This window comes from Corvus moneduloides, chromosome 21 (assembly GCF_009650955.1).
Source record: "Corvus moneduloides isolate bCorMon1 chromosome 21, bCorMon1.pri, whole genome shotgun sequence".
NCBI lineage: Eukaryota > Metazoa > Chordata > Aves > Passeriformes > Corvidae > Corvus > Corvus moneduloides.
In genome coordinates, this window is record NC_045496.1 from 8,773,167 (window position 1) to 9,265,218 (window position 492,052).

Consider the following 492,052-nt stretch of genomic DNA (forward strand, 5'->3'; position numbering starts at 1 on the left):
TCTCTGGGCACCCTGTGCCAGGGCCTGCCCACCCTCACTCAATTCTTAAGAACAATTTCTTCCTAAGATCTAATCTAAATCTCTCCTTTTCTAAAAACTGTTTCCCTAATCATAAATTCCTTCAGCACCGTGTCAGTAACAAATGTGTCTGAATTTCGCTTAGGTGTGATTAAAACAAAGCCTGAGCTGAGGTTCTGGGCTGAACGGGTGCATCCCCAGCGCCGTAACTCTGCAGTTAACGTGACCAGCGCTGTGAGGTAACAACAATCCCACACCTGGCACGCCGGGCAATGGAAAAACAGCCCCGCGGGTCAGGTAACAGCTCCGTGTGCCGGGCCAGGCTGTTCTCAGGTGTAAGCCGATCCCTGCCGAGTGTCCTCTGCCATGTGTCCTCCATCCCGAGCGTCCTCGCCATGCTGGGCTGGCGGGAAGCTGAGGAAGCTCTGAGATGGACGCGATCCATCCCGGGAGCGCTGAGGAAGGGTGGCAAGACTTTCCATCCTGCGCAGCTCCCACCTGCGCGGGCTCCGCGCTGCGCCGAGCCGCGGGCAAGGCAGGGCAGGGCAGGGCTCGGCCCGGCGATGAGCGCTGATGAGCGAGCGCGCTAATTGCGGGTCCCGCGGGGGCGGGCGCTGGGGCGGGGCGGGGGGGTCCGGTCCCGCCGCCGGGGCCGCTCTGTATAACCCGTCTCCCGGCAACAGCGGCCGCGTCACTTCCTGGGGAGCCGCCGGCGAGCGCACGGACAGGTGGAGCGGCGGGGCCGGCCGGCACCGGAGCTGCCCGGGGGGCTGCGCTCCTGCCCCGCCTGGCTCTGCTCCGGCGCGGCGCGGCGCGCTCCGGCCGCTCCATCCCCCGGTGCGGCTCTGGTGCCGCCGCGATGAGCGCGGAGCTGGACGGCGTGTCCGTGCACTCCTCCTCCTCCTCGTCGGGCTCGCTGGGCTCGGCGGCGGGGCCGGCGCCGCGGCCGCTCTCGGCGAACGTGCGGCGGCTGCACCAGGCGCTCACGGCGCTGCTGAGCGAGGCGGAGCGGGAGCGCTTCATCCTCTGCCTCAACGCCTACCACGGCCGCCGCAACGTCTGCGACCTGGTGCGCTCCCTGCGCGCCCTCCTCGACGGGCCCCGCCGCCGGCAGCTGCTGCCGCTGCTGCGCCTCGTCCTGCCGCGCTCCGACCAGCTCCTCTTCGACCAGTACACGGCCGAGGGGCCCTACCTGCCGCCGCCCGGCCGCCCCCCGCCGCCCCCTGCCCCGCCGCCGGTGGTCCCGGGCGAGCTGCGGCAGGTGACGCTGCGCCGGAGCAAAGCCCACGAGGGTCTGGGCTTCAGCATCCGCGGCGGCGCCGAGCACGGCGTGGGCATCTACGTGTCGCTGGTGGAGCCGGGCTCCCTGGCCGAGCGGGAGGGGCTGCGCGTCGGCGATCAGATCCTGGGGGTCAACGGCAAGTCCCTGGACAGGGTGACCCACGCCGAGGCGGTCAAGGTAAGGCTGCTCCGCACCGGGCTCCGGTAGGTGTTTCCTTCATCCCGCCTTATCCCGGGCTCTGCTGCGCGCCCCGTCCCGCTCTGCCTCTCCGCTGCCTGCCCGTGTTCCCCCGCTGCTGCTTCCTTCCCTCCCTGGCTCTTGTCCCCGTGCGCCCCGTCCAGCCGCATCCCTCCCCGGCTCCATCCCCGCCAGCCGGTGGGACCGGAGCCCCCCGGGGCCGCTCTCCGGGACGCGGTGCTGGGACCCCGCAGCCCTCGGCGGAGCGGAGCAGCTCCGGGTTTGCATCGCGCCGGCGACATCGTGCGGGACCAGCCGTGCGCGGAGCCCGGCCGCAAAGTTTGCGGTGGCAATAGCGGTGCCGCTGATGGCCCGGCAGGGACCGAGCTGCCGGGGTGGCTCTGGGCACGGCGGGCTCGTGCTGCGCTTTTGTCGCGCCTCTGAAACGCAGCGATGCTGCTCGTGGCTCGCTTGCAGCCTGAGGAGCTCGTGGAACCTGGAAATCTGCGTGAGCCGCGTTTTAAGGGATGTACTCCAGCCGCTCTAGTGGGCTTCTCCTCGCAAAGATGGGGAGACTGAGGCACGGAGAAGCAGAGCAGCCCCCTCCCAGGGCTGCATCGTGCCCGGGGCAGGAGCAGATCCCTGATCCCCCCTTGAATGTTCCAGGGGGAGAAGGAGAACGGTTACACAACTGGAGGGCTCCCGCTCTCCCAGCACGGCTCCACATGCCCCGGAGACCTGTTGTGGTCCGTACCAGCATGGGGGCTATCGATAAAAGCTTTAATGTGGGGGGGGAGAACTCCATAAACTGTGAGATTTTTCAGCTGAAACGCGGGGTTCTGAGGCAAATCCAGTTTTGAGTGTCCCAAACCATTCCCAGAGCTGATCTGGGGGCTGGTGGGCTCGGAGCGTTCCCGAGGCACAAACCCATCGAGCTGGAGAATCGACTTCTAGAGGAGCAATTTGTAGGCAGCGTATGGAGAGCTGGGATCTGGCGTGACAAGGCTGTTCTCCAGCTGTTTGTGCCTTAATTTTTCCGGGAGCCTGTTCCATGTGGAGCGTTCCTCCAACAGAGCATTAATCTGTCGCAGCTTTGAACACTTCTTCCCTGCCGACCTGTGCTTTAAATCAGTGCCCTGGGCCAGGGCACGACTTCCAGGCTGGAAATGAGTCCCTGGTAATCCTGAGACCAAAGGAAAGGTTTGTAGGAATTCTTTTTTTCTTGTTCCTAATGACAGGATAACAGCAGGGCAAGCTTTCAGTTGTTAGTCTGCAATTTTGTGCCTTGGAGATTGCAAACACCCCCATATTTTGGTTATGGCATTGGGATGGAGAGGAACCAGGTGTCAGGAATGCTCTGCTCCATGACTTCATCTTCAATTCATCCCACTCTGCTGGGTAATTCACATCACTTTCTGTTTGTTCTCTAATAAAATGTAATTGATGCCTTTTAGACATTATTAATTTTGAGTGAAACTAAGTGCTTCCTGCACAGAAATAATTCCTGGAGGATGTGGCTTGCCAAGAGCTATATTTTGTTAATATGAGCCTGATAGGAAAAAGCAGCTTAGAAATTGTCTCCTTGTGAACTGAACTTCTTTCAACAACAAATTCATCACTCACCCTGTGCTGGCACCTTCTTGAGCTCCTGGGTTCTTTTCACAGCTGGGAAGGGTTTTTATGACCCACGTCGTGGTGGTGGAAACATTTTGCTTGGGAAGAGTGGCAGAGTGATTTACAGTACAGCTCTAATAAATCCTTTGGAGATTCTAAAATTCAGTAAGTGTTAATTTGCCCTCAGGTGCTGCTTTTGGGAGGGGGGAGGAGAAGAGATCATGTTCAGCAATACTCGAGGGCAGCATTTGAAGGTTTAAGGTGCAAATACCTCAGCCCAATGTTTGGGGTGTCGTTCAGAGTGTCAGAGCTGCGGGGACAAGAGGTGGTGGTGGGTGGCTTGGTCCTGTGCTCTCTGCTTTCCCTTGAAACCTGGGAGATCTGGGGCTCCGGCTGGGCACACTGACCACTCTACAAAGGCCTCTGGCTGTGGTCTGGTGTCCTCAGGCAGAGCAAACCTCGCTGTGTCCTGCCCTCCTCACTGGTGGCTCTTGGTGTGCCCTGCAGTGGGTCAGTGGGCAGGGAAACATCAGCTCAGCTGGTCAGAGCATGGTGCTCATAACCCCAGGACTGGGGCTTTGACCCCTTTATGGGCTGTTCACTTTAGAGTTGGACTCGCTGATCCTTGTGATCCCTTCCAACTTGGAATATTCCGTGATACTGTGGTAAACCAGAGCTGAGTTTGGTCCTGGAATTCGTGCGTATAGTGTATTCAGGATCAAATAGAGAGAGAGAGAAAGCTGAGGAGAGAGACTCCGTTAACACAAGCCCCTGGCTGTGTAGCTGATCTCTCAGACGCTGCCTGCTGCTTCAGAGGAGGGGCTGTGCGAGCTCCCTCAGCCAGAGCGTGTCTGATCAAAGCTCGGCTCCTGTCCCTGTGCGTGCAGCGATGCTCCGGCTGCTGCTGCCCTTCCCTCCTGGCTGTCCTGCAGCACGGAGCTGTCTGGCCAGGGCAGCCCTGCTCTCCATCACAGGCACAACGTGCTGCGCTGACAGAAGTTGTCAGAGCTCCTTCTTGCAGTGCCGGGCTCGGGAAAGCTCCCGGGCACATCGTGCAGCCTGGCTGAGCGTGACAAACTTCCTGAGCCACAGACCCACTCGGTGCCTGCCGGGGTGCCCAGCTGTGGCTGTGGCAGCGAGGCAGCTGCTCAGACAGAGCAGAGAGTAAATGCAAGGTCTGGATTTGTTTGTGCAGCCTTGGATGAGCGTTCCCACAGCAGCCACTGCATTCCTTTTACGAGTCATGGGAGCTCTGTTGCCTTTCCGTGCTGGAGCAGCCCAGCTGCTTTTATCCCTCCTCTCGAGGAGCAGAGAGGCACTGGCTGTGGGGTAGCAGCAATTTCTGTTCACTCCTGGAATTTTCAGGCATCGCTCAGTGATGCACCCAAAGTGAAACGGTGGCAGCAGATGAGACCTGCCACAATGCTGGGCAGAGCAACCTGCGGGATGTCCCAGCTCAAAACTCGCTGGTGGCCTCTGACCAGCGCAGCGGTGCTTGCAGATGTTTCAGTGAAAATTAGATAAGAAGTGGCGCTCTGACTTCAACCACGAGATTACCTCAGCACTCCAAATCAATTCCCTTAATGCCCAGCTTCTTAACCTTTCTGTGAGCACGGCAGTTTGATGCCTTGTCTGCTCTGCCCTCAGCTGTTTCATCCAAATCCAAATTAAATGACTCCATTACAATTACAGCTCCATCATTGCAGCATTCAAGAGTGCACTTTAGCAAAAGATCACCAGCATTTGAATTATGGGGTGAGTGGAGAAGTTTGTGTTGTCTGCCATATTTTTAGAGCTCGCTTGGCTTTTATCAGCCTTGCTATTTAGGACATTATATTGTGTCTGTACACTATATATATATTTCTTTTACTATTTATAGCATATATACCGCTGTGTTTTAGTGTATACTGCTGTATTTTAGCAGTGGTGCTGAGAGTTTGTATTGATAAGCTGTCACATTTTATCCAAGCGGATTTAAAATCGACGTGTTCGTGGCTTTAGACCATCAAAATGTTATCCAGGGAGGTGTTTCCCCAATACTCTGGGGTTGGCATTAAATTCACACTCCTTTCTTCCCCACCCTTTACTTTTCTTGCTTTGCTGTAGGTTTTTGTGTCCTTTGAATAAAAGGACGTTTAAGGAGGGGGGGGATGAGAGAAAGTGAAAAGTGGAAAAATTCCTGATTTAGAATTTGGCTTAATGAGCTACACCAGGCTCCAAGAGCTGCACTGGTTCCACCATTGGCCCTGCTTTTCCTGCTGACAGCTGGGCAAATCTGGATCAGCTTGACCAAAACCACGAGAACTCCACTAATTAGTCTGTGCTGGGCTTGGGGAGTTTGATTCTTCGGTGTTGGTGTAAATGGGTGGTGGCTTTGCCAAAGTCACCGGGCTGGAATTGAGTTTATTCTGGAGGAACTGGGGTAGTTCAAGTGTTCCAGTGCCCTGTTTTGGGTTTTCCAGCTGTGGAGAGGCGCTGGAGGGGTTTGGGGAGAGCTTGGGATGAGGCAGAGCTGCGGGTGACAAGGCAGAGGCGTCCGGAATATGGCACTGCCGTGATGCCCTGTGTGTCCCTGGGACAGCCCTGCCTGGGGAGGGAGGGGGATCACATCCAAAGGGATCCCATCGCCTCCCTGACCTGTGGTGGAAGAGGATTGCATCGGGGGGATCACATCACACCCCACCCCAGGATGAAGGGGGATCCCATCCCCAGCCACCACCATCTCTCTGGTCCAGCAGGGCTTTTCACTCCCTCCAGCCTTTCCATCTCCTGCTTTGATGGAAGTGTCAAGTGGGCATTTAAGAATAATTAAAAGGACACTAAAATTCCTTTTATGTCCTATTACTGTGGGTTTTCATGCTGGCAAACAAGGAAATCTCTTCAGGGACCTTAATATTTCATAAGAGGCAGAAAGGGCCTCCCAGGTGTGGGATTGCTGAAAGACCTCTCAGAAACGACAGCAGAGATGTGCAGCCCTGAGCTTCAGAAACATATTTAGAGCCATTTTTCTTTCCAGACAGCTTACAGTAAAGCAAATTTCATTTCATTGTTTCTTGTGATGCCTAATTAATTGATTTTCATGACCTGACACTGATTATTTAATCACCACAGCACTGTGGGCACGGCTCAGAGGAACGAATGCAGCTTGGCTGGGTTGGGTTTTGACCCTTCCAAGTGCTCAGAGCTGCGGATGAACACCCTGAGCCACAGCTGGGATGGCTGAGGAGTGAAGGGAATCCATTGATCCCTGATTCTGTGAGGATATCAGCCGTGTTCCTTTAACTGCTGCGTGCTTATCGCCAGCTCTGTATTTTTAGAAGGCACTAAAGAAAGAGGCTTGAAACTTCTCCCCTTCCCAAGGGAGCTCAGGGAGCTGGAGCGTGGAAAAGGAGGATGTGGCTCGCATCCACCCCAACAGTTAGAGTGGTAATCTCTTCCTTCATCTCTGGATCTGCTTAGAAACAAAAATCCCAAAACTGCGCTCAAAAAAAGCGCTCCCGGCTTAAAAGGCAGGTGCTGTGCGATGCCAGGGGCTCCTGCTGGGCCCTTCTGTCCTGCAAACGGATTCCATTTCAGTTCCTGTGGTCAGCTGGGCTTGTAAGGAGAGGGTGGAAAGTGTAAAGGCACCGGGATCTCCCTCTAGGAAAAAGGGGGAGGGAAAATGGTCGCTCTTGAGCTTGGAGGTATCCGCATTTAAAATGATTTTTAAAGCTCCTTAAAGGGGGAGGGCTGATGGCAGTGGCAGAGCGTGGATGGGGCAAGGGATGCTCCTGGTTCCAGAGGCAGATCTGGAGCTGTGGTGGAGCAGCTTTGGGCACTGGAGCTGCCCACGGGGCCCAGGTGCTGCTGTCCTGGCACTGTGAGCTCCTCTGAGCTTCCACATGAATTCCTCGTGCGGCCTGGGGTGGGGTGAACCTGCACACCCAGCCAGGGGCTGTGGGAACGGGGGTTTGGCTGCTCCACCTGGGTTAGGAGTTGTATTTGCTGCTCTGCCACTGATTTCCCTCAGTGGGCAAGTTCGTTACTCATCTGTTTCCCTTCATTTCCCCAGCAAATCACAATCGGCCCTAATGAAATCAAATGACTTTATACTGATGCAAAAGATTGGAACGAGGGCCTTAATCTCTCCTCTCCTCATAATGCAAGGATGATGGGACTTGGCAGCAGGACTGGCTTGTTCATCAGGGTGAGCATTGTCAGGGCATCCTGGAGTTCTTGCAGCATCAATGGTATTTAGTGGGCTCCTTGTAAAGAAACAGTTTTGCCTCAGCTGAGAAATTGATAAGATAACCTGAATAAATGCTTATTTCCTTCTGGTGGCCATTGGAAGAAAACAAAAGTGTCAGAAGTGGTGAATTAAAATATCCTTTACCCAGTTCCCCTGTCTTCGGGGAAGAGGATGGGTATTTATGGACACTTTCCTATACGCCAGGGAGAATTATTCAGCTCTAAATGCCCTCAGTTAAAGTGACAAAGCACTTGATTTGCTTTGGGTTCTTTTGACTGGATGCTCTGTGAGTTCTCCCTCTCACGAGCACCAAGTGCTTGGTAAATCCAGGTGAAGCCGAGCCCTGGAGGAGCTCTGCTCCTGCCAGCTGCTTCTTGCTGGGCTCAGGAATTGCCTCGGAGCCCCTCGGGGTGGGAGGTGCTGGCAGGGAAGGCTGGAGGGGGCTCTGCTCTGTGCAGGCTCTGCCTAGGTGTCCCTGGTGCTTAACCCAGAGTCTTCCTCACTTCGCCCCATTGATCCTTCCGAAGTTTTTCCACCAAGGAATGAACCCTGTTTAGACAGCATGCCCTTGGTGGTGCTTCACATCGCTCCTTGCAGCAGTGCTTAGTGTGGAGCAGAAAGAGAAGAGCCCAGGAAGCAGGAGGGAGCTTTAATCTACATTTCCCTCATGCCTTCCCCCTGCACTAAAAGCACCCAAACAGCTTTGGTTTGGTTTTGTTTCCACAATTATGTGGCGTTTTCTGCTCTTTTTAGGATTGTCCTGGGCTTGCCTGAGGGCTGCACCGGGCAGGGACCGGCTCAGAGGGGCGGGAGGTTGCAGAGTGGGCATGGGGAGGTGTGCCAGCCCTTGGAGGGCCTGGGGACAAGGTGCTGGAGCTAAGGTTTCACTTGACCTTTCCCGGTGAAAGGGACGTGGGCTTCCCGGTGCCGTGGGGCTAAATGTGTGCAATCACCATAATTATACATCGATTTGCATTGATTTGCATAAGTGCCGCTACTTGAAAGCCCAACTGCTGTCCTTTGCCTTGGGAGAGGGGGAGAGGTTGGACTGGGCCTCCTGCATTTGTCTTCCTGCAGGGAGGCTGTGTCACCCCTGCATCCCCCTGTGTCACCCTGGCACCGCTGCCATCGCTCCATCTGTGCTTCCCTTGATGCCTTAAGAGACCTCCTAGAAACAGAGACTAGACAGGAGTAAGGGAATAAAAGAGGTATTTATCTGAAAGGCCTTCAAAGGTACCCCTGGGGAGCCTGAAGCTGTTCTCAAAATGGACCCCAAGATGGACCCCAGGTCATGAATTCTTCACACTTTTATAGGTTTGGTTCATTGGCATAGCAGGGTTAATTCTCCAATTAAAGCTTCAGTTTTCCCCACAGCTTGCCCCCCCCTTTAGAGGCTTTTGGTTTATAGTTTTTGGGCCTAGGGCAGTCTGGGTGTCCTTAGAGAGCAGGCCTGGAGAGGCTTTGTTATGTCTGCCCAGCACGAGAGAGCAGAAGTGAACAGGCTCCAAGAAACTCCAGAGTGACACACCAGGCAGTGCAGGATTTGAAAAATATAAAAGTTAAAACCTAAGGCATCACCCTCAGCATCCTTCCGTGTCCTGCTCTCCCCACCTCCTCTGTGTCACCTTTTCCCTTTTCCTCGTTCCAGTTCTCGTTGCCACTCAGGGATGAGTTGTTTGACCACGTCAGAGTATTCCAGGCTCCCCTTTCCTCTGCTCAGATCCAGCTCCCTGTGCTTTGTCAGGCAGCACGGGCATGGGATAGACTTAAATTCATGGAATCCCACGCTGGTTTGGGTTGAAGTTCATCCAGTGCCATGGGCAGGGACAGCTCCCACTATCCCAGGCTGCTCCAAGCTCCATCCAGCCCGGCCTTGGACACTTCCAGGGACATAGGGGCAGCCACAGCTTCTCTGGGCAGCACTTGATCCAAAACATCTTATTTACATCTGCAGACTGGGGCAGAGGACAGTCTCTGCCTGCTTCACCTGGCAAATTTGGCCTTAGCCAGGTGTGCAGTGGGAGCTGCCATGGCCTTTTATCCCTCCTGCCTGCAGCTGATGCCTGGAGCAGACGTTCTGCGGGCAGGAAGTGCCCGTGCTTGCTGTCCTGTCTCTGCAGAGGAGCCTTTTAGCTGCCGTGGCTCAATCCCTCTCCCTGTAAAAGCTCCTGTGGTCCTGCCCTGCAGCCCCCTCCCTCTCCAGCAGCCACAGGGAGCTGCTCCATTCCCACGGGCAGTAGGGTTGTTTTGTTCAGTCCATCTGATCCCACAAGCCTAAACCCACCTGAGCCCCTCGGTCCAGCAGGAGCACCCTGGGATGGAGCAGGAAACAGTGGCTGGACAAACTCCTGCGGTCGCTGCCTGCACGGTGCCGGAATGTGCTGGAAAAGCTCCCTCTGCCTCCCTCCTGTGGTATCTCAGCATTTCTTTCCCTTTGCTGCTTTATTCCAAGCCTGTGCCTCACTTTTTTTGGGACGTGGTGCCAAATTCCTGATGCTTTGCTGATGGATGACCTCTGCACTGACCTTTGGAGCTGGCCAGCAGAGCAATGCCCATTATCCCAGTGCCCATTATCCCTGAGCCAAACCAGCTCCAGCGGGGCTGTTCCTGCCGGGAGAAAACGCAGCTTGAGGCTGTGGCAAGGGGGAGGATGGGTCCTAGTTAATGCTCCTGGTATCCGGCTGGGATCTCCCCACTCCGGCCTCAAGGGGAGCCGATGGCTCCTTTCACGAGTAGGGAAGGTGAAGGGAGGGGGCTGCGTCCCTGCGAGAGGCAGGTTTGGGCAGGCTGCCCCAAGGATGCCGGTGATGAATTGCCATTGATTTCTGACATCTGTGCTCCTCCCGGGGGGATTTTTGGAGCTGCTGTTACACAGCCTCTCAGGGCCCTTGGGAAGTGGGGAATATGAGGGGGAAAATGGGGAAGATGGGAGAGGAAGGCCCTCAGTGATGTGAGACTGGCAGGGTTTCAGAAGGGTGGTGGCTGCAAGGCTGGATCCTAGGAAAGGATATGATGCACTGGGAGCTGTTTGGGTTTTATGGGGTTTTTTTTAAAGGTAATTGTGGCACATGAGATGTGTGTTGCCTTTTTTCATCACTTTAAACGGTCTCCTTCCCTCTCAGAGGGCTCGACAGATAATTAAATGGAGTGTTGTTAGGGGATCAGTGGCCTCATGGAATCAATCTGCCCCTCTCTCTGGCACTTGCTGCTTCTGATGACATTTCTGGGCACTTGGTGACTGTTTCCCTGCTAAAGGTTTTGGCACTAATTCACATCAATGATTTCTTTGAGCTGGGCTGCTGGCAGGTGAGCTTGCACGCTGTGGTGCCAGCCCTAAACCTTCCACCCCTCGGTCCTCAAACACATCAGAGATGGGGCACAGCCAAATCTTATCTGAGGCTGGAGCAAAACCCAGCAGCACTGAACAACAAATCCCTGGAATGGCTTGAGAAAGGAGATGGAGATGCAGCCTGAGCTGTCTGATTCTGCACACAGCATTAAGGAGGTGAAATTTGGTACTTCGTGGTGGCTGGGTAAGGTTCAGTGTGCCCATCAGATAACCTGATATCCCAGAAAACTCGCAGGATGAGTTCTGCTGTGGGTTTGTGGGGTTATCTCTGCAGTCGCTGTGCACAGGACAAAGTGTGGGAGGAAAAAATTCTCCCTTGTAGAATTCCCACCCAGAGCCTGTCCTTTGTCAGTGTCCCCCTGTGCTGGGCACTGCTGGGGCCACCTCAAATCCTGTGTCCAGTTCTGGTCTCCTCAATTTGGGAAGGACTTTGAGGGGCTGGAGCGTGTCCAGGGCAGGGAACAGAGCTGGGAAGGGGCTGGAACCCCAGGAGAGGCTGAGGGAGCTGGGAAAGGGGCTCAGCCTGGAGCAAAGGAGGCTCAGGGGGGACCTTGTGGCTCTGCACAAGTCCCTGACAGGAGGGGGCAGCCGGGGGGGTCGGGCTCTGCTCCCAGGGAACAGGGACAGGAGGAGAGGGAACGGCCTCAGGCTGGGCCAGGGCAGGCTCAGGGTGGGCACCAGCAGGAATTTCCCCATGGAAAGGGTGGTCAGGCCTTGGAAGGGGCTGCCTGGGGAGGTTTGGAGTCACCACCCCTGGAGGTGTCCAGGGAAGGGCTGAATGTGGCACTCTGCTCTGGGCTGGGGACAAAGTGGTGATCAGTCAGAGCTTGGACTTGATGGCCTTGGAGGTCTTTTCCAACCTCAGTGATCCCAGGATTCTGTGATAAGAACTCTGCTGAAAAGCTTCTCCTTTTGTTCCCAGGGAGCTGGGATGATCTATGTTGTCTGTGTGGGCAGGTTCTGGCCCTCTCTCTTGCTGTGGTGGCTTCATAAGCAGGGCTGGCAGCAAAATCAATGTTGGAGGGCTGGTGCCAGCCTGGTGGCATGGTGGCATCTCACTGGGAATGGGGACAGTGAAGTGCTCAATGCTTGAGCAGCAGCTGGGCACAGGGACCAGCAGGATTAAGGCTTCCAAGAGGGAGGACACAGTGGTGAAACCTTCTTTGGGCTCCTGTCCCAGAGCTTGGTCACTGCCCCGGGAAGAAGTTCTTCCTCATGTCCAGATGCAGCTTCCTGGGATCAGTTCCTGCCCGTTCCTCTTGTCCCATTGCTGGGCCCCACAGAGCAGAGCCTGGGCCCTGCTCTGAGCCCTCCCTGCAGACAGGGACACCCAGGGGTGAGGTCTGGCCTTGGTAAAACCTGAGGGGAAAAAAAGCCCGAAAGAGAGGGGAAGTGCAGCATTTCTCCCTGTGCGGGGAGATGGATGGAAACTCTGCTCTCCCGGAGCTCAGCACAGCAGCTGCTGGTGGATTCTGTCCTGGTTTGGATGCAGGTGGAAGCTTCTCCCACTGGGCTCACCTGGTGCCTCGTCACTCTGCAGCTCCTGGTGCCAAGCGCTTTGTTAAAGTCTGGTTCAGAGTGTGGCTGCACAAAGGTTTTGTAGATCTGTGCCAGATCCTGTCCCCGTGCCTGCTGTGCTTCAGTGTGGAGCACATGCCGTGCTGTTATCCCAGCGAAAGCGAGGGAAAGCTGCTTCCCTCTCATGTCCTCTCGCAGCCGTGGCAGCTGCAGTTTGAAGAGCTGGTGCCTGGTGAACAAAAAGCTTCCTGGAAGCTCTGATGTTTGAGCAGAACTGACGTTAGTGGTCACCAGGTTGGGGAGGGGTTTGCACCCCTCACAGGAAAGAGTTCCTTCCCAATATCCCTTCTAATTCCGCCATCCCTCAGCGTGAAGCCATTCCCCCTTGTCCTATTACTACATATCCTTGTGAAAAGTCCCTCTAAAAGTCCCTTAAAAATCTTTCGTGGGTGTCACTGTCCTCCCCCGCCTGTGATCACCCAAAGGGTCTCCGAAAGATGCAGGTCAGTAAGTGGCCAAGTCCAAAAGGAGCTGGTCACTGAGCCAGTGCAGGTGGCTCAGAGGCCACCAGAGCTGTGTCCTGAAGGGCTCCTAAGGACAGGAGGGTCTCTGATGGGCTCCTCTTCCAGCTGTGCCCTGGGCTGAGGGTTTTTTGGGAAGGGAACTCTGTGCTGGGCAGGACACTGCTTCTCTCACTGAGTGCTGGAGAGACCTCAGTAAATGTATAAAGGACTCCCCAGAGTGTCACCAGCAATGTCCTGGTGGGCACTGCCAGCTTCTGTTCACTCCTCCTTTTGTGTCCCCTCTTGTTTGGAGGCTGCCAGGGAGCCCTGGCCGGTCCTGCTGCCTCCAGCTGTGCAGCTGCTCCCCTCCCCTGGGGCTCTCTGCTGTCACCTTCATGCATAAAACATCTCCCTGCGCCGAGATCTATGCTCATGGTGGCCCTGTCAAAGGAGCTGCAGGGGAACATAAAAATCCCCGTGTAAATCTCTGGCCTCTCATCCCTGCTGACTTCACTGTGCCTGCAGAGAGCAGCTCTGCTCTGTGCCTGCCCTGCCAGGGGATGGCATTTGGCTGAGGTTAAGTGGCTGTGCCAGCCTTCGGCCGCCACCTCTGCCCTGTCCCCGGGGCAGGCTGTGATGCTCCACGGTGCCCAGCGTGGAACCCCTGCCTGTGCCTGGTCCCTTCTCCTGTGCCCGGTGTCTCCCCTGTGTGGTACAAAGCTCAGAGGGTTTCCTTTGCTCCTTCTCTGCCCTGCCAGGATGGATTGTCTGAGGAAGGGAGGGGATTCCTGTGCCGTGTCCAGTCTTTCCTTAAACACCTCCAGGGATGGGGACTCCAAACCTCCCCAGGCAGCCCCTTCCAATGTTTAATCATCCTTTCCATGAAGAAATTCCTGCTGCTGTCCACCCTGCCCCTCCCCTGGCCCAGCCTGAGGCCGTTCCCTCTCCTCCTGTCCCTGTTCCCTGCCAGCAGAGCCCGACCCCCCCGGCTGCCCCTCCTGTCAGGGAGTTGTGCAGAGCCACAAGGTCCCCCCTGAGCCTCCTTTGCTCCAGGCTGAGCCCCTTTCCCAGCTCCCTCAGCCTCTCCTGGTGCTCCAGTCCCTTCCCAGATCTATTCCCTGCCCTGGACATGCTCCAGCCCCTCAAAGTCCTTCCCAAATTGAGGGGCCCAAAACTGGACACAGGATTTGAGGTACAGGGGTACGATGATGTTATGCAGACTCAGAAGAGGTTTTATAGAGATGGCTCCGGTTTGGATGAACAAAGAACATTTCAGGGGGTCCTGTACCCCATCTCACAGGGATCCCTTGCCCTGGTAGCTCTGGGGTAGCTGAGAAGGGTCCCTGCCACTCCCAGTTCATTGATTTCCACGCAGTTCAGCCCATCCTGAGCCTGGCTGGGCAGCAGCTTTGGCTCAGGAAGCTGCTCTGTGCCCTTGAAGCCTGGCACGGCCACAGTGCCCATGGGAGAGTGGTCCCATGGAGCGGGCAGAGGGTTTAGAACTTGCTCCATCATCCCAGTGAGACTGGGCATGGTGAGCACCTCTGCCAGCCCAGCTGGGCTCCGTGTGCCTGCAGGGAGGGAGGAGATCGCAGCAGGGATGTGTTTGAGGGATGGGAAGCTGCAGGAACAGGGACTGGAGCTGGTGAGCAGCCCAGGGGGGTGAAGCACTCTGCAGGTATCCTGATGGGGCTGTTGGCTGGGCAGCCCCTGTGCCAGCCCTCTGGGCACACGGTGACCTTGCCAGCGCGTGACAAGTTGGCAGCCAAGTTGCTCTGTGTGATGGAGAGCCTGAAGTGAGGTTTGAGCTGGATCCTCTGTGGCTCTGGCAGGGAGGGACAGGAGCTCTGCCAGCTCAGGGCTGGGATCCAGCCAGCCCAGTATTACTGACAATTTCACCCTTTACTGAGGAGCTGCTGGTTTTAGTTCTTCCCAGCCACAAGCTTTGCTCAGCAGCTTCTCTGCTCAGTGGGGACAGGAGACCTTGCAGGAGCAGCTCATCAAAATGATGTATATATGGGGAAAAAAACCCTAAACACCTCCTTTCTGAGAGCAGAGCTGCAGTGCTGACGTTCCCGAGGCCTCTGGAGGGATCAGCGTTTACAGCTGTCCCCAGGGAGAACTCCTCTGTGTTAATTTAAGTTTCCTGTGTCAGCTGCTCACAGTGGAAGCTGGAGGGGCAGAGGAGTGATTGCAAATCACCTCCTCTGGGCCCCAAGGTCATCTCTGTGCGTGCTGGTGTAAGTGTGTGTGCGCATTTAGTAATTATTGCACTTGTTAATTGACTGCTTGTGCCGGGGAAGGCAGCTGGTAACTCCGTGGCTGAATTTCTGGGAATGCTGTCGATGTTCCCTGAAGGCATCAGGAGCTGTTCCAATGGCTGGAGTTGTGGGGACAAAGCTGGGGCTGAGCTGAGGCTTTTCCCACACTGGCTGTTGTTTGCTGCCAGCGCAGTGACTGAGAGGCTGAAATCCATGTTCAGCCTGGAGGGGGAGAAGGCTCCAGGGAGATCTTGGAGCACTTTCCAGTGCCTAAAGGGGCTCCGTGAGAGCTGGAGAGGGACTTTGGACAGGGACCAGTGCTGCTTTCCTCCAGCACTGCTCCCTGTCCTGCTCTGACTCCTCTCCAGAGCTGCAGAAGCTGCTCAGTCCCGGGTTCAGCCCATCCTGGGCACAGCTCTGCCCACCTCACCTCCCCACTTTGCTTCACTCTGTTCTTTCCCTGGCTGACGGGAAAGGTTTTCTCCATGTTTCCCCAGCAGCAGCAGCTTTGCCTTAACTCTGTTGCCACCAGGAGAGAATAGAAAAATCCCAGCTTTTCCCACCACCTCTTTATGCAGCTCCATCATTCAGCTGGTGGCTGCAGAGGAGCTGGAGATCTTTGAGCCTCGAGAAGTGCAAAGCCGTGTCCCCCTGAAGTCCAGGTGGGCATTAACCCCTTGTCCTTGGCTTGTCTTGCAGGTGCTGAAGGGCTGCAAGAAGCTGAACCTGTCGGTGCACTCGGTGGGGCGCATCCCCGGGGGTTATGTCACCAACCACATCTACACGTGGGTGGACCCGCAGGGCCGCAGCGTGTCCCCTCCCACGGGGCTGCCCCACCACCAGAACAGCTCCCTGCGCAGGGACAGCGAGAAGAGGAGCCACCTCCAGCTCCTGCAGGAGGGTGATGAGAAGAAGGTGAGCAAAGAGGGATCAGACACAGCCCTGGGGGCCTCTTCCCATGTAGATCCCAACCCTCTTTGTTCCCCCTGCGTTTGTCGTCTGTGTGATTCTCCATTGGGATGGCCTGGCTCTCCTTTAGCATCCTGGTTTGGTCCCTTGGGCTGTAGCTTTCCCCTGTGTGCCCTGAGGAGTGCAGTAGGATGGGATGGGTTGGCTTTGTTCCCCTTTGACACAGGGAGAAGCTGAGCTGGAGGGAAGGAATTGTCCAGCCTGCTCTGGCAGGGAGGGTCCTGCCAGGAACAGCCACCAAACCAGGAGTGGGTTTTAAGGCTTTTCGCAACACATGGATGTTTGGCTGGACATCGAGGGACTGACATCCATGTCCCGCCTGGAGACAGGAAAGCTCTGGGGAGACCTCAGAGCACCTTTCAGGGCCTAAAGGGGCTCCAAGGGAGCTGCAGAGGAACTTTGGGCAAGACCTGGAGTGCCAGGACAAGAGGGAATGGCTTCCCAGTGCCAGAGGGCAGGGATGGATGGGATTTTGGGAAGGAATTGTTCCCTGTGAGGGTGGGCAGGCCCTGGCACAGGGTGCCCAGAACAGCTGGGGCTGCCCCTGGATCCCTGGCAGTGCCCAAGGCCAGGCTGGACATTGGGGCTGGGAGCAGCCTGGGACAGTGGAAGGTGTCCCTGCCCATGGCAGGAGGTGGCACTGGGTGATCTTTAAGGTCTCTTCCAATCTGTGCCACTCATGGATGTGGAGGGCTGGATCCCAGAGTGCATTCCTGCCTTTCCTCCTGCATTCCATATCTTTCCTCAGGTGTTCCTGTGAGGCTTTCTTGGATCTCTTGGCAATTTTGTCTAAGTAAAAAAAAAAAATCCTCACCCCCAATTTTTCTCTTCCAAGAAAGCTCTAAAATAAACCAGATTATTTTCCTTTTCCGTTTGGGGAGAGGCAGCCTGAGGGAAAACCCCGGTGAGGGAAAAAAGGAATGTTTTCTGTAATGACACCAGGGAAGTGTGGCCAGTGCTGGGCCTGCATCCCGGGCCTCTGACAGAAGGGAACCATCAGCACCTGGAATTTCCAGCTCTGCTCTCTTGCTGTGAGCTGCCCTCCTTTAAACAGACCTCGGTGTAAGGGAAGCCAGCACAGAGTGTCCGAGCTGCAATACCTGATCTCGGGGATTTGATGTCTCCTCTCCCTCACAGCCAGGCCTGCAGGTTGTCACTGCAGACTGCTCCAGGTGCCCGTGGAGCGAAGGGACGGATGGACAGGGAGCCCCAGCCTATACAAGCAGGATGTGGATTTCCTCCTTGCCACCCATGGGATATCAAAACACTGTCCCAGGAGGGAGCACTGGCTTCCCAAAGACACAGAATTGCTCAGAGCCCCGACTGTTTCCATCCTTTTATCCTGCTGTCGCTCTGTCTGTGCCCAAAATGTCCTCAGCTCCTGGAAACGCTGTGGAAGGGTCTGGGAGCTTCCCATCTCAGCCAGAGGGAGAGAAAAATCTAATACAGGATGAGGCAGTTTGCTGATGAAATATTCATGTGGGCCACAAGGGAGAAGGGCCTATTATTTTTACTTTTAAGGAGAGGAGAAAAGCAGGCGCTGCTGGCTGGTGTCCCCCACCCCCTGCCACCCCGTGTCACCTTGACAGAGCAGCAGCAGCTCTGCAAAGCTGTGGGGAGGAGTTGTTTCTGTGCACAGCATTCCTTCAGTCCTCGCTGTGTGTGGACATGAAATGCTCAAAACCCTGCAGCTGAGTGTCCCCTGCCTCTGTCTCAGCCTCGTGTGGTCCTGGCCCTGGGAAGATGTGCCAGCCCTGGGTGTGCTCCTGCTCGTCCTGGTGACCTCCTGGCCTTAGCAGCCTTTGCCCAGGTGTGAGGAGTGGCTCTTCAGAAATCTGAGCTTGTGTCCTTCCATTCCTTGGTGCTGCTCCACGCAGTCAGGCGGCCCTTTGGCTTCAGCAGAGAATCCCAGACTGGTTTGGGTGGGAAAGGACCTTAAAGCCCATCCAGTGCCACCCCTGCCATGGGCAGGGACACCTCCCACTGTCCCAGGCTGCTCCAAGCCCCAATGTCCAGCCTGGCCTTGGGCACTGCCAGGGATCCAGGGGCAGCCCCAGCTGCTCTGGGCACCCTGTGCCAGGGCCTGCCCACCCTCTCAGGGAAGGATTCTTTCCTAATATCCCATCTAACCCTACTATCTGACAGTTTGAAGCTCTTCCTCCTTATCCTGCCACTCCATCCTTTGGAATTTGTCTCTCTCCAGGTTTCCTGGTGGCTCCTTCAGGCACTGCAAAGCCACAATGAGGTCTCCCCAAAGCTTCTCCTCTCCAGGCTGAACAATCCCAGCTCTCCCAGCAGAGCTGCTCCATCCCTCTGATCCCCCTGGTGCCTCCTCTGGACTCTCTCCAGGAGAGGATCACGCTTTGACCCCAGGACAGGGACTGGAGGCCCCTCTGTTAACCTGGGAAGAATCCATGAAAACTGCAGGAAATATTTGAAGCTCTCAGGGATGGGATGCAGAGGGAATGTTCAGCCTTCTGCTGGCCCCACTCCTTGGTGACATGCCAGCTGGGACACTGGTCACTGCTTTAAGTGCACAGGGCTTGGAATGCACTTTGCAATAGCCTCCACTCCTGATTTCCCATCTGTAAGACCAGAAAACAAGAAAATTACTGCCTGCCACAGCTCTGAAATGCTCAAGGCTGCCCAGACACCTCCGTATCCAGAGGTGCCTTGCTGTGCCAGCTGATGGGGGAAGCAATTCCCCCTGATCCAAGGCTGCTGGCAGCAAGCAGAGCCTGCCCTGGCTGGTGGTGCAGAGGGGTTATTTGCTGTGACACTCTGTGCACGCAGCCTGCAGGGCATGGATGAGCTGAGTCGCTGTGTCCTGAATTACTGAGCCCCATGGAGGGGTGAAAACGTGTCCCAGAGCAGGGGAACAACCTGCCTCCAGTTTTCTCTCTTTTCATTTGTGTGTGTAGATTTATAGGTAGCTACAGAGATGTAGTTAACTGCTGAAAGTGGGGTTATTCTGTTCACAAAAATGCAAATAAATGCAACAAATCCCTGGTTAATGCAGCCCAGTCAACCAGAATTGACAGGCACTGAGGCCTGTTTGATTTGTGGGCGGTTTTACACTCTGAAGGAAGAATTAGTTGGTTGGTTTTTTTATCCCCACTCTCTCCTATTTCCAATCGATCTGAATGTCCTGGAATGAATCTGCCAAAGCTTTCAAACAGGCAGGGTTTGGGGGAGCACAGCAGAGCAGCTCCAGCCCTGCAGCAGGAGGCTGGAGCGAGCGAATCCACTGCTGCAGCTCAGCACGGCTGCGGCACCACCGGAGTCTGAGGGATAGTTCCAGCTTTTCCAAGGTTAAATTCAAGGCTGGTGGAGGCATCTGGCGTTCTTCAGGCAATGGAAATATCCCTGTGTGGCTGCCTCTTCCTGCAGTACATCTGCATGCCTGGAAGGACGGGTTTGTCATTTGTCACCAAGTTTAATAAAATGATTATCCAGAAGTGAAGGATTTGTTATCCCAAGGTTTGAAATGGAAGCCACCACTGTGAGGTGTGTGATGGTGTAACTGCTCTGTCCAGGGATCTGTGGGAACATCCTGGTGGGATGAGGTGTGGAACAGGGTGGTTGGGCTCTGACTGAGCTCGAGTGGCTTTGGGCAGTGTGGTTCAGCTCCAAAGGAAGCTTTCCTGCCCTGTGGCTTTGTCCACATTTTCCTGTGGACACTGGGATTCCTTCACCTCCAGCTGCGGAAGAATCCACACCGAAGGGATTTGGGGATTGGGATTTGGCAGCTGGCTTGGCTTTGCCCATCCTACCCTGGGCAGAATCCAGCCTGCCCCGAGCTCGGGTCAGAGGCTGTTCTGGGTGAGCCAGGGGGTGCTGAGATCTGGGCCAGCTTTTTGGTGCAGACCTGACCTACCACGAGTGATGGCTCTGGAGACGGGATGTGAGAATACAGGGAATGCAAGGCTGAAGGAGTTGCTGGCAGGTTCAGCCTGGGGCTGTGCAAGGTGTTACAGATCCTTGTTTTCCTTGTCTGTGCTGTGTGTGGCAGGTGCCGTATTCTCCAAATTTAGCATTTTCCTGTGGTTGGAATTGGTGAATCCAGCGTCTCGTCAGAGCCCTGTGCCCGCAGATGGAGTGGTCAGGAGGTGTGAAAGGGAGGGTTTGCACTAGTGCAAAGCTCTGGGAAACGTTGCTGGAGCCAGGCCAGACCCAGCAGGTGTCAGACACACAGGTGACAGCCCCCAGCCCCATCCAGGATGTCACTGCTCGCTGGAAAGCTGGGACCTGCTTCCCTTCTGCTCCCCTTCTGCTTCAGAGAACTTGGATTTTTATCATCTCTCCGGGCTTAAAGTCCTCAGGATTTGTCACAGCAGCAGCAAGGGCCATTTGTGCTGTGAATTGTCATTGATGGACTTGGATCAACAGCTGATTTCATTAGAAGCACTTTGGGAGCCCTCAGACAGCGAAAACTCGGAGGTGCTGCTGAGCTGGGAGGAAGATGAAGTGTGCAGAGCACTCTGGCAGTGCTGGGCTGCGAGTTCTCTGAGAAGCACCATTCCATCAGCTGAATTGGTGCCTTAATGTGCTTATTGCCAGGGGAGCTGCTTATTCCTTCAAGCTCTCGGTGCAGCAGAAGAAAGAAAATGTCATAAAGAGAGTGTGAACATCTCCTCTTCTTCAGGCAGTTCTGCAGCCAAAAGTAGCTGTAATTATTATTAAAAATATATATATATATAAAATATCCACGCTAATATTGCGTGGCTTGAATGTTTGAGACACTGCTGGTGCCTACTTGACGGATAAGAGATGCAGGAGAGGGAAAGGAAGGATTTCTTTCTGTTGGTTTGTGATGACATTTTCAGTGTGGATGATCCAGCTCCCCACATCTCTCGCGGTTTGCTCGCTCTGACCTTGCTGGGGGTTGATTTTGTTTACAGCTTTAAGGATATCCACGCTGGTGGGGGGCTGGTTTGGTTCCCTCTGGGACTGGGATATGGGATGTGAGCCACTGGTGCCTTGGGGATTAAAGGCGTGGAATGATTCGGGTTGGAAAGGATCTTTAAATCCCATCTAATCCAACCCGCTGCAGTGAGCAGGGGCATCTTCAGCTACACCAGCTTGCCCTGAGCCACACCCACCCTGGCCTTGAATGTTTCCAGGAGTCATCCTTCTGCCTCGGGCATTCTGTAGCTCTGTCCCAGCAGACTTACCCCAAAATGTCCTTTGGATCACACCTCAGCTCACCCCGAGGGGCAGCAGTTCCATTTCATTGCGTTTTTAGGCACTTTGAGCAGAAAAAGCACCCAAAAGTGGTAATTGCTGGGTGAGCCATGCCTTGCCCCATGAGGAGGCAGTGCTGGGCTCAGCAGGAGCTGGACTGAGGCTTGGCATGGGCAGAGGATTTGATTTGGTCACTGTCCCTGTGCTCTGGTGTCACCTCTCAGCCCTGGGAGCTGCTCCCTGTCCCCAGTGGTGCTGTTGAACACCCTTGGAAGTGGCAGCCCGAGTCCTGGTGTGGCCTTAGGGAGCTGCCCTGGGCAGGGGGTGACACTGGGACAGCTCTGGTGGCTCTGGCATCCCCCAGCTGCTCCCAGGACTCAGTGAATGGCTGGGAGCCAGCTCTGCCTCCCCGCACTCGCTGTTTGTAGGATGTCTAGACACAAACTGTGGGGTTTCCTCAGGAAGCAGGAGGAGGATGAGCCCTGCCAGCCCCCCGAAGTGCCGTTTGTGTTGTGTGGCAGCAGTAATGGCCTGGAGATAGCTGTCAACGTGGCTGAAAGCTCCTCAGCCACACAGCCGTGTGCTGAGCCGTACTGGGGCAGGCTAATTCCTGTCTGAAAGGCCTTTTTCTAATGGCAAAATTGAATCTGTCAACAGGTAATTCCATAAACCCAGACAGAAGGAATCCTGTGCAGGAATCAGCTCGGAGCAAATGCCTCACTGATTATGGCTTTTTTTTTTTTTTTCCCCTTCATTTCCTGCTACAGGAGATGGCAGATGTTTCAGTGTTGAGACAGAAATTAAAACTGTGACCTTGAACTTCCCAGTGTTCCTGTGTGATGCACGCAGGAGTCGCCTGGGGCTGGGCACAGCCTGGGAATGGCACAGGGAAGGAGGTGGGCACTGGGCAGTGACGGTGCCATGGTGAGCCTGGGAATGCCTGGTGAGGTGTGGGGGGTGACCTTGCCTGGATGTTACTGTGCCTTTAGTACCCAAAGGGGCTCCAGGAGAGCTGGAGAGGGACTTGGGACAAGGGCAGGGAGAGACAGAACACAGGGAATGGCTTTAAGCTGAAGGATGATAGAATTAGATGGGATATTGGGAAGGAATCGTTCCCTGGGAGGGTGGGCAGGCCCTGGCACAGAGTGCCCAGAGCAGCTGGGGCTGCCCCTGGATCCCTGGCAGTGCCCAAGGCCAGGCTGGACATTGGGGCTTGGAGCAGCCTGGGACAGTGGGAGGTGTCCCTGCCCATGGCAGGGGTGGCACTGGATGGGCTTTAAGATCCCTTCCAACCCAAACCATTCTATTACTCTCCGAAGTCCTCAGTTTTCCCCACAGAACAGCTGCCCTTGTTTGCTGCCTGGTGTCAGCACAGTCTGGATTTAGGAGCTCAGAGTGATCCCAGCTCTCCCTGAGGGGTGTTACAGCTTCTCACCCTCGGTGAGCTTCAGCCAGGGAGGAGGGAAGAAGCATGAAGTGGAAATGGAACCAAAATGCCCTCTTTGGCCCGAGCCTTGGCACCGGAGGGTTCATCACACGTGTGCCAGCTTGAGTGGAAAAGCCCAAGCAGAAGGGCCTGGCCCAGGGAATGCTGTGTCGAGGGTCTGTTCCCAGAGGGGCCCTGGATCATCACTGTCCACTGGGAACCACTGGGAACCACTGGGAATATCAGCCTGGTCACCGGCCGAGCTCCCTCCTTGGGCAGCACAGCTGCGCTCGTGCCTCAGTGTCACCGCAGAGCCGTGTGTGGGGCCAGGCTGGCAGGAGTGTGGCAGTGCTGTGCCTGGGACAGTCAGCATGGCAGGGCCACCCCTGCCGTCACCACGCCTGCGCTGTGCCCATCCCTGGAGACAGAGACTCTTGGGAAGGGACTGCAAATTGTCCCCTGTGATCCCTAAGCCCTTGGCATGGAGCGGCTCAGCCTTCGCTTCATCCCGGCCATCAGCTTATCCCTCCATTCCTCCTTCCCTCCCAGCCTGACCCCCCTGAGCCTGCCAGCACTCACTCCCTTCCCCAGCCCTTCCCAAAACCTGCAGTGTGTCCATGAGCTGGATGCTCCCTGGCTGTTTCCCTGCCACTCTGTTCCCGGCAGCTCCTGCCGCAGGGCTCATTCAGGGAGCTGTAGCTATTAGCTGATTAAGAGATGCAATTAAGCCCTCAGCAACCCGACTTTCTGGGCTGCCAGCAGCGATGTATTGTGCAGGAGTGCTGAGGTTTTTCCACACAGCTCGGGTTTGCTGGTTTTCGTGGCTCCAGGCTTTCTGTAGCCGTGGCTTTCCTGCCTCTGGAAGGGCAGGTTTGCCCGGTGCAGGGGTGAACGAAGCTCACGTGGCAGCACCTCAGCTGCAGAGGGACAGGGGGTATCTCTTACTCCACCTGATGCTCTCCCCATGTGGGGGGAGCAGCTTCTCAGCTTACCAGGATAGTGTTAAAGGGAAATGGAAATGTCTGGATGCAGAGCTGCCCCTCCTGTTGCTAAGCCCAGCACATATAAATGTCATGCAGGGACTTAGAGAGAGAATGTTGTCATTCCCAGTGTATTTTGCCCTGATCTGTGATTCCAGGCACCTTGCTGCATCCCTCCTACTTGTATTTTTCTCGACATTGGGGAATTTTTGAGAGCTACAGCCACAGTGGGGTGAAAAACTTACAGCACGGAAATCCCAAATGCCATCAGACAGATCGGGAGGGAACAGCCCTTCAGAAAAGTTGAATATTTTCCTAATTTTCAAAACCACTCAGCAAAGTGTTCTGTGGTCCAGAGTAAGGTTTCTGTGTGAAGAGAAAACCAAACTGCCCTTGGATGTGACAGGCAGCTGCTCCTTGGGGTGGGTTCAATGCCCTGCTCATCTCTCCAGCCTGAAGCGTGAAGGTCTCTACAATTCCTTTACAATCCTTCAATGCTAAAATTGTTTCCAGCACTTTCTGCACTCTAAAGCAGGGAAAGGAAACCAGGGAACATCAGATTTTTTTCAGAGAAGGATGCTGGTACAGGTAGTTGATGTCTGACAGTTCTCATTCCAGCTTTGCATCCGTTTCTGTAAGTCCAAAATGTGCAGCCTTAGGTAGATTTGTGTCCTGCTGCTGATTGCTGTGTTTCTATCACCAAGACAGAAAATGGGTTTTCAATACCAGCCACTCTAAGACTGGCCTGAATTCCCTCTGTGATGCTGTGTCCTCTAGAAAGATGGATTAATTACTGACTTGAGGCTGGGAATTATTTTTCCATCCAGGTAAATGTGCAAGATTTTGGGTTGACTGCAGTGAAGGAGTTTCAGTATAAAAGCCCTTTACGAACAGCCTGTTCCTGGTTGTTTCTATCAATGTGAAACACATTTTGGCTTCTCTCATTTGTTTTTATTCCCGCTGTCTACTTTTCTCCAGAAGTGACTTAAAACTTGGGAGCAAAGCAAAAAAACAAGCCTGGAGTTATTCATTTAGAAAGTGTCATGCAGCGAGTGAACAAAGGCCATTTTAAATGGAGAGTCCTCGAGGGAGCAGAGCACAGGCTGGCTCATGCACTCAAAATTATCAGCTGAATCTCCAAATATTGTCAGGCCCTGGGAGGAGGAGAGGGTGGAGGAAGGCAGGTGGGAGCTGGGTTTGCAAATCAGCATTTGGTGGGGAGAACATCTGTGCAGGTGCTGCCTGGCAGGGTGTGGGAAATGTGAAATATCTTCTGCAGTATGTGCTGGATGTTTGTTTGATGGGAAGTTTGTCCTGGCATTGTTAATTGGAGATAATCAGGCACATGCCCCTGTGGGGAGAGCACCTGGAGTGGCCCTGCACAGCCAGCACTGCACCAGGAAGGGCAGAGGACTGGGCTGGGCTCATTCCCAGTCTGGGTGGAGAGGGATCATGGCTCTGTTTGCACAGGGCAGGGGTGCCAGAGGGGGAATTCACAGCCAGTGCTGGCTGGCATCACCCCACTGGTGCTCATGGGGTTTTGGGGGTTGCTCTCAGGTCGGTCTCTACCCCTGAGAGATACCTGTAAGAGGAGAGAGTGGAAAACTGCCGTGGATCTGCTGATTTATGGCTGAAAATCCACCGATATTTAGCTGAGCCTCTCAGCCTCCAGAGCTGGCTTTTCCTCCCGGTGTCCCTGCTGCCCCCTCAATCCCACAGGAGCTGCTGTCCAACCCAGGGCACAGCAGGGGTGCAGCTCTGTGGCTGTGTCCCACCTCTCTTTGGGGCAGCACTTGGACACCACATAAATGTCCCTTCCTCTTCCTCTGCAGGTGAATCTGGTCCTGAACGAAGGCAAATCCCTGGGCCTCATGATCCGAGGAGGAGCAGAATATTCCCTGGGCATCTACATCACGGGTGTGGACAAAGGCTCTGAGGCAGAGAGCACTGGCTTGAAGGTGAGAGCGATCCCAGAGGGGGTGGGCAGTGACACAGGAACGTGTCCAGGTGGGTTTGGGATGTCTCCAGAGAGGGAAACTCCACATCCTCCCTGGGCAGCTATTCCAGAGCTCTTCCACCCTCAGGGAAAGAATTTCTTCCTCATGTTAAAGTGGAACCTCTTGTGTTTTAGTTTGTGGTGTTGCTGCTTGTCCTCTCACTGAAAAGAGTCTGGCACCATCCTCTGACACCTCTTGGAGATATTTATATGGATTGATGGGATCTCCTCTCAGTCCTCTGTTCTCCACACTAACCAGGCCCAGCTCCCGCAGTCTCCTCATCACAAAGTCCCTCTCACCTTGCTGAGCTGGCAGGGAGGAGTTTTCCATTAAAGATCCTGGTCTGGTGCCCTCTTCCTTCATCCTGCATCCAAAGCCGCTCAGTTTGGAGCCAGTGCTGTGCTCGAGGTGCTCTCACTGCCTGCAGGGCACGATTTTAGAGGCCAGCTCTCAGCTGGGGTGTGCTGGCTCCTCCTGAAGCACTGGCATTCACAGGGATCCTGTGTTACCGAGCAGAACCAGCGGGATCACCCTCGGGATAGGGATGCCTTAAGAACCTATAAATGAAACAACACACCCTTCCCAGGTAACATCAGTGGAGGAGGTCATATAAAGGTTGGTCTTTACTGGAGGCCTCTGGGGCAAACATGGAAAATGTCCACGAAAGCCCACCCACATGGGGTGAGCACAGTTTTTATATGTTTAACAAATTAGCATAATTGACAAAAATCCCCAATTAGGAGCACAAGAGGTGATGCAATTCCCCCCCAGTTCAAAGCCCCTTCTAAATCCTCCCCCCTCAGATGGGACTGAACTTTGTTGATGGAAATGTGTCTTGAAGAGCTGGTTTTGGCCTTGGTTCCCGAGGAGAACCGAGATGGGATAGGGGCTTTGGAAGGTGTTTTGTCTTTCTGCTTAGGGAAAAAGTAGGGAAAAGCACCGGGAGAACTAGCCATGGATACACCAGGCTACAGAGCTCCAAATGTATGTGTGAAGAATACAGAGGATATATAAAAGAAAAAAGACAAAAAACATTAGGCATCAACAAAACAGGGCTGATCCTCATCCATCAGCAGGCTGGCCTCGGCTGCATCCACCTCAGTCCACACTCAGGTTCCTCAGCGATGCTCTGGGGTTTGGCTGGGCCCTTCTGAGGCTGCACTGCTCAGAGTTGGCTGCAGAGCTCTTGTGAAGGGAGATCTACACCTCACTCACCCCGTCACGTGCACACACATTACCCCGAGCTCCTCCAGCCTTCCCTGGAGATCCCAAGATGTTCCCTTCTCTGAACAGCCTGGGGTCACAGCTGATCCTGGAAGGGACATTTGGGGTTAAAATTGTGTGTGTTCACCAGTGAAATGAGTTGGAAAGGGAGCCACTGGAGGGATCTCTGTGCCACTCAGGGATGGGGCACGTTTGACTCCTCAGGCTGGATCATTTTACTTCAGTCAATGTTTCTTTTCTGGTGTGTTTTTCTCTCGAAATGACCCAATTCCCTGCAATGATATCCAATCACTGCTTCTTCCAGTGCAATCTCATGGGCTCTGAGGGTCAGTTCTTTCCTATTCCTTATGTCAGTCGACATCTGATGGATGTTAAACTCTGAAATGTTCTCCCAGTCCCCTGGGCTGGTGCTGGGCTGCTGAGGGTGAGGGGTGATCTGCTCTGATCCCCTCTCTGTCTGTGCAGGGAGGCATTTCTTGGACTCACTGATCCTAAAGGTGTTTTCCAACCTAAAATTCTGTGATTCTGTGATTTCTCCATCGATCAGCCCTGGCCTGTTTAGGGCTCAGCCTTAGCTTTGTTCAGTGGCCCCATAAAGTCCCTTAAATCTGTCAAAGCTGGCAGCACGAGCTGGGGGCAGTCTGGTGGAGAGGGCTGGGACAGACACGATCCTGTCCCTCAAATTGTTGTGGCACTGAGGTCGCCAGGGTTCCCTTCGTAGCCAAAGAGACTTTTAGGGGAAATGCAGCCACTGCTGAGCTGTCCTGAGCGCTGCAGACTCCTGTTTCCCTTTTTGTCACAGAACAAAAACGCTGCACTTGGAGGTTTGGATCAATCCAAGTTTTAATCTCTCTCAGGTTCTAAGCAGGAAAATGGACCCTGGGCCATGAGGGGGTCGCTGGGGCATGGGACAGGGACTGTAGGAGCATCCTAGAGATGGCAGAGTGCTTTTCAGGCAGCAGAAATGCTGCTGGAAGCTCCCTGCAGATCCTTGGTCTCTCCCAGAGTGCAGGATGCTCCTCTGGCCTGGCACCTCTGCCCACACCCCTGGCTGGGTGCCCAGCTGTGTCCCAGGGATGTCGGTGGCAGTGCTCTGGGGCACCAGGATTTCAAGGCAGGGACAAAAAGAGGCACAGGACAATTTGTTTCTGCTCGGTAGAGCTGGAAAAGGGAGGGACTGGCTGGAGGTGCCATGGGTGACCTTGCTGATGCCACCATTTGTCCCCTGTGCCAGGGTCAGGATCCATCTCCTAAACACCAGAAGCCTGAAGGTTTAAACACAGGATAAGAAAAAAGAAACTGCATTGTTCTCCTTGGGGGTTTTTGTTCCTGTTTGATTCCGTACTGCTCCAAATCCCCGGTTTTGCTGCGCTGGGGAAATCGCTGCTTTTCTTTCTTTTCCATCCCCCTGCCAGTGAGCTCAGCAGAGGAGATGCCACAGGGACAGTCCCAACAGCAGAACGCCCAGCTGAATCCCTCCATCCTCATCCCATGCCTGCTTGGAATGCCAGGGAATAACCACACTCAGCACCCGGAGCAGTGCCAGTCCCTGTCCCTGTCCCCCCAGCTCCTGCCACTGTTGTTTGCACACCTGAGCCTCTGCTTGTTGATTCTGGAGATCTCCCTCCTCGCTGCTCTGTTCTCCAGGCAGTGATTTGTGTGTCCAGCAGGCTCCTGCTGTGCTCAGTGTCAGCCTTGGTGTGATTTCAGGTCCTCACAGGCATTTCCCACCCTGATTTGTGTGTGCTACGGGCTGTAAATTTAGTGCTGCCTGGAGGTTTGGGGGCACAAAAGGCCTTTTATGTCCTGCTGTTAGACATGGTTGGGTGTGGATTGCTGCTCCAGGAGGTGGTGGAAGGGATGTGATGCCACAAGGAAGCAAGAACTGGTGGATAAATGTGATTTCCAGGTAATTTGTTGCTCTCTAAAATGGAAAAATTGGGGGTTTGTTCAGTGTGGGCTCAACACAGCCTCGCTGGGTTGATGGGGAGGTTCCTGCTGACTTACCAGGAGTGGATCCTTCTGTGGGGTTTGCTGCTTTCTCTGAGTTCGTTACCAGAACTGAGCTCATTCTGAGGTGATGTTTAGATGAGACACAAGAATTCCTTCCCTGGGAGGGTGGGCAGGCCCTGGCACAGGGTGCCCAGAGCAGCTGTGGCTGCCCCTGGATCCCTGGCAGTGCCCAAGACCAGGCTGGACATTGGGGCTTGGAGCAGCCTGGGACAGTGGGAGGTGTCCCTGCCCATGGCAGGGGTGGCACTGGATGAGCTTTAAGATCTCTCCCATCCCAAACCCATCTGTGATTTTGCCACACATTCCATTTTTACCTCCTGGTATCTATGGCACCAAATCAGAATTTTAGACTGTTTTAATAATAACTAAAATAAATAATCAATATTTTACACTTCCCTTAAATTTTGCTCGAAGGGCAAACAAAAGGCATCGAAAGCCAGGCAAAACCAAGGGACTTTCTCTGAGGCCCAGAAGCTTTTGCCAGCTCTGGGAACAGGGACCAAGGTCCAGGATGAGGCTCCCAGAGGAGCTCCAGCCCTGCTGTGCTGGTCCAGGTGCTGCTGTCCTGCTCCCTCAGCAGGCAGAATTCCAGCAGAAACCAGGCTGGGTCTCTGCAGTCAGTCAATAACTAAATATTCATAGTCTTGGCCTTGGCCTTCTTGATGTTTATTCATTCATGAAACTTCTGACAATGTGTTGTTCGGGCATGTTTTAAAATCTGCTGCCTCCGAGGAAGTTCTGAGAGTGAAAAGTGGGGGTTAGCAGAGAGCTGCAGAGGAGGGAGGTGAGTCAGCCTTGTTTGCTTTCAGCTTCTGTCCTTCCTGCCTCCTTCATGACATTCCCAGCGGTGCCATGCACGAGCTGAGCTCCTGATGCTGTTCCTGGCTCTGCTGGCCCTGATTTCTTCCTTGTTCATTTTTCCTGATGCTGTTTCTTGTCAGTGGGGTTTTTTTTCCTTCTTAAGCAACTTTTGTTTTCTCTCCTTGACCTTTAAATCAGAAATAGTGGATTTCAGGGAGCTTGCTTTGAGCAAACAACTCAATATGGAGTTCCCAGAATGAGGGCTGGGGTGAGAAGGGCTGCCACAATCTGTATTTATCCAGATATAAGAGGAGAGGGAAAGGGAGACTGTAAATAGGGAGAGGTGGATGATTTTACATCAGCAGTGGCTGTCACAGAACAGAGAGTAATTTAAGCTGGAGAACATCTCCAAGATCATCGTGTCCAACCATTCCACCACTGACCCATGTCCCCAGCTGCCACATCCACACGGATTTTAAATCCCCCCAGGGATGGGGACACCACCACTGCCCTGGGCAGCCTGTGCTGGACAACATTCTCCTTATTTTCCCTAAGATCCAATCTAAACCTCCCCTGGCCCAGCCTGAGGCCGTTCCCTCTCCTCCTGTCCCTGTTCCCTGCCAGCAGAGCCCAACCCCCCCGGCTGCCCCCTCCTGTCAGGGACTTGTGCAGAGCCACAAGGTCCCCCCTGAGCCTCCTTTGCTCCAGGCTGAGCCCCTTTCCCAGCTCCTTCAGCCTCTCCTGGGGCTCCAGCCCCTTCCCTGGACACAATTTGGTGCCATCTGAAAACTCCCTGGGGGTGCCCTCAGTCCCCTCATCCCAAAAGCCTTGAAAGCTGCTTTGTGTTTGAGGTCTGGACACAGGAAAAAATGAAGTAAAAGCCTTGTGGCTCCCTCAGAGTGTGGGGGATGAGCTGCACAGTGAGAAAGTCACCGAGGAGATTCGTGGTACCCAAGATATGGCATTTCTCCTGGTCCTTCCAATGTTGTCACCTTGATGGGGACAGAAAGCTGAGAGGCAACCAAAATCCTCCCCCCAGCAATGCCACAACCACTGCCACGCCCAGAGAGCCCCTTCCCTGCCTGGGCTTTCATCTCCACTCTGTGCCTGGACTGTTCCTCCTCTTTGGGCTGCCCAGTGTTTGGGGAAAGGGCCCATTTTCAGACAGCCACGGCACCCCTCATTCCCTGCCTTGCTCCCAGATCTGTCCTGGATCCTGTGTTGGACATGGATCATCTGCCCTGACCCGTTTCCCTCCTGGAAAAGCTGAGCACTGCCTTATTTTTCCACAAGCCTTAATTTGGTCAATTCCAAATTGATCCATACATTTTCCTGCCCGTATTTTTAATTTCTTGAGGGGCTTTTGGTAATTATTTGTGCTGGAGAGAGGCTCCTTCTACTTTAGTGGTATCTCCAGCATCATTTAGCCTCTCTCCTGGCCTTTTAGTGGCATTAAAGAGGACTGATGCCAGTGCCAACCCATTTGGCATCCCCTTGGCCCTGTTATTCCCAGCTCAGTTTGGTGTCATTTAACATCAACTCGCGTTTAAAATCTCTCGCCTATTTTTCTGTCTGTGTGATTGAATTTCTCCCAGAGCCAATTCTGATTATTTTTAGGAGCTCAGAACCCTTGTCTGAAGCCCATTAAGTTTCTCTTGACTGCGCCTCCTCTTCCCCACTGTCTCCAGAAGGAGCAGGAGCCAAGGCTGTCATCGAGGTGTTCTTTCCAAGCTCTCTTCCTGTCACGGTCTGTCACCTTTTGCGTGTCACGTTCAGCCCCTGCATTTCAGGCTACATTTTTCCCTAGGAAATGAGAATAATCCACATTTTCCGAGGTGTTCAAGCATTCAGCGTGTCCTGGGTATCCACCCACCACAGCTGAAAAGTAATTCCTGAAATATCCACAGCAATAGTTTTCCTGTGTTTTATTGTGACTATTTTTTTTTTTAATGTCTTATTATTACTTCTTTTATTCTGTGCCATTTTGGAGCTGTGAATCCAGCAAATCATTTCTCAGGGTCAGCTTTTGCTCTGGTAAATGGTTCTTTTGCATCTCTGCAGTTTTTTTGTTACTTCTCCACTTGTCTTTGACTTTGGGGCTGGGAAAATATAACTATTGTCTATGTTAATTAGCAAAAAATCCCGGACCCCTCCGGTCTCCCTGATGTTACAAGAGCTTGCCAAGCTCCTCCTGGTTCACTCTTAAAAGGAGAAATTAAAAAAAGATTATTAAACCTGTGTAACTGTCCTGAACCAAAAAATCATGAAAATTTAATCCCTGCTATGGAACACTATTAAAGATACGTAATTGCAATAAAACTGCCTAATCAAATTAGGATTTTTATTGTTTTGGTGCTGCAGTGAACCAGCAAAAGGCATTTCAGGGCACTGCCTGATGGATCAGAAAGACCTGGAGATGATACTCCTTGCACCTGAGCGGGTGTTTCTCTTGGCAGTTTTTAATTTCCCTCCCGTGTTATGTGAGCAGTCAGCAATTTTCTGACAGGGGATTTAAAGCTGACAGAGCTCCAAGGGAGCCGCATGGTTGGGAATGTGGCCATTTGTGTCGTTTGCCTTCCCCTGGGCTCCCTCCCTTCCCATTTCTGGGTGTTTTGGGTCACTTCCAACACAAAGCGTCGTATTTTATGATGGAGAATGAGGCAAAGCCACTCGGGGTCCCTGGGTGGAGCTGAATGTGGAGCTGAGCTCTGCTGCATCTGGACTCAACGATCCTAAAGGTCTTTTCCAACCCAAATGATTCCGTGATGCTCCGTTTTTCCCCTCAGGACCACTCTGAGCATCCTCCCAGCCTCACTGCGCCTCCTCTGCCCTTTGAGCAGAGGGAAGGGTGAACAGGAGCCCTTCTCTGGCCTCTCATTATTGCCAGCAGTATTTTGTAGAGCTCCATCCAGTCCCACCCCCATCATCTCCTCTCTAAATTTAACAGGCCTAATCTCTTTCATCTGTCCTTTCACAGGCACCTTCATCTGCCTCTGATTATTTTTGTTTCACTTCTCTGCAACTTTTCCCTCCCTGTGTCTCCTTGCTGGGAGGGCAGAGAAGAAAACCCCACTGTGTTTTGGTGGAGCTGAGCTGAGGCCTGTGGTTAAGCAAAGATAGGAAAGGGCAGTTTCAAAACTGTGCTTTATCAGAAAAAGGGTGAATTGTGATACGGGAGTGAGGAGGAGCAGCTCTGGATGCCCTGGAAGTGCAGAGGAAGAGGAGCTGGGATGAAGGGTGAAACACCAGATGAGTGCTGTGTCTCAGACAAGGCCTGGCTGTCAGGGAAGCTCCTCATTCCAGCAAAGGCCTTGCCCACAAAATGAAATCTCTTAGGAGCAGCTGGGGAGGAAACAGGAGAGGGGAGATGGAATGCAGCTGTCCCAGATGCTGCAGTTTGCAGAGTGCTGGAGGCTGTGGTGAGACCCTCCCTGCTGCATGCAGAGATCTGAGGTTTGGGGCTTCCACAGAGGGTTCCTGGCCTCCTGGAGCAGCAGGAGGGACTGGGGCTGGAGGCCTTGATGTTCTTTGGGGTTGGTCTGGTTGATGGAGGAGAACCAGAGGTTGATGGGCAGATCAGTCTGAGTTGAGATCCTCAGCAGGCTCCTCCAGGCATCACAGACTGGTCCTCACTGGCTCCCAGCTTGAGGGCTTGGTCTCCATCCAGCAGCATTTTTTTTTTCCCCTGGTCCCTCCAGTTGCTGTGTCCCTAATTTGGTGCTGGGTTAGACTGGGCAGCTCCTCCCTGCTGGGAGAGGAAGGTGTTATTCCCAAGAGGAAAGCTCCATGGACTTGCCAGGCTCCCCCCATCCTGATTCCACAGGTGGGAGACCAGATCCTGGAGGTGAACGGCCGGAGCTTCCTGAGCATCCCCCACGACGAGGCCGTGAAGCTGCTCAAGTCCTCCCGTCACCTCATCATGACGGTCAAGGACATCGGGCGCCTGCCCCACGCCCGCACCACCGTGGACGAGACCCGCTGGATCACCAGCTCCCAGCTTGGAGAGACCCTGGTCAGCTCAGCAGGGTATGTGCCCAGGGAGCTTTTTGAGGGGGGGTCTGTCAGCTCAGAGTCCCTGGGGGTGCTCGTGCTTCCCCGGGAGGGTGGGGACCCCCAGCCTGTCCATGGAGCTCCCAGTTCTGGGGTCCATTGAAGCATCTCTGGCCTGTAAGGTGGAGCAGGTCTGGACAATATTGTGCTGTCCCTTCCCCTTCTCCCAGGCCAGAAGCTTTTGGCTCTCCAGAGAGGAGAGAAGGTGCCAGGTGTGGTGCCAGGTGTGGTGCCAGGCACTCAGTGCTAACTGGTCTTCTCCCTCCTCGCAGGGCAGTGGGTGACCATGCTATGGACGTGGCAGCCAGGGTAAGACATTCCTGATGCCTTGGGAAAAAATCTCATTGCTATTGTGTTTTATTTTCTGTGGGAGGGAGGGATCTGTGCTCCTGGTTTTAGCAGGGTTTTAATGGACCTTTCTGCTCCCCACCCCATGTTGGGTTAGGGTTCTGCTGGGTTCTGCAGACAGTGACACAGTGGTGTCCCCTCTCCTGTGTCACTTCTGAGCACATCTGGTGCCCTCTGGCCTGGCAATGAGCACCTTAATGGGCAAGGGGCAATGATCACCCATGGGCAAGGACCGTGGGCACCCCCTCCACCCTACCATGATTCCTTCCTCATGGTGGCTGTCTCTGGGCCCTGGCAGCTGCTGGGATCTGTCCCAGCCCTCTGCAGCTCACCAGGCACAGGGACTCATCCCGTGCTGTGCCTGCAGCCCCGTGCCAGCATCTTCTCCCCACACCTCTTTGCAAAGCACATTGCTTTTAAATGGAAATGAAGCAGGGAGGTTTCACAGGTGGCTCTCGATGATAACAGCTTTGTACTCTTTGCTGGCAAAACATCTTCCCCAGCCTCAGCTCCTCTCTGTCTCTGGGATAGTCAGGGTCTTGTCTGGCTCTGTATCCCTGTGCCAGCTCTGCCTGGGAGGAAATAGCAAGGATCTCCCCTCAGAAATCCCTCTCAAAGGAAAAACGTCTTTCATATGCAGCCAGGCTTGTCTCTCCCTGGGGCTCCTTTGGTTGCCAGTGGCTCTTTCTTCACCGAGGTCTGCTTCAAGCTGGCAGTGGGGGTAAATGTGCCTTTTCCACAGGATGGGGAGCTGGCCTGTCTCCCGTGGCCCCAGTTTCCCCCAGCTCTGCCAGGGAGGAGCACAGCCTGGGGTTAAATCAGTGCCTGGGTGGGGGACAGTTGCTGAAAAGGGCTGGGAAGCTGTTTTGTTTTTCAACTGGTGCTGCATGAACTCAGAGAATCAGAGTATCACAGAGTATCCCGAGCTGCAAGGGACCCACCAGGATCATCCAGTCCAACCCTGGTCCTGCACAGACCCCCCAACAGCCCCACCCTGGGCATCCCTGGCAGCTCTGTCCAAACGCTCCTGGAGCTCTGGCAGCCTCGGGGCCGTGCCCATTCCCTGGGGAGCCTGGGCAGTGCCCAGCACCCTCTGGGGGAAGAACCTTTCCCTGCTCTCAGCCTGAGCCTGCCCTGGCCCAGCTCCAGCCGCTCCCTGGGTGCTGTCCCTGGCCCAGGAGCAGAGCTCAGCTCCTCTGATCATGGCTCTGCAGCTACCCAAAAAAGTGGTGACACTGAACAGCCTTGCTGATGAATTCCTGAGGATACCTCCTTCCAGTCATTCCCAAAATCCTCCTTCCAGTGTGATTCCCAGCTCCGCCACAGGCAGTGTCTGACACGCAGGCACAGAGGGCTGGTGGGCAGAGCCCAGAGCAGGGACACTCCTTGGTCCAGCCCGGCTGTCTGAGCAGAGCACTGCCCTCCTTCCCACTGCCAACCCCTTGGCCTCCCAGCCTGTCCCCTGTCCCCTGCAGCCCGTGTTCTACCGGGGGCTGGCCGGCTCGCAGGTGACCCTGAGCACCATGGTGAGCCAGACCCGCGTCATGCTGGAGGAGCAGGCCCGGCACCTGCTCAACGAGCAGGAGCGGGCCACCATGGGCTACTACCTGGACGAGTACAAGGAGGGCAACATCTCCGTGGACGCTCTGGTCATGGCACTCTTCGAGCTGCTCAACACGCACGCCAAGGTGAGGCCCACGCCAGGGCAGGGACGGCTTCTTGGGCCTGGTGGGCTGAGCAGAGTCACTGGCACAGTGTGGACATGGTCACAGTGTGGACATGGTCACAGTGTGGCCCAGTGATCTGCTCAGGGAAAGGGGGAGGTTATGGAAGCCAAATCCACATTATCATGGAACCATCACAGATTCCCAGACTGGTTTGGGTTAAAAGGGAGCTTAAAAATCATCTCTTTCCACCCCCTGCCGTGGGCAGGGACACTTTCCACTATCCCAGGTTGCTCCAAGCCCTGTCCAGCCTGGCCTTGGACACTTCCAGGGATGCAGGGGCAGCCACAGCTTCTCTGGGCACCCTGTGCCAGGGCCATTCTGGGGGATGCAACCTGGTGTTCAGTGGCAGAGGAGCTTCTGGTCACATTTAGGACCAAACCTCCTGCATTACCTGCCGGTAAATCTCACTGCCACTGCTGCCCATGGTGGGAGGGAGGTCTCCAGCTTCCCAGGAACGTGATTGTGCTCCAACCTGTCTCTGGCTGTGTGTGCCTGGCCAGTTCTCGCTGCTCTCCGAGGTGCGGGGGGTGATCTCCCCACAAGACCTCGACCGCTTTGACAACCTGGTGCTGAAGAGGGAGATCGAGTCCATGAAGGCCCGGCAGCCTGTGGGGCCCAGCACCGACTCCTACTCCATGATGTCCTACAGCGACACCGTCTCGTCGTCCAGCAGCCACTTCACTGCCACCACCGTCAGCTCAGCCCGGGTAGGTCCCTCCTGCCTGATCCCACTTCTTTCAGCACCTCCTCCTGGCAGTCCTACAGCAAACTGCTTTCCCTGGAGCGGTGTAAAGGCATTTACCCCACAGGGAACCCTGTCCGGTCGGTTTCCCCTATGGACTCCCCCAAAGGAATTTTTCCGTGCAGTCTGGGTGATTTGTTGGCGATGCCATGACATGTGCTGGGTATCTCTGTGCTCCTGACACTGAGGTGCTGCTGTCCCCTGCTTGAGGGCTGCGTGTCCCTTCATCCCAGTGAGGGATGGAGCCTGCCTTGCTTCCAGAAATCCACTGGAGCTGCACCCACACTGAAATCCCAGCAGTGCACCGCTGCCATGCCGTGCCTGCTGCTCATCACCAGCTCTTCAGTCACCTCCCTGAAGATGCTGCCTGCCTGCTCCCCATCCCAGTGGGAGCCACAGTGGCCAGGCAGCTGCATCCCATTCCCAGCCCATTCTCCAGCACTCGGCAGCAGCAGCAGCAGCAGCACTCCCACGTCTCTGCCAGGCCCCTGTCGCACGCACCATCTAATTAAGTTACTGTAATCACCTCAGACTGTGCAGGCACTCAGCCCCCAAATTAATTTCCTCACCATAAAATGCCTTTCATCATAAATGCATTAGTAACCTTGGAAATTAAACCCTTTGTGGAAAGGAGGAGGAACAATGGGCTCTGTGCTGGTTCCTCAGCAAGGAAAGCAGCCCGCGGTGCTGGGATGGGGCTGGGGAGGGTCCACCCTGAGGAGGGGGCTTTCCTGGGCCTCTGCCTGCCTGTGAGAGGCCTCAGAGCGTGTCAGAGCATCAGAGCTGTGCTTTTGTCCTGTTAAATCCACAAGTACCCATAGCAGAGCCACCTGCTCTGGTCAGGAGGGATTTCAGTGAGATCCTTTCTGGATCCGCATAAACAAAGTGAGTTTGGCTCTGCTCTCCAAGGAGCTGCTGGGAAAATTCTTCTGAGGGCTGGCACAGGTCTGCCAGGACTGTGTGCTGAGCGTGACACCCTGCTCTCAGGCTGTGCCCGTGCCCGGGGCTGGTGCCACGTGCTCCCAGGTGTGCTTCCTGCTGCTCGGCATGTGCCAGGCATGGCTGCTGGGTCTGATGTGTGAGCAATGGCCTGACCCCACCTGGCACATGAGCCCAGAGCTCGGGGAGAGACACCAGGGTGCTGCTGCGGCACAGAGAAGGGAGTGGGCACTGCTTTAAAAGTTTCCTTCAAGAGCAGTGTCCCTCAGTGCCACTGCAGGGCATCCCTGGCTGTGTGGCATCTCTTCCCATGGGTGTGAGAACACACCCTGCTCCAGGCGCGGCCCGGTGATGGGAGTGCTGGCGCTGCAGATGGTTGTGCCCACTCGTGCTGAAACAGCTGCCAAGCACCAGCTCACGGTGGATGGGTGCTTGGATAGCAGGAGAGATGCAGGGCAGGGCTCCCAAACTGCTCTCTCTGCCCTCAGCCCCTGCTGCTGTTCCCCTCCCCAGCACCCCTCTCAGGAGGGGCTCACTCCAGCCTTCCCACCCAGCCCTGGATGCCGCTGGGTGTGGATTCTGCAGGGAGGCTTTTGGGGTCGGGATTTGCTCAGCTCACTCGTTTGTTCTGCGCCTTCCCTGACGTTACATTTTCGCTTTTTTGCTTGTTTTCCTCTGCCCTCCCCCTGGCACATCCCCAGGAGCGGCTCCTGTGGCTCATAGACCTGATGGAGGTAGGGGCTGCAGGGGCTGGGTCAGTGTGTGTGTGTGGGCAGGGGAGGGCCGGGCTGGCCAGGGAGGGCTGCGGCTCCTGCCTGTGCACGGCCACCTCTTGCCACCCATCTCTGCTTTCCTCCCGTGGCTCTGCTGAGGAGAGCTCCTTCCCCCAGTCCTTGGCGCTGCAGTGCACGCAAGGCTCAGCTTGAACCAGACCCAGCTGCTACCTGAGGGCCACGGACACCTCGGGGATGGGGTTTTGGAGCCTGTCAGAGCCCAGCCTGCCCTCCCTGCCCTGCCTGCTGCTGGGCTGTGTGGCTGTGTGGGCACCCTGGCTAAATACCAGTAGAAAAATCATAGAACACAGAATGGTTTGGGTTGAAAGGACCTTTAAAGTCCATCTAATTCAACGCCGCTGCAGTGAGCAGGGACATCTTCCACTATCCCAGGTTGCTCCAGCCTGGCCTTGGATGTTCCCAGGGATGGGGTAGCCACAGCTTCTCTGGGCACCCTGTGCCAGGGCCTTACCTCCCTGTGAAAAAACATTTTCCTTCTATCTAATCTAATCTAATCTAACCTGCTCCTATTTTAGTTTAAAACTATTCCCCTTCGTGTTATCACAACAAGCCCTGTTAAAAAATCTGTCCCCATCTTTCTTAGAGCCCTCTTTCAAGTAGTGAAATGCCACACAAGGTGTCTGCAGAGCCTCCTCTTCTCCAGGCTGAGCAGCCCCAGCTCTCTCAGCTGGCTGCTCACATCCCAGCACACCTCAGGATGGGGCAGAATTTTTCCTCGTGGGCCGTGAGTGTGCAGAGATCCGTGGGCAGTTCAGTGCACTCGCAGTGCGTGCGAGAAATCCTCGCGTGGGCTGCAGCAGGGACGTGGCAGAGCCCCAGGAACCCCAGTGCCCATCAGGGCTGGGGGGAGCTGCAGGCTCCAGGGTGTGCAGCTCATTCCCTGCTCCTCGGCCCGGAGGAAATCACAGGGTCAGCAGCAGCACAGAGAGCAAAGGGTGGAGCTGAGAGCTGGGAGAGAGGAGCCGCAGCTGTGAGCTGTGGGAATTCCCTGTGGGAATGGCGCTTATCCAGCTGTAGCATTCCCAGGTGGAGTTTATCCCAGGCACCCCAAACCGTGGGACACTGATCTTTTTGGCTTTGTGACACCAGGCCAGGCCACCTGTCCCGTGGGTTGGCAGGTGAACTTCCACCAAAAATCAGCAGGGTGAGGCTGGGCAGGCCCTGCCGTGGGATAAGGGATTCCGTTAAGGAATGCTTGAAGGATTCTTGGGAATGAGACAATGCTGTGGTTGACAGTGCCAGCCACGGATGCTCAGCCACTGTCTTGAGTGTCACCAGTACCTCCTGGAAATCCTGGGACTCGAGATGAGTCCTGCAGGGCAGAGATTGGCTGCAGACTGCAATAAGCAGGTGCAGCATGTCTGACCAGAGCAGTGGGAATTCCTGGTTTTTCCTGGCATTCCCTTTGTCCCTGCCTCCAGCCCAGCCCTCAGTGTTGGGATGAAGGAATTGATATCCCTGTAGGTTTTGTTTTTCCTCTCCACCACCTCCTGGCAAAGCTGCTGCCATCCAGAGGTGTCTTCTCCTCCCAGGGCTGGTTCCAGAGGTGCTGGCTTACCCCAGCTCCCTTGGATATCCCACCTGGAGGGTTCCCACGTGCTGGGAATGATCCTCTCAGAGGATGAGGATGGAGACAGTGAAACCATTGCATGGGGGTCACTGTGCACCCTCAGAGCCCCTAAAATCTGGACCAAGGGCTTGGGGCTCCTCCATCCCTGTGGCTGCATTCTGGAGTGGGAGATGGAAGGGAAGAGAGGAGGAAAGCCAGGCTTATTTCCAGGCTGGTGCAGTTGTTCAAAATTGAAACCCCGCAGGACTCAGGCTGAGTAGCTCAGCAAAGCTCTCCTTAGCAGTAACTGGAAATTAGGGGACTGATTTGGAGCTGAGAGGTTAATTAAAGGTTGGGCTTCGTTCCCTGGGGAGGTGTCAGTTTCTCCACCCTTTAATCTGCAAGTGAAAACTGTCTGCCTGTCTGAAAGATGCTCTGCAGCTCCCTCACTCCTGCTGGGGACTCTTTGTAGGATAAGAAGGACAAACATTTCCCAGCTGCTCTGAGAAGGGGCTGGAACGGCCTCACCTGGCCCCAGTTTCTGTGGAGAACTGGAAAATAGATGGGGTAGAGGAGCAGCAGGGAGCAGTTTCCTCAATAGAGACTCATTTTTCAGGGCAGTGGCTTCCATGAATCTTTCCAGGGAAATCCAGGAAGGCACAGCCTGGAAATAGCCAATTCCTGAAAGCAAATGTGCTTAAAAGCCATCGTGTTTTATGGCCCAGAGCAATCACTGCTTAATTGCTTCTGCCCCCGAAGAACTGAGCCTGGGGAAAGGCAAATCTCCTGCTCACACCCTGCAGCAGCCAGAGCTGCCCTGAGGAGGAGCAGCAGCATCAGTGTCCCTGGCAGTGGCACTGTGGGCACAGGGACAGCTGCTGTGCCCACCCAGCATCTGCAGAGGAGCCACAGCTCAGGGCAGACTGGTCCTTGCTGCCAGGCCTGAGCTGGGGGACGTGGCCTGTGATGGGCACAGGGTTGGGGGACATGGCCCTGGGAGGTTTTAGGGGGCATTGGGCAGATTCTTCCCTTTTTAGTAGTGACACAACTGTGACAGTTTGGCTGCTCCCAGTCCTATTCCCCAGAGCAGCTGTGGCTGCCCCTGGATCCTTGGAAGTGTCCAAGGCCAAGTTGGACAGGGCTTGGAGCAGCCTGGGACAGTGGAAGGTGTCCCTGCCCATGGCAGGGTGTTGGAATTAGATGATCTTTAAAATCCTTTTCCAACCCAAATCCTTCTGTGCTTCCCGTTTAAAAGCCACCTGCCCTTATGTTGGAATAATTGAGGATGAAGCCACCCTTTGCCCGAGGAAGGAAAGTTTCCCAAGCGAAGCCTTTACCTGTCAGTCCCTGAACAAGCTGTTTCTTTGTGTTCCCATTCTCCAGGGCTCCTTCAGAAGCCACGGAGATAAAAGCACTTTGCATCAATGTTTTTGCTGTTCCTCTAATGGTCTTAATTGTCTCCCATGTCTATTTTGGGAGGCGAACATCTCACAGGCACAGCAGCAGCCTCCAGCAGCTGGGGGGGATGCAGATGCAGCGGCGTTTCAGATAATCAGCTGTTTACCCTGCAATAAGCAGCAGGCACTCACACACAAACCGTGCCCTGCCCCATCCACAGAGCCCTGCGAGCGTGACAGGAGCCGAGTTCAGCCTTTCTGAGCAGCAGCAGCCTCTCTGCAGAGCAGGAGTTGCTGCGGGAGGGGGGCCTGAGGCTGAGTTTGCCCTGGCAGGGGCACCGGGGGAGCTGGGAATGTCCCCCCGGCAGAGGATTCCCTCAGCAGGGCCAGGCACAGCTCTGCTGTGCCCCGCACTCTGCCGCCCTGACTTAGCCAGGTGCTCGTTTGCTCTCCTTGGCTGCATCCATGGCCTCTCCCTGGGCCCAGCCCTGCTGACAGATTCCCACAGCCCTTCCGGATTGCTGGAGCTGTGAGATCCTCAGAACGGTGGTGTGGCATTTCCTGGTGACGTTTTTGACTCATAAAGCAGTGGCAGCAGCTTCTCTGTGTCTCAGACCCACTGCTTTGGATGCGGGGAAGGGTTTTAAATTTCTATTTTCCTTCCTCGGGGAAAAAAATCCAGGTATTGAACCTGCAGCCCTCAGGTTCCTGCCTTGCTTCCAAATTCAGCAGGAGGAGCTGATTTGGGCCTAGAGGAGCTCACCCCAACTTACCAGGTCCACAGCATGCTTGGGAGGGCTGGGGGTCTCCAGGGAACCCCCAAGGAGGCAAAAACCTTTGGGTGAGACTGGCCCTGCATGGGGAGGGGTTTGGAGCATCCCTCTGCCCGTTCCCTGTGACGCTGGCACTGCGCTGGTGGCTCCTGCTGCTGTGCCACAGCTTTCTCTTCCTTCTCTGCCCTCTCAGAACACGTCAGAGCTGGAGGGAGCTGGGGACTGCCACCAGAGCAGCATCAACACCCTGCCAGACGTGTCCCTGGTAAGGAAAGCCCTGCACAGAGCTGGGTGAGAGCAGGAGGCAAACTGGGGGGTACTGGGATGTGCCTCAGCTTCAGCAGCTCTGCCGTGTCAACCCCCCAGGGGCGTCACTGAACCCAGCTGATCAGATGGGTTTAGGAGAGGGATTCTGGCTGGATAGGAACAGCCTTGTGCAAACCAAAGCAGAGGTTGGGTGGTTTGTCCTGTAATCGTGCTCATCTGTGAGTCATGTTCTTACGGTCAGAAGGTCAGGAAGGTGTTTCTGGAACATGGTCAGAAGGTGAGGAAGGTGTTTCTAGAACAACCAGCTCCTTTAGCCATGGTCAGTGTGAAAAGATGAAGACACTGAGCCTGGGCATGGCATCCTAAAAACTGTTCTTGCTTTGGCAGGATGATCTCTCCTCCTTCCCAGAGGAACCACCCAACTTCAAGCCTCCTCCTCCTCCATCAGCCCCCCAGACCCTGGACCCCTCCTCTGCCCAGCACCGGATCCCAGGGAAGGACAAGCCCAAGCGCCCCTCCTCCGAGTCCTCCCAGTCTGGCCTTTTCTTCGTGGCCCCCCGAAACCCCTCTCCCCCTCCCAACGCCCCCGAGAAGGACACGGTCAGCGTGACCTCCACGGCCTCCACGTCCACTGAGGATTCCGCCCCCAGCGCCATCTACGCCACCATCTCGCCGTCCCTGCACAGCTCCCGCCGGCCGGCGGACGCCCAGCTCTCCGTGGTCAGCCAGCACCCCATCGGGCCCTTCCCCAGGGTCCAGTCCCCAACCAGATTGAAGAGTCCGTCCCCGGAGGGGCTTCAGAGCCCCCCATCCCCGTCCCCTCCTCCCCCACCCCCGCACCCGGCGCCCCCTCCCCCGGACAAGGGCAGCCCCCAGGCCGTGGCCAACCAGCATTTCATCATGGTGGAGGTGCACCAGCCCAACAGCGAGCCCGACGTCAACGAAGTGAGGCCCCTACCCCAGGCCAGAGGTGGGTGTCACCTTAGCAGCCGGGAAGAACCATCCCTGGGGTGTTCCGAGAGAGAGGAACGGGACAGGAGGCAGATCTCAAGGTTTCAGGTCTCATGATGGATCTCATGATCCAAGGGATGGAGCAGCTCTGTTATGGAGACTGAGAGAGCTGGGGGTGTTCAGCCTGGAGAGGAGAAGGCTCCAGGGAGAGCTCAGAGCCCCTTGCAGGGCCTAAAGGGGCTCCAGGAGAGCTGCAGAGGGACTGGGGACAAGGCATGGAGGGACAGGACCCAGGGAATGGCTTCCCAGTGCCAGAGGGCAGGGCTGGATGGGATATTGGGAAGGAATTGTTCCCTGGGAGGGTGGGCAGGCCCTGGCACAGGGTGCCCAGAGCAGCTGGGGCTGCCCCTGGATCCCTGGCAGTGCCCAAGGCCAGGCTGGACACTGGGGCTTGGTCTAGTGGGAGGTGTCCCTGCCCATGGCAGGGAGTGGGATAAGAGGAGCCTTAAGATCCCTTCCAACCCAGGCCATTCTGTGATCTCAAGGACCAGAAGTAATCCTGGTCTTTTCCAATTAACTGTGTATTTTTGGGGGGAGGGGGGGAAGAATCTAATTGTGCCTACACTCAGCTCGGGAGTCACGTTTATCCCGGGAAAAAGAAGTGGAGGTGAGGGAGCAGCGTGCGGGTCTCCATGCGTCCCTCGGAGATGGAGAGGGAAGGGAATCCAGGGGGTCCCTCGGAGATGGAGAGGGAATAGGGGTCCCATGGGCTCTCGGAGATGGAGAGGGAAGAGGGGTCCCATGGGCTCTGGGAGATGGAGAGGGAAGAGGGGTCCCATGGGCTCTGGGAGATGGAGAGGGAAGGGAATCCAGGGGGATCCAGGGGAATCCAGGGGGATCCAGGGGGGTCCCCGGCCCCCCGCGCTGCGGGGCCGACACGAGTGGCAATGTCGCCCTCGTGTGGCACGGTGCCGTCACTGCAGGTCAGTGCGGGCGAGGGGCGGCGGTGCCGCTGTGCCGGACCCCCGGCTCTCCCTGCAGGTGCTGCTGCGCCGCTGCTCCTGGCATTTCCAGTCTCCATCTGCACTTGGCCTTCATCCTCAAAGGGCAGAAAGCTCCTACATGGCAGCGCCTCTTCGCTTGGCTTCGTGCCTGTCTCCTCGCTGACCCTGCTGTGGAGCATGGGCTGCATAAACTGGCCTCTAGCAGGATGCCTGAATTCAGCACTCTCTCCCTCCATCCCAGTTTGGGGTCTGGGTTGGATCCCAGGCGAGAGTTTGAGGCCACTTGTCCCTTGATGCTGCCTGTGCACAGCTCTGCTCTTCTGACTGGGGGCTGCAGTGAGGTTGGGGTCAATCTCTCCTCCCAGGAAACAAGGACAGGACAAGAGGGAACGGCCTCAAGCTGTGCCAGGGGAAGTTCACGTTGGATATTGGGAAAATTTCTTCACTGAGAGAGTGGTCAGGCAATGAGAGAGGCTGCCCAGTGGTGGAGATCCTGTCCCTGGAGGAATTTTAAAGCCGTGTAGATGTGGCACTTGGGGCCACGGTTTAGAAAGTGGCCTTGGCAGTGCTGGTCTTGTGGTTGGACTCAATGATCTGAGAGGGCTTTTCCCACCTAAGCAACTCCATGGTTCTGAAAGGGCCTGCTTGGGAACCTTGCCCTGCAGCCCCGGTGTGAATCCCAGGGAAGCTGCCCAGCCCTGGGAGCAGGAGCTGCCCTCGCTCCGTGGCCCAGGGGCGCTCGGCCGGCCCCGGCCCTGGCACTGCCCGCCCGCTAACGCCGCGTCTCTCCCCAGCCTCCACGCTCTCCCAGCTGTCGGACAGCGGGCAGACCCTCAGCGAGGACAGCGGGGTGGACATCGGGGAGGTCGAGACGAGCGGCAAGGACAAGAGCCGGCAGCCAGGCCCCGGGAAAAGCCGGAGCCTCAAGGAGGCCGCGAGGAGCGAGGGGGTGCCAGAAGGGGCCTCCAAGCCGGTGAGGGGGGCCTGAGGTGCTGCTCTGTGTGGGAGGGGGCACCCGGGGCTGTGCCCCACTGCCTTGGCTGCCTGTTCCACTCCCTCTGCCCACAGGCAGCAACCACGCGTTTGTGCTTTGCTGGGATATTTATCCTCTTTGCTGAGCCCAGTCAGCTCTCTGGGGGGGCTGAGTTGTGGGGAAAGGGGTCAGGAGTGGATGAGAAGGGCGCTGTAGGGCTGATTCACTCTGTCCTGGGTAAATCCCATCCCTCCCAGCTCCAGCAAGCAGCTGCCTGGGGCATGGGAGAATTCCTGGCTCTAAAGGGACATCCACGGGCCACATGAGTGAAGTCACCCATCGCCCAAAAGGGAAGGTGGCAGCAGCTCTCAGATATAAGCTGGGTGTTTCTGCAGGTGGTGAGGCTGAGGGACACAGGCAGGCAGGCAGGCAGAGAGCTGCTCTGCTCCTCCCCAAACCCTTCCAGACCTGCCCAGAGTTGGGGTTTTGGATGTCAGGAGTCAGAAAGCAGCTGCAGGCTGTGTCTGTCCCTCTGTGGTGGCAGCCAGAGTGACCCTGCCTGCTGTGGTGCCCTGGCCGAGGGAGCACGGCTGGCACGTGGTGTCCAGGCCCCCTCAGCAGTGCTGCCCTCTGTCCCCACAGCCAGGACTCCTGGAGCCCACGTCGTGTCTGATCCGGGTGTCCAAGAGCGCTCCCACCTTGGGCATCGCCATCGAGGGCGGCGCGAACACGCGGCAGCCGCTGCCCCGCATCGTCACCATCCAGGTAGGGCGGGCTGGGATGGGAGAATTCCATGCCCATCCCATCCCATCCCATTCTTCTTCTCCCTGGACCGGCTGGAGAAAGCCCTTGAGCTGTGGCCATGGGGATTTTGGAGGTTTGTCCCCCACTACAGCCCTGCACCTCCACAGGCACGGTTCTGCTGTGCTGAGGGATGGCATCCATGTCCCGTGGATGATCCCATCCCAGAACACACCTCCTGCGAGCCAGCTATTTGCTCCAGATATCTCAAAGGGGATCAGGGCAGCCCTGAAAGCTTGGCTGCTGTCTCCAGATGTCTGGAAACTGCCAGACAGAGGATTGAGGAGGGGGAATGGTGGATGGGAGCCAGAGAACTGAGCCCTCTGGAGCTGTCCCCCTGTTTGCTGTTTACTTGGGGCAAAATTCAAGTTACTTACGGCAAAAAAAAGCAAAGCCAACTCTGCCTTGGTTATTCTTGGCCACCCCAGCTGGCTTCATGCTCCAGGAGCGAGCAGGGGGGAGAAGCCAAATTCATCCCCTCTCTGCAAAAAGCAAAATATTTCACATCCATCATATCAGATATGAAATATTCCCCATTTTTCCCCTCACTCCTGCTTGATGCAGGGAGTGGTGGGAGCATGAGCTGACACACCTCTCTCTCCTGCAGCGGGGAGGCTCAGCACACAACTGCGGGAAGCTGAAGGTGGGACACGTCATTTTGGAGGTGAATGGCACGGGGCTCCGAGGAAAAGAGCACCGGGAAGCCGCCCGGATCATCGCCGAGGCCTTTAAGCTGAAGGAAAAGGACTACATCGATTTCTTGGTCACAGAATTCAACGTCGCCCTTTAGGAGCGGGGCTTTGGCGGATGGGGAGCACTGGGATGGGGATGAAGGACGGCGCCGAGGGGTGACAGCAGCGTCCCACCGCACGCAGCCCTCGCCCGCTGCGCCACCCCGCACGCGCAGACACCCCCGGCTTGTCCCCAAATGTCCCTGCGCCCGCTGCAGACTCGCTGCCTGCATAGGGCAGGCTGAGAACGGGCAGAGATCAGTGCACGTCCCTTGAAGTCCCCATCCCTGTCCTCTCTGGGGCAGGGAACATCCTCTCCCCCTCGGCCAGGCTGGGAGCGGAGTGGGAGGGCGGCAGAGTCTGGGTGTCCCCGCTGTCATTTGAGTGCCACACACAGAGCGAGGTGGGCCCGTGGCTCAGGCTGGAGGGGTTTTTGGGGGGTTGCTGCTCCCTTGGGTGCTCGTCCCCAAGGTGCCCAGGTGGGTGGCACCGGCCATGGGTGGGGATGCAGAGAGAGCAACCGGAGGCCTTGTAAATCGCTGGCAATGTCGTCGTATTTATATATACAGAGCTTGTGCTTTTAATTTTTCAATAAATCTATCAGGGTAGAAAAAAGGCTGTGCTTGGGGGGTGTTCCGGGGCTGGGATGAGGGGATGAAAAGGGGCAGGGGTGCCAGGATATTTTCCCTAATATCCTGGGAGTTGCCCAGGGCTGGCAGGGCGGGTGGGAGTGCAGTGGTGGTGGTGGTGGGCTAGGAGGGGATGCTCTGTGTCAGCCCCATCCCATCCTTGACCTATCCAGTTCTTAATCCCATCCTACCCCATGCCCCATTATCCCCATGTTGCTCCATCCCATCTCATTCTTTCCCATCGCATCTGCTCCTCATTCCTACCCCATCCCTTCCCCATTCTCATTTCAATCCCTGCCAAGGATCCCCGGAATCGGGGATCTCATCCCATCCCATCCCATCCCATCCCATCCCATCCCATCCCATGGGATTCGGGGAATGGGCAGCGCCCCGCCAGGGGGTGCCCGCGCTGCATAAATTATGCCAATGAGGCCGCCCACCGCGGCTCTGATTGGGTGCCAGCCGCGGGCTATGCAAATATAGAGTGGGCGGGGGTTATGCTAACGACCTCCCGCTCGGGGCGCCGATTGGCGGAGTGCGGCGGATATGCTAATCAAGAGAGGCCACGCCCCCTGGCGCCGCGGGCCGCGCTTTTGTCCGGCGGGGCCGGGCCGGGACCGGGATCAGGACCGGGATCGGGATCACAACCGGCACCGGGATCGGGATCGGGACCGGAGCCGCCCAGCGCCGGCCGAGGAGGCGCCCGCCGGGCTCTCCCTACAGGTGGGCAGCGCGGGGCGCTCGCGGGGCAGGGGGTGTCTCTCCAGCGGTGCCCTCGGGCCAGATGTGCCCCAGCTGTGCCCGGGGGGGCCGGGAATGGCTCGGCTGCTCCCTGCAAGCCGCCTGCTGCAGCTGGAAGGAAGGAGAGGGGCCCCGGGGCGCCGCCGGAGCACAGCTGGAGACACAGCTGGAGGCACAGCCCGCGGGCCCCGTTCCGGGGCCGCATCCAGAGCCCCCGGCTCTGCTGAGCGCGGCTCGGGCAGGGCTGGCCCGCAGCCGGGAGCTGCTCGGGGTCCCTGGGTGGAGGAGGAGAGCCCCCAGCCCTGGCGGGGTCCCTGCGGCCGAGGAGATGGGACACACCGAGAGGGATGCGGAACACGCCGGGAGGGATGCGGAACACGCCAGGAGGGATGCGGGACACGCCGGGAAGGATGCGAAACACCCCGGGAAGGATGCGGGACACGCCGCTCCTGGCCGAGGCGTGCCCTCCCCACGCCATCGCAGCCTTCGTGGCCCCGAGGAAACTTGTCATAACTTTTCTCCTGGCGGTGCCTCCTCCCCGCCGGGGCCGGAGGATTCCGGGAGAGTTTCGTCAGGGGCTGCGGAGGCGGCTCGGAGGCACGGCCGGGGCTCGGCGGAGGCTGCGGGGCCGGGTGGCTGCCGGCGGCTCCTCCGAGGAAGTCGCCGGGGCAGCAGCGTTGAGCTTCAGTTCCGTGTTTTATTTCAAGGGCAGCCGTGTTCCTGGCAGCCGGCGGGTGCCCGCGGGTGTCGTGGGTGTCCCGTGCTCAGCCGCAGCCTTTCGGTACCTTCAGGGCAGGGCTGAAATCGGTTCTTAAAGTTCAAGGGCTGCCGGAAAGCACGGCAGTTTCTGTACAGGCTGGGAGAGCTGGGGCTCTTCAGCCTGGGGATGAAAAAGCTTCAGGGAGCTCTTAGAGTACTCTCCAGTGCCTAGAGGGGCTCCAGGAGAGCTGCAGAGGGACTTGGGACAAGGGCCTGGAGTGACAGGATGCGGGGGATGGCTTCAAACTGACAAATGGCAGGATTAGATGGGATATTGGGGAGAAATTCTTCCCTGTGAGGGTGGTGAAGCCCTGGCAGAGGCTACCCAGAGAAGCTGTGGCTGGTTCACCCCAGCACAATCTCCTCGGCCACCTGCCCTGCCGTGTCCCCGCCGCCTCTCGCTGCCCTGTGCTAAGAAGGGATCTCGGTGCCACCGGCTGTGGCACGGTGACAGCGGCAGCGCTCTCCAGACAGGGATTAGGGCTGTCCTTCACGGGAATTATGGCCATCCAACCCTGGCTGTGCTGGTGTGCTGGAGTTCAGCCCTGGGGATGCACCCAGAGTGTCCCCAGCGAGGACAAGAGGGTTCCTGTGCCAGGGGGAGGTAGGAAAGAGGAGCTCCCTGCCCTGCTGTGGGGCTTTGCTTCAGTGCAAGTGATGGGAAAATGACATTTCCACGGGGTTTTGGTGCCTTTCCGTGGGGGATCTGGGGGGGACATGGCCCCTCCAGCCGCTGGAATTGAGGTGACACGTGGGCGTCGCAGTGATGGTGACAGGCATGTGCTTCCAGAGGACCAGGGAGGTTTGTCAGGCTCTTCCTCGCTGCGATGGTGCCTCTCTTGTTCTGGTAGGAAATAATGCAAACTCAGAACGCAGCGTTTCCGCTTCTCTGCCCTCTTTCATGCCTATAAAAACGGGACTCTGTGGGCTTTAAAAAAGGGTTTATACACCACGAATTCCTCCCTCCTGGAGCGCAGACGCCCCTTGCCAAGTTCCAGCCCGAGGCCGTTCTGGCCTCCTTCAAACCTCCTTAAACGAGACTCAAAATATCCATCCTTTGCCTGGGACGGGGATTAAGCTCCCTCAGCATCCCAGATGTGCAGAGGGGCTTTAACCCCTCGCAGGCAAGTGATTTTGGGGGCACAGGGAAGGGCGGTTATTTCCCGTCCCTCAGGGGTTGTGGGGATGGAGGTGCGGGGTTTAGAGCCCCCCCAGCCCCGCCTGCTGTGCCCAGGGTTGACAAGGCAGTGAAGGCAGAGTGACAGCAGCGCTGTCCCCCCCCTCCCTGTCACCGAGCGAGCCCTGGGGCGGAGGATGCTCCTGTCTCCTCCGCTGTCACCGCTGATAAACCCAGGAGCCACGATGGCTTCGTGCTGGCCTTGATTGCTGCTGCCTCCCTGCTGCACACGTGTAACGAGCTGGGCGGGCTCAGCCTCGCACCTCCGCCTTTCCCACGGGGCAGGGAGCAGGATGGGGATGGGATCGCTGCCCCCGGAAAGGATCAGGGGTTTGGAGCTGAGGGCAGGGACAGGCAGAGACCTGGCAGCACTCATCGCTGCTGGGAGCATCCCTCCCTTCACAATTTGGGACAGCCCTGGCTGAGATTTGTGGGGCAGGAGAGGGGCTGAGGGGCTGGGGCACAACAGAGGTCAGAGTTTTCTAGCTGAGGCCTTTACATTTCTTTTTAGCTCTTCTTGCAGTTGCCCTGTTGCAAAAATCCTGGCTTTCAAAGAGGAAAATTAAAATATGTGGATGTATTTATGCACACACATTTGGGGTTGTTTGTGTTTGCTTTGTGGCTGCTGAGCACAGAGCCACATCATTTTTCAAGCTTTTCTGTGCTCCCATAACAGTGAGAAAATCACTTAGAGGGGGTGAAAAAAATCCGAGATTTTTCACTCTTGCCACCCCGTGACCATCAGCAGAGGGACTTTCTGGGAAAGCCATAAATGTGGCTGGGTCTGGAAGTGGATCCTGCAGACTGTGGCTGCTGTGGGCTGTGCACGTGGGACCGCTGCTCAGAAATGGGGTGACAGCCAATGGTGTGTGGGAGAGGCATGGCCTCCTTCAAGAGATGCAAAATCTCTTTAAAGAACCACCAGAAATGGGTAGGGAATGTTTTAACCCTTTATGCCAAGATAAAGGGATAAAACAGCAGCACAGGCTGCTTTCACCCAGCACTCTCCTTCTGGGAATGCTGGGGGTGCTGTTTGGGGCTCCCCATCGCTCTGGGATCCTGCAGGGCTCAAGGTGGGATGGGAGGCACTTTGCGGGGGGAGATCTCTGGGATGTGAGTGAGGACGTCGTGCTGGAAACATCCCAGCTCAGGGAGGAGCTAAAGCCAAAATCCCTCTTTGGTTTCATTAGCTCAGAGCCCAAAGCATCCCACAGGCAGCCCCGTCCTTCCCGGTGGCAGGAGAAGCTGTGGATCATCTCCAGGTGTGGAGAATGGAGTTACCCCCTCGGTGTGTGGGGAAAAACCTCATATAAACCCCACTCCCCCAGGAGGTTTGCAAGACCCTAAGGGATGCTTTGGGCTTTGCTCCTGCCTGGAATGCCCCAAGGATGCAGGCAGGGTTGGGAGCAAGGCAGGTGCAAGGACAATGCCCTTGATGCCAGGTGCTGCTGGAAAATAACCCCAAACCTCACAAACGCCCAGGGAATTTGCAGATCTGAGGCTTGGGAGTGGGTTAGAGGACTTTTCCTGGAGCATGTGGGTGCCATGGATAGGTTTACACCTCATCACCACCATCCCTGAGGCAGCAGCACTCCAAAATCACCGCAGCACTCTCTGGCTGAGAGCAGCCACCCCAGGCCCTGTGCTGCGGTTTCATTAGCTCGTCAAGCTGTCCTCTGCGTGCCACTAATTACACAGTAACGAGCTGCCTTAATTGTCTGCCTGCAAATGTGCCAGGACGGGCCTCAGAGCCTGGGTCCTGCCACAGCACCCCTGGGATTGTGAGCAGTGTCCCAGGATGGGGCCAGCTGGACCCCAGCCTTGGAAATTTCCCCAGATTTCCAAAGGGAGGCTCCACCTGGCTGAATTTTGGCGCTTTTAGGCTTAATTTTGGGTCTCCTGGAAGATCCCCATGCTGATGTCTTTAGGACCAGCTGCTGATGGTCCCAGGGATCTCCCTCCCCTGCCTTCCCACAGCATTTTGCTCTGAACTGGATTAAAAAACAAAGGTTTTGGTGGAAAATGCTGCAGGAGGAGGGTTCAGCCCCCACTGCGCAGGGCCGGATGGGGTTAAAACTTTTGTGGCCACCTGCAAACTTGCAGGAAACATCATTTCCTCCTTCTGCAAAAGCTCGGCTGCCTCACAGGCACAGGAAGGTTTTGGGGTGCTCGGAAGGACTCCCCATGGGGTCACAGTGATGGGGGTGTCCTGGGGATGCTGGTACAGGGTGAGTGTCCCCTGCATGGGGCTGGTTGAGCCTGCTGTGGCCTTTCATGGCCAAAATTTGGGCTTATAGGGTTCAAATCTTGCAGAGGGGACATCGCTGGGAAAACCCCGCGGCCTTTCTTGCCACACCCCACATTTGGGGTTTCAGCATCCGGCGTTCCTCCGGCTGCTGCTGGAGCTCCTGGGAGGGGGTGAGGGGGGAGCTCCTGCTTTGGGGTCATCCGTGGAATGAGTGTGCCAGGTCTCTGCTGGGATCCCTCTCACTGTCAGCCCCCACAATCCAGAGGGGTCTTGGGGTGCTCCTGCCCCCTCCCCATCAGCACTGCTGGTGATCACCAGGGTGCTGTGGCTGCCCAGCTGGGGTGACATCCACAGGGTACCAGCACGGGCTGGCTGTTCCCTGCGAGGGGGACAAACCTTTTGGGGTGGCCCTGAGAGGTGGCCTTTCCCCACGAGGACCTCACGGCTGTGAGCGATGTGGCAGCTCCAGCTTCGTGGTGGCATGCAGAGCGGGGGGGCCTGATCCGAGGGCGTCCCCCCCCCCCATCATCGGGGATTGGTGTTGTCCCCGCGATTTGGGGGACACGGCAAACCCCACCAGCGTGGGGGAGACACCTCAAGCAGAGCCCACCATGTCCCGCTGAGCATCCCTCCCTCTCCCCCGGCCCCCCCAGGACGCGGCGGCGATGCTGTGACCTACATTCGCGACAAGGAAGGTCCCCAGCCCGCCGCCACCGCCGCCGGGCCATGAAGCGACACAAGTGACGGGGCCGGCGCGCCCGCGGCCATGGCCAGCCCGGCACCATGGCTGCGCTGGACACAAACAGAGCTGACGCGCTGGCACGGCGCGGAGGAGGAGGAGGAGGAGGAAGAAGACGACTTTGAAAGGCGGATGGACGAGGATGGGGTCATCGGCCTGGGGGAGGCTGCCAGGAGCCCACCGTGGGGTGAGTCCTGCCCTCCCTCCTGCCCAAAAGGGGTGGTCCCAAATGTCCCAGGAGGGGCCTGCGAGGGGGACGGGGCCACCGGCTGGGTCTGGGTGGCGACAGCCCCGCGGTGCGGGTGTTTTGCAGGTGACAGTGAGGACCTGGAGGAGGGGTCCCCGGCAGACGAGGGGCGCTGGCACCCACGGCAGGACCTGGCCCAGGAGGATGAGGAGCGGGGCAGCTCCGGGGAGGACGAGGGGCCCTGGGGGGCGGAGAGCGATGGGGAGCCCTACCCCGAGCTGTCCTCGGAGGGCCGCTGGGGCTCGGGCTCCAGCGGCAGCCGCGAGGTGCTGAGGGACGGCCGGGCTCTCTGCCAGCCGCGGGGCTGCAGCACGGACGGGGGGGACATCTCAGGGCTGTCGGACACCAGCCCTGGCCCTGCCACCCCGTCCCGCCAGCACCGGGGCTGGGGCACGGCCGGCGACACCATCGGGGGGCACAGGCAGGAGTGGACCCCGAGACGGAGCCTCCCTCTGCAGCTCTCCACCGATGACCCCAGCCCTGAGCCTGTCCCCGAGCCGCAGACAGCTGGCACAGGGCTGCCAGCCCCCAGCACCGCCGGCTTGGCACCCACCGAGGAGCCTCGAGACACCGGGAACCCCCCGGCAGCCCAAGGGCACGACAGATCCCGAGTGCCCAAGAAAGCAGCGCCCGCCGTGGTGCCGCCCAAGCCCGCCCGGCAGTCCCGGTCCCTGAGCCCCAGGAGGCGAGCGGGTGGCAAGGGGACGAGGGATCCCTCGGGAACGGGCACCGAGAGCACCCAGTACGGCCGAGGGCGCCTCAACCACCCCCTGCCCGACCTCTCCAAGGTGGAGGCGCGGGTGAAGTTCGACCAGAGCTACCGCCCACCCCGGGGCCGGGTGCTGCCCGCCCGCCCCCGCGGCCCCGGCGGCCCCATCGGCTTCAAATCTCCGGCCGAAATCGTGCGGGAGGTGCTGCTGAGCAATGGGGAGGGGGTCCCTTCGCAGCCCCCCAGCACGGCCGCGCTGCGGCAGGAGTTCGGGTCCCCCAGACAAGCCACGGCGCTGGTGCAGCAGCTCCAGGTAACGCCCGGCTCCCCCCAGTTCAGCCAGAGAGAGCGAACTGGGAGGGAATCCGGGCTGGGAGCAGCAGGGGGTGCAGGGGAAATGGAGGTGTCGCTGTCTCTGGGACACCGATGGGGGGATTGGTGCTGGTCACCGCTTCCCGGTCCTGCCTGGAGCTGGCAAGGAGGGAAGGAGCAGGGATGTGGGCAGCGCTCAGGCTGGGGACAGGATGCTCGTGTCCCCCTGGGATGCTGGTCACCCCCCCACAGCTTGTCACCCTCAGGATGCTTGTCCCCCTGGGAGAAGAGGGGAGCTCTCCCCGCACGGAGAAACGGGGGCCACATCTGCACAGATGGGTCGGGTGTTTTGGAGGGGGAGGTTTCCGCACCCCACTCAAGGCTGCCTCCCCTCTTTATCACCCACCCCTCGGGCATTCCCCCTCCCCCCCCCCCCGCTGTCACCCACTGCTGTCCCCTCCCCACAGGACGACTACCACAAGCTGCTGACCAAGTACGCCGAGGCTGAGAACACCATCGACCAGCTGCGCCTGGGCGCCAGGGTGGGTGGGGGGGTCAGGGTGCCTGGGGGGGGGGGGGGTCCTCACTCTGCTCCCCCCTCCCTGAGGTTATCTGTTGTGTCTTCCTCCCCCGGCCCCCCTCCTCTTCCTCCTCCCGGGGAGCTGCGGTTGAGCAGTCCCAGCCCAGGGAGAGGAGGTTGAGACTGGGGGGCCACCGCGCCCCCCTCGCCTGGCAGGGTCCCCTCCGTGCCAGGGCGGTGGCTGAGCCGGATTGTCCCCGGAATGGCAGGGTTACAGGCGGAAGCGCGTCCCCGTGTCCCCTCCGCCACCTCCCGCCCTGCGCGGGTGGGGAAACTGAGGCAGGGCTGTGCCAACCGCCCCCCCCACGCGTGTCGCCGCCTTCACCCCCTCCCCTGCTGTGCCCGTGGGGTGCTGCAGGGTGTCCCCGGGGCACGGTGCAGGCTGAGTTCCCGAACCCGCTCTCCCTGCCCAGGTGAGCCTGTTCTCCGACCCGCCGCAGCCCAGCCGCAGCCTCGCCGTGGGCACCGTGGCCACCGGGTGCCGGGTGATGACCCTCAACATCCCGCAGGCGCGGACAGCGGCTCTGGGCATGGCCACAGCCCCGGCCACAGCCCCAGCCCCGCCAGGTGCAGGTGTGTTGATCCGTGTCCCCTGTCCCGCCCGCCGCCCTCCTGCTCCGGTTCTAGGGGGGGAGGATGCTCCCCGCAGCCCCTTCCCCACGCTGCCGTCACCGGTGCTGCGGGGTCACTTTGTCCTCGTGTTTTCTCGCAGCTGCAGCCTCGGGACCGTCAGAGCGGGGGGGTTCACCCCAACCTCGGTCCCCTCCTCCGCCCGGGGGGGGCTGCCCCGCCTGCCCCGGGCCGTGCTGCTGCCCCGGCCCCCGGCTCACCCGGGCGCTGGCGGGGCAGAGCCGCAGGCTGCAGGCACAGGTAAGGACCGGGGGGCTACTGGGGGGGCCGGGAGGAGGACTTGGGGGGCTGCGGAGAGGGGCTGGAGGGGGCTTTAGAGGGGCTGCATGGAGGAGGGCTCTTGGGGACAGTGCTGGTGGGGTCTGTGGGGGCTGCAGGGAGGGGATTTGGGGGTGGTTCTGGAGAGCCTGAGGGGAGGGAGGTTATGGTGGTGGGCTAGGGGGAGGGCTGCGGACAGAGGGGGTTTGAGGAGGGTGCTGGGGCGAGCTGGGGAGGGGGTCTGGATTGGAGGGTTGGGGGAGATGCTGCCAGAGGGGCCTGTGGGGAGCGGGAGTGTTGTGCAGTGCTGAGAAGGAGCTGGGAAGGAAGGAAGGGCTGGGGAGGGGTCTGCGGTGGGGGATTGCTCTGGAGCAGTCTGTGGGGATGCTGCATATGGGGGGCAGCAGGGAGGGGGTCTGGGGGGAGCTGCGGAGGGGGCGGCTGCAGGGCCGGGCTCAGCCCGTGCAATCCTGGCCAGGTGGAATCCTTCGAAAGCTGGATGCGTGCAGGGACCCCCACACCCTCGGAACAGCTCCAGGTGCGTCCGCCCCTTCCCGGACCACCAGCCCAGCCCTGGCAGGAGCAGGGGGGTGGCGGTGCCCGGAGCCGAGTGGGCAGGCTCGGACCCCGCACCCTTGTGCCGCAGAGGATGAGGATGCTGAAGGACGCACAGGATGCGCTGGAGCGGGAATACCTGCGGGGCCGGCAGCAGCTCCCGGGGGCTGCGGAGGGTTTTGATCCTGACCGGTACGTGCTCGATCCCCCTGCCACCCCCCTCCCCAGAGCCCCCGGAGAGTCCCCGGGGGTCGCTGTCCCCCCTGCACTGATGGCTGGTGTCTTGCAGGGTGGTGGAAGGGGAGATTTACCGCCTGGGGCTGCGCCTGGAGGGGCTGAAAGAGCGGCTGGAGCCGGGGGGCAGGCGGCAGCCCCTCCCGCAGCCCCCCCCGCAGCCCCGCTGCCCCCCAGCCCCGTCCCCACCGCCGGTCGTCCACTCCCCCCGCCCCGAGGTGAGCTGGGGGTGCAAAGGTTCCCCACCCCACTGCAGTTGTGGGGGTTGCCTCTCTCAGCCTCTTTTGCTGTGCCCAGCAGAGCCCTGCGCTGGTGGAGAGTCCCCGGGGGACAGCGGGGGACAGCGAGGGGGTGGCAGGGGGGCTGCCCTGGCCCCTGTGGCACAAGCAGCGCCAAGTGGAGGAGGATTTCGGGGACCTGCTGGAGCAGTGAGTGCCCTGGCAGCGGGGCAGTGGGGACACAGGCACGGAACACATCCCCAAACCCACACGTGGGTCCCCCAGGTACCAGCACTTCAAGTCCTTACCAGAGTCACTGAGCCTGGAGCAGCTGAGCCTGGCGGAGAGCGGGTCCCAGGAGGAGGTGGATGCAGCCACAGCAGGGGATGGTGGCCCCAGCAAGGTCCCCTGCAGGACACGGTCACTCGAGGAGGGGGCCAACATCCAGACCCTCCCTCTGTAAGTGCTGTCGAGTCGAGTCCCCAGGCAGGGGTGAGCAGATTTACCTCAGGGTCTCCGGTTTTACCTCAGAGCAAACGGCCTCCATGGCAGAGCTGCACCAGGACATTCGCCACCTTTGGGGTTGTTCTGCCCCATCATTCCTGCTCCATCCCGTCCCCACAGGCCCCTCCCGGAGAGAAGAGCTGCGACACTTCCCCCCAGAGGACCCCCAAACCTGGGGGACACACAGGGCCACCCATCCCCTGCCACTGCTGAGGAGCCGCCAGCCTCTGCCAAGCCCCCGCTGGGTGTCCCTGGGCCACCACGGGTGCCACTGTCCCGCCGCAGCAGTGGGACGGGCAGCGCTGCCACCCAGCACGGGCCCCGCAAGGTGAGTCCCTGCGACTGCAGGTCCCCACCTGCCTGCACCCCCAGAGGGTCCCGGGGTGCTGGGCACCGATCCTGCTCTCCCCGTGCCTCTGCAGGAGCAGCGCATCGTGTCCCCAGAGACCGACAGTGGCTTCGTGGGCTCGGAGGCCAGCAGGGTGTCACCCCCCGTGCACACCCCCGAGCACCATCCCGCTGGCACAGGGTACGGCCCGCGCTCCTGCCTGCGGGAATTCGGCTCTGCCTGCGAGATTTGGGGGATTGAGGAGGAGGAGGCACTGCGGGAGAGGCAGTGAGGGTGTGGGGAGCGGGGTTCAGGGGGGGTTGGAGATGTGCAGGGTGCCCGTGGCCCGGGATGAGCCCTGGGGGCTGCCTGTCCCTTCCCCAGGACTCCGGGCTCTCTGGGACCGTCCATCCCCATCCCCACCACCCTCCTCACCCCACGGAAGAGAGAGATGACCCCGCTTCCCTCCGAGACAGCACTGATGGGCATCTACCCCCCGGGGGGCACAGGGGGGCCCCGGCTGCCCCCCAGCAGCCCCTCGCAGAGCAGCTCCCCCCCTCGCTGGGCCGAGAGCAGCGAGGCAGGTCCGGACGCCGACGGTGATGGCAGTGAGTGCACAGGGCTTGGCGAGGGACAGAGATCTGGGGAGGCCCCGGCTCTGTGGCTCTGGTTTTTGGGGTTCCCAAACCTCCTGGAGGGAGGTGTGTGCCGATCTCTGCTCTCTGACCTTGGCTCGCTGTGCTCCCCTTCCTCCCCAGCTCACACGGACTCAGAGGTGGGAGACAGGAGCTGTGCCAGTGCCGGTGACCACCCTGCAGCCATGGCCAGGAGCCCAACCAGCCCCCTGCCATCCCCCCAAACGCCATCCCCCACCCTCCTGTCCCCCGACCCGCCGTCCCTCGACCCGGCTCCCTGTGACCTCCTGGGCTCCCGTCTGGAGCGCGAGTGAGTGTCGGTGTCCCCACCTCCTCAAACCCCACTGGGTGACACAGGGACCCCCCAAAGGCACCCATTGGGCACCCATGTGGCGGCTGAGACCGGACTCCAGCCCAGCCCAGCCCCAGGCTTGGTTTTGGGGAGCGTCACAGCTGCTGGGTGCCGGTGCTGGGGATGGGGGATCTGGGAGGGAGTCGCTGATGCTCCCCCAGGGCACCCAGCACTGTTGGGGTCCCCGCTGGCTGCAGCCCCCCCTCACTGTGACATCTGTCCTGGGGCAGCCAGGCCATCCGGGCGCTGCAGGACGAGGTGTGGCGGCTGCGGCGGAGGCTGGAGGAGAGTCTGCGCCGCTCCTGCAGCTACCCCGAGGGAAAAGCCACTCCCCGTGGCACCCCGGCCAGGAGGCCACCAGTGGCCAGTGGACCATCGTCCCCCCAGGATGCAGCACCCTCGGGGTAGGTGGCAGGAGGGACCTGGGGGTGTGGGGGCAGCGTGGGGACACCCCCAGCCTCGGCCTGTCCACACCTCTGCTGTGACCAGGGAGAGGTTTGGCTGCCAGCCTGGTGACAGCATCTCTGTCCCCTCCGCAGGGACCCGAGCCCCCCGGTGCGGGGCAGGGTGGCCCCCGGGGTCACACCCACATGGAGGGAGAGGTCAGCTTCGCTGCCACGGCACAGGCCGGAGCTGGACCTCGGTAAGTGGGACCTCACCAGGGTGGGGACAGAGGGGACAGAGGACACGCGCTGCTCCCTGCACACCACTTCCCCTCCCCAAACGGAGCAGGATGTTCTGGGGCTGCAGGACTGTGGGGCCGGGTCCTGGTGGTCCCACGGGACCCCTCAGCGCTCAGCCCAGGGCGGGTCCTGCAGGTCTGGAGGATCCCAGCGGATCCCGCCCCGCTTCCCTGTCCTCCGCCGCAGCCTCGGGGTCAGAGCCCTCACCCGCCGGGCCCCGGGCACCGCCGTCCCTGCGGAGGCACCGTGGGAACCCCCCGGGGGCGGTGACATTTCGGGGACAGTGCACAGGTGGGTGCTGCTGGCGCTCGGTGGTGGGGCTGAGGGCGGCCGCCCTCGCCTCGGGGACCCTGGCCGTGCTCACGCTGGGCTTTGGCAGGGACACGGTACCAGGCGGGGACACCACGTGCCACCCCGGCACCCCGAGAGGAGCCAGGCACCTCGGGGTGTCCCCGATGTCACAGGGGCAGGATGGCATCAGGTGAGTGGCCCCCAGCCCCTTCCAGCTCTCCCTACCACCCCTAATGGCTGCTAACGACTTTAATTAATTCATTAACTGGGGAGGCTCAGGGAGGGAATAGAAAACCCACTCCTCATGGCCTGAGGCTGTCCCCACTGTCCCTCAGCCAGACCCCACCGTCCCCAGGGGGACCAATCTGAGCAGCTCTGGGGATGCTCTGGGGATGCTCTGACCTCGTGTGGGTCCCCCACCTCTGTGCCTGTGGGGGCAGAAATACCTGGGGTTTCCTGGGATTCCCTGGGGTTCCAAGGATTCCCCGGGATTCCTGGTGTCACCGGGATCGGTGTCACCTGTCCCCAGCCCTGTCCCAGGTGCCAGTGCAGAGCCCACCTTTGCAGACCCTCCTTTCCCTCCCTCCCATCCCATCAGCCCCCTCAAACCCCTCAGCTCTTCCCAAACATCCCTGGCTGGGTCCCACGGGACATTCCCAATTTCCTCTCTCCACAGCTGGATTTGGGGGGGGTGATGCCACTTGGCAGCCCCAGCACAGCACCCCGAGGAGGACGTCCTGCCCCACTTGCCGGCCACCCATGGGTGCACCGGGCAGCAGGGACAGAGCCGCATCTGGTGGGTGACAAGGGTGACACATGCCTGGCACAGCTCATCCCTGTGTGGGGGCTGGGTGGGGGGACAGGGAACAACCTCAGCCCCCTGACACTGCTTGGGGACAGAAGTGGCAGCTAGTGGTGCCACTTGGCACCTGGGGTTCAGGTGTGCTCACCCAGCAGTGGCTGCCCGGTGTGGCACAGGGGGTGATGGCACCTGGGGCTGCCACTCGATGCGCACCCCTGGGGACACCTCACCCTTCTGGGGACACCTAACCCTTCTGGGGACATCTAACCACCTCCCTCCCCTCAGCAGAGCGTGGCCCTGGTGGCACCTGTCCCCCAGGCCCCCGCGTTGGAGCCGAGAAGCCGGAGCAACGCGGCCTTTGGTACTTGGCAGCCACCCCTGCTGCCACCGCTGCCACTGTCTGCCTGGCACCCGTTCCCCTCGTGCCTTATGTGCCCTCCATGCTGTAAGGATGCCCTGGGGCTGGGAGGGGGCTTAGGGAAAGGGTCAGCATCCCCCAGGGGTGCAGGGTTGTCCGTCCCCCCCAGGGACCCGCTGGCTTGCCCATGGCAATGGGGTCACACGGCCACCAGCTCCTGTTGGGGGGGGGGGGGGGTCTGTGTTTAGGGGGTGGGGATGGAGGGGATGGGGAAGAGGGATGCAGATAAGGTGGAGTGGGGCCACAGCCACTGAGCAATGCTGAGCCCATGTCCCTTCTCCTTCCCAGCTACTGCTCCCCCACAGTTCCTACCTCAGCCCCAGCCCTGGCCGGGGTCCCCCTCGGTGTCCTCGCGGGGCCCCGGCGGGCAGAGAGTCCCCCCCGGCCCCAGGGCCACCACCGCTGCCTGAGCCTGGACCTGGAGGAGCTGGAGGAGCTGAACTGGTCACTGAGCCGGGCCGTGGAGGCTGCCCAGAGCGTGAGGCTGACCACAACCCGCATGAGCCGGGCACTGGCCGCAGAGCTGGGCCGGGCGCGGGGCCTGCGCGGCTCCTGCCTCTTCTGAGGGTCCCGCCAGCACCTCCAAAGCCTCCCTGCCACGAGGAGGAGGAGGAGGATGGGCCCCCTCAGCGTCCCTGCACCGGGTGCTCCCTGCCAAGTCTGGGGGCAGCAGGGCTGGAGGTGTCTCCAGGGTGTCCTGCCCTGGCTCCCACCCCCCTTCCCGCTCTCCCTGCAGTTCCTGCATGGCTTGTCCGTCTGTCTGGCCGTTTTTGGGACCCCCTCAAGCTACAGGAGGGGGGGGATGGCGTGGGCAGAAATCTCCTGGGACCTGCAGCATCCCTTGGGACCAATGGGGTGGCCCTGTGTCCCCCCAAGGCAGTGGCCACCCCACCCTGAGCACTTGTGGGGATGCTCTGACCTCGTGTGGGCCCTGCACAGGTCGAGCCCCCTTGGCAGCTGTGTTACCTCTGTGCCTGTGTGGGCAGCAATACCTGGGATTCCTGGGATTCCTGGGATTTCCTGGGATTCCCTGGGATTCCCTATCCCACCCCTTTCCCAACCTTTAGGCCTCCTCAGGGGGCTCAACCCCTCTGCCCTTGGACTTGAACCCAGCACAATCCTCCTTGGGGAAACTCTTTTTTTTTGGTGGTTTTTATGTGAATTTCTGTAGCTAGTGAGCAGCTCAATCACTCTTTTGAGTGTTGATTGATGGTCTGTAATGTGTGTGTGCGATATATGTGTATCTATAAACGGATATATCTGGATATAGACCTTATCTATATTTATAGATCTATATCTAGAGAGACAGATATAAATAGATCTGTGTATATACAGATCTGTATCTGATTCCACAGATATATCTTCTTATGGATACATATATATATATATCTCTCTATATAAATTCTGGTTTTCATTTCCAGCACAACCCTTAGGGCATTTGTGGGGTTTTTTCTGCTCGTGCCTGGATGTGGCCGCCCACAGCATCAAATAAAATGAAGGATTTGAGGTTTTTCCCCCTGGGATTTCCAGGGGATCTGGGCTGGAAGAGGAAAAACCACCTGCTGAGACCAAAGCAGGTGTGGGGTTTGCAGAGCCCCTGGTCCCTCCCAGGTTTCTAATGAGTTATCGCCTGTTCTTTAGGGAAAACCATGTGGTCGGGGCAGCTTTTCCTGGGATGGGTCCAGCCTAATGCCCTGCTCCATCCCCAACACCCCAGCCTGTGTTTATCCGTAGGACCTACCTGAAGTGCCAGTGTCAAATGTATTTATTTTTGCTTTTATTTGTTGTACAAATACCCACATGTGGAGGTTGGGATCAGTGCGTGACTCAGGCCTGGAGCCGTCCAAGCTCTCCCTGAGCCTGATCCTGACACGAGCACAGAGGGGCTGGGAATGGGCCTGTCTCTCCCCCTTTTTTAGGGGATTTTAAAGAAGTTTGGGGCATTTTAAAGAGGTTTGGGGGATTTAAAAGAAGTTTTATGCATCTCTGGTTGCCTCTGCTCATGTTTGTCCCCAAGCTGGAAGCTGTGACTTGCCCCAGCCCAGCCAGGGTGTGATGGGAGTGTGTGGGAAGTGTGGTTAATTATCCCAAAAGCAGTAGCCAGGACCAAATGATGGGGTTTTTTTCCTTATCCCCTATTTTTTAACGCCCTGGGGTGGCATTTTGTACGAAGAAATCGCCTATTTTTGAAGGAAATAAATGCCGTTGGATGACTCGTGTGCTGATTCTCCTTCCCCAAAGCCACTCCTCAGGGGAGGTTTGGCATCACCACACCAGGAGCCCTCCCTTGGGGTCAGATGGAATATTTTCCCATGCCTTTTCCCTGTTCTCCTGGCCCCGAGGGAGCAGCACAGCACAGCCCCAGTTGCACTAGGGATGGAGATCGCTTTTATTTAGTCACTCGAGTGCTTTAGTACAGAAGAACAGATATACAGAGATGATACATGTTTGTGCTTCAACACTTTCAAACATTTAGATTCCAGTAATTTCAAGGTAAACAAGTTCCAAGACAGACTAGATTATTTTTTTTTAAAGTTTTCCTTTTTGATAAATTATTTTTTATATAAATAACTGTAACAGAAAAAAAAAATAATAATAATAATGTCCAACATACAAGATCCTGAAGCATTTGCATTGCTAAACCAAGGAGGAACAGAAACGGGCTGGGAGACCGAGGGGGAACCAACAAATATCAGTGCAATGATACAGCCTTTGCCCTAAAAATATATATTTAACTTTATGGGCAAGGAGCAGACGGGAAGGGAAAGGAAAAAGGGGGGGGGGCTAAACCACCAACGAGGCAAGAAAGAGCAATTTTGGGGAAGGAAAAGGGGGGGTCACAGCCTTCAGGGGGAAGAGAACAAAACCATAGACCCCAAAATATTGCAGTGCATCTAATGGCAAGGGGAGAGGGGGCAATCCAGGGGCGTCAAATAAAAACCCAACTCAAATCAGAGGTTTGGGGAAATCACTATACACCAAGCTCGTAAGAACGTCACAAGACACAGTCATTAATATACACAGAGTCCAGAGGGTTTGGAGGGGGGCCTGGAGGGTTGGGGAGGCCCCAGAGGGATTTGGGGAAGGCCCAGAGGGTTTTTGGGGAGGGCCCAGAGGGGTTTTAGGGAGCCCCAGAGGGTTTTTGGGGGGGCCTCAGGGTGACGGCACGCTCAGAAACGCTTCACCACAGGACGACACGAGCGGAGCCGGGCACGGGGACCGAGCTTCCGTGGGGATGGATGGGGAGAGGTATCCATGGAGAGATAGCACAGAGATATATAGATATATATATATATATATATATAAAACAGATTTTTGTTTTATATATATATATATATATATATAGAAGGAATTCTCAGAGAGAGGGAGGCGGGGCTGCAGCAGGGCCATGCAAGCAGACAGGCCCCAGCTCCCAGTTTTGACCGGTTTGGTCCCTTTTTCACATGGGAATTGCCACGGTGTGAAGTGTCCTGGCTGCACCCTCATCCCAAATTCCCATCCAGATGCTGGTGTGCACATCTGGAAGGAGCACCCACCACCCCAAACGCCATGGGACAGAGGGTGGTGCCAGCCCGGCGCCCGCCTGAGCAGCGGCTGGAGCGGTGTGGGGCGTCCGTCCATCTGTCCTCCCATCCACACAAGACCCCAAGGAGGAGCATTCCCCAAAAAAATGTGGTTTTCTGTCATTTCCCCACCACATTCACTAGCAATGGGCAGATGGGTACTCAGCAATGAGCTCCTGGGCACTTCCCACAGCTGCAGCTACAAATATATAGATTTGGGTTTTTTTTTCCTTTTTCTCTTAAACACAATGCATCCATTTTCTTTATATATATATATATATTATTTTTCTTTTTTTTTTTTGGCTGTTATCCCCTCCCTGTGGATAAAATGAGATGGGGGAGGCGCTGGGAGGGGAGAGGAGGGGGTCAACACAAGAACAAGAGAGAAGCTGGGCCCACTGGGTGCAGGGTGGCACCCGGGGCCGGGCGCCCAGCGGGGACGTGGGGTTGGCATCGAGTGGTGACAGCGTTTCCTTTTAACTGCTGCTCTCTTCCTCTGTTTTATTGAGTTTCTTCAGCGTGTCCAGCAGTTTCTGTGGGGTGAGGATGTGCGTGGACCCTGTGGGAGCAGAGGAGAAGGGGGTGGGAGGGGATCAGTGATGGCTTTGGGACCACCCCGCTGCGCCCCGACCGCCGTCCCCGCTGTCCCGGGTCCCCCTTACCTGGCGGCGCCGGCCCCGCGCCGCTGGAAATGCTTGCGAGGAAATGCAGTCTGTGGGGACGGGGGGGAGGTTGTGGGGGCAGGGAGAACGGGAAAAGGATGGAGAAGGAGGGATGGAGGTGAGGGATGGAGCTGGCGGGGTGAGGCGGGGGCCGGGAGGTGCCGGTGCAGGGGGGTTGTGGCACTGGGGTCGCTCCAGGACCCACGGGGGATGCAGGAGGCACCGGTGGGGTGCAGGGGTGCGGGATGCAGGGAACAGCCGGCACAGAGGGACCTTCCCCAGGTCCCCCAACCTGCACGGAGCATCCTGGGGACACAGAGGTGGCTGCGAGGGGTGGGAGGAGAGGAGGAAAAGGGCTCTCGCCTCCTGCTGCCCCTCGCTCGGGGGTCCCCCAGCACGGTGCCCACAGTGGCTCAGCCCCACAGCCACCCTGGCACTGCAGGGACCAGCACACGGGGGATGCCAGGGTGGCACTCACTGGTGAAACCAGCAGCAGCTAAACCCCAGAGTAGGGTTTGGGGTCTGCAATGTCGGGAGGCTCCTGCCTATCCAAGGGGTCCAAGAGCTGAGTGGGATTCCAGCCCCAAGGCACCGCAGAGCTGGGGGGTCCCAGCAGTGCCCAGCCTGTGGGGACAGACCAGGACGAGTGCTGGGGTCTCCACTGCTGCCCCTCTCCCCCAGCCCTGCTGCAGCAGCATCCCGGGAGCTTCATCCCCCTGCCCGGCCCTGGGACGCCTCTGTGGGGCAGGCAGGACCCTGACCCCTCCGGCCCTGGCGAGGGGGAACTCATGGCATGAAGGAGCCGGCCAGGGGACATGGCTGAGGGATGATGGAGCGACGCCGGATGCTTTTCCACCTGGTCGGAGGAACCGCAAGCATTTTCTTATCGGAGAACCCGACAAACCCCAAAACAACAACCAAAGAAAGGAGGAACGGAAGAATCAAAGAAAACCCTTCGGGGAGGAAGAGTTTCTTTTTCATTAGTAAGCTGCCTTTACTTGGTTTCTTTGGCTCACTCCATTGCTGGAGCCTGATCCTCAAATGATACCCTAGTGGAGTCCCTGAAGTCGGGGTGCCTCAGGTCCATGAGAAATTTGGTGGGAGTGAGAATGTGAGTAGAACCTGCGGGAGAACAGAGCGGGGCTGACGGCTGCGCTGAGGCTCCCCCGCGCCACCACCACCACCAGCAGCTGCTTTTGGGGCGAGGAAGAGGAAGGACGGAGCTCCGGAGGCGCATGCAGGGGATGGACCCTGGAGAGAGGCGGGATGGGGTGGGTGACAGGCAGGATGGAGCTGGGATGGGTGGCCGGTGACAGGGGGGACACAGCTGGGGCAGCGAGTGGCGGAGACTGGGATGCTGCTCCCAAGGAGCAGGAGAGATGCCAGGGACAGGCTCCACCAGGCATCCAGGGCAAGAATGCAGGGCTCAGATGAGATGGTGAAGGACGCCTGCCTCTGCCCTGTGAGGCGTGTATCCAAGCTGTGCTTCCCGGAGGAATTTTAGGGGACCTAACAGCTCCTGGTAGAGTTTCCACCGTGTGCTCTGTGCCTGCCTCACAGCTCCCCTGGGAGGAGAGATGGGAGCTGACCCTGAGCATGTCCTGTCGCACGTCCTGTGCAACTCAAAACCGTGGTTCCTGTTTGCACCCCTCTTTATTTTGCACTTTTCCTCCTGTAATGACCCCAAAACCAAGGAGCAATCCGAGCTGCCAAACCTCCTCCCCTCTCACCCAGCCCCGCTCAGACAAAACCAGCCAAAGGAGACGAGAAAATGGAAGCAAAAATGAGGATGTTTTGGAGTGACGCAACCCACATGGGGAAGGGGAGGGGACACACAGGGGTGACAACAGATGTCCGGAGAAAACCTTTCCGCAGAGTTCCAGCTCCCGCAGTCGTCTGGAGCCGGGAATTTGCGGGATGGAGCGTGGGATGAGCAGCCAGCAGGAGGGGCCAGCCCCGGGGCCACCACTCACCTATTAGCACCTCCCACTTGCCGCTGGCTTGTGTCACCTCGTAGGCGCAGCGCATCTCGTTCATGCTCACCCCGCCCAGGATGAAGATGATGAGGCGGGGGCCGCTCCGGTACTCGCCGGGGGCCTTGTTCTTGTGCCAGTGGCCGTAGCGGGCACTGAGGAGAGGAAGAGGAGGGTGAAGGAGGGGCACGAGGCACCACATCTTCATTAAATCCCACAGACACTGCTGCCACAGCACGGCAAGTCCAGTGCTCCAGCCACGAGTGGCTGCTCGCTGTTACAGGCAGGGAAACTGAGGCACACGATGCCTGGAGGGAAACTGAGGCACGGGATTCCTAAAGGGAAACTGAGGCACCAGGAGTAGGAAGGGAAAATGAGGCATGGGATTCCTAAAGGGGAACAGAAGCACAGGATGCCTGGAGGAAAACTGAGGAATGGGATGCCCCAAGGGAAACTGAGGCACGGGATGCCTGAAGGGAAATGAAGGCGTGGGATTCCTAAAGGGAAACTGGAGCACAGGATACCTAAAGAAAAACAGAGATACAGGATGCCTGAAGGGAAACTGAGGCACAGGATGCCTGAAGGAAACGGAGACAAGGGATTCCTAAAGGAATACAGAGACACAGGCTGTCTGGAGGGACACTGAGGAATGGGATGCCTCAAGGGAATGGAGACATGAAGTGTCTGACGGGAAACTGAGGCACGGATGCCTCAATGCCCTCAGAGCAGCCCCCAGAGCTGCTGCTGGATCCAGCCCCTCTGGGTGGATGCTGACAGTGATCCGGGTGGGGATGGACAGGGCAGGAGGGGCACCCACCTGACGGCAGTGGTGCTGAAGGAGGCGGAGGAGCGGGTGGAGATGTACGGGTAGTGCTTGGTGTCCAGCTTGTCATCGATGGCATCCTGAGGGCAGAGAGCCATGGGGCCAGGGTCAGCGAGGAGCCAGGCACAGCCCCCAGCCTCACAGCCCCTCGGGAGGGCTGCACCCAGGATTCCCCTCCTGAGGAGCTCAGGAGCAGGAGGTTTCAGCCCTGGGATCCCCCTCCAGCACAGGGGACCCGCTGCTGCATCACCAGTGGCCGAGGGTCAGTGCCACCTGGGGGTCCTTGCTGAGGTGCTGCTGCCCTGGGCAGGCCCCTCTGTCCCGGGCATGAGGCTGAGGGGTGTTCTGGGGGTGAAGCCATCCCGGGGTGGGGGTTGTGACAAAGCTCTGTGCTTTTGGGACCTGAGGGAGCTCTGCTGGCCTGAGGGCAGAGGCAGCACTGAACTGCCCAGGGCTGTCCAAGTGCAGAGCTCCTGGGACAGCTCCTGAGGGTACAGGCACGGCTGTACAGAGCCACATCCGTCCCCTGGCTCAGCTGGGACGTGAGCAAGGCTGTGACAAGGCCACCCAGCCTTGGTGGCCGTGGGGGCACACACACAACCAGCCAGTTTGTTACTGCATTTGTACTGCAGGGGTGCTGGGCAAGCCTGGTTTGGGCCGTGAAGACTGAGGGGAGACCTCACTGGGGTCTAAAACTTCCTCATGAGGGGAAGAGAAGGGGCAGCTCTGATCTCTGCTCCCTGGGACAGGGACAGCACCCAGGGAGCGGCTGGAGCTGGGCCAGGGCAGGCTCAGGCTGAGAGCAGGGAAAGGTTCTTCCCCCAGAGGGTGCTGGGCACTGCCCAGGCTCCCCAGGGAATGGGCACGGCCCCGAGGCTGCCAGAGCTCCAGGAGCGTTTGGACAGCGCTGCCAGGGATGCCCAGGGTGGGGCTGTTGGGGGGTCTGTGCAGGGCTGGGGCTGCACTGGATGGTCCTTGGGGATCCCTTCCAGCTCAGCACATTCTGTGGTTCTCTGCATCCCACCTGGGCCAGGAGGCTCATGAGGCCAGGAAAGCCTCCCAAAATATCCCAACCGTGCTGCCATCCCGGGCAGGGAGCAGCCTGGAGGACGAGTGCCCAGAGAGAGGTGTCGGGCTTTGGGCTGGGAGCAAAGCTCCTTTCCTGGGTGGCTCTGGAATTCCCTGCTTTGTCCCCCAGCCCTGTCCTCTCGCTGGCTCACCTCCATGATGTCCTTGATCACCGGGGTCCACCGGGACAGCTGGTAGGTCTGCTCGCTGATGCGCTCCTTGCGCTCCGGCTTGCTCCGGCGGCGCAGCGTGGACTGGGCACAGAGAGAGCGCAGGGACACCCTGAGACACGGCAGGGACACCCCCGAGGCCACCCTGGGAGAGACAGGACCGCCAGGGCAGAGGGGCAGGGCAGCAGGAGGAAGACACTCACGTCTGTGATGATGGGCACCCCGAGGTGAGCCATGTTGGTGATGATCTCGCTGTCCTCTGCCGGGATCTGGGCGTGCTGGATCAGCTTGTTCAGGTTCTCCTCGGTGATTCCTGGGAATGCAACAGGGAGGGGGTGTTCTCCTCGGGAACGTGTCACCAAGGGGACACAGCCCCTCTGCTGCCACCTTAGGACACTCAGCCTGGTGCTGGTCAGGGAGGCAGGGCTGGGTTTTCCCAGTTGGATCGTCCTGGCCAAACCTGGATCTGCCCACCCCCACCCCTGCCCAGGCGTCCCCCTCACCGTTCTTCAGGAAGATGTAGAGCAGGATGATGCGAATCTTGTCATAGGTGCTGACGTTGCCATCCAGCAGGATGGGGACAATGGCCCTCATAGGGTCTTTGATCTTCTCGCCTTCAGCATCGGTGCCCATGGCCAGGTCCTGTAGGGGACATGTGCTCGTCACCCCTCCATGCTGGGAGGGTGGAGCCACAGCCCCTGCTGTTCCTGTGGGAATGTGGGGCTGGGGGAGGTGTTTGGTACCTGCTCGACTCGGCACAGCTTGTCCACAGTGCCCTGGTAGTGCTTCATGCAGTCCTCAGCCAGGTGCAGGTGGGTCGAGTACTGGGGACACAAGAGCGGTCACCTCTGCAGTGCTGGCAGCAGCTGAGGGTCCCTGTGCCACCAGCCGTGGCCAGGGGAGAGCTGCCACCCCCTGCTCCCAGGTGGGCTCGGTCACTGAACACACCATGTCCCCTCCCTGTACCTTGCTGAGCTCCTTCTGGTACTGCGGCATCTTCTTCAGCATCTGGGACAGGTCTCTCATGGTGGTCTGCGAGGGAAGGGGACGTGGTCACTCACCCTCAGCAACCTGGGGGCCACCAGCACAGAGGGGATGACCTTGCCAAGGATTTCTGTCCCCACTGAGCCCCCCGTGGGGGTTTGGTGACATCTGACGTGTCACTGCCAGGCCTCCTTCACTGAAGAGGAGAGGCAGTGGGGGTCTGCAGCTCTGCAGACTGGGGTGTAGTGGGGAGAAATCCCCTGAGGATCTTCCTCCAGGATCCCCGTGTGCCTGGCTGGGGCTCAGATGGTCCTTTCAGCCCTGGCCACTTTTACATCCTACTGCCACCAGGGTCCCCTCCCTGCCACCAACTCAGGGAATGGAGACAGAGCAGCTGCTGTGGGAGGTGCACGGACCCTGTGCTGGAGACAAACTGACCCCTGGGTGCAGAGCTCTCCCAAAGCACCCCATTTCCAGCCCCAGCTGTAGGGCTGGCACTCCCTGCCACTCCCCCACCAGGAACCTGACCACCCTTCTTCCTTGGCAAAGTGCCCCCAGGAGACCCCACCATGTGCCAACCCACAGCTGAGCCCGTCCCCAGCTCGGTGGATGCATCAGGTCACCTTGTCACCCGTGTTCATCCTCTTGCTGGAAGAGAACTCCTTCAGGGACCGAGTCACCTCCCTGGGGAGAGGAGGAGAGCAGAGCTGTGAGGGGGAGGGGACCCTCACAGCGGGGTGGGCGGCAATGGCAAGCCAGCGTCCCACCCAGCCAGCAAACCACCCCAGGGACACTCACTGGGACACCTCGGCGATGTGTTTGTGGCGCAAGGTGACCCACAGGTCATCGTCCTCATCCAGGAGAACCTCCTTGATCCGGGCCTCGCCGATGCCGCTCGTCTCATACCTGGGATGAGGGGAGGGATGCCAGGCTGGGGATGGGGCTGAGGGCGCACACAGCCCCCTCGCTGCTGCGTTTAGGGAGGTTGGGGACATGGGGGGACATGAGGGCTCTTCTTGGCTGTGCCAGCAGCGAAGCGATTTCAACCGGGATCGACCTCTTGCCTCCTTGTACCCCTTCAACTCCTAAATGTTGGTAAGGGGCCGAGGGCTGAAGGCTGGTAAAGCCCTTTTTGTCCCAACCCTGCCCATCAGCCCAGCCAGAGTGCTGGAAGCACTGGTGGCTCCCAGTGGATGACTCGTGACGGATGGAGGGCCGCTGAGCTCCCAACTCCTGCTCTAGGATTGGCCTCAGGGCTGTCCCAGGACTGGTGGGGATGGCAGCACAGCACTCACTTGTAGACATCGTTCTCGATGGGCAGCAGGTCGTAGCTCATGGCCTGGAAGGTCAGCTCGTGCAGCACCGGGGACGCGGGGTCAAAGCCACGGTCCAGGATGAGGAGCTGGGAGCGAGCCTTGTCCGGACCCTGCGGACACAGCAGAGCCATCAGCACCAGGCTGGGGCTCCCTCGGCCCCACAGGTGCTCAGGGGGCTGTTTTGGGGTCCCCACTCGGGGTCTGTGGCTGCCACAGGGCAGAGGTTGAGCGGGACTTTACAACCCACACCCTCCCCCGGGGCTGCCAGCACCGCTCACCTCACCCATGGTGGGGTCATCAGCCTTGTAGGCGTCCAGCTTGTCCTGGATGAGCTGTGCCAGCATGGCATTGTCCTTGTAATCCCTGGGGGAGGCAGGGGGACAGGTCAGCCCACAGGGCACGGGATGGGAGGAGATGTTGGCTTCCCTGTGCAACATCCTTGGCTCGTGGCAGAGGAGGGACCTGAGGAGGTTTTGTTGCACCTCTCCTCGACGAGCTCCACTTTGCCTCGGTGCCACTTAAGATTTCAGGATCCCAACCCCCCCAGCTCTCCAGAGCACAGTCTGGGCCTGTTTACACTGAGCACGGATGTCTGTCCATGCCACCACCCCGTCCACCCCCACGCCCTGACCATCACGGCATGGCCTGTGATGCCCACCCTGGCCTTACCCGCGGTACCGCACAGCCGGGTACTCCTTCAGGGTGGCACAGAGCGTGGCAATCTGCTCTGCCAGGCGCTCCAGGATCGGGTTCTTCATCTGGGCCTTGTGGGGGCTGTAAAAGCTTTGGAAGGAGTCGGCCGAATCCAGAGAATAAACCTGGGGGTGCAGCGGGAGGGAGGTCAGAGGGGGATGTCTGCAGGAGAGCAGCCCCACCCCAGCGGGATTTGGAAACCAGATTCATCCCCAGATGGATCCAGCCGAGCCTGGGACCAGGGAGCTGGAGCTCAGTGATGCTTGGGACATCCCTCAGAATTTCCAGCCCCCTGGACCCCAGCTCCAGCTCCATGGTCGGATCCCTATCCCAAGTGATCAGAGGAAGCAGAAGACCCTTGCCCTCAGCAATCACCCGCTCTCAGGCAGGGAACCAGAGACCTGGGGACAAGCAGAAACACACCAGCTGTTCCCCCAGTAAGAACCAGCAGCCATTTTGGCTGCACATGAAGATGCCAAGAGGTCGCTCCCTAGGAATGCTGAGGATTGAAGGGTTAATGGCACCAAGCAGGTCTGGCACCGTCTGCCCCCTGGTCCCTTTGTCCCCAGCAGCAGCAGATGGCTCGGGGCCAGCTCCCTGGTGTCCCTGGCTGGTGGCTGTGCTGGTGGCAGAGCTGACCAGCGCAGCTGTGGGCACGGGGCCAAGGCACAGCACCCGCTAAATCCCCCTCAGGATCAGCCTGGGCAGTAATCTCAGGAGACAGGGAGGAAGGGCTGAGCCAGCTGGGGGTGCAAGGCTGTAACACAAACCCTGAGGGGCTGCAGAGGGACCTGGAGCCCCCCCCAGCTGTCCCAGCCCCTGTCCCACCCCAGCCCAAGCTCACCTGGGACTCGGAAGGGAGGAAGGCAATGTTGATCTCCGTCAGGGTTTTGATGACCTTGGCAGCGCGGGATTTCACCAGCTCGTTGAAGAGGGCGTCAGGACAGGCTGTGAGGGGAGGAGGAGGGTGGTGCTCAGCATCTCTCCATCCCAAATTCCTCCCCACCTGCTGGCACCGTTTCAGCGACTGTCCCTGCCCTCCGGGTACTCACAGTCAGTGAAGAAGACGTGGGCAGCTCTGTACTTGGAGGTGGGGGGATCCTTGAAGTCGTTGATGAGGGAGTGGATGGACTGCAAGAGAGAGGGAGCAGCTGGGCTGGGCAGGATGGCACTGGGGGCAAGCTCTGCACCTCCACCCCACCACCCTGGCAGCCTCACTGGAGCCAGGATGCTTCCCATGGGCACAGCTGCCCGTCCCAGCACCTCACCCCGGCCAGAGGCCCTGTCCCTGTGTCCCACAGCGTGCTCACCTTCTCGGAGGGGGTGATGAGGTACACGGCCTCCAGGCTGGGCAGCGGCTCCCGGCGCTTGTTGATGTCTTCCACAACTTGGGGGGAAAAGCAGGGATGCAGGGATCATGGCAGGGAGGGTGAGGGCAGGGCACTCAGCCATGCAGGGCTGTTGGACACCCAATGGCAGCCCAAGACCAGCCCTGCCAACCCCTCCATGTCCAAAACCCCCCCAACCACTCGTCCCTGCCCACCCAGGAGTTGGGGCACCCCTGCCCACCCCATCCCAGCCCCGTGGTCCCTGCTGGAGCTGAGGGTGCGAGCACCTGGCCAGGGGCCATGGATCTGTCCATGCTCCTGTGCTGCTGCTCCTGGGTTCATCCTCACATCTCCCTGATGGAGGAGACCACCTGGAGCTGAAGCTCTGGCTGTACCCACTGTCCCCAACATCTCCCACGACCCAGCCTGAAGTTTCCTTCTCCTTCCCAAGTGTTGCAGGAGCTGTTTAATTATTGAGCTGATAAAAACCAACACCTGGTCCCCTCCTCGAACTGAAGGAGTGCCAGGAGACAAAGTGTTCTGGCTGCTCCAGCCCCAGCAGGCAAGGAGGGACCTGTGGAACTCCAGCCTGGCAGCAGGAGCTGGCCATGGGCACTGGGAGCTGGGGTGGCTCCATCCCAAGTGGGACAGGGCAGGGTGGGGGCTGTGCCAACTGCCCCGTGCCAGCCTGGAGATGCCTTTGCGGGTGCCCTGGTGCAGAGGGAGATTTGGCCCTTCCTGCAGGGCGTGTGGGAGGCAGGGAGGGGGTACTCACTGGTGATGCCCTCCGTCATGATGTCGGTCATCTTGCAGCAGGACGAGAGCATGCGCATGCTCAGCTGGTCCACCACCAGCACCTGGGGACAGGTGAGCGCCCTGTGAGCGCCCTGGGAGCTCCCTGGGAGCTGGGAACACACGTCCTGCCCTTCCCCTCCCCTTCCCCACCCTGCCCACATCTGCCCCCTTCCCTGCTTCCTCCCCTCCTCCTCCTCTCCTGGCCCCACCCCGGTTTTGGTGCTCACCTTCCATTCCCCCTTCTTCTTCACCTTCCGGATCACATCGTGCATAATCTCTGGAAGAAAGGGGATATGGGCAAGGGTGAGACTCCAGTGTCCCTCCTACAGCACCCCAGGGGCTGCACTGGGGGCACCACACCCCCACCCATGTGCAGGGTCACGCTGAGCCCCCCTCACCCCGCGCCTCACTGGGGATGAAGGAGGGGATAGGGCTGGTTTTGGGGTACCCAGGGAAGGGTAGTCACCCCCCCAGCCCTGTTTTTCTCTCATGCTTGGCACTCACAGACAGACCCCAGGCTGGTGGGGAGCATGGGCTGGTTGGGGGGTCCCTTTGGGGAGCCTGGAGGCTGCCCCCTGAGGTTCAGCCCTAATCCAAAGTGCTGGGAAAACAACAGCAGCTTAAGAGCTCCTTTTAGAAACAAGAATCCAGCGGCCTGAGCCTGTTCCTTGTAATCCCTCACAATCCCATTTCACCTCCCGTGGCTGCTGGGCTTATGCAACCAGGCAGGACAGCAGCACCCCTGGGAGCCCCCCACCCAAAATTCCCCTGCCCCTGCCCCGGGCCAACTCCCTGTGAGATGCAGGTTCAGGGACACGAGGAAGTGGCAGTGGGACAGAGACGTCACCTTTGGGGTCAGGTTGCAGGAAGGGGGGTTCAAGCCTTGCCCTCCTGCCTAAACATCTGTTCTGGGGGAGCAAGGTGCTCCCCAAACCCTGCAGGTCTGCTTTGACCCTGGTGTGTGAATCACTGTCCCTCGCAGAGCTGAGCCTCAGGAAGAGTCCATGCCATATCCTCACAGAGCATTTTCCCCTGGATTTCATCCCTGCAGGGCTTTGCTCTGAGCCCCTGGTCCCAGGGATGGGATGGAAATGCCCAATAAAAAGCCAGTTAAGGAATGTCTCTAAATCACAAACCAGAGGTGTGAGGGTGTCACCCTGGTGGCCTCAGCCCTGGGACCCTTCCCTGTGGGTGCTGGCTCCCTGGGTAAAGCCCAGCAGGGTCCAGAGCTGGCACTGGTGCCAGCAGGGATAAAACAGGAGCCTCTGAGTGTCGCTGTCTGTCTGTCCTGCTGCAAAACCTGGAGAAAACAGCCTTTCCCAAGCACCATTCCTGCCACTGCACATCCATCCAGCTCCTTTCCCAGCCTGGGGGCAGCCCCAGAAGGACACAGGGCTTGCACTCGGGGTCCTTCCTGCCCTTGGTCACATCCTTTGGCCTCTCCATGGGGCCAGGGGGTGCAGGGAAGCTCTGGGCTGGGAAAGGGGGCAGGGAGGCTACCTGAACTGGGCAGGCAAAGCTGCTGCCTGTGCCCACGCGTGCTGCCCACCTGCATCCATCAAACGCACCAGGAACTGTCCCCCGTGGGCAGCAGCTGGCAGCGAGGGCTGCCCGTGCACCCCAGGGCTCCGTTCCTGACTCGGGAAGGAGCGATGCCAGCGCCTCCCTGCTCCTCCTGCCATTACTCAGATTTGGCTCCTGCCCCGGAGCCAGGACCCAGCAACAACAGCGCTGTTTACACGGCAGCTCTGAGGCTCCATCATCCCATCCCATCCCATCCCATCAGCTCCATCCCAATAAACACAGGGGGCCACAGGGGTGCACCATGGAAGGGGCCGGGAAAAAGCAGCAGCCAGGAAGAATTCTTGCCCCTGCAATGGAAATCTGGGGAGAGGGAGAGGGGAAGGGAGAGAGGAAGGGGAAAAGGGGAAAAGGGAAGAGAAGGGAGGAGAGGAGAGGAGAGGAGAGGAGAGGAGAGGAGAGGAGAGGAGAGGAGAGGAGAGGAGAGGAGAGGAGAGGAGAGGAGAGGAGAGGAGAGGAGAGGAGAGGAGAGGAGAGGAGAGGAGAGGAGAGGAGAGGAGAGGAGAGGAGAGGAGAGGAGAGGAGAGGAGAGGAGAGGAGAGGAGAGAAAAGAGAATCCTGTGGCCCAGGGGAAGCTGCCATGGTGCAACTGGATGGTGTTCCCATCAGGAAAGGGGGCCCAAGGGCACGAGAGCCCAGAAAGGGCTCCCAAATTGCTGCCTCAGCCCCCCCCCGAGTGTGTCCTCGCTGCAGCAGCCGCTGCAGGGGATGCTGTGGCTTTGTGGGAACGCCGTGTCCCTCGTGTCCCTCCTGCATGGGGATGGGCTGGGCTGCACGGAGGATGCCTGAGGGGGGGAGCATCTGCATGGCTGCAGAAAGTGCTGCCACATCCCAGCCCAGCCCTGGAACCAAGATGGGCCTCCCAAAGTGGGAACTGGGCTCCTCAGAGGGTGATTGCTCTGAGCTTTGGGGGTTTAGGGTGTCAGTCCTCCAATCCCCAGGCACAGTCATTCCCTACATCGAAGTCGTCTCCTGCCCTGACCATGGGTCAGATCTGGTTCCAAATTTTGGCTCTTCACAGGCTGCCAGAGCCAGCTCAGAGCCCAGACAGGGCCGGGAAAGAGGCAGATCCACAGAGCATCCTCCAAAGAGCTCCAGGGTCCTGCCAAAGGGCACAAACTCGAGCAAAAGCTGGAGACTGGGGCCACATTCAGGGAGAAGCGGCCACAAACTTCCCCTGTGGGGTGTCCCTGCAGCAGCCATTAAACCCCAGCCTAGGGAAGAGTGCTCTGGACTCCCAGGGAAAATGGGAGGTCCCAAAGTCCTCAAGTCATGCCCAGTCCCCTCCCAGAAGTGGTGCTGTCCCATTCCACATCAGCAGGCCAGATGCTGCTGTCCATGTCCTCAAACATCTGGCCAGCCAGAGTTTTTGGGGTCTGACATCAGTGGGTGACGTTCACAGCCAAGTTTTTCATCTTGGAGATAAAACCAGGTTTCAGAGGAAAAAAAATCCATATGAGCCTCTCACGCAGTACCCCCAACCCTTGGCTTGTCTGGACCTACCACGTCACATCTGCTTCCTTCAGGCTGCAGAATTTTAACCACAATTTCCCCCAGGAACAGGGAACACAGACAGCTCTGGATCCTCCTCCAGCATCAGAGCCATGGACAGGGCTGTGGATGGAGAACCTCTGGAGCAATATGGCCCTAAAAGTGCCACCAGGAAGGTGACACGTTGGAGATCCAGCCCACCACCAGCAGCCAGGCTCGTTCTCAGGGTGACACATGGCATGGACATCATTTCCAAGCGGGTGACACGTTGGCCTAGTAGGACTTGAGCCCATCCATCCCTCCAAGAGATTTATCCCACGTTATTTGTACCCTGGCCTTGGCCCAGTCTCGCCCTGGTCATGGACACAGAACCAGCCCCATGTGTCCAACGGGACTTGGGGAAGGACAGAGCATCCCTGCCATGGCTGGTGCCCGTGTCAACACAGCTGTGTCCCTGAGAGATGGACCCTTTTTGGGGTTCCCCAAGACATGGACCCTTTTTGGGGTTCCCCAAGACACGGACCCTTTTTGGGATGCCCCAAGAGATGCACTCATTTTGGGATGCCCCAGGTGACAGACCCATTTTGGGGTTCCCCAAACCCATTACCCATCAGAACAGGCCTGGAAGCTGATGAGCAGCCTTGACCTCTCCAGTGGAAGTGGTAAAGCCTTGTCCTGGCCACCACCCCACGCTGGGACACCAGGATGGTGGCAATGCTGCAGCCAGGGACACTCCAGCTGTTGTGCTGACCCCAGTGCCAGCAACGACGGCCAAACCCAAATTCCTGCTGCTCAGAAACGCTTCCTTGGCTGCCACATCCCGGGACCTCGCCTGATGTGGCACAGGAAGATGGAGCTGCTTTATGGATGGGCAGGAATTGATCCCAACCATGGGTTTTTCACTCCCCTCACACACCCTGCAATCCCAAATCTCGGGGCAGCTCCGGAGAGCCGGTCACAAATCCACGGCGAGGTTTGCTGGAGTCCCACTTCTCCTAAAAAGCTGTCAGGCTGCATCTCCCAGACGGACACATTTGGCTTTGGGTTGGCCTGGCAACTGCTTTTGTGCTGGTTCATTAACTAATTGCTCAAGCCAGTGTGAATGTTACCCTGATCCAAGCACGGCTGGACGGAGTGGAGCACGTCCCCACCTCCAAACGTCCCCAGCCGGGGCTCTCCAGGTGCCACTGTGCCATCCCCAACTCCAACAGCCCAGAGGGCGGCAGGAAGGGCCCTCTATGGCCACCAACACCACCCAGCAGATGGAGAACCACCGAGAGGGGACGAAGCCCAGCTGATGTCCCTCAGCACATCCAAGAACCATCCAGGGATGATCTGAGTCTGGACACCGCTGTGCCCATAACCCAAACAAGTCCTAAACACCTCCCCTTCAGCAGCCCAAGTCCTGAACACCCATTTTTCCCACTTCCACCTGGAAGCCCTCAGCCTTCCTGGAGGACACATTCGTCCCCTAGGAATCCAGGGATTAGTCCCAGTCATCAGTAACCTGTGTTTAATTCCTCCTTTTCCTGTTTGCACTGCTCTCGTGGAGGATGCCCACATTTATCCCTGCTGGGCAAAGCCCTGGGAAAGCTGCACAGCCTGGGGAGGAGGAGGATGGAGACCTGGAGGTCTTGAACTCTGTAGAACTCAAGTAACACAGCCAGAAGTGAAGAAGGGAAATGAAACACGTGATCACACCCGTGAACCCTCCGAGTGCCCTGGAGAAACAGGAAAATTCAGGAGCTTTCCACTGTGGGATCAGGCACAGGCTGGGATTGTTGGGGTGTCCTGTGCAGGGACAGGAGCTGAACTTTGATGATCCTTGAGGGACATTCCAGCTCAGGATATTCTGTGGTAACTCCAGACAATTTCCTTGAGCCTGCACAAGGATCTGGGGGTTGAGCAGAGTTTCCCTGTGCCAGCAGAAGCAACAACCCGCAGCCCCTCAGGTCCCTGCTGAAGGCACCACCACCCTTCACCAGCACCTGTCCTCTTGCTCCATCCCAGCAGATGCTGTCCCTGGCTGTGGTGCTGGTGGTGTTTCAGTGCCAGGAGAAGCCCAGAGCTGTCCTTGAGCAGGACAGCACACACAGGCTGTCACAGCATCCCCGAGGGGAGGTGTCCCTCACACCCCCACACGTGTGGCCATGACGTTCCGAGCTGGTTCTTGTCTGCCTTGAACCAAAACGGAGCAAAACACCAACAAATTGGGGTTCTTTGGTGGGAATCCAGGTTGGGCCAGGCTCCTGTGGCTTCGGGGACACCAGGACAGGCTGGAGGGCAGCTGGCACGTGGCTGAGTGATCCCTGCTGCTCCCTGACCCAGGGTCAAACCATCTGATGGGCTCCACAAAAGCCCCTCTAGCCCAGGTGCCAGCAGGTGTGCGCACATTCCCGTGTTCCTGCGTGCACATTCCCAGGTTTCCTCACACCCTGAGCCCACAGATTAAAGCACCTTCAGCCCTGCTCTATTTTTGCACTCTCCAGAGCCAAGCTCCTTCCCCGCACCGTGAGTTGGAGGGAGCAGCATCTGCTCCTCAGCGTGCGACCAAAAGCCATGTGATGGCGACGATTCTCCTCTGAAAGGTGTTGATTTTGTGGGAAGGAGGAGGGAATCTCTCCTGGGACATTTTCTCCAAGAGGTGTGGAGGAATCAGACACAGAGCTCATTTTTCCTTTTCTTGTTAAGAGGGAAAGACTCTGAATTCTCTCCGTTGGTGGCTTTTTTTAAATCTCCTCAGACGTGCAGACCCTGCTGAGGGGATGCAGTCCTGCCAAACTGAGGTTTGTCACTCTTGGTCACCTTCCATGGTCACACAAGGGCAGGAGTTTCTCAGCCCCTGGTGCAGGCTGTGGTCTGGAGACTGAAATTGTTCTGCAGCGCCTGGGATGGTGAACGCTGAATTTTACAATGATTTTTTCAAGCTTTTCCAACTTTTGGCCAACACCGGAGGTGAGACAGAGCCTGGTGACAGAGCCACAGCCCCAGCAGAGGCTTTGCCCATTCCTGTAGCCACACACCAGGCTGGTGGCACCACGGGGGCTCCTGGAAGGTGGGAATTGCGAGGATGGGCTGCCCAGGGAGCCACTGGATTCAAGGTTTGCTCCCATTCAGGGTGCAGAGACCTCCTGCTCCTCACCCATCCCCTTCTGCAGCAGGCTGTGCCCCCGTGCAGGCAGGAGGATGCCACGTGCACCCCTCAATGGTCCCTGTGCCCTTCGCTGCCTCCTCTTCCTCTCTGCCTGGCACAGCCCTTGCCAGGCCTGGCACGGGGCAGCACACCAGCCGTGTCCCCTGGGCACTGAGGTGGGCTCAGAACATCCTCCACGAGCAGCATCTGACCCTCCAAGGCTCCCTGTGCCCTCGGCAGGAGCTGGGGGCAGCTGCAAGGTGCCCCAAACAGCGGGGGTGAGTCAGGTACCAGCAGGTACCAGCCCTGCCCCTGCCACCTCCCTGTCCCTGCAGGTGCAGCACAACCCGAGCCCCTGAGTCACCACCAGGCAGGGCTGGACCCTGGAGAGGCCCAGCTGGGGACATGAGTGACACTGGGCAGGGAGTGCTGCACGTGGGCGCTGTCAGACCTTGTCCAGGCAGGATTTGGCCGTGGGGCTCCCGGGCACGGCCCTGGCAGGAGGCACTGGGCACAGGCCAGCTCTGGGGGAGGCTGAGCAGGTGTGGGAAGATCACCTGGTAGCCTGGGGCAAAGGTGTTTTCTTGCTGTCTCTGCAAGATGCTTCCTTATCCCAGGGCTCCTCTGCTTCTCCCAGCTGCCCGGGGACAGCAGCGGGAGTGAAAGGAACCTTTGGGGAGGCTGAAGGGGCACAGGGATCTCTGGATCCAGCATGGAATCACATCCATATGCTCCAGCTCCGTGTCCTGTGCCAGCAGGCGCTGCACAGGTGTCACCCCTGCAGCAGGGCCCATGTCTCCTCGCTGCTGACAGGTCAGTGAAGTAAAACCAGCCTCCTCCTCCTCCTCCTCCTCTCCACTGCAGGCTGCTGCAGGACAGCCAACACCGGGCTGGGCAGGCGAAGCTCGGGGCAGGTGGCCCTGAGAAGATGCAAGGGGCACAGGAGGATGGGAGGGATGTCCATGTGGTGGGGGTCAGGTGAAGATTTGGGGATGGGTGTCCATGTGGTGGGGGTCAGGTGAAGATTTGGGGATGGGTGTCCATGTGGTGGGGGTGAGGTGAAGATTTGGGGATGGGTGTCCTCAGAGCTGCCACTCTCAGGTGAGATTTTCCCAACCAGCACCAGAGCAGCAGGGCCAGTTCTCCAGCGGGGCTCCCTGGGAGGGGACACAGAGGGAACACAAACCACAGCAGGAGGACCTGGTCCTCAGGCATCACCTCTGGGGACGAGCACACTCAGCTCCAACCCTGCCCAGATGACAGCACGTCCAGGAGGACGCAGCCACCGCCGCTGGATACCTCGGGAAGGTGCAGGGACACCCCTCAGCACACACCCCACAGCTCTGGGGGGTGACAATCCACCTCTGCCCTTCTCCTCCTGCAGCCCTGGCCCACCTCACCTCCTGCCCACTGCCTCCCACCTCCTCAGAGGCCTCCAAACCCCGTCTTGTTATGGCACCAGCTGGTCAGAGGAATAATCCGGGTCTGGAGGGAAGCCAGGGCAGAATGCAGCTCGGGAGGGGGGGCTGGCGGAGCGAGCCATGGCAACGCGGCAGCATGCTCTTCATCCTCCCCATCCATCCTTCCCTCCCTCCTGGAGAACGAGCTCAGAGGAGAGGTCCTGCCTCGGGGTCAGCCCCGGGCTTGACCCTCTTGCTCCTGCTTTTCCCCGAAGGAAAACCTCCAGGGAGTGCCAGCCCCAGGGCAGGCTGGCACAGCCCAGGAGATCTCCTGCCAGCCGCAGCGGTGCCCAGGGACAGGGGGTTTGGGGACCCTGCGGGCTGCTCCCAACTCTGGGGGAGGGCTGGACCCGAGGGTGCTTCCCCCGGTGCCACCCCTCGCTCCTCTGCAGCATTCTGCCTGCACAAACCCCGCTCCCCCCCTGCAGCCACCCACGCTCCCCCGCCAGCCCCGCTCCGGCGCTGCTGCCCGGCTCCACATTATCATTTTCAGTCTGGAATGATGTTTTTCAGGGAAGAACGGAGCGGTTTGTCACTAAACCCTGAAGGGGAGGATTGAGTCAGATTTCCCTGCTGCTGCCTCGAACCTCTCTCTGCGTGTCTGTGTGTGTGTCTGTGCTCTCTCTATTCCGGCGCAGAGACAATGAATGGAAATAAGGGACACGCAGTGGCGCTGGGCTCTGTCCCCTCTCCGGCGAGGGCACCGCATGTGGCACTGCCAGGGGACGGGGTGCGTGGGCACCAACCCCCCCTCCCTGCATCCCACCGGGCTGGGGGCTGCCCCTGTCCCCACTCCAAATAAACCCCAGCAAAGCCCCAGAGCCAACCCCCCCCTCCCCAGCGCCCATCCTGCAGCAGACAAACACCGGGACATTTCCCTGCCTTTTTCCCCTTCCATTTTGGGCTCTCTCCTCGCTGCAGCACCCCGGGGTGGGCGGGGGGATGGCGCAGCCCCCCCTCATGATGCCGGGAGGGCAGCAGGGCCATCAATCCACGGGAATCCCCCCCGATTTCCCCCCCTCGCCATCACCACCCACCCGATCACACCACCAGCCCCGGCCGCGCCATCTGCAGCGGGCGCGGGAGGGCGGGGGGACGGCCACGGGCACGGCTGGCACGCCAAGAACACCCCCAAAATCACCCAAAAAACACCAAGATCCGGCCGCGGCCGGCCACGGTGCCACGGAAATAAACCCTGCGAGAGGCGGGGAGGAGGAGGAGGAGGAGGAGGAGGAGGAGGAGGAGGAGGAAGGCTCATGGCTGCGGGGGGAAGTTCCCACCGGTTCCTGCCCTTTCATTTTCTTCTTTTTTTTTCCCCTTTTTTTTTTTTTTTTTTAATATATCATGCGGAGTTTTTCCGCCTTAATTTCGCCCCCGGGGAAAGCAGCGCCCCTCCTTCCTCGTCCAGCCTCGGGTGTTTTGGAGAACAAACCCTCCCCCTGCTCCCCCCCCGGGAAAATATCGCCTTGCAACAGCCGGGAAGGAGGAAGCGGAGCCGGGGACGATGGTGCCGTGCCCCCGCCCGCGGCTCCCGGGAATATTCCCGGCCGGGAATAGCGCGGGGGAGCGGGACCCCCGCGGGCAAGGGATGCCCGGGGATGAGGGGGACACACAGGGACACCCCCAACTGGGAGAGGAAAGGCGCATCCGGGGAAATAATAATAATCATAATAATAGAAATAATAATAATAATAATGAAAATACAAAGCAGCGTTTGAGCGGGATTCGCTGCAGACAAAGCGGGAGGGCCCGGCCTGGCACTGCGCTGGGGGAGGGTTTGGGGGGGTCTGCACCCCTCTGTGCCCCCCCCTCGGGGCTCAGCCTCCCGTGGGGGGAAGGCCCCTCGGCCCTTTAGGAGATTGGGGGCCACGAGGGCCGAGGGGGGATAAAACCGTGGGGGGTTCGAGCGTCTCTGGCTTCCCTGGTCCCCCCCCCCCCCCGCTTTTCCACCGTCGCCCCGTCACCAATCCCCCCCCGCCCCAGCACTGCAGAAAAACCCCCGACACCCGCAAAAATTAAACAAATAAACCCCGGAAGGTGACAGCACCTCCGACCCCCCCTAGCCCACAGCGCCAGCGTGTCCCCACGGGGGTGACCCGCGTGGCCGTGTGTCCCCCCCGCTCCCCCCCGAGGGTCCGTATTGCGCATCCGCAGCATCCCCCCCACCCCCGGCCGGGCCGCTCCGACCCCCCGCCCCCGCGGCTTCCCCGCGCTGCCCCCCACCCCCCAAACCCCGCGGGGGGAGGGGAGGGGGGGCGCGGATCTTACTCTCTCCCACCACAGCCTTGAGTCCGATGGGGGCCATGTCTCCGTGCCGGGGGGGGGCGGCGCAGCGGCTGGAGGGGGGTATGGGGGGGGCACCCCGAGGCGCACACGGCCGGGCGAGGCTGCGGGTGGCGGCGCAGGGATGCGGAGGGCGGAGGGAAGAGGGAGGAGGACGAGGGGGGGATCGGGGGGCGGGGGGGGCGCGGGGGGGGCGGTGCGGCGCGCTCAGCTGACCGGGGGCGGGGCTTGCGGCGCTACGTCATCGGACACGCCCCCGGCCACGCCCAGCGAGGGCCACGCCCCGCGCCGCAGCGCCGCGCCCGCCGCCAGCGCCCCCTGGCCGGCCGGAGCCGGTACTGCAGCGGCGACACCCGCGCGCGGCAACGCCACGGACACGGGGACGCGAACGGACACGGGGACACGAATGGACACGGGGACATAAACGGACCCCCCGCAGCCGGAATCACCCACGGACACACACCCGGCACGCCCCCGCTACCGGAATTAACACAGGCGCACCCCCAGCATCACCCCACAGCCGAAATCACCCCCGCACCCAGCATCGCACACCCCTCCGGCATCCCCCCGCAGCCGGCACCTCACCCGCACCCAGCATCACCCACACACCCCCAGCATCACCCCCGCATCCAGCATCACCCCCGCACCCGGTACCCTCCCCTCCCCGCGCCCCAGGGCTCAGCTCTGCCCCCAAAGCGCTGCCAAAGCAAAGCGCTGCCCCCCACCCCATGATGGGACTGGAGGGAATTTGCTCCCACCCCAGGGCTGCAGTGGGGAGGGGTCCCTGGGGTGAATCAGGCTTATTTCCCAGTGAAGTATCTCCACACACACGCACACAGCGGATCAGTGACCCCCCCGGCCACCCCTCCACGCTGGGCATGACAGGGCTGTAAATCTGGGGGCAAAGGATGTGTGTTCACCCCGCACCCAGGCTGGCACCCACTGAGCTTTCCCGCCGGGCTGGGTGCCAGGGCTGCCAGACGCTGTGGCTGCCTCCCAGGGCTGTGCCCAGGGGATTTGGGTGCTTCTGTGCTTCCCTTTCCAAGCCTGGGCAGCGTGTGATGGGGGGAAAATGGGAAAGGAGGTGGGGAATGGCGCGGTGCTAGCACAGAGCTGGAGCACATGGCAGCGCTCCAGAGCCAGGCTGTGCCCGCAGGTGTCTCTCCTCATATAAATACAGATATATTTTTATATATGTATATATGTATGGCCATGGAGAGGTTCACCCCATCATTGAGTGCCTGGGGACACAGGACAACGAAGGAGCACCCGGAGGGACAGCAGAGTGACAAAGACCTGTGCTCCATCCAGCTCCAGTAGCCCCAGGTCAGGCAGCTGCGAGTCCCAGCCCTTTGCTACAAAACCTGCTCTCCTCAATGCTTCCTTAAAAATAATCCGTGGCTGAGTTTGTCAGCGGCACCGGACTCGGTGCCAGGCTATAAATACCAGCAGGCTATTTAGGAACGAGGTATTTATACTGCTCCTCCATCTCCCTGTCAATCTTCCCACGGAGGCCGAGCATCACTTGGCTGAAGGAGAAGCCCCAGCGCGTGTAGGGAGCTGCAGGAGAGCTGGACCTGGCTGCTGGGGGTCCCCAAGGTGTGTCCCGCTGCCCTTGGGGACACTCAGCTCCCTGGCAGCCCGGTGGCTCTCTTGCATCCATCACACCTGGCAGAAAATAGAAATGAGGAAAGAGTGGCACTTGTTTCATTGGAAAAATCGGGAACCAAAGCTGCCCCGCTCCACAGGCTGGCTGGGGAGGGTGTCAGGCTGGGGATGGAGCCTTTGGAGGGGAAAGCTGGGAGAACAGGGAGGGGAACATCCTCCCCAGGGTGACTGGAGAGGGCTGCTTGTGGGAATGATGCGTTGGAGTGCCTTCCTGACAACACAGCCCCCATCCTGACATCCAGGAGCCTGCTGGCCTCGGGGCTGGATCCAGGGCATTTGCTGAAGAGCAAAATGCCTAGGGATGGTGGGTGCTCCGAGCAGGCACCATGGGCTGGTGGCCACAGGCCTTGGAACCTTTGGAACCCCCAGAAGCCTTTCCCTGCTCAGGGAATGTGAGTGAGGAGCCGGGGCTGGACACCCCCAGCACAGCCAGACGGGAAAGGGGAAAGGGGAAAGGGGAAAGGGGAAAGGGGAAAGGGGAAAGGGGAAAGGGGAAAGGGGAAAGGGGAAAGGGGAAAGGGGAAAGGGGAAAGGGGAAAGGGGAAAGGGGAAAGGGGAAAGGGGAAAGGGGAAAGGGGAAAGGGGAAAGGGGAAAGGGGAAAGGGGAAAGGGGAAAGGGGAAAGGGGAAAGGGGAAAGGGGAAAGGGGAAAGGGGAAAGGGGAAAGGGGAAAGGGGAAAGGGGAAAGGGGAAAGGGGAAAGGGGAAAGGAAAGGAAAGGAAAGGAAAGGAAAGGAAAGGAAAGGAAAGGAAAGGAAAGGAAAGGAAAGGAAAGGAAAGGAAAGGAAAGGAAAGGAAAGGAAAGGAAAGGAAAGGAAAGGAAAGGAAAGGAAAGGAAAGGAAAGGAAAGGAAAGGAAAGGAAAGGAAAGGAAAGGAAAGGAAAGGAAAGGAAAGGAAAGGAAAGGAAAGGAAAGGAAAGGAAAGGAAAGGAAAGGAAAGGAAAGGAAAGGAAAGGAAAGGAAAGGAAAGGAAAGGAAAGGAAAGGAAAGGAAAGGAAAGGAAAGGAAAGGAGCTTTTCCTCAGCCCCCTTTCCACACAGGGCTGGGAAGGAACATCAGAGTGGGTTGGGAGAGGTGGTGGCTGCTCCCCTCACTCCATCCTGTGCTGGTTTGGTCCAAGTCATGGAAACTGGGATGGCCAGGTCTGGCAACTGGGCCCTCCATCAGTGGCTGTTGGTGTGGGATGGAACCCTGGGAAGTAACAGGGAGCTGGGAGGCCGGAGAAGGGACTGGTCTGGGGATCAGAGCTGGCTCAGGGTGGTTTTCCTGACAGAGAAGTTTAAGGATGTCTGTGGTACCAAGGGGAAGTTGATGTAGGAGATGCTTCCCCCAGCAGCCTTGGGGCCACATCCTGATCCCTCCTTCCTGGTCCTCTCCTAAGCAGTCCAGGCCAGGAGGCCTCGCTCTGGGCTTTTTCAACCCCAAAAATTCAATTAAAAACTGTTAAGGTGCTCGAAATGTGTTTAACTGGCAGAAATGGGGGTGCCCCACAATCTTCTGAGCCCTGGGGCTGAAGGGGAAAACACTGGCAGCTCCTGCTGATCTGTGCCCATTCCCCCTGGGAACTTCCCCAGAACTTTTGGGATTTTAGGGCACTAGGGGAGGGTGTGAGAGTATCCAGTATCCGCTGGGGAATGCATTCACGGTCCGAGATGCGGGATGGGGAAGGCACTTCCACCTCGCCCTGAGCATTGCTAAGTGTTAAACACCTGGCCCCGGGGCTGGCAACGTGTCCCAGGGGAAGGTGCTTGCAGGGACAGTGGGGGCACAGTGTCACCCGTTGTTTGTGTCCCCACGAGCTGCCTGGGGCGCAGCTGCTCCGGGTTAATCATCTCCAAGAGCCCACCAAGAGGTGGTTTTGCTGGAGGCAGTGAGGGCTGAGCAGACACTGCCTGGGTGCTTTGGGTTTTCCCGCTGTTTCCAGCTGTTCAGCAGTGCTCAGACATGGATGTTTTTTCCTTTCCCTGGTGCAAATGCCAAGGCTGTGACCCGGCACCAGCCCCTGCACCTGCTCAGGGTTTGGAAGTGGGGCAGAACCCACAGGTTGGAAAACCACACTTCCCAGTATCCCACAGCAAGGAGCAGAGCCAGAGCCACATCCGTGCCATGCCGGTGCCCATGTCCATACCCTGTGGTCATCCAAGTGCCCAGGCTGTCCTGCCTGTGCCAGTGCCTGTCCCATGACCCATGTCCCGTGTCCCATGTCCCGTGTCCCATGTTCCGTGTCCCGTGTCCCATGCCATGCCGGTGCCTGTCCCCGTGGCCACACCCTGTTCTCACCCCGGTGCCCACGCCGCTGCCCGCACCCCACGCCCCGTGCCACGCCGGTGCCAGTGTCGCCAGTCTGTCGCACCCTCCGCAGGCTGCACCGAGCCGATCCCGGCTCCCTGCCAACGCCTGGCTGGCGGCCACCGGTTATCCCAGCGCCGACCGGCAGAGGGGAATGATGGTCCGCAGGAGCCTCCCTCTTCCTCCTCCTCCTCCTCCTCCTCCTCCTCCTCCTCCTCCTCCTCCTCCCGTGCCCTCCGCTCCGCGGGCTGCGCTCCCCCGGCCCCGCCGGCCCCTCCCTGCCCCAGGGCGCTGGTGGGCGATGGGTGCTCACCCACGAGGGGTGAGGGTGAGGTGACACCCCCCGCCGCCTGTGCTGCCTGTCACAGCCCCGCTGCACCGGCTTGGGGGGTTTTGCGGACCCTCAGGTGCCTCTCAGTCAGTGTCATCCCTCTGCTCACGGCTGGAGCTGGGGCTGGAGCTGATGGATCCTGCTCCGAGCTCTGTGTCCAGGTTGGAGCTGATGGATCCTGCTCAGAGCTCCGCACCCGGGCTGGAGCTGGGGTTGGAGCTGATGGATCCTGCTCCGAGCTCTGTGTCCAGGTTGGAGCTGATGGATCCTGCTCAGAGCTCCGCACCCGGGCTGGAGCTGGGGCTGGAGCTGATGGATCCTGCTCAGAGCTCTGTGTCCAGGTTGGAGCTGATGGATCCTGCTCTGAGCTCTGTGTCCAGACTGGAGCTGATGGATCCTGCTCCGAGCTCTGTGTCCAGGTTGGAGCTGATGGATCCTGCTCCGAGCTCTGTGTCCAGACTGGAGCTGACGGATCCTGCTCCGAGCTCCGCACCCGGGCTGGAGCTGGGGCTGGAGCTGATGGATTTTAGCCCTGATTCAGCAGAAGCCGGTCGAGGCAGGCCTGATTCAGCACTCTTTAATCACGTTGTTATCTGGGAGCGCAGCGCTGGAGTCAGCAGCGGGACGGAGGGTGCAGCAGCCCACGGGCACAGCATCCCTGCTCGCGGGGCTGGGCAGAGCTGCCCTCGCCTTTATCAGCAGTGGAAAGTTTTATTGCTGCAATTACGCTGCTGTTAATTGCACCGAGAGCAATTCTGGGGAAGGCGAGCGGCCCCCGGCGCGGGAGGGCACCTTCACCCCCTTCTCTGCCCCGTGCTTCTCTCTCCTGCCCAGCCTGGGCTGGCTCAGACCCCGGGTCCCTTAACAAGGACATGCCTTAGGCACCTCCAAGGCTTCAGAGGTGACCCCAGGTGGGTTTGTAAGTGACCAAACACTGTGCATGGGGACCTGAGCCCAGCTGCGAGGGACACCCCGACCTCCCCTTGGCTGCATCTCCTGCCCTCAACCACCCCCTCCCCTCCCCCGCCCCGGCTCTTCCCCCACTGCGATCGGGTTTCCCGGTGATCTGGTGAGGTGGAAATAAATCCTTGTGCCAGGGTCAGTGAGAGTGGAAGGAAAACTCCACTGATTGCTCCTTGTGTCTGTGAGAGGGAAACAAATTTTCCTGGGCTGGAAGCTTCATCCTGCAATGTTTAGTGGCTGCAGGAACCCAGCAGGATTCTGGAGGTGGTGAGCGATGGGGAACAGCCTGTTCTGGGCACTGTGCAGGTGCATCCACCACGTCTGCTGCTGAGAGGTCAGGTTTTACACTGTGGGAATGAATTCATGGAAAATCACACGGGAGCAAGGTGGGATGATCCTCCCCACAGGCCCCGAATCCAGAAGCATCAGCTGAGGGGGCAGGAGGTCAGGGAGCTGAGCAGACAGTCCCCGTCAGGCTTGGTTTGACTGCTGTGAGCATAAAAAATATCCCAAATAATCAACTTTTTTTTTTTTTTTTCTCCAATTCTTCATCACGGCCACGGATTGTGGCACCAGGATCATCCAGGAGAAATCCTGGCAGGGTGAAGGACAGGTATGGAACACTTTGCTCATCATGATGGGCTAATGCACTGAAGGCTTTGAAGGCTTTAATAATTTGGGAACTATCTCACCTCGCTGCTGCCACCTCCACCATCCCAGGAGCTGCCTGAAACCACAAGAGTGCTTATTCCCCTCGGCTGGATTCCCAGGGAAATCCTTCATTTCCGAGCTGGGATAGATAAATCAGGCATCTCCAGGCAGATAAGCATTATTTCCATCTGTTCAGCGAGATGTAATTAGCTGGCATGATCAGACTTTATCAGGCTGCAGTTCCATACAACCCCAACACTGCACAGCCTCTGATGGGAAGGACACCTGTGCTGGGTCCCTCGGAGCCCCAGCACACGGGACAGGCGTGGGACAGGATGTGACAAAGCCATTTGAGCATCATTTGTACTGCTGGAGCTGCTGGTTTGTTCTCCTGAATCCAGGAGCTTCACCTGGAGCCTTTGCAGAGGGATGTGGGGAAGGAGAGCAGCGAGTTGGGAGCTGAGCCTGCCAAGGGGGATGGATTTAAAGATCCTCGGGAAGGATGGAGCCAGGAGGGGAGGCAGAAGGGCAGTGGGGGGCTGTGCCTGCCCCCCTTGTGCAGAGCCAGGCTGGGCTCCCAGAAACTGCAGCTGGAAAGGAAGGACAAACCATTCCTATCCCCATCCCCATCCTCCTCAGGCATCCATCAGAGTGGAAGGGACAAAGGAAACTCTGACCAGGAGCACAGGGACAATTCCCTCTTCATGTAGCCATGTGGAGATAAACCAAAATGTGCTGGAGAAGGACAAACCACTCCCATCCCCATCCCCATCCCCATCCTCATCCCCATCCTCATCCTCTTGAGGCACCCATTGGGGGGGTGGGGAAGGAGAAAACCCTGAGCAGGAGCACGTTGGGGACAATCCCCTCTGCTCGTGGCCATGTGGGAATGCACCAAAATGTGCTGGAGAGGAAGAACAAACCACTCCCATTCCCATTCCTGTTCCCATTCCCATCCCAACCCTCCTGGGGCACCCATCAGGATGGCAGGGAGGAAGGAAACCTTGACCAGGAGCACGCTGGGGATGTGGCCATGTGGGAATAAACCCAAACGTGCTGGAGAGGAAGAACAAATTCCCATCCTCATCCCCCTCAGGCATCCATCAGGGCATCAGGGGTGAAGGAAACCCTGACCAGGAGCACACCAGGGACAACCCCCTCTGCCCGTGGCCATGTGGGAATGCACCAAAATGTGCTCAACTGCTGAGTTTTGAGTTCCCAAATGTCTCCAGTCACAATAAAACCCTTCAGACAACTGCTTTACTTTCCTCTCCCAAGCTTTAGCAGCTGAGCCTGTCTCTGCCACCAGCCAGCCAAAAGCCCGGTGCTGTGCCACCATGTGACGCTGTCTGACGGTGCCAGCACATCGTGCCCACCTGCAGGTGGTTTTTGGAGCCCCAAAAGCAGCCCGCGTGTCTGTGTGACAGCTATTTCTGCGTGCCACAGACATCCCCTTCCCGTCTGCAAACCAACAATATCAACGCTGTCTATTTTTTACCTCTTCATTCAGCTTTTAGTTTTTAAGAAACACCCCAGTGGGCAAAAGAGGTGGGTGATGACTCAGTGCTCCAGTGCTTGTGTGGATTAATTTTTCAAAAATAAGGCTTTTAAACCACTTGGTTTATTTAGCAGGACTGTGTGTGCACTGCCTAAATCATATCCCATACATTGCTTTTTTGGAAGGGATGAAGCTTGGTTTCTAATAATGAAGTTATTTACATGGATAGATATTCCCATTTATTTTCAATTTGAAGGGAGTGGATGCATTTTCATCGCCTCTTAAATACCATCACCCCACTAAGACAGAATTCCAAATTAACTCAGAGTCAGACTCCTCAGGGACCAGCACTGGGGAAAGTGTTTAAAAGAGGAATGATTTTCTATTGGAAATGAGATCTTGCTGCAGATAAATTTCCCACGAGAATCCCTCGATATCAGCAGCATTTTGGCCAGGCAAACAAACTGCAAACAAGCCCTCTGCTAAGGGTAAAGCCTTCCTATGGAGCATCACGGGGGTGGGAAAGGGAAATATTCCAGCTTTGGAATTATTTTCCCATTGAAATGAGTGCGAGGGCTGAGAACAGTGTTAGGATGGAAAAGGCTGATGCACCGTGGGCATTCCCGAGGGTGCTGGCACAGATGCAGGTGGCATCTGGGTGCCAGTTGATGTCCTTGATTTTGGCCACGTGGGGAGTGTTCGGCTCGGAGGGATCACCCGCATCCCTCCCTGCGCCCCTGCCCAAAAAAGCGGATTCTTGGCTCCAGGGTGGCATCCCACTGGCACTGCGAGGGGGAAGGACCCGCTGGTGTCCCCCGGGGTGGTGGCACCGCTGCAGGCCTGGTGGCACAGGCGGGGAGGGATGTGAGCATCCTGCCGCCCCCTGCCCAGCCCCGCGGCGGCCGAGGGCAGCTATTTCAGGAGGATAAACAGGATGCCTCAGCCCGGCCACCTCCGATCCTCCCTCCCACCGCTCCCGGGTAAACAAGTCCAGCCCAGGAAAAGCCTCCTGGAGCCCTTTCCACGTTTCCAAGCCAAGCAGCTGAGACGAGCTTCGCCCAGCCCAGCCCCAGCTTCCAGAGGTCTGGAAGCATCCAGGGAGCAGAGCGATCCCAAGGCGTGCATCCACCTCGGCAGCGACTCCCCGGAGCCGCCCTGAGGCTGGGAACAGCTTGAACTTTCTGGTCACGCCACCACGTCCTCCTCCTCTTCCTCCCTCGGTCACACCCCGAGCTGCTGGCGGTGCCCGGGCTCTGGGAATGACGCCGGCGAGGCCTTTCCTCCCTGCGGATCGTGCCCAGGCAGCGCCGCAGGATCCTGCGAGGCCGTTTCCGCCTGTTGCTCTCGGCAAAGGAGCCGCGGCAGCAGCAGCAAGAGGAAGGAGGAGCTTTTCCACCGCTTCCTCCAGCGCCGCAGCTCCAGCTGCTCCCTTCCCGGCTGTGTCCGAGGAGACTTTGCAGGATCGGTGGAACATTCCCGGGTTTAGTGTCGCTCTCCGAGTGTGCCCTCCTGCTCCCTGAGATGCCCCCATCCCGGGACAGCTCCTGCTCCCAAATCTGTGGCCGGGGCGGGTTTTAAATCAACTCGAGCGTTTCCCATCGCGTTCTCCCGCGGGCTGGGGAGGGCGCGGGGCCCCTCGCTGTGCCCGCTGCCCGCCGGCTCCCACGCCCGCTCTCCACCTTGGCAGCGCCCGAGCCAAGGTCAAGGCTGCCGGCCGCGGGGTGTGGGCGCAGGTGGGACGGAGCCCGGGTGTTGCAATGCCGGGGCTGGGGCAGCGCGGTGCCAGCACGGAGCCGGTTTTCCCAGCGGGACTGCGGGGGGGACACCGGGCACTGCCCAGCGCCCGGCTCCATCCTGCCCATCCCCCTCCTCCCCCTCCGGCAATTAGCGCGGCTAATTACCCGCCGGGGGGACACTCGCAGCCTCTCCCTGCTCCCGGGGGCGGCGGGAGGGACGCGGGGCGGTGCGGGAGGAGTGGCCGGGGGGGCCGTGGGGCGCCGCGCTGCCGGGCCGCCCCGAGCGCTGCCTTCCTCCTCCTCCTCCTCGTCCTTCTCCTCCTCCTCCTCCCTCTTCCCTCCTCCTCCTGCCGCTCCTCCCGCCGCCCGGCCCGGCCCGGCTCCGCTCGCCATGGGAGATGTGGTCTCCACGCACCTGGACGAGGGTCGCCGCCAGCACATCGCGGGTGAGCCCCCGACGCGCCCCCCGCTCCGCTCCTCCTCGGCGGGATCTCCCCATCCCTCCTTCAATCCCTTTGGGACCCCCCCGCTCAGTGTTCCCGGGACCCCCACGCCTGCTCTTCGCCTCTCTCTCGCTCTCTAACCTTTTTAATTTTTAGCTTCCCCGTGGTTTTGCCTGGGCGCAGCTCGGGGGGCTCCGGGGGGTACCCGAGGTGCCCGTCTGCCTCCCAAATGGAAGGTTGGATTGTGCCGGGGGTGGTTTGTGTTGGCGGCGGGGCTCGGGGACCCCTCGGGCTGCGGGGAGGGAAGAGGGGAGCTGGGCTCCGGGGGGATGCTGGAAGCCGGGTCCAGCGCGGGGACACCGCTGTCAGCACGGGGACTGCTGGGGCTGGCTGGCAGATGAGTCTCATCCCCCTTTGCATTGCTGGGAGATCATTAGGAAAAGCCCTCCTCAAAGGCTCTGGCTGCCTCCAGCCTGCCCCGGCACAGGCAGGACACAGCAGTGCCCCCGCCAGCGCCGTGGGACGGGCAAGGGTGACAATGGGGTCATTGAGAGCCCGTCTGTCCCCGGGCGGCAGCGCCTCGCCCGTGGCACAGGATGTCTGGCCAGAGCTGCCTGGGAAGCGCGGAACGCGGGGTTACGGCTCCGCACAGGCTGGGATTGTGTGAAGCAGTGGCTGGGGGGAAGGTCAGGGCTGCTAACTGGGGTCTGTGGTGACACTCCTGACCCCTGTGAGTGGGGTCACCCCTCCGTCGCGGTGCTGGGCTCCCCCAAGCCACTTTGTGATGCGGGCTCTTGGCTCCCAGGGGCTGCTGAGCGGGCAGGACGTAACCTCCGAACCCTTTCACGCCCCAGCTTTGGTTTCAGCTCCCCAGGCGGGCAAAGCCTCGTCTCCAGTGGGTGAAGCCACCCCCGCACCCAGCGGAGCCGCACCTGGGTGGGTGTCACCGCCGAGGGTGGCTTCGTGCTGGACCTTGTGCGTCTCGCAGGCAGCTCAAGGGCTGGGGAGCGCCGATGTTTTGGAGGTGACTCCGCCATATCACTCCTCTGTCTCGGCCATAAAGCCGCGGGAGTGGCTCTGAAGTCCTTTTGTCCCCGAGGGCTCTGGGGGAAGAGCTGCTGCCGGCGGAGCAGCGCTGGAGCTGCCGTGGGGCTGGCACAGGGACACGGTGTCTCGCGGTGCAGCCCCTCCGCCCTGCCAGGCCCCATCCTGGCAGGAATGCTTACGTGGTATGCGGCTCAGCAGGACGCCAGCAGGTTTCTGAGCTTTGAAGGAGAGCTTGGAACTCGCTCTGGGGTTTTCATCTCGCATTAGTTAAAGCTCAGCCCGGCTGATCCGCGAGGCTGCACCGGGTCGGGGCTGCCCGTGGCGTGTTTGGATCCAAAGCTGATCCCGAATCTCCCTGAAACTGGCTGGTTGTCAGTGCAGAGATAGCTCCCTGTGCAAGCCCCTGTGATCCTAATCCTGAAGAATAACAAGGAAAAGCCTGGCTGGGTTTCCTGTGCAGGGATCTGTCTCTGCTGGGTCAAGGACTGGGTGTTTGCAAGGCCAGGCTGGATGGTTGCACCCCGGCAGGGGCTGAGCTGTCAGCCCAGGGTGGGTTTTAACCCATGCTTGGGGGCTGCAGAGGCCTTTTCGTGGGAAAAAAAGTTTTAATGGGAAAAAGATTTCCTGAGGGAAAAAAAAGATTCCTGTGGAATAGGATTATGTAGACTGGGCTGGAAGATGCTGCAGCTCCAGAGGTTTGGGGTGAGTAGGGGGGGGACACACCTGTACTGGGACACCTCCCTGTGAGAGACAGGGGCAAACTGGGTTCCTGGAGCACCTCTGTGCTCCTGCCAGGGCTCCTGGCTGGCTGAGGATCCCCCGGAGCTGGGAGGGGCTGTAACCCAGCAGGCAAGGCACGACTTGCTGTCAGGCATGCAAAGCAACGTGGCGGGGAAAACTCCGGGTTTTCCTGCCTAGCTCGGCCTGTTCTCCACTGCCGCTGCCCCGGGAGGGATCCAGCCCTTCTCCAAGCAGCTTTTCCCACTTGTCCTCCCAAATTTGGGGAGTTTGGATTTGCTGTCCAGGCTGCCATGACCCCTGGTTGCTCGAGGAACAGGAGCTCTTTGTGCTTGGCAGTGCTTCCCAAGGTTGCAGCCTCTTAGACCAGCAGAGCTGCTGGGGAGAGCCTGGGCCAGACCTGTGCCCCTCCTGGGAATGGGTTAAAGGCAGGAGGAGGTGGGAAAAGCCCTGCCATGCCCACAGTGCCCAGGCTGTGGGGTCCCATGCCCTGTCCTGGCCCATGTGGTTGTGGCTGCGTGAGGTTCGTGCCAATGTCTCCCAGAAGTCACGAGCCACACACGTGTGACTTGGGTGGCTCAGGACCAGGGTCTTTCCTCCCTCTGGTGGGGCTGGAGGGCTCCAGGCAGGCATGGAGGCAGCTCCCTGCTGGAGATGCTGGGGCTGTCTGGAGGAGCTCTTTGCAGCTCCTGCACTCCATTCTCCAGGGTCTCTCTGACCAGTGCTTCTTCCTGCCACCCTGCTTTGGACATCTTCCTGCTTGAGTCATCCAGTTTGTTTGTCAACACCCTTCGGCTGCCCTCCTCCTCCTCTTCCTCCTAGATGTGGTTTGGGAGTTGCTTCCAACCTGCTCTGTGGGCTGGAGCAGGGACTGGCTCATCCTCCTTGTGCAAGGACGCCCAGCATGGGCACCCTCAGCTGGGCACACGAGGGTGGCAGGGATGGAGTGTCCTGGGAAACCAGGGTGTCACTGGGTGCCCTGGAGTTTTGCAGTGTCCTCTCCTGTCCGGGGCAGTGGGTGCTCTCAGCATGGGACTGGGTGAAGCTCTTCCCTCATGCTGGAGTAACTCCTTCCCTAGAGCATCCCATGGACCCCTCCTGCTGGGGGCTGAGGTGAAGTGTGGCTGGCAGGAGCTGGCTGGGGTCTGGGTGGAGCTGGTACTCCTGAGCCCAGGGGTGGCAGAGCCCGGGGATGCAGCAGGAGCTGCCGGATGTCTCCGTGACCAGAGGGATGTGGGGGTGGGCGGCAGCACAGGGAGGGTCCCTGGGAGCTCACACCTTGCTCTGGCATCTCCGGGGAGTCGCCAGCCCGTTAATTACGGAGTGAAGCAGCTGCTAATTTCGGGGTAGGACTTCCACGGGCACCAGCCCACGCAGAGGTGGCGGAGGTGACACCGAGCCTCATCCCTGGAGCCGGACCTGCAGCCTCCCTGCTCCAGCGAGCCTTGCCAGGCATCGGTGTCTGCATATCCCTGATCCCACCAAGCAGGAGGCTGGATGCCGATGGCGTGGGCTGCAGGGCCGGCTCCAGATGTGCCAGAAGGCACCAGGCTGTGGCCAGCCCCAGGGATGGAGGGCTCGGTGTCCTCCTCCTGCTGGCAGCGGGAGCAGGTTCGCTGTGGCTTTTCCCTAAGCGTGACACTCATTTCCCAGCCTTTGCCGCAGCTCAGCTCCAGCCGGCGTGGGAGGCAGAGGCTGCCGGGCTCTGGGGTTGGTCTTGAGGCTGAAACCCTCACCCTGCCCCGGGGGAGCCGCGCAGGGAGGCTCCGAGGGCTCGGCGCTGCAGCCGTGGAGTGGTTTCTCCCAACGAAACGTGTGTCTTTCATCGCCAAATAAATAACTCCCCTGGCACGTCAGGGCTCCCTGCCAGCGGCGAGGGCTGGTTCTGGCAAGCTGGGGCTTTACCTGCAGCCGTCGTGTCGGGGCACGGGGCGCGCTCCGAGCCAGCGTGTTGGGGCAGGGGACATTGTTCTGGTGGCCTTCCCACGTGGGCGGGCTATGGGAGCCCTCCCGGCCGTGCTCAGCCCCGGGGCAGAGCCTGCCTTCCCTCGGGGAGGGCTTTCCCTGCCTCCCCCAGCCAGGGTTTAGCCACAGGCTTCGGCTGCAGCGAGCTGGGGCACGCACGGAGGGGATCCCTGCTCTGCCTGCGAGAGGCAGGGCTGGGACAGGAGGAACTGAGCCAGGATGGCAGCTGAGAGCTCTCCTTGGGCCAGCCCAGGGAGAGAAAATATCCCCAGAGCAGGACACCCCCACGGCAGTGTCAGACACCCCAAAACCCACTGCAGGGACACAGCCAGGAGCTGGGATTTCCCAAGCCTTTGCCTCCCCTCCTGCCCAAATCACTGCAGAGGCTGGCTCAGAGCTCAGAGGGGCTCGGTGCCTCTTGGCACAGCCCCTGTCAGCTCCATCCCACCCTCCTGGGACTGACAGGCTCCATGTCTCCAAGCTTTCCAGCAGGAAGAAGGGCTGGAGGGATCCAGAGATGTTTATCCATGGGCACTTGATGGGGCAAGGTGTGAAGGCAGGTGAGGATGGGCTCTCCAGGACCTGCTCTGCCCCTGCAGGACCCAGCTCTGCTCCCACCACCCACTTTGTGGGGGATCTCACCTCATCCTGGGGCTGCAGCCCCCAGAGCCCACCTGGTGAGGTCCCCAAGCAGGAGCTGTGCCCCGTCCCCAGCCCCTGGCTGGCCTTGAGGCCTTGTCCCGTGCCTGGGGGTGCCTGCAGTGGCTCCATGGAGAGCCCAGTGCCGGGGCCAGGAGGGGAGGGAGGAAGGGGCAGAGCAGAGTAGCTTTTGCTGCCTCCCAGTCTCTTGGACCAGCAGGGGAGGAAGCAATAAAACTCCACCTTTTCCCCCTTTTCAAAGGGAAAGAGCAGCGACATCTGACACAGGCCCCAGCTCTGGTAGAGCACCGTGCCCTTCTCCGTGCCTTCCTGCCCTTTGCCATGCCCTCCTGCCCTTCTTTGTCCACTCCTGCCCTTGCTGGCAAGGATCTCTCTGGGGAATTCCTCTTGGGAACTCGGCCTCCTTCACTAGGGGAGTCCCCAGATGGGACATTCCCTCACAGCAGGATGGATGGGACACTGCCCTGGAGGTGACAGAGGACCTGGGGCAGGGTCTCGCCCATCTCCTGCTATGCTGGTGGTTCCTGGGACACAGGACACTTGTCCTGGCTTCCTCTCTCCCTCTGCCAGCTCTGCTCAGCCCCTTGGGAGGTTTCCCTGCATGAAGGAATGTGCCCAAAGCTGAGGTGAGCCAGCTCCCAGACCCCAAAGTAGTGACGGGACAGCATCCTGTGGGATGGGTATGGAGGAGCTGGGGGGGGGGAGCTCCAGGACAGGCTCAGGGCTGTTTTCTTCAAATCCCTCTTGGCTGGGTTGTTTTTTTGGATACACATAAAAATCTTTGTTTGGTCTCCTCCCCCGGGGCTGGATTGGGTTTCCCACTGGCACTGTCCAGCTGGGCACAGGGACAGCATGCCAGGTTTGGTGCCTCTCCCTGGGGCTGGGCACAAGGGAAGCGGCTGCCGGGACATCCCGGAGCACGGACTGCCGGCCCCCAGCTGCCCCCAGCATAGGAGATGCCCAAGTTTGCTCCATCCCCTTTGCCGTGGGGACCTCAGCTCCCTGTCCCATGGCTCCCAGGAGGATGTGGATGCCTGTGCACACCCCGGATTGCGCCATTCCCGAGGGCTGCAATGCAGCCCAGCCGGTGCTGGGGGATGAGCTGGACCTTGTCTGGGCAGGGGTGGTGCTGGTTCCCACCCTGCTGTGGTGAGAACCAGAGCGGTGGCAGCTCTTCTCCGCCCTGGCCAGGTGCTGGTGGCACCCAGGGGGACGAGGGACACGTGGGGTGATGTGGTTGCAGCCAGGATGAGGGCAGTGGGTGCTGGTCCAGCTCAGGGTTTGGGGTTGGTGTTCAGCTTGAGCCAAGTCCCCTACAGGGAAGCTCCATCCTCCCACAGCCACCTGTGTCCATGGGACATATCCTGACAGTCCTGGGAGTGCAGTCACCTCTGCTGGTGGCTTGAGCCCGGTCCCTGTGCCCACTGTCAGGTGGCTCTCTGCTTTGGGGTGGCTTTAACCCAGCTATGAGGGCACCTGTGCCCCACGGCTTTGGAGCATTGCCCCAAAGGCTGCTCCAAGGGGAAAGGGGGCTTGCAGGTTGGATGGGGGCAGGAATCTCCTCCTCCCACATCCCTCGGAGGCTGTTTGGGCAGGGAGGCTCAGGGCAGGCACCTCGGCCCAGCCCCGGGAGCCGCTGGAAGGCCCCGCTGCTGTTTGTTATTCACAGGCACATTCCTCGCACGCAGCAGCCCCGCACTGCCTTGTTCCCGGGAAGCAGCGGGACACCGGCATCCACGCCACGGGAAAACACCCGCCGGCACGTAGCCGGCCGCTGATCCCTGTCCTGCCGGGCTGGACGTGACCCCGAGCCACGGCAAGGGGCTGGAGCAGGGGGCTGAGCCCGGCTCACAGCCGGGATAGCGGAGCAGGAGCAGGGGTGTCCAAAGAAGCAGCAGAAGGTGTCCAAAGCTTGGCTGAGAGTGGTTTTTTTCAGTGTTTTTCAGCTGTTCAGAGGTTGAGGGGCTGCTGCTGAATGTGCCGCTTCATTTTTAAACCCGTGGTTGGCTCCAGAGCCTCGCAGGGCCATGGGAGCACGGCTGTGTCCTGGCAGGTTGGATTGCCGTGGGCTGGGAGGGCAGCGGCGTTGGTGGTGGGAGATGGGCTGGGTGCTCCAGGGTGGGCACGCAGCCCTGGGTGGGCACGCAGCCCTGGGTGGGCACGCAGCCCTGGGAGCACCCGCGGGGTCCCAGCCGGCCGAGGGGACAGCGCAGGGTGCTGGGGATGGGGGCAGCTCTCTCAGAGCCATGTCCCCGGCGGGTGCCCCAGCCCTGCGCTGGCACCACGGGCGCTTCTGACTCATCCGGGGGCAGAGCCCGGCACGGCACAGGCACGGCCAGAGAGGATGAACCGGTTCAGGCCCGGCCCCAGCTGGTTTCTCCGGCGAGGCTCCGCTGCCTCATCCCTTCCTGCCCGGCCTGCCCAGCCTTCCCAGCGCGGCTGAGTCACAGCGCAGCCGGCCGCTCCCGAGCTGCTGCCTGGGGGAGGCACGGCATGCTCCCTTTCCACCCCCACCGGCCTTCGGAGCTGGTTTTGGGCAATACTTTCAGTTCTGAAAATATTCCCGATGGATTTTGGATAGTGCTGGAGCCTGGCAGCGCCCCTGTCCTGCCACCTCCCTGGCGCTGAGCCCTGCCTGGCATCAGAGCAGCCTCTGCTCCTGTCTTGTTCCAGTCAAGCTCAGTGCCAGTCCTGAGAGCAGCCCGGAGCAGGAACACCCCGGGGTGGGTTTGTGTGAAGGGTGCGGGGAGGTCAGAGGGGAAACTCTCCCAGATTTTGCTCTCCCACATTTTCCTTTCCCTGCTCCAGCCTCTCCTGGTTTGTATGAGAGAGGGAAATACGGAGAGCTGCTGGGTCAGCCCCTGGGTTTTGCTGTTATTAGGAACAAAACCTCCTCCAGCCCTTCTCTGTCACAGTGCCCCGGGGTGAGGAACTGGTGCCCAACTTCCCCCAGTCCTGGCATCTCCTCTGGGTGCTCAGCCGGGCTGAGTCAGGCCCATATGAAGGAGTTTGCTGTTTCTGGGTGGAAATGAGCTCACATTCAAATTCCCGAAACCCTAAACTGCCGGCTGGGGCTTAACCCTTTGGGTGCACTCGTTGGCTCTGCAGGGTTCCTGTGCCCCATCCGTAGTGGCACTGTCCCTTGTGCTGGCTGGCACTGCACTCCTGGTGCTCAGCCTACCTGGAGCCATCTCCTGCTGTCACTGTCTTTCCCAAATTCCTGCTGGGGTGAGCCTGGGATGAGCCAGGACAGCCCAGGGCCACGGGTCCTGCTCAGAGCTCGTGGGGTGCCCTGGGCACCTCATCCATGGCATCCTGTGCCCCCCATCCATGTGTGCACCCCATCCTCGCCGTGCTGTTCCCTCGGGGGATGCCCACACACTCTGTCTGCACAATGCCAGGATTTGGGACACAGGAGGACAGCTGAGGGACAGTGGGAACATGGTCTGGCTGTGCCTGGACCAGGCAGCAGAGAGGGCTGGAGCAGCCCCACAGAGAGGGATGACCTGGGGACATCACCTGGGGACAGTCAGTGGCATCCACATCCCTGCAGTGGCTTTGTTTCCCTTGCTGGAAGAGCCATCACTGGCCCTGTCAGTGCCTCCATGGTGATTGTCCCTATCAGTGCCAGTGGTCTGGGGCTGCTGGGAGCCCCCCCGCAGCCTGCCCCCGCTCACTAATCATTTACTGGCTAAATTAGTAATTAACTCCTCACCCAGCAGCCTCAGCAAGCTGCCCACGGGTCACCTGTCCCACAGGGACTGTCCCCAGGGCAGGGACACCCAGCAGAGGGACGTGAGGACGTGTCCCCACCGTGTCTGCTCCTGCCCTGCCCTGCAAGCACAGCCCTGCCAATCCCCCCGGCGGAGCTGCCCGGGGGACACCGGACACTGCGTGGGGCCGGGGGGAGCTGGCCTGAGTCCGGCTGTCCCACAGAGCTGGGGAAGGAGCCAGGCCAGGCCACAGCCCCCCCCCAGCCCGGGGGTTCTGCTTCAATGAGCTGGTTTGGCCTTTTTGTTTTTCTTAATTTTTTCTGGACCAAGAGGAAAATTCCCTGCCTGGGGTGAGGCATCCCTGTGGCACCCACAGGGGTTTGGGCACCCTGCGCCAGCTCCTGCTGCCACTCCACTCCTGGGATAGTGGAAGGTGTCCCTGCCCGTGGCAGGGTGTGGAATGGGATGAGCTTTGAGGTCACTTCCAACCCAAACCAATCTTTTCTTCCATGATTCCACGATTCCACATCCTCCCAGGGGGCTTCTGAGGAGGGCTGGGATTCCAAAGGCACCTCACCCCCTGGACAGATGTAAAGTGGACACGTGAGGGCCGTGGCTGCCAGATGGGATGTGGGCTTGGAGGAGGATGCAGATGACTGTTCCTACTGGGATTTGCCAGCTGCTGGCCTGCAGCCCCTCCGAGGGGGGTGTGTGAGCACACGTGTGTGGGTGTGCATGTTGGAAAAGAGAAGGTCCTGTGGAGACCTCATAGCTCCTTCCAGTGTCTGAAGGGGCCACAAGGAATTTGGAGAGGGACTTTCATGAGGAATTGTAGTGACAGGACAAGGGGGAATGGCTTCAAACTGAAAGAAGGGAAATTAGGTGAGATACTGGGAATAAATTATTCCCTGTGAGGGTGGGCAGGCCCTGGCACAGGGTGCCCAGAGAAGCTGTGGCTGCCCCTGGATCCCTGGCAGTGCCCAAGGCCAGGCTGGACAGGGCTTGGAGCAGCCTGAGACAGTGGAAGGTGTGTCTGGGGTGGCACTGGATGGGCTGTAAGGTCCTCCCAACCCAACCCATTCCCTGATGCCCTGCTGATGGGTGTGCCTGTGTCTGTGGGTGCCCCACAACTCTGGTCCCCACTGCCTTTGGGAGCAGCTGAGGGACCAAGCCCTGGGGACACACCTGGGCTGAGCCCCGTCCCTGTCCCCATCAGGCTCTGTCCCACCAGGGACACGTGGCATCCCCAATACCCCCGTAGGAGGTTGAGAGAACACTGAGAGAGAATGAGGAGGAGGAGGAGGAGGAAGGACAAGGAAATTTTGGAGCAAACCTGTGCAGGACTGACCTCCCGTGGCTGAGTCTGCTGAGCGGGCTGCCCAGGCCTGGGCTATTTCCAGCAGCACTCCCATTCTCACATGATCTCAAGGACATGAGGAAAACGAGCTCTGGATACACACTGGTGCTGGAAGGGCTCTCCATGAGCCTGGGAATGCAGGATGGGGTTTCTGGAGCTCCTGCTGTGGTAGAACAACCTGCAGGCAGCAAATGCAGCAGCTGGAGGGAAGAGCAAGGTCCAGCTGTGCAGGCTGGGCTCCAGGTGATCAGGGCTCTGGGTCACACCTGCAGCTCATGGATTGGTTTTTTCCCCCACCTCTCAGAGGTGGGGCTGGCTCTGGTCTTATGGGAGGTTGGGATCAGAGTTGGCTCTGCCTTGGGGTGTGCCTGTGTTGGAGAGAGTCCAGAGGAGGCCAAGGAGCTGCTCCCAGGGTTGGACCCCCTCTGCTCTGGAGCCTGGCTGGGAGAGCTGGGGGTGCTCACCTGGAGAGGAGAAGGCTCCAGGGAGAGCTCAGAGCCCCTTGCAGGGCCTAAAGGGGCTCCAGGAGAGCTGCAGAGGGACTGGGGACAAGGCATGGAGGGACAGGACACAGGGAATGGCTTCACACTGAAACAGAGCAGGGCTGGATGGGAGATTGGGCAGGAATTGTTCCCTGGGAGGGTGGGCAGGCCCTGGCACAGGGTGCCCAGAGCAGCTGGGGCTGCCCCTGGATCCCTGGCAGTGCCCAAGGCCAGGCTGGACATTGGGGTTTGGAGCAGCCTGGGACAGTGGGAGGTGTCCCTGCCTATGGCAGGGGGTGGGATGAATTTTAAGGTCACTTCCAACCCAAACCGTTCCATGATTCCATGTGTGGGGCTGATTACGCTCCTGGAGATGTTTCCAAGGGCAGCACACAGCCAGTCCCGGCTGCTGGACCAGCTTGGACAGTTTGCCTTTGGAACCCTGAAGGCAAAATCCACCTCCTGCCCTGGCTCAGAGGGACCAAGACCCAGCCAGGGCTGCCCTGGCCGGGCTGTGACCTCAGAGCAGGCGAGGGCTGCACCTGCCTTTGGGGCACCGATGGCTCCAGGGCTGTGCCCTGGCCGTGCCCTGCCTGGGCTCGGTGACAGCTGCGGTGGCCGGTCAGGGGGCTGGGCAGGACAGGAGCCTCCTCTCCTGGCTGGTTTCACCCACAGGAGCCTCGGGCTCTGCGCTCCTCGAGCATCACCCGCGACAAGGACAAAGCTGTGCTGCCCTGCTCTGTCCCCGTGTCCTTACGGGGCCACCTGCCCTGCTGTGCCCCCAGCCCAGGCTGGGTGTGGGGGTCCCTGGGGACCTGGCAGGGAGGGCTGGAGCGTGGCTGGGAGCTGCTGTGGCCCTGTCCTTGCTCCCAGCATCCCACACCCACATCGGCTCGGGCTTTGCCGATGCCCAGAGCCCTCTCCGCGCCCTCCCCGGCTGTGCAGCCCCCTTACCCCCTCCTCCTGCAGCCACCACGCGCGGCTGAGTCACGGAGAGGCAGGAGGGGCGCAGGAGGCTGGGGACAGAGGAGCTCTGTGACCAGAGGTGCTGGCACAGGGATCCTGCTGAGCCAGGCGTTGGTGCTGCCGGTGCTCTTGGAACCCCGCGGTGGCTTCCCCTGCCAGGAGCTGGCAGCCAGCGGGACGTGCCAGGGCCTGCGCCAGCCCCGCCGCCCCGCTGGGTGTGACAGGGACCGGCTTGTGGCAGGGGGAGGGTGCTGCGGTCCCCTGGCAAACACCGCGATTGGGAAAGCGCTGTCGGTGGGTGGCTGGGGACACCCATCCCTGGGAGGTCTCCGTGGGTGCTCCTGTTTGCCAAAGCACTTTGTGGGTGTGCTGTTGGTTGTGGGGTGGGGTCCCTTCCCTCCTTTGCCATGATGGTGAGGAGTCTGAGGACAGGTGACAATCTAGGGGGGCTGTGTCCCCTGTCCCCAGACCCCTCCAGCTCTCGGCTGGATGTGCAGCCAAAGCTGCTCAGGGAAGGACGACCACTCGTGGGTGGCTTTGGTGGTGGAGCTGGAGCAGGGAATGCTCTCCATAGCCCCCCGTGCTCCGTGTGCAGCCAGGGAATGCTCTCCATAGCCCCCTGTGCTCCGTGCTGAGCCAGGGAATGCTATCCATAGCCCCCTGTGCTGAGCCAGGGAATGCTCTCCATAGCCCCCTGTGCTCTGTGTGGAGCCAGGGAATGCTCTCCGTAGGCCCCCATGCTCTGTGTGGAGCCAAGGAATGCTCTCAGCACTTTTGAGAGGCTTTGCTCAGCCTGATGAAGGAGCCGGTGGGCGGCTGAGGCAGTTCCTGAGTGTGACACATCAGCCCTGCCAGGGTGTTCCGGATGTGAGGGGTCAGGACACCCTCTGGCATCGTCAGCGTGGGCTTCCCATCCTCTGCTCAAGCAAAGCCCGGCTGTGCCACCACTAGCACCCCACATTTTGTCACCTCCTGATCCCACAGAGGGTCCATGTCCCTCTTGCTTCCCCAGGCTTGCCACCAGGGCTACCAGGCAGGGAACACCAGTGGTCCCAGACATCGCCCCAGCACCCCGGAGAGTGCTGCTGAGCTGGGGCAGATTTGGTCACCTCGCATGTTTGACTGCAAGTCTTGTTCCAACCTCTGCAAATAATTGACTTTTGCTTTCCCATTTACTTAAACCCTCCTAATTGGCCCCGCTGTTAATCAGGGAAGAATGAGTGACTAAGCCTGCCCGGGGACCTGGGGCTCCTTTTTTCCCATGGACTGAAAGGAAATGAAACCTCAAAACGTCCTTTTAAATCTCAGCTGTCTGCATGGCTGCCCAGAGCCCTGGCCAAAACCACATGGCTTGGGAGACGGGAATTGCAACAGAGGGGCTGCAGGGATGCCAGGAGGAAAGGCCAAAACCCAGGCTGAGGAATTGCTGTGCTGGGATGAGCTGGGGTGTCCCATCCTTTGCTGTGAATTTGTTAAATTCCCAGGGGTTTCCCAGCCTGATGCTGGTCTGTAGTTCGCTCCTGTGGCTCATAGTGCTGGCATCTCCTCAGGGATGGCTCCATCCCTCCTTGGGCAGCATTTTCCTCTGGAGCCGCTCATCCCATGGGGATTTGCAGCACCCTGCAGCAAAGCTGCTCCTTGTGCTGCCTTGGCTGCCAGCTCCAGGCCGGCTCCTGCTGGAGGTTTTGGCTGCCGCTGGAGGTTTTGGCTCCTGCTGGAATTTTTGGCTGCTGCCAGGCTGTGCCGTGCGGGTGTGGGGGCTGTTTTGTCTGGGTTCGTGCCCCCAGCATCGCGCTGGCTCCAGCACCGGGATGCAGAGCCAGGATCCGTCCTCCCCGCGCCCATCGCCGGCACTCTGGCGCAGCCTGAGCCGTCAGAAATTGTTGGAGGAGACTCAAATTCTTCATTTTTCACAGGCTCTGGGGCAAAGTTGACAGGGGAGTTCAAAGTCAAGGCCCCATGTGCCAAAAGCAGCTCGGGGGGAGTTGTTTCTCCAGCTTTGGGATGCTTTGGGATGGGGTTTTGGTGTGGGACCCCCATGGGGAGTCTGGAGCAGGGGTGGGGAGGGTGCTGGGTGGGTCAGGGTGCCCAAGAGAGTCCCATGGCTGCCACATTGGGGCAGGTAAAGCCCCGTCCCTGCTGCTGGGGGTGGGTTTGCAATGTGCTCCCACGCCCTGCATTGAGGGGCTGCCTGTGGGATGGAGGGCGTCTCCTTCAGTGTGGGGTGCAGGGGTTATGTGGCAGCTCAAGCTCTCCCAACACCTTGGACTCATCCCAGACTGGAGTTTGGGGTCCTGGTGGGGGTCCCTGCCTCACATGGGGGGATCCAGGCTGTCCTTTCCCCTCACCCTAACCCTAATCCCAACCCTGCTGCTTCACGAGCTGCAGGGCTGGGAGCCCCTTTGTGGGATGGCCCTTTGGGGGCACAGCGGGGTCAGGGGGGTTTGAGCGATGTTTGGGCTGGGCAATGGGGGGCTGCCCCTAATCCCAGCTGGCTGAGGTGGTCGGAGCTGGGCCAGGAGCTGCACAAGGCACAAGAAGCCTCGGCACCGCCGGAATCAGCTCAATGTCAGGAATTTCCTGCCGGGGAGAGGAATCCATGAAATTAATGTGAAAGGCCAAAAAAAAAGAGATCATCCTGACCCCGAATCGGGCCCTGGGCTGGGCAGGGAGGGCGGAAGGCAGCGGGTTCTGCCGTGGTCCCTGCACCAAAGGCTGTAGGGTGACAGGGGAGGGGTCTGGGTGGGTGCTGGGGGGTTTCAGGCCCCAAACCCAGCCCGTGCCTGACGTGGCTCTGCTGTCCCTTTGCAGAGAAGACGGGGAAGGTGCTGGGCGAGTTCTGCCGGTGCTACAAGGAGCAGTTTGGGGTAGCTCTCTTCAACAGCGTCCGCTATGAGATCGAGGGCGCCGGGGGCCCGCAGGCCCAGCTGCTCCACCGCAAGGTAAGGGCTCCGTCCCCCAGATCCACGTCCTTCCCAGAGCCCAGGCACGGCCCCTGTCCCTGTCTCACCCACCCTGCTGGGTGGAATGTGGCCCTGTGCTCCTGGTCCAGCCCGTCCCTGGGGCGTTGAATGCTGTGGGGCTCCCTGGGATGGTTTTTGTTCCCACCCCATGGAAGGAGCACGCGGAGGCAGCAGGATAAGGCTGGCTTTGGATGTCGCAGGAGCTCAGGGACCCCTCAGTGCCCAGAGAAGCCCTGAGCAGCTGTGCCAGGCTGTGTCCTCCTGCTCCTGGCTGTGAGTGATGCTCACACCTGGGCAAATTCCCAGGGAGGAGTAGGAAATCCCTGATCCCAGAGGTGGCTCCGAGTCTGACCTGCAGCAGCCACGTGTGTCCTGCCTGGCTGAAGGGATGGGATTTGTGGCCGTGGCTTCTGGCAGGGTGGATCCTGCCTTCCCCTCCCTCCCTCCCTCCTCCAAAGGCAGATGCACCTCAGGTGGGGCTGCTCACAAGCTGACATGGCTTGGGGTCCTCCCCGGGGTGGCTTTCTTGGGGTTTTCCCTGGCCAGGTTGGTGGAGCTGCTGTCCTTGAAAGCAGGAGGAGATGGGATTGCACATCTGCTTTTGTCTGGGGCTTAAAGGGGTGGCTCTGTTAAACCAATCAAGGAAGTGCCTCCCTGAGCTCAGCCTCAAGCCCTGGGCGCTCACAGTGGCTGTGTCCCTGACCCACCCATGAAGGTGACACCTTGCCCAGGCACCAGGACGTGCCCCATCCCCTCAGGGACCTGCCTGGGTGCTGGGTGTGTTAGGAAAAATAAAGGAGTGGAGGTTCCTGGAGAGGAGCCGGGCCCAGTGTCCTCAGCACCCCCGGGTTCCTCGGATGCCTTCAGCCCCCTCGGGAGGTGCCTCCATCCCCAGGTTGGTTGCTTCATCAAAAAGCTCCAGCAAGCAGCCCAGGAATGTCTGAGGGACAGCAGCAAGGTCGGGAGGTCAGGGACACTGCAAGTCTTGGAAAAACCCTGTGGAGAAGTAGGAATTCCTCCTGCTCAGTGTCCTGTCTGCTGCCCAGCCCCTCGCAGGGACCCAGCAGTGCCACTGGCATGTCACAGTGCTCCAGACACCACATCCGTGAGGGATGAGCATCTCCACCTGTGCTTTGTGCTCTCCAAACATGCCCCAAAAAATTGTGGATGGCACGAGGATGGAGGGTGTCCTCCTGCCCAGCCTCAGCTGGGATGTGGCACTCGGGATTTTTAAATGTTCTTTATTTATTCCCCTTTTCCTGTGAGCTCTGTGGTGCTCGGTGCAGTGACACCAGGGGTGACACTGGTGGCCTTCCTGGGCAGGGGGGGACAGCAGGAACGGGGTGTGAAGGATGATCCAGGCACCTGAAACACCAGCAGGATACAACAGCAATGAGAACACGGAATAAACACGCCTGCCTTTGGTCTCTCCAGCAATCCAGAGCTCCTGAAAACCCATCCCTGACACCCTCTGCTCCCTCTGTGGCAGGGATCGGGACAGCCCAGGGGCTCCCCGGCCCCTCCCTGCCCAGCCCCGCAGTTTGGCACACACCTGCCTGTCCCAAATATTTGCTGGAGCTGGGAGGAGCCCCCTCGGTGCCTCCCGGGGGTGAGGAGGGTGTGTGAGGAGGGGACAGCAGTGCTGGGGCTCTCCAGGGTCCCCAGAGCCGTGTCAGGGCTCAGCCTGGATTTTATCCCACCAGCAGCCCCGTCTGTGGGGCTCTGCCTGCCCTGAGCCACTTGAGGAGGGCTCATTCCCCTCGCATGAGTCACTGGTGGGCACTCCCCAGAGCTGGCACCTCCTTTCTGTCCCCATCCCTGCTGGTGGCCTCAGGGTTTGGGTTCTCCTTCCTCCTGCTGGTCCCCAGCCCTGCAGGGCTCGCTTTGGGCTTGGTTTTCCCCATTCCAAAGGCTTTGGGGAGCAGTGAGGAGCAGCCAAGCTGCTGTCAGACCTCCCCCAGCCCAGGGGGTGTGTGGTCGGGCCTTGGGGACAGCAGTGAGGGTCCTGTGAGCCGGGAGAAGAGTGGGAAAAGCTCCTCCAGAAGGGTTCTGCTGCCGGGGCAGGGTGGAATCCAAGCCCTGCTGGTCCCTCCTGGTGGCCACCGTGGTGGAGGGTGGGTGGCCACGGCAGCAGAGGTGGCCGCCGCACGCTCCAGCCTTCACGAGAGCTCTCAGCTCCTGTTTATGTTCCTGGGATCATAAAAATTCCTGGGATGAATTCCTGGCTGCCTCAGGCAGGCTGTGTTTGGGATGGTGTCAACGCTGCCGGCCAGACGGTGCTGGAGAGCTGGGGAGGGGCTGCACAGCCGGAGGGACACGGGGTGTCCTTGGCCTGTTCCTGCCATGGAATCCTGTCATGGAATCATGGAATGGTTTGGGCTGGAAGGGACCTTAAAGATCACCCAGTGCCACCCCTGCCATGGGCAGGGACACCTCCCACTGTCCCAGGCTGCTCCAAGCCCCAATGTCCAGCCTGGCCTTGGACACTGCCAGGGATCCAGGGGCAGCCACAGCTTCTCTGGGAATTCCATCCCAGCCCCTCCCCACCCTCCCAGGGAACAATTCCTTCCCAAAATCCACTCAGAATCTCTCCTGGTTTAAAACAGCTTTCACTGGTCCCAGTGAAGTCCAGAACATCTGAGCATCGTCTGGTGCTGGGCTCTATGGGGTGGCTTCTTGCTTTTCCCTGTCCCATCTGGAGACCCTGCTGAGCAGGGCTTGGTCTCTGCCACCTGCAGATGCCTCTGGCAGGACCTCCTGGCAGCAGTGCCACACATCCTCCCCGTGCCCCGTGCCAGGGAAATTGCAGCAGCTGGAGCAGGGAATTGCTCCTGCAGGGCTCTGCTCCAACCTTCCCCTCATCCAGGGGAGCTGGGGTGGCTCAGCTGAGCTCGGTGTGTCCCAGAGGGGAGATGCCAAGGGCAGAGGTGTCACCAGAGGTGTCACCACGTGGTGCCCCTCAAAGGCATCACCCAGATGCACCAATTCAGGCACCAAACTTCGCAAAGCTGTGGGAGATGGTGCAGTGGAGACCCTCAGCACGGCCCTAGCGCAGAAACACCCACCCAACCCACCGTGGACAGAGCTCGCTGAGCTCCCCAGGGCAGAGCTGTCCCCTGGCTGATCCCCTGTGCCTCCCACCTCCTGTCCCCTCCCTGCAGGTTCCACTGGAGGACCACGTCATCTACTCGGGCAACATCTTCCAGTACATCGAGGAGAACAAGAAGTGGAGGAACCGCTTCTGCGTGGTGCCGCACAACTACGGGCTGGTCCTGTACGAGAACAAACTGGTGAGGAGAATCCCCCTTCCAGCCATCTCCAGCGGGGTCATTCCCAAGGGGACACCCCATCTATGGCCGTTTCTCCTGCTCAGGCCTACGAGCGGGAGCTGCCGCCCCGGGTGCTGGTCAACAGTGCTGGCTACAAGATCCTCACCTCCGTGGAGCAGTACCTGGAGCTGGTCAACAACAGCCTGCCTGGTGAGGGCCCTTGTGCTGCTGGGCAGCCCTTGGGGACCTTTGGGTGGGTTTGGGGGGTGTCATCCCTGAGGGCCTTCTAGAAAAGGGAGATTTTGGGGTGTAGCATCCTTAAAGACCTTCTGGAAGGGGTAGGTTCGGGGTGTGATCCAGGAGGACCTTTGGGAAAGGGTGGTTTTGGGGTGTAACATCCCTGAGGGACATGGGGAAAGTGGGTTTGGGGAGTAGCATCCTTAAAGACCTTCTGGAAGGGGTAGGTTTGAGGTGTGATCCCTGAGGACCTCCAGAAAGGTGGGTTTGGGGTGTAGGATCCTTAAAGAACTTCTGACAGGGATAGGTTTGGGGTGCAGCATCCCTGGGACCCTTCAGAAAAGAGTGATTTGGGGGTGTAACATCCTTGGGAACCTTCTAGAAAGGGGTGATTTTGGGATGTAGCATCCTTAAAGACCTTCTGGAAGGGATAAGTTTGGAGTGTGATCCCCGAGGGCCTTTGGAAAAGGATGATTTTGGGGTGTAGTATCCCTGGGAACCTTCTAGGAAAGGTGAGTTTGGGGTGCAGCATCCTTAAAGAACTTCTGGAAGGGGTAGTTTTGGGTGTAGCATTCCTGGGGACCTTTAGAAAGGTGTTGTTTTAGGGTGCAGCATCCATAGGGATGATGGAAGGGATCATTTTAGGATGAAGAATCCCTGAGGGGAATAATCCTTCTTCAGGGAAGGGGTTTATTTGGGATGTAGCATCCCTGGGCACCTTTGGAAGGGGCAGTTTTGGGTAGTGGGGCTGTAGGGAAGGAGAACAGCCCCATCCCACAGTGGGGTGCGGGGTCTCTGCTGCTCAGGTCCTGCCACAGTCAGGAAGGGAGGAAAGGAGGAAAGGAGGGAGGGAGGGAGGGAGGAAGGAAGGAAGGAATTCGGAAGGAAGGAAGGAAGAAAGGAGGGAAGGAAGGAATTCGGAAGGAAGGAAGGAATTCGGAAGGAAGGAAGGAAGGAATTCGGAAGGAATTCGGAAGGAAGGAAGGAATTCGGAAGGAATTCGGAAGGAATTCGGAAGGAAGGAAGGAAGACAGGAAGGAAGGAATTCGGAAGGAAGGAAGGAAGACAGGAAGGAAGACAGGAAGGAAGACAGGAAGGAATTTGGAAGGAAGGAATTTGGAAGGAAGGAAGGAAGACAGGAAGGAAGACAGGAAGGAAGACAGGAAGGAAGGAAGACATGTCCATGGCTCCATGAGAACCACATGATTTTTAATTACTTTCAATTTCACTTTTCAGTTTTCATTCCAATTTCCTTTTGGGAAAAATGAGGCCCTTTTTGCTTTTTTTTTTTTTTTTTTTTCGGGGGGACAACTCCCAGCAAAGGCCCTTGGAAGGAGCTGAGGGCTCTGCACGTCCCTTCTGGACACCCCCAACCCTGCAGCTTCCCCATCCCTGCCCAGCTCCATCTCCCCCTCAAACCATCCACCCTTTTCCACAGGTGTGACCCCCAAATCTGGGCACTCCCCCATCCTGAAGTGCCCCACGGATTTCCCGCTGATCCTGTGGCACCCCTATGCCCGGCACTATTATTTCTGTGTGATGACGGGCAAGGAGCAGGAGAAGTGGCGGGCGGTGTTCCAGGACTGCGTGCGGCACTGCAACAACGGTGAGTGACATCTGAGGGTCACAGAGGGTGGTGGAGGCCCTGTGGTGACCAGGTTGGGGTTTTTGGGACAAAGGGATGGTTTGGAGTTCATGAGGAGGAGTTGGGTGGGAGCTGTTGAGCAAGTCTGGAGAAGGGAAGGATCTGGGGAGACACTTGCAGGGCCTAAAGGGGCTCCAGGAGAGCTGGAGATGGATTTTTGGACAAGGAATGGAGTGGCAGGATGAGGGGGAATGGCTTGGGATGTTGGGAATGGATGGGATGGGATGGATAGGAGATTGGGAAGGAATTGTTCCCTGGGAGGGTGGGCAGGCCCTGGCACAGGGTGCCCAGAGCAGCTGGGGCTGCCCCTGGATCCCTGGCAGTGTCCAAGGCCAGGCTGGACATTGGGGCTTGGAGCAGCCTGGGACAGTGGGAGGTGTCTCTGCCCATGGCAGGGGTGGCACTGGATGATTTTAAGGTTCCTTCCAACCTAAACCAGTCTGGGATTCCACAACTGAGCATCTCATCAGTGCCAGCATCACCTCCAGCTCCCTGGAGCATCCCTGTGCCCAGCTCCATCCTCTGCCCATGAGGATACTTGCCCAGGGCAGGAAGTATTTCCAGGAATCAGCCCAGAGCCTGGCTCCAGAGCTGCCCTGATGCCTATTTCCCACCCTGAGGTAGAAAATCCTTGTTAATTGAAGTCATCAAACCCCAACCTCCCCCGAGGGGGCTGTGGGCAGGGGGTGCAGGGCTGTGCAGCCGGGCTGGGCAGGACCTGCCTCCCACATCAGTGATCCTCTGGCAGGAAAACATGATTTTCCTGCTTGGCTGTGGCCTGGGCACTCCTGGGCTGAGCCCCAGATCCCAGCCGTGCCTGGGATGGTGAGAAATTTCCTGAGGAAGGTGGTGCCAGAGCTGAAACCTACTCAAAGTCGGGTGTTCTAGTGGGCGTTTTAGATGCTGCCCATTTTTTAAATGCTGCTTTCACTCCTGGGAGCCCTGGGTAGGCTCAGTTTCACCCCAGTTTTGCCAGGGCTGCTGTAATAGGGTGGGATCTGGAGCCTGGCTTTCACTGAAGGTTTCCATCCTCTCATTTTGGATTAAATCTTCCAAAAATTTGCTTTTTTTCCTTTTTTTTTTTTTTTTTTTTTTTTGTGCTGGGGGTGTCTGAGCTCGTTGGGCTGAATGTGTCCCCTCAGCCTGCCTGGGGCCTGGACTCCTTTGTGGAGGTCTGAGTGCTGGGACCCCTCATCCTCCTGGGATTCTCCTGAGGATCATTTCTGGATGGAGCTCAAGCACCAAGGACTCAAATGGGGGCAAAACCAGCTCTGGATAAAAGAGGAATCGATCTCCTGCTATCAAACTCCCGATTTTTAGCTCTAATTCCCCCTCCCACCTGCTGGGTGCTGCTGTGGGACCCAGGGGAGGTGGAAGCCCCTCCACCATCCCCTCTGCCAGCCATGGTTGTGCCAAAAAATCCTCTCCTCCCTATCCTTCTCCTCAGCATGTGATGGAAAAGCCTTCCTGAGGGGGCAGTGGCCAAGGAGGGCTCGGTGCCGGGGCTTCTGCATTCCTCCAGCCCGGATTTCTCTGTGACATTGTTCTTCCTGCCCCTCTCTGCTCCTGGGAGCTCCAGGATCCTGTTTCATATTCCATGAAGGCTCTTTTGTTATTGTAGAGCACTTTGAGGTTGTTGGTTTGGTTTTTTTTTTTCCCCTAAATTAGAGGCTCTGTTTCTGCCTCTGGTTGTGATTCGTGTGGGAATTTTCACCTCCCTTTCTCAGGCTGGGTTTGTGTAACAGCAGCCCTTCTGTGAGGACTGGGGATGTGCAGCTCTGTTCCTCACACACACGGGGTCCAGCCTGGTGCCCCTGGAGCCCTTGGCTGCTCCAAAACTGTCCCTTGCCCTGTCTGGTGTCACCTGGGGCTGGGCAGGGCCCACCCTGAGGGTTCTTGCCCCTTGTTGCAGGATGGTTTGGGTTAAAAGGGACCTTAAAGTTCATCCCATCCCACCCCTGCCACGGGCAGAGACACCTCCCACTGTCCCAGGCTGCTCCAAGCCCCAATGTCCAGCCTGGTCTTGGGCACTGCCAGGGATCCAGGGGCAGCCCCAGCTGCTCTGGGCACCCTGTGCCAGGGCCTGCCCACCCTCCCAGGGAACAATTCCTGCCCAATCTCCCATCCAGCCCTGCCCTCTGGCACTGGGAAGCCATTCCCTGTGTCCTGCCACTCCAGGTCCTAAACCACACATTAATGAAGGAAACTCATTAAATTTGCCCTGTGAAGTGTCACGGGGGATTCTTGCACCAGCCCTGCCTGGACAGGGCACAGGGCTGGGGACAGACTCAGGGATGGCCTCAGGCTCAGCCGGGACTGAGTGACACTGGGAGGGCTCTTTCAGGGAAAAATCCTGCCCCAGGCCCTGCAGGGACAGAAGGTGACAATCCCAGGAGCTGTGGATGGAGCAGCACCGGCCCCTGGAAGCTCAGCCCAGCTCTGGCTCCCACCAAAGACTGAGAAAGGAACAGATTTGACTTTCTCAGTGGATTTTTTCCCCCTGATTATTAAGCTGCCCCTTAAGAAAAGCTGCTTAGGCTTGGAGTTAATTGTAATCACCTTAGGAAAGTCTGTGTGCGCTGGGAGAGATCTGCTCACTGCCCGGGGCTGTGTCCCCAGCACTGCCAGCTGCTCTGGGACGTGTCAGCACTGCAGGGATCATCCCCTGGAGCCTCCCAGCAGGGTCACCCTGGCTCAGATCCCATCCTGGTCCCCTCCTCCGGGCATGGGGAGGGGAATCGGGCTGGAGGGTTCTCTCCCAGGGGTGTTTACCTGTCTGGCAGGGACCCTCTCAGCCTGGACAGGCTGGGACAAGGCAGGGACATGCATGGGACATGTGGGACAGCTCCCGGGCTGTCCTGCCTGCCCGCTGTCCTCATCTCCTCCTCCTCGCTGTGGGGTGAGGCGCTGCCCCTCCTCCCGATGGGTGCTGTGGCAGGGTGGGGGTGACATCTGAGCCCCCCTCGTGCTGCACTGACTCACCCCACGGACAGCCCGGCCCTGACTCACTCCTGGTGCCTCTTGGCCACTTTCCTCTTCCTTCCAAGCCTCGCTGCTCCCTACAGGGCCCCCACTTCCTCCAGTCCCCCCCAGCTGGCCCGTCCCGCAGTGCTGGGGGGGTCACTGGGTGCCATCCCGGTGAACCCCTGCTGCTGCTGTGCCTTTGGGGGTCACTGAGCCCCCCAGGTCCCTGTGCACCATTTGGGGGTCACTGAGCCCCCAAGTCCCTGTGCACCATCTTGGGGTCACTGAGCCCCTGCTCCTGCTGTGCCTTCGGGGGTCACTGTGGCCCTGTGTGCCCATGAACCATTTGGGGGTCACCGAGCCCCCATCCTGCCAGGGGGCTCCTGGGTGCCTCCCTGCCCTTTGTCTGGCTCTGGAGGGGATCACTGGACATAGCAGGAGCCCCCCAAGCACTGCTGCCCCCCACCCAACATCCCCCAATCCTGCTGACAGCCCTGGGGACTTGCACAGGTCCGAGGGTGTGGGGGACCACACAAAGGTGGTCTGGGGGTGCTGGGCTGCCCCTCATCCCCACTTCCAGGCTGCTCACTCGTCCCCGTATCCCCTCTGCAGGGATCTCCGAGGACTCCAAAGTGGAGGCTCCGGCCTTCACGGACGCCATCCGCATGTACCGGCAGTCCAAGGAGCAGTACGGCACCTGGGACATGCTCTGCGGGAACGAGACCCAGGTGAGCACCCGCACCCCCAGCCCGGGCTGGGATGGGGTGACGTGGGGAGGGCTGAGCAGGCTCCCCCAAAACCCTCCTGCCTCCCTGCACAGGTCCTGAGCAACCTGGTGATGGAGGAGCTGCTCCCCGAGCTCAGGAGCACCATCGGCCCCCGGCTGAAGGGCAAAGCCCCGGAGCGCCAGCGGACCTGGATCCAGGTGTGGGGCTGGGGCTGTCCGGGGGGAGGAGGGGTCCCCACCGCCTGCCACCCTCCCCCCCTGCCCGCAGACCCTGCTTGGGGGGGCCTCCCTTCCCCCGCTGGGCTCCTCCTGCTGCCCCCTTCTCGCGGCCCCTTCCAAAGAATCCGTCCTTTCTCCGCAGTGGTTTTTAAAGCTCCCTCTGTGCCCCTGCCCAGCCCTGCCCGGCCCCGCCCGCGCTGCCGCGTCCCTGGGGCCAGGGAAGCAAACAGGAGGAAGCCCAGCCCGGGAGCGAAGCCCGTCCCGGCTAAATTTAGCGAGCCATTTTTAGAGCAGCGCGGGCTAAATCCAGCCCAAACCCTTGCGAAAGACTGAGGGCTCTTCAGAACTGCCTGCTAAAACCTTAAACCCCGATAGATAATTACCGCCAGGCTCCTAATGGGCCACTTGAGCAGCCTGAAAACATACAAACGCTACTTTTCCAGTAGCTGCGGTCGCTGGGAAGCCCGGGGGAGGGAGGAGGGGGGAGGCTCTGCATCCTGCCAGTCCCAACAGCACCAAAATCGCAGCGTTTGGCAGCAAAGTGGGCGTGAAGCCTCAGCGAGCAGCTCCATCCTGCTCAGGAGGTTGGCTCTGAGATCCCGGCGAGGGTGAACAGGGCAGGGAACAGATTTCAGGGGGGGTCTGGGGCTCTCCTGCTTGGACCACCACTATCCCTATACCACCAGTATCCCCAGACCTGCAGCTTCTCCAAACCTGCAGCATCCCCAGATTTGCAGCATTTCTGGATCTGCAGCATCCCTGGACCTCCAGCACCCCCAGCCCTGCCTGGGGCAGGTTGCCTGGTGGGGGACAGCGCTCACCTCTCTGCCTCTCCAGCACCACTTTGAAGCAGCTTCTGCACTGCAGGAGCTCCATCTCACCCAGCTGGAGGGGGGGGGAACCTCTGCCAGGCTGTGGGAAAGGGTCCTGTCAGGGCATGGGGGATGGCTCAGCAGGTCCTGGTGCTGCAGCCGGTGGTTGGGGGTGCAGCTGGAGGCGTGGGAGGGTCTCTGACCTGCCCACCTTGTGCCCCCAGGTGTCAGATGCTGTCTATAGGATGGTCTACGAGCTGGCCAAGTCACAGTACGACGCTGCAGTGGCCAGGTGTGAGCAGGAGCGGCCGCAGCTGGAGAGCACCATCCGCACGGACATGGACCAGATCATCACCTCCAAGGAGCACCTGGCCAGCAAGATCCGAGGTACAGCCCTGCAGGGGTGCACCGGGATGTGGGGCTGTGCCCATGGCTCCTGGGGTGGCTGTTCCTGGGGTGCAGAACAGCTCCTGGCACCCTTGGCGGGGTGCATGTCCTCCCAGGAGGTCGGGGATAAGGTGGGCAGGCACGCCCCAAGCGTGGCAGGAATGGGTTCAGTACAGACCCAGGGGCACTGTGCAAGAATTCCCGGTGCTGTCATGAAAGGGGGAGCCTCCTGCAGGAGGGGCTTGGGAACAGGGGCAGCTCCTTCTGCCTGGGGTGGGTTTAGGGCATGATGGGAAGGGCTGGAAGGCCAGAGGAGCCTCACCATGCTTATCCCTGCTCTCTCCCAGCCTTCGTCCTGCCCAAGGCAGAGGTCTGTGTCCGTAACCACGTCCAGCCCTACATCTCCTCCATCCTGGAGGCCCTGATGACCCCCACGAGCCAGGGCTTTGCCGAGGTGCGGGAGGTGTTCTTCAAGGAGGTGACTGACATGAACATGAACGTCGTCAACGAGGGCGGCCTGGAGAAGCTGGTGGAGGTGAGACCTGGGGGAGCTCCTCGCTGGCTCGGGGGTGACAGGGCCAGTCCTGCTGCCACCCGCAGTGTGGGCAGCACTGGGGCACCCCAGGCTGAGAAGATGTCACCCGTGTGGGTTGGAATGTCCGGGCCTGAGTACAGAGAGAGGCTGAGCTTGGCTTTGTCCCCAGTACATGGAGAAGCTCTCCCACCTGGCCTTCCACCCCGTGAAGATGCAGTCGTGCTATGAGAAGATGGACCAGCTGAAACTGGAGGGTCTCCAGCAGCGATTCGATGTCTCCAGCACGTCTGTCTTCAAGCAGAGGGCCCAGATCCACATGAGACAGGTGGGATGGGGACCAGGGTCCTCCCCTGCCACCCTGGGCTGGGAACAGCAGGCTGGGGAGCCCAGGCTGCTCCAACCCAGGAGGGGAGGTCTGTGCTGTCTCCAAGGGGGGGTGATGGAGCCCCTTTGGTCTGGAGGGCTCCATCCTGGTGAGCTTGGGCATCACGGCAGCGCTGCCCCTCTGCCACCGAGCCCAGTGGCACCAGCAGGACCAGTAGCCCAGTTCTGGGGTCTGATCCAGCAAGACTGGAGTGGGATGTAGGAGGATGAGGGGGTGCAAACCAGCTGTGAGCACCCTCCTCTCCCAACAGCCTTGATCCTCGGGGTGAGGGCTGTGGATGCCACGCTGGGACGTCAGGGATTTTTCCAGAGTGAAGGCTCTTTGCCTGTTGGATATTGGGAAGGAATTGTTCCCTGGGAGGGTGGGCAGGCCCTGGCACAGGGTGCCCAAAGCAGCTGGGGCTGCCCCTGGATCCCTGGCAGTGTCCAAGGCCAAGATGGACAATGGGGCTGGGAGCAGCCTGGGACAGTGGGAGGTGTCCCTGCCCATGGCAGGGGTGGGGATGAGTTTTAAGGTCTCTTCCACCCCAAACCAGCGTGGGGGTCTGTGCTAAGGCTCATCTCGGTGTGGCAGTGCCCCAAGAGCCCCCTGCCCACCCTTGGGGTGCCCCCCATGCTGACCATGTGCCTCTGGCTGCAGCAAATGGACGATGCCGTGTACACCTTCGAGACGCTGCTGCACCAGGAGCTGGGCAAGCTGCAGGGCAAGGACGACCTGTGCAAGTCCATCCAGCGCATCCTTGAGAGGGTGCTCAAGGTGAGGCAGGGGGTCAGGACCTTTGGTGGCCTTTGGTCGCCTCGTCCCTTGGCCAGGGAAGAGGCCAGGAGTGATGTTACCTATTTCAACAAAAGTCTTCTGGGGGAATTCTTCTTTATATTGAGGTTTTCATGGATTTTGCTGGGGGCAGGCAAGTGGGAATCACCTGGAAGAGCCAGGTCCCCTCTGACCACATCTGTAAAAGCCCCCCAGGGTTCAGACTGGCCCCCAAGCCCTCCTGCAGCCAGCAGTGGCTCCTACCCGGGCTCAGAAACACTGGGAAACAGCTGGGGAGAGGGATGTGAGGCCAGGGGGGGTCTGCTCCCGCCTGTGCAGATGGGTTGGGGGGCAAATCTCAGGGGTTTGTGCCCATGGGCCGGGGGCGGCCAGCCCACAGCGCTGGGTAACCTGGCCACCCTCTCATCCTGCAGAAATTCGACTACGACAGCAGCACGGTGAGGAAGAAGTTCTTCAGGGAGGCCCTGCTGCAGATCACCATCCCCTTCCTGCTGAAAAAGCTGGCACCCACCTGCAAGGGGGTAAGAGGGGAAAGTTCGGGCTGTGGGACAGCACCACCCGCCCCCATGGAGGGGCTGGAGCATCCATCACACCCATCCCGCTGGGCTGAGCCGCCTCTCCCTCTCTGGCAGGAATTAGCCAAGTTCCAGGAGCTGATCTTCGAGGACTTTGCCAGCTTCATCCTGGTGGAGAACACCTACGAGGAGGTGGTGCTGCAGTCGGTGATGAAAGACATCATGCAAGGTAGGGTCCTGTGGCACCTGTGTGAGGAGGGAGTGATCCCATTCAGGGTGCTGGGGGCTGTGTGAGGAGGGAGTGATCCCATTCAGGGTGCTGGGGGCTGTGTGAGGAGGGGGTGACCCCATGGAGGGTGCTGGGGGCTGTGTGAGGAGAGGGTGACCCCATGGAGGGTGCTGGGGGCTGTGTGAGGAGAGGGTGACCCCATGGAGGGTGCTGGGGTGTATCCGAGGAGGGTGACCCTGTGCAGGGTGCTGCCCCAGAAGCAGCTTCCCCACTGGCAGGGCTGGGCAGTGGGTGGGATGCCGACCCCTCCACCCAGCTCCACCTCTCCCCCCACCCACGGGCAGCACTGGGCGAGGTGCCCGGCCTGGCAGTGCCCGCAGCCCCTGTGACCTGTCCCTCCCTGTCCCCAGCTGTGAAGGAGGCGGCCGTGCAGCGCAAGCACAACCTGTACAGGGACAGCATGGTGATGCACAACAGCGATCCCAACCTGCACCTGCTGGGCGAGGGCCTGGCCATCGACTGGAGCGAGGAGTACAGCGGGCAGCCCGAGGCCGAGCCGGCCGCTGACCGGCGCCGCAGGGCCAAGCAGGTGGTGTCGGTCATCCAGGACGACGAGGGGGCCCTGCCCTACGGGGTGGTGGCCGAGGCGCTGCTGCAGCCCGGCTCCCCCGAGCCACGGGAGCCGGAGGAGGCAGATCCCAGGGTGCCGCCGAGCCCCCCGGGTGCGGTGAAGGAGATCCGGGAGGCGCTGGCTCAGGAGAGCCGCGGGGATGGCGCCGAGGAGCGGCTGACGAACGGCACCGACGCCGCCGGCGGTGCCAGCGAGGAGGGGGTGCTGCTGGCAGGGGCTGCCCAAGGGGCTGTCACACACCAAGGTCCAGCCCGGGACGGGGTGCAGTGTGCCACAGCAGCACCGCCAGCACCTGGAGCGGAGATCCCAGCAGGGACTGGGACACAACGTGCCACGCCAGCGTCACCTGTCCCTGGAGCCGAGGTCCCAGCGGGAGCTGGGACACGCCGGGCTGCACCGGCACCGCCTGTGCCCGGAGCTGAGGTGTCAGCAGGGGGGCAGCGTGCCACAGCAGCGTCACCTGGCCCTGGAGCTGAGGTCCTGTCAGGGGCTGGGCAACAGCGTTCTGCACCAGCATCCCCCGTGCCCGGAGCCGATGTCCCATCCGAGGCTGAGGTGCCACAAGCCACACCAAGATCGTCCATGCCGGCATCCCCTGTGCCCGGAGCCGATGTCCCATCTGAGGCTGAGGTGCCACAAGCCACACCAAGATTGTCCGTGCCAGCATCCCCCGTGCCCGGAGCTGACCCCCCATCAGTGTCCAGTGTGCCACACGCCACAGCAGCACCACCCAGCCCCCGAGCCGATGTCCCAGCAGAGGCCACGGTGCCCCACGCCACGCCAGCACCACCCGGAGCCCAGAGCCCGTCAGCAGCGTGCGCCCAGCGCAGTGACCACGAGCCAGGCGAGCCCGGGGAGCGCAGCCCCCCACGGCCCAGGGGCACCACGGAGAGCGGTGAGGGGGTGCAGACTGAGTTCTAGCCCCAGCCCCTGCCATGGACTGGCCCCGGTGACACCGGGGCTGGGGAGGGGGACAGGACCCCCGGGGATGGAGAGCAGCACCGCGGGAGAGGGAGGGGATGGGGACACCGAGACCTTACTGCCTAACGGGGGTCCCGCTGCCGTGGGGGGCTGGCCACAGCCACAGCCCCGACTGGGTCGGACTGGGGGTGGCCCCAGCCTGGCACGGGGCATCCCCTGCACTCTGCTCTGTCCTTCTTCTGCCTTATTTTCTTTCCTACTGAGGAGATGCTTTACTGAGGAGCTTTATCTGCCCCCCACACAGTGCCCGGGGCTGCCGGGGGGCTGGCACTAGCCCTGCTGAAGGTGGGTGTGTGGGGACACTCCTGGCTGTCCCCTGGTTGTCCCCTGCCCCAATCTGGGGCGTTTCCTGGCAGCCTGCCCACCGCCATCCCCCGCCGGCCGGCTCCAGCAGTGCCGGTGGGAGCGGGGGCTGCAGGGGATGATGGACAATGGGAGGGCAAACGGGGGCACGGCAGGGCCAGCAGCGCTGGGGGCTTGAGCCACTGCAGAGGGGGCAACAGCTGGGGCGGGCTGGGCTCCTGGTGGCCAAGATGGGCTCACAGCTTCCAGGCTAAGCTCATGGCATCCAGGCTGGGCTTACATCATCCAGGCTGGGCTCACAGCACCCAGGCTGGACTCCTGGTGCCCAGGCTAGGCTCATGGCACCCAGGCTGGGCTCACGGCACCCAGAGCCCACCCCCAGCCATCCTCACCCCGAGGTCTCCTGGCAGCTGTTTTAAGTTCAGAGTTCAGTCCCCAGGGCAAGGTGGCACTCGGGCCGTGTCCCAGCTGTGCCTGGCAGGACTGGGCTAATTCCAGGCTCAGATCCCTGGGGACTGGAGACATCCCAGCCCTTGCCCTCCAGAGCTCCCCAGCTCCTTCCACGGATGGTTTCTCCAGCGTTGCAGATTTTGGCTCCTGCTGTGATGGCCGAGCAAGGAGCAGGGGTTTGCTGACCCCCCCGCCAGCCCTGCCCATGTGGGGAGGGGGACAGGGCGGCTGCAGCCCCCACACAGCGATGCCAAAAGCCCTGGAGGTGCTGGGGGTCTCAGGACTCCCGGCTGTGACACCTGGAGCAGGGCCCAGCGCTCCGACACCCACCTGTGCTTAGGTGCCACCTTGCTGCCTCAGAAGGGGGGTGCCCAGCCTAACCCACTCAGGGGGGCCCCCAAAATGCCTCGGGAGGCCCCCCTCAAAGTGCCTTTCTCTGTGACCTTCCAACCTGTCTCTTCCAGGATATTTTATTAAGAAAGTTATACAAATGTTTAAAGATATGCTTATAATAATTAATAAAATGGAAAAGCTTTATTTAAAGCCAGAGGAGAATCTCCTTATTCCCTGGGTAGGGCTGGGGATCCCCAGTCCCACTCTGACAACCCAGGGGTGCCACAGCCTGAGCCCACCCAGGGGTGACACGAACCAGGAGCAGAGCTGAGATGATTTTTATTAAAAGGGGTGTCCTGAGGAAGCAGCAAGAGGCACCTGGAGCAACATTTCGCCCCTGGCACAGCCACACTGAAGCGCTGGCAGGAGCGGGGTGGGGGTGGCAGGACCCCCCCAGTGTCCCCAAAGGCACTGTGTGAAGAGGGGCTCGGTGCAGGGCAGCTCTGGGCAGGAGGGCAGCTTGTCCCAGCTTGTCCCTTCCCCAGCAAGTCACCGGATCGTTCCCGTTCCATCCAGGACGAACCTCCTCAAAAAGCAGGGAGGGGAGGAAATGCCAGCACCCCCCATCATCACCCGGACAAAGGTCCCTGAGAGCCAGGGCACAGCCACCAGCCGAGGCTGGTGGCAGCGTGGCGAGTGCCGGCCATGGGGCTCCCCGTCCCCAGAGCGGGGCCAGCCCCGAGGGCCCCCAGCGAGTCCTTGGAGTTCTGCGTCCCACAGAGCATGGGGACAAGGACAGAGCCAGCAGAAGTGACAGCAGCTATTCCAGACAGAGGAGCGGGAGGTGGGACACGTGTGCCACCGCCCCGGGGGGCTCTAGCCCCGGCCGAGCAGGGGGTACACCATGAAATAGCCCAGCGTGGAGCCCACGATGGCCCCCAGGAAGATCCAGGCGTTGTAGGACATGACGGCCAACATCACCATGTAGCCCAGCACCACCTGCACCACGTGGAACACTGTCTGGCCCACGTGGAACCAAAACCACCTGGGCAAGGAGATGGGAAATGCCATCAACGAGAAGCTGAGGTAGCCGGAATCGCTTCCCACTGGGATCCTGGAGCGGCCAGAGTGGGGTTTGGGGAGTGGGGAGAGGGGTGGGGGCTGCAAACAGCAGCTCAGGGAGAAATCCTGCTCCGAAATCAGTGAGGCTGGCAGAAAGAGCAGCCTCAGGAATGGTCTGGGATTAAATGCAAGAGGAAAAATCCAGGGCTTGGCTCCAAAGGAAGGACCTGCCAAGGCCAGGCTTGTGGGAATTGAGTTGCTGCTTGTGCCCATCCCCAAACCAGGAGGACCCTTCTGCACCCACGGTGGGTCCTGGAGGGGAACATGAGCCTCCAGACACCACCCTGGACATCTCCCACAGGACCTGGAGGGGCTGGGCTGCCCCTGGAGCCGCCTCCCCAGGCTGTACACACCCCCGTTCCCCGGGGGCCTGCAACTCCTCCTCACAGCCCCTCTCCCCCGTGCGCTGGCCATGGGGCACAGAGCCATCCCTGAGCCCCCCAGGTGGGTGCCAGGGGGTCCCTGTGGTACCTGCCCTGCGCAGGGCCGCTGTCCCCCTCCTGTGGCTCGGTCAGGGCCTCCTGGCTGAGGCTGCGGGGCAGGGCCAGCAGCGCCCGCCGCAGCAGCACGGCCTTGCCCATCTTCACGGCCTCGTAGAGCACGGACAGCAGCAGGATCACCAGCACAGAGAGCACCATCCCTGCAGCAGAGACATCCCACGCTGCTGTGGGGCTGACAGGGGCACGGCAGGGCCCGGCACGGGGTGTTTGGGGATATCCATGGGGTGAAGTGGGGGGCTCCTGGCACTGGGGTGGGGCAGCGGCGTTGTTAAATGGCAGGAAATGGGGTATTTACCTTTTTAATTCACAGAATTAGGTTGGAAAAGCCCTTTGAGGTCATCAAGTCCAACCTGTGACCTAACCTAAGACCACCTTGTCACCCAGACCATGGCACCAAGTGCCACATCCAGTCTGTCCTTAAACACCTCCAGGGACAGAGACTCCACCGCCTCCCTGTGCAGCCCCAGCCACCCTTTCTGTGAAGGACTCCTTCCTAATGTCCAGCCTAAACTTCTCCTGGCTCAGCTTAAGGCTGTGTCCTCTTGGGACATGGATGGAGGGATGGGTGGAGGGAGGGATGGATGGACAGAGAGAGAGATGAAGGGATGAATGGATGGATGCATGGATGGATGGAGGGAGGGACAGAGAGAGATACAGAGGGATGGATGGACAGATGGATGATGGATGAAGGAATGGATGGATTCATGGATGGGTTCATGGATGGATGGATGGATGGATGATGGACAGAGGGACGGATGGATCCATGGATGGATGGATAAATGGATGTCCCAGGGGCTGGCAGCCTACCTGTGGGGTTGTGGACATTCCAGAAGTCAAACAGCAGCACCACTGTGTCCGAGAAGTAGAAGGTCATCTGGAAAAGAGGCCAGGAAAGGGCACTGCTGGAGCCCCTGGGGGTGCTGGGTGCCCACACTCAGCAGGTCCTCACACCCCACCCCAGGATGCTCATCTGGGGTTTTACTGAATGGTGCAAGTTTTTGCCCAGTTCTGAAACGGGAAGAGGAACTTGCATGGACAATCACAGTCACGCTGACTGGGTTAAACTCCTCCTGTGACCTCCAGCAGGACAATTTTCACCCCCAGCAGCAGCTCCTGTGCATGTCTGGGCTGGGAGAAAAGCCAGTTTGCCCTTGTGGCAAAGAGAGCTGAATCCAGGACTTCATCCAGCTGGACTGGAGGAGGGAAGGTCCCTGGGAACACCACCCACAGCCTGAGGTGAAGCTGGTGGGCAGAGCCTCTGCTCCCAAACCTCCTGCACCGCCAGCACACTCAAAAACTCCACCACCAAAGCACCACCAGAGCCACCAGTGCAACCACCCAACGATGGGTGCCACCCCAGGGGTGCTCCCTGGCAGAGGAGCATCAATCCCGACACTGTCCAACCTGCCAGGACCTACAAAGGCACCATCCCTGCTCCTTCACCCCGCTGGAACAGGAGGAGCAGGAATTGCTCTTGTGTAAGACCAGCTCCAAGCTCGTACCCAGCTGCCAGGTCTTGCTCAAAAACTGGAATTTCATTGGGTTTTTCATCCTCCATTCATTGAATCTCTCTCAGAGGTGTTTGTGGAGCTCGTGGCCGCCCCTCTCCCGCACGGATCCACGTCTGGATCCTCTTTCCTGCCTTTTCCAACACCGGCAGAGGTGACTGACAGGACCAGGAGCTGCCTCAGCCAGAAATACCATCCAATAAATCCCCTGGGGGTGTTCACCACAGCCCGGCTCTGATTACACCCCTGGGCCCTCCTTACCCAAAGCACATTAGCACACGTAATTGGCTCACCCTTTTAAGCCTCCTTTGGCCACTAATTAATGATAATTAGCCTTTAAACGAAGCTATTTCTCCTTTACAGGTTTCACCCACAGGTCTGTAGGTGGTGGAAGGAGCAGGTGACTGTTTTAGGGATGGGGGTTCCAGGGTGATTTAAGGGGTTTCTGAGGGGATTCACGGGGTTCCAGGGAGATTTAAGGGGTTTCTGAGGGCATTCATGGGGTCCCAGAGAAATTTAAGAGGTTCCAAGGGGATTCACGGGGTTCCAGGGAAATTTAAGGGGTTTCTGAGGGCATTCATGGGGTCCCAGAGAAATTTAAGAGGTTCCAAGGGGATTCAAGGGGTTCCAGGGGGATTTAAGTGATGGGCAGAATCAGTCATTAAGGTTGGAAAAGCCCTGTAAGATCATGAAATCCAAACATTAACCCAGCACTGCCAAGGCCTCCACTAAACCCTGTCCCCAAGTGCCACCTCTCTTAACGTTTTTTGAACAATTCCAGGGATGGTGATTCCACCACTTCCCTGAGCAGCCTGTTCCAGAGATCCAGAAGATCCCTTTGCTGCCCCAGCCTGGGGTGAAGCCACATTTTTGGGTGCCCAGTGTGGGTGTGACACCAAAACGATGCTCCTTGGACCTTGCTCCTCTCCTACAGAGAGATTTCTCCAGCGGGCAAAGGCCAAGAGGGCGAAATCCTAAAAATCCCTGCATTCTTTCCAATCCCAGGCCCAGGGATGTTGTTCAGAGGGATGGGATCCTGTCCTCCCCCACCTGCCCACGCGGCAGGGATTGAGGTGAGGCTGCGCCCAGCTCCTCCTCCGCAGGAATTCCCCCAGGGAAAAACAGCTGCTGGGAAACCTCCTGTGCTCAGCCTGCATTTAGGGGCCGGATCCGCTGCAGTTTCGGGGTTATTCTTAGCAGAACTGCACAGAGCAGTGTCAGGTTCCAGTGGGATTCACGGGGTTCCAGAGGGGGTTTAAGGGGTTCCAGGGGGGATTCACGGGGTTCCAGGGTGATTCATGGGGTTCCAGAGGGGGCTTAAGGGGTTCCAGAGGGGGCTTAAGGGGTTCCAGGGGGGATTCACAGGGTTCCAGGGATATTGAAGGGGTTCCAGGGGGGTTTAAGGGGTTTAAGGGAGATTGAAGGGATTCCAGGGGGATTTAAAGGATTCCAGGGGGAAATTCACAGGGTCCAAAAGGGGATTCACGGGGTTCCAGAGGGGGTTTAAGGGGTTCCAGGGGGGATTCACAGGGTTCCAGGGGTATTGAAAGAGTTCCAGGGGGGGTTAAGGGGTTCCAGGCAGATTTAAGGGATTCCAGGAGGGTTTAAGGGGTTCCACGGGGGGATTCACGGGGTTCCAGGGAGATTTAAGGGATTCCAGGGGGATTTAAAGGGTTCCAGGGAGAAATTCACGGGGTTCAAAAAGGGATTCAGGGGGTTCCGGCAGGAGTTTTAAGGAGTTCCAAGGGGGAATCCACGGGGTTCCGGGAGGGATTCATGCGGTTCCGGGGGGGATTGAAGGGGTTCCAGCGGGATCTCCGGCGTTCCGGGAAGGACTCCCGGTGCCGTGCCCGCCCCGGGGCTCACCCGCATGGTGGCGGCGGCAGCGGGCGCGGGGCCCGGCCCGTCCCCTCCGGCGCTGCTGTCGCGGTGTTGTCGCGGCGGTGTTGTCGCGGTGTTGTCCCGGTGTTGTCGCGGTGTTGTCGCGGTGTTGTCCCGGTGTTGTCGCGGTGTTGTCGCGGCGGTGTTGTCCCGGTGTTGTCGCGGTGTTGTCGCGGTGCTGTCGCGGCCGCGCGGGGCTCCCCGGGAGCTGTAGTGCGGCACGGGCCGGGGCGGTGCCGTGTTTGTCCCCTCCCCTCGTCCTCTGTCCGGGCTCAGCATCCCTGGGGACAGCGGGGCCCGGCCCCTCCGCGCTCCGGGGTTTCGCTTTCCTTTCCCTCCTTGCTCCATCCCGGTACCGGCGCGGATCTAAAGCGCCCGAGGGTTTTCTGCTGGTTCCCCACCCCCATCACCCCCGGCATCCGGGGTTTGCACTCTAAAAATGGTGAAGGTTTTTTGGGGGTTCTGGGTGGCTCCAGGGAGAGCTCAGAGCCCCTTGCAGGGCCTAAAGGGGCTCCAGGAGAGCTGCAGAGGGACTGGGGACAAGGCATGGAGGGACAGGACACAGGGAATGGCTTCCCACTGCCAGAGGGCAGGGCTGGATGGGAGATTGGGAAGGAATTGTTCCCTGGGAGGGTGGGCAGGCCCTGGCACAGGGTGCCCAGAACAGCTGGGGCTGCCCCTGGATCCCTGGCAGTGCCCAAGGCCAGGCTGGACATTGGGGCTTGGAGCAGCCTGGGACAGTGAGAGGTGTCCCTGCCCATGGCAGGGGTGGCACTGGATGAGCTTTAAGGTCTCTATTCCACCCAAACCATTCAGGATTTGATAATTTTATTCTCCCCATAGCCAGGCAGGACAAAGGGGAACTTTCCTTCCAGCTGTGACTGGAAGCACACAGCTGTTGGCTCTCTGCTGGGACACTCCAACCATCCCCATTACCCCTGGGAACAGGGTGTGCTGAGCTGCCCCTGCCTCCGTCTCCCCAAGTGCCACAGGTGCCAGTGTCCACAAAGGCACCCTGGGCATGCCAGCAGGTTTGTTTGTATGTCCCTGAGTGGGAAGGTGAGCTGGCATTGCTTCAACCCCTGCCTGGGCACAAAAAGCTTCCCCTGCCGCTCTCCATGACCCCAGCGCGGGGTCTGACCCGGCTGCCACCCTGCTCTGCTGGCTTTGGCATCGCTGCCCAGCCTCACCTGGGCACAGGCACTTCAGGGGGTTAGAGCCCGAGCAGCGATGAGAGAACCAGCAAAGCCAGTTGGGATCTGGGGGTTTTGGGGCTGTGCAGCAGAGAAATGGGGGTGCTGTAACCCAGCCGGGGCCCAGACTCCCCCTGGGCTCCACAGCCCAGCAGGACTGATGGAGGCAGGGGAATTCTTGCTGGGAACAACAATAAAAAGATGAGAAAGAGCAGTGCTGCAGCAAAGGGCTTCAATCCCACCCCTGCCCACCCAGAGCGGTGCTGCTGTGGCTCTACACCACAAAAATCCCTCTCGGTGAGATGGAGATAAAAGCGAGGCAGGATTTGGGGGGATGGATATTTTCACCCCTTTGCAGCACCAGGTGCCTGGCTGGGCTGGAGCAGCACCACACTCTGGGCTCTCCCAGGCTCATCAGGGCCACTCCCAAGCCCCGGCCTGGGGAATCAGTGCTCCAGTTATTTGTGCACTTGACCCCTTTCCCTCCCCTTTTCCCAAGCTGGCAGGAGTTTTGCTCCTTGCTTTTCTTTCGTTTAGCAGACAGTTCCCATCGATTATAATGACAGGAACCTCCCCCAGGCAGTCATTAAATCAGCACCTCCTCATCTGTAATATATACATATATATATATAATTTATAGAAAAAGGACTTTTGTAAACAATATTCCTCTGCTCCAGAAGGAACTGGAGTCCGGGGCATAATGCAGCTCCAAACACGGAGCTCGGACAGAACCGGCAGCTCTGGGGAACGAGTGGGAGCCCCGTGCCACCCCAGTGGAGACTTCTCCCCACGGCTCCTGGGCGGGGACAGAACCGGCTGGCTCGGTTTGGGTGGCACCAGTTTCAGCTGAAGCAAACTGGTCCGACTGTGAAACCAAACTGGTGTGAGGTGTCGCCGTTGTGGAAGACAGCCAGGTCCCGCAGGGGCAGCAGCCACAGCTCCTCCGTGCTGAACTGGAAGATGGTGTCGGTGATGGAGGACTCGTTGTCCAGCTGAAATGACCACCGGGGACAGCTGAGTGGCACCAAACCCCTCAGCTGAGGGCCTGGAGCTCCCCTGGCTGCTCCTTGATGCACCCAGTCTCCATCCCCAGCCCCTCCCGGCTTCTCCAGGGTGGTGACCTCCCCCATGTCCCCTGCCCCATCCCACGACCAGGACAGCTCCTTGGGCCCGGGGAGTGGATGTTCTCCGTCCCATCACCGTGTGCAGCCTCATCCACCCGGTCTATCCCAGCTGTGGGGGTTCAAACCCTCTCCAAAGGGCTCTCCAAAGGTCAGGAGGCTTTTCCAGGCACAAAGGCCTCGCAGGGCCAGGCTCACCAGGCAGCCCTGCAGGCTGGCTGCGTAGCTGTGATCTCGGGAGTCGGCCAGGAAGCGGATTTCCTTGTCGGGCTGGGGCCGGCCGCGCTCCGGGGCCGGTCTGCAGGAGTACGAGACCTTCTGGGCGGCGCGGTGGCTGTGCAGGCGCAGGAAGCGGAGCTGCACCGGGCTGGCCCCCGCGTATTCCAGCTGCAGGAGAGAAAGCCGGGAAGCGGGGGCTGCTTGGAGGAGGCTGTGCTCCCCCCAGGCCAAGCCCAGGCAGGGTCCAGCCACCGCTAAAGCGCTGGAGTTCCTCGCACAAGGAGGGGTCACATCCCTCTGTGCACGGCCGGGAACCTGGGTGCTGTCCCACCGCTGCGGGGTGGCACTCGGGGACCCCTGACCTCACCTGTGTGTCCCCATGGCTGTTCCAGCCGGGCACTCACCAGGAAGCCCCCGGGCAGGGTGCTGAACCACTGAAAGGTGCCCTCAGAGGTGTAGGTGCTCAGCCAAGCCTTGATGGGGACCTGAGGGGAGCGGGGACAATGTCACGCTGTCGCAGCAGGGCACAGTGGCACTGACAGGACAAGGAGGCAGCACAGGGCCTGTGTGTGTGGCCTGTCCCTGCAGCCTGGGCACGCACCGTGACAGGAGCCTCACTCCAGAGTGCCCCAACAGCTCCCTGCCACGGCAGTGGCCACCACAGCAAGGGATCGGCCACCACGGCAAGGGACTGGGCACCACGGCAAGGGATTGCTCACCATGGCAAGGGATTGGCCACCACGGCCAGGGACTGGTCACCCTGTCCCTCTCCAGCCCCACCAGCCCTTGTCCCCCCCCACCCCGAGGGGTCACTTGGGGCTGAAGCTGCCCCATGGAAGCCCCCCTGTACCTGGTTGTGGACGGGGGCTATGCAGGTCTCCCCCCCAGCTGTGAAGTTGCAGAAGGCCAACAGCGCGTCCTGGGGGCTGCCCTGGTTGGGGTCGATGTAGTACTGCCCTGGAGGGAGGAGGGGGCAGCTCCTGGCACGCAGGTTTGGCACAGGGAGAGTGCCACATGGTGCCATCCCACCCCAGCTGGTGGCCTGGCTGCCAGCCCGTTTCTCCAGGAATGCCTGTGAAGCCCATCCGACCTCATTCCCAAAATCCTTATTCCCTCTTTATTTCAAAGAGCTGCCTGTCCCTGCAGGGGCTCTGGAGCTCTGGCCAGCTCCAGGGGCACCCCCCATGCCCCTGGTACCGTCGGGCAGGCCGGGGTGAGCCAGCAGCAGCTCCTTGCAGGTGGTGGCCGGGTTGGTTTTGGTGCCGTTGGGATGCTCCACCAGGGCTCGGAGCTCCCGGCTCAGGGTGTCCAGCAGAGCCCAGACCACGGAGTAATTCAGGTGCTTGGAGGAATAAATGAGGCACTGAAAGCAAAGGGAGGGGACATCACCTGACCATAAATCCCCCCACCAGCAGCATCAGCAGGTGCTGAGGAAGGGGATGGCCCGTGCAGTGGACAAGGACAAGTGTGGGGGCAGAGGGAGCAGCTGGATCTTCTTGCTCCTGGTGCCCAGGGGAGCTCGGAAGCAGCAGGACATGGGACAGCAGCGCTGGCAGCCCCTTCCCTCCTGGTCAGGGATCACTCACCTGCAGCTCCTCCTGGGACAGAACCAGCGCGGGCCCGCTGGGACCAGGGGGGCCGGCGAGACCCTGGGGACAATGACAGTGCTGGTGGCACTGGCTGCTGCCCACGGGCCCCCCAGCAGCTCCTCCAACAGCTCCAGCAGCTGGGCATCCCCGTGGAATGACAGCATGGCACGGCAGGGCCTCACTGCCACAGTTAGGGGAGCGAGGCACCCAAATTTTGGGATGAGGGGTGTTCATGGCTCCGCTTACCGGCGCTCCCGGTGTGCCCCTGGGGCCCGGCAGGCCCGGGAAGCCTCTCAGCCCCTGCCAGAAGAGGAGGAGGAGAAGGGAAGGAAAGCGAGGTGGGAGATGCTGCTGTGCTGAGCTGCACCCCCACGGGCCCCAGGGAGGGGGAAGGAGGGAAGGGATCCCATGGCAGGGCTGGTCCCGCTCCAGCTGCTCCCCACCACTTACTTTGGGTCCAGACAAGCCCTGGAAGGAAAGGACAGGACCAGGATAAGAGGGAGGCAGGTGGGATCAAAGCCCCATCCCTGTGGGGCCAGCAGTGAACCCCAAACCTGCAGGAGGGGGAAGGACTCACCGGTGTCCCGGGAATTCCAGGGTGTCCCCGCGGGCCAGGGGGGCCAGTGTCACCCTGGAAGGACACCAGAACAGCTCAGGGCTGTGCACAGGACATCCCCCAGCCCTGCATCCTTCTCCAATCCCTTCCCCACGGGGGATTTTATATGGAAAAATAAGAAATTCACCCCAAATACTGATTTTAGTCCCTGACATCCCTCTCTCCCTGCCCTTACCTGCTTTCCCTTGGGTCCCGGCCTCCCAGGGACACCATGGGGTCCTGGCTTGCCCTGGGAAATGTGGCAGGATGTCACACAGGGTGACAAGGGACCGGGGGGGAAGGAAAAGAGCAGAACCTGTCACGCACCTTGAAGCCATCGTCCCCTTGCTGGCCCAGGTCACCTTTGCTGCCCTTCTCACCCTAGGAGAGAGTCAGGGAGAGCTTTGGTGGCAAAGGGAAGGACAGAACCCCCAGGACACCAGCGTGGGTGGGGAAATTCCCAGGTATGGCCGGCTGCAAAATTTCTGGAGCAAAAACCCCAAAAGACCCATCCTTTGGATTCCACAGAATTCCCTGTCCCCACATTGCTGGGGACAGAGGCAGCAGGAGGGATGATCAGCTCCAAGCTTGAAAGGATTTCAGACTGAAATATTGCCCAGGAAAACCTTGGAAATTGCCAGGAAACACTTGGGGAGAATGAAGAAGATTCCTGGTGGGCTGAAACCAGAAGCAGGGGAAAAATCCCAGCGTGGCCTCCCCTCTGCCTGCTCTCCCAGGAGCTGCTCACTGAGCTCACAGTAAATTTAAATTTAATAAATTAAATTTAAATTTAAATTTGATTCCCAGGGTTTCCTTTTCCTGAAGGCTCTGAGCAGCTCCCCATCGCCAGGGACTGCTTGTCACTCGTATTTATGGCCCTGGGGCTGAGGGATGGGGTGGGAATGTTGGGATGTGCTCGGCTTCTCCAGCCAAGGCTGGATCCCGCAGGAATGGCACAAGGGAGGTTCAGCTTGTGGTGCATCGATGCTGAGAGCAGGGATTTAAAGGCTCCACACTGCTGCCTGCAACTCCAGGAGGATGGAAAAGCTGGAAAAGGATGGGATTTGGGAGAAAATCTCAAGGTTCTGTCTCCCAGCACCTGGGACATGGTGAAAAATCCCCAGAGAAGGATGGTGCAGCCATGAGGGTTCAAAAGGAGGGAAATCAGGGATGGCATCCAGCAAATTAAATGTGTCCCTGCTGTGCCTGGCACGTGTCCCCTACCTTGTGTCCTTTCGCTCCAGGCTCTCCTTTGGTGCCCTTCAGCCCCAGGATGCCCTAAGAGAGAAACATGGAACTGCCTCACCCTGCTCCTGTCAGCCCCTGGCAAGGAAGGACCTCCCCACAACCAAGGATTCCGAGGATTTCAGGCAGTTTTAGACACTTCGAGGCATTTTCTCATCATTCCTTTGATTTTTCCTTTAAAGGATCCCTCAGCAAAGCCCAGTAAAAGTGCACTGGAGCTGCCTTGGCTGGCTGAGAACATCCAGCTTTTTTTTTATTGTGACGTTGCCAAAGTTGGGTTTTTTTTATTTTAAGTAGAGAAAAAAGCAATTTCTGGTAATTAAAAGAAATATTTGAGTCCTTTTTACTGGCTGCGTTTTGCTCCTCCAGCCATGGCAGCTCTCTGGGAATGTGGGCACAGCTCTGTACCAGTGTTCAGCACTGCCTGGCATCAAACACATCCCTGAAAAAGAAGGATTTGGCCTCCAGAGTCACATTTTGGGAATGATGGGATCTGCCTGACTGGGATGTTAATTTGGGAGGAGAAGACAGGAGGAGATGGATGAACCACTTAAAAACTCCCCTCACTTTAAACAGCTCCCTGCTTCGGGTCCCTGCAGAGCTGGGCCACACAGTGGGGTCAAGCAGGGAGCAGCCAACACCCCAAAACCCCAAGCTGATACTCACATAGGGTCCCTGCGGGCCCTGGGGTCCTGGAAGTCCTTTGTCACCTGGGTAGCCCTGAAATGCAAAGGGAGTGCCCAGGGTGATGCTCCAGGGCAGGGAGAGCAGCCCACGGGGGGCTGGGGCTGTGCGGGACCCCCTGGATGGGCTGGAGGGAGTCTGGGAGCACAGAACCCTCCAGTTATCTAAACCTAAACCCTAAACCAGGACTCAGGCAGGTGGGAGCACCCCCAAAGTGCCAGGGGGGCAAGGCAAGCCACCACCTACCTTGTGTCCCCGGGGACCCCGCGGGGGCTGCTGGCCCATCTTGCCTCGCTTGCCCTGGGGACCACAGGTGAAAGACTCACAGGTAATTCCAAACTAATCCAGCCACCCCTCATCCCTCCAGGGATTCCAAGCCCCCAGAAAACTGGGACCTCCCTGGAAAAGCTGCCCGGGCTCCAAGGAGCAGCCCCGCACTGCCTGCCACCCTCCGTGGGGCCAGCAGTGCCATTTACCCGTCTGCCAGCTTCTCCAGGGACCCCTTCTTCCCCTTCCTGCCCCGTGTCACCCTGGGGGGAGAAGAGATGGGGGATGTGGGTCTCCAACAGCTCAGCCACATCCCAGGAGTGGGGAACAGGAGCTGCTGCCTGCAGGAGATGGGGACAGAGCCCACCAGGCACTCGGGGACCCTGGATGGGCACCAAGAGCTGGGGAGGCCCCTGTGCCCCCCCAGGGCCACCTGAGCCAGGCTGGAGGCAGCATCTGCCAACCCCTCACCCAAAACTTGCCCAAGGGCATCCTGTGTTTGCCAGGTGGGGAAAAACAGGTCCCCCTGGGAAATTCCCACTGGATCCAAATGGGATTGACCACCTCAGGCTTGCCCACCCCGTGCCCACTGGGCAGTGCCCCTCAGGTGCCACCCCCAGGGGAGGATTTTGGGGGTACCTTATCTCCTTTGCGGCCTTTCCATCCTTTAGGACCAGCTTGTCCAGGAGACCCCTAAAATCCCAAAGGAGAAGGAAACCCCTCCATGAGAATGCTGTGCCAGGGATGCCCCTCCCACCTTCCCTCCCTGCCTTGCCCCAGTGAGCACAGGAGGATGCTCTAGGCTGGAATATTCCCTTTGGGATTTTTTCCCCCCTCTCTGGAGCAGGAGGGGCAGAGGGGGGCTGTGGGAGGGTTCAGCAGGAGATGGGGACTTTCACACCTCCAGGGGATCCCAGCATCCCACAGCCTCTTTCAGGGACAACCACCACGGCTCCATCCCACTCCTCACCATTTGTCCCGGTTTGCCCGGCTTGCCCGGCTCCCCTTTTGCACCCACCAGGCCCTAAGAAGGAAAACAAACTTCAAGCCAAATCCAAACCTCTGGGTTATTCACCCAACTCCCAGGCAGGACACAGATGTGGGAGGCTGGAAAAGCTGGAGCAGGGAATGGGGCAGAGAGGAGCCTGCTCACCTCGGTGCCGCTCAGCCCGGTGGCTCCAGCTTCGCCCGGTGGCCCAAGAGTCCCCTGAGTTCATTTGGGGACAAAACATGAGGCTGGCACCAGGGGATGGCAGGAGGGCACAGCTGGGGCTGTGGTCCCCAGGGAGAGCCATGCCAGGGATGTCCCCTGCCCGTCCCCACGGAGCAGACGGGCATTACCTGCCGGCCTGGCTGTCCCTTGGTGCCCGTCACTCCTCTGGCTCCCTCGTGCCCAGTGTACCCTCGGAGCCCAGGGGCACCCGCCACTCCCTGAGCCCCCTGCAAGCCCTGCAGGGCACAGAGAGGGGGACACTGCTCACCCCCATCCCCAGCGGGGCCCGAGCAGCCGCCCCTCGAGGGGCTTCAACCACACTGAGCTTTGCAAATGCCCCTGGAGCTGATTCCACAGCAAATCCACCCGGAATTTATTCCACAGCAAATCCACCCGGAATTTATTCCACAGCAAATGCCCCTGGAGTTGATTTCACAGCAAATGCCCCTGGAGCTGATTTCACAGCAAATGCCCCTGGATTTCACAGCCTGACCTCTCCCAGAAAATCGCCCAAGTTAAGGGCTTGGAGCAACCTGGTCTGTGGAAGGTTTCCCTGCCCATGGCAGGGGATGGAATTCAAAGAGCTTTGAGGTCCCTTCCAACCCAAACCAGTCTGGGATTCTGGGATTCCATAAGGGCACGTCTTGCCTGGGCAGGGTGGCACTGTAATGTGGGAAAACTGGGATGCACGTGGGATTTATCCTGCAGCTGAGGTCAGGGCATTGATAACCCATCTGGGGCTCTCTACCATGAGCATAATTCCCATCCTGGGGCACCTCAAGCGTTCCCAGAGCCACACGGACACCGGCGGATCTGCTCCAAGGAGGGGGAAATCCAGAGCCCTGGAGCTGCCTCAGGCAGATTCCAGCAGCCGAGCGTGACCTGTGCAACAGCCCTGGCACCTTGGCACGGCTTTTACCAGCTCTATTAAAACTCCTTTAAGGGAATTTGCTGTGGGAAATCCAAGGAAGCGGTGACTCAGTCCCAGGGCAGGAGCTGGGAGCCATGGCCAGGCTGGCAGAGCTCACTGTGCAGCCACCCCCGAGGTGAGACACGTCCCAAAATGCCACCAAACCTCTTTCCCAGGGGAATTTTTGGGGGGCAGGGCGGGTACTCACCAGTGGGCCGGGCTTGCCACCATCTCCCTTCGCTCCATCATCTCCGGCCAGCCCCTGTGGGGTCATCAGGGGTTCAGAAAAAGCCCCTCAGCACCGTGTCCTTCAGCTCTGTGGGGACCCTGAGCATCCTGTCCCACATCCCACACTCAGCTGGCCAAGGCAGCACCGGGAATCACTTGGGAGTAAACAGGATTCAGCAGCAGGAACAGGTTTTCCATGGGGCAGCCCTGGGTGCTGGAAAGGATCTGATATTTGGGGTTTTAGGCACTGGGATTTTGGGGTTTTAGGGACCTGAGAGTTTGGAGGTTTAGGTCCTGTGAGTCTGTGCTGAGATCTGAGGTGTTAAACCTCCCCCCCTCGCTCCTGAGCCCCCTGACCTGGCCAGTGAAGGGGCAATAAATCCTTTGGGTTGTATTTGGAATAGGGAAGCACTGGGGAAGCCTTTGGCAATTCCAGGCATCAGTACCTCGAATCCTGCAGCGCCAGCAGCTCCATCCACACCTCGTGGCCCTGGATCTCCCTGGGAAAGGAGGAGAAGCAGCTTTGTCCATGGAAAAACCCTTCCCTGCCTTACTGCCTTTGGATCTCAGGCAACAAGGCAAGGGGTGTCCCATGGCAGGTCCCCCTGTCCCCAGCCTGCCCAGGACACCCATGCAGCCAGTCCCACCACATTCCCACCAGGAAAGCTTGGGAAGCAGCCAGAAAAGGGGGATCCAGCCAGAGATGAAGGGTTGGAGCCATCACCCCACTGTACCTTCTCTCCCTCGGGACCATCAGGCCCAGGAGGACCTCGGAGTCCTGTCCCCCCCTGTTCAGGGGACAAACAGAGGAGCCCGGGTCACTCAGCCCTGCCCAGTGCTCCCAGTCACACCAGTGTCCCCTCCCCAGGTCTGGGACAGGGACAGAGCCCTGCCCAGTGCTCCCAGTCACTCCCATGTCCCCCCACCAGGCCAGTGACCAGTGAAAGGGGAGAGGGGACATGATGTGACTTACAAACCATCCTCTGGCTCCAGCAAGTCCTGCAGCTCCAGTGACACCGCCCTGGCCCTGGGACACAGAGGGGGACATGTTCCCAGCCTGGCAGGAGCTGCAATATGGCTGAAGGCAGCATTACCCCACAAACCCAAACCATCCTTTTGTTTGGGTGTCACGCCCGCGAAACATGAAACTCCCTAATTATGGGGATTTGACAATTCCTAGGATTTTCTGCAGCTCCCAGAGCCCAAGGTTTCCCACAGAGGGTGAGCTCCCTCCTTGGCACCCATCACCCAGCCTTTGGGGACACTGGGCACCCGTAGGGTGAGGCAGCCTGGCCCCAGCTGTACTTGCCAGCAAACCTTCCCGGCCCTTCTCTCCCTTCTGGCCTTTCCCTCCGATTTCTCCCGTGGCAGCTCCTGGACCAGGAATTCCAGGAAGGCCCCTGGGGCCAGCATTGCCCTGCTCAGGGATGGAGACAAGTGTCACCACAAAGAGGGAGAAGGAACAGCGATAAATGAGCTTCTGCAGGGAGATGAGCTGAGTCACCCTCTGGCTGGGTGCCACCGAGAGCATGGTGCTCCTCAGCCATGGGGACACCCCTGTGCTGCTCTGTCCCCACCATGGAGCAGCAGATGAGCAGGCCAGGGATGTTGCAGAGGTGCTGGAAGGAGGGACAGAGTCACAGACACCCCTCACCTTCCGTCCCTGCAGTCCTGGCTCGCCTGGGTCTCCAGTGTCACCAGTGTCACCCTGCCCGGAGGGAAATGCCCACATCAGACACAGCAGCTGCTGCCCAGCCCCATCCCAGGGTGGGTTAAAAGTTGGGCTTTGACTTCCATGGGCTTTTCCACCCTCCCCTGGCCGGGATTTTGATGCTGGGTAAGGCACGGCCTCGCCTCCTGTGCCGGGAGGTCACCCCACCTGTGACCCTGCTGCCCCAAAAGGGAGTGGGGACAAAACGCTGAGCACACCTTGCCCAGCACGGGGACCCCAAAACATCAACCCCTGGTTCCATGGGAGCATCCCAGGCTGTGTGGGGCAGAGCCATGGCGTGGGCAGTGTCCCATTCCCATTCCCTGGGGGGACAATCCCACACGTACCTCTTTCCCTTGCTTCCCAGGCCGTCCCACTGGCCCCTCTGTCCCCTCGTCCCCTGGCTCCCCAGGGCTCCCTCTGATGCCCGGAGCTCCTCGGCTTCCTGCCTCTCCCTGGGTAGGATGAAGATCACCAGGATGACTCTTGGCTGCCTTTTCCAGCTGAGCCTGGCTTTGCTTTCCATCATTTCCCATACTGGGAAAAACCCTTTTTTTTTAGGGGACCCCCCTGCCATGCCCAGCCACATCAATCCCCAGGCATGAGGATGCTGGGGGAGGGTTTCCAACACTTCTCGTGGATTCAGGTGCCTGTGTGACCCTGCAGGAGCAGGGTGAGCCCAGCACCACCCCAAACATCACCCCCAGCACCCACCTGCTCCCCCTTGGGCCCCGGCTGACCCTCTGCTCCCGGCGCTCCTGGTGCTCCCTGGGGAGGAAAGAAAAGCCCAGCCCTAGCACAGCTCGCTGACCCAGCTTGAACCTTCTGGCTTTTTTGAGGATCAGCAGCCTCCTCCCATCCTTTTCCACCTCTGGAATGGGGGATTGGGGAGGTGGAGGCTGGAGAAGCCCCATCAGGGTGGGGACACGGTTCCTGCTGTTGTACCTGCTCCCCATCCAGCCCTCGGACTCCGGCTCCCCCAGGATCTCCAATGTCACCCTGCAGAGGACACAAAATCAGGACAAGCACTGTGGTGGTTCTGTGTCTCTGCATCCCACTGGGATGGGGCCAAACTGGGAGCAGTGCTGGCCCCCACAGCCCTGGGGCTCCCAGAGGAACCAAACCCCCTCCTCTGTCCTCACCTTCTCTCCTCTCATCCCCGCAGGCCCCTCACGTCCATTTGGACCTTCCCGGCCCTGAGAACAAACACCCCACATCAAGCAGAGAGCCTTGGCCCCAACTCAGAAGCCTTTGCATCTCCCAGGTGGGGTCTGGGATGTCCTGGCACACCACACATCCCCCCGGGAAGAGAATCCATGCTCCAGTTTCGCTTTTCCTTCCCTTCCTGCAGGCGCTTCAGGGAGCTCCCCAAAGGTGCTGCAGCAGCAAAATCCTTTATCCCTGTGCTCCTGAGAGGATCAGTGGCACTCACCGGGTACCCAGCCGGGCCAGCAGCACCAGCTGCTCCAGGAGCGCCTCTTTCTCCAGCCAAGCCAGGCTTCCCGGGAATGCCATCCAGCCCTCTTGTGCCAGGAACACCCTGCAGGGCCAAAAAGCCCCTTAGGCCCCCCAAAACACAGCTCAGGGAGAGCAAAGCCAGGGGAAGCCCCGTGGCTGATGCAGCTGGGTCACCTCCGGGTCCAAAAGGTGCCACCTGCTCCAGACCCCATCCCTGCAGGTTGCTGCCCCCACACCCCACTTGTCACCACCCGCACACAGGGTGTGGGGTGTTCCCTGCCCCACAACCACCCCAGGGATGAAAATGCCCCTGAGTGGGCAGCGATCTGCACCCTGTGGGGCATCGCCCCACCCCAGCAAGGGGCAGCTCTGCACTTACAGGCAGCCCTGGCAGCCCTCGAGGACCTGGGTCACCTGTTCTGCCCTGGGAAAAGAAGGATGTTCAGCAGGGTGTCCCTGGAAAAGGGGGACCAAGGGACTGAGATCGGGGTGAGGCCTTGCTCAGATAAATCCCAATGTCTTGGGACCATCTCAGCGGTGTCTGTGCTGCATCAGGACAGAACCCAGCCAGCAGGGAGTGGGATCAGGGTCCTGCCTGCTCCCAAAAAGGGGTTTGGGATGCATCCATGCAGGAGGCAGCACAGGGGGTATACTGCAGGTCACACGTCCATGCAGAGGGATCGGAGCAGCCAGGAACACAGGGAGCATGGAAAGCCCTACCTGGGAGCCGGGAGCACCACGAGGACCAGGGGGACCTGGCAGGGCCTGGGGGACAAGAGCACCCTCAGTGACACAGCCCTGGCTGAGTGCCCCTCCCCGTTTAGCTGCAAGATTGGCAACCATTCCCCATGGCAAAGAGTTCCTGTTTTCCTCATTCCCAGCCCAGCACAGAGAACTTGCTGGGTGCTTTTCCAAGGAGCTGGAGCTGCCCAGAACAGCGGCAAACAGCTCTTACCTTTGGACCAGCTTTTCCTGGAAATCCTGGTGGACCTTGAGCTCCCCTTTCTCCCTGTTAGGAGGCAAGAAAGATTCCCTTGCCTCTGTTTTAATGCAAAAACCTCTTTAGAAAGCACAATAAAACAAACAAAAAAGCAGCTCTTAGAACAATCCAGAGGTGTTTGGGCAGAGGAAGTGCTGGAGAACCACTGGTTCACCTGCTGTGGGAGACAGATGCAGCTCTTCTCCTCCCACCGTGGCTGATGGAGACTCTGGACACCTCCAAACCCATCCACTGGGTTCAAAACTCATCCCAAGAATGCTCCCAAAGCCCAGACTCCCCAGTGCTGGAGTGGGTGTCCCATCCCTACCTTGTCTCCCCTGCGTCCCAACTTCCCACGGTCTCCGGCAGGTCCTGGGTAGCCCTGGGAAGAGCTTGGGGTTAGGAGGCAGCTGGGGCTGCCTGGCACCTCTGGATTTTAGGGAAAAGGTGGCTGAGGGAAAGGCAGGAGCCTTGGGAGGATGGGGAGTGCCCAGCTGGAGGCTGCTCCAGCCCCCTCCCAGTCCAGCCACCGCCGTGTCCCCTCCGTGGGCAGCTCCATCACTTACAAAGGTGCCCACAGGTCCTTGTGGCCCCTCCAGGCCGGGCTTCCCAGGCAGCCCCTGCCAGGCAAAACAAGGGAATTAGCAACCCCCGGGATGCAGTCAGGCTCCCTCCCTTCCTCAGTGATCCCATGGGATCTGGTGAGCCCTTGGGCTGAGTCCGTGGGATCCCCCCAGGTGTCCCCGTGGCAGCCCAGAGCCTCTGGGGGCTGTTCACCACCACCAGTCCCCCAAACACACTCAGGGCCCCCCCAAACCCCAGTTCTCACCTTTGGGCCCAGGGAACCCATGTCTCCATCAGGTCCAGGCTTTCCTGGAGAGCCCTTTGGGATTGTTTGGGGAGGAGGTATCAGCCAAGGGCTGAGAGGGGATGAGCCCCACCGAGCCCCCACTGCTGCCCCTGAGCTCACAGCCAGGGGTCACCTGGGGCCAGCAGGGTCACAGGGGACAAACTCGGCCACTGTGGCCAGTCCTGGTGGCTCTGCACAGCGGCCCCCATGGCTGGCAGGGCTGTCACCAGGGAAGGTGACAATCCTCGCTCTCAAGGCCAGCAGGAGAGGAGGATGGAGAGGCTCAGGCCTGGCTTTGAGCCCGACCCAAAGCACAGGTGAAGGGCTCAGAGTGGTGAAGGCAGCACTGGGGCTTTTCCCTGAAATCAGGGAGGAGCTGTTCCAGCTCCAGGAGGTGTTCCAGGTCTCCATCCCAGATCACTGAGCTGGATGGGACCCACCAGGATCGAGTCCCACCCCTGGCCCTGCACAGACCCCCAACAGCCCCACCCTGGGCATCCCTGGCAGCGCTGTCCAAACGCTCCTGGAGCTCTGGCAGCCTCGGGGCCGTGCCCATTCCCTGGGGAGCCTGGGCAGTGCTCCAGTGCCCTCGCCCTGACCCTGTGCCACCCTCTGCCACTGGCATCTCCTCTCAGGACCCAGGGCCAGCTCCTGCTCAGCCATGGAGGGTTTCCATGAGCTGCCATTCCCCATGGACACCATGCTGGGCTCAGGGAGGCTGCACAGTTCCTGGAGCAGGCTGATTCCCTGGGGGAATGATTCTGCTCTTCCCTACCCCAGTTACTTCCACCACTGCAGCTTTTTAATGTTTTTTATCAACCAGGTAAGGTCAGGTCCTACAGATGCCCCGATTCCAAGGAAAGTCCCACATTCCCCACCAGCAGCACCAGCCCCACTGACATCCCCCCAAGGAGAACACAGAGTTCACACAGAGGAACATTTTTTTTCCCTTACTATGGATCCAGGAATTCCAGCGTGCCCACGGCTCCCTGGCAAACCGGCAAATCCCTGGGGGAAAGGGCAGCAGAGGAGCCATGGAGGGAAGGCAGGAGAGGAGGATGGAGAGACTCAGCCCTGAGGCTTTTCCCTAAAATCCAGCTCCTGGATTCCTCATGGAATCACCACAGTTGGATACACATGACACCCACTCGTGCCCCCAGACACTCAGGTGTGTCTCTGACCCAGTTCTCATCCTCTCTTTTGAGGATTTTTTTTTTTTTTTTTTTTTTTTTTTTTTTTTTTTTTTTTTAATTTCAGAGCAAAGATAGATATACAGAATCCTGCAGAAGGGAAAACCCGCTGCCAGCCCCACTGCTGCTGGATCTGTCCAGGATAGCAGTGCCAGGGGTGTTCCAAATCCTTCCCCCCTCAGCAGGATTCCTGCTCCACCCCATCCCACAGACATGCTTTGGAGGCACATTCCCAAAGGGATAAAGCTGAGCAGATGGATGGACTCACCGATGGTCCCCTCCTGCCTGGGCTGCCCACGACCCCTGGGTGACCCTGCAGGATGAGGACAAGGATGAGGATGGGGAGGCAGAACGGCCTCTCCCAGTCCCCATCAGGGCCAGGTCCATGGATCAAGGTCTCTTCCCACACGGGGATGGGAGGCTGGGAAGTGTCCCCATGGATGGCATCAAGGTCTTGTCCCACACGGGGATGGGAGGTTGGGAAGTGTCCCCATGGATGGCATCAAGGTCTTGTCCCACATGTGATTGGGAGGCTGGGAAGTGTCCCCATGTGCTCAGCTGTCCCCATCCCCACATCGCAGCCCCTGTCCCCCCCCAAGTACAGATGCAGGATGGGAACCTGTGTACCGGGCTTTCCTTCTGCGCCCTCCGCTCCTGGCACACCCCGCGAGCCCTGCAAGGAGAGTTTTGTCTCAGGGTGGCCCCTCCAAGGGCTCCTCCAGCCCCAGAGCCTCCCTCCAGGGTGCCAAGGTGGGACATCAGCAGTGGCACTGCCTGTGGGAGCTGTGGGTTCCTCCTGCAGCTCCTCCCTGCTCCTCCCACCTTGGGACAGGAAATAACATCCGTGTGGGAGGGAAGCCATTCCCACCAGGAACACCTTGGCTGGGTCTTCCCTCCTCCTGCCCCATTCCTGGCTCCTTCACCAAGTATGGCTCCGGATAACAGAGCTTCCTTGAAAAGCTCTTTCCTGGAATTTTCTGTGCTCAGCGTTCCAGGGGAAGTTGTGGGGTTGGGCGAGTGGTTTGTCAAAATTCAACGTGCAACAGCCTGAGCTGCTCATCTCCAGCATTCCCTGTGCAAATTCCCGACCCTCTGATCCAGCCACATCCCAGGATGCTGCTCCCATGTCCCAGAGCCGACAGCTCCACACGGCAGCACAGGGATGTGGGATATCCTCTACTTACAGGCAGTCCAGGGACTCCAACCAGCCCACGCTGCCCCACACGGCCCTGGAAAACACCAGGAATCACAAAAACATCCATCTGCCAGCGGCAAAGCTGCACACTGGGAGGAAAATCTGGTGCCTGAAGGATGTGGATGTGCTCTGCCCCAGCACATCCCAAGCCAAGCAAGGGATGTTCAATCCAGGGTTGTTTCAATCCCTCACAGCCAAAAATGCTCCAAGATCCAGCCCCAAATTCCAGCCCCCCCGTTAGTTACCCGGGCTCCCCGTGGTCCTGGGGTTCCCTTGGGGCCATCAGGTCCTTGGCATCCCTAAAATCCACACAAAGGGAAACACAGACAGTGCAAATCTGCAGGTGTCCCCCAGGCCTGCAGCCCCAGGGGGACTCAGCCATAGGGGCAGGGGCAGGTCAGGGGGATGCCATGCACAGGGAGGGGGCCACAAGGCTGGAGACCCTCCCCAGGAGGGTGTCCCTGGGTGCTGGGACCCTGGCAGGGCGGCCACATCCCTGTTTTCCATGCAAGGAAGTGGCAGCCCGTGGGAAAGCAGCAGATTCTGGTGCTGACCTTGGGTCCCTCACTGCTGTTCAGCCCTGCAGGGCCGATCTGGCCTTCTTCCCCCTGCCGGGAGAGAGGGGAGGAATGATCCAGGGAAAACACAGCCTCTGATCCCGGGGGAGTCGCCAGCCTGGTGCTGGTGTAGGGAAAAACACTGGGAGCGTGAGCAGAGGTGACATTAGTAAATGTCACCAGCTTTGCGGTGGGAGTGGGGACTTCCCCCATCCCCCAGGGTTAAAAAACTGGGCAGAAAGAAAAACCTCAACAGTTTGATGTGGCCCAAAGTTGAATATTTTTGTTTCCTGATGGACAAATTAAAGGCAATTCCAAGGAATGCTGTGCCAAGGCTCCTGCCTGCTCCAGCCCCTGTGCTGCCTGGGAGGGTGGAAAAGGCAGGGAGAGGATTCCTGCCGCATCCCCAGCTCCTGGAGACGTGGGAGGAGTTGTTATTCATCCTGAAGAGCAAAAGAGCAGATCCAGGAAGGCCTGGGAGTGGGAGGGCATCCCCTGCAGACTGAAAAGGTGTGTGGGAATATAATCCTCCTTTTCCTGAGAAGCTGGGAATCACTAGAGATCAGCAGCCAGCCTGGCCTCAGTTCCCAGCTCAAACACAGATCTGGAGGTGGGTTCAGTCACCCAGACAGCTCCCTGCAGGAAAAAGCGTTCCCAAAGCACTTCAGGGCTGCCAGCACAGGCTCCAGGAGCAGGGAGCCAGGCAGGAGTCAGAGAGGGGCACAGATCAAGCAATCCCTGAGTCCTCTGCTCCCAAAACCTGACAAGGAGCTGGCTGGGAGCAGGGACTCAGCGTGATCCTGCAGAGCTGCCGGGGCTGAGGCAGCTGGGGAGGGCTGGGAATCCTCTGCCTGGAGCTGCTCTGACATCAGAGAACCCAGCAGCGAATTTTGGGATGGCGGCACAGCTGCAGCAGCCAGGGCAAAGCTCGGTGAGGGTGCTGGGGGCACCTGCAGCCCCAAGGGTGGGGGCTCTGGGCCAAGCTCCCTGTGGGCGATGCCGTTAAAGGGATCCCTTAGGAGAGATCCCATAAATCAGCACGGCCACACTGCCTGCCCCCTCAGGGCTGTCCCCACGCTGGGACACAGGCCACGTGTGTGTGTCCCCACCCCAGGACACCCCAGCCCAGCAGCGGCACTCACGTCCGGTCCCCGCGGCCCCGCCGCCCCTCGGGGGCCAGGGAAGCCCTGCAAGCCCCCCTGGCCCCGGGTCCCTGGGGGGCCTTTTGCTCCTTGTGCTCCTCGTGGGCCCTTGGAGGGATAAAACACAGAATGTCACAAAGCAGGGACAGCAATTCCCTGATCCGCGGGCAGGAATTCCCCTGGAGAACCCATCACTGGCAGGGGTGAACACCCCAAACTCTCCTCCCCCAGCATCCCTGGGGCACCAAAAATGGGGGAATACAATTTTTAAACATCCCAAGCGAGATGGAGCAGGGAAGGATGGATCAGGCGATGGGATCAACACAGGATGAGCTGCCTGGCTGTCACTGTCCCCAAAATCCAGCAGATGCTTGGGGTCCTCGGGCAGCCACCCCAACCCACCCACAGCTGGGATGAATCTGAACAACAGAGGGAGCAGCTGGAGGCTCCACAGCCTTGGGAATCCGTACCTTGCTTCCTCTGGCTCCCAAATCTCCCTTGGCTCCACCCGGACCTTGGCAGCCCTGCGAGTGAAGGTTAAACTGAGAAACCCCTGTTGCAAGCTGGGATCTGATTCTGGCACCAAATAAAGGGACTTTTGCCCTGTTCCTGTCAGGGCTTTCCTCTGCATTTTGGGCACTGGAATCATCTGCCCAGGGAGGTGGTGGATGTGTTTTTAAAAAGCCTGGATGTGGCACTCAGTGCCATGGTTTAGTTGATGAGGAGGTGTTAGGTTGGGTCATAGGTTGGACTTGATGATCTCAAAGGTCTTTTCCAACGTGGTTCTGTGATTCTGTGTGGATGGGCCTTTCCCAGCTGGGAGCTGCTGGATCTGCTCTTCATGCTGGGGAGGCTCCAGGGTTTTGGGTTCAATCCCCACCAAAGCAACCCCAGCACCTCATGCCAGTCCCAGCTGCCTGCTGGTGGTGGCATCTCTGGCACCACCAAAACAGTGACAAGTGTCCTATCCTTAAGGAACACTCCTGGGTTCCTTAACTCAGGCCAAACATTCCCACTTCCCTGGGCCTCCCCAAGGCAGCTGATCCCTCAGGACACTCTCAGGTCTAAAAGCTCCTCTGAGCCCAAGCTCAGCTCTGCCTTCCCAAATAACTCCAGCTGCCACCTATTCCAACATCAAGTCCAAAGAACATGGAGCTGCAGCTTTGGGCTGCTCTGCCACGGCTCTCCTGCATCCCAAGCAGGGATCCCACAGATGCCACCACTCACCCGCTCTCCTTGGGCACCTCTTGGACCTGGCAGGCCAAGAAAACCCTTCAGAGAGAGAGGGAATGTGAGTTACAAAAAGAAAAACACAAAGGGAAGTATTGCACATGCTCCTGGAAACACCAACCCTCCCACAGGGATGGGATGGGATGGGATGGGATGGTCAATGGGAGGCACCAGTTTGGCTCTGCTGAGATGCCACAGTGGGATTTGTTCCCCAAAAAGGGACCAGAAAATGCACAAACCCTCCCAAGGCTGCCCCTAGGATAAGGATGAGGTCCTTGTCAGACTCCAAAATGCACCCCCCACGTGCCACCCCGCATCCCTGACCCCATTCCACACCCCAGCTCTCAGCTCTGTGGGTTGGGGACATGAGAAAGGGACACCTAGGCCAGGCAGGAGGGAGGTCAGGTGGCCCCAAGCCTTTGGAAAGGGCAGCTGAGCACCCAAACCCCCTGGGAAAAGGGAAGGGATGGGCAGGGCTGGGCTATCTCTGCTCAGAAATCCTTAGGGAAAGAATAAAGATCGAGGTCCCTGAAAGCAGGAGGGTCAGAGGAGCGTTGGGGACGAGGAGTGCGGCCACAGGGACGGGGCTGGCGTTTCCAACGGCCCCGTGGGAAGCTGGGGGAAACAGGAAATTCCCTGCAGGGTTTGTGGGGTGTGAGGGGCAGGATGAGAGCACTCCACACCCAACCACCCCCTTCCCATGGACTTACTTACCCCAGGGCCCTCCTGTCCTGGCTGTCCCCTCACCCCAGGGGCACCGTCTGTACCCTGCAGGAAGAATCCTGGAATCACAGACTGTCCTGAGCTGGAGGCACCCACCAGGACCATCCAGTCCAACCTCTGGCCCTGCACAGACCCCCCAACAGCCCCACCCTGGGCATCCCTGGCAGCGCTGTCCAAACGCTCCTGGAGCTCTGGCAGCCTCGGGGCCGTGCCCATTCCCTGGGGAGCCTGGGCAGTGCCAGCACCCTCTGGGGGAAGAACCTTTCCCTGCTCTCAGCCTGAGCCTGCCCTGGCCCAGCTCCAGCCGCTCCCTGGGTGCTGTCCCTGGCCCAGAGTGAAGAGGGATCACATCAGAGCACCCAGCCCCTCCATGTCCCCTCCCCACGGTGACCAGGGACCTCCAGGTGGCATTTGGGAGCTCTGCTGGACGTGCTGCCCCCTCTCCCCTCCAAAAACAGGGATGAGGACCTCCTCAACCCCACAGTTCAGGGAAATCCCTCAAACCTGGCCTTCATCCCCACCAAGGCCCAGAAAAACGCTCTCACCGTGTCTCCTTTGGGACCAGTGGATCCCTCCAGCCCTGCTGGACCCTGGCAAAAGCAAAGGCAGGGGATGTTGGGCAGAACAGGGATGTGGCTCCCTGTCCTGCTCTGGGGGTGAGACCCCAGCCCACAGGAACCTGCCCAGCCCCCCAGGAGCTGCCTCACACCTCAGGGACCCTGTCCCCAGCAGGTCACCCTTTGTCCCCTGTGCCCTCCCCACCCACCCACTCCTGGGGGGCCACGAGGACCCCCAAGGTGGAGGATTTCGTGTCCACTTCCAAAGCACATGGGGGGCAAATCCCAGCAGCTCCTGGAAGACAACTGGGGGGGATCCACCCACGCCAGGACAGCCCCCACTCACCTGAGAGCCCCTGGGGCCAGGGGGGCCACGCCTGCCCTGCAAGCCCTGGGGTCCCTGCAGAGGGGGGGACACGGAGCTGCCATTAGGATCAAACCCCGGCAGGGCAAAGCCTCTCCCGGGAATTCCCAGCCCCCGAGGAGTTCCAGAGTTCCCAGCTGTGTGGCACACTAAGGGGTACAGGAAGGATTCCACCCCTGTCCCAGCCCCTCTGCAGCTTTTGGAGTGGGTTGGGATCATTCCCACCCCCACCCCAGCCCCTCTGCAGCTTTTGGGATGGGTTGGGATCATTCCCACCCCCACCCCAGCCCCTCTGCAGCTTTTGGAGTGGGTTGGGATCATTCCCACCCCTGTCCCAGCCCCTCTGCAGCTTTTGGGATGGGTTGGGATCATTCCCACCCCCACCCCAGCCCCTCTGCAGCTTTTGGGATGGGTTGGGATCATTCCCACCCCCACCCCAGCCCCTCTGCAGCTTTTGGGATGGGTTGGGATCATTCCCACCCCCACCCCAGCCCCTCTGCAGCTTTTGAGATGGGTTGGGATCATTCCCAGCCCCGACCCAGCCCCTCTGCAGCTTTTGGGGTGGGTTGGGATCATCCCCACCCCCACCCCAGCCCCTCTGCAGTTTTTGGGATGGGTTGGGATCATTCCCACCCCCACCCCAGCCCCTCTGCAGCTTTTGGGGTGCGTTGGGATCATTCCCACCCCCACCCCAGCCTCTTGCTGTTTTTGGGGTGCGTTGGGATCATTCCCACCCCTGTCCCAGCCCCTCTGCAGCTTTTGGGGTGTGTTGGGATCACATCCCAGCTGGAGGAGACCACTCCAGGCTGGGTGAGCCTGGGGACACCCCCCATCCCAGGACATCTCATCCCTGGGATCACCCACCTTGGGGCCGCGGGGGCCGGGCATCCCAGCAGGGCCCATTTCCCCCTGCGGAGAGAGCAGGGAAGGGGCGGGGTGAGCGCAGCGACAGGAAAATCCCAAATGCCAAAGGATGGGGACCGGGACAGACCCACCTGAGAGCCGTTGATGCCTCGGCATCCCACAGATCCCGGCTGGCCCGGCTCTCCCTGCAAGGCAAGGCCCTGCTCAGCCCTACAGCCCCCACAGGGCAGCTGGGACAGGGACCCCCGGGCATGTCCCCCATGGGCTACTGGGGATGCTGGGGGGGCTTTACTGGTGAGGTTTAACACCACTGGTCCTTTTGCAATTCCTCCCCCCGCTACCACGATGATTTTAACCAAATGTGGCGTTTTTAGCTGTAAATTAGACCAATGGCAAGGACAAGGTGCTGCTCTGGGCAGCAGCAGCTCCAGTGCCTGAAATTCCATCTGTACCAAAGCCCTGGGACTCACCATGGGACCAGCAGGGCCCGAGGGACCCACGGAGCCACCTTCTCCCTGCAGCAGGAGAGAGAAAAACGCCATTTGTTCGCTTTGATCCTCTCCTTCATCCCAAATCCCCCTTTTTCTTCACATCGTCTCCCACATTCCTTAACACCAGCTGCTTGATGCCCCCTCGCACAGCTGCTGCCCAACCCCAGCTCCCTAACTCCTTTCACGTTGGAAAATGCATCCATTCACCACCAAACCACTTCGATTTTCCTTTTAAATCCTTTCCCAACCCTTTCCTGGACAGGATGGCTCGCAGTGATGTGGGAGCACTGAGTTCTCCATGTGCTGAGAGAAGCCTGGAAAAACCAGGCGCTGCCAGCCTGGGATTCATCCTCCTCCAGGCTAAAATAAATCCCAAAGTGCTCTGGAAAAGCTCATTTCTCTTCATTTCTCTTCATTTCTCTTCAATTGGCTTCATTTTTATACATTTATCTTCATTTCTCCTCATTCCCAGCCAGAACAGGATGGAAAAGTCCCTGTGGGAACTGCTGGAGGCAAGGCCTGGATGCAAATCCCTGCTCAGACCCCTCTTCCCAGTGGGAATCCCCGGCTCCTGCACCCCTCCAGGGAGGGCAGGTGACACTAAAACCACTCACCTCTGGTCCTGCAGGGCCCTGGAAGCCCAGGACACCCTTCAGCCCCATCATTCCCTGGAAAAGAAGCCGGGAATGAGGTGTCAGCACCCTGAGGTGGCACTGCCTTTGTCCCCTCCCTCACAAGAGGGGCAGGGACAACACAGAGACCACGAGGGCTTTGCTGAAGGCAGGAGAAGGTGGGCTGGAGCTTGAGGACATGGCAGAGAGGGACAGGGGATGGAAGGAGGGGTGTGAGACACCCCCAGCTCCGCAGGGAACTCACCTGGAGCCCAGCAGGACCTGGCAGCCCATCCTCACCCTTCACCCCCTGGAAAAGCCAAGAGCAGCCTGAGTGATGGAGGAGGAGAGCAGGACCTGGGGGGCTGTGGCAGGGAAGGAGAGACCCCTGCGCACCCTGGCAGGGCTGTGAGGGGCAGGGACAGCCACCCTCACCTTCACTCCCTTCTCTCCTTTGTCCCCAGCTGGGCCAGGGTCTCCCAGGAAACCCTGAAATGGAACAACGAGGATGAAACGGGACCGTGAGGAGTTCAAACGCGGCTGTTGGGCCTCAAGGGACACAGTGAGGGTGGGACAGGAGGATGAGGACCCTCAAGGTTGTGCTAAATGGGGCAGGCCCAGAGGCAAAGGTCCCCAGCACGGTGTCACCTCCCTGCAGCTCCTGGTGCCCCGTGTCACCCACAGAGGTGGCACAGGGCTGGCACAGGCAGGAGGGGACAAAGTGTGGCCCAGACCAGGTATCTGATAACCCACGTGGGACTGCTGCTTCAGAAAGAAGAAATTAGGTCTCAACCCCCTCCCAGGACGATCAGGTCTTGGAGGAGCCTGAAAAATCTCCTGGGCAGCTCTGAAAATGTTGGCCTTAAGGGGGAAAATTGAAAAAATTAAAGGGTGACAAACCACCAGCATTCACTTTTTTATGGACATTTTCCATCCTGGCTGAGCCTGGGGAGCAGCGGCAGCACCAGGTGCTGGTGTGGTCCCAGCGAAACCAGTAAGGAAAGGTGTTGGTGTTTGGCACCAGGAGCACGTGCTGGGGCTGAGGCTGGCACTGCTGGAAAAACCAGGTGCTGCCAGCCTGGGATTCATCCTCCTCCAGGCTAAAATAAATCCCAAAGTGCTCTGGAAAAGCTCATTTCTCTTCATTTCTCTTCAATTCGCTTCATTTCTCCTCATTTCTCCTCACTCCCAGCCAGAACAGGGATGGAAAAGTCCCTGTGGGAAATGCTGGAGGCAAGGCCCCAACGTGCCTGGATGCAAATCCCTGCTCAGACCCCTCTTCCCAGTGGGAATGCCCGGCTCCTGCACCCCTCCAGGGAGGGTGGGTGAGGTTGGCACCTCATCGTGCCCCTGCTCACGCAAGCCAGAGCCAACTCACCTCTTCTCCCTTGTCCCCAGCCAGCCCTCGGTCACCCTGGAAGCCCTGGAGGCCCTGGGAAGAGGGAGGAAGGAGCAGAGCAGGCACTGAGGGGCTGCCCAGTGTCCACCCATGTCCACCCCATTCCCCAGCAGCTGCTGAGAGCCCCAAACTTTTCAGCACCATCAGCCCCTGTCCTCTAAACGCCCCTGAGAAAGCTCCCATGCCCAGGGGTGTATCCTGCAATCCCCAGGGATTGCTGCCAGGGGTCTGGAAAAGGGCAGGGACCAAGGAAGCAGATTCCTGGATTGAACACTACCCAGGCATTCCTCAATCACTCTCATTTCTTGGTCACCCTCCAAGTTTTGAGGCCTGAAGGGCTTGGAGCACCCTGGGATAGTGGAAGGTGTCCTGCCCATGGCATAGGGTGGAATGAGATGGGATTTAAGGTCCTTTCCAACCCAAGCCATTTCATGATTTGCAGTTGTTCTGCACGAGGAGATCCAGGTGCAGCAGCCCAGCCCTCGTGCTCAGACCCACCACAGTCCCAGAGCTGCAGCTCGGGTTATCCCAGCCCCTGAATGAACATTTGGGATGCCCCACAACCCTTTTATTCCTGGGAAACCTAATCCAGGAGGAGGAATATTCTAAAGGAGGCAAGAGAAGGAGAAACAGCTTCAGGAGCTCCCTGTCTCCTGCCCAGGGTTTGGAGCTCCAGCTTCCCCCTGATCCTGAGCACTCCCTGCCCACGGCTCACCTGCTCCCCTGGCAGCCCCCACGGCCCAGGTTTGCCATCCAAGCCAGGGAAACCATCGGAGCCGGGGTATCCCACGCGTCCTGGCAAGCCCTGGAGCCCGGGTTCCCCCTGGGGAGGAAAATCCAAGCACGAAAAATGAAAAACTCCACGTGAGGAAAGCAGCAAATGAAACACCGAGCTCTGCCTGCCTCTGGAGCTGGAGCTGGGGAAAAGCTTCCACACCCAGGGGCTGCAAGTGTTGGGCACTGGGATCTTTGCAGGTTCTCCACCAAAACCCTGGGATAGTTGGAACCAGGGGTGTGCAGCAGGAAGCAACAGGGAGGACAGGGAAGAAGTGATGCAGTGAGAGAAGGTCGAGGGAAAGCCTCCTGCATCGGACCCACCACAATCCCAGAGCTGCAGCTCGGGTTATCCCAGCCCCTTAATGCACGTCTGGGATGCCCCACAAGCCTTTTATTCCCGGGAAACCTAGACCTCAAGGCACTAATCCAGGAGGAGGAATATTCTAAAGGAGGCAAGAGAAGGAGAAACAGCTTTAGGAGCCTCCTGCTCCTTGGCTCCAAGCTGTTCCTGGTCCTTTCCTACGTGCAGGAGTCGGAGCAGATCCATCTCAGGATCCACCTCAGGATCCATCTCCAGCTAAAGCTTCGGGGCAGCTTTTCCTTCACCCCTGAGCTCAGTGAAATCCTGAATCCGGGCAGGTTAAAGAGGAGCGTGGAGCAAAGCTCCAGCCACGCTGGCACAGCAGGACCTTGCTCTCCTTTCCTTGTACCCAGAGGGCACCTGAACCCCGCAGGGAGCTGAGCGGGGCAGTGCCAGGGGAGAGGGGGTCCCATGAGGGCACAGCTGCTCCCACAGCAGAGCTCACCCATCCCATCCAGAGCTGGGGTGACAGAAGGACTCTGGGACAGCTCTTTTGGGACAGCTGCCCGGGAGGGCATCACCTGGAGGGGTGCAGCACCCAAAGGGGCCGTGCTGAGCTGTGACTGAGCCACCCCTGGAGCAGCAGCAGGGGAAGGACCCTCTGGGCCACCACCCCTGCCTGGAAGGGGACCCGGGCATCCATCCCACACCTTCAAACCAAGCCCACCATTCCCAAACTGTCCCCAGCCCTGTCACGACTCTCCCTCTCCCAGCCAGGGGCTAATCCAAGAGGGGCAGGGTCCCTGAGGGTCCCAGGACAGCTCTGAGGGTGCACTCAGCCTCTCCAAAGTGTCCCCACTCACCGTGTACCCCCGCTGGCCTTTCTCCCCCGGCTCTCCCGGTGCTCCACAGGGTCCCTGCGCACAAACAGGGATTGAGTCACCCGAGGTGTCCCCAGATCCTGCCCCGAGCCCTGGGGAGGCTGTGGGGACAAGCAGCAATGCCCAGAGGTGACCTTGGGAAGGGCAGAGTGGGATCATTCGCATGCCTGGCACCCCAACCCTGCCCACCATGGCGGGGTCTGTGCCAAGGGCAGGTTTGGAGTGGGGAGCAGATCCATTTTCCCACTGCTTTGGTTCCTGATGGGATGTCAGGACAGGGAGTTTTGCCTTCCTTCCCTTTGCCTCATGGCCAAGGGGGGGGGAAGCATCACCCACCAATGCCAGGGTGGTGGGCATGGAGCTGAGACCCCCCAGCACGGGCTGGCCCCACACAAATCCTTCCCCAGACCCTCCCTGCCTTGTTTTTGTGCCTCTCAGAGGGATCCACGTGGTCCCTTCTCCAAAAACAAGGCTGGAAGCTGGTGCCCCAGGGAAGGAAGCCAGCCCTGCTCAGCTGGCACAGACAGAGGGGCTGAGAGTTGGATATCAAACATCGCAGGTTTCAGTGGGAAGCACACAACAAATCCATTAGGCTGCTTTGAAACTCAATCCCAAAGTCCTTAATTACAGCACAGCCCAAGTGCTTGGGGACATCGACCCTAAAAGTGTCCCCAGGGCAGCAAGGCCACCGAGGGGACAGCAGGGCTTTTGTACTTACAGGTGCTCCTGTTCTCCCGGGATGTCCTGGGGGCCCAGGAGCTCCAGGTTTTCTCTGGATTCAAAAGAAAAACATTGGAAAAACCCATCAAGTGTTTGGAGCAGGGAAAATTCAGCTGCCAACAAGGAAAAACCCAAACCCAAAGTGACTGAAGCGGCACTCACCGGCCAGCCCGCGTGCAGGAGTTGGTAAAATGATGATTGCTGAAAGAAAAGTGAGGGAGCAGGAAAAAGCAAAAGGTGAAAAAAAATAATCCCAAATCCCTTTTGGCTGGATTTAAAGTCTTTCTCCTCGTTTTGGGAAGATGCAGCAATGAACCACTCGTTTAATTCATTTATTTATTTCATGCTCTGGGCCAGCAAGGCATGGGAGGAAGGATAATCTGAGGATAACGTGTGGGAAACAAGGAATTATTTCATCAGCAGATTAAGCAGACCTGATTCTCCTGGGATTTGGTGCAATTCAGCTCCTCCACGGATGCCCTGCAGCCCTGGGACACCAGAAATGTTTGGAATATGGAAAAGTAAGAGTGGTGAGCACAGGGACTGTCAGTTTGGCCTAAAATCAGCTCTTTTGACCCCGCAGTTTGCTCCAGGTTGGGAATCTCCTTCAGCCTCTGGAAAACCCAGAGGAGCAGATGCCCCACAGGCTTTCCCCTCGCTGCTCCCAGCAGCCAAATCTTGGATGCACTTCCAGTTTTTTCTAAGCCCAGATGACCACAGAGAGGGAAAGACCCACCCGAAAGGCCCAGGGTGGATTAATCCCACCCCAACCACAGCTAATCCCATCGTGTTTCCAAACCAGCAGAAAGGTCCCAAACCCTCCTGGTGCATCCTCCTCTCCAAGCTGGGTTTTCCCAAGTTTTTGGAGATGTCCAGGAGATACAACGCCCATCTCCAGCTACCAGCAGCACAGGAGGCAAACCCCATCTTTCCTCCTTCCCATGGTGAGCCCAGACCCGTGGTCCAGGCAGCTCCTCCAAATCCTGGCTGGCACCAGAGGCTAGGAAATCCCCCTCCTTATCCATCACCCCAATCCCAGGCAGCTGGAGGGGCAGGATTCACTCTGTGCTCCCCAATTTCAGCCTCGAGGACACTGGGAAATTCCTCCTGTCCCCTGCTCCAAGGATCTGCCCCCCAGCTGCAGTGGGGAGAGAGGGCAAAAGCCAAGGAACTCTTGAAGGGAAAGAAACACAGAGCTTTGGGCAGATGGGAATATTCCCAGCAGTGACCAGGACTCTCGGAGGCAGATGATGGATGGAATGAATCCCTGCTCCTTTCAAGCTGATCCCAAATTGATTTCCATGTCCCTCCTGTCCAGCCAGTTCTCATTTCCCCCAAAATCCGCTCCCAAAACCTTTCAGGAGGAGGTTGGAGCAGGGCCAACGCTTTTGCCTTGTCTCAGGAATCAGTGAACTCCGATTCACTCAGGACAGGATATTATTTCATCCAAGCTTTTAACAAGGGGGAAGAAAAAAATCCCACGTGAGACACGGCCTCGGATTTCGGAGCACCAGATGCCAAGGACAGGGGAGAGCAGTTAATTGGCTCTGCAATTCCAGCAGGAAACAGTCGGAGCTCTGGGAAGGGGGAGCAGCACGAGGGGAGGGGATGGAGGATGGGAGCAGCGCCGTGGGGATCTGTGCTCCCGGAAACCTCCAGCCTGGGAGCCCTTCCAGCAGCCCTGGGGGCAGCTCTGGCTGCCCAACCTGTGCCACCCTCTGTAGTCACCCCACGGTCACCCCATCCTGCCCCACGGCCATCCTCACCCTGTGCCACCCTCTGTAGTCACCCCATGGTCACCCTATCCTGCCCCACGGCCACCCTCACCCTGTGCCACCCTCTGTAGTCACTCCATGGCCACCCTCACCCTGTGCCACCCTGCGCAGTCACCCCATGGCCACCCTCACCCTGTGCCACCCTCCGCAGTCACCCCATGGCCACCCTCACCCTGTGCCACCCTCCGCAGTCACCCCATGGCCACCCTCACCCTGTGCCACCCTCTGTAGTCACTCCATGGCCACCCTCACCCTGTGCCACCCTCTGTAGTCACTCCATGGCCACCCCAAACCTGTACCACCGTCTGCGGTCACCCCATGGCCACCCTCACCCTGTGCCACCTTCCGCAGTCACCCCATGGCCACCCTCACCCTGTGCCACCCTCTGCAGTCACTCCATGGCCACCCCAAACCTGTACCACCGTCTGCGGTCACCCCATGGCCACCCTCACCCCGTGCCACCCTCTGCAGTCACCTCAAGGCCATGCCCACCTGTGCCATGCTCTCCAGTCACTCCATAACCACCCCCCAGGGCACATGCCAACCCTGCAGTAGTAGCACATCCCTAAAAGTTCCCTCCTTTTCCCTTTCTTTCCCCCCGAGGTTCCCAGGCACCATTCCCTGCTTTTACAGGCATTGGGATGGATGCAAGGGAAGGACTCTGGTGCTGCAGGTTAAGCTCTCCCATAACTGTGGGAGCTCCAGTTCTCCTTCCCAGGATTCTGGGACTTCCCCACTGCTGAATCAACTCCAGAACAAGCCAGCAGCAGTTCCTGCCCCTCCAGCCACTCCGAGACAACTTCTTGGCAAAGCCAACATCTGTCAGCACGTCGGGAACAAAAGCACAGGGCAGGGGCTCGGGCTGGAATCACAGCGGCCTTGAGTGGCTTTTCCTTAATTCCCATCGACAACAAAGGGTTTTTCATGGGAAGTGAGCGGGAGAGGCTGCTGAGCACCACAACAGCCACAGCTGCTCTGGGACAGTCACCACATCCCTTGTTTTCCCAGCCCATCCTCCTGCAGTGTCCCTGAGCCTCAGGGGTGGCTTCCCTGCCCTGCATTTCCAAAGGCTAAGCCAACAACAGACCCCAGGATACCCCAAATCCCCCAAACCATGGGGATCTGCTCATGGGAGCCCCAAAGCACGGCGCTGTGGGGCTGCAGGCACAGCCAGCCCTGTCCCCAGAGCAGCCAGAGTCCCAGCCCAGCCTTATCTCAGCAGAGATTAGCAAATCCCAGCCCAGGGCTTTGCGCTTTCCTGCTGCCGCCGGCGGCACCGCCGGGGTCATGGGGCCACAGACACAATGGCCCTGCATGGCTTTGGGGTGGCCCACGGCCCCCTGGCAGACATTGCCTTCCCCTAGAGATGGCACCAGGCCAGCCCTGCTGGGACCAGGGCCAGCACCAGGGCCCAGGGGAGCAGGGCCTGCACTCAGAGCCTAAGGGACAAGGGCCAGCACCAGGGCCCAGGGGACAAGGGCCAGCACCAGGGCCCTCAGCCAGGATGCAGCAGCTCTCCAACTTCAGCTTCCCAAGCACAGACAGGATGTGCTGCCTCCAGCATTCCAAAGTGGGGACACGAAGGAATTCCCAGCCCGTAGGTGTGAGTGTTTCTGCCTGCAGGAAAACAAAGCTTGAGGTCTCTTTCCAAACGCAGGCAGGGGGAGAATAAAGGGAATTCTGACTGCAGAGCAAAGTGCTGGAAGCATGGCCTGAGAGCAGGAATTGGTGAGAGAGGGGTCTGCCCTGGGTGGGAGGAGATCCCTACCATGGAGATATCCAGCTCCCTCTTATCCCTGTTTATTCCTGCACACACTGTGTGCCTGAAATGGATCCTGTGAGCGCTGGGAGCTGCACAACTCCTGCCCTGGAGCAGCAGGAGGATGGCAGAACACAGAGGTTCTCCAGGTGAACCAAGACTTCTACTGATGACCAGCAGGAATCTGATCTCTGCTTTGATCCAATCCAAGCCAAACCCACAAAGGTCTGGCCCAAGGACTCCCAGCAGGTCAATCCAAGCTCAGATCCAAACCAGGACCATCCTCCTCCTCCAGCACCATCCCTGCCCCGGGTGTGCTGTGCTGGCAGAGCAGAGATCCTCCCGCTGCATTCTCTCCCCAGAATTCCTGGCATTTCCCCTGGAGCAGAGGATGCAATGATGGCTCTTCACCAATGAATGAGCTGTGGAGAACTCAAATATCCCACCCAAGGTCACTGGAGCTCTTGGAGAGCTGGAGTGTGGAGCTCTCACCAGCCCAGTGCTCTGGCCCTGAAGCCACTGATGCCATCGTACCACACTGCAGGGACCAGAGGGAAACAGAGCCCCACAAAGCAGAGCGCATTCCCAGCCCCAGGAAAAGTGCTGGGGCACTTAGAAACACAACTCCTTCAGCTACTGCCCTGCCCAGATCACTCCAGGCTCCACAGGGAGTTTAAGCTTAATCACAGCAGAGGCTGCGCTGTGAGGAGTTGGGAACTCTTGATGAGCCTGGCTGGTTTGTTCAGTGAGTTTGGGAGTCATGCCATGGAGTTTTCCAGCTATGCAGTGCCTGAGGCACTCCTGCCTCCCCACAGATCCTGCTCCAATGGATCAGGTGAGAAAAGGCCTCAGCAAGAGCTGGATGGGCACAAACCCTTCGAGCCACAGGCTGGGACAAGGTGGGAAACAGGAGAGAGGCTTTGTAATCAGAGCAGGAAAAGGGCTGCTCGTGCATGGTTTGGATCTTCCTTGGGCCCTGTCCCAGGGGGGTGATGGATGGACCATGGCCAAGACGTCCTGGTCAGCCACAGGGGACAGAGCACACTCTGATCCCATTCCACCCACACAGCCACCCCCAGTGAGCTGCACCTCCCTCCTTGGCATCTCCCCTCAGCTCCCACCCAACAGTGAGGAAACTCAGCCATGGCAAACCCTTCCTCCCATCCCATCCCATCCCATCCCATTCCCACAGAGCAGAGGGATGCAGGGAGCTGCTGGGGAGGTGTGAGTGGAGCACTTGCCCCCTGTGGCTGGAACTCACCGTGAACAACTGCCAGTCCTCCCTGGAGTTCCTCCAGAGGACGATGGTGGGGACACCAGGGGTGCCAGCAGGGCCGGGGTCACCTGGGGGGCCCGTCCGCCCCATGGCTCCAGGGTATCCCTGCGGAGACAAGGGCAGCTCCTTAAAACCTGCGGGGATTTAGGACCCAGCACAGGCTGGACACCAGCTCTGACTCAGAGCCCTGTCAGGGTCTGGGCAGGGAGGGCAGCCTGGGTCTGACCAGTGCAGGGCTGGAGGACAAATGTCCCTGCAAGATGATTTCATGGATATGAAATGGGTTTGGGCTTTGGGACACACCAGTGTCCCTCCTCCAGGTGACTTGAGCTGAAGCTGCTCCACATCCCAGCTCTGCTGCCTTTGCAGAGCCACTGAGTGGCTCAGAGGAAAGAGAGCAGCTTGTCCAGGCACATCAGTCACAGAGTCCCAGGATATCCTGAGCTGGAAAGGACCCACAGGGATCATCCCATCCAATTCCAGCACAGACCCCCCAACAGCCCCACCCTGGGCATCCCTGGCAGCGCTGTCCAAACGCTCCTGGAGCTCTGGCAGCCTCGGGGCCGTGCCCATTCCCTGGGCAGCCTGGGCAGTGCCCAGCACCCTCTGGGGGAAGAACCTTTCCCTGCTCTCAGCCTGAGCCTGCCCTGGCCCAGCTCCAGCCGCTCCCTGGGTGCCGTCCCTGGCCCAGGAGCAGAGATCGGAGCTGCCCCTCGGGAGGAGCTGCAGCCCCCGGGGAGCTCTGCCCTCAGTCTGCTCCAGCTGAACAATCCCAGTGCCCTCAGCTGCTCCTCACGGGCCCCTCCAGACCCTTCCCCATCCTTGTGGCCTCCTCTGAATGCTCTCTAATAACTCAATGTCCTTTTTTATATTGTGGTGCCCAAAACTGCCCCAGAACTTGAGGTGAAATCCTAAGCCTGGGCTTAAAGTGCTCACTAAACCCAGTTCCTCCCTCTTCCAAACCCACAGACAGGGCCCCCAAGAGCTCCCACTGCCCTCTGGATGAAAAACCCCCAAACCAACCCAAACTGTCAGTGGTGTTTGCCCCAGACCCTACACCCCATACTGGACACGCCCCTGTTTTTCTGGATACTCACTTTGTCTCCTTTGGGCCCCACCAGTCCCCGTTTGCCAGGACAGCCCTGAAAGGCAAAGGAGAAGAGCTGTGACCCCAAAGGGGAGATCCCACAGTGACCGAGTGACCAGGGCCACAGCCCCAGGCAAGCAGGGACTGAAATGGTGGATTCAGAGCAAACCAGCAGCTTCAACCTCCTAGAAACACCCCAAAAACCAGTGTGGGGTGGGAAGAGCCCCCTGGTTTGGCTGCTCCTGCTTGGGCACCACAGAAACACCCCAGAGCAGGCAGGGGAGCAGGAGAACATCTCCTGACACCTGGGGAGGAAAGGCAGCGTGTTAGGGAAAAAAAAATCCCCTAAAATTGAATCATATCCCCACTCCAATAGGAGTTTGGACAGGGACACGAACATCAGCTGCCTTTAACTGCTGAGAGATGTGATCTGGGCAAAAATGCACATTTTGGCCACGGGCTGACCCCACTTCAGGGCTTACCAAGGCACCTGTGTGGGCAGAAACAGCCAGCTGGGAGATCCTGGCTTTTTGGGATGACAACAATTCCCTGGAAGGTGTTACCTGACAGCCTCTGCCTGCCTCTGCTGCAGAGCTGCAGCTCTGACAGCTTCAATCCCAGACACAGCCTTGTTCTGAGCCTGCAGAGCACCAGGTCTGACCCCACAGAGCTCCCCCATGGCTCCGTTCCCTCTCCCTGGGGGCCCCGGAGCCCCCCTGCCCTTTGCCCTTGGGAGCAGCAGCAGGACAGCAGCAGGGAAAGCTGCCAGGCTGGGGACACATTTGGGCCAAAATAATGGCTCTGGCCATGCCTGGCACGTGCCACCTCTGAGCTTCAGTCCTGCACAGAATCCTAAACTGGTTTGGGCTGGAGGGACCTTCAATCCCATCCCATCCAGCCCCTGCCATGGGCAGGGACACCTCCCACTGTCCCAGGCTGCTCCAAGCCCCAATGTCCAGCCTGGCCTTGGGCACTGCCAGGGATCCAGGGGCAGCCACAGCTGCTCTGGGCACCCTGTGCCAGGGCCTGCCCACCCTCAGAGAAAAGATGTTTTCCCAATATCCCATCCAAACCTGCTCTTTTTCCATGTGAAGCCCTTCCCTGTGTCCTGTCACTCTATGCCCTTGTAAGAAGCCCTTCTCCATCTTTCCTGTCAGCTCCCTAACCCCTAAAGCTGGGATGGAGCTCTGGTACCGGTGTTTCCACCCAGGATACTCAGGACCAAGGACACAAATCCCATCTCCAGGCTTTCTCCAGGACAGGAAAGCAGCTCCCCCCAAGGCTGGGTCCCTCCTGACAGCAGGGCTGTCAAACGTCGTGACGTTTCCTCTTCTCCTGGGATTTTTTCAGCCTCCAGCATCTGTTCCTTTTGCCTTTTTCTTCTATTTTTGCAGGCAAGAGCTGCAGCAGCAAGGAGGTGGCTTGAAGGGGGAGTTAGCAGTCCTAAATTTATCCCAAGGCTGGCTCAGGGACGATGGATTTAGTGCCAGGTCCCTCAGACACGGCCAAGGAAACGGCCCTGCAGGAGCCTCCCGAGCCCCGGGGCAGAGCCCACAACTTCCACAGGGATGGAAGGAAAAGGGAAGAGAAGGTGCCTGGGGTCACTTCTGGCAGTGGGGAAATGAAATAAAATAAAATTTTCTAGAGGAAACGTTAAGAAAATATAAATAAATTAGGGAAATCATTTTGGCAGAATGAATAAACAGAAAAATATTTAAAAACATTTTTCAGCTACTCCTCAACAAAGACTCCTCTGAAACTTTTTCTATTTCAAGTTTACCTTTTTATAATTTTCCTTTTCTTGTCAATGAAGACTTGACTCCTCTAAAGCTTCTTCTATTTCAAGTTTACCTTTTTTTTTTTCATCCTCAATGAAGACGTGACTCCTCTAAAGCTTTCTCTAGTCTAAGTTTACCTTCTTTTTTCCCCTAAATTTCCCTTTTTCATCCTCTACAACAACTGAATGACTTGAAAAACACTCAGAATGTATTACAAGATAAATCCAGTGCTCTGCTTTGAACCAGGCATCAATTTGGGGGTGAAGAAGCCAAAAGCAGCGATGCCAGTGGGGTCCATGGGTGGATGGCAGGGGTTTTGTGTGGGGTCTGGGGCTGGAGGGAATAGCTTGGTCCCCTCTGATCCCCTCATCCTGACTCTGGGCAGGACCAGGGTGAAATAAAAGTGAAAAAAAAAAATAAAAGTGAAAAAACAAAGTTTGATGGAATGATTTGAGACCATCTCTAGAGCAAGGAGGACAAGGGAATTGTCTTCTCTCCAGTTTTCAGTGAGGTTTCCTCAGTGACATCCAAAAATCTTCTCCCAGTGTCAGTGCCCAGCCCCACTGTGCCTGCATGGGGAGGGCTCCCCAACCTGGAGGTTTCCCATCCTGGAGAAGGTTCTCCACCCTGAAGATGGCTCTCCATCCTGGAGAAGCTTTCCCATCCTGAAGATGGTTCCCCATCCTGGAGAATGTTCCCTATCCTGGACAAGGTTTCCCCACCCTGGAGAAGCTTTCCCATCCTGGACAGCGTTCCTCACCCTGGAGAAGCTTTCCCATCCTGGAGAAAGTTCCCCATCCTGGAGAAGGTTCCCCACCCTGGAGAAGGTGTCCCTGTGCTGTTTCCCCCATCTCAGCAGCCTTTCCTCACCACCCACCCCTCCTACCCCTTCTCCACTCACCGGCAGCCCCGGCGGTCCCGGCAGCCCCGGCGGTCCCGGCTTCACACGGCCCTGGTGTCCATGTGCCACCCACAATCCGGCATGTCCTGCTCCGAGAGGATTCTCTGGGACACCCACCAGAGCCCCTGCCCTCAGGGGACCTTTGGGGACGTTTCCTTTGGGAGCAGCCCCCCGATGAGGCGATGGGGACACCTTGGGGAAGGGGTCCAGGCGAGGTTTGCCGGGCGGGAGCCGCCGCCGCGTACCCACGTCCCCCGCCAGCTTCTCGGTGGTGACGTTCTCCTCACGGGGGTCAGAGCCACGCTCCTTCTTGGCTGCTTGGGGGGGTTTGATGGAGGCTCCTGGGTGGGTGAAGCACTGTCAGATTCCCAGAAATCGGGATGGAGAAAAGGAGGAAAATCGTGGACTCACCGGAGCTTCTCCTGAGCGCTGGCCTGCCGGGGCCGGTGATTTTGTTGTAGGTGGAGTTCAGCAGCTCAAAGCCTTCATCCTCAATGGAAAGGCTGCCCTCTTCCTCCTCCTCCTCCTCAGCTGGTGGCACCTTGTGAGCAGAGAGGGAAGCCAGGGCGCTCCCATCAGGCTGGAGGTTGAGTGTCCCCTGGGCAACCTCCCACGGCCAAGGCAGCCCCAGGGTCAAATCTGAACTGCTGAGTCTGGAGTCCTGAAAAAGAAGAAAGGAAAAAGATGAAGTTTGAAGGGTTCACTTATTTTTTTCCTTCTTTGCTGCTCAATGGACTGCCCAGGGAGGTGGTGGAGTCACCATCTCTGGGAGTATCCAAGGAATGACTGGATGTGGCACTCAGTGCTCTGGTCTGAGTGACAAGGTGGTCACAGGTTGGACTTGATGACCTTGGAGGTCATTTCCAACCTTAATGACTCTGTAATTCCTAATTTCCCACATGCTGGAATGCTGCTGGGGGGATGAAGCAGGGCACAGCTTGTGAGCCCCAGGCAGGAGCCCTCAAATTCCAGGGCAGCTCATCCAGAATGAGCAGGACACTTCATCCACCTCCAAACCAAAACTCTCCTTCCACAAGGGACACGAGCTGCTCTGGGCACCCTGTGCCAGGGCCTGCCCACCCTCCCAGGGAACAATTCCTGCCCAATCTCCCATCCAGCCCTGCCCTCTGGCACTGAGAAGCCATTCCCTGTGTCCTGTCCCTCCATGCCTTGTCCCCAGTCCCTCTGCAGCTCTCCTGGAGCCCCTTTAGGGGCTCTTTCTGCCCAACAACCTCCAGCAGAGCCCCGGCACTGCCCAGGGATGGGGGAAAACGGCAGCACTGGGAGGAATGACCCCACTCGACTCAAAAACACCGGCTGTGGAAAAGGAGCTGAACTTCAGAGCTTCCTGCACTGCAAAATCCCACCACTTTTCCACCCAGCACCGGTGAAAGCACCTCAGGCTGGGCTGGTGGGTGGGTGTGAAGGTCCTGCACCTCTCCTGGAGCAGCTGCAGCATTTCCAGCAGCCCCACACGGCCACCAGCCCTGCCTGGAGCCCGCTCCGTGCTGCTCCTGGGCTCCGTGGGGACACGCACAGCGCGTGGCACCGCGAGCTGGTGGCACCAGCCCGGCCTGGTGGCTCCTGGTGGAGAAGCTGCTGAGAAACCAGCTGAGAGAAGTCACTAGAGGGAGATGCAGCCCCACGCTTGCCTTGCAGGGCCGGGAAGGAGACCTGGAGAGTCCTTCCCATCCTTCTTCCCACATTCCATGGGCTGAGCCCAGCACCTGGCTCCCGTTCTGCTTTGCTCCATGGATCCACTGGCTTGGGAGCAAGCACCAAGGGGGATTTGCAGGAGCAGCAAGCAGGAAAAACAACAATTTTCCTGCCAGAAGTGGTGATCCTGCAGGTGAGATCCTGCAGGTGAGAACCCAACGGTCCCAGTGGAGCCGACTGGCCAAGCCCATTTGGGATGACCACAGGAGGTGGAGGAGCTCCAAAGGCAGCAGGAGCTGCTGAAGCTTTGGCTCTGCTGCCAGCAGATTGGAGATTTCCAAGCTCTTCCCATCCCAAGTGGAGGAGAAAAAATTAATTTTGTAATTTTGTAGGTTTTTAACATTTAAATTTTGTAATTTTTCAATTTTTTATTTTTGCAATTTTTTACCTTTGTAATTTTGTATTTTTTTATTATTATTTTGCTGTTAAAATGCCGAAAAAGAGAAGCCCCTTGCTGATCGGCTGTCCCAAGCAAAGAGGCTGCAAGGGTTGCAATTAATCAATTAAAATAAATCAGTGGAGGCATTGCTCCACACAGAGAACCAGAGAGGAGGATTCAAAACTCCCCTCCCTTCACCCCATCACCCCCCACCCTCACAGTGTCCTCTCAGAGGTGGTGGCTGGTCAAAAATCACCTGAAGAGATGCTAAAATTGGGTCCCTGAGTTGACTAAACCCACCTGGGCACGACCCCTCCAGCCTCGTGGAGCTGCAAAGAGGCTTTGCCCAAAATCTGGAGCATCACCAGGGTCCTCCCTGTGCAGCCTCAGGGTGGCACCTCTGCCAGGGGCACCTCGAGAGCCCCACTCCTCATTTCCACAGCCCAGACAAGCTCCTGAGAGAGGGACAAGGGACAGCAGAGTCCCCACAGGGCAGTAGCTCTCTCGAGGGGAACACAGGGAATATTTGTTCTTTTTGCAGCAATTCCTGGAAGGGATAAAAGCCACAGCCCTTTCTTTCAGAGTTGAAATAAAGAAATGAAGAGTTGGAATCAAAAATTTTTGCTTGCAGAAATTAAACCGTGAAGCAGCGCCGTTTTGATGTTACATTTTTGGTGCTTTTGGGGGTTTTCTGAATAAAAGCAGGTCTTGAAATACGCCTTTAATGGTGGGGAAAAAAAAAAATCAATGGACTTCAGCTTCCCAACTTGATCTGTATTTCTCCCTCCAACCAATTGTTCTGGTTTTGATCCAAAGTGCTTATTTCCTTAAAACATATTTTGCAACCAGTGAACCCCGAGGATTGGAAAGTTTCAGCTTTCAGGAAGAGAACTTGGTGCCTCATTTTGTACACCTTGGAGTGGAAAATTAACAGAAGACAGCAGCACCTCTCTGCTCCACAGGGCTGGGGGATTCAGCCCAAGGGCCTCAACAGCCAAACATTTAAAAACCAGTTCCTCAAAGGACAGTTTCCTGTGGGTACCAGCTGGTAGAAGGCATCAGGGAATGGTTTGGGTCGGAAAAGACCTTACATCCCATCTCATTCCACCCCTGCCACAGGCAGGGACACCTTCCATAGACCAGGTTGCTCAGATTTCCAACCAACTCGGCCAGCAGGTGAGGAACAGTGCGGTGAGAATTCCCAAACCTTATTAACCACGAGCTGTGAGGCGCTGCAGGGGCAGGAGCTGAAGAGTTCGGGTTCTCAGTGGGTGATGCTGGTGCAGAAGAGCTCCACAGGATGTGCCAGCCTGGGAATCCCAGTGGGAAGCCACATCCAGGCCTGGCAGCTGGCACTGGGAGCCTGGAATTCCCACACAGTGCAGACGAGGAGGTTTTAAATTCACCTTCAACACTTGACATGGGAAAGGTCCACACTGGAAACTCCACGAGAAAAGGGTCTCAAGTAAAAGTTACTGAGGCATGAGGCTGAATTATATTGGCTGTGTAAACACAACTAAAGCCAAAATCAATAGAACCTATCCTTGATCCTCCAAACAGGCCAAATTTAGAGGAGAACCAGCTGAGAGGGACAAATTGGGAACAGCTCAGAAGTTGTCCAAAAGCGTGAGAGTTGAGTGAGGCATGTGAGTTTGAGCTCCCAGAAATTCCAGCTGGGAAGTGGGGAAGGAGCCCAGATTGAAAGCAGCCATTAAGGGTGATAAAACAGAAGGGAAAAAAGAAGGAATTGGCACGTGACAAGCAAGGCAGGGCCTGTGATTTGCAGAACATTTGATTAAAGAAGGAAAATAAAGGAGGAGAAGTCTCTGCCCCAGCCACATCTTGAGTCCCCCTCGTCACCTGCCACGTGGCAGTGACAGAACCACAGCAGCGATGTGGGAAGAGCTGGAGAATCCCACTTAGAAAATCCAGATGACATAACCAAAGACAACAAAACACTTCCCATTCCAGAGGTTCAGAGCAGAGGTTTCTCAATCCCAGCCCCATAATTTAACCCCAAAAGCATGAAAACCTCAGGCTCTCCCCAAGACAAGCACTGAATTTTCAGTTTGGCTCTGAGAGCTGGGGAAGCTCCAGGGGACTGACTGGGAAAAGGCTTCGTGTTGTGCCAATATGGAATTAAATTAAAAAAAAAAAGGCAAACAGGAAGCTTTGAGTAATTACAGACCTCTTCCCTCAAGCTGAGCCCAAGCAAAATAACAGAGCAACTGATATGGGGCTCATTAATAAAGAAACCACGGATATGTAATTAATGCTATGGTTTTGGAAAGAGTTGCAAACTTGGGATGTTGCCTGAGGAGCCTAAGAGTGTTTTACTGACAAAGATAACAGTGCTGCTGGACTTCTGGAGGGCTTTTGAGCTGATTCCAAATCCAAAAATTCCTAAATGACAAAGGGGTTAAAGCCCAGCTTGGAGCATCCCTGCTTACAGCAGCACAGACAACCAGCAAAACACTCGGCCCTAATTTTCAGCTGGGTCAGGCTGGGTAAAACCGAGTTCAAAACTCAGGTCTTCTCCCAGGAAACAGATATTTTGGTTAATAGAAGCCTCTTCCACCCAACAGCCGAAGGTACAACATGATTCACTCAAGATCAGAGATGGACAATTTTAAACTATTTTTTTCCAGCACATTTTTAGCATCAAGCCCCTAGAAGAGGCTGCATCATGGGGAAAAAAAATTTGAAATCAAGGTTGGACTGATTTAAAGAAGGAATAAGTGCCAGGAAATGCCGTGGGCTGCGTCCAGCAGCAGCTCAGGTCACACAGTTGTACCTGTGGAGCTGCAGCACCCACAGCAGGAGTCTGGAGGGGATAAATCCCTCCCTCTGCTCTGCCCTCATTCCTGGAAGGGGCTGCAGCCCTGAGACGTTGCTCCATCCTTCTCCAGTTGCTCCAGGCCAGAAAAGCAGGAGCCTCTTTCTCCATGAAACCAGGAACAGCTCAGCACAGTGATCCCCAGCCCACAGGGGCAGAAATGTTTGCTCACGAGTTTCCCATATGACACCTGGCTGCTGGATTTGGGAAGGGACTGCACAAAAAAATAAACAAAGTAAATTATTTCTAGTGCCAGCATCTAAAGGGGCTATGAGAAATTTGGAGAGGGGACTTTTTACAAGGGTGTGGAGTGATAGGACAAGGAAGAACAGTTTTAAACTGGAAGAGGTTTAGATGGGATATTGGGAAGGAATTCTTGGCTGGGAGGGTGGGATGGAATTCCCAGAGAAGCTGTGGCTGCCCCATCCCTGGAAATGTCCCAGGCCAGGCTGGAAAGGATTTGGAGCAACCTGGGAAGGTTTCCCACAGGAACAAGATGGTTTTTATTTGGAGATCCCTGTGACCCCTCAGCAATGCCTCATTCCCCCAGGGGGATGTTTGGGGCTCCCTGATGTCCTACCCAGGCTCAAACTTGAAGCAACCCAAAATCCCAAACATCCCTGCAAGCTCCACATCCAGGGGCCACGCTGAGCCTGGGAACCTCGGGAGGATTCCATGTGCTCCCTGCCACTCTCCTGCAGCACTGGTGCCTCACCTTTCCAAAGGAAAAGCAGGACAAGCCCCATTCCTCAGTGCCCTCAGCAGGGCCTTGCACAGGGGATGTGGCTCCCCAGGGACACGGCCGTGAAGCTGCAGCAGGACACGAGACACTGGTGGGACAACAACGGCCTGGGAAGCATCTGGAGATGCTGATCACCAACCAAGGCCTTGCTGGGACACTTCTGGCACATGACAAGCCCTAAAAGTCAGCAAGGGCATAAAAGCTGCCCCCAGGCAGGGGGTCAGGTCATAAAAGGCTGGAGAGCAGCAGTAATTCCCACCAGAGGATGCCTCACGGCCTGGCTGGGTGGAGCAGCACCTTGGTTTGGGGATTAAAAACCTCTGGGGTTCAGCTCAGTGCAGTCCTGTCATTACATTTATCCCACAGTGGGTTTCATGGACAATAAATTATCCACAGATCTTCTCCTGCTGGAAAAAAAATGGATTCAGAGCTCTTCAGGGGGCTGAGATATCAGAGCTATCAGGTACAACATCTCAAGATAAGGCCTGAGAGCGGGGAGATAGAGCTGGGCTCCAGCTGTCAGTCACATTCCCCACAGGGATATTTGGGATTATCCCAGGTTATCCAAGGAGCCAGCAGCCCCAGAGCTCCAGGGCAGCAGCGGGGTGGAAGAGGGACAGTTCCCCCATGAGGGCTTGTCTCTGTCAGTCAGGATGGGCCAGGCCCAAGCCTTTTGTGTCGGGTATTTTAAAGCCCAGCACCAGGAGTACATGCAAGGCCTGACTTACACAGGCTCCACACTGCTCTGCTTTGACAGGAAGGATGGAATTTTAGGATTGAGTGAGCCTGAAGGAGTGATTGCCAGCCCAGCTGTGCTCACTGACAAACCTGAGCAGGAAGAACAGAGGTGCCACGACCCAGCCGAGCGTTTCCATGGAGCTTTCACAGCATTTTTAAATCAAGAAGAAACTTCCAAACTTTTACTGCCCAGATAATTAAACCTGTCAAGTTTTCAAGTTCCAGGTTTGAAGTTTCTTTGGAAATCTGTGGGATTTAAGCTTTGCCTGTTTGCTGAATGCCTTTAGGATCCCAGGTTAAGCTGCCTTGGAAAAGCCATTCAGTTCAGGATCCAGCTCAGCCCTCCTGCCCATGGTTAGGGCAGGCAGCCAAAGAGAAAACAGAAAGCAGGAGAAGTGGCTCAACACCATCCACATCCCCAAGATTGCTCAGAAATGACAATTTATCCCTCAAAAAAGAAAAAAAAATCCCAAAAGGAGTAGGCTGCAATTCAGGTATCACTGCCAGTAACCAACAACCCTTCTATTGCCTTGCCCCCATTACATCATCCTGAGCCTCCATAATTATTTAGCTCTAATTAACAATTAAGGAATCCACCAATGTACTAATTTACTTCTAAATGAACAAAGGAACTAGAAGGCAGAGCTGTGGCCTGTCTCTGCAGCAGAGCTGGGCTGCTCCTCATTACTCCCAAACTGCAGCAGCTTTTTTATTCCTAATAAATCCTAACGCCAACAATTCCGAGGCGTCTCTGCTCCTTATTAAGGGCTTGAAAAATAAACTTGTCCCAAATCCAGAATATTGTTCATTTTCCCCTGCAGACCAATGAATTTCACCACTTTCCTTGTTATGGCAACGTCTTGCCAGGGGCTGGGAGAACCGGCTGGGAAACGAGCATCGGATGGGGGGAATCCCATCCCAAACAGGATCCAGCAGGATGGCAGAGCCCACCTTCCATAAGTGCCCAGGAAAGGTGATTTTTGCCACCTCAGTTCTTTACAAACCCACCCAGCAAACCTGGGGCATGTTCACCCCTGAGCTGCTGAGCCCGGAGCAGACAGGATGGACCCGGCTGCCAAAGGTCACTTGGCCAGTTCCAGTTTGGAATTCTCCAGGTGTAGCCAGGTGGGAGGAGAGAGACTCTCCCCAAAGAGTTAACAGCAACCAGGAGGCTGAGGGGAATGAAGAACTGCTCAGTCACACACACACAAAAATCCCCATTTGCATTTGCTGGTGGCTTTCCCCTCAGGATGTGCCTGCATGGACTTGAACAACAAAGCTTGGCTCAAAATCCCAAATCAAGCAGGAACACAAAGGCAGCCTCGCTCAGAGCACTGCCTCATGTCCCCAGCACATGCACAAGAGCTGGGGACACGCTCCAAGCGCCAGCTGGGGAACAGCAGCTCCAACACGGAGCTCAGCACCAGGAGCACCAGTGGGACTGGGGAGCAGCCACCCCAGATCCCAGGAAACCACACCAAGGAGGGCTCCAGAACCACAACCACCTCCTCCACGGAGAGCTCCAGCCCTTCCCACCTCCTCAGTGACAGCAGGGACATCCTGGGGGATGCCTCCCCAGGCACGCATCACACCCCACTGTGGGCAGGAGCAGTGGTCACCCTGCTTTATCCCGAATCCTGCCACCCTGCTGGCCTCACCTCCTTCCCTCCAGGCTAACCCAGCCTGGCTCAGCTCCCAGGCAGATCCACGAAGCCTGATCCATCTCATTCCCTGCTCCACCACCACCCCTCTGGCTCCACGGAGGTCACCTGAGCACTCACCGTGACCCCCACCAGGTCTGGGACACGGCAAGGGACGCTCAAACCATTAAAGAGAGAGGTTGCAGTAAAAAAAATAACAGTAACAGCCAAGAAAATAATAATAGTGGCCTTGGCTGGGTACTTTGGCTTTGCCTTATTGCTCATTAAAGCAACTCGTGTCCCCAGGAGACAGCCTGGGGGTGACAGCAGAGGGACACAAGGAAGGACAGTGCAGGAGTCGTACCTGAGCAGATGAATCCTGGACTTCATTGATTTCCTTTGGCACCTGGAGAGTTGGAGAGAGAAAAGAGGAAAAATGTCACTGCCCAAGGAGCAGCACTGACTTCAGCAGGTGCTTACTGCTGGCTCCAGGATTGAGGAACTGCCTCTGCACAGGAAACATCCAGGGAATGCACAGCGGGAGCCAACCCTTCACAGCAACACGAGGGAATGACCTCTGATCAAACCTCCCAAGAGTTTGGGTGGGTTTTGCAGTTTCTGTTGATTTGGAAGCTCCTCAGCCCTGAGGAGGGCCAGCAAGGGATGGGAACTGGGGAGATGTGGGGCAGAATCGTCCCATGGGGTCCCACCTGCAGCCAATTTACTGATGCTTAAAGTGACATTTTCTCCTTGCTGGGTGAGACCCCAGAGCCATTCAGGGAAGAGCTCCAGGCCTCCAGAGCTTGGGATAATACAGGTTTCATTTTGGGATGACCAGGGGTTCCACTGGACACTCGGACACTCCTGCTTCCCTCAGAGCAGGAGGGAACCAGTGTGACCAGCTCTGAGTTACACTCAGCCTTCTCCACACTCCCTGGCCAAGCCAGCTCCTTAATCCCTCATGAGCAGGGCTTTCCCAAAAATCCTCCTCTTCGAATAACCCACACAAAATGAAGCAGCGCATGCTGGGAGTGCAGCAGCCCCTGCAGGGCTGTCACCACTCCCAGATTCCTCCCTGGGCATGCTGGTTCCAGCATCCCAAAGGACACCTTGGCCACGAGCCAGACAGGACAGATGCCCCATCCCACGCCCAGCTCCCTCCCTTGGCACTGCCCTTCCCCAGCAGCTGTCCCAGCTCCTCACCAGAGCACAGGAACGGGTGTTACACACGGGAGGCTCGTGCCAAGCGCTGACATCCAGCACCTGCCTCTCTCCAGCTTTTTGCAGGCTCCTATGGAGCACTTCCTATGGAGATACCTGGCCTAAGATGTGAGGAATCTCCCTGGGCCAACTCCAGCTCCTGAGGAAAGCCTGGGTACTTCATGTTTTGGGGGATTTATGATGTGATCTGGGCTTTATGACACAGAAAAGTTTGTTGGAAATTTGCTGAACACTGCAACGGAAGCGAAGTCCCCCAAATTTCCATTTTCCAGCAATGCTGGCAGAACAGAGGGACAACCCCTGGAAGGAGGATGCACCAAAGGGTGCAATGCTGCTGGGAGGGGGCAAGAATTCCAGAGTGGTGTCCATGTCAAGGACAGCTTTGACCTCCTCCCAGAAACGAAGCTCCAGCTGCAGCATTACTCAAAGCTTTCCAGTGTCACACACAGGAGCACGTCCAGTCATTCCCACCCCCAGGCTTTCCCTGGATCCCAAACTCTCCCTTTAACTCACTCTCCTTGGCACCAAACCAATCTCTGACTTGAAGGGATGGAAAAGAACCACTCCACCTCCTCACATCCCACCCTGAAGTGGGGATCCCAGCACCTCCAGGCTGCATTAACACCCTGGGTTGGGCCTTTCATGGGAATCGTGTGACACCAAGGAAAAGCTTGGCCCAGCAGTCCCTAAATTTGTCAGCTGCCCCCAGCCACACCTCTGGCCAGGCTGTTGGGAGCTCCCACGGGGCCCTGTTGAGGTTGAAGGAGCCTGGGCAGGTTGAGTTGTAGCTGTGGCAGTGCTCGGCAGCGGCTGCTGGGTCTCCCATCACGAAGGTCAGCTGCTGGAGAGTGCCCTGGGAGAGACACAGAAACCAGAGTTGATCCCCTGCTTCTTCCAGAGGAGAGGGAAAGGTCTGGAAGGGCCTGCAGGGGAGGTCGTCTCCAGCTTCTCATAGCCAGGGATTTCTTTACAGGATGGTTTGGGCAATGAGCATTCCCTCAGCAGCTTCAAGAGTTGGATGCAGAGATATCACGGGCAGGGACACCTTCCACTGTCCCAGGTGCTCCAAGCCCCATCCAACCTGGCCAGAGACAGGACAAACTGTTCCAAAATGTAAGAAATGAAGGAAGCCCCGAACTCAGGGCACAGAGTGGCTGAGTTATCTCCATGTCATCATGGAATGATGTGGCCCAACACTTCCAAGGATCCAGGGGCAGCCACAGCTTCTCTGGGCACCCTGTGCCAGGGCCTCCCCACCCTCCCAGGGAACAATTCCTTCCCAATATCCCATCTATCCCTGCCCTTTGGAAGTTTGAAGCCACTGGACACACTCCCCAACCAGATCTTTCCATGCTGACTGCACAGAGACTTCTCTGCATGGTCCAAGTCATGGCCAACACCAGAGGATGAGTGGAAGTCAAACTCAGAGGTGACCTGACTGCTGCCACTTGTGCTGCCCTGACCCAAGCCCTCTGCACAATTCCAAGCCTTTGCAAAGTTTATCCCGCCCAAGCATGAACATAAATGTTGTTTCAGGAAGAGAAGGTGATGGAAATGGTTTCTTTCAGAGGGAGCTTGCAACCTCCTTCATGCAGGTAGAGCAGACCCTGCCCAGCTCTCACCTTAAAGGGGATCTCGAAGGACTCGATGAGGCCTCCGATGATGATCAGTCCCTCGGTGTTCACTCCCATCCCAAAATAGTTGGACCAGCTCACTCTGTCCACCAGCCGACAGTCCACATGCAACTCCAGCCTCTCCAGCGAGATGCTGAGAGCCACTTGGTGCCAGCGCCCGTCGCCCAGGAAGGACACTGGGAACCTGAGGGAAAGGGAAGAGGCAGAACAGGAAACTTCATCCCACACCTTATCCAGGACCAGCCTTCACCCCTCAGCAGCTCTCAGGTGTCCTGGGTTGCAGTGTATTCTCTTACCATCCTCATGAGCTGTTGAAATCAGGTGGGGCAGTGTTTCCTTGCCTCCTCCCCCCAGACTATCTTGCTGTTAATGGCCCATCATTGTCCTGCCGCCTGACTCAGAGATAACTCCCTCCAGACTATCTTCTGTTAATGAGCCTAATCAACACTTGGCCTCATGACTCATTACCCCATTGTGAGATGCTCCACCCAGAGGGAGGGACCAAGAATCCCATCGTAGATATAATCTGAGACTCTGAACACCAGAGACAACCCTTTCCACTGGATTTCCAGAGGACAGGAGCTACACAGCCACCACTGGGCCTTCTGAGGAAGAGCAGACCCCTTTACTACAGGATCACCGCTTCAGAGAACTGCGGCCACCATTCTACCAGACTGCTACCACCACCCTGCCTAACAGGGACTCACGTTGTATCTTGACTCTATCAGTTTGAACCAGTGTTTTCTTTTCGTTTTTTCCTTTTCTTTAATTTCCCCATTAAATTGTTATTCTGACTTGGTGCCTCCCACTGGCTTGTTTTCAAGCTAGTACACTCCTTATCCATCCTTAGTGCAGACAAAATGAACAATCCTAGAGTTATTACAACACCATCACTTTCTTCCATGGATTTGTGGATGTCCACAACCAGTTGAGACATCTGAGAACTGCCTGGGTTTTGTGGCTGGATTTATCCCCAAGGATCTGAACCTTTTGGTCCTTTGTTTTCCAGAGCTGCATTGTTTTGGCAGAGTGGAATTTGACAAAGAGGAGAGACAACCTGCACCTGGTCTGAGGGCCATCACCTTCCTTCAGCTGAGGTGAGCTCAGCACTGCCCAAAGCCCACCAGAGTGAGAAACCCTGACCCTTGGCCTTGGGAATGGAAAAGGAAGGATGGAAAGGCAGGAAAACAGCACCTGGGCTGGGACTTACTCGTAGTGTCTCCTCCTCGTGGTGACAAAGACCAGACCATAGGGGTTAATCCTGATCTGGAAGAGCACGTGGCTGCGATGGCTGAGGATGGTCACCAGGCTGGTGTCCTCCTTCAGGGAATACCTGAGCTTCAGCAGCACGCTCAGCTCATCTGCAAACCTGGCAGACAGAGGGGACATGTGACACTACACAGCTGCTGCTGTGTCACCATAAACCGACCCCTTGAAATGAAAAAATTCGGGTCACAGCACAGAGGAACTGAGTGAGAATGAAAAATAAAGAGAAACAAGAGCAAAGAATTGTTCCAGTTGTGAGCTTCAAAGAGAAGCAGCCAGGCCTAATTTAGCATTGCCCACACACCCTCAGCACGGGGTGATGGGGCTGTGCCAAGGTGTCCTTCCTGCACCCAACCACGAACCATCAAAGAACCCCAGAATGATTTGGGTTGGAGGAAACCTTAAAGCTCATCCCATCCTTCCACTAGGCCAGGTTGCTCCAATCCCCATCCAACCTGGCCTTGGACACTTCCAGAGACAGGACAAAGTGTTCCAAAATGTAAGAAATGAAGGAAGGCCCAAACTTAGAGCACAGAGTGGCTGAATTATCTCCATGTCATCATGGAATGGGCTCTCCAAGGAACTCCTCAAACCAACGGCCACACCTCAGGTGATTTTTGAGCCCCACCAGCCCATCCCCACCCCCTGAAGGGAGGTTACCTGTCCCCAAAGGCCTCCCTGGTGGGGATGTTGAGGGTGGCGTACTGCCCGATCTCCAGGATCCTGCACTTGCTGTGGTCGTAGCCAAAGGAAACATTGCTGAGGTCCTGGGCATGCAGAGTGATTTTGTCCAGCAGGTTCACCTCGTCTGTGTTGGGGGAGAGGAGAGAGATGCTCAGGAGGCTGAGAAACCTCCACTACAGGGCTCTGCTCTGGTCGTTTTTCAAAAGAAAAACACAAATTGGACAACAGACAAAACCTGCAGGAAGAAGAGTGTAAATTTGGGAAAATTAAAATTCAGCACACAAATTCAGCAGACTCAGCCCACAAAAACCATTCAGACAACTCTACAGCCAGGTGAGATTTCTGAACCCCAATATGAGCTTCAAGGCCACTCTCCCAAAGGCAGGAAGGGCCATTCCTTCCCCAGCAGTGGTGGGACCTTCACAACCACAGAGCTGGGATGCTCAGGGCTGTAAAGCAGAGCCTGGGACACAAACATCCCAAACCACAAGTCCTGGAGCAGCTGGGTACAGGAATCCTGCTCGTCCTGCCCCAAATTTCCTTGCTGATGTTGTAAACAAAGAATTGGACCAAGCAGTGGGAAGAAGTTGCAGTGTCCCAACCAGAGCATGGGGACACCCCTCTCTGCCCAAAGCAGGGTTCAGCCCTATTCCAAGGTCAGGAATTCCAGTGGGAATTCCCAGAAAGGAGAGGATCCACTCTCAGAATGTGCTGTGAACATTCAAGATGATTTGAACAGGGGGAGAGCCCCTGCCCTGCGCTGTTTGGCAGCACCATGAGGAGTTTTCACTCCCCTGGCGAACAGAGATTTTCCCTTTCCAAATTCATTCCTTAACTAAAGGATCTTTGAACTACAGGAACACCTGAGGAAAAATGTCTTTAAAATCTCAAGGTTTCTTGTTCCTCTCCATCAGCAAAAAGACTTTCAGACCTCTGGCTCTACCCAGACAACTAAAACCAGGTCCCTCCAGTGTGGCACCAACCCTGCCACCAGCAAGGAGTGGGGACAAGGGACAGGCTCAGATCAACACCCTTTGGGATCACTCCAGACCCCACAGTCCCTTTCCTGGGAGGGTCTGGACAATCCCACTCGATGATTTGTCAGTGGGAATTGTGCCAGCACCATCTGCATGAGCATCTGCCACGGCTTGGGAAGCATCCAGCCCCTTCATTCCCTGTAACTCCCGCTGTGGATGAGGCGTGAGATTTATTTGAGGGCAGACAAACAGCCCCGGGCACGCTGCGACCTGCCAGGAGATATCCACACCCCAGAGAGGGAAAATAGCAAATCAATGGAGCAGAAAGCTGCTTTGATCCACTTCAGACACGTGTGTCACTCCCTGATGCCATCTCCTCGGAAGACATCGCATGGGAAGAGCCCTGAGATGGGAAGGAATAGGATCCTGCAGGAGATGTGGCTGTTTGGGGGGAGTTGGGATTTCACCTGGGATTTCCCCAGCTCTCCAGGCGGGCACAGCATCCACAGGGTTCCAGGCAACCCAAAGCTCTGCAAAGTGAAGGTGCAACAGCCTCTGGCAGCAGGAACACCAAAAAACGAGGAGTGAGCCAGAGGGTGCAGGGCTGAGCCCCTGGGAGCCCTGACCAGGCAGAAACCCCAAATGCAAAATCCACTGAGTTTATCAGCGCAGCATGTGAATTAATCTGAGACCAAACACAGCTCACAGAGGGGAAAACATCCAGAATATTCATCCTCTCCCAGTCCCAAGCTTTTCTGGGAGGCGATTTCCTCCCATCAGTGGAGGAACCTTCACAATTCCATGCCCAGGGGCTGCAGCCCCTACCAGCATCAAGCTTTGCTGGAGATCACGGGCAGTGAGAGTTCAGTGGATCCCATCAGGGATGGGCCTTCCCACAGCTGCTGCAGCTGGAAAAGCCCTGGAATTAACACACAGGGAATATTCCCTGGGCAGGGAACAAACAGGGAATGGTTTTAAACTGGAAGACTGATTTAGATTAGAGATAAGGTTTTTTACAGCGAGGCTGGTTAAACACTGGCACAGATTTCCCAGAGCAGCTGTGGCTGCCCCTGGATCCCTGGAAGTGTCCAAGGCCAGCTTGGAGCAGCCTGGGATAGTGGAAGGTGTCCCTGCCTGGGGCAGGGGTGGAATGGAATGGTTTTTAAGGTCCCTTCCAACCCAAACTGTAACAGGATTCCAAGAGTAGGTTCCTGCACTGTCTGCAGCTCACGGCCCCACAGTTTTGGGGCCGAAGCTGCTGCACAATGAGGTTGTTCATGACACTGGATTTAGGGCTCACCAGCCTTAACTCCAAAGCTTTTCCTGCCGCTTCTCCCCAGGATTAACCAAGGGCCTCCTCTCCCTCCTGGCACAGCTGCATTTGTGGTTCTTACAAGAACATCACAGATTTGCTTTCCATTTCCAAGCAGGTTTATTTTCTCCCTTGGCCTTGAACTCTGGGAGCAGGCAGGCTGCTTCCCAAGGACATGGATTACCTGGGAAGCCATTCCCAGCTGCAGGGGCTGAGTCACCAGCTCGGAGAGCAGGGTCACAACCTTCCTGGGAGCACATTAACCCCAGGCAGGGGATGCTGAGGCTGCTGAGTGCAGTTGCTGCAGCAGCCAGAGGCAGGAACAGGCCAGGATGTACATCTATTACAGGAATTCTGTGTTTCCTTTCCAAAAATCCCACTTTCTCCAGAGTTTTCAGCATTCCCAGGGCTAAGTTGCTTTATCCCCACAGCCAGGCTTCCCTTCTCCTTCCAGAGCCCATCAGGGAGCAGCTCTGCTCACCAACACTCTTTCTACCCCTGCACCCTCCTACCTCCATCCTGGACCCCAAAGCAGAGCTCACAGCCCAGCTGGGCTCACCTTGGGCTCTCCCTGTCCATCCCACTGCCCACGGAGCACATCCAGCATCCCAAACCAACAGCTTTGCCCTTCAACCTCTGCCCAGATGCCTCCAGCATGGCTATTCCTGCACTGGAAAGGAGATTCCTGGAGTTCAGCTGCAGCTGCCAAATCCAAGTTGCTCCGAAAAGCAGCGCAGAAATCTTCCCACGTGTCCCAGTCCCAGGGAGACTTGTGCAGGGGCACTGGGGGAGGGAAGCTGGGGAGCAGGAGCACCCCAGGACAGGCCCAGATTCCAAAGGGGAACGCCCTAAGCAGAGCCAGCCCCTGGGGGATGCTCCACAGGCAGCCCCAGGCAAGGACAGCCAGGAATAGGGTCCAGATCCCTCCTGGAACTCGGTCAGCAGAAAAGGGAAGCACAGGCAGAAGCTGGTGTGGAAACCAGGCCACAGTGAGGGGTAAAGTCCACCCAAGGGACAGAGAGGGGACAGGGACCAAAAAGACAAGGAGATAAATTCCATCAAGGGTCAATATATGGCCCACCCAAGAGGGAAAGACCTCACCACCACAGCTCAGGCTGAGAGCACAGGGCTGAGCTTAAATGGGGCTGCTGGGATAAGCTGGGGGTCCCAGGTGAGACTGGTTGGGGTCATTAAGGTCCATGAGTGCTCTCAGGAATCAGATGGGTTTCAGTGGTGACTCTCCACCATCCCATCCCATCTCTGGGGCTGCATCCCAGAAAAAAAGTGTTCCCTGAGGGGCACCTCCAGTTGCAGACACAGAAAAGAGACCACCCATCTTCTCCTCTGGCTTGTTTCAATGTGCGAAACTTCCACTGAGCTTTATGTTCTCCCCAAATGAGGGAAAATTGTATTAAACAACCCAAAATTGGGGCCTTGGAGAGCTCCTAACAGGGTCTGTCAGGCTGAGTCACTTTCCCTGGATGTGGCACTGGTTGGAACCTGCAGTAACAGGGCTGGCCAAGCCCTGGGGACCAGCCCAGGGGACAGCTCTGGCTGGGGAATGGAGCCTATGACCTAATGGGCCTTTCCTCCCTCTGATTCCTGAGTGCCTGATGGAAATGTTCTGCCAGGACTCTGCTTAGGATCACTTCGAACTCGGTAGCAGAGAGGCTCGGGCATCACAGCTGGAATTCAATCAGGAAGGCTCCCTGCATGAAGTGATGGAAAACCAGGACTCTGTCCTGGGGCCTCACACCAGTGACACCAGCACCGAGAGGCCAACCAGCACAGCCCTCCCAGCACACCGGTGCTCCTCCACGTGCCCCTGGCATCCCACATCCTTTTGCCTCTGGAAGAACGTTGGAGGTTGTGCCTGATTTTTTTTCTGGAGCAAGGGCAGCAAAAATGGCAACTTCACACTTGTTTGGAACTGTCTGGTGGCTCCACACATGGAACACGGTCAAGGACACCTCGACACAAAGTTTTTTGTAGGCAGCTCTTCCAGCTTCTCCTTCTGCCGCAGGATTCCTCGTGCCAATGCCCACAGCAGCCACCCGTGTCACTCCCTGTGCCACATCCATTCCCCACTGTTCCCATTTCCCTCCTCATCCAACCATCCCTTTCCAAGGCCACCTCCAGAAGGCACCTGAGGTGAGCTCTAAGCTGCAGCACACGCAGCTCTCGGGGCTGGTTATGCAACAGGATTTCAACCTCCGGAGAGCAGGGATAATTTGGGTTTGACCCCGAGGCTGCAAGTCCAGAGGGGACAGAGCCAAAGCAGGAAGAAAAGGAACAAGGACATTTCCCACGGAGGACGCTGGAGCTATTATGGAAGAGTGAATGCAGCCACCCACCCACGGAGAGGACAGCGAATCCCAGGGAAGCGAAACCTTCTCGGAAGAAAGAGCTCAGCTGCACGCATTGTCTGGGCAGGAAAAACGGGAGCACAGGTTCTCCTGGAGCTCATTACCCGGATCTGCAGCTGTGCTGCCGCTCCTTTGTGCCCACCCAGCTCTGCGGGATGGGGATGGGGCTTTTGGGGACAAAGGCTGGGCAGGAGGAAGGGCTGCTGGAAGGCAGGATGACCCCGAGTAAGGATAAGCTGGCTGCAGGGAAAAATAGGGCAAGCGGCAGGAAAGGAGGAGAGCTTTGGGAGCAGGGAAGAGTTTCAGGGCTGCTAAAGCCACGGAGTGGTCACAGGAGTGTGGAAGGGGCAGCTCAGCCTTCAGCTTTATCCTTTATTCTCCTCAGGGCAAATCCCAACTCTCCAAGCCATGAGATGGCATAAAAATCTCATCCCATTAAGTGAGGGGGAGAGAATGTGTCTAAGAAATTGTCTGCTGCCCTTGTGGGGACGTGGAAAGGGTTTGGGACATGGAGCACATGGATATCCTGGAAGCTGAGCAAGGAGACCCTTGTGAAGGAGGCGCTGGGAGGGAGGGTCACAAGGGTGAGCTGCTCTGCAGGGTTTGGTGGCCTGCCTTGCTTTGGGGTTTTTTAACAGGAAACCAAAAAAGAAGCCATTTCCAACCTCCCCAAGACGTGCTGAGAGATCACAGAACCATGACATAGCTCGGGTTGGAAGGGACATTTAAGAGTCACCTCATCCAACCCCACAGACCCCACAGAGCTCCTCACCCATCTCCTTCCTGAGCAACCACCAGAGTTAACCCCACCCAGAGCTCCTGGTCCTTGGAGAGGCGCTCTGGTGTCACCCCAGCCTTGTCCAGCCCTCGCCCGCAGGCCACACTCGCACCTGGGTGCATTTTCCACCCCCTGTTCTCCACATTTCCCCTCCAGACCCTCCTCCCTCTGCTCTGTGCATTCATCTCCTGTCCCCTCCTGGAGCACCGGCAGCAAACGCTCCTGGGCTGAGCTCAAACCTTCACTCATCTCAGTTCAAACACCACAGAAATGATGTTTCATCCACACTCAGGGCTTAAAAGCTTTAAGGAGGGGTATTTTTACATGGTTTTCATTTAAATCCCCACACAACCACTCCTCGACCTGTTCAATTTGGCCTCTCAGCAATTAAATTAATTACTGAATTACAGGGAGTCAGCGTTGGAATGGGTCTACAATCTGTGGGATTCATTTAAAAACAACTAAAAACATCCCAATAAAACTTGGGTGACACTGAGTGGGGACAAGTGCCATAAACATTGGCCCTCGCTGTCGTTCGTAAATAAACTTCTCATTATTGCTCCCTTGTCAAAGTAAATGAACAGCAAATTCTCCAAACCCTCCCACTCTCTCCAGGGGTTTCCAGCTTTCCAACAGCTTCCCTCTCTGCGGTTTTGTTTTATAGGGCTGGGAGGAAAACAGAAATAAACACCAAAGCCGTGAAGGGATGATCCCAAAAAGCTGCTCTGGGTGGGATGGACACCCCAGGCTGGGAAGAGCACACAGCCAGGGTTTGGAGCCCTGATTTTCATCATCCTCTTGTTCCAATCCCTGAATCCCAGGATCATTTAGGTTGGAAAAGACTTCCAGGATCATCGAGTTCAACCTGTGCCTGAACCCCACCCTGTCCCCAGCCCAGAGCCCCGAGTGCCACCTCCAGGCCTTCCTTGGACACCTCCAGGGATGGGGACTCCAAACCTCCCCGGGCAGCCCCTTCTGATGCTTAACAATGTTTTCCATGGAGAAATTCCTCCTGATGCCCCAGCTGACCCTCCCCTGGCACAGCCTGAGGCTCTGTCCTCTCATCCTGGAGAACACTGGTGTGCAAACACCCCAAAACTCCCAGGAACTGTCTGGCTTTGAAAGACTCCAAGGTCAGGACCACCAGGAGGTGCCTCCAGCCCCCAGCCCTGGCTCCAACAGTAGGAGAGGAGAGAAAAGAGCAGGAACAGAGCGAGTTTTTCCTGCTGTTTCCTCCCTGCAGGGTGAGGATTTGCTGATCCAAAGGCAGTGTTTGCATCGTCAGGAACTGGGCCTCAAATCCCTCCTGTCCTGGGAAGCACTGGAGGATGTTCCTGCAAGAGATTCCTGGGCACGAAGAGCTTTCCTTCTCTTCTTCTTGCGCTTTCCTGATGTTCTGTGGAGGGAACAGCCTCAGGCTGTGCCAGGGGAGGGTCAGGGGGGACATCAGGAGGAATTTCTCCATGGAAAACATTGTTAAGCATCAGAAGGGGCTGCCTGGGGAGGTTTGGAGTCCCCACCCCTGGAGGTGTCCAAGGAAAGCCTGGAGGTGGCACTCAGTGCTCTGGGCTGGGGACAGGGTGGGGACCGGGCACAGCTTGGACTCGATGATCTTGGAGGTCTTTTCCAACCTCAGTGATCCCGGGATTCTAAACTGGCTGCTGTTTCATTCATGGCAGCCACAAAATCAGTGTTTTCCCTCATCCAGCAGACCTGCCTGGCAGGAGCCCTCAGCTGAGCCAGAGAGGCTCAGGGCAACCCCAGATGAGCCAGAGACATCCCAATTGCCTCTTCCCAGAGCTTCCCCCTTCCCTGCGCTCAGAACTCCGCCTGCTCCGCTCCTGCCATCCAGCCGGTCGGTCCCAGCCCCCTCTCTCAGTGTATTCATGACAAACACGTTTTATCAACTCCCTGCAGCAGCCCAGGGGACAAATTGCCCGAGGGCAGACGGGGGAGTCAGACAGCTCCATTTTCCAGGCTTGATAAGAGCCAGTGACTTCAGCCAGGCAGAAATCAGAGAATGCCCTGCAAAGGTCTGGCTCAGGTCCTCTGGCCGAGGAAACCCCGAGTTATCACATCCCGGCAGGAGAACGGGCAGAAATCCCACCTGGAATTTCCTGTGCCCTTGGCCTCGTGCCCCCAGCCCCATCACACACCCTGTACCCAGCACAGAGCTGCCAAATTCCCACTCAGAGCTGTTTGGACTCAGACAAACTCACAGGTTTCAGGGAGATAAGAGGTCAGGGGAGCGAACTGAGGCGATTTAACAACAAACCCTGCGGTGAGCAGGACCCCAGAGTTGGTGGTGGGAGATCCAGAAACCCCTCGGGGGGGCAGGATGGCAGCTGCTTTCACATTTAAACCCGGCTTTCCTGCCAGCCTGCAGAGAAAACCTGGAAAACATCGCTGGGGGGGAATCGGTGGTCCCAAAAGAGGAGGGCAAAGTGACAAAGCTGGGGGCACCCAGCACTGCTCTCCCCTGAGCTGGCACTGAGGAAAAGAGTCTGAGGCCAAAAGGCAGGGGACACGCAGGGGACACAGGGCTGGGTGTGAGGCTGCCAGGGACATGCTGCTGTGCTGTGCCAGCGGGCACAGAGCCAGTGCCCAGCCATGTCTGGGTTCCTGGGCACCGTCTGCCGCCTGCCCAGCAGTGATGGGACCCCGTGGGAGCTTGTGGGAAACGCCAGGTCCCAAGTGCTGGCAGGGAAAGGCAGCTCCTGCCTGATCCTCTGAGGAGTGCGGGGTTTATTGCAGGATGTCCCTACTCTGTCTGAACCTGTCCCAACTCAGGGACACTCGTCTGTCACCCTGCCACCCTCCAGCCAGGACAACTGTCCCTTTAAAGGGCGGCCACAGGGCAGTGCAGGGTTGATTTTAGCTCAAATGCAGCCACTTCATGCTGCAATCTCCACTTTGGGGACACTGAGGAGTAACAAGGCCCTGTGCTGAGGGACAGGGGACAGACAGACGCTGCTCCTGGGAGCCCGGGGGGGAGCTGGACCTGCCTGAGCTGAGCTTAGCACCCACAAGTGCCTTCCCCAGCTCCTGTCACTCGGGTGTGACCAATTCTCACCCAAAATCAGCACCAGGGAACTTGGTATTAAAATTCTGGGTCTGAGTCAGTGTCTGGAGGTTGCATTTGGCTCCTGGGGGAGCTGGACCTGCCTGAGCTGAGCTTTTCCACTACAAGCACCTCCCCCAGCTCCTGTCACTCGGGTGTGACCAATTCTCACCCCAAATTAGCGCCAGGGAACTTCATTAGAGGGAAGGTTTTGACAGTTTTGCACAAACACCAGAGCAAGTGACAACAGTGACTTCGCAGCGAGCGTGGCTCCAAGGAAGGAGAGAATGGAAGAACCTGGGACCTCACAGGATACAAATCTCCAAAATCCCTGCAGGAAAGCGAAGCCCCCAGCACCTCGCAGGGACCCAGTTCTGCTTCCTTTGCTCCAGGAGCTGCTGTTCCAAGGGTCAGCGCTCAGGCTCTGACCTGGTGTTAAAATTCTGCATCTGGGTCAGTGTCTGGAGGTTGCATTTGGCTGCTGGGGATCATTTTCCCTGCAGGAACAGAGCAGGAGTGAGAGGAGGAAGCAGCAGAGCCTCATCCCAGCAGAGCCTGGGGCAGAGCAGGGCAGGAGCACCAGCCCTGACCTTCCCCTCCTTCTCCCTTCAACACAACCCCCAGGAATAAAAAAATAAAAAAAATTAGAAATAAGTGTTTCCCAGCCTCACAAGCTGCCATTTCACGGCCAAAAAGCGCTCAGATTTTCACCGCAGGCAAAACATGTGCACATTTGTGATTCACCCCGCGCCGGCGGCTGCCAGCTTTCTGCACAAACGATGCAATTGTTGCGGTTTCAACCCTGACTCCACTCCCAAAAGCTCCTCCGAGCTCCTCTGACAGAGCTCCTCACCTCCCACCTCTGGTATTTATTTTTACACCCAAATTATCTTTGGGTGCCTGGGAGCCTTCAGATTCCCTGACAAGCTGCTCCAAGCCAGGAGCTGCTGCTTCCCTGGGTGTGGGAGTCAGTGAGAGCCCCAACCAAAAGATTTCTTCCCGTAAACTCCTTGCATCAGCTCAGGTCGAGCCCAGGGTGCTGGAACCAGAGCTCAGGAGGCTCCGGGTGAATAAACACAAACCAGGATTTTATTCAAGTGCAGAGAAGCTGCCAAACCCCACAAACGGTGCTGGAGGCACCACTTTGCCAAGCCCCAGGAGGGGCTGAACCCTCTGGAGCTCCCTGGGCCACATCCTGGGCTGAGGAGGCGCCACAATTGGAAGCTTGGATGAGGATGAGCATGGATGGGGCTGGAGAAGCTTCCAGCGTGGAGGAGATCCCAGGGAGAGCACGCTCAGCTCGTGGGCATGGGCCAACCTTTCTGCAACAGCCCCTTGCTGGATGCAGACATCTCCATCCCTATTCTTCCTCTCCAGGGTTCAAAATCCTCCTTCTCCCCCAGAAAAACTTCCTATCCAAAGCCCATTCCTGTTTTTCAGCTTCCAAGGCTGCATCAGAGCATCCCACCCACCTGCCAATAAGGATTTCCCAGCTCAAACGAATTTTCCTTTCTCTCCATTTCTTCACTAACCTCGAGAATTTCCCAGACTTTTTTACGCAGTAGAACCCGGAGGAAAACCTCTTTTTTTCCACTTAAAACTCCAAGTTTTGAGCCTGGATTATTCATCACAAGAAAAGCTGAGAAGGGCCCAGGTCAGAGACGCTCCCCAATCCTGCTGCCTGCACTCAGGGAATTGTGTGGATTTTGGGAGAGCCCCAGACAGAGCTGAAAGTCTTGTTTGAGCAGCAGGGATGTCTCTGCCTCGCAAAAAAACCAACCCCATAAAATCTGCTCTTCATTCCTCCCTCTGCCTTTGAGCGGGGGGGAAAACATTTCTTGGTGATTCATCACTTCCCTGAACAGCCCAGACTGAGAAAAGGATGGATTTGGGATGTGAGGAAGCTCTCAGGGTTAAAGAGAATTGCTGGAAATAAATCAGTGTCAAACAGAAAACTTTCCCAATATTTGAGTAAAAAAAAAAGAAAAAAAGAAAAATAAAAAAAAAAAAAAAAAAAAGAAAATGAGTCAGTTTGAGTCAGCCCAGAAATGAAAGGTTTCACCTCTGTGGATGAGCTGCCTCTTTCTTGTCTCCTTTAACTCAGTGCAAGTTCACTTGAATTAACTGAAACTGTTTGAAAGGGAAAAATCAGTGTTATTTTTAACCCCCTGAGATGAGAGGACATTTCCTCCCTCTCCCAGTAAAGCACTTTTTAAAACTTATTTTCACAAACCCCAGGAAACCCAAGAGTTTTAACGGGCTTGAGTTTCACTGCCACTTCCCGATGGGAATTTTTCACCTGATCAGACGCAGTTTCACCAGCCCTGCTTCAGCCTCCACCAAGCCCACTGAGCCCCAGACTCCTGAGCCCACTCTCCCTCAATCCCGTTCCTTTTTCTGAAAGCAGCCGACCTGAGGAACATCCCCAAGCAGAGAATTCCTCTGTACCCCTCTATTCCTTCTGTTCCAGTGCCTCAGAATCCTCCGGATTCTCTCACATCTGACAACCTCTACAGCCAAGATTTTGCTGCACTTCATTTTCAAGCCACCTCCAGAACAAAAAACCCCGGAGCAATGAAGAGGAGCCCTGGAATTCCCACAGGAATGGGAATGGACACACCAGGACATCACCTACAACTCACCCTGGGATCTCTCTGGGTTTAATGCATTCCACCACTGCTGGGAAATGCTGAAAAAGAAGAACAAAAGCTAAATCCATGAGTTAACCATCCTGACTGGAAAAGAAGGATTTCCTAAACCAAAACAATTCATCACCTTGTCCCCCCAAAGTGCCAGGAATTATTTTTTAAGCCATATCCTGTATCCAGTATCACAGTGGGAGAAATCCTCCTTCAGGTGGAAGGTTTCAGAGTTTCTCTTTCCAAGACATTCAAACATTCCCACCTGGCGAGGAGCAATCCTGGCCACCTGGCTTTGCATCTCAGTGCCAGGAAGGAAGAGAACCATGAAAAACTGTGGGTATGGGGGATTTTCCATGGATCCTGGGAGTGATGCCCCAAAGGGGCTGGGCTTTGTGAGCTGCTGAGCTGCCCATCCTTGGATGGGCACCCTGGCAGTGCTGGCCAAACACTCCTGGAGCTCTGGCAGCCTCGGGGCCGTGCCCATTCCCTGGGGAGCCTGGGCAGTGCCCAGCACCCTCTGGGGGAAGAACCTTTCCCTGCTCTCAGCCTGAGCCTGCCCTGGCCCAGCTCCAGCCGCTCCCTGGGTGCTGTCTCTGGTCAGGAGGGAAAAGGTGATGGATCTGGGTCAGGGCAATCTGCTGGGAGCATCGACAATGGCACATCTGTCACCTCCTGGAGGAGCTGGAGTGGAGGTGACACCTCCAGGCTCCCTCCCAGCAAAGCCCTGTCCCAGGGAGAGCGGTGTCAATGTGCAGCATCCACAGCTTGGAAAGGCAGCCCCGGCTCCCTAACCTTGGGCTCCACCATTTTTCCTGCCAGGAACATGCCAGGGAAGCCCAGATGTCCCCAGGACAGATGTGAGGTGCAGGCACGAACAGCAGAGCAGGTGACAACAGTGACTGCAGCAAGCATGGCCCCAGGGAATGAGAGGGTGGAAGAACTGGGATCCCACTGGATACAAATCCCCAAAATCCCTCTGCACATCTCACCTGGGAGCTCTTGGACATGGACAAGCCCCTGCTGCTGCACAGCTCTGATCCTCTGGGCTCTCCCAAAAATATCCCTAAAAAAGGAACCAATCCCTCTCCAAAGCTCCCTGAGAGTCTGGAGTGCTGCAGACACCACGGGCTGGCTGCTCCTGCTCCCACACCTGCATTTCCTGAGGGCAGAAAACATCATTTTCCTGTCTAACTCCAGCAAGTCTTGCAGGATTTATCCAGCCAGCAGCGAGCACAGGGCTCTTCCAAACCCACCGGGCTGAGTTTGTTTTGCAGTCATCAGATTCAATGTCCTGGAGATTGCTGCAGCAGCTCTCCCGCTGGGCTGGAGCAGCGTTCCAGCCTCTCCAGCACACTCCAGTGCTCTGGGAGCAGCAGGACCACGTGAAGGAATGGCTTTGCTTCTTTTTTTCCCTGGTTTGGATGTGAAGCAAACCAAGAAAAGCGATGTGAAAAGTGGAGTTGGCTTGAACTGCTGTGCCATTCCCATCAAACCTGCAGCAAGAGAAATACTCCAAGGGATCAGCTCGGCCCTCAAGATTGAATTGTATTAATTCAGTGTAAAATCTATAAAAAAGGTTAAATCACAAATGCGTGCAATTCCGTGCGGGCTGTTCCCTCCCTGCCCCAGCCAGAGACCAGGACACTGCTGCAGGATGTGGGACAGCCAGGCTCAAACCCCTCTTCTCCCTAAAATATTTAATTCCTGCATTTTAAGAGCCTCCCCCACCTGCCTGAGTCCAACCATCAGCACTGCCAAGGCCACCGCTAAGCCGTGTCCCCAAGTGCCACATCCACACAGCTTTTAAATCCCTCCAGGGCTGCGACTCCACCACTGCCCTGGGCAGCCTGGGCTTGAAAACCCTTCCCATGAAGGAATTTTTCCTCATATCCAAACTAAACCTGCCCTGCTGCAACCTGACACCGTTTGCTCTTGTCCTATCAAGAAAGAGCGAGGAGAAATTTCTTTTCTAGGAAAAACCACAGGAAGGAAACGGGATTTCCAGGACCAGAGAGCCCCATGTGATGATGTTTGGCAGCAAACTGTGGATCATGAGGAGGACAAACCCCAGCTGGGGTATGGAGGATCCTGAGGAGTTCCAGGTGAGGCTTTGCTCTGCCTCACTGCAGAAGGAGCTCCAAAGACAAGGAATTCAGGGCATGGCTTTAAACACGACATCAGCCACCAGTCATCTCCTGGTTCCTGCCTCCCAGCAGCTCTGGGATGTCTTTGAGATGACAACTGTTGATGTTGAGGCTTCAAAAAAATCCATCTACTCTCCTCCAGGCCTAGCCCACTTTTAGGTGTGAGCTGAGAAAAATCCACTCATTTATCCAGGCACAGAAACATTCATCTTCATGCCAAGGTAATTCCCCCTAAAAAAAAAAAAGCCCCCTAAAGTCACCGAGTCCAGCTGTTCCCACAGCACTGAGGCCACCACTGAGCCATGGCCCCGAGTGCCACATCCACATTCAGGCTTTTAAAACCCGCCAGGGATGAGGGCACCGCCCTGGGCAGCCCATTCCAATGTTTAACAACACTTTCTGTGGAGAAATTCCTGCTGCTGTCCACCCTGCCCCTCTCCTGGCCCAGCCTGAGGCCGTTCCCTCTCCTCCTGTCCCTGTTCCCTGCGAGCAGAGCCCGACCCCCCCGGCTGCCCCCTCCTGTCAGGGACTTGTGCAGAGCCACAAGGTCCCCCCTGAGCTCCTTTGCTCCAGCCTGAGCCCCTTTCCCGGCTCCCTCAGCCTCTCCTGGGGCTCCAGCCCCTTCCCAGCTCCGCTGTTCTTCCTTGAGGAGCAGCAATTCCCAAGGGTGGTCATTCCAGGCTGCCTCAAGCCCCCCTGGAGCAGGGAGAAGGGGGGTGAGGACAGTCCCACGCTGGCCCTGCCCATCAGCCGGGCTCTGGCTGCTTTATCAGCCCATTTATCTCGGCTACTTCCAGCCCTATCCTGTTTCCAATCAGCATCCCCGGCCCGCTCCGGCCTGTGGGAATTCCAGCAAAAGCCTGGAAGGAATATAAAAATGAAACAAAAACACATTCGGGGAGATTAAAGCTGGGAAAAGGCTGTGAAAAGGAGCAGCGTTCGTGTTCTCACATCTCGCTGGATGCTGAGGGCCTGGGGGAGGCCGAGCCCGGGGAAGGGGCTCCCCACAGCCAGGTTGGGGTGCAGGAATTCTTCCCGTGCTCGGGGAGCTCTGTGTGTGCCCCACTGTGCCCCCAGGGCTCCTCCCCAGGCCACAGCAGCTCTGTCGCCACTCCCCGAGCCACAGCCACAGCTGGGAGGGAGCCCGGGGCCATTAAACTGTCACAAATCGGGAGCAAATGTCAATTGGGATTGTGAGCAGCTCCTTGGAGCGCAGCGAGCAGCTCCACGCATCCCACCACCTTCAGAGAGGAGGGATGGGAGGGTGAAGAAATAAAAAATCACTGCCAGAGTGAGCAGAGCAGCAAGGGAGGTGATTGTACCCCTCTCATGAGAGCCCATCTGGTGCAGGGGTTCCCCTGTGGGGTCCCCAGCACAGGAAGGAGCTGGAGCTGCTGGAGAGAGTCCAGAGGAGGCCCTGGAGCTGCTCCAGGGCTGGAGCCTGGCTGGGAGAGCTGGGGGTGCTCACCTGGAGAGGAGAAGGCTCCAGGGAGAGCTCAGAGCCCCTTGCAGGGCCTAAAGGGGCTCCAGGAGAGCTGCAGAGGGACTGGGGACAAGGCATGGAGGGACAGGACACAGGGAATGGCTTCCCAGTGCCAGAAGGCAGGGCTGGATGGGAGATTGGGCAGGAATTGTTCCCTGGGAGGGTGGGCAGGCCCTGGCACAGGGTGCCCGGAGCAGCTGGGGCTGCCCCTGGATCCCTGGCAGTGCCCAAGGCCAGGCTGGACATTGGGGCTTGGAGCAGCCTGGGATAGAGGGAGGTGTCCCTGCCCATGGCAGGGGTGGCACTGGATGAGCTGTAAGGTCCCTTCCAATCCAAACCATTCCAGGATTCCCTGAAAAAGGCTTCCTTGGATCAACACTGCTCCAATCCCTACTAAGCTGCAGCAGAGCCGTGTTCACAACCTGCTTCTGCAAACTGTTTCTGAGGGGGGAAAATAAAGACAGCAAATTCAAACTAACAACACACGAGCAGTTTTAATTAGGATCAGGAAGTCATCCCAGGGTGAATTCCCAGCCATGCCCACTCCCTGTGCTGCTGCTCAGACTGCAGAGCTGTCCTGGGCTGCACAGACACCTTTGTGGTGAGGATCGGAAGTGCTGGGGAGGAGATTTAATGTTCTCCAACATGGACAGGATCCTCTGGACTGGAAATCCCAGCCTAGTCCAGGATAAAAACCATGGAGCCCCTCAGAGAGGGCACAGGGCCCTGGAGCTGCTGCTCAGCAGATCTGCTTTGGGTGGCACCCCCCACTTGCTGATGCGAAGATTTAATGCTCCAGCTGCTGGGCTCATTAACAGCCCTAAACCTCTCTTTAATTAAACTTCCTGAGCCTCACAACCAGAGGAAAAAAGCACAGAAAACCTGACTGCTCGTGGCTCAAGCACAAAAACTGAACACAAAAGTTCAGAGGCAATTTTTATTTATTCTTTTAAGACTTTTTTTTTTTTAAGCCAGGATACCATTCATTTCTTTTTATTTATTATTATTATTTATTATTTATTATTTATTAATATAATTCGGTTTTTAAAAAAATTTTATTTATTTATTTTATTATTTAAGCCATCCCATTTATGATCCCATCTGGAAAACCATCCAGCCCCTCTCCATGCTCAGGAGGATGCCAGTGTCCATCCACCACACCCCAGCCCTGATGAAAGTTTCCATCTCCTCATAATTCTACAGCCAGGCTGGTCTGGCCAGTGCCCGTCCCAGTCCCTGCTCGCTCCTGTCCAACCCCAAATCTTCTCCCTGGCAGCAGCACCACACTCACGTTGGCCCCACAGATGCCAGAGGGGGAATTCACACCTGCAGTGACCCATCCTAGAGAGAAACTCATCAGCTTCCTCCCCAGAGACACCTCCAGAGAGCTTCTGGGTGAGCAGCAGCCCCAGGGAGACCCTTCCCAGCTCACAGGAATTCCTGAGGTCACGATCCAACCTCTCCCTGCCCTGTCACTGTGTCACCCCCACCCTTTGGCCATGGGAAACATCTCAGGAACCTCTCAGGAACTTCTTGGTCCTCATCCCCAACACCCATGGAAAAGGAGGAACCTCTTTTCCCCTGCCGGCATTGTCAGGAGAAGATGGGAATGAGACATCTGGGTGTCCTTGTGCTGGTCTGAAGCTCAGCCCACAGAACATCCCAGCTGCTGCAGGCATCAGGAAGGGATTAACCAGAATGAGAAGGTTTCCTCTTCAAAATGTGCCCTAAAAAGCACTCCGGGAAGCCAGGAGTACACAGCAGCCAAGAGGGGATCAGGCTGGAGCCATCCCAGATCACTCCTCACCCTGTGACCCTCAAACATCCAGCAGAGCCCCCAAACCCTTCCACGGGAGGAACCTTTTCCCGAGCAATGAAAGGAGCAGGGATGCTGCAGCCACCCCTTGGAGAGGTGTCCCCATCAGCACACCGAGGCTGCAGAGGGAACACATCCCGAAAGGGAGCCTGGAGAGACCCCAGAGCCCGGGAGACTGCGCAGCCCTGGGCAGCACGTGCCTGCCAGATGCTCCCCGTTCCACAGCAGGGGAGGGGGGCTCCGGGGGTCAGGGTCGCCAGCGATGCCTGACTGGGTTCGTGGAGAAGGGGCCGTGCAGGGGGAGAGGCAGCCGGGAGGAAATACCAGCCTGGGGGAGGAAAAGCCATCCTGGGTGGATTCCCGGTCACGTTTGCACATGTCTGGCTCCGGAGAGGCAGGAAGCTGCAAGGGATGGGGCTGAAAGGAGGAGGCAGAGCAGCCCCACACGTTTGGGATGCTCCTTCCTGCATCCCTGGAATGCCTCGGAGAGCTGCAAATCCCCAGTTTGGGCTCAGCCTCCAGCTCTCAGTGTCCCCTCTGCTCTGTCCCTTCTCTGTGAGGGTGAAATGCTGCTCTGGGAGCTGCAATTCCCACAAATTTGACCAAGTCTAGAGTTCCCTCCATGCCCTGGGACCTCCTGGAGTGTGTCAGCCCTGTCTCCCCTTGCCCATTCCAGCATCAGTTGGCTCCTTGCCCTCGACAGGAGGAAGCTGCAGCCTCTGACGTAACCCCAGGCCCTTCTCCCCAAGGCTCCAGACCAAGTAAAACAAAGCCAGACTGCAAATCTCAGCAGCAAGAGCCCAGACACAAAGGAACAGCTTTGGAATTGCCACTCCTGCCCCCACAGGGAAACAAAATCCAGATCCCTGGATCAGGATGGAGCTGCCCAGAGCAGTTGCAGCATCTCCAGAAGTCTCTTCCAAGGTGAATTATGCCCTGAAAATGTCTCTAAAACACCTCCCACCCCTCTTGCCCCTGCACAAAAACACTTGCAATATCCCAACAGCCATGAAACTGGATTTTTTAGCAGCCCAGCTCTTCCAGAGAGCAGCAGGAACTACACCAGTAACACCAGTTAGTGCTGCTGGAGCACCATCACACCCTGCCCACCAAGAGCCATGACCCCTGGTACATTTAAGTCAGAAAAATATAAAATCTAAATCATTAAACCACAAGAACCACAAATAGGACATCGAAGCACTGCCTCCTACGGCTGTGCCTGGGATGAGCAGCGAGGCACAGCACCTTTCCTGCTTTAGTTGAATTTTGGGTCACTTTTTCCTCAAGCAGCACTCAAAAATGATGATGGAATGGTCACCGAATGTGGGATCTGCTCCTATCCATGCAGGAAAAAACCCCACAGTGATCTGGCCCAGAGAAGCTGTGGCTGCTCCATCCCTGCAAGTGTCCCAGGCCAGGCTGGATGGGCTTGGAGCAGCCTGGGGTAGTGGGAGGTGTCCCTGCACATGGCAGGGGGTGGAATGAGATGGGATTTGAGGTCCCTTCCAACCCAAACCATTCCGTAATTCCATGATTCTGTGACCTGGTGTCCTACAGAGAACAGGCCAAAGAAGATCTCCAGCTTAATTCCTATTTTAAGCCCAACAGTTATGGCTGAATTTGGGAAAACATCTTTCCCTTCAGGAAAAACATCTCATCTGGATTTAAAGCCTTGCCAGCAGCTGAAACTCCACCACAGCCCAGCCCTGTGGTAGGCCAGGAGCGAATGAAATGATAAATACATGGAACATGCGGGTTGTGAGAGCTGACGTGAGAGTCACAATTAAAACCAGCAGAGCTGGGGGAGAAAATGAGCAGCACTTTTACTGCAGAAGGTGGAGGGTTTGTAGGATTCCCTAAAGTCTCCTCATCTGGAGAGGAAAACCACAAGTGAGGCATTAGAGAATGAATTAATGTGGATTCAGAGCTCTGCGTGCCCCGGGCAGGAGCCTGAGCTCTGCTTTACTCAAAGCTTTTTCAGCAGCTTCAAGGTTTTGCCTGAAAAAGAGGGAACCATCACAGGCCTCTGCATGGTCTGTGATCTGCCAGGACCTGCCCAGTGGGAGCAGGATGACCTGCATGGGGAGATCATGGAGTCATGGAATATCCCAAGCTGGAGGGACCCACAAGGATCATCCAGAGCAGCCCCTGGCCCTGCACAGCCCCCCCAACAGCCCCAGCCTGGGCATCCCTGGCAGCGCTGTCCAAACGCTCCTGGAGCTCTGGCAGCCTCGGGGCCGTGCCCATTCCCTGGGCAGCCTGGGCAGTGCCAGCACCCTCTGGGGGAATTTTAAGCTCTTTAGGTCCCCCAAACTCTACAGAGTGTGAACCCTCTGGTTTGCTCTTTGTCCCTTTGCTTTGCAGCTCGCTTGAACTCCACACCCCTCGAAATGTCACCAGCCAGGCCAAGGGGGACCACATGGCACGATGGACACCATGTCCCGTCTCCTGACATGAATCCCATCTTCCATTTGCCATCCTCAAAACTGAAACATTCACAAAGCCCCAGGAATGCAAAACAAATTAAAGAAGGAAAAGAAGAAGGAGAAGGAGAAGAAGGAGGAGAAGGAGGGGAAGGAGGAGAAGGAGGGGAAGGAGGAGAAGGAGGAGAAGGAGGGGAAGGAGGAGAAGGAGGAGAAGGAGGAGAAGGAGGAGAAGGAGGAGAAGGAGGAGAAGGAGGAGAAGGAGGAGAAGGAGGAGAAGAAAGAGAAGAACAAGAAAAAGAAGAAAAAGAAGAAAAAGAAGAAAAAGAAGAAAAAGAAGAAAAGAAAAAGAAAAAGCAAAAGCACAGGAGCTGATTAAAAATCTGCTCACACAAAAGTCGCTGCCAGAAACCAGATCTGACTTCAAAACTCCTCTGCATCTCTAAGGACCTTTTAATAGCTCTCATTACAGAACATCTCCCTCAGCCCTGCCAGAACAGAGCCCACATTTCCACAGGCAAGGCCCAGCTGTTTCATTGATCCATTCCAGGACTTCAAACGAGGATTAATAACGCAGCTCTGTCAAACCAAAGGTTCCACTCCTGGGCGCTGATGCCTCCCTTGGATGGCAGCTTGTTTAACCTGCGCCTTTAATCTGGCATTTCCCACTCCCAGCGGGAGCTGCCATGGAAAATGTGCCTGAGAAACGAAGGTGCAGCAGCAGGGAAGCAGAGAAAATGATAAATAAAATATATCTCTTTCGCAGCAATTACCTGTGTCATGTGATCCTAACCTTCAGTATAAACAGATTTAATTGTTTAAAGAGGAAGAGAAATCAGGGAATGATGGAATAGTTTGGGTTGGAAGGGAACTGAAAGCCCATCCAGTGCCACCCCTGCCATGGCAGGGACACCTCCCACTGTCCCAGGCTGCTCCAAGCCCCGATGTCCAGCCTGGCCTTGGGCACTGCCAGGGATCCAGGGGCAGCCACAGCTGCTCTGGGCACCCTGTGCCAGGGCCTGCCCACCCTCCCAGGGAACAATTCCTTCCCAATCTCCCATCCAGCCCTGCCCTCTGGCACTGGGAAGCCATTCCCTGTGTCCTGTCCCTCCATCCCTTGTCCCCAGTCCCTCTGCAGCTCTCCTGGAGCCCCTTTAGGCCCTGCAAGGGGCTCTGAGCTCTCCCTGGAGCCTTCTCCTCTCCAGGTGAACACCCCCAGCTCTCTCACGCCCCAAAACTGCTCAGCTCTGAGTCCCATGGGGTGCTGAGCACATGGAGAAAATCCCAATAAATCCTCCTCACCCCTCTGCTCTCCATGCCTGGGATTTCTTCTACTCCCTCTGGATTTAGGGGCATTCGAGGGGTGAGTTACGTGCCCTGCCCATGCCCTGCCCCACGGCAGCTTCCCCAGCCGCTGGCATCTGCTCCAAGGAAATCCATCCGTTCCTGCAGGTCTCTGCTGGAGCTGCAGTGGCACAAACCTGGCACAGCCGGGGCGGCAGAGCTGCAATGCCGCAGTGCCAGACAGAGCACGCTGGCAGGATCACAGCCCCGCTCCCAAACACGTCTGGCAGGTTAAAAAAGGAAAAGGAGAGGAGCTAATGGAACCAAATCCCTGCCTGGCTCGGTTTCCCAGCTCCGATCCCAGCCCAGAGCTCCTGCAGAAGGAGGGGAGGCGTCTGTCTCGCACCATTCCCTGCTGGAGAGGTGGGAACCAGCGGCAGAGAGGCACCACAGTTACCCAGGGCCCTGCAGAGGGAGAAACCAGGGAGGCCCTCCGTGTCCCTCCATCCCTCCATGTCCCTCTGTCCTGCCATGTCCCTCCATCCCTCCATGTCCCTCCATCCCTCCATGTCCCTCTGTCCTGCCGTGTCCCTCCATCCCTCCATGTCCCTCTGTCCTGCCACGTCCCTCGGTCCCACTGTGTCCCTCTGTCCCAACACATCCCTCTGTCCAGCCGTGTCCCTCCATGTCCCCACCTCCTCTCCCCTCCCCCGCCCCCCCAGCAGCCCCGGGATCAGCGCGGTGTGACCTGAGGTGGCCTTCAGCCCTGCGGGAATGACACTGCCGGCAGCGCCGGCAATTAGCGCTGCGCTAATTACCGTCATTGTGGCACAGGAACGCCCTGTCAGGGCCGAGGTGCGCGGAACAGAAGCTGATTTTTGTCACTTTGTTGCTCTCTTGAGCTCCCGGAGTGGCAAAGGCACGGGAGGAGGGTGCGGAAATCGCGGAGAGGTTTTCTTCCCCTTAATTGCTGACCCCAGGAGAGCGAAGCTTTCCAGGCGGCTGCTCCTCGCGGCTTGAGCGAAGCCGCTGCACAATGAGGGAACAGCGGGGACACGGCATCCCTGCGCCACCAGCCCGCGATCAGGAAGCGCTTCCCTCTGCCAGTGTCCCCAGGTGCCCCCGGCAAAGCAGAACCCCGGGTCCCCCCGAGCTGCTGCATCCCACTGAGCCAGGGATGGGATGGGAAGGAAGGGGACACAGCCAGCCTTGGCAGCCTAAAAACGGGGCAAAGCACCAAAAACCCTTCTAATCCTACAATGGGGTGGTGGGTTGGGTGAGCAGCCTCTTTTTAGGAGAAAGAAATGAGCTTTTTGTGCTCAAATCTGTCCCCCAACACTCTGCCAGGGCCAAGAGAGAGGAGCAGGGAGAGCTCCTTTCCCCACCTGCCTGGAAAGAGCTGCAGCACCAACACAGCCCTTTCCAGATTCCGGGGCTTCCCGTGGAGGAGGGATCCTGGTGGGTTCCTTCCAGCTCGGCTGATTCTCTGATTCTGTGGTTCTGTGATTGATCTGTGATTGATCTGTGATTCTTCCTCACTCCCTGCAGAGCTGAGCCCTGAACCTGCACCCAACAGGGTCAGAAAGACCCAGCCCAGCACCCAAGAACCACTGACACCCCCCAGATTTCCCTCCCAGACAAGCCCCAGACACCCAAACCCCCTGAGGAGCGGCTGATCCCACAACCTGCAGTGTCCAGGGGATGGGAGTTGAGCTGTAAAACCATTCCCAGCTCCTGCCAGGGCAGCACAGCCAGAATTCCTGGCCCACACAGGCAGTGCCAGCCCCACGCTGGCCGTGAGAGCCATGTCATGGGTATATAAATACAGAAATATATATATTTAGCACACCCTGAACATGCACACAGAGCTCCAGCTGCCTCAGCCAGGGAGGGACCGACGCTACGTCACCCCCACGGCCGGGACCTCAACCAGGAGCAGATGGCGGCTCCTCCTGCAAGAAATTAGGAGCTTTTTGGGAGCCTGCCCAGAGGAAGGAGGTGTGGGCAGCCACTCCGAGCTGCTTCTCACACCAAACTCCGTGTCTGCCTCCAGAATCTTCCACCTAAAGCCTGGCTTAGTCTGGGCTCGACACCAGTGGCTGGAGGTCCTGGCAGTGTCTGGACAAGGTGTGACACTCAGCCCAGACTGTCCATTGTCCCATGGGAGGGAGGTTTGTATCCCCCAGCTCAGCCCCTGGTGAGCTGATCTGATCCCAAACCCGCAGGATGATCCATGACACTTCTCCTCTGGAAAATCTTCCCCTAAGGAACAGCACTCGAAACCCTTCCCCAGCACCCCAGAGCTTAAATGGAATGATTTGGGATGATTTGCACCGACTAAGGTGCAAAAACTAGAGGTGAAAGCAGCTCTGGAATCCATCTGTGCTCTGTGGTGGCACAGGGGACACGGGCTGTGAGTGCCAGAGCCAGCTCAGAGCAAGGCCTGGATCCGGAGGGAAAGAGGCTTTAGGAAATGAGGCTTTAGGAAAAGTGTAAGGTTTTTAACTTGGTCTGATCTGGAGGGATCTCGTGGGGACGCAGCCAAACATCACCTCTGCACTCCAACTTCCAGCAATACCAACATATCCTGAAGACAGGGATCTTGGGAACAGCTGGGAAGCTTGGGCTGGGAGTTTTCAAATAATCCAGCCTGAGAGAGACTTAAAACAGAGAGAGACCTTTCAATCCCAACAGCTCCAGCCAGGCAAAGTTAAATAGCACAGCGAAAATCCCAGCAGCTGGATCTGGAATGATGTGCACCCACCCCTCAGTGTCCCTGCACCCCAATATCCCATTCCTTAGGGCTTTTCCGTAAGTGTTGTGTCTCCTGTCACCTCAGCAAGGAGGCAGTGACAGCAGAATTTAGGGGGGACAGCAGGAAAACGTCCCCCATGTGCCACATCCCGAAGGCAGGGCCAAGTCCTGGCTCAGCACCTTCTCCTCCAGACTTTCCAAGGAAATTGGGGCCCCTTCCAGGCTGGAATTCCCAAAGGCACCTGGGTGCACCGAGGTCAGTGCAAGGGGGGGTACAACCAAATAATCCCAAGGGATCCAGGGAAGGTGTTTTTCTGAGGGAATGCAGGAACTCACCTCCTCCCTATTCCCAGATAAAAGCACTGCAGGATTTTAGGAAAAGGCTCTTTCATCCAGCAGAAACCAGCTGGAAAATGATGCTCAGCAAGCCCAAATTTTAGATAAAGGTGTCCTTCAAATGGACCTGAAGCACAAACCCAGGCAGGTTTTTCCCTCCTCCCTCTGGAGCACAAAGAGGAGCCCATGAAAAACCTCAGGGATAAAAGCTGGATTGCAAAAATGTCCTGGTGGGCTCTTTGTGGGGTTCCCAGAACTCCTGAGAGCCCTCAGGGTTTGGTTTTCCATGCTCTGCCCTCAAAGAGGAAAAAGCCTCAGGGGAAGGCTCCCAGCTGCTCTCTGGTGGGGGCACAGGCAGTGACCCCCGTGTTTATTCCACTTGAAATGCACAATTTAGGGTCTTGTCAAGGGAAAACAATTGGTAATTCCATACAATTGCCTAATTAAGGACATCATGACCCTCCCTAGAATGGAGGGTCAAATGGAAATGACACCAAGAGTCCAAATCTGGGATTTCTGGATTTTTAAGAAGTTGGATTTGGAACTTGTTGAGATTGTCAGCATCAGGCCAGGACACAGATGTGCTTTAAAATAAATAGATATATTTTTATAATTATATCTGTATAAAACTCCTGCAACTGTACACAGACAGCGCTGATACATCTCAATTTATACCTAATTTTCCATATTTTCATCAGGTTCGATATTCCATTTACCAAGTCCGTGTGCACATTCCCAAAAGATCCCAGATTTGAGGACCTTGCACAACGCTGGATCCGACATTTCGGAGTCCCAGACCTCCAGCAGGATAATTTCCTGCAATTCCTATTTTCCCCCAAACCCTCAAGCAAGAAATGCCATCTGCAGGAGCCAAGCCGTGCGCTTTCGGATGCATCCCTTAATTAAGCAGATTTTAATTGGATGACTCCAGCTTTAATTAAAGGCAAATTGTTCGTGCGCTTTCCTTTCTGGATCTCATTCCCAGACAGGATTTTCTGGGTTGACTTGGGGCAGTTTTGTGCTTTGCAGAGTGGGGTTGCAATTGTGATTTATTGCAATTGTTATTTATTGCATTTCATGAGGAAAAAGCGGCTCCCAGGAGCTCCGGAGCCACTGGGCTCCCACGGAACCAAGGAGCTTCCCACTTTCTCCTCCTTCCTAACCAGAGCATCCTCGGAATGTTGGGATGAGCTCAGCAAAGCCCTGGAGACCCCCAGGTTGTGCCCACTGGGCACTGTGGACAGGAAGGGGCAGCTGGGGCTCATCCCAAATCCAAAAATTCCTGCCAGTGCCACCCCCCATCCCAGACCCACAGCACTGCAGGGGGAATTCTTAGGAATTGTTGCAGCTCCCGGTATAAAAAGAACCAGAGGAGGCCCCAGAGCTGCTCCAAGGGCTGGAGCCAGGCTGGGAGAGCTGGGGGTGCTCACCTGGAGAGGAAAAGGCTCCAGGGAGAGCTCAGAGCCCCTGCCAGGGCCTAAAGGGGCTCCAGGAGGGCTGCAGAGGGACTGGGGACAAGGCATGGAAGGACAGGACACAGGGAATGGATCCCAGTGCCAGAGGGCAGGGCTGGATGGGAGATTGGGAAGGAATTGTTCCCTGGGAGGGTGGGCAGGCCCTGGCACAGGGTGCCCAGAGCAGCTGGGGCTGCCCCTGGATCCCTGGCAGTGCCCAAGGCCAGGCTGGACATTGGGGCTTGGAGCAGCCTGGGACAGTGGGAGGTGTCCCTGCCCGTGGCAGGAGTGGCACTGGATGGGCTTTGAGGTCCCATCCAACCCAAACCCTTCCATGTTTCTATGAAACCACAAAAAATAGACACAAGTTCAATAATTGCTCCCTTAAAAATCAGCCTCTCCACCATTCCCAGGCCAGCCTGGTGCTCCAGCTGACATTTGGATTAGAGCTCATGGGATGGATTCGATTCAGTGCTAAAGGACATGGGTGGGCTGCAGTGGGAGCTGTGGTCACGGGGGACGGGACACCAGGAACACCAACAGCTCCCTGCCCACCCCGCAGAACCAGGAACACAAATCCCCACGTCCTGACGGAGCTGGAGGGAGGAGAGAAGACAGGGATCCGTATTTCCTAATTGATCCAGCTAAGAAATGGATCCCAGTTTCCTTCCAGGCCGAAGGTGTCACAGCTGCCACGTGCTGTGCCCTCTTCTCTGCCACTGCTGGAGCAGAGGGCACACGGAACCTCCACAAGGTCTCACCAGCTCTGAACACCAAGTCCCAGCTCCAGTCATGAGCTGCTCTCCTCTGGCACTCACTCCACACTTCAATTATTCCCCACCTGCCTCGGGATCAGGGCACCCAGCCAGGCACAGCAGTGCCACAGGTCACTGCTCCAGCTCCTGAAGCCAAGCCCAGCTCCAAGGTCAGGAAGTCCAGCCAGGCTCAGCAGCCCCTCACTCCCCATCCTGCTCCTCGAGGGTGTTTCCTGGAGCTGTGCCACCACGCAGGCCTTGCCTGGAGCAGAACTGCTCCATCAGTAGGGCCTGGCTGGGGAACAGAGCCTCAGCCCCAAGGAAGTGTCTCGGTTTAGGCCAAAGCCCAGGAAAAGCCCACGTTTGGAGGATTTCGCTCCATGCACCAGCTGGATCCACAACAAAACCTGAAAACCTTCCCCAGCCTGGGCAGCAGGGACCGAAGGGCAAAGCCTCACAGCTGGGTGACGCTCAGTCAAAGGTGAGGGTGGGCAGGCCCTGGCACAGGGTGCCCAGAGCTGCCCCTGGATCCCTGGCAGTGCCCAAGGCCAGGCTGGACATTGGGGCTGGGAGCAGCCTGGGACAGTGGGAGGTGTCCCTGCCCATGGCAGGGGTGGCACTGGATGAGATTTGAGGTCCCTTCCAATCCAAACCAGTTCAGGATTCCATGATTCTATGTATGAGACACCCAAGAAGCCTCGCACAAATCCCAGCAAACCCGGCTGCTCTGTCCCGCACCTCCACCCCCGCTCCAGGCACCCCTGTGCCACAGGGACACCGCGAGAGGCTCCGTCCCTGCCCGCCCCCAGCAGTTCACGGGAGCCGCCCCTCGCCGTGGTCGACGCTTTTTCCCCCCGTAACATTTCTGGCTGCCCCGTGGCCGGGACGCCGGGGCACCTGGGGGGTTCCCCTGCCCCCCCATCGCCGGGAACCGCCGCCGCATCCCCGCAGAACCCCGGGGGTCCCGGCCGAGCCCCTCTCCCCTTTCCCCGCTCGCCGCTCCGCCGTGCCGGGCTCCCAGCGCATCCCACTGGGGACCGCCCGCATCCCTGCCCAGGATGTCCCCACCGCCCGCCAGCTCCGCTGAGCCCCCCCCGGGATCCCCCCGGGATCCGCGGCCGCCAGTCCTACCTGTGTCCAGCCCGGAGCCCGGCTCGGGGGCCGCCAGCGCCGCCGGGCACAGGGACAGGGCGCAGAGCAGCGCCAGCGCCCGCGCCCCGCCGCGCATCGTGCCCGGCCCCGGCCCCGCCGCATCCCGGCCCCGCCGCATCCCCGCCCGGCCCCGCCGCCGGGACAGGCACGGCCCCGGCCCCCGCCCCCGCCCCCGCCCCCGGCCCCCGCCCTGCCCCGCACCGCGCGGGGCCGGGGGAGCACCGGGGCGAATGTCCCAAATCGGCCCCTCCCCAAAATCAGCCGGGCTGCCAGCGCCCCCCGGGGATGAAGAGTTTGGGGGTGGGGGTTGCCTTTCCCCCCCTGCAGGGCTCCGGGGGTGACAGACGGACAGACAGACACACCCCGGACACACCCCCACGGCTGTAGCAGGGGTTGCTGACACCCCCCCCCGCCGTGCTGGCTTGCCCTCCATAGGTAAAGGAGACATTCCGCACCTCCCCATCCCAAAATACTCGCGGCAAGAGTTTCTCGGGGTGCTTCGCCCCCCCAGCTCTGCCCAGCTCCCCCCGGGGGTACCCGGCCCTGCTCCTGCAGTGGGAGGGACAGAGCAGCCTCCTGACCTGGCATTTTGGGGTGAGCGAGGGACCCCAGTTCTCCAGTGAGAGCTGGGCTGGGTACAACCCCCTCTTTCCTTGGGGTCTGGGCCAGTCCACCCCCCCTTACTAGGATTACAGGGGGTAAATCTGACCCAGGCCGGGTCCTCCCCAGCCACGCCACCACCACAGTGGGAGACTCACCCCAAAAGTGGGTTCCCCCAGTCCCCCCCCAGACCGGAGTGCTGCCCCACAGCAGACCCCTCACGCTCAGCTCTCCAGTGCCACCAGTGGCACAGCCCCCACAGCTGGAGCCACCCTGTGCCCCACGTATGTGACAAAGCCCTGGGTGCCCACAGGTGCCCTGTGGAGATTTTGGCTCAGGCCCATGGGGGAGGCAGGCTCATTCCCAATCCATGATAGCATTTTCCCTGCAGCAATCATGCGGAGACACAAAAAACTTGGGAACCTTCAGCAAGAGACAGCGAGACAAACTCCAGCTGGGCATCCCTGCCAGGGAGCAGCAGGTGCTCAGCGTGACACCCAGCTGTCATTGTGCTCACGTGAATGCCACACCGTGGCATTGGGAAAAGAGGATTCTGGAAGCTCCTCACCCGAAATCCCGATTGCTGCGTGAGGCATGAGCCAAGCTCGGTGCAAAACGTGCGGTGCCCACCCCTCTCTGCCCCTCTCCAGGCGCTTCCCCGGCCACGCCGACTTGGCTTGGCAAGGAAATGAAGGTCAGAGACAGTCCAGGAGCCTTTGCTTTGCCATGTAGGGATTTATTTGTCAAGAACACGTGACACGGGTTTGCCTTTCCTTTTGGAATCCCACTGATTCCATGGATGTGACTATCAGCACATGTCCCATCCCTTGGCATGTCCTGCAGCCCATTCCTGCTGTGGGACCCGTGGGACCCTGCCCTCTGCTCCTTGCCCATCCCACCGGGTCTGGTTTAGGTGGATCACCCTCAGAACCAGGTGTGTCAAACACCCTCCAATCCACGAGGAGGAAAACCCCCTTGTCAAATTCCCAGGATTCCTGTGCCCCAGTCCTGTCTCTCAGCTCAGCATCCTCTCTTTAAGCACCCTCTCCTTTGCTGGATCCAGCAACACAACCACATCCACGCCCCTCCTCAGCCCTCGGTGAGAAAATTCGGGTTTACACCCCCATGGGTGTGTCAGACTTTTGTGCAGGAGTAGCTGGACAAGGACCACGCCTCCTCCTCCTCTGTTTGTGCCGCGCTGGGCAGAAAAACCACTGCCAGCAGCAGAGACATAATAAAACCCGACACAGACAAAGCCAGGGCTGGGCTGTTCTGTTTCAGAGCAATGACAGAAAGTGGAGGTGAGGCTGAAATGAATAAACTCTGGTTATTGATACTGTTTGCTTTCAATTAACAGCTCTGCTCCACCAGCTTGGCCCAGCCTTCCTCCTTGGGGCTCCAGCCTGGAGTTTCCATCCCTTCTCTCACGGTTGGTTTCCTCACATCTCCCTTCTCACCCACCCCAAGACTTCACCAGCCAAAATATCTGCACAGCTTTATCAGAGCCCCCAGTGCATCAACTGCTGCCATCCCTCAGTGCCCAACCTTCCAGCACTTCTCTTACTGCTCTTCCCTTTAAATTCCCTCCTACGGAGATGCCAAATTCCCAGTCACCCCTCACTGGGATCCTACTAAAAACCTGTGGATGTTAAAAAAAACTCCTGCACACGCCAGTGACTTCAAACAAGAAGGAATAAGCAGAGTAACCTTAACCTTGTCCTCCCTTGCTGGGTGACCCTGGAAAATTTAGTCCCATCCAAGGGCCTCAATTTAGGTTTTTTTAAATCACATAAAGATGCAAAATTTGCCTCTTCTGCAAAATATTTTGGAATGTGCTGAGCGACAGCATTGAGCTGAGGTTTTGTTATCACGATCAGGCACTTTCTGAAAATGGTGTTTTCACAGCCTGGGAAATATCAGGAGATCTGCTTAGGATGGATAAAGAGGGATGAAATGCACTGGGATGAGTAATCCGTCACCTTGGAGGGGTGTGGGAGTCTGTGGGTGCTGCCTGAAACGTGGCTGGAATGAGGAATCGGCCGGATGCTCCCAGCTTTTCGTGCTCCAGGGAATAAAAAAAGCTGAATTACCTGAGCACCTTGAACTCAGCTGTGCTCAGCCTCTCACCCTGAGTTTTCTGCATCCTAAGACGAACATTGCAGGGAATGACTCTCCAGCCTTTTGAATCAGCCTTTTTTTCTTTTTTTCCCTTTTATTCTGTTTCCCTAGGAAGTAGAAAAAGCCTGAAAATGCTTCCCCCTAACGGCACGACCGAGCGTGGGGTGCTGCCCTTGGAAAAGCTGATCCAGGTTTCATCCACAGGGAATAAAGGGAATGGAAATCCTGCGGTCTCTGCTAGCAAGATGTGCCCCTGAGGGGAGAACTTGTGCAAACCCCTGGCAGCAAAAAGTTCCACCAGGAGTGGGATGAGGAACAGAAATAAAGCCATTTTTGGGATTCAGCTGAACTCAAACCCAAAGGTTCCAGCTCCAGCGTCTCGGATGTGGGACCAAGGATCCTGCCTGCTCCAGCTCCCTCAGCCCTGGAGAAGCTGATGGGTTCGTTGCTGCCTTGGACCCAAAGAATACAAATGGAATAAGGAGAAAGAAAGGGGGGAAAAGAAATACTTTAGAAGGGCAGAAAGTCACCGAAAGGCTTTTAGGATTTTAAAACACATATGGGGTTGTAAAGTGGGTTTGGAGGTCTCTGTGATCCAGGTGTGAAGGGGAGAGGTTGCTCAGCTGCTCCCCCAGGCAGATTCCAGCTCCCCAGGTGGTTGTGGTTGTGGTGGAGCGAATCCTGCGGGGTCCTCTCAGAGGTCGGGGTGGACACAGACCCACACTGATTCCCAAACCCTGCACTGTTTTTCAAACCCTTTTACACTGCTCAGAAATCTTCGTTTCATGTTTGGGATATCTCAAGAACTTTAAAAAAATCCTTCTCTTCCGTGTCATCCAGCCCCAAGAGCCCCAAACCCCGCACAGACCCCACTGCAAGCCAAGGAAAGCTCTCCTGCCCCAAACCTTGCTGATCATGCACTGTGGGACCTCAAGCAAAGCATCTCCTTCCCAGGCTCCAGCCTGACCTGGAGATCAGGGAGTTGAGGACCTTTTCCTTTCATTCCACACCAAATCCCGGGTGGGATCTTGGGTGGTCTCATCACAGAAAAGATGCAACAAGAGATAAGAAGAGTCAAGGCCTTGTGCCCTGGAAAGTGCTCTGCAGCCTCCAAGAATTTCTGGAGAGTCTTTGGTGTTGTGTGGCACCAGCAGACCCCGATGAAGGAGGAACACGGTGGATTTCTGCCCCTGGAAAGGAATGGGGGGGATTCTCGAGTTATCCAAAGAAATGAGAAGTGCTTTCCTTCTGTCCCGACAGCCCTTGGGTTTTTCTGCTCAGTGCAAGTCTTGGAAGTACCAGCTTCCAATTAATTCCACGAGTATTGTTAGGATTAATTCTGGTTTCTACAGGTGCTACAGCAGGGCCTGGACATGTGACAGACGCCTGACACCAATCCAACCCCTCACTGCTGATTTCCAGGGAAATCAGCCTGAGGGAGCCTGGAACACCTGCTGGGAGCGGCGTCAGGGTTGAATCAGGGTTAGAGCCAAAGGGAGCCACGTGCCTAGCACATAAAATAGTCTGGGTTGGATTTAGGGTTAGACCCTTTAAAGGTCCTCGAGTCCAACCCTTCTGGGATGAGCAGGGGCATCTTCAGCTTGTTTAGAGCCACATCCAACCTGACCTTGAACGTTTCCAGGGATGGGGCATCCACAGCTTCTCTGGGCAACCTGTGCCAGTGTTTTACAGGAGAAACATCCCTCTGGCAAAATCCTGGAAGGAATCAATCACTGCTGGCAGGTTTTAACCCTCAACTTTACAGTTTTGCTGCCTTTTGGACGCCAGGAACTGCCATCTCCATACTGGATCCACACCACAAACTTCCAAACAGCTCCCTACTCAAACCAAGCATCCGTGAAGCCTCTATGGAAAAACCAAACCACAACCCCACAGACGCAGCCAATTCCTCGCAAGATCCCAGTTTGGGATGGAGTTTCTCCCGGACTGTCGCTCCTGGAGGTGGGCAGGCTCTCGGAGCCGGCCCTCCGGCGTCTCCCGCTCAGCAGGCACACCGCACACACCGTCTGGGAATTGCTCAGGTTGGTTTTGGTTTTTTTTGCTAAGTTTTTATTTTAATTCAAGGACTTTGCTTCATACAAAATGGAATTGTAGAAACAACTGCAGAATTCAAAGTTTGGCTGATAAATATTACTCAGGCAGCAAACTAGGCAATCACAGAACCTTTTGTTTTTCTCAATGGTTTTTTTTTCTCCCCCCTTTTTTCTTTTTTTTGGGTAAAGTTCCGCTTTGTGTTGCATGGTTGGAACTTCGATCGTTTTTCACACGGTTTTTTTAAATATAAAGTTTTGCAACAAACCCCCCGAATTTATATCAAATATAATTAAAAATTAACAACTGATGAATACATTGTATCAAAAAAGTACGAAGATAAACATTTTCCATGCACATACTTTTTATAGATATGTATATATGTATATATATTACATGCAAACATTACTTATTCAAAGTACAGCCACTATGAGACTGGTTCTGGATGCAGAAAACTGATCGGTGCAATTCAAGTTTGGCAACTCACTATGAGGATTCTTGGAAAGATGGAGAGACAGCAGAGAGGCTGTAAAAAAACGTCGGGAAGGGGTTATGGATAATTGTGGTCAGGCTTTTCTGTCACTGTCATCGACCCCTACGAGGTGGGTGGAGGATTTGGACAACTTGAGATTCTTCTTCGTGTTCTGCCTAAGAATTGGGGTGACCCAAGGCTGTGTTAGTGCAGGGCTGGGGGGTTGGGGGATGGAAAATGGGAGAGGAAAAGGGGGGAAAAGACAGAATTATTCCGTACAGAAGGACATCTCTGTTGCTTTCCAGTGTGGGGACGGTGTTTGCATGCACGGGCAGAGAGATGGTGGTGTCCCTTCCCCTCGACTTCCTGCAGTAAAATAGGAACGTTGGAAAATTTCAAATAAAGTGTTTGTGCCTTCATTTCAGGAAAATGTAGAAAACATTTGGTCACAATCGTGCTGAAGCCTGAAACAGGAAAATCCAGCAGATAAAGCTACAGATGGATGAAGGTCTTTGAGTGGTGCTGGGGTGGGTGTGTGTCCGGACGTGTCATCTGGTTGCATAGCCCTCCGTTTGGGAATGCCAGGAATGCCAGCCGTGACCTCTGGCTACCACACTGCCTTTATTCCGAGTGCACACGAATACAGAGACAGAGATACAGACAGGAGTTATCCTTTAGCAGAATCCAGGGATGAGATCGGCCAGAGATTGCTACTGAACAGAACGAAATTAAAACAAAACACTGGAGGGAACAAAACCGGGTTGAGTTTCCTCAAGGGAAGAGCTACAGGAGATGTGAAGAACCACCCTAGAGCAGACTGCTCCTGCCTGAGGCTGAAAGACTTTGCTGAGAGCACAGGAGACCTCCTGAGCGTTTTGGTGGCATCTGATCCCCTCCAAGCACCCCAGGGACAGAACAGATCACCAGGGCCAGCGAGATTTCCACCCATCCCACGCGACCGCTGCGCCTGGAGAAGTTCCACAGGTCTGGGGCTTGGTAGATGCTCTGAAAAAATTCACCTCTCCGACCCTGTCCTCTTTCCTAGTGGCGTTTTTAGGGATGTGCTTGGCACCTCCCACCCTTCCTCCTTTCACCTTTGAACCTCTCCGTGTCCTCTGGCTGCCCTGTGCGCCGATCCAGCCCCACAAGGGCTCAGCAGAGCCCCGGGCACGAGGCTTTGCCCCCAGCCTCCCTCCCCGCCAGCACAGCGCGTTTGCCCCTTTCCCAGGCTCACAGTGCAGGAATCCACACGGGCACAAAAGAAAGAAACCAGCCAACACAAGAGTCGTTGCAAGAACGCAGAAATCTCATCCCTGAGAATCAGAGTTAAGAGGTTTGGATTATTATTATTATTATCATCATCATCATTTGTTTTTTTAACCTTCTCTTATCAGGCAATAAAAACAACTCACTCCAACTGCCCTCCACACCAATGATGCACGGCCAGAGCTCTCTCAGCCAGCCTGTGGGAGATGCTGCTTCTCCTGCAGGAGCATCCCTGCAGCTGCTGCCCTTTCCCACCTGCATTTCCTCCACTGGGCAATGAGACAAGGCCGGCTTTGTTTGCTGCAATCGCTCCCCTCCCACCCATAAAAGTATATCTATATATATATATATATTTATATATTCTAAAAAAAAAAAAAAATTAAAAATAAAAGGCCAACAAAACCCAACCCAACCCCAAAGCACGTTTGCCTTCCCCACTGGAAGCTCCCGGCCTGGAGCGCAGTGTCCGGGGCGTGCTGACCCCAGGGCCCCTCCGAGGCTCCGGCCACTCGGCCCCCGCCCTCTCTGCCCTCCCCACGCTCGCCAAAGCTCTGATGCCTCCAAGCAAGAGGTTGCATCTTCACTGTGAAAGATTTCAAAGGTTAGGCACTTAGTAGTGAACAACTGGAGCATTCGGTAGAAACGGTGGGACCTGGAATGACAATTGGACTAATTCTCTACATAAAGAGGAAATTTTTTTCTTTTTTTTTTGGTTTTTTTTTTACTGTACAATTTACAAAAATGCACACAATGAAAAGTTAAAGTTCTATCTAATAGCTTGATATAAAACCAATAACATTTCTTCTTCTCACCCCTACGCTTTTTTTCCTCTTTTTGTTTGGGTTGGGGTTTGGTTTTTTTTGTGGACTTTTTGTTTTTTTTAAGTTGTTTTTTTGCTAAATCAAGCTTATATTGTAAACAAGACAAAACAGTGAGGGCGTGTTGCAGTCAACAGGAGAGAGGGATGGATTGAAAAGTCTCAGCAGCAAGGAAATAGTCCTTACAAAGGAGCTCTCTTGTGGCTTTATCGTGTGTCAGTGTGAAGGACCCGATGTGGTGAGTGACATTAAGAGACCCCCGGGGCAGCGGTGTCACAGCAGGGTCAGCTCTCAGCTCGGGGAGGGGAGGGGTGGCACCAGCTCTGCCCTAAAGGATTGCAGTGGCTGAACATCAAGTCCCAAAGGACTGTCCTTTGTTCTGGGCTGTGTTTCTCCTCTCCCAGTTTCTTGGGTGCATCTCTTCCTTCTCGGCGCTCAACGAGACAGAACGCGGGGGGCGAGCGTTGATCGCGCGAGTCCCTCTGCGACCCCCGGCTCCCGCCCTGGCAGGGGGGGAATTATGATGGTAAATTAATTAAGAAATAGCCCAACAAAACTGCGCCAATCTTGAGAAGGACCCACAGTTCGGCTTTTCCACCGTGGAAGGCGAGGATCGCTCTTCTCCCGGCTCCTCGCGTCCGCGGCCGGGTTGGCGCCTGGTGCGTGTCTCGGGACTAGACAAGGCAGTGGGGAGGGGGCAGAGAGGGATGTGCTCCTCCCGCTGCCCTCCCCAGAAGGAGGGAGCCTTCTTCCTCCATCTGTCTAGTGCAAAAAACAAAAAAAAAATCAAAAAGGAAAAACTAAAGAACAACAGAGGAGAGAGAGGCTGCAGGGGCATCTCCGGCCCCGGGCGCTGAGCAGTTCTCGGGGCTGCCCTGCTGGAGCTGCTCCCCGTGGGTGCTCCCAGCCCTCCAGATGATAAAACTCATCCTTATTAAGCACGCACACCTCGCAGGGTTCCGCCGAGCCGCTAGCACCAGTCATCCTCATCGGCTTCGTGGTAGTAACTGCGTCCTCGGGCGCCAGGGCCCGTGTTGAGCCCCAGCGTGTAGTGGTACCCGTTGGGCACCCGGCGGATTTGGTGCGACTGCGAGGTCAGGGAGGAGACGTAGGAAGTCCTTGAGGAGCGGCCCGAGTTGGTGGCCACGGCCTCCTCGAAGGTGAGCGTGTCCTCGGGCGCGGCGCGCTGGGGGCTGTCGGCGGCGGCGTCGTGGTGGCCCAGGTAGGGGTCGGAGCCGATGCGGGCCACGGTGGGCGGGGGCGGCGGCTGCTCCCCCCGCAGCAGCGCGTTGTGCTCGGACAGCCCGCGGCTCAGGCGGCCCGGGGAGAACGTGGGGGTTTGGAAAGTGGTGAAGTGCACGGGCGAGGAGTTAGCGGTCTTGTAAGTGATGCTGGGGCGTGGGGTCAGTGGAGTCTGTGGGAGCTGCCTCCGACCCCGGCAGGGGGTACTAGCACCAGATGTCGACAGCAAGGGGCTCCCATTAACTGAACCACTGCCCTACATCAAAATTGGAACAGAGCAAATCAAAAAATAAAAAAAGGGAAACGCCGGACAAACACAAAGGCAGGCAGGTATCAAACAGAAGGAGAAGCAACAGAAGGCGGAGACGAGTCACAAGAGGAAAGAAAAGCAAAAAAAGAGAGAGTTTAGACAAGCACAGTCGGGGCGGGGGAGGCTCTCGAGAGATAATTCAACACAAGATGTGAAGAGCTGGAGAGTTCAAGTCTGGGAGCAGTAGGAACAGAGAGGGGCAGAGCATCGGTAGGACGCAAACTGGCACACGGCTCCAACAGAGGGGGGACACTGCCCAGGGGAGGCACCCACAGCATACAGGGCTCGACATGCGCCTTACCTGGCCTGGGAGCAGCTCAGAAACCTGGGTTATTGGGGTGTTTTTTACAAATTCTTATTATTTTTTTTATGATTCAGCCTCGGGGTGGGTTTCTGCACAACTTCACCCCACAGTTTTGAGTGCTGGGCTTGTGGGAAGTGTCCCTGCCCATGGCAGAGGGTTGGAACGAGATGAGCTTTAAGGTCCCCTCCAAACCAATTTAGGATTCTATGACTCTATTTCTGTGGCCAAAACTGATGATGATGATGATTATTGTAATTATTATTATGGATTCCACATGGAAGGAGGATCTTGGGGACTGGTTTTTGCAGGTTGGGAATGAAATGCCTTTAGATTAAATAGCCAATTTCTGAAAAAATAACAACCAAAAGCTTTTTGGATAGGCTTTAACAAGTTCCTTTAAGAGAAATGCATTCACCTTCTCCTCTTTAATGTTGCACATTTGATTTTGGGGTTGTAGAAGGGTTTGGCAGCTTCCTGGGTTACTGATAATGCCACGTGAGGGGGAACTAAGCTGCACTAATTTACACAAATGCCACAAGTGAGAGGAACAGGCCCATTTTCCCATTCCTGTTTACATTCTCCCAAGCCAGGACATGAGTGCATTGAAAAATCCCTCAGCCTTTCCCAACCTAACATTTTGAGACCAGACCTTTAGCTTTAAAGAGCACTTCTTCCTTCCTATCAACCCATCAGGCTGTCAACCAATGCTCGTTCTGCCCTGCCTGGCTCTCCCAGTGACCCAGCAACATCCCAACATCCAGGGGATGCTGCCCAGCTTTTCCCAAGAGCCTGAGCACCTCACAATTACAAAAGAAAGGAGAAATAAATTTTAGCATGGAGAAAAGGAGGCTCAGGGAGGACCTTTTTGGTTTCTACAACTCCCTGACAGAAGGGTGGAGCCAGGTAAGGGTTGGGCTCTGCTCCCATGTAAGAGGAGTAGGATAAGAGGAAACAGCCTACAAGGGGAGGTTGGACATGAGGAGGAATTCCATCATGGAAAGGGTGGCTGGTCATTGGAAGGGGCTGCCCAGGGAGGTTTGGAGTCCCCATCCCTGGAGGTGTCCAAGGAAGGCCTGGACGTGCTCAGTGCTCTGGGCTGGAGCTCAAGGTGGGATTGGGGACAGGTTGGACTTGGAGAATTTTTCCAACCTTGGTGTGAAGCCCCAAGCAGGACCTCAATGGCTTTACCTGCTTCTACCTGGCCTTCCTTCCCCATTCCACCTCCTTTAATTCAAGCAAAACATGGAAAAGGTGCACAAATCCCTGGCAGACCTCAGGGCTGCTTCCCCACCCTGCCTCTCCTCACCTGTCTGTGCGGGCCGTGCTCTGGGCCCCCGTTGGGGGAAGTGGGCCTGCTCTGGTCAGCAGATTTGGGCTGGGCACGGTCCCGGCTGCCGTAGCGGTCGCAGGAGTAGAAGCGCTGCTTTTCGGACGAGGAGGAGGAGTGCTGCTTCCTCTCCTGGGAGCGGCCACGCTCCTGCTTCTTGTCCTTGGAAGAAGACTCTCCAGACTGGGCTACTGAAAAGGAGAACGTTGGGTAGGGGGTCACCAACGTGTGTGGGGTGGGGAGGTCCTTCCACGCAGGCAGGACCCCAAATCCTACTTGAAAGGAGGAGGACAAGGGACAAATCCTGCTTGGCAAAGCACTCACCAGCTTGTCCATCAGCCAAGTGATGGGCGGCCCTATCCAAGGATTTCTGCTTCTTCTCTTTCCGCCGGTGGCAGCGGTGGTGGTGGTGGTGGTGGCCTGGCTCCGGAGGCATCCGCTCCAGGGAATACTCGTAGAGGTGCATGGCGTGAGGGCGCTGAGGGGTCAGCGTGGAGACCGAGCGCTTCATGGGGCTCGTGTCCGGGATGGGCTGCGGGGAACAGGGAGGGACACGGAGCAGGGTGAGGGAAGGCGCCGGGCCCCGCTCGGCTGCCTGGTTCCCAGCATGGAAGGGGTTAAACAGCGAGAGAAAGGGGCAAGGAGGGGAAGGAGAGAAACGGTTAATTGGAGATAACCGGAATGGGCAGGAGGATTGAGTGTGACATGTGGGGAGCGGTCTCTGAGTGCCAATCCACGGGGAGCAGAGGCACGGCAGCACTGCACAGCACACACAGCACAGAGCTCAGCAGGGACACGGGGCACAGCAGCAGCCAAGGGCAACTCTCCAACACCAGTGGCACCCACAGCTGCTCCAGGGCCTGCATCCCAAAGCAGCTCCGAAGGGGAAAGCAGGCAGCATTGCTGAGCACCACGTGGAGGGGGAGAAAAATCAGGAATCGGGACAAGCTACAGGCCAAGCCACGGGGAAATTCCTTCTGTCTCCCTGCAACTGAAGAGAACTCCCATCAAACATTTAAACCTCTCTGGTCCCACCATCACTCTCGGAAGCCCTCTGAGGCAAGGATACCGTGTGCATCCTGCAATCCTACCAGGACCTCCAGAAAGGAATACCTGGGTTTGCTTTTGCCATTTTAAAAACATTTGGGTCCAAACATCTGGGCACTGAGAGCAGCGACAGCATTGCTGGACCCTCCCCCTGTGCCAGTGGCAGCTCCAGACGCTTCTTCTGCGGCTCCAGGCCCTGCTCCCTTCCCTTTAGGTACAAAACCTTACGAAGGTTCTGCAGAACCCCAGACAAGCGTCCTGCAGGACAGCTCCTCTCACAGCCTCTGCCTTCCCTCTGCCCAGGGATAAAGCTCAGAAAACAAGGACAATTCCCATGTTTCCTTCTCTGCTGGCCTCTGGCTGGCTCCATGGGGGGACAACACCTCATCCACCCTCTGGATGCTTCCCTGGGTGTGCCACTGCATCCGAGCCGTGTGCCAGAGGAGAGGTCTCAGGGCACAGCGCTCCAGCCCAACAGGGAAGTTCAGGATGTTCCCCAGTCCCTCAGCCTTCCACTTGTTTGAATTCCCAATCCAGTAAGTGCCTCCAACAACAGCTCTCACAGAACATTTACTCTGCTCACTGTAACCTTTCCTCAGAGCTCTGTATTATTTTTCCTGTCGGTTCTCTTTTGTTTGCTTATCCCGAAATCCAGATCTCTGCTTCCCTGTGATATTTACCCAAGGCAAAGGCAATTGTTTCACAGCTCTGCTTGTTACTTTGAGCGGAAAAAACATTCTCCCTCCCCTTGAGGGAAGATTATCCCGGGTGTAAAGGCACAATCTGGGCAGTTACCCACATTTTGGTGCTTCCCACAGAAGGGCAGTCAAGATCCTGGTGCTGGAAGGTTTATAAGAGGCACAAAGCTAGGATGAGGGAGCCCAGCACAGCCCGTGGTGTGTCCCTGGAAGCACCAACTCCATCAGCAGGACCACGCTGTGCTGCTTTTGTGTCACCTCTTGTGGCCCTCATTTGTGTGGGCAAAAATTTATATTCAGGAGCTTCACGTCTGTCCTTGCTCAGTGCTGAGCCTGCAGCTGGGGGAGGGCACGGGGGTGTAAACTGGACGGTCTGATGGGCAAAAATATGGGAGGTGAAAGTACTTCCCATTAAAAACACATCCAGAGTTTTAAAATCCATACAGGAGCTGCCAGGAAGAAAGCAACAGAAAATTCCCAACAAACAAACAAACAAACAACAGAGAAACAAAACCCCAAACAAACAAAGAAAAAAACCCCAACAAACCAAACCAAACAAACAAAACCAAACTAAAAAATTCAAACAAAAAACCAAACCGAAACAAAAAAAAACAACACAAAAAAACCCACCAAAAAAAAATCTCAGGTAAATTGTCAAATAAACATTTCTTTTTGGGCTTTGGTCCTGCTTCCATGCTTACTCCAGGGACAGAAGTCCCACGGACACGAATCAGGGCCAAAGCCACGAATCCCTTTTCCATAAATCCTGGCAATGCTCTTGTTAAGGGAGGCACAAGCTCCCAAAAAGCCTCGGGAGGCTGCAGGCACCCCTGCAGAGAGCTCCTAATTGCTTCTTCATTACCAATCCGACTGTTTTCACTGCCTGAATTCCTGAGCAACGAGGCACGAAAATAAACAAATCAAAAAAAAAAACCCAAAAAAAAGCCAAGCACCCACCCAAGCCCTGCTCCCAGAGGCAGCAGCGAGCAACCATGGATGGAGGGAAGGGCGGAGAAGTGGGAAGAGATAGAGAGGGAGAGAGAGAGAGAAAGAGAGAGCGAGCAGCTGCAACTCCAAATGAGAGGGGAGAAAAGTCGAGGGTTAAAGGCAGGTTAATTAATTATTAAGATGAATAGGATACAATTTAGTGCGAACTACATACTGCCAGGTAACTCCCAGGTGACCGTGCTTTGCTCCTCTGCAAACAATTCGGACAAGGTGAGGGACATTATTGGAAGCAGCCCCACAGTACAGCCAGTGTCAGACATCAGATGTGCAGCGGACACGATGATGGATGACCAGGGAGGGAGGTGATGAGGGCAGGACAGCAAAGAGGGATGGGGAAAAACACAGGAGGAGGGGTTGTTTTTAAAGAAGTGCAACATAAAAAGAGAGAGGCAAACAGAAAGGGAGACGTCCAGGAACAGAAAGCGTTGCAAATAAGAGTCAGGAAGAACTCAAAGTTTGGGGAGGGGCAGAGCAGCACGTGAGAGGGAGGGTGGGGGGCATGGAGGGGGGAGACACACAGAAAGGACATCAGTTATTCACCCAAGCTACGACCGCTGAACGTTGTGTTATTAAATGAGGTTAGACCTGAGATCCCGGGCCTGATGCACAAGCAGGTGTGGCACGAGGGGCAGTGACACCCTGCAGGATACAAGCTGTGCTCCTGTCAGGGATAATGCCATTTTGGTTTTTTATCCTTTTTTTCTTTTCTATATTCTCTGTATCCTTTACACATACACTTGGAGCTTTGTAGCTTCGTATTGTAGCTGAATTTCAACATTTTCCCAGGCAGAAAGACAAAAATTCCAGGATCCCGGTGCTATCTTGGTTCTCCTTAGAAAGCAAGGCTGAAACCAGCTTTCTAAGACATGGTTTTGTAAACAGGGCCTGGATCTCATCCTAAGAGGGGAGAATCTACGAAGTACTGATGCCTTCGGTTTTAACTTTTGTATTTTTCAAATCCTGCACTGCCTGGTGTGTAACTCTGAAGCTTCATGTGGCCCGTTAGCTGCTCTTCTCTCACGCTGGTCAGACATAACAAACCCCTCCAGGTTTGCTCTTCCAGGACACCTTGATTGTCCCAGGCCCCAAAAAGTGTAAACTAAAAGCCTCTAAAGAGGAAGGGCAAACTTGGGATAATTTTATCATCATAATAATCTTATTAATTATGTTAATAATTGCATCATTAACTGAAGTTATAACTGGAGAATTAACCCTGATATGCAAATGGACCAAACTTATAAAAGTGTGATGAACCCATGACCCAGGGTCCATCTTGGGTGGAGCCTTTGGCCTGCCCAGGGTGAACCTTTGAAGGCCGTTCAAATAAATCCCTGCTTTTATTCTCTTATTCTTGTCTGGCCTCTGTTTTCAGGTAGCCACATCGAGGCATCAGGACTAGAATGGGGGGAATGACTTCAGCAGGCAGGTTCCTAATTGGGGGGTTCTTGTCAGATATGCTAATTTGCAGAATCTCTTAAGAATTGTGCACGCATCACATCGGGGCACCCTCGGCCTTTTCTACCTGACGGATTTGTGCACCTGAGGATCCTCATCTAAAGGTACCCCTTTTATCACCCTAACTGTGTCTGACTCGTATTTTTAGGACCAGAGGAAAAGGCATCAGGGACACTCCTGCAAATATCTGACTGCCATGGAGAGGAGTTTCCCAAGGAAAGGCTCTGCCAGCTGCACTGGCAAGGAAGGAAAGAGGTTATGTGTGGTCTGGGATAAAGGACAGCTTCTGGGAACGGGGAAGGGAAGGAGAAAGGCTTTGCTTTGTGGGCTGCTGCTTGTATTAAGCACGGTGAGGATAATTCAGAGAATCCCAGGGCTCACACAAAGGCTGCAGTTTTTGGAGCCAGGTGGGAAATCCTCTGGCTGGTGAGAGGCAGCCCCAGCACGATGGCACAACAATTCCTGCTGTGTGTGCACAACGCAGGGTTTCACTTTAGGGTGCAGCAGTTCCTTCACCATGGAGAGCCACAGAAACAGACCCCAAGCCCAGGCTGCTCCCTCCTGGCTGTGTGAATCAGGCCCTGGGAATGAGGCAGGACACGAGTGGTGAGATGTTGTGACACAGGAGGCAGGATGGTGGCTGGGCAGCACTGGGGACAAACAGCAACGAATGTGTGAAATGGCCAAAAATGATCTGTGACATCCTAAGCAGCGCCCACAAGTTGCTGTGAAAGTCAACTCTAGTGAGGAGATTTCTTTAAAAAAAAAAGTTAAATCAACAAGGGAAATCCTTAACACCATTTACTGGCCAAGGTCACAGTACAGGAAAAAACAGGGAACATGCTCAGTGTCCCAGTGCAGCTTCCAGGCACAGCTCCCAGCTAGACCCTGTGCCTACTGCATCCATCCAAGTGTGTCACAGCATAATTCCAGCTTTTTTTAAGGACAGAGCACAGGAACATGGCTTGGCTGGCTGCATAGACAGCACACAATGAATGGGAAATGTGCCTTCTGGGAATCCAGTCAGCAAATGGCCTTGTCCCCTAACAGTGACCCAGACACTCTTGGGTGGCCCAGCCAGAGGCATCGCCCTGGGCTGCTTTTGCTGCAAGCAGGGAGGAGCAAAACTGGGAACAGGGCTGTGACTGCAGAGGAACAGCTGCCACCCCTGCAGGGAATCCCTGGCACACCCCGCAGGGAATCCCAGCCATCCCAGCACAAGGGCTGGATTCCTGTCTCCACATCTTTTAAAACCAATATTCCCAAGCCACGACAAGCAGGGAGAAGATGCTGAGCTCTCGGCCCACTCTCAGTCTCCCACCGCCGGTGAAATCCCCGTCTCTCACCTGGGTTTCGGCAGCCAGGCGTGGCATGGAGGCCGCCCGGCCCTGGCTCTCCAGGCCTGGCTGGGGCTCTCCGTTGGCAACTGTGGGGCTGATCTCCTTCATTTCCACCACCTGACCAAAACATGGAATGGCTTCAGTAGCAAGAACAGGAGCTTTGAAGCCACCATCAGCTTCCTGAAGTTTGATTTGACTGGGAAGAGAGGCTGGTGTGGGAAAGGGAGCAACTGAAGAGCTGGGGAGTGCCCAGGTTACTCCGTCCTCAGCAAGAACATCCCACCAGCAGTGGTATGAGCTCTTCCACCAGCCACGAGCCCCAGCTGTGACTGGGAAACCCCTCAGGTCATTCTGACCTGAAACCCCTCACCTGAGCTGGGGTAACGGGATTGAGACAGTGGGAAGGGAAAGGCTGAGGTAACCTATGGCAGCAAGATGGAATTCCAGGAAAAGCACGTCCAGATCAGGCTGTGGGAGCTGCCAGGTTTGGGGTTTCTCCACAGTGCTCCAGCAATGACAGAACAATGCCCCCTCAAGGGATAGATCTTCTGCTAATGCACGCCCCCTGTCTTCACCTGTTTCTTCAAAACACTTTTTAAAACTTCTGAAATTGCACCATGGCTCTAAAATCTCCTGCATCTCACCCTGTCTTCACCTGTTTTTTCTGAGTATTTCCTAAATTTCTCAAGTTCTCCCACAGCTCTAAAATCTGCATCTCACCCTGTCTTCACCTGTTTCTTCTAAACTTTTTTTTTAATTCCTGAAGTTCTACCAGTTCTAAAATCTCCTGCATCTCACCCCATCTTCACCTGCTTTTTCTAAACATTTTCTTAAATTTCTGAAGTTCTAAAATTTCCCTCATCTCACCCTGTCTTCACATGTTTTTTCTGAGTATTTCCTAAATTTCTCAACTTCTCCCACAGCTCTAAAATCTGCACCTCCCCCTTGCCACCTTCCCCCCATTTGCTCACCCTCTCAATGGGGATCTCCTCGGAGTGGCCTCGCTCAAAAGCTGGGCTCCTGGTTTCATAAAACACGTCCTGGGTGTGCTGGGTTCCCCAAGAACTGGACTCTTTGATCCCTCCCTCCGGGGGTGGCCTGTCCGAAGGAAAAGAGGGAAAAAGATTCATTCTTTTGCAAAGAGATTTTGCTGAATTTGGCAAACCGAACTCGAGCACCCTTTGGGGTTTCATTTGTGACACTCAGTTGCAGGATGGGCACAGTGGCTGGTGAAGCTCTGAGGTCCCCTGGGTTTTTGCCCTGTAGAGCCTGAAGATCCCGTGAGAATTTTTTTTCGGTAATTAAGGAAAACAACTTCTGCCACTTAATTCCTGATGGACGTTGAAGAATTTGGGAGTTCAGGGCAATTTTGTGTGCAGGACCAGCTGGACATTGGTCAAACAACTTCACCAGCTGTCGAGGCAGCTGTTGGTTTCCCCATCAGGAATATTTGGGATGTTTAAACCTCAGCTGTGTCACTAAAAATCCATCGTGCTCATGATCCAGAGGAAAATCACCTGGAGAGCAGGAAATGGAGAATTGATTAGGGATCACTGTCACTAGGACTGTTTGGAAAGCTCTCCACAGAGGGATAATTTTCCCAAAGAGACAGATTGTGTTGTGGCAAGCACTCGCTGTTACCCAGTGCCATGAGCTCAAGGGATGAATTTATTCCCAAGGATCTTTGGCCTCCCAAAAACTCACTGCAGGGATGGTCGGTGGGGTTTGTTTGGTTGTTTTGCAATGGCCCCAAATTCCTGGGAGCAAACTCACAATGGGAAACTCTCCAGTGAGGATTCATGAAGGAAACACCGAGATGCCAACGCTAGCAGCACAGGGATAACCACAGTGGGAGCAGCCACCAGTGGGGATTGTCCCAGCCATGGTGAGAAGGGGCTGCTGGCCTCGGTGTCACCAGAGCCACAGGAGCAGCAGTGGTGGATGGGGTGGCCCCCAAGGCATGGTGGCTCTGGAGGGGGGTCAGGGATACTCACAAGGCTCCCCCGTTGTTGAGGGAGGCCGAGCTCTTCTGCCGCAGGAAGGCCTTGGCGTTGCTGAAGGCCGCGGGCTGGGTCTGCTCCAGGGTGGCCTTCAAGGGGTGGAAGAGGGACACTGGCCCGGGCTGCCAAGCACAAGGGGAGGTTGTCAGAGCTGGGATGGGCTGCAGGGATTTTCCCAGTCCATAAAAAGTCCACTTTGCCACCCTGGGGCATCAGTGCTGTGGAAAGGCCACCCCAGCCCGGGCATGGCTGGGAGAGGCTCTGAGGGACACCTGGTACAAGTCAAGTCCTGCTGCAATCCCCCTTCCCTCAATGTTCTCCCAAGTCCTGCTGCAATCCCCCTTCCCTCAATGTTCTCCCAAGTCCTGCTGCAATCCCCCTTCCCTCTGAATGCTCTCCCAGCCACCGGAGCACAGCAGGGAATTCCCACACAGATGTGGCCAGAAGGGCTGTGCAATTCCAGATCTGTTGTAGCCTTCCATGTGTGAGACAGATCTCCAGCCCGTGCTGGAGATCAGCTGGATGCTCATCCTAAAACCAACAGGTATTTGTCCTACTGGAAAGGATTGGGCTTTCGATCCCAGTTGTGTGAAAATATTTTCTAGAATTTGTAAAAACCTTCAAATCTTCTAGAGCCTAAATGACTTTGAATAATTCCTATTTTCAAGAATAACTTAAGCCTGCTATAGCTAAACTATCAGCAGCTTTCAATAATTCTTTGGTCTCCCAAGGAAATCTTTTGGTGTTCCCCAGGCCACTTTTAAACACAGGATTTAGACTTTCAAAGATCAGTTGTCATTTTTTGGAAAAGATCATTCAGGATCTGCTGGAAAAGGCAACTGCAACGACTTTTTTTTAATATTTTTTTGGGAGAAACTTTCAGGAGAGGTTTCCATTTTTGAGCTAGCATTTTCAAACCCTGCCTGGAGGAGCAGCCAGACCTTCTGGATGAATCCTGCTGGTGATTCTTGTGAAAGCTGCCCGAGAGGGAGGATGGAAAGACCCCGTTTGTACCTGGCACAGGCCCCCAGCGGGCTGGACTTGCTCTCTGCTGTTCTTATTCTGCTTGTAGAAGTCAAATATCATCAGGGCTGCGTAGACCTTCCCCACAGTCATTTCATCCGCTGCCAGAGCACGGGGAAAACACGGCAGAGACGTTCCAAGGATGAGGAGAAGATAAAAATAAGAAATAACAGCCAATGGGTGTGAGAAACAGGACGAGGGAGGAAGCAGTGTGAGAATAATGAGGCAAAACAGACACAGAAAAGTAGGGGAAAGAAAAAAAAACCAAGAAAAGGTTACAACAGATAGTTCAGCTCCTTGCCTGTCACTGCCTTGCCTTGGTTTGGAGCTCTCTGTGGCAAACCCAGGGATTGTGTAGGAAAAACCAGGCAGGAAAACTCAGTGGCATTGTCAGCATTGCTGAGAGAATTCCTAAATTCATCCCAGACCTGCAGGCGGCCCTTTGTGAACAAAGCAGCCTTACTCCTGCTCCTTTGAGTTGCAGTAAATGGGGCTATAATGGGCTACTGTACATTTAAGGAATATTTCATTTTTCCAGATGGTTTTTTTCACCCTCAAGAGCTACGGGACAGCCCTTCCCTGCCCAGCACTGCAGCACTCACCATGGAAAAAAGAACTGGAGCAGCAGATACATGGGAATCAAGAGGAGAGGGGAGGGGAAAGACTTCAGCACCCACTGATTTGCACCTCCTCAGCTCCCTCATTTTTCTTAATTACCACTGTTTTTTTCTTAATTACCAATGCCTTTATTACTCTGCACTGCTTCTCATTAATCAGGAATCCAGAGCTAATCAAGGTAACAGCAAACTTCCCATTTTCTCATCACTTTTGCCCAGGACCAAGTAACACAAAGGCCTTCAGCCCCCAAACACCTCACATATGATTCTGTAAATCCTCAGCAAGCTTTAACTTTTCTTCTCCTGCTTTTCTGGAGCTCAGGTGGCAGGAACTGCTCTCCCATCCTGCAGGGCACAGGCTGGAGGCTGCCAGAGCTGGGGAACAGCTCTGGAAGAGGCCACGCAGGGCATTGGTCTTTTCTTGGTGCTGTTTGGAGTTTGTTTTTTCCATGCACAAGAAATCCCCTGCAGCATAACAAAGTCCATGCCTATTGGTGAGCTCAGCTTCCCTAATCCTGGGTGACAGAGCCAGGGCAGCACAGAGGATTCCAAGGAGCTGAGCTGCATCCTCCAGATGACCCAGACGGGGCTTAGGACAGAGCAGACGAGGAGGGAGAAACCTAATCCAGGGTTCCTGGGATGGACTCAGGACTTGGAAGCACTTACGTTTGTGAGGAGGCACCAGCAAATCCAGAGTTTTCTGGGACAGGTTGGGCCAAACCAGCGAGATCTCCTTCCTCAGCTCAGCATCGCACTGGTGCTGCTTCACCCCGCCTGCAGCCAGGGAGGGAGAGGGAGAGGAGTGAAAATCCTGTCCTAGCACCACATCCCACCCTTTGCATCCCCTCTTCCCATTCCTTGGGAAGGGAGAGCCAGCACAGCCCTTCCCTGCCGAGGGAATCCATTCATTCCTCCGTGACAGAAGCACATGAACTCGGCAGGACCATCCTCACCTCACCCTGGGGACCTGAGCAGTGACCTGGGACTTAAATGTGAGCTCAAACTTATTCCATGGAACTGTAGGTGCCTCTTCCTTTGGGGAGTGCCCGTGGAGGCAGCAGCACCTCCCAGGTGGGATGCAAAGGACCTGGACAGGAATCTCAGAGTCACAAAATCCCAGAATCACAGACTGGTTTGGGTTGGAAAAGACCTTAAAGATCCTCTAATCCAGCCCCTCTGCCACGGGCAGGTTCACCCTCCACTGATGGATCACAAACCCTCTGCCACCACCTCTTCCCGAAATCCCTGGCAGTGACCCACGAGCACTGAGCTCTGTCCCAGCAGCTGCACCCCAAGGCAGAGCAGAGCTGCTGGGTTTGGCTCTGCTCTAAGGGCCAAAGCCGGGCCTAAACACACACGTGGGAAGTGATTAAAGCTGTGTGAGCCCCGGGCCAGCTCCCAGCTGAATTCCCGGCACAGCAGGCAATTAAGGAGTTCAAATGAATGACAGAGATTCTTTTTCTAAGAGCAGAGTAAGGGGAGGAGGCTCGGGGTACTCGGTTACACCGAGGTTTGAACTCCCACACGGGAACTCATTAGGGAGGGTTTATTAAGGGCCTGTTAGGCCCACAACGACGCAATTAAATGTAGCACATGAAACCTATTTAAAGGCAGCTCCTAACAACAAAACCAGGTCAGAGCCTCACACCCCAGAGCAGATTGAAACCACACAAAGAACCCAGGGTATCAGCTGAGCTCCCTCTCTGGCTCCCTCTCTGGTTTTCAGTCCGAGGAAGGGGTGGGGGGAGCTCATTCCTCCGTGACAGAAGCACATGAACTCGGCAGGACCATCCTCACCTCACCCTGGGGACCTGAGCAGTGACCTGGGACTTAAATGTGAGCTCAAACTTATTCCATGGAACTGTAGGTGCCTCTTCCTTTGGGGAGTGCCCGTGGAGGCAGCAGCACCTCCCAGGTGGGATGCAAAGGACCTGGACAGGAATCTCAGAGTCACAAAATCCCAGAATCACAGACTGGTTTGGGTTGGAAAAGACCTTAAAGATCCTCTAATCCAGCCCCTCTGCCACGGGCAGGTTCACCCTCCACTGATGGATCACAAACCCTCTGCCACCACCTCTTCCCGAAATCCCTGGCAGTGACCCACGAGCACTGAGCTCTGTCCCAGCAGCTGCACCCCAAGGCAGAGCAGAGCTGCTGGGTTTGGCTCTGCTCTAAGGGCCAAAGCCGGGCCTAAACACACACGTGGGAAGTGATTAAAGCTGTGTGAGCCCCGGGCCAGCTCCCAGCTGAATTCCCGGCACAGCAGGCAATTAAGGAGTTCAAATGAATGACAGAGATTCTTTTTCTAAGAGCAGAGTAAGGGGAGGAGGCTCGGGGTACTCGGTTACACCGAGGTTTGAACTCCCACACGGGAACTCATTAGGGAGGGTTTATTAAGGGCCTGTTAGGCCCACAACGACGCAATTAAATGTAGCACATGAAACCTATTTAAAGGCAGCTCCTAACAACAAAACCAGGTCAGAGCCTCACACCCCAGAGCAGATTGAAACCACACAAAGAACCCAGGGTATCAGCTGAGCTCCCTCTCTGGCTCCCTCTCTGGTTTTCAGTCCGAGGAAGGGGTGGGGGGAGCTTTTCCAGTTGAAAAAGGGCTGACAAGTAACCAGAAACTGACAATTAAACAAACTCTCAGCATCATTATTTAGGAGTTATTCCTGAAAAAAGTCACAGCAAGTCCTAAATGCATCCTTAGAAATGAGCGTCTGATCCTTGTCTTGATCCCACTCCTTTGGGGAGCCCCAGGCACCTCAAAATGTTGTTTTCTTCCAGCAATGCCTCCCCAAAGCATCGAAGGCAAAGTTTAAGCAGCACAGGAGAGAGGTTGCACTGGCCTAAAACTGCTTAGGACAGCACAACAGCCTAACCCTGCCTTGCCCTGTGCTCCTGAGAGCGTTGTTAGCTCCTGTTAACTTTTAAATCAGGTGTAGAAGTGCTTAGGCCAGGCACGCCGTGATTGTGACCCCAGCCCGGCTGATGGAATGGGGTAACGACCCGGAGAAAAGGCCGATGTGTTTTATTACCATGCAAAGTTTAATTGGGCAGGCGAGTAAATGCCTGATTAACCACTTCAATAATTACATTTTATCTCAAGGCAGAATGTGTTCATGGCATTCGGAGTCCCAGCATGGAGCCCTTGGGGAGGAAGGGCTGGAATAGTTCAGAAAAGAGGTGTGGAAAGTCTCATTTCTGATACAGAGCAACGAGGACACGCCCAGGGCTTCTCCTCCCGGAGTTCTCAACTGGGATGGGCAAAATTCCCCACATTTCGTTGCCCCCTCAAAGGCAGGGGAATGCTCAGGACCCCCCTGTCCTGTCCCCAAGCTCCCTTGTCCTCAGGTGCTGGCATGGGAAGGCAATGGAAAAATAGGATTCCCACCTGGGGCAGAATTCCCATGGTTTTGGGAGGACACCAAGCCCACAGATTTCACTGAATACTCTGAGCTGGATGGGACCCACAAGGATCGAGTCCAACTCTTGAGTGAACGGCCCATCCAGGGATCAATCCATGCCCTTGTTGTTCCTGGCACCTTGCTCTGACCAGCCGAGCTGATCTCGGGGTCAGGAGTTGGGCTTTGAGCCAAGAGTGCTCTCTGAAAACTGCAATTTTCTTTCTTCTCCGGGTTTTCTGGAGCTCAGGTGGCAGGAACTGCTCTCCCATCCTGCAGGGCACAGGCTGGAGGCTGCCAGAGCTGGGGAACAGCTCTGGAGGAGACCACGCAGGGCATTGGTCTCTTCTTGGTGCTGTTCTGGGTTTTTTCCATGTACAGGAAATCTGCAGCATAATGAAATCCATGCCTAGAGGTGAGCTCAGCTTCTCTAACCCTGTGGGACCATGCCATGGTCACAGAGCATTCCAAGGAGCTGAGCTGCCCTCGGTGTCTTCGCTGCATCCTCCAGGTGACCCAGAGACCCCCTCAGCCACCCCATCGCTCTCACCTGAGGCGAGTTTGATGTTCAGATGATTCACACACCCCCTCAGCCACCCCATTCCTCTCACCTGAGGTGAGTTTGATCTCCAGGTGACCCAGACAACCCATTCCTCTCACCTGAGGTGAGTTTGATCTCCAGGTGACCCAGACAACCCATTCCTCTCACGTGAGGTGAGTTTGATGTCCAGGTGACCCAGAGACCCCCTCAGCCACCAGTCCCTGTCACCTGAGGCGAGTTGGATCTCCCAGTGACCCCCTCAGCCACCAGTCCCTGTCACCTGAGGTGATTTTGATCTCCTGGTGACCCAGAGACCTCCTCAGCCACCAGTCCCTGTCACCTGAGGTGATTTTGATCTCCTGGTGACCCAGAGACCTCCTCAGCCACCAGCCCTGTCACCTGAGGTGATTTTGATCTCCTGGTGACCCAGAGACCTCCTCAGCCACCAGTCCCTGTCACCTGAGGTGAGTTTGATGTCCAGGTGACCCAGCTCTCTCTCTCTCTCACCTGAGGCCAGTTTGATCTCCAGGGCAGTGCGGATCAGGGCCATCAGCGTGGAGGTGAAGTGCACGGTTAAATCCTCGGGTGAGATGGGCATGTTCATCCTCACCAGGCGCTGGGGACAGACAGGGCTGTGAGAGGGGGCGCCACGAGGCCTCCCCCCACCCTCCCCTGCCCCTCTGTGAACCCCCAAAACACCCAGAATACAAACAGGAGGGAACTTTTTGTGTGCTGAGCTGGAATTCTTGGCACGTGGATGGCAGCTCCCGTCCAGGAGCGGGTCTGGGTTGGAACTTTGGTGGTTTAAGGAGTGATTTGCCAGCACTGCGCTGCAATCCCACCGAGCTCTCCCAAAAGCAGCCAGGTGGGATGCTCTCATGCCATTTCCTGACTGTCTCCAGGGGTGTCTGCAGCATCCAGACGTGTGGCTGGTACCTGTCCCAACCAAGCCACGGCAGGGAATGAAGACTTGGCCAGGTTTTCCATCCCTGGGATAACCTCCCTGCTTAGAGAAACTCCCAGCTTCAACTCCCAGCTTCCCACATGTGTGAACTGAGCTGCCTTAGAGTCCCAGGTTTGGCTTGGAAAAGACCTTAAATATCATCTCATTCCACTCCCTGCCCTGGGCAGGGACACTTTCCCCTACCCCAGGGTGCTCCAAGCCCCATCCAACCTGGCCTTGGACACTTCCAGACTCCAACTCTGGCACCTCCTGCCAGCCAAGGAGACAATTCCCCCCGAGGGGACACTTGTTGGTGTTGACATGAGCAGACAAAGGGCACAAAGTGCTGGTCCAGTGTAAAATCTGCTCAGATGGGCTCCAGAGGAGCTGAAATCTCCTTGTTTATCTTATTACACATTTTCAGCTCTCACTGCCATCCTGCAGGGACAAGAAACCACTGGAACAACGTCCCTGTCACCTGAAGTCTAGGACAAACCTTTGTGATCTCCAAGATTTCCCTCACAGCGTGCCCAGAGGTTATTCCATGTCTGCCCAGCCTCAGAGCCAGGGAAATCAAAGCCCAGCCTCTCCTCCCTTTGCAGTGTGTGACCATCAAGTGCTGGCAACACCACAGGGTTTGTTCTGTTCACTGGTGTCAAATGAAACAGGATTTAATTCCAATTCTGCCCTCAGCACACAAAAAGCTACAAAAAACACCAACGAGAGTCCACAGTTACCATTCAGAGTCCCAGAATCCCACTGGAGTGGGAGAGAGTCAAGGGGTGGAGAGAGAAAGAAGATGCATGGAAGTGAAGAACAGGCAAATGAGGAATAATTCCCAAGAGAGCTCGATCCTCACAGAAACCACCACCAAAAAGCACTTTGTGACTGCCACATCCCAGGGCTCCCCGAGTGTCTTTCCAGGCTGAATTCCCAAAGGATTTGGATGCAGAACACAGGCCACACCACAGCTGTCCAGAGCAGTGCTTTCCTCCTCAATTTTAGCCAGGGATGGAGGATTTAGGGGAACATTTTCCAAGGGGATTCTAGGAAGGCTGGCTGAGCAAAACTCCCATTGTGCACCTGGAAGAGGCTCTCCCTACCCCACCTCTTTTCCCTCCTCCCTGCATTTCCCTCTGCGCTGCCATCTTCTCCATCCCAGTATCCAAACTGGTCAAACAGGTAACTCAGACAGCTCCTGGTCAGTGCAATTCCCAGTCTGAGAACCCAGCAAGGAGCAGAGAGAGGGGTTTGAGTTGTTCCTCCATCAGGGATGGGCAGCTCCAGCAGGCAGGAGAGGGGAGGCTGTCATGGGATGTGTCCCTCTGTCCTCTTGGGGTGACAAACTGGGATTCACCTCCCTGTGGACAGCAGTTGCGGAGTTCTTCCCCTGCCAAGGTGAGCTGCAAGCTGCACCTTCCAGCTGCCCATTTCTTGGCCACAAAAAAAGCCATAAAATGAGACAGAAATGCCTCAGAACTCGTTGCAGCCAAAGCCAAAAGGCCTCAGCTAAAATCCACCCAAGACCCTCCCAAAAGCAGTGAAAATTCCTTTCTTGGAAGGCCCTGGCTTGGGAAAATGTGTTCCTTAAATGAATATCTGGCATTTCTGGAGCTGCTGAGGATGGAGCAGTTGGAAGAAAAGAATTGATTCATCTTTGATCCTCTGCCACTGCGGCTGTGGTGGTGAGGGAGGGGTTGGGTGAACCATGGCTCACCCCACGTCCCAAATCAACGTCCCAAATCACTGTGGGCACCCAGAGGAGCCAAGGAATCAGCCAGACACTGGCACAGCCAGGAGGGATTGGATCCCTGAACGTTGTCTGGGGCCTTTTCCTGATGCCACAAATGCAGCTGAAAGGCTGTAACTGCAAACAAAGAGATATAAAAAGTGATACTCATTTTTTCCTTTCAATATTATAAAATAACCTTATATATATAAGTATCTCCTTTTGCAGAGTGTGAAATTTCAAGCCTTTTCAGGCTGCTTTCTAATTTTATCTGTGTTTAATTCCTCTCCATTTCTAAAGGATCCATTTAAAAGGAATCCAATTGAAATTGGTAACATTTCTCAAACTCAAAATATTCTCCTTGACCCAAAATTTCTCCTTGAAAAATTCATCAAGAACTTCTGTTTTTCATCCTGAACCAGGCTAGAAGAGAAAATCTCCATGTTTCTCATAGACTTAGGGACAAGACCATTGATTTAAAAAGTTGAACCAGTTGTTTAGAGTGTGCTCAGTTTTTAAAAAAAATTGATTTCCCCCCCCGTTTTTGCTGTTTGTTCTGGCTAAAGTTGTGCTTTAAGGCTGTTTCAGAGCCCGTGGTTTGAAACAGGATGCAAAAAATTGAGAGGGAAAGGGAAAGGAAGGGGGAAGGGAAAGGAAAGGGGAAAGGGAAAAGGAAAGGGGAAAAGGAAAGGGGAAAAGGAAAGGGGAAAAGGGAAAAGGGAAAAGAAAGACCAACCAACCAAAAAATCCCAACAGCAACAAAAATAACTGAACCAAAACAAACAGGAAAAAATCCCCAACTCTACTTTGGATAGTTTTCCATCTTTCTGGATCCCAGAAGGAAATTTTAGGAGCCTGCTGCTCCTTCCCTGCGCTGATAAAGAACGGGCATCACTTGGGATGCGCTGGGAAGCGCCAGCCACAACCCAGGGGCGCTCAGGTGAATTCATGACAGGCAGCAGGAAAAAAAGCTGGAAATCCTTCCCAGGTGCCCTGAGCTGGCAGGGAAGGACTTCCCCGATCGTGCTCCCCTCCGGGGGCGGGTGAGGAAGCGCAGCCGGCAGCAGGTGGAGTCCCCGCTCCGCTTTCCCGGCCGCGCGTGGGGATCCCTTCCGCAGCCCCGCGTTTTAATTAGGATGATTTGGAGCTCGTTAATGCTCCTGCAGGAGAGGGCCCCGGAGGCAGGAGCCGCGCCGTTGTCTCCGGAGTCTCCTAATTAGCGCTGTGCTGATAACGAGGGGGGAGCTGATTAGAAGCGGGGTTGGGAGACAGCGCTCGGTTCGTGCGCGGCCGGGTCCCGCCGCAGCTCCCGGCGCTGTTTAATTGCCACTAAACAAACGAGGAGCCAAAGCTCTGTGGCAGGAATAAATTCCCGTTCGGCTCAGCTCAGGAACTCCTTGGACAATAGCCCAACAAGCAGGGAAAGGGTTGGAGGAATAGGGGGAAAACTCATCCCGGGATCAAAGGTGTCCTGCTGGCTCCTGGCCTGACCCAGAAAAAGTCGCTGCACCCTAAATCCTCTTCCCTGAGCAGGAAGAGGGGCACACAATGCCTGAAAAACTACTGGCACCCCGATGGATTTGAATTATTAAGAGCACCACATCAGCCTCTGGGACAGGAACTGCTCTGGGAATGATCCCCAGATGGGAATAAATTTGGGACAATGGAGCACTGCTGTGGGAAATGAGGTTGAGTTTGGTGAATAAATTATTGGCTATGAATAATTCACCCCGACCTAGTTGGAATGGTTCTACTCTGCTTTAACTCTTCTCTCCGTGGCCTTCCTCCCTCTCGCTGCATCCTTCTGGAGCAGCCCAGCTCTGGGATCATCCCAGGATGGTTTGGGTTGGAGGGACCTCAAAGCTCATCCAGTTCCACCCCCTGCCATGGGCAGGGACAATGAGCAAACCCTAAGACACCAGAGTGAAGTCAAAGAGGTTTTCTTCCCTCTTCTCATCTGACTGGATAGAAAAGACTTTAAAATTCATGGAATCACAGAATCATTTACATGGAGAAGACCTCTAAGATCATTGAGCCCAAACACTGGCCCAGCACTGCAAGGCCACCACTGACCCATGTCCCCAAGTGCCACATCCTCATCCGTAGGGTTTTAAATCCCTCCAGGGGTGGTGATTCCACCACTGCCCTGGGCAGCCTCTTCCAGGACTTGAAAACTCTTCCTGTGGAGAAATTTTCCTCATATCCACCCTGAGCCTCCCCTGGCCCAGCCTGAGGCCGTTCCCTCTCCTCCTGTCCCTGTTCCCTGCGAGCAGAGCCCGACCCCTCCGGCTGCCCCCTCCTGTCAGGGAGTTGTGCAGAGCCACAAGGTCCCCCCTGAGCCTCCTTTGCTCCAGGCTGAGCCCCTTTCCCAGCTCCCTCAGCCTCTCCTGGGGCTCCAGCCCCTTCCCCAGCTCCATTCTCTGCCCTGGACATGCTCCAGCCCCTCAATGCCTTTCTTGCTGTGAGTGGCCCAGAACTGCACACAGGAATTTGGGTTCCTTTTCCCCCTAGCCCAGTGCAGGATGGAGCTCTCCCAGTGCCCGAGCAGCGCATCCCGAGGATCCCAGGCATGCAGCCCCAGGAAGCAGCGAAGCCATGCACACGGAGCTGCACAGGCAGGTCAGGCTGACCGAGGAGAACAGTTGAGAAAGGGGAACCAGAAAACAGCAGAAAGGAAGGACAGCAGCCAAGGAGGCTGCAAAGAGGAGGAAATCCAAACAAAAAACAGTGTGGACGTACTGAGAAGGCAACGAAGACATGGGGAAAACACACAAAACCTTGGAAGAGGACAGGGAAAAATAGACATGGAAAGAAAAAGGGGAGATGTGTGGGGCAGAAGAGGTTTTGCTGGACAGAAGAGTCAGGGGTTTTAAAAATCAGAGGGAGAGGGTGAAAATAGGGCAGAGACAAAGCCCTGGCTGCTGTTGGCACTGACTGAGCTACACCTACACTCTCCAGGCTCTGGGGAGGGGTCAGTGCCTGGGGGGTGGGAGGATGTGAGTGACACCACTGGGGGACACCTGGCAGGAGCAGGGCAGGGGACACCACATCCCACCAGAGTCATGGGGGGAAGATGCCCAGCACCAATCCATGGATGTGGAGGAGGGAAGGAGCAAAAACCAGTCCTAAACCATGAGGGTTTGATTTTATCAGCAATAACTGGGGGAGAGATCAGCCCGCACTGCAGCTTTAATCCATGGGGGAAATCCTGATCTTGTCTTAAATCCTTATTTACTGTAATTCAGGGTTCTCTGATGAGGTGTAAAATGAATGTGATCGTCTCCCAACTTGCAGAAATCCGATGTTCAGCCTAGACTGGAGCTGTTTGAACCCATCTCTGAGACACAGACACAATCCAGAGGTTTCTTCGGAGATGAAGAATTAACGATGATGAAAAATTAACGATGTCTCCAAAAAATTAGGAGTCGGGGTTACAAAAAGAAGCCATTCCTATGCACTCAAGTTCTGGGGATTTATTCTGTAAGAACAGACAAATTAAAGGAGGTATCAGGAAATTCTCACAGAAAAGCCAGGCTGGGGAAGTGCCTGTGGGCACAAAGTCAGCTGTGAAAACCAGCCCAAAGCCTTACTGAAAATGCCTATTTTAACACATGATCTCTTTAACTCCGTTTTGTTTTCTTCCTTTTTGAATTCTACAAGATTTAGGGGGGGAAAAAAAAGTTTTATCCTTCTAGTCCAGCCACAGAGCAGATCTGGTTGCCCAGCTGCAAACACCTCCTTTCAGCAGGACACAGCTCCGCTAAACCAGTGGGAACTCACGGGTGGCAAATCCGTGGATTTCTGTGGATGACTGGTGTCTGAAATAGCTGAGACCTGGAATTTTGATCTAGTTGGGTTCCTCAAGCTCAGTTACAGTGGCCAGAATCAAATCAAATACAGCAAAGCCACCTAACTGGAGAGATTTAAGGTTATCTTTCATTTGCCTTTTATTTTAAATCCTGGCACGCTGAGGAAGGATGTTGTAGGAAGATTTACCTGAACTACTTCTTGCTGCTGCGTGCCTTAAATGAATCAGACCCAGGTTTGGGTCTAGCTTTAGCATCTTCAAGACAAAAATCTTGGTTTTATGTGGCCTCAGTGAAAAATCCCTCAGCACAGGAGGGGCTGTTGTGATCTGGATCCACTGAACTGAGTTTTGGGGGTGGCTGGAATGACACCAACAGCCAAAAACCCCTGTTGGGTTGATGGATTCTCAAGCACACCAGTGATAAATGGTTCTGAGCAACCTCCCCCTCTAAACCTGTGAGGTTCAGGGGGGAAAACTCCAAGGAATCACCCTGGAAATGGATGTTTCCAAGCACCCTGAGAGCTTTTGGGAGGGCAGCCTGGCCTCAGCGAGGTCTGCTCCGTTTCCATCTGAATTTCCAAAGGCAGCAGCCTTTGGGATAGAATTCACTTTGGTGGCTCAATGAAAATGTTTTGCCAAATCAATGATGAGTCGGAGTGATTTCTCCATCTCCCTGTCCTAAATGTTTTCTGTTAAAGTCATTTCTTCCACGAGGGTGTTTCAGGAGCTCTTCAGGTGTTGTCTCTGTTTAATTGCTTGCTCACTCCTACTCTAATTACTCCAGTCTAATTAAGAGGAGGGAAAAACAACATTCTCCTGCAGGGTTAGTGAGACAAAGAGCTCCAGGAAGAAAAATGGGGATCTAATGGGGGTAATTTGCTCATTAGCACCATCCCTCCCCAAATTAACCTAAATGGAAGCAGAATGAGAGAAAAAAGAGAAAGAAACACTGAGAGAGAGAGCAGAGACATACTTAGAAAGACAAACTGATGTGCCAGAGTTTCAAAGACCCCCAAAAAATTATATATATGTATTAAAAAAACCCCAAAAAACAAACAAACAACAAAAAAATCAGAATATCCAAAATCTTGCTTGGAAAGCAGAGAAAGCACCAGGAAAGTCCCGAAGAACACCACCAATGCCACAGAAACCCCACTTCAGCCACGGCACAAAAAGCCAGTGGTTGGGCAGGGGTTCCTGGGGAGGTTTTCTACCTTATAGGCAACGCGAGCTGGGCATTTCTTCCCAAGGCCTAGAGGTGGGGACATGTGTCTCAGCATCTCGTACATGTCTGTGTAACTGATGCGCCCGCTGGGATCACAGGGACGGAGGCAAAAGCACCAGGACACAGAAATCCAACCGGATTGAGGCGGGGGGAAATGGGGAAGGGGTGGGGGGAAAAGGCAACACAAGGGAGCAAATGAAAAGGAGGAGAGAGAGAAGGGAAAGCAGACAAGAGAACAGAGATCTGGTTAATCAGATTTCTCCGGGAAACATAAACCAAACTCGGGAGGTGGGGCAGGAGAAAGGTGGCTCCACTTCCATTGCTGTTTCAGCGCCCAACGTCTCCTCCTCCTGCAGGGGCGGCCCTGGGGAATGCTGGATGTCCCCTGGGGAATGACTGATGTCCCCTTAAGGAATGCTGGATGTCCCCCAGGGGAGAAGGGGTGGCAGGGCTGGGTCTGGCTGGCTCTTGGCGGGGTGGGGGATGAGAGTTCCCCCTGTCACCCCCCGAACCAGTCAGGTCACACGGCAGGGAGAGCTGGCAGGCAGAGTTATGGCACAGGGCTGGGAGAACACAGCCAGCTTTCCTTCCAGTCGGGGGGGTTTGCTGAGGGACACGCTGTGACTGCTCCCACTCCAAGCTGAGGGGGGACTTGGTAAATTCCTGAACCCAGGGCTGGTGAAAGCAGAGCCCAGCCCTGGCAGGTGGTGGGAAGGGGACCTGCTCCTCCCTCACTTTTGGTGGGGCCTGTCTTTCACCAAGCCGACCTCAACTGGGAATTGTGGAGATTTGGGGCAAGGCCCTCAGAGCAGCTGGGAGCATTGCTGAGGGCATCTCCCTTCAGCACACGGTGGTGGTGGATAAAATCCTGCCCTGAAGGACACGGGGTGCAAACCAGCAAGAAATTCCTGCTTCACTTTTCTGTGACCATTGGAACTGGGAGCAGGACAGTGACGATCTCAGTTTTTCTTACCAGAGAGTTGACTGTTTATTCTAATGTGCAAATCTGTGCTGCCTGGCATCTGAGGGGACCCAGGGATGTTATTAATTAAAGTTTAACCCCTGGAAAAGCAAGATTGTGTTATCATCTCCTCTATACCAGCAGGGAAAACCTGAGCACCCATTTAAACCCCCTTTCCCAAGCAGGAACCTTCCCACCAGCCCAATGCCCTGACATGGATCTCAATTTCTATGGAAAGCTTTGATGGAGAAGGAGGAGACAACTCAGCCAGCCCCAAAACATCTATTCCAGTAAAATCCTACCCAGCTTTCTCAGCCCTGAGCTGATTTAAAGGCTGCTGACAGACACAAATGGGAACTGGAGCCAGTGTCCTCCCCTGGCTCCCCTCCTGCTCCTGGGCTGGGCCGTGGGGTCTCCTCTGAGCTCCTAATCCTCAGTCAGGTGTGGGAAACACCTGGGCTGGAGTGGGGGAGAGAAGCAAGCTCTGGGCTGGCTGCTTCCAGCCTTCTCCTTCATCCTCTGCTCTCCAAGAAATTCCCTGCCTGGAACTGGGTCCCCACTGAAGCCCATCCTGCGTTGATTTCTTGGCCAGATCCATCCCAAATCCCCCACCTGGGCTCCCAAGCACAGTGAACTCTCCCTGTGCCATGAGCTGGAGGTTTGCCTGGGTGTCCACCACAATTTAGGGACATAATTTAACCCCCAGGTGATCCCTGGCTGTGGCACCATGAAAAGCTCATCCCTCATCTCTGCCCAGATCCAATGATTTTCCAGTTCAGAAAGGGCAAGTTGATCACTTGACTGGAGCAAAAATGCTGCAAAGCCAAACCAAACTCGCTGCTCCCTGGAAACCTTGGGATGACGTTTCTCTCTGGGATATATTGAAGTGCTGGGGTGCTGGGATGCTTTTCCCCAACAATTCCCTGCTGGTGCTGGCAGGATGGAAGCTGGAGGGTTCCCTGTCTCATAAAACTGCCTGTTCCAGCCAGCTGGGGTGTGGGGGGAGACAGGGAAGGGATGCACGGAGGAGAAAGGAGGCAGTCAGTCAATCATTCCTTCTTTTCAGGCAAGGGATTCGTCACGTTCCAGTTTCTTTTCTCTACCAGTTGCATTTGCACTTGGGGGGGGAGGGAAGAGGGGATAAAAAGAAACAGAACCAGGACTAGAGGTGCTGGAGGGATCTCTGGAATTCCAAACCTTGTAGGCCACCCTATGAGGGCACTTCTTTCCTAAGCCCAGGGGTGGAGCAATTACACGTAACAAATTGTACATATCCTTATAATGAATCCGGCAACTGGAAAGGAAACACCAGAGGTTATGACAGCAAAATCCAACAGGAATCAGTTTTTCCCAAGGCAAACGGGGAAGAATCAGCTTTTCCACAGGCAAACAGGGAGGAATCAGCTTTTCCACAGGCAAACAGGAGAAGTTGGAAGGGCAAAACACGCTGAAAAGAAAGGTTAGTCTGGAAAGGAAGGAGCCACTTCCACACACAAAGGGAACTTCTAACTGCTCACCCAACTTCATATCCTTGGATTTCCCTCTGGGAAACCTTCAGTGCCATGTGCAAGGCTTCCCAAACATCTGGTTTCCTTTCCCACTCGTGTTTGAATTCCCTGTGCCTGAGCATCGACCTCCAGGCTCTGCTGCCCAACGCCCGGAGCCTGCAGCCCACAAAGAGCCTCTTTAATGGATTGTTCCCAGGATTTTAGGACAGGTGTTTAATGGATTATTCCCAGGATTCCAATTAGTTGCTTCAAAAACCTTGGGAACATTTCCCTGCCACTGTCACCTCCTACATAACCCTGGCAGGGCCATTCCTGGGGGATGAGGAATTTGCTGAGAGAGCAGAAAGTGGCATCTCCAGAGCTGTGTTGGGCACTGGCACTGGGAAAATCCCGCTTTCCTTAGCAGTAGGAGAAATCAGACACCTCATGGAAGCTTTGTGCTCACTCTCATTAATTCCCAGCTAATTGAACAGCAGCATTGTATTTCTTAATCTTCTATGAGTAACCAACTCACAGGTGAAAAGTGCTGAACTACAAAATCGCCTCCGAAGAAAACTGGGATGGTTCAGCCTCCCTGTGTTTGTTTAGGTGCATTCTGTAAACAAGGCTGGAATATTCTGGGAGAACTCCTTCAGTGTTGCTGCTTTTTGGGATGTGGAAAATTCAGGTCTGCTCAAAGCCTTCCCCAGTCAAGTCCAAACTGAATTCAGAGGGAGATCAAGTCTTGGCTCCAGGCCTAAGCGTGGGTCTAAAAAGGTGTTGGTTTAACTGAGGCCCCAAGTTTACACTTTCCTTACAATTTCAGAAGGATTTTGGAAAACCAGGGCATGGAAAATACGGCTGAACACTTCCCTGAGCTCTCTAAGAGTCCGTGGAAGGCTGGAAAACCAACAGATGCTTTGCATTGGGAGATCACGGCACAAAATTAGGACAAACAGGGATCCTTGCCCAGGTTCAGAGAATTCCAGAACGGTTTGGGGTGGAAAAGACTTTAAAGCCATGGGCAGGGACATCTTCCACTATCCCAGGTTGCTCCAAGCCCCTCCAGCCTGGCCTTGGACACTTCCAGGGATGGAGCAGCCACAACCTCTTGTTTAAATTGGATTTTCCTCAGCATCCCATTATCCCAGCGAGCTCAGAGCTCCCTTGGGAGCTCCTGCAGCTCCTCCTGAGTGCTCTGGGGGACAACTGATGGGAATGGGATGGCCAGAGCGACATTCCCAGTGTCTCCATGGGGTGTGCACTGGGAGAGGAATAAAACGGATCAAGAACTCACTTTCTGTATGTTGAACAAATTAAAGCTTCTAGAAATCCAATTATGTTTTCTTTCCCAGTTCATCCTTAAATCCTGTGCTTTCCCTCCTTTCTTAACTCCCACCAAACCACCCTGTGCTCCCCATTTCTCTCAGTCCCTCTTTTTTTGTGAGTTCAAGGCTTTTGTCACCCCTGAATCCAGCAGTTTTCCCACGTTCACCCCTAGGGAATGTGGCACAGCTGGAATAACAGTTCCCAACTGCCTTTTTTACTTCCTTTTGAACGTTTTTCCCCAGGAAAGTTTCCAGGGAGTTGGGTTTTGTAACAAAACAGAAGGTGATACCAGAAATAGGGATAAAATACGCATTAAGTTGTGTTTAAAATATTATCTATATCATAAAGATATAGAAATTGTAGAGCATCTCCCATCGAGGGTCTCAAGCTATGGGAAGTGGATAAACACTGTAATTCCCTTTTCCTTGGGATAATCAAGGAAGAGACCTTGGGAGAAGTGATCAATGAGTGACCACATTCAGCCCAAATCATGGAATAATCAAATCATAAAATCATTTGGGTTGGAAAAGACCTGTAAGATCAGAAAGGTATTAAATCAAAATCATTAAAGGATCAGTTCTGGCCTTAAAGAGTGAAAGGATTTCAGATTTGTGGAGATTTTAGTGCCACTTCTGAAAATGTGATTCCAGCGGAACTATTCACACTCAATAATTTCCCACTGGAGAGAAAAGGGAACAGGGTCAGAGAAAAAAAAGCAGAATTAGTATCTCAATATCTGACATCTTCTGCATTAACAGCTCGGGGAGTGGAAGGTTTGGCCCCTGAGTGACTCAGGCTCTGCTCAGAGTTAATAGAGCGAGAAATCTTCCTGTAAACTCAACGCTGGTGCCTCTTCTGGGTGGAAAGTTCCTGAATAGAAACATTAAAAATCCACATTGATCCCAATTTTTTCCCTTGCAGGCGTGTTCCTCCTCCCACGGATGTAGAGCCAAGGCCGTTTTCTAAACCAGGCACTCCTGAGTTTTCAGCCTCATTGAGATTTTCCAGTGGGAAGAGGCAGGATTGGATTGGAAAAAGGGAAAAAGAAAAGCTATTTATGCCTCCTAAATCCCCACAGAGGATTTGCTGTGTCACAGAGCTCGTGGGGATGAAAATCTGCCTGGAGATGACAAGCTGGTAGTAACTGTGGAGTAAATATTCAGCCTGGTAGTAGGGGAAGCTTGGAGCAGTTAAAATCCCCCACAGTTCAGAGAAATGCAGGTTTTTTGGAACAAGTTTCCATTTAAAGTTGGCCTAAATCATTTTTAAGTGAGATTTTAAAGCAGTTTAATTGCATCCTAGCAGGGAGTTTGAGATGTTGGTTATCCAAACACTTCCTGCCTCTGTCTCTGCTGAAGGGAAACACAAAAAGAGGGGAAAGATTGGAGGAGCTGGAGGCATCACAAATCCAGAGGAGATTCATGGCACAGGAACTCAGGGGGAGGAAAAGGGGATCCAAAATGAGAAGAGCTTTAAATTAACAAAAAGGCAAATTCCCAAAGAGAAGGAATTATCAAGGGAATTACTGGGACCTGGGACAGAGCATCTAGAAATGAGAACAACCCCATCACCTGTGGTGCAGCAATACAGAAAACCAAAATACTAAACCAGTCCTGCTCTAGAATTGATCTCTGGGTAGGGCCATTAGGCCTCAGTTTGAAAAAATTCCTTAATTTTGGGTCTGTGCTGCTGCTCCCCTGCCTAAGCCCAGCGTGCAGCTTCCCCTGTGTCTTGGAAGAAATAAAAGAAATAAACAAACCCACCATAAAATAAACATCTCATTGTCCAGTGTGTGAGAACCGTCCCCTCCTTTAACCCCCTCATAAATCAGGAATATTTTATCAGAGTTCTCTAAGAATGAGACACCTCCAAACTTTGGCCCGTTTCATTTTATCCCGATTATTTTCCTAAGTTTCAACTGCAAGTCCAGAGCTAAACACCACTCAAAAGACCAAAATTCCCACATAGAGTTTGATGTCATTACAAGGAGGCTTCCAAGGGGAAAACGTTGTGTTTAATGAGGAAAGGCTGTTTCAAAAATTCCCATATTTTCAGGAAACCACCCTAACGCTGAGGAGCATCACCTCATTCCCTCTGGGAGCGGGTGGGAGAAGGCAGGCGATGGAATCAGAACCTGACTCAGATGCAGCACATCCTCTCCTGAGGTGTCTGCACAGCATTTGGGAAACCACCAAGGCGGATCTCAACCACAAAAACGCTGCACAAATGAGGGGAGAACCTCTCCCACTCCCTCCAGCGCTGCCAACAGCCAGAGATTTACGGATTTTCGTCTCCGGCCTGGGACGCAGGAACCAGAAGCTCCTTTTCGAAGTGCTAAATAGCTTTTTTACAGGGTCATTTAGCCAGGATCAGTGGAATTGAGGCCGTTAATCTGTTAATTTTGGGCTGTGCTTTGCTCTCAGGGGTTGGGGGGTGTGTGAAGGAAACGCCCTTACAGTGACACCAGGTTTGTTCCTCTCCAGCGCTCAGGGAATCGGAGCTTTTAACACTGATATAATCTCAGATCCTGGAGATGTTCCCATTAAAACAGGCTCTGAGCGTGCCCAGGTGCAGCAGTGTCCCCTCCGTCCCACCCCGGTGTCCCCTCTGTCCCACCCCGGTGTCCCAGCACGTACCAGGCTGCGGGGTCGTACTCAGCCCACACCCGGACAAACTCGTCCAGGTGGTGGGGCCCGAGGATGGAGGAGTCCCTGGTCAGGTACTCGAAATTGTCCATGATCACAGCCACGAACAGGTTCAGCATCTGCGGGGAGATGGGGTTAGGGAAGGGAGGGAGAAGGGGAAGGAGAAGGGGGAAAAGGTAGGGGGGAAAGGAGAAAGGGAGGGAGAAGGAAAAGGAAGAGAGGGAAGGAGAAAAGGAGAAGGGAGAGGAGAAAAGGAGAAGGGAGAGGAGAAAAGGAGAAGGGAGAGGAGAAAAGGAGACGGGAGAGGAGAAAAGGAGACGGGAGAGGAGAAAAGGAGACGGGAGAGGAGAAAAGGAGACGGGAGAGGGGAAAGGACAAGGGAGAGGGGAAAGGACAAGGGAAAAGAGAAGGGGGAAAGGAGAAGAGGGGAAAGAGAAGGGGAGGGAAATAAAATGGTAAGGGAAAGAAAATGGGAAGGGAAGGGAAGGGAAGGGAAGGGAAGGGAAGGGAAGGGAAGGGAAGGGAAGGGAAGGGAAGGGAAGGGAAGGGAAGACAGGAAGAATTTGGGTTTAAAGTTCAGAATGCTGAAGGAATCAGTAAATGGAGCATTAACTTTGGATCAGCTTTCAGAGCTGCAGCTTTTTAAGACATGCACAAGAAATAATCCACGGGTGGCACACAGAGGATCTCGGGGGAGGGCACTGAAGTTGGTGTGTCCATATCCAGCTCCAAACTGCCACAGGGAGCTCCTTTTCCTGGTGGAAGGGTTCTGAGGATAGCAGGGATTGGCTGCACAGAGCATCAAATGTGGGATTTTTAAAGCAAACCCATGGAGCTGAGTGAAGGCTCCGTGTGCTGCTTTTTGGAACATCACAGAGCTTTCATCTCATCTTGCACGAGCTTTAACCGGGTCCCTGTCCCTGCTTTTCTGTTCCTCTGTCCCAGCAGGGCTGGGAAGTGACCCAAGGAGCAGGGAGGTGGTTATGGATGTTCAGGAAGGCCCTGGCACCTTGTAAAGCTCAGCCCCACCACGACCACAGGTAAACACCAAGCCCAGCTGAGTGTTTTCATGTCCAAAGTTTTTCTGGCAGAAAAAAAGAGTGATTTTCACATTTGTTTGGCAAACAAATGATCCTTGTGGGTCACTTCCATCTCAGCAGATCCTGGGATTCTGTGGAATGAGTGTGATGCTCCCAGGAAATGCTGCTGACCTCGGCTGTTGTCACCCTGCCTTCCCCAATGCCCTCCTCCAAAGGGATGTTACAAGACAAACCCGATTCGTGCTTAATTCCAAATAGTAGCCCCTGCTGTGAGAAGAAAGATAAACCCTTCCCTTTAATGACTGAATGATCTCTTTGGGGGTTTTACCAGCAGGATGATAAATGGGGTTTAGCAAAGCTGGCTTGGTGGTGTCTAAATTATAATTAGGGATGAGGAGGAGGCAAAGGGCTGGGCTGGGAAGGGTTTGGGGGAACCATGCCAGCACCCCCACTTTGTGGGGATCAGGACTGACTTACCAGGAAGGAGCAGAGGAAGATGAAGGACACGAAGTAGAAATAGGCAAAATCACTGCCACACTCCTTTTTGGTGAGGCCAGAGAGGGGGTCACAGGCTCTGTTGCTCAAGCAGGACAACATGATCTCGTGCCAGGCTTCCCCCGTGGCACTCCTGCAACACAAGGGCAGAGGCTGAGTTCATCCACCCCTCCCCATGCCAGCCACCTCACAGTATTGCTGCACCCAATTAACCAAATTAATTAGGTGGGAGGTTGTGTCCAGGAGGAGAGGCTGTATTTACACTGGGAATTGGAACTACCCGTGGAAAAGGAAGGAGAAAGGACATTTCCCTCTGTTATAGGGGGGTAAAAGAAACCAGCCAGGCTCAGGTAGGCTAAAAGCTTTATTGCTTTTGTGGAGGATAAAACCAGATTGATTTAAACTGTGCAAGTCTAAGTAAACAGAGTTTAGATTGTTGCCTTTTGAACCTAGTGCTGGCCCTGAACCCAGTGGAGAGGATGGGAAATGAAACCAGGCTTCTCTGCTGGAACCTCTTATTTCCTTTAGCAGGCAGATAAATTCCAGCATGGGCTGGTGGGACTTGGGTCTCTTTTTCATCACAGTCTCCTGGGTGTTTTTCATGAATTCTCTCCTCCCCCTCTAACTTCTACCATTGAGAGAAAAGAGCCAAGAGGAAAAAATTTGGAGGCCCAGAGGGTTTGTCCCCAGAATAAAGCAGTCCCTGTGAAGTGCACGCTTGGTTTGGAAGTCAGGGATTCTCCACATGCACTTGCTCTGAATTCCTGCTTCCCTCAGTGTTAATTTGCCTTGAATTCCCACAGCCAGCACACCAACTTTGGTCCTGTTTCTTTGGGAAAACTCCGTGCCCCATCCAAACTGGAAAAACTTCCAGGCTATTGTGAATTACAGTGGATTTCCCCACTGGTGCCTGGGTGCCAAAGGTCCCATCCCTTTGGGGGGGATTGTGCAGGAACCAGTGCCCATCCCAGTCCTGCTGCCCCTGCTCCTCACCCCCCCTGCAGTGGTTCTGGGAAGGGACCACGAGGCTGAACAATTACCCAGTTTTACTAAAATTCAGAGTTCTGAGCCCAGTGATTATTCTGAGCTAGAGGGGACTGATTTCATTTCTCTGTGGCTTCACAGAAATTATGGAAACCAAATCCCAGGCAAGGATCCAGTTCCAAGCACCACAGAACCCTCAGAGCTGAGCCTTGGCAGGGCTGGCAGGGACTGGTGTTCACTGGGGGGGTCTCCACAGCTGGATGAGGAGCATCACCCCCAAACTGCCCCGAGCTGGAGCAGGGCCTGTTTTGCCAGCTCTTAAAATGAAAATCTGTTATTTAATAGATTGGTTTTTCACTTGGAAATGCTGCATTTCCAGGCAGGATGAACCCAGAGGGAAACACGTGAATTGTGAAGCACAGGAGAACGGTGTTGGTGGAGGAACTGTTGGCTTGCTTGTAATGCAAAAATGACCAATTAAAGGAATTCTCTTCAAAAGTTAAAAGAAACGAAGCTTCGGGACAGGAAACCCATCAATCAAAACCAGGGGGGTCCTGCCCTATATTCAGCTTCTGCCTGAGGTGACTGTGGGTTGTCACAGCTCTGGGTGACACTTTGTGGAGGGGCTGAATCCGATCTGCCGAGGAGGAGGAGGAAGCAGGAATGGATAATCTACACAAATCCCTGTTTTAAAGCGTGCTGGAGTCTGAGCAGCTCAGCTGGCACCTGCACCAAGATGGTTTTGCTGTTCACACCCAAACCAGAGGGTGTTTTGTCCTCTCCTTACCTGAACAGGAGCATCAGGGCTTGGAGAAAGGTCCGGAAGTTGTTGTGCCGATTAATGGAGGTTTCATCATCTAAGGCAATGTTCCCAAATACCTGCCACAGGAAACAGAGGGGATTCAGCCAAGCACAGCAAGTGGAGTTGGAAAGCAAGGCAGGGAAAGAATCTGTCCTGGTTTAAGGGCTCTCAAGAGCTGGAATAATTTCTGTGCTGAAAAGGGAGATAAAAATGTGTCCTGGAGATCAAACACAAGATTAATGCGCTTTGTGTTCACACAGGTCCTTCCCAGGCCCAGAAAACTTCATTATTTCTTCTCAGGAAGGTGCAGTGCCTGGGCTGCTCCCTCCTCTCAGCCTCCTGATGTGTCCATACCCAGGGGATGTCTCTTCCCATGGGATTCGTGGATGTCCAGCTGGAAATGTGACCCAGGCTCGTGCCCACAGCTGCTTTGTCCAGCTCACTGGGGACAATGAAAGTAGAAAAAGAGGCCTTTTTTTCATTTCTAATTTACCTGACACCAGACAAGAAGAGCTTTTGCCTCATCCCAAATCATCCCTCCTGCTGTGGAGGCAACAACCCATCAGCCCCCTGAACAAACCCATGGCCAGAATAAAAGAATTCCATATTTTACCTGCATGCCAATAATGGCATAGATGAAGAAGAGCATTGCAATGAGGAGACACACATAAGGCAAGGCCTGTGGAAAGGAAAAAGTGAGATTAATGATAGCAAATGCAAACATCCAATTCCCAGGCAGGACTGACTGAGTTTTGAGGCATTTGTCCTTCAGGTGAAGGAAGTGGGAAGAGAATATCAACACTTCTGGCAGCCTTCAGGAGACAACCCCCTGGAGCCAGGTACCCATTGATCACACAACAGTCAGGGCTTTCCAAGGGCTCTCTGTATCCTTGGAAGCAGCAAGCAAGGGAAACACAGTCCAAGGATCAGCAGTGAACACTGGAGCTTCCAGCAGGCCCTGGCACTTTGTATGCATAATTGTAGGAACATTAATTTTTAATGACCTTGCTGTAAGTTCAGTCTGAGGAAAAGAAATGTCCATCCCAGAAATGAGTTCCAAACAGGCACAGTTTGGGATCCCAGGAGGACAAAAAGATAGTGAGTTTTAGCAACAAATCAGTGAAGGCTGCAATGTAATTATGTTACCCAGGCTGAGAGTGACAGCTATTTTCCACTTGGGCTAAATGAATGGGTAATTAATGCCTCTTAATTAGTAATAGCTCAAAAACCTGAGAAGTCTTGCCCTCGGTCCAGCACCTGTGATGCCTGGGGCAGGAGTTCTGCAGTCCGAGGGGAGCCCAGTAGGAATTGCAGAATCAAGAAATATCCCGAGTTGGAAAAGACACCCAAGGATCATCCAGTGCAGCCCCTGGCCCTGCACAGACCCCCCAACAGCCCCACCCTGGGCATCCCTGGCAGCGCTGTCCAAACGCTCCTGGAGCTCTGGCAGCCTCGGGGCCGTGCCCATTCCCTGGGGAGCCTGGGCAGTGCCCAGCACCCTCTGGGGGAAGAACCTTTCCCTGCTCTCAGCCTGAGCCTGCCCTGGCCCAGCTCCAGCCGCTCCCTGGGTGCTGTCCCTGGCCCAGGAGCAGAGATCGGAGCTGCCCCTCGGGAGGAGCTGCAGCCCCCGGGGAGCTCTGCCCTCAGTCTGCTCCAGCTGAACAATCCCAGTGCCCTCAGCTGCTCCTCACGGGCCCCTCCAGACCCTTCCCCATCCCCGTGTCCCTCCTCTGGACACTCCCTCACAGCTTTAGGTCTTTTTCTTATCGAGGTGCCCAGCACTGGCGCTGAGGCTGCCCCAGCCCCGAGCAGAGCGGGACAATCCCATCCCTGGCCCGGTCGGTGCTGCTGGGCCTGAGGCACCTCTGGGGAAAACCTGGGGGAAAACTGGGAAAAAAAGGGCTGATGTGGTGTCTGCTGGACACCTTTGCATGAGGGACACGGATTGAGAGCTCAGCACTGAGGGGAGAGACAGACAAACAGCTCCTCATGAAGCACAGAACGGCCTGGCTCCACTTGAGGGCCACACTCTGGACATAGGCTTTGGGAAGGGTTGGAATTGTGCTGGAAAGGGCCGTGGCTGAGCCCCTTCTCCCAGTATCCATCCACTCTGTGCTGCCTGGGAACACTTTACACCTGCAGACCCCACAGCAGGGACAGGGAGTCTGCACCCACAGCTCACAGCCCGTAAATCCCGGAGTGCCAGAGCCCGGTATCAGAGCCACAAATCCCGATTCCACATTCTGGGTTCTCCTCCCTGCACTGCAGAACCTGAGCAAGCCCCAGGACCAGAGTTAAAGCATAAAACAATGAAAAATGGGCTGCAAACCAGCAGAGAGCTGTAAAAATAACCAGTTTTGGGACAGGGGGGCTCTTATTTAGATCTAGGAAACAGCTAATTCAGTGTGCTGAGGATTGGTGGGAGGGAAGGGCAGAGGTAAAGAAAACGAGGCAAAGCATCTGCCTCAACTTCACCACAAAACCTCAACAAAACCTCATTTTTTTTAATCCTCCACATCATCAAACCCAGGCCTGTGGCTGTAAACTGAGTTTCACCTCTGCCAGATCCCACCACACCCAAATCCTCCGGAAGGTAATTTAACTTTCCACTGGCTGCAGGTGAAGAACAGGGCACTTATCAGTCAGGCCACGACTTCTTTATGCAAATACCTGAGCGTCCAGACTTTGCCAGAGGCATTTTGGGGTAGTTTCAAGGGCAACCTGAGCGTTGAGCACTTGCTGGAGTTCGCATGAGCAAGCAGCCCTTCAGCCTCATCCTCCAAAATGCAGCGTTCCGGGGCTGGGCAGTGCTAACCTGGTCTCCGCTGTAGAAAATTAATGTTCCTGGGGCTGGGCAGTGCTAACCTGGTCTCTTTTCTGGAGAATTAATGTTCCTGGGGCTGGGCAGTGCTAACCTGGTCTCTTTTCTGGAGAATTAATGTTCCTGGGGCTGGGCAGTGCTAACCTGGTCTCTTTTCTGGAGAATTAATGTTCCTGGGGCTGGGCAGTGCTAACCTGGTCTCTTTGCTGTAGAAAATTAATGTTCCTGGGGTTGGGCAGTGCTCACCAGCTCACTTTTAGCAGAATTAATATTCCTGGAGCTGGGCAGTGCTAACCTGTTCTCTCTTCTGCAGAATTAATATTCCTTGGGATGCTAACCAGTTTAATTGAAAATTAATATTCCTGGTGCTAACCAGTTTGCTTTTCTGCAGAATTAATATTCCTGGGGATAGTTAGTGCTAACCAGTTCTCTTTTAGCAGAATTAATCTTCCTTGTGATGATAACCGATTTAATTAATAATTAATATTCCTGGTGCTAACCAGTTTGCTTTTCCGCAGAATTAATATTCCTGGGGCTGGGCAGTGCTCACCAATCCTCTTTCCTGAATAACTCCTGAATCCTGAATTCCTGTAATCTCTCTGTAGAGGTGCAGAGAGGCCGTTCCAAGGCAAGGGAAGCTCTTGGATCCTCACTGGAAGATGCTCCAGATGCGCCAAGCACGAGCCTCTCCCCAAGTCTCTTCCCTGCCTCCCACATTGCCAAGGCTCACCTTGAAGGACTGCACGAATGTCCAGAGCAGGATGCGGATGGTGTAGCCCTGGCGGAGGAGCTTGATGAGCCTGGCTGCCCTGAAGAGCCTCAGGAAGCTGAGGTTGATGAAGTTGTCCTGCGGAAAGTAAAGGTTTTGTGTCCTTCAGAAACGACCGCGATCCGAAACCACAGCCCGCAAAAAAGAAATTAAAATTACCAGCTTCACGATCTAAGCAGCAAATCGGCCACCAGAAAACCTTCCAAAAGAAACATTCGTCAGTGCAGATCACTCCACATGCAGCAAGAATGAGAAAACCCCTCTCCACAAGAGCCCTCCCCTCTGCTACTGGGTCAATGAGAGGAAAGGAAAAGGCCCTGTCACGCTGTCCAGGGAGGGCTGATTTGCTTTGAGAAAGGCAGATTTTCTCCCCCTAAACATTCAGGGAGAGGGGGATGGTGCCGGATTTTCATTTCGTAAAGGAATGAAGTTGGTTGGAAGTCTTGGTCAGCTCTGTTTCCACAGGGAATTGAACTGAAGCCAAGACACTCGCAAGGGACGGCGTGACAAAGAAAGGCATTGTCCAGTGAAGACTCAAACATCCTTGGAAGAATGAGGATGTTTTCCAGCCTGGAGGTTTTCAATGTTTACTCAGCGTGTAACTGGACAGGTTTTTCAAGGAGAAACGGCACCAGAAGCTTGTTTGGAAGATGGATCAAGGGCAGCGAGTCAATTGGGGAGGTTGAGCTTTCACCAGCAGGAAGATGCCTTAGGAACCTGCTGGTTTTCCAAATTCTCATTAAATGTGTCTTCACAGGTGGATCAAAGAACTGCTGGAGGCAGGTTCTGATTTCCATTTGTTTTCTAGGATTTTCCCCACCCCTCACCCCATTTTTTTTTTTCTTTCCTTCAGGGAAAAGAGGATTCTTGCCCCAATGAGCTAATCTAGAGAGGGTTCTTTCCAAAACAAAACATGCAAAAGCCAGATCCCTCTTGCCCTCCTGTTTTAAGGAGATGAAAAATATTCCCCCTTTCCATAATTCACTTATTTGTGGCTCTCTGATCACAGCCACTTATTTGACTGAGTGAGCTAAAGAGATAAAACATCCCACTTTAAACTACAGAGCAGTGGAGCAGCAAATATAATCGTAAGGAGCTCTGCTTGGTAAAGATGAGCAAAAATAGGATTTCCCTTGGATTATTTTACCAGAAGTCACATTGAACTGACCCATGTTTCTTGCTCATTTGGCTACAGAGCTCATGCTGAAATTGGGGGGCTTGTTGGATCTATTGATTCTTTCAATGCCAGCTCAGTTTTGGGGCCATTAGCATTGCATTCCACCAATCCCATCAAAGAGTTCCAGAACTCAGTCTCAGGCATGCACTCGGTTTCTCTCAGGTTTAAAACACAAGCAGCTCAGAGTTAGGCACAGACCGAAAATCAGACTCGATCTTTCAAATAAAGAGAAAAGAGAAAAGCACAGGAATGTTCAATGAAAGAGCAGACAACACTGAGCTCATTCAAGCCAGCAACAGAACCCAGCTCCAGCAGGCAAAGCACAAGCAAGGATTCCCCTGGGTTGGGCAGTGAAACAGGCACTGAAAATGTCCCGTTTGTCTCGGCATCAGCTCCAGGTTTGTTTTCACAGCGCTTACCTTCCCTCCTCAACAGTCCAGCTGCACTCACCTGAGCAGGGCAGGCCCCTGGGGCAGAGCTGGGTAACGGGGGCATCGCTAATGGGGTTCTTCATCCCCTGGTCCCACTGGGAGCCGGTCCCAGGGCAGGGCAGAGGTTTAACCCTGAGCCCCTCTTAATCAGGAAGATCTCCCCACCTGTGGGACCTGGGTCAGACCTTAGGCCTCAAAGTCTGATTTTAACTTCAGAGCAATGCTCGAGCCAGATCTTTCCTGTGCACAATCCTCAGGCTCCAAGGAGGAGCAGAGGCACAGGATCCATCTCTGCAGGATCTCCCTCTTCCCACGTAACTGCAGCCCAACAGCAGGAATGTTGTCCTGCTCAGGCTTTGCTAAAACCTCATCATCCCAGCTGACAGGATGTTTAACACCTGCTTTGGGCTGGGCTCCCTGCAAGCTGAGCCACCCCAGTGCTGCCCATGGGAAAGGGATATAAATGGAAAAAGGGGTTTGAAACTGTGCAGTTATGTCTGTAACCCCTATTCCCTGGGATTTAGATGGACAAACAATCCATAGATTTTTTTTTTCCCCCCCCACATTCCCTATGTGGCTCTGGCACTGCTGCTTCCTAAAGAGCAGTGAAAGCCTCAGCTCCGTGTGGAATCACTCCCAACCCAGGAAAATCCCCCATCACCGACACCCTGGGACTGTTGGAAGGAGCGTTCTCGGCACTGCCCGGAGAGAGGCGAAGTTCCCCACGCTGGTGGTGGCCGGAAGGGCTCCATGGGTGTGGCACCCTCAGCACCCCACGGAGAAATCCCATCCTCCAACACCTCAGCTCTCCAGGCAGGAATTGGGATCGCATGCAGCCAAAGGGGAAACTCCACCTTGCCGTATTTCTCGGGTAAAATAGTTTGGCATCAATTCTCCTCCCACTGTGCCACCTCTGTGCCATGACACACATCTGATATTTGGGTTATCAAAATCATCCTTTCCAGGTTTTTTTGTGCTTTCCTGTTGCACAGATGTTACAGTGCTCACAACAGGCACGGGAGCTTTAGGATTTTATCATTCATCTGAGAAATAACAAATTCTGTTTGGAAAATCATTTCCCCGTGGCCTGTTGCTGTTTTTCAAAAACAGACAGGTCTGGTACTGAAGGAACCAGGCACCAGCCAGGGCCTGGGGGTCTGGGCATGGCCGGGCACTGCCACCACTTCCCACAACAGGAGATGGGAGATGCATCCCTGAAGAAAACTGGGAAGCAGTGGGGAAACAGGGAGAATAGACACCAGGGATAAAGAGCTGCCCTTGAAGGCTGTCCCACCATGGGAGCCTCCTCCGTTACCCTTTCTTAGGTTGTTTTCATAGAATCCCAGACTGGTTTGGGTTGGAAGGGACCTTAAAGCCCATCCAGTGCCACCCCTGCCATGGGCAGGGACACCTCCCACTGTCCCAGGCTGCTCCCAGCCCCAATGTCCAGCCTGGCCTTGGGCACTGCCAGGGATCCAGGGGCAGCCCCAGCTGCTCTGGGCACCCTGTGCCAGGGCCTGCCCACCCTCCCAGGGAACAATTCCTGCCCAATATCCCATCCAGCCCTGCCCTCTGGCACTGGGAAGCCATTCCCTGTGTCCTGTCCCTCCAGCCCTTGTCCCCAGTCCCTCTGCAGCTCTCTTGGAGCCCCTTTAGGCCCTGCAAGGGGCTCTGAGCTCTCCCTGGAGCCTTCCCTTCTCCAGGTGAGCACCCCCAGCTCTCCCAGCCAGGCTCCAGAGCAGAGGGGCTCCAGCCCTGGGAATATCTCCGTGGCCTCCTCTGGACTCCAGGAGCTCCATGTCCTCCCAGAGTTTTCCATACTGAAAAGCAGGAAAGCCATGGAGAACAGGGCACACAGGATCTGTTCCCAGTGCCTTCAGCACCAGAGTGGTTCCTGTCCAGCACAGGAGCTGCTCCCTCTGCCCACAGGGATGCTGCAGGAAGAGGCATCTGACCAAGCCAAGAATGGGATCACTCGGGAAGCTTTAGGCTTCTCTTCACCTGGCATCAACAAGAACCACCTTATTCATTAATTAATTCAGGAATTACTGATGAGGAAACAGCTGTGTTCCCATTTAAATATCCATGGTATTGCCAGCACTGGAGAAGTTTTCCTGAACCTTGCACAGGGTCTTGGCTTCATCTGGAGCTTGAGGAACCCGCTGTTGATTTTAAGAGGCTGATGATTTTTGCCACCCTTGTCTGTGCCGTGAGGACTCTGCAATTGTTGGGATATCCTATCAGTCCTTCCATGCCGAGTCAGGAATGCTGGAAAAATTATTTTGTGTGTGATGCCCAGAACTTTCCTCATTCCCTCCCTGACAGAATCACAGACTTCCTGAGCTGGAAGGGATACCAAGGATCATCCAGTGCAGCTCCTGGCCCTGCACAGACCCCCCAACAGCCCCACCCTGGGCATCCCTGGCAGCGCTGTCCAAACGCTCCTGGAGCTCTGGCAGCCTCGGGGCCGTGCCCATTCCCTGGGGAGCCTGGGCAGTGCCCAGCACCCTCTGGGGGAAGAACCTTTCCCTGCTCTCAGCCTGAGCCTGCCCTGGCCCAGCTCCAGCCGCTCCCTGGGTGCTGTCCCTGGCCCAGGAGCAGAGATCGGAGCTGCCCCTCGGGAGGAGCTGCTGAGCTCTGCCCTCAGTTTGCTCCTCTCCAGGATTCCTCCCAGCTTTGCTGCTCCTGCTGTGTCCCTGCAGCAGCTCCATGGTGCTCCAAAGACCTCGCTTGGATGCCAAGTGATCCAAGGAGCCTGGACCTGTCTCTATGGAGTAACAACCGCAGTCCTAACAAAGCACAGGATGAGCTTCTCAACCTTTAACCTGCAACAGGGACAGCAGCCCAAATTTAGCAAACTGATCTTCCCCCAGTGTATTTTCACGTTCACTGCTGATGCCAGAGCCCTTTTCTGTGCTGCCTGGGCCAGGTGTGCAGCAAAGTGTCCAAATTTATCCCAACTGCTCCCACACATCTGGAATGGATCCAGCACTGTGGAGGATTCACCTCTCGGTTTGCACTGGGCAAACTTTGCATTTACACATTGTTGTTTCCTCTGCTGCATCCCAGCAGAAAATACCCTCCATGAACATCCATGGAGCTTCTGTGCAGCCTGGAAATGAAAATTCCCCCGGGTTTGTTTCTTAACAGCAACTGTGCAACAGGAAATGTGGATGCTCCCAGATCCAAGAGCTGGTGTCAGGTGGCTGAGCAAGGATTTTTGAGAAGCTTTTGGTCTCATTTGCATTATCAACCATAGCCAAGATACTTAAGAATGGAAAAATAGAAATATTTCAGATCGCATTTTCCTTTTTGGATTCTCTTTTGTTTAACTGATGATGATCAAAGATAAAGGCCAATATTTCCAAAGGCATCTTTGGAATAAATTTACATTTTGGCACTAAATTCCCAGTGGGATCTGGCTCCTGGTACTTTTCAGCTCTGCTCATAACATGATTTCTGCATTTTATTTGGAGTTTTGGGTTTGGATCCAGCGACTCTGTGTCCACTGTGGTGGCAAAATGGGTTCTTCTATGGGTTGGTGTCACAGCGAATTTTCAAATTTAAGATCCTTCTTTCCCACCATTTTTGATTTGAGGGAAGCAAGTCTGTTATCACTTCAATAATATTCTTGCCTTACAATATAGAGATTAAAACGGTTGGAAGGTGCTTCCTTCAGCAGAAATCTCCATCACCTCATCCTAAAAGAACCCAAACCCACCTTCGCAGAGCTGAATTTGGTACCACCATCTCCAAACCCCAGCGTTTCCAGGTCCAGAACATCCTTCCCTCGCCATCTCCTCCCACTTCCCACGGAAATAAAGCAGGTGGCAGTGTCCCCTTTGGCACAGGGGGTGGCACAGGGAGCAAGGGACGGGCTATTGGCAACTCATTGTCACCAATGAGCCCAGGGAGGGAGGTGCAGGACAGAAGCCACTTCAGGGCACGCTGCAGTGAGGCTTTTCCACCAGTGCAATCGGAACTCTCATCAAAGAAAAAACCAAACAGAAACGGATCAAATCAAAGAAAAACGAGAGAAAATCAAAGCAGAGAATTTAAAGAATTGTTTAAATTCAATGAAACCAACCGTGTCCTATATGTGATGTTGTCATGGATGGATATTTGCAAGATTATTTACAAATTTTTAGATTTTTTTTTTTTTTGAGCAGCAGGTGCACAACATACAGACGGAGACATGGTTTTCGCATTGTATGTTGATTGGATGGCGTGATTCAGCAGGTAGATAAGGAAAATAAGGAACAAAAACAGGAAACAAAAAGAGAAAATGAGTAATCAGGACAAGCAAAAAGGAAACTCTGAAAAATTTCACTGGAAAAAAAAAACCCGTCGGGCTATCGGGGGTGGGGAGGTGTTATTTTATGGGAACTCCCGGAGTAAAAAATGCTTCGAACCAAAAGAGATTCGGAGATCCTCGAGGTAACACAGACAGTGCAGTTGTTATTTGCATTTCAGTTTGTAATGCAAATTTGGAGACAATTCACAAACACTTCTCAGGGTGGTTTTTTTCTATTTCCAGGCATAGAAATAGATGTCAGTTTGCCACACACCCACTCGGCCTCCTGAGGCCAACTGTGTCCACAAGGACACCTTTTCCTTAATCCCACCTCTTTTCCCTCAATTACCGAGGGTAAAAAAACTGACATTCATGCTTTTGCCTGAGGAAATAAAAAAAAGAGATATTCCACTACAATCACAAAGTAAATTACATGTGACATGACCAGAAAAATTAAAACAAAGCAATTAATCCACACATTTCTTTTCCTTTTGTCTTTACTTCTCCGAGGGTTAAAGGTACCAAACAAGGCTGGTGGAAGCCAAGTCTCTCAAGGTGAGGCCACCCAGGATTATTTACCTTTGGAGAACACTTCTGGCTGGAAAATACGGAGGAAAACGGTGCTCTGGCAACTGTTTGTGAGCCTGAGCTCAGTGGCACACCTAGAAAACATCTCCACAGGGACCTGGAGGGTGGCTGGGACAGGGACAGCTGCAGACTGGCCAGCAAAGTCACCTTGTGGCTGTCACCTGGACTTCCCAGCTGAGGAAACTCCACGGGAATGGCTGCCAGGAGGGCTGGAAGGACTAAAGGGGCTGTCCCAAACTCTGCCCAGCAGATGAGGGAAAGCTGGAGCTGGGGAAGTCACAGGGAAAAAGGGCCATTCCCTGCTGGGGACACAGCTCTGGGAGGGAGGATCCGAGACCTGTTCTCGTCTCTGGTTGTTCCCTGCTCCATGAGAGCTCCTGCGCCCCAGTCGTGCCCTGAAGGAAGGTGAGGTGGGGTTGGTTCAGCTCATCCCCAGCCTTTATTTCCTGCTCTGCCCTACCTGGAATTCCAGAGGGAAAAAGAGGCTGGGCAGAGGCCACAGCTGGGCTGTGCTCTGTGAATGAGGCACGCCCTGCTCCTCACCTCCAGCCCTGCACGTTCACATCTCTGCATCAGCTCTTTCAGCCCTTTCTTTCCTACATTTTTCTAAAATGGCTTCTGTTTTGGAACTATTGGTTCAAAACTGGGTCAGACTGGATCTGTCGGTTCAGTTTTTCTACACTGGCTCTCAATACCAGAAATATTTCAATTACCCAGGGGAAACTGCAGTTTGACAGAATATTCCAAAGCTGGTTTAAAGTGTAACTCTGCCACTCTGTGTCACTTTGTAGGCAGCAAAGCAGTCTTGGCACTGCCAGGCAGATTTGGGAGCCCTTGGGACCCCCTTGGTGCCCTGTGGGTCAGCATAACCCACGTGCAACCTCGCATGGAGCCGACCACACAGGGCAGGAGCAAAGGGCTGCATCCTTCTGCTTCTTTTCCATCCTCAGGACTGGAAGAGGAGAATCATAAAATCATGGAACGGTTTGGGTTGGAGGGGACCTTAAAGCTCATCTCCTTCATGGGCAGGGACCTTCCACTGTCCTAGGTTGCTCCAAGCCCCATCCAACCTGGCTTTGAGGGCAGGAAGGTTTCAGTGGCAGTGGAGAGCTTGGTACAAGACCACATCTCCACATGCCACTGGCTGAAGTGGAATGAATTCCATGAGGGACATCCTGACAGCTGCCATTACCAACCCTGTTACCAACCCTGTTAGCAACCCTGTTATCAGCCCTGTTATCAGTGTGATCTTCAGGGCACCACTGCCAACACCCACGAACTGAGCAGGGATGCAGCTCAGAGCTGGCCCTCACTGCCCCCTTCAAGCAAACGGAGCTGCTCAGGGTGCTGTGCACGCTGCCCCTGATCCCAGTCCGTGGTTCCTGTGGGAGGCTGACAGGGATGTGTGTGGCTGAAGGAATGTGTGCTGCTGGGGAGAGATCAGACAGGAGCTGCACGAAAGAAGTGCTGGAAACCAAATCTAGAAAGAAAAGTGGCAGGGGATGACCCCTGGGCACTCTGTGTGAATGAAAAGCGGGGAGGAGATGTGGTGGCTACACAGAAATCAGAGAGTTGTTCAGGTTGGAGAAGATCTCCAAGACTGTCGAGTCCAATCATTCCCTCAGCACTGCCAAGGCCACCATTAAATGCTGTCCCCAAGTGCCACATCCACACAGCTCTTAAATCTCTGCAGGGAAGGGGACTCCACCTGTTCCAGTGCCTGACCACCCTCTCCATGAAGCAATTATTCCTAATATCCACCCTAAACTTCCTCTGGAGCAACTTGAGGCTGTTTCCTCTTGCCTTGCTGCTTGTTATGTGGGAGAAGAGATCAAGCCCCACAAAAGGGAATGTTTAGAGAGAGCTGAGCTCAAAAAGCTCTGCAGACACAGACAGAGGACCAAGAGCTCAGGGCTGGAGTGTCCTGGGGACATGTGGCTTTTATATGAGAGAGTTTTGTGGTCAGCTGCATGTTGGACACTGCCAGGGGAATCTGGTGACCTCCTTTAGAAAATCCTCTCTAAGGACTGAATGTGTCCAGCTCCTCATAAACCAAAAAACCTCTTCTTTCCCACCCGGGAGGAGAAGGGAAAGGCACATGGGTGCCCTGCTGGGGCTTTAGGGGGAATTCACACGCCTCTGCAAAGGTTTTGATGCTGAAAATGTCTCACAGCCCAACCTGATCCAATCCCTGGCTGGGCCATCCCACGGGAGCTGGAGGGAGAGGCAATGTCCCATTATCTGAGCAGGGAAGGGGCAACACTGTGGCTGCTCCCTGACTGTGAAACAGCTCCAAAAATGAGGATTTTAGCAGCATTTGGGCTTGGTGTTGAGAAGGAAAAACCTTCCTGAAGGAGAAGACACCAATCTGTGAGAGACCAGAGGCTCCCTTACCCCGTGAGAGCTGTCAGTGCTACTTCCTCCCAGAAAAAGTGGCCAGAGGAGGGGTGGAAAAGCTTCAATCTGTTTGTGGCTGACTTGCAAATGGTTTCACAGATTTTCAAACCATGGCAAAAGTTTGGGTGCCCTTGGCAAGGAAATACATCCCATGGGAGAGGGAGTGGGGACAACAATCCGCAGCACTCAGAGTGGGTGAGCTGAGTAACTTCAGCCTGGCTGCACTGAAACCAAAATCCTACAACACAGGATTCACCAGCAGATAAACGAACATCATTTGTATGGGGAGGAAAACTTTGGGGGGTTGTGCATTATTTTGTACCAAGGAGGTTAAATAAAAATGCATTTTGTTAGAAACAGTCACATGGTCTTCACCAGCACCTGTAAAGGAACGTGGGGAGCACAGTTCTCAGCACACACAGAACACATCTACAGGCAAACCCCTGGGACTGAGGAGAAAAGTTATGGTCAAGTTCAAATTCATCACACAGCTACATCATCAGCTCCAACATGCACTGGGAGAGGAGAGGAGCAATTTATTCCGTGGGTAATATCAGACTGTCAGGGATTGAGACAGGCATTTGCTGCCCTTATGGAAAAATCCTTCAGATTTAATGCCAAGTCTGTCCACTTTGTGCGATCTACAGGATCAGCAGGGAGACAGCAGCCCTTGGAGGGCTGGCCAGAAATCCTGTGGGAGAGCTGTTTGTTTATTCATTGCCCCACAGAGCTTTTGTGACAGGAACATTCCCCCAGTCCACACCCTTCACCTCATCACCCTCACCCTGCCCCGTGACCCAGACTGGGCAGGAGCCCCAAGGGGCAGACGCATGCCCTGCAGAAAACCTCCCACACGAACACAGCAGAATCCCTTTGGTCTTTTCCCTCTCTAAATCCAGCAGGATTTTTCCACGAATAGGCAGAAAAGGCCTGAGGATAGAGTAGTTGGCTGCAGGAGAGAGGGAGCTGCTTGCTGGCAGAGTCACGAGCACCGTGGTTCTCATCAGAGCTTTCCCTCTTTGGGGCACACAGCTGTGCTCAGCTCCATGGAAAAGCAGAGCTCATGGAACAGGGTCAGCCAAGGCCATCGTGACTCCCAGAGGCAGCTCCAGGGAATAAGGCTGGTAGGGAGAAGGTTCAGTGTCTTGACAGGGCACGGCTTTGTTTATAAAGGAAGGAAATTGAGCAAGCTGTACTTACCGCAATCTCTGTTACTAAAATATCAGTAATACTTCCCAACACTGTTACAAAATCAAAGACATTCCAGGCATCTCGGAAATAATTCTGCCAAATGAGAACACAAGGGGAATAGAGGGATCCAGGGGTTATTTTCTCTTTGCCAGCACAGGTCGGGGGGGTTTTTTTGTTTGCTCGTTTTTAAATGCGCGTCACGAAACGCGAGCATTTCGTCGAGAGAGGAGAAGAGGTGGAAGGGAACAAGGGAGGCACCTACCAGCACACCAAAGGCAATGATCTTCAGCACACATTCCATGGAAAACATGGATGTAAACACAATGTTCAGGCATTTCAGCATTTCCTCGTATGCTTCTGGAGCATCATAGAACTAAAGCGGGATGGAAGAAAGGCTGTTGGTGAAAATCACCGACAGAGTAAAACCTTTCCCAGCAGGTTTGCTCATTTTAGTCAGGATTCTGTGCTCACTTTAAGCGAGGCTTGGGGTTACAACACAGTTATTCCTGTCTCTCTTGCCTCCATCCTGTACTGAGGGGGCAGCTGGAATATCCTCAGAGCTGGAGACTGTTGCTGGGGGATGTTCCCGTATAAGCACAGCACGGCGCAGGAGGGACGAAGGACATTTTCAAACCCAGAGGGGAAGTGCAGAGCTGGGTTTTGTTCCAGAGAACCCTAAGCATATGGGGACCCCTTGACTGTGAAGATACTCTAAGCCAGGCAAGGGACAGGAGGGAACATCATCCACACCATGTATCCACCTGCATCTCCTCCTCCACTCTGGATCACATCCCAGGAGCCTGATGCTGTTCCAAAGTTGGGTCATTTCACAGAATCACAGAATGGCCTGGGTTGGAAGGGAGCTTAAAGCTCATCCAGTCCCTATGGGCAGGGACACTTTTCCCTATCCCAGGCTGCTCCAAGCCCTGTCCAGCCTGGCCTTGGGCACTGCCAGGGATCCAGGGGCAGCCCCAGCTGCTCTGGGCACCCTGTGCCAGGGCCTCCCCACCCTCCCAGGGAATGATTCCTTCCCAATATCCCATCTAAACCTACTCTGTTTCAGTTTGAATCTCCATGGCCTGACTGGGCTTTGAGCAGCCCCAAGACCCTGGCTGAGCTGGAGATCAGCACCTGCAGATCCCAGTTCCCATCCCATGTTCACACCCCAAAGGGGCTGAGCCCAACCAACACTCTGCAGGGAATCCCACTGGTGGGATCTCATCCCAGCTAAACCACCTCCCTCAGGGGGCCAAAGGAATCCCAGTAGGCACATGAGGAGTGGTGGCTGCTCCTGCTGAGCCCCCCTCAGCTCTCAGGGCGAGAATCTCTCCAGCCAACAGCCCAAAATTCCCAGATACAGGAAGATCCCACTCACCTTCATCATGAGGACGATGGTGTTGAGAGCGATCATGACCATAATAAAATACTCAAAGGGAGGGGACACCACGAATTTCCACATCTTGTACTGGAAGGATTGCTTGTTCTGAGGCATGTAGCGGGTCAGGGGCTTGGCACTTATGGCAAAGTCTATGCAGGCCCTCTACAAAACAAAAAGGGGATGAAGAGATGACAGGAAAAGGGCTGGAAGTCTTAATCCATCGGGATGTGGTTGGGAGAGTGAGCAGAGCATTTACACCAAGCGAGTACTGACTGTTCCCTGTAAAACGCAGCACAGGATCCCCAAATCCTGATCAATTTTCCTGGAATATTTACCCTATAACGTTCCTATGCAGTCCTACAACATTCCATTAGAGCCCAGCTCCTCATAGGTCCTGATCCCACTTTTAAAAACACTTCCAAGTCCTCCTGATGGGCGACTGAGGATTGGTAAAGATGTTCTCTGTGGTTTTCAAAAAGTACTGTGGAACTCAGGTGTGTTCTCAGCACAGCAACACCCGGACAGCTCAGAATGTTTCATAAAATGAGAACTGAATTTACCAATAAATTATCCACCAAAAGCACTGGGGGAACTCTCAAAGACCCCTTTCATTGGCTGTTTCTGCTCACTTTATTATGAATATAAAACTATGAGAAAAAAGTGGTTTCTACCCACAAGAGGTTTTGATTCTGGAGCGTTTTCTCATCTTGGATTTACCTAAGAATTCCAAGTCTGAAATCACTTTCTGCCCAGTTGGAAAATAACAAAGCATCTCTAAATATTCTGCTTTATTTTGGACTTTTTGTTCATCTAGACAAACAAGGAACTAATTAAGAATAGCTTAAAAATTCATCTCTTTCCATCAAAAAATCAGGTTCCAGTTTCAAAATACATGAAAAGAGATGGTTCTTCCCACAAGAGGTCGTTGAGGCTGTGGACCCTGGATGAAGGATGCTGCAGATGCTAAAAGTCTACATGGATTGAGAAGGAAACTGGATACACCCACGGAAGGAAGATACAAAGATGCCAGAAACTACAGAAAAACCAACTCAGGAGGTCCCTGAGTGGAAAACAATGGGATTTTTGGGGGCATTAAGGAAAAACCTCACAGCTTCTTACCCTGGTCTTACACTCTTCTCAAGGCATCTCCTTTTGGCTGCTGCCAGGAGGAAAAGTCCCAGCTGGGCACAAAACCAGCCTGTGGAAAGGAGTTTTCCTCTGGGGAGCCACAGCAGTTATAGCTCAGTTTGGTTTCTGAGGTCTGGCCTCAAGGTTTGTCTCCTTCCACACCTCCACACTCAAGCAGACATCAAACCATGGAATGGTTTGGGCTGGAAGGGACCTCAAAGCCCATCCAGTGCCACCCCTCCCATGGCAGGGACACCTTCCACTGTCCCAGGCTGCCCCAAGCCCCAGTGTCCAGCCTGGCCTTGGGCACTGCCAGGGATGGAGCAGCTTCTCTGGGCACCCTGTGCCAGGGCAGATCCATCTCCCCTTTGGTGCAGTGCAGGGGGACGGGTGACAGTGGTTCCTAACAGGAACCATTCGGGGGCTCTCCCTGGTGGTGTTTTTATGCAGAAGCTGAAACAGCCACTCATTTCTTTGGTCTCTACACCACACACCCTCCAATAACCACTGCTCTCCAGTCCCCCCAGCACAGGGGGGACGAGGAGTGGCCTTCCACCAGTATCCAGGTGCTCTGAGCCCCTGGAACACCAACTCTGGAGTCAGAAGAGGTGGGTACCTCGTTTTTCTCGAGGCTGCACTCTGACATCACTTTATCTCCTTGCTCCTGGAAGGTGATGATGATTAACGCCACAAAGATGTTGACAAAGAAAAAAGGGAAGACAACAAAATACACCACGTAAAAGATGGACATTTCCATTCGGTAGCCAGGGCTGGGCCCCTGTTCCTCGTAGGTGGCATCCACTGAGTGCTTCAGCACACTGCAAGCAAATGCAAAGAGAGAGGAAAGGTCAACACAACCCCTGGGAAGCACCAAGGACCCCCTGAGAGTCAATCCCCAGCCTCCACTCACGTGCAGGGTTTTCCACATATGCTCAGGAAAAACTTGCTCCCATCCACGTGGCTGGGGAGAAGTTTTCCTTGAGGATATTTTTAGGGAAACCCTTTGTTCTCACCATTGTGCAGAATGGTGGGAGATTTGCTGTGTCCAGATCCACTGATCCCCCCTGGCCAAGGGGAGAGGATCCAGCTGGATCTGGTTTCTCTTCTCTGGTCAACAGGGATGGAGTAAAAGTGGGAAAAGAGAGGTATTGATGACATCCAACAGGGGAACACAGTGAGGGACTGGAAAAGGGAGGCTGATGCTGTTTGAGCCTTTATTTTATGAAAGAGTTGACCGTGGAGGAGGAGGAACCCTGGCCACACACGGCACTCCACACGTGCCAAAATAAAGTCACGTCCTGAACAGGAAATGTCATTTGGGGACCGTCACGACCAGCAGACTTCCAGCAGAGCTCACAATACTTTTTCCCCCCTCGTTTTCTTACATTTCCAATATCAGTTTTACCCCTGAGAAAGGTGTGCAAGCCCAAAAGCCTGAAGCAAGAACGGAAAACTTCCTGAGCATCCCTGTGCCAGGAAAATACAGAGCTCTGCCTGCTGGCTCACCCAATAATCACACAGCACTGAGCTGATAAAAGACTTTTCTCATTTCCCAGGTCACCTGCTGTCCCTCAGAGCTTTGGGGACCTGCTTTACCTGCACCATCAGCCCCTGCCAGCCCCATTACTCACGTTGGCCACCCTTCCCCTGTGGACACGGTGAAGAGCGTGAGCAGAGCCCAGAGCACGTTGTCGTAGTGGAACTCGTATTTTTTCCATTCCCTGGGCTGTGCCTCCACCTCATTTTTTTCATAATCCAGGTACTGACCCCTAGGAACAAGAGATTGAGAGCCAGTGAGAGAATGAAAGCAGATCAGGCATTTCTTAGGACTCAGGAGTTTTGGAAAGCCCCAGCAGCACAGTCTGGACTCTGCTGTGGATTACAGACAAGGAGACCCCCTCAAAGCCTATGATAGAAGTAAAGGCCAATTTTTGAGTCACTCTTAGCCACGGGAACTGGACCTGAGGACTAAAAATGAAAGGAATTTTAAGCAAGGCATTCATTCATTCATTAGGCAAAGCCAGCCATCAACACCTGGGCGGCCCCTAAATTGTCTGACCCCACAGAAAACCTCTGCTTGACAGGGAAACATCTCTGGCTCCTACTCCAGGGTTGGGTCTAAGTCCTAAATGTGTCCTGCTTTTAGGGGCCTGGCACGAGGAGAACCCTCTCCAACCTACCCTTTTCTGTCCTTTCACATTCCTCCCCGTAATTTATCTGCATTCTTCCAAGGAAGAACTGCAGTGACAACCCCTGGGATCCCACCGGGACGTGCCCTGCACGTGCCAGGCAGCAGGAGAGGGACGGGCAGAGCAGGACAGTGCTGAGGAGGTGCTTTGGGTGCCAAGAAAAAGCTGATGAGATGCACATTGTGGAGTACCACACCTTGGCAGCCTGCTGGGAAGGACAAAGCATGACAGGGCTTTTAAAAGATTCAGATCCTGTCCCTCTCCTCACTAATTAGTAGCTCTTTAACATCCCACGCTTCTGATTATTTATTCAGTGTGTTTTTCTAATTCATTGGAGCTCTAAGAATCAAGGTGGAAAGAGGAGTCACACTATCAAAAACCCTTCTCTTAGGAATCACACTCAGCTTTCCTGGGAAAGAAGCTGCCTCCCCTGTATCCTGAAGATCAGAGCCAGGAGTGACACAGCTGTTAAAGAAAAACAAGGCAAATTCACCTCCGGGCTGGCTGTGCTGAATTATTGCTCTTATTTACAGGAGACTCTTCCCACTCAGCACATCCCTGATTTTGGGCCAGCCTGGGCAGCTGCAGGAAGCTGCTCCCTGCCACATTCCCTACTCCCAGCTGTACCTGCAGTCCTTCTCCAGCTCCTTGGACTCGTCCGTGCAGTAGAAGAAGCGGCCCTTGAAGAGCTGCACGGCGATGACGGCGAAGATGAACATGAAGAGCATGTACACGATGAGGATGTTGAGGACGTTCTTCAGGGAGTTCACCACACAGTCAAAGACAGCCTGGGCGTGGAGGGGAGCACGGTCAAGGGGTGGGGAGAAAGGAAAAGTTCATCCAAAATCTTGGCATCCACTGTTTAACCACACTCGGGGAGTCACGGAGGATTTGGGTTGGAAAAGACCTTAAAGCTCATCTTATTCCCACCTTCCACTGTCCCAGGCTGCTCCAAGCCTCAATGTCCAGCCTGGCCTTGGGCACTGCCAGGGATCCAGGGGCAGCCCCAGCTGCTCTGGGCACCCTGTGCCAGGGCCTGCCCACCCTCCCAGGGAACAATTCCTTCCCAAAATCCCAGCTAAATCTCCCTCATTTGGGACTCATTCCCCATCCCACAACCCATGGGTGCTTCGATGGATTTTCACTTCCCAAAGCTGTGAGGAACAACTCCAGCTTCCCTCATCTCCTGCTTTATCCACAACTTTGGCTGTGCCACTGAATTTTCTGATGCTGCTCATAACGTTTACAAAGACAATCACAGCTTGTCAAGACAATATTAGTCCTGAGCAAACATTTCATTATAAAATGAAAATTGTTTTGATTTTACTTCCAGTGGATGCATAAAAACTGTTGGAATAATAAGGAAAAAAAATACCAGGAAACAAAACAACCAAATGCTTTGAATAAATATTTTTCTGAAGAGCTGTCTGTCAGAATGAGGTGTGACTAATGTGCTCTCCTGAACTCCCTGCAAAGAACTTCTCAAACTCATTACTACGTGGGAATGAAGCCCTGATTCATCACAAGTAATTTGCAGTTTAATTTTAGTCAGAAGTTTGTCATAATACCAGAAATTGAGCAGTCCCTGCCCAAGCACAGGGTTTGTACAATCCTGCTGCTGTTCCTCTGAATGGAAGTGAATCACCCACAGAATTACACTCCTGATGCAAGCCAGGAATCCTGATGGAAATCTGTCCAATCAGCCCAGGAACCCTGATGGAAATCCCTGTGATCAGCCCAGGAATCCTGATGGAAATTTCTCTGATCAGCCCAGGAATCCTGATGGAAATCTTGTTAACTATCCCAGGAATCCTGATAGGAATCTCTCTGATCAGCCCAGGGATCCTGATGGAAATTTCTCTAATCAGCCCAGGAACCCTGATGGAAATCTGTCCAATCAGCCCAGGAATCCTGATGGAAATCTTTTTAATTAGCCCAGGAATCCTGATGGAAATCTCACTGATCAACCCAGAAATCCAACATGAAATTTCTACATGGTTCAACATTAACGTTCCTTTTCTTTTCAGATCAATTTCATGTGCATAAAACTAAAATTATTTAAGCATGAATGGTGGGCTCAGACAAAAGCAAATCTCCAGAGCAGCTGACCCTTAGTTTGATGTGAAAACAGGAATTGTCAAACACATTTTCACCGTTCCAAAACATCCATGGCTTTTTCCCCATCAACAGCCCACAAAAGGTATTGAGGAGTCCCTAAATCTCAGGAATTATGGAATTTTAATTCCTTCCATTCTCTCTTTGCAGGACCTGGCTGCACCTCAAATTGTTGCTGTTGGATGAGTAACCACAGGCCATTAAATTGATTTTATTTTTTAGCTCAGTGTTCTAGGGAAGAAAAGAACTGGACTATGGATTCTTTAATAGAAAGATGAATAAATTAAAGCTCCTCCCACAGCAATGACAAATCCCTTTGGACAGCCTGTGGAAAACCTTGCAATATTCATGTTAAATTCTCCAGGGAAACCCAAACCCTCCCAACCCCATTTTTTCCTGTATCACTTCAAAGACCATCCCACTTATGAACTGTAATTTAATTTATCTGCCTTTTTTTCTATTTGTAGAGGTTTAATTTTCATGGCATTTCCACAAGAATCCCTAAAGTTACCCACAATGTTGGCAAAAGCACCCGAGTGTTTGCCATTTGCTCAATATCTGCCCAGCTGTTTGTGCTCATCTGGCACAGAGATGCATCGCAACCAAAGAAAAGCAACAGAAACAACTTGGGGTCAGTGGAGTCCACCAGCTGCCACTCAGATCGGTCAGAAACCTCCAGAGAAGGAAAATTTGGGGTTCTTTTCTAACCTTTAACTTTGGCAGCCGTTTTATGGTCTTCAGAGGCCGGAGCACCCGCAGGACTCGCAGGGACTTGATGGTGTTGATGTCCTTGCCTTTGGTTCCTCTGCAAGGGAGAAAAAGGCACAAGAACAACAGAGGGAATCGTTTGCTCCTCAGGTCACTCACTGGGGTGTTTCTGGGCATCCAGGGTGGCTTTGGTGGTGCAATTGGTTGGGTTTGGGGTGGTTTTTTTGGCAGGTTTTGTGTCCATCCTCAGCAGGGCTGCAGGCAGGATGACCCAGCCTCACCTGGGGTGGATCCAGCAGCACGAGGAGAAGGCTGGGGCGGGACAGGGTCCTGGCAGGGCTCAGCCACAGGATGTCCAGGCTTTGTCACCTCCCAGCCGCTCAGCAGGACCTGGGGCCCTTCCTGCCCCGACTCCACACCGGACAAGGCTCCCAGGCAGGGCAGCAGCACCGGGACAGGAGGCTCAGCTCCTCCATCCCATTCCCGGCAGGAGAAGGGACAAAGCCACATGTGGCTCTTCCCTCCCAGCTGGATGAGGCAGGGGCTGTTTCTCCGTGCAATTCTCTGGCGGGAACATTGTGCCAAGAGGGTTTGGGAGCCTTCCTGGTGAGGGACAGAGCTCTCCTGGGGGTCAGAGCCTGTTCCCTCATCCCTGAGTGTCCCGTGGAGGACATGCCACCGATCCCATGCAGGACCATGTAATATGACAATATATTACATGCCTGGAGCAGTGCTGGGACAACTCCCCACTCAGGCATGCAGGTGCTGTCAGTCACATTTGGGGCTTAGGTTTGGTTAAAACCGAGTGCAAGGCCCGAGAACGTTCCTCTTGTTAACTTCAAGAGGGGTTTTAGGGGAAGGACAGAGTTCCTTTCCTCGTGCACTTCCAAAATAAATAAGCAAAAAGAGACAACAGATACATCTTCTTCCAACCCCATGGCAAAACAACAACATTCCCTTCGTTTTGTATGAAGTGGAAAATGGGATGGAAATCGGGAGTTTTATTCATGGCTGGAGGTTTGGGTCTGGGACTGCGCTGAGGGAACACAGGTGTGAATGAAGAACGGTGGGACAGATGCTGGTAGTTCCTATCCTGTGCTCTCCCAGGCTGCTGAACATTCCTCTTCTCCAGGAGGGAAATAATGGAAGGACGAGAGACCCAAGAGAGCCACGGAGGTTTGGGAAGAAGTGCAGAGCTTCCCCCACCCTGCCCTACACCCTGTGCTGAGGGAGGAGCACCAAGGGTGGAGGGAACCAGCCAGTTTTGTGGCTGCCTGACCCTGCTCAGCCCTGGGAAGGGTCTTGTTGGAAATCCAGCCACTTCCAAAGGATTGAGAACTCACACCTAATGCTGGACTGGAATCTACAACCCAAACCCACATTCCTGCCTCATCTCCAGTCCCTTTCCCCCATCGCCAGGCACTGCAGTTGTCTGGAAATGCAGTAAGAGGGAGACACACAGGAATTTCTGGAGGGTCGGTTGTATCCCAGGGATGTATAACTTGAGGAGAAATTCCCTTTCCACAAGGTTTAGTAGAAGTGGAGGAAAGGGGGAACAGGATGGACAGGTCCCTGACCTCTCCCTCTCCCATCCTTCAGGGCTGTTTTAGGGCCATTTTAATCCATCCCAACTGGACCCTGACCACTAACACAGCTCTCAATCCAGGCACGGGATTTACTCCCAGAGCTACAGGACTGATTTAAAGGCACAAAATGACTATTAAATATTAAAAAAGTAATATGTGACTCTCATTAGAGACCTTTGATCTGCCCTAGATGAAGCAGGCACCGCCAGCAGAGCTTTTACTGCCTTTCTTGTCTGGTTTTAGCAGAGCTGAAGGTCTGGCCTAGGCCTGGCTTTGCCTATTTGCTTTCAGCTATCATGGTCACCTCGGTGTCACCAGAGCCACCAGCTGAGCTGGGGCTCCCCCACAGCCCAGGCTGACCCTCAGCAGTGCCCTGGCTGCAGGACAGGTTGTTCAGCCTCCCCAGGAGGATGGGAATGGCAGCAGGGAAGCAAAAGGGGGAAGGAGGAGATGCCACAGGACATCCCACCTGTCCCCAGGGCTGGTGGCCACCCCATCCCCGGGGCTGCCCCCTCTGCAAGGCCAAGCAAATCCCTTCCCCTGCTCCATGTTTCCCACGTGAGGAAAGCCAGGGAAGCAGTGGGAGCTGAGGAAGGTGGGGGTGAGAGAGGAGTGAGGGTGAGACTCTTCAGGGCCACGTGGTTGGGGCAGCAGGACGGGAAAGGAGGGTGGGACACGGGGACACCGTGCCCAGAGCTCTGCTCCGTTCCCCAGCGCCCACGGCCACGTTGCTGCTTTGCAGATCAGCACTGCCAGCCCAGCAAAGCTCAGCTCTGCTCTCCTGGGCTCACTCAGAACCCCAGAATATTCCCACATGGTGCCTGCTCCTGATTCCAGGAGACCTGGACGCTGCTGCTGTGCCAATTAACAACTGCACTAATGAGGCCTCGTGTAAACGAGAACAGAGACATTTCCCTGCTCTGCTCTCCCGGGGTGGGCTCCACGCCTGAAGCAAGAATTTCTGTGGATTTAATACTTCCAGGAAGGTTACAGAGACGTGAGGCAGAGCAAATCCTTGCTCCTGCTTTTCCCTGGAATGGGATGAGCGCTCGGAGAGCTCCGAGGTGGAGGGCAGACAGCTCCAGTCACAGGAAATTCCTTCTGCCTCAGCAGAGGACACTAAGAAGGGCTGACTGATTTTTTTTTTTTCCATTCAGGCACTTAAGCAAATAAAGAGCGTGAGCCAATTAAATCTTAATGGGATTTATGCTCTGAACCATACAGAGAATCCTGAGGAACAAAAAAAGTTCCATTTCTTGTCACAGTAAGGTCCCTGCTATAGGAAAAGCTTTTCCTGGTCCTCTGACCCAGAGTGATGCAAACTGCATTTTAATTAAAAGGACCCTCTGCCTGTCAAGTAAAACCCTAAGGGTTGGGTTTGGGTATTTTTAAGAACCCTCTCTGCCAATACTGGGATTTCTTCACTGCTTTCATACAAAGCCAGATATCCCAGAAAATAAAAAGTCCAGATGGAACTGGGATGCAGTCAAAAGGTGAATCCAAGCACACATCTGACCTGGATATTCCTCACGACAGAAAGAAATTGTTGTGGAAGGACGAGATTTTAATGGACTGCTGAACAACAACTGCAACCTTCAGGAGAGCTGAATCTTGAATTAGAGCTATAGAGGAGCACAGGATAAAGGCAGACAGCAAACAAAAAAAGGAAAAAAAAAAGAGAATACCACCAGAAGAAAAAATAGCATTAGCTCAGTTTTGGGTGCATTAGGCCAGCGCTGTTTTGTTGTTTTCTGTGTCAGTTTGCTGCCTGTTTATTTCAAACATTAGGAATATTTTAAAAGAGCTTTGCAGAGCCTTTTCTCCCTTTAATAAATAAAAGGGCCTTTAAAAATTTAGTGGTTCTTTCAAATGGAAGCTGCTTGTTGCTGTTGCTGCTGCCAGCAGCTCTGATTTCAGGTGACAGGGACCTCTCAGAGCCAGGGCGTCAAAAATCCAGGGTAAAGTGGAGCCTGTGATTGCCTGGAATCCTCCTGGAAGAATAAATGAGGTCACCTCACTCTGCCCAAGCACAAAGCCACCCTCTTCCTGCCCTAAACGCTGTACTTTCCTCGAGAGAAGAAAGAATCCAGTGCCAAATTTCCTGGACCACATCAAAGGCTTTTCTTGGCATCTTTTTCCTCGCTATGGAGGATCCCCCCGGAGCTCCTGGAATGTGGGGACAGAGGACACAGCCCTGCCTCCCATCCTGCCCCTGCACTGACAGCAGAACTGCCACATGCAGAAGGTTAAATACAAATTTTGGGACCTCCTTGTTCACAAATTCCCTGTGCAAAAAGCTCCCTGAGCTGTTTTTGTGTCAGAGACATCCCCCAGTATCAGAGCCTGGATCCCTGAATGAAGCTGTCCTGAGCTGACAGCAGAACTGCCACTTGCAAAAGGTTAAATACAACTTCTGGGACCTCCTTCTTCACAAATCCCCCTGAAAAAAGCTCCCTGAGCTCTGTTCTCACGTCAGAGACCTCCCCCCAATATCAGAGCCTGGATCCCAGCTGGGTCCCCTTGCCCACACTGCACTGAATTAGTCCTGGAGCTTCCAGCTTGGCTGTTTGGAGGTGAAATCCTCTAAAAGAGACTAAAATTTCTTCTTTAAACCTGGTTGTTCAGATTTTCACAGATTGTAACTCACCCATCAGTGCCCACTGAGTCAACCCCTCAAATCTTTTTTGGTACAGATACATCTCCGTATGTTTGTTGACTCTCTGACTTGGGTTTGTTTTTACTCTGTTCCTATCTGTGCTGAAGGAAAGCCAGGATGGATGAGGATTGTTAAGGGAAGATATTCACTGGATAATGAGAATAAAGGGACGGAGGAGTGGATGTGATGGGTGGAACATGGCTGGGTTGTTTCCACAGTGGCAAAGTGTGTGGTTGGACAGGTTGGACAGGCAAAGACAGAGCAGCAAGAGACAGGAAGAACATATTACCCCATGAAACTCCTAGAGAGAGATTCCAGCAAGGAGAAGACAAAGAAAGAGCAGAGTCAATGACAAACAGAAACATCAGAGAGGTCCCCCAGCCCCTGGCCCGCTCCCACCAACTCGACAGGATAAACCAGCAGGGAAGGGTTTTCTGGACAGCAGAAATCCTGCATTCCCTGCTGGATCCACTGGGAAAAACACCTCCAAATCTCTCTTCTCTCCCACTTTGGGAGGGAGAACCTCGACTATTTGTTTTTTTTTCCACGAGCATCCTGAAATTCTGAGCATCTCAGCCACCTTTCCTCTGTTCCAAATTTTTCCAGGCCAAATCTTTGCTGCTCTTCCTCAGCTGTTCCTCCCAAGTACGGGGCTGAAAGATTTTGGTGACAATTTTCCACACGTTGTTTGTTGGCTTCGATATCCCTGAGGACTCAAACATGTCTGGGTGTTTGTGGCGTGTTTATCTCCAGAAAAAGAAAGGGATTTATCTTTGAAACGCTCTGCTAAATGGGAAACATTCCTTTCTTATTATCATCATCATCATATTATTATTATTATTATTATTGTTCCCAGCATCGCTCCGGGGGCATTGTTTTAAATTTAGTTTTTGATTTTCCTAACCACAGTCAAGCACAGAGCTGCTCCTCAAGAGCTGCAGGCAGAAAGAAAACCCAGAGCTGCTTTGAGAGCTGGGCTTTATCAATCTTGTAGCAGCGACTGGTATCATCTCAAATGCTTCAATTAACACAGGCTGCTGCAATATTCCAGATGGGAGCTCTGTAATTCCCAGGTTTTTAGGGATGGGTTAATTCAGCAAGAGGTTGGTTCCCATCACCCTCAGTGGGCAGCGAGGAGGCCGAGAACATGAATTAAATTCCACCCTGCACGTGGCAGCCGTGGGTTCAAACAAAGCAGTGACAGCCACATTAAATCCCATTTTTAGCCACTGAGGAGGGTGACAGGGCTGTGGGATTTGCTGGAAAAATCCAACTGATTGAACAACAAAGAATCTCCAAAAGCTCCTTTTCGGGATTATCAACGTTCAGTTGGCTCTGTGTGTCCATCTGGTTTAACCAAACCAGGAGCTGGGCCTAAGTCACGACCACCTACCCTGTTAGGATTCCGAACTGGAACAGAGAGAATTCATTTCCCAGGAATGACTGATTTCCCAGCTTTTGGGCTACACCAGGGAGGCTGCAGGCATTCCCTGGATTGGATGTTGCCCACTGAAATGGGGATGTGGAGCAGGGCTTACAGAGAGCAGAAAAATCACAGAAGAAATTCAAATTTTCCCAAGCTTTACAAATAAGCTTGTCTGACTTTCATCTGGGAGACGGCAACTAGGCTGGGTTTATGCAGTCCCTGGCTCTAAAACCCTGCTCAAGACTCACTCACAGTGGAAAATAAAAGCAGCTTGGGGCACGTATCACAAAGCACAGGCAGGGGATGTAGCAGTAATTTATTCAGAGGCTGATGAGGTGCTGTTAGATATTCATGGCCCAACGTGAGCAACAGAAGAAAACCTGAGCAGAAAAGCCTCAGAAAGATTAAAAATTATTCATTTTAATCCGTAACTCCAGCAAGGAGAATCTCCTTCAAAAGAAAATCGTGTTCAAAGAGAAGGTGTTTTAAAGGCAGGGCCTGAGGTTTGCTCTCCCAGCACAGGGAGCTGCTCTGAAGGGCTCCCAAAATGCCCCCTGGAAGTTTGAATTCCTGATGGAAAAGGGGAATTCTCCTGGGACCCCAGACTTTGGGTTAGGTTGGTTTTTTGTGATTATTTGACTTCTCCACCTCTCTTCAATTCAGAGGAGCTTTGTTAAGTTCCGATGTTGCTGATTTGGGTTTTTTAAGTTAAACTTTTGCTTTTGCTTAACTCGATCTGGTTTAAGTCAATCTCATTCTGAGAGATGTTCCATGGATATTTTTCATGTGCTGGGAAATAAAAGCCCACACATGTCTAGTCGAGCTTAAAAAGCAGCTCAGTTTTGGATGTTAAATTTTAGGTCAGCGGGACATTCACCAAGCCAGTTTTGCTTACGACAGAGCACTGAACTCCTCCAAAAAACTGATTTTTAATGAGGGACAAAATGTTTAAAGAGAGGAGGGCAGCAGCCCTTTGACGAAATTATGTTGGATATGATTTCCTCCAAGAACTGAATAATTTGGTGAAGGATCAGGCACAGCCCAGATTTCAACATCCCCCAAAATCACACCTAAAATATCAATCCTGTCCATTCACTTTTGGGTCAATTTAGCTTGGAGGGTTTTTATTCCTATTCAGCATTTGCACTGAAGAAAAGCAGATGGAAAATACAAATCTCACCACCTCAATGCGACAGGAACCTGGAAAATGAAAAATTCCTGAGGAATATTTTACCAGAAAGGCAACATTTTGTGCAAATTTTTTTGTGCAGAGCTGAGGGAGGAGCAGGGATTTGGCTCTGCTTCAAAACTGCTGCCAATTTAAAGCAGCCCAGCCACGCTCCGTGGCTCCCTGACAAAGGTGGATGCTTTCCTCATTAGCGAGTGAAACGCTGCTAATTCTCATTAGCAAATTAAACAATTTCCTCTCCTCTAATCATCCTGTCGACAAACAGGTGAGCTCGGCTGGGCATGGGCTGCTAAACACTCCCAGAATTGCTCAGGGCTAATTTAGCAGAAGATTAAAGTGGTCAAGTCCTGCTGCCTGTTTCCAGGTCATCTTTTGTTTCTCAGCAAAGCATTTGCAAACAATTCCCGCGCCTCAGAACGAGTGGGAAATTTCTTCCCATCCTCCACTCGGCTCCTGAAGGTTGGAAGAAGCTGTGTTGCTCTTCCTGTGGTTGTTTCCAAGAAAAAAGGCTCAAATGAGAAGCGAATTTTAATTTTTAAAGAGTTATTCCTCTGTGTTTGTTGCTCAAAATCCTCCACGATATTAAAGAAGGATGTGAGGTATTATTTAAAGTCATAAATACAGAGCAGGGGTTGAGGGAGGGAGAAATACAAGTGGAAATACAAGGTCCTGAATGAGAGTGGAGAGAAAAGGAAAGAAATAGGAAAGGTTTGTGAAGCAGAAATATCCACAACTCTGCAAATAAGGGTTTGCCAAGAGTTCATGGAGTTACCAGCTGATTTCTTTCACTGTTTTTTCATAGTGAGAGCAATTCCTACAACCAGTGCCTGGAGACACTGGACTGCCACAAAGTGTTACAGTGAGTTCCTGAAAAGAACTTGGCCAAAGAATCACAAAAATCTTGGCTTCGTGTTTGAATGAGCAGAGAATGGGCTCAGCCTCAAGCTGGGAGGATTTTCAAGAGGTTCCACGACACAAATTTAGTTGGGTTCATTCCTTTTCTTCACCCCCCGCCCACCCAGCTACGAGAGGAAAAAGGGCAGGAATTGAACATCTCACTGGGAAATGGAGCCACAAACATTACAGGTCCTGCCCCCTCTGTCACTCATTCCCTGGAATTTGGGAGGAGAAGGAAAATGAACTTACGAGAAGGCAAAAGCCACCAAGGCCCCACTGACCACAATGAAGTCCAGGATATTCCACAGGTCACGGAAGTAGGAGCCGGGGTGGAGCAGCAGCCCCAAGTCGATCATCTGCAGAGAAAACCCAGGAGAAGGAAGAGTTTTAATCAAGCATGGCCCAGATCCACCCTGCCGAGGGGCAGGAGAAGGTTCTGGATCAAAGGACCCTTCACAAAGTGCCGAGATCCTCGGCCGAGCCGCTCCTCTCAAACAGGCAGGAAAACTCTCCCAAAAATGAAGCTCAAATCAATAAAACTTAACCAAAAGCTGCCAAAATGAGGCCTCACTGCTCCCTAGGATTCCTTCCACACACATGCATTAATCCTGGTTTTATTCTGCATCTCTTTTGCATCTCGCTTGGACAGGGAAACCCAGCTCCTGCCTTATCCCAACACTGAATCCCCACTTTATGGGACTGTTCTCTGGGAAGTTACTGCCCCCCAGTCCTGGCAAAACCTGTCACCCTGCTGAGGAAAAAGAGAAATTCTCAGCTTTTTGAAACGTGACAAACCAAGAATCAGCTGTTATTAATATTCCTGCTCAGTGCCAAAGGCAAAGGGAAGAATCAGGAGTGTCTGAGCAAGGTCTGGCAGCTCCTGTGTCTTCCCAATTCTTACCCTCTTACACAGCTCCTAAAGACATCCTGATCTTCCTCCATAAAGTATGAGATGAAGGAAACCAGGAGAGCTGCTCCATCTGATTTTAAGAGCTGTTCCCAAGTTCAAGCTCTCCATCCTTCCCACCTCTGTCCTGCTCCACCCTTTCTCCAGCTTCTCACAAATAAATCTGCAAGAAGAGGTGACTCTCTCCGCTTGGAAAAGTTCTTACCTTGATCACCATCTCAAAGGTGAAGACTCCTGTGAATATATAATCCAGGTATTTCAGAGCCTAAATGGGAGAGGGAAATGTGTGTTAGGGAAGGCCATGCCCTGAAATAACCTGCACAGGAGCAAGGTTAAATATCTCATCTAGCAATGGTCTGTTTGCTGGGATGGACAAAAACCATCTGGTGCGAAAGTTTTCAGATAATTTAGGCACAAACCTGAATCATCTGAGTTAAAGCAGCATTTCCCCAGTCCTTGCCAGCCTGCACCCAAGGCTGGCTTCAGTGCACCTGCACTTCTGGCAGGTTGAACAAGGCAAAAGGGATTTAATTTCGAAATGAAATGTTTGAACATCCTTTCCTGAAGAGATTATCCAGCAGCTTTTCCCACTGCAGGATGGGCTGTCAGCTTTGCAGCTCCTCCAGCAAAGCCCCATCAGCCACACAATTTCCAAGTTCTCCAACCCAGATGTGGCTGAAGCAGCAGGAAGGGACAGGAATCGAGAGCATTTTGACAGCGGAACAAAGATAATTTGGGTGCGTTACCAAAGCTTTAATTTTGCACTGCCAGCACAGAGCGTTACCCTGCGGAGATGGGAACGGGAGAAGAAAGCCCAAATTCTGGGAATTTTGGGTGGCACTCACGTCATTCCTGGGAGACTCAGCTTGGACGGGGTCCTCTGCAGCCAGGGCGATGCTGCTGAGGGCGATGACGATCAGGATCACCATCTCAAAGTAGCGCAGGTTGACGATGTAGTGGAACAGGCGCCGGATCCTGCGGGGACAGGAGCACAGGGCTGTGAGGTGAGGGAGAACGGGCACTAATCCAGCAGGAACAGCACCTTTGGCATTCCTGCTGTAATAATGGGAAGAAAATTAAAACCAGGCTTTAAATTCCAGTTTGCAACACATCTTGGTGAAATTTAAATGAGGGAGTTCAACATCTCTGCACTGCTCTCTACGCCCTCTGCAAAGCAACATCCACTCATCTCTTTATCTCTCTATTTATCTCCCTGTTTATCTCCCTATCTGTTTATCTCTCTATTTATCTCTCTACCCATCTGTCAAAAGAGCACCAACAGCTTTCAAGCATCCACACTCAACTCTACAAATCACGTTTATGGCACTCCCCCATCCTTCTCCCTCCGAACTCCCAGGTTAGCACCCTGCGAGTTCAAAACAAGCTTTGAAATCCTTTTTAATGTCAACTAATCCCTTTAAAATGTTGAGAGTCTCAGCTGAATCCGCCTTTGTGGCTCTGAGTGTTCCTCCCACCAATCCCTCTCTGCCTGCACTTCACTCCAAGTCACACTTTACAGCACAAATACTTTACAGGACTAGATTTGATGACTTCCACCTAATCTTTTTTATTCTCAAATTGTGTCCGAGGAAAGTGGTAAACGCTCCCATTCCTAAGCAATCCAGATCTCTTCACAAATTGCAGCTAATAATTCCATCTGACCACAAGTCCCAAATCCTTAACTGCACATGGAGCTCTGCATTTGCACCGCATTTGTCAGCTGAATAAAGGACTTAGCCCGAAAATCAAATTATAGATTTAACTCGCCAGCAACTTTGTTATCTGAGAATGTATTTCAGCTCCTTTATCCCATTTTCTCTAAGCAAATATCTGAACAGTGAGAATTAAAGTCTATTTTTCACGTCTGCTTACATTTTCCTTTTTTTTGGCTCGGTAATGGATTCAGAGCAGAAAAGAGCTGCAAATACCAGGGAAGCAAATTTGATAGAAAATAACCTGGAGAAAAGTGCTTTTGTGGATCCCTTAACTCTGGTTTTCAATCTGCCAGGAGAAGATGATCATCTCCGTGCTCCGTGGAGCCACAGAAGTGAAAGGCAACATTCCCAAGAACATTTGTAGCCGTAATTCCCGCATCAAACTCAATTCATCAAAGCAATAACAAGCCCCTATTTTTAGCTCCTCACCATTCATAACCAGCAGTGAGATGTGGGAGCATTTGTGAACTGCCAGTGAGGCTTGAGAAATCACTTCACAGCCCTGCATGCTCGAAGAGGGTGATGGCATTTGGAGAAAAAAAAGGGAACTCATTTCTGCTTCCCTGAGCTGTTTTCCCCTCTGGCAGCAGCCGGGTCGTGGATCCCCAGCAGGGCTTGGAAGGGAGATGGGAAAAGCTTCCTAGGCCAGCAAGCAGAAAGAGCTCTCTGGAGGAGTTCCCACCACCAGAACACCTGGGGGGATGCAGCTGCCTCTGCATCTTGCCCAGAGGAGGAAAAACAAGCTGCTGACATTCCTGGAGTTTGGGCTTGGTCGCGTTATCCCCCCCGGCTTGCCTGTAACACATTTTTTCTCCCAGTGAATTTTGTTTTTCCAGTGGTTTTTCAGCAAAGGGGTTTTATTTTGGGAGGGTGTAAGCTGGAGAAAACTGCAAAACAACAGAAACAACCCCCAGATCCTGGGCTCTGAGGCTCAGAAGGGCCTAACTGCAGGATGAGGGCAGAGAAAAGAAGCAGCCATAGGGAATGAGGAAGTTTTGCTGCTTCTCTGCCTGCCCAGCTCGGTCTCAGCTCAGAGCCCTGGGCTCAGCACCCTCTCGTCCCCACCCAGTGGTGCTGCCTTGGCAGATCCTTCCCTGCTCATTTTTGGTGGTTACTTCACAACAAAAAGACCGAATGTTAGGGAAATACCATTTCCTTATCCAAGCAGATAGAGGCCAAGCTCCATAATCCTAATCTGGCTCCCCAGGTGATGGCCCCGAGGCTGCCAGAGCTCCAGGAGCGTTGGGACAACCTGGGATGCCCAGGGTGGGATTGTTGGGGTGTCTGTGCAAGGCCAGGGGCTGGATCAATGATCCTGCTGGGTCCCTCCCAGCTCGCTCAGGATATTCTGGGATTCTCTTCAGCCTGCCCAGTGTCCGGGGGTGCTTCCACCACGGGGGCTTTTTGGATGTCAAATATGAGAACACGGAGCCTGTTCTGTTCCATGACTGCACAAGATGTCACAGTCCCGAGCAGCAGGAGGTGCAGGAGAACTCATTTTCCTCTTAAATCCAGCTGCCAAAGAAGGGTCTGAGTTGCCTTTGGTATCTGGGCAGAGAGAAACTCTGAGATCTGCAAGTTTACCTGAGCGAGAGAGAGACCTCTGCTCCGAGGGGATCTCCAGAAGTTTCCAACGCCCTTTCTTAAAATGCTTAAAATGCCTCACAGCCCTTCACGCCACAATTATTCCAACCCCACTGCCTCCCCCCTGGTCCTGCAGCCCTCCAGAGGAACAGATTCTGAATTTCCAGGCTTTGAGTCCAAAGCTCCCCAGAAGGCAGCGCTGCCTGAAGGGGAAGAAATGCCCTAATCCCAGCAGATCCCACAGGCTGCACTCCCAGCCTTGGCAAATGAAAAATGTCCAGGTTTTCCCAGAAGTTCAAAGTTTGCAGTGATGCAGAGCCACTTTTTGGAAAGAACAGGGATTCCAGCTGAGGAACCTGCAGGAATTTGCTGGCATCCAAACAGTCCTCAGCCTGTTATTCCTGATAAAGTCTTTTCCCAACAACACCTGTGCTCCCATTTTTTGGGATCTACATCAGCAGGGTCTGCCTAAAGCATTTTCTTTTCCCTGTCCTGGTAGTTTAATCCCCCAGGAAAACCCAGCTGAACAGCAGCATCTGGCCCACAGAAATGAGCTTTTATTTCATGTCCCAGTGTGTTTCCAGAGATGAAAACCCCACTCTTTGAAGCACCTGGAACCCAGGTTGGTGCTACAGGAACTTACGGATTTGTGGGACTGAGGATAAACATGGAACTGTAAGGCAGGATCGGTTTAGGCCCATTTTTCGTCAAGTCATCGACGTCTTTCTTCTCCTCTGTTTTGCTTTCAAACTCCACGTTGTTCACTGGAAACGGGAATTTGGGGAAAACACAAAGAAGGAGAGGGTTAAAAAGCAGATCCACAGCCTTCCCGCTGCCTGGAGCGGCTGGAAATGCCAACAGTGCAGCTGGGAGAGCAAACAGCCTTTGGAAGTGCTGATTAAATGGGATGAACAATCACGGGATTATTATCACTCCCAAGTGAGGCAGTGCTACCCCTCAGCTGCTGCTGAGCCACGGAGCAGCCAGGAAATGGAAAGAAACCATGAGCTTATTTATCCCAGAGCTGTCAAACTGGGGCTGGAAAACCCATCCCAAAAAGCACAAATTCTTAGGGAGAGGGATCAGCTCGGGATCCTTGAGAGGAAAGAAAAAGGGAATCTGAGCAACCTCGTAATTCAGTGTTTTCTCCCATGGATCAGGAGCACAACTGGCTTTGGAACACACAAAAGAGCAAATTCAGGGATGAGGTTTAATACTTTGGGGGTTGAGACTGCTGAAATTCCCAGAATTAGGAAAAAAACCTGGAAAGGACTTCTTGGACTTCCTCAGAGCTGTGCCTGCATTGTGCACCTCGGTTTGGTCAGAGCTCCCCATGTGCAAAAGTGTGCAGCTCCTTCAGGTTTGAAGATCTACTCTAAAATTACTCCAAACCTCCCTCCCAAAGGTTGGAAATTCCCCAATTTTCACCCTAACTTCACTTCCAGGGATAATTTACTGAAGATCATTTCCCATCTATGAACTGGGTAACATTTTATGCTGCAAGTTCTCTTCTTAGACACACATAAAGGCTCTTCCATTAATTCCCAGGACCTAAAACCCAACAACCCCACCCTTTGGAATGTGCTCAGCGCAGGGCTTTTATTACATTTTATTTTATTTTGCAAGAAAAGGACATTTCGTTGTGTTTGAGTAACACGTTCAATAAACTCCTTATTGGATTTCCAGTCAGATCCAGAGGAAACGGCCAGGAAAAGGGAGAGGCTGATAAATTGTGATTGACAGGAACTCAGCATGGCAATATAGGAAAATTACCACTGAAGAGGGGGGGAAAAAAAGGAGAAAGGAGAAGGAAACAAAAGAAAAGATAAATCTTGTGGCTGACAACAGAGTGAAAATCAGAGACCCTGGCAGGTTTTGGCTGTGCCTCTTGGAAAGCAGAGTCCCGATGGCCTGGAGTCCAATGTGGACCTCTTGGATTTCACACTGGGATTCTCCTGAGCTCTCCAGACTTCTCCAGGCTGATCCCACCCTGCCAGGGATCAGCCCTAAGGTGGTGGGAACAGGCTGGTGGTGGCTGGGCACGAGGATCTTGGGGCCATCTGTAAATCTGTGCTGATAAACCCAAGGCAGAGAGCTCTGGAGAAGCACAGGGAGGGTGGATCTGCTCCAACTGTGATGCAGAGGATTTTAAAAAGCTCTGGAATCTCACGAAGGATCCCAAAGCTGCAGGATTACACATGGATGTTGCTTTCCCTGCTCCTTCACCGTTCTTCGTGCTCTGGGTGAGCCATTTCCAGGGACTCAGGTGTTTTCCAGAGCCACCAGGCAGCCAGGAACCCTTGCTGAGTTCCTGCAGTCTGTGTGGGAATTACAGATCCTCTGTCACCAAGTTCCCTGTCTGCCTCTCTCGAGGATGGCAGCGCCCAGCAGAGCCCCCATCGCTCCTCAGGAATTTCAATTTCCTGGCAATTTCACAGCAGGAAAAGCAGGGGACAAAGGCACTCACTTGGAATGACAGTGGTGTCCCCTGGAGGGGCCGTGATGGTGACAGGGATGTTCACAGTGGTGGTTTTGTCCAGCGGGGGCTGAATCATCCTCGTCACGTTCTTCTGGTTGTCGGCATCCTCCGGCTGCTCGGGCACCTTCTGCAGGTATGTGCTGGGCAGGGTGTGCACAGGGACACTCCCAGGGACACTCCCACTGCCACTGGCCTCCAGCTCACACTGGTTCTCCCTAGGAAAAAGCAGGATTTGCTCAATATGGCCCAGGAAGGGTTCAGGGACGCATCCCTGACGCTGCACCTCGTGCTGGGTTTGTTTTCTGCATGGAAATCCTTTGCAGGACAACCTCCAGACAGTAAAATTTGGGACTTTTTCCTCTGAGACCTCCCAAGCCAACCCCAATCACAAGATTACAGGCACTGAAAATCCCTTGGGTCTTTCTGATGATGCTCCCAAGCCAGGACCATGTGGCACCTGCACGTAGCAGTGCCACAAGCCACCCCCCAGATCAGCTGCCGGATGAATCCTGACACGCTGCTCCCTAATGCTCTCCCCAGGCCTTATTTAAACGTGGGGATTCTCTTTTCCAGCCTGGAAGCACTCTGGAACGTGGCTGTCAGCAGCTAAATAGCTCCTGCTCTCCTCTGCAGCAGCAGCAGCTCGGCTCCAGTGAGGAGGAAAGCGAGCCCGTGCACATGAGCACGCTGAACAGCAGGCAGAGTGTTTGGAAATTCAGCTGAAAGGAAGATAATTTAGACAGGAAAATTATTATCTCAGTGCCACTCACAGCTCTCCACGGTGACATGAACTCTATTCTAAAGAATCCCAGTGCAATTTCTTTTCCATCAGACTAATAAAGCTGAAAAGGCAATCTATCCTTCTTTATTAACTACTCCAAATACTTCACCAGGGCTGTTTTTCTCACTTGACTTAAATAAGAATTAAAGCAAATGGGGGCCATCGTTGCTCTTAATGGAAGAGGCCACGTGCTGGAACAACTGGTGGTGCAGCTGAAGGCTCCCCATGAAAAATGAAAATCAAAGGGCTGTAAAGCAAGGCTGGCCGAAATTTTAAAAATGTCCCTCAGGAGCTTCCTTCAGAAGCTGGGAAATTCTCTGCTCCACTTGGTGTCCTACAGGGTCGTACAGGGTGTTTACAGCAAGGAGATGTCCTGCCTTAAACCTGAGCTGGTTTAGGAACCAAGATCGTCTTTGGGAGCCTCTGTCATTGCTGACTGAGGCAAAACAGAGGGGTTGTGGGGGGAGCCACTGTGGGGACAGGGACAGCAGGGAATGCCACGGGGACGGGGAAACGGGATTTCTTGGAACACCTCTGGGGCTTTGTGACCCCTGAACCGACCCGGGGAGGGCCTGGCAGCACTCACTCACTTGGGCTGGTGATTGCGGTGCTCCTTCTCGCCAGCCTCGCCCTCCTTCTCGCCGTTGTCCTTCTCCACGGACTCGTAGGTGGACAGCGCCCTGTTCCTGAGCCGGTGCCGCCGGTGGGGCTCGTCTCCGCTGTCGCCCTTGGCTCCGGGCTCTCCATCCCTGTTCCCGGACCTGGAGCCGCCGCGGTGCCGGGAGCGCCGCTCGCCGCGGGCGCCGTTGGCGGTGCCGTTGCCCTCCTTGCCCGGCCGGTCGGACGAGTGCCGGTGGCTGCGGTGCCTGCGGTGCTCCTTCTCGGTGCCATCCTCCACCGAGCCCCGCCGGTGGTGCCTCTTCCCCCCTTCCTGCCCCCTGTTCCGGTCGCTTTTCCCTTCCTTGCTGCCCCCTTCCACCTCCTTGCTGCGGCTCCGGTGCTGCCTGTGCCGCTCCTCCTTGTTGCCCACGCCGGTTTCGCCGCCCTCATCCTTGGTCACGTCGCCCTTCTCCTGCTCTCCCAGCTTCTCCTTATCCCGATGCCGGTGGTGCTTCCGTGGCGCTTCTGCCCCGTCAGCTGAGGTGACTTTGGGGTGCTCCACCACCTCCTGGACATCCACGGGGCTCAGCTTGGTGATGTTGTTCCTGCCTTCGCTGCGGGGCTCCACGACCAGCGGCCGGTCCAGGTGGGTTTTCATGTCGGGCCGGATGTGCAGGGTGGTGGCGTAGCGCACCCGCTCCTCGGGGTCCAGCTCGTTGTACAGGGCCTCGCAGCTGGCTCGGAAGTTGTGCATCCGGATCTGGCTCGTCCTCTGCTCCCAAACCGACTTGGATTTGGAGGAATTCTGCTGCTTGCTAAGGGCGGGAGAAACGGGAGAAGTCAGCACCCGAATTCGCGCCCTTTCCCTAAATACCAACTAAAAAAAAAAAAACAAAAAAAAAACCAGAAAAACAGGGAATTTTCAGCCGAGGTAGGGAATTAGAGGGTTGAACCAAAGGTGAAACAGGGATGGAGAGAGAACACGAGCAGGGAAAGCCAGCGGGATCATCCGTGTTAGTTTGCCCACACACTATGAGATCAGCCCTCTGGAAAGGAGTTATTCTGCGTTTCGGAAATGTGGAAGCCTCGGGAATAGTCTGAAGGATTAAAACGTCAGCACGCAGAAATCACACACCCCAGCCAGAGCTTTGGAACAGCCCACAAAGCTTCCCAAAATTAGCAGCACTTTTCTCCCCACCTGGAAACATCTGGATGAGGAAATTAGCGGTGAGCAAGAGAAGTTAGATCAGCAGGAGGAGCAGGGAAAATGAAACCTGAGGATCCGAGCCTGCCACCAGCCCCTTCCCCTTCCAGCCAGCCCCAGGGGTTGTCTTCCAGCTGTGCTGCCCTCTTGGCTCATGGAACAGGTCTAGAACTGTTCTAAACCCACGGCATCCTTCCAGGTGAGCATGGACCAGCAGCCCACACATCACTGGAGAATGGAAAAGTACAGGTAAGAGAGGAAAAGTGTCCTGTGCACCAGGAAAAGGGCCCAGAGAGAGGAGAGTCACACATAGATCCATAAAATATCCTGAGCTGGAAGGGAGCCACAGGGATCGTCCAGTCCAACCCCTGACCTGCACAGACCCCCCAACAGCCCCACCCTGGGCATCCCTGGCAGCGCTGTCCAAACGCTCCTGGAGCTCTGGCAGCCTCGGGGCCGTGCCCATTCCCTGGGCAGCCTGGGCAGTGCCCAGCACCCTCTGGGGGAAGAACCTTTCCCTGCTCTCAGCCTGAGCCTGCCCTGGCCCAGCTCCAGCCGCTCCCTGGGTGCTGTCCCTGGCCCAGGAGCAGAGATCGGAGCTGCCCCTCGGGAGGAGCTGCAGCCCCCGGGGAGCTCTGCCCTCAGTCTGCTCCAGCTGAACAATCCCAGTGCCCTCAGTCCCTCTTTGTGTGGCCATTCCAGACCCTTCCCCATCCCTGTATCCCAAGATGAAGCTGAGATGGGAACACCTTTATCCCTGGAGTCACCTGTTCATCTCTGTCACCCTTTATGACGAGGACACCTTCTCTGGCATTCCCTGAGTTTCATTTTTCAGCACAGCACTTGGGTTCTCACCACCATATTCAAAGTGACCACAAACCCAACCAGGGTGTGAAGGGAAGACTTTTTCTTTTCTTCCAAAAATTTCAAGTCAAATTCTGCTTTTCACTGGCTGCCAGGGTGAAATCCTGGATTTAACCTCGTGAAGGCTCAGCACTCATTTTTTTCCTTAACAAAACTTTTCCTAGCAAAACCAGGAAAGGCATTTTCCTCCCCCCAGCCTGCTCTGACATCTCCATTCCCCACAGCGCAGCCTGAGCTTTGCAGCCAGAGTGAGCAGAGCCCACATGGGAGGCAAACACAACTTCCTTACGCATTTTCTGGGCTCCCTTGGCAGTGGAAAAAAGCACCTTTTGCGTGTTCTGGTGCTGACTGGGACTGTCTGGCTCTGTCACCGTGCACAGGCCCCGGGGAGGTGACATCCAGCCACACTCGTGTGGCACAGTGGGAGCTGTCAGAAGGGTTTTGTGTCACTGGGCTCTGGGGAATTGCTTCTTTACCGAGGCTGCTGCTGCTGCTGCCTGGTGCTGCTAAAGAGGCAAAAACTCACTGAAAACCCTCATGAGAGCAGCCAGGCAGATGTGAAGGAACCTCACTGAATCCTCAAATCAGAGCTGATCACCAAAATTAAATATCTACACCCTGTTGCCAAGTTCTGGACTCGTTTCCCAGCAGCCGAGTCCCCCATTTGCAGCCTGGCAGGGGAACAAATGACAAAAATCATGGTTTCAAATGTAAATAATACCAGAAGCTCCTGGGGACACGGCTTAGAGCCCTGCTCACCACAAATCCCACATCCAAGGGAGGACAGGCTGCTCCTGAGGGAGAGCTCCCTCCAAGCTGGCACAAGGATGAAAAGCCCCATTACAGTGGGCACTTGCCACTTTCTTTGGTTCAAAATGATGAAAAATTAAATATTCTCACTCAGCAGGAGCTTTCCCTGGTTTGAGAAGGAATGAGGAATGTGCAGAGCCTCCCCCTGCCCAGCCCTGCTGCCCTGACCAAGGATTCCCTGTGGGAAGCCACAGGAAAAGCTCTGCATAGCCCTCCAGAGCCAGCAGGGATGGAGCTGCCCAGGATGGGCATCCTGGGATATTCTGCACTTCCTCTGGGATGGCTGGGTGTCCTGCTCTGCCCTGCTCCACATTTTAGCTCTGCTAAACCCATCTGGGCTACAAATCTCTTCAAACCCAGGCTCAGGGAAAGCTTCGGGATTTTCTGGGCCTGGCTGAGCTCCCTGAATGCTGCCACCAACACCTCTATTCTTAGGGAATATTCCTCACTCCATAATGAAAGTCCTGAGGTGGGGAATGGCCTCTGCCCTGTGCTTTGGGCAGCACTGAAGTGATAATCAGCCTTTAAGATTAATTGGGGAAGTGCCTTTGTGCTGAAACCTTCAGTTCATCTACAACCCAAGAGCAGAGGGAGGAGCACAACCACCCCCTGCTCCATCCTGTGCTCCACTGCCATGGGACAGGAACCAGCAGGGCTGGGACACGAAGCCTTGGTGTCCCTGCAGTGACTCCCCAAAGTGAAACACCCAGGAAATCATCAGGCAGCTCCCAAGGACACAGCCTGCCCCTCTGCCTGTGCTGAGCCCATCCATGATGGAAAGAAAATCCCCTAAATCAGGCTGGATGTGGGGAGGAGGAAGGTGGGGATGCAGGGCTGATCCTCAGCCCGGCTCTGACACAAGCTGTGTCACCTCAGGAGGGGTTTGTCATTCATGTTTTAGTTACACCAAGAACATAAATCAGCTTTTAAACGACCTCTGAGGTGTTTGCACTGCCCATCACTCAGGGCTAAGTGAGAGGTGCTGCCAGGGAACTGCACCCCTGAGAACCTGCAGGAACCAGGCACTGCACACATCAGCTCCGCCTGTTCTGCTGTGGAAAAAAAAGACACTGACATTCCAGCCTCGAACTTCCCAGCACCTGGAAACGAGCTGCACCCTTAACGCTGACACAAGGCACGGAGGCCAGTGCCAAAAACTCCGGCACAAAGGCACCCGCTGGCTCTGGGCACCAACAACCCCAGAGCAGGAGCTGCAGCAGCAATGCCTGCACAGCCATTGCTCTTCCCACAGGGAAAACACTCCAAAAGAAAAAGACAAAAAAGACAAATCAGGATATTTACGAAGCGCGGTAAAAACCCAGCCTGGAAAACGCGGCGCTTGCGAGCTCGATTCCATCTCCAGAGCAGTGAGGAGCATCCCAAATCCTGGCATCCAAACACCAGTCAGGAGCCAGAGCCAGGGCACAGAGGCTGCTGTGGGAATGGGGTAAAGCACCCGAGCAGGATGGGCCCTGTGGGGACAGAGCTGGGAATTCCAGAGCCAGAGCAGCAGCAACGGGAGGGGAAGTGGTGTCTGCTTGTCCACCGGCATTTATCCGGCTCCAGCTCTCTCCGAGTCCCCACAGCCACTGAGCTCGGGGATTTGGGACAGCTCCTCCTCTACTGGTGCTCTCTGGCCATGAGGATAGTTTGGGAGCTGGTTCTTGGCACCCCTTAAAACAAAGCAGGGCTCCAGTCCAGCTGCCGGCCTGGGAGGAGATGCAGCAACAGGAGGGACTTCAGAGGAGACGGGAAAACATCAGCGGGGCAAAAATGAATTCCTCTGCTCCTCCCCTCGTTTGGGGCAGTGAATTCTGTACAAATCGGGGCAGGCACAGCCCAGCTACACCACGAGCAGGGCAGGACTTGTCTAAATTGATAAAAAACTGATCAAAAAGAGCCTTTGTGATAAGAAATATTTACTCCACATTAAAAAAAAAACATAAAGCCAACTCCTTATCTGAACCCTGCTCACTGCTGGCTCCTTAAAATCCCCCCGAAGCCATTAAGAAAATTGCCCTGTAAATCACTCCTGACTGCAGACATCCTACAAACACTGCTGGTAATTCATTGCTGTACTCCCCAGCCCTATTTTCTGGAATATTTGGAATTCTCTGAAGCCTCTGCTCCATTCTCAGATCCTCCAGGCTGGAAATGTTGGAGATACCACTGCTGGTACCAGCTCCACTGGTTTTCCTTGGGCTAACACACCACCAAACAACTCCTGCCTGTGGCTAGAAAGAAAACCTCGCAGTTCCCGGAGAATCAAATAAAATCCATATTAATGAACCAATGACTAATAATGGCATCAATTAAAAATGCAAGCACTGCGTGGTTTGTTGAGGAAAGGGAAGCATATTTTTAGTCAGATTCTAATCTTAGGGTGCTCCTTAATGACTCAAGATTTTGTTCCCATAACCTCTGAAATCACTGCTTCACTTCATGGAAATCCTTAAAATTTTGCTCCAGTAAATAATGAATGGAAGCTGCCTATGGAAAGACAAGAATCCCGTGTTCAAAATAACCACGTGTTACACGGTGGGTGTGAAATTCTGTGTTTCAGATCAAAAGGGATTTGTTGTTAAAATGCAACAAAACCTTTCCACTCAAATCCTATTTTCCGTTCATGAACTCAGAGCTCGTGAACTCCCCACGTTTCCATTGTCCACTTGGAAAACACAATGGAACATTTCACTTTGGGGTTGGTTGGCTGTCTTATCTCTCTGGGATTGGATAAAACCATTTTCTCTCAGCTGAACTCAGCACTGGTGTTTAAATAAATGTGCTTTGCCAGTCACCCTGGAGTTGTTGCTTGGATGCTTCAGCATCTTTTTTATCCTTCTGAGCTCCATCTCCTTCCTGAGATCCCTTGGGAGACGCTCCCAGCATTCCCAGGGAGCTGGGGCATTACAGACACCAGAACCAAGGTGAAAACACTTTTTAAAGTGTTACTGTCTCTGAGGGGAAGAATTATCTTGGTTTGAGATAATTACCCTCCAAAATTATTCTTGACTCCCTCCAAAATTATTCATGAATTTGATTTTGGTTTTAGAAATTACAATTTATAGATAATAAATCGCATTCATTTTCTATATCATTATATGAAATTTAATATATTGATTTATGAATTAATCTGTTTTTCTACATTTATACATTCGATCATTTTGATATTGCAGCTTCACAGAGACAAAACTTATTCTTTCATAGTATTTCTCCCAATATTAGCTAGAAACAGAAGTTGAACTCCAGGGTCTCTGTTCTGGTGGGGAGTTAACAACAAAACTCAATGAAAAATGCCTCAAAATGTGGCCAGATCCTCCTTCCAAAAGGGTTTTGGTGCCTGCAGCTTGGTTTCATCCTTTTATAAAAGGCAACTCTTTTTCCCCTCTTCCAAATATGCCTCTGGATATTTGGAAAAGAGGAAAAATTCTGTATTCTTTCAAGGCTTTGTTCCTAATTGGGAAAACAGTGCTTGAGAGCAGTTTGGGGTAACTTCTGCTGGGGGAAATTGGAGTTTTGGGGAGAAGGCAGCTCCCAGCACCTCCCTCTCTCCCATCCTCTCCCTCCTGTCAGGGTGGGAGGCACCCAAAGTGCAGCTGAGCCCTCTCTGCCTGTCAAAACTCCCAGCAGCCAGGAAATACATTGGAAGAAATGATCCAAAAGATGCCTTAATCTGATTTATTCCCCTGTGAGCCCTCAGACCTGGGCACAGACCTGGGCACAGACCTGGGCACAGACCTGGGCACAGACCTGGGCACACCTACTCTGGCAGTCACAACAGCTCAACCTTGGTCATGGAAGTTAAATTCATATAAAGCATCAACGTATTTTAAATCCCAACTTGTCTAAGATCCACCAGTGCACAAGGAGCCCAAAACAGCCAGGGAAATATCAGGAAGGAAAACCTGCTGGAAAACCTTCACAGTACCTTGGTCCCTGCTGTGGGGCCGGGACAAACCCCCAGGTTGGAATTGCACTTACTTGAGTCTCCAAGAGCATTAAAGAAGAAAGACAAGGTCACAGAGTTAAAGGATAACCCAAAGGATGCTCATGTGGGTGGGAGAGGAGCTGATGAGGAGTTTTTGGGGTTAGTCAGCAGCAGTGATGATGTTTTTACCAACCTGCCTCGGTGTCAAAGCACACCCTGACTCACAGCACAGCCAGCAGGATTGGATTGGTGGGAAGCACATGGAAGGAGAGGAAGTTTTCCACTGTGTTTGCTCAACTCCAGCTCCAGAGGAGTTGCCAAGTGCCTCATTCTGACAAAATCTGTCGCTTTAAGCTCCAGCTCGAGCAGGTCAGAGAGCAAAGACATAACCAGCTTTTCAAGAGTTTTCCAATTTAGTCTCACTTGGACCCCGTTCCCAGAATCCTTTTGAAGTCCTCCTCCAGTTTTCCCTCCAAGAGGGCTCTCCTGGATCTCCCACTGAACCCGGAGTGCAAACACTGGTGGAACATCAAAGCCAGCAGCCCGGCACAGAATAAACACAGAGAACAGAAATAAACACAGGTGAGAACAGGACAAACCATCAAACGAGGGGAGACAGGAAGAGAGAGGAAAACAGTTCAGGAGGAATGATGGAAAGGAATTAAGGGAGAAAAATGAAGGAAGGAGGGCGGGGGGGGGAAGTCACAGTCAATGTATGGAACACAACAGAGTTGCTCACAAATCACAAGCATCAAATGACAACGACACCTTCCAGTCCTTTCCCTGGATGTTGGTCTGGAGGCTTTCCACAATGATGGGAATGATTTTTGGGGGGAAAAATAAATAACCAAACCACAGGGAGAGCGAAGGCACCAGGAGAAGGGGAAGGTTTATCGAGCTCTAAATGAGAAATCCATTCAGTGAATATCGTAACAGAGAGCAACTCACGGTGAATTTACGCTGGAGACTGACGAGCTGCGAGATACAGTACCTCGAGTTTGCTTTACAAAACTGCACATGCAAAAAAACAAAACAAACAAAGAAAACAAAAAGTGAGAAAGGAAAAAGCAAACAAAAACCAAAAAAAAAAAAAAAAAAAAAAACCAACCAAAAAACAACCAAACCAAACGAGCAGAGAAACCATAGAAGACATCGGGAGGAGACTCGTACAGGCCATGTCCTGTCGGATGCAGACGGGGAGGAGACCAGGCAAGCTCCAGGATCGTGGAAGCCACGGACACACCACCCTCTGGAGAACGGGGACACAACCAAAGAGTCCAAAATGGAACCAAAAGGGGGCCAAAATGAAAAGGGGAACTGAAAGGCACACGATGGTCTCGGGGCTCCTCGCCTCCCTGGTACTCACACCGCCAAGGTCCTGCAGGAGGTCACCTCTGGGAGTGGAGCCACGTGGGGATTGTGCTGCAAATCATCGTCTCCACGTGGAGCAGGATGCTAATTCCTGCTCTTGGCACCAGGAGGAAGCTGGAGAGAGGACCTTGGGCTCCAAAAATCCACCTGAGCTCCAGCAGCTGGTGCAAGGCAGCTGCTCCTCAGTCCCTGCCTCAGAGCGGCTCTTCAGAGGCACCTACCTCTCTCCTCGGACAGGGAGTGGGATGTGCCTGGCTCAGACTGCCTCAAAACGGGTCACTGGGCCTCAAAACCCCAGCTCTGCTGCAGCTTCAGTGGGGCAGGGCCCAGGGTTAAAGGAGCTTCTTGCAGCTCAAAAAATTTTGTAGATTCTCCTCCATCTCCTCCACACCATTTACGGGGGGGTTCTAAACATGGAAATCACTGAATCACACAGAAAAGGCAGGGAATCCACAGAAAACCAGGATTCTAAGTATCCTAAAAGATCTTGGCTTGAGGCATTAATTTTTCCCTAGTTCTAAATGATCATTTTTATCAATCTACAGCAGTCCAAGGACCCTCCCCCAGACTGAAAATAAAATCCCTTCACTTCCTGATTTGCCTTTTCAGTTGCAGCATTTTTCCTCCTGCTTTCATGAGCATTTAGATCTGTTAACAATCAATTCTAGCAAACCAGAAAGCCCAGTTAAAATCCAGTGTTCTTTGGGTATCACAGAAGTAGAGTTTTAAATATACATTTATTAAAATTAATGGATTGTTCTAAACAGAAATGTTGGCTCAGGTAATGCATACAGGGCAAAATCCAGAGGGTCAGAAACCTGGAATGAATATTAGAGAAATTATGGAAGGCATCGTAAAAGTTTTGCTTGACGCAAATAATCTGCTGAGCAGCCAGGTGAAGGATTTTACCTAAACCTCAGGATTTCTGTATTTGTCTGGTGCCAAATGAAATAGGAGCAGGAGCAGAGTGGGGGTGGCAGGTCCTGCCTGCTGGCCAAGAAAATGATTGTTTTCAGGCTGCTCAAGCTGGGGACCTTTTTTACTCCTTGGCAGCAAAAAACCTGCAGACAACAAGGTCCTGACTGCATGAATTCCTCAGGCATAACCAAGAAATTCCTTTGGCAAAACAGGTGGGAAACTTGGGATGGAGGAGAACGCACGGGGCTGGCCCTGATTTACCTGGAAGTCAGCACCGAGCCCCCAGTACGTGTGGAGATTTTGGGTTTAATTGTTGAAAGCTGATGAACACCCCTCAGTGGGAGGCTGGGATGAACCTTTGTGTGCATCCCTGCCTCGTGTGGCGCAGAGCAGGACGGAGGCCACGCTCTGTCCTTGTCACACAAGTCCTGCAGCACTCCGGGGTCACCGCTCTGCTCCCGTGGCTGGATCCGCCTTTTTGAAACCACCAATTTCCCTGGAACCGCCGTGTGTGAAAGCACAAAGCCAACAGAGCCTCCTTCTCCAGGGCAAAATGACAGCAGGAGTTGATTTTCACCAGATGCTACTTACCAGGAATGAGGGACAGAGCCCAGAGAGTGGCTTTGGGTGTGGCCGAGTGGCCGTGACAGCGACAGTGAGGACAGGGAGGAAAACCCACGGGAGGAATCACAAAACCTCACACACTGACACACTCCAGGGGCAGGAGGAGAGGGAAGAAACCACAGCCAGCAAGAGAAAAAGAACACCTCTGCTAATCTACACCCCCCAGCACAGCACAGGTCACGGGCTGGGTGTTCAGGCAGCTTCTTGCTGGGTCCTGTTGGGTTCCCACAGCCCAACAGAGACGTGGAAATCAGCCACGGTATTCCCAAGACAGAAGGAAAACATGGAAAACCTCCGAGATGGAGAACCTGGAGAAACAGAGCAGGTCCCCCCTCCCTCCCCTGCATCCCCAGACCTGTACAAAAGGGACAGAGAAGTCAGGGTGAAGGGACTGAGGTGCTTCTCTCGTGGCTTTTCTGCCTTGCTCGCACTGACAGGCGCTGTCCCCCTGTGGGACGGCAATTACAGCACCAATGCTGTGAACAGCCCCAGGTGGGACCAGCAGAAACCAGTCCTGGAGACAGAAGGAGGTCTTTGGATGCTGGGAAGTTGTCCTGGGAAGTACAAGTAACTTTGGAAAGCAGCAGTGGGCAATTGGACAAACTGTGCTTAGGTCTGGTGCCCACGTCCAGGAGCTGTCTCTGCCACTGCCCACAACGTTCCATCCACCACCCCCGTTCTCCTGCCACCCAAAACTCACCCCTCAAACCTGGGATTAAATGATTTCCTTGGATCTGGCTACAATTGTAATCCATTACCTCACAGAATTAAAAAAAACCCCAAACCTCATAAATCACAGAGTGTAAAAAGTTCCTCAAAGCGTGCCTGACTACCTGGCAGGCTCCTACAAATTTAGGGGTGCTGAAAAATTGCTGTTTTAAGGCTTTTCCCAAGAAAAGGTGAGGAGAGGGTGCTGGGGAATGCCTGGGCTGTGGGTGCCAGGTGAGCCCCTTTTGTACGGGCCATTGGTGCAGCCCTGGCTGGGATGGGAAAGGCAGAGGAGGAACCCAAACACGGGGAATTCAGGCATCAGGTCAGGCAAAACCAGGGAAAAACCCCGTGTTTGCTGTGGGGTCTTTGTGTGACCCACGGGGATGAGCCTGAGGGCTCTTCCTTCCTCTGGAAGTGGCACCAAAAAGTGCTTTGGACATCCAGTGCCTTGGAAATGTCCCCTTGTCCCCCCTCCTCCGTTCTGGCTGCCAAGGAAGCTGCACCAATGGTTTGCCCTAAAGACCCCTCGCTCTATGGAGTCCCTCAGGTGCAGAGGCTGAGCGGGGCAAATGACACAGAGGGGCTGAACAAACCCAGAACTCACCTCCAGAAACAACAAAGCAAGGAAAACGCTAAACGGAAAACAAACAAAAAAAGTCACAAGAAAAGAAGAATGAAACAATGGGCTCCAATCAAACACATCTGTTTCCAGGCAAACATTGCAAACAGCGACAGAACCAACGCACCACCCTCGCTTTTCATCCGAAATAAATCCTTCAGGGTGGAGTTCACCAGGTGAAAAAGGAACAGACACATCTGCTCAGGTGAATCCCTTTGGTGGAGCAGAGAAATGCTGGGAACTGGATGAAGCAGGAGCTCCAAACCAGTGGCACCACCCCTGCTTTTCATCCTGAGAAGCCACTAAATAAATCCTTCAGGATAGAATTCACCAGGTGAAAGAACCAACTGAGGTCAGACACATCTGCTTGGTGGAGGAGAAAAATTCTGGGAGCTGGATGGAGCAGGAGCTCCAAACCAGTGGCACCACCCCTGCTTTTCATCCTGAGAAGCCACTAAATAAAAAAAGCCCTTTCAGGATAGAGTTCACCAGGTGAAAAAGGAAAATGCTGGGAGCTGGATGGAGCAGGAGCTCCAAACCAACGCACCACCCTCGCTTTTCATCCTGAAAAGCCACAAAATGAATCCTTTCAGGATAGAGTTCACCAGGTGAAAAAGGAATTATGGCCAGACAAATCTGCTCAGGAGAATCCCTTTGGTGGAGGAGAAAAATTCTGGGAGCTGGATGAAGCAGGAGCTCTAAACCAACCATACAAACCAGGCTCACTTTTAATCCCAAGAAGCCACTAAATAAATCCTTCAGGATGGAATTCATCAGGTGAAAAAACCAGCTGTGGTCAGACACATCTGCTCAGGTGAACCCCTTTGGTGGAGCAGAGAAATTCTGGGAGCTGGATGGAGGAGGAGCTCCAAATCAGTGCAGGATGTTGAGTGTGAGGCAGATGCAAGATCAGTGATCCCTCCCCAGCCTGGCAGTGATGAACCTGTCACTAAAAGAGATCCCCAGGGTTCATCAATCACAAACAAATTCCTGGCTCCCACAGCATCCAGTTCCAGGTGGGAAGGTGGAGGTGCCTCTTCAGGCTGGAACGTGAGGTAACAACCAGTTCTTTGTGCTTGGGAAATGATGTTTAGGGACCAACACAATAAATGGAGCTCAGAAGGGAGAGGGGGGGACAAGGGGACAATTCCAAGGCACTGGAAGTGCAAATTTTATGGAGCTTGGTTAGGAGGGGAAGCTGGGGCAGCAGAACCAGTGCAGGCACAGCTCACCCTGTACTGGCATGGGAAAAACACCAGAGGTGGAGGATCCAACACCATGGGAAGGGCTGGAAGGAAGTTTAGGGGGAGACACACTCAGGGCTCGGAGCATGACTGACAAAACTAACAGAGAATGGAATGGAATGGAATTGGAATGGAAATGGAATGGAATGGAATGGAATGGAATAAAATAAAATAAAATGGAATAAAATAAAATGGAATAAATGGAAACAGCTCCTCACCCCTGAGACAGCACAACCAACGTGACTTTTCACCAGGCCCAGCCCAGGGACAGCTTTGTCCCCTCCCAAACACTGGGAACAGGAACATTGTGATTAAGAAAATCCAAGGCATTATACTCTCTGCCACCTGGACTGATGCAGGCAGGGAAAACGCCGGTGTTTTCAGGACATTGATCTGTGCCATCGATGCCTGCTGTTGTTAGAGAAATCCATGTTCACACGCTGGGAAAACAACATTAAACTATAAAATTAAAATAATATTCCTTAGGGGAAAATACAAATATAAAGAGAGCTCCTTTGCAGGAGCTCAGTCCCAGTTTTGCCAGGCCTTGCTCACTGAGTCCTACAGGGCTTGGATTCCCAGTTCTTGGTACCCCAGTTGTACAGGGGTTTGGTTTGTGGTGATATTTCCATTTGCCAAAAATCCCATTTTTAAGAACACCCAGCACTTTTCCCTCTTGGCATGTCCAGCTGTGGCTCTGATCTGCCAGGACCCGCCATTGCCATGGCTCTGCCCTCAGAGCACCGTGGGGATGAAGAGCAGGAGAAATGAAGAGCTGGGGTGGATTTGGGTGCCCAAAGGTCCCTAACATCAGCCCTGCTGCACTGGAGAGAGATATCCAAGGGATAAATGCTGCAAACCACCCCCCTAGCCAAGATTTAGGGGTTGCCAAGCCCCTTTGGAGTTCCCTATGGATGGACATTCCATCCCTGCATGGGTTGCTCACTTGAGAGCTGGATTTGTTCCCTGTGGGTCCCTCCCAACTCAGAATATTCCGGGATTTATCTATAAAACAAACTGCTTGGACACGGATTCATTAAATCGCAGGGATCACGAGCCACCCGTCCATCCATCTCCCAAAACACCCAACTCCTCCCTTGCCTTTTCCTCTAGGGTCTCATCCCCTTTGGGCATCAACCTTTGCACCTAAATGCTGCTTTTTTTCCCCAAAGCAAAGCCCCATGAGCTTTGTGAGTGGCCCTGGCAGACATCACAGCCCAGTGGTTGGGCACCAGGGTCAGGAGATGTGGAAACCACTGACTTTCCACCGTGCTCATGGGAACTTCTGCACAAACGGGGCAGGGCAGACTCAATTTGAGGCAAAATAAGCAAAAATCCACCATTTTACCCTCATTTCCAATTGTTGTCACAGAACTCTCCATGTGCTTTTGAAAAACTGGTGAGAAATCCTGGAAAAAGGTGATTTTAAGCCATTTCAACCTCAGCTCCACGGAAGTGGGTTGGTTTTTTTTCTGCTGATTTCTAAGAAATCTTCCCCAAATGCAAAATGCTTTGATTAAAACAGAAGCAAATAAGCACCATCATCATCTTGCATTTTAGAACACCAGAACCAAGAAATTCATCAAAGAGCAAAAGCAATTATCCTCATTTGACTTCTTTTCAAGGCTGGCCAGAAAATAATTGTAAGGAAAAAAATTGGTCTTTAAAACCATCAAACAGCCAGAGCATAAATAGGAACTGATTACAGCAGTAACGACAAAATAAAATGGTGAGAAGAATAAAATATTCAAATTAATAATATTCTTTCCCTTCACATGGTACAAACTGGCTCCACTTGGCCTTTTGTCTTTGCTAAAGTGGATTAAACTCCCAGGAAAAAGAGATTTCCAGTGAAGGAACAAGCAGGGATCCGCCTCCACTTTGGGTTTTTTCCAATAAAATCAAGCAGGAAATTTCTTTTTTTTTTTTTTTTTTTTAATGCTTGGAGATCTCCCCTGTAAAAGGAGTCTGGGAAACATCAGCAGCTCCCAGTAAAATGCAGGAATTTTGGTGCTGTTGTTGAAATTCCAGAAGAGTTCAAGGAACCTTTTCAGCAAATCCTTGTGGGGTAGCACAGAACAGAATCGTGGAATGGGTTGGGTTGGAAGGACCTGAAATCCCATCCCGACCTCTGCAGGGACACCTTCCACCATCCCAGGGTGCTCCAAGTCCATCCAACATTCAGACATCTCCAGGGATGTCTCAAACAAAGGACAACTATTTCCACCTCCACCTCATCTTTGCACCTTCAGGATCCAGGAAAAGCTGGGCCCCAAAGCAAAGCTTTCCAAGGATTTTGGTATCACAGAGCCTGTGCTTGTCCTCATCCAGACATCTGAAAATTCCACATGGATGTTCCTACCTCCAAACCAGTTCCCAGGCATGATTTTATTAACCCAGCTCTTTCCAACAGCAAGGAAAGAGAATTCCAGCACATTTTTCAGCTATTTAAAAGGATGCCCTTGCACTTGAATACCCAAAATCATTAAAAAATAAGTTCATTCTGTGCCCACCCCCCTCTCCTCGTTAAAAATCCAAAGTGGGATGTTAACACTTCACCTGGTGAAATCTATCCTGGGACAGCTTAAAGAAAAAAAGATCCTCCTAAAATACAATTATTCAAAGGTGAGGCATTACCAAGAGAACCAAACTGAAAGAAATCCTTCATTAAACTCCTCATTAAGTGCTGAGCACTGCAGTATTTGGCCTGTGAGTGCCAGAGGTGGTGCAGAAGGGCTCACAGATCCCGTGGGATGCTCCAGCTGGACGGACACACAGCGACACTGGAAAACAGGGATTTTCTCCCAAGGAATCAAAGGGTGCTTACGCAGCTATGGAAATGTTGGCCGCAGACATGGGGCTCACTTCGGCCACTTCCTTGGCCTTCTGCAGGGCCAGCTTTTGGTTGGTGGCTTCTTCCATCTCCTCCTCGTCCTGGGGCACAAAAGGGAGAGAAATCAGGGAATAAATCAGGGAATAACAACAAGCAGAGCTCCCCAGGGCCTGAGGCGTGGGTGGCTGTCCCTGCTGGGCTGTGAGGACACAGGAATTTGAATTTCGGGCAGATTTTCTCGCAAGGAGCCCCAGGTTTGGTGCAAGCTGAGGTGAGAAAGGTGAGCTTTGCTCAAGAGGGTTTTTCCCCTCACAAAGCTGTCTTGACTCTCCTGGGTCTCCTCTCAGCACGCAGCACTGGGGAAGAGACTCTGATGGAGCAGGGAGGGACCTGAGCAGGAATGTGACCATTCCAGGTGGGACAATCCCCCAGTTATCCCAGGGCTGTGTGGGTGATAACCCTCCAAAGCCAATGTCCTGCTGAAAGGCAGGGACAGGCTCCTAAATCCGTCCTGACCTCCTGCCCAGGGGACTTCTCTGAAACAACAACAAAAAATGATGGATTTGAGCCTGGTCCTGCTCCCATCAGTTTCACCCCAGATATTCCCACCCGCCCCAGATCCCTGAGGACTCAGAAGACAAAAAGGAACAGTATTAAATGTAGTTTGTAGAGCAAAGTCATGTTCCTGCTTCCTGTATCTCTCTGGATCATGAGGATTTTTAACCTCTGTTGGCTCAGAAGAGCCTGAAGATTGTAACTGGGATTTCTCTCTTCCTACCCAGCATGGAAAGCACCACTAAAATTCAAACTACAGGATCTTAAACATTGAGATGAGAGCAAAAAAAACAGCCTGGTTCCCCTTCCATGGTCATCAAGGGTCAACTTCCCTGGAATTTTTTAACCAAAATTAAGTCAAATCACAGCAGGGTAAGCACAGAGCTCTGATGGCAATGCCAGCACCTCAGAAATCCAGGGAAAACCACACTGAGAGCAGTCACAGCCTCCTCTGCCCAACTTCATGGAATGCCTCAGGTCTGCCTCTGCTCTCCCAGGGTGATGCTGGAAGGAGTCAGGATTAAAATAATGGAAGCAGCTTTGGAAGAGGAAATTATAGAGATTTATCCACCCTGAATACCATCTGCATAAACAGCTCCTCGCTCTGCCCTTGCTGGCATTTGCTCCAACTGAACTCATTTGGAAACTGTTTTCCTTTTCTCCTTCAGCAGGAAAAAAAAAAAAAAAAGATGGGAAATTGATTTTAAAAAATCGTTACCGTATAAGTTTCTCCTTTTTTTTTTTTCCCCCTTTGCAAATATTTGCAAGTCTATAACCAGGCCTGAATAAAAGAGCTGCTGAGCAATTACACAAAGTCAATATTTCCAGTCGATTTCTCAAAGGTTTGGGAGCTTGTTGCAAATCAAGGGTGTTTGGTTTAATCCTGGCCTACAGCTCAGCCCTGGGCACCTGTCCTGTCACCCTGGTGGGGTGGGAAAACAGCAAAGTGCCCATGGATTGGGACAAACTCAGTTTAATTGGGAAAGAAAAAGCCACGGAGTCATTCCACATTTCCCATCCCAGCTTTTGCCATCGCCAGGACAGCAGAGCTCCCTCACGTGGAGCAGGACTGGGACAGCCCAACGTTGTCACTCTGAGTGTCTGGAATATCCCTTGGCTGTCCCAGCTGTGTGTCCCCAAATCCTCGTGCCCCCCCAGCTTTCCCCCTGGACTCTGTGGGGTCACCACTCAGCAAGAACAAAACATCCCTGAGCGCTTCCAGCACAAATCCCTGTTTGCCACGCAAATCCCCCAGCAGCTCCTGTGGAGAAAATTAACTCTTCCCATCCCACTGCAGCACAAATGTTATCCTCCAAATACGAGTTTTAAAAGGAGTAAGACCCCAATAAAAAAAAACCAAAACCTTTAAGGTTCTCCTTTCACCCCCCAGGTATATTCAAGTTATTTCTTCCTTTGAGGGCTCTCCAGCAGCCTTAAAATCAAAGGCTGCTGATTTTTCTCTCTCTGCCCCTAAAGCACCAGGTGCAGGTTTTAAAGCCTCTTTCAGATCTGGGGCTTCTGCTCCATTCTCCCAGGTGCCTCTGGAATTCTGCTGGATTTGCCATCCTGAAGGAGCAGCAGAACGCAGCCATTCCTAACTCAGAACGAGCTCAGTCCTCAGCAGGTGTTTGCTTTAGAATATTTTTAATATTTCTTCTTCCACGCAGATATTGCGGATCACTCCAGAAATTGATTAATTTTTTGCCTGATATTTAAAATTCCAGCTCACACTGGCTCAAACTCTCACCCCCGTTTCACAGGGGTCACAGATAAAGCTCTTGCCCATAAGGACAACCCTGGTTTATTTTCCCTTTCTGTTTCCTAGAGCTCTAAATTTTAATTTAAACCAATTTCATGTGGTAAAACCCATTTTTGGTGCCACCCATCATTAACATTGAATTTGCTTTAATACATTTAATACATTAATACAATTAAAGCCTTTTCCACAGGGCAGCAGCAGGAGAGGGATTTATGGATGTTCAGCTCTTGGTTTGGCCACTCCCTTCAGTCCAGGATTTCTGGGCATTCCCCAAGAATTTTATACAAATTTCTATAAAATTCACACATCTCTCGCACGTGTTTTTATCCTGCTTTTCCAGGGATCACTGGCACTGCACAGAGATGAGAAAACACTTCCCGCTTAAGGAGATTTAGGAAAATAAATCATCAATTGTGGTGGTTTTACACTCCAGATTAACGAGGATGAAAGCAGGAGCTGCTTTCTGTCACCTGAGACATTTTGGATGAGCAGCAGAGAGATTTTAGAAGGAAATTTAGGGGGCAATTGTAGATTCCACTCTGAATTAGTGAACAGGAAGAAAAACCTGACAATATATTGAAGAAAACCTAAAGGTTAGGGAACCCAATGGATTCAGCAGAGTTCTCAGGAATCACTAAAAGTTGGGTTGGCAGAGTTTGAGTCAGTGCAAGGCCAGAACAGGAGGAGCAAGAGAGGGGCCTGGGAGCAGAATTTTTTATAGATTGGAAGCAAAGGTGGTGATTCTTTGGTTGTTTTCCCCCAAAAATGAGTCACTCCTAAGCACTGGTGAGCTCTGTAACAGCCACAGGATGATCGAGCTGCACTTCAATACAGTCCCAGCTCTGGTAACTTCCCTTGCAGGTCACAAAGCCCAGAAATGGCCAAAATGCCACATAAAAAAATCCCAAATTAGCATCCAGAAGTGGGGAGAGTTGAAATGTTCCGGTCCTGAGGCTGGAAAGTTTTCTGTCTGCCCTAAACAGAGGCACTTCCAATTGCTCCTGGTTTTCCCAATTACATTCAGCACTGATCTCAATGAATTTTACAGCAGAAATGTCAGGAAATTCTCCTGGGACCAACTGAACTCCTGAGTAACTTCCTTGTATGTCCAGGCCAATTTTGGGGTTTGCAAGATTGTATTAACTCAGCAGGAAACCACTCATTCTCCAGCTACGTGTCTAATCGAATTTTACCTTTTTCCCCTTCTTTTGAATGATTTTGGGGGGGATCATAAATAAAATTAAAACAAGAAAAAAAAAAACAAACCCCAAGAGAGTTTCTGGAGAAGCTTTATGATTTAGAATGCTGCTGAACCCATCAATATTCTATTAGAATTTATAAACATCCACAAAGTCGGGTTTTTCTAACCCTCCCTGTCAGCTGCTGAAATATTCACAAGAAGGCACTTAAAGGATTAAGAAAGAAGGAGGATGAGCTTCATTATCCAAGAATGGTGCTGGGCCTCATCCCCCCTCTCAGCACAGGCAAGGGATGCCCATAAATCTGGGAGGATCTTTGCCTCCAGGCTGGAGATTTCTGCGAGCTTTAGGAAGCACAGAGACAGCTGAGCTGCTGAAAGGGAAAAATTTCCCATGAAAAACACAAACGGAAAAACTCCAAAACAACAGAGAGCCATCAAATACAGCCCTGAGCAGCATTTTAAGGGAGGAGGCATGCAGAACATGGAATTGGAATATTTATTTTACACCTGGGAGCCACCAGGATGTTTGGAGGGTCTGTGCTGGATTTTGGCTGTTGGGAAACAGCTCCAGAAAAGCTGGGAGCTGGAGCCAGTCCTGCAGGAAACAGGGAGATGGCAAAGGCCAGCTCAGCCCCAACAGGGATGTGGATTTTGTCTGGGAATTTGGCTGCTTTCATCTTCAGCAGCTAGAGGAGTGTGGGAAACCTGGAGAAATCTCTGTGTCTCTGGAGCTGCAGTGGGGATCTAAAGAACCAGAAAGGCTGGAAAAGATCAAGTCCAGCAGTGCCAGGTTCACCCCCAAACCTCAGCACTAACCCTGAGCACCAAATCTTTTTTTTTTTTTTTTAACATTTTTTTGAACAATGCCATGGAATTATTTGGGTTGGAAGGACCTTAAAGCCCCTCCAATGCCACCCCTGCCATGGGCAGGGACACCTTCCACTGTCCCAGGCTGCTCCAACTCCATCCAACACAGCCTTGGACACTTTCAGGAATCCAGAGAAGTGAATTACTGCACCTTTCCCTAAAAGGAGAAACCACCCTTGCCCGCTGCTGCCCCAGCACGTGGGCAGAGAGCTCTGCCACCGGAAGGAGTAAAGAAATTAAAGTTATAAAAACACAACCAGCACAACGGGGCCGCTGCTGCTTTTGCCCCCAGCAGGTCACTGGGACTGGTGCTGATGGCAGCAGCACAGGAATGGGTGAGAAAAGCTAAAAATATGCAAAAACCCCTCCCCTAATTCTCCTCATAAATCCATCTGAGCACGCCAAGAAATCCAAACTGTGCAATAATCCAAGTGCAGCACTTGCAGTGCTCCTGCACAACCCCGAGGCTGAGAGCTGTTCTCCCTGGAGAATGCTCCAATGTAAATATTCTCCAGAGGGGAGACTCCAACAGAAATCTGTGTGCACATCCAGCTCTCTGCATCCAGCAGAGTCACATCGGGGCCATTCCCATCCAGGAATCCATCCCCATGCCCTGCCAGGACCTGGCTTTCTGCCTCTGGATCCCCTCACACCTGGGGAGAGGCAGGAATATCCCAACCTCTCCCCAGAGTGCTCACAAACTGTTTGGCCTGGAGCTGATTGGAAAAATTTTAATTCTTGAATCCATCACTGACCTCAGCAAGGTGAAGCACACAAAACCAAAATACTCCCTGCAACCTGAAATAAAGAAACCTGAAGGGGGATAAACCTCCAGGTGCCTCTCTGCAGTGCAAACTGCTCACCAGAGGTGCAAAAACAGCACCACAACACCTGAATTTGCTTCTGTCTGAGCTTCCAATCAGCCAAAAATCCTGTTAATTGCTTCTCCTGTGCTCTTGGAAACAGCAAACGGGAGATGAGCAATGCCCACGCTGATAAACCAAAGTAAATACAAAACATTAAATACAAAATATTCACTGCAACCTGCAGGGGAATAAACCCCCAGGTGCCTCTCTGCGGGGCAAACTGGTCACCAGAGCAGGGGAAACCTCAGGGTGTCACCTGTGCCTTGGGTGCAGCAGCTGAGCTTTTTTATAGATTGGAAGCAAAGGTGGTGATTCTTTGGTTGTTTTCCCCCAAAAATGAGTCACTCCTAAGCACTGGTGAGCTCTGTAACAGCCACAGGATGATCGAGCTGCACTTCAATACAGTCCCAGCTCTGGTAACTTCCCTTGCAGGTCACAAAGCCCAGAAATGGCCAAAATGCCACATAAAAAAATCCCAAATTAGCATCCAGAAGTGGGGAGAGTTGAAATGTTCCGGTCCTGAGGCTGGAAAGTTTTCTGTCTGCCCTAAACAGCAGCAATTTCAATGCACACAGGGATCTCCCACCTACCTTGGTCAGCTCCTGGGCGTTGGCCAGGTTGTCAACAGCGATGGCCAAGAAGACATTCAGCAGAGTATCTGTGGGAGCAGCTCAGGAAAAACTCCTCACACAGCACAGGCAGCAATTATTCCCCTCCTGCTGCCCCTCTTTTCCCCCTCGGTGTTTTATGGATTGACCCCTGGAAGCTTTGCCACCATTCCCAACTCAGCCACCTCTGCAGGGGCTGGACACACATTTGTCCTTCCCTGGAGAAGGAACAGGGCCAGAGGGGTTTCACCCCACCAGAGGAGCAATGTGGGTCCACCTGGTGTCACACAGACACCACAGGCCCTGGTTTTCCATCCCTCCAGCCCAGAAATGCAGATTTCACCCTCATTTTCCCCTCTTGTTTAAAAGGACACCCGGTGGAGCTGCAGGAAATTGGTCATTTTAAGCCAGTATTTGCATATTTATATGCACAGAGCTGCATAAAGGCGTGGAGTGTGTGAAGAATGGAGCTCAGGTCACTGCTGCTGGGAGGCAACGATCCTGGCTTATCCCACTGGAGTCAGGATGACAGTGAGGCCACCCCAGACATCCCGAGCCCCAGAGCAGCACACCCAGCCCTGCTAATGAGCTCTGCTGATAAAACAGCCCCTAAGCCTGGCCTAAACTGCACAGAGCCCAGCTAAACCAGGGCAGTGCCCACACCAGCTTAGGACTCTCGCAGAGCTCTGCATTTGCTCACTGAGACATAACCCCGGCCTGGAATTATTTATTCCTATTTAACTTTCATTTTTCCACTTAATGATTTCAGCTATTGCTGATTTTATTGTTGTTATTCCAGCCCCGTGGCTGCAAAACGGCCCCAGAGCAGCCATAAATCAGCTGCCTTTGCACAGGGAAGGAGGGCAAGCAAAGCAAAACCACGGCAAAACCACTCTCCCAAGGAGAAAATGCATTTGGCTCTTGCACATCACCTGGGGACAGCAGAGCTGCTCATTCCAGAGCTCTGTTTGCTCCTCCAAATGGGAATGTGCATGGGAATGGTCCATAAACCCAGTGAAAGCACTGCAGGAGTTTTAGGAAATTAATCCAGGTATTTGCAGGAGGCTCCAGAAGAGCTGGAGAGGGACTGGGGACAAGGGATGGAGGGACAGGACACAGGGAATGGCTTCCCACTGCCAGAGGGCAGGGCTGGATGGGAGATTGGGAAGGAATTGTTCCCTGGGAGGGTGGGCAGGCCCTGGCACAGGGTGCCCAGAGCAGCTGGGGCTGCCCCTGGATCCCTGGCAGTGCCCAAGGCCAGGCTGGACATTGGGGCTTGGAGCAGCCTGGGACAGTGGGAGGTGTCCCTGCCCATGGCAGGGGGTGGGATGGGAAGGGCTTTAAGGTCCCTTCCAACCCAAACCAGTCTGGGATTTTCTGTTCCCCTGCCTTGGGCTGTGGGGTGGGAGGGTGAGGGCAGGACTGGGGTGAGCATGGTGAGAGGGAGGAGCCAGAAATCCCTCCTGGGAGAGCAGGAAATCCCTCCTGGGAGAGCAGGAACAGCCAGGCCTGAGCTCCCAGGGTGCTGTCAGCCTGCAGGGAAATTTTGGGCATCCACGGCCTCCGGGCCCTTCCCGTCGTTTCCCATTCCTTCGAGGGCTCTCTGGAGGAGCACCGGGGAGTTGCTGCCAGGCAGAGGAGCCTGGAGTGGTGCAGGGCTGATCCCCCTCTCCCGGACAGAAATCCCGGTGTCCCTGCAGCTCCACCCTGCCTCGGGTGCTCCAGAGCCTTGTCCCACTTTCACGGATCAGGAGATTTCCCAAAGGACCAAAGCTGGCCCAAACCAGCGGCTCAAAGCCCCTCTGCTTTCCCTCTCCAAACAGAATCCAGCCCAGACTTCAGCACCAGACATTCCCAGCTCGAATTCCCACTGAGGGAGTGTCTCCAGAGCCTGGATGCCCATCGGATCTGGAGCCTGCAGGAAGCAGGAGCTGGATTCATCCCTTTGGATGTTTCTGCATCCTCACTGTCTCCAAGCCCTGCAGAGCACAGGATGCACAGCCCTGGGATTTCTCCAGCCAGGAGCCAGCATTGCTCCATGTCATGGAGGTTTTTTCCATCGCAGGATGATTCCTCTGGGACAGAGAGAGGTTTGGAATGTGACTCCCATCCCCTGCTCCTTCCCCTATCCCAGCAGGACAGCAAGGAGTGGCTGGGGGAGCATCTCGATCCCAGTGAACCCAGTGGATGCAGAACAGGAGAAAATGGTGCTGGAATCATCACCCCTCCCACAAAGAGCCAGATTTTTCCATTCCAAAGACATTAATTCCCCCTTTCCTTTGAGGGTGGGGGGCTGAGGGCACCCCTGGGCTCGGTCTGTGCTGGGTGTTTGGGTTTCTTCCTCTGGGGTGCTTCCAACACGCTGGAAACACTTCCAAGCCTCCTCCTCTGAGAATAAATGTCTCAGCAATAAAACTGTCTCCCTGCCCCTGCCTCCCACACAAATGCTGGAAGTGGCTCATGCATCACAAATAACCCCTGGAAATTGAATTAATTCCTTTTTATCAGATCAGCCCGGCTTGATCCATTTCCAAGCAGACACAGTCTGGCAGATTTGGGAGTTTCTGCCCCAAAAAAGGTCCCTCAGTCCTTTCTGCAGAGCCGGGGGATTCCCAGGTTTCTCCCAAACTCCAGGCTCTGGCTCAGGCTGTGTAACCTGGATGAGCAGTGCCTGGAGCCAGGAATCAGTTCCTGCCTGGCATTGAGAGGCAGGGAAGAGCAGCATCCTCCAGGCAGTTCCTGCTTTTCCCTTCAGGCTCCTCTGCAGTTTTTCTTGGAGTTTTTTTCCTTTTTTTTTGGCCTCAACAGATGCCTCAATTTATCAATTAAGTGGTAACAGTGAACACAGGCATGGTGTAATTTCCTGGAAAATGGACCAAATCCTGTTGTTACTTTGATCATAAAACTTTCATTAAACCATTTCTGGTTCCACACAGACTCTCTGGAAATGGAAACGTAACATGAGGCACTTCCCACTTAGCAAAACAAACTTTTCCTTGCTGTGATCCCTTGAAAAAGCAGATGGATTCAAAGAACCAAAAATGGATTCCAAGAGCCAAGTGCAGTGAATCCAGCAGCATCCCACCTTCCTTCCTCAGGAAAAGGAATAATCCCAGAGCCCTGAGCAGCTCTGGGAGGAGAAGTGAGTCCCTCAGGTTTAAAAAGGGCAGGTTTTGCCAGCTGACCCCAAATCGCCCATCCCAGTTCTCCAACGAGGTTTGATCCAGCATCCCCAAACTCTTACAAGTGGCCTCACCAAACAGCAAAGCTCCCAAAGTGACAATAAACCCCCTGCCAGCAGAGGAACCCAGGCTCAGCATCCCAAAGGGCTCCGACTTTGAGATAAGAAAATAAGAGCGGAAAGTCCAATTGAAAAAATGAAGTCTCAGTATTGCAGAATCCCAAAATGATTTGGAAGGACCTTAAAGCTCATTTTGTTCCACCTCCACCATGGGCAGGGACACCTTCCACTACCCCAGGCTGCTCCCAGCCCCAATGTCCAGCCTGGCCTTGGACACTGCCAGGGATCCAGGGGCAGCCACAGCTGCTCTTTAAAGCTGGAAAACTTTAGAAGTTGGTGAAAAAACCCCCCAGGACATTCCCTAAGTTTTTTTTGGCTGTTATTAATCTTTGTCAGCCAATTCTTCCCTCTCTCTCTGTGCTCACAGAACTCCACGTGCAGCAGACTCATCCCAACCTGCAGGATCCAGGGAGAATCAAAGAATCCCACCTGGCACATCCTCCTCCCTTCCCAAATGCTTCCAAGGAGCTCAAGCTGTGCCACCAGCACGGGGCTGTGGGAAAAGGGCACGGAAAAGGCACTGGAGACATCTGGAAGAAGCCAGGAAAGCCACCCCTGGATCACCTCAGCAGCAGGAGGGAAACAAGACAGCTGCACCTGCCAGGATGAGATTTAGGGAGAAGGTGGATGAGGTTTCCACTCTCCAAATCCCAAATCCACAGCAGGGGCAGCAGGTTCCTCCTCCTGAACATCCCCTGCTTTTCCCTGTTAATGAAAACCAAAGGCCAAAGGAGAACTCCCGTTGAAATTAAAGGTGAGGAAGGGAATTAATGCCCTGTTCCTCAAAAACGCTGGATCTAAGGTGAAAAGTCCCTCCCTCAGCTGTGCTGTCGAGCCTGATTACAGCTTAATCTCATTTCCAAATGCCAAGCCCGGAGGATTTAGAGCTCTCCCTGCCTCCCTGCTCTCCACTGACCCAGTTTTCCAGAGCCTGGTGCTTCTGGAAGGGCCGTGCTGCCACCAGGAATGGGATAAATCCCATGGAGACACTCATGTGACAGGCACAGCTCCCACTGCCTGCTCTGCTCTTCCCTGTCTCTGCTCCTCATCCCGAGGAGAGCATTCCAGCAAAGCCAAAGGGCTGGAGCTGTGCCATCCACGGGCACCGATGGCATCGATGTCACGTTTTGTCACCTCCACTCCAGCTGGAGCAGCCCGTTTCTGCAGGAACTCTGTCTTCAGCCCCAGTATTTCCCCCAACTCACCTCTCCCTTTTTCCTGCATCTCCCAGCCCAAATAGGACTCCCAGGAAAAGAGGAACGCTGGGACTGTAACCAGCAAGGAGGTCGGGAAATCCTCGTGGGAGCTCCTGGGTGGAGCAGCAGCGCTTTGGGGCCTTCTCATCCCACTTTGGGGCCCTCTCATCCCACTTTGGGGCCCTCTCATCCCACTTTGGGGCCCTCTCATCCCGCTTTGGGGCCTTCTCATCCCGCTTTGGGGCCCTCTCATCCCGCTTTGGGGCCCTCTCATCCCGCTTTGGGGCCTTCTCATCCCACTTTGGGGCCCTCTCATCCCGCTCAGCGGAACAAACAAAGCAGCCCAGGCTGCCTCGTCTCTGCCACAATTCCTGGGTTTCCTTTTTTAGGGATGCTCCCTCTGGCTCCACACAGCTGCAGCCAGCAATCACAGAATCAGTCACAGAATCACAGAATCAGTCACAGAATTGGTCACAGAATCAATCGTAGAATCAGAGAATTGGTCACAGAATCAATCATAGAATCAATTACACAATCAATCACTCAATCACAGAATCAATCACAGAATCAATCAGGCTGGAAAAGCCCTTTGAGATCCAGTCCAGCCTAGACCTGTCACTCCCTTGTCACCCAGACCCACATCCAGTCTTTTCTTTAACACCCCCAGGGATGGGGACTCCAAACCTCCCTGGGCAGCCCATCCCACTGCCCAATCACTGCTTCTGGGCACAGCTTCTCCCTGATGTCCAGCCTAACCTTCCCCTGGTGCAGCTTGAGGCCGTGCCCTCACACCAGTGATGCTGTAGCTGCTTGATGGTGGCAGTGTCACAGAGCATCGGCCACCCCTGGGACAGGCACAGAGCCACCACAGCCCCTCTGCTCTCTCCCGGCTCTCCTCATCACACCCAGCTGCTCCCTCAGGGAGCTGCTTTGCTTGTTTGTGTATAAAATATAAAGTACACATAAAATATCCCCTCCCTTCCCAAATCCCACCCCGGTGTCCCTCTGTTCCTGCCTCCCTGGACCTCTGGGACACACCACTCCTTCCCCAGCAGATACCCTGGGATATCTGGGGGATGAAAGCTCCCAGATTCTTGTTACCCTCAGGAGATTTCCATCTCTCAGAATAAAAAACCAGACATTTCCTGTGCCAAGGCTTGGAACATTGAACACTCCCAGAGCCTGAAACTTAAGATCCAGAATTAAATTTGAAGAATTATGTGGAGATGAGATAATTTGGGGCATTTGGGAGAGCACAGCTGGTTAAGCTGCCCCAGACAAAGGCACCAAGAGAATGAAGCCTCATCTCCACCATCATCTACTCATCTCCACCAAACCCATCTCAATCCTCCCCTGACTAAAAACAAACTCTTTGTGAACATATTCAAGGTCCTGCTCTGACCTGTCCTTGATTCTTTCTCCCACAATCTAAATTAACTCTTAACAGAACATTTGCAAGGAAAAACATTACCATTAAAATGAAATTTCTTTAAATTGAATTAAAAATAGTTATGTTGGTGTAAGAAAAGCGACACCAAGTTGGACAACTTACCTTCAGCTCTCACCCCAAAGCGCTGTCACGGCAATAATTTGCTTTTTAAAGCATAAGGCTGTGAGAATTTAGGGAAAACTGGGCATTTCTGCGAGGCTGGGAAGGACTGTGCCAGCCAGGACATCCATGGAAGGATACAGTTACCAAACAGGGTGAGGACGATGAAGTAGATGGAGGAGAACATTCCCGAGTGGACGCCGCCCTGCGACTCGATCCCGTGGTACATCACAGCGTTCCAGTCTTCCCCCGTCAGGATCTGCATGGCAAGAGCAGGAACAAAGAGAACGGGTCACTCACAGGAAAGAGAGGGCTGGAGGAGCCAGGTAGAGCGAAGCCATCCAGGAATGTCCCCAGGAAATGGATGAACACGTGAGGACACCAGGCCCAGCATCACCAGATGGGTGAGGGAGGGATTGTCCCGCTCTGCTCAGGGCTGGGGTGGCCTCACCCCGAGTGCTGGGGGAGTTTTGGGTGTCTCAATATCAGAAAAAGATCTAAAGCTGTGAGGGAGTGCCCAGAGGAGGATGGGGAAGGGTCTGGAGGGGCCCGTGAGGAGCAGCTGAGGGCACTGGGATTGTTCAGCTGGAGCAGACTGAGGGCAGAGCTCCCCGGGGGCTGCAGCTCCTCCCGAGGGGCAGCTCCGATCTCTGCTCCTGGGCCAGGGACAGCACCCAGGGAGCGGCTGGAGCTGGGCCAGGGCAGGCTCAGGCTGAGAGCAGGGAAAGGTTCTTCCCCCAGAGGGTGCTGGGCACTGCCCAGGCTCCCCAGGGAATGGGCACGGCCCCGAGGCTGCCAGAGCTCCAGGAGCGTTTGGACAGCGCTGCCAGGGATGCCCAGGGTGGGGCTGTTGGGGCTGGACTGGCTGACCCTGCCCCTCTGGGTCACCTGCCCACTGCCCACCTTGACCAGGGGCTCTCACACAGGTGGAAGGAAACAAAATCCACGTTCTGACACTTCACTCCCAGCAAAATTTCTCTCTCCTCTCCGTTTCTAAGCCATGCAGAGATCCCAGGTTTCACCAGTGCCGTGCAGGGCACTTCCCAGAGCCCCAGGAAAACCCCAAGCTCCCAGTGCAGGGGACAAAACACATCCTGGGTGGACCAAACACAGCCTGGGTGTCCAATGACAGGACCATGACCCAGCCAGGGCTGCTGGGATAAAAACGGGCTGAAGCAGATGGCAGAAGAGATTGTTTGAGAAGCTTCTTACACAGAGCATCTCCAAAGGGCTCCAGGGTGGGCAGGGTGTATGTAACTTTCTTTATCCAGCACTCTGAGTGCTGTCACTGAACGGTGCTGCTCTGCTCAGCCTGGCTGAGGTTATGGAAGAAAAGCTTGGAAAGGAATCCCAACCCCACAGAGAAGAAACATTGACCTGGAGTTTGCAGCTCAGGGAAGGAGTGGGATGGAACGAGAGCAGAGGGTACCTAAGAGCCTCTGGAGGACCACAGTTAGTGCAGGGCTGGTGGGTTTTCCTGGGTTTAATTCCTACCTCTGACATTCCAGACAAATGTCCTAAACCCAAATGTTTTCCTTCTCCCCACGTTGCAGGGTGTTTATCTCAGCACTAACAGGAAATATTCCAGCTCAGCATTCCACGGACAGCTCCAGTCCCACAGCCAACCAACACCAACATTCCCATGGCTCATATCCGGAGCTGCTCCCAGTTCCAGCTCCGTGGCAGTACCTGGATGTGTCTCTGAGCCCTTCCTTTGATGAGCATCAAAGTCTTACGCAAAAATTAATCCCCCACGATGAGCAATATCCTGTGAGGTGAGCACAGAACCTGCCTCACATCCGGGCAGCCGCCCCTGCCGAGCTCACAGGACACGTTTGCCACGAGATTCTTTTCCTGTCTTAATCCAGAACTCATCATCACTCCCCTTCCCTCCCTTTTTATCTCCTTTTTGGGTCGTGACACCGAAATACATCAGCCAAACCTTGCTGAGATCTGGGGAAGTTTGGATCTGGGAGGAGCCCACATTGTGCAGGATAAGGCTGGAAATGCTGGGATCTGTGAGGGTCACCTGGAGCAGGAGCAGCAGCCCCGACTCTCTGCTGAAACACCTGAAATCATTGCTTTAACATTACTTTAAATAATTTTAAATTATTTTAAACAGTTTTAAATGGTTTTAAACTATTTTAAATTGTTGTTTTTAAAAAAGACAAGTATAAAAAAGCTGTGAAATTCAGCTTTTAAATCTGAGCACTGCATCTGCCAGAGCTGCAACTCCGTGGGCAGGGGCTGGAGAACACAAAGGGCACACACGGATGTGGCACAGCCTGGCCACACACTGATTTTAATTCAGCACAGAAAGATCTGTCTTATCAGTATTTTTATCCCTGGCAATAAATCTTTTGTTCTCATTTTTCTTAATACCACATACCACAGCACTGATTTTTAATTTGATTTTTAGTGACACGTGGATTGGTCAGCGAAGTCAAACACACAAGAAGGAAGGGCCTCTCCTTTCTTAAATTCCACAGGTTTTTGGGGACTTCTTTGCCCTCCCTAAGCAGGAAGAAATATCCAGGAATTTCAATTCTAACACTGCCCCCCAGGACGAGGCACGGCTTTACCTGGAAGACTGTGAGGATGGCAGCAGGGAAGGTATCGAAATTGGTGGTTGGAGTTTCATCTTGGAAATTGAACCTGGGGAGAAGGGAGAAAACAAAACCGGACTGGGGAGGGACAAGCAGCTCCAGGCAGCCTTGGAATAGCCTTTAACACCCCATAAACCAAGTCAGGGAGCACCATTTGTTCCACCTGGCTACAACACCCCAGGAGAGCTCAGCTGGGAACATCTCAGAAGGTGTTTAACAAAACCATCAGCAAAAACTCAATTTCATTCCCAGAGAAAATTCCAGTGCTTTGAAAATCCATTTCCATCCCCAATTAAAATGAACAATCAAAATCTCCAACGATTTTGCAGAACGAACCGTTACAAGAAGTTTTCATCCTCAAGTGTGTAAAAGCCCAAATTGAAATTCCCCTCTCAGTAGATAATTTCTTTTTAATATTTTAGAGATAAAATCAGGATTGACTGGGAAAATCAAAGACCAAACAAAACCATTTCATTATTTCAGTTCAGAACCGATGCTGGAGTTTAAATAACACTGTGATGGTTCTTGCTGCAAAATCCACCACAGCTGCCATTTCTAATGAGAATAATCAGATCCACCAAAACTGTGTTTTCCAGCAGGAAAATATTCCGAGTGGATAAATATTGTGGCACTCTGGTTATCAGGGAAAGAACCAGGACGAAAAGCTGCCTCCCCCAGTCCTGGTTCAGCTCTGGGTGTACTGGGGGCCATGGGATGATGGAGGAGCTTCGAACTGGGGCCATTCCTCCTTAGGGAAGAATTCAGCTCCAGGGAGAACACCAGAATGGGAATTATTTCCCTATAAACCAGCCCTGTAATCAGGGATGTGGACACTTCCAGGCAGAACAAAGATCCCTCAGACTCACTGTCCTCCAAAGAGCTGCATCCCCAGCAGAGCGAAGACCACGATGAACAGGAAGAGCAGGAAAAGCAAACTGATGATGGATTTCATGGAGTTCAGCAAGGAGACCACCAGATTCCTCAGGGAATTCCAGTACCTGCGTTGGATCAGAGCAGCCAGGGGAGAACATGAGTGGGGAAGAGCCTTTGGTGAGAAACTAACAGGAATTATTTCCAAAGGAACAAGGGGAAATGGCCTCAAGTTGCACCAGGGGAGGTTGAGGTTGGATATTTTTCATGGAAAGGGTGGTCAGGCATTGGAAAAAGCTGCCCAGGGCAGTGGGGGAGTCCCCATCCCTGCAGGGATTTAATCGAGGTGGCACTTGGGGACACGGTGCATTCAGGCACTGGGATAATGCAGGATTCCCCTTGGGAGCTGCAGGGAGCTGGCTCTGGTCACACAATCAACTCAATTCTGTCATGGCAGGTGGAAAATCCACTGGATTAGGGCAGGGGAACTTCAGCAGCAGTGCCTTGGGAGTGGCACTTGCTGTCCTGAGAAGGGGCAGAGCCCTCGGGTCGGTTTGTGAAGTTAAATCTCCCAAGGAACGAGCAATAACAAGAGGGAACGGCCTCAAATTGTGCCAGGGAGGTTTAGGTTGGGTTTTGGGAAAGATTTCTTCATTAAAAGGGTTGTCAAGCCCTGGCCAGGCTGCCCAGGGAGTGGTGGGCTCACAGTCCCTGCAGGGATTTAAAAAGCTGCAGATGTGGAGCTTGGGGACACGGGTGAGTGGTGGCCTTGGCCCCAACGGTTGGACCCGATGCTCTTGAAGGTCTTTTCCAACCTAAACGATTCCTCCCTTTATTCATTGTGCTGACTAAAATCAGTGGTCAAAAATGGCAAAAGTAAAATCGTAACTTGCAAAAACGTCCAACATTTTTACAAAGTACAGCAAGCAGCAGCAGCAAATCTCAGCAGCTCTGGGTACAAAGAACTGGTGATAACTGCTCTGAATTCACTGCAAAGCCAGGAGTGTTCTCCACATGAAATCAGCGCCAAGGTAAATCCCAGTGACATTTTTGGTGCTGGTACCCACCTGTTCTGCTGGACATTTACAGAATTTAAAGTTTCCACCCTGTTTGTCCCAGAGCACAACAAATGACACAGTGCCACACACAAACCCGGGATCTGAATATTAATTAGCAAGAAACAATTAGCAGGTAAAAATCAGCCCCACAGAGCTACAAAACTTGTTCCTGGTTACTTCAAATGTTTTGCTCAAATTTTCTTTATCTATTTCAGGTGGTTGGGGTATTTTTGGAGGGAGGGGCTGTTCCTCCTCCTGTTACTTCAAGAATTCGGGGAGTGATGGAAAGAAGGGAGGACTGAGGAGGCAATGGTGTAAAAAATAAGGTGGAAAACAGCAGCAGGAGCTGAATTTGTCATCAGTTTCCACAGCACAACTTAGAAATCCTGCAGGAACAGCTCTGGATGGATTTGGAAGGGGCACAGGAGCTCTTTGCTAATGCCAGCACACATTAACTCAAGGCAGGAGCATGGAAACAACAGAAAAGCTGTGGTAACCTGAGTGAAAATTCCACCTCAGAGTCTCCAGGCTGAAAAACTCCGGCATTCCCAGCCCAGGCAGCAGGAACACGGATCAGATTTGGTGGCTCCTCAGCCCGGGGATTAGCACCCAGCAATCCCCAGGGAATTAGGCTTTTCCAGAGCCTAAATACTTAAGGAATTGTCAGCAGATCAGTGGGGAGCTGATGGGACTGAGGAATTACATAAAACTTGGGGTTTTTTACCACAAAATACAAGTGGTAAGTGAGATTTTTGCTTTAAACAAGCTTCAAGACAAAGCAAGGAAGGACATTCTGCTGTCAGCCCACTGAGCAACCAAGGGTGGACAAAGCTGGACGTGAGGCTGGGGAGAGAAAGGGCTGCTAAAATTCCTTGTGGATGCAAATCCAGGCTCAGGAATTCCCAAAATTCCCAACTGCCCAGCCAAGGAAAGGGGAAATTCTGCATCTGCAGCTTTAATCTGCTCCTGTCCCCCAGTGCAGACTTTGGAGGATGGCACAGGCAGGGTTTTGTGCCAGCTACTCCAGGGGGGTGGAGCATTGGTTGTTTGGATTATTTGTAACTTTTTAGCAATTTAATGCTTAATTTGTGGTGGGTAAGCGTGGAAAGCACTCCTCCTGGCCCTGGGGCTGCTGACACAGATGTCCTGGGGTGCTCAAAGGTGGCTGTGAGCGCCAAGGGAGCTGCACTTACTTTGTCACTTTGAAAATCCTCAGCAGGCGCAGGGCTCTCAGGACGCTAATGCCAAAGGAGGTTCCCGGCTTCACTGCAGCCCAAATGACCTCAAAAATGCTGCCCACGATGACCTGCAAGGAGAGACCACTTTACAGAGGGCAGAACTGCTGCTGAGCTCCCTGTGAGGCTTCCAGAGAGGCTCAGGAGAGCTCAGGACTCGCAGCTCGAGCTGTTTCTTATAAAAATTTCAGGAGAATCCTAAATTAGCCAGAAGAAGTGGAAAACTTCATCCCAATTTTCTCCATCCCAGTCTGGCCATAGCCAGGAGGAGAACACCCAGTGATTTTTACACAGATAGGAACTTGTTGCTTTCTTCTCTACCTTAAAATACCTTTTTTTGAAGGACACTGTAATTTTTAATCATATTTTTTAACACCGGCTCAACTGCAAATGCCAACAGTTCATTTTCCCATCCCATGCAGAGGTGCAGGGGGGCATTGCCCCATCCTCCCCTCCCTATCAGAAGGACTAAAACTCCTCATCTCCAGCAGCTCTGCGTAAGTTCTACCAGAACCTTCTGGCACCTGAGAGTCTTTAGGAGAGCAATCAAAGCAATAATTATGATGAGATCCTGCAAAACCTCTGGCACACACATCCCATCACCTGCCTGGCCCTCAGCCTCGGGGCACTGAAAAAACTGTCCTGAATCAAGGTGGGTTTTTAAAGTTTTGGTTTGGCTCGTTGGTTTAAGGATGGCAGAGGATTCACCTCAAGCAAGGAAAAAATCTCCTCAGAAATCCTTTATTAGGAAAAGGACAAGCAGAGATGGGTTAAGCACAGCTGGGAAGGACAATTAAGCCCACACAGTTTTCTGCAGAGTTAATAGGATCAAACAGGCATTTCCCTGCCAGTTGCTGCTATAATTCACATTTACCCAACATTCCTGAGCTCCCACTGCCCGTGGGCCCCACCATGAAAACCAGTTTTGAACTGGCTGTCACCAGAGCCGAGCTGGTTTGTGGAACATTAATGGGGGGAGCAGGGCTGGGAGCTCCTTTCATGGACAGGAGCTTGGATGTCTTTGAAAATTCCAGCACTGCTTGACTGCCCTGCAACACACGCTGTGCCCTGAGCTTCCAGAAAATACAGAGGGAAAGGGAGATCCCCAACAGTTGATGATTCCCCTGTCTCCCATCTGAAGAAGGAGGAACTAAAACTTCTCTCCCACCACTGGGAATCCCTCATGAACCAGCACAAACCTTTCCTCAGCCCCTCCACATCCCACTGGTAATTAATTTTCCTCAGCAGGCCCTCCTGGGAGCCTGTTTCACACCAGACCCCGCCGGGCTGGTGCTCCCCGGGCTGATGTTGCTCTGATTTGTTGTTTCACCCTTTGCATCTCGATGGTTTGTCAGACAAAACTGGGCACAGCCCTCTGTGATGTTCCAGTGCTAAACTCATTCTGGGGGCTGGAAGGTGGGTGAGGGAGGAAAAAACACAGGCAGAAGGAGGATCCCTATGGATTCTCTGAAGGAGGAAGAATTAGCAACAGATCAACAACAGCTTTCCCTCCTGGGAAACCCTCGGCAAAGCTCGCTGCCAGTGCTGCACACCCCACAGAGCTCAGAGACCTCGTAGGTTCAGCTTCTGCTCTGTGCAAGCTCCTAAATCACCTGTCCCTGACAAGCTCCTGTTGTGGAAGGAGCACCCTGGATTGAGGGATCCAAGGAAACTGGCAGCCAGCCTGGGGGGCAGCTCAGAGCCCAGCCAGTGCAGGGTATCAACCTCACGTCAGTCACAAGGCAGCGACACCACGAATGGACAATTTGTGGACAGTCTGGGCATTGTCCCTGGGCTGTGCAGGACAACCCATGCCAACCCCCTGAGCCACCACAGCTGCCAGGACACCCTGGAGAGTCCCACACTTGGGACAGCCTCGTGCAACACCGGGCTGTCAGGCAGGGGTGGGTGATTTAACCTCTGTTTACTCTGAGCTTTGCTGCTGTCACAGCCTAAAAGAGAATGAATTGGCTCTGCTCAGAGCCTTGGATTTAGGAGGGTCACTCGCTGAAGGTGACAACACCTCCTCCTCCCCGTGGGAGCACAGGAATTTTGCTCCGTGAGGAAGAGAGTTGCTCCTTTTGGCAGATAAAAACCAGAAACAACAGAGGATGTCAGAGCAGGGCTGGGTGAGGAGCACAATGCCCTGCCCCACTCTCCTTTGCCGTGGCTGCATCTAAAGCTACATATCTGGATTGTTACAACAGCCCGAGTCCTGCTCAACCCACGCTAGAGATAAGAGAGGCCGAGTTCTCCTCTGCGAGCACAGATTAGAGCTAATAGCTTTTAATGAATAAATTAACATCCACACGCGAGGCTCTTTGTCAGGCACAGCCAAACCCAGCCCCGCTGCTCACACCAGAGCTGCAGTTTGAGCCTGGACTCCTGCACTGAAAGGATTTGAATTATTGCCCTGCTGTCACCTCATCAGGTGTTCACTCTTCTGCTCCCGGTGCTGTCTGAGAAGCGCTGCCTGTGTGATTCAGGGTGAAGGCTGCTCAGTGCGTGACAGGGGACATGAGCAGGAAGATGTGTGGGGGTTGATTTTTTTTTTGTCTTTCAATCAGCTCATTGAAATGGGAGGGAGAGAATCTCCCGGCAATCAGAGCACTCAGGGGTGCTGATGCTGCGAACACCCTGGGGCTGGAGGAAATGAAATCCCCCAGCTGTCACATCCCTTCCAAAAGGATGATAACGAGGGAAGCTTAATGCATTTCGCTGCTGCTAATTTATACAGGGACTGCTCCCCGCAGGAGACACTCCCAGCACCACTTCCCGTGGATTTCCATACTCATCCTTAAACGCCCGGCTCCTGAATAACGGGAGAGACACCTGCTTTCCACTGGGAGGTTTTTCAAGGACAGGGAGTCACAGGACAGAGGCTTCCCACTGGCAGAGAGCAGGGTTAGACGGGATATTGGGAAGGAATTCTTCCCTGTGGGGGTGGGGAGGGGTTGGAATGGAATTCCCAGAGCAGCTGTGGCTGCCCCTGGATCCCTGGAAGTGACCAAGGCCAGGTTGGAGCAAGCTGGGACAGTGGAAGGTGTCCCTGCCCATGGCAGGGGGTGGGAACGAGATGATTTTGAGGTCCCTTCCAGCCCAAACCATCCCATGATTCATCCACCCAGCTGAAGGTTACTCACCCCAAAGTCGAAGCAGTTGAATGAAGAGTGGAAGTAGTTCCTTGGCCCCAGGCCGTACATCTTCAGAGACATCTCGGTGAGGAACAGCCCCAGAAAAACAAACTCTGCGAAATCTGGAAACAGGAAAAGAGATTCAATCGATCCACGAGCCCTTGGTGGGCAGAGCTCTTCATGTGGGGAACTTTTTGTTCCTTTTTTCACAGCACCGAGGGCCTCCTGGCTGAAGAAAATCCCAGTGCAGTGGCAAACAGGAGCCAGGGCCAGTTTTTCACCATTATTTCTGTGTGTCCATGAGCTGTGTGCAGCCTCAAGAGCTGCACCTGTACTCCTGGGTGGGGGCAGGAGCATTAAATAATATTCTCATCATCTCTGTAAAGGAATTTCATAGGAAAGCCCTGGATCTGATATTTTTAAAGGTCAAATTTAATTGCAAAGATGTTTTGGGACTTCTGTACTTGCAAGAGATGGAGACTTTTGGGTGTGGGGTGTAATTTTCTGTGGCAGCCTCTGATGATAAAAATACCTTTCTACCCAACAGAAGCGCTGACTCTGAGGGCTCACATTCAGAGGTGTTGTGTCTCCTGTTACCACATTTATTTTTATTATGCCTTTATAGCCCTGTAATTATGGAAGAGCCTGTTCTGGTTCCTTTTCCTTCACATATCCCAGGCTGGGAAGCTTTTGATGGGAAAATTTATCACCTATGATGAAACAAAGGGCAGAAGGAGCAGAGCTGGAGGCTTCAATTTCCACAGCAAGTTTTGAGGACTTGAAGCTCCAGCAAACGCTGCCTTTGGCATTTTAAGTTTGGATCTGGAGGCCAACAAGCAACAGCAAGAGTGAAACGTTAAAAGAAAAAAAAAAAAAGCCAAAAAAAGGGCAAAGCCCACCTACACTACCAAGAAAAACCAAGCAGCAGAAGGCAAACATCTCTCTCTAAAGAAAAGATGAGGACAAGAATCAAACCTCGAAAGGTGGGGATTAATCACCTCGTTTAGCGCAGCACAGGAGGTTCTCGGAGGCTGCAGCAGCACAGATGCCACAAGAAAGTCTCCTGTAACTTCAGTTTTATGATTCCAGGAACCATAAAGAGGAGATGGTGCCAAGCTTTACTCAGAGGTGCACAGAGACAGACAAGGGGCAACAGATACAAGGAAAATTCCAGCTGGATAATCCTGGATTCCAGGTGCTTTGCACTCTGGGGCAGCTCCGATCTCTGCTCCTGGGCCAGGGACAGCACCCAGGGAGCGGCTGGAGCTGGGCCAGGGCAGGCTCAGGCTGAGAGCAGGGAAAGGTTCTTCCCCCAGAGGGTGCTGGGCACTGCCCAGGCTCCCCAGGGAATGGGCACGGCCCCGAGGCTGCCAGAGCTCCAGGAGCGTTTGGACAGCGCTGCCAGGGATGCCCAGGGTGGGGCTGTTGGGGGGTCTGTGCAGGGCCGGGGCTGAACTGGATGATCCTGGTGGGTCCCTTCCAGCTCAGCACATTCCATGATTCTCTGACCTCCTGCAGCTTCAGCTGAGTGTGGGGAGAGACAGAGGAGGGAATGAGGGTCCTTCCCACCTGCCTGGATTTCCATTCCCAGCTTTCCACATCCATATGGAGTGAGCAGAGCTGGCCCAGGTCCATCCTGTACTGCTGGGAGTCTTTGGAAATGGTTCGAAAAATGCAGCTTCAATTACCCAAAAAATAAAAAGGGCTTTAAAATTTTAAATTTTAAATGAAAGCCAGTCATGGAACACCATGGGCATAAAGTTCCCTGAAATCCAGGAAGCAATAATGAGATGAGAGAGGTTTTATCAACACCTTAGTGAGGAGCCTGCAAAAGGACACTTGTGCCAACATTTGCAAACGGGGAGGAAATTTCAGGCGAGTTTTAATTATCCCATGTGAGCTGCTCTCCTTGAAAACAGGAGCAAGATCATTAAAGGAGACTCTCAAAGGCAACGTGTTCCCAGCTGAGGAGTAAGATGACAAAATCTGAGATTCAAAGCCTTTTTCCTAGGAAGAGGGCAGGCTCCACCCTCTGGATCTCAGTGCTCAGGGAAGGGCATGGGCACAGGAGCAGGACAACTGCCTCTCACCTTGAGCTTGGAGCTTTTGAGGAGAAGCATCTTCACACCTGACCAAGCTGCAACTTTCCTCTCCTTTCTGACAGGAGAGATGCAAGGACTGAGTGAGGAAACCGCTGTCTCCAGCACCAAGGATCCCAGAGCAGGGAGTTACCCCTAATTATGCTGGAAATCCATCTGACCGTCCATCCGCTCTGGTGAGGCCCCACCTGCAGAGCTGCCTCCAGCCCTGGGACCAGCAGAAGGACATGGAGCTGCTGGAGAGAGTCCAGAGCAAACCATGGAGCTGCTCCCAGGGCTGGAGCCCCTCTGGAGCCAGGCTGGGAGAGCTGGGGGTGCTCACCTGGAGAGGAGAAAGCTCCAGGGAGAGCTCAGAGCCCCTTCCAGGGCCTAAAGGGGCTCCAGAAACTTTGGTTTCACACTCAGCAGCTGGTGCTTATCGGAATGACTTCCAGGGGAAGATTCCCTATCCCAAGGACTGATATCCAGCCAATGCTTTGAGACCTTGTTTAATCAGCTGATAAAAAACTTAAAATCATAGGGGGAGGTTGTGGATCCTACAGGAAGCAATGCACAGCCCCCAGCTCTGTCTCATGTCTAGCAGGGAGATTCTCATCCTCTTATCTCTGCCCCAGCCTCACCTGTCAGAGCCACACCTCAGGTGCCCCCCAGATTCTTCCACAGAACCACAAAAACCCTCAGTGATGTTTTTTAACTGCAAATTTGCACCAACAGACCTCAGGACACTTTGCCAAGACAATTACCATCATTCCAAAGGAGGAATAAAGGAGGAAGGAACCAAGGATTAATGTTCAGTCCCCGCTCCAGCAGGAGGCTGAACAAACCCCGGGTATCAGCAAGTGCAAGGTGTCACCATCAGACTGACACATCCTGCAAATCCAGGATATCATACAAGAAAAAAGCGAGAAAGCTGGCAAAACAGAATCAAGAAATATTTGATTCTATTAAAAAAACCCAACATATAAAACCCAGGAGATGTTTAAAACTCAGAGCATCTAAAAACCAACTTCCTTCTGCTGCTCTTGCAAGAGCCACCCTTGGCCTTTCCCAGCTGATGAATTCCAGCTCAGAGCCCAGAACTGGCAGCAAGAGCTGAGTCTCAGCAGGTACCAGATGCTACAAATCACAGCCCAGTGAGGCTGGCATGGAAGGAAGCAAAATCCAGACCCTGAACTCCTTGGGCAGAAGGAATTGGCTCCATGAAGAGGCTGCTGCATCCAACACACGATTCCTTCTGAGAAGGCCCTGCCTAAATAATTGAAAATGCAATTTTGTTGTTTGGACCTCCTGGTGTTCAGACATCAGCTAATTTCATTTGCCTTAATCAAAAGCATTTTGTGATGTGATTTAAGGAGGCAAAGTTTGATACAAACACTCTTATTTCATTTCCAAGTTGTGCTGTTGGCAAAGGCCATGCAAGCACCCCTTCACCCCACACCTTCGAATTAGGCTCCTAATTAGAGCTACCAGCTCCTTTTTGTCAATCACCCATGCATTAATTCCATTTCTGCCCCATCTCCCAGCCCAGTGCCATCAGAAGCAGGTGCTAAGCCTGACACTTCCCTCTCCTCACTTCCCTCTCCCATTAAACCGAGCAGGAGAACCTCAGCAGGGCAAAGCTTCCCCCTTTTCGACCAAGCAGATGTGAAATGCTCAGCAGACAGAAATAAATATGCTCCAGAAAGCCTTTTCCTTGCAAATGCTGCATATTGATATCCAGAGGGAGCTGGGTCTTCACTTCAAAGGGAACAACAGCACCAAAAAAAGGCCAAATTGCCTCAAACATGAGCATTGGGCAGGGAAGAGGCTCTCGGGCCATAATGGCTCAAATCCTGGATTTATCAGAGAGGAGACATTGTGGATTTTGGGTTCAGACCTCCATAAATTAAGGAGCCAGTAAGGATCCCTGCAGGATTAGCTGGAGAAGGGAGAAAGCTTTGGGAAGGACAGGCCCCGAGTGAAACCTCAATGATCCAGTGCTGAAACCTCCTCCCCACGGCCCCTAAAACCCACCCCACAGGTCCAGAGAGCTCTGGTCCCAACTTTATCCCACAGCTTTAGCCAGAGGAAGAGGAGAGCACCCCCAGCCCCATCCCTGGGGCCTCCAGGGGCTTCCACAGCAGGAACTGCTGCACATTTCCAAAGGCACAGCCCTGAGTGAAACCCTTCACTCTGCACCTCCGCTGGGTCCCCAGGATGGATTCGGAGGGGAGCACAGCTGAAAATTCACCTTTGCTGCTACCAGACCTCAGTGATGCCATCCTGGAGTTGGTTTCTGACAGAAATCTCTTCTTTCTCACAGTATTGGCAGTGGTGGAAATTAACATGAAGAGATGATGATAAAATCATTAAATATATGCACGAAATATATTCTTTTATAGTCAACTGCAGCTTATTTAACCAAAGTTCTGTGCTTCAGTGAGCAGTGTCCATCTACAGCATGAAAGAAATCCTATTTGGCCCTGGAGTCCTTTCCATACAGAGAAGGAGAATCTCTGATCAAATTTGAGGATAATTACAAGGGCATAAAGTATGGCCTGTTATTAATCATACCACAAGAATTCAAAGAATTCCTCATCAGTTCTTTCAATAAGGCTAAAGAAATCCCAAGCCTCTCTCCAAAGCTCTGGCAGTCCTTTTTCCAAAGCAGTTGTAGAGATATGGAGCATCAAGCAGAGGAAGCTAATCAGAACAATTCAAAACAGAAAAGTTAAAAGAAAAGACCAAGGGAAAAATAAATCAATGCAGACCCGTAGGCTTTTACCAACTGTTCTTTAAGTAAAATTAATTTGTAATGTAATTAAACTTCTCCCCAGAGGGACAGGTATAATTGAATCAGAGGTGCCTGGGCAGAGTTACAGGGTTTAGCAGATCCTCAGAGGCTTTCCCGTGCTCCTCTCCTGCTGCTGCAGTTCACAAAAAGCCTCCTTGGTTCATTCCTAAGCACCTTCCGTGGAACAACATCATTGGGATTTTTGATTTCTCTCTTGCTCTGCATCAGACCAGCCACATCCTGCTCCTCTGCAGCGACGCTCCCTCATCATGGATTAACTTTAAAGCCATTTTTAAACTCTGTCACTCTCACACTTAAAGGATTTTGCCAAGTATTTCCAGGAGCTGTTTAAAATCCTCTGGGTTTGTGCTGTCTCGTTCTGCCCCTGTCTAATGGATTTGTGCACAAATCTTGGGCAGAACGGGGCTTTCCAGGAGCATTCCTGGAGGGCTCAACCCCAGCTGGGCTCCTTCCCAGCTGTTTGTGCTGCAGAGTTATCCAGGCAGGAGTGAGGGGGCACATCCAGTCTGTCCATCAGTGCAACAGCAAAACAACCAGCAAAGTCCTTAAGGCATCAAATACTCCCTGCAGTCAGTATTCACTTCAAGATTTGTAGGAAAGATGATGCTATGAAAACTCTGCCATCCCCCAGGAAAGGGGGTAGAAAGGTTTAGGTCATCCCCAATGAACAGCCAGCTGTGAATTTAGCTCCTCATCCTGCAATTCAGGAGGGTTTGGAGGTATGGGACACTTGGAATTTAAGAGGTTGAATGCATAGGCCTCTGCAGGACAAGTCTCCAAAGTTCTTTGTTCTAAAATCACACTAAAATAGGTTTCTGCCGAGAGCTTCCACTGCATTATTCCATAGGACAGAGCAGAGACAATCATCCCCAAAATGAACCCACAGAGCCTCTGCTTCCTGTCTTGGAGAAAACCATCTTAAAAAATAAAACAAACCCCAAAACAAAAACATAAACCGCCCCAAAATCCCACAACAAACAAAAATTATCTGGTGTACATTAGAATTTCCATGATGACCATTCATGGAGAGATTTAAATGGGATATTGGGCAGGAATTGTTCCCTGGGAGGGTGGGCAGGCCCTGGCACAGGGTGCCCAGAGCAGCTGGGGCTGCCCCTGGATCCCTGGCAGTGCCCAAGGCCAGGCTGGACATTGGGGCTTGGAGCAGCCTGGGACAGTGAGAGGTGTCCCTGCCCATGGCAGGGGTGGCACTAGGTGACATTTGAGGTCCCTTCCAACCCAAACCAGTCTGGGATCTCTGGGTTTTATTCTCTTTGTCACAGTGACCAATCTTGTACCACCCTGTCTAAAAACCCGATGCGAGCACCCACAAAACCTTTCCCTATTTTTGGATAACCTGTTTTCTCCTGTGACCCACACTGGGCTGCCCCTCCCCAGTGCCAGTGTTGTTTCCAGCAGTGTTTAACATCTGAGAAAGATGTGGAGCTCCTGGATGAACAGCAATGAAGATGATGAGGGGACTGGAGCATCTCTCTTCCGAGGACAAGGCTGAGAGAGTTGGGGCTGCTCAGCCTCGAAAAGAGATGACTGAGAGGAATCTTATCAAAATATCTGCAGGGAGGGCTCTGAGCAGGGCCCAGGCTCTGCTCCCTGGGGCCCAGCAATGGCACCAGAGCAACGGGCAGGGACTGATCCCAGAAAGTTCCACCTGAACATGAGGAAGAATTTCTTCCCTGTGAGGTGAACAAGTTGCTCAGGAGGGTCTGGAGTGTCCCTCATGGGGATATTCCAGAGCCATCTGGGCACAATCCTGTGCCCTGTGCTCCGGGATGGCCCTGCTGGAGAGGGGAGGTGGCACCAGGTGACCCCTCTCAGGTCACTTCCCTGCCCCATCCTGGGATTTCTTTCAGGGAATTGCAGGGGATGATTTGTGAAACCCCTGTCCATGAGCTCTCACAGGTGATGGTGCAAAGATGGCTGCGAGGATGCTGAGACTTTAACCCCCAAGAAATCCCAATTTCTGCTGGTTTTCTGCCTCTTCCATTAAATATAAGGCAGTGGGATCCCCCACTCCCAGCTCAGTGGGATTCTACACCAAGAAATTCAAACTTGCTGCCCAAGTGCTTCTGAAACTAATCGACCTCACTGGGTGTTATGGGCACATGCAGAGCTCCTGAAAAATGGATCCATCCCTAATTCCAACCTTCCCTACTGTTTGTCTTCAGCTGGGATAGATTGGATAGATCTGATTTGCAGCCTCTATCCCAGATAAATTTCCTACCTGGAGGTGAATCTTTAATTCCAAGAGACAGAACCAGCCCTTCCAGCCCTCACTGGAACATTAAGGAGTTTCTGGCTCATGGATTTCTTTCCAATCCCTTGGAAAAGCCACTGGATAAGGTGCTCCCAAAACTGAGTTTTGGAAATCTGAAACCTTTTTTTGGAGTTGAAAGACTTCAAGTGTGGGGTTTGTTTCCTCAACATTTAGTCCCAATTCCAGAGGAAATCCTAATCCTCAAGCTTGTAATTACTCTGCCAATCTAGCTTATTATTTCCTCTGGTAAATCGAGGTAATGAATAAGCAAGAGTAACTTCTCTGTATGGTCTGTCTCTCTTTTCACTAGAAATCTTGCCCAAAAAAAAGACTTGAAAGAAGTTTCTGTCCTTATTATGCATCTCTCGTTAGAGCTCCATTACCTGGTGGCATTAAATATTTCAACCAATATTAATAAGGAGCTTTTGATGTCAGAGCAGTCAGTATTCCTGACCTTTTAGGTCTAGTGAAAAAAAAAAACCTTCAAAAGTTTGCCTTCCTAAGACCTGAGGATCTGAGGAAAGAAATATTTAAGTATCTAATTTATAGAGAAACCAAGGCAAACTAGGTAGATAAGCATCTTTAAAGATCGAAACCAACATTGTGAAGACTGTTGGAAATATTTGGGGTTTTTTTCTTCCCAGTCTTCTGTTTGCTTTTTTCAGAAGTTTTACTTGAATTTTCACCTGGTCCAGTGCTGAACAACAGATTTGTTCTTGGCCATTTTACGGGGTCAGAAGTGGCCAAAGGAATGGCTTTGTCCTCAATAACTCCCATGAAACAAAAAGTTCAGCATGTTCTTACCTGAGGAATTTCTAGGAGTTTTCCAGGAGTCACAGCCTCCAAACTTCATTGAAATAAACAAAAAAGCTCCATCCCTCACCTTCCACGTTTTTTAAAACCAAGCTTTGTGAGCAAATGAGACCTCAGGGAGACACCACTTCTTCTTTATCAAAGCAATACTCAATTTAAAAAACCAAAAATCACATTTCAAAAGCACTTCTACACTCTGAGCTCAACCAGGTGACCACGGGAACCAGCCAAAATAAAAGCTTTTGCACAAATACAGGATAACCTTCCCTCTGGGATTATTTCTGGCACAGCAGGGCACCGTGACGCCCATCCCATGTCATCACACCCCAGCAGGGAGGAGGGCATGGAACCAAAAAGGAGCTGTAAAGCTACAACCTTTCAAAGGCTCTGACAGGAATCACAGCACCTGGGGGGAATTAGTGCCTGATCCCACAAGCACTGGCAGGATTTTTATCTCCCAGGCCATTCCACCTGCTGCTATCCCAGGAATATCAGAGCTGGCAGAGCTGTGAGTGTGTCCCCAACAGGAATCACCCATGGGTGCAGATCAGCTGCAAAAGTGACACAAATTTGCAGTTCTCTGCACACAGGTTAGACAGAACTCTGCCTCTTCCCAGGCACCATTCCCCTTCTTTTGGTGCATCCTGCTCCAGGACAATTCCTCCTGCCCCGCTCCAGGACAACTCCTCCTGCCCCATTCCAGGACAACTCCTCCTGCCCTGCTCCAGGACAATTCCTCCTGCCCCATTCCAGGACAACTCCTCCTGCCCCGCTCCAGGACAACTCCTCCTGCCCTGCTCCAGGACAACTCCTCCTGCCCCATTCCAGGACAATTCCTCCTGCCCTGCTCCAGGACAATTCCTCCTGCCCCATTCCAGGACAACTCCTCCTGCCCTGCTCCAGGACAATTCCTCCTGCCCCATTCCAGGACAACTCCTCCTGCCCTGCTCCAGGACAATTCCTCCTGCCCCATTCCAGGACAACTCCTCCTGCCCTGCTCCAGGACAATTCCTCCTGCCCTGCTCCAGGACAGCTCCTCCTGCCCTGCTCCAGGACAATTCCTCCTGCCCCGCTCCAGGACAATTCCTCCTGCCCTGCTCCAGGACAATTCCTCCTGCCCCATTCCAGGACAATTCCTCCTGCCCTGCTCCAGGACAAATCCTCCTGCCTCATTCCAGGCTTTACATCTGGCTGAATCTCAACTTTGCAATAACCTTTAGGATTACAATCCTCTCTCAAACTGATTCCATGTGCTGGTGGATATTTTTCTGAATTGTGCGATTCAATAATTTGAAAAACGATCGGAAAGAGAATTGGGATTGTTCAGCCTGGAGAGGGAAAGCCTCAGAGTGACTTAATTGTGGCCTTCCAGGACCTGAAGGAGCTGACAGGAAAGGTGGGGAGAGACGATTTACAAGGGATGGAGTTCCAGGACAAGGGGAATGACTTCAAACTGCCAGAGGGCAAGGATAGATGGGATATTGGGACGGAATTGTTCCCTGTGAGGGTGGGGAGGGATTGGAATGGAATTCCCAGAGCAGCTGTGGCTGCCCCTGCATCCCTGGCAGTGTCCAAGGCTGGTTGGATGGGGTCTAGTGGAAGATGCCCCTGCACAGCGGGTGGAATAAGCTGAGCTTTAAGATCCCTTCCCACCCAAACCATTCCATGACTGGTGAGTCAGTAGAACCAAGCTCCGAGGGCAGCCCAGAGCCGGGACGTGCCCACGGTGCTGCGGGATCGGAAACGCCGGAGCTGCTGAGGGAACAGGAGCTGCCAGTACTCACAGAGAGCCGTGGTGAGCTTCTCGGGCTGGTCGTAGTGCACCATGGCCACACAGAGGGTGTTGAGGGCCACCACGCAGAGCACGACCCAGTAGAAGCTCTGAGCCTTCACCATGCGCCGGATGAAGAAGCGGAACATCTTCTCCTTCCTCCTGAAGTAGGACGAGCTCTCGTTCTTGCCACTCTTCAAACTGGCACGGGCGAAGGGAGACCCTGGGACAGAAAGAAGAGTCACCACACGCCATCCCAGCAGGGGAAAGGCTGGAGGGGGTTCCTGGGCCAGCCCTGGGCACACACAGAGCCTCTCCAAGCACCCAAAACAGCTCAGCACAAAGCTGGGAATGTTGAGAATGGGCTGAGCAAGGGCATCTCGCTTGTAATGAGGGATGAAGGCTGGGATTTTCGAACTTCATGGATCAGTGCCCAGCTCCACCGTCTGAACTGGGCTTCAAACCTTTGCAGCAATCCTGGTTGTTCCAGTTAAACTCATCCCTTTTTCCTGCTTGGCAGGGACAGAGAGGAGCAGGCACAGGGGGATTTCTGCCCATGCTGTGGGCATCCTCGTGGAGCTGGGTAGGTGCAAACAGGGAAGCTGGTCCCTATTGTCCCTGCTCCAAGGACCAATTACTATGGAACTGAATGAATTCTCCTCCTTTTACTCTCCAGCCTCAGGTATTTGCTCAGCAGAGGGCTCAATCTGCCTCCGTGCATCAGATTTTGGGTGCAGCCACTCATTTGTCTCAATTCTGCCTCTATCAGCTCCATTTCCACTCCGGGCTGAAACCCTGGCACAGAGTCAAAGGTTTCAACAATAGGAAGCTGATGGAAGAAATGACTCCTGATGCCAGCTCTCCCCCTGGGCTAGAGGCACTGCTCAGATGAAAAGCCAATCTCCAGCCCGTGCTGAGGCAGGAGAAATCAGGAATGAGGGAATAAACACAGGGACCCCTTGGGGTTCCTCTGCCACAGCCTGGGGAGGTGGTGATTGTGCCAGGCTGGCCATGCCTGTGCCAGTGGTTTGTGGTAAGATAACACATGATTGCCCTTCCCCATCCTGGGATGGAGCATCCCAGCAGGATGAGCAGGACACACCTTGTCCTGTCCTGGAGCAGGTGACTCTCCTGGGCGCTGGAGAGGGCCCAGTGACATGAACAAAGCGTTCTGGCTGCAGCAGCCAAACCTCACAGTGTGATCACCTCCATGGCAACACTTGGAAAGGGTGGGAATCTCAGCCAGCCTCATCCTGCAACATCGACCGCAGCAGCTGGAGAAAGGATGAGGCATCCAGATGTGACAGCAGCGAGTTCTCCAAGCCTCACAGCCCCACACAAGTGTGATTTTCCCCAGTGGAAAGTGAGCTCTCTGCTCCATTTCACACTTCTGGCCATCCACCAAAAGCAGAGCTGGCCTTGGCCAGGCTTTGAACAAACTCCTTGCTGAAAAACTCAGGTGTGTTCTTCTGTTGGTTTGAAAGTCCTGCCTTTGGCAGTTTGGAAAAGGAGAAATCACAGTGCTGCTCCTTTTGGACAACAAAAAGAGCCACAGGTTGGGATTTAGGCTGCTCCATAGCACAACACTCCTGAGCAGGTACAGAGCTCTTGGATGCCCAAGCCTCTCTGTACTCCCAGCCTGGCAAAGGAACAGCGCTGCCCTTTCACTGCCCTCCGCTGATCCTCCAGAAAAGCAGAGCAGTGATATTTAAACTGCTCTAACATGGAAAACATCCCCTTGTTCAGGCTTTGGTGTCTGGGAATCACGGCACAGAGGGTGTGAAGCCAGTGAGAGGCTGCACACTTCATGTGGAAAGAAAAGAATAAAAGCTAAGAACAACTGCAGAGAACACTCTGGAAAGTGTTTACCACCCCAGAGCTTCATCCTGCAATCATAAAGCTCATCAAGCTACTTGTGTTTGAATTAAAGTGCAACATTTTCAGCCAATGGCCAGAGAGAGACCTGGCAAAGTCTCCCCCACGTTGAGCTGCACCTTCACGTGGCACTCAGGGATCATTTGTTAGTTCCTCCACGCTCCTTATGCTCCCATCTGAACACGTTACAGAAAACCATCCAAAAACCCCTTTTCTCCAAACCAGCTCCTTTATGCACAATTGCCCACGTGATCTGATTGTTTATGCTCTGCATCTCAGCCTCTTCACGAGCCTGCAGAAGTGGCTGCTTGATCCATTCCTTCTTTTCTGCTTCGTTCCATGAATCAAAATCAAAACCACTTTTCCCAAGTGGGTGAAGCACTCGCAGAAGGTGGAAAGCACTGCTGTTATTTTCCCTGCCATATGCTCCCGAGACAGTTCCCAGCTCTGCCTCGGATTATTCCCGAGCCCAGATGCTCCGTCATCCGCTGCCACCTGAAATGCTGAGCTCCAAGATCTGTTGGCGTGGCATTGGCTGCCCAGAGCCTGGAGGGACTTGGATTTGAAGGCAAAGATCTCGTAATTATTGCAACCGTGAGCAAATACCCCAGAAATGACCATTCCTTGTTATCCATGCAGGGATCCGAGGAAAAACAACAACAAACCAAACCAAAAATGCACACGGGCTGCTGCATTTTTGCCCTTTTTCAGCACCAAACCTCTCGTGGAAGTGGCAGCAGTTTCAGCACAAACCCTGCAGCTCAGTGCTGGTGTCAGGAACATGCCAAGCCACGCTCATTTCCCGCAACCAGGTCTTCCTTTAAAGGGGGGAAAAAAGTCCCAGCAGCAGCTGTGATCCCTTCAAACATCAGTGCCAGCTTTCCAAAGGGCAATCGAGGCACTCATGCTTTGCAAGCAGCCACGGACACGGATTCTCAAATGTGCTGTTTGTGCTGCTCCTCCTGTGCATCCAGGATTTGCTGCTTCGTGAGAACCAGGCTGCCAAGATATTTCTTTGGAAGATAATGAGAACATCTGCTGCTTCAGCACCAAAACAGACTCCAACAAGAGGCACGGGGATAAGCAAAACCCTGACTGCAGAGCAGGCACGAGCTGCCTCTCCCACGACTCAGAGGGTTTTGGCTCCAGTAGCTCCCTGAGGTGGGTGCTGAGCACCCAGAGCCTCCCCTGCCAGCCCCAGAGCTGCCTCTGCCTCCCCTCCTGGGGCTGTCTCAGCAGGGAATCTGCTCTGGGAGCTGCAGGAGGGGCAGCACCTCCTCGGCCTGAAGAGCCCAGATTCAGCCCCAGCAATGCCCCTCAGGGCAGGACACCCTGCTCTGCACTCTATCTCCAGAGCTGCCTTTCAAACTGCTTTAAGATCTTCCTCGAAGGCAAGAACGAGAGAATTGAGGCCACTGCCCAGCACTTCCCAGTGGCCACTCCCACGGGAAAGGCTTCGACACTTCATGCTGGGCATTAGTGGACAGTGGGCCTGTGGCCACTTCCTCTCCTCCCTCCAACAGTGTTGTTTGACAGATTTGGGGTTCATAAGCATGAATGAGCACGTTCCAAGCAGAATCCCGGGATGGGCAGTGCAGCAGGGATTGTCCCAAGGCTTTGCAGGGCTCCCTAAAGGGTGCAGCATGCAAGAGCTGAGCCAGGCAGCGCAGGGACAGGGTGAAGCCACGGAGCTTTTTGCTTTGGGAAGTCGAGTGCTGCTGCAGGAGCAGTGGAAGTTCATTCTCCTTCAGGAAACTGCAGCTTCTGGAGCAAAGGAGCCGCTCCAGAGGAGGAAACAGGACACGGACAGGTTCAGGTGGAGATCGAAACCTCGGGGGATGCGAAGCCAGTACTCACCAACGGAGCAAATGTCTGTGAAATGGTCCTCACCTTCTTCTGCATGAATCAGGTCGTTTTTGCTCTTCTTTATTGCGGCTCTTTTCAACACTGCGTGCAAATTAAAGAGAAAATGCCCCGTGAGGATGCAGAGCAGATTCTCTCTCCCCCTCCCTTCACTCGCCAGGGCCAGCATTTCCTTCCCAATGCCAGCTTAAAGCTCTCCCACAAGGGTACCCGGGAGCAAACCGGACAAAACCCACAACCCTGCAGGGCCTCTGCACGCCTCGGTGCCAGGGTGCTTCATTCCTTTGACCTTCCAGCTCTTGAAGGTTTGCCAGGCACAGCTCTGCACGCAGCAGATGCAGGAGGGTGGGGGAGTCACTGCAGCCTTTCAGCACAGCACAAAGGCTGGGCAGGGTCACCGGATCTTCCCGAGCCTCACCGGGCTGGGGGATGAGTGCTGCCACCCCTGAAACCGCCAGTGCTGTTTGCAGTGGGCACCATGAGGGAGTCAGCATTTACAGAGCTCAGTTTACCACCCAGCGATGCCTCGAGGAGCAGAAAAGCTGCGTGGAAAAAGCGGCCACACATCAGTGAGCAGCCTCTCAGCAGCACCCGGTGTGCAACTCCTGCCCTCTGGGGACGGCGGAACTCTTTGAAAACACGGGTTTTTATTTTTTCCAAAAGCAGCTTTTGTGGGGAGAGAAAACATCGCTACGTTTACTCCAACAGGGAATGAGAGCTCTGCACTGTCCACCCAGAGCACGGGGCGGGGGGGGGTGAGGCAGGAGCACTGAGGACGCTGCTCCCAGGACCACCTACCTGCAGAACCTTGAGAAGTGGCAGAAAAAAAAAAATCACGTTGGTACAGTTTGGTGACAGCTTCGAGACATACAGTAACTAAGCAGCACTTTCTATCAGCAGTAAGACACCCCACGGTGTGGTGATACAGACTGGTCCGTGGGCACACACAGCAAAGCCACTCACGCTGCAGAGACTGCCCCGGGGAGGCTCCTCCACAACATCCCCTCGCCCTACGCGGATTTTCCTGCCTGGACAGAGACGTGGATGCGCTTCCTCCTCCTAAGGGTTGTGCTTGTGTCACTTCAAAGGAACACCCAGAACGTCACCCGGAGAGGATGCCCTGAACCTGTGATCTGGATCCATTATTTTGCCAATAACCCTTTGTGCTCCTTGCTGCCCCACCCAGCTCTAGGCTGAATCCTCCGTCCCAGCAATACCAGCTCTGGGGTCTCTCCGGCTGTGTCTGTCCCAGTACACTCCAGCATGTCCAGGGCCATCCCCAGCACTGGGATTGAAATTTTCCAAAACTCTCTAGCATGAATTGAGCAGCTTTTTATCTTCTCCCCCAGAAAACTCCTTGGTGTGTTTGGCAGTGAGGTTGTGCCATCTCTCCAGGCACCCTGGATGCCATGTCCCTCTGTTTTGGGAACTCAGAGAATTTACCAGCATAGACCTGGGCTGCTCCACAGCAGCTGCTCCAAGGCTGGGAACATTCTCAGGCTCCTTTAGCTCTAGGATAGGAGGAGCCTAAGTCTCTCTGGGTCTTTACTCCGTGCCTTGCACCCACCTCGAGTTTCTCACACCTCTCAGACGGCTCTTCCAGACACAAATTCCACCTGAAGCCTGACAGCCACGTGCTGGACAGGCTTCCCCAGCTCACACACACCCCCGACACACACACGAGGACTGGCCAAGCACACCTCAGCCCTGACCTGCTGCAGCCCCAGCTCTTCCAGCCCCAAATCCTCCCCAGCGCAGGTCACCGGGCTGGCCAAGGCGGACCAGCAGCCAAGCACCTGATGCTCCGAAGAGCTGCACGGCTCGGAGCCAGGTGCAAAACCACCTGGGGACTGTCACCGGTGACCTGGGCACGCGGGGCTGTGGGGGGAAGCTGCCCCTGTGTGCCACCTAAGCCCCTGGTGATTTGCAATCCACTCACTGTTGTAGCTGCTGCCGCTGCCAGTCTCTGCCGGCGCCGTGCCTTGAGGAATCGGCCCTTCCGAGGCGGCCCTCCCTGACAGTGAATGGGAGGAGAAAAAAAAACAGGAGGGGGAGGGAGGGGAGGGGAAAGGAGGAGACATGGGAGGACGAAAGATGGTCAGAAAAGGGAGAGGGAAGAGTCTTTAACTGAGCTTTGAGTGGCTGGCGCATCCTAAGAGCTGTCGGGGCTGGAGGCACAGGGGGAGCATCCCCGTGGCCTCGCTGCTCGGCTCCTCAGGCCGTCCTGCCGCGCTGGGCTCGCACGTCGGAAGGAAGGATCACCACACCCTGTTATGTCTTACTGCTTACGGCTAACAGGGGGCTCAGTCCCTGGGTCAAATCCGTTCGGAGCCCTGCCTTCTCTCGGTCAGCGCATTCTCTCTTCTCCATCCTCCTGGCAGCCTCTACCCCCTGCACACACAGCCAGCCACCCTCGGCAGGGCGTGGGGACCGACCCCGAGGGCACATCCCCGTCCCAGGGCGGTGTGGGGTGTCCCATAACTGCTCCTCAGCCACCTGCAGCCTGGAGGAGCCCCGGGAGAAGGGGCTCTGCGGCCGGATTTGTGCCGGGTGCATGCGGGAGGATCCTTCCTGCTCGGGAGGAAGGCGTGGCAGTGACAGCAGGTGAACCTCTCCCGTGGCGCTGGAGGAAAAGTGCCCAGCAAAGCCACCTACCGTCCAGAGGGGACTTCTCCTCCGCGTTCTTGTCCTCCTCGGCCAGCATGACCTCCTCTGGAAAAGGAAAACCGGCCAGGGTCAGCCTCAGGTTCCTCACGGCCCTGCTCCCACACCAGTGGTGGGGGCAGCAGGCGCCAGTCCCAGTGCCACCCACCTCACCCCAGTGCCACCCCAGTGCCACCCCCTTACAGCGTCTGCAGGGGCATTCCCGGCTCTGGGATGTGCTTCTCGTGTTTCTCCGCCCGTGTCCCTCGTGCACAGAGGGAGGATTCCAAACAAACCCCTTCCTCCTCACAGCCACCCACTCCCGGTTCTTTGCCCGACTCTCCTCCCTAAGGCTCTTCTGGACACCAAGGACCTTCCTCCAGACTGGGCAGGACCACAAGTCCCCAGAAGCCCCAGGAAGGTCCCTCATGCCCATCCACGCTGGAGACAGTTTGGGAATGATGCTCCACACCCATCGCTGCTCTTTTGTCTCCAGAAAACCAGGAGTGAGCCATGGGGAGCAGAGGGGTGGCACTGGGTGACAGCAACAGGGCCAGCAGGAGACTTGGTGTCACCACTGAGCCATCGCATCCAATCTTTGTCCAAATAAAATCCCCAGCACGTTTTCCACGAGGGAGCTCAGTGATTGCAACACCATCCTGGCGTCCCATTCCTCTGCAACTCTCCAAAATACAACCGTGCACTTTCCTAAAGTTAAAAAAAAAAATCAGGAAACACTAAAAACCAACCCCCCCAAACGGAATAATTTTCATCTGCGTGAAAGACAACCCAGTTTCCTGAGGTTTCCCAGGGCAGTGCCACCCCCCTGGCCAGTTTGCAGTGCTGTGCCAGTACTTGAGACCTCACTCAGAACCACAGATTTTCAGTTTGCTGCTGGAAAATGACGTGGGGAATCTGCTAAAGGATAACCCAAAGCAAACAAAACATTGAGCTGGCAGCTGCTAAACTCTGCACTTCCTTCTGTTCTTAAAAATGGCAAATCCACATGCCTGTAATTCCATCGAATTTGGGTTCTTACTAAAACATCTGACACCGTGTTCCCACCAAATTTTGCTTTAAAGTCCATTTAAGCCAACCTAGATGGAAAAGCAACTTCAGAAAAATAAATACAAACAAACCAGAGGCCAAACATCAAAGTGTGAGGCTGAGAGCTGTCTAGAAGGATACCAGAGGGATCAGCCTTATATAAACCCTTATAAGCCACACAAGCCTTATATAATCTCTTTATTAATCATCTGGGAGAGAGAGGCAATGATACTTTAATAAGACAGCAAATTGAGAAGGCTAAAAAGTAATACCAAGCACTGAGGAAGGCTGGAAACCCAAGCAGAGGGGAAGGAAATAGGAAAGTGCAAAGTAATGCACCAGAGATATGAAAGACAGCAAAGTTGACAGGGTTAAGAAGGTCAGATGAGCTCAAAGCTGCACTTTAAAAGGTGTAAAATCCTTCCAAAAACCCACAAGTTGTGCCTGCAATTCCCACCTACAATGCAGGTGGTTTTCAAGGCTTCCTAGGCCAGGTCAGAAGAGTGAAATGGGTGGTTTTGGACGGTTCAAGAGACTTCTCTGACCAACCAGCACCTCAGACCAAAAGGTTCTTCTGAAGTTTTGCCTGTACTGATGTTTGGAGGCTAAAATATGGGAGGAATTAAACTGCAATTCCCAGTGTGACTGCCCTAAAACACAAGGAAGGGATGGGTTAGACATGGGAACCCTCCCCACAGGCTGCTGGTATCAAAATATTCTCACCTACAAATTACACAACTCTGCAAACCTTTGCCCCAAATGAAGAGCCCTGAGTTGGTGCCCAAACAAATCTCCATCCATAAACACAGCTGGGCTAAGTTTTACTGTTCCCTTAAAATAATCCAACCCCATTTCACCTCTGAAATTCCCTCAAGCCTCGCTCTCCTCCTGCAGTGTTCCCGGGTTCTCTCCCTTGATAATTATTCCTGTCTGCCTCATGTTCCTTGGGAATCCAAAGGACCACAACTACCCCAGGAGGTTTTTAAGGCTAAAAAGAGAGCTCAGCAGGTTGTTCAGCACTGCTGGGAGGGGTTTTTAACCAGCCAGCATCCTGAAGAGAGGCTCAGGAGCTGCTTTGCCTTAATCATTGCTAACAGAGCCTGGAAGGAGATCACTGGGCACCTGAAAACCCCCCCAAAAAAGGTGCTTCTGCATTAGGAAAAATGTTCAGCAGAGAGATGGGATCAGATCAGCGATTTTGAGCCTCCAAACAAAGGCTCAGGGGCTTCACCAGGGTATCAGAGCCAGGGGTGTCTTGGCAGCAAGGTGAATTTTTGGTCGTTAGTGTGACTGGGCTGGAAATGAAGGCAAAGCAGCAGAGAAATGTGGTGCCCCTTCTCCTTCTCTCTGGTGTGGGGAGGGAGGACACTGGGGGCTCAAAAGAGCAGCAGATCACTGGAAATAACTCACACTCACCAGGCAGCAGAGGTGAGGAAAAACAAAGAATAAAGGAATTTAATTTCTGGCTTGGTAAGTAGAAAAAGTTCTTTAAAATGCAGCCTTTAGAAGTGGCTGTCACGCTCTCCCAGGGAACTCTGCTTTGTCTTTGTGGCAATTATCCTCCCCTGGCACCTCACATGGGGTTCAGTGCTGGAGGTGTCTTTTCCCATCTCTATCATGGGGCTCTGTTCTTCTAAAGAAAGCTGAAACCTGGAGTTCACAGAGCTCTGTTGTGTCAAGGGATGGCCTTGAAGTGACAGAGGGCTGAGAGAGAGAGGTGAAACCATTCCCAAAGCCTGGCACTCCAGTATTGTGTGAAAAAGGTGGGTTTGGAGAGAATTAAAATGCAAAAGACATGAAACTTGATTAGCCCTGAACGGGAAGACTTTGAGTCTCTGAGCAAAGTGTTTTCCAAACGCTGCATGTCCTTGTAAGATAAGAGAAACATCTTCAAAAGAATATTTGTGGACTCAGAAGCTCTTTACTCTGTGTGGAGAACTCGTAGTTCCCTGTTCTCCAGAAATGCAGCATTCCAGCCTTGGATTCCTGCACTTCTGAGGAGTTTAGTGGAGAAAGTGGCAAAAAAAAAAAATCACTTGCGTGGATTGCACTGCTTGGTTTGCCCACTTTTTCATTCCTCTGGAAAGCACAATTGCCTTCAAACTGAAGGAGGGGAGATTTAGATGGGATATTGGGAAGGAATTGTTCCCTGGGAGGGTGGGCAGGCCCTGGCACAGGGTGCCCAGAGCAGCTGGGGCTGCCCCTGGATCCCTGGCAGTGCCCAAGGCCAGGCTGGACAAGGCTTCCAACCCAAACCAATCAGGGACTCTGTGATAATTAAAATTACAGACATGAATGAGAAACATTAAAGACGCTTAAGAGTGGTCAGTGAACAATAACCACGACGTTAAATTAAAATCATCGTTGGCTGAGGGGAGGGAAGGCACAGATGAAGGAGGGATTTTAGTCCCTCACACTTCCCTTGGTCCTAAAAGAGCCCTTAAGGTAAAAACCTGAGCACTACAAAGGACAAGGGCTCCTCCTGTCCAGCTCCAGCAACTACTCAGAATATGTAAAAAAATTGCAGAGCAAAAACAATCTCAGGATTAAGACATCATTTTATGAAGCACTGGAATGCAGCTCTCCACTCTCCCCTGCCTTGCATCAAAAATAAATGAGGGGAAAAAACAAATGAACAAATGCTCAGGGAGGATATTAGAAATGTTGGAAAGCTGGGGAGGCTTCCAGGGGAAGAGAGGGGATTGGGCTGATTGGTTCTGGGTGCTCCAGAGCAGGAAAAAATAAGAGGAAACAAGGTGGAGGGAGATTAGAGAAAGAAAAGTAATGAAAAGAACTCCTGAGTTCTTCCTCTCACTGCAGAAAGGCGACGGATTTAAAGGGAGGGCAGGACACGGCTTGGTGGGGTTGGTTGATTTTTTAAGACCAAACTGAGCATTAACATGTGGCACTCTTTGCTCCAAGAGTCAGCGAGGTCAAGGCTGGCAGAAGGATTTAAAACCAATCAGATATTCCCAGGAATAATGACCAAATCCTCCAGAGTTCCATTAGAGCAGAATCCCAGGAGCTTCTTCTCTTTCCTTTATGCAAACAGCTCCTGCCTGGGGCTGCTGCAGGGGGTTTCTGCCCAGCTCTGTCTGGGACTGTCCTCCCTGGCTGTATCCCCCGCTCCGAATCCTGGACAAGGAATTGCAGATCATTTCAGAGCTGAAATTCCCAAAACAGAGCTGGGAAGTCCCCGTCGAAGGCACAGTCCCAATTTTCAGTGCCTCAATCCTAAAGCCTGGATCCTCTGCTTTGCCTTCACGCCGCATTTTTATTCAAAGATTTTATTAACGCTGCTAAGCTGATTTTAATTACTGTTATTATTCAGCTGTACTAGGAAGCTCTTTTGTATTCCTATTATATTCTCAACAATGCCTTTACAGAGTATTTTTACCATTCCCTGATTCAGCTCTTTTCCATGCACGTCCCTGTTCCACAAAACCTTCTGGATCGTGTGTTATCAGGCTAGAAAATGTGTCTTTTGCAGCAGTTTCACTCGAGGTTGGTGTGGCATTTATTCAGCCCTGGCTACAAAGAAGTGGAAGAGGCAGGAATTCCCACAGGGATGCGAATTGGAGCAGAGGTTGGCTGTACATTTTATAATTTCTGCGTCCTAAATTTCTCACAAGTTCAGCTGGTGATGGGCAGAGCAGGCCCCAAAGTGGCACAAACCCTGCACGGGAATTCTCAGCTCTGTTTTATTGACAGAGATCAGGATTTAGGGACCAAAAATCACCAAGAGCCTTAAAAGCAAGACAGGGCTAGAAAAGGAGAACCCCAGAGAACCCTGCTGCAGCTGCTGGGCAAACCAGGAATTAATCTGAGTTTGGGGTTGCACAGAAGCTGTAAACTAATGAGAAGACAAATTCTAAATGGGAAGGAAAGGGAATTATTTATTTTCTGATGCCTCCAGAACCACAGAATGAAGGGTGGCTGCCTGAGCTGCCGTAGAACCCTCACAGTGGATAAAAGTCTGACAACACAAGTGGCCCTCGGTTGTCACCCTGTGCAGCGCTACAAGAAACAACGGGTTTGAACCACGCCATAAACTGCTGATATTTTTGTTTTACAGTTCGGCTGTAAAGAGCAAGGATGAAGCTGATCTCTCTAAAAAGGCACCCAGGAATCTGCTTGAGAAACCACCACTTCTTTTCCTCCCCATCATTGTTCTGAAAGGCCTTTTCCCTTGGCTCAGACGTTGAAAAGCAAGCAAGGAGGAAATTACCCCGCTGCATGAAAGCACTGACTGTGGTTATGTCAATAGATAAATATCAGCTGCTCCATCAGGCAGGAAGGTTATCAGTAATCCTTGCAGTCTGATAAAAATGCTGTTTTCTGTTCAGTGAGTGTGGCTGGGTCCTGGTTAAAGCTGCTCACGCCTCGCAATGAGGAGCAACGTTCAGTTCTGGTGGTTATAAAGCAGTGTTAGCAGGGGCTGGGGGGAGCTTCACGAAAGGGATCTTTGCAGCTCGTAAAAAATGCCCTTCGGGTGGGTTTTATCACCACAGGAAGAAAGGCTGAGACACCAGCTGGGGCAGGGAGAGAATAAAGCAGAAATGACTCAGTTCCCCCTCGGTGGAGGCTTTGGGCACTCTTTTATATTGCCCTGTATTAGGGCAATTGCTTTGATCTCAGCAACAAAGTTGGCTCAGCTCCTTTAGCTTCGCTTCAACCAAACCGAGATCTTTTTGCGGTAACTTCGGTGCAAATGCTCAGAAAGAATTCCAACAAAACCAACGAGTGCTGGCTGGGCCCTCCCCAGGCTCGGCTGCACCAAGGACTAATTCTGGAGCCCATCACCAGCCCTCACTTGCCCCAAAACACATCCAACCAAGGCCAGGAGATCCCTGCCTTACCTGCTTTGAAGATCCACTCCAGGTACCCGTTGAGCTCCCGCTCGATCTGCTGCTGCCTGCGGAGCTTCAGGAACGCCCGGCGGTTCTCCACCCTCTCTCGTTCTTTGGCAAATTCACTGTGGGGAGAGAAGAGAGGGAAAACCCGTCACGGGCAGCCAGGGCAGGCACACAGCCCTCCCTCAGCATTCCAGAGGGGGGTTTGGGGAGCCTGTGGAGTCCAGGATGGGAGTAGGGGGTGGAAACCACAAGAAAGGGATTTATTGTTGTCCAGCAGATTATTCCTTTGGAGCTCAGATGCTTCTCTGCCTCTCTCATCCTGAAAAAGACATGCAAAATTCCATGTGCACGCACCACAGCCAGTCATGAAATACAAATTATCATCCTCAACGCTAAAAGCCATCCTCCAGCTCTCTCCACAGCACCATCTCCTATAGAAGCACAAGAGATCAGCACTTTTCTGAGGAGATTTGCTCTTTCCTGTCAGCCTTTCTTCAAGTTTTCCCAGGCTTTAGGTGATTGTGACAAGCAGAAGTCAAGTGAGTGAGTGAGGATGGATACTCTCGGGCGGAGTTGAAATAGCCCAGATATTCTGGCTTGAGGGTAAAAATGATCCTGCTGTTTGCTAAAATCCCATGGAAAGCAAGAATCTGGATATCATCACTAGAACAGGGCAGGCAGAAAGGAAATTTCATCCAACCATCATAAAAATCCTGTCCAAGTGCATCCCGCTGGTCTAGCTGGAACGATGCTGAGGAGAAAGTGCAGCCACCAGCCTAAGACAACCCACACTGGGGCTGGGAATTGTCCCACACCTCTGGGAATTTTCTGATTCCCCACGTGAAGGAGTTCATGTGCCATTTATGGAGCTCTGAGCCAGCCTCTGCAATCCCTGGTTTAGGCACACACAGGGCTGTCTCCCACAATAGCTTTGTGTGGATAAATGTGAGATCATGAGGCTTCAGTCCCCCAGCCCATCCTAACTCCGTTGTGTCCTTCACACCCCCAGTTTACTCTTAATTAATCAGTGAACTAATGATTTTTACTAAAATCCCACCTAATCAACCCACACGTGGCTCATCAAAAGCCAGCAAGGAGCAGGAGCTGGGAGAAGAATGGGGGAAAAAGGAGCTCCAGGTGCCAGGGGCAGCTTTGCACTCACGATCTGCAGCTGGTCCTTCAAAGGTGCCACTTCTGCTTCGTTTGGCAGGAATGTGACCCACAGAGAAGGGATTGGGGGAGGGACCCAACACTGATGGGGAGCTGAGCTGGAATCTTCATTCTGGCAGCACATCCCAGGCTCCTGACTCCTCTCTCCTGTCCCCACCTGCCAGGACAGCCCCTGACCCCTTCCTTGGAACAGAGGGAGTCAAAACACGGCTCTGAGCCGACAGCTCCTCCGTGGCACTCAGCACGTCCCCGGGGCGAGCCGGGATCCTGCAGTGTCAGCTGGGTCACCCCTCTTCCCTTTTGATGCTCTCATTCCTGTCCCTGCTGGTTGGGGCCAGGGACCTTCCCTCAGTCTGGATTTCTGCCTGGAGCAGGAGGAATGGGATCAGACAGCACGAGGTGACAACGTGAATTTCAATTTCCAGGCATGGCGTCAGCACAGATTTCCCAAAGGAGGAGACAACACCGGTGGGAAGTTTCCTGGAGGACCCCCGTGGGCAGGAAGGACAGCAGATGAGCCATGGCACTGCTCCCTCACCCCTCAGGAGCAGGAAAGGGAGAGCTCTCCTTGCAGAGCTTTTCATCTTCTGCCAGGTCCTGTCTGGCCTGAGGACAGTAAAAGTTACTTGTCCCTTTAATCACAACTTTATATTTCAGAGTCACAAAATGGAAAGAAACCACAAGGATCAGAGTCCAAAACCTCAAGTGGAAGGTTTGTACTTTAAAAGTGCAAGAAAATGAGGGAGAAACTGGTGGAAGCTGCAAACCTTCAGCAGTTTCTGCACAGCCACACATGGATCTCCCAAGGCACCAGTGAGGGACACTGTGAGGTTAAAGCCACCTGCACCCTCCTGCTCCCTGGAACTGGTGGCTTTGGCCACCACAGAACCCCAGGATGGCTTGGGTTGGATGGGACCTCAAAGCCCATCCAGTGCCACCCCTGCCATGGGCAGGGACACCTCCCACTGTCCCAGGCTGCTCCCAGCCCCAATGTCCAGCCTGCCCTTGGGCACTGCCAGGGATCCAGGGGCAGCCCCAGCTGCTCTGGGCACCCTGTGCCAGGGCCTGCCCACCCTCCCAGGGAACAATTCCTTCCCAATATCCCATCCAGCCCTGCCCTCTGGCACTGGGAAGCCATTCCCTGTGTCCTGTCCCTCCAGGCCCTTGGACAGAGTCTCTCTCCATCTTTCTAGCTCCCTTCAGGCCCTGCAAGGCCACAGTAAGGTCACCCCAAAGCTTCTCCTCTCCAGGCTGAACAATCCCAGCTCTCCCAGCCCTTCCTCCCAGCAGAGCTGCTCCATCCCTCTGATCCCCCTGGAGCCTCCTCTGGCCTCTCTCCAGCAGCTCCAGGTCCTTCCTGTGCTGGGCCCCGGGGCTGGGGCAGCGCTGCAGGTGGGGTCTCACCTGAGCACAGGGGCACAGGGGCACAATCCCCCTCCCCTGCTGCCCACACTGGGGCTCAGCCCAGGGCAGGGGGTTCTGGGCCGGGGCAGGTCCAGCTCTCCCCCACAGCACCCCCAGGTCCTTCTCCCAGGGCTGCTCCAGCTGCTCATCCCAGCCTGGATTGATCCCAGGGGCTGCCCTGACCCAGGAGAAGCTCCAGCACTCGGCCTGGTTAAACCTCACGAGGTTCCCATGGGCCACTGCTCGAGCTTGTCCAGGTCTTTGTCCAGGCATTGCTGGAGAAGTTGGGATTGTAACTTCCAGGAGAAGGAGATTCCTTGGGTCTCTGCCCCTTAAATTCCTTCTGAATGCTCCAGAGCTTCTGCACATTCAGGTTCAAGACTGGAGGGTCTTGATGTAGGATCTTCCTGGTGAAAGGAGCTCCATTTGTCCTTTCTCATTTCAGGAGATGCGAGAGAGGTTTGATGAAGCTGGGACTTGTTAAAAAGAACGTTTTCTATATGAAATGTAATAATAAACGATGTGTGTCTCTTCCACTCCATCCATCACCATTCAGGAGCTGAAATATTCCCCATTTGCTGCAACTGGAAAACTCCCAGAATTTCCCTTTGAGAGCTCTTCAACAAATTTCAGAACACATTCAAAGAAAGGGGAGAAAGCGATCTCAGAATGCCATATTTCATCTAAAAATATTTCAGCTGAAGTTTCCCTGCCAACTCCAAATGAAAACACAGAAAGCCCCATGGGAAGGGCTGGGAGCAGTAAATAAGTTTCCTCTTTTATTCAGCATAATTCCTATTTATGCCATTGACTTGCAAAAATCTCCCAAATCACCAGAAAGGAAAAAACCTGAGCAGAAATTTTCTGCTTCCTGTCCAGTTTTACTTCCAAGACTTTTTTTCAGAGCTGAAAAAAGAGATGGTTTGTTTTTGGGGGTTTTTTTCCCCCCATGCTTTGGCCAGTTCTGGAATGTGGAATGATGTTTTTTGTGAGCGTGGGGAGACAGATTTCCCAGAGCAGCTGTGGCTGCCCCTGGATCCTGGAAGTGTCCCAGGCCAGGTTGGACGGGCTTGGAGCAGCCTGGGATAGTGGGAGGTGTCCCTGCCCACGTTGTAGCCGATTCCACAGAGACAGCAGGGACAAACAGGATCCAAAGGCAGTGCATCCATCATGGAAACCACATCCAGTCAGGCTCAAGGTGTCCCATTTTTCTTCTCGAGAGCAGCCGGTGCTTAATGTCACCCGGAGGATGGATGGTTGTTGCTTATCACCTTGGTGGGTGGAAGAGTGAAATAAATCTCGGTGTGAAATACGCGCTGAAAGAGCCACTCCAGAGCAATTCCAGAGCCCCCCAAGCCACACCAGAGACCGAGGCAGCTCCTGAATAACCACCAGGGTCAGTAAACGTAATAAACTCATGAAATTCTAACTAAAATTCTTACAAGTACTTTATCCACGCTGGCCTTAAATTAAAAATACTGCCACAGCGATCAAAAAAAGTCAGCAGTCTTCATCCCCCGAGTGTGTGATTAGCTTTCTGTGTGACAGCAGAGAGCTGGGATGGAGCATCTTGATGCTCCTCCTGGTTGGGGTTTCGTGGCACACGCCCAGGGCGGCGTCAGTGCAAGACTGATCACATCCTGAAACCTCTGCGATTCAGGTTTGCTGCTCAGAAACGAGCCAGAAACGCTTCCCACTGGCGGAGGAGAGGCAGAGAGAGATGAGACAGCACCACTGTCATCGCTGCCGCTAATAGTGCTGGTGATTAGCGACTCGTAATTACAGCACAGGTAATTAGCTCCTCATTGAGAAGGATCCCACGTTCAGATCGCAGGAAATCTCAGACTTTACACAGGAGAGCAGCCCCCATCCCCGGAGCTGAAGTGTTGTTCAGAAAGCAGCAGGTCTTGGAAGGACTTCCAGCCACTCCTGGAAAGCAGCTGTGAAGAAGTTTGGGAATTTTAAGTCTTAAAATTAACATCTTAAAAAAAAATAAAAATCCAGTGAGTTTTTGGATTGGCTTCGTCTCCAGCCCGAGCATATCCAAGGAATGCGTAAAGCTGAGCCTGGCTGGCAGGTGACATCTCGGGGGGACAGCCAGTCCTGCCTGGAGAAACGCAGCCCTCGGGAGTGGAGAGGAGCCAGACCAGGAGCATCCAAGTGCGGGAGCGCTGGCGAAGGGAGCGGCCAGGACTGCAGGTGGTGGAGGGAGCTCCTCACGAGCCGAAACCATCGCATCTCCAGGTGGAGAACCCGAACTGGCCGCGACAGGAGTCGGTGTGTGGCAGCTTTGCTGCTGGAAGGTGGAGCCGTGCCCGGGAAGAGATTTGAGAGCTGTCGGCAGCCTGGGAGCATCCCAGGGAGGGACAGGCTGGAGGCAGGAGGTGGCAAACAGCGGCTCCCGGGCTGTGTGACAGAGCCACGGCAGCAGCTGCGGACAAAATCCCGGCTTGTGCTCCTCGGGGGCTGCCTGGATGAGGGGCTGAAGCGTTTAAAGTTCCTCTCGTGTTTCGCTCAGCAAGGAAGGACCCTCAAAACACGCTTGGTGCCGATTTCCCGCTGAGGTTTGAGCCAGAGCAACGCGCAGGAGGAATTTCCCCGACGATAGGAAAGATGGGTGCTGAGGGCTTTGCAAACACCTCGACGCGTGAGGGTCTTTAAGGAGAAATGGGTGCTGATGCCTTTGAAATGGGTTTTAATGCCTCCCCCAACCTCAGGTTTGTTGCAGAACCCAGACAGTTTGAACTCCTGAACTTCGGGGTCACAGGAGAAACGGGTCTGAATTTCTGCGCTTTGGGGGCACACGAAGCTGCTGCAGTTGTGGGATGAACTTCTGGTTCTGTTCAAGTGTCTACTCCCAGGACAAAGCAGAGGCTCCAGGAAATTCAAATCTAGGTCTCCTGTGTATCATTTTTATATTCCAGGCTTTGATTTCCACTGTGGCTTAAGAGAAGGGCAAATAAAGCTGGGAGGATGCTGCTGAGTTAGAAATACACCGTTAGAAGTCAGAAACTTGGCTCAGGAAAGAGAAATCTGATTATATCCAGGAGTGAACAGAAAAGCAGTGCCATTTCCAGCTGCCTGGACATGACCCACAGCTGGGAAGGTGCAAACCCAAGAGGACAAATCTTAGCTGGCGTAGCTGGCACTTTGCACCCACAAGGGCTGCAAACAGAACGACAGGAGAGCAGCAAAAACACGCCCCATAACATCAACTCTGTACCACAGCAAGGATCAGGAGAAGTTCAGGATGTGCTGACTTTGATTATTCTCATCCACAGACAAAATGCTCAGAAAATCTGCAGGCAAAACTAAAAATAATTTGATGCCTCTGCCTTACTGCTCTGGAAACATGAATAGAGACGAATGTGGTGTGATGCGAAATCGCTGGTTTCAAATAGTTCCAAAATCCAGACCAGGTCACCACTGAACACAGGCAGAGCATCCTGATTGGAAAGGCCATGTGGAACAAGAAGAAAAAAAATGGAAATGCTCCTCATTCGGGCAAGGAAAAAGCCTGAGGGAGCTGAAAGGATGCACGGGGCACAGGGAGAGCACACTGAAAACTGCTGGAATGGGAAACCAAACAATGGCTTCACCTGAAAAGCCAGAATGAATATTTTAGAATTCCTTTATGCTGGTGGCGGTTGGCACCTCTAAGATAAGTTTTCCTGCAGTTTGCTGAGAAGTCAGAGTTGATTAAAGAAGGAAAGCCCAGAGGCCTGAGCTGACTAAGCTCTGTGGCTCCTCACCCACCCCAGGCTGTCCCATCAGCTGCTTGGAATCCCAAAGATTTTTGCTTCTCTTTCACCTGGAGCTGCAGCCAGCCAGGATCCCACTGGGAAAGGTCCAGACTGAGCCCAAAGAGCTGCTTAAGCCATCCCAATATCCAGTGCTGAGGAATAAGCACTGGCTCCATCAATCCTGCACAGGGAGAGCTGCTCCTGCTTCCTCCTAAAGAGGGGAAAACTCAGCTGTCCTCCAGCAGCTGATAAGGGATGAAAGTATCTCGGAGAGATTGATCTCTGAGCACCAAGCCAGGCTTCAGAGTCACTTTAATCACTGCCACAGCAACAAGAGGCTCCAAATGCAGGCCAGGTATGGGATATATCCTGGATTTCTGGGAAGAAAAGAGGAACACCACAGAGGTGAAGCTTTCAATGCATCTTCCTCCCTCCTTTCCTTTGTCTTTACGTTCAGCTTGTGCCAATTTGACTTTGATTCCACCTAAGCTGCTTTGAAAAGCTGCAAGAGCCACAGCTGGGCAAACCTGGCTGGAAGGAGGCACCAACAAAGAAAAAGGAGTTCAAAAGCCCCATTTATCTCCTCGCCTCACCCTGCTGCAATTGTGGGATGAACTTCTGGTTCTGTTCAAGTTTCTACTCCCAGGACAAAGCAGAGGCCCCAGGAAATTCAAATTTAGGTCTCCTACGTATCATTTTTATATTCCAGGCTTTGATTTCCACTGTGGCTTAAGAGAAGGGCAAATAAAGGGAGTCCAGCTCTCCTGGACTAACCAAAACCACAGAAGGAGCAAAGGACCCACATTCAGTAGGATCAGTCACTGCTCTCTGCCCCCTTCCTGCAAGAAGCACACATTTCTCCCTCATTTCACATTTGCAATGATGGCTTTGTTAAAAAGGGTGATGAGCAAAGAAAAAGGAGAAAAAAAAATCTGCTTTTTTGTTCTCTTTCCCCTCCCTTTTAAGCACAGCCTTGGACCAGACTAAAAGCAAGGAGAAAGGCAGCAGAATCTCATCTCTTTCCATGCTGCAGCTCTTCTGCTTCAAATAATTAACACCAGGCAAAGTCAGATCCCAGCAGGAAACGGTGAACGTGGAACAAATGTGCAGGGAAATGAAGGATTGTCCCTGTAATGAGGGGAAGGAGGACAGAAGAACACTCTGCCATCGTGACAAATTAATCAGCACCGCTCTCCTCCGGCCTCTGCATGTCTTGTTTTATGATCTCAGTCTGGCAGAAGTCCTCAGGATGGGAAAACTTGTCATGAAATTCAGCAGAGCGAGTCCCTGAGCCAGCCATGCTCAGGGAGGTCAGGATGGGGCTCACAAGGAGCTGCTCCAACCCCACAAAAACCCCAGGGAGCCAGGGACAGCAGTGACACAAAGGTCCCCCAGGGAGCCTGGAGCACACCTCAGGGAGGGTGTTGGATGGCATGAAGCATCCAGGCTGCTCAGAGAAGGGTGAGAAGAAGAATTAAAGCCCTTTTTCCCTGCCCCATGTCCCCCTGCAAGGTGCCAGGGGCTGTGTCCTCTGCCAGGCTCCCAGTGTCACAAAGCTGCTGCACCCATTCCAAATGCCTCCCCGCAGTCCCTGCCCCTGGTGATCCCATAAAATACAGGTGTGGCACATCCAGGTCAGAGCAGGTCTGAGGAGAACCCAGCCCAGGCCCTGCGCAGCCTCCCCACACTCCGAGATCGTAGCCAGAGGAGTAAACCCCGGCAACAACCATCACTCTTCACTGCCTGGGCTGGAAATACCTCAGGCTCCACCATAAATATTGGAGGACACGACAAGCAGCATTTTTCACACTCGAGAGGCGCAGACTCCCAGGATCCCAATGCATCATTCCGGGAGCGTGGCCTCTCTGGCCAAAATTCCAGCTGTCTCGCCACCCTCGACGCTCCCCCCGCCCCGCCTGAAATCCTGCCAAAAGGCACTTAGCCTGGAAATACGTTCAATCATCCTCCTCCCAGCATCCCAGGATAACGTTTATCCTCTTTGCATTGTGTAATCCAAAGCATCAAAACAGTTCTCCCATGTATTGTGTGGCATCAGCCAGCTCATTACCGGGCAGGATTAATACCCAAGCTGTAGGAAACTCCGTAATCCCAGCAGCCTGTGGAAAAAAACTGGGAGCTGGGATGAGGGGAGGCTGAGGGCTGGGAGGGGAACAGCAGCAGGAGGAGGAAAACAGCATTGGAGTGGCTGCTGAGGGAGGGAACACCTGGAAGCCAAGGTGGGAATGGGGTGGGGATGGGGATTGGGATTGGGATGGGTGCCCAGTCCTTGGGGGCACAGGACAAGAGCCTGAGAGCAAGAAACCAGGATTAAATCAGAAAAAGCTCCACTGTGGGGCAGCACTTCTCAACTCCACGTGGGGATTTTTCCCTCCTCGCTGCAAACCACGGGCAGAGTTCAATAAAAAATTCATCAGGATCATCCCAGGGTGTTTTGTGGTCAGAAGTGAAGCCGTGACATCCCAAGCAGCAAATGACCCCCGTGTTTAAGGGACACGGGAGGGCAGCTGGGGTCAGCACTTCCTGACGTGGTTTGCAGTCAGAACAATCCCATGGCACCACCAGAGGCATCCAATCTTTTTTTTTTGTGGAAAAGCCGTATTCTGTTTTATTGCTACCAAAGAGTTTACAAAGGATCTAATAAAAATAACCTCCTGCTGCAGCCAGCACAGAAAGATGTTCCCAGAGAAATACATTATGGATACAAATTCCTAAACATTTTCACCGCTGCAGTTGTTCCACTCTTACCAAATGCCACTTCCGTTTCTGGGAAGCAAAGTGCCCCAGCTTTCTGGAACAGGGATAACATCACCAGAAGGGCTGGAGGGATGAGCCAGCAGAGCTTCAAAAGCAGGTGTCAAGTCTCCTAATTCCACCTAGTTTTCAATTATTTATGTTTGTCATTTATATTTTCCCTTTTTTTCTGTGTGTCTGTGACTGGGGAGTCACCCTAGCACAATTCCCAGCCTATGTTCTGAATTCCAGAATTCCACAAGCTGAAGGAAATGAGCTCCTGGATGTTACTGGTATCAAAAGGGAGAGGAATTTCTCCTCCTGCTCCTGCTCTCCTGGGCCTGTGCAGTCCTGAGCTCCCAAATCAGCTGTGGCACTGAGCAAAAGCTCCTGCAGAAGGAAATAATCTGTATTTTTCTGCTCTGTTGGGTTCAGCAGGGCTGCTGAGTTTTGTCAGTTCACGGAAGAATCAAGCAGCAGGGAAGGAAAATGGAAAGGGAGGGAATATAAAGTGAGGAGCAGAGAGGGAAAACCCCCACGAGGGACACAGAACCACTGCTCCAGAGCAGATGGGGTGCTGACTCCTGCTGGAGAGCCCCGGATATCCCATAAAAACCAACCAAACTCCCTGGATTTCAGGAGCTGTCTCCATCACAGCTCCCTTGTGCACCTCTGACCACTCCAGGAAAAGTCTCAATTCCCCTGGAAAACAGTCCAGTATTTCCTGTATTTCTGGGATACAATTTCTGTGTTTTCTGGTGAGATCCAGCCTGCCAAGGGGGAGCCGATCCCAGTTTCCCCAGTCAGAGCTCCGCCTTTGGCACTGGGGGGAGCAGGTGCAGCCCAGCATCCACGGAGAGCCCGACATCCCTGTGGCACCACCAGGAATTCCTGAGCTCCCCGAGATTGGGGTTTATATTTATATTCTGATTTTCCCAACACTTCCACATCCCCCTGGCACTTCCCTGCCTTTGCTGCTGTTACAGAATCACAGAATCCCTGAGGTTGGAAAAGACCTCTAAGATCAGCAAATCCAGCCATCAGCCGTGTCCTCAAGTGCCACATCCACAGGTTTTTTGAACACTTCCAGGGATGCTGACACCCTGGGCAGCCCATGCCAAGGCTCTCCAAGCCTTCCCATGAAAACTTCTTTCTTACATCCAACCTAAACATCTCCTGGCACAACTTGAACCCATTTCCTCTCATCCTGTCCTGTAATTCCAGAGGGATCAGCAGAGAGGGAAGGTTGTTTGCTCTTTCTTCCAAACCAGGTTTCATTTCTTGTTGCACATTTTGGGAGTCTGAGGATGCCACTGGGGTCAATTTTCCAGGATTTGTTCAAACAGGGCCTCCCCACCCTCACAGGGAAGGATTTTTTATACATTTTATGCCTTTTTCCTTCCCTGCTCAGCACCTCCAGGCCCACCAGGAGCCCTGCACCCCACACCTGTGCTATGATGTTTATTCCCTCAACCTCTCCCCAGGAATTATTCCAGGCAAGGATGTCAAACCACTGGGTGAAACAGAAATTAAGAGCTCCCCTCTGTGAGGCAGATTTTCTCCTCCTCACCGCTGACAAAGGGAAGCCTGCACAGAGCTGTGTTTTTACATTTATAGAATATTCATATTTTGCCCCAAGCAACAAGAGGCTTTCAGGAGAGTCAGGCAGAGGTCTCCAGCTCCTGCTCACCAAACCCCTTTGATTCCAGCACAAAGGAGCAGGAGCCTGCAGGATTTGGGGTTGGTTTTAAATCCCACGGATCGTTTCAGCCAGTGTGGGCTGACCCCAGTGTGGAAGGAGGGAGACGAGGCACCTGATGAAGCACATGTAGAGGGTACTCCCTTTAAATCAGCCATCAGACAAAGCCTCTGGTACACCAGATGCCCTATAAATGGCTTTGATCAGTTATTGATCAGTTCTAAATGGCTGTGATCAGTTATTGATCGTGATGATTATTCCTGAGCTGAAGGGTGCGACACAGCCTCACCCACAGCCCTCTCCCCTCCTCAAACACCACCACACTGCTGCCCACAGCCTGTGCTTTGAGGAGGCAAATAACAACAAAATAATACAAATCAGCATTGGAAACGTTCTTTGGAAAGCACTTTCCTTTCTCCAGTCACTTTAAAAAGCTGCAGCACTGAACAGCTTTTACCACACGGCAGCAGCAATTCTTTTTCCTTCCCCTGCTGCCAAGAGGCAGAAAAAAAATCCAGATTTTAATACATCTCTGTGATCTCAATCACCTGCCCGATCTCAGAAGAAACTCAGGCAGAATGAGGTGCCAAAGTCCGAGAGCTTTATAGCCCTGGAGTGTGTTAATTGCAGATCCCATCTCCCCAGATGCTGGGAATGTTCCAGCCTCATGCTTGGCACCTTGATTCCTGCAAAGGTCCAAAGCCAAAACTCAGCTGCAACAAACACCGAATCCCTGGCTGACCCCTGGGGTTTGAGCATCAAGGGACCAGCGTGTCCCCAAAATCCAGACATTGGCTCAAGCAGGTAGAGATTAAACAAACAAAAGAAGGCAACAAAAAAATCAAACCTGAAAAAACAAAGAACAACCACCAAAAAAAAAAAAGCCAAAACCTGAGATCTTTTAACTGCCTTGGGTTTGAGCTTCCCCTTTCCCCAGGGGTTGCTGCATTATCAACATTTCCATGTCCCACTCCAGCCTTTTATTGGCACCAGCAGGCTCCTGATGGTTTTTCAAGGCAGCACAGAAGTGTCGGCTGCACTGACCCAAACCAGCCTAATTCCAGGAGTTCACTTAACTCTTGGGTCTGGATTCAGAGTCATCTCAGTTCAGGGTTTTTCACCAGCCTGTCCCCATCCTAGGGCTCTACAGAAATATTCCCTGCAAGGAGAGGATGAGGTAGGACATGTGGGAAGGGGACACAGTGAGATGTGTGACCCATCTCTCCCAGTAATATCACCCCCCAGTGCTGAAATCACCACATCTTCCCTTTCCATATCCAGGTGAGGACAAAAAGTCGTTGCCTTACCCTGATAAGACGCCCAGCACCAAGTTGAGCATGAAGAAAGAGCCAATGATGATGAGAGGGATGAAGTAAAGCCAATTCCAGGTATTTCCTGCAGCGTCGTTTGTCTGGAAACAAAGGGAAAAGGGAGAGACAAACACAAGTATTATTTCACCTCAGAAAGAAAACACCACACAGAACCTGCAGGGCAGAGGAGATTCCCCTTGGAATTCCATAGGAGGGTCCACCACTGATGTTCTGGTCAGTTCTGGTGTGTTCACCAGGTGAAATTCCAGCCAAAGCACTGATTCTCCCAACATCCACACCACGGTTTATCCTTAGCTCCAGTGAGAAGATCCCTCAGATCTCTCTGGCAGTGACCTGATGAGGGGATCGAGGTGACCTGGGTGTGAGGGGATGTCCTGGAGGGCAGGAGGTTCTGCTGAGGGATCAGCCCAGGCTGGACCCATGGGGGTCACAACCAATGGGCTGAGGGTCAGCAAGGGTCCTGCCCTTGGGTCACAGCTCCAGGCTGGGCCAGAGGGGTTGGGAAAGATGGGAAAGGCCCTGGGGGTGCTGTGACAGCAGCTGGACATGATCCAGGTGTGCCCAGGTGGGCAAGAGGCCAGTGGCACCTGGGCTGTCCCAGCCAGGGTGTGTCCAGCAGGAGGGCAGTGCCCGTCCCCTGTGCTGGGACACCTCAAATCCTGTTTGACATTGAGGGGCTGGAGCGTGTCCAGGGCAGGGAACGGAGCTGCGAAGGGGCTGGAGCCCCAGGAGCGGCTGAGGGAGCTGGGAAAGGGGCTCAGGCTGGAGCAAAGGAGGCTCAGGGGGGACCTTGTGGCTCTGCACAAGTCCCTGACAGGAGGGGGCAGCCGGGGGGGTCGGGCTCTGCTCCCAGGGAACAGGGACAGGAGGAGAGGGAACGGCCTCAGGCTGGGCCAGGGCAGGCTCAGGGTGGATATTGGGGAGAATTCCTTCATGGAAAGGATTGTCCAGCCTGGCACAGCTGCCCAGGGCAGTGCTGGAGTCAGTCCCTGGAGGGATTTAAAAGCCGTGTAGCGGACATGGGTCGGTGCTGGGGGAACGGTTGGACACCACCTTAAAGGCCTTTTCCAACCACAGCTCCAGGCTGACCCTGCTGCAGGACCAAACCACATTTTTAGGTGGGCTAGGCCTGTGCAGGCTCTCCAGAGCAGCCTCCTCCCTGCCCACCTCGGCTCTCCCTCCCCCGGGCTCAGCATCAGCCCCGCATTTCCATCTGAACCGAGCCATTCCCGGAGGGAACCACAGCCTTCCCTCCAGCCGGGCTGCAACTGAGCCCAGAATCTGCTCACACATGGACAAGGAGTCCACAAGAAACCTGGGATCTGTGGAATGATGGAACTGCACATCTGCTGGCTGAGCACCTCGGGCTCCTGTCAGCCAAACCCACCCTGAGGCGGCAGCAGTGGGAGATGAAGGGGAGGGAAGGGTGGTGGAGTTCATGACAAAGTTTCTGCATTCATCAGCCTCGAGGGAGCTCTTTGGGGAAGTGCTGAGAAGGAAAACGCCACATGGCCATTGACAGAATCCCAGTGCTGAGGAAAATGCAAATTCCTCTCTTGTGAGGAAAGAATGCAGCAATCTGAGGATCTGGTGTTGGGCGTAAGGGAAAGGGAGCAGAAAGGAAAGACCTAAACACATTCTCCTTGTCCTTCTCCCTCTTCCTGCAGGGGGTAAAGAAATCCAGGAACACCGAGCTCACCTCCCTGCCCAAAGGCAGAGCCCCCAGAGAAGTGCTCAGACACCAACGGGCAAAAACTGCATTAATTCTGATATTGGTGCCTTTGACTTATTATCTGTGGTGCTTTTTGGTCACTGTGCCCAATCATATTCCCAAGAGTAGTTTTGCTTGCAGGATTCACAGAGAGAAGCACTTTAAATGTGCTTTGTTTCAGCTGTGCACACACTTGGTGCCGCCTCAAAAAGTCTGTGTGTAAGAAGTCACCCAACAAAGAGCAAACCCCACGATGTCAGAGCATTTCTCACAGGTGATAACATTTAAAAGTAAATACAAGTATTTGTATTTACAAACACAAGTGATTGCCCCCTGGGGTTTGTTAATAGGGTGCAATTCTGCACCGATCCTTCCTCCAGGAACAGGCTGCAAACATGATACAAACATCTCTCCAAATAGCAAACACCCTCAGGAGTGTCTGTGTCAGCTGATCAGTGACTCAGAGGAGAGGAATGGGCACTCACAAATCCCCCTGCTCAAGGCAGAACCAGCACGGCAGGGACAAATGGATCTGAGGAGAAACAGGCTGGGAAAATGGGAGCAGAAATGCAGGGAAAGCTCTGAGCTGCCCAGTTAGGGTTTTGAAGGTTTGAAGTATCTGACATCCCACCCCACTTCTTCATTCCCTGTTTTGTCTTCCCAGTCCTCTCTCTCTTTGCTTTCAGCTCTCTCCTTGCCCTGTTCTCCATCTCTGCAGATGGGCTCGGAGGGAACAAGGAAACTCATCCTCAGTGCTTCCTTCCCACCACAGGAGGGAAAAAAGAGCCAGTGATGATGAGAGGGATGAAGTAAAGCCAATTCCAGGTGTTGCCTGCAGCACCATTTGTCTGGAAAGAGAAAAAAGGAGGAGTGGGGAAGTGCCTGGGGCAGGTTTTTACATTTAGGGGCCGTTCTTCAGTTCTCATCTTGTCAAGCAAACATCTCTGGTTGGAGCAGGCAGATCCCATTCAGGGAGGGCTCCGTGGGTCCCTTCCAGCTGAGGATATTCCATGGTTCTGCGAGGCTGGGAATGCTGTCAGCCAGGCAAGGGGGGCCGCAGAGCCCGTGGGGAGGAGCTGGAGGAAGGAACAGATGGGAGAAGGGGAAACCACATAAACATGCAGAGGGAGCGCGGCGGGTTCACTGCTGCCAAACGATCGTTTATCGTTTATTTATCCATCTGAAGCCCAAACTTGGCGACAGATCCACAACTCCATGCCACGATCAAAGCCCTTAAAAATGAAATGTGTTGAAATACAAGCAATTACCCAGCCTTCCCTGAGCCTTTGCTGGGTTCCCTTCTGCTCAGGGCAGGGCAGGGCCTGGCTCTGTTTGCTCTGCCTTGCTCCCAGGGATCCAGGACAAACTCCACTTTGCATACGGTGACAAACACCAGGCAACAGTGGTGACAAACTGCTCCTGAAAAAGCAGAGCCTTCATGGATGTGCAACACCTTTCCCAGTGCTCCCAGGTGAGCTGGAACCCAAGCACAGAGTACAGCACCCGCTCTGCCACGGGGAGATGCTTTAATGACTCAAAAGCTGTTTGCTGCCAGGAAAACCAAACCCCTTCCCTCAGGGAAAGCCCCCAGAGTCCCACAGGCAGCTCTGTCTGCCCTGAGCCCTCCATCCACTGAGCTCCAGGCTCACTCATTAAGCAGCAGGAGCCAAGAGATCAAATCAATTTCTATGTTCCAGCTACAACATTTCACTGCTGTAACATCTGCCTGCCTGTCAGTGCCACTTGAGCCCACAGAGACATAACAGGAGGGCAAGAGAAATGAAATACTTGACAAAATGTGGCAAAATTACATCCTGAAATTCAGGAGGGGCTCACAGGTGCCTCTCACGCTGCTCCTGAGCCTTGTGGTTAAAAACAGCCACGGGGCTCTTCACAAGAACCTCCTGAGCTGTGCCCACACCTGGCCCCAGGAGTGCCCTGGGCATGGAAAGATCCACGTCCCCTAAATGTGATATCACAAGGCTCCCACAGCTGCACGGGGGGAAACTGAGGCATCCAAGGGACACTTGCAGGGCCACTGTGATCTCCACCTCAAGCATGAAGCCCACATGAACTCTCCAGCCCCGGGAGTGCTCTCCCTAAAAAGTCTCAGCTCTGCTCAGCCCCTGGCTGCTCCCACGCCCTGACCTGGCACTTGAGCAGGATGCACCCAGCATGCTAAACTCTGACCTAAATCCCCAAAAACCTCCCTCCAGCCTGTTCCAGGTGCCCCTGCTCCATCAGCCACCCTGGAGCTGCTGTCCCTGCTCACAGCTGGGTGCAAAGGACAACATTTCTGTGTTCACTCCACACACCCAGGGGCTCTCTCCTCCCTCCACATGCAGTGCTGGTGTCCCCAGGCAGTGACAGCACAGCCACCCCTCGAGGTGCAGGGATCTGAGGGGAATTCTGTCAGCTGTAGCAAACTCAGAAGCCAAAGGCTGCTGTCGCACAGGGAGATTAATGCCCTGAGCTGGAGAGCGGGGTGTTCTCCAGCACAGCACACGATGCTTCCCACCACCAGGCCTTTTGTGACTCGTCCAGCACAGAGCAAGGCCAGGATTAATCCTCACTTTGTGTCTCAGGCACGCAGAGCTGTGTTAACAAGGTGGCAGCTGTGTCTGGTTATTAATTCATTTCAAGATCTGTTTCGAAACAATCGACTTGAAAGCAGCCAACTGCTGCTGGCGCTGTGCTGCAGAGCCCGGAGATGCTTTTATATCTCCTTTCATCTCCTCTCCTGCAGCCCTGGCCACTACCCATGTTCCCAGAGCTGCTCCAAGGGGAGTTTCCTCATCCCTGGAAGTGTCCAAGGCCAGGTTGGATGGGGCTTGCAGCACCCTGGCATGGTGGAGGTGGAATGAGGTGATCTTTAAGGTCTCTTCCCACCCCAGCCAGTCTGGGATTCACACCCTGGAGCTCCTCGTTGCTGCAGGACCAGCAGCAGCTCTGCTCCAGCCCCATCCCATCGCCAGCAAATGACCAAAAAAGCCTTGCCTGCTCCAGCATCCTTCTCCCAGCCCATCCCCATCCCTTCACTGGCTCTCCAGGCTCTCTGCCTGCTTTCAGCTCCTTGCTGCCCATCCCCAGGGAGACTCAGATCACCCTCAGATCCCACTGCTGACTCCAAACTGAGTTTGGGGCTGATCAAAGGGAGCAGGAGCTGCTTTGGGAGGGGATGGAACTTCACTTCACATAAAATAACCTTTAATGTGAAAGACAAACAATTAAGGGGCTGCCATGCAAATGTTTCCAGAGCAGGGGTCAATAAAGGGATTTAATTTGACAGGTACAGCCAGGCACCACGGACCATTTGCTTTTACCGTGTTTTTAATCAAAATACAAAACACAGCACACCTCGATTTACTCATTGAAGCTAATCAGTGGCACAGCCTGACTTATTCAGGGCAATTAAAGGGTAATATTCCCTTAGTTAAGTGCTTTTGCATGGAGGAGAACTCTCGGCTGTCTTGGAGAGATGAACTCTCTTTACCCTCCATCTGATTTTTCACAGCTCTCTCCTCACTATTTCTGATAATTAGCAAAGCTATTTACGGGTGATTTATTTCTCTCTGCTCCTATTCTTACATTTAAATGAACGCAGAAATTGCTAAGAATAAAATCAAAAATGTCCCAAGCACGTACAAGAGCAGTGGAACCTGCCTTATGATGAAAACAGAAGGAGAAAAAAAGCTTTTTTTTAAAAAAAGGCTTTCATTTTTTCAACCTTCTGTAGCCTTTCTGACCCACAAACACCACCAAGCCCTGCCCTGAGAAGGTCTCTGCTGCAATCCCCAGCCTCACAGGGGGTGAAACTGGGGCACAGCCAGGTAAAAGTTGAGCTGCTCCCACGTTCCCCAGCACAGCATCGAGAGAAATCTCATTTCTCAAGTGCTGACCCCATGTGCTGCTCCACAGAGAACACACCAGGATCTGCAGAAAGCTTTTCCTTTCTCTCCCCATCCCAGTTTAAATACAATTTCGGCTCAAATCCAGCCCAGTTTCTCTGGTTTCTGACTCTCAGATGTTCCAGCCCAGTTCAGGGAGCATCTGGTGCTCAGCTCTGCAGGGCCTGGACAGCTGGGGCAGCGCTGCCCAGGACCCTCCAGAGCCAAATTCAGCTGGCACAGGAACGTCCCCACGGATGCTCTGGGGCTGTGCCACTCCCAGGAGGGAGATGGCAGAGCCTGGGGTGCTCTGTGGGAAGGATAACACTAAAATGGGATTGTTAATGAAATTAGTGGTCGGTCCAAACCGTGCTCTGAGTACAGCCAGGTGAGGCTGGGTTGGGGTTCAGAGCATCCCCCCAGTTGGGATCAGTGGGATCAGGTGGGTCAGAGCAGGTGCCACTGCATGGAAAGGGGGGAATTAAAGTAAAAGAGCCCCCAACAAGCTGCAGGGAACTGGGAGCCAAGCTCGAACACCAATTCTTAGGATTCTGCGAGGAAAACCCCTTAGCTGGAGGTTTCCATGGCTGGAAGTGGGACAGGTGAGATTTCAGGAAGCTCTAAACTTCACACAAGGTCCAGACAACAATTTCCCAGAAATCACAGAATCACAGGTTGGAAGAGACCTTCACGATCACCGAGTCCATCCCATGCCCTAACACTGCCTCAACTGACCCATGGCACTGAGTGCCACATCCAATCCTTTCCTAAACACATCCAGGGACGGTGACTCCACCACCTCCCTGGGCAGACAATTCCAGGACCTTATCACTCTTTCAGTGAAAAACTTTTCCCTAACATCCAGCCTAAATTTCCCTTGGTGCAGCTGGAGACTGTGTCCTCTCGTTCTGTCACTTGTTGCCTGAGGCTGGTCTTAAGCCACGCCAGGGGAAGTTTAGGCTGGACATTAGGAAAAAACTCTTCACTGAAAGAGGGATTGAGCACTGGAAGGGGCTGCCCAGGGAGGTGGAGGTGTCACTGTCCCTGGAGGTGACACTCAATGCCATGGTTTAGTTGAGCAGGTGCTGTTAGGTCATAGATTGAGACCATCAAGTCCAAAGGTCTTTTCCAACCTGATTTTGTGAGTCCGTGATCTGATCACCTCCTAGAGCACATCACAGCCGTGCCTTTGTGGTGGGTTTTGGACACCAGGAAAGATCCCATGGCTGAGAATGTTTCCTGGGAGCCCTTTGGGATGGGGGCAGCAGTTGTGGGAAAAGCCTTCAGAGAGCCCCCAGTGGCCTCTGCTCTCCCCTCACACCAGAGCCCTGCCAAAGCCTGAACTCCTGGGAAGAGAACCCCAAACCCCCGGCACATTTACTCAAATCTGTGTTCCTGAGAAGATCCTCTCTCTTTGGAGTCTTTGAGCTATTCCACTCCTCCTTTCCACCTTCACACACACCTAGATCACCACCCCTTTAGGATTCACATTTTCCACCTTTTATTTCCCGTGACAGAACTCAGAAAGTCCCTGGAAGAGTGAAGGGAGCTGTAATTCCCTCAAACACATCAATCCAGAGCCGGGCTTTCCTCTGAAAGCACCCAAATGCATAACATCAACCCAAATACCAGAAGACTCCAGGTAAAATCCTCAAAGCTGGCAGCATTTGAACTCTGTGCAATAGCAGTAGATGTAGGGACACGTTCTGACTGTAGCTGTTGCAGGCAATAATAACGTTAATTCAGCCAAGTTTAAATAGAAGCAAATCCTCCCCTTTGTTTCTCCCCTTCTCCAGAGCTGGGGAGGCTGGAAAAGCAAAACCACTGCTGGTTTATGCCTTGATCCAAAGGCTTATGGCACCAATATATCAATACATAAATATGCTAGCAGGGCTTCTTAATAAAAAATTCATTCTCTCCCCAGCTAGCGTGAACTCACTCAGCTGCTTTATTCATGAGCCTGCCTGGCACTGGGAAAGCTCTGCCACCGTCAGAAATAACAGGCTGGCCAAGGGACTCTACCTCTTTTTGAATGCTTTTGTTTTTATTTCATAGCCTCTCCTCCCTTTCTTTTATTTTTTACCAGCTGCTCCTGGTGGGGACAAGTGAGGCACATTTAGGGTGAGGAAGGGCAGGCCTCTGGCTGGGGTTCTCAAGAGGAAGTTTTGCCCCAGCAAACACCTTGCCCAGCCCCTCTCTGAGCCCCACGGGGCACTTATCTGGAAGATAAGGAGGATTTAAGGCCAGGTTAGATGGGGCTTGGAGCACCCAGCTCTGGTGGAAGCTGTCCCTATCCTCAGCAGGGAGGTTGGAACGAGATGATCTTTAAGATCCCTTCCAACCCAAACCATTCAGTGATTCTCTGGTGATGCATTTCACACATTTTACCACAAACCTGAAAGCCACAGAGCTCACGAGACCAAGGAACTCCAACAGCTTCACAAGACGTGACTCAAGCTCAGCTGCGACAGGGGCAGCCAGTTGATCCAGCAAAACTCCAAATATTCTGATTCCCACCAGCAGTGCCTCAGTCACCCATCTTCAGCTTTCTCTGAGCACACAGAACTTGCATTTTCGGGGAAGGGGCACAAGGAGAGCACAGGAGCTCCTGGGGCTGGGTTGCGCAGTTGGAGGGAGCACCTTGAAAAGCAGGCTCTGCTGTTGAGCTTGGAATTCTCATCGAGCACAAACCATTCAATGCCTGAGAGAATTCCTGTGTGAGTCAGGACCTGGAATAAGTTCAGTGCTCTCTGCATGTGCTTTTCTTACTCTGCAAAGGCTTCAGCTGTCTGAAGAGTCAAAGCTGGCCCCAAATATGCTCCAAAAGTCCCAAGAAGGGAGAAATATCCACAGGAATAATTGTATAAAACACAGACACACATTTAGAGACCTGCTCAGTTTGGCTGCTCAGGGACACACAAGATTTCCAGACAAGGATCATTCACGCCCACTCAGAGATTTGCTGGTCTAGTGAGTAGATGCAGAATTAACTTTTCCTGCCACTCAGCAGCCCCTGGGCCGTGCAGCCCCTCGGTCAGCAGGGCAGAGCCAGTCACACAGAGCGATTCCCAGAGCACCACAACAACCCAATACTTCATCATTTTCTGGCTTTGAGCAGAGGAAATTTTGGGGCAAGGCCCAAAATCACTGCAAATAACAACAGCCCTAAGAATAATGCCCAGGCTTCCTCATCATCCTAATGCAGATCCAGGTTCCTCCTGATTTTCCCTCTAAACATCGCCAGCAAAGATTCCCGAGAAGTTTTCAGCAGCAGGAAATTGGTTGAATGAGTGAAAGCCTTGATTCCATCACATAAAATCATAACCATGGGCTGCTGTTACACACCTGCATTCTGCAGCAGAGGACTGGGAATGAGCAGAGCATCAATTTATTTAGGTTGGGCCCACCTTCTCATTCTTATCTTCTAATGAGACACCTCCAACAGCTCAGACTTTCCTTAATTATGAGCAAAAAACATCCTTGTGGATAAATCTGCAGCTCAGGAGCTGGAGCTGAGAGCTCAGTCCCACAGAATTCAGAGCACAGCAGAGCCCCCGAGGCCCAGCAGCCCTTTGTCAATGCAATCCCTACTCAGAACAAGATTCCAAAGGTATTTTATCCCTCCCATTTCCCTGCTTCAGACAAAACAGAACAAAAAACCAGCTGGTCACAATCCTCTGGGCTCTATCTCAAGATGTTTCACAAGGTTTTGTGAAGATATTTTAAATAGAAAAGGATTCTCTGCTATAGGAAAAGAAAAAAAGGTTTTTCCTAAGCACAGGCCTTGCCAAGTTGTTCCAAATTCGAATGAAAACTGCCTGTGAAATTCCAAATTGAAGTGTGAATATGTTTACTCCAGTGTATATTCATTAAGCCTGTAAAAAAACGATGAGAGCAGCTCAAAGCTGCTCATCTCTGTATTCCAGGAGTCCTTTGTGGGAGGGAACAACCTGGGAACAGGGATGGACAGCAAAGGTGTTGCCAGAGGCCACACTGATAAAAAAACCAACCCCAGAAGGGGCAGGGACACCCAGGGGGCTTTGGGATGAGCTGCTTCCCACAGTTCCTGGGTGATTTTCCTCCCTTGCAAGGGATTTGCTGGATTTTAGAATCACAGAATATTTTGGGTTGCAAGGGACCTTAAAGCCCACCTCATCCCACCCCCTGCTATGGGCAGGGACACCTCCCACTATCCCAGGCTGCTCCAAGCCCCGTCCAGCCTGGCCTTGGACACAAGAAAAAAATAAAAGTGATGCTGTAATAAAAAAAAGGATTTAAAATTTCCTACTGGAAAGGCTCTGTCATGCCAGGAACTTTATCTGTTGGAAGAAAAACAACGGGGTGCCCGAGAGGTGGTGGCTGTCCCATCCCTGGAAGTGTCCAAGGCCAGGCTGGACAGGGCTTGGAGCACCCTGGGACAGTGGAAGGTGTCCCTGCCCACCCCCTGCACCCAGGGCATGTAATCTGTTGAGAAAAGAGCAAAAAACTTTTGCCCAGAGCCCCCACAGCCTCTTCTGCTGGAGCACGGATTTGGGGCTGCCCTCAGAACAACAAAATCGAGTGACAGCTCCGCTTGTGGTTTCCTCAGAACCGTTCTGTCCCTCCGTGTCACCGCAGCCCCAGACGCAGCAGGGATGGCAGAGGACTGGGTTCTGTGAGCACCCAGCAGCCTTTTTCATCCTGGGCAGGAAAGCGACTGCCAGGCACGCTCAGAGCTGTTTGGACCCTCGGTGCTTTCACGCTGCCGAGCTGCGAGTGCATCTCTTCAGCTGGAGATTTTTTTCCTTGGCAAGCCCCCATGATTACGCTGCTGTTTGGAGACATTTCATGGCTTTTCAGAAAGCAATTGCTGAGACTCTTGGAGTTTGTCTGATATATGTCACTCTCCTGCTGTATGTCTGAAACCTCTCCTATTAAACCTGGAGCTGGCCACCCCACAGTCATTTGGAATAAATCTTCCCTGAGACATTAAATAAACCCCAGAAGATTCAGGGAGGCACTTCAGCTCCTGTTCAGCTTCACACATTTGCTCGAGTGCTGTTCTGAGCAGGGCAATTTGCTGGAGCAGGGTTGAGACATCTCAATCCTCTCCAGCCTCGGAGGGAATGTCCACGTGGGCGCGGGGTCAGCCAGGCTGTGTTCCCAGATGGATGGAGAGCCAGGCGTGGGCACAAACGTGTGGCACTCTTGGCATTTCAATATTCCAAAGCCATTTTAGCCTCAGGCTTGCTCCACGGTTCCTGCTCTTTGGATTTCTGCAGATCTTCCAGAGGAGGAGGCACGCAAAGCCCGCATCCCTAAAACAGCCGGGAATTCAGCCCTTGGGCAAAAGGGCCCTGCAGCCCTCAGGAATCCAGGATGAGTGATGGGTATCAGCCAGGGCAGAACTGAGACTGGGGTGGGATTCTTGTGCTGTCAGCTCGCACAGGGTCCATCAGCTGTGCAGATTCCTCCTTTCACCACGTGCTTTCCTCTCACAGAACCTTGTGCTGCTTGTTCGGTGCTCCACGACGGATTTTTCCTACAAATCTGTGGATGCTCACACCAATTTATTGCCCTGCTGGGTTACACACACCTGACCAGGTCTCATTAGCAGCGAGTTTGTTACTCCAAAGCCTGGAGTGAGGCTTTTCCCCGGGCAAAAGGGAGCTGAGGAATCCACTCCATCTGCTGCTCAGGAGAGTTTGGACACAGAGCTCCAGGGAGGAGTTTAAGGCACGGAGAAGTTTGGATATTTTTACACACGTGGGTGGTAGGGGAGTGTGTTTACACAAGAATTTCTGAGATTTGAGGTGCTGAGATGTCTGGCACACACCGGTGATCAGCTAAATGAATGAAGTTTGACCTAAAACACTGATTTTTCTACGTTATAATAAACCTGGCTGATACTCAAAAAAACTACAGGTTGTAACAACATAATGGGAGGGAGGAAGCTTAAATCCAGCAGGAAACATGGATGAAATTCACATATATGGATTTCTCTATAAAATTCTCTATGGATTTCCTCTATAACCAGCTGGAAGAAGGTCCAGGTGCCAACAGAAGGGGTGTAAGGGGGTCGTGGGGGACCCACAGGCTCTCTCTGTTGGGATGGGTGTCACACATCCAGGGCTCCAAATGTGGTTTTGTGCTCAAGTCAATCGTTTGGCTGAGCTGGTTTGGGGTTTTTGTGCAAGGGTTTGGTCACCCCTCAGTGTGTCCCTGCCTTTTAGTGCCACTTCTACAGAAGCACCATCCACAGGAGAGGTTTCTCCTTTCTTCCCTCCCTTCTTCTCCCTCTCAAACCAACCCTGCACTCGGAGCTGCTGCCAGGCTCTTGGCTGCCTGCTCCAAACTCTGCCATCCCTGCCCTACTTTCCTGCAGATGATTGGTGATAGTGAGCCACAAAATCAACAAAATCAACATTAACCCCACAGCCACAGGCTGGCAATTATCATTTACGTGCACGCCGAAGGTGCCTGCTTCTTATTAGCAAATTCAAATCGCCCTAACTCGATAGGGAGTGCAATTGAGCACTAACAGCATTAGGAGATTTTTCTCTGCTTTCTGAAGCTGCAGAGAGAAAGAGAGAGCACAATTACACCGTGGCACAGCTCGGCAGCACAGCTCCCACCTCCGTCACGGGGGCACAACACCAGCGTGTGCCCCGTGCCCTGCTGGCCTTGGCCTCAGCATCTCCCCAGGCCCCCGGCACATCTCCAGGACAAATGCACAGCAACAAGAGGAGTTCAGCCTGGCAAGCTGAGGTCCCATCAGGTCCCAAGGGAAACCTCTCCCTAACTCAGGGCTGTAAGGGATTTTATGCCAAATCTGTGGCCCAGCTGTGAGGCAGATGCTGTGTGCTCTTGGCTCCGAGATGCTCTGAGAAGCTGAGAGACCAGAGCAGGCTCTGCTACAGACAAAACCATGGGGACATTTCTTCACACACCTATGGGCATTGAGTGTTGCAGCATCCATTTTTCATCTGCTGGCTCCTCCCTTCCCACATATGCTCTGTTATTGGATTCCCCCAGAGGGTGCTGGGCACTGCCCAGGCTCCCCAGGGAATGGGCACGGCCCCGAGGCTGCCAGAGCTCCAGGAGCGTTTGGACAGCGCTGCCAGGGATGCCCAGGGTGGGGCTGTTGGGGTGTCCTGGGCAGTCCTGCCCTCGATGCTCCTGGTCATCCTTTCAGCTGTGATTCCCTGATCTCCACGTCTTCAAAGACCCAGCTAAGTCCTGAGCTGTGTCCCAGGGGAAGCAGAGCATCCCTTGTCCAAGCCTGGCACAGCTCCCTGCTCTGTTCTCCCAGCGCTGGTCACTTCCAGCCCAGGATTCTGACACCCCTCATCCACCTGGAGCAAAACTTGGTCCTGGGACATGACAGGGAATGCAGTGACAACAAAGGAACCACGTCAGAAATCTGCTGTGGGATTCAGAGTGCCAAAACAAAGCCTCTCCTTGTGCTTATTTTCCCTGAAGGAAATCCCTGCAGCAGCTTTTCCTTTTGCTGCCTGCTCACACTTTTGCTGCCTGCTCACACTTTTGCTGGTTAAACAGCTTTGCTCCTCAATATTTATTCACAACAAGGAGAGCTGATCATGCACAGAGAGTGATCCCAGGAGACTGAACCCACCCTAAACCTCCTCACACCACTGCTGCCAGCCCCAGGACACACCAATAGCACTGCAAACACAACATTTCTTCCCACCCCTCTCAATATTTAGCAATTATGAGTCTGTGATTTAGTGGACCAGCTTCAGGACACTTCTAACAACCCATCAGTTGTTCGAGGAGAGAAGAGCAATTCCAGTGCCACCTGCAGAGTCCCACAGGCTCTGCTGGAGCATTCACTGCTCCACCAAATCAGCTGTGACAGTCCCCATGAGGAAAGCCAAGTGCAAAACCCCCCCAGGAAACCACGCTCTGAGCAAAGGGCCAGCAAAAAGCCACTGAAGTCACCTTTAAGCCTTAACTGGCAGGTTTCAGAGGTGCTTAAAATGTGGAGGTTCTTGAGCCCTGAGGAATCTCACGAACAGCAAAGAGGAACCTCCATCCAAGTCAGAGATGAGGGGAGCTGCTTCATGTTATTTATCTGCCTTCTGTTCTCTGTGCACATTCAAACTGCACCCTCACAGCACCTCCCGGGGGGGTTGCTCAGGAAATCACCTCATGCTCCAGGTAACCAGTGCTGGTCACATCCAAACTCCTCCTGAGGAGCATCACCTTGGATTCCCCAGCTCCTACTTGTGAGTGATGGAGACCAAGAGTCACAGGTTTGATCTTCATAAATAAACCTTTCACTGGCACAGGGTGCCCAGAGCAGCTGTGGCTGCCCCTGGATCCCTGGCAGTGTCCCAGGCCAGGTTGGACAGGGCTTGGAGCAGCCTGAAACAGTGGGAGGTGTCCCTGCCCATGGCAGGGGGTGGAATGAGATGAGTCTTAAGGTCCCTTCCAGCCCCAACCATTCTAAAATCCTATGAAACACCCCAAAAAGACACATGTGAGCTCTCCAAACTGGGACAACAGAGTCTCTTCTGCCCTTACAAGCCCCACCATCCCACCAACAAAACCATCTCTGGGCTGGGCTGGAAATGGAACAACAGTGAAATTCCAGCCTTTCATTTCTGTGTCTTCATAGGAATAAAGAAATTCAAAGACACAAAGGGGAATGAAAAATACCAGGTGAATCATGAGCTATTAGAATTCAGGGAGGGTAAAGTTCCAGTTGGGATCCAATTTAAGGCAGATTTATATTTTGTTTGAACTGTTCATCCCTACTCACCAGCAGATTAGGTTAGGTCCAGCCCACAGTCTGGAAAGACCCACTGGACACTAATATTTCAGCAGGAAATAGAAGAAACAGGAAAATCTCTTGCCATTAAGATCAAAAGAGAACGAGGGTGCACACTTTGACATTTCTCCTCTCCTGCGAGCAGCCCCTGTTTTGCAAAGCAAATTCCACCGTGGAGCTTTGAACTCCTGGAGAGGAAAGATGAAAGGTGAAAACCCAGCTTGTTGAAAGTCAGCACCGAGGTTTCTGACAGCTCCAGATGGAGCACGTTTGACCCATGGCTTTCTGGGACCACAAACATAATTCTCAATTCCTTGGAAGTTCTTGGTGCAGCTCCCACACCTCACCAGGGGGAACGGAGCAGAGCAAACCACAAAGGACCACAGCAAGCAGCTCCAGCCCCTTCCCAACCCACTGAGGATCCCATGGAAAGCTCTGAGCTCCAAACTCATCACTGCCAGGTCCACAGCAGCTCCCTCAGGAGGGCCCCCAGCTGGCTCCTCTTTGTCAGGAATGCTTAGACTCAGCCTAGCAATAGAATTATTTTAATTGAGGAATTCATGGCCAGGCACAAAACTTCTCAGGCTTTTGTCACTTTGCAAAACAAAGGGAGCTTCCCATGGCAACCAGCGGAGGGTTTGGTGATGGACAATAAGGTACTTGCACGGCAGAACTGGGAATTACTGCCCAGAAAAGGAGTTGTGCTATTGCCTTTGTAAAAGGTTTCCCACCTCCACAGAGCCCATATTAGCAAGAGATGAATCACTGTCATTCACAAACACCAGGCACGTAAACAAGAGGATCTGAAATGCTCCAGGAACGATCTTAATTTGAAAACGAGATCTGGAGGGAAAGCAGGGCTCAGGAGGCCTCAGATCCCAGGGCAGCACGGTGTCTCTTGCTGAGCAGTGGCGTTGTTTCCTCCCACCCCGGGACGGTGATTTCTTCACCCAGACTCTGCACGCAGAGTCCATCACTAGAAATATTCTCCCTCAGCAGCACCAACATCCTCCAGCCCCAGCAGCCCCTGGTTATTGACAGAGCCATGCTCAAAGCACGATGAATGCAGCAACACTTGGCATATCCAGACACTTCATGGGGACTAATGAAGAAATTTACATAACGGGCCCACGAGCTGATCCGAACACCAGTCACCTCTTACCCCCGGTGATGCCCTCTTGATTTTTGCTGTGTTTCTTTTGTATATTCTCTGTATTCTTTACACACATATTTGTAGCTTTGTAGCCTGTTACTGCACCTTAGCTCCAGCATTTTCGTAAGCACAAAGACAAAACAAATTCCAGGATCCCTGTGCGATCTTGGTTCTCCTTAGAAACCAAGGTTGAGACCAACTCTTTGAGACAATATTTTTATAAACAGGGTTTAGTGCTCATCTGAGGGAGGAGGATTTAGAAGGTGCTAGAGATGGGGGGATTACTTCACTGAGTGTGCTTCTAACTGGGGGCTCTTGTCAGATACGCTCATCTGCAAAACCTATGAAGATTGTACACGCTTTATGCGGGGTGTGCATCTTCAGCATTTTCCACCTGACGAATTGTGCACCTCAGGATCCTCATATAAAGAGGTAACCCCTTTTTATCACCATGACTGTGTCTGGCTCGTGTTTCTAGAACCAGAGGAAAGGGCATCAGTTTCTGGTGGCTCTGCCAGGACAGGCTGGAGCCTCTCGATAGCTTTTGGGATGAAGAACCAACCCGCCCCACGCCTCACTCTGCCAGCATCACAGGCACAGGCTAAGTGGGTCCTCAGTGTCCCACATTGCCCCAAGGCCAGTGGGAGCTCCAGGGGAACACAACCTGCTCAAAGGGTCTGAGCAAGAGAGCCCAGAGCAGAGGCTGCCCCAGCAGCACCACTCCAGATGCAGAACGGCTGAACCAACCCAGTTCATGCCAAATCCACGCTGCAGAGAGACACAGCTCCTGCCACCGGCCCAGCCTGGCTCTGAACCAGTCCCAGCCTGGCACTGGACTGGTCCCAGCTGCACAAAGCCAGGTCTAGGCCATGTGGCCCCTGAGCAGCATTCCCCCCCACCTCCACAGCAAGCAGATTCTTCCCTAATTTCATGGTCCAGAAAATGCTCTGCCCATGCCTGAGGGATCTCTGAGCTGTCTGCACTGGGTTGGACTGAAAACCTGGTCACAACACCAGACTCCCACCCTGAGGAAAACAGTTGGGTTACTCCATTTTAACACATTCCCAGACCATGCTGAAGCTTGGAATTAGCAGGAGGTGCTGGAAAAAAGGTTCTTCCCCATCACCAGCTTCCCTAAATTGCTCCTTGGACACTTTTGAGCACAAACAGGCCACAGCTGAGACAAACCTGCAGCTCCCAGAAGAGCCTGGCTGGAGTCATTATTCCAAAGCTTTTGTGCTGCTGAGGCAGGAAGGTCTTTTCCCCAGCTTATGATTGAAGAATTTCACCCTCCTGATGATTCAGCCTCTTTGCTCCGAGCATAAATCACATCCCAGATAAAGCTTTGCTAGAAAGCTTTCATGGGCCTCAATTAAAAGGAAAAGTCTCTGGAAGAATAAACAGTGGATCAGCAAGGAAAAAACAGGCTGAGATTTGTGAACTTGCTTTTTCCTTGCCCTCCCGATTCCTCAGTTTATCACAAGACAGGAAGTGAATATTTACAAGGTGGATTTCCAACTGCAAAGGCTGTGCTGAAATCTTTGATGCTGTGACTTTCTAAATCTGTAAGAAAGCTGGATCTGGACCACCTCTAAAGTCACCTCCATCCTTTGGGATTGACTGAATAATCCTTCAACAAACCCCTCGCTTTGGGCAGACCTGAGCCAAACCATCAAACCCAAATCCCTCTTTCCTGAACATTTCTTGACACCAAACTCCTCAGTTTGCCTGATGCCACCACAGACCAACTTTTTCAGCCTCCAATGTGCTTTCAGGACAGAGCTAACCCTCCCAGATTTCAATTAATGCTGAACTGGTGAAGCACATCTCACCCAGTGACTGATCCCTGCAAACAAAAACCCTGACTCTCCTCCATACCCCACAGCCCAGGTGCAGCAGGGAGAGGGGAGTGAGAACAAAGCCCTGTGGATGCAGGACAATCAATTCAGCACCGTTTTGTGGCAGGAAACAAACGGGCCATTAAGGAAGAAGTTGTAACCTCAACCTTCCTAGAATGGCTCTCAGTCCCAGACTGCCTGGCAGCAGAGGGATTTCGGTCCCAGCAGGGCTGGCTGCTCCAACGCCAGCAAGGGAGGAGTTTGTACAAGCAGGGGGACAAACCTAGCCCAAGCAGAGCCAGCCTGTGGTGGTGGCACACACGGGAAGGGGTGAAGGAAGGGCTCAGCTAAGCCTGAGGGACAGCAGCTTTTATAGAATCACAGATTTGGGTTGGAAGAGACCTTAAAGCCCACCCAGTGCCACCCCTGCCATGGGCAGGGACACCTCCCACTGTCCCAGGCTGCTCCAAGCCCCAATGTCCAGCCTGGCCTTGGGCACTGCCAGGGATCCAGGGGCAGCCCCAGCTGCTCTGGGCACCCTGTGCCAGGGCCTGCCCACCCTCCCAGGGAACAATTCCTTCCCAATATCCCATCCAGCCCTGCCCTCTGGCACTGGGAAGCCATTCCCTGTGTCCTGTCCCTCCCTGCCTTGTCCCCAGTCCCTCTGCAGCTCTCCTGGAGCCCCTTTAGGCCCTGCAAGGGGCTCTGAGGTCTCCACACAACCTCTTCTGTGTCCATAGGGGAGGTGCTCTAATCCCCTTCCCAACTTTGTGGCCTCCTCTGGACCTGCTCCCACAGTTCCATGTCCTTGTTATGTTGGGGACACCAGAACTGTGTGGTTTTCCCTGCTTTCATGAGTTAGCAGGAGAAAAAGCTCCAGCCTTTTTTCTTACTAATGCTTAATCCCAGTTTACACAGACCACATCTTGCCTGCCATGGTCCCACAGCCTTTTGCAAATCTTAATTAAGCAAAAGATTAAAAGTAGGTCCAGAGCTCAGCTCTGATGAGTATCCTGCATCAGGGGAATGCTGCTCTCCTTGAAGAGTCCAGAGCCCGGTAAAATTTTCCTGCCAAAAAAACATTTTCCTCAGCAGGGGAGAACTCAGGTGGTGAATCAGAGCTCCCTGAACAAGGAATAATCTCTGACACTCCCTCTCTGTCTAAGTCTGAGCATGTGTTCACTTACTCTAACAGTTCTGGATTCAAGAGGAAACATCTTCCAGCTTCTTCCCAGCCTGGGTCCAGCAGGGATCAGGCTGGTTCAGGCAGCATCCCTGTGCAGCTGCTGAGCTGCCTGGATTCCATCTCCAGAGGAGTGGCCAGGATGAGGAGCTGATTCTCCCCCTCTACTCTGCTCTTGTGGAACCCCACTTGGGGTTCTGTGTCCAGCTCTGGGGTCCTCAACACCAGGAGGACCTGGAGCTGCTGGAACAAGTCCAGAGGAGGCCACAGAGATGCTCTGAGGGCTGGAGCCTCTCTGCTCTGAAGCCAGGCTGGGAGAGCTGGGGGTGCTCACCTGGAGAGGAGAAGGCTCCAGGGAGAGCTCAGAGCCCCTTGCAGGGCCTAAAGGAGCTTATGAAAAGGAGGGAGAGGGACTATTTATATGGGTAGAGTGACAGAACAAGGGGTAATGATTTTAAACTGAAGGAGAGCAGAGTTAGGTGGGATATTGGGCAGGAATTGTTCCCTGGGAGGGTGGGCAGGCCCTGGCACAGGGTGCCCAGAGCAGCTGGGGCTGCCCCTGGATCCCTGGCAGTGCCCAAGGCCAGGCTGGACATTGGGGCTTGGAGCAGCCTGGGACAGTGGGAGGTGTCCCTGCCATGGCAGGGGTGGGATGGGATAATCTTTAAGGTCCCTTCCAACCCAAACCATTCTGTAATTCCAGGACTTCACTGCTGTTTCCTGGGCACAGCCTGACCACGCATCCACAAACACCCCAAAGAGGATTTTCAGTCACTGCTGCAGTATAATCTGGGCTTTTGTCTCCTTTTTCAGTCTGATGAACTTGGAGTAGGCACAGAGGACACCAAACCAACAAACAAGTGGCCAGAAACCAGCACATGACTGAAGCTGTGAAAAAGCTGAGGACTGCACAGAGAGGATCTTCCCCACCCACAGCTTCTCTCAGTTTCCAACCTGCAAAAGCACAGCCAGGTTCTCAGCCAGCAGAGCAGCACAGGGAGGGGGTGACAGCCCTCAGGGACAAGGGACAGGGAGTTACTTCTGCTGAGTGTCCCGTGGCACAGCACAAACCACTCACCCTCCACCAGAACATCCAGAGCCCCTCAGATCTGCCAGATCCCAGCATCAAACCCTAAGCTGAGGTCTCAGACACAACAAATCCAACCCTGCAGGTGCTTCAGGCACCTGTTCCCAATTAGATTAATGGGTATCTGGAATGCAACTACAACAGCTTCAAAGCAACCCCCAAAATCAATACCCCCATGGTAAGCTCGGGGTTCTGCGTGTGGTACCAGAGGCAGGGTGGGAGAAGATGATCTCATACACCACATATTGATTAATCAATCCCAGACAGGATGCTAATGGGCTCTTCTTACAACACTTGGCACCAGCAGGAAGGAGCAGGAATGCTGAATGAGGAGGGGAGAAACTGCTGGTGCAGGGAAGCTTCAGGGTGAGGGGAGAAATGTAACGGGGAAATCTTCTAGAGATGGATTTAAGTGGTCAGAGACTGGGAATAGATGGAGGAACTGAGCAGCAGAGGGAGAAGGGAATAAATCAGATTTATTGGCTCCAAACACAGCAGAATTGTACCTGGCAATTGCTGTGGCTGAGGATAATCCTTTCCTGCTGCTACAGAAACCCTCCCAGGAAGGACTGAAAGGGCCCAGCATGGGTCTGGAGTCTGTGAGGAAGAACACTTCAGCATCATCCCTCCTGCCAGAGAAATGGGCTGAGGGCATCAGGAATGCCCAACTTTGGGATTTTCCCACAGAAACTACGCCCTCAAAGGAGAGCATTGCACTGCCTGGAAGCCAGCAGAGGCTGGGTGGCATTGTCTGGCTCTTTGTCAAACTGGGAAGAGCAAAACTGGCCAGCCAAGAGGTTGTGACAGTCGTGGTCCTGCCTTGCAGGAGGCAGGGAAATCCAGCCTGGTGCATCCTCTGTGCAGCCCACAGAGTCACACCAGGGGTGAAGGTGAGTGACAGAGCTCTATAAAACTGGACTGGACTAACCAAAACAAGTCCTGGAGCTCAGAATCACAAGTTTGATCAACAAGGACTACACCCATCAGGAGAGGAAACCTCCAGGTACAGAATATTAAGGAGTTGCTGCTTTTGCCACCCAGTTTTGTACAGTTTGGATTTTCTGTGGGGCACTGTGAGAACCTGCTCCGACTCACCCAGCAGAGCACAGGAGCACCTTGGGGTGACACCAACACTGGCACCACCCCACTGCCACCACACATCCCATCTGCAGCCTCAAAGCACCACGGATTCAACCAGAAACAGCCCCTCAGGAAAACAGGAACAATCCTCCTGAAAACCAAGGGAGCAGGAGGTGAAAACCACACAAACTAAATTAATTTCTTCTCCCAGAACCATCTTTTCCCAACCAACACCCCCAGCCCCAGCAGAGGACTCACGTTGTAGAGGATGTCGGTCCAGCCCTCCATGGTGATGCACTGGAAGACCGTGAGCACGGCGAAGAGGATGTTGTCAAAGTTGGTGATGCCATAGTTGGGGCCCTGCCAGTACTCCCTGCACGTGGTCCCGCTCTCACACTGCCTGGCAGGAGGCTCCTCTCCACAGGGAAAATCTCCCACCTCCTCACCTGCAGAGAGGGAAGAGAAGGTACTGACTGGAATCATCCTGAAAATTACTGAAACCATCCTGAGAAGTTCCTGACTGGAACCATCCTGGAAAGTTCCTGACTGGAACCATCCTGGAAATTACTGGAACCATCCCGAGAAGTTCCTGACTGGAACCATCCTGAAAAGTTCCTGATTGGAATCATCCTGAAAATTACTGAAACCATCCTGAGAAGTTCCTGACTGGAACCATCCTGGAAATTACTGGAACCATCCCGAGAAGTTCCTGACTGAAACCATCCTGAAAATTCCTGATTGGAATCATCCTGAAAATTACTGAAACCATCCTGAGAAGTTCCTGACTGCAACCATCCTGGAAAGTTCCTGACTGGAACCATCCTGGAGAATTCCTGATTGGAATCATCCTGAAAATTACTGAAACCATCCTGAGTAGTTCCTGCCTGGTGCTGCTGCATCCTCCTGGCACCACTGCAAGGATTAAATTCACATTTTGGGTTTCTTTGTGCCACTATGGACGTGGAAAAGTTTCCATATTGCTGGGCTGTGAGAGATGGGTTAGTGCAGGGTGGAGCAGAGCCGTCCCTGAAGCACCCAAAATTCGCAGTTTGCCATCTCACATCGTGGAATTGTTAAGGTTGGAAAAGACCTCCAAGATCATCAAGTGACATCATCAGTGCAGCACCACTAACCCATGTCCCCAGGTGCCCCATCCACATGTTTTTGAGCACTTCCAGGGATGGGGACTCCACCCTGGGCAGCTCCTTCCAGTGCCTGACCACCCCTTCAGTGAGGAAATTTCCCCAAATCTCCAGTCTAAACCTCCCATGGTGCAACTTGAGGCCATTTCCTGTCGTCCTGCCACCTGTTAGCTGGGAGAAGAGGCTTCCAAACTGCAAATAATTCCTGGCTCATGACAGTTCAAAACATCTGAGAGGCCTGGAAATGGTGTAAGAGCAGCACAAAAGTACCACACACACAAAAAAGCCCCAAAAACACCACAAAAAAATAAAACCAAGAGCGTGGTAAAAGCAGGGCTTTGGGAATGGGACACACCTCAAACACCCCAAAGTGCTAAATATTGGCTCTATAACATGAAATCAAAAGGGCACCTTCCACACCAGTGCCAATTTTGGGGTGTGGACTGCCCCAAAATTGCCCAGGCTCCACATTTTTGCTCCAAATGCAGCACATGTGGCAGGGAAAGAATCCTTGTGGGATGGTGCTTCTCTGCTGAGTTTCATTGCAGACCCAGAGAAGGCCAAGGTGGATAAATCTGCCAGGGAAGGACAACCAGGAATGGCCAGGAGGGTGCCCAGCATCTTCCAGGCTCAGCTGGGAAGGGTTGCAGCCATCCAGAGCAGCTTGGAAAACTCCAGCGCTGGGTTTTTGGAGTAAACAAAAATCCCAAGTCATAGCCTGTTTGGAGAGCTGCGATTGGGGAAGGATTAAAGGGTTTTTTAAGGGTTTTTAAAGGGACACGTTATGGTTGGTAATGGAGCAGCAAACAGAACAAAATCCAATTCACCGGGGGAAAAGCAGCAGCAGCCCTAACGAGAATTAGGAACAATCATTCCACAGAGCAGAGCCTGCAGGAGGAAAACAAAATTGTCACTGTGGAGCAGGATCGAAGTGTGCGTGGATTTATATAAATATATATGGGACACTTCCCTGTTGACTCAATGCCTCGGTGCAGGGCAAAGCTCCAGCTCCCATATGGGTCACCACAGGCTCTCACGAGGGCTTGGTGAGAGAAGAAAATGCCAAAGCTGGCTCCTGCAGACCATTTGTGGAAAAAGGATCCAGTTTCATTTCAGTTTGGCTTTTTGCTGCCAGGGAATTCTCTGAAAACACAGTGCACATCCACCACAAAGGGGTGGGAAGGGGGGATTTTTTCCTTTTTAAAGCAGTGACCAAAACTGGCCCTTACTCCTCATGGCTGGAGAGACAGAGGAAAGATGAATCTCAAGGAAAAATGGGAAATAAATGTGATGCCCTTTCTCCTGGAGTAGCACTTGGGCTGGGTCAGGTGCTTCAAAATAATCTAGTGTCAGCAGAACAGGACAGCAAGGAGGGTGCAGGGAGAGGGAAACAAGACTGGAGCATGCACTGACACTGAGTTTTGCCCAATTTCCATTAAAATAATGACATGTTTCCAGCTTAGAACACTCAGGCTGAGGGGGAAAGGCCTTGAATAACCCCTTGGCCATATTTTGGTGCCAGTTTGGTGCCCTGACCTACCCAGGCTATTGACTCAGCAGAGCAACACTCGGTGTTGACACCTCTGCTTGGTGCCCTTCATGATGCCCAGCTGGTACCTCTCGTGCAGCTCCTGATTCCAGGAAAAATCCCAGGGGTTTGCTCACTTTGGGGATTTGGAACAGCAAGAAGCACGAGCAGCTTTCCCTCCTCCCATTTCCCGGCCACTGCCAGAGGCATCTCTTTAATGAGTTCACATTTCCCTGCTCAGGCCGGTTCAGAGCCCGTGGTCTCTGCCTGGGCTCCTTAATGCACCTCTGTGGGGATGAGGAGCACTTTAGGTTTTAAAAAGCTTTGTGGCTGCTCTGCTGCTCTGCTCCCTGGGGATGCAGTGCCAGGAAGCCTCCCTCAGTCTCCTTTCCAGAAACACCATTTCCCGCCCAGCAGCTGGAATGGATCCCCATAACTCACCCAAATCCAGCTTGGCAGCCTCAGAGCACAGAGTGACCAGGGCACAGGCACTTTCCCCCTCCTGGTGAGGGGATTTGGGAGCTGAGCCACAGCTCCCACCGAGCTGGCAGCTGCTGCCATGCAGAGAAATGCAGCACAGGCAGCAGAGCTTCGGCTGCACTCCCAATTCCGGGCTGGAACGCACCCAGCCAGCAAGAGGCGCTTACACACGACATCACCCGTGACAAAAACCTGTCCTCGGTCCCCAAAACCTGGCATGGAGACCTCTTGGTCCCCACTCATGGCAGAGATGAGTCTGCAGGGAGCACGCAGTCTTTGCAGGGAGCTAAGTCCATCACTCTGGGGGTGATGTTTCGCTTTTGCACTTGCGAGGTTCTGGGGGAGAAGAAAATCCTCCCTGCTGTGTGTGTCAGCCGTGAGGGAGAGCCTCGGGCTCTGGCTGCCTCCTGCACACAGAGGATGCACAAACATCCCCCACCCCGTCTGCAGTTTAACAGACCTGGAAATGCTCCTAGGAAACGCCGGCCTGCTCAGGATTTCATCCTCCCCACCACCTCGGCACAAACTCTGCTGCTTCCTCCACACCAATATCGTCACCGCTGTCCCTGTCCCCCTGTCCTCACTGCTGCAGCCCCTCGCAGGGGCCACACTACCCACAAAGAGGCTTTTTCCTCCTACAAATCCAGTCCAAAAACTCATTTCCTCCAGGAATCGCTGGGATTTTCTCACAAACCGTAACTCCCGACGGTCTTCCGTGACCTGCGTTATGTTTTTCCAGCATTCCATAGGAACTCGAGCAAGAACTCCCTTTGCAAATCTCTGTGTACACTGAGTGTATTAAAGTGTTCCCATCAGAAAGCTCTGAGATTTGGCAGGGACATTGTTTTATCACCACTGGATTGCACAGAAATAAATCAATATTAAGACCTATTAGCGATAACAAGTGAAAATAGAAGGCTGTGTTTAAAGAAAGTCAATTGCACCTTAAAATGCAATGGTTTGGAGACAAGGACAGTATTTTTATGTGTGTTATCAGAAAATAAACATATTAACACTACTATAAAGGAATGGGGTGGAACAAGATGATCTTTAAGGTCCCTCCCAGCCCAAACCATTCCATGATTCCATGATTTGACACAGCTGTTCCCAGCCAAGACTCTCTGGGATCATCCTTCTCTGCCTCCATTTTACGGGGTTTATTGCTCAGTCACAGGCACACACATCATTCACTCTCCAGTGCCCAATTTCCCTTCTCTGAAGGTCATTTTTATCCTTTCTCCATCAAAGGACTCCTTACCTCCCATTTATCGTCCTTTTATTTTTTGGTTGCTCCCAGACTTTTTGATCTTTTACTGTTCCACACCAAAGTTTGCCCAGAAACCTTCCCAGGAAACTCTGGGCGCATAAAGCAGAACCCAATGAAAATGCAAACAGACACTGAAGAATAAAATCAAACAACAGGAATTTGGTTCTGGGCTTCTGCTGTGAAAGTTCTTAGGGCCTCCTATCCCAAAAGAATTTTTCATCTCACTCTTAGGCAGACTGGGAGCAGCCCAGGGGCATCAGAGAGAGGAGAATCTGTCCCAGTCCATGCAGGGTGGGCACAAAATTCTGGTAACTCTCAAAATACGTGGCTAAAGAGGGAGAGAAGGCAGGGAATGTGGAAGAGGCCAAAGGAAAAGCAACAGGGAAGCAGGATAGAAAGGTCCAAAGGGCAGAGCTCACCTGTCTCGTTGGAAAAGCAGGTTTTATGGAATTTGCCCATGTAGAACTCCAGCCCGATGATGGCAAACATCACGATGGCGAAGAAGAGGAGCAGCCCAATCTGCAGCAAGGGCACCATGGCCTTCATGATGGACTTGAGGACAACCTGCAGGCCTGGGGGGACACAAAAACACCTCAGGGAGGGAAGGAAAACAAGGACATGGGGTTGGAGAGAAGGTGGGAGAGAGGGGCTGTCCAAGGGACAATTTGGGATTGGCGATAGCGAGCAATGCTGCTCTCCCACACTGCTTTAAACACATTTCCTGCCATAGGAGCAGGAGAGACAATTGGGGGCTCTCCTTTTCTGGTGGCTTTCCTTCAGCTGACAGATTCAATGGGGTTTTTAAGCTTCAGAGGCACTAAAAGGATTTTTCCTGAAGCTGCCAGAGTCCCAAGACTCAGCCTGGAGCTGAACCAGGGCAATTGTGCACCTTTGAACCCTACCTGGGACTCCTTAGGGCCAAGCAAACCAGCCTGTTGTAGATCAAGTGGATGAAAAGCTCATTCCCTGTTCTCCACAGACATGCTGGAAGTGTCAGCTTTATCCCACTAAATTCCAACAGCAGCTGAACTGAGCAGTAATTAAGAAATTGGTGCTAAATATTGTTATTACCATTATTATCTGACTGTGTTGGAAGTGAGACCTTAGCAGGAGCTCAAACCTCAGCTAATACAATTATTTATTAAATTAATACAATTTAAATAATACTATTATTTAGCTGCACCGGGGTCTCTTACAGATATTTTCCAAAATAAATTCCAGTTTGTGTTTATTCACACAAGGCTCTCTTTGGGAGGAAGGTTAAGGTGTTTCTTGGAGAGATCTGCACTGCAGTGAAAACCTGTCCTAAGAAACTCAGAGTGAGGGCAAAGAGAGAATTTCCCAGCACCTGATGGTGCCACTTAGCTTGAAAGTGGAGGAGGGAAGGAAAACCCCGTGGATGGGTGTGATCCCCCTGTCCCACAGAGTCTGGGGCGCTCAGGAGCTGCCTCTCCCTCCACAACCAGAACAGCCTCGATGCTGTCCCCATCGCACCCTTCTCTGCAGGAACAAACCCTGTCCTCAGGCTCTCCATCATCCAGCAGCCCTGACACTCATTTTCAATTAAAGCCAGGTGAGATAAGGCAAGAAAGGCTGGCAGATAACGCCCTGCACACCACAAAAACCCTGCAGTGATGGGCAGCAGCTCCCTCGCTGGCCTGTCCTGAGGGGTGGGGAGTGAGGGACCATCCTTGTCCTGCCACCTTGTACAGCACCAGCGAGACCAAGATGGGCACAGACATTTTAAAAAGCATCAAGGTGTCTTTGATGGGAAAAATGCTGAGGGTTTAAAGAGAAGAATATTCCGTGGTTTTGGGTGGTTGCACCTCGAGGTTGTGTATTTACTACAGGAAAAAAAACACAACGACCATAAAATGTTCAGCTTTCACCACATCACTAAAAACCTGAGAGCAAATATTGTGGGCAAATGTTGTGCTGGTCCAGGAGACGTCCCCAGGTGGGAAAATGTCCCCCACGCCAGGACAGGGCCAGCTCTGAGGGGCCACCTCAGTTCTGGGACATCCTCAGACTCTCATTACCACGCCTTGCCCAGGCAAAAGGTCCAGGAAATACCAGCCAGCAGCATCTCCTCGTTGGAGACAAACAAATGCCACCTTTCCAAGGATCTCTCCTGGGTGGGAATTCAGATTGAAGCCCTGCCCATGAATGGATCCTGATTTCAGGAATTTTTGGTGCTGTCATTGTCCCCAGGTTGATGCAGAGGACACCAGAACATCCCACAGTGCTGCAGCTCCTTGCAGCAGCTCCTGCTGGAGGGTAAAAATCTCTTTATTCCACATCCAGAAATGAAACAGCTCCTGGAAGTGATCCCTGCTGGGGGACAGAGCTGTGACTGTGACAAATAAAAAGGCAGAAACCACGGTGTGGGCACTGGGATGGTTTCAGGGCAGGATGCAGCTCCTCACTGGAGCACTCAGACCCTTCAGGCTCACACATAAAATACCTAAAGTTGAGTAGGGAAGGCTAAATCCCACCTGCTCTTTTCCCTTTATTTTTCCCCCATATTAAAAGGGTAAAATCCCTGGCACAAGAAGCTCAGCTGATCAAAACCATCAGAAGATCCAAGCTGAAAAGCCTGAAAGCTGCAAAATTCAGCTCTCAGGTCTTCACACCCCAGAGAATTCATTCACCCCCGAAGGCAAAGGGATCCTAGGACAAATCCCTGCCCCTCACTTGCAGATCTGGGAGCGCAGCGCTGAAATCAGCACAAAATGGGATGAGAGACACCCAGACCCCAAAAAAGGGCAGGAGCCACTGACCCCAAAGAGCCAGGAGAAGAAAATGTGGCTCAGAAAAGCAGTAACACCCCAAATCCACAGAGCACTTGGGCTGTGACACGACGTTGTCACCACACTCACTTGGGATTCCCGACACGAGTTTCAGGGGCCGCAGCACCCGCACGGCTCGCAGGGTCCGCAGGTCAAAATCAGTCCCAGCAGTCGCCAGAATCCTGAAGGGAAAAAGGCAAAAAAATAAATGAGATTAACTGCAAATTCCTCTTTCCAAAGCGTGGGTAAGTGTGGTGTAAAAGCAGCAAATATTGGAGCTGCTTTAGACTTCGTTGTGCCTGTACCTGTGATCCCTGAAAGCCATCAACTCCCAAAAACTCTGGGGCTGCTGTAGGAAAATCCCCAATCTCTGCCTGTTTAAGAGGCCATTGGAACATCATCAGGGCACTGAAGAGCTGCACCCTGTGCCACAGGACAGCTCACCCCAAAAGGAGATGGAGGGAGGGAACTAAACCCCTCAGTTATGCTGGGAATCACCTGCCAGAACTTCCCATAATAAACCCACAAGTCGCTCCGTTTGATGTCTGGCGTCTCCCAACACCTGCAGCAGTTTCTGCTCATGGTTTCCTCCCTCTCTGTGTGTGAAATTAATTATTGTTCCGAGCATCTCCTTGGAGGAGAACGTGCAGAGAGCAGGGTGTGGGTCAGACACCCCACGAAATCCAGCCCCCAGAGCAGAAGGAGTCTTAAAAATGGGATGCTCTGCACAGAAAACGAAATGGATTCCCTGGTTTAGGGCACAGCAAGGGAAGAAATATTGTCCCAGTGTCCACAAGGAATAATGGAAACTTGTTTTTCCTCACCTTCCTGGTAACAGGAGCCCCTTTTCCTCACTTTCCTGGTGACAGGAGCTTTTTTCCCCACTTTCTTGCTAACCAGAGGCCTTTTTTCCCATTTTCTTGCTAAGAGGAGCTCTTTTTGCTCAGTCTCCTTATAACAAAAGCTCTTTTCCCTCAGTTTCTTAATAACAGGAGCCCTTTATTCCTCAGTTTCTTGACACCAGGCTGCTGAGCATCCAGCAGCAATCAGCCACCATGAAAACAAATCCAAGGGAAAGCAGAATTTTCCCAACCCAGCTGTATAATTGCACTCTGACCTGCGCAGGATGCCTGCAAACCCAGCGGAGGAGGCCGTGGCAGCGCAGGGAGCACTCCCGGGATAAATCCCTGTCCTTGACTTACTGACTGACTTAGCCCCGCTGCCAAGCCTGGCCTAGGGAAGAGCAGGCTCAGCATTGCTGGGCGGAAAGGGCCAGACTCCATCACCAGGAGGTGCTGGAGGTCAGGAAAAAAACCTGCTGGGATGTTGGATGGCAGCAGGCAGAAGCAAGCCAGGTCCTGAGGAGCTGAGTATTTATTCTATAGGACACCTGTTCCCACATTTTCACGACCTTAAAATTCCCATGACATCAGCTCCATGGATGCAGTTTGAGCACAAGCAACAGGAGACGCTTTAAACCAAGAACCAGCACATGCAGAGACTTCTAATTTCATCCTCTGCTCCCTTCCCTCCATCCCCACGGTTTAATTGCTCACTTACAGACCTGTGCAGTGTGGGAGTAACACGGGCAGGGATAAACCTGAACATCCACCTTGGAGGTTGTTCCCAACAGCACAATCAGCCTCCAGAGAGCCAGGATGGATTTGTGCTGTCACCAGGCTCGGGACAAGCTGAGGGAAAGGGTCCTTCATGCCCTTATTTTGGTCTTGAATTCAAAGAGCAAATGGGAGGGAATGGGTGCCAGTAAAGTCTCCAGTGGGTTGAAGTTGTCATTCCAGAGCTTTCTTCCTAACAGGCTCGATATCAAATCCAGCCTGTTCCAACTCTGGCAACACACACAAACCACCTTTCCCAGGAAAACTCTTGGGTTTGGCCATTTAAGTCATGGATTCCCACGTTGTTTTCACCGTCAGCCCCCAGTTAACCTGCATGGGACACCCCAGAGCCACCATTTCCCGTGGCTGCTCCGTGGATTCCATCCCATCCCAGCCAAATCCCACAGACCACCCAGGAGGGCTGGGCTGTCCCTGCTCCCTCTGCCCGTGAATCAGGCACTCTGGGAAAACAAAACAGCCCAGGTGTTGTCTGGAGAGGTAAAAAACAGCTGCAGGCTGAACAAAGCTGGAAAAAAATCATAGAATGGTTTGGGTTTCTCTGGGCACCCTGTGCCAGGGCCTGCCCACCCTCCCAGGGAACAATTCCTTCCCAATCTCCCATCCAGCCCTGCCCTCTGGCACTGGGAAGCTATTCCCTGTGTCCTGTCCCTCTGTGTCCTTGTCCCCAGTCCCTCTGCAGCTCTCCTGGAGCCCCTTTAGGCCCTGCAAGGGGCTCTGAGCTCTCCCTGGAGCCTTCTCCTCTCCAGGTGAGCACCCCCAGCTCTCCCAGCCTGGCTCCAGCCCTGGAGCAGCTCCGTGGCCTCTTCTGGAGTCTCTCCAGCAGAAACTGAGGTGCTGAGGAGCAGCTCTGGGGCTGAACACCCCATGTGAACCTTGCAGACCAACGAGGCAGAGGCTGAGAAAGGCCAGGTTGGGCATCCAGCACTTTCCCTGCTCCAGACAAAGCGGGAAGGGCTGGATCCCGCAGCCTCCTGGCACTCCACGCTCACCCCCACGGCTCTGCAGCCCCAGCCAGGCTGTGCCAGCCGTGGAACCGGGGCACAGGGGGCCCTGAGGCTTTTAAAGAGTGTTGTGGTGTCAGCATCCACCCCAGGAAGGCTCCGGATGTCAGGAAGGACCCAGGGGCAGCAGCTGGAGCACAACAAAGCAGCTCAGAAGCTGTGCCAGGGTGGGGATGGGGCCTTTTCCCCCCACAAAACCAAAATTCGTTTACAGGATTCCAGTGCACTAAGCTGGAAAAACATCCCGGTGAGGGGGAGAACTTAATTAACATCATCTGGGGCATTTGCCAAAGCACCACTTTACTTTTTCCCTCCAAAAGCTCATAAAAGCCACTGTGAGTTAGGTCAGGACAAAAGGGAAATGATCCTTAAAAATAAGAGAAATGCAGAGATCAAAGGAGCCAGCTGACAGGCACATCCCAAAATCCTGCTGGAGCATCCCTGGCTCAGCCAACAGCTGAGAACAAAGCAGAGGTGGTGGGGGAGCCAGTGCCAGAAGAGGAAATCAGCTGGGAAAAGTGAAAAAAAAAAATTTAAAAAATCAGATTTTAGGTGATGAATGCCTTGATCTGCAGCCATTTTTGTGCCTTGGTGGGTTGTGCAGAAACACAGAGATCGGATGTGGTTGGGATGTTGCCACTTCCAAGGGTTTGAGTACAACAAAATCAACTCCTCCATGGAAGTTTTCTTTTTTGTGATGGCCAAAAACCCAACTTTTCTCCTTCTTATGCTGCTGGGGAGGACCTGAGCACCCATCCTGCCCTCCCTGGGGGCTCAGGACCGTGGCACTCACTCCTGATTTTCACCATCCCTTGGTTAAAAGCTGCTCTCCTCTCTCTCTCCTCCACTGAGGAGCCCTGACTGACAGCTCTTCCCAGAGACAGCCCAGCTGTGGGATAAATGCTCAATGACTTCTATTCCAGCAGAGCCTGGAATAAATTATAAAAGCAGCTTGTTCCTCTGGGGATAAAAGAAAGCAAAGAACGAAGGGAAAGTTCCTTCCCTGAACATTCTGATAACATAAATAATTAGCAACCCCTTCCTGTAAGGATCTGGGAGCTCAGGATTGATTTGTTCTGGTTCAGCAAGACCCACGCTGCCAGACACAGGTGATGAACATTCTCAGTGAAGCCCTGTGCAAAGGAAATGCCTTGGAATTCCTTCAGGTTTAACCCCAGAGCTCCAAATCCTCAGGAGCAGCCCCACCTCGCCTGAGAGCCATTACTGCTTCCCATGGGATCTCACCAGTTCTTCCAGAGGAGGAATCACTGGAATAACTTGTGGGTATTTGAATGTAACCTTGCTAATTTTTATAAACCCCAGCCCTAGAAATAAGTGGGAACAGTAAATTTTTCAGAGACCTTATCCCAAACATTTCTTTCTAAGTTCCAAACCAATCCCTTCAGCAGGATTAGGGGAAAGACCAAACACTCCCTAGACAGCTTCCCACCAAAAAAAAAACCAAAAAGGATAAAACCAGCAGCTGGTTTATGAAAAGAAATAACAATTGTCACTTTGTGCCACAGATTCAACCCCACCCACACAGAAACCTTGGCAGCATCAACCCCAAAACCTCTGAGGGAGAGAAAACTACAGTAAATCACCCCCATTCCCAAAACCTGACTGAGCACCGATGGTTAACAAGCCCCAGCGACCCCTGGGAATGGAATCCTGTGGGACAAACCAAATAAATCACTTCATGAAGATTGGCTGAGTAGTTCAAAGGTGTTTCTCCCTCTATGGGGTCACCTTCAGGCTGGCTGTCGCTTCCATCCGTCACTGTCACCCACCCTCCTCTCCTTCCCAACGTCTGCTCTGCTGCCCACGGGTATTGGGAAAAGAAATCTTGCATCATGGTGGCACTGAACTCCACCAGAGCACCAAGAGCAAACAGGCAGCACCACGGAGAAGGAGGTGCCACAATCCCTGGCACTTTGTGCCACCAGGGCACCCCGGTAATTTCCCCGTAGCTTCCAAGCGGATCACCAAGGTTTGGAGAGGAGGGAGCCCATGGCCAAGGGAGAAACCACCCAGCTGCAGCCACTGAGCACTGCAGGAGGTGCAGGGAGTGTTTTAGGAGGTTCTGTCAGCTCAGAGCCCCCTCAGCTGCAGGGCACAGCAGAATGAGCCGTTGTCACCTTCCTGCCACCCGCACGCAGCCTGGCGACGCCACTCAGTGTCACTCCAGGGATGTGGCCACCCAGGAGCCGAGGGCAGCACAGGCGTCCAGCCAAGGCGTGCCCGTGGCCATGCCCTGGGATGTGGCTGTCACTCTGCTCTGCTGGCTTGTGCCAGGCCTGGGGGGACAGCCCTGGCAGTGCCACAGCCCAGAGCGGGGACACGCGGTGACCGGAGCAGTTGGAAAGGTGCCCCTTCCCACTCAGTTTGATTCCATGGCGTGGGAGCTTTATCTTGACTCCCAAAGGCACGGAGTGGAGCCCAGGTCTGGGCTGATAAGTCGATGTGAGGTGTTAATTGCAGCGTTTAATTTACGGCGGTGCCAGGTTCAGCTGGGGTGGCACTGCCACCCTGCGCTGGTGACTCCCCACCAGCTGTCCTGTCCCTCCCACACAAAGGGTCCAGCTTGGCAGCTCTGCCTCTCCTTTGGATCACCAACACCAGGCCTGAGCATCCAAACAAATCCCTGCCTATTCCAGCTAATCCCGCTCCTGACTTTCACATCAACAGCACAACGGGCAGATCCCAGCCTTTCCTTACAACAGAGCACCTCGGGCTGATCCCCTGGCTCAGATGAACGTGGTTGTTCCCAGAGGGATTGTATCCATCCAAACAGCCTTGCTGTGGTGAGGGATGAACCTCTTTTTAGCTCTGACACGAAGAGAACAGAGGGCAAAATAAAGCACACCCAGGAAATCACAGTATTTGACAGCAAAGGGCTTCAGAGGCACAAACAGCCCGTCCCTAAGAGAAGGGTCAGAGGGGATCCCATCAACCCATATAAATGTCTCCAAGGGGTGTCAGAGAATGGGGCCAGACTCTGCTCAGTGGTGCCCAGCAACAGGCCAGGGGCAATGGCCATAAACTAAAACACAACGAGTTCCACATCAGCACAAGGAGGAAATTCTTTCCCTGAGGGCAGCAGAGCCCTGGAACAGCTGCCCAGGGAGTTGTGGAGCCTCCCTCTCTGGAGACATTCCCAACGTACCGGGACACATCCCGGTGTCACCTGCTCCAGGTGACCCAGCCTTGGCCTGGATGATCTCCAGAGGTCCCTTCCAAGCCCAGCTGTTCTGGGATTCTGTGATTCTCTGGTTTCACCCCAAACAGGTGCAGTTTTGAGCCTCTTGTAGCCAGCGCTAAATTCACCACCAGCCTCCAGCAGTGCCCAGATGTGAACACAAACTCCCTCCTCCTCCTCTTTGCACGCTCCCAAGTCCTGGGAGGAGACAGAGCAAAAAGGGGGACAGAATCCCCTCCCCAAACCACCTGCAACCCACTTTTGTGGGCATAATTCCCAAGCCAGGCTCCAGGGAGAAGACAGGGAGGGAAGCATCTGGAGACAGACACTCCTCTGCTCCAGCCAGGCAGGGAGGGCCACGCAAATCCAGCAAATGAGGATTTGCAGGGCTTGGATGGTGCCCGGGACGGAGGAAGATGTTCTGATTGTGAGGCAGTTGCTCAAATCAGTCCTTGGTGCTGCTAAGGACAGGGACAGGGACGTGCCCCACTGCAGAGCAGCAGAGGAGGCTCTTTTGCCATCAGCACTGACAGCTGGCAGGGAAATGCACGTGGCCAAGAAGATCCCAGGGAGCTCACACAGAGGAGTTAAAACCACCCTGCACTTCAGTGGGGCTCGGAAAGGAGGTCACACCTTCAGCCTCACCCCGTGAACAGCTCCGAGGAGAGACGCTGCTTTCTGCCCTTGGGAATGGGAATCCCAGAATGTTGTTCCAGAGGTTCCCCAGGGCAGGAGCTGGGAGCAGAAAGCATTTCCTGGAGAATTCTGGTGTCACCCAGCCCACAATCAAGAAATGAAGGGTTTTGTCTCAGTAGCAGACAAGGCTCTTCAAGGGGAATTTCAGGATCAGCAAAACGCTTCAAGTATTTTTACTTTAGGGGATGTAAATGAGAGAGAGCAACAGAACAACATTTGGGGATTGTTTCATTTGTCAAGTTCTAAAATGAAGCACTCCTGGCTTTAAATATGTTTTCCTTTTTAGTGGAAGCAATTCCTGTCAAGCCTGCAAATAGTTTTGCCTTGATTTAACGCTGCCATTTTCCCAAAAAATACAAACTCCCAAGCCCTGGGTGAGTGAAAAACGTCACCCAGACCCAGACTGCCCTTCAGAGCCGTGCCAGCAATGCTGGAGGAGCAGGGCTGAGCTCTCCACGAGCTGGAAGCACAAAGCAAAGGGCACAGGCCAGCTGGTGGGTGGATGGGGGATGGATTTTCCTGCCAGGTGGGCTAACAGGGCAGCACAGACTGCAGGAGGAGAGAGCTCTGAGTCACCAGAACACATCCCAAGCCTCCTTCCCTCCAGGACCACGGAGGAGCAGCTCCTTGCCAGGCTGCCCTGGGAGCTGTGACGAAGGCTGTGTTATTTGGAGGCAGAGCCACCTCACCCTCTGCACTTGGCCAGCCCCCAGGAGCTGTTCACGAGTTGGGCAGAAAATGTCAGCGCTATCAAATCACATCAGTGTTGGAAGAGCAAAACAAAACGGGTGGGAAGAAGAGCTCAGCCTTCCCCTGGTGCTTCTGGGAGAGGGGTGGGAGCAGCAGCCAGAGAAGGGAAGGAAAAACATCTGCCAGTGCTGGACACCTCAGTCAGGAGGGAAAGGAGACCTCGTGGCAGGTCACTGATATCAGGTACCTCTCCAAGTGGGAACAGTATTTTCCCTTTGGAGGGAGTTGGTTCTGAGCCTCAGGACCCTTTGTCTCCAAGGTGAGAGGGCTCTGGGGGAGGTTGTCCCAATGAATGCCCTGAGCAAGAAGAGATTTGGTATTCTTCAAACACCTCCTGTCCCATCCTGCAGCCTCAGAGATCCCAAATCCCAGCACTTTCCCACCTGCCCCTCGCTCAGACATCCCATGGTGCCAGTGCTCGCACAAACAGGCAGCCCCCAAACCACCAAAAGCTCATGAGATCCTTAAAAAAATGAAATTAAAACTCTCTCTTTGCCTTGTGATCCCTCAGCTTTTGGAGGCAGCTGGGCCCGGGTTTTCAAGCTTTATCCACGAGCCACAAAAAAGACTAAAATCCAAACACAACTAAAATCCAAAACTCTCCTCTTGCCACAAGGATTAAAACAAGGCCTCAGATACTCTAACCTGACTTGCACTATAATATTTCTCTTTTTAATACACACCTTATTGTCCCCTCAAGGGATATAATTATTCCTCTTTCTTCATTTGTTTTTTTATTGTTGGCCAGAACTCTCACACCAAACATGCAATGTTGTTCTAAGGAAAGCACAGTTTGCCAAGACATCTAAAATATTGTGTATTCCCTCCATCTGCTTCTCCTAAATAAACCCAGGGCCTCATCTAATCTAATGAGTAGCTGTTGGCAATAATTTCATAGCCATCTGCAGCGTGCTTTAAACCTGTTGCAAGCTGGGCTGTGGACAGGGAAAAGTCAGAATTTATTCCTTCAGTATCGAAACCAGAAATTGTAACTCCCTCCCTTCTGTTTTTTAGGATAATTTAGCCATGACAGCACCTGTGCTGGGTGCCTGGGGAGCAGTAATTCACGAATGTAGCAAATAAATCCCATTTTTTCCCTGTTTTGCATAGATAAATTTGAGTTTTGTAGCTGAGAAGGTGCATGGCAGTTGCAGGTGGGTGCTGCCTCTGCCACCACCACATGAGACCCTTCACACCCCCACAGAGGAGACTTCCCAGAAAATTTAATTCTTTTTAATTAAGAAGTCTCTTCTGGCTGCAGTCAGCTGCAAGAACCACAGCCTGCAAGCTCCCAGCACCCAAACCTGCTGGGGAGTTCAGAGAATCAGAATATCCTACAAAATATCCTGAGCTGGAAGGAATCCACAGGGATCATCCAAGTCCAACTCCTGGCCCCGCACAACCCCACCAAGAGCCTGGGAACACTGTCCCAATGGGCCATGAGGTGAATTATCTCCCCATCCCCACTCAAACTGAGCCTGGACCAACTCAACAGCTCAAAGGCATTTTGTTATTTTTTCACCCTTGTTCTTGCCCTGTTGGAGCAGAGCTCCCACAGCCACCACACCACTCCCCGCTGGCAAAGCTGGGGAAAGAGGGACCCAGCTGTGAGTTACAGGCCCAGGCTGCCAGATGTGCAGCCAGAGGAGGATGCTTGAGTGAATTTATAACCTTTAGGACATGACAAAGTGTCTGTGAGAGAGCAGCAGTGCTCCACTACTTTGCACAGGATTCCAAAATCACAGAATTCTTTGGATAAAGAGAATTGGGAGGAACAACAACTCAGTGCAGATGAAATCTAAAGAACTCAATGTACCCAGGTAAACATGGGCCAGAATCCAGAGATGCCAGCACAGCTTCTGTGTGCCCAAAGGCCACATTTAGTGACCCCAAGGATCACCTCAACACCAACACACGCCCATGGTCACACTCTCCCTGGGTATTGGGTTGCCAATCCTGCTTTCCCCCTTTCCACCCCGTCTTTCCCCACGATACCCATCCCTTCTCCCCCAGCACAGCACCAAAATGCCCTTCCCAAAGCCAGCAGAGCTCACAGACACTCCCTGGGCAGCAATCACAGAATGACAGAATGGCTCAAGCTGGAAGGGACCACTGCAGGTCATCAAACAAAATCTGAAAGAGGGGAAATTTAGAGGAAGAGCAGGAAGGAATTGTTCCCTGGGAGGGTGGGCAGGCCCTGGCACAGGGTGCCCAGAGCAGCTGGGGCTGCCCCTGGATCCCTGGCAGTGCCCAAGGCCAGGCTGGACATTGGGGCTTGGAGCAGCCTGGGATAGAGGGAGGTGTCCCTGCCCATGGCAGGGGTGGCACTGGATGAGCTTTAAGCTCCCTTCCAACCTGTGACATTCCACGATCCAGTCCCACCTCCCTGCCCAGCAGGGTCCCCTGGAGCTGTCACCCAGGACCGTGTCCCGATGGGGTTTGGATACCTCCAGAGAAGAGGCTCCAAACCTCTCTGGGCTCCCGTTCCAGCGAATGAAAGGGACAATGCAAAGGGCAGGTGGGACCTCAGGGGCCAGAGCAATGTCACTGGCACAGGGAAGTGACATCTTTATAGCAGGAGAGGGGAACGTGCTGAAATTAATTGGCTGCTCAGCTAACAGAGGCTGCCGCTCTCCGCTGGGCTGTTACCAACCCTGGAATTGCTGCAGATAAAAGTCTGGCAGTGTTCTCATCACAAACTCCACATCTCTGGGCTGTAGATTCCAGCCCTTAAAAAAAAACCATGCTGTGGGCAGAGATCTGCCATCCCAGCTCCCAGCACGGCAGCAAATGTTTGTGTTTTCCAAATCTCCAGAGCAGTCTCCTGGGGCAGTAACAGAGCAGAGATGGAAGTTGCAGTTTTCCAAGGTCCCAGAGCCCAGGCAGGGAGGTTTTTCCATGTGCTGCAGCCACCTGAAACACAGAGCACCCAGCAGGGATAGCCCCGGGTGTGCTGCTGCCGCTGCTGATTTGCTGCAGCCACTCCTCCTATTGCAAATTCAGACCTGAATTTCTGGAGCAGGAAAAAGAGACAGATCCACGAGGGATTTCTTAGCCAGCTGCAGGAGAGGAGCAGCCCGTGGCCCACAGCAGCTTTGTGACAAGGCAGCACAGGAGAACATCGCGCTGAAGGCTTTGGGATGGCAGCCAACAGCATCAGATGCTCGCTGTTGATGCAGCCCATTGCTGTGAAATGGTCCAGAAAACCCCCCCAGCTCTTCAGCAGCCGAGTTAAGCCTTGTGTTAGGAGCTAAATCAGCCCGGGCCTAACTCTAAAGCCAACAGAGGAGAGCACAGGCAGGGAAAAAGAAACCCAGAGCAGCGCTGGCAGTCCCTGGGGTCCTAAATGTGCGAGCTGGGTTTAAGACCTGATGGGTTTAACCATCAGCAAGACAAGTCACCATTCCACTCCCTGCTGCTGTTTCCTCTCTAAAATATACCGGTCTTGCTCAAGTTGGGATTTTTAGGGAGGAGATGCTTCGTGTTTGCCTGGGTTTAAATCTCAGGGGGCTGGTACCACCCAGGTTTAGTCTCTGCCCACTCAGTCCATGTCCACAAAGCCACCTGACTCGCTGCTCTCCGAGCACAAAGACGCCCCATGGGAGCAGCTCCGGGGCTGCAGCCGCCCACGGCAGGCGGGGAAGGAGCCGGGAGCACTTTTCCAGCCGTTTGCCATTATGATAATTGGGATTCGCACGGAACAGACCAGCGTCTAGACAGCGCTAAGCTGCGAGCCGGGAAGGTGCGGGAGGACTCGGTGGTTTCCCGAGTAAGCGATTCTGACATTTGCAGAGTCATCGCCTTCCCTCCGCCCGGGATCCGGAGCCCTTCCCTCGGCCCGCAGCCCTGCAGACAGCAGCGGGAGGAGGCAGCTCCAGACGTGGCAGCTGCGAGTGGCACTGGGGGGACTGGGATTTATCCCCCCTGGTCACCACCTCAGTCCAACTCCCCACAGCGCAGCGGGGACAGCTCAGTTTGGTAATTCCTGCATCCAGCCTCAGGGCAGGGCACTGGGATGCTGAGGGAGGGCACCCACGGCGCTGCGGGCTGGGGAGGCACCAGCACCTAAAAGCAGTCAAGTCCTAAAAAAATTCAACTCCTTCCCCTCCAGCAACTCGTTCTGCCTTGTCCCTGCTCGGATTGTTTTCCCCAGGTTCCCTGGAGCAGTTCACAGCTCAGGCCAGACACCTCTGCAGCAGCCAGTGCCCAGCACGAGGACGCTGCCATCGTGTCCCAGGCTCCGAGTGCCACCTCGGTGAGGGGAAACAGCACAAAACAAGGGCAGAACACCGCACCCTCAATCCCAGCATTAGGAGCTGCCCTGGCAAAATGCAAAGGGAAACTCCGAATTCCAGAATGGTTTGGGTTGGAAGGAACATTAAAGTCCATCTCATTCCATGGGCAGGGACACCTCCCACTGTCCCAGGCTGCTCCCAGCCCCAATGTCCAGCCTGGCCTTGGGCACTGCCAGGGATCCAGGGGCAGCCCCAGCTGCTCTGGGCACCCTGTGCCAGGGCCTGCCCACCCTCCCAACCAGGAATTCCTTCCCAATAGCACACCTAAATTTCCTCCCTTTCATAGATTGGTGTGGGTTGGAAAGGACCTTAAAGTTCATCTCATTCCAACCCCTTCCCAAGGGCAGGGACACCTTCCAGGTCACTCCAACAAGTGACATCTCTGTGGCAATAACTCCAGCAAACCAAGAAGTGTTGCTTGTTCTTAGAAAAAGCACTCAAAGAAAGCTGGAGAAAGCCTTTTTTTTTCCCCCCCCACCAAAAATGTTTGTTTTCAGGGAAACATCAATTTCAGTTTTCCAGTGGGAAATAACAAAACATTTTGGTTTCGCTTTAAGTTCAAATATGACTTTGGATTTTATTTTTATTTGGTTGCTTTTAACTGCAGCAATATTGTAAAGGTGGCTGAAAGCAGCATTTCCACTTAAAATCAGGCTGAAACCTCCCAGGGGGAATCTCTACCTTTTAAACCGAAAGTTTTTGGAATGAGGATTATTCCTCCAGTATTTCTCAGCAGGGAAGAACGTGGATTTCTGCGTGACCATCTTCAAACCTGGAGGGAAAAACTGTCACCCTAAATAAGCTCATCACCCCTTCCCCACTGGGATGGGGTTTGGGGTCTGAGAATTTGGGACAGAGACAGTTCGGTGCTTCCAGCTCCCCTTCAGAGCCACAAGGAGAGGTGGGGACAGCAGGAGTCTCTGGAGGAGCCCCCAGCCACCATTCCCAGCTCCCCTTCTCCCGGCTCAGGGAATCCCACTCACCTTTCAGCTGTGACAGCTCCCATGACTGATGGCACTTTGATATTTACCCGAGCATGCTGCTTGTCACAGCAGCCTTCAGCACATCACACTTTTGGCAGGCAAGGGAACTCCTTCAGCTCCTTGCAGCTCATGGAAAAGCGATGGATTTTATGATGGCCCTTTCCTTGTCACATTCCCCCAGAGCTTGGTGTGGAAGGAAGGAAAGCTCAGCCAGACACAAACACTGAGAAAGGGAAGAGCTTCCAGGGGGGTTGGATGGAGGAGAATGTGGGGGATGAATCAATGGGATCCAGCAGGGTCCACCTCAGAGGGACTTGGAAAGACACATCCTTTTCCCGGAGGTTCTGGGGATGTGCAGGGGTCAGAGCTCCAGCAAATGAGGGAAGTCAGGCTGAGGAGAGGGAGAAAAGGAGGGGGCAGAGAGAGAGGCTGGAGGGTGCCAAGCACCATCGATGCCACGGCTTTGCAAAGAGCTGCAGGGACAAAGCTGCCACCTGGGGTTTGCACATGACAAAAGTTACAGGCTGGGCTAGAATCAGGATTTGGATTTTATCTCAGACACTGCCTTTCTTCAGGGAAAAAAACCAAAAAGAGCATTTTAGCCTGGAAGTTCCCCAAATGCACTCTGGAGTTGCTCGGATGGAATGAGCAGGTTTTGAGGGACACAGCTCCCCCTTTCCTTTACCTCAGCTGCAGTTTCCTGGCAGTGGGACACCCAGTCAAGTGCCATCACTGTTGTCCCACCCTATCCCCTCCTCCACAAGAGATGCTGAATCCTGGAGTATCCTGCACTTTGCTGTCGCAACCCTCAGCAGCTCATCCTCACATCCCCTAATTCCAGCTGAACTCACACCAAAGGGACCTACCAGGATCGATGTCTCCCCATCCCCAGCATCTCCCAGATTCTGAGCACAAGCCCTGCCAAAGACCAAGCTGATGAACCCAAAATGAAGAAAACAGAAGGCACCAAACTCATTAAAGCCATGAGTGCCCTGGAGCAGGATTTGTGACTCCTTTGCACAGAAAGGAGAGGCTGAATCTGCACACGCAGCTACATCAAACCCCTGCGAGTCACAGCTGAGTACAACTTGCAGCCTTTCCCTGTCCCAGTTGCAGGAGGGATGACTTTTATCCCTTTTCTTCATTTTCCTCTCTCTCCTCGTTTCTCCCTTGTTACACGGATGAGGCAGCAGAATTTTAACGGCTTTTATGTTCTGCAAAAGATCTCTGACCTTTGCGGTGCTCTGTAATTCCAGCAGCTGTCCAGAACCCCTTCCCTTCCCAGGGAGAGGGGACAGCCAGGAAGAGCACCTTGTTGCTCAGAGTAAAACAGCCACGGGGTTTTCCCGCTGGGAGACGAACAAGGAGCTGCCTCCCACAGCATCAGCATTCATAGGGATCACCCCAGGGGGAAAGAGATGGATGTAGGAGGCTCTCACCAGTCCCTGCCACACATCCCTGACCAAGGTGGGAAAAACGAGGGCACAGCACCCCAGGAAGGTCCCAGGGGTAGAGTTTTGTGCTCCAAAGGGGAAGAAAGCAATGGAAAACACTTTGGTGCTGCTAAAGGGGAGAGGGCTGTCAGCTCTTCCCACAGCACAGAGAACAGATTCCCTTTGGGAAGTGGAGATGCAGTGAAGTCCTGAGCCTTCCACAGAACCACTGAGCCCAGCCAAGACCCAATCCCAATCCCAGGCTTTTCCCTGGAGTCTAAAACAGGTGCTGTCCCTGGCTGGGATGAGGACAGAGAGCTCTGCCTGGTGTTTTCCTCCTCCTTTGCTGAGCTCCTGCTCCACAGCCCCGTTCCCATGGGATGGAACCACTCTGAACACAATCCCACTCACAGGCTGCTGCATCTCCCTCCCAGCTGCTAAAAAACACAAAGGGTTTTGTCTTTCTGCTCCTTCCTCTTCTCCTTTTACCTGAAATCCCCTCGAACCAAACAGAGAAAACAGCCCTGGCTGCCACAGGCGAGCAATAACCCAGGAAATTTTAATCCCTGCCTGTGATTGTAGAGAGGAACACAGAGTGAGATAAAAGGCTCACTGGGCCTGGCATTATTGCATTAGAAAGGTAATTATCTCTTCTGCCACCTGACTCTGGGCTTTCTTCATATAATGAAGTTTCCAGTTCGTGTTTGCAGCCACAGGAGCAGCCAGCACAGCCTTGCTAGGAACATGAGAGAGAACTGTCTGCTCTGAGGGGAGAGCCAGCAGAGCCAGGCTGGGAGGAGAAGGAAGGAAGAGGAGAGGAAATCAGAGCTCCTGGCAGCTGCTGGTGCCTCTGTCCCACCACAGAGCCAAGGCACCCTGAGGCGTTCAGCACATGCCCAAATTCACATTTGTTTCAAAGCACCTGCCCCGTGGATCCTGATCTTTCGGGTTCTGTCCAAACCATCAGGAAAGGCTGAGGGGATGTCCAAACAAAAAAATAGTTTTGCCTTTTGATGCTGCTGAATAATGCAGGAAGGAGAGTGCCCAGCCCATCAGAGAAGCCTGGAATGGCTTGGATGGAAGGGACCTTAAATCCCATCCCACCCCTGCCATGGCAGGGACACCTCCCACTGTCCCAGGCTGCTCCAAGCCCCAATGTCCAGCCTGGCCTTGGGCACTGCCAGGGATCCAGGGGCAGCTCTGGGCACCCTGTGCCAGGGCCTGCCCACCCTCCCAGGGAACAATTCCTTCCCAATCTCCCATCCAGCCCTGCCCTCTGGCACTGGGAAGCCATTCCCTGTGTCCTGTCCCTTCATCCCTTGTCCCCAAGTCCCTCTCCAGCTCTCCTGGAGCCCCTTCAGGCCCTGCAAGGGGCTCTGAGCTCTCCCTGGAGCCTCTTCAGGCCCTGCAAGGGGCTCTGAGCTCTCCCTGGAGCCCACATCCCCCACCTCAATGACAGATTGTCTTCCATCTCAATATCCAGCCTCTCCACAGGGTGCAAGGTCAGCAAATGCTCCTCCCCAGCTCAGCCTGTGCTCTCAGATAATTGACTCATCCGTAGCTTTCATCTCCTCCCCACGCTGGGAAGATGAAGTCAAATTCCACCTTCCCAATTCCGGCTGCCTCGTGCCACCCCTGCCAGTCCATAAATGCCTCCCACCCTCACCCTGTGGTTTGCAGCTCCAAAAAAATCAGGCCTGAGCACTCATGGCTGTGGCCCCTCTCATCTGTCACCCAGCTTGCTCTGAAACACGAGCAGCCTTTAACCTGCTTTTTACTTATTTATTCCAACAGGAAAGGAGAGAGGAAAACATCCCCAGCCAGCCTGTGTCAGCAATTAGGAGCATGAAATATCTGGCAGGAACAGCTTTATAATCAGAGCTCTGCCCTGTCCTTCTCCTGTCCCCTCAGAACCCCCTGAGGACGAGTCACGGCCGCAGTCGGAGCCTCAGGGTTGGATGGGGAGGCAGTGCTGGCTCCAGGGAGAACAAGGCAGCACTGACCAACAGGAATTCTGTCCCAAGGGATCTCTTTGGGCTGTCCTGAAGCCTCTCACCCCTCCAAGCTGCTGTTTCAACCCTCAGGCTCACAAGCAATACCAGCTCTCTGTTACAGTCCCCCACTGCCCTCAGGCTCTGCACACTCCAACCGGGCATCAGGCACCACATCCCCCCCAAAAACACGGTTGTGGGCACAAAAACCATCATCCAAATTTCCTCACAGACCACATCTCCCATCCCTGCCCAGGTAAGACAAGGCTTTCCACACACCCAGCTCCACATCAGGTGTCTCCATTCTATCTTCTAATTCTGACATCCCAACCTGCCATTTCTGCACTACTCTGCCACCACACACTCACAGATTGGAATAAATAAGCTGGGCCTAAACATCTGCTCCTGATTGAGATTAATCCCTGATTGAGATAACCAGAACCTGTGGTGATCACCAGTGACAACAACAACAAAAAAAATTAAATACAGTCTAAACCTCCAAATACAGAATCCCAGAATCATTTAGGCTGGAAAAGGCCTCTAAGACTGAGTCCATCCATCCCTGGGTAAATTTTACTGATATCTACAGGTCAGACCAGCCCTGGTGTCCCAGGACATGGTGGCCACAGCCACCTCCTCTCTCAGTGAATGGCAGAGACTCCGCACTGGCTCCTCCTGGCCCCAAGGAACCTCCTTTTCCCTGGAATGGATCCAGAAAGACACCAATAATCGTGCTAGCAAAGATTTTAAGAGCCTCAGGCGCAAGAAACAAGCTGAGCTTGGAGCCAGCACTGCACCAGGGCTCCTCAGGGCAGGGACTGTCCCTACCTGAACACAGCGTTCAGTTCAGCCCCAAAGATCCTCAAAAGCTGACAAAATTCAAGTCAATCCTTTAGGGTCCCTCCAGGGACATCCCCCAATGAGAAGAGGAGCACCCAGGAAGGGTGAGAGTGTGAAGGATCATGGAAAGGGCTGCATGAGGTGACCTCCATGGCCCAGGCCAGGCATTTCTACCAGGAGCCACATGCTGGCCTTCCCCCTCCAAGCTCTAAGTGCCAAATTCCCTTATAAATTCTATTTCCCCCATTTAAGCAGCTTCCTTTGCTCCAAAGCTTCCAGTCCCGGCTATAAATGGCGTTTAATGAGGAGCTGCTGGTGCCTGCTCCTATTTCACTTCCAAAAGGCCTCTGGCTTTGGCACAGACCTGCTCTCCAGGAGAAGCTGAGTCTCCCTCCCTGCCTCCCCCCTCTCTCCTGGCCACCCCAAGGAGGTTGAGGGCATGGAAAAGCAGCCCCATGTCTCAGGCATCAGGTGGGGAGTCAGGAAAAGGCATGAAGCCACCTGAGGAGAGGCAGAGGGGTGATGCCAGTCCTACTCAGTCCCTGGCGTTTTAAAGATGCCCTAAAAATGCCATTTTTCTGCTTCATCTGGGAGAAGCCCTTAAAAAAAACCACACAGCCCAGCTTCGCACACATCCCAGCACTGCCAGGCCCCTCCAAACCCCACAAAAACAACGAGACCCCTTGCAAAGCCAGCAGGGGAAAGGCTTTCAAGACAGGGCCTCAGACCCTGCGTACATCAAGTCAGGACATCGCACACTTCCCCTCGCAGCGGGCTGGCAAACGGCTGCCGGGATCTCAGGGAGCTTTTTCATCTTTAAAAAGCATAAAAGAGAACAAAAGGCAGAACTCCGTGCGCAGTGCACCCAGATCTAACGGGGCTAATGAGGACTCCAGCTCCTGCGCTTGCAAACCGCCTCAGCACCACTGAAATCCCTCTGTCATTTGTTATCCCAGTGTTTTGGGAGCAGCTGGATTCACCTGCAGCCTCTGGGGTCTGTGAGTGACCCACAGAGGAGCTCCAGAGACGGTGGAAGGGAGGCAGGGAATTCCAGGGGAACGGTCTGTGGCACAGGCTGGGGGAATGAGCGCACGACCACCCTCCAGCACCTCTCCCTGAGGGCAGGAACCCCTGGGGGACACAATGGGGGCTGTTCCCAGCACAGGAAGGAGCTGGAGCTGCTGGAGAGAGGCCAGAGGAGGCCCTGGAGCTGCTCCAAGGGCTGGAGCCAGGCTGGGAAAGCTGGGGGTGCTCACCTGGAGAGGAGAAGGCTCCAGGGAGAGCTCAGAGCCCCTTGCAGGGCCTAAAGGGGCTCCAAGAGAGCTGCAGAGGGACTGGGGACAAAGGCTGGAGGGACAGGACACAGGGAATGGCTTCCCACTGCCAGAGGGCAGGGCTGGATGGGAGATTGGGAAGGAATTGTTCCCTGGGAGGGTGGGCAGGCCCTGGCACAGGGTGCCCAGAGCAGCTGGGGCTGCCCCTGGATCCCTGGCAGTGCCCAAGGCCAGGCTGGACACTGGGGCTTGGAGCAGCCTGGGACAGTGGGAGGTGTCCCTGCCTGTGGCAGGGGTGGAACAAGGTGAGTTTTAAGCTCCTTCCAACCCAAACTGGTCTGATAAATACAAAATCTGCCCAGCCCAGTAACTGCAGCATCTTGGGAGATCTGCAGCATTTCTGTGCTGCGTGGATTTCAATTAAAGCCCTCACAAAGAGACTGGGCCTCTCTTCCCATCGAGATCACAGCAGCAGAAAAGTTATTTTTAAACTCTCTACCTCAGCTGGTGGAGAGCCCCATCCTCTTCCACTGAGGGGAAAAACAAATTAATTGATACAGGTCAAACCAGAGCAAGGCTCTCAATTATTCCCCGGTAATTACCTCCATAAAAATTTAAGCACACATAAAACCAACTCGGTAAGATTTAGCCTCAAGACTTGCAACATAGGAAACTCATCTTCTAGAGAAAGAAATTTAAGAGTCAGCTCCCAATAACATCCAGATGTCCAGACAGGTCTCATTTATACAAAAAAAAAAAAAAATCATAAAAATAAGCTGCCAGCACACACGCATGCAAATTCCCAGCTTGTGGGTGAACTCAAGGAAACTAAAATCTCTTTACAATATTTTACAGCCTCTTCCCTCCACACACAGAATATCCCTCACAAAAGCACTGGTGTGCAGCCTAAATAACACAAGATTCCTATTCAACACCCTGGGAGGATGAGAAATCTGATTTTCATTCTCCTTCTAAACACTGGGAATGGAAGAAAGCTGAGCAAAGTCCTTTTGGAAAATACTTTATCAAAGGAAACTGCATGTGGAGTGAAACCAAAAGTGCTGGTTAATTTGAGCTGAATGCAGTAAATGGCCTCAGCCAGGAAAAATGAGGAGCTGAAGGAGTAATCAAACACTTCCTTTTGGTGTTTGCTCAATTAGGTGGCTCAAAACAGTGTTTTAACTTGGCTGATTCTCCATGAGTCAGCACAAATGAGCTTTTAAATTTATATATAAAGCCAGAAAAATGGAGCAACAGCTGATTTTCACACCTTCTGAGGAAAAATAATGAGAGAAGTACCTGGGTCCAATGAGCACACTGAGCTGATTTTCCTCAGATTGTTCAGCAGAAGTGGAAAATATCAGGCCAAGCTCTAAAAATCAGGATCAGAGGGATGCCTGGAAGCCCCTGGAGTGCCCACTCCAGCTCTGGACCCTCCCTTGGCTAGATATCCTGGAGTAAGAGCTGCCTTTCCTCAGCTGGCAGAGCCACCTCAGCACCAGGCTGCAAAGTCACCCCCCGCACCCCCAGGGCTCTGTACCAGAGCTGCTCCCAAAATCTCTCCCAAATCCCAGTGCTTGCCCCATACAGACAGCAAGTCTCTCCTGGTGGTTCTGCTCATCCCAGAGACAGGCAGAGCTGTAAAAACTCAGAAAAGCTGTTCCAGAAGCTCCCAGCCACTACTCATCTCTCCCTTTTCACTGGTTCTCCGTGGAGCTGATTCCTTTCAGCTGCTCAGGTCATCAGGAGATAATGATTTGATAGGAAAAATGTGTGTTCAGAGCAAGCCTTCAGCTGATCCAGGTGATGGCTTTGGAGCACCTTCCCCCAGAGGAATTCATCCCTAATAACCTCCCAATCAGGTTCAGCTGTGTTTGCTGACCCTCAGGTCAGATATTGGGGATTGGGATGTGGGGGGCTGAATCCAGAGCCACACCAGAGAAGGGCAAAGCACCGATGTCCTCCCTGTTTTCCCAGGCTCTCCAGGTTAGCTCAGGGCACAGGAGGCCACAATTCCCATGCTGGGGAGCACATCTGGGTTCACTCCTGCCAAAATGTCCTAGGACAGGGCAGCAGGGACAAGTATTTCTCAGTATCTGCCCCAAAAGTGCTTCAGTGGGTGCAGATGAAGCTGTGCTGAGTGGGCAGGAGGCCAAGGGCAGCCTGGAGGGATCCTGCCCATTCTCTGCCCCAGCAGCTCCTCACGGCACTGCTGGAGAGGAGGAGAGGAGCTGCTCCCCCAGGAGGGATTCAAAGCTCCTGGCAGCTGATGATCAGATCCTCTTTTAAAATGCAGCACTGCCCTAAAATCCAGCAGAGCTCAGCTCTAAAGTTTGCTCTCCTGACTCCAAAAGCTCTGAGCTGCAGGAAGCTCCTGGGTGAGTTGTGCCCCTTCCCCCGGAGCTGTTCCCTGTGACATAAATCCCCTCAAACCATCAGGGGGTTATCAAAGCAGTTACAGCCTCACCCCTGCAGCAGGACACCCCCACTCCTGTCTGGTTAAACACCAAACCAGGGCAGGGAAAGGCTTAAAACAGGACAAGATGTTCTTATCTCGTTCCTCCAGGAAAAAACCCTCAGCTCTCCATTCCAGCCACCCAAAGCAGGAATGAATCTCCCAGGCTGGGGAAAGGTTGTTCTGCTCCATCATTGATTTCCTGGCTGGGGCAGTGTCTGTAAAACATTTTTAGGGGTTCCCACATCCCTGTGGGTAACAGAATTCCCAGTCTGCCCTGGTGTAACCTGCATGTGACGTTTAGGACGGGGTGAAGGGTGTCCTACCGCCCCTGCTCACCCTGCAGCTCTCAGAGCCAAAATCAGGATAAAGTTTCTGTGGTTTGTTCAGTTGTGGAGTTCAGGAACCCCCAGGGACAGGGCAATGAAACACCTCCTCTGCACCCAGTGACAGTGGGGAAAAGTGATCCCAAAAATCCCATTAAAATCCTCCAGCAGCCTCTGCTGCAGCCACCAACTGGGACCAGCCCTGGGATTTACCAGGAGATTTAAAAAGAAAATGCAATGGCTGCTCTGAAAGTAGGAGAATTTAAAAGAAGGTGACACAAAACCCACTAGGAGCAGAAGGAAAACCCCACTGGGATAACTGGGTAACCCTGGAGACAGTCAGAAGGTGCTGCAGCACACGAAAGGAACACTCCAACAGCTTCCCAGTTGCAGACTGGTGCCTGAACACCTGCACTGGGATCCCTGTTATCCCAGGGGAATGGAATTAGCAGAGCTCTGCTGCATGTCCCCACCATAGGTGATGGATATCCACACCGGGAGGGCTGCTTTGGGACTGGAGTGTCCTGGGAAAGGCACATCCCAGAGCTTTCTGGCCTCTTGGAAGCTCTGATTGTGCCGCCCTTGGCATTCCCGTTCCCCCTGGTGCATCCAGAATTCCCCATGGAATGTTTTACACCCCCTCAGTGCCTGCACAGCAGCTCAGGCCTCTGTTAAGGCCACCATTAAACCATCAAACTCCCGTGGTTTTCATGTTGTGGAACCACTCCTGAATTCCTGATGGCAGTGGGGAGGAGCAGCAGAGCTGCTGGGAGAGGGAATGTTTCCTGTGAGGCCCTCTGGGAAAACAGAGCAGCTTTCAGGGATTCATTTGCCATTTGGTGACTGCTTTAAGGTAAAAATAAATAAATTAAAATCCTGTGTGTTTTCTTGCTGTTATATCATTTGTTCTACCCCTCCCAAAACAGCTGCTCCCCCCACACTGCTCAGCTCCAGCCTTGGAAATCGCTGCTTTCAGCTCAGGAGCTCGCCAGGCTTGGGTTTTATATTTCAGGCAAAACAGGATCGAAATAAAGATTTTATCCTTAATCAAAACAGGATTATTAAGGATCAAATACGAATTCCTCAAAGCTCATCCCCTTTCCAGATCACTTTGCATCGTGTCACCACCTCAAGAGATGCTCCACCAGCACTCCACGGAGGCAGAGAACATCGGGGACTCATTCCATGGAATCCCTCAGGTTGGAGAAGCCTTGCCACGTGTGAGGCTCCAGGACACCCAGGACATCCCCCAGCCCCTCCCAGGGAGGACAGAGGCAGGAAGGCAGCGCTGTCACCCCCGGGGCTGTGCAGCTCCTGCTGGGATTTCCCAGCCTGGCTCCCGGCGGGGCAGAGGCAGAGCTGGGCTCCAGATGGCTGTAACTGGGCCAGCGTGTTCACACAGCCAGGCCAGCAGCAAAAACCTTCTCTGGAATTTGGGATCAAAGGCAGGAAGGGAATTCAGCGAGCACAGAAATTCCCACTGACCCAGCAACTGTTTCCATGTGCAAGGACCCAAAGCTGGCTCCCACCTGAATCCTGAGCAAAGCTGCAGCTCCTGGGAGCATCCCTGGGCACAGGGAGGACGGAGGGAGCTTTGCTGCTCCCCACAAACCTCCGGATCCCCTTTCCTCACCTTCCCATCACCACAGCGGCAGCAGCAGCCTGCAAACCTCTGACCACACGGAGCATGGAATCCAGGGATGGTTTGGGTTGGAAGGGATCCTGAAACTCATCCCATGGGCAGGGACACCTCCCACTGTCCCAGGCTGCTCCAAGCCCCAATGTCCAGCCTGGCCTTGGGCACTGCCAGGGATCCAGGGGCAGCCCCAGCTGCTCTGGGCACCCTGTGCCAGGGCCTGCCCACCCTCCCAGGGAACAATTCCTTCCCAATCTCCCATCCAGCCCTGCCCTCTGGCACTGGGAAGCCATTCCCTGTGTCCTGTCCCTCTGTGTCCTTGTCCCCAGTCCCTCTGCAGCTCTCCTGGAGCTCCTTCAGGCACTGGAAAAACATTACAATGAACCACATCAGGACATTCATTCCCAAGGTTGCCCAGAGCACGAGGAAGGAAAATATTGATTGGAAGTGGCTGCAGATTTTCTGGAAGAACGGTTTTCTGACAGAAAACGACAATATGATCATATCAAAACTTCCTGCTGGAAAGGGTCCAACTTATCAAAGGCTCGTTTAGGAAAACAGCCACAATCTGACTGATTGGGTTAAACACACTTGTTCCTGTTTTGACAACATGTTTATTTTCATTTTATCAAGATTCACACCAGAAAGAAACTCTAAAAACAAAATTAAAATATTTTTATCCCCACCTAAACAAGCCCTTCTCCTTGGAAAATTCTTCCTTTGGCTTTCCAAAGAGGGAATTTGACGCTGCAAAATGTTTTTGGCATGGTGGAAACTCCAGGTTCTGCCCTGACTTTGAACCTGCAGTTTTTGCCCAAGAAGGTTCATAGGATGAATAACTTATGCAGAATATTTGGAGTATTTGTAGTAATTGTTTTAATTTTGAAACTGACACCAATTGCAATCACACTTTTCATGGGAATGGGGGAGGCTGAGGGGATCTTTGGTGGACTTTTGAGGAAATGTTATTGTAGTTGGTAGTTTTGGGGTTTTTTTTTCCTTTGTTGGGTGGGGTTTTTTAAGTTACTGGCCACAAATCAAGGTCCTGGTCCAGAAGAATAGACAAAATCCCTCCATTCCAGCAGGGATGCAGAGTGTGACCTGTCCCCACGGATGGGTGGCAGTGGCATCCCTGATTTTTCCAGGCTGGCACACCCCACGGGAGCACTGGGGGCTCGTTCTTCCAGATCTTGCCAAAACAGAGCAAAGCCCTGCAGTGTGAATAGCAACAAAATCAGGCAAAAAATATGAGCACCAGAGCCACAAGAGTGTTTATGTTCTGACTCCTCCTGATTCCAAAGTGCCCAGGAGCAAACCTTTCATGGATGCAGGCTGGAGATTATTTCTCCACTCTTTTCCCTGTTTTTCACTCTGTTTCTCCTCTCCCCTGTCATCACACACTTGATTTCATTCACCAGTGCCTTTGTCTTGTTCCCTCTGGTACTCCGAAGGCATTTCATTTCATTTCCATTTTTTCAGGCATTAAAAGCATTTCTTTTGAATTCTGGTGCCTTCAGCACGTGAAATGAGCCTCAGCTGCACTGCAAAAACCCCAGCCTGATCTCGTTACACGCCCGTTCTTCAGCGGGAATTGAGAGGAAAGGGGGAAGCAGCTGCCTTTCAAATCCCCCCCTGCATTAACCACGCTTCAAGTTCAAAAGCTGAATGCAGAGGACACAGCTCCAGGTTCAAACCCTGCTGCTCCCCGGTATTCAGGGCTGGACAGGAGCGGTGGAGCCTGCACAGTGTTTTTAACAGTACAGTGTGACTGACACAAATTCATGGAGTCACAGAATATCCTGAGCAGGAAGGGACCACCAGGATCATCCAGTGCAGCCCCTGGCCCTGCACAGACCCCCCAACAGCCCCACCCTGGGCATCCCTGGCAGCGCTGTCCAAACGCTCCTGGAGCTCTGGCAGCCTCGGGGCCGTGCCCATTCCCTGGGGAGCCTGGGCAGTGCCCAGCACCCTCTGGGGGAAGAACCTTTCCCTGCTCTCAGCCTGAGCCTGCCCTGGCCCAGCTCCAGCCGCTCCCTGGGTGCTGTCCCTGGCCCAGGAGCAGAGATCGGAGCTGCCCCTCGGGAGGAGCTGCAGCCCCCGGGGAGCTCTGCCCTCAGTCTGCTCCAGCTGAACAATCCCAGTGCCCTCAGCTGCTCCTCACGGGCCCTTCCAGACCCTTCACCATTTTCTTAACTCTCCAGCACCTTCAGATCTTTCTTCTAAAGGTGGAGCCAGGGGCATCCAGGGCAGAGAGGGCTCTGTGCACCCACACCTCGAGCAGGTGAAGCAGATCCAGCACTTCATGTCCTCAGAACAGACACCCATTCTTGCAGGTCTCTCTGGGACAAGGCGGGAAATTCCTGTCCTGGTTGGAGGCATTTCCCACCTCAGGGCCGTGGTTCCTAATGCAGCTCAGCTCAAATTGACACTGAGACAGAATAGAGCCAAGCTGCTCCACTTCACCCGCAGTGAGCCAGGAGCCAGCTTTGGATCTGGGTTTGGGTGACCTGATTTTACCTTCTCCCATTCCCTGTGAGGGTGGGGAGGCCCTGGCACAGGGTGCCCAGAGAAGCTGTGGCTGCCCCTGGATCCCTGGAAGCATCCAAGGACAGGTTGGAGCAACCTGGGATAGTGGAAGGTGTCCCTGCCCATGGCAGGGGTGGGATGGGATGAGATTTAAGATCCATTCCAAGCCAAACCATTCTGTGTTTCCCCCTTAAAGAGGGAAAGCATTTTCCCATGATTTTCCCTAAGATCACCTCCTAGAAGGAATAGAATCCGTGTCTGCAACACTTTGCACAAAACAACCCCTGTACCCAGGCAGCCTCAGCAGCTCAGCCCATCTTGCCAAACATACACATCCTGAACACGGCCTGGAGTTGGGCCAGGGCAGGCTCAGGCTGAGAGCAGGGAAAGGTTCTTCCCCCAGAGGGTGCTGGGCACTGCCCAGGCTCCCCAGGGAATGGGCACGGCCCCGAGGCTGCCAGAGCTCCAGGAGCGTTTGGACAGCGCTGCCAGGGATGCCCAGGGTGGGGCTGTTGGGGGGTCTGTGTAGGGCTGGAGTTGGACTGGATGATCCTGGTGGGTCCCTCCAGCTCAGGATATTCTGTGATTCTGTGCCCCAAACACCACGAGCAGTTCATGCTCTGGCCAGTGGCAGCTGCCCCACACTGACCCCACAGAGTCCTCCTGGCTTTGTTCCCTGGCGCTGAGCGGGAATTCCACAGCAACGGGAGCAGGGTGTGAGTAAGACCCGCCTTAGCAGGGCTCCAGGGAAGCAGAGAGCACCTCTGTTACCCGCACAACAAACCCAGGCAGCTTTTCTCGTGGGGAGTGCTCAGCGCTGGCGTTTCCCTTGCGTGCACAGCACCACACAGAAGCTGCACAGCCTCTTTGGCCCTCGCTTACCCCAGCAGCTTTACGGGTTCTGTGGGATTTAGGGCCTTTTTTAGCCTTTATCCTAAAGTGAAAAAGCACCCGACCAAAAGAAAACAACCCCCAAATCATTAGACTGAGAACTATCAGCAGCGATTAACAGAGCAAAACAACAAACGAGCTCCCGAAACACACGAGCTGGGAACAATATAGGGGAGCTCTTTGAAAGGAAAGCTTTTCATCAGGCTCAGCGTGGCACTGAGCCATCCCTCTGATCCAGCCTTTCCCTCATCTGCTGCACTAAACACCCCGCGCAAGGTCTATTTTCACCACCAACCAACCAACTTCTATCATTGGAAAGAAATCAGGATAACCCACAGCTAAAACGGGCTGGTGGGGAGCAGCAGGTGCTGCCAAGGCCTCGGGGTGCATCCCCACGTCCCCCCAGGTGCCCATCCCGGCACGAGGTTGGGGTTTCACCAACAGCTCCCCCAGCACTTGGCATCCCAGGACCGGCTCCTCTCCCCCAGCCGGGCACACAGCCTGGATAGACATGAATTGCCTTGTCCAGGGTCATGGGAAAAGCCACTGGAAATCTGGCAGAAAGAGCCCACTGGTCCCTTTCCATGTATTTTTCCCACTGGGCCACGGTGCCACATCACTCGTGTCCCCCCAGGCTCCCTCTGCTCCCCGAGAGGGATTTGGGACAGGAGCTCTGCTCTGCAAAACACTTAAACCTGTGCTCAGAGCTGAGCTCGGGCTCAAGGCTTTAACACGGAGCTTCTCAAGGTCTTGTCCAAGAGCCACAGCTTCCAGGATGACGCGGAGATGGAGGATCATGCTGGGAGTGACCAGTGAGGTCTCACACTCCCAGGTTTTGCTCATCCCAATGTCCTTTCTCTCCCCGGGACAAGCTCTGGGCTCCTCCCGAGCCTCCAAGGCAGGCGAAGACCGAAATCCCCCGGGCTGGATCCCGCACCCATCTCCAAGCTCCCTCTGCTGTTCCCGAGCGCGTGTTACATTCCCTGGATCCCCTGGTCCTCCCTCCGCAGCCAGACCGGGGCAGGGGCGATGTCCCGCTGCCCCCAAAGGATACCCCCCACCCCAAACAGCTTAAAACCCACCCCACGCTTCGCCAGCCCCACAAATCCCCCTCTGCTTCCAGAGGGAATAAAGGAGGCAGAGCTCGAAGGCAAAGAGACATTTCCATGGAGCATTTGCCTCCCGAGTCTGTCTCCGTGTGGGAAGTGGCCCAAAAGGAAGCCACAAGTTCCTATCAGTGAGGAGCCTAAAGACAGCACACGGCTTCCCCCGGCTCCTCCAGCGCCCGCCTCGACTCGGCAATGATTCATCCCCATCTCCGGAGGATTTTTCTGGTAACTGCTGCAGATCCACCTTGGGATGACAGAGCAAAACCAGCAGCAAACCTATCTCGTCGCTTCTATTTTTTCCCTCCCCTCCACTGAAAAAGCCCTAATTTCAGGATGGAGGGATCAGAATCACAGCTAAGGACGAGCTGGCTCCTTACGCAGAGATTTTAGGGTTTTTTAAAACCTGCTTTCAGCTGACAACGTTAAAGCTGCCACCCCTAGATTTATTGGGGGAATTTATGAGCCAGCAAGGAAAGCCACCAAAAAAGGAGGAAGCAGAATCCATTCCAAGTCTGGGGACAAGGAACATGTTTCAGTGGGATTGAAAGGTGTTAAAGTCAGTAAGCCAGAGAGAAAGCAGCACGAAATAAATACAGATACCCTCTAATCCCTAAATACTCTGTCTGGAGGACACAGAGAGCTGTGCTGCAAACCAAAAGCAATAACTCCTAAAGGGCAGCCAGACCCGCTTCCCAGACAGATAAGGAACGAGGATGAACGCAAGGAAGCAGCAGGACAAGTTAAACAAACACAAAAACACGTGGCATGGCATTTAGAAGGGGGGGAAATAAGAATGGTGCTCCTTGAGGGTACTTTCTTTCCAGTTGAGAGCAGCTGCTCTGCCTGTCCCTGGGGATTGCTGCTTCCCACCACCACACCCCAGCACCCAACGCTCCCGCACCTGGAGAGGGTCCGTGCCCTAAAAATGCCCACAGCAGCGTTTGTGGTGCTTTCCTGTGCCCAGCCCCACGGCAGGAAGGGTGAACACATGAAATGAACCATCTCATGGCACGTGTGAGGGAAAGGCCAGCGGTTGTCACCACCTCTGCCTAAACCTGGCCCCTACAGGGACATCCCCCTCAGCCCTGACCTTCCACAGCCACCTGAGGGGCAAACTCTGCCTCCAACCAAAGAGAAAAGAGAGGAATAATGGGATCACAGACTGGTTTAGGGTGGAAGAGACCTTAAAGCTCATCTCATTCACCCCTGCCATGGGCAGGGACACGTTTCCCTATCCCAGGCTGCTCAGAATTCCATCAACCCAGCCCTGAGCACTTCCAAGGATGGGCAGGAACAAGGCTCCAAAATTGGTTTTAAGTTCAAGAGGCACATCTGCAGTTCATCAGATATTTATGTGTGTGTATGCATATATAGATATGTATAAAAATGTATCTATATATCACAGACACACCATATTTTACATGTTTTTATTCAGCTCCTGGGCAGACCAGGCAGTTTATTATTTTTATTTCTCTCCCCAGCACACGCAGGAAGCTCCGCAAGAACCGAGCTGCACACAGGCAGTGCTTCATCTGCAAAGGCCTCCCCCTCCCTCAAATCGTGTCAGAAAGCCATAAAAGGGAATCATTTACTAAAGAAAATGGAAATTTGAGGTCGTGGTGTGATTGTGAAAGGCAGTGGAGGGCCAGGGCAGATTCTGGGGCCGAGCAGACAGGAGCTGAGCCCTCAGCTCCCGTTATCAGGGCAAGCAGGGCAGCCTGCCTTGGATAACCCAAACCATTTTCCACGGCCGTGAGAACACAGCACTGATGGGAAAAGTGGGCAGGAGGCAGAGCCGGGGCCAAGTGAGAAATAAGAACTAGAACACCTGGCTGCAGAAATGGTCTAAAACGTCCCCAAATAATCAGCTCCTCAGCGTTATCCCTTTCAGCAGCAATGACTAGAATTGAATGGGTGTTTCACCAGCCACTTGGAGGCTTTAACACAGCAATATTCTCAAGCTGGGAAGAGGGAAGGGGAGGGTGTTGCTCTAAATTTCCGCCAAGTTCTCAAGGGTTGGATGAACAGAGCAGTAGAAATAAAATAAATCAAAAAATAAAAGACGTTGGACTTGGAACATCCAAGCAAGAGAATTTATGGGAACTTATCCAAGGCTCAGAACCCAAAAGGGTGTTTCAGTTTGGCTCAGCCCAGTTTGGGTTTTGCAGGGGGGTTATTGCTGCTGGCAGGATGCTGTGGTGGCAAACACCCCACGAGGTCACAGCAGGGCTGGAGATGGGCACGGGGGGTCAGTGCCAGACAAAGGCCATGGCAGAGCCTGTGCCAGGCTCACTCAGCCCTGAGGGGGCAGAGGCACCGAACTCCACACCCAAAGGGACCGTGACAGTGAGGGATAGGCACAGAGCAGAGCACAGCCCTCCCCGCAGCGCTGGTCCTGTGGGGTCAGCACCTGGCAGCTCAAATCCATTTTGGAAACGCTTCCAGCAGTTCCCCAACCCAGCCAGTCCTTCAACCACTCGCCCTTCATGGTCCCTGCCTTTATCAGAAGGAAATCTCCTACAGCTACCCTACAAAATTGTTCTTTGAGTGAGCCCCAGGTTCTCCTCTTTCCTAGGAAACGACCTGTGGAAGGATCCTCCAGTATCCACCATCAAATCCCCCAATAAACACCTCCAAAATCCATCCCCAAAGCATCCTCACCCTCCCCTGGAGAGAGCTGGCCGGAACAGGAGCACTGCACCTGCTGCTGAGCTTAAAACCCCAAACAAAGGGAGAGGGAAGACCAGAGGGCAATTAATGGGGAGGAATTGGCTTCTTTAGCAGCTCCAGCTCCATCAGGCATGAAAGTTTTGGATGCTCTCGGGGGAGGGAAGATTCGTCTCAAGGCAAACTGGCCTACTCACTCTATTTATAGAGGAGAGGCAGCATTTGAGCCCTGCTGCAGCTCAGCAGAGCCCACTGAGATGCTCTGCTCATTATGCAAGTGCTCCAGAGCCATGTTTGTCCCCTGGCCCGGCCCCACAAGGAGCTGCAAGGACCACGAGATGTCCCATGCAGGGCAGCAGTCCCCATGCGGCACATCCGCGGGGACACTCAAGCACAGGACATCCCTCTCCTCCACTGACACAAACTTGGCCTGGAAAAGCAAAACAGAGCATCCAGCTTTCCCCGACCCCCTCAGCTGGGAAGGACATGGAACTTCAAGGAGAAAAAGGGAGAAAATTGGGTTATTTGGAGGGTCCTGTGCTGATGAGAATGGCAAAAATATTCTGCTCTCTGCCCCAGTGCCAGGCCTGGGGACACTCCAGGTGTCCCCTCATCCGGGGTGGGCCGACATCCAGGGAGCAGAGCAGGGGCTGCTGCTGCAAGCAGGACTTTGGCCTTCAAGGTTCTGTCCCTGCTTTTGGGACCAAAAGAGCCACTTTGGGACCCAAACAGACCCTTTGGCCACCCCATGGTGCACAGGAGGCAGATGTTGGGCAGTGACCATGGCACAGCCAAGTTAATGAATACCCCTTAATGAATATCCCCTTTCTTCTCCTTATCTTTCCCAAGCCAGTTTAGCCTCCTAAAGAATGCTTTGCCTGTCTCCCACCTCATCTCAAAGGGAACCATCAGGGGGAATTGAATCCTCATCTTTCAGGACGGGTCATGGGATGTTTCAGGAATTTAGGGTGCTCCTCATGTGCCAACAGCAAGAGCAAGAAAGGCACATGGAACAACAAAATCTTATAAATCTCATGCTCGTGGGAGCCCTCAAGACTGAAAATCTGTGGCTTTATAACCAAACCCCAAATCTGATCCATCCACAAACACTGAGGCCTCCCTCACACCCCTCAGTCCGACCCTTGGGAGCTTCCCACAAGGATGGGATCAAACAGCAGGGCTGGGAGGGTGAGCAGCAGAAGGGGAATGGTTTTTCTTCCCGCAGCATCTGCCACCTGGCCCAGCACAAGGGATTCAAATAAAGCCGCCAAAGAAAAACATTGAAACCTCCACAGATAAATGCCCAGCCAGAGCTGACTCCTGCAGAGTCAGGGACACTTTAACACGGAGCAGGGCTTGCTGAACACAACGGGCTGTGCTGCTTTTTAGGGATAATTCACCAAGAGCCGGGGATTTCTTGGGCATCTCCATCACCCCACCAGCCTGCCTCGTTACTTATTCACCATCTTCAATATTAACCTTTGAGAAACTGCTTAAAACTCCAAATCCAGATGCCACAGGAGTTCACCCTGTGACAGTCACAGTCTTTGAGCCAGAGGGGATGGTCAAAGCCCAATCTCCCCTGGGGTGGGAGATTTGAAGCAAACAAAAGCAAAGCACCAGCTCTGGGTGTGGGAAGGGCACAGATGGCTGAGGCTGGCATTCCAGGGAGGAACACGGGATCTTAGCAAGCTCTTGAAATGTTACTTTTAACAAAAACTGGGTGAGAGCAAAACATTTCTCGAGACAAACGCTCCTAATGGCAGGGACAGAGCCAGGGAAAGCCCTGATGGAGCAGGGAGAGGCTGAAAAGAACAGGAGGATCCTGCAAACACACCCAGAGTCCCAGGTCACATGTGAATATTTGACAGTTCATTGCCTCAGGCTGCAATGGCATCGGTCCTCAAATGGGGGTGACACCAAGTGACAACCTGGCATTATTGAGGGAGAAAGAGGGAGAAAGAGGGAGAAAGAGGGAGAAAGAGGGAGAAAGAGGGAGAAAGAGGGAGAAAGAGGGAGAAAGAGGGAGAAAGAGGGAGAAAGAGGGAGAAAGAGGGAGAAAGAGGGAGAAAGAGGGAGAAAGAGGGAGAAAGAGGGAGAAAGAGGGAGAAAGAGGGAGAAAGAGGGAGAAAGAGGGAGAAAGAGGGAGAAAGAGGGAGAAAGAGGGAGAAAGAGGGAGAAAGAGGGAGAAAGAGGGAGAAAGAGGGAGAAAGAGGGAGAAAGAGGGAGAAAGAGGGAGAAAGAGGGAGAAAGAGGGAGAAAGAGGGAGAAAGAGGGAGAAAGAGGGAGAAAGAGGGAGAAAGAGGGAGAAAGAGGGAGAAAGAGGGAGAAAGAGGGAGAAAGAGGGAGAAAGAGAGAATCTGAGAACAGATCAGTGATTTAGACCCAGGGGCTCCTTGCTCAGGCTCCTGGGGGCATTCTCACAGTGGCTGCCTGATTTCCCCACAGGCACAGTCCGGGATTAGCAACAGCAGCCTCCCAACTTCCAGGGATTCTTGCAAGGCTGAGTTAATTTCTCCAGCTGCTCCATGAGGGAAGCTAAAAGCACGTGGCATTGTTCAGTTACCACTTGCACACGTTTGCCATGTGTCTGCAGTGTTCCGAGAGCTGTTTGGAGGGGACAGAGCTGTCCTTGTCCGTGTCTGTGCCTCCCTGGCGGCAGGTGGGCCACAGCAGAGTGGCACAGCCAGTGGCTGTCCTCACTCCTCTTTCCTGCACAAGGACAGCAGCTTTGAATGGGAAAAATTAACAGAACAATGCTGAATATCAAGGATAATGCCAAGTGTGAGATCCTGGCACTGCTGCTGCCACCTCAGCAATGCCTTGAGTTGCTCCAAGAAGAAATACTGAGATTGCCACAGCCCCGGTGTCATCCTGCTGTGGATTAAACGCACAGGGAAGGCGAGGAAACTGCCTCTGCCACTTCCATCCGGGAAGGCCTGGAACAGCCAGGAAAGGCTTCCTCCATCCACCCCTTACCCCCTTCTCCCCAGGCTTGCTCAGGTGCTTCACATCCCAGCTGGGAAGGCAGCACTGCCCTCACAGCCAGGGGCTGCACTGCCTGGGCAAAGCTCTGCTGAGACAACGTGGTTATCTCGGGATTATCTCGGTTATCCCGTCGTTATCTCATGGTTGCAGGGGGAGCACAGTGCCAAGGAGCAAGAGAAAAAGCAAAATAAACCATTTCTCTTTTGTTCTCCTAAAGATCCCCTGCTCTGGGTGAGGACACAGCAGTTTCCCAGAGCTCTGAAGCTTTGATTCCTGTTAGATGTTAAAGACAGGCTCCTTCAGAGACCCCCAAGCCCAGCTTTACCAGGCCAGACCAGTGGTTTCTGCACAGTCCTGGTGTGTCCACAGCAGCCCATCCCTGGGGGCTCTGGGGGGAGCACCTGCCAAGAAGCCTGTGCCAGTAATTCGGATGTTTCTGACTGTCCCTCCTGTCTGGGATCTCATGAACCAGCTCCTGGCCAAGACAGCTCAGTTGGGGATTCTTCCCTCCTCTTTTCAGGGCTTTGATCCCTTCCTGCCTGCTCTCAGCTCAGGGATTTTATTCACCACCCTTTGCTAAATGGGGCTAATGAGTTCCCCGTGATACCCTCTGAACCTCAGGGCTCCCCCAGCCAGGAGCTCAGGAGCTCTGACAGTGAAGCTTTCCTTGGTCTCCATGCCCCTCCATGCTCCAGCCAGTAGAGAAATAAAGATCCTTTAGTGCCTTTTCTGCCATGAATAGCACACGCACACAGGGTACCACCCGCAGCCAGCAGAGCCAGGAACGCTCTGTGTGCCCCAAAGGCTCCAGGAACACATCTGAGGTTACCAAGCAGCATCTCCTGGGAACACAGGTCAGCCCCAGGGCCTGTTCCCTTCCAGAAAACACAATTCTTCACCTAATGGGCAATTTGCTGCCATCTGGACACTGAGAGCTTGACCTGTGCGATGCCAGATGTCCCCATGAGGTCAGTGCTTGGCACCAACGGGGCACCGCCACTGCCTGGCACTGCTGAGAAGCGGCTGCTGCCGAGCACAGATCCAGTGAACCCCAGAGCTCTCTGATGGATCTTCCCAGTCTGCCCAGCAGGCATTCCAAGGTGATGCCCTCCTGTGCCACGCAGCTGTCGGGCAGAGCAGTGTGGGAGGGCGGCCGAAACTCCCTTGCTCTCTCTCCAGAGTTAGGCCCAGCTCTCGCTTCCGTGCACAGCCAGTTCACACTGCCAAATGTCACTTTGCAATCGTCCAGGCTGAGCAGAGCCCACAGCTCCCGGCATCACCCTGAACGGTTCTGTGCGAGAGTCAGGCCCTGGCACTCGTGCAGGGGTTTCAGCAGCAGGAGAACACCTCAAGGTTGTTCCAGCAAAGGTGATGCCAGCAGCAGGTGTGAGTCACGGGACAGTGAGGGAAGGAGAGGCCTGGGAAGGCACCGCTGTCAACAAATCCTCCCCTGCTCAAGTTCCACCTGCAGGATCCCGAGCAGGAGTCACTGCAAAGAACAAGGACTGAATCCCAACCCCAGGCCCAGCACCCAAAGAGGGAAGCTCTGTTCTAATAAAGGAGCACAAAACATGCTGCAGGTTTGATTTTATCAGAGAAGCAGAGTCCCCAGAACCTCTTTCCCTTCCAGCAGCCGACCAGTGACAACACATCCACACTAAGCAGCTCTGACACCAAGCAGAGCAGTGCAAAAGTTGTGGGGATTTAATTCTGCTGCCTTTGGACTCTGAGGGGGAGCTGAGGACTTGGCAAAGGAGGGGAATGAGTGTGTGCATGCAGGCTGGGATGACTGAGCCTGTATCCATGTGGATGAGCGAGTACGTCTGAGCAAGTGGGCCGGAGACGTGAGCGCCACGACAGCAGCGCATCCCGAACAGCTCCCGCTCAGCCCTCGTCCCAAATGCAGGCTCATTTCCACGTTATGAATTGCAAAGGACCCACAATCACACTGGAGCAGGCGCAAAAAAAAAAAAAAAAAAAAAAGAAAAAAGAAAAAAGAAAAAAAAAAAAGAAAAGGAAAAGAGAAAAAAAAAAAAAAAAAAGAAGAAATCAGACATGAGAAGGGAGGACCAGGGAACAGGAAGCCAAACACAGAACTATTTCCAGGAGGAATAACAGCCATATGGAAAAAGTTACCAAGATGATGAATTCTGCCTTCAATATGTTCAAGAAAGAAACTGCATCAGACCCAGTCTGGGGGTGGCCAGATCCTTCAAGAGGGGAGAGAAAAAAAAGCTGCCACCCCAGCTTGAACTTGAACATTTGGTGTTTCATTTGCATCTTGGAACGAGGCAACAGTTATCAGTCAAACTCTGCATTCCTCGCTTGGATCCCTGCCTTGCCGGGTCACATTTGTGGCTCTCACATAACCAGGAATCCCCCCGCTGCAATATGCTGCTTCTGGCTCGGCCCTGCAACCAAATTCCAGAGCAGCTGACATGGAAATTTACCATCAAACAACTATTAAAGTTTTACCTCAGGCTGTAAAAGCTGGAGTTGATGTGCTCTGCATAAGGAATGGAAATCGGCGCTGGGCTCACGTGCTGCGCGGCACCGTGCCACTCTGCCGTCCTCACATCCCAGAATCCAGGCTGGAGGAGTGCAGGGATGGGAATCGGCCCCGGCCCTACAAATCTGCAGCTCTCTGGAGGCTCCTTGGCTGCACTGCAGACTGCAAAAGCCACCTGAAGGAGCCAAGGATGTTTCCAAGGATTCGTTCTGTTGGGTTTGTGGTCCCATCCCACCCAGGTCTTTCCCTCTATTTTCACATCCACTTTTATTTCCTCACTTGAAGAGCTGGGGGAAAGGGAAGCACAAAGGGCCACGGAGGGTTTGCACAAGGACATCTCAGGCAGAGCAGCCCAGCAGCTGCCCTTGTACAATTTCCCAAATTTCTCCCTCTTCAATTCACAGAGGTGCCCCGAGGCCATTTCACCGTGTGGAGACACCTCTCTGATTCCTAATCTTCCAATGCAGGTACATCACTCAAGTGCTTAAAGTTAATTGGGATGAATCCAGGTTTTTTTCTCCAATTAATGGCAATTTCTTTTTCTACTTTGCATCCCAACCTCATCTCCTGTCTGTCTTTCCATGCAAATCACCACCCACCTGCCTCCAAGGGTGGACAGCCTTTGCCAATACAAGTATCCAGCAGAGAATTAAAGCTAGAAACTATTAACCATCACTGGTTTTTTTCCATCACCATCGAGCTCTAAGCACTCTTTATTCAAGCTACAAGTGGGCTGCTGTACATCTCCTGCAGCTGTCTGTGTTCAAGGGGAGAAAACACAGCAGCAGCGAGATCCTCTCGTGGCTAATAAACAGAAAGGAACTGCACTTGGCTTCTTTGCTGCCTGACAGCATTGCCTGAGAGGGGCTGATTTGTACCTTTGGTTATAGTCCCCTCTAAACCCTGCCCCCAGCACAACCACACCTCTCTTGCTCATCCCTTTTGGCCCCAAATCCCAGATAACGATGGCAGAGATTGTCGCTCCTCCCCATTCCTCACTGTATCACACAACACAGCGACATCCAGCTGATTTTTTCCTAATTCCTACCCAAAACTAAGCCCAGTGAGACATTTTCCAGCCCAGAATAATCCCAACAGTCCCACACCATGAGCCCCACGGATGAAACGCAAGGGAAGTTGTTTTGCCCAAGATGCAGAAGTAACTCTGCAGGATTAAGGAGCCCAAAGAGATTTTGCCACCAGCAAGGTTAAACAATTGCTTCTTCCTTCCTCCTCTCTAAAGTGGCTGATTAATTCGGGAGCAAGGTAAACAATAAACAGTGATTATGTGCATGGGGGTGATGATTCAGCCAAAGCAGCAGAGCAGCATTTGAGTAACAGGCTCCAAACATGGGCTTGATTTTCCCAGTGACGATTCCCCCGCGAGCAATGGAACAAGATGTCTCAAACAGCCACCAGGCAACAGCACAGCCCCAGTGTCCAGAGCTCCCCACACCAGCAACCCAAAGGGCTGACATGAAAGTTTTAAAAAGAAAAAAATTTTTTAAAAAAGTATCAGCCCTTAGGGGATCACACGTCCCAGGAGCAGCTTTTTCCATCCAGGCAGCAGCGAACACAAACCAGCTGGGACATCTCAACTGGCGTGGCAGTGCCTAGGAGAACAGGCTGTGTCAAAAGAGATCTTCTGGAGAAGTGAAAATGTAGCAGGACACCTGCAAAACATCTCCCTTCTGCCTGCCTAACCAAGCCCTGAAAAATTTAAATGGGTACTGCAAGAAAAATGTGCTGGGGGAAGTTCTGTGAAGCCATAGAACCCTGAGCCACCGAGGGGATGAAAGAAACCATGAAGGCAAGCATTTGTGCTTCTGCTTTATGCCTCGTATTTTTGTTTTGCCTCATCATGAGCCTGATTGGATCCTGTCTGTTACTTGGATAAAGAGAAGATGGAAATGCTTTCTGTTGCATCAACAAAAAGCAGCATGAAAGAACTGCACGGGCAGCGAGCCAGCTGCCAGCAGCTCCGGGGCAGCGCTGCTCTGCAGCACTCCTCACGCTGCCTGGAGCCAGGGGGATTTCACCTCCCTGCATCCATGGTCGGGCTGATCTGGGCTTGGAGCAGTTCAGTTTGCAAGCCCAACATATTTTTCCAAACACAATTACCTGGATGGGGATGGGGAAGAGGGAACAGCTCCTCTCCCTTTGAGGGCAGGCAGCTGGGAGTTGTACCAGGACATCACCAGAATCCCAAAAGCCTGGTGAATCCAGCCCCACCTCTGTGGCTTGTTCCCTCTCCCAGCTCATCCAGCCTCACCTTGGCTGTTTAAACTCACCTGATGTCCCCTGATGCCACCTGCCAGGGCTGTGGCACCAGCAGCAAGCAAGAGGTTAACAAATCCAAGGTTAACAAATCCAAGGAATATATCCACTCCACTTAAGCAGAGCAGAGCAGCAAGGGGGCCCCACGGTGTTGACAACTCCAACAGCAAATTAAGAAGCTGAAATAAAATGCACCATCAAGCAAGCAGCTGGAGCGAGGCCAAAAATCAGAAATAGATGTAAAGAAAACTGGATCGAGAAATCAGCTCCAAGCAGGCTCATTGAGCTCAATTACTAGAAATTAGAAAAGGAAATGGAAAAATTGATATTGGAAGGGCAGAATGCATTCTGTGGCATCAGCAATGGCTGCTCTGTTTATTGTCTCCCTCCTAATCGTGTTTTTGCAGCGCGGGATTCGCAATCCCAGCTCGGAATGCCATCGATACAGGAGGACAGCCTGACACTTCCAGGCAGGAATTCACAGCTTACGTTTGCAACAGCAAACCTGAAGTGAAATTTGGTGGCTGGGGCCTGTCCCCGTGACCCTGGTGACATTGCCATGTGCTCACAGCTCAGCACTCAGCCTCCCCTCCTCCTGCAGCCAGGCTGGGGAACACGGAGGCTTTGTCAAGAGTTCCCATCAGGTTCCTTCTTGCACATTTGAAGCTGGCGCAGTCCTGGTTTGAAACTCTACTCTGCAACCAAGAGCAGTGGTAGAGAGGAGCCATTTATTTAAAAAGCAAAGAATACCAAAAAACTCATGGGTAGCATGGAATAAAAGAATATTCTGAGTTCAAGAGTCCCATAAGGATCATCAAGTCCAACTCCGAAGAGAATGGCCCAAAAAAACCAGCCGAAAACAACACAAAGTTTTAGCCCTCATGGTTATAGGAGCTGGGAATGCTGCAGCAGTGAGCAGAGAGCAGCAGAGCCCACCCTGAAGAGGTCTGAGGTCATTATCCCAAGCACTCAGACTTCCCAGACCAGCTCAGAGCAGCAGCCCCTCCCTGCCCACAGCTCTCCTTTCTCAGCACCGCTCCTGAGCCTGCCCAGCTCCTCCCTCTGCCTTTGGAGCCAGCAAAATCAGCCAAATCCTGCTCAGTTGTCTTTGGTGACACACAGACCTGTCCCTCCAGGTGTCCCAGAGACAGAGAAGGTGGGGACACCCCTGAAGTGTTGGTGTTCCCAGCACAGGGCAATGTCCCACCCTTGCCACTGTCCCTCATCTGCCAAACACCTCACAGGAAGGCCTCTGGTTTATCCCTGAGGGGATATAAAGAGATGCAAACCCCAAGTTCTTTATGGACACTCCAAACTGCATCTCCTGTCTGGGGAGCCAGGAACTCAGAAAGGTTGAAAGCAGCTGCCTTGACCTGGTAGCTGCCACGGGTCCAGGTAAAACCACTTGGTTTGGCTCAAGTGCTCCTAAATTTGGGAGAATTCGTCCTCAATTCCTCAAATCTTTCACCCAAAAAACCTTTTGCAGGGCCTTGGTTTGTAGCTGCTCAATCACAGTTTCCCTCCAGCCCTCCTGCTACAGCTCTACCTCCATTCTTTGCCTCCATTCCCATTCCTATTCCTCCTACTCAGGGGTTGTTGGCAAAGAAATCCATCCCCACAGGACAAAGTGCTCCTTCTGGAATGGAGCAGGACCACTGAGTGTCCCCACAAGGGGAACAGCTCAGACTTGTCCCCCAGTGTGAGCAATCCCATATTGCAGAGCATGACAGGGCTCAAACCCAGGTACCACCTGTACCCTGGCACGGGGCAGCCCCAGAGACCCCCCTGAGCAGGACTCCAGCCTTGTCCCTTTGTCTCCCTGGAAGTTCCATTCAGCTTTCCCCTGGCAGGGATGGAGATGGATTGGGAGCTGGAGGAAGCATTCTCTCTCCAGCTCACTGTTTAAATTGACTTAATTTCTTCCAAATGTTTTCTGTTATTGGATTTCAGCAGAGGAATAAAACCCACGTGAAGTTACACAAGCAAAAGTAAAGAGACTGATCCCTGGATGTCCTGATTTAAAGGGCTTGTGGGCACAAGCATCCAGAAGTTTTTACCTTCAAAGAATTCTGTTCACTGGGGTCAGGTGCATCATTCCAGTTTTTTTGGGATGAATCCAGGTTTTTCCCCAATTAACGGCAATTCCTTTTTTTCCTTTGCATCCCAGCTTCACTCCAAAGTGCTCAGCAGCTCTCTAAAAAGCCAACAAAATAACTCTGTCCTCCGAGGATGGCTCATCCCACATTCGGCACTGAAGTGGATTTGATGGGACTGACATTCCCTATCCCTGAGGAAGGGCAAGGCCAAAAAAAACCCACCTGGAAGCCGCCATGCTGGGCAGCCCCACATGCAGCACACACCGCCCAGCGTGGCCAGCACGTGCTCAGCCCACGAGCTGCTGGTCCCAGTCCAGCCCAGAACAGTGGGGATGCTCAACCACCATCTGATGGCTGCTTGGGGCCTTGTGGGAAGCCAGTGGGATTGATCCAGGTCCTGGCAGGCAGGTATCCATGTGTCTCAGAGCTGCTGCCTGCCAGAACCGGGCTGGGAGGGTGCCAGGCACGAGCGGGACGGGGTCCTCTGAGGTCTGCTGGCACCTCCCAGCACCTGCCCCACGCTCAGGCAAGTCTGACACCTTGCAAAAAGCTTCTCCTGCCCTTTGGGGGATGCAGCTTTATCCCTTTTCCATGCTCCAGCTCCAAGGGAAACAGCACAGAGCCCCAGAGTGATCCCAGTTCCCTTCCTTCCAGCAGAGCCCCAGAGCAATCCCAGTTCCCTTCCCTCCAGCACAGAGCCCCAGAGCGATCCCAGCTCCTTCCAGCACAGGGCCCCAGAGCAATCCCAGTTCCCTTCCCTCCAGCACAGAGCCCCAGAGCAATCCCAGTTCCCTTCCCTCCAGCACAGAGCCCCAGAGTGATCCCAGTTCCCTTCCCTCCAGCACAGAGCCCCAAAGTGATCCCAGTTCCCTTCTCTCCAGCACAGAGCCCCAAAGTGATCCCAGTTCCCTTCTCTCCAGCACAGAGCCCCAAAGTGATCCCAGTTCCCTTCCCTCCAGCACAGAGCCCCAGAGTGATCCCAGTTCCCTTCTCTCCAGCACAGAGCCCCAAAGTGATCCCAGTTCCCTTCTCTCCAGCACAGAGCCCCAGAGCAATCCCAGTTCCCTCCAGCACAGAGCCCCAAAGTGATCCCAGTTCCTTTCCCTCCAACACAGGGCCCCAGAGCAATCCCAGTTCCCTCCAGCACAGAGCCCCAGAGTGATCCCAGTTCCCTTCCCTTGCGTAGCTCGGGGAGGTGCTGGAGGGGCTCTCAAGCAGCTGGGACTTCCCTGTTCCATAAGCAAAAGGAAGTTGCTTTTTTCCCCAGGAAGGCCACAGCATGGAAGAGAAACCAAGAGGGTGGCGTAGGCCTGAGGCCCCCAGAAAGGCATCAGGGTTCATCAGGAACAGCAGAGAAGCTGTCAGGGAGAAGGGGGCGAGGAACACCCGGCAAGGAAGGACCGCAGGCGAGCAGGGGTGGGTGCTGGAGATGCTGGGGAAGCTGCTGAAGGGGTGGAGTGATGGGGGGGGAAAAAAAAAGCAAAAAGGGATTCTGGGTGTAAAAATTTGAGACTTTGGTAAAGCAGCCGTGATTTGCAGAAGGGAAAATGTGGACAATCAACAAAAAAATCCCAGTCTGCCCATCACAGGAGAGATTCAGAGAGTGGCAAGCACAGAGCAGAGGAGGTGGGAGCCAAAAACCCAAAGCGGCTCAGCCTGGCCTAGGACCACAGTCCCATGAGGCACCCAGACACTGCAGAGCAGTGGGAATTCATCCATCCCTCCTGAATCCTCACCAGCTCCCTGCAGAGCTGCTCCCTGAGGGAGGGATCGGAGCCTTGCTCCTGCAGCGCTCAGGATACGGCACCGCTCCCGAGTGGGTGGCGCAGCCTGATCCTTCATGAATGAAAAATTTTAAAAAATTAAATAAAAAAAAAAAGAAGCAATACAAGAAAGAATCACACCACCCACCAGCAGGTGCTCTATAAATACCATGGCAGGGGGTGTCTGCAGAGGAACTGGAGGCATTGACTTCATGGCGTGCTCAGAGCCACAGATGCAGCTTCATTACCATGTAGAGCTCTTGGCTGAAACCTCTGAGCTGTGCTGAGCTACTCACAGCTTGGCCTGGCTCTTCTGCCCCATAAAGAGCAGGAAAACCATGAACAAGCCCAATTCCTTCCCCTGGAGAACAGGGAAATTGTTGTATTTGTATCACAGTGGCACCTCCAGGCATCCCAGACCTGGGGAGAGTTTGCAGCGCTATAAAATCTGCTTGGAAGATCCTGAATAAAAACACAACACCCAAAGTCCTTCCTCAAATATTCGAGGTCTAAGTTGGGCTGAAGAAAGTTGGTGCAGCTGACCTTCACTTCAGTATAAACGTGCTGAGCTTTGCAACAGCCAGAGCAGGGCAGAATTAAAAGATTTGGCAAGCTCCAGCTGAGCTCACCTGCCTGATGTGAGGAGGAATCCCAGCAGAACCCTTCACAGGAATCAATTTAGGGGAGAAAGTCATTGCTCTGTGGCTGAAGCAGTGCTGGTCAGGGCCCAAATCCAGGCTGAGCAGCACGTAAATCACAAAACCGGCTCACTCCTGCATCAACGTACCCCATATAGCAGTGACCAGACCCCAATCCTTGAATTCCTCTAAGACCCCCTAAAAATCTCCTACGATGCAGATTGCAGCAGCGTTCACTTACAGAGACAAAAAGATATAAAATCACATAATAGCACAAAGAGACCTGTCTGCTGAGAAAAATGTTTGGGTTTACTGTCGCAGAGAAAGAACATTGTTACCTGGAGAATGAGCCTGGAGGCAGAGCCAGAATGATGGGAGCTGCTGGCAGCAGGAGGGGAGGGAATTCTGGATGGATCACAGAAGGCAAAACAGGCTTGGGCACAGGCAGGAGCTGCTTGTGAGGGGCCCTGGAGTCACTTGTACCAATATCCTCTGCAAATGAGAGGACCTGGAGGGCTCTGCTGTGGTGTTGACTGTCTCAGCTTTGCCTGCACAGCAAAGCCAAGGGAACAGGGAAACCAGGTCCAGCTCCCAGGAGGATTCGTGGTGTTCCTCATCTTGAGCCTGTGGGAGCCCCTAAAGGAGATCTTTGCCTCTCTGGCACAGAAGGTGAAACAACCTCAAGTTGTTACCAAGCAGAACAAGCTCCAACCATGGCAGAGCCAGAGCAGGGACCACAGGGCACCAGGACTAGCCAAGCCCAGGCTGTCACCTGGAGTCACCAGAGAGGTTTTGTCCCCATCTGGCTGGCTGGGAAGAGCTGGCACTGGGATTCCCATGGACATTGTCACCTCAGTGCTCTGCAGACAGGGGGTCCCATGGCATTGCACAACTCACAGCAACCTCAGAGGCTGAAACGCTCAGCACAGCCAAGGCTCCAGCAAGTCCCAGGGCTGCTTTAAGGGGAAACAATTACCCAGCTCTAAAGCTACCTGTAGAACCTCTCTCCTGTGTTATCCTCAAGATTTAACTCAGTGTGAAGATGCTCACAGGCTTCAGCTGGCTGTTGGGAGCTAATGGGACGCAGCTTGGGGTTTAGTCCTCTCTGAGCACAACACACCTCAGCAGCACAACAAAACCTCAGCAGCACAGGCTGCTCCATCTCCAGCCAGCCCCAAAGGCAGCCTCGTGTTCCCCTTTCCTCGGGGGATGTGTTAGGAAAGGGAAATCAAGCACTTTGCCACAGCAACAGCAGTGCCAAGGGCCAAAGCCCAGGCTCCCCTGTGGAGTGTCAAACCAAACTCGCTGCTCCTCCAAACATTCCCTTCCAAGAGAGACTTGAGCAGGAAAATTTCATTGAAAAGAGATGTACACAAAATTTCCTAGCATTAAGTTTATGTGCCTGTACCCTCACTGGAGCTGTGTGAGTGGAGATGTTTATTCTGTTCCTTCACTTCTTTTAGCAAGAACGTGACTTCGGGCAGAACCTCTGCGTGCAGAGATAATAATGAGAATGATATTTTGCTGCTCGTGGAGGGTGTTTTTGTACAGTTATTCCTTGGATTAACTCCCACACCAGCTCTCCATGGGTCTCATGCCATGGGGCTGGGCCCAGTTTATGGTTTAACCCAGCACTGGCTGATTCAGGAAGGGACAATTGACTGAAATGCCACTACCCAACACACCGGGGTGTGAGCCAGGGAGCAAAGCAAGAACTCAGTAATTGCTCTGTAATTCACCTCCTCCATGCACCGGGCCCAGAAAGGGCCAAACACAACTGACCACTTATCAACAACAAACTTTTGATGATGTCAGACCCACAGCAAAGCACCTCAGCCTCCCTTTTCCAACAAAACTCATTGCCTGAAGAGCAACAAGGTGGGGAATGAGGCTCCTCGTGGAGACCAAAACAAACCAAGCTTCCCCTGTAGTCACAGTCTGGCCCAGCCTGAACTGCCTTTCTAGATCCTCTAGAAAAAGAAAGGAAGGGGGAAAAAATTGCTTAGCAAGATGATTAAATAAAATGTTATCTATTCCAGCTACCCACTGGCTCTGGCTTTGACGTCAGAGCTGAATGCATTAACTAAATTTGTCCCTCAACAGCTAAAAATATCTAAGGCATTAAAAAAAAAAAAAAAATAGGGCAGTGCTGGGAGAACTGGAGGTCCTCAAGAGGCACAAAACCCCTCCAGGTGGGGTTCACTGTGCTCTTGGGATTGGGATGTCGTGGAAGAGCTCCAGCTGGTGAACATCCGACGGGAAGGGAATGGGATCCTGCTGCCTGTCTGCTGATGAGCCTCTTGGATTGCCAAGGATTCCCAAGATGTTTGAAGATTTCCCCTCTTCCTCAGCTTCCCAACTGATGGCCAGTGGAGCTGTGCTGCTGGAATGAATAATCTGTATTTTTAGGGGTAACTGGAGGAAAGAAAATTCCCTTTAAATGACGTAACAGAACCGTGTGTTGAGTTTAAGAGCCAGCCTTGTTCTTTTCCAGCCCCTTCCAAGGTTTTTCATCTTTGAGGGGGTTCTGCCTACTCTCAGGGGGTGCCATGGACACCACAGGTGCCATTTCCAAAAGAGAGCAGTCAAAGCACAGCAAACACTGGAGTAAAGGCTGAAGCAGCCATTTGCTTTGGTTCTTTGATAAAGAAAGCTCCTGGGGACTCAAACATCCTTCACCACAGCTTGCTCTCAGCCAGGCTGCTGCTTAAATCCAGAATTCCTGAAGGGGTTGTTGCAGGGTGGCAAATAGCTGAGCAGGGAAATCAGCTGCTCAGATATTTGGGGTGTCGTGAACTGCTCCAGGGTCGATGCAGAAGAGCAAAGGAAAAGGGCCAGAGAACTTTGGCTGCAGGACAGAACCATGAGGAAATAAGCCTGGGGTTTGTTCAAAGTCATGGAAAGCAAACTTCTCCTGTTCATGTTTGTGCAGGCCCTGATCCAAGGGTCCAAGGCAAGCGTGCATTGAACCCCAGGAATAAACCCTGCTTAAGTGTGTTCTCAATGTTTCACTGGTAGGGACAGAGCTGAGCTGGGGCTTTGGACTTGGGACAGAGACCTGGAGCACAAGAATTACAATAAAGAGGTGCTTGGGTTACCTGCAGCCCCTTCCTCTTGCTGTGGCACTGAAGAGGAAGCTTTGCTTTACTAATATTTTACAAGAGTTTTACTTCTTACTCTGCCAGACTTTGCACAGGGAAAACAACGGCAGGAAACAGAAATCAGAGGATTTCACGCCTGCAATTGGAGGGATCATTATAATTGTGCTGCTGGATAGTAAAAGAACACACAGAGTGATTCTGCAAACCCCTGTAGCCAAAATCCTGGCACTACACATCAGACACAAGTCAGTGATGGGGCAGAAACAACATTACAAGTGATTAAGTGACATTAATTGTTGTGAGGGTGGGCAGGCCCTGGCACAGGGTGCCCAGAGCAGCTGGGGCTGCCCCTGGATCCCTGGCAGTGTCCAAGGCCAGGATGGAGCAGCCTGGGACAGTGGAAGGTCTCCCTGCCCGTGGCAGAGGGTGGCACTGGATAAATGTTAAGCTCTCTTCCCACCCAAACCCCTCTGAGATTCCATCAGTCCACAGTAGCAGAGCCCAAACACAGCGGGGGTGAAATGCCACCAGGGAGAGCAAAATCTATTTCCACAAAACCCACGGGCGATTCAAGGTTGCAAAAACCACCCAATGCGGAAAGCTTTAATGGAAGAAGGGATGGATAAAAGATATTTCTCTCACCAGCTGGAATCCTCTCCTACAAACTGCTGACTCCCCTCACCTGAGCCCTGTTGGAGCCGTGTCACCTCCCCTGCCCGACTGCGGCTCCTCCAGCTCCTCCTGACTCTGCTCCTTCCCCATTGAGGGACATTAGCAGATGTCCAATGTGCTGAAGGTGAGGGAAGGAATTTCTCCCCAAGAAAGGTTAATAAACAAAGAAGTCCTGCAGTAACAATACAGCCATTGTGTGAAAACTTAATTGGATCAGCAATGCATCAAATGTGCCAACACAGGGACAAACCTGCAGAGGAATTGTTTAATCTCAGCCCTAGGTCAGAGTCTAAATGAGTGCCTTGCAACAGAGGCTGCTTCTAATTGTGCTGAGAAGCTACAATATGCTGGAAATAAAAGTTGTGGGCAGCTGGCTCCTGTTTTTAAAGCAAAAAAGTTATTTCTTTCAAGAGTCAAACAACTCAGACAAATATCAGCTGTAATAGTCTTTAAAATAATGCATTTTGGCAAAGAGAGGCTTTTTTAAAAATCAAAAATAATACTTATTCCAGCCTGTTTGCAATCAGATTGGACTGGTGAGTAGAGGAATCCACCAGAGAAGGGACAGCAGAGAGAAGCTCTGGAGGTCACTCACCCAAATCTCCACCATCCTCCCATGAAATAATGGGGGACACTCAACATACAAAGTCCAACATTAAAAATTTTATATTTTTGAAACAGCTGCGAAATTGATTGAGTTGATTTTTCTTGGAAATGTCACATTGAACCAACACACTCCAGGAGAGTTGTCAGCACCAGCCAGTGAAGCTCCAGGATTCAACTGGAGAGTAAAACCTCCATCCTCAACTCTGACTCGATGTGAGCAGCCCCTGGGGATCTCCATTTACAGCACTGCTCACAACCACCCAGCAGGATGGAGTCTCCTCATCAAAGCAGCTCATTGCAAGGGGAACAAACTGCTCAAAAAAGGGGGTTTCTGGGGGCCTTGATTGTAATTAGGAGAGAATTAAAAATCAAGAGGAGCTGCCACTGAGAGCCTGATGAGGTACCGAGTTCTGTAGACACTGTAAATAGTATTTGATATATACACTACGCACTAGACACTATAATATGAGTATTTAGGTAGTAGGTACTATAATAGTATCTACTATTGGCACCCCCGAGGCTGCCAGAGCTCCAGGAGCATTTGGACAGCGCTGCCAGGGATGCACAGGGTGGGATTGCTGGGGGCTCTGTGCAGGGCCAGGAGTGGGACTGGATGATCCCAGTGGGACCCTTCCTACTCTGAGTATCCTGTGATTCTGTACTACACAGGATTTACTAAAGGGACCAAAGTTCCACAGGTATCTCACACAAAGGACGTTTTTAAAGTCACCACAGGAGCAAAGCAGCAGGAAAATGTCGATCTCTTCCCATGTATATGGAGGATTATACATTTCACAGTGACCAGGAGGGAGTATTTCCCTTGTTTGCTGTTTCTGTGGTTTCCTCCATCTCTGGGCAGGAAATCCATTTTGATGCAGGATGAGCAAAATGGCAGCTTCCCTTGGGAGAAGCCACTCACAGTTACAAATACCAGAGCAGTGACATTTCCCATCCAGTCCCTCCTCCGAGGGCTGAGAGCAGGAATAACGAGTGGCAGGAGGAAGGAGCCGCTGCAAGGCTGTGCTTGGAGCGTGCTCCCAGGTATCCCTGCAGAACGGGCACAGCTCCCTCAAGACTTGGGCAGGTCTGGAATCATCAGCACAGATACTCCAGGGCCAGAAACGTGGGGTAGGCACGACCTCTGGGTGAGCATAAATGTCTTTACAGCACAGCTGGAATGTTTCCTTTATCCCAGGGCACCATAAAACACCAACAGGAACACACTCCATAGACTGACACCCCAAAAACCATCCCACGGCCTCAGAGCCTCTGTCTGTCCACACCTCAGGTCCTGTAGCATCATCAGTTTGTCTCTCTCCTGCCCCATCCAGAAACCCCAGCCTGTTTTCCATGTGCTGGATGGATTTCAGCAACACTCCAGCACACCAGATTCAAGATCCAGGTTTGTTAAAGATTCAAAAAGTTGGGAGCTTGGAAGCCTGAGGGTGCAGCCCAACGGTGCTGGAAGTGTCTGATGGTGCTAGGAGCAGACAGACAGATCCCACGGACCCTGTGCTTTGCCCCAAAGGGGATGATTGTCCCACAGTGTCCCTCTGTTGTGTGGCTCTTGGTCATTTAACCCTCTCAAAAAGCTTTTCCAGACTCATTCCTAAGCTCTGGGTCAGAGCAAACCCCACTGGGCACAGAAAGGTCCCTCTGGAAGCTCACACCGGGGTTGCTGCCACTGTCCTGTCCCCACAGAGCATCCTGAGCTGGAAGGGACCCACCAGGACCACCGAGTCCAACTCCTGGCCCTGCACAGGACACCCCAAGGGTCACATCAGGAATTGGGGATGACCCAGAGTGCTGCAGCATCTCATCCAATAATCCCATTCCTGGCCCAACGCTTCCCCCAGGGTTTGCCCAGCACGTTCCTCTTAAGGGAGGAACCTTTAAAGACATCGAGGGCACAAATTCCTCAAGTGCAGCTGCTTACTGAACTCAGTGGGGTCCAAACACAATCCCCACGGGAAAGAAAAGCCAGAGCAGCAGCACGGGTTGGGTGCAGAAGGGAAAGTGAGGTGGGAAGTGCCTGGTCCTGGTCAAGGCAGGGGGGAGCAGAGAGGAGGAGGATTCTCTCCCACGTGGGATGTTGGGTGCACAAACATTGCTGAGCATCACCAGCCCCTCCCTGCACCACCCACCCCCTGCTACAGCACATCCCCTCCACCCTCGGGGTGAGGAGAGAGTTCAGGTTTCTCCAGGGCCAGCCTTGCCCTGCCTGCACCAGGGGATAAACCCCCAAAGCACACAGCAGAGCCTGATGCCCTCCCTGCCCAGTCCGTGGCCATTACAGGGCTGTGACCACTCCCTGTTGCCAGCACCCCCCTTCTCCCCGCCCTGAGAGCGCTCATCCTCCCTCTTCCATCTCCCAACCTGAATTATTCACGGGTGTCAGCAGCGGTGCAGAAGTGCAGTCAGAGATAGAACCCAGGGGCATTGGGGAAGCTGTCACCCCACTCCCAGCTGCAGATCCCCCAGGGCCAGGCTCCAGCCACTGTCATGAGCTCTGGAAGCACCTCAGCACTCGGTCCCCAGCCCCAGGGGGAGAGGAACCAGCACAAGAGTAGTTCTAATGGTGCAGCACACAGGCAGGGATCAAAAACTCCTGCTGAATATGGAGGAGAGGAGATACATGCTCACATAAAACATAAATGCTCTCACCCATCAATATTGATGCTTCCCTGTTCCCACAGAACCAGACCAAGGATAATTACATGCAATTTTTATGCTGCCTCTAACATACTTCAGCCCCTGCACATCAAAGCCTGGGTAGGTGATGCTACAAGTTGCCAGGAGTGTCATGGATCAAAATGGAGCTCGTGGAGAGAAGCAATGGGTGGCGAGGTGGGGGAAGGCAGCAGCCTCTGCCCACTGCTGATGCTGCCTGTGGTGACAAAGGGAATAAAAACGGAGGTGATCACAGGCTGGGCCCAATTATCCCCGTGTCTGAGCCCAGTGCCCGTGCTGGAGCCTGGAAGGGCAGGGGGAGCTGGCTGGGAGCCTGGTGGGATATCAGCAGAGCCGTGGGGCATCAAAGCCACGCACGGCTCCGGAGCCAAGCAGGGAAACACCTTCAGCAAAGGCCAGGTGCCAGGGAGCAGCAGCAGCAGGATGCTGGCCTGGCAAGGAGCAGGGAGCAGCCGCAGGAGCTGGAGGCAGATGCCTTCCCAGCCTCCCATCCCCAGCACGGAGCGAGGGCTGCTGCAGCGCCTCGGGGGAGCCCTCCCGAAAGCTTTTACGAAGCTGGCACATTTCCACCCCACCTCCATCCTGGAGACAGGCACACCCCCAGCCTCAGCCCGTAAGTGCCTCTAAATCAAAGGCTGGGAAGCGTTTTCCACACCCTTGGGAGGCAAATGCAGGCTTTCCTTGATCAACAAGCCCTTGCTTTCCTGAGGCCACGGGAGCACCTTCACCTGTGGCTGGATAAAAGCTGGGATCACACAAGCACGGCTCCAGCACACCACGGCCGGCTCCTGCTGCCACCTCTGCCAGGCCACAGCTTTCCAGGGAGCGCGGAGGGATGGAATCAGACACAACTTGGACCGACTGCCCCCAGGCCTCTCTCTTCCCTTCAAGACAAATCAAATCCCCAGCCAGGAACACCCAGATGTCCCCGTCCCGTGGATACGAGTGGCACCCGGAGTTGTAGCGCGCGGCGAAAGCGAACGCGCGAGGTAACGTTTCCCCTTGAATGACAGCTTTAATGAAAGACATCTCAGCGCCTGGAAAATCAGCATAAATGATCAGTTGCTAATCTTGTTCTCCCAGTAACTCTGGGAAGGCAAAAATAGAGCAGGCAGAATAAACTGGGGGCTGCAAACGGGGGTGGGGAGGGAAGTGGGGGGATGTTTTGCTCCTCTTTCTGGGAGCTCACATAGCAATTGCCACTGATTAAAAAACCCACTTTTCTTACAAAAGGCACGATTTGCTGAGCACCAGTGTTGAACAATAGTGGGGGCTGTCTCCAGGCTCAGCAGAGGGAGCTGCATCAGTCACTTTTTGTGCAGTCTTTAACCTCCTACACCCAGCACGTCCCTGCCAGCACCCGGGGCCTTTATCCCAGCCTGAGGAACCACAGGCTGGGAACTCCCTGGACCAGAAACTTTGCAGGATGGGAACAGAATAGGAACAGCAAGAGAGCAGTGGGTGATAGAGATTTTCCACCTCTAAATAAGCACGAAGCCACGAGATCCCAGTTCAAGACCAACATCAAGAGGACACCTCGGCACTCACTGGACAGAATTTTTTGTGTGCAGAGAATCCCAGACTGGTTTGGGTTGGAAGGGACATTAGAACTCATCTCCTTCCACCCGCTGCCATGGGCAGGGACACCTTCTACTCTCCCAGGTTGCTCTGGTCATTAAAGCTTCAGGCTAAAGCCCAAGGAGAACCCATTCCCTTCCTGTCCCCAGAACCCTGTTCTGATCCAGGCTGACATTCCCCACTTTCCAAGGCCAACAAAGCATCCTTTACTTTGCCTCCAACTTTTCCATCTCCTCTGTTCTCCTCCAAATCTAACCCTGGCCCTGTCACCATGGTACCTGAGCTCCCAGTGGCAAATTATTAATCTTTACAGCATAAGGAGGGACAATTTTGACATCAATATATGACCTGTAATAGCTGCTGTCTGTGTGATAGCACCTTTTAAGTACTTCTTTTCATTTCCGTACTATTTTCTTTATTAGTGCATTTTTATAGCTTGTGCAACACCTTAAGTGCCTCCAAGAAGGTACTTCATAAATAAAATTTTAACAAGATTAAGGATTTAACTCCAAGAAAAAAAACTCACTTGGCCAAGTTATGAATCACATGGTCCCTGTTCCATACCCTTCTTGCTTGTGCATGTCCTCACATAGCCCACAGGTTTTTAGTTTTGGTGCCACACTTCCGGCAAAACAGTTGGAATCTCAGCAGATCTCCGTATTTCATGGGTGGAGAGCTAACAGGGCTTTTGGAGAGGTTATATTTCTTATTTTCTGCTGTATTTCAGAGCTGAGTTCCAAAACTGGAACAGTTTGTATCACTTTGTTCGAGGCTTTTTTAAAATTTTAATGGCAACAGAGGCACCAATTACCTGCGGCCAACAGGAGAGACAAGAAATCCAGCCCAGCAGGACAGAGGGGTTATATAAACCTGCTCCTGTGGCAACTTTATTTTCACTTGCACCACACAAACAGGAAAATTAGGGCTGGATCACTAAATTATTATTAAAGATGCAGCTATGGAGCAAAGCAAGAAGGATTTGACATAGGGCTGAGCCTCTTTCCCAACACACAATCCCAAATTGCTCTGGTTCTCCAAGGAAATACAGCTCTTGTTTGGTTTAACTCGGGAGGAAAGGCCTTTAAAAGTCTCCAGCTCAGCAGAAGGACCTGGCTGCCTTCCCTGGAGCCTGAATTTCACAGCCCAACTTTAAGGATAACAGCAGAGCTACAGAGCCTTTTTTTTCCTCTTTCCAAAGAGGCCTCAGCAGCTTTCCCTATCAAACCAACAGGAAAACAAGAGACAGTTTCAAAGGGATGCTGCAGCATCACTGGAGTTGAAACCTGGGCACCTTCCCACAGCAGGCCCACAAACTCCCCCACCCCATCACCCCTCACCCAAACAGAGTTTTAAAGACAAATGACACATAAAGAAACCCCAAAAACCTCCATTCTCAAGAGACACAACACTCAAAGACGTCAACCAGATACCTGCTGTTCTCCCAGAGGAGGAATTCAGGAGCAAACACATCTTTGGCCTCAAAGGTGGTGCTAGAATCCAGAACTCAGCCTTTGTGCCCAAGCTCAGCCAGCAGCAACACTCTCTTTGAAATCAAGGGAGAAGCTGCTCCTCCTCTGCCTTTTTCAACCTTCCCCTCACTCCCCTGGTCCCAGAATTCCGGGAGGGTTTGAACCACCTGGAAAAGATCAGCTCCAGGCCATTCCTCACCTGGTAGCTGGGCCAAAGGTGTCTCGAGGCCTTCAAACAAAACCCCTCCTGCTGAGCTCAGTGGTTTCTCGTTTTTCCATCAGTGCTGCCCACACTCTCAGGCATTTTCCTAACAAATGGAATCTTTCACCAGGATCCTTGGGGAAAAGAGCAGGTGCTGCATGGACAAAATAAATTCTGCCCTGAGCCAATCCCTCCATTTGGAGGCCACTTGTTGAGCTGAAGGAAAGGGTGTTAAAGCACCACAGGGGCCAAGATTTGAGGACAAATACATCTCATGGGTCTCACAGGTGGCCAGGCTGGATGTGTGACCAGGCCAGCAGGGTGGTGGCACCCTGGGAATGGCTCAGTGCCTGGATGGAGGCAGCACTTCCTTCTCCATAAACACTTTGAGCTCCTCGTTTCCTTCTCCACAGACACTTTGTACCACTCTGCTGCAAAGTTCTCCTTCAGCTCTGAATCCAAAGCCTCCCAGAGCCTAAAGTTCCTTTATTTCTCCAAATTCACCTCCCAAGCCCCATGAAATGAGCCTTCAGTGTATCAGCAGCAAAGACCTTTGGCACACAGAGTCCATTTCCAGTGATGGCCCATAACTGCTTGTCAGAAATACCCTCATCAACCCACTTTGTATTAATCAGGACTGTCCACAAAAGAAAAACAATTTCTGCCTGCTCCCTTCAGGTAATTATATTTTGCCCTGCAGCAGGAGATTTTATTATGCTTAGTCCCATTTTATGTAGAGCCTGGAGACCATGAAGTCTCAGCTAGGAGCGATAAAAGGAGATGATGCTCAAGCCCAGCCTTTTGCAAGTCAGGAGCTGACCTGAGTTCAAATCATTCAAGCACAATGGGGAGGGGGGGAAAGTCCTTCCAATTTGTATCTATTAGAAGAGGGCAGGAATGCTGGCTGAATCATGAACTCTGGGGAACACGGATGCCTCCCGAAGGAGAGAGGCCTTCACTGTCAATGTGCTTTAAAAAGAAAAGAATGTTTCATGTGGGTGTGTGCTGATGTTTTTTTCCACTGTGGAGCAAGTGTCCCATCTTATTTCTCAAATGGTCTTTCCTTTGTTGAAGCCTCATCTATTAATAATCCTCCACTGGAAGGGGAAAGGAAAAAGCGAGCTCCTGTCAGACATACAAGCTGTTAGTCTGGGATGGACAAAAATAAACCAAAGCCGCACAATTAGCTGCACCCCAGGTCACTCGTCTGCAGCTCTGACTGGCTATAACCATAACCTTGCTGAACTTCCCTTATGAAACGTGGAGTTGGGCAGTGCTTGGGATCCAGGAGTGTCCTGGAGACCTGGAGGAAATTGAGGAAGCTTCCTGAGCTGGCCAACATCAATATCCTCAGCTTGGGGCCAAGAAAATATTTTGGTCTTGAAAACATAGAGGAAAAAGATCAATGCGATCCAGAAATATCGTGGAGTGACAGAATGGTTTGGGGTGGAAGGGACCTGAAAGTTCATCTTGCTCCTGGGGCAGGGACACCTCCCAGTATCTCAGGCTGCTCCAAGCCCCATCCAACCTGGCCTTGGGCACTTCCAGGGATCCAGGAGCAGCCACAGCTGCTCTGGGCACCCTGTGCCAGGGCCTCACCACGCTCATCCAGCCTGTACTCCTTATGGAGCCCAGACATCTCGGGAGCTGCCCCGGGTTCAGGAGCTTCCTCAAGATGTGCTGTGTTTTCTCCATAGCATTCATTCCCAGCTGCCTCTGAGCCCCTCAGAACCAGGGCTGGTTTTCCCTCAGTCCCTTCTCCAGTCTGAGGCAGGTCCCTGGTGCCAAACTGGCCAAAGAGCTGAGGGTTGATCACAGGTGGCTGGAGCTGAGCCCTCCGTTTGCTGATGATGCTCCACCCTCAGACTGCGGGATGTGGGCAGCAACTTCGAGAGGGACCTGGGATGAGCTTAAATTTGCAACTTCCTAAGTGAAACCTTCCCTTGTTTTCACAGGTCTGCTCCAAACCACGGCCCTTTGCGAAGGAATCGAATGTGCTGGAAGCGTCAGCCCGGAGCTGTGGCGGTGGTGGGGATGTTAAAATGCCACTGGTGAGATCAGTCGTGCCTGGGAGAGGTGTGAAGTGTAGCAGCGAGGCAGCCAAGGACCTGCGTCACCGTGCGGGAGCCTGGCTGGTGCCACCACGCCGCCTGTGAAGGCACAGATGCCGTGTGAGCCCACAGCAGAGCCTCTGCCTCACACAGGCAGCACTCAGCAGGCTCCAAGAGTCTTCCTGGGATGGGAACCCAGCCCTTAAGCTGGGCTTTAGCCTGGGGGCACGGGGGGGAAGAGATGACAGTGACAGAGATGGAGCTGAGAGCCCGATAATCAACAGGGCACGGCGAGATGGCTCACGAGCTGCTGGCACTTCTGCACTGGCAGCTCCACGAGGCACAGCAGAGCCCCAGCATTTGGGGTTGCAGGGTCCCCAGGGCACACAGAGCCCCAGCATTTGGGGTTGCAGGGTCCCCAGGGCCCAGCCCCAGCCTGTGGGACTGCCTGTCCCCTTTCTCCTGCTCAGAGGAGCAGCATCACTCTCTGCTATGAGTTCTGCTGCAATATTCTCAGTCTTCCTCTTCCCCCCCAGGTCTCCCAGCTGTAGGAAAACATGTTAAATCATTAAAATAATTCACTTTTCAGGTCTTTTCAAAGGCCACAGCCTGGTTTGCTGGGTTGGGGGGGGGGGGGGGGTCCCATTTTCTCCCCAGCTCTATTTTTTGCCCTCTGCAGCAAACACTCCAGCACGACTCAGGTGGGAGAAGCTCATCTTGGCGTGTGGCAGGGTCACAGCTCTGCACACAGCAAAAGGAAAAACCACCCCTGTCACAGCCAAGGGCAAGTTTGGAATTTTGTTTCCTTTGGAGGAGGCTAAAGAAAATATCTCAGTTCCCAAATAACACCCCGGTCAAGCTGAGCTGCTGCACCAACAGTGGGACTGAGCCTTCTTCTCCGGGGTCTGAGTGTGGACAGGATCCTGGGGGATCTCCATGACTGGCACTTCCTGTGGGGATGGATGGGCTGCAGCCGTGTGAGCCAACTAAAGGGAAGGTGTCCAGTCCCAAGAGCAGCAAGAAGTGACCCCATCATCCCTTCATCACCTTCCTTCCCCTTCCCTCACCAGCACCCAAAGCCTTCAGGCCACCTTGGAGACAAATACAGGTGGGTCTGCTCCCAAAGATCCCCCAGGTGGAGTGGGGCTGGGAATGCTGCAGCTCCCTGGTGGAGGGAAAGGGTGTGAATTACTCACCTGGAGCCCACACAGATCCAGCCTGAACACCCCCAGCCCAGCCCCTCTCCCACTGCTTCCAACACCCTTCTCTCACACGTTTTCCCTCCCACATCATGCACTGCATTCCAGCCAAGCCCAAGCTGGCTGTCCCTGAGCTTTCTGCGCCAGGGAACGCAGAGGAGGAACAGGAGAATGCACATTTCCATGTGCTTCCCGGCCTCCCGGCTTCGGGGCACCAAACAGCCGCAACAAACGACCAAAACATGATTTTATGAGCTAATTCCCTCCACTGCCGAATCCAGCGTGGAAAAACCTTGCACCCAGACCCACTCCAGCTCAGGGGCACCCAGCCTGACTTGTTGCCAAGCCCCAGAGCCCAGGCTGCAGTGGATCAGCACAGGCTGCCGTGGATCAGCACAGGCTGCCTTATCTGCCGGGAAATAAACCCAGACCTGCTGAACACAGCTGAGTGCAACATCACCATAGAAACCAGGCGAGGAACGGGGGGAAGTGGCTCTCCCCAGCTCCTCTCAACGTGACAGCAAGCAGAGCCCAGCCCCTCTGGGCCGGGTGGGGTGGGGTGGGTGAGGGGGATGCCCAGAGCAGGGCCAGCCCCGCAGCAGCTGTGTCCTGCTGGGGAGATCCCCCACTCGCCCCCTGGGCTGTGTTTTTAGCCACAGACAGGTCTCCTCCCCAGCCACCCACCAGGCCTCTGGAAGCATCCCCAGGATGCTGCCGTGGTGCTGCCTGGCCCTGCACACCCCCAGCAGGCACCCACGGGCACCAAACACCTTTTTTCCTTGTCACCTGCACATTCCTTCAGTGGAGGGAGGGAATAACCGGCGTGGGATGAGACCACAGAGCCCCTGGACCTTCCACCCATAGCACAGATTGAAATCCATCCCCGCTCTGGAGTCAATTTTGTGTGTGACAAGGCATTTTCTGGACAGAGAGATGTCTGAGAAAATCCATCCTCAACTGAGGCCTTGCCCAAATTCCTTGGAGAAGAGGCAGGAAATCCCGGAGTGTTTCACATTTGCCTCCTTCCCTCCCTTCCAGGCCTGCAGGTGCCATGAAACACAACCAGGACAGCTCATCTTCCGTGCAGCACCAGCAGTGCTGGGCTGTTTGGAGACATCATAGACACAGCCCCTCAGCCCTGACAGCACCTGGAGACCAAGGTCCTGGGTTGTGTCATGGAATCCTGGAATCATGGAATGCTCTGGGCAGGAAGGGACCTTAAAGCTCATCCCATCCCATCCCCTGCCATGGGCAGGGACACCTCCCACTGTCCCAGGCTGCTCCAAGCCCCAATGTCCAGCCTGGCCTTGGGCACTGCCAGGGATCCAGGGGCAGCCCCAGCTGCTCTGGGCACCCTGTGCCAGGGCCTGCCCACCCTCCCAGGGAACAATTCCTTCCCAATATCCCATCCATCCCTGCCCTCTGGCAGTGGGAAGCCATTCCCTGTGCCCTGGCACTCCATGTCCCTGTAAATTGTCTCTATCCCATCTTTCCTGTTGGCTCCTTCAGGCACTGGAAGGCCACAATTAGGTCTCCATGAAGTTTCTCTTCTCCAGGCTGAACAATCCCAATTCTCCCAGCCTTTCCTCAGAGGGAAGGTTCTCCATCCCTCTCATCATCCTCTGGACTCAGGAGAAGTCCTTTGGTCCTCTGTGGGTACAAACACGACGCTTCCTCCCACGTGGAGTTTCTTTCTTGTTCCGATTTTCAGTAATTTCCTGCAATTTCCCTGTGTGCATCATGAGGAAGAAAAGGAGCTGCTGATTCACTGGCCTGTTGTTTCTTATTTTTTACATCTCTCCTGTCCCCTTTTAGTCATCTTTTACATTAACTGACCCCAGGTTTTTCATTAATATTGCTCCAGTGCTACTGGTTCTCATCCTGACAGCTTCCATTGCTGTTCCATGAACTCCATTAGACACAGGGGTCAGAGAGCAGCTCAGGAAAGGCTCTTTTGCTGATATATTGACTTTTTTTTTTATCCCAGTGTAATGCTAATGGGTTTATTACTATTGTCACTATTGCCTGGCATTGAGGAGATTTTCCACTCACTCTTCACAGCTTCACCCAGATCTCTCACCCCTTTCTCCACAGTTACCACTCTTTTAGGGTGCATTATCATCTAGAAACTCAATTTTTCCCCTCCATGGTGTGAGCTGTCTTTCCATGGCTGTCAGCACTGACTCCCCTGCTCCCATCCTGCCTGCTTGGTCCCCCCCTCCTGAAATCCTGAAATCCTTGGCTAAGCTCACTAATTCCATGAGATTTTGACCCCTGCATCCTCACACCCCACTTTTCTGGACCATTAACACATTCTCCATCAGTGCTAACCGAGGTTTCCTGTCAGAGGAGATGCAACAATTCCCGCCTTCCATGAAAGCTTAATTCCTTCTGAATCCCATTCCCAAAATCCACATGTGGAGCTCTTGTGCTGGAGGAAGGAGTTGGATTGTCTGGCAAACCAAAGATTAATAACTAGCCCACAGGTCAAAATTGAGCCTCTAATTGGTTTCAGATCCAATTCCTGTTCGTATAGGATCAAGTAAAATACAGGCCTGGATCATCTATGGGGTCTTTCCAAATGGAGATAAATAGGTTCATAAAATGAAAGGTTAGGTAATAATTTCTTAAATTAAAATACTTTAGACGTGATGATTGGAATGTAAGATCACCCAGGACAGAGCCCTGCTTCTGCTGAAGAGCTGTGACAAGAAATTCACTTCAATAAAAGCACTTTTTGGATGCTTTGAATTTAGGAACACTGGAAGGAAGCACTCAGAGGCAGTGGTGTGTGCAGGGGAAGGGGGACTGTGTGTGCCCAGAGCAGCTGTGGCTGCCCCTGGATCCCTGGCAGTGTCCAAGGCCAGGGTGGACAAGGCTTGGAGCAGCCTGGGACAGTGGGAGGTGTCCCTGCCCATGGCAGGAGGGTGGAACAAAACCATCCATGATTCTATGTATAAAAAAATACTTTTCCACCTCAACAGTTCTAGAAATGGCTCCTCTTTGGAAGATCCAATGTGAAATGGAAGAAACTCTTCGTCCCGGATGGGGAATACAACTGATTAAACCCAGTGGGAAAAAAAAAACCAAACATGGACAAAACTCAATTTCTAACAAGATTTTACGTCCCTCCTCCTAAATCAGATGAAACCTGTGCTGGGTGAAACTGCTGTGGCAAGCACCGGGAGAGAAGAGACCCTGAGAAATGAGAGGATCAAACCTCCCAGCTCAAAACAACAACAAAATCTGTAAATATTGAATGAGCGCACACTGAGGGCAGAGGAAATGCCAGGGAAAGACGTGTTGGAAAAGGAGGCACAGCCCTGCTGCTCCTCTCATGCCTGAGGGCTCCCAGGACTGGCCTACAACCGGCCCAGGGCCATCTGGGGCAAGTTGTTCTGTAGAGGAGTTACAAAGAGGCTGTGAGAGAATCCTGCCCAGCTCAGAGGCCAGAAAACAGCAGCGAAAAGGAGCCGGGAATGCGGCACTCGGGGCGGTGACTGGGGGCTGCCACACCCGCTCCAGCCAGGAATTCGTCAGGAAAGCTCTGCTCCTTCTTCGCTCGGCTCCTTTTCCCTCTCAGGGAGAGGCAGAGGGTGAATCCTTGCTTTGGCAGAGGGGGTGGTTTTTGAAAGGGGGTTTTGCCTCCAAAGTTGTTCCTCCCCTTCCCCACCAAAGCCCCATTTTATGAGCCACAGCTTCCGAAGGAGCATTAAAGCTTCAGAGCTTTTGGTGAAGAGTAAAATGAAGAGAAGGCTGGTTTCTTACAACTTCATTGAAATCCAAGGAAAACTGGGGAACTTCCATGCCCCTCTGGATCAGCAGCACAGAGGCTGAAGGAGATGAAGGAAAACCAAAATGGATTGAAATCTTCAAGTGCCTCTCCAGCAATTCATCTGTCCTGGGAGAAACAGGCCTGAGGATAGAAACTGTCCTTTTTCTAAACCTCTTAAACTTGAGATAATCACTGCAGAGTCGGGGATTTTCAAACATTTTCCTGAGAAATAAGAGAAAATAAAAGGTCTCTATGAGGCAAGAGCCACTTGTGCTTCCACCTCCTGGGAATTTTGCTTGGAGATGCATCTTCCTACCTCTTGTCTGCCTTGGGTTCACCTCCTCCTTGGCTGCAGCCCTCTGTGATTTCCTGTGTTTGAAGCCTGCTCAAGCTTCTCTTTGTTGCACAAGAACCGACTGTAACGTTCCATGTTTTCCAGGAAAATGCTGGCAGGAGATCCATAACCTTTCAGCATCCCTTTCTTGTTTCCTTCTAAGACCTGAGCTCTCTCAGTGGCCCCTTCAGATCTTCTGAACTGAATTTAACAGCCAGGACCTGCCACCAGCAGTGCCCAAATGCTACACTGAGGAATTGGGTTTATTCCAGGTATTTCTGCTGGAATTACAGGCCACAGACCCAACACGGCTTTGCGTAGAATAATATCCTTCCTATCAACATCCTTCCCAAAAAAAGGTTTTAAAACAGCCCAGATAAACAGAATAAAAGCTTCTTCTTTTTTACATCATGCTTTTTTCCCCCCAGAATCCCTTTCAGGGCTTGCTGCAAGACAAATAATCTCCATTTCCTGATTCTCCTCTATTTACTTTATTGTGTTTCCCTGTCGGGTCCAAGTTCTTCCCAAGGCAGATCCCTTCTAATCCAAGAGGAATGTGTTTCAGAGGAGACTGGCAAAGGAAAATCCTAATTGCTGTCACCTTCCTGAGGGGAAAATTGTATCTCTGAGTGCAGAAACAACAGGAAAAATAATTATTGCCACCTGGAGCTGGACAAGGGAACTTTTCAGTTGGATGATCCAGACGAGCTTTTCAGTTTGATGATCTAAATAATTTGGAGAAAATAATTTTATAGAATCACAGGATGGTTTGGGTTGGGAGGGACCTTAAAGTCCCTCTCATTCCAACCCCACGCCATGGGCAGAGACACCAGTGAAAGACCATTTGCAGACATTGTGCTTTCCCAGGGGAAAAGCATCTGAGAAAAGCCACCTAAGGCCAACCAAATATTTCATTTGACCTGAAGGGAACAGATTTATGGCGTCTGAGTCACTTAATTAATTTTTATTTACAGTTTAGATCAGTGCTGTTTCCAAGCATAAAGTCAAAAGAACCATTTCAAGTACGTAAAAGCAATATATTTCAAAATGAAACCCTTTCAATTTTCTTCTTTCTCCATTTTTGGCTTGAAACGTGCATATTTCACCAAATGGATTAAGAGATTAAAAAAGGAAATCTCATGTTTTCTTCATGGTGTTACTTGTTTCCCTGTGTATGCTCTGAACAGACTTTTTGGCCTTCAGGAGAGCCCTTTGTCCAGCAAAATGTGCTGGAGCAAATTGCAAACAGCTCTTAACGAACACGTCCGAGTTTAGAAAGCGAGGGTGAAGGAGACCTGGGGTGGCCCAGCCCCTGGAGAAGGTCACAGCCCAGCTGAGAGCCCTTTGCTGTCTCTCCTTGGCAAGAGCCAACAGCCTCAGAGCATCCTCGTGTCAAGCTCACAGCACCCAAACCTGTAAAACATCATCACCTGCAAAACCAGCACGTTTCCTGCTGAATTTTCATGGAATTGGCAAAGACAATAATTTCTTTTCCCAGGTAATCCCTGTCTTTAGAAGATACCTGAGCTGAGGAAGCTCAGCCTTGCCCAGCACCACACGACTCAGCTGCCCATAACCAGAGGTCCTGCCATTTCTCACTTGAGTCATCTCCAGCCACCAGGCCCAGCTGAATCATCTGTCTGACACCAAAGGCAATTCCCAGATCCACTTTCCAGCCCCTCTGGATGAACCAGGTTCCACAGCATTGAGGAAATCACCTGGGCCCAACCATTTGGAGCCCTCCAGAGCAGCCCTGTCCATCTCTCCCTGTCCCACATTGCCGTGACCTTTTGCTGTTTCTGGTCAACATTTTCCACTCTGACTCGCCAGGATTTTCCTGAGGGTTTCCTGGACAATCCGTCTGTGCAAAGAGGCAGAAAGTATCACCTCAGCTGCTCCCAGACTAAAATTTGGATGAAGAAGCTTGTAGAGCTCACTTGGAACAATCTCAGGGAGATCTCTGGCTTCCTTTGAAATAAAGGATCATTCAGTATTTGGTCCACAGTAACCAAAATAAATTGGAATGCAGGAAAACCAAGCTCTTGTGATTCTACCCTCAACCAGGTGGAGGACAAGTTTCTCTTGGTGGCCATGACTTACACCATGGGACAAGACCAGAGTCACAGCTGATATTTCTGCCTGGCTCAGGGAAACAGCATCATCCAGGAAGGGACAGGAATCAACTGACTGTGCAAGAAACAGTCCCTTCCAGGAAAAAAATCTCCAGAAGAACGCCACGGGTGTCTGTCATTGCCATGGAGCCATTTTCAATCTGCTTTTTTTATGTCCCTCCTTTTTTTTCCCCCTCTTTACAAGATGGGAAGGGATCCTCCTAGGATCTAGGTTTAGATGGGATATCAGGGAGAAGTTCTTTATTATGAGGGGGATAAAACACTGGCACAGGTTTCTCAGGGAAGCTGTGGCTCTCCCTGGATCCCTGGAAGTGTCCAAGGCCAGGCTGGATGGGGCTTGGAGCAGCCTGGGATAGCTGAAGGTGTCCCAAGATGGTTTTTAAGGCTTCTTCCAACGCAGGCTATTCCATGATTCCATGATTACTTGGGCAGCAGCTGTGAACAGAAAGGTGCTCTCTGCCCTCCAGAGCAAGAAGGTTTCTAAGACACAACTTCACCCTTAACTCGTGACGCAATAAATTTCCATTTTTACAGATGGGGAAAGGGAGGAAATTTGGCCCGGGGTCAGCTGTGATAATGGAGGAGTTCTTGCCTGGCAGCACCTCATTCATCTCATTTCATCAGGCACTTAATCATCATTTAATCCAAGGATCCTCATTCATCCCGGATTCTCAGAGCTCTGCGGGGAGTCTTTCAGTGTCATCCGAGATATTTCAAGCTGGGGGCCTGGCAAGGACAGCTCCGAGGATGGCATCGATTGTCTGCATCGAGTTCCTTGACCCTTTCCTTTGGAGAGCTCCCTTGCACCAGCAGAAAAAGCAGAAGGGGGTTAAATGGCCCTTATGAAGATGAAATAACCCAATGGCAGCACATCCATTTATTTAGATCATCTCGCTTGTGATCCTAAGCATGAGAGAGAGGAGTTAAACCTTTTTTGAAATCTTCTGTTGGAAGAACTAAGGCACATTCACAGCGTCCGGAGATTCATGAGGAGACAGACACCCGAGAGATTATATTTAAATTTTAAATAGCTCTGGTTGATTGGGTCAGGTCCTGTTTAATGACACAGACTGATGGTCCTTCAGGTTGGGGTGGATTTTTCTTGAGGATTCTGGCACCAAGAAGTCATTATGACATGAGGTAATTCTGGAGCAGATTCGTTAGCCCCCAGACAGGTTCAGGTCGTTCCACATACCTTGTCCATCCCTCTGCATCCTTAGATGCCCTGGATGGGATAGAAGGAACGTATCTGCCTGGCTTCCTGCTCATGATCTTTCTGTATCAAATGACAAGAAGGTGCAAAAAGCCCCACCCTGGAGCTCAGATTTGTACAGAATAGCTTGAATAGCAGTGTAAAAATTAACAAATTGAAAAGCCACAAAAGGGGAAATGGGGAGCACTGATCATTAGAGTGTAAGACAGAGTGAGCATCCTAAAACAGGGGAGATATTCCTGTTGATACGGCTTCTTTTGGACACCAGGGTCAGTTCCTCACCTACAGCCAAGAGAGCAACTTTTGAGTTCAGCAAGATCAAGCACAAAGCACTGGGGAAGTGGGAGAAAAGCCTTTCCTGGAAGACAGACAATTGAAAATTCCTGATGCTCAGTGCCACCAGGTGTTTCTCACATGAAATAAGTGGGGTCAGATTTTCCATCCGTGTGCCTGGGGCACTGGGAAACAGAAGCAAACCTGGCACGCGGAAGGACGAGAGTTGCATTAGCCCAGGGCTGGAGTTCTTCTCTCCTTTCAGCAGCAAAATTCTTGTCCTGAGATGTTCCTGAAGCACCTACTCAGAGCCATAAGGACAGGGGAGAACATATTTGCAACAAAAGATGACCACGACAATCTGGTTTTTGCTCCAGGAGGGTCAAGAACAAGCTGATGTCACAAGCACCAGGCTGAGCCTGAAAAAGCAACAGGGCCCTTGCAAATCACTCCAGTGTCCAGGACAAAGTCATCCAGAGATCTGCTCCAGCCACACTCCCAGCCTCCAACAGTTCCAAAAAACCAATTAAAGGGCTAAAATCTTATCAGGACCCACAGTCCTTGTATATTTTTGGTTCAGGCCAGCTTGAAAGGGACAGCTTGAAGGACTTGGGGGCATGAGGGGCTAGAAAGCCTCATCCAGAGGCACAAAGGATTCGTTTATGGGACAGTAATTACTGGGCAGTAAAGGACATTAGTTTGAAGTTAGTAGGGTTCAAGATATTCCATTATTCGTCATGCACCCCATTTGCAAGGATATCATTTCAAAGCGATGGATTCAGATTTAGGCAAGTGATGCTGGAATGGGACAGAGGATATACTTGCTGTGTTTTATGGGCATAAAGACATCCATAAATTTTGAATGTTAAAAAGGCATTGCAAAGAGAGAAAATATTTTAGCTGCCAATCTGGCTCTCTTTATTGCTGAGGGAATAATTCCATAGGATACAGGAGCTCTCAGCTGGGAAATCTGTCCTGCAACATGGCCAAAGGATTTTGGGATCTGATCTGAAACCCACTGAAATCAGCAATAAGAGGGTTGAGGATCTGCCACCCACAGCAAACTGCTAAAATGTAAACCCTAAACCCTGCCCTTCCCACTGGCAAAAGGAAAAGCTCTTTCCAAAGGTAGGTGAGCCCTGAAAAAGCAGCTGCTCAGTCAGGTTTTCATCCCAGAGACTGCAGGATGGATGGGTGTGTTGGAAAACTCCCTTTGCACACCAGAACTGGGAAAGAGGAGGAGTGCTGGGAGCTCCCTCAGCTTCCCATCACATTCTCCATGCAGAATTTGACACACCAAAATCCTGGGGGCTGTAGGTCCCGGTGACACACCCAGAGCCTGCAGGAACAGCAGCACCACACGACTGTAGAGCCCAAACCATTACAACAGCTTTAGAAGGGATGAATAAAGAGAAGGAAGAATAAAATCCCTGTGTAGATTTGCCCCAGAACTGAATTCTCCTGTCAGTCCCACAAGTCAGCCCAAAGCAGGTGGGATTTGCATCTCCCCTTTGGAACAAGAAGCACCCAAGTATTACCCCAAAACAACAGCAGAATGCAGGATCACATGGCTGAGAATGTGCTGCCTCTCCAAAAAAGAGTCTCAAAAATGGCATTAGACTTGCTATTAGACAATGTAAAGAACATGATCCTACCTCAGCAAGAATAGAAAAAGAGGAGCTATTTCCTCCTGACGGTCTCGTTCCAAGAAAACTTGGAATATATGCTTAACGTTGCAGACAGCTTTTCCTATGCCTGCTAAGCACTTCTGCTTGAAACAAATATAAACCTAATTTCATTTTATATATACCAACAAAATGCAAATTGCAAGAGCAAGAGTCTGGAGTCTTCATCCTTTAGCTCATCTGTATCCCAGGCTCCCCACTTGCAAACGGTGAATGTCTGCTCATGGGTTTTCTATTTTTTTTCCAACCAAATAACTTCTGCCACATTGTGTTTCTCTCCTGCAATATAAATAATGTTCACTTAACAGTGAATGCATTAGAGAACTATGTTTCCATTGAGTTGTCATTTCCAGAAATATTCTTCTTTTGGGTAGAAATTTTCCATTCTCAGTCTCGGCTGAAGAACAGTTTTTCACCCCACTTATTTCTATTTTTTTCAGGATATCTTGCTCTTATTTTTAATTTTAAAGTAACAGCAATATCTCCCAGTAAGAAATGTACTGCAAACACAGATTTTTCCCCAGTCTCTAACTAGAGATTAATTTGGGGGCCATGTATGACCCAGCTGAATTTCTGAGAACAGGTCAGCAGCGTTAAGGTGAATTTTCACTGGAACCAGTGCAAAGCATCAGGAACGGCACAGGGAAGAGGAGGGAAAGAGGAAGAGCCCCCAAAACTCCCAAGATTTCCCAGCTGGGAAAAGCAAAACCCTGGAATTGCTGCTGAGCAAGGTGTAAACCTGGCATTGAATGGGGGAAGAGATGGAGACAGGGAGAAAGTCTTCTCTTACTTTATTGACTTTCATCCTTTTTAAGTGTTTAGACAATTCTCAGTTCGGACAACTGAAACAAAACCAGAGAGGGAAGAGGTTTTATTCAAAGTTCTCGCATGATTTCTTTCTTACTTTTTCACTCCGCAACTCAAACAACTCAACATGGAAACCAACTGGGTTTTGTCAGCTCAAATAAACCCAAGAAATCCTGCCCATCACACAAAGACTCGCTCAGTTCATGGTTGCTTTCTGCCTTGCTCCTCCTGGAAGGAGTACAGGATCTAGGCCAGCATCTTCATCCCCTTCCCAGCCGTAAAAATAAACAGCGCTTGTTCCTTGCCCCTTTTGCTTCACAAGATCTAAGATGTTAAATATTCAAAAAAGCCACATATAGAAACCTGATTCATCTCAATTATTCTTGGACATTTTCCTCCTGAAGCACAGATACACCAAGGGATGAAATAATGCCACGAAGTTTGCTCCTCCACAGCACAGCTCTGTGAGCAGCAACTTCAAAACCCACTGTTGGCTAACAGATGGCAAAGAGGGCTCAGTGATGGGATAGGTGGTGGAAGGTTCCAGATGAGATTCAGTACAAGTTGCATAAACTGTCAGTTTTAAGTTAAAATGTCCACTAGGACATTCTTTGCCACCATCACCTACAGGATTTTTATTTCCTGTGTGCATCATGAGATGAGAAATACGTGAAGTTACCAACAGGCTTAAAGCCACACACTCCCACCTCTTTTTATTGTTTATAGTTTCCTACTTTTAGGTGGAGTTTTCTAGGTGGTGTCCGAGCCCTAAATCAAGGAAAACCATAAGGAAACTCTGGTGTGAGTTCATGAGAAGCCCTAGAAATCTTTCCGTTTGGATTAGTGCCCTAAAACTTGCCAGGGAATGAGCCCATGCAGGAAAAACGAGCCTATTGCTGTTCCCAAAAACAGGTTTTGAAGGCATTAAATGAAAATTAATGGTTACTTTTGTCTTTGATATTCCTATACCTCCCTTTGCACCGTAAAATAGGAAACATCAAAGTCTGTCTCACAGGGGTGTTGTGAAATTGAGTTAATGTTGGTGTGAAGCTCTCAGACTGCAGCAATGAGGTCCATAAAAAAGAGGCCCGGAAGGAAATGAAGATTCCCATGTTCAGCCCACGGTTTGAATAAGACTGTAAATAAGACTTAGGGCTGTGCACTGAACAATAAAGATGGAAAATGAGATTAGAACAATCCCTTCTGCCACCTCAAACAAAGCTGGAGCCCGGTGGAGGAGTGTGGGGGTGATCAAAGAGCAGCCAGGCAGGTAAATGCCAACGTTGCCCCGCTGCCAACAAACTGCTGGGCAGAAAATGGGTTTGGGGCACCGAGTCTGCTTTGCACCTGAGCAAAACACTCTGGGCACAGAGCAGGTGCCTGGCGGGATGTCCCTGTTCCAGGATTTTCCCCACTGAGTGTTTCTGTGCTCCCAGGAAGGTCATCTCCTCCCGTTCATGGTCAGGATGAGGCAGACCTGGAGCCTTCCTCCCTACGTGCTGTACCCCTCAGGAACTGAGCCCTGAGAGCAAACAGAGCTGGGACAGGACCCAGCAGGTGTGCGCTGCATGCACAGGTGGGAAAGGCTCAGGGACAGGTGTGTGTGGAGGGGCAGGTTAATGTTTGACAGCGTGAGGAGGCCACGTGCACCCCGGGAGCACAGGATGAACCACGTCCACCCCACCGGGCACCTGAGCTGACCTCACCTGCTCCGTGTGCTCCGTCACCGGCCTCTCATCCTCTCCACGGATGACAACAACCAAGGGTTTTCCGTCAGGGATGGGCAGGGCAGGCTGGCTCAGAGCAGCCCAGCTCCTCAGCAGATGGAGACCCATAAAATTCCCCCCGGACTCAGCACTCGGGTGCTGCGCCCAGTTCTGGGCCACTCACAAGAAGGACTTTGAGGGGCTGGAGCGTCTCCAGGGAAGGGAACAGAGCTGGGGAAGGGGCTGGAGCCCCAGGAGAGGCTGAGGGAGCCGGGAAAGGGGCTCAGGCTGGAGCAAAGGAGGCTCAGGGGGGACCTTGTGGCTCTGCACAAGTCCCTGACAGGAGGGGGCAGCCGGGGGGGTCGGGCTCTGCTGGCAGGGAACAGGGACAGGAGGAGAGGGAACGGCCTCAGGCTGCACAAAGGCTTGGACAGCAGGAAGAATTTCTTCCCAGAAAGGGTGATTAAACATTGGACGGGGCTGTCCAGGGAGGTGGTGGGGTGCCCATCCCTGGAGCTGTTTAAGAAAAGACCGGACGTGGCACTCAGTGCTCTGGGCTGAGTGGTGACCAGGTGGAGGTCAGTCACAGGTTGGATCCGATGATCTCTCAGGCGTTTTCCAACCAAAGTGATTCTGTGATGAGTCAAAACAACTCCAAGGACCACAGCTTTGGGGTGCAACCCTAAAATTAACCTAAGTAAGTTCAAATTCAGCTTTTGCAGGCCGGGCCATCACTCCACACAGGCAAGCACAGGGCAATCAGGAAGAGTTATTAACAGAGAAAACATTTCATCCAAACACTGCACTTTTAAGGATGCTCTGACTCTCAGCTGGCTCCATCTGCCCAGAAATTGAGTAGCACAGCAGCAGGAGAGAAACTTTTTGCTGGATAGTTTTTGTTGACTTCCCTCACACACATTCCTCCTGGATTTATGTCAACCACAACACTTCAGTAACTCAAGCCAAGTTTGCCAAAACCTTTCCTTGAAGAAAGGGAGCATGGAGAATATTTTACGTGCCAGCATTGTTAAATTGGAACCTTTAGAGTCTGGTCTTTTCTACTTGAAGGGATGTCACAGTTTAATTTCCCAAATAAAACCGAAGTGAAAAAATTAAAATTGAGAACATTAAAAGCTCAAAATCATCATAATCCAGATTAGACAAAAACGTTACTCCTCATTTTCCCCAATTGTCTTGCCTTTTTAATCTGCTTGTCACACGAAACTCAGTTCTTTCAGTGCGTCTGCACGGCATGAAACAATTCCCTTGATTTTTCAAGGAAGCTGAAATCACAGTGATTTGCACAACCAAAGCAGTTGCACCACATGCATTTCCATACCTCTCAGACAGCTAAATTTAACGAGTTAATTACGTGGGGAGAAGAGGGGAAGTGTAAGAAAGGCTGCACCTGGCAGCAGCCAACCACCCCTCCTTGCTCCAGGAGCAGCTCTGGAGCCCTTTCATGAAGGATCTCTTCATCCTCCATTCACCTGCTCACCTGATGTTGGAACAGGCTCACAGATCTCAGCCCGTACATTTTGTCCCCATCTTAAATCCACGTTTGAAAAAGTACAATAAGTCAAAAAAAAAAAAAAAAAAAAAAAAAAAAAAAAACGGAGATAGCTGAGAGGTTTAATTACTTTTATCTCTGTCTGAGAGGCGCTTTCAAGTATAGCCAGGGTTCCTGGAATTGCAGTCCCAGTGCCAGGGAGAAAATGAACAGCAAGAGACAGGCTAAAAAAATCCAGGATATTTGCCTGAAACACAGCTCGTTTCCAAGAACGAGGCACAGCTAAGTCTGGCTGGGGCTGGTCTTCAGCAACGCCCTTCCCATCACTCTGCTCCAAGGTTACACCGAGCCTGAGCTCGGGGATTTACGGATCCTCCCCACACGCACAGCTCGGGCTGGATGAGGTGGGAAGTGGCAAGAGGTGGGTTTGGTTCTGCTGCATTTAATGAAGGCACGGGGGGAGAGGCTCCGCATCCGGCACAGGCTCCATGCCGGAGCCGGTTCCCTAACGGAGGAGCTCCAGGAAAGGCACAGCTCTCCAGCCTCCAATTCCAAAAGCAAACTGAGCATCCCAAGAGTGATTTCCATGGAGTCACCTTCGCGGGGTCTGCAGCACTCGGTGTGCGCCAAGCCCCGGGCGCTCCTCGGGCAGTGCCAAGGCAGGGCAGACAGCCCCGGGAGCTCAGGTGCCAGCTGAGATCCCAGCCCTGGGATATTCAGGGCAGTCAGACACGAGTGGAGCCCTTGCCCGGGATGCAGCTCTGCTGAAGGGTACCAGCTCAGCAGTTTCGTACCTGTCGCCTGCGTCAATGCCGCGGCTCCGGCAGCGGGGGGTTCTCTTCAGCTGTGGCTCGTGAGTCCTTCACTCAAGGCACGCAGAGAAACCAGGGGGATGCTCACCCCGGTTCTACTTTAAATCTCTTACACATTTCGGTTTGGTTTTGCTCGAGCCCCTCATTTGTAAAGAGGAATCCGGACCTAAGTGTGACCTCATGAGTCTGGGGATGATGAGCTCTTGTAAGTCACAAGCTCCTCCTGGACAAGAGGCAGCACCCAACACTTGTGGCTTTCCCTGCACCTCACAGACACCCATGCACTGCCTGGCACTTGGATGCAAACACTCTCTGTGCAAACACTCTGAGCTCTGCCTCACAGCTCAGTCCCTCAGGCCACTCACCTGCAGCTGAGCTGCCCACGCAGTGTTTGGAAACACTGGCACAAGGCAGCTGGATTCCACAGATCCCTTTCTACGAACATTCCTGCAAAAAAAACCATCCAAGAGGCTCAAAGTACAATGGAAAGTGCACAACAGACACACACCAAGGCCTCGTCTCTGTCCCTCTCTTGAGCTGTCTTCACTCTGAGTCACAGTGGCCACTACAGGCTCCTTCCCAACCCCACCTCAATCCTTCATCTCAACACCACAAGGATTCAGGTGGAGCTTTCCCCAGCATATTCACTGCAATCGCAGCTCCAGTCGTGTTTCCTACACCAGCAGCAGGGCCAAAGCAGTGCCACCACAGCCAAACATGAGCTGTATGGGGAGGCAAGTGGCTCTGCCCCTGCAGCACAGCCCTGAGCAGTGGGGCACCCATTAAATGCCAGCCCATGGAAGGGGCAGTGGACAGTGACCTCTCAGTGGACAGTGACCTCTCGGTCCCACCTTTACACAAGGTCCTGAGCAGCTTTACAGCAGGACTCACCTTTCCATGCACCTCTCCTGCAAGGACATCCAGCCTCTCTCTGTCACCATCCTCTTTCCACGGATAACGATCCTCTTTCACAACCCACGTTACAATCAGTTTAACAACCCAGCAGCCACGGACAGGAAGTTCTTCTCTCGATCCTCTCATATCTCCAGGCCCTTTGTCACATGATAAGCTCATGGACACTCTGCAATGTCAGCAGCAAGGAGTCCCAGACACCTCTAAGGTGGCAGATCAAGCTGTGCAGAGCTGGGTGAACAAGGCCTGGAGGATCTCCTGGAGCTGCCAGTGATGCTGGGAGGATTTTAACCGAGCAGTCCAACACCATCGCTACCAGGAGAAGGGAATTACTCCCTCCTAACCCCCCTGGCAGTGGCTTTACACCACAGTTCATGACACTGACCCCCCGTCCCTGAACAAGCTCAGCTTCTGCCGAGCTGACAACATCCAAGGCAGGTTTGGTCCACACAGAAACCTGGGAAGATCAAGAGGAATAAATGGCTGCAGCACCAAGGGCCCTGTTTTGCAAAGTCACTTTCCTTGATCCCATCCATATTTCAGCACAGCTCCAACTGAGCCCCATTAATGTAATTGATTCTTAATGGCATTCTCCAAGAAACCATGGGAAGGTTTTAACAGGCTATTAGATGGAAATTAAGCCTCACCCAAACCTTCCTCCCGTGGAACAAAGGTTTCCAAAGATGCAGGGGGGCTATTCCATTCCTGCTAATGGACAAGAAGGTTGATTTGAGGAAAAGGGACACTAATTCTGCATTTTCCACCCCTCACAGTGGGACACCAGAGGTTTGTAGTTACAAAGAAAGGGTTTCTCATCCTTCCCACACAAGCCAGATCAGAGGGCAGCCCTAGAGGGATCAGAAGCAGAAGTGCTGTTTGATGAGCTGGAGGGCTTCCAGGTTCCAAAAAGGAAAAATAAATACAATTTTTGTTTGCTTTTGTCCCCTGGGCACCTTCATGCCAAGCAGGCCTTGGCTGATTGCTCAGACGTCGCCTTTGAAACCCAAAGAGCTGAACCTGGCCTGAGGTCACAGCTGTGGCTTCAGCACTGCTGGACCCCTGGGGAGGCTTGTGCTGCAGGAAACCTTTACAGCCCCATCCCTCTCCTATGGAAAGAGGCACCAGGAAAACACTCCCAGCTTCCCCCTTCCATTCTTGAGCCACAACTTTTGAAAATCTACCTGTGATTCCAGCAATTCAAAGCAATTCAAGATCCTGAGCACTGACTTTGCCATGGGGGACGTTCCCCTCTCTCCCTTCAGCCACACCTGCTCCGTCCAAGGGGAGCAGTGTCACGCCACAAGCCAGTGACAACACTCATGGACATTTTGGCTCAGAACATGTCACCTCCCCCAAAGGTCCAATCCAGCCTCGGGTTCAGCTCTGACAGACACCCACAGTTGCAGTTCTGCGTGTGCCACGCCATGGATTTAACACATTCCCCGTGGAACACGAACGCCGAGCTCCGTGCAAGAGTCTCCCACTCACTGTGAGTGAGCAGCTGCATTTCTAGGAGATGATGCTGTTACCATCTCTTTTACTTCTGATTCAAATTCTCCACACTTTAACATTTTTAAAGACTTATTTTTACTTCTTTTGAGACGTTTTAAACTCACTACTTTTCAGTGCTGACAGCCAGCCTCCTTCACGAGTACGTTACAAAGTCAGGTACCAGCGCTGCCTTCATTTTTAAAGAGGTGGAAATGTGGAAACAAAGGGAAAAGCAACAGCCTAAAATCCTTGATCAGCCAAAGACATGAGCAGAAGAGAAAAACAGAACACCCAAAATCCCATCCATTGCCCAATCTGCTCCAGAAGAGAACTAGAACTGCATTATCCTGGATCTGCCTCAGCATTAACTGCTCCCATAGTCTCATATTCCTTCATGCTTCAAATTAAAACAAAAAATTGGATGAGGCCGAGCTTCCTTTGTCCTGTTCACCCCTTGTGAAAGACAGGGGTTACCATCATTTTGTACCTGTCATAGTTGAAGTTGTAACCTGAGAGAGAAAAAAATTAAATGTTTTTTAAAAATAGGCTTGGGGTGGTCCTGTCTTTACAACTGGTAACCAAGCTGAGCATTTCCAAATCCTCTTTTATTGTACCTATCCAATTTTAGGGCTTTATTGATTATTACAGAAAAAGACATTTAAAGAAGATTGGGATTCCTCCAGCCAGTCCTGGAGGTAAATTTGGCCCCAGAACTTCAGGAATTTGGAATGCTTCTGCCCAGGAAGTGGGTAAATAAGGCTGAGATTTGGCATCAGGAGAGAAAGAAGGTAAAATTTTTCATTTCAGCACATTTCCCAGGGCAGAGATAAGCTGCAGAGATCTGTGGTGAGGTTATGGATGTTATCAGCTAAATGATTTTGAACAGGTACAGCATCACTTACTTAGAGCACATGGATATGAACTTCAGAAAATAATGGGATTAAAAAGAAATTCAAGGAGTTTTCTGGACTTCAGCCTTCCTCCTGCAGCCAGAGCAGCCAGGATGCAGCAGTCCATGTCTTTATCAAGCCGATACTTCACCTCCTCTTTTCTCCACACCTATGACCCTCAGGAAAGGTGTTACCCACCCACCAGCAGCCAACACTGCAGATGCCTTCCCCATGCAGAAATAACTCCCTGCAATCTCACAGAGCCTTTGGCTGCCGCCCTTCTCCCAGCGCTGGAGGCCAGAAACGCAGCAGAGATTTGTCTTTGGCACTGGGAGGGAGGTTTGTTAATGCTCCTCCCCAGCAGGAGAGCTTTCATGCCTGACTTGTGGCAGCTGGACGAGCTCTCAGGTCTGACTGAAGCCTCATTGAGGACAGGGCCACCCTCTGATTAGATAATTTCACCTGCCAGAATCTTCTCCTCTGTTCCAAATCCTGCAAAGTTGGGAGGCTGCAGCCGAGATCCTCCCAAAGCAAGGTCAGGGGGATGTTCCACCAGGGAAAGGGAGCAGTGACACCCTTGCAGCACCTGGTCTGAGGGTGCCAGACCTCCCTCCTGCACAAAACCAGGCCTCCTTTATCAAAGTAACATCCCCATTACCAGAAACCACCTGGGATTCATTTTAAACGAGTGACAGTTTTCAACCCCAGATCTTTCCCCGCAGCTGAGGCTCGCGGGGTTGGAGGGCGCGCTCAGCGCTGGAGCATTGAAGTTTCTCTCTGAGCTGGAGCAGGGAGATGTTTGATCTTTGAATCAGACATTAAGAGATGAAATAGCAGCACTCCTATTGATACTGGTTCGTGTCTGAACTGACACAGCTGTATTCCCAGGTCAGGCTGTAACAGGCTGGATCCTGCTCCCGAGCCGTGGCTCCCGCCGGATTCACAAGAAATTACAAGATAAAGAAAAGGACAATTATGAAACAGCCTGTTCACATTTCCACCTAACTTATTCCAGGGAGCACCAGGGAAAGGGTCTAATCATCCCCCTTCAAAAAAACCCATTTCCCCTCTGGTGGATCTGAAGATGATCTCAAGGCTGCTTTGGTCTCAAGACCCAAACCAGCCTGTTTCAGCTGGAGCAAATGCTTGTGATGATTTCCATGGGTTAATTACATTTCCATTAGTGAAGAAGTTCTAAAACTTCATTTTCTTCACTGATGCTTTTTGAATCCTACCAAAACATTATTTCCTCTCGGCTTTTCCTTATCTACCTCACCCTTATGAGACTTTGCTCTTAATTTTAACTCTCTCAGCCTTTTCATTTCTCCTTAAATGGACATTTCTTTGACCCTTGAATCATTTTTGCAGCCTTCATCCTAAGCTCCCATGCCCAAACTTTATTTAAGGATGTTTGAGAGGTGTTTGAGAGGGGGAAACTAAGCCAAAAGAATGAAAGATTGAACTGTCTTCCTTCTTTTTCTTCTTTTTAATTGGAAAATAAGCTGAGAGCCCCAATTTAAGTTCTTTTAAGTCCTTATTGTACCAGAAGCAAGCTACATCCAACCACGTATTTCTGATTATCAGAGTTCTTCAGCCCAGGAACATTTTGTAGCTGAAAATGTCTCTGTCTCCTCCAAGCAGCTCATTTTGTCCTTCAGTTCTGTACTTCTACACCATCCCATGGACCATCAACGTGCTCCTAAAGCTTCAGCCTGACTCTGGGAGCTCCCAGTTGTGCAGAGCCCTACAGGGAACTTGTGTAACGAGGCAAAGGAGGGGAGTCAACCTCAGCCCCTCTTCAGAAACTTCCCTAAGGAACGACCTTCTGCCCACAGGTTCCTGATTTAGAGCAGCCCTGCCCTCTTTGAGAGCCCCAAGAACAATTTCTATTCCCAGGGAAGCCCAGCACTGCTCCAATCTCTACTCCTGATCCCTTCCTTGCTTAAATCTCACCCAGCCCAACCTGAACTGACTCGAGCTGAGCCAACAGCTAAACCCATTATTGTCTAAAATTGGGTTTAACTCAGGAGTAACCTGAACTTCTTGCTCCAGAGGGAGGCTTTTAAAAATCTGCAGCTGATCACGAGAACCACCCACACAAACACACCCAGCCCTGCAGCCAGCTCGGAAACCAAGACAACTCCAGCACTGACAGAATAAGAATATCCACCAGAAAAGCCTGACCTGTTTCCTGAACGCTCCACCCTGAGATCACCGAGAAAATGAGTTTGTTTGGTCAATTAATCCTAAACCCATGACAGGTGATGTTTGTGGCCACCAAAATATGGGAAAATGGAGGAGGGAGGAGACACCATGGCGTCAGGCATCCATTTAGCTGATGCTGACCATGCCAGGAAGGAAAGGTTTCTCCTGTGTATGGGTTAGGTGGCCGTGCTCCTTTGCGAGGATCAGGGGATTTTCCAAGGCCTCTAAGCTCACCCCACAGGTTTGAGGTGTGCCACAGGAAGCAGGACGTTCTCAGCCTGAGCTGCTGGGCTTTCCCCAGGGCAGAAGAGTGGCCTTCCCACAGTCAGGAGTTCATCCAAGGGAGTCATCCTGAAGCCTGACCTCGTCCACATGGGATCCCTTCCCTCCATCCCACCTCGGTCAGACCCTTCAGCACAGAGAAGATGCAAGAGAGCTGAAGTTAAGCAAAAAATCTTGTGGAATCGTGTGGAAAAGCATCTCCAGGTGCTGATCCTGGACTTGGCTTGACCTGGAATTCACAGATCCTCTGATTCCAGCTTTCAGTGCTGAAGCCTGGCCCTGGCCACAGCATCCTACACACCTCGCTGGTGGTTCAGCAAGAACAGAATGGAAAATCAGTTTTCCAAATCCAAGTTTTCCAAATCCAAGTTTTCATGATGTTTTCAGAGAGCCCTGAGGAAGGGAATGGCCTGAGACCACCCAAAGCCTTTGGGGTGAGATGTGGATCCAAGGACGTGTGTGCAGAGGTACACCGTTGGCGCTCAGGCTTAGATTACCTTTAAAACCAGGCTGATTTTCCAAATCCTCAGCCTTTTCCACAGTCACAAGCAGGTTTGTCTCCTCTCAGACGAGCATTTTGCCATCCAAAGCTGGTCCTTTGGGAACTGGGACACAGCAGCAGAAGCACCATTTGAGAAACAGGAGTCTGAGGTAACCTGCACCCTCCTCCTCATCTAATTATGGGACAGCACTCACACCACACACAGGAGTCGGGTATTTTGGGCTTGGCGATTTTTTTTTGGTTTGTTTTTAAACTAGGAAGCATTAAAAATAAAAAAAATTAGAGCACTTCAGAGCTGCAGTTTGATTTGCTGGTTTGGGGTTGAATTCCCAGTGTCCACACCCAGCTCCAAGAGCAGCTACCAATGTTTTCCACCTCTAGGTGCCCACAGGAGACGGTTGCCAGGGCAGGGTCACACATTAGGAGCAGATCCCAAGGTCCAGAGTCCTCTTCCCACCTGCAGGCTCCCCAGTTGCCTGTGCAGCTGCTTCCCTCACAAGGGAAAATATTTCCCTGCCACCCACCTGCCTTTGAGAGCCATAAAATCTAAAAATACTGTCTGGACTCTGGACTAACAGTCCTGCCTGCCTTTGATAAAGCCCTGGCTGCCATGAGAAGCATCCCTTGCTTTCACTTGGGATGATCCCTTCTCCTTGGCAGCTGCCCAGCTTCAGGGAGAGGTGACCACCCCCAAATACTGTCTGGCAGTCCCCTCTTTGTGAGCACAAATCTTCCAGGCAGCACAAACAGGCACAAAACAAAGATGGAAACCTGGATATTTTTGCTCCCTCTCTCTTTAATAAAAAGGGGGTTGTTCATGCCTCAGCTTCCTGGCTCCTCGTGCTGTTCCATCATTATCACTTCCCATCCCAGGTACTCGATACCTCGCGGTCCCTTTTAATAAAGTAAGAGAGCAGCACATCAATCTCATTATCTGCTTGCCCTTGAGAAGTTCTCTGACCTGAAACGTTTGGTTTGCCACCACCAGAGCAGAGCCAGAGAAGGATAATTTCTGCCAGGGAAGGGCTGTCCCCACCTGCAGCTCCTCTGAGGGGCTGGGACCATCTGCAGCCTTCCTCTAAGCACAGCCCCGAGTCCTCCTCTGCCCAGGAAAGTCTCCTGATTTAGCAGCCAGCCACACAATTACTCACCCACCCGCTTCTCTCAGCCTGCCTCCAGCCATCCCCCACCAAAATCGATGCAGAAAAGCCACTACAAGCAACAAAAAAAGACACGAGCCCTAATTAACACTCCAAGAGGCTCAGCACGGCCTGGGTCCCCCTTTGCCAGGAGAAACAAGCCCAGAGAGAAAACAAGATCCAGTCCCAAGGAAGCTGCTGCCCCACTGGGCAAAAAAGGAAACAGGGACATTTGCCAGATGGGTTTAGAGCCCTCAAACTCTTCCTCCCTGTCCAGGGTCTTCTCTGAAGGGAATGGATTCTGCAACTTCCAGGAGCCCAGACAGCCAAGGGACAGAGGATAGGAAAACTTTCTGTTCAACCTGAGACCTCCTCCCTCCCAGTTATAAACTCTCTCTGCTTCAAAAAAGAAAATGTGGTTGCTTGCCGCCCTCCCTTGCTGCCCTCGCCCCCCAGCCAGAACACCGGGTAACACCTTGCAGGTGAATCCCTGTGTCTTGTCCACCTTTATCTGATTTAATTTCAGAAGGGACCCTTTGCTTTTCTGAGCGCCAGCAAGTGTCCATCCATAACCAGAGCATAAAAGAAATTGAAAACAGGGATCAGCTGCATTAAAACCCATAAAGGCTTTGCTCTTGGCATGACTCATGCACGGTGCTGACAGCGCTCGCCCTGAGTCCATCACCACCCCGACCGGAGAGCTCCTTCTCCTGGGGACAGCCAGCCAGGACAGAGCTTGTCCCTTCTCAAAGTATCCCTTTCCCCAGCTCCTGTTGCTGCTCTGCTTTGCTTTCTAGCACAGAAGTGCCAAAATTTCCACCTCAGGAAAGCAGAGGGAAATCTGCACTTCCCTGCTCTGACCCCTTCATTGCCTACATCTCCAGACCCACAGCTGATAAACAAAGCATTGAGCAACCACCTAAAGGGAGGCTGCAGGCCGTCCAAGAGGGTTGATTTCATCTGAATTTCATTTTTCTCATTAGCTCTAGGGTTACTTGCAGGTGGAATATAGAATCAAAGGATCCCAGACTGGTTTGGGTTGGAAGGGACCTTAAAGCTCATCCAGTGCCACCCCTGCCATGGGCAGGGACACCTCCCACTGTCCCAGGCTGCTCCAAGCCCCAATGTCCAGCCTGGCCTTGGGCACTGCCAGGGATCCAGGGGCAGCCCCAGCTGCTCTGGGCACCCTGTGCCAGGGCCTGCCCACCCTCCCAGGGAAGAACTTTTTTCCTAATATCCCATCTAAATCTACTCTCTGCCATTTTGAGGCCATTCCCCTTGTCCTGTCACCCTTGTAAACCAAGTACACCAGAGCCAGTCCCACAGGACCCCATAGCTCAGATATCCTCATTTAGGGGCTTCTGAATGCTCAGGAACATGCACATGTTAAAAAAAAAGAAATGTTGGAGCCAAAGCATCCATGAATATTTGCCACCTTTAAGAATCCCAGGCCTCAACCAGGCATTTCCTTCTCAAATACTTCCCTGCTCTCATGTCCCCCCCCACACCCTGTCTGGGAGGTACATCCACCTCAGAGGGGAAGATCCGAGGTCCAAACCTGCTGCACAGCCCAGGCTGGGTGGTTCCTGTGCCTCCCACTCTGTCAGTCATTGCTGCATCCAAGGCTGCTGCTCCTCAAACACAGCACCAGGAATAGCAGCTCCCACTGCCCACATAGCAGGATGATCCTGGTAACCAGCAACGCTCCCATCGAGGATGAGCAGGGCTTTATGCTGTCACTAAATGACTTGCCTTCCAAATTATTAGCAGCATCAGGAGCTGGGAGCACATTTCTCAGACAATCAAGATAATTCTGGCTTTTGTGATTTGTTCCAGACAGCCTGAGACATCCGTACCCACACCGAGACTTTGTGCACATCATTTGGCAGCTCCGGGCCTGGCACACGCTGTCTCTGCCAGTCCCACCCAGAGATCCAGGCAGCTGATCCAACTGGCTCAAGAAGCCACCAGGACTCTTCGAGAGTGTTTAATCCAGGCTGATTGGAAGCCAAAAGGAATTAATTCTGCTCATAAAGGACAGAGCATGATCCTGTCAGGCGCTCCGTTATTTCATACCAGCCTTTAGCCACTCTTGGTGTTGGACAAACATCACATGGTTGTGGTCACTCCATGAGGACATGGAAGATCTGGGAAAGGAGCAGAGCAGCAGCAAAGGCCTGTGGTGCACAGAAAAGCCCTCAGGTCAAGGGAGGTTGGGCAGCATAAATCTCTGACCGGGGAAATGCTGGCATTTCATAAAACCATAGGCATGCAGAAGAAGGAATTCTTCTTCCAGCCTTGCTAGAAGGCACCAAGGGGAATCTCAGGTAGCTGGTGATGAAAAAGGGACAAGCAGCTCCTTTCTTGGGGTATGGAATTAAACCCTAAGGCCCGTTATCCATGATATGATGAAACCAAAAGGCTGAACAAGCCCCAAAACACAACTGCGCATGGACCCCTTGGACATCACGGTTTAAAAGCCTTTTTTTCCCCCCCTCAAAAATCCCTAGATATCTGAATTTTGGGAACCAAAGATCAATGTCATTTTATCCATGCCTTGTTCTCCATTCTTCCCCTCAGCAGGCAGCACATGACACAGTTCTATGGAAACCCAGCAGTTCTTCAGGCTTTGCATCCAAAGCCCAGGAAAAAGCCTCCCATGAACTCCAAGAGGAGCAGGTCTGAACCCCCCAAGCCCTGAAGCAGAGCTCATGGCTCCAGCTGAGGAGTCTGAGGACAGGACAAATTTGTTCCCAAGACAACTGTGGATTTCTGAGATTTTCAACCCAAACCACGTTGCAGCAACAGAGTTTAAAAATCCCTTTTGCCTCCACCTTGGAAAAAGTGCATTAAGATCATCCAGTCCCAGGCCAACTGAGAACCTGCAATTTTGTGTGATTTAGAGCTGCTAATGGGTGATGTCATCACTGGAGCCAATGCAATCCCACAGAAACATGGAAATAAAATGAGCAGGACCTATAAAATATGTGTTTTTCTCCCCAACAGCAACAGGCCCATCCCAGCAGGGCAGCTTCCATTGAGACGCGTCCACAACTGATGGAGATCACAAGAAATCACTAAAAAAAATTACAGGGGAAACCAAATCTTGCAAGAAGAGCAACCTATTCTTTTCCCAGGCCTTTATTAAGAGCAGATCCGCAGGTTTCCTTGGAAGCAAATGAGAAATAGGCACCACAGCATTGCTGGGGAAAGAAACCGAGGGAGTGTTTTCTGGAACAACAAACCAAAGCCATTTTGGGCCACTATCTGTCAGACTCGAGTTTAGCTCAATAGGATATTGATCCTGGCTGCACGGAACACAGCCCTGATGTATTTCCTGATTAACAAGTTCTGCTGTCTGCTTTTGACAAACAAAATCTCCTTCGCTGCAGGTAGATAAAAAATATATTTATCAATAATTCCAGGGTGCAGGCATTGAGTAGCAATCCAAAAAAAGAAAGAAAAAAAAAACAGAAAAGGGTTGGAAAAAGCAGGTGGGAAGGATTGCTGCATGATCACTGGAATATTTACATAAGGCTAAGTTCAGTCGATGCAGAGCCTTCCCCCACAGCCTCCTCCAAAACACACCCAGACTCTGGCTGGCCTTTTTCCTATGGAAACAGAGAACGAGAGCAGAGCTGCTCTTTGCTTTTCTGGGGCTTAGCTAAAAGCTGAAAATGAGATCAGATTTTTCTGCCATTCCCCATTTACCTTAATAGAAACGGGCACTCGGCCGGACTAGCTGGTACACAACCCTGTGTGGGGCACCATGGAACATTGTCATGATCTTTCGTGCTTACAGAGAAATTAAAAAAAAAATAAATAAATTAAAGGAGAGGAATCAAAATCCCTCTTTAATATTGAAGATCAATGTAAAACTGAGCTTGGGAACTGAGCACTGCCTGGGAAACACGAAGTAACATTTTCAAGTTGAAATCTTGCACATATGGCAAAGGGAAGCTTTGATGGAGTAGCAAAGTGATATTTCAAAAACTGATGTCCTACCTATCTATATTTACAAGAACACGTTAAGGACTGGCTTAGCACTGTCCTTTTTTATTATTCCCTAATAAATTACAGCTAGATCATTTTTTGAAACACAGATCCGAGTCTGCCTTCCACAGAAGTGAAAATGAAGGTCCCACTCGTGTCACCACCTTGCAGCCTCTCCCTGGAGGGTCTGCCAGCAGTAAATTTCTTGCTCCACAACCTGACTTTAAAGTCTTGATGCAGAAATGAAGAGGATTTTGGCTCAAATAAACAGCCCTGCCCAGGTTTCCCCTCTCAACCAAGCTCAGCCAGGCAGTGGGCACGTGAAAGGGATTCTGGCCACTGAAGGAAACCCAAGGAAGAGGAACTCCAGGTTTCCAGCACAACCCCATGGCAACACAGGAGTGAGCTAAGAACTTAATCAGGATCTGGGAAATGCAGAGCAAAACACACCAGGCAGCAGAGAAAACACTAATTCAACCCCCTGTGTGAAGCTGCAGAGCTTTCAGTGCTCCCTCCACCTGGGCTGGAAATATTCAGGAAAGCATCAAACCAAGCATGAGTAACTGTTATTTTCAGTACCTTCCCCCTAACACCAAAAACCAGGCACCAGCTCAAGCGCCTTGTTAAATTACAAGGATTAGAGGTCTGGATTTCCTTGGTGGAGATGGCTCTTGGGCTTGACGCCGATGAGTTCAGCCTTTGCCACCCCTGCACTGCTGCCTGGTGGGAAGCCCTTGTACAAGACAATTTCAGCAGGGCCCAGTTGGTGTCACCATTGGAAACAGCAGCGGTGACGTTAACAGGATGGCACTTCAAAGGCACCCGCGGGCTCGCAGATGGCACCGGGGGTCCTTGTTCCAGCTTGTTCCAGCTGCCTCATTGAGCTGATATTCCACAATTATGCTCCAGGATCAAACAGTGCTGCAAACAGCTCCCACAAGGAACCCAGCACCGGGGAGCCGCCGGAGGCACCGCGCGTTCCGGGGGGATCCCGCGGCCGTCTCAGCCGCTGCTGCAAAACTTTGAATGTCTCGGTTGTAAAACAAAGCCAACAAACTCTGGAGTCTTGTGTTTATGAAGAAAAAAAAAATAAAAGGAATACAAGCCATGCCTAAACAATATGGCTGGGATTCAGAAAAGCTTTTCTGTAGAGCCTTAGCTGTCAGTAGAGAACCACTGGAGTCAGCTGAATCCCAGCATACACTGGAATGCTTTGCTGTAGGATAAATTCAACCAATGCCAAAGCCCTTTCCAGAATCAGGGCCTTGATTTTATATTTTTTTTTTAACGTGTGGAGCTAACTAGGAATCAGAACAGAGTGTCAGTGAGAATAATTGTAGCATCTGTGCTAATTCTCTTCTCATCCTGGTACCCCCCGTGCTTCTAAGTATGGAAATCTGATTCTCCTTGTGCCTCCACTGAAGTTTCTATTGATTAAATACCCAGCCCCAGCAGCAGGAGAATCAAGCCCTGCATATTTATTCTCTTCCTCTTAATACATCAAGAATTCCCTTTGGCCTTTCAAGTGCTGTATCACAGGGTGCCCTGAATGCAAATGGAATTACAGTGATCATGTAGCTAATGAATACATTTGTATATGTATGCAAGCATTTCCCTGCTCCACACCACCACCAGGAGCAGGGAATATCCACGTTCACCAGGCAGGGAAGGTGTGTGAAAGGATAGATTTGGGAAGCATATCAATACCAGGAGCCAGGCTGCAGTTTCTGGGGGAAAATGAACTGAAATCCTTCCAAGATGAAGGCTGCAAGCTCAGGACCTCACGCAGACCTTTGGATCGTTTCCTCTGAAGCTTTAAAGGCCAATTTGTCAACTAGAAGTGTTCATGTTTATGTTTTCATTATCCACCTCTCTTTATATAAATAGGCAGAAACTGCTGCAATGCATAATGTAAAATATCATCAGCATTTTCAAGAGAGAAATCAGTGATATCATCTCAAACCAGGGTACAAAACGCACACGCAACCTTTTCACCTCCATCCTTAATAAGACATTTTGAATTCTTTTCAAACATCTTCGAGTTCTTTTGAGAAAAGTTATGTTACAGGGGAATAAATTCATTCCTGCAGAAACCTGGCCAATTTCAGAGCTGTAACAGCCTAAAAACGGGATGCATTTAATTTGTTAGCACACTCCAGGTTGACTTTTAAAGTCATCCTGTAACGTCAGAAAAGAAATTGATTTAAATCAGGTTCAAGTGCCAGTGGCAATTAGAAGCTGCAAAGTCACGGAAATGTCAGGAAGTGTCGGGATCAGATACGCACTGGAATATCTACAAAGAAATATCCTCAAAACCACTTTTGAGTTGGTTCAAACGCTTGGCAAGTGATTCATTCAGCACAAGAGCCATTCTTTAGATTTACTCCAGCCAGAAATGCAGGGGTTCAGTGCTGTTTCACTCCAGTCAATCCCAGCCCAACCCAGAGCAAACGAACACCACAAAGCAGAGCGAGAGCCCCCGTTAAGCTCAGGGTGAGGGGAGGTCGCTTACCCTGTGAGGACCACGACAAAATCCATCACGTTCCAGCCATTCCGCAGGTAAGAGCCTTTGTGGAAAACAAAGCCCAGAGCGATGATTTTGATACCAGCTTCAAAACAAAATATTCCAATAAAGTACGGCTCAGTGTCATCCTGGAAAAGAAGGAAAATTAAAGGAGTCAAGGAGAGATCCATGCTCCTGCTCTGATGACCAGCCCTCTAAACAGCTACAGGCACCAGCTTCACACCTTTTCCACTCTTTGAACAGAGCTGAAATTAGAAGGTTTAAGTTTACTGGAACTCAGCTCAGAGAGGAATTTCATTATCATTTCTCTGAAATTAATTTTCTTTTCAAATTGGCAATTCCATTGGCCTTCATCCCGATGGTTTCACCCCGCACTTTCCACCTTGACGGAATGTTCCGGAGGGAATTTTGATGCGGAAATTTTGCTCCAAGGGTATATTTAAATTAGAGATCACAGATTCCTGGAGTTATTGGCACAGAAGGTGCTCCACAATTCATCCAGGAACATGAAACAAGAGGGTGTCTTGGGCAGCAACAGCTAGCACAGCAAGCCTGACAACACTGACAGGAAATTATTTATTTATCATTTATTCCATCAGTTCTTTCTTCACTCTTTCTCCTCCATTTTATCAATTTTCACAGCTGCAGCCTCATTTGTTTTCCTTTCACTGGGGATCTGGTTCAGGGAGAAATCCCCAGTCCCTCCCATGAACAGCAGGAGCAGCAAGATTTTTGTCTCAGGTCCATGGTGCAGACTAACACATCCCTTGAGATGGCAGATTCGTGTCCTAGCTCACTACAGAGAAAATCAAGCTCAGTCTCCACAGTTTTACTAAGGCCTTTATTCCATCTCTGCAGCAGATCTCGGGGGACTAGACTCTACTGACAGGAGTTTCACCACAAACTCGGAGCCAAATGGAAGCATCCACAATTGGAAGGAAGATTTGGGCAAGAAACGGGAACAAAGCAAGAGGTAAAAGCAATGGGCATCAATTTCAAGAACGTGCTCATCAGCTTTGGCACCAGTAACCAATTCCAAATGTGCCCTAAATCCTGGTTTTCAGCTGAACTCGGTGGAAGTAAAGCAGCTGTACCCAAAAAGAAGCAAACTTCCACATTGAGAGATTTGAAATCCTTTTTCCAGTGGCTTTGGCATTTCTGGCCACCAGAACCAAAGAGCTGAGCTGCTGTTCGAGGCACAGTTGTTTCTATTTTGCAATTCTCCCAAGGACAAAAGGGGATTGTTTGTTCTCTGATGGAAAAAGAGCAGGGATGTTGAGGCTTGTGGCCCCAGAACCAAGGAAGAAGCAGGTTTGACACAAGCACGGCAACTCCCGCTCAGCTCTGGCACAGACCCGCACTTCAGGACAGCACTTGGTCCAGAAATTAAGGTTTTCACCCCTGAAAGTTGGGCCTGGTCAGCCTTGAGAGGTGACACAGCTGAGAGGGGTCCTCAGCCCTGGGTGTCCCTGGCTGCAGGGAGGGGACAGAGCGTGGATCAGGCTCTGCTCCGGGGCCCGGCAGCGGCACCAGAGCCACGGGCAGGGACTGATCCCAGCAATTCCCCTGCACAGGAGGCAGAACTGCTGCCCTGGGCAGTGCCCAGCCCTGAACAGAGCCCAGAGAGGGGTGGAGTCTCCGCCCTGGGGATATTCCAGAACCATCTGAACACAATGCTGTGCCCTGTGCTCTGGGATGGCCCTGCTGGAGCAGGGAGGAGGGAGGAGGAGCCCCTGTGGTCCCTTCCAGCCTGACCCACACCGGGATCTGTAACATGACAGCACAGCCCTGCCAGGGAGGCTTGGCTGGTTAAACCCAGCTCAGCAAGGCCACCAGAGAGCTCCAATCACTGAGGATGCCTCCAAGCTGCTGGAAAATACAACCTCTGGAGAGGCTTTTCCATCAGTGGCTGAATTCAAGTTTTGGTCCCCATATCCCCACACACCTCAGTGGGAAGAGCTCTTCCACACCTTCCATCTTTCACCCCATGTTACCTCTATTTCCTTCCACCTTTCTGACCTCACAGCCCCAGCAGCTCCACCTCCCACGCCCCATGGTGAGATGACAGTCACCTCCAGATACACTCACTGCTGGCCAGAGAGCAAAACAGAACAGGGGCCTGTTGAGCTCCCACTGAGCCTCTGGCTGAAATGGAGAGGAGAAAATGAAACCCACACCCAAAACTGCCTTTCCCTCCAGACAAGGAGGGGTTTCCACAAGCAGCAGCACCTCCAAGCCCTCTGTCCCTCACTGATGCTGCTCAGAGGATGCTCAGAGGAGCCAGCACTGCCAGACCTCCAGCTGCCCATCTCAGGGCTGTTTACCCACAGAGAAACAGCAGCAAGGGCCATCAGACCTTTTATGACCTTCAGCAGAAATCCTACAATGCTCTTCCAGCAGCTGCTCCACAGCAAGAGCTGGAGGCATCCCAGGGCTCCAGCCCAGTACAGAAAAGAGGGAATAGGGGAGAAGGGGTCAGAAATCATCCTCTGTGATTCCAGGAATTACCTTGCTGCTCCTCTGCCTTCCCTCATGGACACAGGAGCCCTCTGACAGCCCAGTCCGCCTGTTCCTCAACCCCCCAACAGCTCCTGGTTCAACAGCTCCACATAATCCCTGCACACAAAGGCCTCCCAGCCCATCCCATCCCATCCCAAATTCCCATCCCACAACTACTCGCATACCTCTAAAAATAGCTCTTCTAACACACACAAAAAAAGCTACCTTTACCCACATCCACTCCTCCACATTACTCCCTCACTTCCTTGAAGCCTGGTATCTACTCCAGTCTCTGCTCAATCTAGGTCAGGTGCCTGGTGATTACAGCTCCCAGCTTTAAAGAGCCAGGCTCCAGGTACTCCACGGTTTGATGGGATGTGCTCTTCCCAAAGCTAGGGCTACACAGAGCTCTCAGGAAGTGGGTCAAAGGAGTTTTTGTCAGCTTCTAGGGAAGCAGGAAGGCTCACAGATGGATTTGGGTATTTGTTACAAAGAAAAACTCTCATCTGTAGGGTTGGCAGCGAGTAGCTGGGGAAATAAGAGGTGAAAGAAAGAGGGTCTTTTCTAAAGCCTGCCTAAATTTACACTGACTCAGCCCAAGAATCAGGGCAGTAACGATGAGATGAAAAATAAAATTTATGCCCCAATGGGGAGAGGTCTTTCTGCTGGAAAAAAGGATTTGCCTGACTGTGTGTGATGGAAGGAGGGAAGGACGTGGGTGAATTCCTGTGCAGCACTGAAATGGCCCTGCCTCAGCTCAGAGTCCCTGCTAGGACACCCTGTAGCCCCTTCAGACCAAAGTCTGTGCCCCTGCTCGGGTTCAAGAGGGGCAGAGCAGGTGATAATGAGGATCCGCGTGCCTGCTTGGAAGGAGGGCGGAGAATCTGGGCAGCAGCCAGAGCTGTGCCAGCAAGTTGTTTGCTGTGGACACAGCAGAGCTTGAGACTGGGCCAAACACACATTTAATCAATATGTTTCTGATCAGAAACAACTTCTGAGACTGGAAAGTCATTACCATTCCTACTTCACGTCCTAGTGTCTTTCCTTGGCCTTCAGATGTGACAGCCTGGAGAGGTTTGGGTGTGAAAGGCTTTGTTCATGCAAAGGTTAATATGAGCAGCTGACATATTGCTGCTCTAAGTGCCTGTGGATGAGAGAAAGCATTAAATCCATTAGGAAATTGCCAGAGCTGTCATGCTGAAAATCTGGGAAAAGTTATGTTCTGTCCTCACTTCCAAAACACCCAGGGAAGCCAAACACCCCGGGCCTGCAGCGAACACCCCACAGCCCCTCTGGTGCCTTCAAACAGGGGCAGAAAAGGGATTGCCCACCCTGCTAGTGCTGAAATCATCGCTGTCCTTCTGGGAGAAGTCTCCTGAAGCTTCTCATGGAAAACCGAGCAATCAGGAAGGAGTCAGGGAGAGAAGGAGGTCTCTGTCTGGACAGCCTCGAGAGCAAGGCACCCGCAAGGCCGTTCGGGGCTGCGACGGGAAGTTCACATTCCCACATTTGGAGCTCTCCCCACCAGGCTCTGGGCTGCTCAGAACAGCTCCCTCAGCATCTTCGCAGCTGGCATCACTCCAGTGTGTACAAACAATGCAATATTTATTGGGATAGAGGGAGGCTGACTCCACAGCCCACTGGGTGGAGATGGACAGGGGCAAACCTGTTCCACTGGACAGTTCCTGATGTGAGGGAAACATTCCCAGCATCCAGAGCATGTGAGACTTCCAGCTCGGAGCAGGAAAGAGCCTCGGGGTTGGGTCCGTCTGCTGCTGGTGGGAAAATGGCTTTATTCCTCTTGTTGGATGATCAAGGACCAGAGGCAATCCTCCGGTTCACCACTAAATGCTCTGATCACCAGACTGGTGCTTTTGTTTTGACCAGAATTTCCAGCCCAGAGCCAAGTAATGCTTTTCTGTGCATGCAGAAAATGGGCAGAGAGAGAATTATCCTAACTCAGCCACTCAAAATCTTGGAATATTTCATGTACTGAGACATGTGCTCAGTTAACCCTGTCTGAAAATAACAGGAGCACAGAAAACATCCCAGTGAGATTGCACTGCAGGATCATATCCTGGCTCTTGGGGAGATAAAAAGAGGAAAATTTTGATTAAAAGACAAAAGGCAACTTCAGTTTTCCTTCCACAACTCTGCCTACATCTCCCAGCCACAAAAGGCTTGTGATGTGCACCTCGTATCTTTAATATCTGATTAACTCTTCAATGATGATCTCCAATTTGGAGATTTTAGTGAACCCAGGAGAGGAAAAGCTGTATGCATTAACCATTATCCAAAAAAAGACCAATTCCATTCCTGCTAAAGACAGCAATAAAGCACCTGCTGTTCTGCACGGACTTAGAATTTGGCTCAGCAAGCCTGCAAATGTATGGGAAATGTACGGGAATGTTCCCCCACTGTGGTCAATGCGGATTTGTAACATTTGCAATGAAACAACTTTCAGTTTATAGACCTAACAGGAGAATTCTAAAGAGGTTTCACTTTGAAAACTAGAAGACAGTTTTTCTTGCTCACAGTGCTTATCTTTCCAGCTTATGTCGAAAATAAAAACGATTTCATGACTTGTAAAGATTCGCAGTGCTGCTCTATGAAAAATCCCTTTATGTTTCAGAGGTAGGAATGTGCTGTGGTTAAAATGGCTTCAGAATACCTGGAGCAAACACAACGGTGCTTGGGACAAAAATTTGGGGTTAATTCTTCCCTCCACACCAAGGCAGAGCCAACAGGGCAGAGATTGTGCATTCAACTCCCACAGCTCTCTCGCGCTGTTCGGTGGCAATGCCAGTGCCCCCCTTTGGAATGTTTTAGGCAGGATCTGAAGGTGTGTGTGCTGTAAAATGGAATTATTACAATGGGGAAAAGGACAAGAAAACACCTCTAGGATGCCCTTATAAATCAAAGGATATAGAGGAACATAAAGCCAACATGAACCAAAGGATTGCCAAGCCAGAACATCCCCAAAACTACTTTTCCCCTCACTAATCCATATGTTTAAAACCACAGAAAGCACTTTCCCAGCTCAGTCCTGGCTCTAAACCTGTGCTTTTCTCACACCCCCAGGCTGGCCTTGCCACCCAACCCCAAAGCACACAAAGCCAGGCTTAATGGCAGAAAGATCTACATACAATCATTTATTCATTTTATCCTCATATCTTCTTCATTAAAAATAATTCCAGCAGGGAGAGGAAGCAAGCCCCCCAGCAAGAGCAGATCCATTTCCAAACCAGCATCAAATTCAGACCCTGGCTCTCCAGATTTCTCACCAACACACTTCTTCCTGCTTCTGAAGAATGAGATTCTGAGAGCTGCCCACTGGCGTGGACCATCCTTAGGAACTGCAGCAACCAATACTCAAAGGCTCTCGCTTCTGGCAGCAAGCCTAATGTTATCTTTGTTTGCATAATATAGTATCTACATGGAAAACACATATGGATCCATATTTATCCAGCCTTTCAACATGCACCAGGATTAATGCATTTAGGCATGCAAGACATTCCAGATCATTCAAAGCAGGAGAAAAATCAAACCAAGAATTACACAGTTTTCCTACAGTGATGATAAATGGGAGAATTGTTTTGAAGCTATTCTTCTATTTTCTTTTGAAATAAGGTAATTGGGCTCATTACCATAAAGCCTGCGGGTGAATTATTTTTCTCTGTAAGCTGGTTCCATTGTCGGGTTGGTTTTTTTTTTTTTGAAAGGAAGTCTGATCATCTGAACCCAAAGTTTGCTTTGAAGGATCTGTGCTGTGGCAGGAAGAGACACACGAATCCTAAAACGTTACTCTGTTCTACCACTCCCTGGGAAAATGGAAATGACACAGAAGTTCATTTGATTCCAGAGATAGTTCTAAGCATTCATCAGCCCCTTGCTGTCCTGGTTTAGAGACAACCTAAGTTTGAAGCCCTTCTGATGATAACACAAGCTCCAGCTCCCTCCTGCAGCTGGGCAGGGCTGGCTGGAGTGATGAAGCATTCTTGTGCAGATGGGATCGGGAGGGGACAGTTATCCTTGCTGTGACAGATATTTCCCGACTGTCAGATCAATGCCTGTTTGTTTACGCGTGGATCTTTAAAATAGATCCAAACACTCCCAACACCCCGTGGCCGACTGCTTTCTGTATTAGGCCAGGAACAAAAAATAGCTGGAAATAAATGAATGCAACTCACCAATCTCTCTGACATCGGTGTCTTGTCTCCATCCGGCAAATGTTGTTCCAGAGCCAGCACGATACAATTGGCTATGATTGTAGCTAAAATCATGTATTCAAATGGAGTGGGGACCACAAGTTAAAGAAGACACTGGACCACACAAGGAGAACCCCATCCAAATCCTGTTTCTCCCCACAGAGTTGCATTAACTGAGCATTCTAAGATTTCTCATATTTTTTTAAGACATTTGGACTCCTTGACTTTCTTGGTTGTTTCCGGGGTGTGTTTGGAAGAAAAGCAGGCAATTGGCTCCTCTCTTCTTTGAGAGAGTTAGAGACTCACACACAGTCTGAGCTGCTCAAAGAATTTGGGAGCAAGAAAGCAAAAGGCCCAAAGGAAATAAAAACTACTAGTCATTATTGATTTTCAATGAGATTGATAAGCTAAACTGCTTCCAAATAGATTATACAGCTGAACACCGTCTGCTGAATTTTTCTCCCAAAACATTTAACTTCAGCACGTGGTGCAAATAAGTGATGGGCACGAAAAGTTTGATTTAGAGTATCTACACAGGTCTAAAACATCAATTACTGCTCGATTGCAATGTCCACTTCCCAGCGAAAATAAAACGCTCAGCACCTTTTTGGGTTGCAGGAGGGAAGTGGGAAGGGGAAAGAATCCAAACCCAGCACCAGGTCCCCCCTTGCCTTTTGCCAGCATCTCCCACCCTGAGCTGTGCCAAGCCCCAGCTCTCCCAGGGCGGAGCCACGCCACGGGCAGCAGCGGGGCCGCAGGCGGGCGATGGCTCTGCTCAGCTCCACGGAGAGATGGACCCAGCACCGCAGAGAGATGGACCCAGCACCGCGGAGAGATGGACCCAGCACCACGGAGAGATGGACCCAGCACCACGGAGAGATGGACCCAGCACCGCGGAGAGATGGACCCAGCACCGCGGAGAGATGGACCCAGCACCACGGAGAGATGAACCCAGCACCATGGAGAGATGGACCCAGCACCGCGGAGAGATGGACCCAGCACCACGGAGAGATGAACCCAGCACCACGGAGAGATGAACCCAGCACCACGGAGAGATGAACCCAGCACTACAGAGAGAGGGACCCAGCACCACGGAGAGATGGACCCAGCACGATGGAGAGATGGACCCAGCACCACAGAGAGAGGGACCCAGCACCACGGAGAGATGGACTGAGCACCATGGAGAGGTGGACCCAGCACGATGGAGAGATGGACCCAGCACCGCAGAGACATGGACCCAGCGCGATGGAGAGATGGACCCAGCACCATGGAGAGAGGGACCCAGCACCATGGAGAGATGGACCCAGCACCGTGGAGAGATGGGCTCAGTACCACAGAGAGATGGACTCAGTACCACAGAGGGATGGACTCAGTACCACAGAGAGATGGACTCAGCACCGCAGGGAGCTCAGCTCAACACCACGGGGAGCTCCTCTCAGCACCGCGGAGAGCTCGGCTCAGCAGCAGGGACAGCGCTGAGCTGCACCGCAGATACAACACCCTGGAGGGCTCAGTTCAGCACCACAAAGAGCTCGGTTCGGCACCGTGGAGAGGTTGGTTCAACATCACAGGGAGCTCAGCTCAGCACCGTGGTCAGCTTGGCTCAGCACCACCATCAGCCCGGCTCAGCACCACAATGAGCTCAGCTCAGCACTGTGGTCAGCCTGGCTTCAGAACTGTGGTCAGCGCAGCTCAACACCGCGGTCAGCTCATCTCAGCACTACGGTCAGCCCGGCTTCAGAACCGTGCTCAGCTCAGCTCAACACCATGATAAGCTCAGACCAGCACCGCGGTCAGCCTGGCTTCAGCACCGCGGTCAGCCCGGCTCAGCACCGTGGTCAGCTCAGCTCAGCACCGTGGTCAGCTCAGCTCAACACCACGATAGGCTCAGCCCAGCACCGCGATCAGCTCAGCCCAGCACCGCGGACAGCCCGGCTCAGCACGGCGGACAGCGCCCGGCCCCGCCCGCCCGCCGGCCCCGCCGCTCCGGCTCGGGGAAGGGCCGGTGGCTCCGCCGGTCCCGCCGGCTCCGCAGCGCCGGGGGTCCCCTCCCCACATCCCCCGGAAAGGTGCAGCCGAATCGCCCAAGAGGCAGGAGAGGGAAAGACTGAGTCTACCCGCACAGTCCAGGCGATGCTCTGCCCGTCACCGGGGGTTTGGGGGCTTGTTTATCCACACTTAAATGCAGGGAAGGAGAAATGGATGAGGAAATGCAGTGGTCGCTGGGATTGTATAATATGGACAGAAAGAGCAATACGTGTGTGTATGTGTGTGTGTGCTCAAAGAGAAGGGAAGTGCATTGACTCCACTGGTGTATTTTTCCTGTTAGCCCCTCAGGAAGTGAAAACTGGGGAAGTCTAAACAGGAGCTGGCCTCTGTGGCAACTGAAAGTGTTGCTAGGAGGCTGGAAGGAGGCCCTGCTGCTGTTAGCTGAGGATTAACAGGGGTGTGATATGAAATGAAAAGAAAACAAGCGGCTCCCTCGAGACCCCCAGTGTAAAGCACTCCTGTACACACACACACACACACACACAAAATCCGCTCCCTGGGAGCCTCAGCCTGCTCCCCTCTGCTCACAGCTTACAACCATCATTCCGAGCAAAGCCCCCTTCTCACTGCAGCTCGCCTGGCCTGGGAGCTGGGTCTCAGACAGAAAGTATCTGCCTCTTTCACCATACAGCAGATGATCCCTCTCCCCACTTACTGCCTCCTTCTGCCACAAGGTTTTGCTAATTTTTTCTTTTCATGCAGCCTAAGCTCAGGCTACGCACCTAATCAGAGTGTCGTGATTCACGTTGATTCGAATGGATTCAGGAGGGGATGTGCTAAAACCGAGCTGCAATGATTGCATTCCGGGGATTTACCTGGGCTGTCAATGTCCCCTACTACCAATGCAGCTTCAGTGCCAAGGTGTCACCATTTTTACCCCACGTTCCTTCTACCATTCACAGGAAGACAGAAGAGTAGAAAGGCTCCAAGATGGAAATAAAAATCAGGATTCATGGGCACGAATCTCACAGAACCTGACTTGAATTGTAGGAAATGTCAGTCTGTGCACCTGTACATCTCACCCCTAAAGACACCCTGACACGTCTTACACACACCCCTGGTATCAAGCACACCAAAAGCACCCTCGGTGCTCCCACGGAAGCGATTCCCTGATTCCCATATTCCCACTGCCACGGCCGTGCATCATGTCGGGCACACGGCTCCCCGGCACACACACCCATCGCACAGCCCGATCACACCGTCTGCAGCAGCACCAGACACTCGCTCTGCGCTGCCTGGAGGGGTCTCTGCCCCTCAGCCTCCCTCTCCCCTCCCCACCTTCCCCTCCGTGCCCACACAGCCTCCCCCAAAGGATATGGCCACTCTGTTATTCGCTTGGCGTATTTCCGTATAACATTATCTTCACTGAAGATGAAGAGGGATCTGTTGACTGTGAAGCAGTTCTGTTTGACAGGGATGGGGTTGTAGAGAGCCATAGTCCTGGCTCTCTGAGCCATCGACTGTTTATACATCCTCTGGCCGGCTTGGGGGCCACCTTGCCGGCTGCTCCCTCTTCCAGCCCCGGCCGGCCCTCCACCTCCATAGCGGGTTGGCAGATCATCCCCAAACCGAGCCATCCTCGCAGTGCACGGAGCCGGGCGCTACAATCCAAACTGGCAGCCGAGGCGAGAGGAAGACGCATCACAGCGCGCAGCACTTCTCCCTCCGGGGGCTTCAGTTGCGGGATCGGGATGGATCGCGGCAAAAATAGATTGATATATTATAAAACGAAAAAATATCCCTTTTCCTTCCTCCACCCCCTGCTTTTCCCCGCCGCTGTGGCTGCCCGGGGGTAGGAGGAAGGCGCCGGAGCTCCGCTCACCTCCCCGCACAGGTGGCGTCTCTCCGGCCCGACCTCATGGCCGGGGCGGCGGCGGGTGGCCGCGGTGGCCGCGGTCCCTTCGGCGACGGGGCGCTGGGCTGGGAAGGGGCTGCGCTGCTGCCGTGCCCGCCGCGGGAGCGCTCCGCCGTGCCCAACCCAGCCCGGCACGGCTCCGGCACGGCCCGGCCCCGCCGCATGTGATGCCCGGAGCCAATCGGCCGCCGCGGCTCCGCCCGCTCCAGTCACCGGCACCGGCGGGCGGGCGGGGAGGGAGGAGGGAGGATGGAGCCGGCCCGGCCCGGCCGCCACCGCTCACCCCGGTAAATACGGCGGAGCCGCGGCCACTCCCCGGGGAAGGAGGGCTCGATGCCCCCCCCGCCCCTGCGCAGCGCTCCGAGGGCGCGCAGAGCCCCGGGCGGAGGTGCCGCCGCTTGGATGGGTGGGGGGCACGGGCGAGGCAGCCCCCGCGCCTGCGCGCCGCTGCCCAGATGTGCGCTGCCCAGATGTGCGCTGCCCAGATGTGCACCCACGGGTGCCCCGAGCCTCGGCGCGGGCAGCGCTGGGCAGCGCAGCTCCGGTCACCCCGCTGTGCCATCAGAACCCCGCGGCCGCGAGGGTGGGGGGGGTCACAGTGGGAAATGGGGTGCGGGGCGAGGGGGGGGCTCAGCTGGCAGCCCCCGGGGGCTCGGGGCCGGGCACGGAGGGGTGCGGGGCGGGGGATGCGGCCCCCGCGGCGCTCCCGGGGCTGGGTCGGTGCGGGGATGTGCGGCACGGGCTGGCCGCGAGCAGAGCTGCGCCCTTCTGCACAACTTACTTTGTTTCTCCTTGGTTTGAATTACTCCTGCATAGCGCTGGATACCTTTAATCCCGTATTTATGGATGAAATCCTTTAATCCTGTTTATTCCAGCACCCTCTGTTGCTTCCCTCCAGCACAAGTCAGGGAGATAACTCCTCCTTGTTCCTGGAGCGCCGCACGGCAACAGTCACTGCGGTAGCTGCCGAGGAAATGCTTTTGCATTTAGGCTAAATTTGGGATAGAAACTATTAACTTTGACAAGGGACCCTCCGAAGAAGTCAGGGCTGTCAACAGGGGGACATTTTCACTTCCTCCACAGCAAGGAAAGCCTGGACTCTGCCGCTGATGTGGTTTTTGCCTTAGTCATCCAAGCTGTCTCCGTGCAAAACCAACCCACCGACCAGGCAAGCCTGGAGCAATAACATCTGCTGGCTTCAGGAGCCAGGCAGAGCGCTGGCAGCAGCCACAAGTGACACAAATAAGGCCTGGCAAGACGCAAAGGGTGACTCTCCGGAAGAAACCGGCTCCTTGCGCCGGGGCTGGGTGTCTGAAGGGCTCGCACACTGCAGCACAGCCAGGAGCCGCTCCCGGAGGCAGCACCGGCAGCCGAGGGGAGCCGGGAGCGGCTCTAACGCACGGCGAACAGCGAGGGAAGGAGGTGAATCACATCCTGCTGCCTCCAGGGTCGCACGCAGCAGGAACCACCAGCCCCGGACACGGACAGGGCTCTGCGAGCCCTGGGGGACCGGGGCAGCGAGAAGCAGCTCCGGTCTGGAGGTTGCCTTCCCCTGCCCTTGCTGGTGGTGCAATAAAAGATCGTTTTCCCCACCCCAGGTTTGGGACTTGCAGATTAAGCTGAGTGCTGGAGTCTTTGGGAAAAACTTTGCCCGGAGACAGATGCTGGAGTGGTTCAGCAGCCCTGTTCCACCCAAACAGACCTCGGGCAGGGATTCGAACGAGTGTTTCCTCCTAGGAGTCTTCACCCCTGAGCACTGCTGAGCTGATCCACACGAATGGGAAAGTTCCCTTATTTCGTGGACGGAGAGGGAGGGTGCAGGGAGTTCTTCTTCCTTTAAAATTTTCCCTAAAAAACATTTTTATCCTCACTGCATTTCATTCTATGATGGATTTATCTTTCAGCTGAAAGCCAAGTTTCCTCCAGCTGATTTATTTAGTCGTCCCATTCTTATAAAACTTACTTATTTAGTGGTTTAATTTTTCACTTTTCTGCTTCTGGCCACTACATCTCCTACATCCTTTTTCAGTGGAAAACCTGACTTCTTCTTAGTGACCACTAGAAGAGAAAACGCCCTTTTCAATAATCCCTCACCTCTTCAGACAGAAATCAGCATCTGGAGAAAAAAATACATTGGTTTCCACAAATCTTCATCCTCCTGTGCTTACGAGACCAGGGGGATGGATGGATGACACAACAGCTCTGAAAAGGTGAAAAATAAAAAAATGTTGGGTTCTGCATCAGGTCTTATTGAGAATCAGGGAAAATCCTGACCTCCACGTCCCCTTCCCTCTTCCTACAGCCACCAAACCACTCTGCCTCTCCCAGAACAAACTCCCCACCACAGCACTGCAGTGAAATCAGCAGCCAGGGTGGTGGGGGTGTTCGTGACAGCGAGAAAATGATGTGAGTGTATCATGAGGACGCTCTGTTCAACCAGTTTGCCCTTTCCTCAATCTGCATGCTCAGGGCTTTTTCCCTGGATTGTTTTCTCTTTCACACCCTAAGGAAGATCACGCAAACCTTAAGCACTGAAAGCCTTAAAGAAGAGAAGGAGATCGCGGTTGCGAGGATTAATTATTCGGCTTTGAGAGGGGAAGCGTCAGGGTTTAGTTGGGCTTTTCAAGATTAGGAGAAAAGCAGGGGAGTTAAGAGAAAGCAAAAAATTTAGAGCACCGAAACAGGTCAGACATCCATAATCTCCCATTATGGGAGGGCAAAGAGCATTCCATGGAAAATTCTAAAAAAGGACTCGGTCATGAGTGACTCCTCCTCGCAAGCCCCGAAGACAGAGGTGAGTGAATCACTCTGCTCTCCAGCACTGCTCAGCGAGGAGCCTTCCTCCTCCCCGAGCAGCTTTGCCAGGCAACCAAGCGTTTCCCTGGACTTTCACCTGCATCCCAAGCCTGAGGCAGATGACTGGGCTTAATGGAGCAGCGCTTCCATCTGGCAAGGTGCAGTTGGGGCAGAGGAAATGGCCCGGAATTGCAGGAGTTTTCCTGCCGGATGACTGGGACGCTTGGATCATGGCAGGCACCCGTGGCACTGTTTGTTTGCCCTGGCAGGGCAGCTCCCTGGAGCTGCTGGGACAGTCTGGATCCACCTCTGGAGGGGTTTCTGGTTAAATCACAAGGTGGATTTCCAGCTTGCTGTGCTCCAGAGGCAGCAGCACACGCTTCCAGTGTGAGGGACAGTGGCTAAAATTCAGGGACACAACCCCTGAGCAGGACAGAGCGGGGACGTTTGCAAAACGAGCAGCAGGAAAGGAGATTTCAGCCTTTAAGAGACGAAAGGGCTCCCACCATGCCGTGACTTCCCTGGATCCTGCCCTACACCTGGAGTGGCTCAGAGGGAAGGGCAAAGCCCACTTGTGTCCAGGTGAGCTGAGGAACTGCAGGAAGGCTGTTATTTACTCAGAATTCCTGACTGAGGAACAGAGGAGCGTCTTCCATCCCATCTCGAGGCTCTGGGCCCAGGGCATTGCCCAGCAGAGCAGCTCCCAGGACCACATTTCCTTTAAAAAGAAACAAACAACACAGGCTGTACATCTCCTTCCAGCCCACAGGAAGGTCCAGAGCTTCGGGCCAAGAAAAGCAGCTTCCCAAGGTGTTCCTGGCCAGGGATTTCTGCTCTCCTTGCTCTCATTTTGCACCAGCTGTGCTGGAGGAAAGCCCTGCTGCCATGCAGGCAGAGGAAATTGTTAAAGCTGGTGCTCAGGTCTGCCAGAGGATGTAGAATGGCTTTGAGCAAAAGCCACAAGGAAGATGCTCTGATACTTTTTATCGAGAATAAGAGAGTGAGCAAAGGCAAAAGAGGCCTTTTGAAGGTACAGCTCCTCCTATGAAAGTCCTGATCATGGCATTGTTCAGTGTCCTAAACCCCCAGGGCCAATTGCCCTCAGCTGCTGCACAAACGTGGAGCAAGAGAGAGACCCTGAGCTCACCCCTTGTAGGGGAGACGCTGCTGGCAAAGCCCCCGGGCTGGCACGAGGGGCTGCACAGACCTCCCAGGCTGGAGCCATCCCAATCCCACAGCACCACACAGCTCTCCCAGGCCTCTCCCAGGCCACGACAGACCAAGGGTGGTGTTTAAAGAATCGGTTGAAATGGCCAGAATTGAGGAAAGGGGAATGGATTAGTGCTCAGAGCCCCCAGCAGGGCAGGGAGGGAAAGCAGGAGCTGGGAGTCCCTGCTCAGCACCTTCCCCACGTCACCTCCCCACCCCAAGTGAGCCCCAGGGGACCAGGAGCTGGTGTGCTCGTTCTGTTCCTCTTGAACTTGGTTCCTTTGTAGGTGGATCACGACTCGAAACCCAGCTGCTGGATGTGGCAGGAGCAAGCTGAGCTCAGTCCCAGGTAGCTCAAAAATGAGGTTTCCAGCTCAGAAAATGCATCAACAAGCAGGGCCAAAGTCTGCACCACACCATGCAGGAAAACGCACAGCAAATAACCAGGAAATCACAGGACACGAGGAAGCAAAGCTGCCCGTGGGATGGAGAGGGACAAGAAACCTCTGTGGTGCTCAGAGCTCCCTCCTGAGCTCCAGCACCACCAGAGCAGGGTTTGCTCTGTGGGAAAGGAACATTTGCACACAGACAGTGCCTGTGGCAGGGAACTAACTCTGAGAGGATGAGAGATAAAAGGGACTTAAAAGTATAACAGGCTTCATATTTTTATTTCCCTCAGCATTTCTAAGATCATTTCTCCCCCATTGGTCTCCCAGACCTGCCAAGCAGGGAAAGACAACTTCACACCTTCTCTTCCGTTGTTTGGGCCTCAGTTTAACTGAGGACTTGATCACCAGGAGAGGGAGATTTGGGGAGTCTTTGCCTGTCTTACAGCACATCCCTGTCTGTGGTAAATGATTAGACATCTAATCCTCCTTAAGATTCAGGTCTCTCCTCTCCTCAGGCTCTTCTGAACGTTTGCCTGGAGCTCAGATCTCAGCATCTCGATGTCAAAACAGCTTTTCAAATCTGACTTTCTCTGAACTCGAGAAAGCTCTGCGTGAGCTTCACTCTGGAAATCCAGGAGGGAGAAGCATCATAAGAACTGACGGAGCACCAGATCCAGATCTGGAGCCAGATGGGCAAAAGAAGCCGGAGAAATTTGGAAATTTCACCAGTCACTTGCCCAAAGGTTAATTCCAGCTGAAGACACAAGCCCAGCCCTCTGTGCTTGTCCCCCACAGGAGTTTGCTGGACATTCTTCAAATCTCCCAGTGCATCAGGTGTCAAATCCCGCTGCAGCAGGAGTCACACCTTGCCTGGGTTATTTTCAGCGTTATTATTGGATATAGATTAATTAAAGACCGAGAGCTTTTCTTCTTCTCAGTGATGGGCAAGAGAAGCTATTCAGGCATAGAAGAGAAACGAACACCCAGGGACACGGCTCCGTGTTCTCAGCTGCCACGCCTTGGGATGAAATGCCCAAAGACAAAGTGCAGGAGAGCCCAGATTCCCAAAGCCATCCACAGTTTTGAAGAACTTGGGGACCAAGCCAAATATTTCACAAGGAGAGCGCCACACTGCAAAGCCTTCTCCTTCCTCACTTAGAGGACGGCTGTTGCTGTGGAATTAAGGGAGAAAACAGACCCCTGCAGCTGCTGGGGGGGGTTCTGCACCCAACAGCTGCAAAAATGTGGCAAAAATGTGTTTGCAACATCAGTAATCAGGGTCTTGCTTATGCCACACGCCTGAGGGAGGGCATGGAGGGGGAGCAGAGAACCTCTGTGGTGTTTTCTTGTACTAGAAATAAGCCTTTGCTCTGGAACAGCTGGAAACAGCTGGCTGGGCAAGCCCAGCTCCCTGAGGGCATCACCATGGAGCAGAGAACAACCTGGAGCAATGACAGCACCAAACCTGCTGCAGCTGCAGTCACTTCATCCTTCATCCTTTGGAAATGCCGGGGCAGCTCGAGCCAGGCTGGTGGCACCCACCTCACACAGCACCACCTCTGCAGGAAATCAGCGCAGGGTAATGTTCCCGGGAATGTCTTCGAGTCCATCCCAAATATTCCCATTTTCAAGTTGGTTTTGGCCTTTTTAACTAGGAAAAGGAATAGGGTTTAGTGCCATGTGAAAAGAAGGATCAGTTTCCCATATGGGGTCTTCAGCTCAATGTGGCACAAACCAAAATGCATCCTGCCTGCAAAAATGTGGGGAAGTTGCCTTAAAAATTGGGTATTTAATTAACTTTTCCCAGGTGAGGTTGCAGATACCTTCACTCACATCACATACACAGGAACACAGGCAGGGCAGGGGTAACTCTCCCCTTCCCCAAGCCCTGCAGGTGCAGGAGTTATTGTGGCCAACGTGCTGCTGTTTGTGCTCTTACAGGGCTGAGGTTCGCTGGCCAAGGGCTGAAACCAGAGCCAGGATACCTGGGGTCCCCAAGGCTTTGTCACGAGCATTTCCAACACCGCCCAGGCACACAGCCACACCTCCAGCCTTTACATCACCATTTCCTCCATCTCAAAACAGGCATCAGGATCCCTTTGCTTGTGTCTTCCCTGTTTCAGTTGATCCTGGGATGTTCTCTCCTCCTCTGCAGAGTGAGGCTTCAAACCCGCTCGGCGCCTCCAGCCCACCTAAGCCACCAATTCAAGGTCTGGTGAGGTGCTCAGTGAGCTGCAGTTAATGGGGGAATGGCTGTCACTCTGCCTAGGACTGGATCAGGAGCCTTGCAGCAAGCACGGATAGTAGGAATTAAAAAAAAAAAAAAAAAAAAAAAAAAAAAAAAAAGCAATGCCCACTGCCCAGCCTCCTAAATCTGAAAGGTTAATGCCCACGGAAAGGGAGAAACACAACAAAAAGCTCTGCAGCCACAGATTGAGTTTCACTTCCTAGGATCTGTTATTGTTATTAAGGAAGATATTGAGAGGCAGGAGCAGGAGCTGGCTGCCCTACTTCCACTGCCTTACATGGGAGTTGGGGTTGGGGTTTGCTTTTACGCCTTTCAGTCTCTCCCCCATTTGTTTTTTTCCAAACCTGCAGTGGAATGCAAATGACAACGACTTGGAGAAGCAGCCTGAAAGCTGAGTAACACTGACAGGCTGGGAATCCCCCAGGCCTGGGGCAGGTTGGTGCTTCAGAAAGCAGCTCCCAGCCCCAAAATCCGCGGCCTCGCGGAAGGAGGCGGAGGGCACCCGAGGCTGCCCAGGAGACAGCTCCGCTTGCGGCCCCGCATCCGCCAGGCAGCCGATCCGTTTAGCTCGGGTGCTCCTTGTTTATTCAGCTAATGGTGGAAGTTATGTCCACATTCCGGTCTAAATTAAGTATTCAGCTGTTTTACAGACACAGTAAGTCGGTCAGCCCTAGCCTCGGTAATTAGGGCTTACTGTTTAATTAATCTCTTGTGGTCACACAGTCTCTATGACTCTCTCCGTTGGCTCACCCGGCGCAGGGAGGAGAGGCTGAGGAACAGGAGGAGTTAATCCCTTAAGCTGATCCCCACTGCACAGACGGGAAGCGAAAGGGGGGAAGGGGAGCTGCTCTCTCTGGCTGATGGGAGAAAATTGGGATCACAAGTCCGCAAAACCCCTCAGGGTGAGCTGAGCTCGCTGCCCGGGAGCGGTGTCACGCCCGGACAGGGACAGAGCGCAGCCCCGGGGACGCGCTGGCTGCAGCGGGGAAGGAGGGACCTGCCCCACCTTTGTGAGCTACCGGGGCTGCTCTTCCCCCTTCCCACAGTCCCACAGCCTCCCAGGCTCTCTTCGGCAGCTGCAGCCCCAGGGTCGATGCCCAGAGACCGCCCGGAGGTCTTGGGGGACACCTGAGGAGCTCCTCCCCGGGCAGTGCCACGGAACCGGGGCAGCTCAGGCGGGAGCCGCGCTTTCACTCGCTGCAAGCGGGAGAGTGCGAAGGGGTCAGAGCTCCTCTGGAAACAGAATCACGGAATTTTCAGGTTGGAAAATGCCTCTAAAGTCACCGAGTCCAAGCGTTCACCCAGCACTGCCAAGGCCACCATGTCCCCAGGTGCCGCATCCACAGGACTTTTAAATCCCTCCGGGGACGGTGACTTCACCACCGCCCCGGGCAGCCTGTTCCAGTGCTTGACACCATTCGAGGGAAGCAATTTTCCCTAATATCCAATCTAAACTTCCCCTGGAGCAACTTGAGACCATTTCCTATTGTCTTACCAAGATATCGGAGGGAAGCAGAGCGCAGCCAAACAGAAACCTGGTAAAGCCTGAAAATCAACTCCCAGCGTGCCGGAACAGGGGGAAAACTGTCAGTGAACCAAGATTACCGCATTAAAGTGATGAATAAACAATGTGAGGATCTTCTATGGATTAGAGAGCCAGCAGGGAGGGGCTAAGAAGGTGCTAATTAGTGTCGATTCCAAATACGTAAGCAGGTGACCACCATCATGTTCAGGTGCTTTTCCCTTTCAGGATGTCAAGGAAAAGAGCCTGGAACCCCAGGAGATGCCGTGGAGGGCCGGTAGCTGCCCTGAGCTGATGGTCGAGGGACACAAACCCAGCGAAGGTCTGGTCTCCTCGGAGTGCGCGGAGCTGCTGGGAGAGGATGGGAAAATGCCTCGGAGGAAAATCATCACCTCCAGCCGCCGCCGCCTGTCCCCTGCCCGGCCCCAGGCTGCCGAGACGGGCACCCCGCGGGACAGGGACCACCCAGATGGGAGCACTTCCCATCCCTGTCCAACCTCAAGGAGCGCCTGCATCCCGCAGAATCCGCTCCTCAACCCTGGCAGCGGCAGGAGCGGCGGGATCGGGTGGGTCTGGAGCCGCTCGCCGCATCCTCGGGAGTTTTCTGGGGCTCCAGCGCCCTCTGCTCCGGCACGGGCAGAACTGAAGCTCCGCTCACCCCACGCGGGGCAGTGGGGCAGGGGCTGGGGGCGGCTTCCCCCGGCTGTCACCCCGGGTGTCACCCCGGCTGTCACCTGCGCGCTCACCCGGCACTCAGCAGGGCGGCCTCAATTAGACACCTTTCGGTCTTAGTCTTTGAAAGCCTAATTATTTGCAAGGGAAATCGCCGGAAGAGGTGTCCCCCCAGCCGGGGGACAGCGGCTCTTCGGGGCACCGGGAGCGTCTCTGCCGCCAACCCTGTCCTGGCTGCATCAGGAGCAGGAGGGAGCCTCGGGAATGGCGCTGGATGGAGGCGCTGCCAGCGCCGTGTGGCAGCTCCTCCACCCCCTGCACGGCCACACGCAGCTCCTTCGGCTGTTTATGGAGATATTCGCTCTCTTTCTGCCCATTCCACCCCAAAAATTTCTAGCGGAAACTTGGTGCCTTTAAGTCTTGAGAGGAGCCCAAATTTAGGGAGCAGCTGGGCAGAGGGGACACCTGGACATCTCCACCCAAATCTGTACACCAAGCTCCCAGCGGAAATTTTTCCCTCATCTCTAAACCCCCACCTCTGGCCATGCCTGGAACCACCCAAGCCTTCACCAAGCCCAGAGAATCAGGCACACACAGCCAGCAGCAATCAGGGATGAGACGCTTCCCTCCTAACACGATGGACCCCGTTAGGAGCTCCTGATGCTTTAAAACAGAGGCACCATCAGCTCCTCTGACCCAGAAAGTCTTCTGAGAACAACCTCGAGCAGACAGCAAATGAGTTAAGATTCAAGGAATAAGCACAGAGTAAGTTCAGAATCCACAGCCATGTCCTGCTGGGTAGTCGGTGCAAAAGTTGCTCCTTTCCCATATTTCCCCCGGTTTTCCCCAGATAATCTCTTTGTTAGGCACTTCTCTCTTCCCTTACAGATACTCAGTCCGGGCTCCCAAAGTTCAAACAACAACAAAACTAAAGACAAAACCCCCAAATGTTGCTATTTACATGGATATACATAAAAACCTATATATATTTAAATGTAAATGTGTATTTATGTGTCCATAGCCCTGGGTCCTGCCAGGCCAGGCCAGGTTTCACTGGCGTAGGGCTGGCAGCGCTTCTCTCCGTGCTGGGGCTGTTTGGAGGAGGGACAGCCCCAAATCCTCAGAAACAGATCCCATAAAGCCCTGCCAGGTGCCAAGTGGGCCCTGGGGACACCGTGGCACCGCCAGAGCCTTCAGGCAGTGCCATCACGGGTGGCATTAGGGGCTAGCAGGTGACCAGAGCCTGCTGCCACCACTCAGCGCCAGGACACGAGGAGGTGGCACCTCAGGAACACGGCTGCTGATTTATGGTGCACTCAGGACTCTCCAAAGGCATTATTTATCTGCATTACTGAGAGGACTTAATTGTTCCTGCTCACATCAGAGGAGACACTGAGAGCTTCTATTGCTGAGAAAATCATTTTAATCAGCAAACAGAGCACAACCAAACATTTATTTCTTCAGATGGCTGAAGAGTTGATGTTTCCAACGTCACTGAACTGCACGGGCTGGCCCAGAAAGGAGGGGAAAACTGCCCAAATGCAGCAAAGCTGAGCAAGCTTTTCACTGGGAGTGCTGCAGGAGAGGCCCAGGAATGCCAGAAAATGGGAAATTAGAGGAAGAAACCGCAGCTGACAATTCCACAGCACAAGAACTGGCAAGAACAGGGGTTAAAAACAATAAATAAAGTGAAGCAAAGCAGATGTAGGACCAGGAGGGCCATTTTCTTGTCTCAGCTTTGGCAGCAAGTGGAGCCCAGTGGTCAGAGAGGGGCCTTGAAGGGATCTGGCAGCTTTTCACAAGCACTAAACCCACTGCCAGCTTCTGGAACACAAACACGCTGTCAGTGTCTCTAAAGCATTTCCATCTGTAAAAATCGAGGCAAAGTTTCAAGAAGCATTTGTAGCCCTGTGGGATTCCCACAAGCACCTCAGCGAGAGGCACCCAAGTCCTGGAGCGCCAAGACTTTTCACACCTGACTGCGGTTTTTTCACAAGACAAAAATTAAAGTAATTCCGAAAACCTGTGGGATTCCAAAGGGAGGTCAGGTGTGGTTTTAAAGGTTCAATTCAAGCCCATGCTTGCATTATTATTTCTATTACAAAGCAACTTCTATCCTGTTATTGCTCCTGTGCCATGGCTTGGTTTTCTGCGGTCACAGAAATGCCCCACGGTCTTAGAGTAACAAAAATAATCTATTACGATCCCAACCAAAAAAATTCCAAACCCCACAGCCTCTCTCTCTCTCTCTCCCCTTGGCGGTTACCCCAGCTCAGTCTGCTGCAGGCCTTGGACTTCTCCTAGAGGAAGAAAATGGAAATCCAGGGAGAGCTGGTGCTGGGGAGGGTGGGCTGGGTGGAGGAGCCCATCCAGCAGGGGCACTTTCACTCTGCCTTTCACGCCAGGTGTTCGATGTTTTCTTGAAGACCCAAGAAACCTCTGTGATCCTCAGATGAAATGTTCCCCCAGAGAGCTAATCCAGGGCCTTTGGATGCAGCCAGGACTGGTCCTCTCCTCAGGTTGGTTTTTTTTGCCTGTCCCTCTGCCCTCCCCGTGTTCCTGTCGAGGGATGGTGTTTGCTGTTCCTTGGAGAAATCCAGGTGTCCAGCCAGGATCTGCAGCCCTGGCATCTCTGCCGGTTGCACACACTAATTGCAGCTCCCAGGCCTTCAGGGGAGGGACAGCTTCCCTGCCAAGGAACTTCAGGGGATTTCAGAATCCACCTGACATCCTCTTCCGGAACCTGAGAATTAGAGGGACCATCACTTGGGTGGAGTGGAAATGAGAATTCGTGCCAGGCAGCTGAGGGGTCAGCTCAGCTCCCAGCACTGCCACCACCCCGTGGGTCATCTGTCCAGTGAGGAATGAAGGCCAAAACCACCAGAAGCAGGGGTCAGTCCATCACCAGAAGGGTTTGGTAAGGGTGGAGTGAGTTCTTTATGCTTTAGAGCAACAAGGACCGAGTTCAGCGCCATGGGAGCTGCTGTGGGAGCAGGGCTTGGGTGTCTGAGCAAGGCTGGTGGCACCTCCTGCACAGGCAGCGAGGTCGTGGCAGTGTCCCCAAGACACCCCTGACAAGCCCCCCTTGGTTTTGGGGGCTGAGCTGAGTGGGAACAAAGGGGAACAGAACATCCTTGTGCTCCCGAAGCTGCCAGCATCACTCCCTGCTCCCAAGGAGCCCCTCAGGCAGGGGTTTGGGGGGACACAGCCTGGATGAGCCCCACAGAACACAGCCCAAGCAGGGCAGGGAAAGGGATGGCAGCATGGAACAGGCAGCCAGAGCCACACAGGCTGATTCTTCTGTCCAAAGCCACCCAGGGAGCAGCTCATCCTGCAGGAAAGGTGGTTCCCTAAAGCAGGGAGAGCTGGGAGCAGCGGGAATTGAATCCCAGCAGCAGCAGAGGGCACGAAGTGGGGCGGTCACCAGTGAAACCAGTCCCATATAAACCAGCAAACATCACTGAGACTGATTTACACTGCCTGGGGAGAGGAAACCGGACAGGAGCGAGACCATTTTGCCCACCCTGAGGTGTCACCTCCCTGCTGGGATGGGGGACAGCCCTCCAGGGTGTTTGTGAACAGTTCTGCTCTTCTATATACTCCCAGCCCCAGCAGCCTCCCCTGCAAACACCAGGTCCAGCCCGTGCTCACCCTGCCAGGCAGGGGCTTATTTCCTTCATCTCCCAACCCTTCTGAGTGCCTTGTTCAGTTTATGTGTAACCACAACAACAACACATCAGTGTTTTAATCAGAAATTGGTTGCTTGCTCCAGTCCTGAAACAACCGCTAACACCCAGCATCTGAGCAGCCCAGCTCTCTGTTTAGAATATTTCTCTTTAGTGGGTCTGTACTGTTCCTATTTCAGACGGTTTATGGAAGGATTAGTTCTTGGGAACAGCTGCATTTCTCCCTTCACTGAGAAATAAACACATCAGGCTCCCTCTGCGAGTGGCATGAAAGCAAAGGAGCTCAATACTTCCCAAGTGCTGTTCCCTCCTCATCCCACCTTGTGGCCCTACAAGTCCTCTCCCTGCTCAGAAGGTGTTTGGGGTTTGTGACTAACCCCAAATATCATGGGATCACAGAATCAGAGTGGTTTGGGTTGAAGGGACCTTAAAATTCATCTCATCTCACTCCTGCCACGGGCAGGGACACCTTCCACTGTCCCAGGCTGCTCCAAGCCCCAATGTCCAGCCTGGCCTTGGGCACTGCCAGGGATCCAGGGGCAGCCCCAGCTGCTCTGGGCACCCTGTGCCAGGGCCTGCCCACCCTCCCAGGGAACAATTCCTTCCCAATATCCAACTAAATTTACTCTCTTCCAGTTTGAAGCCGTAGCTGGAGGACCATTGGGCTGCATCCTCATTTCTCCCCATTGCCTTCTCCTCTTGCTGTTTCCTGAAGGAACAGCCAAAAATAACCTTTGCCAAGCCCCTTGGGCTGTCAGGGGCCTGCAGGATGCAGCCCATGTGAGGCTGCACTCCAGCAAGTGTTTGGCACCTCTGATCTTGGGGGGGGCTTTTTCCTGGGCTGGGAATAAAAACAGCTTCTTAATTAAGCCCTGGATATTGATTTCATTTCCATCCTATTAACTCCCTTGCCCTACATGGGTTTGCTACACTCCGTAGGATTCCCCTTGCCCCCACTCTGTGTACACACAAATTGCCAAGATAAAAAAGCTTCATTAGTCCCCTCTACTCTTCAAGCACCCATTTCTTTGTATTTTTTTTCACTTTCAAGTGCTCATAAAAGAGGCTCCTTGACAGCTTCCAGACCTGCATCTCTCCAGCAGAGCGAAGATTCCTGAACCGACATCAAGAGCTCAGCTACTCTGGGAAGAGAAGGAGGAAAAAGCCCCCTAAAGAAACCCAAGCTCTGGGTACCCTCACGAGTGGGGAGCTGGAGGTCTCAGAGCAGCAAAACCCCCGAGCTGATGGCACTTGTGGATCTTTTGTGTTGTTGTTAAATAGCAGCAACACTTTGTTTTTAAGCCCTGAGCCCCTGGCAGAGCCTGAGCAGCTCAGGGCTGGGTCAGCCCAGATGGGAGCTGCCTTTCCTGCTAGGAGAAAATCCAAAGCTTTTGTGTTTCCCCCCTCACAGCCAGAGAGGGCAGAAGCCTCAGAAGGGAAACGGGAGAGACAAGTATCAAACTAGAGAATGAAAACACAGAAAAATGGAAAAGAGGAGAAAGATGATAAATGAAGCAGAAAAACAGTGTTTTCCATGAGGCTCAAAACCAAAGGCACCCAAAGATTTGGGGGTTTATACTTTACCCTCAGAGGTTGTTGCATCAGTGACCACAAACCTCGTGAACTTACACAAACACAGGGGCTGTTTAATTAATTAGCAAAATTAGGACTTCCAACAAGAAAAGACAACAACCAGAGGGAAGAGGTTTGCAGAGAGGCATGGGGAGCTATTCAGACATTTGGGGGAGAAAACAACCCACAACTGCTTTTGAGTCTTCATCATCATTTTTTTTAGGATGCCACAGGAGGGGACTGAAGGAATGAGAGGTGGTTTAGAAGCTCAGGGAAAATATTCCCTGCAGGATTTGTGGGGCTGTTCTGTGCAGGGCCAGGAGCTGGACTTTGGGGATCCTTGTGGGTCCCTTCCAGCTCAGGATATTCTGGAGATGCGGGGAGGGTAAAACCCAGGTCAGAGCTGCAAAGCACTTCCCAAACCTCCAAGTGTTTGAGCTTCCTTTGATTCTGAGCTGAAATCTCGGCATTTTTCACCACTCAACAATGAATAAATAATTCCTGTCACCCAAATTTGGGAATTGCCCTGAAATGCAGCTGGAGAAAGCAAAGGGCCTGACACTTGTTGGTCTCAATACCAGGGGCAACTACTCAAGAAGTCAAAGAAGAATAATCAGTAACCTGAAGAGTGAAATTAAGTTTCTCTACCACAAAGATCTGGCTTTAAAACCCAGGGCTGATCTCCAGCCTTCTGGTAAAGCTCCACATCGGGATCTGGGTTGTTTTTCCAGAGCAGAGCTGAGCTGGATCATTTGCCCCGTTCCAGGCACTGCTTTGATGTTTACACTGATTTAGGAATTAGCCTGGAAATCGCTGCATGTGCCAAGGGAAGCGGCAGCAAGGACTGGCTGCAGGAGAGGTGCCCCAGCTCTGCCTCACAGTCCAGATTCTTCCTTCTCTGTTCTGTCTCAAGAAATAAAGCTCAATAACATCCAACCAGCCTCTCCTCAGCTCCAGCCCCCAGACACTCCCTGGTGCTGCGGGAGGATCTCAGCCCTGCAGATCCCCACACTTACTCCAACTGAATTAGCCAGAAGGGTCTGGAATGGTTAATTGGAATTATTTAGCCATAATGTTTTGCCCTTCTCCTCCTCCTCTGCCTGGCGTGATGCTCTCTAAATTGAATTCCTTTAACAGAATCCAATATGCAGCACAACTGTCGCTCCAGAGAAATGTTTCATTTGGGGTCTGGCTGATGGACCCGCCCGGGGGGCTCCCAGGGACCACTTTTGTGTCCCCATCCTCTGCCCAGCACCAGCACGGCACTCATTAGAGCTCTCTAAGAACACTTAAAACATCCCAAACCTTCCTGGGGGGTGAGTGAGGAGCCAGCGAGGGGAGGAATTGCTCATCCAGCACCGACCTCAGCCAGCCCCGGGGCAGGGCAGGGCACATCCGCGTCCCACAGTGAGCAATTTAACCCTATTTGAGCCCAAAAGGAGCATTTACACCCAAATGAAAGGCGGGGGTAGCTCAGGCACAACCTGCATCAGCACAAAGCTGCCTCAGTTGGGTTTTGCCTCCCACTAAAATGCATCATTTCGGCATTTCCCCCCCAGTCCCTGCGTGCTGGTGCTGAGCATCAAACCCCTGCCCGCTGATCTCCTGCTCTTTCTCCACCCCTGACCGCGGCTCCAGCATCCCTCGGGTCCCTGACTCGTCCTGCTCCCCCCAAGGGCTCCGGGGATTTGCTCCAGGGCAGAAAAGCAGCTCCCTGGAGCAGGAGGGGAGCGCAGCCATCAGGAGAACAAAACGCCGCAGAAGTTCCTCAACTTCTTCCAGCTCATGCCTGTGCCAGAGGGATTCTCACGATATAAATGAGAATATTCTCCCCGCTCTCCTTTTGTTCATTTATAAAGTCACTTTGCTAATGGTGCGGGCCACGTTCGCTGCTCACGAACTCCCAGGCAATTTATTCCAGCTCTTTTCCCCCAACAGCTGCACGACCAGAGAGAAATTCTCTTCCCAGCAGAGGCAGGAGAAAAGGATATTTGTCTTGTTACGTCTGGGTAAAGCTTATCTGCTTATTTGCTGCTCAGAATTGTATTTACAGAGCACAACAAAGGCAGAGCCGAGTGCACTAATTGCTGTTGCTCAGGTGGAATATTTTCTGCTCACCCTGAGCCCTGCATCAGTGGGGCTTTATACTTTATCTAGCACGAGTGAGCTCCACAGAAGGGTTTTATTATTCACCCATCACTGCTGTTTCATTGCCGCTGTATTTTCTGAAAGGAGGGAGAAAAACCTCAATGATTTCTTGCTTTTCAATCCAGGATTGCTGAGGGGTTTTTTTCCGAGCTCATTGCACGTTGCAGACAAATAAATCACCATTTAAATCAGCCTCATTCTGAGCTCACAGATGGAGGCTCCTCCAGAGGGAAAGCTCTCCATATCCAGGTGCTTTCCATCCTCCTCACAGTGGGCTCCGCATTCCCAGGCTCCCAAGGGATGAGCACAGAGCAAAAAGCAAACCCCCAGTAGGGAAAAACTCCAGCCCCAAAATCGTTTTGGTTTCTACCTGATCAACAACACAGATCCTCATTTTAGCTCTGCTCCACATTATTTGGTTACAGAGCATCCCTCCAGCCCTTTGCTCACACAGCAGAGCCCAGGGCAGGCACCAGCTGCCAGCACTGGCCGTGTACGGCCGGGAAGGGGGGTTGGAAATGGGGTAGATTGGTCTGAAAAGAGGATCGGGGGTGGTTCTTCCCCTGTCCCTCCTTTCCTTGGGGAAGGGAAAAGCATCCCAAATGCAGAGCTCAACCTTTGGCGTGCCCACAGCTCCCTGCCAGCTCCTGGAAGTTAGCTCATCCCAAAGGCTCTGCTGGGCTCCGAGGAATTTTGTGGCTTTTGCAAACCCTTCTTGGAGGGGAACAGGGCAGGAGGCTCCACGTGTCCAGCGCTGTCTGTTCCTGCAGGGTTTTGCAGACTGCAGCCAGGAAAGCTGGCAAATGGATCCTGTCCAACAGCAGCCCTTTTAATGGAATCTCTTATCCCTGCTACAGAGCAGAGCGCTGAGTGTTTAAACAAAGCCTGGCTTTGCCCAGGCCCTGCTGCCACCAGCTCAGCTGGGACACTTTGTGACAAGGGGAAATTAATCCCAGCTCAACACCAGGCTCTGGTGGCTTCACCAGCAGCCCTGGGGCAGAACCCCCCAGTGCAGATGTGGGACCTTATCCCAGCTCCCTGCAAACCTCCAGGGGCTCCAGGAGCAAGGAGGGAGAGGAGCAGCTCCACAAACCCCACCTTTGCTGGTGCTGATCAGGGCGTGGCGAGGTGGGGACACTCCTGGTGCCCCAACTTCCTTCCACTCCCACACCCATCCCAGAGGGCTGGAGAGCATTTATCCATTAAAACCCTCCCAAGCACGGGGGCATTTCCTTGCTGTGGGGGCTGCTGGGCCCCTCTGATGCTGCAGGGACAGCAGAGGTGACCCAGGTGCCCCTCCCTGGCTGGGTGCTGTCCCCTCCCATGGCACCTGAGCAACACCTCCTGTGTGTCCCCAGTGCCACCAGCAAAGAGGGAGCCCCAGCAGATGTTTAACACAGTCCTGAGGGCCTGAGCCCTCCTTAATGACTCTCACGTTGGTTAATTAGAGATTAAAAGGCAGAGATAGCAAAAACGCATGTGTGGGGCTGAGCTTGTCCTACCTCCCCCTCCCAGGTGAGGCACAGCTCTCCCGCAGGCAGCACCCAGCAATATTGGGTTTTTCTGGGCATTCAGGCCGTTTCTGGGCCCGGGGGAGGGACAGGGAGGCCGAGCCTGACCTCCCCTGGCACCAGCTCCTGTCCCCCCATCACTCCCATCCCTCCTGCAGCCTTAAACTTGAACCCCAGGCTGGTTCTCCCTCTCACAGCCATCGAGGCCTTTCCCTGCCTCCAGTGACAGCAGCCGAGGCTTTTCATCCTGCTTGGAGCACCAGAAAGGAAATTAAAAGGGTGATAAGGGAGCTCCTTCAGCAGACGAGGGAATATTCTGTGCTAGCAGGGAGATAAAGCAGTATTTCTTCCAGCTCTGGCAAAGGCTCAGGAATGAGACGTGGGGTGAAATTCCACATTTATAGAGGTTTTTATAACTCTTACCTGGGCTGCAGGATAACCATCAGCCTCGCTCATATTTCCTCCTCAGAGGAGGTCACGGCAGCACAAAGAGAGGGAAGGAGTCTATAAAGAGAAGCCAGATGAGCTCGGGTGTCCAGGGTAATTTTATGGTTCTGCTGGCCCAGGTCAGCCCAGGGCGATGGACGCTGCCTTTGGGTGCT

At 53.9% G+C, this 492,052-nt stretch overlaps 7 protein-coding genes across 40 annotated transcripts; 3 read left to right on the forward strand and 4 right to left on the reverse strand.

The window, feature by feature from the left end:
• Nucleotides 1-752: 752 nt before the first annotated feature.
• On the forward strand, nt 753-47,205 carry WHRN (whirlin). 3 transcript variants are annotated; one of them, XM_032130888.1, is made up of 13 exons: nt 753-1,477; nt 15,650-15,865; nt 25,342-25,467; nt 33,368-33,570; nt 33,867-33,903; nt 35,397-35,630; nt 36,170-36,376; nt 38,052-38,084; nt 42,057-42,128; nt 42,518-43,100; nt 44,880-45,058; nt 45,701-45,823; nt 46,467-47,205. In XM_032130888.1, exons 1-13 carry the CDS (start codon nt 878-880, stop codon nt 46,647-46,649), a joined length of 2,796 nt encoding a protein of 931 aa, XP_031986779.1. In that variant the 5' UTR covers nt 753-877; the 3' UTR covers nt 46,650-47,205. The 3 variants fall into 3 exon arrangements, with proteins under 3 accessions (XP_031986779.1, XP_031986781.1, XP_031986780.1); XM_032130889.1 differs by having other exon boundaries at nt 754-1,477; nt 35,418-35,630; XM_032130890.1 differs by lacking the exon at nt 38,052-38,084.
• A 614-nt stretch (nt 47,206-47,819) lies between these two features.
• On the forward strand, nt 47,820-62,852 carry AKNA (AT-hook transcription factor). Its single transcript, XM_032130586.1, is given in 22 exon segments — nt 47,820-47,942; nt 52,798-53,070; nt 53,197-54,152; nt 54,619-54,693; nt 55,145-55,304; nt 55,444-55,601; nt 56,098-56,157; nt 56,266-56,366; nt 56,464-56,716; nt 56,718-56,836; nt 56,912-57,085; nt 57,251-57,458; nt 57,553-57,659; nt 57,843-58,066; nt 58,217-58,403; nt 58,676-58,849; nt 58,985-59,088; nt 59,264-59,419; nt 59,508-59,609; nt 60,096-60,215; nt 60,507-60,666; nt 60,928-62,852. Coding segments are annotated over 21 exon segments (4,035 nt in total). The 5' UTR covers nt 47,820-47,942; nt 52,798-52,910; the 3' UTR covers nt 61,205-62,852.
• A 152-nt stretch (nt 62,853-63,004) lies between these two features.
• On the reverse strand, nt 63,005-84,081 carry STXBP1 (syntaxin binding protein 1). 2 transcript variants are annotated; one of them, XM_032130583.1, is made up of 20 exons: nt 83,948-84,081; nt 74,242-74,291; nt 73,995-74,076; nt 73,202-73,278; nt 72,944-73,022; nt 72,736-72,839; nt 71,868-72,016; nt 71,477-71,561; nt 71,178-71,308; nt 70,681-70,788; nt 70,506-70,566; nt 69,865-69,930; nt 69,642-69,722; nt 69,402-69,540; nt 69,102-69,211; nt 68,881-68,982; nt 67,655-67,740; nt 66,838-66,992; nt 65,863-65,986; nt 64,654-64,761 (listed from the first exon to the last, which is right to left on the reverse strand). In XM_032130583.1, exons 1-19 carry the CDS (start codon nt 83,982-83,984, stop codon nt 65,877-65,879), a joined length of 1,812 nt encoding a protein of 603 aa, XP_031986474.1. In that variant the 5' UTR covers nt 83,985-84,081; the 3' UTR covers nt 64,654-64,761; nt 65,863-65,876. The 2 variants fall into 2 exon arrangements, with proteins under 2 accessions (XP_031986475.1, XP_031986474.1); XM_032130584.1 differs by lacking the exon at nt 65,863-65,986 and having other exon boundaries at nt 63,005-64,761.
• A 9,329-nt stretch (nt 84,082-93,410) lies between these two features.
• NIBAN2 (niban apoptosis regulator 2) lies at nt 93,411-123,040 on the forward strand. The gene is made up of 14 exons (XM_032130743.1): nt 93,411-93,542; nt 107,279-107,409; nt 110,592-110,720; nt 110,804-110,909; nt 112,375-112,542; nt 116,158-116,273; nt 116,366-116,470; nt 117,528-117,690; nt 118,038-118,225; nt 118,395-118,550; nt 119,250-119,366; nt 119,798-119,905; nt 120,017-120,128; nt 120,539-123,040. Exons 1-14 carry the CDS (start codon nt 93,488-93,490, stop codon nt 121,678-121,680), a joined length of 2,796 nt encoding a protein of 931 aa, XP_031986634.1. The 5' UTR covers nt 93,411-93,487; the 3' UTR covers nt 121,681-123,040.
• On the reverse strand, nt 123,013-128,340 carry SLC31A2 (solute carrier family 31 member 2). 2 transcript variants are annotated; one of them, XM_032130744.1, is made up of 4 exons: nt 127,823-128,334; nt 125,256-125,322; nt 124,420-124,588; nt 123,013-123,871 (listed from the first exon to the last, which is right to left on the reverse strand). In XM_032130744.1, exons 1-4 carry the CDS (start codon nt 128,183-128,185, stop codon nt 123,703-123,705), a joined length of 768 nt encoding a protein of 255 aa, XP_031986635.1. In that variant the 5' UTR covers nt 128,186-128,334; the 3' UTR covers nt 123,013-123,702. The 2 variants fall into 2 exon arrangements, with proteins under 2 accessions (XP_031986635.1, XP_031986636.1); XM_032130745.1 differs by having other exon boundaries at nt 123,707-123,871; nt 124,424-124,588; nt 127,823-128,340.
• A 1,276-nt stretch (nt 128,341-129,616) lies between these two features.
• On the reverse strand, nt 129,617-203,351 carry LOC116454419 (collagen alpha-1(I) chain-like). 7 transcript variants are annotated; one of them, XM_032131019.1, is made up of 69 exons: nt 188,659-188,916; nt 176,510-176,657; nt 175,794-175,952; nt 174,572-174,767; nt 173,665-173,802; nt 172,093-172,134; nt 164,089-164,338; nt 163,678-164,018; nt 161,009-161,053; nt 159,897-160,016; nt 155,264-155,302; nt 155,100-155,153; nt 154,364-154,417; nt 153,138-153,245; nt 152,402-152,455; nt 151,459-151,512; nt 151,289-151,333; nt 151,027-151,080; nt 150,392-150,436; nt 150,053-150,106; nt 149,922-149,966; nt 149,040-149,093; nt 148,682-148,726; nt 148,128-148,181; nt 147,411-147,455; nt 146,654-146,707; nt 146,184-146,291; nt 145,039-145,092; nt 144,730-144,783; nt 144,474-144,518; nt 143,909-143,962; nt 143,558-143,602; nt 143,054-143,107; nt 142,079-142,132; nt 141,816-141,869; nt 141,578-141,631; nt 141,226-141,279; nt 140,991-141,035; nt 140,650-140,694; nt 140,245-140,352; nt 139,955-140,008; nt 139,758-139,811; nt 139,527-139,580; nt 139,160-139,267; nt 138,756-138,809; nt 138,411-138,518; nt 138,075-138,128; nt 137,836-137,889; nt 137,548-137,601; nt 137,082-137,135; nt 136,092-136,199; nt 135,904-135,957; nt 135,721-135,774; nt 135,390-135,443; nt 134,960-135,013; nt 134,730-134,783; nt 134,466-134,519; nt 133,779-133,832; nt 132,882-132,935; nt 132,751-132,804; nt 132,537-132,590; nt 132,410-132,427; nt 132,206-132,259; nt 131,957-132,019; nt 131,568-131,733; nt 131,221-131,327; nt 130,775-130,855; nt 130,350-130,538; nt 129,779-130,022 (listed from the first exon to the last, which is right to left on the reverse strand). In XM_032131019.1, the coding sequence occupies exons 1-69, from the start codon at nt 188,846-188,848 to the stop codon at nt 129,873-129,875; spliced, it is 5,439 nt and encodes a 1,812-aa protein (XP_031986910.1). In that variant the 5' UTR covers nt 188,849-188,916; the 3' UTR covers nt 129,779-129,872. The 7 variants fall into 7 exon arrangements, with proteins under 7 accessions (XP_031986906.1, XP_031986904.1, XP_031986909.1 ...); XM_032131015.1 differs by lacking the exons at nt 134,960-135,013; nt 188,659-188,916 and adding an exon at nt 203,250-203,351 and having other exon boundaries at nt 129,617-130,022; nt 130,738-130,855; XM_032131013.1 differs by lacking the exon at nt 134,960-135,013 and having other exon boundaries at nt 129,617-130,022; nt 130,738-130,855; nt 188,659-188,919.
• Nucleotides 203,352-208,014: 4,663 nt separating this feature from the next.
• CACNA1B (calcium voltage-gated channel subunit alpha1 B) lies at nt 208,015-473,853 on the reverse strand. 24 transcript variants are annotated; one of them, XM_032130520.1, is made up of 51 exons: nt 473,665-473,851; nt 473,160-473,514; nt 469,776-469,881; nt 463,075-463,214; nt 379,443-379,534; nt 376,983-377,135; nt 372,405-372,592; nt 351,411-351,514; nt 339,340-339,455; nt 333,446-333,502; nt 332,730-332,804; nt 330,785-330,874; nt 327,066-327,275; nt 317,310-317,422; nt 314,125-314,237; nt 311,870-312,001; nt 310,980-311,052; nt 308,539-308,656; nt 302,334-302,401; nt 296,490-296,596; nt 289,124-289,186; nt 281,360-282,184; nt 279,977-280,203; nt 278,153-278,273; nt 275,056-275,185; nt 274,416-274,475; nt 273,553-273,659; nt 270,081-270,092; nt 265,550-265,646; nt 263,354-263,514; nt 262,169-262,306; nt 261,154-261,355; nt 259,407-259,571; nt 258,294-258,404; nt 258,041-258,124; nt 253,649-253,654; nt 247,915-248,031; nt 244,977-245,042; nt 244,349-244,440; nt 242,560-242,710; nt 241,034-241,161; nt 234,610-234,706; nt 227,423-227,531; nt 223,634-223,741; nt 222,342-222,451; nt 221,322-221,449; nt 220,299-220,425; nt 219,334-219,444; nt 214,104-214,374; nt 213,759-213,970; nt 208,015-212,094 (listed from the first exon to the last, which is right to left on the reverse strand). In XM_032130520.1, the coding sequence occupies exons 2-51, from the start codon at nt 473,417-473,419 to the stop codon at nt 211,567-211,569; spliced, it is 7,179 nt and encodes a 2,392-aa protein (XP_031986411.1). In that variant the 5' UTR covers nt 473,420-473,514; nt 473,665-473,851; the 3' UTR covers nt 208,015-211,566. The 24 variants fall into 24 exon arrangements, with proteins under 24 accessions (XP_031986411.1, XP_031986418.1, XP_031986412.1 ...); XM_032130527.1 differs by adding an exon at nt 216,687-216,722 and having other exon boundaries at nt 214,104-214,311; nt 473,160-473,851; XM_032130521.1 differs by lacking the exon at nt 234,610-234,706 and adding an exon at nt 236,779-236,875 and having other exon boundaries at nt 473,160-473,853.
• Nucleotides 473,854-492,052: the final 18,199 nt, after the last annotated feature.

What these genes read in the sequence shown, in the direction of transcription:
- WHRN (XM_032130888.1), top strand. Translation starts at nt 878, where the DNA reads ATGAGCGCGGAGCTGGACGGCGTGTCCGTGCACTCCTCCTCCTCCTCG. An exon ending in GGCTCATAGACCTGATGGAG is followed by an intron (nt 38,085 to 42,056) that starts GTAGGGGCTGCA and finishes CTGCCCTCTCAG; the next exon opens with AACACGTCAGAGCTGGAGGG. An exon ending in CAGAAGGGGCCTCCAAGCCG is followed by an intron (nt 45,059 to 45,700) that starts GTGAGGGGGGCC and finishes CTGTCCCCACAG; the next exon opens with CCAGGACTCCTGGAGCCCAC.
- STXBP1 (XM_032130583.1), bottom strand. Translation starts at nt 83,984, where the DNA reads ATGGCCCCCATCGGACTCAAGGCTGTGGTGGGAGAGA. An exon ending in AGAAGAAGGGGGAATGGAAG is followed by an intron (nt 74,077 to 74,241) that starts GTGAGCACCAAA and finishes ACCTGTCCCCAG; the next exon opens with GTGCTGGTGGTGGACCAGCT. An exon ending in ACCAGAAGGAGCTCAGCAAG is followed by an intron (nt 69,723 to 69,864) that starts GTACAGGGAGGG and finishes TTGTGTCCCCAG; the next exon opens with TACTCGACCCACCTGCACCT.
- NIBAN2 (XM_032130743.1), top strand. Translation starts at nt 93,488, where the DNA reads ATGGGAGATGTGGTCTCCACGCACCTGGACGAGGGTCGCCGCCAGCAC. An exon ending in TCTGCGGGAACGAGACCCAG is followed by an intron (nt 116,274 to 116,365) that starts GTGAGCACCCGC and finishes CTCCCTGCACAG; the next exon opens with GTCCTGAGCAACCTGGTGAT. An exon ending in TGGCACCCACCTGCAAGGGG is followed by an intron (nt 119,906 to 120,016) that starts GTAAGAGGGGAA and finishes CCTCTCTGGCAG; the next exon opens with GAATTAGCCAAGTTCCAGGA.
- SLC31A2 (XM_032130744.1), bottom strand. Translation starts at nt 128,185, where the DNA reads ATGGAGCAAGGAGGGAAAGGAAAGCGAAACCCCGGAGCGCGGAGGGGC. An exon ending in CTGCCGCCGCCACCATGCGG is followed by an intron (nt 125,323 to 127,822) that starts GTGAGCCCCGGG and finishes CCTCTTTTCCAG; the next exon opens with ATGACCTTCTACTTCTCGGA. An exon ending in AGCGGCCCTGCGCAGGGCAG is followed by an intron (nt 123,872 to 124,419) that starts GTACCACAGGGA and finishes CTCCTTGCCCAG; the next exon opens with GTGGTTTTGGTTCCACGTGG.
- LOC116454419 (XM_032131013.1), bottom strand. Translation starts at nt 188,848, where the DNA reads ATGATGTTTTCTGCCCTCAGGAAATGCAGGTGTGGGAGCAGGAGCAGC. An exon ending in AGGGACAGCCAGGCCGGCAG is followed by an intron (nt 135,958 to 136,091) that starts GTAATGCCCGTC and finishes AAATGAACTCAG; the next exon opens with GGGACTCTTGGGCCACCGGG. An exon ending in CCGGGCTGAGCGGCACCGAG is followed by an intron (nt 135,775 to 135,903) that starts GTGAGCAGGCTC and finishes TTTCCTTCTTAG; the next exon opens with GGCCTGGTGGGTGCAAAAGG.
- CACNA1B (XM_032130521.1), bottom strand. Translation starts at nt 473,419, where the DNA reads ATGGCTCGGTTTGGGGATGATCTGCCAACCCGCTATGGAGGTGGAGGG. An exon ending in ATGCAGCTCTTTGGAGGACA is followed by an intron (nt 311,053 to 311,869) that starts GTGAGTCTGAGG and finishes CCTTCTCCCCAG; the next exon opens with GTTCAATTTCCAAGATGAAA. An exon ending in CCATCCTCACAGTCTTCCAG is followed by an intron (nt 308,657 to 310,979) that starts GTAAAGCCGTGC and finishes CTTGCCATGCAG; the next exon opens with ATCCTGACGGGGGAAGACTG.